This window comes from Carcharhinus amblyrhynchos, chromosome 3, assembly GCF_965287045.1.
Source record: "Carcharhinus amblyrhynchos chromosome 3, sCarAmb.v2.hapA, whole genome shotgun sequence".
In the NCBI taxonomy this organism is placed as follows: Eukaryota; Metazoa; Chordata; class Chondrichthyes; order Carcharhiniformes; family Carcharhinidae; genus Carcharhinus; species Carcharhinus amblyrhynchos.
The window spans coordinates 61,550,315-62,000,279 of record NC_137326.1 but is presented as its reverse complement, the minus strand read 5'-3'; the positions used below and the strand labels follow the sequence as shown (position 1 = coordinate 62,000,279).

Sequence of the window (449,965 nt, the reverse complement as noted above, 5' to 3'; positions counted from 1 at the left end):
GAGGAGGGGCAGGGTGGTGTTGAAGGGCAAGGCTGAACAGTTTTTTCTTGTTCACTGATGTTATTAAAGCCACATTGGACTTCTGATAGTTTACTACAACTATCTTGCAGAAATGTAGGGAAGCTTCAAATTTCTGCACATTTAAAACCAGACAGAAAATCCCTCTGTTCTGAATGGACATGGGAATTGTTTTGTTATATTACTAATTTATTCAAAGTAGTTTGTGTTTTTTTTCACTGTATTTCTATTGTGCAACTGTATCTTCAATGGTAGACTCTCTCTTCAGGAATCTTTGGGCATGAGCATACTGTATCCTTGTGATCTGTGTTTGACAGTGTTACCTCCCAGTTGTCACAGTTATGTATAAAATAAATACATTTAGGAAACATCAAATTCTTTGCTTGATCTTTCATTGCCTGTTAAACTTCATAACTTGGTAATCTCTTGGCATGGTCCAAAGCAACAAAACCTTGAAATATCAAGGCTGGGAAGTAGCAGTGATAATTGCCAGATGATGACCATCTTGAACAAAAAATAGAACTGTCATCTTTTCTGGGCCTTGCTTGGCACCATCGTGAAATCTGCACTGAGGGAAGTAAAGGTTTTTGTACCCATAGCAGTTGGCTGAAACACAATGTCAAATAATCTAATCTTAACAAAAATATTTCACATGATGGTTACACCTGCACAATAGCATAGTGTTTGCATACCAAAGAGACAACTCTGTTAATTAGATCAAGGAAACAAAGTACCATGATCTTCAAAGCAAAAGGAAGCAGTAAATAGAACTTATACAGAGACAATAATGCATGATATTTTAGTGTGGCAGAGTCTGATTTGAACAAGCATATTGTGACATTGAAAGATGTAGAGTCAGGCAAATGGGGTGTGAAAATCTTTCTAAGCATCTGGACTGGCAACATCGCCCATACCAACTCAACTACCTTTTCCTCATACAGAGAGAAGGCTGAGCATATTCCTCCCAGTGCTGCCATTTTTACCTCGGTTGTATCCGATTGCTGCTGAAGAGGATGCAATCTGATAGGCAGGAATAAATTCCAGAAAGCTGAGCAAAGCATCCAAGATCCATACCGGATCATCGACACGGATGCCATCATGTCACGTGAGAACACCATCCACCAGGTACACAGTACATATACTTGCAACTCAGCTAATGTTGTCTACCTGATACGCTGCAGGAAAGAATGTCCTGAGGCATTGTACATTGGGGAGATCATGCAGACGCTACGACAACATATGAATGAACACTGCTCCACAATCACCAGGCAAGAGTGTTCTCTTCCTGTTGGGGTACACTTCAGCAGTCATGGGCATTCAGCCTCTGATCTTTGGGTAAATGTTCTGAGGTGGCCTTCACAAGACACAACAACATAGAGTCGCTGAGCAGAAACTGATAGCCAAGTTCTGCACACATGAGGACGGCCTCAACCAGGATCTTGGGATCATGTCTCACTATCTGTAACCTCCATGACTTGTCTGGGCTTGCAAACTCTCTAACTGTCCTGGCTGGAGACAATGCACATCTCTTTAACCTGCACTTAACACTCTCTCCACTCACATTGTCTGTGCCTTTAAGACTTGATTACCTGTGAAGACTCGCATTCCAACCATTATTTTGTAAATTGAGTTTGTGTCTTTATATGCCCTGCTTGTGAATAGAACTCCCACCGATCTGATGAAGGAGCAGCACTCCGAAAGCTAGTGGCTTTTGCTACCAAATATAAACCTGTTGGACTTTAACCTGGTGTTATGAGACTTACTGTATTTACCCCAGTCCAATGCTGGCATCTCCACATCGTAGACTGTCTAATCCAATGGTTCACCAAATACTTTCAAATCTGCATTCCTTGGACTTAAGGGAACAGAGATTTTCATTTACTTTTTTTATTAATTAGTCAATGGGACATAGGTGTTGCTGGCTGACCAGCATTTATTGCCCATCCCTCATTGCTCTTGAGAAGGTGGTGATGATATGACTTGCTAGTGTATTTCAGAGGGCAATTGAGAATCAACCACCACTCTGGAGTCAGATGCAACCCAAACCAGGTAAGGACAGAAAGAATCTAAAGGACATTAATGAACCAGATGGGTTTGTTGAACAATCGACAATGGTCATCAGTAGATTCTTAATTCCATTTTTTTTATTTAATTCAAATTCCACCATCTGCCATAGCAGGAACCTTTGTCCAATGGGTTTCAGGATGCCCTCAACGTAGCCGGAGAGCTTCATGCACAGGGTCCCATTGCCTCATACAATGGGACAGCCGGGTGTGTTGGCCTTGTATTGGAGATCTCTACTGCCTCCCGAAGATACACTAGGCCAACACACCCAGCCGTCCCATCGAGGGCATCCTGAAACCCATCGTACAAAGAATCCCCAGTTTCTGTTGTGACACTATGGACTTCCAACAAAAACTCAGCATACATGGAGCAGTTGAACCAGGAGCACTACTTGTCACAATGGATGTCATGGTGCTCTACACCAGCATCCCCCACAACGATGCTGCAATTGTCTCAGTGCTCAACTTTGACAACTGCTAATCTGCAGATGCAATTTTACAATCATCCACTTCATCCTGGACCACAATGTCTTCACCTTCAACAACCAGTTCTTCCAGACACATGGACAGCCATGGGGACCAAATTCGCACCTCAATGTGCCAACATCTTCATGCACAGGTTCGAACAAGACCTCCACCGCACAGGACCTTCAACCAATGCTATACACTAGATACATCAATGACATTTTTCTTCCTTTGGACTCATGGTGAACAATCACTGAAACAACAACTCTCCAGAATCACTTGCATTCTTGGACACATGCATTTCCATCAAGGATGGTCACCTCAGCACTTCACTGTACCGCAAGCTCACAGATAACCTCTCGATACTCTGCTTCTCCAGCTTCCATCCTAAACACATGAAAGAAGCCATCCCCTACGGACAAGCTCTCCGTATACACAGGATCTGCTCAGATGAGGATGATTGCAACAGACACCTCCAGATGCTGAGAGATGCCCTCATAAGAACAGGACGTGGTTCTCGACTCATCGATCGACAGTTCTGACATGCCACAGCAAAAAAACCGCACCAACCTCCTCAGAAGATAAACATGGGACACAGCGGACAGAGTACCCTTCGTTGTCCAGTACTATCCCAGAGTAGAGAAGCATGACATCTTCTCCGGAGCCTTCAACATGTCATCGATGATGATCATCTTGCCAAGGCCATCCCAACACCCCCACTTGGCTTCAAACAACTGCACAACCTCAAACAGACCATAGTCTGCAGCAAACTACCCAGCCTTCAGAACGGTGACCATGTCACCACACAACCCTGCCACAGCAACCTCAGCAAGACTCAGTATTCCCAAGTGTGGCCTTTTGTACAACTTCAACAAGACATCCCAACTCCTGTATTCAGTATTCTGACCAATGAAACCAAGCATTCCAAATGCTTTCTTCACCACCCTGTTCACCTATGACTCCACTATCAAGAAGCTATGAACTTCTACTCCTGTCATTAACTGATTAAGTCCTGCCCTGGTTTGGTCTACCAAAATGCATCACCTTGTATTCATCTAAATTAAATTCCATCTGACATTGATCAGCCCAATTGATCAGATTCCATTCCAATTCCAGATAGTCGCTTTCACTGCCCACTATGCCACCAATCTTGGTGTCATCTGCAAAATTACTGACCATTGCCTCCTAAATTCCCATCCAAATCATTAATATAAATGACAAATAACAGCGGACCCAGCACCGATCCCTGAGGCACACCGCTGGTCACAGGCCTCCCGTTTGGAAAAACAACCTTCTACAGCCACTCTCTGACTTCTATCATTAAGCCAATTTTGTATCCAATTGGCTACCTCACCCTGGATCGCCTGAGATTTAACCTTATGCAACACCGTATCACATGGTACCTTGTCAAAGACCTTGCTAAAGTCCACATAAACAATGTCAACTGCACTGCCCTCATCTGCCTTCTTGATTACCCCTTCAAAAAACTGAAGCAAATTTCAGAGACATGACCTTCCACTCAAAGCCATGCTGACTGTTCCTAACCAGTATTTGGCCCTCTAAATGCCTGTAGATCCTGTCTGTCAGAATACTACTGACCTATGGGCTTTTCCCTGAATTCTTACTTAAACAAAGGCAATCTTCAGGCATCTCACCTATAGCTGCTGATGATTCAAATGTTTCTGCTAGGGGACCTGTAATTTCGTCCCTAGCCTCCCACAATGTCCTAGGACACACTTCATCAGGTCCTGGGGATTTATCTACCTTGATGTGCTTTAGGACTTCCAACACCACCACCTCCAATATGTCAAATTCCCTAACATCCATTCCTTTCTCAACAGTAAATACTGATGAGAAATATTTATTTAGGATCTTGCCCATCTCTTGTGGATCTGCACATAGATGACCTTGTTGATCCTTAAGAGGTCTAATTCTTTCCCTAGTTACTGTTTTGGCCTTTATGTATTTGTAGAAGCTCTTTGGATTCTCTTTTGCCTTATCTGTGAAACAATCTCGTGTCCCCTTTTTGCCCTCCCGATTTCTCTCTCCAATCTCACACCCTCTATACTGTTGCAGAGATTCATGTGATTTGCCTCTTTCTTCTTTTTGACCAGGACCTGAATACCCCGAGTCATCCAGGATTCCCTACTTCTTACCTTTTCACTCTAAAGGAAATGTGCATACTTTGAACCCTGGTTAACACAAATGTGAAAGCCTGTGATTTACCCAACGTCCCTTTGCCTGCCAACAGACTCCCACAATCAACTTTTGGAAGTTCCTGTCTGAAACCATCAAAATTGGGATGCAAAGGTAAATCACCACTTCCCTTCCAACTTTTCTCAAATGCAACCTAGCTACTTCTACCCCTCTCCTGAGTCTCCAATAATAGTGAGGAGTTATTCTCCCAGAGGCCATTGAATTAGCTACTTCTGAAACTTCATTCCCTTTCCCTAGCCCACTTGGTCAAACTGTCTCAAGCTGCCTCTGAAATTGCTCCTTTCTCTAGTTTCTGTCCCATCTAACTTCCTGGCCTTATTGTGATGGTACTTATTCCCTTTCTAGATCCCACATTAGTCAGTATTGTAAACCATTGTCCCTCTCCTCCAAATTTGCAGCCATAACTCCTCCAAAAATCAACCCTTGGCCTCTCCATTTATAAAATATGCTATCCCATTTCCAACCTTCCTTCCCTTGCTAAAATCCCTGAATAAGTTGTCACCCTGCCAAATCTGACTATTTTCCCCACCACTCCATGTTCGAATCCCTCCAGTCCGGTTTCTGCCCCTGTAAGTGCACAAAAATGCCTCGTGTCATTATCATAGGATGTGTTTTGTGATTAAGGGAAACAGCCAGTAAATTGAGAACTGCAGGTGTGACATTAGCTGTCTCAATTTTTCAGTTCCCTTCACTCATGCTAGCCCCTCTCGCTGTGAACCAACTATACTCTGTTCTCTAAGGTTCAACACCAACATGAAACCGCTGACAAGGATGGTGCTGCTATTGTCTGGCTTACTGACTTCAACATAGCAGTGACTTAACATCAACTCCCTGACCATCATTCTGTCTCCCGCAGAACATAACCCCTTCCTCTATACATTGTTTCCAGCTCTTGAGACTTTTTTCCCCTCCACAGCTTCCCATCTCTCAGTCCCCAACCCCATTCACCAATCCAAGATTCATAAACAGGATTGTCCTGATAGCCCCATCCTTTCAGCCTGTTCCTACCCCATTGAACTGATTTCTTTCCAATTTGACTACTTTTTCTCCCCTTGTTGAGTCTCTCCTGCAACTTTCCTGATGCCTTCCATCAGTTTCCAAATTCCAGATTCTAACCATGCCCTCTGCCATAGATGTCCAATGTTTACAACTCGATATCCCATCAAGATCACCCGAGAGTTCTACACTCTGCTTCTTCCTTGAACAGAAATCCAATATGTTTCCAACAACTATGACCCTCCTCTACCTGGCTGAATTTGTTCCCTCATTGAACAACTTCTCTTTTTATTTAAGTTTTACTATGGGGACCTCTAGCTAGACATGTCTTTTTGCAAGTTATGTGGAAATTTCTTGCTCTAATCCTACTCTGGGCCCCTCTCTACTTTTTCTTTCAGTACACTAATGACTAAATTGGTGCTATTTTCTGTGTTTACCCTGAATTGGAACACTTCATCAACTTTGCTTCCAATTTCCATCCTTCTCTCACTTTCATGTGGTCCACCTCCGACTCCTCCCTTCCATTCTTTGACTTCACTCGACTTCTCTGTCTCCATTTCTGGCAGTAGACTATCCAATAAATGTTTACTAAAAGCCCATCAGCTCCTACAGTAACCTCAACTCCACTTTCTCACACCTTACATCCTGTACCGATTTCATTCCATTCACCCAGTTTCTCCATCTCTTGTAACATCTGTTCTGATGATGCAACCTTCCATACCAGTGCTTCTGAAATGTCTTTTTCCTCTCTGAAATGTCTTTTTCCTCAACCAAGGATTCATCCCCACCCTGGTTGACAGGATTCTTGACCATGCCTGACCCTTTTCCACACTTGCGCTCTCTCCTCCTCCTCCTCCTCCTCCTCTCCCTCCCAGAACCACAATAGGTTCTCCTTGTCCACTGCACCAGATTCCATATTCAACTGATCATCCTTTGCCATTTATGCTACCACCAAACATATGCTCTCCTATTCTCCCCTTTCAGCTTCCCATGCAAACCATTCCTTCCATGAAGATCTGGTCAACTCCTCAATCATTCCAAAAACCTCATCACCTTTCCATGCCATTGTAGGAGATGTAACATCTCCCCTTTGACCTTTCTTCTCATTTTTCAAGAACCCAAATGTCCTTTTGGGTCGGCAGTGATTTATTTGTATTTCTTTCAATTAATGTATTATGTTCCTCTTCACAAAGTAGTCTTCTCTAGAGATCAAATGCAGACTAGGTGATCTATCTGCTAGTATGACCCTGATCATCTGATAACCAGCCATTTTAATTCTCCCATACTGACATCTGTCTTCAGCACAAGCTAACAGAAGAGCACTTTAACTTTTGATGAGGCACTTTTACAGCCTTCTGGACTCATCATTGGGTCAACAATTTCAGATCATAACCTCTGCCCCTATGCTGTTTCCTTTATTTAGCATGTGTTGGCCTTAATCTTGTTTCTCTTGTCTTTTGCTTTTGGCTGTTCATCAATCTGCTATTCATACCTCCGCTGGACACATCTTTCATCTCTTCATATGTTCCATTACTATTCTCTTTGGCTGTGCCCCACCAATTCATTTATCTTTCAAACTTTCTATTACGCTCCAGAACAGGCCTTCCAATTTGTTCTTTTTCCACTCTTCTGCACTTCATTAACTTAAAGCCGATGACATTTCTACCAATTCCCAGTTTTGAAGAAAGGTTGTGATCAGAAATGTTAACACTATTTCCATCTCCAAAGATGCTTGCCAGATCCACTGAGTATTTCCAGCATTTTCTGTTTTTTAATATTTCAGATTTCCTTTTACTTTTGGGTAAGTAGACCCTTCTCAAGCTGACTGCAGCCTTTGAAATGGTGACCACACCATCCTCCTCCAACACCTCCCCATTGTCAACCAGTTGGGTGTGACTGCTCTCACCTGTTTTAAGTTGGTCCACCTCGTGTCCAACGAGGGGCATACACACGATGGGTCATACTGGGGCTGCTCTTGGTTGTTCGAGATTGGCCTAGTGCTTCATGTCGTTAGTGTGTGCCTAAACTGGACAAGATACTGGGCAAGACGACAGCTCAGTGACTATCGCTGTTTGCTGTGCAGACACATGGATTTGGGCCGGTGTCTGTGGGAGTTTGCACATTCTCCCCGTGCTTGCGTGGGTTTTCTCCAGGTGCTCCGGTTTCCTCCCACACCCCAAAGATGTGCTGTTAGGCTGATTGGCAGGAATAAATTGTCCCTAAATTAGTTTCCCTCAATCTGGATGGCCATAAAACATTAGACAGGGGTCGTGGGTAGAGAGGTGGATTGGTAATGTTAAAATGGCAGCGCGGGCTCGTTGGGCCGAAGGGCCTGATCCCTGGTGCAAACTCTGTTCTGATGTGGAGATGCTGGCGTTGGACTGGGGTAGACACAGTAAGAAGTCTCAACACCAGGTTAAAGTCCAACAAGTTTATTTGATAGTAAATCCACAAGCTTTCGGGGTTTGCCCCTTCGTCAGGTGAGTAGAGAGTTCTCACCTGACAAAGGGGCAAACTCTCCACTCACCTGACGAAGGGGAAAACCCCGAAAGCTTGTGGGTTTACTACCAAATAAACTTGTTGGACTTTAACCTGGTGTTGTGAGACTTCTTACTGTGCAAACTCTGTTCCCCAGCCACCTACTCGATCCCTCTCATAAGAACATGGAGCAGGAGTAGGCCATCTAGCCCCTTGAGCCTGCCCCGCCATTCAATAAGATCATGGCTGATCTGTCGTGGCTCAGTTCCACATTCCCGCCCTCTCCCCATAACCCTTAATCCCCTTGCCTATCAAAAACCCATCAACCCGCGTCTTAAAAATATTTAGCGAGGCAGCCTCCACCACTTCAACGGGCAGAGAATTCCAAAGATTCATCACCCTTTGAGTGAAGAAGTTCCTCCTCAACTCCGTTCTAAACCGCCCCCCCTTTATCTTGAGGCTGTGCCCCCTAGTCCTACTGTCCTTTCTGAGCGGGAAGAGCCTCTCCACCTCTATCCTATCCATCCCATTCATCATCTTATACGTCTCAATGAGATCTCCCCTCATTCTTCTCTCAGCCATCTGTGAGATTAAACTAGTCTGTTCTCATCTTGGTGTCATAGCTGACCCAAGATGGGATTCCTGGCTGGTATCTCATATTCCATCTTCTGTAAAGTTGTCATTCAAAACTCTACTGCAGTTACGTCTTTTGCCCTGTGCTCATTGATCTGTGCTGGCTCTGAATCGAGCAACATCTTGATTTTAAAATCCACCCAGAGCCATGCCCCTCTCTATCTTTGTAATCTCCTCCAGCCCTACACTCCTCCAACATATCAGCTCTTCTAATTTTGATCTCCTTAGCGTCCCTGATTTTAATCAATCCATTATTCATGGCTGTGCCTCCTCGAGTTAGGAATTCTTTCCCTAAATTTCTGTCTCTCTATGGTGCTTTCCTCTAAAACACTCCTTAAAACCTACCTCTTTGGCTAAGCTTTTGAATGTTTCCTTATGTGGCTTAGAGTTATATGTTTTATGAGGCCCTGTGATTTTTTTAACTCATGGTTTGCTGGCTGACCAGCATGTATTGCCCATCCCTAATTTGTTCTTATACTGAACAGTCCATTAGGTGTCTTCAGAGGGCCAATAAGAGTCAATCACATTGCTGTGAGTCTGGAGTCACATGTAGGTGAAGCCGGTAAGGATGGCAGATTTCCTTCCTTAGTGAGCCAAATGGGTTTTTACTACAATTGGCAATGATAACATGGTCATAAGACTTTTGATTCCAGATTTTTTATTGAATTTAAGTTTCACCATCTGCCATGATGGGATATGAACCCGGGACCCCAGAGCATTAGACTGGGCTTCTGGATTACTAGTTCAGTGAAAATACCACTGCATCCCTTGTATTAATACAAGTTGTTGTTGTACAACCTTCAACTTAAGGACTGCCTGGCTCGCCACTTTGTGGCCATGGTCCCTGACCTCACAACCTCACTTATATCTCTTCATACTTGCCCTGAACCTTCCTCCTCATGAGGAGCCTTTCATCATGTTGACTTCCCAGTACTGAAATCTTCACAATGTTGATTCTTTTACAAGCAGTTATAGAGATCATACAGTACAAGGAGTAATTCTTTAAATGCTTCGGCAAAGGAACAGTGTTTCTTTTTGTAGCTCATCAACTTTAAGTCGTCATGTTGCTTTCTGAATGCCTCATCACTATCAATGGCTGAACATGACAGAACTCTTTTTACAGTGTCAGAAGGATGACAAAATATCTTTCCTTGCATTTCTATCTATTCCTCTGTGAACAAGGCTAAGGATTGATATATTTTTACAATGGCCTCATCAATTTGTCGTGCCACCTTCAAAGATTTATAAACACATTGCCGCATATTTCTCTGTTCCCACACCCTCTTCAAACTTGTGCCATTTACCTTATTTTACCAAACGCTCCAACAACAAATATATCTGACCTGATAGTTAAGCAAACAATAGAAGGTTTGTTGCAGCAAGTGGCACCAATTCAAAATAGAATTAGAGAGAAACCTGAATAAAGGGTCAAGACCAATGGAATAGGATACCACTTGATTAAACGTCACTGTTACTTTCAGTGACAAAATTCAATGTAAATATTTACACTAGGAACATCCTAAGTCAAAAGTGTTATGGTTCAGGTTAGAAACTCCAAAGTGTTTTATGAAGCCTGCCTAAGCCATAAGTTTTGCTTTTTGAATTTGACTAGGATAAGCATGAGATGCTTCACTTTGTGTGTGATTCAAAAGACCCATTAGGGAGCTTTTATCAAACAACATCAGCGTATGACCCTTAATGAGTATATCTAATGATGTTCCAATCGAAACCAAAATCCAATAAATAAAATCCTTCAAACATATTTATCATTGCACAGGCTAAAACTCAGATGATACTGGAATCCAGTTCCCTGGTTAAATGTTGATTTCAAATGATCTTGAAAACTCAGAGTAGCCTGCAGCTGTATCATCTCCCCAAAACAAAGCACTGATTAATTACTGCAGCTAACAGGTAAAATTTTCAAAACAAAACAGAGAGAAACAGACTTTTTTTCTAGCTTGCTTCTAAGATTGTCTCTAACAGTACAGCAAAACAAAGCTGAAAACTACCCTTGTCACCTGACCAACACAGGTTTTTTTTTCTCTTTCTCTTCCAACCAATGAAATTACCTAAAGCTGTGAACTGCAGAGATCGTGATTTTAAAAAATCTCTTAAAGGGACATTAACATCACAAAAGCTAAGTATTGCAGAAATCTGATGTAAAAATCTCCCCTATTTCCTGCAGCACTTTTCTACGTAATCACCAGAGATAGAAGAGCTCTCTGAAGTTAAGCCAGCAAGAGCGGACAATTTGGCACTCAGCCAAAACTCCATTCACTGCAGTAGCACCGGAGAATCCCAGCTATGTGTGAGGTTGGAGAATTCTGGTCAATATCTGTCCTTTTACCTCTTCCCTTCTCAGTCCAAGACCCCAAACTCCCCTTCCAAACAAAAGAGCAATTTACTTGTACTTCTTTAGTTTACTGTATTTTTTGCTGGCTGGTCTCTGCTACTTTGGTGAGACCAAATGCAGACTGGGTAATGGCTTTATGGAACACCTTTGCTCAGTCTGCAAGTGTGACCCTCAGCTTCCTGTTGCTTCACATTTTTAATTAACTTCCTTGCTGACACTCCATCCTGGGCTTGCTACATTGTTCCAATGAATCGCAATGCAAACTTGGGGAACAGCAGCCTTCTGGACTCAACATTGAGTTCAACAATTTTAGATTATAACCTCCGCCTCCATTTTGTTCAATGTTTTTCTTCAGATGGGTCTGGCCGCAGTTCATTTTTTATCCCTTCAAGTTTCATTCCAACAGCTGCTCTGCTGCCATTCACGTCTCATGTGGACACGTTTTTGTCTCTTTATTATGCCCATCACCACTCTCTTTGGTTTTTGTACCAGGAAACCTTGTATCTTGTACTGCCCTTCACCCTGTCACAGATCTTGCCTTTTGTTCTTCCTGCCTTTCTCTATCATCGAATGGCTCAAAATCTATTGCATTTCCATCTTTCTTCAGTCCTGATGAAGGGTGATCTTCCTGTACTATGTTTCTCTCTCCACGGATGTTGTCTGATCTGCTGAGTATTTCCAGAATTTTCTCTTTCTCATGTCAACATTTGGAAGTCTCACTGTAAGTTCATTCTTCTTGCCACTAGATGGAACTGATATCTTAGCTGCTCATGATCATTTCTTAACCCAATTTTTATGTTTTTAAGATTAATTTGGTAATCTTTTCCCCTATACTTCAATCCTTCAGAGAACCACAGAATCCATGTAGTGCAGAAAGAGGCCATTTGGCCCACTGAGTCTGCACCCTCTCTCTAGAAGAGCGTTTTACCCAGGCCCAACTCTACCTTATCCCCATAACCCTACGTACTTAGTACGGCCTATCCACCTAACCTAGACATCTTTGGATTGTCGGAGGAAACCAAAGCACTCAGAAGAAACCCATGCAGGCACAGGGAGGACTCGCAAATTCCACAAAGTCACCCAAAACTGAGATTGAACCCAGGTCCATGGCACTGTGATGTAGCAGTGCCAACTACTGTGCCGCTGGTGGTTGACTGCATCCTATTGGGCCTCCCACTTGCCAGCCTTTCTTTCTGTTATTTGAGTGCAAAGGTCAGACCTGACTCCATATCCTATGTGTTTCCAGCTACTGGCTTTCTCTTCAAGCCCACCTATAACCCTCATCAGGAAACCAGAAACAGCAAATGACCAGGTGAGATTGCTTTTATCTCAGGATTGAGACCTTGGAAAAACAGAATTATTCTGCATCCCCAGACCTCAGCTGATTGTGTCTTGAAGTCAGTGAGAGTCACTCACATTGTGTGCTGCTGTTGTAGGGGTAGCAGGTTCCCTGAAAGATATGGGTGCACCATTTGAGGTTTTGCAACTAAGGAGCAGCTTTCATGGTCATTTCTTCAGTGCCAGCTCTGCTAATCCTTTGCTTTGATTGACCTTATGAAAGAAAGAATTTGAATATACTTCATAAATGTAAGCTGTTCCAAAGTTCCCAATCAACATTTGAAGTGTAATTCTTGCTGTTTTGCAGGAAACGTGACAGCAAATTTGTACACAGCATGATCCCAATAATGAGTTAACAAGGCAGTTAGTTCAATATCAGTATTTATGCTCCAGATGATAATTAAACAACTCAGAGGAGAAAGAGGGTCCACAAATATCCCCATCCTCATTGATGGGGCAGGCCAACACATCAGTGCAAAAGATAAGGCTGAAGTATTCGCAGCAATCTTCAGCCAGAAATGCGGGATGAATGATCCATCTCAGCCTCTTCCAGTGGTTCCCCAGGATTACAGATGTCAGTCTTCAGCCAATTCGATTCACTCCACGTGATATCAAGAAATGGCTGAAAATACTGGATACTGCAAAAGCAATGGGCTCTGACAATATTCAGCATTCGTACTGAAGACTTGTGCTCCAGAGCTTGCCACTCCCTTAACCACACTGTCCCAGTACAGCTACAACAGTATCTACCCAGTAATGTGGAAAATTGCCCAGGTATATCCTGTACCCAAGAAACAGGATAAATCCAACCTGACCAATTACCTCCCCATCAGTCTACTCTTGACCATCAGTAAAGTAATGGAAGAGATCATTAACAGCAATAAGCACTACTTACTCAGCAATAGCCTGCCTACTAATGTTTAGATTGGGTCACTCAGCCCCTGACCTCATTATAGTCTTCGTTCAAACATGGAAAAGAACTGAACTCCAGAGGTGTGGTAAACATGACTGCGCTTGACATCAACCATTTGACTGAGCATGGCCTCAAGAAGCCCTAGCCCTGGAATCAGTGCGAATTGGGGGGAAACTCTCCGCTGTTTGGATTCATACCTGCACAAAGGAAGATGTTTGTGGTGGCTGGAGGTCAATCATCTCAGCTCCAGGACATCACTGCAGGAATTCCTCAGGGTAGTATCCTAGGCCTGACCATCTTCACCTGCTTCATCTATGACCTTCCATCATAAGGCCAGAAGTGGGGATGTTTACTGATGATTGCACAATATTCAGCACCATTTGCGAATCCTCAGGTACTGAAACAGTTCATGACCAAATGCAGGCAGACCTGAACAATAGCCAGGTTTGGGCTGACAAGTAGCAACTAACATTTGCACCACACAAGTGCCATACAATAACCATATCAAACAAGAGAATCTATCTCCTCTTAGCATTCAATGACGTTATCTTCACTGAATCCCCCACTATTAACATCCTGGGGGTTAACTTTAACCAGAACTAGACTAGCCAAGTAAATATTGTGGCTATAAGAGCGGGTCGGAGGCTGGAACCTCTGCATCACCTCCTGGGTGAGCCCCCACATGCTGTCCACCATGGAATACTCTCCATTTGCTTAGCTGAATGCAGCTTCAACAACATCAAGAAACTCAATACCACCCAAGACAAAGCAGTCCACTTGATTGGCACCACATCTACAAACATTCACTGCCTCCATAACCAGCACATAATGGTGGTAGTGTGTACCATCTACAAGATGCACTGCAGAAACTCATCAATGTTCCTTAGACAGCACCCTCCAAACCCAGGATCTCTATCACTTAAAAAACAAGGGGAACAGAAACATAGGAACACAACCACCTGCAAGTTTCCCCTCTAAGCCACTCACTATTCTGACTTAGAAATGTATCGTTGTTCCTTCACCGTCTCTGGATCAAAATCCTGGGACTTCCTCCCTAACAGCACTCAGGGATTGCAGCGCTTCAAGAAGGCAATTTTCACCACCACCTTCTCAAGTGCAAATAGGGATGGGCAATAAATGCTGGCTAAGCCAGTGACACCCACACCCAGTGAAAGAATTTCAAAATATATTTTGTTTGCCCTGGGATTTTCCTGTTTATCTCTCATAGGAGATTATGGCTGTGGGGAGGAGGAAAGTGCAGGGTGGTGCATGGAGAAGAGAAAAGAGCAAATTGTTATCATTGAACCACCACGCTATGCAGGATAGGTCTGATGGACTGTCTGGTCTTCCCTCTCCATTATTTTTGGTGTTTTTGGGACTCACTTTGACAGATGAAGGCAAGCAGTCTGATATTAATTTTCTACAAAGAGGAGAGCTGTTTGAGAGGCAATATTCATGAGGCCCAGAACTCAATCTTATTCCATGGGTCATTATCTAGCAGTTAGAAACTTCTCTTGATCTCCTGTTGAAACATTCCAAGGTCATTTTACTACCTCACCATTCCCAAGCCCCTCTGAAATATATAAGAATATAATTGCTGAGAATAAATTGAGCCTGTAGTTTTGTAGGGACAGGAGTGTTACACTGAAAACTGCTGCTTATCTTTTCCCTGAATTACTATGGGAAGTAAAGAGAAGAATCCTTGCGGAAACTCAACAGCTAAATTGTTCAGGAGTGACTTCACAGATATTTCAGATCTCCTCCATAAGCCACTAGATGGCAACAAGGACTATAAATTCTCCAAGAACAGAACCAAGCTTTGACGTATAGTGTCTCACTTTACAAATCACAGTCAAATCCACATTTGTAATCTCACTTAAGATGTTAGCTTAAAGGAAACAAGCCAGACATTTCCAATCTTCAATGAACAATTCTCAAACAGGAGAAGACACTGAGAACAAGTGTGAACAAATATCCGACCTGGAAGTGGCCAAAGAAATGATTAATAACAGTCATCATCAGGTTGCTCCACGGGGGACAGAGGGATAGACACAGTGCAAACAATTGCACCTCAGTGACAGAAACAGACTGGATTTTCACCATCTTAATGTTTCCAAGCTTCAAAATCGGTTCCAGTAATAAATTAGTCTTTGCTGAATTAAGCAATGATTATGAATGGCTGCGCAATGTACACCAGCCCCGTATACATCAGTCTCATATTCAGCAGCCCCGAACACACTAACCCTTTATACACCAGCCCCATATACACAATCCCCATGTACATCAGTCCCATTTTCACCAGCCCTGTATGCACCACCCCCATATACACCAACCCCAAACAAACCAGCCCTGATACACCAGCAATGTATACATCAACCCCATATACATCAGCCCTGTATATGGCAGCCCTGTATACATCATCTCCGTATACACCAGCCCCAAATATACCAACCCCGTAAACACACCGGCGTTGGATACACCAACCTTATATACATTAGCCTCATATACACCAGCCCCGGATACACCAACCCTGTATATACCAACCCCATATACACTAGTCCCATGTACAACAACTCCATATATTACCAGCTCCATATGCACCAACCCCATATGCACCAGCCCTGTATGCACCAGCCTCATATATGCCAACTCTGTATACAACAGCCTATATACACCAGCCCTCTATACACCATCCCCGTATACATCAGCCTCTGATACACCAGTCCCATATACACCAGCCCAAGAAACACCAGCCACGTATAAACCAGCCCAAGATACACCAACCCCTGATACACCAGCCACATATACTCCAGACCCATATATACCAGCACAATATACACCAGCCAATGTATACCCGCTCAATGTACACTAGTCTGATATATACAACCCAATGTATACCTAACCAATGTAAACCAGTCTGATAGGTATCAACCTGTTACACACCAGCCTTGTATACACTAGTTCCATATACATCAGACCTGTATTCTGAGTACCAAATTCTCCATCCTTGCTTGCTGTGACAGTGGGGCGTGAACAGCTGGGAGATTCTGGTCTGTGTATTTCATTGTAAATCCGCCCGATTGGATAAAAAAGCATTTCAGAAGCATGGATGCCTGTTGTGTGTACCGAGTAAGCGATTAAGATGCCTTTTATACAGAATATTTCATGAGATTGTGATCTTCAAGTGGCTGGAAGACAATTGGTGATGATGTCCCATCTGCTGGTAGTTTGTGACATTGCTGTGGACTCTAGCCCTTAGAATGCATGATGCGTTGTGAGAGTGTGAGTTTGGGGTGACTAGAATGTTCATGTTCTGGTAGAACCAGGCCTTTTCCTGCACTGCAGGACAATCCTTTATTGGGGCCAAATGCTCAAACAACCTCCTCCCAGACCAGTATGGTGAGGTAAGAGAATCTCCTGCTCCCATCCTTCGGAAAGAGGACCCCCCATTTTTTCTGGACAGCCTGGGAGAGAATTTTCAGGGAGGATTTGCTGAGCAAAAGCCAAGAGTTTTGTGCATTTGGGTGCCACTATGAAGCACATCCTACCCACCTGAACTAGCTGTGATTATTTGTGCAGGTGCCATTTATATATGGTGCAACATCTTTGATCCCATGAACTAACAGTGGGGTGAATGAGTCCTTTCCCACCCCAAGATTCAATGAGATCCTTACTGATGCATAACTAATTGCCTGAAAAGCAGAAAATTGGGACGATAAATCCAATCCACCATCCAGAAGGAATCACATCGACTTTCCAGCCCTCCACCAGACTCAGTCTCCAGAATGGAAAATTCTACCCCAAGTGTCAAGTGATCATTATATTTGAGTCTCTGTAAATATCCAGACATTAGTAAATTTCCCAAATCAACTTGTTGGATCCTTATTCTTTTCAATGGAGGGATCCACTACAAGGACATTTTAATGACGTTACAGAGGCATGTTCAGACACGAATTAATTCTTGCCTATGCCAGGTGGCCACAGCAACAGCAATAGTAATAACAACAATGAGAACGACTCAGAGCTACAATCAAGCATACTGGGAATTTTAATCAAGTTGAGTTAGATGCTGATGAGGGCATGATTTTTTTTATTCGTTCATGGTACATGGGCGCCGCTGGCTGGTGGCCAGCATTTATCGACCATCTCTAGTTGCCCTTGAGGTGAGCTGCCTTCTTGAAATGCTGCAGTCCACAGGCTGTGGGTTGACCCACAATGTCATGAAGGTGGGAATTCCAGGATTTTGACCCAGCGACTGCAAATGAACAGCGATATATTTCCCAGTCAGAATGGCAAGTGTCTTGGAGGGGAACTTGCAGGTGATGGTCTTTTCATGTGTCTTGCTCTTGTCCTTCTAGATGGAAGTGGTCGTGGGTTTGGAAGCTGCTATCCAAGGATCTTTGGTAAATTTCTGCAGTGCATCTTGTAGATAGTACACACTGCTGCTGCTGAGCACCAGTGGTGGAGGGAGTGGATGTTTGTGGATATGTTGCCAATCAAGAGAGTTTTGTCCTGGATGGTGTCAAGCTTCTTGAGTATTGCTGGAGCCACAGCCATCCAGGTAAGTGGGGAGTATTCCATTACATTCCTGACTTATGCCTTGTAGATGGTGGACAGGCTTTGGGGAGTAAGGAGGTGAGTTACTCACTGCAGTATTCCTAGCCTCTGACCTGCTCTTGTAGCCACAGTGTTTATGTGGCGAGTCCAGTTGAGTTTCTGATGAATGGTAATACCAAGAATGTTGACAGCAGGGGATTCAGTGATGGTAACACCATTGAATGCCAAAGGGTGGTGGTTGGATTGTCTCTTATTGGTGATGGTCATTGCCTGGAATTTGTGTGGAATGAACGTTACTTGGCACTTGTCAGCCCAAGCCTGGATATTGTCCAGATCTTGTTACTTTTGAATATGCATTGCTTCAGTATCTGAGGAGTCACGAATGGTACTGAACATTGTACAATCATTGATGAACATCCCTGCTTCTAACCTTACAACGGAGAGAAGATCATTGATGAAGCAGCTGAAGATGGTTGGGCGCAGGACACAATCCTGAGAGATTCCTGCAGAAATGACTTGCAGCTGAGATATTTGACCCACCACAACCAGCTTCGTATATGCCAGGTATGACTCTCCAACCAGCAAAGAGGTTGCTGATACCTATTGATTCCATTTTTCTAGGGCTCCTTGATGCCACACTTAGTTGGATGCGGTCTTGATGTCATTCTCGCCTCACCTGTGAAATTCAGCACTTTTGTCCATGTTTGAACGAAGGCTATAATGAGGTCAGGAGCTGAATGACCTTGGCGAAACCCAAACTGGGCATCATTGAGCAGATTGTTGCTGAATAGGTGCTGCTTGATATCACTGTCGATGACCCCTTCCATCACTTTGCTTAGGATCGAGAGTAGACTGATTAGGCAGTAATTTGCCACATGGGATTTGTCCTGTTTTTGTGTACAGGACATACCTGTGTAATTTTCCACATTGTCGTAGATGCCAGTGTTGTAACTGTACTGGAAGAGCTTGGCTAGGGGAGTGGCATGTTCTGGAGCACAAGACTTCCGTATTATTGTCGGAATGTTATTGGGCCCATTGCCTTTGCAATATACAGAGCTTCCAGTTGTTCCTTGATATCACATGGAGTGAACCAAATTGGCTGGAGACTGGCATCTGAGATGCTGGGGACCACTGGAGGAGGCTGAGATGGATCATCCATTCTGCAAATGCTTCAGCCTTACTTTTTGCACTGATGTGCTGGTCTCCTTCATCATGCAGGATGAGAATGTGAGTTGTTTAATTTCCACCACCATTCATTACTGGATGTGGCAGGACTGCAGAGCTTGGATCTGATCCATTAGTTATGGGATCACTTAGCACTGTCTATCACTTGCTGTTTACGTTGTTTGGCATGCAAGTAGTCTTGTTTGTTGACACCTGTGCCTGGTGCTGCTCCTGAAATGCCCTTCTGCACTTGTCATTGAACCAGAGTTGATCTCCTGGCCTGATGGTAATGGTTGAGTGGGAGATAGTCTGAATCATGAAATTGCAGATTGTGCTGCAGTACAGTTCCACTGCTGTTGATGTGCCTCATGGATGCTTAGTCTTGAGTTCCTCGACCTGTTTGAAGACTGTCCCATTTAGCATGGTGATAATGCACAATGCAGGTTATTTTCAATGTGAAGGTATGACTCCATCTCCACAAGGACAGCGCAATGGTCACTCATACTGATATTCTCATGGACAGATGCATCTGCAGATGGCAGATTGGTGACGATAAGGTCAAGTAGGTTTTTTTCCTTTTGTTGGTTCCCACACCACCTGCCACAGACTCAGTCTAGCAGTTATATCTTTTAGCTTGATCAGTAATGGTGCTGCTAAGCCATTCTTGGTGGTGGTCATTGAAATCCCCCACCCAGAGTACGTTTTGCTCTCTTGCCACCCTCAGTACTTCCTCCAAGTATTGTTCAACACGGAGGATTACTGATTCATCAGCTGAAGGAGGACAATATGTGGTAGCCTGTCCTGTGAGATGTGACCTGACACTTCCTGGGTTGACCAAAATAGGGATGGTTATTTGGATAGGTACCAGACAGAACAGAGACAATGGTTACAGCCTTATTCCATGTATGGTGAGGCTACATGACTTACATGCAAAATGGTATAAACATTTGGGAGTTGTTTATGAATATCTCCACTGGCTATAATCAAACATTGTGATCAGTTTCTGATGGTATCAATGGTCAAGTGCCAGGGAACTTTCTGGAAGGATGTGTTATGATGATACTGTGCCTTTAAGAAATGTATTTATTCATGTTTCTTGTGAGGAGTATGTTTAAAATAAAAGAATTGATAAATTACTTTGGAATCAGAAGATATACCATTGGAGATTCTGGAAAGAATTTTGCATGTACCATTTCACAACAGAAGGAACAAGAAAGGGAACAGGCCCTTCTGGATGGCCCTGAACACATGTGTGAAGTTGAGAAACTGTGCAGATGGGCAGGTAATTTTTGGCAAAGTCTATGAGCAGCTCTACCTTCTGAAAAAGATTACATCAGTTTTACATTTCTGGACTCTTAAGAATCAAAAGAACTACTTGGGCTCCGCAAAGGAAATTAAAAAGTAAATCCAAAGTAAATCTAAAATGGTTTGTGCCAGTTGGCATTCAATGAAAAGACTAATTTGTAAACATAGCAATGAAATCAAGCTCAAACTTGGATTCAAATCAGGATCAAAAAGATAGGGAGGCTTTTGAAAAGAAAGAGAAAGCAGCATGTTGAGAAAAAAAGGAAGAGGAAGCAAAATTGTTGATGTTTTATCATAATTTTGATGAAAGAAGAAGGAATGTATAACGTTGAAAGAGAAATATTGAACTTGACTGTACGACTATTATGTTTGTATGCTTAGATTTAACAAAATGTGTATACAATATTGAGTACTAATTGCATGAAATTAGAGATTTTGAGAAATGAAGCCATCTTTTCATATTGTTGGATCTTTTTTTAAAGGTGGAAAGTGTGATGATAGTGTGCCTTTAAGAAATATATTTATACCATGTTTCTTGTGTGGAGTATATTTAAGATTCAGCTCTGTTTACCTAGTGCCGATCTGTCTGCAGGAGAATAACTGATCCTAGATAATGAGGTGTTTGTTTTAATCAGAGTTAATGCATTTTTGTTTATTTTTATTTTTTCCCTGGGATTTCAGAGCAGGGTTTAATTAGGTTGATTGACAAAAGAGAGTCGTGAGAATAGGCAGAGCTAAGCTTACAGAGAAAAGCAGGCAGGTTCTGCTTGGGTCTGCAAGAAGCAAGAGGTGGCTTTCTCAGTCTTTCTGCAGACTGCTGTTTTAGGGCTATCAGAAGACATGTTTCTCTCTGTCTGTCTGTCTGTCTCTCTCTCTCTCCAGGAGTGTCCAAAGGCTCCAGGACTGTTAACAAGAAAAACATGTGAGCCTGTATTGTTTGAAGAGGAGTTTAAGTCTGTGAGGAATATTACTTAAATTGGAACTAATAGAGATAGGTTAGCAGTTAGGAATTGTATCTTGTCATGCATATCATGGTAAAAGTTAAGCTAATTCATTTGTTATAGTTAAACTGTATTATCAAAATAAAGTTTGTTTTGATTAAAGCTTGCTAGTGTGTCAATAGAATCATACCTGGAGTGAAACACTTTATCCTCACAACAATGACAGAAATAAAAATAGTTGGGGTCGAGTCCAACTTCATAGTATACCTTGGGGTTTCTGATTTGATCTCTCAACAGTGTAATGTTTAGGATAAAAAGAGGTCCTTTGAGTCTTTGACTTAATGAAAACTTGAGAATCATATTTGCGCAATGTGCCTTGAAGATCAGCTTCAGAGAAGAAGAAAGAACCAAGAGGAAGATCCATACCTGAGGGTGAACCTAGCCAGTTCATTCAAGTGGATAGTATTTTTTTCAGTTAAACTTAAAGTTAAATGTGCTAAAGTTAAACCAGAGTTAGAGTTAAAATTAAATGAGTTCAAGTTAAACTAGAATTAGAGTTGAAGTAAAATGAATTAAGCTGAGTAAGTTGAAGTAAATGTGGCAACTGAAGTAGATTTATGCTGTGTATTGGTACCTGAAACAGTAAACAAAGAGAAAGGTTTTGTTTAAGACTGTTTCTCAGTCTTTTGTTGGTCACACAAATATCTGGGAGAAAAGGTTTAAGTATTCCAGTCAGATAGAAATAGAAAGCACAAAAGAAGTCACCTGACATTTTGTTAAGGTAAGTTGTGTATTCCATGCTGCTTTCTAACAGAAAGAGATAAAATGTCCATCTTTCTAATACGTTTTACAAGTTTAGGGCATTAAAGGCTGAGCAAACCATAATCCCAGGGGAAAACTTGGCCAAAGCTATCCTGTTCTATTGCCTTATCCTTTCTCTTTAATTTTCCAAATGTCCCCATATGTAAACCCTTCCCCCATACACTCTGTCTTCAGATACCATGTCTTGAGAGAGCATTGGTGACCATAGATTCTCCTGTTCTGGAGGTGTTGACTATCTCTGTTGCTGGTACATTCATCCAGTTTGCGAGGCTCTTTAAAAGATCTTTCTTTGTCTCTTCTACCTTCAAATTTTCCCATCAGTATCAGACTTTCTAAATCATGATTTTGTATTACAGGCTCAAGGAATTCTAACTGTCTCTTCCTGCCCGTGGTCAGCAAAGGTCTTATGATTTCAGATTTTACCGGTACCTCTTCATTGGAAGTGTGCCTTGTCCAAGATATATTCATTATTCCCCACCCTGCACCCACCCACCCCCAACAGTGCCCACAACTATTTAGTTTAAAGGCCTTTCGACAGCTCTAGTTATGCAATTCACTAAGTCTTGATCTGGCATGGTTCAAGTGAAGCCTCCCAATGGCGCAGCTCTATCTTTTCTCATTACCATATGAATCAAAACCTATTTCTCCCACACCAATCCTTGAGCCATGCATTCAACTTTCTGATCTTTTTTACCCTCTGTCAATTTTCTTGTGACTTAGGTAGTAATCCAGAGATGATTACCATAGTGTTTACGCTTTTTAATTTAACTCCCAGCCACTCACACTCTTAGTCCTACTGATGTAACTGGTGCCCAGGTGGACCATGACAATTGGATCCTTCCCCTCCATTCTTTGAAAACAAGGATCAAAAATCTATCTTTCTCCGCTTTAGGTATACACAAGGAATCTGCCCCCACAGCTCTCCGTAGCAAGGAGTTCCCTACTCTTATACTCCAACCTCCTTGAAGTAAAGGCTAACATTCCATTAGCCTTCCAGATTACCTGTTGCACCTGTGTGCTAGTTTTCTATGTTTTGTGCACAATTGCTCCCAAGTCACTTGCTGTTGCAAGTCTCAGCAGTTTTTTTCTCTATTTTAATAATACTGTTCTTTTGTTCTCCATTCCAAAATGATCAATTTTACATTTTCCCATATTATGCTCCATTTGCCAACATTTTGCCCACTTACTTATCCTTTCAATATCCTTTCAATACTGTTTGTATTCCTCTTGCAACTTGCCTTCCACCTATTTTTATGTAATCTGCCAATATGGCTAAAGTACATTTGCTTCCTTCCTCCAATTCATTAATATACATTGTAAACCGTTGTGGTCCCAGCACTGATGCCTGTGGAACCCCACTGGTTACAGGAGGGCGACCTGAAAAATAACCCCTTATCCATGCTGATATACTACCTCCAACAGCATAGGCTCTTATCTTATGACTTAACCTTTTGTGAGCTAACTCGTTGAATGCCTTCTGGAAGTCCAAATACAACACATCTACTTGTTCTCTTTCCACTTTGGCTGAGACTTCCTCAAAGAACTCTAATAAGTCAGACATGATTTTCCTTTCATGATTTTCCAAATGTGCTGCTATTAGCTCCCTAATAATTCATTCCAATATTTTTCCAACAATAGATGTTAGGCTAATCAGCTTATAGTTACTTGCTTTTTGCTTCCCTCCCTTTGTGAATAGGGGTGTCACATTGGCAGTTTTCCAATACTTCAGTATTTCTCCAGAATGGGCAGTACATTGGCAGAATGGTTGGCACTGCTGCCCCACAGTGCCAGGGATCTGGATTCAATTCCAACCTTGGGTGACTGTCAGTGATGAGTTTGCATGTTCCTACCATGTTTGTATGGGTTTCTTCTGGGTGCTCTGGTTTCCTCCCTCCCACAGTTAGGTGGATTGGCCATGCTTAAAAAAAATTGCCCCTTAGGATCAGGGGGATTAACAGGGTAAATGTATGTGGTAATGGGATAGGGCCTGGGTGGAATTGTTGTTGGTGCAGGCTTGATAGGTTGAATGGCCTCCTGTACTGTAGGGATTGTTTGAGAATCTACAGATTTTTGGAAAATTGGAACCAATGCATCCACTATCTCTGTAGCTCTTCCTTTGGGACCCTAGGATACAAGCCATCGGGGCCAGGGGACTTAACTGCTTTTAGCCCCATTAGTTTGTCTAATACTACTTCTTTAGTGATGGCAACGGTACTTAATTACTCTCCTGCATTTTATATTAATGGGATGTTCAACGTATCTTCCATCATAAAGACGGATGCAAAATATCTGTTCAGCTCCTCTGCCATTTCCTTGATCTCCATAACTATCTCCCAGATTCATTTTCTAAGGAGCTTGTGTTCACTTACCCCTTTCTTTCTTTTTATATATTTAAAGATGGTCCTATTCTGTTTTTATACTCCTTGCTGGTTTGCCCTCATAGTTTATTTTCCCTCTCTTTATTATCTTTTTAATCCTCCTTTCCCAGTCTTCAGGACTATCACTGACTTTTGCCTTCTTATATGCCTTTTTTAAAACTTAATACACTCCTTAACTCCCTTGCTTAGCTATGGGTTTTTCCCTCTCTTAGAGGCTTTCCTGCTTACTGGGATATATTTTTGCTGAGAGTCATGAATTACCTCCTTAAATGTTTAAAGTTTACTTATTAGTGTCACAAATAGACATAAACTGTAAAAGACACTGCAATAAATTTACTGTGAAAATCCCCTAGTGGCCACACTCCAGCACCTGTTTGAGTACAATGACGGAATATTTAGCTTTGGCCAATGCAACTAGCCAGCATGTTTTTCAGACTGTGGGAGGAACCTGGAAGAAACCAACGCAGACACTAGAACATGCAGACTCCGCACAATCACCCAAAACCAGAATTGAATCCTAGTCCCTGGTGCTGTGGGGCAATAGTGCTAACCATTGTGCCACTGTGAAATGTCTGTCACTGCTTGCTTACTGTCCTTCTTGATAATCTATCTGCCCAATCCAGTTTAGCTAACTCAATCCTCATTTTATTCTAATTCCCTTTATTCAAATTAAACACAATTGTTTCTGACCCACGTTTCTCATTCTCAAACTGAATATTAAATTCTGTCATGTTACGATCACTATTTCCTCTGGGATCTTTTACTCTGAGGTTATTTATTAAACCTGCCTCATTACCAAATCCAAGATAGCCTGTTCCCTGGCCGGCCCCATAATGTATTGCTCCAGGAAAATATCCCTAATGCACTCTATGAATTAATTATTGTAGCTACTGTTTCCAATTTGATTAACCCAATCAATATGAAGATTAAAGTCACACAATTATTGTTTCGGCGTCCTCATTATTTGGGTGGAACAGGGAGGGCTGGAAGAGAGGAATGGAGAGTACTGAGGAGGGGGAAATGAGAGGAGTGGGGAGGGGGAAAGGGGTAATAAGGGGTTAATTGAAGGGAAGATATTGGGGTAGAAATGTGGGGGAGGAGAAGAGAGCCAGCTAGGAAAAAGGTAGAGGTGGAATAGAGTATGGGGAGATGGGCCCAAGGGAGGAGGGGGCAGTGATGGAGAAGGGGGCAGGACCAGAGGGGGTAGCAGCAAGGCAGTACTGGGGCGGGGGGGGGGGGGGGCAGCAGGGACTGAGGGGGCGGGGCAGGAGGGGGTGGAACTGGGAGGGGAGGGGCAGGGCAGGAGGGGGCGGGGCTGGTGGAGATAGTGGCAAAGCATGACCGGAGGGGGGAGGGGCTCGGACTGAGGGGGAGGGGCAGGAGGGGGAGGAGCTGGAAGGGGAGCGTATGGGCAAAGCAGGAGGGGGCAGGGCCGCCGGAGGCAGTGGCAAGGCCAGACCGGATGGGGCCGGAGGCAGGCGGGGCGGAGCTAGAGGGGGGCGGGGCCGAACAATTTTGGGGCTGGGGCCCGAGGGCGGAGGGGGCGGAGCTGGAGAGGTTAGCAGCAGAAACAGGACGGGGCCGGGGCCGGGGCAGGGAAGGGCGGCGCCAGAGGGGAAGAGGCGGGGCCTGAGGGGGCGGGGCGGGGCAGGAAGGCGTAACGGCAAAGGCGGGACCGGAGGGGGGAGGGGCCGGGTCGGAGGGGGCGGAGCCCAGGGGCGGGGCCAGAGGACGGACAGGGCAGGAGGATATTGGGGTGGGGCCTGAGGAGGGGCGGGGTCGGTATTTGAGACGCTAGGCAGGGAACGCGCACGCGCGGGTAGGTTTTGAATTCAGGCTGAAAATGGCGGCGGCGGTGCCGGCAGAGTGAGGAGGCCGCGGGGTCAGTGAGATAGAGAGCGTTACCCCGGAAACGTGGGCCGGGTAATCAGCGCGGCGTCAGTTAGCGGGCCAGGCCTATTCAGCCAAGGACAGCTGCTGCAGCGGCACCACCGAGTCGGTGAGTGAAGGGTCCGGCCATCCCCGGGAGGGAGAGACCCGGGCGAAGAGTAAGGGTTCCCCTGGTTACCCCCGATTCCCCCCTCATCGGTTCCCCTCACCCTGATCCACCCACCACCTTGTACCCCTACCCTAATCACCCTACCATGTCTTTCTGATTCCTCCCACCCTGACCCCGATTGACACTGGTGTGAGCTCTCCACATGTCTACTGACACCCCCTCGCTGCCTCATGCCCTCAAAGAGCCGAAAGGAATTTGTCACCACTCCAGCACCCTAATCATCCTTACTCACTTCTCCCACCCTCCATAGACCTTCTCCTGCCTCTACCTTTCCATTATATACTGGAGTTGCTTCTCTCCCTCTGCCCATCCATCTTTCCAAGAGGTTTCCCAAGCGATGGGCTGTCAGTTCCCCTGAACCTTGACCTCTTGAGTGCACCTGCTTGGTTGACAGGCGCTGACTGCCAGGCCAGGTTTCCTGAGCACTAATTGACTCCATCGGCATTGATCTCTTTTACATCTAATTTCTATTATTGTTTGGTTTATGTTCTTGTCACTCCCAAAATAAGTAATGTTTCTGTTGTGCAATTTCTTCCATGCTTTACAAGAATATTGGCTGCAATTTTACACCTATCTGCTGTGTTGTAAAGAATTGGATTCCTTCCTTCACCCCTCCACCTCCAGCTGAATTTTTAATGGCTTTCACATTAAACTGAAGCAATCATAGCAAGAGAGGAATGTAGGAAATGAATTTCTAATTCAGGAGTGGACTAATTGTCAAGTTATCCTTGCTTTCACTCGCTGTGTTATGTTTTCACGTTTGTTGTTGCCAATTTTCCTTTAGACAGATGTTTAGTTCTCAGTATCCCATTGACTGGATAGCAGGTCAAAGATTTGTGGATCTTTGTTACTGTTGTTCACGTTGCCATCTTCCTCAGTTATGTGCTAGGCTCAGGGACAGCAGTGGTTAGCACTGCTGCCTCACAGCTCCAGGGACCCATGTTCAATTCAGGCCTCAGGTAATTGTCTGTGTAGAGTTTGCATGTTCTCCCTGCATCTATGAGGGTTTCCTTCGGGTGCTCCGGTTTCCTCCCACAGTCCAAAGATGTGTGGATTAGGTTGATTGGCCATGCTAAATGGATGTTCAGTGTCAGGGAGATTAGTAGGATAAAGACGTGGAGTAAAAGAGATAGGGTCTCAGTGGGATTGTTGTCGATGCAGGCTCAGTGAGCTGAATAGTCTCTTTCTGACTGAAGGGATTCTGTAATTCTTTGGGTTTTCACACTGTATTAGGTGTCTGCACCTATGTCAAAACATGAAATGGGAATAATAAAGCTGTTTCTTATGCAAATTTTTCTCACATACAGATTTATAGGTTATAGAGATACCAATGTGGAAAATGACGTCTAAAGGTTCCAGCACGTCCTACTCCAGGAGAAGTTATCGGCTGACCTCTGACACAGAAAAGTCAAAAGTTACAGGTATGTTAGTATCACCGACAGTGTAGAAATTTAAAATGGTCTGAGTGCTAATTGGAATGTATGTATGAGTATCCCACCTCCATTGACAGTTTGTAATGAAAAAAATTTTGTGTTGTAAAAATTTAAGAATAACTTGAAGGAATGGAGATTTAAACATTCAGATGTCTGCAGTCTAGATGACAGCTATGAGCTATGAAGCTGCTTGGATGGGAAGATGGATTTCCATCCTAGTTCTGTATTAGCACATTGAAGTTCAGCTGGCTTGGTGGAATTCTTTACAAGTGTTTGCCCATTGAAATCTTATATTAATGGGAGCTGTGTCTGCATTTCAGCATTACCAAAACCTAATTGGTGTGAGCCCCTAGCTCAGTGCAAACACTCCCTCTGTATTTAAAGGTCGTGCATTTAAATCCCACATAATCTAGCCTGACAAGTCAGTACAGTACTTTTTTATTATCTGTGTGGCTAGGGAAGCAGTTATAATTCAATGTCAGCTTAACAATCCATTGACAGTATGAATGTTCCGATGACACCAAAATTGGCTTTCTCAGGCAGGGGTTCAGTATGTGAGCAATAGTCTGACCTGGAGGGCATGTTTTGAGATAGGTGCAGTCACTTAATACAGTGTGAAAATCATAGAATTAAAGGGACACAATTTAAACTGTTCCTCATGCACCACATGTGGAGTGAATGGTCATCTCTTCCCGGGGCTGTCCTAATGTGGCTGGGGGAGTTGTCCAGATTTTCTGTGAAAGTTGAAACCTGAAATTTCACTTGCGTCATTTACCAGGTTACATTTGGTGACCTTTGCAGTCAGTGGGAGATGCGCCATTAAGAGAGGGGCTGTTATCAGTTTTTTAGGTTGTGGAATGTATTCCACTGGTGACTGTGGGATATCAGGCAACTGTGTGGGCTTTTCTTTGAGGTCCTGTGCTGATGACAGTTTTCGTTCACTGTTAGCCGATGATGTTCTTGGAAGAGGATGTTCTCCCCATGAACATCAGGGGGTTCAATATGTGCTCTCGCAGGCAGTCGCTCAAACTATGTTGGTCTCAAAATTCCAGAAATAAACTGCATAATTTCTTAGAGATGGAGATCTAACACGTTTGTGTGACAGCTCCTGAGCCAGATTGAGCAGCGGTTCTCGGTTGTTAGAAAGATCAAAGTGAGTGAAGCAGTGAAGTAGGGTGGTTGGCACTGCTTCCTCATAGTGCCAGGGACCCAGGTTCAATTCTGGCCTCAGGTGATTGCATGATCTCCCTGTGTTTGGTGGATTTCTTCTGGGTGCTCTGGTTTCCTCTCTCAGTCACAATGATGTGCAGGATAGGTGGACCAGCTATCCTGAATTGTCTTAGTGTGCTAAGATGTATAGGTTAAGTGGATTAGTTATGGTAAATGTGTGGGGTTATGGGGATAGGGTTGAGCTGTGGATCTGGGTAAGATGCTGTTTCAGGGAGTTGGTGCAGATTTAGAACAATGTAGAACCATAGAACATTACAACACAGAAACAGGCCTTTTGGCCCCTCTTGGCTGTGCCAAACCACTGACCTGCACCCGGACCATATCTCTCCACAATCCTCTCATCCATGTACCTGTTCAAGTTTTTCTTAAATGTTAAGTGAGCCCACTTTCACCACTTCATCTGACAGCTCATTCCACACTCCCACCACTCTGTGAAGAAGCCCCCCCCAATATTCTCTTTAAACTTTTCCCCCTTAACCCATGTCCTCTACTTTTTTTTCTCCCCCAGCCTCAGTGGAAAAAGCCTGCTTGCATTCACTCTATCTATAACCATCATAAATTTATACACTCCAATCAAATCTCCCCTCATTCTTCTAGGCTCCAGAGAATAAAGTTCTAATCTATTCAACCTTTCTCTGTAACTGAGTTTCTCAAGTCCTGGCAACATTCTTGTAAACCTTCTTTGCGCTCTTTTAACTTTCCTAATTACAGGAAGGATATTAATTAACCAAAACTGCACACTTGATCAGCTAAATGACCTCCTTCTGCACTGTAGGGATTCTCTGCTACAGAAGGTGGTAGCTGCCAGTTTCCATATGAGATTCACTTGTTTTGACCTTGGCTCCTGTGTTTTGGGGGTGTTGCCGGGAGGTCGTGGGTGACGTCAATGTATTTTGGTGTTGGTTGTAGGTGAACATTTAGCCACATGACTGGACATGAAGTTCTACCCTGGCCTTTCAGTTGTTCAGGTGGAAGGCTGAAAAAGCAGCCTTGGCCATGTTTGGTCAAAGGCTCCATTTTCTGAAGTATGCTTCCAGAGAACATTGATCTTCAGTGAGTGTTTTCTCAATGTCTTGGAGCTCTTAAGTCAGGGTGGCACCATGGCACAGTAGTTAGCAGTGCTGCCTCACACCACCCAGACTCAGGTTCAATTCTGGCCTTGGATGACTATCTGTGTGGAGTTTGCATCTTCTCCTGGTGTCTGTGCTGGTTTCCTCCCGCAGTCCAGAAATGTGCAGGTTAGGTAGGTTGACCATGCTAAATTGACCCTTAGTGTCTTAAGATATGTAGGTTAGATGGATTAGCCATGGTAAATGTGTGACGCCATGGGTATAGGGTAGGGGAAAGGCACCCTTTCAGAAGGAGTTGGTGCTTACACGATGGGCTGAACGGCCTTCTTCTGCACTGTAAAGTTCCTATGAAAACCGAGGCTAAGTCGTCACGTGAAGAGCTGTGATTTTTGAGGGAGGGTGTTCATTTGTGTGTATATTGAAGACAGTCCGTGCGAGGAATGATCTCTTTGCAAGGGCATTATTGAGCGTGCTTGGGGCAGCTGTTTTGATTTCCGAGGTGATCGTGGAGTTGGTTAGTTTTTCAGTGGGGTTTTCAGGCAACAGATGTATGTGCACCACACTGTGTCATAGGCACAGGAAAAGTCAATAAAGATGGTCTTTACGTCTTTTTGGAGACTGGCCTTAATATGAAAATGTTGGTTTGTGTCAGGACCTACTTGGAGCAGTTGCGACTTATGTAAAAGCCTGACCGTTGTGGGGCATTGCTGATTCCAAGGTAGGTGACTAAGTCTATTTAGCAAGAGGTGTTTCAGTTTCAGTGTCAGTTCCAGTATTTTACTGCAAGGTGGGGTATGGGGTGGTAGCTGCGTGGGTGGTAAATGGTCTCACTGGTTTGGCAACGGTCACCAATCTTGGATTGGTGCCCCGTTCCTTCAGTGTGAGCAAAATCCAGTTCTGATCCCATATCTTTACCTTGTTAATTCTTCTCAGGTGGAACTGGGATTAGATTGAATGAATTGTCGAGTTCCAACCTCGCCTTTGCTCACTCCCACAGGTGAGATTAGAATCACAGTCAGAGGTCCTCCTTTTACAAGAACTTATCTATTCCTCTGTGGTTGAATTATAATTGGAGGTAGATGGTGTTGAGGCTGCTGGCTTTATCTTTATTATATAATGCTTGCCTGAGTCTGATGGGAGCTGAGTATTGAATGCATACAATGGCTGTAAATAGTTTGCTTTCAATTGAAGGATGTTGTTGGACCATGGATGATCCCTGAGGAGTTGATGCAACTGAACATAAACTGTACATACACTGTAGTTATTCCTGGATCTCCTCTGACTCTGCCTATAGTGCAATGGTGGGCAACAAGATGAAGGCATATAAAAATCGCTGGCACTGATTCACCGCTCCCCAATGAACTCAGTCCATTCTATGCCGGTTTTAAGCGAGAGATCAGCGAGAGCATGGCCTCCACCCCGAAAGCCTTGGACGAACCTGTGTCTGAGGTCACCATTGCAGATGTTAGAGCAGCTTTATCAAAGGTCAGCCCACGGAAAGTGACTGGTCTGGTTGGGCACCCAGTTGAGCACTCAGATCCTGCGCAGTTCAACTGGCGGGGGTATTTGCAGACATCTTCAACATCTCTTTACAACAATATGAGGACCCTATCTACTTCAAGAAGACAACCATCATCCCGATACCAAATAAAAGCCAGGTAGTGTGCCTTAATGACTATTGTCCGATGGCTCTGACATCATTATGAAGTGCTTCAAAAGGTTAGTCATGGCACTAATCGATTCCAGTCTCCCAGATTGCCTGGATCCACTTTAGTTTGTCTACCAATGCAATAAGTCCCTGGCCCTGCACTCAACTCTGGAACACCTAGATAACAAGGACCTCAGTCAGACTCCTATTTATTCACTACGGCTCAGCCTTCAACACCATTATTTCTACAAAACCCATCTCTAAACTCTGGCCTGGGGCTTGGCTCCTCCCTCTGCGACTGGATCCTGAACTTCCTAACCTACAGACTGCAATCAGTACAACGCTGGTATCTCCATATCATGGCTACCTTCTCGTATGTATGGTAGTCTTTGTCTATATAGCGCACAAAAAACAATACTTTTCACCACTCTAATACATGTGACAATAACAAATCAAATCACCTTTGTGTAATCTACGAGATGGTTTGTTGACTGTTGCCACATTTCACTTTCCGTCCATATAGCTTTTTTCCTACCAGTGTGACTGAAATGAAATGCTTGTAAATTAAGGGCATGTGAATTGAGATAGGTGCTGGTTGCACACAACATTGATTGTGAGAGTTTCAATCAAAAATGTTTTGTTTTTATCAATTGAAGTTATGATAGTTCTATTAATACATGAATGATGAAATTTTTATAACATGTAACATCTTATTCATGGGGTCATGGTTAGTGAATAAGCCTGATTTTCGATCTTACTGCTCACTGAACTGAGGGAAGGCCATTCTTGCAGCCCAATCACTAGCCTAGGTTGCCCATCACTGCTGCAATCTGACGATACAGAACTACAGGATACAGTGAAGCTGCAGTGTCCCCTTGTGCTTGGAAGAGTGACAAACATTGAGAATGATACAATTTGACTGCAGTAAGTAGCTAGCCAAATGGACAGGCAAATGGCAAATGAAATTTAATGCAGAGAAGTATGAGGTTATGCATCTTGGCAAAAGGCATAGGGGGAAGCAATATAGACTTAATGACAGTTCTAGACAGAGGGACTTGGGGGTGTATGTGCATAGATCTTTGAAGGTGGCAGGACATATTAAGAGTGGTTGGGTATCACGTGATGTGAGCTCTGGAGCTGCTGCGTTTTTGTGACCTCTGATAATACTCATTTTTTAATCCTTTTATCAATTGAGAGGAAGGTTTCCTTGAAGTTCCTCCTATGATCCTTGGAAATTTGCTGCATTTTTTGATTTGATTTATTATTGTCTTATGTATTAACATACAGTGAAAAATATTGTTTCTTGTGCGCTACACAGACAAAACATATTGTTCATAGAGCAGGAAACGAGAGGGTGCAGAATGTAGTGTTACAGTCATAGCTTGCATTAAGTTGATCTTTCTCTATACCCTAGCTAAGTCCATTCAAAAGTCTGACAGCAGCAGGGAAGAAACTGTTCTTCATTCGGTTGGTACGTGACCTCAGACTTTTGTATCTTCTTCCCAATGGAAGAAAGTGAAAGAGAGAATGTCTGGGATGAGTGGGTTCTTAATTATGTTGGCTGCTTTGCCAAGGCAGTGGGAAGCGTAGAGAGTTGATGGATGGGAGGCTGGTTTGTGTGATGGATTGGGCTACATTCACGACTTTTTGTAGTTTCTTGCGGTCTTGGGCAGAGCAGGAGCCATACCAAGCTGTGATATAACCAGAAAGAATGCTTTCTATGGTGTTTCTGTAAAAATTGGTGAGAGTCGTAACTGACATGCTAAATTTCCTTTTAGTCTTCTGAGAAAGGAGAGGCGTTGGTGGGCTTTCTTAACTATAATGTTGGTATGGGGGTGACTAGGACATGTTGGTGATCTGGAATCTAAAAACCTGAAGCTCTCGACCCTTTCTACTTCGTCCTCTTTGATGTAGACAGGCATGTTCTCTTTTTACACTTCCTGAAGACGATGACAATTTCCTTCATTTTGTTGACATTGAAGGAGAGATTATTGTTGCCACACCAGTTCATGCTATTTTGAACATCCTATTTAAGTCGAGGGGATGTGCTAGGATGTGGACTGCCCGTAAGCTAGTACCCTTGGGAAAAGGAAGAGCTGCAGTGATATTCCTGATTGATTTTGGGGGCTGGCTGCCACGCTTTCACAATCTTGATTTTTGAGAGCTCTCCGTCTGGATGTTCCTCGATGACCTAGTCATGGCTTAGGCCTTTTCTAACTCTGGATGTCTTATAATCCTACAGTTCATCATTAATCCTTGTGATTTTACTGCTGGTTATGTGATTTTGACTTTTATTCAGATAAAGACATGCATTGAGCACAGAGGCTTTATTGGGGGAACGGCAAATTGTGCGGAGGGTGTGGAGAGTCTGCAGAAGGATCTAGATAGGCTGGGCAAATGGGCCAGGAAATGGCAAATGGAATTTAATGTTGGCAAGTGTGAGGTGGTCCACTTTGGTAGGAAGAATGGTAGGAAGGACTATTACTTACGTGGCGAAAAACTGCAGCAGGCGGCGGTGCAGAGGGACCTCGGGGTGCTTGTGCATGAGTCGCAAAAACCCAGCTTGCAAGTGCAGCAGGTGGTCAGGAAGGCGAATGGGATGCTGGCCTTCATAGCGAGGGGGATTGAATATAAAGGTAGGGAGGTCTTGCTGCAGCTGTATAGGGCATTGGTGAGGCCGCAGCTGGAGTACTGTGTGCAGTTTTGGGCGCCGCACCTGCGCAAAGATATTTTGGCCTTGGAGGGAGTGCAGAGGAGGTTTACTAGGCTGATACCGGAGTTGAGGGGGTTGAGCTATGAGGAGAGGCTGAATAAACTAGGCTTGTACTCGTTAGAGTTTAGAAGAATGAGGGGAGATCTCATTGAGACGTATAAGATGATGAATGGGATGGATAGGATAGAGGTGGAGAGACTCTTCCCGCTCAGAAAGGATAGTAGGACTAGGGGGCACAGCCTCAAGATAAAGGGGGGGGCGGTTTAGAACGGAGTTGAGGAGGAACTTCTTCACTCAAAGGGTGGTGAATCTCTGGAATTCTCTGCCCATTGAAGTGGTGGAGGCTGCCTCGCTAAATATTTTTAAGACGCAGGTTGATGGGTTCTTGATAAGAGAGGGGATTAAGGGTTATGGGGACAGGGCGGGAAGGTGGAACTGAGCCGCGACAGATCAGCCATGATCTTATTGAATGGCGGGGCAGGCTCGAAGGGCTAGATGGCCTACTCCTGCTCCTATTTCTTATGTTCTTATGTTACTCTGTACATTCGGGATCACTATCTTTTATATTCTCGCTGTTGGTTCTTCCACTGGTGTGCTGTGGCAATGGGAGGGAGAGTGGGCCTTGATTCTCTGACTGGGGACCTTTTTTCTTGTTGGGGAGCACTTCAGTTGGGCTGTATGTCTTACGTCCTGCAATTATGTATTTAATATTTTTATGCATTGTAATCCTTTCATTTGCACAGGAATATATTCTTTTACAGTATCTTTCGCTTAAGTTATAGAAAAGATGAGTAACGTCACAGCAGAGTGCTGGATGGATGGATATAGAGGTGATTGGTGTGGCCTTAAGTCCTCATTTTAGGTGAGGAAAACCCATTAGAACCATTGGTGTTGTGTTTTTCTTTGTTTTTTTGTTAGTTATAATACGTCTAAGAAATCCTGTACTTATCCTGTCACGTTGCAGACAAGCTGAGTATCGTGGAGTGGACTGGCCTTATTTTCCTTGCCTTTGGCACTTCTGGTTTTTGTGCGTGCTGGGTGCACACGTACCAGGGGATGCTGACCACAATGCCGTGCGTTGTGATGTCTGATTCTTTGTATTATTTGTGTTGATCATTTGATTCGATTTGATTTTATTATTGTTGTGTGTTAGTACTAGCGAAAAATATTATTTCTTGTGCTATACAGACAAAGCATACCGTACTTAAGAGAAGGAGAGGGTGCAGAATACTAGGATGGAGAGAAATATCAACTTACTATGAGGTAAAAGTGTTAGAATAGAATTTTAAAAACAAGAGTAAAAGAATTACAGCTTCCAAAAAGTCGCCACCCTCCAGCACCATCTTGATCTTTGCTGCTCCTCTCCAAGTCTATATGTGAAATGATGATTGTTCAGTACTGTGTTGAATCCTGAGAATTTGTGTATTGTGCTGAATATAAAGTTGAGACTTCTCAATAAAAACAGTTTTAAAAACGTAGTTAGTAATGCAGATGGGATCGTGTCCTTCATAAATAGAGGCATTGGGTACAGAAACAGGCAAGTTATGCTGAATCTTTATAATGCTTGAGTTTGGCTACAATTGGAATCTCGCAGCCAGTTCTGGTCACTACTCTTTTAGAAAGGATGCCAGGGCTTTTGAGAGGTTGCAGAGATTTACCAAAATGGTTTGAGTTGAGGCACTATCCTCCAGGTTAGGTTGAAGAAGCTGGGGCTGTTCTCCTTGGATTAAAGGAGATTGAGGGAAGATTTGATTGAGATGTGCAGGATTATGATGGTTTTGGATCACGTTGACAAGGAAGAACTTACCATTAGCTAATGGGAAGACGTAAGGGGACACAGATTTAAGGTTTTGGGCAAAAGTTGCCATGGGATTATGAGGAAGAATTTTTTTTACACAGCTAGCGGTAATGATCTGAAACTCATTCTCAATGATTCACGGTTTTGGGAAGAAATTGGATGGGCACTTGAAGCAAACGTATGAATGTGGGAACGTATGAGCTAGGAGCAGGAGTAGGCTATCTAGCCCCTCGAGCCTGCCCCACCATTTCATCAGATCATGGCTGATTGATAGTGGTTCAATTCCACTTACCCGCCTGCTCCCCATAAACCTTAATTCCCTTATTGGTCAGAAATCTATCTACCTGTGACTTATACACATTTAACAAGGTAGCCTCCACTGTTTCAATGGGCAGAGAATTCCAAAGGTTCACTACCCTCTGGGAGAAGGAGTTCCTCCTCAACTCTGTTCTAAATTGACTCCCCTTTATTTTGAGGCTGTGCCCTCTAGTTCTTGTTTCCTTTTTAAGTGGAAAGAATCTCTCTGCTTCTACCCTGTCTAGCCCCTTCATTATCTTATGTTCCTATAAGACCTCTGCTCAGCCTTCTAAACTCCGAGTACAGGCCCAATCTACTCAATCTTTCCTCATAAGCTAACCCCCTCATCTCCTGGAATCAACCTGGTGAACCTTCTCAGTACTCCCTCCAAGGCCTATGTAGCCTTTTGCAAATAAGGGGACCAAAATTGCACACAGTACTCTAGTTGCAGCCTCACCAGCACCTTGTACGATTGCAGCAAGACCTCCCTGCTTTTATATTCTATCCCCCTCGTGATAAAGGCCAACATTCCATTCGCCGCCTTGATCACCTGCAAACTGAGTTTTTGCGATTCATGCACAAGGACCCCCAGGTCCCTCTGCACAGTAGCATGTTGTAAGTTTTCACCATTTAGATAATAGTCCATTTTACTATTATTCTTTCCAAAGCGGATAACCTCATACTTGCCAATATTATACTCCATCTGCCAGATCCTCATTCACTCACTTAGCCTATCCAATTCTCTCTGCAGACTTTCCGCGTCCTCCTCCACGCAATTTGCTTTCCCACTCATCTTTGTGTCATCCACAAACTTTGTTACCCTACACTCAGCCCCCTCCTCCAGATCATCCATGTAAATGGTAAACAGTTGAGGCCCCACCGCCGATTCCTGCGGCTCGCCACTGGTCACCAATTGCCAACCGGAAAATCACCCATTTATTCCAACTCTCTGCTTCCTGATAGGTAGCCAGTCCTCAATCCACGCTAACACTTTATCCCCAACTCCGTGTACCTTAATCTTATGCAGCAATCTTATAAACTTGCAGGGCTATGAGAATAGAGCGGGAAATGAGACTGACTGGATTGTTCCACACAATGCCAGCTTAGACCTGATAGGCCAAAAGATCACTACCTGTGCTGTAGATCACTCTCTGACTTGAGTGGTTGCAGCCTGTCACTCGCGTAACTTGTTAACATGGGTATTTTCCATTTTATCTGATTGCAATGGCGTGTTTTTTTTTCATTCGTGGGACATTGCTGGTAGGCCAGACCAGGTAAGGATCGCAGATTTCCTTCTCTTAGTGAGCCAGGTGGGTTTTTCAAACAATCGACAGTGGTTTTCATGGTCATCTGTAGTTTGTTAATTCCAGATATTTTTGTAATTGACTTCAAATTCCACCATCTGCCATGGTAAAATTCAAACCCGGATCCCCAGAACATTAGCTGAGTTTCTGGATTAATACCACTAGGCCATCACTTCCCCCTGTTCAATGTCAAATGTTGATGTAAAAAGTATCAAAGACCAAAAATCATGATAGAGTAAAATTTGTGATAAAAAATGCTTCCGTAAACTGACTTAATGGGTGGAATTTTCCTCCAGAATTTCATAATGTCATAGCAGCAAGGAAACTACAGTTTTCCATACCGGTCTTTTTGGTGTCTTTGGCATTGTAGTCTTTCGATACTTAGTGTAATGAAAGAACGTCCATGTGATTCATGGTCTTCTGGAGGCTCCAGGCATGTGACTCGCCAAAGTGGCCTTGCTGTGTGTCATTAAGTAGGGGGAGCTGCACTCAAATGCTAACGATATACACACAGTCAGTCACGCCAGGAAGGTGGCACCTCACACAGCTCGTCCACGATTTACAGAGAGAGAGCTGGGATGGCTGCTGGACACCCTGGAGGAGAGGAGGGCCACCTTCTTCCCTAGTGATGGTTGGCAGTCCAGAGGTCGGCCTGGCAATTGGGCCTGGGAAGCGGTGGCAGTAGCTGTCAGTATTCGTGTACTAATACAGAAGACCAGTGCTACAAGAAAATGGATGACTTCATTTGGGCAGCAAAGGTAAGTGTCCATCCCGTCCTGGCAGCAGTCCCATCTATTATGCCTGGAATGTCCATGTCCATCCACTCTCTGACACCTCGCAGCCTTCCAGCACCCAACCACCCAGCATCTGCCGTCACAACCCCTTTCTGGCCTGGTCCCAACATATGCCACCCGATTGTCCCCAACCTTAACACCCTTTCTAGCCATTAGACTTTCAATTCCCCTGACCCACTCCTGTCCCCACCAGAGAAGATGGTCCATAATCGCTCAGAGCTCGTGAAGACTGGAGGTGGGGTCCTTGAGCTGTGCACTCTCACTGCGTTCGAGGAGCAAGCCATGGAGCTGTCAAGGGAGGCCAAGGATAGAGATGTGACTAATGAACAGAAATGAGGAGCCACGAAACCTTCATTCGTATGATCTTTCTCAAATGTTGCAATCTGCCCAGATACTTGCCCCTCCCTAGCACTTACCCATGTATTTTGTTTTGCAGGGGATGATCCCAGTGAGGCTGGGCCCTCAGGACTCAGTCCATTGAGATCCCCATCAACGTCTCAGAGGAAGGCTCTGATGACAACCCTGAGGAAAGCATCTAACATTCGATACAGATTATCTGATTGCAAGAAGAAATTAGATATACCTCTTGGGGCTATAGGGATCAATGGATATGGGGCAAGGCAGGATCTGCCATGATCATTATGAATGGAAGAGTAGGCTCAATGGGCCGATGGCCTGCTTCCATTTTCTGTTTCTATCACACACACCATTCACCAGTGCACATATGGTCATCATGGTGGTTGCATTAGCTGTGAGATTTCTGGGTCACTTTCTAGTGAGCACAACACTGCCATAGATGCACATCAGGTGAAGGTGGCAATGTCCAAGGACCCGAGCAGGTGGAGGTTTCCCACAGCCAAGGAGACAGCTGGCCTTCAGTAAGGTGCTGGGCAGCTAGGATTAGTTATCCCAAAGCTGCTGGCAATGCAGCAGCAGAGCTAGAAGTTGCAGGAAGAGCTGTCAGCAACATTCTAGCAACTGCAAGGCTGTTTCGAGGAGTTTCATGGCCTTCAATCACAGGAGATGGTGCTGGCATTGCGTGGAACCCAGGCTAACGCTGAGGGTAATGACCTCAGTGGAAAGACTGGGGCAGGAAATGGTTGCCATGAGTGGCAGAGTGCAAGATATGGCTGAGTTGCGAGGGACTACAGCTGAGGGCCTTGGGAGCATGGCCCAGTCACAGTGGGCAGTTGCTGTGGGGATGCAGAGCAGACTCGAGGGGCATTACTGAGGGCTTGCACGCTATGGAGCAGACACATTTGGACCTCCAGGAGCTCAGTCCAGCCGACGCTCTGTCCAATGGAATGTCCCAGAGGCCAGTGAACACCCTGAGGGGGAGGAGAAGAGGCTGGAGCCCATGCTGGAACCTTCTACCCAGGAGACTGCGGCTGCACCCAGCACTTCTGAATCCCCCTTTCCTGACACTGGTGCATCTCATGGGCAATGGGATGAAAAGCATGGCCTTGGCACCCCAGTGAATGCCTACCTAAGGTATCACAGGCCACAGAGCGTGGAACACAGCTGCTCATCTCCAACTCTGATGTGCATCCTGGGACAGTGCTCCATGTGAGGTTAAAAAGTCGGAGGGTCACCAAAACGGCACGGGTGAAGGCATGCACTAGTTAAGGTTCTGTTAATTGCCAAATAGAAAATCACTATTAAATGTCATCGCACCTCACAGTTGTGACTAATCTCCTGTGATCCGCTTCCCACGGGGATGACTGTATTCCAACCATGCACGCAAAGGCTCAGAGCATCGTTGTTCGTCAGAGTTTGCGGTTCCCAGCACCTATGCCAGACTCCTTACTGTACGATACTCCAAACACTCATCCCAAGCGGTTCCGACAGTGCAGGCCCACAGTGACAGACAGTGTGGCATGGCATCTCCAGCATCTGCTGGTCCATAGGACCAACACCTCTCTAGCACCATTATCCCCCTCATCCCCAGGGCATTGGGCAGCATGCTGGCACTCCTGATCCTCAGTCAGATGTGGGCCTGGTCACCAGTGTGCATTCAGAGACCAGATAGGAGTCAGACTTGTGTTGCACCAGTGCAGCTTCTCAGCATGCTGCATAGTGAATTGTCATCACTCTCCTGCCTGAACCACTAACATAAGAACATAAGAAATAGGAGCAGGAGTAGGCCAACTAGCCCTTCGAGCCTGCCCTGCCATTCAATAAGATCATGGCTGATCTGTCGTGGTTCAGTTCCACATTCCCGCCTTCTCCCCATAACCCTTAATCCCCTCTCTCATCAAAAACCCATCAACCCGCGTCTTAAAAATATTTAGCGAGGCAGCCTCCACCACTTCAACGGGCAGAGAATTCCAGAGATTCACCACCCTTTGAGTGAAGAAGTTCCTCCTCAACTCCGTTCTAAACCGCCCCCCCCTTTATCTTGAGGCTATGCCCCCTAGTCCTACTATCCTTTCTGAGCGGGAAGAGTCTCTCCACCTCTATCCTATCCATCCCATTCATCATCTTATACGTCTCAATGAGATCTCCCCTCATTCTTCTAAACTCTAACGAGTACAAGCCTAATCTATTCAGCCTCTCCTCATAGTTCAACCCCCTCAACTCCAGCATCAGCCTAGTAAACCTCCTCTGCACTCCCTCCAAGGCTAAAATATCCTTGCGTAAGTACAGCGCCCAAAACTGCACACAGTACTCCAGCTGCGGCCTCACCAATGCCCTATACAGCCGCAGCAAGACCTCCCTACTTTTATATTCAATCCCCCTCGCTATGAAGGCCAGCATCCCATTCGCCTTCCTGACCACCTGCTGCACCTGCAAGCTGGGTTTTTGCAACTCATGCACAAGGACCCCGAGGTCCCTCTGCACCGTCGCCTGCTGCAGTTTTTCTCCACGTAAGCAATAATCCTTCTTCCCATTCTTCCTACCAAAGTGGACCACCTCGCACTTACCATCATTAAATTCCATTTGCCATTTCCTGGCCCATTCGCCCAGCCTATCTAGATCCTTCTGTAGACTCTCCACACCCTCCGCACAATTTGCCTTTCCACCAATTTTGGTGTCATCAGCAAATTTCGACACCCTACACTCAGTTCCCTCCTCCAGATCATCTATATAAATGGTAAATAGCTGAGGCCCCAGCACCGACCCCTGGGGCACTCCACTAGTCACCATCCGCCAATCCGAATAGCACCCATTGACCCCCACTCTCTGCCTCCTATTTGACAACCAATCCTCTATCCACGCTAACACCCTACCCCCAACTCCATGCCCCCTGACCTTCTGTAATAACCTCTTGTGAGGTACCTTGTCAAACGCCTTCTGAAAATCCAGAAAGACCACATCCACCGGCTCTCCTCTATCCACCGCCCTAGACACATCCTCATAGAACTCCAGTAAATTTGTCAGACACGACTTCCCTTTAACGAAACCGTGCTGCATCTGCTCTATCAAGCAGTTCCCCTCAAGATGCCTCGCTATTTCCTCCTTGATGACGGATTCTAACATTTTACCTACAACAGACGTTAGACTAACAGGCCTATAATTCCCTGCCTTTTGCCTGGCACCCTTCTTAAACAACGGCGTAACATTAGCCGTTTTCCAATCTTCCGGCACTTCCCCGGAATCCAGCGACGTCTGGAAAATAACCACCAAGGCATCCACTATCACCTCCGCCATTTCTTTCAGGACCCTCGGATGCATTTCATCCGGTCCTGGGGACTTGTCCACAATCAGCCCCCTCCAGTCTGTCGAGCACCACCTCTCTAGTAATAGTAATGTCATCGAGACCCTCCAGTCCTACCACCTTTCCATCTCTAACATCCGGCAAATTATTCACGTCCTCCTCCACTAACTCGCTTATTTGGCCAACCCAGGACCATCACCCTTGTGTGATCTCAGTGGGACCCATGGTAGATGGTGTGGACAAAGGGTGGATGGAGACAAGAGGAGGTGAGGCGAGTGGGTCAGGGTTAGAGCTGGTGGACCCCACATCTCCTATTTGGAGAACCTTATGATTAGGGCTACCCTTGCTGACACCTGTCCTCCATCCTCTGGTTTCTCCTCAGCCTCAGCCTTGTCCTCCATATCCCCCTCCTCCTCCTCCAGGATGTATCCCTGCTGCTGTGCCAGTTTGTGGAATGCACAGCAGACCACAATGATGAGGGAGATCCTCCGGGGGCTGTACTATAGGGCACTCGCAGAGCGATCCAGGCAGCCGGACTGCATCGCCAGTAGCCAGATGCATCTTTTGACAAAGGACCAGGAGGGAGCATAAGCCTCGGTATTGCAGCTCTGTGCCTTAGTCTCGGACCTCTGCACTGGCATCATTGACTGTGACCTTATATGAAAACCCTGGGGGGTTGGTCAGCACAGTAAGAAGTCTCTCAACACCAGGTTAAAGTCCACAGGTTTATTTGTAGCAAACGCCACTAGCTTTCAGAGCTGGTTGTTCCTTTGTCAGGTGGGTGGGAGTTCTGATCATAAACAGGGCATGTAAAGACACAAACTCAATTTACGTGAATAATGATTGGAATGTGAGTCTTTACAGCTATTCAAGTCTTAAAGGTACAGGAAATGTGAGTGGAGAGAGCATCAAGGTTAGAAAGGTATGTATTATTTTCAGATAGGAAAGTTAGTGAGATTTTGCAAGTCCAGGCAAATTGTGGGGGTTACAGATAGTGTGACATGAACCCAAGATCCCAGTTGAGGCTGTCCTTGCGTGCAGAACTTGGCTTTCAGTCTCCGCTCAGCAACTCTGTGCTGTTGTGTGTCGTGAAGGCCGCCTTGCAGAACGCTGAAGTGAAGAGAACAGTCTTGCCTGGTGATTGTCGAGCAGTGTTCATTCATCCATTGTCGGAGCAACTGCATGGTCTCCCCCATGTACCATGCCTCAGGACATCCTTTCCTAAAGTGTGTCAGGTAGACAATGCTGGCCAAGTTGCAAGAGTGTGGATGGTATTCTCATGAAAGATGATGTCATCCATGTTGATGATTTGGCATGTCTTGCAGAGGTTGCTGTGACAGGGTTGTGTGGTGTTGTGGTCACTGTTCTCCTGAAGGCTGGGTAGTTTGCTGCAGACAATGGTCTGTTTGAGGTTGTGCGTTGTTTTGAAGGCAAGAATTGGGGGTGTGGGGATGGCCTTGGCTAGATGTTCGTTTTCATCAATAACATGTTGAAGGCTCTAGAGAAGATGTCGTAGCCTGTCTGCTCCAGGGATGTACTGGACGACGAAGGGTACTCTGTCCACTGTGTCCTGTGTTTGTATTCTGAGGCGGTCGGTGCAGATTTTGGCAGTGGCGCTTTGGATCTGTTGACCGATGAGTCGAGCGTCATATCCTGTTCTTGTGAGGGCATTTTTCAGCCTCTGGAGGTGTCTGTTGTGATCCTCCTCATTGGAGCAGATCCTGTGTATACGGAGGGCTTGTCTGTAGGGGATGGCTTCTTTAACGTGTTTAGGGTGGAAGCTGGAGAAGTGGACCATCGTGAAGTTATCTGTGGGCTTGCGGTACAGTGAGGTGCTGAGGTGACTCTTGTTAATGTAACTGATTCCAAGAGAATATTCCATGATGAGGCTGGTGGTGAGATGGAACTTGTTGATGTCATCATACAGTTGTTTCAGTGATTGTGCACCATGAGTCCACAGGAAGAAAATGTCATCGATGTATCTAGTGTATAGCATCGGTTGAAGGTCCTGTGCAGTAAAGAAGTCTTGTTCGAACCTGTGCATGAAGATGTTGGCGTATTGAGGTACAAATTTGGTCCCCGTGGCTGTACCATGTGTCTGGATGAAGAACTGGTTGTTGAAGGTGAAGACATTGTGGTCCAGGATGAAGTGGATGAGTTGTAAAATTGCATCTGGAAACTGGCAGTTGTTGAGTGCTGAGGCAGTTGCAGCAATGCCATCGTCGTGGGAGATCTGGTGTAGAGTGCCGAGACATCCGTTGTGACGAGGGGTGCTCCTCGTTCAACTGCTCCATGTCTGCTGAGTTTTTGTAGGAAGTCTGTAGTGTCGCGACAAAAGCTAGGCCTCCTTTTGTACAATGGGTTTCAGGATGCCCTTGACATAGCCAGAGAGGTTCTTGCACAGGGTCCCATTGCCCGATACAGTGGGATGGCTGGGTGTGTTTGCCTCATGTATCCTGGGGAGGCAGTAGAGATCTCCAACACTGGGAGTATGTGGGATGAGAGCACGGAGGGTGCTCTGAAGATCCGGATCAAAGGCCTTGGTCAGAGTGTTGCGTTGACGGGTGTGTTCTTTGGTGAGATCTGCGGGTAACTGTCTGTAGTGGTCCTTTATTGTTCAGTTGTCCGTATACTTCTTTGCAGTAATCCGTTCTGTTCAGTATGACGATGGCCCCTCCTTTGTGTGCTGGTTTGATTAATGTTGCACTTGGTCTTGAGAGCGCGGATGGCGTTGCATTGTGCTTGGGTGATGTTCGGGGCTGTCTTGTGAGTGCGATTGATGAATCTGGTGTTGACACACCTTCTGATGGCTTGGGCATACATGTCAAGTTGAGAACAGTAGCCTTCCGGAGGAGTCCAATTGGTTGCTGCACTGCGGATCTCTCTGTCGACTGTTCCGGTTCATTGACTATCTCATTGTGTTCGCTGTTGGCCTCTTGCGGTTTGTGGAAGAACTCCTGCAGCCTCATTCGCCTGATGAATTCCTCTGTGTCTGCTGCGAGACTGATGGGGTCTATTTTGGTGGTGGGGCAGAAATTGAGCCCTCGGCTGAGAACTTCTACTTCATCTGGTTGAAATTTATTGTCTGACAAGTTGACAGTGGACTTCCCTGTAGTGGTACTGTGGTACCGGGGAAGGCTTGGTTGCTGCTGGTGGTGATGCTGAGTTTCTTAAGTTTCCTGTTCTTGGTATGCGTGTAGTTCCTTTGTCTCGTCTCCTTGGCAGAGTTTCACAGCTGGTCTGCGTCCTGAGCGCAAGTTGAGAATATGGATTCTATTTTGGTTTCCAGGATGTGGCGTTTGCTGTATGAAGTGGTTGAGGAGTATGAGAGAGGTGCGACGGCAAAGTGTCTCAGTGTGGTCTGTGACACTTGTCAGTCTGATCTGAGTGTGTTCATGATCTGTAGTCCTTTCGGTATCTTGTCTGCTTTCTTGCATCTTTGTAAAAACTTGATGTCTGTGTTGATGTGCGCAATCTCCTTGGAGATCCTGTCCACTTGGAGCCAGCAGTTTACGGTGTCGATGGTAGCCGGCCAGCCCCCCCCGCCCCCCCGTACCCTGGCAGTTTGTGCTTGGTGATACTCACCACCTAGTTCCCTTTTGCTACTGCTGCACCTGAACCACATTTTTATAGACCAGTAATGATTCGCGCTGGCGCGATGTCATGCTGGAGAGGTGGGAAGGGGAGATGATTGCATGCCAAACTCACTAATGAAATCCATTCAGATTCATGCAAATAGACTTCATGCCCGTTTTACACCAGTAAAAAGGGTCTGGGAAGATAGCAAACCGTTCTGCATGGGTGCAAATGTGATTCTTAGCTTCCCATGCTATTTTCCCAGCTTGCCACACTGATCGGACACGGCATGATGTAAGATTGTGCCTGGTACGTTTCACACATTTTTATGTACAGTTAGCAGTATAGACTGAAAGCTTTGACCAGGTATCATCTGGACTTGAAATGTCAGCTCTTTTCTCTCCTTACAGATGCTGCCAGACCTGCTGAGATTTTCCAGCATTTTCTCTTTTGGTTTCACATTCCAGCATCTGTAGTAATTTGCTTTTACCCAGCTTTTTTTATCTTACGCTGGCACCAAGGCTGCCTTGGACTTTGATCAAGAAAATTTCGATTCCAATTGGAGATAGGAGCTTAGAATCCAAGAATTGAAGTAAACCAGCAAGTCCTACTAAGCATTGAAGTTCCTGCAAAGTTTAATTAGAGTGTTAATGCCAGATTCTATTTTGAAATATCCTAGGCTTTTAAAGGAAGTAGGTTAAATCATTATATATGGCCAAATTATAACCTTCCAAAATTCTCTTGGTTCGGATACTGTTCCTTCAGGCTTGAAAATTCTCTGTTACACTGCTATTTAAGAAAGGTGAGGTGGTAATCTAGGAAGCTATAGACCAGTTAGTCCATCATCTGTTTTTTGGAAATTACTAGTCTATATTCAAACATAGGGTGACTGAGAACCTCAAACTTTTCAATTGATCAGAAAAAGCCAGTTTGTAAAGGATAGGTCTTGTCTGATGACCTAAATTGAATTTTTGAAGAGGTGACTAAGTTAGTGAACAGCGGAATGTCTGAGTATTATTTATATGGATTTTCAGAAGGCTTTTGATGTCAGCAAGTTGAAGCGTATTGAATTGAAGGCAAATTATTGATCTGGTTTGGAAGTTGGCTCAGTGAAGGAGTTGAAATAATGGGCAGGTACTGTAATTGGCAGGATCTGACTGGTGGAGTCTCTCAGGGATTTATGTTGGAGCATTAACTATTCACTGTATTTAATAATAATTTAGGTGGTTTTGAATGGCAAATCTAGATCTGTGACAATGACACAAACACAGGTTGCCATGGAAGTGTAACATTGTGAACCAAGAGTAATAGGTTAAATGAAAAGGTAAAACTGGGGCAAATGATAATGAAATGCTGATCTTAATATCTAGACAACTAGAGTACAAGGAGCTGGAAACCGTGCTTCTGCTATTCAAAGCCCTGGTGGGCCACACTTGGAGTACTGAGAGTAGCTCTTGACACCACACCTTAGTAAGGATCTCTTGGCCTTAGAGGAAGTACAGATTTACCAGAATGATAGCTGGATTCCTAGGATTGAATTTTGAGGAAAGATTTCAGAAAAGTTTTATTCTCTGGAATTTAGAAGGTTAAAGAATGATTTGGTTGAAGTTTGCATAATAAATAGTATAGGCAATAGGTAGAGTAGATTTGGCAAAAGCATTCCACTGGTTGAGATTCCACCAGGATGTATAGTTTAAAAATGAGAGCCAGACCTTTTCTGGAGGGAGATAAGGAAACATTTCCACATACAAAGTTTGGTTAAAATTTGGAACTGGCTTCTGCAACAGTAATTGATGCTGAATCAAGAGTTAATCTGAAATAAGAACATAAGAACATAAGAAATAGGAGCAGGAGTAGGCCATCCAGCCCTTCGAGCCTGCCCCGCCATTCAATAAGATCATGGCTGATCTGTCGCTGCTCAGTTCCACGTTCCCGCCCTCTCCCCATAACCCTTCAGCAAAGGTGTTATGGAATTGGGCCAAAGACAAATAGATGGAGTTAGGTTGCGTGCAAATGATGTAATTGTGCTTGTTTGGTTGGTGTTGCTGGCTGGAAGGATGGACTGTTACCAGGAGGTGTGCAGACATGATATATTCTGTTTATTCATTGACCTTATTGTATACTGAGTCAATTTCTGTAATTTGAGTGCAATATTTTGTCAATTGTGACCTTACCAAATATTTAATTTACTACTCCCAATGGCTCCAATCAATTAGCAGCATTCCATTGTCAGTTCAGAAAGTTTGCATTGACAAGATTCCCACTGTGGCTTCCTGGGTTTAGAATACACTCAGTTTATATTCCTATTAAATTCAAAGGGTGCTTTTGAGGGTTTTATTTCTCTTTTAGAAGAAATTATTCCATTCCATCTGTCTCTTTTTGTTCTTAGTTTCTTTCTATGGCACATACTATTTCCTATGGAGGCAGGTGACTTCCTCAGAATCTCCTCATAATGGGGAAATGTCTGCCTCTTTTCACAGTAAGAGGACAATGGTGAACAAGTCAACATGATTCTGCCACAAATCATAGTCATTTTGGCACATTGAGCCATCAAGTCAATATTGACTCTCTGTAGAGCAATTCTGTAAGTCCTATTCTCTCTCCATATGCCTTCAAGTTTATTTCCCAATATGTGCTTTGTAGTACAAAACTTGAAAATTGAATATGACATGTTGCCAAAGCTTTTCACCTTGCACTTATTAGGACAAGTGTAAGAATTTCAAACATTACCAACAGTTTATACTACAGGACAAAAGGGTCCTGACTGGTTGGCAAGTTGATTCTGATTTGCTGTGGCATTACAAAAGGGAAAGCATGGGGAGCGTTAGGCTTCCCAAGCCTCCGGGTAATACAAAAAGGCATAAGCCTTAAATATATTCCTTTGGTTTGCTCAGAATGGATCCGTGTGTATGAATGTATATCACTTTACAATGAGCATAATTACTATTGAATCTCTACAGTGCAGAATGTCATTTGGCCCACTGAGTCTACATCGACTTTTTGAAAGAACATCTTACCCAAGTCCACCAGCCCTGCGCTGTCCCCATAACCCCATGCATCTACCATGGCTAATCCATCTAATGTACACATTTTTGGGCACTAAGTGGCAATTTAGCATAGCCCCACCACCACCAACCCCCCACCCCCTGCCCCTGCCAAATCTTAAAGGTATTAAGACTTGATTACCTATAAAGACTCGCATTCCAACCATTATTTTGTAAATTGAGTTTGTATCTTTATTTGCCCTGTTTGTGAACGGAACTCCCACTTGCCTGATGAAGGAGCAGCGCTCTGAAAGTTTGTGGCTTATGTTGCCAAATAGACCTGTTGGACTCTAACCCGGTGTTGTGAGACATCTTGCTGTATTATGAACCAGAGTAGGAACATGCTGTTAGATTTGACCAGCCAATCATTGAGGTTGTTTGTACCAGACATTGCAGCAGCACCAAAATGTAAATAAAATGTTGCTCAATCGTGTGGTAGGCAGGGTACCTTTACTGGACTGTGCAGCAGAAAATATCATTTGCAATATCATTCAAATACCAAGAAAGAGAGGACATAAATTGTTTGGTTCTAGTTACATAATTAGGAGGGAAATAAAGAAGCACATTTACACACAAAGGAAATCTGAAACACTCAACCCCAGCAAAGCGCTGGAGGTCACTCAGAGCTTTGAGCGCTGAGGTCAATAAATGTTTGTTAGGTAAGGGTGTCTAGTGTACCAGTCCAAAGATATGTAGGTTAGATGGATTGGCCGTGCTAAATTGCCCTTTCGTGTCTGAAATAGTGTCGATGGATTAGCCATGGTAATGGGTGGAGTCAGGGGTGCAAGGTGTGGGAGGGAAGATTTGGGCCTGTGTAAGATGCTGTCTTGGAGAGTTGGTGCAAACTCCATGGGCTGAATGGTCTGTTTCTGTACTGTAGGGATTCTGTTGCCTAGGGTTGGATCAAATCTGGGTGAGTGGAGATGATCCAGCTGAATGTTAGAGCAGGCTGTCAGGTCTACTGTTATGTGTCTTAGACAACACCAGGTAGGATCTGAAATGTGGGAAGGGGAGAATGGTTCATAATGCATGGCTCCATTTCAGCCAATTGCATTCAGGAGTGTATGCAAGGACCATAACTGAATGTTTGAATATCCATGTGTTATAATAGTCAAACTATTAGGTGTGTATTTGTCAGAATTCAGGACACTGCCTGATTCCATACATTTCTTTTGTTGATGCAGGTTTTGTGAATGATAAACTCCTCAGCAACTACCTCCACCATACCTTCCCCAGCTCTGAGAATGCACAACTGGCTGCTACATCCAGGTACACCATGTTTAATAAAGTGCACCTATCGGCTTTTGCATTGGAGCATAGCTCTCACCTACATCAGCTGACACAGTGAGATGTGTATACGTACAGTGCCACCCACACTTCTGACCACTTGTGGCTGCATTTTTGCTGCCAACTTACTGATTGTTGAAGGCAGTGTAAAATATTCTCTGAACCCTATGGTTGTATCCTCACCTTTGTATTACTGTAAGGATCAGCAGGGCTAATTAAAGTGTAAGTGCTGGAATCAAATTGGGCATTAAAATGGGTGAGTACATGCAGTCATACACCTAAGATATTTGGGCATTATAATGAACACTAGATAGCTTTATATAATAGTAGTACTGCTTCTGTAACTTATTAAAATTGATCAGCCTTGTTCAATGTAACAGATTTGGGGACGTTTTTCTGTGAAAATATTACAATGGTGTATTATAATTCAGGTCAGAAAGTCCAAAGTAGTTTATGGACCCCACCTGGATGATATGCTTTGCACTTTGAATTTGGTTAGAATAAGCATGATATGTTTCACCCACTTCAGATAGGTCACAAGGGAGCTTTTATTAAACAAAGTTTATTTCAGAAACATAGAAAAACTACAGCACGATACAGGCCCTTCGGCCCACAAAGTTGTACCGAACATGTCCCTACCTTAGACATTACTAGGCTATAGAAATACAGTTAACATGTATCGAAAGAAAATGAGCAAGAACTGTTACCAATTACAAACAAAAAAAAACTGTGATGTTGTATAACCCTTAATGAATATAGGATATGTCTCAATCAAACAAAATCCCATTGATGCTGGAATTTAGTCCTTTGGTTGAATGCTGCAGCTCTCTTGATGCACACACAGACAAGCTTGGAGTCAGAACAGCTTTCCAAACACCAAGGAGACTCTAATCAAGCCAACCACCAACAGCAGATCTTCTACTTCCAGCTAACAGCAGACTCTATAAAATCACAGAGAGAGAATCATTGCTTTGGGTCTGATGTACACCCTCTTCTAAACTAAACTGAAAAAAGAAATATTAGATTTGTTTTCTGGGGAGGAGCCACCTGACTTTGACTTGTCAATCAACCTTTCCCCTCAATCCCAGAGTAAAAATAAACAAGACCCCATTTAAGCTATTGACGTAGCAATAAAAGGACTTCTAATAGACGGCCCAACAACAATGAGGGAAAAAACCTGAAAAAGTCTGCTTACAACTACAGAGAACATTATTTTTAAAAAAAATTCCTTAAAGGTACACTAATGTCACAAGTGAACAGAGAGCTGCAGTGACAGCTGCAAAAGCATGATCAAAGCTGTTAGAAACCATTTGATGTGGTTTTCTCTAGATTGAGTGTGGGAACAATTGGCCAGAATTCCTGCACGTGTATATTTTCCAGGATAGTGTGCGCATGAATTGCAGGTGAAAAGAGGGAAGGGTTTGGTAATGCTTGAACATAGAATCATAGAAACCCTACAGTGCAGAAAGTGGCCATTTGGCCGATTTGAGTCTGCACCGACCACAATTCCACACAGGCCTGTTCCTTGTATCCCTACATATTTACCCACTAATCCCTCTAAACTATGCATCTCAGAACATTTAAGGAGTAATTTAGCATGGCCAGTCAACCTAACCCACACGTCTTTGGGCTGTGGGAGGAAACTGGAGCACCCGGAGGGAACCCACGCAGACACAGGGAGAATGTGCAAACTCCACATTCTTTGCAGGTGGAAAGAGGGAAACGTTTGGCAGTCATTAAACAGCCAGACCATACCTGCTGTCTCAGTTTGCGTGTGGAGTGTGGTCACTTGGGCAAAGTGCTGGAAGGTGATTGGCACCAGTGAACTAACTGTACACCAGTGTGAGTCAGCACAAGGAAGAGAGAGCAAACAACATGAGCTCATCTCAGGCAATCAAATTAAATTGTAGACCTAGACTTGTCATAATTTGGCTTGGGGAAATAACTTGACTTCAAGTGGCTGTGAGCACATGGTGTTTCAGAACACTATATAATCCATTTGGTGTGTCATGTTACAAATGTAAAATCAACATTCCCCAAATCTGCTACTCTATAATTGGAGGCAGCCTGTTCCTGTCTGTAAGATGCAAAGAACATTGGGTGACAGGAAGTATAAGCTCCTGTTACTCAGTGTACTTGTGCATTTTGTAATTTACTTAGAGAGCTTCCTAGTTCACTTTAAAAAAAACTTTATTAATTTGTCAGATTTACAAGCCAGTGTGCAGAGTGGACAGGGCAAATCTATAATCCATCCCCTTGCTTGCTTCAAAAACTGATTCAAATTCAAATTGAATCCAACTCGTGTTCCCCACAAAAGTGACATACTAGATCCCAGCTGACAAGAACAGATATACCTCATCTCACATTTGATCGTTGCATTAGTGCGTGCTTGCTTCTGTGCCCCCCGCTCCCCCTGTAGCTGCATCTAAACTTGCATGATTCAACAGTCACTAATAATAGTCTGACAGTGTAACTGGATGACAGAGCTCAGTTTACTCAGCCCTGGTGCTGCACATGTTTCCAGAAAGATTGCACTTTCTTTCCTTTCCTTGTTTTAACTGGGCAATCAAATTGAAGTTGATCTTAATAGAGGTTGAGAGGATTCTGGGTGACGACTTGAAATCAAGAGATCAACTAAACAAATAAATAGATTTCAATTAATGTTTTTTTGTCATGTTATGCTGTAGTAGAGGCACCTCTCGTAGCACTCTGTACTTACAAAAACTCACAATCTCTTTTAACTGCTCTTTTTGGTTCCCCAACTAGTTCCTTTTCCCTTGTTCGTTTTACAAATTTTCTTTCTGGTTATTGTCTCCAGCTTGGTTGCTGGTTGTACTTGCTGACCTATATTGGCTCCTGGTCTGACAATGCCTTGATATTTAAAATTTTCATCTCGAGTTCAAATCCCTTTATGGCCTTGTCCCCTCCTTCTCTCTGTAGCCTTCTCTATCCCTAAAACTCTCCGAGATCCCTGCATTCTTTCCTTTCTGGCCTCTTGCATATCCCCATTTTTAATTGCTGCACCGTAGCATACCTTCAGTTGTCTTAAGCCCTAAATCCTGGAATCTTTTTTCATTAAGCCTGTCCACCTTGAAATGTTTCACTTCCTTTTACGATGCGCTTCAAAACTAATCTCTAATAAAACTTGTGATTATCTTTCTAATATTGTACATCGTTTGATATCAAATTGTCTGGTAATGTGAAATGTCTTGGGATGTTTTACTGTGTTAAAATGCCACCTGAATGCAAGTTATTGTCTGCAATGTCTGGATCACTCATGCAAGTATTCTGCTCTCACTTTCAAAAACTTGGGAACAGCAAGAACTGACCTGTACCAGGGTGGAGATGTATACAGGGGTTGTGGGGGATAGCACTGCCCGGGAATTATTGCACCATGATAAAGAAAATGTAGACGAGAGTCAGATAGGGTTGGACTGGGATTAGAGTGCACAGAAAATTAGGATGTGGAGTTTTACATTGATGTCCAAAGGGAATGGGGGCTGGAATTAATAGCTGAATTGTATACTGGGAGCACACCAGGGGAGTAATGGTGTGATGGTATTTGGGAGATACTCACTAAAGAGTCTGGCTGGGTGAAGAGAGTGGGAAGCCACGCATCAGACTTGTTGTTACAGGATTGATCCTTTTTAGTTTGTTTTATGTTGTCAGAACCATAATGTTCTTTAGTTGAACATTAAGGCTACAGCAATACCAGATATTTGTGCCAGATTGACTTGGTCAGCATAAGCACTGGTATGGTCTGGTCTTAAAAGACGCATTTGCAGTGAGTTTCCATGTGTATTGGGGCTGAAGGAACATTGCTGAACAAAGACACGACTGAAGATCAAGAGTCCTAAGAAAGGAATCAGTGCAAGGTCCAAGTTTCTAAAGGACAGCCAGGCCTCTTGATTCCCACAACATACCTCCTTCAAGGTCGAGGATGACTTGCTTCCACCCTGGAGACATGGGTTCTGTGGTGGCTGCATAGTCCAATCTGGAGCTGCAGACTCTGTTACAGGTTTAGTAGGTTGTAGGCTTTTTGTGGCAGGGGTGGGGTGGTAGAGAACCAGAATTTGTTTTCCAGATGTTTAGTCTGAGGCCTATTCTTTCATATGTCTCGGTAAGCGTGTTGACAATGGTTTGTTGCTCGGTCTCTGAATGTGCATGCATACTGGCGTCATCTGAGCACTGCAGCTCTTGATGACATAATTTGGGATGGTCTTGGTTCTGGCCTGGAGGCATTGGAGATTGAGGAGTTTCCTGTTTGTTCGGTAGGTTAGCTCCATTCCAGTGGGAAACTTCACGGTGATGGGGTGGAGTGTTGCTGTGAGGAAGATGAAGAAGAGTGTTGGTGTGATGACACAGTCCTGTTTGACCCCAGTTTGCACTCATATTGGGTCTGTGGTGGTTCTGTTGATGAGGATTGCATTTCTTTGTGGAGCAGGTGGAGAATGGTGATGAATTTCTGTGGGCAGCTGAATTTGAGGAGAATGTTTCACAATTCCTCATGGTTGACAAAGTTGAAAGATTTTGCGATATTGAAGGAGGCGATGTACAGAGGTTGATGCGGCTTCCTGCACCTTTTTCCTTGATTCATCATGTGCTGAAAACCATGTCTATTTTGTCTCTTCATGGATGGAAACCACACTGAGATTCATGGAGGAGCTCTTCAGCCACTGGGAGGAGGTGGTTGAGGAGGATTCTCATGAGGACCTTTCCTGTGGTGGATATAAGGAAATGTCTCTGTAATTTTTGCACTCGGACCTGTCCCCTTTCTTGAAGATGGTCACAATTAAGGCATCTTTGAGATCTCCTGACATACTCTCTTCTTTCCAAACAAGGGTGATGAGATTGTGAATTCTTGGCAAGACTACCTCTCCACCGCATGTTAATACTTTAGTGGAGGTTCCATCTGTCTTGGAGGCCTTGTTGTTTTTCAGCTGTTCGATGGGTTTTTTGACCTCATGGTGAGCTGGGGTTGTGCTAAGATGGTGATGAGTAGTGTGTTATGAAGTGGTGTCGAGGGCACTAACAGAAGCATGAGCACCAGGCTGCAGAGAAGAGGATGAAACTGTCGGAGGTGTGTCTATAATATCCAAGAGAGAGGGTGATTGATAAAGAATAGTAATTGTCAGGGGAAGAGTATTTGCATTTATTTGAGATATTTGACGTTTGGTGGTCATTTAACCAATATTCAATTTTTTTTGAATTTGTGATGGCTTGCATGTTTTGAAATGTGACGTTTGACTGAATTAGAGAGTCTTATGCCCTTTGGTCACTAAGCACAGAAATCTTGCCCCAGCTGGTCCATCTTTCTCTCTCGGTTTCCGCTTTGATTTTCTTTTACAACTCTTGAAACACGCACAGTTACAATTCACAATGTAGAAACTGCTATAGTCAATCAATTCAGAAAAAAAATCATTACTCCTAGAGTAGTCCAAAAAGTCTTAACGTTTTTAGATGCTGCTTTCTTGCACAAGCAATTCCTGTAGTGGATTTATTGGGCTCAGTTACAGGTTGAATTATTATTTCTTGACCTCTGCTTGTTTTTCATTTGTTTGCTATCCTGTTTCTTCACTGTGTACATGGAATCCCTACAATGCAGAAGGAGGCCATTCAGCCTATCAAGTCTGCACTGACCACAATCCCACCCAGGCCCTACTCCCAAAAAGTTACAAATCTCTGCCAGCAATTTTGTTTCTACTTCCCACTGTTAATTGATTTTGTGTCACATACTCTAGCGTTGTCACTCTGGGCTGTTGTACATTGTGTAATTGTTGCAGTAACTCTTTTGAATTTAGTTTTGTTGTTTGCAATTTCATGTTCTATTCCACTTCATAATGTTTGACATCTCAATTGTCAAAGTGAGATGTATCATAGAATCCCTACAGCACAGAGGCAGGCCATTCGACTCATTGAGTCTGTACTGACCACAATCTACTCGGGCTGTATCCTGTAACCCCATACGTTTATTCTGCCAATCCCCCTGACATTAAGGGTCAATTTAGCATGTCCAGTGCACCTAACCCACACATCTTTGGACTGTGGGAGGAAACTGGAGCACCTAGAGAAAACCCATGCAGCCATGCGGAGAACGTACAAACTCCACACAAACAGTGACCTGAAGCCAGAATCGAACCAGAGTCCCTGGCACTGTGAGGCAGCAGAGCTAATCACTGTGCTGCCCCATGTACTTGAATAGGCATGGATTGACCAGTGATTATATCCAGCAGATTCTGTATGCCTGAATGCTACGAAGTAGAATTGGAATCTCTTCCTGCAGAATGAGAAACCTGTCCATTTTGAAAGCCTTTCTCCCCATCACTTTGTTCTGTGGAGGCTTCTGTCCCTTCAGGTACTGGCTCAGGCTGTGGTACTACTTCATGTTCATTCCAGTCTTTGTGCAAACAAATAAATCACTAATTCAACTGAATCCTATCCTGTTCCAATCTGAAGCCAATGAACCCCTCACATGCACTGGGACACAGGTTAATTAGAATAATTTTCCTCTTTCCTCCTAATGAGATCAATTGCAAGTACAAGGAGGAGCAGCTGAGTTCATGAAGAGGCATAATGTGCTTTAAAAATGTCTAAACAATTCATTCTTAGAACATGGGTGTCATTGGCAAGGCCAGCATTTGTTATTTATCCTTAATTGCCTGTGAACCAAGTAGCTTTTGGGCTATTTCAGGGAACAGGTCTATTGGTTTAGAATCACATGTAGTCCAGACCAGGTAGGGATGGCAGATTTCCTTCCCTCAAGGACGTTAGTGGTATAGATGGACATTTGGAACAATGAATGATATTTTCATGGTTACCATTACTGGGATTATCTTTCACTTCCAAATTAAGTTAATTGAATTTAACTTCCACCAGGTGCCACCGCCATCTCCCGTTCCGTGGTTTAGTTTAATGTAGGGAAAATACGTAATTGCGTGGTCATGATTAAATGTTACAAATTTATTTCAGGAAGCCATTGAACTTTCAGAACCTGAATGAACATTTGGATCGGTTATTGTCTGAGGGATTGAACAATGAGACCGAAGACAAAGGTAGGATATATTGAAATAATGGATGGATTTGCAAACTAATTGAAAAGTTAAATAGGATATCACCTCATATTGCTTTGGGGGAGGGGGTCAGTAAAATAATTCTGTGATCCGTAGCCCCCGATATAGGCATACAAGGCAGGAAGGGCATTTGTTTTTAATGCCAGCATGTTGTCGAGCCTCCCTCTATATCGACATGCTGCCACTTTTGGGGTATATCCTGTCCTCGTCCTACCTGATCTTTAATGTGGTTGGCCACACTCTTCCTCCTATCCCTCCTTTGTTGTTGTAATCTAGTTCCCTTCCTATCTATTCAATGATAGTCAGAAAATCTCTTGCAATGCCTTCTGTTCCAACAGCATTAACTTTGTCCCAGAGGATTCTATCCTTGACTCCTTCTCATTGCTTATCTACATACTGTTCTGTAGCAACACCATTTGAAAACATGTCAGATTCCACATGTATATTGACATTCAGCTCTACCTCGCTACCACATCTCCGGTCTCCTCCATTGCAACTGACTTATCACACCACTTGTTTGACATCCAGTATTGCATGAGTATAGGTTTCCTCCAGATAAATATTTGGATGATTTGAAGGTATTGCTACAGGCCAGTGCCTCTGCTTTTCTTCCTAGTCATTGTCTGATGCTGAAACAAACTGTTCATAATTTTGGTGCATACTTACATTGAGCTAAACTCCCATCCTGTATCACGTCCAAAGCCAAGATTGCCAGCCTCCATGCTGTATTATTGCCTGTCTCCACCACTGACTAAGGTCACTTGCTAATGAAACCCTCATCCATTGTTTTGTTACTTGACTATTCCAGTGATCTCTTGATCAGATTCCCTCTTCCACCCTGCGTAAATTCCAACTCAACAAAAACTCTGCTGCCTGTATCTCAAGTCACACAAGATCCTGTTCACCCATCACCCTTGTGCCCACTGACCTACTTGGCACCCAGTCCACTAATTTCTTGATCTGATGGTGTCGCCTTCCCTTCCTCTGTAATCTCCTCCATTCCTCTGAGATCTCTGTGCACCTCTAATTCTGTCCTCTTGTATGTTTCCCATTTCACTGTGCTGTGCTACTGATGGTCTACATTCTTAAAATCTGAAATTCCTTTTAATTTTCTCAATCTTTCGCTCTCTGTTTGAGTGTTTCCCATCTGTCACCCACTCTCCACTTAACAAAGAACCATAAAAAAGTTACAACACTGAAGGAGGCCTTCAGCCCATCTTGTCCATGACAGTCAAAGGACCCCCTTTCTAATCCCGCCTTCTTGCACCTAGCCCATATCCCTGCAGCTTAGAGCAGTTAAGATACAGATCCAGTTACTTTTGAAAAAGAGTTCAGGGTCTCTGCCTCCACCACCAACTTGGGCAGTGAATTCCAGACACACATTACTGTCTCCATAAAATAGTTCTTCCTCGTCTTCCCTCTACACTTTCTGCCACTTATCTTGCATGGTTCTAGAATTCTTCACCAAAGGAAGCAATTTTATTCTATCCATGCTTTCTCTTCCCTCAGAATTTTGTACACCTCAATCAAATCACTTAGCCTATTTTGTTCAAGGAAAATAACCCCAACCTATCCGATCCCTCCTCTTAGGTACACTTTTCTAACGCTGGCAACACCCTTGTAAATCGCCTCTGCATCCAAGGATACTAAGGGATACCAGAGTGGAAATTATGAAGGCATTGGCCATAATTTTTCTATCTTCCTTGGACTCATGAGTGGTCCTGGAGGCCTGGAGAATTGCAAACATTATATCCTTAATCAAACTACAGACCAGTAAATTTAACTTCAGTGGTGGGGTAGCTTCTGGAAACATAAATTTGTTCGCAATTAATAGTCGCATGGACTAACGTGGGTTAATTAAGGGAAGTTAGCATGGATTTCTTAAGGGAAATCATGTTTGACCGTCTTGCTGGAGCTTTTTGAAAAGGTAACAGAAGAGTTTGATAAGGACCATGCTGTTGATGTGGTGTAAATGTGCTTCCAAAAGGTATTTGATACAATGCCACGTAACAGACTTCTGATCAAAGTTTATAGCTAATGAAATAAAAGGAAAATAGCAGCATGAATATGAAATTGGCTGAGTCTCAGAAACTGGGAGTAGTGGTTCATTTTTTTGGACTGGAGGAAGGTTTGTGGTGAAATTTCCCAGGCCTCAGTGTTGGACTCCTTGCTTTTCCTGACATGTTAATAATGTAGATCTTGGAGTGCAGGGCACAATTTCAAAATATAAGAACATAAGAAATAGGAGCAGGAGTAGGCCATCTGGCCCTTCGAGCCTGCCCTGCCATTCAGTAAGATCATGGCTGATCTGTCGTGGCTCAGTTCCACTTTCCGGCCCTCTCCCCATAACCCTTAATCCCCTCTCTTATCAAAAACCCATCAACCCGCTTCTTGAAAATATTTAGTGAGGCAGCCTCCACCACTTCAACGGGTAGAGAATTCCAGAGATTCACCACCCTTTGAGTGAAGAAGTTCCTCCTCAACTCCGTTCTAAAACGCCCCCCCTTTATCTTGAGGCTGTGCCCCCTAGTCCTACTGTCTTTTTTCAGTGGGAAGAGTCTCTCCACCTCTATCCTATCCATCCCATTCATCATCTTATACGTCTCAATGAGATCTCCCCTCATTCTTCTAAACTCCGAGTACAAGCCTAGTTTATTCAGCCTCTCCTCATAGTTCAACCCCCTCAACTCCGGTATCAGCCTAGTAAACCTCCTCTGCACTCCCTCCAAGGCCAAAATATCTTTGCGCAGGTGCGGCGCCCAAAACTGCACACAGTACTCCAGCTGCGGCCTCACCAATGCCCTATACAGCTGCAGCAAGACCTCCCTACTTTTATATTCAATCCCCCTCGCTATGAAGGCCAGCATCCCATTCACCTTCCTGACCACCTGCTGCACCTGCAGGCTGGGTTTTTGCGACTCATGCACAAGCACCCCGAGGTCCCTCTGCACCGTCGCCTGCTGCAGTTTTTCGCCCCGTAAGTAATAGTCCTTCCTACCATTCTTCCTACCAAAGTGGACCACCTCACACTTGCCAACATTAAATTCCATTTGCCATTTCCTGGCCCATTCGCCCAGCCTATCTAGATCCTTCTGCAGACTCTCCACACCCTCCGCACAATTTGCCGTTCCCCCAATCTTGGTGTCATCAGCAAATTTCGACACCCTACACTCGGTTCCCTCCTCCAGATCATCTATATAAATGGTAAAAAGCTGAGGCCCCAGCACCGACCCCTGGGGCACTCCACTAGTCACCATCCGCCAATCCGAATAGCACCCATTGACCCCCACTCTCTGCCTCCTATTTGACAACCAATCCTCTATCCACGCTAACACCCTACCCCCAACTCCAAGTCCCCTGATCTTCTGCAATAACCTCTTATGAGGTACTTTGTCAAACGCCTTCTGAAAATCCAGAAAGACCACATCCACCGGCTCTCCTCTATCGACCGCCCTAGACACATCCTCATAGAACTCCAGTAAATTTGTCAGACACGACTTCCCTTTAACGAAACCGTGCTGCGTCTGCTCTATCAAGCAATTCCCTTCAAGATGCCTCGCAATTTCCTCCTTAATGACGGATTCTAGCATTTTACCTACCACAGACGTTAAACTAACCGGCCTATAATTCCCTGCCTTTTGCCTGGCACCCTTCTTAAACAACGGCGTAACATTAGCCGTTTTCCAATCTTCCGGCACTTCCCCGGAAAATCATCCACAAAATTTGTGGATGATACAAGACATGCAAATCTGGTGAACCATGAGGAGAATAGTATAGTATTTCAAAAGAAAGTGCGTGAGTTGGTGAATGGACAGATGAAGTTCAATGCAGAGAAATGTGAAGCATTTCATTTTGATAGGAAGAATATGTAAAATAAATGGTGCAATGGAGGAATGGGAGCAGAAGGACCTGTGTATATATGTGCAGGAGTAATTGAAGATAGTAGGACAGGTTGAGAGCACGGTTAAAAAACATTCGGTATTACAAGAGCAAGGAGAATATGTTGAACCTGTAGAAGACACTAGTTCATCCTGAGGTGGTGTACCATGTCTTATTCAGAAAAAGTGTGGTAACTAGAATAAGGTAACAAGGCATTGAAGGGAATGCAGAAAAAATTCATGAGAATGACTTCAGAGATGAGGAATTTCAGCTATGAAGATAAATTGGAGAAGTTAGGACACTCTTCCATGGAGAAATGTAGGCTGAGAGGAGATTTGATAGGGATGTTCACAGCAATTTCAAAAGAAGCAAAAGCGATATAAGAAAAAAGCTTTTTGTTGCAAGTGGTTAAGATCTGGCATCTCAACCATACGTTGTCCTAGGACTGTCTGAGAGTGTGTGAAGGAAGGTTCAGTTGAGACTTTCAAAGGGAATTAGACTGTTGCCTGAAAAGGAAGAATGTTTATGGTTATGGGGAGAAGGTGGGAGAATAGCACCAAGGAAATTGCTCATATGAGAACCAGTGCAGATACAATGGGCCAAATGGCCCTTCGAGCTGTAAAAATTCTGATTCTGTGATCTTTGTAACTCAGTGCCAAATTTTGTTTGATAATGCTTTTGTAAAGCAGTTTGAGATGCTTTTTTGAGTTCAAAGTGCTATACGATTTCAAGTTATGGATTGACTATCTGAAATGGTCAGTTAGCACAATCCTGAGTTCTGTCAATGACGCAGTTATTAACTGGGCTGCACAGAGTGAGGCAGTTGACACACTGACTGTGTTGAGAGGTGTACTCAGCTGAGATGGTCTAGTGTGATGCGCTCCAGTTTGTTGTGGCATCTCTAGATAGCGAAAGGACGTCAGCTCTGGCTCTTTTTCCTGATAACTGTTTTCTGATTTTTCCTGCAATTGCACAAGTAGATGTTGGGCATTTGATTTCTGAGCCATAACAGATATATGATCCATTTAGAGCAATATTCAAATGTGTGTGATCAGGGTGTTATGTTGTTTAATGTAGTATATATGTTTGTTCATAAACAGGAAATTACTCTGTTCTGGTTGGTTCTGTTCCTTGTGTATATAGCTTGATAACTGTTCTCATTAGGTGAGAGGTCATACAATACCAGGTTATAGTCTAACAGGTTTATTTGAAATCACAAGCTTTCAGAGTGGTGTACCTGTTAGACTATAACCTGGTGTCGTGTGACCTCTCATCTTGTCCACCCTAGTCCAACAGCAGCATCGCCACATCATGGCCCTTGCATTTTTATAAGTAGACTATGTAGCTACCAACTGAAACCTGTTGCTTTTATTTCTTGATATCTTAGAAAGGAAGGAGACATAAAACAGAAACAGCATTTAGTCTGAAATCTGTCACTGGGAAAAATGCTAGAATCAGTTATTAAGGAGTAGTAGAAAATTTAGGAAATCACAATAGGCAGAGTCAACATGATTTTGTGAAAGTAAAAGCATGTTTAAAAATTTATTAGAGATCTTTGAGGCTGACATGGTGGCACTGTGGCTAGTACTGCTGCCTTACAGCACCAGGGACCTGAGTTCAATTCCAGCCTTGGGTGACTGTGTGGAGTTTGCATTTTCCCCATGTTCCAATGTCTGGGTTTCCTCCAGGTGCTCCGGTTTCCTCCCAAAGATATGCAGGTTAGGTGGATTGGCTGTGCTAAATTGCCCCTTAGCATCCTAAAATGTGTAGGTTAGGTGGATTAGCCATGGGAAATGCATGGGGTTATGATGCTAGGCTGAGCGGGGGTGTGGACTTGGGTAGGCTGTTGAGCCAGTGCAGACACAGGGCTGACTGGCCTCCTTCTGCACTGTAGGGATTTTATGTAACAACAGAGTAAATAAAAGGGAAACAGTTGATGTAATATATTTGGATTTCTAAAAGGCATTCAATAAAATGCCAGGTAAAAGGTTACCGCACAAAATAATGACATTGGATGTAATTATGTAGGCATGGATAGAGAATTGGCTGACAAACCAGAAAAACAGAAAATGGGCCATTCAGCACTTCAAGCCTGCACCACCATTCAATTTGATCATGGCTGATCATGCACTTTCAGTATCCCAATCCCATTTTCTCCCCATATCCCTTGATCCCTTTAACCACAAGAGCCACGCTTGACTGCCTCTTGAACATATCTAATGAACTGGCCCCAACAGCTTTCTGTGATAGAGAATTCCACAGGTTCACAAGTCTGAGTGAATAAGTTCTCCCTCATCTCAGTCCTGAAAAGCTTACCTCTTATTCTTAGACTGTGAACCCTCTAGTTCTGCACTTCTCCAACGTCAGGATCATTCTTCCTGCATCTAGCCTGTCCAGCTCCATCAGGATTTTATGTTTTATGGTGAAATCCCCTCTCATTCTTCTAAATTTCAGGGAGTACAAGCCCAGTTGATCCAGTCACTTTTCATTTGTCAGTCCTGCCTTTGCAGAGTCAGGATAAATGTGTAATTTTCAGATTGGCAAACTGTAACTAGTGAACTGCCATAGGCATCACTGCTGGGGCCTCAACTACACTATTTATTATCTATGTTAAGACTTAAAGCACACAAGAAATAGAAACCACAGTAGGCCACCAGGCCCTTCAAGTCTGCCCTGCCATTCAATATAATCATGGCTGATCTATCCCAGCCAGTAACTCACTCCAAGGTACCTGTTAACTTGTACATGACCTTTCTTAATATTTGATGATGATCTGTTTTCCAGGATAGTTTCTGACAGCTTGATTGCCAATTATATTTCAGATCAAAATATGGATGGGCGCCTTGGTCCAGCCACAGTGGTCCTGGACCACACCAGTGGCTTTGAAGGGTTGTTGCTTGTGGATGATGATTTACTTGGAGTAAGTACTTTAGAGCAAGGCTACTTATTCACTGTGTCAGGATTTAACTCTGAAGAAGAATCTAATTTTCACATGTTATTTTCTGTTTTTGTTTTCTGACTTTTTTTTCTCCAGCTGCATAAGGACATTCCATAGGTTGCAATCAGCAGTCTTTCTGGTCTATATCACTTGGTCATCAAGGACTTGTACTTCATGTGGCTTAAGTAATCTGACTGGAGTTCTGACATAGAACATAGAACATTACAGCGCAGAACAGGCCCTTCGGCCCACGATGTTGCGCCGACCAGTTTAAAAAAAACAACAACAATGACCCACTAACCTAAACCAATCCCTTTTCGTCCATAAACCTGTCCACAGACCTCTTAAACGCCCCCAAACTAGGCGCATTTACAACTGCAGCAGGCAGGGCATTCCAATCCCTCACCACCCTCTGGGTAAAGAACCTACCCCTGACATCTGTCCTATAACTACCCCCCCTTAGTTTAAAGCCATGCCCCCTCGTGCTAGATTTTTCCATCAGAGGAAAAAGGCTATCACTATCCACCCTATCTAAACCTCTAATCATCTTATATGTTTCAATAAGATCCCCTCTTAGCCGTCTTCTTTCCAGCGAAAACAACCCCAAATCCCTCAGCCTCTCCTCATAGGATCTCCCCTCCATACCAGGCAACATCCTGGTAAACCTCCTCTGCACCCTCTCCAAAGCCTCCACATCCTTCCTGTAATGTGGGGACCAGAACTGCACACAGTACTCCAAGTGCAGCCGCACCAGAGTTGTGTACAGTTGCAACATAACGCTACGACTCTTAAATTCAATCCCCCTACCAATAAACGCCAAGACACTGTATGCCTTCTTAACAACCCTATCTACTTGATTCCCAACTTTCAGGGATCTATGTACACATACACCTAGATCCCTCTGCTCCTCCACACTATTCAAAGTCTTCCCGTTAGCCCTATACTCAACACATCTGTTATTCCTACCAAAGTGAATTACCTCACATTTCTCTGCATTAAACTCCATCCGCCACCTCTCGGCCCAGCTCTGCAACCTGTCTAAGTCTTCCTGCAAACTATGACACCCTTCCTCACTATCTACCACACCTCCGACTTTGGTGTCATCAGCAAATTTACTGATCCACCCAACTATACCCTCATCCAGATCATTAATAAAAATCACAAACAGCAGTGGCCCCAACACAGATCCCTGAGGCACACCACTTGTGACCGAACTCCATGATGAATATTTACCGTCAACCACTACCCTCTGTCTCCTATCCGCTAGCCAATTCCTAATCCAGTTCCCTAGATCACCCCCAATCCCATACATCTGCATTTTGTGCAGAAGCCTACCATGGTGAACTTTATCAAACGCCTTACTAAAATCCATGTACACCACGTCCACTGCCTTACCCCCATCCACCTCTTTGGTCACTTTCTCAAAAAACTCAATAAGGTTAGTAAGGCACAACCTACCCGCCACAAAACCATGCTGACTATCTCCAATCAACTCATTACTCTCCAAATAACTATAAATCCTATCCCTAATAATTTTTTCCAAAACCTTGCCCACAACAGAAGTGAGACTCACCGGTCTATAATTTCCGGGGAAGTCTCTGTTCCCCTTCTTAAACAATGGGACAACATTCGCTAACCTCCAATCATCTGGTACTATATCAGAGGCCAACGACGACCTGAAGATCAGAGCCAGAGGCTCTGCAATCACTTCTCTTGCCTCCCAGAGAATCCTGGGGTAAATCCCATCCGGACCAGGGGACTTATCTATTTTCAGACCCTCCAGAATATCCAGCACATCCTCCTTATCAACTGTAACACTGTCAATTCTACTCCCCTGCAACCCAGTGTCCTCCTCAGCTATATCCATGTCCCCCTGCGTGAACACCGAAGAGAAATATTGGTTCAATGCTTCACCAATCTCCTCCGGTTCCACACATAACTTCCCTCTGCCGTCTATAACTGGCCCTAACCTTGCCCTAACCAACCTTCTGTTCTTGACATACCTATAGAACGCCTTAGGATTCTCCTTAACCCTATCAGCCAAAGTCTTCTCATGTCCTCTTTTAGCCCTTCTTAGCTCGCTCTTCAACTCCCTCCTAGCCAATCTAAAGCTCTCTAGTGCACTATCCGAGTGCTCACGTCTCATCCGAACATAAGCCTCCTTTTTCTTTTTAACCAACGAATCAACTTTTTTGGTGCACCACGGTTCCCTAGCCTTACCAATTCCACCTTGCCTGACAGGGACATACCTATCACAGACTCGCAGTAGCTGCTCCTTGAAAAAACTCCACATTTTGGACGTTCCCAATCCCTGTAATCTCCTAGTCCAACCTATGTTTCCTAATTCTCTCCTAATAGCCTCATAATTACCCTTCCCCCAGCTAAAACCACTGGCCCGAGGTTCATGCCTATCCCTTTCCATCACTAAGGTGAACGTAACCGAATTGTGGTCACTATCACCAAAATGCACACCAACTTCCAAATCCAACACCTGATCTGGCTCATTTCCCAGCACCAAATCCAACATAGCCTCACCTCTAGTTGGCCTGTCTACATACTGAGTCAAAAAACCTTCCTGCACACTTTGAACAAAAACTGACCCCTCTAACGAGCTAGAGCTATAACAATTCCAATCAATATTAGTAAAGTTAAAATCCCCCATAACAATTACCCTATTACTTTCACTCCTAACCAGGATCGTCTCCGCAATCCTTTCCTCAACCTCTCTAGAACTTTTAGGAGGTCTATAAAAGACTCCCAACAGGGTGACCTCTCCTATTTCTAATCTCCGCCCATACTACCTCAACAGACAAGTCCTCATCAAACCTCCTCTCTGACACTGTAATACAATCCCTGACCAATAATGCTACCCCTCCCCCCCTTCTACCTCCTTCTCTACTTCGACTAAAACATTTAAACCCCGGGACCTGCAGCATCCATTCCTGCCCCTGCTCTATCCATGTCTCTGAAATGGCCACAACATCGAAGTCCCAGGTACTGATCCACGCTGCAAGTTCACCCACCTTATTGCGAATACTCCTCGCATTGAAGTATACACATTTCAAACCCTGCTCCACCCCACCCCTGCGATGCCATGCATTGCAGTCCTCATCCATGCACCCCTCACTTTCAACTCCTCTACTCAGGATCCCTCCCCCCCTCCGAATCAGTTTAAACTTCCCTGCATAGCCCGAGCAAACTTACCCCCCAGGATATTGGTCCCCTTCTGATTCAGGTGTAGACCATCCCTCTTATAGAGGTCCCACCTTCCCCAGAACGAGCCCCAATTGCTTAAGTACCTGAACCCCTCCCTCCTGCACCATCCTCTCAGCCACAAGTTCAAACTTTCCCTTTCTCTGTTCCTCTCTAAACTATCTCGTGGCACAGGCAAGAGTCCGGAGATAACCACTCTATCAGTCTTGGCCTTTAGTTTCCACCCCAACTCCATAAATCTCTGCTTAATATCCCCTTCCCTTAACCTCCCTATGTCATGTGTCCCCACATGAACAATAACTTGGGGTTGATCTCCCTCTCCTCTAAGAGTCCTGAATACCTTTTCAGATACATCCCGGACCCCAGCCCCTGGTAGGCAACACACCAGCCCTGAGTCCCTACCTTTACTTCCGACCCTCCTATCTGTCCCCTTAACCGTGGAGTCCCCAATCACGAGGCCCAATCGTTTACAGCCCCTAACCACCTGAGCTTTCACACTAGGCTCACCCCCAGTGACCTGGTCCCTTTGACTATCCCCAGTTGTTTCCTCCTCAACTGTAGTCTCCAGGACCGAAAACCTATTTTGGAGGGGAACCGCCCCAGGGGATTGTCCCCCTGATTGCTTCTTTCCCCTCTTCCTGACCTCCTTATTTCAGCCTCACCATGTTACAGCAGCCTGGCTGATACTTGCTGACAAGTCCAGCTGCTGGAACGTTTTAGAATATAGAACACTATGGCACAAACAGGCCCTTCAGCCCACAAGTTGCGCCAATCATATCCCTACCTACCAGGCCTATCTATAACTCTCAATCCCATTAAATCCCAAGTACTCATCCAGAAGTCTCTTGAAAGACCTCAGCGAGTTCGCCTCTACCACCACCGACGGCAGCCGATTCCACTCACTCACCACCCTCTGAGTGAAAAACATACCCCTGACATCTCCTCTGTAACTGCTCCCCAGCACCTTAAACCTGTGTCCTCTCGTAGCGACCATTTCAGCCCTGGGAAATAGCCTCCGAGAATCCACCCTATCTATACGTCCCAACATTTTATAAACCTCTACCAGGTTGCCTCTCAACCTTCGTCTCTCCAGGGAGAAGAGACCTAGCTCCCTCAACGTATCTTCATAAGGCATGCCTCCCAGTCCAGGCAACATCCTTGTAAATCTCCTCTGCACCCTCTCAATAGCTTCCACATCCTTCTTGTAGTGAGGTGACCAGAACTGCGCACAGTACTCCAAGTGGGGTCTGACCAGGGTCTTATAAGGTTGCAGCATTACCTCCCGACTCCTAAACTCAATCCCTTGACTAATGAAGGCTAGTACACCATACGCCTTTTGCATTAAGTCATTGAAAGTTATGATTAATACCCTCAATCCAGACTGTATATGCGTTATTGTTCTTTCATTGCCAGTTTCTTGGTTCCCTTAATTTGAGGGGCTTTGAGTGTGATAACAACTTTACTGCTTGCATGTGAGGGCATAATTGTCAAAGTGTACTTGTACTTACTCTATTTTTCCCTTTTAGGTTGTTGGTCACAGTAATTTTAGCTCAATCAGAGCTACTTCGTGTGTGTATAAAGGTGAGTGTCTAAAGGAGGGTTCTGGCTGGACCAGACCATCTGGCGTTGGATTTAATTCTGAGCAAGAACAGGACATAGATTGTTTAGTTTGTCTTTCTCTATTGATCTGGCTAGTGCTACTGGGGAATAATATGAATAGACAAATGAGGAGCAGGAGTAGCCCATTTGGTCCTTCAATCCTACTCCTCCATTCAGTACAACATGCCTGCCCGATAACCTTTCACCTTTTTTTGGTCAAGAATTTATCGATCTCTGCTTTAAATATTACAGGACTCTGCTTCCGCTGCCTCTGAGGAAGGGAGTGCCAAAGACTCAGTACCCTCTGAGAGAAAATATTTTTCCTCAATTCTATCTTAAATGGGTGACCGTTTATTTATAGTTCTAGATTCTCCCATTAGAGGAAATAGCATTTCCACATTGACCCTCAGCATCTTAAATGTTTCAGTCAAGTCACCTCGAACTCTTCTGAACTCCAGTGGATACAAGACTAATCTGTATAACCTTTCCTCAAAGACAACCCGTCCATTCTTGATATTAGTCCAATAAATCTTCTCCGATGTTTCTAAATGTCCTGATCCAATGTTTTCCACTGGTTTCCCTTTAATCCTAGCGTGTATGACTCTTTCGAAAGAACTGCAATAAATTGAGTAAACATGATTTCCTTTTCACAAAGCCATGTTTATTTTGCCAGATTACCTCAAATGTATTTTAGTGGCCTGCTACATTGTTTTTAATAATGGCTTCATATTTTTTATATGACATGCTAGACTACCTGACCTGTAGTTTTCCTGCTTTCTGTCTCCCTCCCTTTTTGAATAAAACAGTTACTTTTGTTATTTTCCAATATAATGAAACCTTCTCCTGGGGAATTTTGGGAAAATAAAATCAATGCATCAACTATTTAACTAGACACTACTTTTAAGATCCCAGAAAGATGCCAGTCAGGACTTAGAAATTTGTCAGCCCATAGCTCCAACTATTTACTCAGCATTGCTTCCCTGGTGATTGTAATTTTCCTGAATTCCTCCCTCACTTCCAATTCCTGATTTACAACTGTTTCTGGAATGTTACTTTTATCCTTCATAATGAAACTTTTCCTTTGCAGTTCTCAGGCACAAGACTTTTGGATTGATCCATGTTTTAAAGCACTTGCAAGCATTTCACCTTACATGTACAGCATACAATTATAATGGATGTGCTTGAGCTATGTGTGAAACTATTATGAAATAATGTAGGCTCTTTCAGTCATGTACCTGCTGTTAAAATGTTCAACTCACTAACTAATTGTTATGTTGTTTTTGGCTACAGGAAAGTGGATGTATGAAGTTTTAATCTCTTCTCAGGGACTGATGCAGATTGGTTGGTGCACCCTGCACTGCAGGTTCAATCAGGAGGTGGGCCCATATCTCGCATACCCGTACATAGAGCGACAAGCAAATATTTTGTTAAGTGGGAGATTTGCTATCTCAACAATACAGTTCATTTATATAGCTGCTTTAAAATAATAAAATATTCCAAGGAATGTGACTGGACAAAAAAATGATACTGAGCCACATGGTACAACTGACCAAAAGCATAGGCAAAGAACTAAGATTTAAGGAACACATTAAGGTAAATGGAGAAGTTTAAGAAGTGAATTCCAGAACACGGCTGCCAGCTGTGGGCAAAGGGAATTGGCCTTGTGTAATCGGCCATAATTGGAAGAGAACAGAGAACTTGGTGGGTTGGAGGAGGTTACGGAGATGGAGGGATTTGAACATGGGAATGAAAGTTTAAATTTGAAGAGTTGCTGGACTGTGATTTCAATTAGATCAGCAAGCACAGTGAGGAAGTCTGAATGGGATAATGTGCAATTTAGGATATGGACAGCAGAGGTTTGAATGAACTGAACTTTACTCATTAACTGTAATTTACTCAGGAGTGAGCTGAAGGAAGCATGGAGTGTGTCCACCTCACCAATTAATGTGAAGTGAACTGGCTGCACTATATACTGTTATGATCTACTCCCTATCCTATGCTTCCGTTTATTGACAAATATTTCTAGTCTCTTCTACAAATCAGGTGTCATCCTTTAGCTATGATCTAGGCTATCCACCTTGTTTGAATGAAAAATTTATTTTCATTCACCAAATCCTCCAATGCTTACTTCCACGTTGGGTGCAAAATAGAGAAAATTGTGAGCATTCATTTGGATAGCCTGTCCAGTTTAAAAGGGATTCACTTCAGATTGGGTGGATGGAGGTGAAAATTCCAAAGTGTTTATACAATTTCTGCTGCTAGGAAATGAAATGAATGACCCTTAGGTGATTGCTGAGAGCTGTGAGATTTTTGTCACATTTCTTTGCAGGGACCATTGAGAGATGTGTCTGATTTGTGATTAACTTGCATGTTTTCTGGGGATAATTGATGGCTGTATCTGACTGTGATTAACTCTCTCATTTTCACAGGGATTATTTGAAATCTGGCTGATTTGTGATTAACTCACATACTGTTTCATAGGGAGAGATTTGTATCTGACTGTGATTTAACTCACACTTTCACAGGGATTACTGAGAGCTCTTCCTGGCTAATCAACTCACGCTGTTCACAGGGGTTACTGTGTTTGACTAACTTGCTCCCTGTTTCCCAGAGATTTCTGTGAGATACGTCTGAATAATTAACTTGTTTGCTGTTTCACAGATTACAATTGCGTTTTAGATTGATTGACTCACACAGTTTAATAGAATTTACTGGCAGAAATATCTGACTGTCTATTAGAGGGAGGATTTTTTTCTTGCCAAGGGTATTCCATGCCAAAAATTGGTACATAATAGAAGAAAATAGGGAGCTTGGGGTTTTGGTTGTAGGTAGCAATTTAGTACAAATTCTGCAAGTGGAAGAATGGTTTAGGAGCAAAAAGGTGAGCAGCTGTATTTAAACACAGGGGATGAGGTTTGCTGCTTCAGTGATTGTAGTTTTTTTTTGCGCATCTTCCTGATGCCTGTCTATTTGCCTAACAGGAGGGGGTTGGTGACACTTCGGATTCATATGCTTACGATGGAAATAGAGTACGCAAATGGAATGTCACCACCACTAACTATGGAAAAGTAAGTGATTCCTGGATTTACTCAGTAGTCTGAAGAACATGGTGCAGCGTGGATAAGGACAGAATTATTTTCCACTGCATTTTTCGTTCCTTCATAATTTCATGAGACTGATAAATAGCAAAAATAATAACTTATGGATGTTTTCACTCAACATTTTCTTTTCCGTTTGCCCATGAGCCTTTAGGTGTTACATGTTTATATCTATACATCCGTTTGTCCACATATGTGTTTGTGTGCGCAGTTTTGTGAATGTAATCCTCTTTTGCCAGTCTTTTCCAAAACAGAGCTGACCAAATATGGCTTTAAGGCGAAATGGGGTAAAGGATAAGGGAGATTTGAACCCAGGGCTTGGATCTGTAATTCGGTCTCCATTTTAAAGTGATACATTTTGTGCTTATTTTTATATTTTCTTTATAAATTCTTGGGTCCAAAATTATAATGGAAACTTCCTGAGTAAACTTAGAACATAAGAAATAGGAGCAGGAATAGGCCGTCTAGTCCCTTGAGCCTGCCCCGCCATTCAATAAGATCACGGCTGATCTGAAGTGGATCAGTTCCACTTACCTATCTGCTCCCCATAAGCCTCAATTCACTTATTGATCAGAAATCTGTCTACCTGTGACTTAAACACATTTAACGAGGTAGCCTCCACTGCTTCAATGGGCACATAATTCCAAAGATTCAGTACCCTCTGAGAGAAGAAGTTCCTCCTCAACTCTGTTCTAAACTGACTCCCCTTTACTTTGAGGCTGTGTCCTCTAGTTCTTGTTTCCTTTCTAAGTGGAAAGAATCTCTCTGCCTCTACCCTATCTAGCCCCTTCATTATCTTATATGTCTCTATAAGATCTCCCCTCAGCCTTCTAAACTCTTACGAATACAGGCCCAATCTCTCCTCATGAGCTAACCCCCTCATCTCCAGTACCAACCTGGTGAACCTTCTCTGTACTCCCTCCAAGGCCAATATATCCTTTTGCAAATAAGGGGACCAAAATTGCACACAGTATTCTAGTTGCCTTGTACAATTGCAGCAAGACCTCCCTGCTTTTATACTCCATCCCCCTCGCGATAAAGGCCAACATTCCATTCACCTTCTTGATCACCTGCAAACTGAGTTTTTGCGATTCATGCACAAGAACCCCCAGGTCCCTCTGCACAGTAGCATGTTGTAATTTTTCATCATTTTAAATAATAGTCCATTTTACTATTCTTCCTTCCACTGTGGATAACCTCACACTTGCCAACATTATACTCCATGTGCCAGATCCTCACCCACTCACTTGGCCTATCCAAATCTCTCTGCAGACTTTTTGCATCCTGCACGCAAATTTGCTTTCTCATTCATCTTTGTGTCATCCGCAAACTTTGTTACCCGACACTCGGTCCCCTCCGCCAGATTGTCTATGTATATGGGAAATAGTTGAGGCCCGAGCACTGATCCCTGCGGCACGCCACTGGTCACCAACTGCCAACTGGAAAAGCACCCATTTATTCCAACTCTCTGCTTCCTGTAAGGTAGCCAATCCTCAATCCACGCTAACACTTTACCCCCAACTCCGTGTACCTTAATCTTTTGCAGCAACTTTTTGTGAGGCACCTTCTCAAACGCCTTTTGGAAATCTAAAAACACCACATCCACCAGTACCCCTCTGTCAACTGCACTAGTTACATCTTCATAAAAATCCAGTAAATTCATCAAACATGACTTTCCCTTCATGAATCCATGCTGCATCTGCTTGATTGAACCATTCTTTTTTAGCTGTGCTGCTATTTCTTCTTTAATGATGGATTCTAGCATTTTCCCAACTATGGACGTTAAGCTAACCAGCCTGTAGTTACCTGCCTTTTGTCTACCTCCTTTTTTAAACAATGGTGTCACATTAGCTGTTTTCCAATCAGCTGGCACCTCTCCAGAGTCCAGCGAATTTTGATAAATTACAACTAATGCATCTGCTATTACTTCTGCCATTTCTTTTAGTACCCTGGGATGCATTCCATCCGGGCCAGGGGACTTGTCTACCTTTTAGTCCCATTAGCCTACCAAGCACTACCTCTTTAGTAATAGTAATCATTTTAAGGTCCTCACCCCCTACAGTCCCACGACCGTCAATTTTCGGTAAGCTATTTGTGTCCTCCACCGTGAAGACCGACACACAAAACTTGTTTAAGGCCTCGGCCATTTCCTCGTTTCCCATTATTAAATCCCCCTTCTCGTCTTCTAAGAGTCCAACATTTACTTCAGCCACCTTTTTCCTTTTTATATATTTGTAGAAACTTTTACTGTCAATTTTTATATTTTGTGCTAGTTTAGTTTCATATTTTATCTTTCCTTTCTTTATCGCTATCTTAGTAGTTGATGTCAGAGGGATGTATTTTACACAGAGGGTGGTGGGGGCCTGGAATGCGCTGCCAAGCAAGGTGGTAGAAGCAGACACGCTGGGATCGTTTAAGACTTATCTGGATAGCCACATGAACAGACTGGGAATGAGGGATACAAACGAATAGTCTAGTTGGAAGCATGAGCAGCGCAGGCGTGGAGGGCTGAAGGGCTGTTTCCTGTGTTGTATTGTTCTTTGTTCTTTAGTTTTTTGTTTTTTTTTAAAGCTTTCCCAATCTTCTAATTCCCCACTAGTTTTGGCCACTCTGTGTGCATTGGTTTTTAATTTAATACTCTCCTTTATTTCTTTAGTTATTCACAGCTGGTTACCCCTTTTCTTACATTCCTTCTTTATCACCAGAATATATTTTTGTTGAGCACTGAGAAAAATCTCCTTAAAAATCCTCAGCTGTCCTACCAACTAGTCTGCGCTCCCAATCTACATTAGCCAATTCCGCCCTCATCCTATCATACTCCCCTCTGTTCAAGCAGAGAACAGTGGTTTGGGATCCTACTTTCTCACCTCCCATCTGTATTAGAAATTCAACCATGTTGTGATCACTCTTTCCAAGGGGATCCCTCACAAGAAGATCTTTAATTCTACCTGTCTCATTACACAGGACCAGATCCAAGGTAACTTGCTCCCTCGTAGGTTCTGTAACATAATGTTTGAGGAAACTATCCCGACGGCGTTCTATGAACTCTTCCTCAAGTTCACCGTGTCCGACTTGAGTCAACCAATCAATATGCAGGTTAAAATCCCCCATGATTATCGCAGTTCTGTTTTTGCACACGTCCATTATTTGCTTGTTTATAGCCAGCCCCACCTCGAAGTTATTATTTGGGGGCTTATAGACCATGCCCACCAGTGACTTTCTCCCCTTACTATTCCTTATCTCCACCCACATCGATTCCGCGTTTTGCTCCTTAGAGCCTATATCGTCTCTCACTACCGCCCTGATGTTATCCTTAATTAACAGAGCTACCCCGCCTCCTTTTCCTTCCTGTCTATCCTTCCGAAATGTCTGATACCCCTGGATATTCAGTCCCCAGTCCCGGTCACCCTGCAACCACATTTCTGTAATGGCCACTAGATCGTTCTCTTTGTTTCGAAAGCTACGTGTATTCAGGTAAAGTGTTTTTATGCTAGTCTTTATCTGGACCCAATTTGTTGGTGCATTCTTTCGATTGCACGCTCTGTCCCTACCTGTTGCAAACTAGTTATCCTTCCCCAGACCATCTCCCTGCACTGCGTTGACCACCACTCGTCTTGTGTTTGTCACCTTTTTTACTCTGCCTGAGGCTAGATTCCTGCCACCTTTTTATACTCTGTCCTATTACATGGTCTGGAAATGTTACTAACCTCTCCTGAGCCCTCGACTCCTTTAACTAGTTGAATGTCTTCATCATTAACCTGTACCCTCTCCTTTACCTTTGATTTTGTAATTCCCCATACCACTGAACCCCCCCCCCCCCACCACTATTCAATTTAAAGCCCTATCTACAGCCCTGGTTATATGATTCGCCAGGACTCTGGTCCCAGCACGATTCAGACGAAGACCATCCCATCTGAAAAGGTCACATCTTCCCCAATACTGCTGCCAATGTCCCATGAATTCAAACCCGTTCCTCCCACACCAATCTTTGAGCTGCGCATTTACCTCCTTAATCTTATTGACCCTGCGCCAATTCGCTCATGGCTCAGGTAGTAATCCAGAGATTACCACCTTGTTGGTTCTGCTTTTTAACTTAGCTCCTAACTTTTCATATTCCCTTAGCAGAACCTTTGTTCCTGTTCTACCTATGTCATTGGCACCTACGTGGACCACAATAACTGGATCCTTACCCTCCCACTCCAAGTTCCTCTGCAGCCCAGATGAGATATCCTGGACCCGAGCACCAGGCAGGCAACACACCCTTCAGGATTCTCGATCCTGGTCACAAAGAACAGTGTCAATGCCCCTAACTACATTATCTCCAATTACTACCACATTTCGTTTTTCTTCCTCCACTTGAACGGCTCCCTGCACCACGGTGCCGCGGTCAGTTTACTCGTCCTCCTTGCAGTCCCCGTTCCTGTCCACACTGGGAGCAAGAATCTCAAACCTGTTGGACAGATTCAGGGACTGAGGCTCTTGGAACTCTACCTCCTGAATCCCACTTCCTGCCTCACTCACAGCCACACCCTCTTGTCCCTGACCACCTGCTGAATTAGTTAGTCTAAGGGGTGTGACTGTCTCCTGAAACACAGCGTCCAGGTAACTCGTCCCCCTCCCTGATGTGTTGCAATGTCCGAATCTCAGATTCCAGCTCGTCAACCTTGAGCCAGAGTTCCTCAGCAACGAACACTTACTGCAGACATGCTCACTGGGAATCACATTGGGGTCCATCAGCTCCCACATCATGCAAGAACAGCACATCACATGACCCTCCACCCCTAATGAAAATTTTTACAACTAAGAATTAATCTTGCCTTGCCTCGCCCGATTCCGCCTAAGCCTGATGAGCAAAAGCTGTTTAGCTCTCACTCTGCTTCCTGCTCACTCTGCTGCCCGCTACCGACACTGCCCACTGTATAGTGCAGCTTGCCTTTTAAGAACATAAGAACATAAGAAATAGGAGCAGGAGTAGGCCATCCAGCCCTTCGAGCCTGCCCCGCCATTCAATAAGATCATGGCTGATCTGTTGTGGCTCAGTTCCACTTTCCCGCTCTCTCCCCATAACCCTTAATCCCCTCTCTTATCAAGAACCCATCAACCCGCTTCTTAAAAATATTTAGCGAGGCAGCCTCCACCACTTCAACTGGCAGAGAATTCCAGAGATTCACCACCCTTTGAGTGAAGAAGTTCCTCCTCAACTCCGTTCTAAACCGCCTCCCCTTTATCTTGAGGCTGTGCCCCCTAGTCCTACTGTCTTTTTTGAGCGGGAAGAGTCTCTCCACCTCTATCCTATCCATCCCATTCATCATCTTATACGTCTCAATGAGATCTCCCCTCATTCTTCTAAACTCTAACGAGTACAAGCCTAGTTTATTCAGCCTCTCCTCATAGCTCAATCCCCTCAACTCTGGTATCAGCCTAGTAAACCTCCTCTGCACTCCCTCCAGGGCCAAAATATCCTTGCGCAGGTGCGGCGCCCAAAACTGCACACAGTACTCCAGCTGCGGCCTCACCAATGCCCTATACAGCTGCAGCAAGACCTCCCTACTTTTATATTCAATCCCCCTCGCTATGAAGGCCAGCATCCCATTCGCCTTCCTGACCACCTGCTGCACCTGCAAGCTGGGTTTTTGCGACTCATGCACAAGGACCCCAAGGTCCCTCTGCACCGTTGCCTGCTGCAGTTTTTCGCCACGTAAGTAATCGTCCTTCCTACCATTCTTCCTACCAAAGTGGACCACCTCACACTTGCCAACATTAAATTCCATTTGCCATTTCCTGGCCCATTCGCCCAGCCTATCTAGATCCTTCTGCAGACTCTCCACACCCTCCGCACAATTTGCCTTTCCCCCAATCTTGGTGTCATCAGCAAATTTCGACACCCTGCACTCGGTTCCCTCCTCCAGATCATCAATATAAATGGTAAATAGCTGAGGCCCCAGCACCGACCCCTGGGGCACCCCACTAGTCACCAACCGCCAATCCGAATAGCACCCATTGACCCCCACTCTCTGCCTCCTATTTGACAACCAAACCTCACGTGCTTAAAAAAAACCTTCCCAGCTCACCCTGCGGCCCAGTTCTGCTTTACTTTTAAAGTAACTTTTGAAAAACAGAAACCCCGGAAAAACTAAAAATATTGTATCGCTTACCTTCACACTCCTGCTACAAATCGATCCTGCTTTCAGCTTGTTCTGACGAACAACTTTTGCATCTTTACAGCTTTTCACTTTTGCAAATACCATCCACCTCTTCCCTGGGCAAACCCCAGAGATAAGGAACCTAAGCATATTGTTTAGTACTACTTTCTTTCTCCTGCCAATTACCTACCCTCCGTTCTATCTCAATTTTGTGCATTTATCATCAAGACTTCAACTGAAATTCGCATCTCCAGAAAATATGGCTCATCCAAAATACTGTGGTTCACCAGTGTATCACTGCATTGACTCCTCCTTTCCAAGTGAATCACGTTTAACGTCGTTGTCCTTGACTTTAAATTGCTATCTAGGCAATTATCTCACATCCTTTCTCTCTGCACTGGTCCGAGACCAGCTTATTCCTCCTTGTTTACTTCCTTTACACTGCAATTGGTGGTTGCTTATTCAGCCACTATTGCCTCTGCCATCTGGAACTCTTTGAGAACAGCTCCAATGCCCTTTGAGCCTAGAGCCCACCTCTTCGTCTGCGCTTTTTTTTATCTTCACCTCTTTTATTTTTATGAACAAAAAAGCAGAGTGTAATGAATGGGTGATTTACAGAGTGAAGGGAGGTATATAGTAGTGTTTCCAAGGGACTATGCTATTTTTGATACATGTTAACCACTTGGTCTTGGGTAATATAGAGCAGTACACTGGTTAGCACTGCTCCTGCACAGCGCCAGGGAACTGGGTTCGATTCCAGTCTTGGGTGACTGTGCAACTGTTTTTACATTCTACCTGTGTGTTTCCTCCAGGTGCTTCAGCTTCCTCCCACGGTCCAAAAATGTGCAGGTGAGGTTGATTGGCCATGGCAAATTGCTATTTAGTGCCCAAAGATGTGTAGGTTACAGGGATTAGTGGATAAATTTGTGGGGCTTAAGGGTATATGGCCGGGGGTGGACCTGGTTAAGACGCTCTTTCAGAGAGTAGGTGAAGACTTGATGGGCTGAATGGCCTTCTTCTGCACTCTTTGGGATTCTTACGATTCTATGATAATTTCAAAGTTTGCAGAGACAAATCTCGGAAATGTAGTAAATGGTGTGAAGATTAATAATGATCTTGAGGATACCCTGGATTCATGAAATGGCAAATGAAATTGGATATATTGTTGGGTGAAATGATTTATTTTGTTGGAAAAAATGGGAAAGGCAGTTTAAGCTATAAGGTAAAATCTTAAAAGGATATAGGAACAGATATCTGCAAACCTTTGAAAGTGGCCGAACAAGTTGGCAAAGTTTTTAAAAAAAAACAGGATACTTGGCTTTATAAACTAGCATCAAATACAATAGAAAAGAAGTTGTGCTAAATCATTATAAATTACAGGTGAGGCCCCCACTGGAGTATTATGTTCTGTTCTGGTCACCACACTTCAGGAAGGATGTCAGGGCCTTTGAGAAGCTGCAGAAGAGATTTATAAGAACGGTGGGAGGTAAAGAGATTTGCAGAAGCTGAGATTGTTCCCTTTGGAGCAAAGAAGATCAAAGGAAGACTTTGTGCACGTTCAAAATTCTTGATGTTTTCCTAAAACAAACGCAGGACAGTCTCTGGTGGTAGGAAGATCAGTAACCAGAGGGCACAGATACAAGTTAGTTGACAAAAGAACTAGAAACAATGCAAAGAAAATGGCTTTGCAAAGAGACATATGATCTGTAATGCACAGCAGCCTGGAAGGTAAAATGCAGGCCACTCATGTTGTCCTTGTGTGTCTGTGCACGCATATGTGTGCGTGCGTCAAAAACATGTCTGAGCAGCCACAAGCTTTTAGGGGAGGAGATGTCCAGATATCCACTATCCTTAGTGTGAATAAGTATCTCTTGATTTCACTAAGTGGTCTAGATCTAATTATAAGGTTACATCCCTTTGATCTAGGCTCCTCCACCAAGGAGGTAGTATCTGTATCCACGCTGAAAGAGGTAAGATAGAAAAATAGTAATAGTGATAAATAGAAGGATATCAGAGACAGAATAGAGAACAAGTTTTCCAATTTGCCATTTGCAGTGCTGAGGTGATTAACATGGACATCTAATTGTGGTTCTGCAGAAAGAAAAAGTAATTTTCTCTTTTCAGTGTATAGTCTTATAATTTAAAATATTTTGCTCCCTAGGCTTGGGCAGCTGGAGATATTGTTACTTGTGTGATAGACCTGGATGAAGGGAAGATTGCCTTCTGCCTGTGAGTACTGCTTACTTGTACATTCTCAGAATTGAATCTTTACAGATATGCTGAGACTGAAATGAGAAAATTTGGTATATTGTATGAGTTAAATACACATGCATTTTAAAAATCAAGGAACAACAATGCTGTCCCATGTGACAGCACCCCTGACTATGATCTGCTGCAGAGTTAAACAGTAGGGGGAAAAAGTAGAAACGAAGAAGAGCTATTGAAACTATGGTTTCTAATCCAACATACATCTTATCAATGATGTAATTCAGTTTCTGTGACCTGGCGAAGGTCATGCCTGTCAGGAGAATTGCTGTTTACATTTGAGAAATGCTTCCCATGTGAAACAGCAGTGGCAGTGAGAAGAGCAGCCTTGGTTGGATTTCACTTGGTGCATTACAGAGGCTGGCCCTTGTGAATTGGAGAGTGACACCTCCGAAGGAAAAAACAGCAATATAAATTAGCACTGTTATAGAACCATTGGGAATAATGGGTAAATCACACTTGTATGAACATATAATATGCTCCTATTGGTGTGGACTGTTTCAGTGAAAACCACAGTGCTGTTAGCCTAACTAATTCAGCAGTATTTTTCAGGAATAGTAACCTTGTCATGCTTACCTGGTCTGCCTTAATGTGTCTCAGCCCCATACCAAAGTGAGTGCATCTGAATTAACTTCTCTTTGAAGTATCCTTGCGAGCTACTGAATAAATAGGGACAGGCAATAAATGACAGCCTAACCAATAATGCTGTACCTCCCAAGAATTAATTTTAATTTTGGATGTGTAAGGTGCCCAAGGAGCTGTACTTCTCCATGATAAACAGGACTGGAATCATAAAATGGTTACAACTTGAACATCAAGTCCCTACCAACTTGCTGCAAACTCCTCCACCCTTTCCCCTATAACTGGTTTCCAACTTTCCATTGAAAGCTACAATTGGATCTGGCTCCATCACTCTCAGTAGTGCATTCTAGATCAAAATCTGCCTTCATCATCCTCAACCAATGCATTCTAAATGCTAATCTGCCCTTCTCACCCTCAGTAAGAAGTCTCGCAACACCAGGTTAAAGTCCAACAGGTTTATTTGGTAGCAAACACCACTAGCTTTCAGGGCCCTGCCCCTAGGTTAAAGAGATGTGTACTGTCTCCAGACAGGACAGAAAGTGAGATTTTGCAAGCCCAGGCAAGTCATGGGGGTTACAAACAGCGTGACATGAACCCAAGATCCTGGTTGAGGCCGTCCTCATGTGTGCGGAACTTGGCTATCAGGCTCTGCTCAGCGACTCTGTGCTGTCGTATGTCATGAAGGCCGCCTTGAAGAACGCATACCCGAAGATCATCCTCACCCTCAGCCAGTGCGTTATAGATCCTAATCACCACCTTCCTAAAGAAGTTCTTCCTCATGTTGGTTTTTTTGTAATCCATGATTAACCTGTGTTCTTATGTTTTCTGATTCTTGACTCTTCAATAGATGTGAGCAATTCCTCTCCACTGTGTTCAGGCGCCTTATGATTTTGAACACCTCTATCAAATCACCTCTCAATCTTCTCAAAGGAGAGGATTTTTCCTATCCTCTCCTAGTTTCTCCTATTTATCTTGATTGCTGAAAACATTCTGGAAAAATTTTTCTGCATCCTCTCTTAAGCATTCATATCTTTCCTAAAGGGTGGTGTCCAGAATTGAACAAATTACTCCAGCTGAGACAAAGGCAGTGTATAATTCAGCTTAATTTCTTTGCTGGAATCTTTAGGTTCCTGGGGAAATGTCTCAAACTCTTGATGTGATGATTGGTCAGTAGATGACTTTGCTAAACATGACATTGAAGAGCTCCTGTTCTGACTTGTTAAAAATCTGACTGTGGAGAACTTCACTTTTCAGCTATTTTAATTTGCTCTGGACAGTTAACATTTTGAATACACTCCAAGCACATTGGCTAAAATAAGGTAGTACTAGCTAAGAAAAATCTTTTGTGAGATATCTGAAGGAGGCTGGTGCCATCTGATATTAGCACATTAAGGAAGGAGTGAATGGTCCAGATCTTCCAGAAAGCTGGATAGTCAGAGACAGTATGTACTCTTCAAAGGATGTTATAGGACACCTCAGAAATCCCAATGTAGTGACTCTGTGGGAATTGTCAGGCAAGTTTGAACTTATAATTGGCAATTCTCCTGCTCCCCAGAATTTTCCAATAAAATGTCCAAATCTGATTAAGATTCATAGATCTCAGATGGTTCCAACTAAGTAACCTGGATAGATACATAGGTAAAGCTAGACAGATGAAAACCACAGAGAAGTGCCGCCCCTTCCCCCCCCATAAAAAATAAACACTCACACTGACTCCAGCCTGACACCACCTTTCCTGCCCTCCGGCTCCCTCCCCTGGATCTGCTCCCCACCCCGCTGGCTCCCAGACTGATTCTTGGGATAACAGGACTGATGTAAGAGGGGAGATTGAGTTGGTTAGGATTATATTCACTGGAGTTTAGAAGATTGTTGGGGGATTGCATAGAAACCTGTAAAATTGAACAGGACTAGAAGAAATAGATGCAGGGAGACTGTCCAGAACCAGGAGTCACAGTCTAAGGATACGAACTAAACATTTTAGGACTGAGATGACCTACAGAGTTGTAAGCCTGTGGAATTTGCTATCACAGAAAGTAGTTGAAGCTATAACATTGTATGTTTTCAAGAAGGAATTAGATATAGGAATGTGATGTGGTGGCCATTACAGAGACTTGGATGTCTCGGGGACAGGACTGGGTACTTCAGGTGCCAGGATTCAGATACTTCAGGAAGGACAGGGAGAGAGGCAAAAGAGGGGGCGGAGTGGCACTGTTGATGAGGGACAGTGTCATGGCTGCAGAGAAGGTGGATGCTGTGGAGGGACTGTCTACGGAGTCTCTGTGGGTGGAAGTTAGGAACAGCAAAGGGTCGATAACTTTGCTGGGTATTTTCCAGACGTCGCTGGATTCCGGGGAAGTGCCGGATGATTGGAAAACGGCTAATGTTACGCCGTTGTTTAAGAAGGGTGCCAGGCAAAAGGCGGGGAATTATAGGCCGGTTAGTTTAACGTCTGTGGTAGGTAAAATGTTAGAATCTGTCATTAAGGAGGAAATTGCGAGGCATCTTGAAAGGAATTGCTTGATAGAGCAGACGCAGCATGGTTTCATTAAAGGGGAGTCGTGTCTGACAAATTTGCTGGAGTTCTATGAGGATGTGTCTAGGGCGGTGGATAGAGGAGAGCCGGTGGATGTGGTCTTTCTAGATTTTCAGAAGGCGTTTGACAAAGTACCTCACAAGAGGTTATTGCAGAAGGTCAGGGGACATGGAGTTGGGGGTAGGGTGTTAGCGTGGATAGAGGATTGGTTGTCAAATAGGAGGCAGAGAGTGGGGGTCAACGGGTGCTATTCGGATTGGCGGATGGTGACTAGTGGAGTGCCCCAGGGGTCGGTGCTGGGGCCTCAGCTTTTTACCATTTATATAGATGATCTGGAGGAGGGAACCGAGTGTAGGGTGTCGAAATTTGCTGATGACACCAAGATTGGGGGAACGGCAAATTGTGCGGAGGGTGTGGAGAGTCTGCAGAAGGATCTAGATAGGCTGGGCGAATGGGCCAGGAAATGGCAAATGGAATTTAATGTTGGCAAGTGTGAGGTGGTCCACTTTGGTAGGAAGAATGGTAGGAAGGACGATTACTTACGTGGTGAAAAACTGCAGCAGGCGGTGGTGCAGAGGGACCTCAGGGTCCTTGTGCATGAGTCGCAAAAACCCAGCTTGCAGGTGCAGCAGGTGGTCAGGAAGGCGAATGGGATGCTGGCCTTCATAGCGAGGGGGATTGAATATAAAAGTAGGGAGGTCTTGCTGCAGCTGTATAGGGCATTGGTGAGGCCGCAGCTGGAGTACTGTGTGCAGTTTTGGGCGCCGCACCTGCGCAAGGATATTTTGGCCCTGGAGGGAGTGCAGAGGAGGTTTACTAGGCTGATACCGGAGTTGAGGGGATTGAGCTATGAGGAGAGGCTGAATAAACTAGGCTTGTACTCGTTAGAGTTTAGAAGAATGAGGGGAGATCTCATTGAGACGTATAAGATGATGAATGGGATGGATAGGATAGAGGTGGAGAGACTCTTCCCGCTCAAAAAAGACAGTAGGACTAGGGGGCACAGCCTCAAGATAAAAGGGGGGGCGGTTTAGAACGGAGTTGAGGAGGAACTTCTTCACTCAAAGGGTGGTGAATCTCTGGAATTCTCTGCCCGTTGAAGTGGTGGAGGCTGCCTCGCTAAATATTTTTAAGACGCGGGTTGATGGGTTTTTGATAAGAGAGGGGATTAAGGGTTATGGGGAGAGGGCGGGAAAGTGGAACTGAGCCACGACAGATCAGCCATGATCTTATTGAATGGCGGGGCAGGCTCGAAGGGCTGGATGGCCTACTCCTGCTCCTATTTCTTATGTTCTTATGTTCTATAGGCCGCCCAATAGTGACAGGGAAGTTGAGGTGCAGATAGGGAAACAGATCCTAGAGAGATGTAGTAATAACAGTTGTCGTGATGGGAGACTTTAATTTCCCAAACATCGACTGGAATATCCCTAGGGTAAGGGGTTTGGATGGGGAGGAGTTTGTTAGGTGTGTTCAGGAGGGTTTCCTGACACAGCACGTGGATAAGTCTATGAGAGGAGAGGCTGTACTTGACCTGGTGCTGGCTAATGAACCAGGACAGGTGTCGGAACTCTTGGTGGGAGAGCATCTCAGGGATAGCGATCATAATTCTATCTCCTTCATGATAGCATTGGAAAGAGATGGGATCAGGCAGGCTAGGAAGGTGTTTGCCTGGAGTAAGGGGAAATATGATGACATCAGGCAGACAATTGGACGAGTAAACTGGAAGGAGGTGTTCTTGAGGAAAAGTACTGAAGGAAGGTGGAGGATTTTCAAGGAATGTTTGACTGGAGCTCTGCACTACAACGTTCCGATGAGACAAGGAGGTTGTGGTAGGTCGCGGGAGCCGTGGTGCACGAAGGTTGTGGTGAACCTCGTCGGGAAGAAAAGAAAGGCATATAAAAGGTTTAGAGAGCTAAGAGATGTTAAGGATCTGGAGGAGTATAAGGCTTGTAGAAAGGAGCTTAAAAAGGAAATTAAGAGAGCCAGAGGGGACATGAGAAGGCCTTGGCGGGTAAAATTAAGGAGAATCCCAAGGAGTTCTACAAATATGTGAAGAGTAAAAGGATGAGAAAAGAAGGGATAGGACCTATAAAAGGTGAAGGGGGAAAAGACTGCGTGGAACCGGAAGAAATGGCAGAGGTGCTTAATGAGTACTTTGCCTTGGTATTCACGGTGGAAAGTGATCTGGGAGGTTGTACTACAGGCTTGCGGCAGACTGGAAAGATTGAGTATGTGGATATTAAGAAAGAGGATGTGTTGGAACTTTTGAATTCTATCAAGATAGATAAGTCGCTGGGACCGGATGGGATGTACCCCAGGTTACTGTGGGAGGCGAGGGAAGTGATTGCAGAGCCCCGGCGATGATCTTCGCATCGTTGGTGGAGACGGGAGAGGTTCCGGACGATTGCGGATGTGGTTCCTACTTTCAAGAAAGGGAACAGGGATAGAACATAGAACATAGAGCATAGAACATTACAGTGCGGAACAGGCCCTTCGGCCCACAATGTTGCGCCGACCAGTCTTATTTTTAAAAAAAAACATTGACCCACTAATCTAAACCAATCCCTTTTCGTCCATAAACCTATCCACCAATCTCTTAAACGCCCCCAAACTGGGCGCATTTACAACTGCAGCAGGCAGGGCATTCCAGTCCCTCACCACCCTCTGGGTAAAGAACCTGCCCCTGACATCCGTCCTATAACTACCCCCCCATAATTTAAAGCCATGCCCCCTCATGCTAGATTTCTCCATCCGAGGAAACAGGCTATCACCATCCACCCTATCTAAACCTCTAATCATCTTATATGTTTCTATAAGATCCCCTCTTAGCCGCCTTCTTTCCAGTGAAAACAACCCCAAATCCCTCAGTCTCTCCTCATAGGACCTCCCCTGCATACCAGGCAACATCCTGGTAAACCTCCTCTGCACCCTCTCCAAAGCCTCCACATCCTTCCTGTAATGTGGGGACCAGAACTGCACACAGTACTCCAAGTGCGGCCGCACCAGAGTTGTGTACAGTTGCAACATGACGCTGCGACTCCTAAATTCAATCCCCCTACCAATAAACGCCAAGACACCGTACGCCTTCTTAACAACCTTATCTACTTGATTCCCAACTTTCAGGGATCTATGTACACATACACCTAGATCCCTCTGCTCCTCCACTCTATTCAAAGTCCTCCCGTTAGCCCTATACTCAACACATCTGTTATTCCTACCGAAATGGATTACCTCACACTTCTCCGCATTAAACTCCATCCGCCACCTCGCGGCCCAGCTCTGCAACCTGTCCAAGTCACCCTGCAAACTTCGACACCCTTCCTCACAATCTACCACACCTCCGACTTTGGTGTCATCAGCAAACTTACTAATCCACCCAACTATACCCTCATCCAGATCATTAATAAAGATTACAAACAGCAGTGGCCCCAAAACAGATCCCTGAGGCACACCACTCGTAACCGAACTCCATGATGAATAATTACCATCAACCACCACCCTCTGTCTCCTATCTGCTAACCAATTCCTGATCCAAGTACCTAAATTACCACCAATCCCATACATCTGCATTTTCTGCAGAAGCATACCATGGTGAACCTTATCAAACGCCTTACTAAAATCCATATATACCACATCTACTGCCTTACCCCTATCCACCTCTTTGGTCACCTTCTCAAAGAACTCAATAAGGTTAGTGAGGCACGACCTTCCCGCTACAAAACCATGCTGACTATCTCTAATCAATTCATTACTCTCCAAATAACTATAAATCCTATCCCTAATAATTCTTTCTAAAACCTTGCCCACTACAGAAGTAAGACTCACTGGTCTATAATTCCCAGGGAAGTCTCTGTTCCCCTTCTTAAACAATGGGACAACATTCGCTGTCCTCCAATCTTCCGGTACTATACCAGAGACCAACGACGACCTGAAGATCAGAGCCAGTGGCTCTGCAATCACCTCTCTTGCCTCCCATAGAATCCTAGGGTAAATCCCGTCTGGACCAGGGGACTTATCTATTTTCAACCCATCTAGAATATCCAACACATCCTCTGTATCAACTACAATACTTTCTATTTTACACCCCTTCACCCCAGTGACCTCCTCAGCTACATTCATATCGTCCTGCGTGAACACCGAAGAGAAATAATGGTTCAATGCCTCTCCAATCTCTTCCGGTTCCACACACAACTTCCCCCTACTGTCTGTAACTGGCCCTAATCTTGCCCTAACCAACCTTCTGTTCTTGACATACCTATAGAACGCCTTAGGATTCTCCTTAATCCTATCAGCCAAAGTCATCTCATGCCCTCTTCTAGCCCTTCTTAACTCCCTCTTCAACTCCCTCCTAGCCAATCTAAAGCTTTCTACTGCACTACCCGAGCCCTCAAGCCTCATCCGAACATAAGCCTCCTTCTTCTTCCTAACCAACAAATCAACTTTTTTTGTGTACCACGGTTCCCTAGCCCTACCAATTCCTCCTTGCCTGACAGGGACATACCTATCACAGACCCACAGTAGCTGCTCCTTGAAAAAACTCCACATTTCAGACGTTCCTAGTCCCTGTAATCTCCTAGTCCAACCAATGCTTCCTAATTCTCTCCTAATGGCCTCATAATTACCCTTCCCCCCGGCTAAAACTACTGACCCGAGGTTCATGCCTATCCCTTTCCATCACTAAGGTGAACGTAACCGAATTGTGGTCACTATCACCAAAAAGCACACCAACTTCCAAGTCTAGCACCTGGTCTGGCTCATTTCCCAGCACCAAGTCCAATATAGCCTCACCTCTAGTTGGCCTATCTACATATTGAGTCAAAAAACCTTCCTGCACACTTTGAACAAAAACTGACCCCTCTAACGAGCTAGAGCTATAGCAATTCCAATCAATGTTAGTAAAGTTAAAATCCCCCATAACAATTACCCTATTACTTTCACTCCTAACCAGGATCGTCTCTGCAATCCTTTCCTCAACCTCTCTAGAACTTTTTGGAGGTCTATAAAAGACTCCCAACAGGGTGACCTCTCCTCTCCTATTTCTAATTTCTGCCCATACTACCTCAACAGACAAGTCCTCATTAAACTTCCTCTCTGACACTGTGATATAGTCCTTGACCAATAATGCTACTCCACCCCCCCTTCTACCTCCTTCTCTACTCCGACTAAAGCACTTGTACCCCGGCACCTGCAACATCCATTCCTGACCCTGCTCTATCCACGTCTCTGAAATGGCCACAACATCAAAGTCCCAGGTACTGGTCCACGCTGCAAGTTCATCCACTTTATTGCGAATACTCCTCGCGTTAAAGTATATACATTTCAAACCTCGCTCCGCCCCACCCCCACAATGCTGTGCAATGCCGTCCCCTTCTATGCCCTCCTCACTTTCGCCCCCCTCACTTTCACCCCCTCTACCCAGGATCCCACCCCCCCTCTGAATCAGTTTAAACCACTCCGCATAGCCTTCACAAATTTACCCCCCAGGATATTTGTTCCCCTCTGGTTCAGATGTATACCATCACTCTTATAGAGATCCCATCTTCCCCAGAATGAGCCCCAATTGCTCAAGTAATTAGCTTGGGATAGCTTGGGAAATTACCGACTGATGAGTCTGACCTCAGTGGTTGGTAAGTTGATGGAGAGGATTCTGAGGGACAGGATTTATGAACATTAAGAGAAGTTTAGAATGATCAGGAATAGTTAGCATGGCTTTGTCAAGGGCAGGTCGTGCCTTACGAGCCTAGTTGAGTTCTTTGAAAATGTGACTCAACACATTGACGAAGGAAGAGCGGTGGACATGGTTTACATGGACTTCAGCAAGGCGTTTGATCAGGTCTCCCATGCAAGACTTCTTGAGAAGGTGAGAGGGCATGGGATCCAAGGGGCTTTGGCCTTGTGGATCCAGAACTGGCTTGCTTGCAGAAGGCAAAGAGTGGTTGTGGATGGGTCTTTCTCTGCATGGAGGTCGGTCACCAGTGGAGTGGCCCAGGGATCTGTTCTAGGACCCTTGCTGTTTGTCATTTTCGTAAATGACTTGGATGAGGAAGTGGAGGGGTGGGTTAGTAAGTTCGCCAACAATATGAAGGTTGGTGGTGTTGTGGATAGTCTGGAGGGATGTCAGAAATTGCAGCGTGACATAGGTAGGATGCAAGACTGGGCGGAGATGTGGCAGATGGACTTCAACGTGGATAAATGTGTAGTGGTCCAATTTGGCTGGACCAACGGGATGCAGGAGTACAATATCAAGGGTAGGAATCTTAGCTGGGTTGAAGAGCAGAAGGATCTTGGGGTCCAGGTCCATAGGACTCTTAAATCAGCCTCGCAGGTGGAGGATGTGGTCAAGAAGGTGTATGGTGTACTGGCCTTCATTAATCGAGGGATTGAGTTTAGGAGTCAGGAGATAATGCTGCAACTTTATAAGACCCTTGTCAGACCCGACTTGGAGTACTGCGCGCAGTTCTGGTCGCCTCACTACAGGATGTGGAAGCTATTGAGAGGGTGCAGAGGAGATTTACAAGGATGTTGCCTGGATTGGTAGGCATGCCTTATGAAGATAGGTTGAGGGAGCGAGCTCCCTTCTCCCTGGAGAGACAAAGGTTGAGAGGTGACCTGATAGAGGTTTATAAAATGTTGAGAGGAATAGATAGTGTGGATTCTCGGAGGCTATTTCCGAGGGCTGAAATGGTCACTACGAGAGGACACAGGTTTAAGGTGCTGGGGAGCAAGTACAGAGGAGATGTTAGGGGAAAGTTTTTCACTCAGAGGGTGGTGAGTGAGTGGAATCAGCTGCCGTCGGTGGTGGTAGAGGTGAACTCACTGGGGTCTTTTAAAAGACTTCTGGATGAATTATATGGGATCTAATAGCATTGGGAGTTACAGATAGTTCTATGGCTTGGTAGGTATAGATGTGATCGGTGCAACTTGTGGGCCGAAGGGCCTGTTTGTGCTGTAGTGTTCTATGTTCTATAACTCTTGGGGTGAAAGAGTTCAAAGAATATGGGTGGGGGAGGGGGCTGGAGGTGGAGGAGGCGGGATGGGATCAGGCTGTTGAGTTGTACGATCAACCAAATAATGTTAGATCTCAAACAATGATGAGACAGGGAATCTGGTGAACTGGTGCGACGATAATAATCTCTCCCTCAATGTAAACAAAATGAAGGAGGTTGTCATCAGAAAGCGTAGTGAAGAACATGCACCTTCCTACATTAATGGGGACAAAGTAGAAATGTTCGAGAGCTGCCAAGTTTTTAGGTTTCCAGATCACCAAAAGCTTGCCCTGGTCCCCCTCTGCTGACATTATAGTTAAGAAAGCCCACCAATGTCTCTACTTTCTCAGAACACTCAGGAAATTTGGCACATCAGCTATGACTCTCTCCAACCTTTATAGGAGCACTATAGAAAACATTCTTTCTAGTTGTATCACAGCTTGGTATGGCTCCTGCTCCGTCCAAGACTACAAGAAACTACAAAAGGTTGAGAATGTAGCCCAATTCATCCCACAAACCAGCCTCCCATCCATTGACTCTGACTACAGTTCCCGCTGCTTCAGAGAAGCAGCCAGCATAATTACGGACCGCCCACCTTAGCTATGACTGTAACAATACTTTCTGAACTCTCTCCTTTCCTTCTCTATGAATGGTCTGCTTTGTCTGAGTGCATGAAGTAACAATACTTTTTACTGTATGCTAATACATGTGACAGTAATAAATTACCCATGATATTGAATGGTGGGTTAGGCTTGAAGGGTTGAATGGCCTTCCTCTATTCCTATTTTCTATGCTTCTATGACAGCCCATCTTCTGTACGGCTCTGAGTAACTGCACCCTTTCTGTGAGAAACTTCTTGCACAGCATCTATATTTGGGTTCTAATTTCAAATGATGTAGCTTGTGGAATTCTATAGCTGACTGCATGATCAATGCATTCTAGTGACATACCAACCTAGTGACAGCAGCTTGCTTTAATGTGCTCAAACCTGGTAGGTTGAAAGTGTGAATGTGTGAAATTTGGCGTCCCTTCTCTTTGGATACCTCAACTGCTTTAAATAACATCACTGCCAGTTCTTGCCTGGAGTCTATTTCTGGCTGTATAACTGATGATGATATGCTGCCCCCACTACATACAGAATTTGGATGAAAGCTGTTTTCTTCAGAGGTCAAATCTATGTCATGCTCCACCAACTGCTGGGTGAAAACTTCAACTCATGACTCCTGTGTTTTGATTTAAACAGCACCGCATAGTACAGAAGCCCCTCTTCCATCTGAAGCAATGCAGATCAGTAAAACGACTGCACCATAAACATATGGCTTATTTATCCTATAAAAAACTGATTCATTAGTGGAGATGTAAAACTCCGGATCACTGCGCTCATCTACTCTCTGTCTTGTTAGAAGAAAAAGTTCATCGATGTTTTAGTCCCTGCCCCTCTCCCTTTCTCTTGCCTTTTCTGACCATCTCTTTATTTTTCTCAGGCAACCCAAAGCATGGACAAATTCATTTGCTGTCTGCCTTGATATTTTGCCAGATTTGAAACTATGTATCTAGGTCCCTCTAGTGTGAAAATGTGGGAGAAGGTTGACCTCTTAAGTTGCTGTTTGCATTGGATTAGAAGTTTTGTATGTGTAATTTTTCTGAAATATGATGCATCTTTAACCAATCCCTCATTGCTACTTCATGAGTGATAGTTGAAATAATCAGATGGAAACAATTATGGATGAGCAGTGGTATGAAACTGAGAATAAACATCGCTGCCATGCTGTGTCTTCCTGTTCCAGAAATGGGATCTCCTTGGGAATTGCATTTGAAGACATCAGATTGGGTCCTGGAATAGCCTACTTCCCAGCAATCAGTCTGTCCTTCAAAGAATCAGTGGCATTCAACTTTGGGAATCGGCCAATTCGATATCCTTTTCAGTACGTGTATTGTGTTGGGTGAGTGTGGAGTAATTGTTATCCAATTCTGGCACAGAACTGCTGGTTAAATACTCCACCCCCACTTCTTTGTGTTAGTTTTGTTCTTTTGAAGATGCCACGCATCAGTTTGCAATGATTTTGTCACAATGTTCATGATGTGATATAACATGGACAGCACGGTGGCATAGTGGTTAGCACTGCTGCCTCACAGAGCCAGGGACCTGGGTTCAATTCCCAGCTTGGATCACTGTCTGTGTGGAGTTTTCAAGTTCTTTCTGTCTCTGTGTGGGTTTCCTCTGGGTGCTCCGGTTTTCTCCCACAGTCCAAAGATGTGCAGATTGGCCATGCTAAATTGCCCCTTAGCGCCAGGGGGACTAGCTAGGATAAATGCATGTGGTTATGGGGAAAAAGCCTGGGTGAGAATTGTGTTCGGTGCAGACTCGATGGGCTAAATGGCTTCCTTCTGCACTGTAATGTTCTATGATTCTTAGGCCATGAGGACTAAGGAAGCTGAATGGGAGTGAGTTTCTTTTTAATCATAGAATTATGGAATCTCTTAGTGCAGAAGGAGGCCATTTGGCCCATCAAGTCTGTACTGACCACAATCCCACTCAGGCCCTATTCCCATAACCCCACACATTTACCCTGCCAATCCCCCTGACACTAGGGTCAATTTAGCATGGCCAACCAGTACATCTTTGGATTGTGGGAGGAAACCAGAGCACCTGGAGGAAACTCATGGAGGGAATGTGCAAACTCGACACAGAAGTGATCAAGGCTGGAATTGAACCTGGGTCCCTGGCGCTGTGAGACAGCAGTGCTAACCACTGTGCCACCTTGTGTCTTGTGTCTGGAAACCTATTCTTAAGCAAATGAGGAATCTGTCCAAGTTGAGTTTCTCTTTGTCTGGTACAGAATGTGCACACATTCATGTCGATCACAGCTCAGAGGCAGGAGCTTGTGGTTTCAAGTCCCACTACAGGACTTCAGCAAAGAAATTTGGGCTGGTGTTGTTGTGCAATACTGAAGGAAAGCTGGATTGGAAGAGGTGCTGTCTTTTAAATAAAATGTTGATGGTAGGGGATTCAGCAATAGCAGTGCTGTTGAATGGCAAGGGAAGATGTTTGGATTCTGTTTTGTTGGAAATGGTCATTGACTGTGACAATTCAGTGGCAAGTAACATTTGCCCTACGTAGATAAAGGTAAAATACTGTGGATGCTGCAATCTGAAACAAAAACAGAAAATGCTGGAAAATTCCAGTAGGTCTGACAGTATCTGTGGAGAGAGAATACAGCCAGTTTTGAGTCAGGATGGCTGTCTGTTCTCTTTCCACAGATGCTGTCAGACTTGCTCAGATTTTCCAGCATTTCCTGTTTTTGTTTGCCCCACACACTTGCTGAATTTTGTCTACATCTTGCTGCAGATGACTGACTGTTTCATTAACTGAGAAATTAAAAATAGTGCTGAACATTGTGCAATCATTAGCAAATATCCCCACCCCTGATGTTATGATAGAAGGGAGGTTCATTGATGAAGCAGGTGAAGATGATTGATTCTAGGACACCATCTAAAGGAATCCTTGCAGTGATGCCCTGTAGCTGATGTGATTGTCCAGTAATGATCACTGTCCTCTTCCTTTGGGCAGGTATGAACTCAAAACAGCAGAGAATTGCCACTCCCTTAATTTTCATTGACTATATTTTTCCACCAGTCTCCTTGCTGCCTCACTCAGTTAAATGCTACTTTGGTGTCAAGGGCAGTCACCCTCACTTTGTATGGAATTCAGCTCTTTTGTCCATGGATTAAGGCTGTAATGAGATCTGGAGCTGAGTGGTCGTGATAGAACCCAATCTGAGCATCGGCGAGCAGGTTATTGATAAATATGTGTTGCATGATAGCAATGTCGACATCACATTCTGTCACTTTGCTGATGATTTGAGAGAAACTGAAATGGCGATTATATGGTTGAAGTGAATATGTCTTTTTTGGACAGGACATACCTGAGCAAGTTTCCACACTGTTGGAGAAATGCCAGTGTTGTAGCTGTACTGGAACAGCTTGGTTAGGGATGCAACTAATTCTGGAGCATAATTCTTCACTACTGTGACTAATTTGTTAGGGCCCATAGTCTTTGCTATATCTAGTGCTTTCAGCCATTTCTTGATGAGTGAAGTAAATGGTTTTGATTTGATTTTGATGTGTAGGTTACTTATCTCTGCCCAGGCATGCTATGGGTCCACGCATTTAACAGCCACATTCAAAAGACACCGTCAGACCACCACCACCACTGCCTTATTCTCAAACACATAGCAGTTATACACAGAGCCATTGAGCTTCAGCCCTACAGATCCAAATCTCACTGCTGTGCAATGTTGTGCAACACTTGACCACATCTCACCAATCTGCCTATTGCTGATACATCTGTCCTTGATAATGCTGGTAGGAATGACCACCATGTAGCCCTTGTGGAAAAACTCAGTAGCATGTGGCCTTATGTTTTTCTCCCTTTCAGAATCCATCGAATTTCATTGCTTGCAGTGTCCCATTAAATACTGGAGTTCAACCAGTGCTAGCTTTGCCAGCGAGGCCCACTTCCTATGATATCATTTTTAAAATGTTACTGTGAAGCTGGGAAGAGTGTCCTTGCAGACACCATCACCGTGAAGCAATTTCCCAATGGGAGCAGCTGATTGGTGAGTAAATTCTGGTGGGGATTTCCAATCTATGTTAAATTATAAGTCTTTGTTTAAGAAAGCATAGGGAATAATTTTATTTATTTCTTTTAAAAAAAAAGTCTTCCACAGTTTTTAAACTTAAAAGAGTTTAGTCATGGCAGGAGAACTCAAAGTGTGGTTTGCTCCTCTTGCTTCATGTGACAGGCTGGGCATATTTCCAGTACCAGGGGCCAGCATGTGTCCAGTTGCAGCTCCAGGAAGCTTGAGTTTTGGAACTAAAATGGCGGCTGGGGATGCTGTGGGGTATCCACGGGTTGAAAGCATTATGGATAGCACGTTTAGAGATGTGGTCGCATCACACCTGAAAAGACATGAAGGAAGGCAGGCAATGGGTGACCAGCAAGTAGGTCAGGAGTCACCTGGAATCTCACTCGCAAATTGGTACTCTCTCTTTGGAGGCTGATGAGGGTGCCGGTTTCTCCAGGGAGTGAACTCAGAGCCCAGCTTCTTGCACCACAAGCAACCCGTCTGAACAGGAGGAGAGGAAGGCAATAGCAGTTGGGGATTCTATTGTCAGGGGTACAGATAGGCGCTACTTGGCTATCAACTTAATTCCAGGATGGTGTGTCGCCTGCCTGGTGCTAGATTGCGGGATGTCACTGGCTGCAGGGCATCCTGAAGGGGGAGGGTGATAGGTAGAGGTCATGGTATATGACATAGTTAGAAAGAGGGATGAGGTTTTGCATCAAGAATTCAGGGAGATTAGGCAGTAGTCTAAAAAGCAGGACCTCTCCGGTTGACATTTCTGGATTACTTGCAATACCGCGCGCTAGTGAGCTCGGAAATAGGAGAATAGTGCAGATGAATGCTCAGCTTAATAGTTGTTGCAGGAGGGAGGATTTTAAATTCCTGGATCATTGGGACCATTTCTGGGAGAGGTGGGACCTGTACAAGTGGGACAGAGTCTAAGAACATAAGAACATATATCTGAACCAAAGTGGAACTAACATTCTTGCAGGACATTTTGCTAGTGGTGTTGGGAACAGTTTAAGCTAATTCGGCAGGGGGAGGGAACACAGACTGTTAGCAGAATAGGGACACTGCATCATACAGTAAAACAATCAAGTCTGAGAGATTACAGCTGTATTCGGTTTCAATGGATCAAGGCAAGTTGTTTTATGAAGTTAGCCTAGACTGTAGGTTTTGCAGTTTGAATTTGGCATGGGTGAGCATAAAGTGTTTTGCCCCTGATATGACTCGACCGACTAGAAAGCTTTTATCAAACAAAATTTATTTAAGAACATAGTTAAACTATAATCAGAAAAAAAATCAGCATAACTTTTACTAATTGCAAAAAAGCAACCATAATATTGTACACACCTTAACAGCTAAGTATACTGTTCCAAATCAAACATCCCATACCACGCTTGGCACAAAAAACAGATATGTTCACGTGATGCTGCATTTCAGAGCTTTGCAACACCTATTGTACATTGGTCCTTTGAAATGTTGGATTATAACTGAGACTTCCCAGTCTTGGAACTTTCAGCAAGCCTCTAGGGAGAGAGACAGAAACACATTGCTTTCTTCAGTAGCTTCTTACAACCACTCCTTGACAGCAGAATTGTCGCTCCAGAGAAAGAGACAGAAATACTGCTTTCAGTTTGCAGTCCAAGCAGCTTCTGACCAAAATGAAACTAAACCCTGAACTTTACTATGAAAAAACTGTCCATTCAGGCATCACCTGAAATTCAACAGAGTTATAAAACTCCTAGGACAATGCATTAGGCCAGATTTTAAATAAACATAATTTCAATGATCTTGCTTCAGCAATAATAAAAGATACTGATACAGACAGCATAGTGCCAAAACAAAAAGGCCAGGCCTGCTTGAAAAAACTGCAGAGAAATACGATTAAAATACATTTCTTAAAAGCATAATATCATCACAAGAGAATAAGGATGAAAGTATGGAATTCAGAGGGAGAGACTGAGGTTCTTGATCAAATTGACATAGGGAAGGACAAAGTTTGGAGGTGTTGGTGGAATGAAAAGTGGACAAATCTCCAGATCTGGATGAATTGCATCCCAGGCTGCTGTAGGAGGCAAGGGAGGAGATTGTAGGCGCTTTAACCCAAACTTTCAATTCCTCTCTGGCCACAAGGAAGGCGGCAGAGGAATGGAAAACAGCTAACGTTGTTCCGCTATTTAAGAAGGGTTACAGAGATAAGCCAGGAACTAGAAACCAGTGAGTCTTGTGTCAGTGGTCAGGAAACTATTGGAGACAATTCTGAAGGAGAGCATCTGTCTTCACTTCGAAAGGCAAGGTTTGATCAGGTATAGTCAGCATGGCTTTAACAATGGCAGATCATGTCTAACAAATTTGATTGAATTTCTTGAGGCGGTGACCAAGTGTGTAGATGAGGATAATGCAGTTGGAATTTATATGGATTTCGGCAAAGCCTTTGATAAAGTCCCACGTGGGAGACTTGTGCAGCTGCCTCCTTTACATGGATATGGGGTAAGTTGATAAAGTGGATTCAAAATTGGCTCAGTTGTAGGAGACAGAAGGTGATGAAAAAAGGCTGCTTTGGCGACTGGAAGTCAGTGACGTACCACATTGATCTGTGCTGGGTCCCCTATTATTCGTCATTTATATAAACAACATAGATGACTATGTGGAGGGTATCACAGGACAACAGTTCAGTCATCACTCGTGCCAGTTAACTGCCAGTTTACTGCTCCCTGCTAATATCCTGTTGCTTATTTTTTTTGAATAAATGATTGAACTAGGAAGGAGTTTTCTTTTAACTTGTCCACACATACCCGGTGGAAGGCTATCGCCCCATGCAGGATCCACCAGAGGCAGATCTTGTGAAAGCACACAAACTCCTAGGATATCTGAAGAATGTGATTACTACCGGTATGGATACCCAGGTATTGAGTTAAGTTTGTCCCTGATGTTTTGCTTTGTTACTGCCGTGTGTCTTGTTTATTCATGCCTTGTTTATTCATGTCTTGGGGTTTTTGAAAGGCGGAGGGGAGTGAGGAGTTGTGAATGGGCATTATTCTGAAATTTGCGGACTGGTGCTCTGAAACAGATTTTTGACAACTTGCAGCAGCAAGTTGAGTATTTGGTTGACTACCTGCCCGAAGCCTTTGGTGATGCTGTTATTAAGCAAAGCAAAAGGGCTTTTGTTCATTTCCCAATAAGTGCTGAGTTATTGGATCCATGATAGGCCTGGAGAGTAGTTTCAATTGGCCATGATGATGGGAAAATGTGAATGACAGTTGATTGAAGCAGGTGTGACTGGGATTATATCTTATCGAGCAATAAATAACCTGATGCTTCTGTGCTCATGTGAAGAATGGTCACTGGGGTCACATCTTGGAATTGCTTCCAGGACTTTAGGAAAGGGGGAGAAACAGAGCACCATACTCCCATATACCCCTGGAAGAAATGATCCCTATTTCAAGTTACAAATGCTCACTCCCGCTCAATATTCTTCCTTGTCTAACTCATCTGTAGCTTTGAGGGTTTCATTTCCAACAGGTCCTCGACAGCCACTGGCCATCACCATTTGCTTAGCAACAACAGCCTGCTCTGCATTCTCAGTTATATACCTCTTCACAATGTCCACAAACCACCTCTGTTCCAGTATCATCCTGAACAGTAAGAGCAACACAGCCTTTTCTTCACCAGTCACCTCCTTTCAGACCCATGTCCCCACATCCCTCTTTCTCAATTTGACCCTAAATGTGAGAAGTTCAGACACGCCTCTATTGCCGAAATTGGCAGTTTCTCGGCTACTGCAAAACATTTGGACCTTGATCACCCTCTCTGATTTTATCAAAAATATTTTCTTCAATGAATCTTTCTGACCCAGCTTTATGCTCCTCAACTTTTAATTATATGTATTCATGCTGCCTGACATTGTCAACATCTCACCCCCAACGTTTCGTATCATTCCCATCTGATTCATAAATTACATCTTTGCTCATTTAACCAAAAAAAAATTCTTAGTCTATCTCCTTTCACTAATTACTGTTCTATCTCCAGCCTTCCCTTTCGCTCCATTTTTTATCATTGCCATCTAACTCTGTACCCTTTTGGAGCTCCCTTCAATTTGGTTTCTGAGCATTCCACTATGTTGAGGTTGTCCAGGTCAATCAGCATTGATATCCAGAGTGACTGCAACAGTGCCTATTGTTATTCAATAATTACTTTTCTTCAGTATTTACCATGGAAACAGGACAGCTGGACATGCCACTGAATGATGAGATTAGAAATGGAACAACTTGTTTTTAAAGTAAAAGTGGTGGAATATGAAATAAGATAGTGGAACTTGGAGGATGAAACCCTGGCCTTTAATGAATTACATTTTTATGAATTTACATATTTTAAAAGAATCTAGGGAAAAGATAGCAGAGGCATTGCTACACATGGAGTTTATTAGAGAAAGATGTAGTGATAAAAGGCTAGGGGATAGCAAACGTTATTTTTTTAGAAGGGAGCGAGAACATAAGTAGATAATGTCTTAGAGAAATTAATAGAATTCTCTAAAGTAGGGAATAGAAGAAAATCTAGAACCCAGAATATAATAATGAATAGACAACATGAATTTCAAAAGGGAATCTTTTGCTTGAACAATTTTGTTGGAATTTTTTTGAATAGGTGAGAGAGATGAAATAGACAAGTAACTTAGTGAATGCCATTTATCTAGATTTACAAAAGGCCTTTGATAAGGATACCACAATGATGGCCTTAGGTTTTGCTTTTTCCCACAAATAGAAACTCGGTGTTAATTACTCAATTAAAATCTTTCTCAAAGGCCTTGATTAGGTCACCTTTCAGTCTTCTCTTCCTTCTAGGTAGGTAAAATCTCAAAACTCCCCACAGCCCCTGCCATTTCTGATATCGCCCCTGTATGCTTGATTTTTTCGGCAATTAGTAGATTAATAAATAAAGTGAAAGAATGTGGGATCAGGAGGCAAGTGGAGGATAGTTAGTAAGTTTCAAGACAGAAAGCAGAGGCTTAGAAGTAAAGGATTGTTATTCATAGTGGAAGAAGTTGGAAAATGATCAAAATGCTCTGACAACTATTGTTTACAGTTTATATTGGTGATTTAGACTTAGCAAAGCAACATTTCTAAATTTGTAAGTGACACTGATTGAGGGGAGAATAGACAGTACTGAGGAGAACAACCACAAGTTAAAAGGAAATATGAACAAACTTGCAAAATAGGCAAATAATTGGCTAATGATTTTCAACATAGATAAAAATGAGATTGCACATTATCTAGAAAGTAAGAATTTAAATGTGGTAGAGGAGCATAGTGGTATATAAATAACCGCATCACCAGAAGTAAAAAGACTAGTTAAAAAGGTGCATCAAACACTCGGGTTTGCTTGCAGAGGGATAGAAATGAAAAGTAAACTTTTCCCACTAAACTTATGTCGAACCTTGATTGGACTACATGTTGAATACTGCATACAATTCCCATTGCTACATTATGAAAAAAGCATAGAGGCATTGGAGAAGGTTCGGAAGGATTCAAACTGACGGATACCAGAAATGGAGGGGGCTGGGTGGAATTCTTTGTTAAACCTTTCTGGAAGAGGCTGAACGGATTGGCTCCACTTTCTTAAAAGGAGAAGGCAGAAAGGGAGCCTTCCAGCCCAGTTGTTGGGAATCTCCGACCTGTGATTGTCATAGTATGCTCTTGTTGCCTTTTGAGCTGTGTTGCCATCCCATGATGTTCTGGTGAGTTGTGAGGCATCTTTGTGTCTGTAAATTTGTGACATTGCTATAACAGTACTACTTTGCAATTAAAGATAGCAGAACAAGTAACGTTTCTATTATTTTGCATAGAAATGGCCCCATGTATTGATTAAAAACAGAACCATGTGCTGATACACTCGGGATTTGTAATTTTCAGTGTACAGTTAACCTGTCCATAACCCCTATAATTTTTTGCTGTCCATTGTAGCAAATATTACTCAGTTCTTAAACTTTAATGAACTGGGTTAATTCTAAAACTTCGCAGGCATTTGTATGTATGAAGGATGTTTCAGTAAGATGTCTTTAGGATTATTTATTTATATTCTACCTTAGGGGGTGAACGATATTTAGCTTGTCATGTTATCTTTTTAAAGGAAGGGATTCTGACGGAACAGGATTCTGCATTATGGCAAGCCCAGGGGGAGCCCACTGTGCTTATTACTTTAGCACATATCTTCAATCGCTTTGCACCCCTTATGGCAAGTACCTGATTACTCTCTCTAACAGCAGCAGAAACATCAAGGGAAGTATGGCATTTACGTGGTCCAACTGCTTAGTCAACCTGTGTACACAAGGAACTGAAGGCAGCAATAACATGAAACTCTAATGTGCCCAGTTGTATTTGTGCAGAAGCCACAATTCCAAAGCAGCTACATATACCTACGTGGTTAATCAAAGTGGCGTTTTACATTTTTTTGCCAGGTTGGACATTTCACTCTTTGGGTGGGCTGATAATTCATCCCATTCATGGATAGAGCCAAGAGTGTGAATTCAATTGCAAGAGCTGCTGGTGGGCACTTGTTAAATTTGTTGGCAGTGGCAGCACTTTGAATCAGAGGCTTCCAGTGAACCCCATCCCACCAAAGGAGGTGCCTGTCTACTCAGTTCCTTCAATGGTACTAGACTTCAGTCCTGTACATTAGAGTTGCTTCCGGCAGTCCCCTTATCATCATTGACTGCTCTGTACTTTCAAGGGAGTACAACAAACTGTGAAATGATTGGAATTTGAATAAAAACTTCTCTAAGATTGTTTTGACTTTGGTGTTGTCACCTTGTATGCCTGAAGTTTGTATCTGTTGGTTATCATTCCTGTCTCTCTCTCTCCCTTTAGTACATCAGTCACTGATAACCATATTGTTTCTGACAGTACTTTACAATGCCATCACTACTAACACCTTATGTTAAAGTCCTACTGGAAGAGGAAGTTTCTGATATATTGTCTCTCTAATTCATGTATTTTTTCTTATAAACAGTGTAAAGTTTACCTCGTAGAAGATGTGTTGATGACCTATTTCTTGGGTATATTAGAGGGAGGTGGGGCAGTGGATGAACACCCCCTAATTCAACACTTACTAGACCTCATGTGGCTCCTTATGGAGGTGAGTGCATATGGCTACAGATATGAACTTTATTGATGGCGTAGGAAGAAAGCAGGAAGAGTCAACAGCTTGTCCATTTTCTGGGATGGGGGGAACGGGGGATGACAACATTCAAGGTAGTGAGGTTTGTTGCTCCACTGGGATAGAACTTGGTCTGTACTTGTACCGAACCATGGGATTAGAGTACTGTTAAATTTGTATATGTGTCTGCTATGGGATTGGTATATAATTCTTGCCTGTAGCTGTACTCCTGCACTTGCTGGGTGAATTATGGTTTTCTATTTGATATCCTCTATGGGGTTTAGCATACAATTTAGTTTACACTTGCTAGGTGAATTATGGTTTTCTATTTGATATCCTCTATGGGGTTTAGCGTACAATTTTTAGTTTACACTTTTACCTATCCATTGGTTTAGCAAACTGCAGTAGCTGTACTTGTGCACTTCAATCAAGTTAATGTATTGTTTGGTTTGCACTTAGGTCTCCTCTGCCTGAGATAATTCACTTCTGTAAAATTTAGGTAGGGACATTTCATTTTACAGTGCACATTCCCGTTTGTCACTCAGGCTCAGTTTTGGTTGATTTCTCCTCTATTGCAGGATTATGAAGTCCAGGAGTGTTTGAAACAGCTGATGATGTCACTGCTTCGTGCGTACAGATTTTCCCCCATCATTCCTGATTTGGGGCTACAGGTGAGGCCTTGCCAATCTATACGGCACCAGCATCTAATTATTTGGAGCAGGGGGCTAGATCCAGAATGTTGTGATCAGTGAATAGGCTACACATTAAATTACAAAAAATTGTGAGATCCCTAAATGCACAATATGAGGGCTGCTATCCTTCCCTTCGCTAAGGCATGTTCAAACCAGACTCTCCCAAACATCATATTTCAGTTGTCGAGTTTTTAAACTAAAATTGCTTAATTTAACATTAAACCTTAACAAAAAACTGGTTTCTGGACAATTCTTGGCACAAACAGTGTATTTGCAGTAACTGTAAATTTTACCATTCTTAATGCCAAAAACAGCCAAGGTGCTACTCCTACTCCTACTCCAAGTTAATATAAAATAACCCTTGACATATTGTTGCCAGTATCTTGTGATTGCTCAGTTCAGTGTAAATAGCTCAGTGTCTCAGCTGAGCACAAGTAGGTAAGTAAAACACACAATTTTGGAAGATCTTGGCTACAGAAGTGTCCACCACAGAGGCCCGTCTCACAGAGCCAATGTACCTCTTTTCTGTGTGTACAATTGTCGGTCCTACTGATACCTCCCAAAAGACTTACTGTGTGCCAGTCATATGGAATACTTGTCCCAACTGCTTGGTAGGATCTGTAACATCTGAGAATTAATGCGTTGCCCAGCAAGGTGTTGAGGACAGCACTTCATAGATTGACATCAAGGACTCGCTAATCAGCACGTTAGAAAAGCAAACCCTCTTTTTTGTCAGGAGTATAGCAATACTGCTCACAAAGAGTGTAATAGGTAATTGTGTAGGCTTCAAAGGGAGCTAACTGCAACCAATTTTAACTCTTTGCGTACCATGTATATCAAAAAAAATCTAAAATCTATTTTACTTCTGTCACAGTTTCAGCTGTTGTATTATTTACCCAAGATATTGTGTACACTTAATATAAGCAAGTCGTAAACTGCTTAGAGTAACTCCATAGGAAATAGCAGAGGTTCTGGCAGCAATCTTTCAAACGTTTTGGATAGGGAATTTGTACCATACAATTGAGAGTTGCCTGTGTAACATTTCTGTTGAAGTATAAACTACGTAACTGTGGACGAATCAGCCTAACAGCCTTCATGAGTATTCTTCTGGAGGCCTTAAATATAGAATATATTTCATTTAGAAAAACATGAAAGGATTGAGGATAGCTAGTGTAAAAACAACAAGTTTTTCCCAATAAATTTAATGGAGTTCCTTGAGAAAGTGGATCTTGTTAAACAACCGACAATAAGCATTGTGTATATGTTTGATGTGATGCTGTAAAGCAGCCTTGTCAATGAAATTAAGTGAAATTAAGACACTAAAGGAAATGTGACAGCATAGATATTAAAGTAGCTAAAGACAGGTACAAATTGGTAGTTAATGGCATTTTGAGTCAGAGGGATATTAAAAATCTGTATTCCCTAATGTTTGGACCATTGCTATTAAAATATGTAATTAATACCAAATATCGAAATATACAATAATCACAAAAAATATGGGGTGTGGTTAATAGGGAAGGAACAGTAAACAACTTACTATAGGTCTGTATGTACGAAGCGGTGACAGTAAAGAGGTATGTTGGCTCTGTGAGACGGGCCTCTGTGGTGGACGCTTCTATAGCCAAGATCTTTAAAAATTGTGGGTTTTACTTACCTATTTGTGCTCAGCTGAGACACTGAACTAAGCAGAGGTTCTGAGCAATCACTAGGCACTGGCAACAATATGTCAAGGGTTATTTTACATTAATTTGGAGTAGGAGTAGCACCTTTGTTGTTGTGGGCATTAAGAATGGCACAATTTACAAAACTGTTTAACAGATTAGATGGATATTCATTGTATGAAATTTGGTGTGGAGAGGATTCATTTCTGGAGGAGGAATATATACACATAAATGATAAATTCATTCAGGATTAGAAGAGAAGACATAATTAGATTTTTCTTTACAGAAAGGATAAAAAGTGAGAATACAAATTTTCACCAGAGTTTTAAAAACAAGCTACAGGATCCTTGGTTTATAAATAAGGGCCTAGAGTATAAAATCAGAAAATTTAAATGCTAACCCTTTGCAAATCATTGGCTTGGCTGCAACTAAAATATTGTATTTAGTTTTGGGTTTTAGGGAGGATGTTGAAACCATGGCATGAGAACAGGGAGATTTACCAAGTTGATATATGGCATTAAGGCCAAAAGACTATAACGTAAGAAATACAAGCAGGCCATTTGGCTCTTCAAGCCTGCTCCACTATTTAAGATCATGGCTGACTGATTATAGCCATAACTCCACTTCCTTGTATGTCTCCTTTCTTCCTCCTCCTTCCTCCCCCGCCCCAATAATTCTCCCTCCATTTTAAAAAAAATTCAGGGTTTCTATTCCTGCCAAATTGAACGATCTCTCATTTTCTCACATTATACTCCATCTGCCAATTTTTCTCCATTCACTTAAATTAGCTATATCCCATTAAGTCTTTTCGTATCTTCCTCACAATTTGCTTCCTGTCTATCTTTGTATCATAGGCATACTTGGCTATATTGCAGCTGGCCCCTTCATTTAAGTTATTGATATAGATCAGAATTAGATTAGGCCCCAGCGTTGAACCCTGTGGCATTCTTCTAGTTACATTTTGTCAACCTGAACATTATTTATCATTTATCTGTATATTCGCGAGCCAGTTCTCTAACCATGCTACATTACCCCCAACATAATAGGCCCTTATGCACTACATTCTTGAATGCCTTTTGGAAATCCAAATGCATTCCATCTCCTCATTCCCCTTCATACATCCTGCTTCTTACGTCCCCAGATAACTCATAAATTTGTCAGACACAATTTCACCTTCACAAAACCATGTTGACTTTACCTGATTGTATTATAATACGTTACTTTAAATGCCCTGCTACTACATCCTTAATACTGATTGACATGTTAGGCTAACTGGTCCATAGTTTCCTGTTTTTTGTCCCCTTCCTTGAACAGAGGTGTTACATTTGTGTTTCTTCAACGCCCTGGGATCTTTCCAGAATTTAAGAAATTTTGGAAGATTCCAATCAATGTATCCACTATTGTTGCAGCCATTTCTTTTAAAAGCCAAGGATGCAGGCATTAGGTCCAGGGGACTTGTTTGCTCTAGTTGTGTTGTTTTAAGGCCTTCCTTTTCCCCTCTGCTTTTCTACTATTCTTGTGTTGTTTTCTGCATCTTCTACTGTGAAGGCAAATGATTTGTTCCATGTCGCTGGCTTTTCTCATTTCCCCACTATAAATTCCCCTGTCTTGCCCTCTAACAGCCAATATTTACTTTAGCTGCTCTTATCCTTTTTATAAACTTATAGAAGATTTTACTTTCTTTCATATTTATTGCTAGTTTGCTCTTGTATTCTAATTTCTCATTTTAGTCATCTTTTGCTATAATATTTCCTAATCTCTGGTCTAACACTAATCTTCACAGCATTGTTCACCCTTTTCACTCAATTTGATACCATCCTTAACTTCCTTGGCTTCAGCTATGAGGAAAAACTGGGGCTCCTTTTCAATAGATCAGGTATGATTAAAAGAAGATCTAATTGAGCTATTCAAAATTATGAAGGATTTTGTATGATGCAAAGGAAAAAATCTTTGACTGGGTCAATGAATCAGCAATGAAAGGCTGATGTTAGAACTATTGATAACGTATGGCCATTAGGTGGTGCATATGTTATCTGAAATTGTGCAAATTTGAGGCTTCTTGACTTTTGAAAGAGAAATGCATTAATATAAACAAAAAAAGATAATGGATAAAAGTCAGAGAAATGGAACTAATTGGATAATTCGGAGACTGGCACCAAGAAGTTGGGTCACAATTTCATTTTATGAATCAAATTTCAGTGTGCTAACAGTTGATTTTTGTGTCTCTTTGCAGATCCACTATTTGCGCCTTAGCATAGCCATTCTGAAGCATGAAAAAACCAGGAAATATCTGCTCAATAATGTATTATATCCTTTTAAATTCACCTGCACTCGTCAGTTTTATTCTGCTCAGCTGTTTGCACAGAAAAAGTATGAAATATAAACCGCTTATTTCAGATGTTTGATCCACTGTTTTCTTATTGAGCAGGCAGATCAATATCCAATCCAAAGGTTTTGCTTGTGCCATTGTGTTAAATAGCTGCTGGAACATGATAACAGTATTCTATTATTGTCTCAAAATTTCCATCTGTGTTTTTGGGAAGTGCTCGGCCCTTCCCCAATGAGGTGATCATGATGGTTTTTAGATCTGAGTCAATTAAATCTAGGTAGGTTGTGTGGATTGCTGTACCATCCTGTGACCCCGTAACAGTAATTGAGAAAGTTGGGCATGCCATGGAAGGTAAGTGAAAAGTTAGTTGTTACCATTCCATAAAATCTTCAACATTAATGCCAATGAACCACCGCAAACTGCTGATCACTAAATACACGGAAATTTTGAAGAAGAAGCCACAATCTAAAGGATATTAGAAATATTGCTTCTATCAATGAGTGAACATTGAATGAAAGCCAGTGATAGAATGGAGGATTATTGTTAGTGACGTTATGTATCAGTTTCGGCTACTTATTCAGGATTTTATCCCAAAAGAATGGAGCATAGTGGGATTGTATCTTTAAAAATCTCAGTACAGCATGCTACTGACAAAAACACAATATAGCTTGTTAATGGTTTCATTAATTTTGCCAATGTACAGAAAGGGAAAGCCAGCTTCAGTGACTAGGAAGAAATATTGTGGCATGTTTTTTGAATAGTTGTAATTGATCACCTGTCTGATCCATATATCCATGTGACATTGGGGGTTAGCTTTTTCAAATGTAACCTCTAATGGGATTGGTTATAATACACTTGTTTGACAAATCTTTGAGTTAAATAAAAAATTGTATTTGTTTGTATCTGATTTATTTTTGAAAAGAATGCTTAGCTTCTGTTGTCCTCCCTTAAAATCTACTCTGTACTTTAATGTTTATTAACACTTAGCACTGATTAACACTTAGCAACACTCGCTGACACCCAATGACTCTTAATGTAACAGGTAAACTGCCAAATGGAAAATGCTTGTCTAATAAATTTCACTTGAGCTTGAAGTTGTGTTGACCTCTGTGAAAGAACCTCCTCCTCTAATGATTGGTATTTCTGACATTTTCATTCTCATGTACCAAAGGCCACAGAGGTCAAGGCTGTCATCTAGCCTGAACTGTTCTCTTTTTCTGACTGAGGTTTGAAAGGAGCAGATGAAATGGGTTAGCGCAGAGGAGAAGAGGTGTAGAGTTTGGAGATTGGAAGGGGTTGAAGGGAGGACAACTTGGTGTGATAACTTCTAGTTTATCTTAAGAACTGGCATTCCATTGGCCCTTAACTCAAGGTTACATTTGATGTGCTAAGATCAGTGGTGTTTTTTTTCATTAAGACTCCTCTTCGAGTGGAGGAAGCAGGGTTAGAGGAACTTATTCCAACCACTTGGTGGCCAACCAGGTTTGATAAGGAGGTGAGATCCTTTGTTTTGTGTTTTGCACTTTGGCAGTGAACAAACTCTCTTTGAATAGGTTCAGTTTGGGTGAAAAGTTTCCAAATGGTTTCCTAATTTTAAAAGACGGTATCCTCACTTTCTTCCAGGGCAAAGAGGTGAAGGAGGAAAGTGCTGAGGAGAGGCTGAGACGTCGGGCCTATGAGCGTGGCTGTCAGCGATTAAAGAAACGTATTGAGGGTAAGCATGTGAAGAATGTGAAAGATGGAGTAATTTCCACAGTGCACTTAGAACTTCTTAGACAGTCCTTCAGGACTGAGGGTGATTTGTTTCTGCCCCAATTTGATGGGTTCTGAGATCATTGATAAGACCAATCAGTGTGCAGTATGAGATTAGGTGGAGGGTTAGTCAGGAGTTATTTGGAAGTTTGTGCGCTCGCTCTGCCTTGACTTTACCTGTGTGCATTTTGGAAAAAATTCTTGGATGAATCTTCTCTATTTTGGTTGGTCATAAGCCAGGGACTCTTGAGGATGTTTGACATTTTCACAGATGCTTTGAGGACATCTGTAAAGGGTTTTCCACTGCTTCTATCACTGACAATGCAACCAATGCCAGGTTATTTCCAACTGCCTAGAGAATTTTTTTTTCCTACTTTTTTTTTAATCATTTCTTAATCTATCAAAGGTGCTGAGGACAGTTCCATGAATGTCAGTACCTCTGAGTGTATTCTTCACGTGGGGACCTTGACAGTGAATGCCCAAAGCACATTGAAGTGTTGGGGAAGCCATTAAGATGGATGAGCTAGATATCCTCCCTCACCTGTACTTAACTTCGTAGACAGCAGTTGCTCATTACTTTTCACTTTTAATTTCTAATCTCTATGGTGGGTAATGGCCACAGGGTTTCACTGATGGTCTTGAGGTCAAAAGGCTCTGCTGATATTCTGGAGGTTAAAGGTTACAAGATTTTATTGATGGCCCATGATATATTCTGTCAGGGTTGTAATAGAGAGGCTACACAACTGAACTCAAGTCTTTTTTTTTGGATTCCTGGTTCCTGTCCAGTGTTGGAAAGTGCACACAAAGGTAGAATCAAATTCATCTGTGAATGAGCCAATAGCAGTTGACTGACTGCAAGACATAATTGAGCAGCAGTTGTTTATAAAGATAAACCAGAGGGCATGGGTTAAGGATGAAAGGAGAAAAGTTTAAAGGGAATATTGGGGGGTGGGGGGGGGGGGGGCTTCTTCACACAGAGCGTGGTGGGTGTGTGGAATGAGCTGCCGGATAATGTGATAAATGTGGGGTCACTTTTAACATTTAAGAAAAACTTGGATGGGCTCATGGATGAGAGGGGTGTGGAGGGATATGGTTCAAGTGCAGGTCAGTGGGACTAGACAAAAAATGGTTCGGCACAGACAAGAAGGGCCAAAAGGCCTGTTTCTGAGCTGTAATTTTCTATGGCTCTATAAGTTTTCTTCATTTGTTCATAGGATGTTGGTATTGGTGGCACACCCAGTTACTGCCCATCCCTGATTGCCCTTGAAAAAGTGGTGATGAGACCTCTTTTGAACCACTGTAGTATGTATTGTAGGTACACCCACAGTGCTATGAACATGTACTCCTAGATCTTTGTTCTGTAACTCTCCCCTGTACTGTGTAACTGAGTAAGTCCTGCCTTGGTTCAATTTACCAAAATACATCATCTTGATTTTGTCTAAATTAAACTCCATCTGCCATTCGTCAGCTCACTGGCCCAATTGATCAAGATCCTGTTGCAATTGGAGATAACTTTCTTCCACTATGCCACCAATCTTAGTATCATCTGCAAACTTACTAACCATACCTCCTATATTCTCATCCAGATCATTTAATATAAATGACAACAGTGGACCCACCACTGACCCCTGAGGCACGCTGCTGGTCACAGGCCTCTAGTTTGAAAAACAATTCTCCACAACTTTTGTATCCATTTAGATACTTCATCCTGGATCCCATGAGATTTAATCTTATACAACAACTACCTTGCGGTACCTTGTCGAAGGCCTTGCTAAAGTCCATGTGGACAACATCAACTGCACTGCCCTCATCTACCTTCTTGGTTACCCGTTCAAAAAACTCAGTCAAATTTGTGAGACGTGGTTTTCCACTCTCAAAGTCATGCTGACTGTCCCTAATCAGTACTTGCATCTCTAAATGCCTGTAGATCCTGTCTCTCAAAATGCCTTCCAACAATTTACCCATCACAGATATGAGGCTCACTGGCCTGTAGTTCCCAGGCTTTTCCCTGCAGCCCTTTTTAAACAAAGGCACAACATTTGCCACTCTCCAATCTTCAGGCATCTCATCCGTGAATATCGATGATTCAAATTTCTCGACTTGAACAGTGATTAGGAGAAAGCACTGACAGATTTACCTCCTTCTAGGCTGGGGCCAATATCCAGTGACAATGCAGACTCGGTAGGCTGAATGGCGACCTCCTGCACTGTAGGGATTCTATGATTAAGGAAACAGAATAAAATCTGCTCCCTCAACTGGTCTGTAATGTAGGGTAACTTTATAAAACAGCATTGGGTCATGTAGATTTCAGCTGTCTCCATGGTAAGGCTGAATTACTAACTGCACAAACCCTGATTTGTTGAGCACTATTAATGTATTTCACACAGATAATAATCATGTTAGGCAGTGAGTGCTTTAAGCCATAATGTGCAGTCAAATCATAATTACTTCTTAATTTGTTGGACTGCTGGGAAATTCTTCATCATGAATATTATACAGTCTTTGCCAATTGAAAACATAGAAAACCTTACTTCACCCGCACTGCTATTTGTTTCTGCAGCTACTCCCAGCTTTGGGACTACAAAGATTATTCAGCGCCAAACATCCTTTTCGATTGCTTGTTACAATTTAAGCACTTGGCGTCAGGTTTGGATAACGAGATTTGATTAAGTTGTGATGAATTGTTTTGTCCCAGTGGAAAACATTAGCAGTTTATCTGATACAGGACAGAGAATTTGTACTGATGATATTTATGCTGCCTGGTCAGCATTGCCATTTGTTGGACTTAAATATTTTCATTGCTACATTGTCTTCCTTTCTGCTCCCAATGGTGCTGACTGTTCTATGGACACTGATTATTGTTGAGTGAGTGTTCCACTGGTACCAATTATTGTTATTTACTCACTCATTGGATGTGGATGTTGCTGGTTGGTCCATATTTATTGCCCATTCCTAATTGACATTGAACTGAGTGCCTTTGCTAGACCATTTCAGAGGCATTTTGAGTATCAGCCATATTACTGTGGGTCTAGACCAGACCAACTAAGAGTGGAAGATTTTCCTTTCCTACAGGACATTGATGAACCAGATGAGTTCTTATGATAATCGACAGTGGTTTCATGGTCATCATTAGACTTTTGATTCCAGATTTTTATTGAATTCAAACTTTATCTGCCTTGGTGGGATTCAAATACAATGATTATTTCTGCCTCTGCCACACTTTTTTGGTTGTGAATTCCAGTCACCACAACCTTGTGGGTGAAATAAAATACTCCTCAATTCTCCTCTTACCAATTACTTTTAATACCTTTAGCCCTTGCTATTGAGCTCTGTGCTAATGGAAGTGGGCCCTTCCTATTCACTCTACCTAGAGTCCTCATAGTTTTATACACGTCAATTAAATCTTCCTTCAGCCTTCTCTGTTCCAAGGAATACAAGCCCAGCCTATCCAATCTTTGCTTCTGGTCAAAATTGTCCTTTCTAAGCAACATTCTTGTAAATCTCCTCCAATTCCAAGCATCTGACCATTTATTGTGTATTCTCTTGCTTTGTTTGCTCCTCCCAAATGCATTACCTCATACTTTTCAGGATTGAATTTGTTTTGTCATTTTCTGTTCACCTGACCAGTCATTGATATCTTCCTGCCATCTACAACTTTCTTTCTCACTGTTAACCACGTTCAATTTTCGTATCAGCTGCAAAATTCTTAACCTGTTGCCTACAATTAATTTGAAATCATTGCTATACACCACAAACACAAGGGATACAATGCTGAACCCTGCAAATCTCCACTGGAAACAGCCTTCCAAATGCTATACCTTCTGAGCTTAACCCTTTGCTTCCTGTCACTGAGCCACTTTTAGTTCCAACTTGTCACTTTTGCTTGGACCTGATCGGTTTTTAATTTACTGATGAGTCTGCCACATATGCCCTTGTCAAGAGCCTTACTGAAGCCTCTGTGAAGTACATCAAACACAAGTCCCTCATTGATCCTCCTTGTTATTTCCTTGAAAATTGACTCAAGGTGGTCAGGTATTACCTTCCCTTAAATTGACATAGATTTTGTGATTAATTTTTTTTATTCATTCGTGGGATATGGTTGTCGCTGGCTGGCTGGCCAGCATTTATTGCCCATCCCTAGTTGCCCTTTAGAAGGTGAAAGTGAGCTGCCTTGAATCGCTGCAGTTGTTCTGTGGGTTGACCCACAATGCCATTAGGGAGAGAATTCCAGGACTTTGACCCATCGACTGTGAAGGAACAGCAATATATTTCCAGGATAGGACAGCGAGTGGCTTGGAGGGGAGCTTGCAAGTGGTGATGTTCCCATATATCTACTGCCTTTGTCCTTTCAGATGGAAGTGGTTATGGGTTTGGAAGGTGCTAAGGACCTTTGGTGAATTGCAGCAATGCATTATTAGATAGTACACACTGTTGTTTCAGAATGTCATGGTGAAGGGAGTGGATGTTTGTGGATATGTAGCCAATCAAGCGAGCTGCTTTGTCTTGGATGGTTGCAAGCTTCTTGAGCGTTGTTGGAGTTGCACCTATCCAGGAAAGTGGGGAGTATTCCATCACACTCCTAACTTGTGCCTTGTAGATGGTGGACAGGCTTTGTGGAGTCAGGAGGTGAGTTCTCGCTGCAGTATTCCTAGCCTCTGACCTGCTCTTGTAGCCACTGTATTTATGTGGCGAGTCCAGTTGAGTTTCTGATGAATGGTAAGTCCAAGGATGTTGACAGCGGGGGATTCAGTGATGGTAACACCATTAAATGTCAAGGGGCGGTGGTTAGAGTGTCTGTTATTGGTGATGGTCATTGCCTGGCATTTGGGTGGCGTAAATGTTACTTGCCGCTAGTCAGCCCAAGGCTGGATATTATCCAGATCTTGTTGCATTTGAATGTGGACTGCTTCAGTATTTGAGGAGTCGTGAACATTGTGCAATCATTGGCAAACATCCTGACATCTGACGTTATGATGGAGGGAAGGTCATTGAAGAATCAGCTGAAGATGGTTGGGCCGAGGACACTACCCTGAGGGACCCCTACAAAGACGTCCTGGAGTTGAGATGACTGACCACAATCACAACCATCTTCCTTTGTATTAGGTATGACTTCAACCAGCAGAGTGTTTGCCTCGATGCCTATTCATTCCAGTTTTGCTAGGGCTCCTTGATGTCGCACTCAGTCGAATGCGGCTTTTATATCCAGGACTGTTACTCTCACCTCACCTCTGGAATCCAGCTCTTTTGTTCATGTTTGAACCAATGAGGTCAGGAGCTGAGTGACCCTGATGAAAGCCAAATTGGGTGCCACTGAGTAAGTTATTGCTGAGCAGGTGCTGCTTGATAGCATTGTCGATGACCCTTTCGATTACTTTAATGATGATCGAGAGTAGACTGGGCGGTAATTGGCTGAGTTGGATTTATCCTGCTTTTTGTGTACAGGATATACTTGTGCAATTTTCCACATTGTTGAGTAGATGCCAGTGTTGTAATTGTACTGAAAGAGATTAATTAGGGGAGCAGCAAGTTCTAGATGACAAGTCTTTAGTACTATTGCTGGAATGTTACTAGGGCTCACTACCTTTGCAGTATCCAGTGCCTCTAAACATTTCTTGATATCATGTGGAGTGTATCGAATTGGCTGAAGATTGACATCTGAGATGCTGGGGGCTACTACAGGAGGCAGATTTTAAATGACAATTTATACTGGCAGATTTTTTTTCCCCAACCATTCATGCACCACTGGGGTTAGGCTGACCGGCCTCTAATTGCTCATTCTATTCCTTCCTCCCTTTTTAAATAATGGAACAACATTAGCCATCCTCTGGTATCACGCCTGCAGCCACAGATTATTAGTTCATGATTTTCAGATTTTTTTTTCACCTTGCTTCCCTGATCAGCATGGAATATATTTCATCTGGGCCTGGAAGTTTATCTCCTTTCAATGATGCTAAACACATTAATTACTCTTTCACAACATTCATCCCAGTCAATGTTTCTCACATTCATCCTCTACTTTGTCCATCTCCTTTGTGGAACCAGGTGCAAAGCATTCATTAAAAAGTATGCTCTGGCGTTCCTCCTTAGATTACCCTTTTAGTTTCTCATGAGCATGATTTATTGCTTAGTTATTTTCAGACTCTCTGTGCTTATTATACATCGTCGGGTTTTTCTTTGCTTTCCAAAGTTTCTTTAACTTCACCCCTTCACTTGCTGCTCCACTTCTGGCTATCTGCGCAGTTGAATTTTTGACATCTGACAAAGCTTTCTGTTTTTTTTATTCTTCCCACTGTGTTCATTGACATCCAGGTGGGTCTAGATTTGGGAGTCCCATCCTTTTTCTTTGCGGGAACACATTTGCTAGGAACCATCTTCATGTTGTTTTGAAAGCTTCTCACTGCTCTGACACTGATTTGCCTTCAAGTAGTTATTTCCAGTTCACTTTAACCAAATTGCATCTCAGTTCAGTAAAATGGGCCTTCCCAGATTTAAAACTTTTATTCTTAGTAGATCTTTATCCTTTTCCAGAACAGGTTCTCAATCTAATTGAATTGGACCGTGGCCGTTAAAATGCTCTTCCACTGTATCAGCTGCTTCATCTGCTAAAACTAAGTTTAGAACTTCCTCTTCTCTTGTTAGGCTTGCTATATACTGGCTAAAAAAATTCCTCTTAACATGGTTTAAGATATGGAGATGCCGGCATTGGACTGGGGTAGGCATAGTAAGAAGTCACACAACACCAGGTTAAAGTCCAACAGGTTTATTTGGTAGCATCAGCTTTCGGAGCGCTGCCCGCTCATCTGATGAAGGGGCAGCATGCTGAAAGCTCGTGCTACCAAATAAACCTGTTGGACTTCTTACCATGGTTTAAGAACTCTACGCTTTCTATACCTTGTACACCAAATGAATCATCAATTAAATCTTCTATTGCTATTGCTTTACACCCAGGCCTCCCTCCACAGTTGGGTTACCCATGGTGCTGTGATCTTGGATCTGGCCACTTCCCTCTTTGGTACTGTTGTAGAGTGAGATGCACACCCCTGTGTTATCTGCCTTATCCTGCTTGATTGTCAGGTGGTCAGCTTTTCCCCCTCTGCTTGCATACTCTTAAGCTGTGGGGTGACCATCCCTAGAAATGTACTATCTCTAATTCCTAGCTTTGTGGATGCATTGCAGTGACTGCAGCTGTTGCTCAGGATCTGAAACTTGGAGTTGGAGCTCCTTCAGTTGACTACATTTTCTGCACAGAAGCTGAGAAGTTTTCAGGATGGCCTTCCTGGAATAAGATGCGCCCTCCATGTTACTGTGATACTTTGCCATATTTAGTGGATGACTAATCATAACAGACATAAATTAATGACTTAAAAGAAAACATTCTGGTTTGACCACATAAGGGCACTGAATCATAGAACTCATAGAAATGTTGGGGAGACCACTCCACTGGTCATGTCCCTGCTGCATCATTGTGATCTTGTTCATATTTAGGTTTCTACAATCCATCTGTTTCTCTGGCCTGACAGAAATGTTAACTCCAAATCAAATGTGGGAACTTTGAATCTGTATTACTTGATGGTAGATTGGACAGTACCAGCAGCATATGGAAGTTTGATGTGCGTAATTGTTAATGATGAGAAATGTTACAACTGGACATGTTCTGATGTGCATTGATGGGCACAGGCAATACAGAACGTCCATTGATATGTTTTGATTTTGTTTTGCAGTTGTGGAAGAGCTACAGGTTCAGATCCTGAAATTATTTCTCAGCAACAAAGATAAGGGTTCGGTGAGTAATGGCTGTTCTCAGGAAACATACGATCTGTAGGGACAGCCTCAAAACACACCCCTTAAAGGAACATAAATCGTGCATCAGGAACAGCAGCGGTTAATCGTTGCTAGCTGACTGTTGTCTAAAGGGTGTTGTGTGTGGAGATGCACATTATAGGAACACAGCAGTAATTTAGTTCATGACTTTGCTGACAGTTCAGGTTTGTGCTTCAGTTTTGGATGACCTCTCATTAATTCACTTAACCTTGCCTGCCAGTGCTGTTTTTATGCAGGCAAGCAACCCACTACCTGAAGACAAACCTGCAACTCGGTGCTTGCTGCTTGTATTTGCTGTCAAATTTACTGTCCAATGTCTGTATTCCCATGTGACTCAGCATCACTAATATGATTGAATTGGCTATTTGCATTTATTGTTGAACAGGAGTGGTGCATTCAGCTCCTTGAACCTGCTGTGTTAGATCGAGGCTGTTTATCTACATGTGTTTCATGTCTGTTGTTACACGCACCTATTGTAGTCAATCTTGAAAATTTCAGTTAATCCTTTTAATTCAAAGCTTTCCATATATTTATAAAACCATTAGCTTCACAATTTCACTCCTGAATGAGCCTGGATCTAAATTTTTAGCCTGTAGCATTTTTATTTGAGATTGCCCCAACAGAGGGAACGTATATGCCTCTCTCCTGCTGCCCACGCCCCTCGGCTTTCTGCAGTGGTGAGTGGATACAGTTAATATTGTTGATATACAAATGGGTAGCATTGGTGATGGAATCTGAAGCTGGGTCCACTGAAATTCGCCTACAGGGGAATTTGTAAAGCTCTCAAGAGCAGGAATTGGAACTTCTATTTGCAGACTGAGACTGTGGCCAATTGGTTTGTTGCTGTGAAGTTTAGTTCAACACAGTAAAATGTTTAAATCTTATCATTTCAGAGCGAGGCATCCAGATACATTTTCCTCAATAAGTTTAGAAAATTTTTACAGGAGAATGCCAGCAATCGAGGGGTGAGTATTTATGATGAGCCCTAATAGAACACTGTGATGTTATTAATATTGTGTAACGGAAAAAACAGTTTTCTTTTGTTTGTATTAATTTTGCTTCTGTGCTGAGTAACTCTTAAGTGACTGGATTGGCCATAGTAAATGCTTATGGGGATAGGTTGAGTGAGGTCCTGGGAAAGATGCTCTTTTGGACAGTCAATGCAAACTCGATGGGCTGAATGGCCTCCTTCAGCACTGCAGGGATTCTGTGATTCTATTGGGGCAAAGGAAAACTAAGGATCAGTGGTGTTCTGCTCAGGGTAAGTGGAGAGCTGATATGATGCTGATAATTAGATGCTGGGCTGCAGCCTCGGGAATTCAGTGGGACCCGGGGAAAGAGATTGAAGGAGGTTGGTGCTATCTGAGTTAGAGTGGCTGTTGAGGGGAAATAAAAGCCTTTTTTATGAAAGGGAGAAGCTGAAACCTCTTGGGAGGCAGATAGGGCTTTAAAGAATTTTTGTGACTCACTGACGCTAGGGTGAATTACTGAGCAAATTTGGGGGACTGGTCATGACTGTGTCTGCCCTTTAATGTAAGGTTTGTGCTGTATTTGTCCCACAGTTTGATTGTTAATTCATGTTTACATAATGTTAACTCTGGATATTAGAGTATAAGATACAATAGTGTTACTTGTTTGACGGCTTTTGTATAGTAAAAATTCTCTTGTTTGTTTAGAACTGTGGAATATTTTGGCTTTATTCTCTTAGTAAGTAACAGATTTCTAAGTTTGTCAACTTTAAAACAAAAGTTCTTGGTCCCTAATCAGATCATAACAAAATTTGGGATTTCCTTGACTGCCTCCTTTTGGGTCATTTTTATGCTGACCTTCAGGGACATCAGCCAAAAACACATCAATTTCCAAACCCACCAACTTATTTGATCCACTCCACTGCTTCAAATTTGTAAGTTGCTTTTCCAACACTCAGTACTGGATGAACAAAGATTTCCCCAAGTAAACGTTGGGAAAAGAGAAACCATTGTCTTCAGTTCCTTGTGGATGGCTCAGCTGTACATATGGTGGCGGGGGAAGGGGTGAGGATTAAGAAGCAGTGTAGTCACACAGGATTCAACAGTTAGTGGAGCAGACAGGTGTTTCTGTATTTGCAAACACGATTTGTGTATGGTAGATTGCCTTCCTGATGCCAGAATAAAGGATGTCACTGAGCAGCTGCAGAACATTCCGAGGGAGTGAGGGTGAATAGCCACATGTGGGCCATAGTAGTATGAGTGGCATAGGGAGAAAGAAGGATGAAGTCCTGCAAGTAGATTTTCGGGCACGAGGAAAGAAATTACTAAGCGGGACCTCATGGGTGCAGTGATGAGAGGATTATGTCAGTGCTATGTGCGATTGATTTGCACTATCCTCCTCCTGTGTGTGACTGGAGAGATGGCGCAGAAAAAGAGGGCTTTGATTCATGGGGCGCTGGGACAGGTCCTGGGGGACGTTGAACCTGCACTAGTTGAACAGATTGCACTGAACAGGGCAGGAGCCAATATCAAAGTAGGAACATTTGCGAGTGCTTTCAAGGAAAGCTTAAACTAACTTGGCAGGACGATGGGGACCTGAGCATTGATTCAGAAGGCAGAAAGCAAAATTGGAAATGAAAAGCAGAAAATCAGTAAGCGCGAGTGAGACGCAGAGGAAATAAAGGAGTTTGGCTGTTGAAAATGATATATATTTCAATGCAAGAAGTTTAGTGAATAAGGCATGTAGGCTGAGGGGTTGATAACTGGAAAATATATAATTGCTGTTACTGCAATTAGGCTCGAAGAATAGCAGGAACCGCAGCTAATCATTTCCTATTTATAGGATTTTTGAACAAAATAGAAAGGGGATTAAAAAAGTTAGCAATGTTGGTTAAAAAAATTGCACCTTTTGAGGAGAGATGATATCCTAGAAGGACCAACAAGTGACGTCATGTGGGTTGAACTGAAGAACAGAAAAGAGGCAATGACACTGCTGAGTATACACCAATGACCCTCAACAGGCAACAGGAAAAATATGTAAACAAATTGCTGAGATTTAAAAGTAGAGCAATCATTTTAGGAGATTCCAAAAAATACTGTAATATTAACTCATTTGAATCCGTTTCAAAGGTATTGAGCGCACAGAATTCTTTTAAATGAAATTTTCCTGAATGCATTTTAAACAAATAACAGCAACCTCGACAAGAGAGGGATCAGGACTGGATTTAGCTTTAAGGAGTAAAGTTGGGCATATGGGAAAGCATATTGGTGGTGATCATAGCTCATTTAGAATAGTGATGGAAAAGGACCAAGACCAGGAGTAAAGCTTATTCAGTTGGGGAAAGATCAATATTATTGTTATGAATTGATTTAACATTGGTGGACTGGAAATTGCTACAGAAGGCAAATCAATAACAGAGCAGCGAAAGGCAGGAAGAGAGGAGTCCAAGAATGTGCAGGTTAGGTTGATTGCTAATGCTAAATAGATCTTAGTGCCAGGAGATTAGCGCGGTAACTATGTGGTGTTGCGGGAATAGACCCTGGGTGAAATTGTAGTCCGTGCAGACTCGATTGGCCAAATGACCTCCTTCTGTACTGTAGGGATTTTATGAGCTAGTGAAAGCTCAGGACAAATATGGTTCCACAAAGAAACATAGCCTCTTGGATGACAAGGAGTGTGCAATAATAATTGTATATGAACTGCATTTAATTATGTACATTATATGGATTCACTTAAGTCACTGTAAATACACAGACTGAAGCTGTGGCAGTGCATGATTGGAATGTGTAATTCTAAGTAAATACAAAAACGTGTAAAGATTGGCACCGGTACTATCCTTTGTCATATCATACAAGATAAGATGAGGCGAAAAGGAAAGCTTACATCAGATGTTTAGGTCTGTATGAAGGGTTAATAGATGAGGTATGCTAATATATCACATAGATAGAACAAAGGACAACCCAGCACGGGAAACAGGCCCTTCGGCCCAACGAATGTACCACCGGCACCAGTCAGTCATATGTTAGACTCGAAAGAAATTGGAATCATGCTTAGGAGCAACATACCTACTCTGCAATGTAGTATCAATAAAAAAAAACTATTAAGCAGATGCCAGAGTATGTCTACAGTCTGTCCACAAACCAAGTCCCGCATTGAGTCCATATAAGGACAATCTTAGAACATTTATGATTCTATGGTGGAGAGAGGTAAGTGTAAAAAATATATAGTGGTGTTATTGAATGAATCACAGAGTAAAGAAATCTTTGAAAGCAGCTGGTAAAAATAGGAGAAAGAGGAGGTATGCATGAGGGAAATAACAATGACCATACATGGTGAACAATATCTGCCTCTGTCACACCAATCTGACTATCTTCAGGATACATACAAATACCAGCATCGGGAGTTTTGGAATCATCACTTTTTTCTGGTACCGAGCAGCACCTGGCCGTCGCAAAAATGAAAGGTCCAGGAGCAGATAATGTTCTGCGAAGACATGGAATGTTGGTCTTCATTTCAAATGGAATGAAGTATAAAAATAGGGAAGGCTAGCTAAAACCATACAAGGCACTAGTTAGACCACACTTGGAACACTGAACAGTTTTGGTCCCCTTTACCTAAAGAAAGGTATTTTTTAAAAGTTTATTAGCGCAAGTGAGCTTTACTGTACCACTGCAATTAAGTTACTGTGAAATTCCACTTGTCACCACAGTCAATGCACCTAATCAGCATGTTTTTCAGAATGTGGGTGGGAGCCCATGTAGACTTGGGGAAAATGTGCAAACTCCACCCAGACAGTGACCCAAGCTGGGAATCAAACCTGGGTCCCTGAAAACTGTGAAGCTAACTACTGTGCTGCCAGATATCCTGGCATTGGGGGCAGGGACTTAGTCATTTTTCTTTTGTCATCAGTAAGATCTTGAATCTTTAATGCATTTTCAATCATCAATACAGCTGTGGATGATACAGCTGTGACAGTCTTCCCTGGAAAGATCATTCCTCTTCTGAAGCTCTTCTCCTCTGTGCTTCTCTTCAGTCTTCTCTCGTACTGCAGAAAGATGTATAAAGTGTGGATGAGAAATTGGAAGAAATTAGGAAAGCAGAGAGAGGATGTGAAATTTTTTTGATAAAATCCTGCACAAAGCACAGGAGAATAATGATAGAAAACATTATCTTATTAGAGATCAAAAAGTGTTTGTGGAGCTGGAAAATTTGGGCAAGGATTCAAAAGAATATTTTGTATCCGTCGTCACGAAAGAGGGTGGAGTATTGCAGATTCTCTAGTTCAAGAGAAATGTAAAATATTGGACATCATAAGTATAGTGAGGAAGGAAGTACTAAGAAATTTAGTACCTTTGAAAGATGAGGTTAGGATTACACAGTCCATAATTATGTACTTTGGTAAGCAGAATAAAGGAGCTCAATATTATTTCAGTGCATAAGGACTGCAGGAAACTGTAGCACAGAGGGATTTGGGGGTCCTCATGCATAAATCACAAAAAGCTAGTGTGCAAATTGGTGGGTAACTGGGAAGGCAAATGGAATGTTGGCCTGTAGTTCAGATGGAATGGAGTATAAAAATAGGAAAGTTTTGCTAAAAACTGTACAAGACACTAGTTAGACCACAGCTGTAATACAGTTTTGGTCCCCTTATCTGAGGGAAAATATATTGGCATTGGAGGCAGTCCAGAGAAGGTTGATCCCGGTTATGAAGGGATTTTCTTATGAGGATAGGTTGGGTCTATACTCATTGGAATTTAGATAAATGAGAGGTGATCTTATTGAGACATATAGAATTTGCAGGGAGCTTAATGGAGTTGATACTGAGCGGTTGTTTCCCCTTGTTGGAAAGCCTAGAATTAGAGAGCATAATCTCAGAGTGAGGCGTAGCCCATTTAAAAACAGAAATGAGAAGGAACTTTTTCTGAGGGTAGTGAATCTGTGAAATCCTTTTACCGCAGAGGGCTGTGGTGGTGGGTCGTTAAGGATATTCCAAGGTTGAGATAGACAGATTTTTAATTAGTAAGGGCATCAAAGGTTATGGGGATAAGGCAGGAAGTGGAGTTGAGGATAATATCTGATCGGTCATGATCTCATTGAATGGTGGAGCAGATTTGATGGGATGGGCCAAATGGCTCCTATTTCTTATGGTGTTACAAATTAACTATTCTGTCCTGTGACAACCATATTCCTTTTCATTCTCCCCTTTTAAACAGTGTCTTGTAGCATGGTGCTATGGCTATTTTGCTCATCCACCCTGCAGTCCTTTATTCCCATCCACACAAGTAGTAAGTACCTCATATCTTTGCTCAAAGGCTGACATTCCTCCATGACTCCTATTTAAGAAGGGAGGGAGGCAGAAGATGGAGAATTATAGGCCAGTTAGCCTGACCTTGGTGGTGGGTAAAATCTTGGAATCTATTATTAAGAATGAAATTGTGAAGTACTTGGAAGTACATGGTAAAATAGAATTGAGTCAGCATGGCTTCATCAAAGGGACAAATCTGTTAGAATCCTTTGAGAAGGTAACAAAGAAGTTAGATGAAGGAGAGCCAGTGGACATGATTTATTTGAATTTCCAGAAAGCCTTTGACAAGGTGCATTACAGGAGGCTGCTAAATAAGCTAAGAGCCAGTGGTGTTAGAGGCAATGTACTGGCTTGGATAGAAGATTGGCTGACAGACAGAAGGCAGAGTGTGAGGAAAAGGGGGTCCTTCTCAGGATGACAATCAGTGACTAGTGGTGTTCCACGGAGGTTAGTGTTGGGACCACAACTTTTCACTAAACATATATATATTAATGATCTGGAAGATAGAACTGAGGGCGTGGTCACTAAATTTGTAGATGATACAAAGGTATGCAGAGAGACAGCTGGTGTTGAGGAAGTGGGGAGGCTGAGCCTCCGCTTGAGTCCCCTGGCCTGCTTCACAGCTAGAGCAATGTAGTGGGCTGGAAGAATCATCCCACAGTTTCTTAGCCCTATGCACCAGCTACTAGTGATTTTTTTTAAAGAAAGGAACTAAGCACCTTTTATTGCCCTCTGCTTTGAATTCCTGGATTCTGATTGCTCCATGATATTTTATGATTAAGTTAGAGCTGTATAAAATGTATGAAACATGAGTTAGGCCACAGCTTGTTGGCATCCTCCCCTCTGCGAAAGGTGATGGGGTTGCAGCTGTGGTGCTTTACCCCAGTAGCTTAAATGACTCGCTGCATACATGGGCAAAGTTTAGAAGGAGTGAAACTATTACTAGTCTCTTTTTCCAGAGGCATTTACGTGTGAAATCTTTGTGTGAAATTCACTATTGTAGCTTCCTAGCAACTAAAGCACATCAACAGATTATCGATATGAAGATCTGTGTGAAATGCCTGCTTTTCCTGATAACGTCTTGTTGCTGAAAACACATCAATGTTTAGTAGTTCCAAGATATAATGGTTACCATTTCTCTATTACTTGTATTTTTCTGAGCTGTCACAACATTTGACACCGTGATACCATCTAATGGTGAGAATAGGTACATCGGTCTATTCTGGCAGTAAATAAGGGCACACTTGACTTCTCATGGCTAAGGATGAAATATTTTAAACATTCTCTATTGCATCTTACATTTACAGTAAGGAGTTTCTCCCAGTGTAGATAAGCAACGTGATGTAACAGGAGCTCTGAGCTATTGGGCTATGTTGAACCCGTTATGATAAGTTAGCCTGTTTAATCAATGCTGATAGGTAACTAGGAAAAAAGGAAGTGTCTGTGTGTATGTTCTCTTTGCATCTCTTTCCAGCTGCTTGTGTGTGTGTGAATGAGAGTAAATCACCAAAGGTGTCTATGTGGGATAAAATTTTTGTGATTCTCCTTCTTTGCAATTAAACAGGGCAGCAACACTTTTTTAAAAACAGCTTATTTTCTTTGTCTATTTTCCATTTAAAAACAAATAACCACATAGATGAAGAAAGAGATTTCTTATCTTTGTAACTTAACATGCAATCTTATACTCAAATATTGACATAGAATCATTGAATGTTCCAGCACAGAAACAGGCCATTCAGCCCAATAAATTTTAGGCATGATATTTCTGCTTTGGGTGCAATTGATGAGAATGTGTTCAGAATTTGCTGGGCCCTGCTTTGGCATGGCTGAGGTGAGGTTATGGTCAGGGTCATGTGCATAGACACCAAAGCTCTATAAAAATCCTACTTTATTGATTCTGATTAATCAGATCTATGAATGTGGCTGCAGAGCATCCAATCCACCTTGTGGATCCTTCTTCGTTATTGGAGGCAAACTTGTTGAATTCGTAATGTGTCGCAGATTTACAAATTGGGATTAGTGACAGCAGGTTAAAGTCCTGTGAAGCAAGTTGGAAAGGTTTTGTGGAGGCAATTTCCTGCAAGTTCAGTCTGATAGTTAAATGGGGTTCTTGACCCCAGATGGCCTCAAACCCTACATTGAGTGATGATTTCTTAATAGTGTTTATTTATGGAAGAATATGTTCATTCATAAAACATAAAAAAGTGAATAAATAATGAGGTGGAGAAAGCCCACATATTTTGATGCTTCTCCATGTTTTTCTGACAGCATCTGCAACACAGTTCACTTGAAAAGAAAATAATGTGATGTATTTCTGATCAGAATGTTAATACTCATGATTAGCAAATGGAGTGAACAATTTGGGGAACAATCATTCTTGACATGATTCTGTTTTTAATTTACCTCCTGATACCAAATTTCAATTTGCGTTGCAAAACTTAACTGGACGTCTGATCATTTGCAACTGGACAATGTCACAGATTGATTCACTGCAGCCAGGACTGTTTCTGTGCATGTGCAGGAAGTACTCCCCCTTAGTGCTGCCGCACAAATAAAAATAAAGCTTACAGCAAAGGAGGCCATTTGGTCCTCAGCACATGTGCATGCACTCGCTCCTATGAATTGGCACGGTCAAGCAGCGTAATCAGTTGCCACAGGAACAGCAACTCCTCCATAACAAAAAAGGCATGGAATTGCCAGAAAGTGAAGCATTGTCCAACTATCTGATTTAATTCTTGAGTTTTACTTTTTAATTGGCTTCACTTGACTTTTGTGACTTGCCCTTGGTGTGCATGACCTGTGATCAGCAGTCAGTTGAACTATGCAGGTGTGTCTTGCTCTGCCAGAATTGACTAATTTAAATGGAACTTAGAGTTATTTAAAGTATCTGCAGCAGTGAAAGAAGCACAAGAGGGTGAATCTTCAATTGACTGACTAGTCAATGCTGGTACAGGTCATTAATGCCCCATTCAGTCACCATGGTTGTTTGTGGGCCTGAGAATCAGACAATTGGATGATGAACTTGGATACTTGAGTATAATTAATTTTGGTGCTGTTTTAATTCTGCCAAAATTCTGCTGATAACCTGGCGGAAAATTTGAGGAAATCCTACCCATGTATCTTAAAATTGTTTATAATGCATTTCATAATTTGGAGTAACCTAAACCACATTGCAGTCAGTTAAGTACTTTGAGGCATAGTCACTGTTGTGAAGTAGGAATGGCGGAAGCCAATTTACACATACAAACTTCCACTCAATAAATAGAAATGTGATAAAGATCAGAAAATCTTTTGATATTGACTGAGAGATAGATATTGGCCAGGATACTGGGGATATCTCTGCTCCTACTCTTTGAAATAATGGCATGGGATCATTTACATCCATCTAAGAGGATACTTGGGGCTTGAATTTAACAGCTCATCCAAAAGATGAGCCTTGATAATTGCGCTCAAGTCCTGGAGTGGGACTTGAACCCACAACTTTTGGCTCAGACACAGAAGTGCCTCTGAGCAGTGGTTAACAGTTCCTCGATGTGAATTACCCAGTCAAATATTTCTGTCCTGTTCATGTCCATTACTCTTCTTCAAACCTCAAAGTGCTTTTTAAAAAATGTAATGTATCCTGCTTCACAAATAGCTTGTGACCTGAGCATTAGTCATTTTAACCACCCCCTGTAAGAAGATGTATTTTATAATTTACACAACAACCCCCCCCCCCCCCCCCCCCCCCCCCAACACCTTTTAATTCCTGTAATCTGTCAGTCCTAGCTCAGTTGGTAGGACTTTTTCCCCTCAGTCATGAAGTTTTGCGTTCGCGTTCCACTTCAGCCCTTGAGCTTAAAAATCAGGCTGACATTTCTAGTGCAGTGTTAAGAGTGATATCTTTCAGATGCAATGTCAAACCGACTTCTCATTTGCCAGTTGGGTGGAAGTCAAGGACCCCGTGGCAACATTTTGAAGAAGAACAGGGTTGTTACCCCCAGTGGTGCGTTGGTATTAATCTCTTGATCGATCTCACAAAAACAGAGCATCCGGTCGTTATCATTTAAAAAAGCTACATTGTTGAGGCTGATCTCTTACAACTGAGTTATTAACTCGAAGCCCCACCTTCATGTTTGAGTGAATGTAAAAATTGCAGCTTCTTGTTGCCTATGATTAATGCTTACTCCAAATCCATTCAAGTATAGATGCATTTTGAAGATGTTTTAGCTTCCTGGATTGTTCCTGTATGGGGGCCTGAATCAGTTGGGCACTGTTGTTAGTGATGTGGTGGAACACTGCTCTTGAAATACTTCGCAGCAATAGCCCACCTTCTAAGAAACGTAATTTAATGAATATTCTGATATGTATTTGAAAGGGAGGAATGTAATAGGATCTGGGGGAATGGGTTACAAGAGAGAGTGCTAACCCAGGCACCAATAGGTAAATGGCCTCCTGTACACCATAATATTATGAAAATCTTCCTCTATTGATTATGAGGGGCTGTGTAGAAATATTGATGCTGAGCTGAGTTTACAGTGGTGTTCCTGCCAAAAATGCCTCAGACACTGAACTCACTGCCCTTTGTGAACTCTTTTGGTTTTATACTGTTCATTTTTGATGTGTGAAAGTGCAAACGTCTTCAGCTTTGACTGAGTTTGAGTTCAGAGTTCACCACATAGGACACAAATCCAAACCAGATTCTGAGGAGATATGAAGCGAGACCAGTTCGTTGAAAAGTGGCATTGGTTGGAGAGCGTGACAACACCAAAGAATTTCTGCCTGTAGGTACAGGGTGGATATCAGCAGTTTTTAGCTTTGGTACTAATTACAGGTAAGGTATTGGACCTTTATACTATAGTGAACTATAGACCTCCCAACAGCTTGCAGGAGACAGAGGAGTAGTTGTGTAGTCAGATACTGAAAAGGTATGAAAAAAGCAGGGCAGTTGTGGTGAGTGATTTTAACTTCTGCCATATTGACTGGGACTCCCTTACAGCTAAGTGCTCGGATGTCCAGGAGGGCTTTTTCATACAGTATGTTGACAGTCCAACCAGGGGAGGGGGCCAAACTAGACTTTGTATAGAGGAATGAGCCAGGCCAGGTGATCAATGCATTTTGGGCTTAGCGACCATAATCCCATAAGATTTCGGGTAGTCATGGATAAGGAAAAGAGTGGCCATCTGTTGAGGGTGCTTAATCAGGCAAGGGCCAATTACATCCACATGAGACAGGAACGGATTGGAATGTGGATTAGGAATGGCTATTTGAGGGCAAATTCACGTTTGGCATAAGTAGAGCCACTCAAGGACAATGAAGGAAAGTTATGTGTGGAGCCACAGGAAATAGGTGAGATCCTTGATGATTATTTGTATCAGTATTCACCAAATCGAAGGACATGACAGATAAATGTGTGAACACTCTAGGGAATGTCAATGTATCGAAGGAGAAAGTTTTGGATATCCTAAATTGCATTAAGTTAGACAAAATCCTGGGGCTGTATGTGATCTATCCCAGGATATTGCGGGAGGCAAGGGAAGAAATGGCTGTGCCTTTAACAGATATCTTCACATCCTCTTTGACCACAGGTGAGGTCTCAGAGGACTGGGGAATAGTCAATATTGTTCCCTTGTTTGAGAAAGGAAGCAGGGATAATCAAGAAGATGCAAAGTGATGAAAGATCAAATTTAGGTGAGAATTTTACTGTAAGTGGCAAAGCCCTTCGGAAATTTAATGTAGAGGGATCTGAGCATGCAGGTCCACAGTTCCGTAAAAGTTGCAACCCAGGTGGCCAAGGTGACTAAGCAGACATTATGGCATGCTTGCCTTCATCAGCCAGGGCAATGTGTACAAGAGTTGGGAATCATATTGCAGCTATATAAAGTTCTGGTTAGGCTGCGTTTGGAGGATTACATGCAGTTCTGCCAGAAGGACACGGAAGCTTTGTTGAGAGTGCACAGAAGGTTCACCAGGATGTTGTCTGATCACGGTGTTGACTGATGAGGAGAGGTTGAATAACCTAGGATTGTTTTCACTGGAAAGACAGAGACTGAAGGGAGACCAGATAGTGATCTACAAAATTGTGAGAGACATAGACAGGGTGGATTGTCAGAGGCTTTTTCCTAGAGTGGACGTGCCCTTCATTCCTTCTAAGTATAAGAATCCTTGACTCCCTGGCTGATCTAAAATCTATCTATCTCAGCTTTCAATATACACAAAGATTCTGCCTCTATAGCTCTCTGTGGAAAGGAGTTCCAAAGACTCAATTCTGTAATAGAAGAAATTCCTCCGCATCTCCATATGGGGTGGCACAGTGTTAGCTGCCGGGCCTGGGTTCGATTCCAGGCTTGGGTCACTATCTGTCCAGAGTCTGCACGTTCACCTTGTGCCTGCATGGGTTTCCTCCGAGTGCTCTGGTTTGCTCCCGCAGTGCAAAAGATGTGCTGGCTAGGTGTTTTGGTCAAGCTAATTCCTCCTTTGGTGTACCTAAACAGACGGCAGAGTGTGGCAACAAGAAGATTTTCCCCATAACTTCATTACGGTGTTGATATAAGTCTACTCCTGATACTAATAAGCTAAACTAAATGTAAACCGACGCCCCTTTATTCTGAGACTATACGCTCTGGTCCTAGACTCCCCCATGAGGGGCAATATCGTCTCATCATTTACCTTGTCAAACCCCTTTAAGAATCCTATATGTTTCAATGGGATCACCTCTCATTTTCTAAATTCCAATGAGTAGAGTCCCAATTTGTTCAATCTTTCCATACCAGGGATCATCCTTGTGAAGTTTCTCTGAACTGCCTCCAACAGAATAATATCTTTCCTTCAAGAAGGGAACCAATACTGCTCACCATTCTCCAGAATTGGTCTCACCAGTACCTTGTAGAAAGACTTCCCTTCTTTTATACTTCAATCCCTTTGAAATATTCCACGAGCTACTGGGTAGGAAAGGAATCAGGAGGTCGTCAGTAATGCAGTTCATTAACTATGAGATACCAGTGAGTAATTATTAGCCAGGGTGGAACCGAAGTTCCTCACACCTCTGGTCTCTATTCTGCGAACTACTTTTCCCATCTTCAGTGTGCCCTTGCCCTCAGTAGCCCACGAACCCTCTCTTGATTTTTACTCCCCCCACCATCAGTGACTTTCATCTATTTACAGGTGGTCTTCTAGTTCTCTAAACTTTGTTACAACAACTGCTAGTGTGATTCAGTGAGCAAACATACTCATTTGCAGTGATTCAATATTTATTAGGTAAATGCAGTAACATTTGCAGACATTCAGGAATAACACTCTTTGGATTCTCCAGTGAACTGTCATTCTAAATGTAAATGTTCCCATTGTGTGAACAGCCAAAACATTTGTTATTCGCCTTCACAGAATCCTGCAATCATCTGCCCTCCTGAATACATGGTCTGCTTTCTGCACCGACTGATTGCTGCTTTGCGAAGTTACTGGGATGAGTACAGACGGAGGAATCCATCAGCGATACTCAGTGAAGGTATGGACTAGCGCTTTAATGCTGTATACGAACAGTCAAAATTTGTCTCATAGTTATGAGAGATGAGGACCTGCAATCCATTCCAAAGAATTAAACTTTATGTTGAACTATTATGAAACCCATATCTAATTATCATTTCATGATCTCTCACCAGCTCCATATTTAGCCCTTTTATGTCTATCTTATTCTGGACCCCTTCCTGTGCCACCATTATTTCCTTCATTTGGACATACACATCTTCCCTACATCTCTGACAAAAGAACTTCAGCTTTGATACAATAGGCATCAGCTTTTAATATGTGAGTCTTGTCGGGCAGGCTATAACCTGGTTATAAAACTTGCTGGGATTCACTGCAGCACACCCAATAAAAATAGGACTTCCTATTGCTGACCTTGCTGGATTCTGTAAGAAGTCTCACAACACCAGGTTAAAGTCCAGCAGGTTTATTTGGTAGCAGAAGCTGCTAGCTTTCGGAGCGCTGCTCCTTCGGGTAAGTGGGAGTTCTGTTCACAAACAGGGCATATAAAGACACAAACACAATTCACAAAATAATGGTTGGAATGCGAGTCTATACAGGTAATCAAGTCTTAAAGGTACAGACAATGTGAGTGGAGAGAGCATTAAGCACAGGTTAAAGAGATTTATATTGTCTCCAGACAGGACAGTCAATGAGATTTTGCAAGCCCAGGCAAGCCGTAGGGGTTAAGATAGTGTGACATGAACCCAAGATCCCGGTTGAGTCTGTCCTCGTGTGTGGGACTTGACTATCAGTCTTTGCTCAGTGACTCTGCGCTGTCGTGTGTCATGAAGGCTGCCTTGGAGAGCGCTTACCTGAAGATCAGAGGCCGAATGCTCGTGACCGCTGAAGTGTTCCCCAACAGGAAGAGAAGACTCTTGCCTGGTGATTGTCAAGTGATGTTCATTCATCCATTGTTGTAGAGTCTGCGTAGTCTCCCCAGTGTACCATGCCTTGGGACGTCCTTTCCTGCAGCTTATCAGGTAGACAACATTGGCCAAGTTGCAAGAGAATGTACCGCGTACTTGGTAGATGGTGTTCTCACGTGAGATGATGGCATTCAAGTCAATGATCCGGCACATCTTGCAGAGGTTTCTGTGGTGGGGTTGTATGGTGTCGTAGTCACTGTTCTCCTGAAGGCTGGGTAGTTTACTGCGGACAATGGTCTGTTTGAGGTTGTGTGGTTGTTTGAAGGCAAAAAGTGGGGATGGCTCCGGGGATGAGTGTAGCTCCAAAAGCTAGTGGCTTTTGCTATCAAGTAAACCTGTTGGACTTTAATCTGGTGTTGTGAGACTTCTTACTGTGTTTACCCCAGTCCAACGCTGGCACCTCCACATCTTGCTAGATTTTGGCAGGTTCAGTTTTAGGCTCCAATTGGGTGTTGCAAAATTGTTGCATCAGAAACTGGAACAGTAGCATGGTCTCACTTGTAGGATGCAGCAGCCTAGTGACCGTGGGTGCACCAGGAGTGGCGGACGGTGACTCTGTTACCTGTTGATGCAAAGAGTGGCAGGCTGTTGACTGTGGAAGGAGTGGAGGCCCATTACCTTAGAACTGTAGAATCCTCCTAATGCAGAAAGAGGCCATTCGGCCTATTGAGTCTGCCCTGACCCTTGATTGTGTACTGAGTTACCTTGATTTTCTGTTTCCAGATGCTTATGTCCCCCCTCAGCTCTTCTTCAATGGGAAGGTGGATTACTTTGACCTGCAGCGGCTTGGTGGCCTTCTCTCTCATCTGAAGAAAACTCTGAAAGGTGAGGCTCTAGACGTCAGTGAATAACTTTCATCCATTTGGGTGTTGACTTCTCTCAAATGTAGTCCTGATAGGATCCAATCTTGTTAAGGTTTAGCCATTCGCAAAGGACCATGACAGTTCAGCAGTACTGCAAGCATGCTATATATCTGCTTGAGTAATAAGGATGCACATAATGTTTTGAGACTATCCTTCATTCAGTATGAATTGCTAGAGTTTCTGTGTTTAAGTAACGATTGGTGGTCCTTGGCACACAAATTATGGTAAGAAGTCTCACAACACTAGGTTAAAGTCCAACAGGTTTGTTTGGTAGCACAAGCCACAAGCTTTCAGAGTGCTGCTCCTTCATCAGGTGAGTGAGAGTTCTGTTCGCAAACAGGGCATATAAAGACACAAACTCAGTTTGTGGCTTGTGCCACCAAATAAACCTGGTGTTGTGAGACTTCTTACTGTGCTTGCCCCAGTCCAATGCCAGCATCTCCACATCAACACAAATTATGTGCATGGGAAAAAAACAGAGTAGGAAAAAGAAGAGAAATCACAGTACGCTTACTGACGCAAACTATTGAAGGATAGCTCCAAATGTTTGCTGGTTTAAAAAGTTTGTAGGCCATCTGACATGAATACACCAATGAGAGGTCATATAAGTGATTTTGGAGGAACAGTATATTCTCATGAGAAATAATTGATGCAGAAAGGAAGATTGACCCGAAAGGAAACAGGTGTTTGGTAGAAGAGAACTCGAATATTGCTGAAGAAAGAGACATGCTGTTGAAGCTTTTCATCTTGCATTCATAAGGACAGTACAGAAAACAACAATTTATACTGCATGAGAAAAGAGTGTTGGCTGGCCTCTGGCAGAGGCATTTCCGTGGAAAGAATGCACCAAGGAATAGTTAACTGTCAAGTGTTTATTCACATTCACGGCATTGATGCAGACAGATTGACTTGTCAAGGCATTGCGATGGGGAGTGAATCAGGGAATGGCTTTCTCTCGAACTTTTATTTAGTTGGAAAAGATACAGACCTACTCCTTTCATCTGCAGAGAACCGAGTCTTGTGTGTGAATATATGTGGCTTTCAGCATGCTTAAGTGAGCCACTCTAAGCTTGATAATGTTCAATTGGTTTTCAGTGTGGTTCTCACAATCAGCAAGCATTGTCCAAACACAATCACAACTAAGGTTGAACGCTGTTTTGAGTTTTGCAAGCACAAGCAGTCACCTGAACTCCTTTTCCTCAATGTGTTTGTTGAGAAACCTGCTAATGGGTGCAGAGGGACCTCGGGGTCCTTGTGCATGAGTCGCAAAAACCCAGCTTGCAGGTGCAGCAGGTGGTCAGGAAGGCGAATGGGATGCTGGCCTTCATAGCGAGGGGGATTGAATATAAAAGTAGGGAGGTCTTGCTGCAGCTGTATAGGGCATTGGTGAGGCCGCAGCTGGAGTACTGTGTGCAGTTTTGGGCGCCGCACCTGCACAAGGATATTTTGGCCCTGGAGGGAGTGCAGAGGAGGTTTACTAGGCTGATACCGGAGTTGAGGGGATTGAGCTATGAGGAGAGGCTGAATAAACTAGGCTTGTACTCGTTAGAGTTTAGAAGAATGAGGGGAGATCTCATTGAGACGTATAAGATGATGAATGGGATGGATAGGATAGAGGTGGAGAGACTCTTCCCGCTCAAAAAAGACAGTAGGACTAGGGGGCACAGCCTCAAGATAAAGGGGAGGCGGTTTAGAACGGAGTTGAGGAGGAACTTCTTCACTCAAAGGGTGGTGAATCTCTGGAATTCTCTGCCCGTTGAAGTGGTGGAGGCTGCCTCGCTAAATATTTTTAAGAAGCGGGTTGATGGGTTCTTGATAAGAGAGGGGATTAAGGGTTATGGGGAGAGGGCGGGAAAGTGGAACTGAGCCACAACAGATCAGCCATGATCTTATTGAATGGCAGGGCAGGCTCGAAGGGCTAGATGGCCTACTCCTGCTCCTATTTCTTATGTTCTTATGTACTACCTCTCCCGCAAACCTATCTTCACTAGTCAATATATGCATTGGAGTTCCAACAGCTCCATGCATTATAAAGTAGCCTTTGTCAGAAATCTCATAAGGGATGAGCCATTTGCTCACTGCAAGCTTGATGTTGAAATAGAAAGCATCAAAGCTAATCCGCAGGATGGTGGGTAGCATGATCAGATCATTCCTCACTGTGTATCACTCAATGGGTCCTAAGGCTGTCACTTTTGTTTCTGAAGAAAGCCCAGTCTACCTCACATTACCCTGGAAAGGTAAGGTGTTGCAAAAATTTGACCAATTGGGCAACAAAAAGGGAAGAGCTTGGTTTATGATTTCATCAGTATGATCCTGAATTTCATCAAATGAATAAATAGTCAATTGAAAGCAGCACTGCATTGAGATGGCCATTGGAAAAATTAATATTACCCATACTTTTATTGAAGTTTATTTATTAGTCACAAGTAGGTTTACATTAACACTGCAATGAAGTGCCGCAGTGTAAAAATCCCTTAGTCGCCACACTCCGATGCCTGTTCGGGTACACAGGGAGAATTTAGCTTAGTCAGTGCGCTTAACGAGCGCATCTTTCAGATTGTCGGAGAAACTGGAGCACCCGGAGGAAACCCACGCAGACTTGGGGAGAACATGCAAACTCCACACAGACACTGACCCAAGTTGGGAATCGAACCTGGTTCCCTGGCATTGAGACAGCAGTGCTAGCCACTGTGCTGCTGAGCAGTACTTGACTGCCTCAGCGTTCAAAACTGAACAAAATTGCTACTCTTTCTTGAACCTGTGTAGAAAGCCTTGCCATCAATAATAAATATCCTACTTCATAGCCAAGAAACCTTCCCTCCCCAGTCATTGATTGGAAAATTAATCACCCTCATACACCACAGCCTTCTTTAAAAACCAAGCTAATAAACTGAGATCCTGGGATAGACAGAGGAGACAAAAAAAATGCTCCTGTACCTCAGATGCACTTTACATAAAACCTTTTTCCCTGCATTCTACACGAACCCATGTTGGAAGTAGTTGTGCACCTTCCAGTCCCACGGAAAAGCAACAAGCCGCAACCCCAGCTGAACTGGAAACTTTCCCACAAATTATCATGCACGCAAATGCTTTCTGTTCTGGTGATGCCAATGTTGCCTTGGCCTGGCAGCCCAACATGGTCTGGGATTGGCAGGGCCCAGTTTCCCTCCATCTGAGCAGCGCCCGCACCCCCCTGCCCCACCCCATGATTTATCCATGAGGTTGAGAGTTTTGTCAATAGCATGTTTATAAATGTACTTGCCCCACAGCTTCAAAGTATGCAGGGAGAGAGGGAATGGGATACTATGTAGTCGAAAAGACAAGTAGTGAGAGGGTTCCTTGAGTGCATCCCATTTTCCAACCAGTATTCAGTTCTGAATGTTTGAGAGTGATGGTTCGTCAGTGGAGTGCAACCAGAGCCAAATCCATGGCACCACAGGTGGCTCAACTACCATTCTTTCAAATGGTACAATGGGATTTTTTACTATGAAAGACAGTGACGTTGTCACTGCAACACTGTCTGAGTACTGCACTAACATGTCAGCCATGATTATGTAGTGAAGAATCTTGAATGAACCTTGAATCCACAACTTTCTGATCACAGTTGATATAGAAAGAATCTATGCAAAAAAATCTTAAACGCGATTGGTAATTGTCGTTTTGGGTGTTTTCCAATTTCAATTAGTCTCTTGAAATAAAATAAATAAATATAGGAGCAGTGGAGAGAAGCTGTGAACTCCATTAGGAGGAAATACATTTTATGCGAAGTGGATAATGGGAAAGCTGCTTCACCTGCAGGTTTAGCTTTGAGCTGCCTTTACAATTAGCAGCTTGTCCTTTCATATGAAACAGTTGGTGACACCCAAGGTGACCTGGGGAGCCTGTTGTTCTCTTTTTGAAGTTGATTTTCCAGCTGAGTTTGTGTCATTATGGAATGAAAGTTTCTTCTGCTGTCAGCTCTTCCAAGGTCTGATGGTGTTGGATTCTTTTTGTCAGATGCTTAGCAGTACTAATGCTTTTTAATGCAGTTTGTTTCTTATCATCAAATCTGAAACAGTTGGGAAGGGATGTTTGGACTGCGCAGGATCTTCGTGCCTTGTCTGGATTTTGTTTTTCAAGAGTTTTGAGAGGTCCTATAGTCAGATTTGTTTAAAGCTCTGGTGTTAGTCTGCCAGCGGTGTTGCACGCTGCTCACATTGCAGGTTCAAATCTTGAATAAAGACATTGTGTTCAAAGCAGGCTACCTGGAGCTTTGAACAGTGACCTTCAGCTGTGGATGTTCCATTAGATTTCTTTCAGTGCCTGTTAAATTGCCAACATCAGCCATTTGGGAAGTTGCTGCAATGATTGTTAGAGAAAGTCTATTAAATCCCTATCTAATACAATTTACTCTGCAGTACGCTCTGCTTCTTGAACGCACTGAATTACATCATACTGGAATGGATTAATGCATTGTCAACTGAAGAATTCTCTTATTTAATAATACAATAGCACTCTTATCTGAGCAGGTGGATGGGGTTTGTTCAATTGATTCAATCTAAGATGAGTTCTCTATTTTCCATTTTGACTAATGAAAGGAGAAATACTCCAGAGCTGCCTATGCCTGCAGAGTGGTGCCCCTCAAACTATGCATTACCAATTTTCTCTCTTTCTCTCCCTCTAGTAAAGAATGATGTCTATAATAATCTGTGGGACTAGGTCTCATTTCTTCTTTAAAATGTTGCTACTTCACCAAGTTAATCATGCAATTTAGAGTCAGTCTCTGGACTGCTGGAATAATCACGTGCCAGACTGTGAACGAGAATCATACAGGGAGGAAGAGGCCCTTTTGGCTCATCGAGTCTGCACTGACCTGTGAGAAACATCTCGCGTCCCATCTAATCCCATTTACAGCGCTTGGCCCATAGCTTTGAACTATACCTTCATTTTGTTGCAGAATTTTCTTGGTCCACTCTTCCAACTCAAATAGATAAATGTTGAGTTGAGAGATTTCTTTCAGAGAATGACATTTTGGGAGCACGTGAGTGATTTGAACATGCCATGTAGTTGATGTAGGATGTGTGGGAGAAAGCTCAAAGCTCTGCACCACTGGGGTTTCCTTGTGTCATCTTTCTGTTTGTTGTAAACTAAATAAATATAAGAAATTGATTGCTATGTTTAGTCAGCAATGCTGTTATTGTATCATGTGAATACCAGGATAGTCAAAAGTCAAACTAGATGCATATTAGTCATTGTTCATCTAAGAATTTCTATGTTTATTTGCTGGAACTCTCCTATAATTATCAGCTGTTTGTCATGTTCTTGCTGTATTACTGCTATCAAAAAGAGTGCTTATCTTGGTCTCTGGAAACATTGGTATTTCTTCATTTTATTGCAAGACTTTAACAACTCTTTACCTGCCTGCTGATTAACTTGTACTTTAATTAAAGTTTAACACTAATTATCTGAATAGTAGTTCAGGTTCAGTGGAAGGACTAATCAGCCTCATACTGAGGGAGAGTAACGAGGACTGCACTTCAGTCCGTCTTAGTATTTAGAGCAGGCAAGTTTAAAAATTCATATCTGAGCTCATATTAAATCAATCTCACCAGCAGCTGTGTCTGTTGACAAATTACATTGTGTAAAGTTCTTTATACTCAGAGGCTTGTAGAGTGAGTTGCTATTTGTATCTCACAATGCAGATCTAACTTTGGCAGAGCTGCCTGCCAGGGAGTGACCCTTTGGCGGGCCCTCTGAATGGCCCAGGTCCCACAATGGTTGGAACTGAGGTCTGTGAGACTGGGAGCTCCTCTCATTGTTCACTGTGAGATATTGGTCAGGACTAAACCACCTGATCAGTTTGAGACAAAATGTTTGCTTAAAGGAGGAAACAAATCTTAGAAAGTTAAGAAGAAAAGAAAGAAAATTACAACACAGGAAAAGGTCCTTTGGCCCTCCAAGCCTGCATCGATCATGGCACCATCCAGCACTAAGCAATCAAGCTTAATGGACAATTCATCCACTGCCTTAAACATTATCTGGTCATTTACACATTACACAAGTTAAGAAAATCTTGTGTGGGGGTGCTAATTAATTTTAACTAAATTACTTGTGCATTTTATTGAGGAGGTATGAGAAATTTGATCACATCTAAGTACGCTCACAAAACCAGAAGGAAGCTTTCTGCTTAAAATTTACTGCTTTTCTGAGTCTTGGGATGATGAGGAGAATCACGTCAGCATGGTGTCATTTAACTGGACCATCGTGACAACAGACCCACCTGATTTGGGAGGGGTTTCACTTAGACCACCATGAAGACAGGCACAAAGGATCAAGGGAAGGAGGGTTTACTTAGTTAGACCACCTTGATTATTTTAAACATCGAGTGAGCTCTGCATGAGGCACACTTACCCACACTCTGACAACCGTCATTTGCCACCCTCCTCCATTCCGTAATGACATAACACAACTCCCCCAACCAACTAAATCCCATCCATTTACCTGGATACTGACCACCTCCCTGGCTTGTCAATTTCATTGGGCCCTTTAAACCGATATGCTTTTCAGCAACAAGTGCAAAAAAAGGGGCGTGTCCTCCTGGAGTTAACTGGAGTTGTACTGTGCTGGGGCATGTGGGGATTCGTTCCCTGCAGAGCTCCAACCAGCGGCAATTTGAACAAAGGTTTCCTAGAGCAGGCAAGTGTGCTTCAAACTCGTGATTCCAACAGGCCATCACTTTTTTGCCACTAGTAGGAACTTAGGAGCCCCTATTTCTCTCTCCACTGTTGCTGCAAGACTTGCTGAGTATTGCCAGCATTTTAATTTCTGATTTCCAGGAACTTCAGTATTTTGCTATTGTATTGTAAGTGTAATTTCATTCTTTTCTTACTGACTGCCTTTCCCTTCCTTCCTGAAGGAAAATATTCATTTGAGAGTATATTTTCATGGCAGCCCGGCAGGCCACTAGTATCTCATGTAAGTGATATCTTTATTGTGCAAGTTGAAGCAGCCAGTGCTTGCAGACAATTCAGTTATGAACTATCACTGCCAAGTCTAATCCCTTGCTCATCTGATATCCATAAATGTCCACTTTTTAGCAGTTGTCTGTGAATAGGTATCATTCCTAAGAATCTTACCCCATAGGATATTGAGGCCCTCTGTTGCCCATGTTGTTGCAATCAACTAATTAACACAGGCTATGTCAGGTATCAAGATTGTGATCTATTAGTATAGCCTTGGAGTCAAGATTCTGGCATCTCTGCAAACAAATCATTTTGTGTAAAGGATCATCATAATTTCACTTGTTGAATCATTTACATAAGTTGGCTCCAAAATTTCATATCAAGAAACAATTAATGTTTTAATTATCTCAATTTCCATTCAGGCAATTGATTTAATTACTGTCCTTTATTTAAACTTTCTCCACTCACCCGCTGATTGTTATCTCAATGTACCTATTTACTGATAGCCCTGTGTATAATAGAAACAGAGGTTGCTAGAAGTTCAAATTTGCATTTACAAAACTGGTAGATGATGTATATTGGAGCAATTTACCATTGGGAGTTAGAAGCAGGAAGAAAACTGCTATTGATCTAAAATCTTATGCATCTTCCACAAAATTTGGTTGAATTTATGTTGGTGGAAAATGTGATGAGAGTTTTGGATTTTTCAGTTTGTCTAGCTGAGCGACTCGAGCGTCCTCCAATTACATTGCATTTATTTTCCAACTCATTAAAGACAATCGTGTGTTTGTAAATGATTAATATTTTTGGTCACCAGGTGGGGCAATCTTAAATCAGCAGTTGATGTTTGGCTACAATGGATCTGTGTGTAATCTCTGAAAAGCAACAAGTTGATCACACAAAGGGAATGTGCAGGGAAACCTGCTGCCAGGTATCAGTTATAAAAGTTAACTGCTGTGGATGCTGGAAATCTGGAAAAAAACAGAAAAGGGTGAATAAACTCAGCAGGTCAGGCAGCATCTGTGGAGGGAGAAACAGTTGATGTTTTGAGTCTTGCATGACTTTTCTTCCGAGAACACTCAACATAGGGGAAGATTTGGGGGATAAGACGTTAGAAAGACTGGAGAATACCAAATGTCCTGTACTCGCTCCTGATGTGGAAGTGTGAATTTCCATATTCCAAATTAGCCTTATGCCGAATTCTGGCATTAGGCTGATTATATAAGAAAAATTGGCCTTGGAGACTTATGATCGACACCGCAAACTGCCGGATCCAAGTGGAGAGGATCTCCAAGAAGATTGCGCATATCGACACAGACATCAAGTTTTTACAGAGATGCAAGAAAGCAGACAAGATACCAAAAGGACTACAGATCACGAACCCACTCAGGGCAACCTATAACACAGACTACGCTGAGAGACTTTGCCGTCGCACCTCTCTCACGCTTCTCAACCGCCTCATACACCAGCTTTACAGCAAATGCCACACCCTGGAAACTAACATATTCTCAACTTGTGCTCAGGATGCAGACCAACTGCGAAACTCTGCCAAGCAGATGAGACAAAGAAACTACACCACCTACATGCACACCAAGAACAGGAAACTTGAAAAACTTGGCATCGCCGCCAGCAACAACCAAGCCTCCCCCGGCACCACAGTAGAAAACAGCACTACCGTAGGGAGGTCTATTGTCAACTTGTCGGACTACACACTTCAACCAGATGAAATCGAAGTTCTCAGCCGAGGGCTCAATTTCTGCCCCAACATCAAAATGGACCCCATCAGTCTTGCAGCGGACATAGAGGAATTCATCAGGTGAATGAGGCTGCGGGAGTTTTTCCACAAACCCCAAGAGGCCTACAGTGAACACAATGAGACAGCCAATGAACCAGAACAGCCGACAGAGAGATCCGCAGTGCAACAACCTAAGAGGAAGGAATCCAATTGGACTCATCCAGAAGGCCGTTGCCCTCAACTGGACTTGTATGCCCAAACCATCAGGAGGTGCGTTAACACCAGATTCATCAGCCGCACTCACAAGACAGCCCCGAACATCACCCAAGCACAACGCAACGCCATCCATGCTCTCAAGACAAACCGCAACATTGTCATCAAACCAGCAGACAAAGGAGGGGCCATCGTCATACTGAACAGAACGGATTACTGTAAAGAAGTGTACCGACAACTAAACAGTGAGGAACACTACAGACAGTTACCCACAGATCCGACCAAAGAACACACTCGTCAACTCAACAATCTGATCAAGACCTTTGATCCGGACCTTCAGAGCACTCTCCGTGCTCTCATTCCACGTGCTCCCCGCATTGGAGATCTCTACTGCCTCCCAAAGATACACAAGGCAAACACACCTGGCCGTCCCATCGTATCGGGCAATGGGACTTTGTGTGAGAACTTCTCCAGCTATGTCGAGGGCATCCTGAAACCCATTGTACAAAGAACCCCCAGCTTTTGTCGCGACACTACGGACTTCCTACAGAAACTCAGCACACATGGAGCAGTTGAACCAGGGACACTCCTCGTCACAATGGATGTCTCGGCGCTCTACACCAACATCCCCCACAATGATGGCATTGCTGCGACTGCCTCAGTACTCAATGCTGACAACTGCCAGTTTCCAGATGCAATTTTACAACTCATCCGCTTTATCCTGGACCACAATGTCTTCACCTTCAACAACCAGTTTTTCACCCAGACACACGGAACAGCCATGGGGACCAAATTTGCACCTCAATATGCCAACATCTTCATGCACGGGTTCGAACAAGACTTCTTCACTGCACAGAATCTTCAACCGATGCTATACGCTAGATACATCAATGACATTTTCTTCCTTTGGCCTCATGGTGAACAATCACTGAAACAACTATATGATATCAACAAATTCCACCCCACCATCAGACTCACCATGGACTATTCCCCAGAATCAGTTGCATTCTTGGACACACGCATCTCCATCAAGGACGGTCACCTCAGCACCTCACTGTACCGCAAGCCCTCAGACAATCTCACAATGCTCCACTTCTCCAGCTTCCACCCTAAACCTGTTAAAGAAGCCATTCCCTATGGACAAGCCCTCCGTATACACAGGATTTGCTCAGATGAGGAGGATCGTGACAGACACCCTCTGACGCTGAAAGATGCCCTCATAAGAGCAGGATATGGCGCTCGACTCATTGATCGACAGTTCTGATGCGCCACAGCGAAAAACCGCACCAATCTCCTCAGAAGACAAACACGGGACACAGTGGACAGAGTACCCTTCGTCGTCCAGTACTTCCCCGGAGCGGAGAAGCTACGACATCTTCTCTGGAGTCTTCAACATATCATTGATGAAGACGAACATCTCGCCAGAGCCATCCCCACACCCCCACTTCTTGCCTTCAGACAACCACGCAACCTCAAACAGATCATTGTTCGCAGCAAACTACCCAGCCTTCAGGAGAACAGTGACCACAATACCACACAACCTTGCCACAGCAACCTCTGCAAGACATGCCCGATCATCGACGTGGATACCATCATCACACTTGAGAATACCATCCACCAGGTACACGGTAAATACTCTTGCAACTCGGCCAACATTGTCTACCTGATACGTTGCAGGAAAGGATGTCCTGAAGCATGGTACATTGGGGAGACCGTGCAGACGCTACGACAACGGATGAATGAACATCGCTCGACAATCACCAGGCAAGACTGTTCCCTTCCTGTTGGCGAACACTTCAGTGGTCACGGGCATTCAGCCTCTGACCTTTGGGTAAGCATTCTCCAAGGCGGCCTTCACGACACACGACAGCGCAGAGTCGTTGAACAGAGACTGATAGCCAAGTTCTGCACACATGAGGACGATCTCAACAGGGATCTTGGGTTCATGTCGCACTATCTGTAACCCCCCGTGACTTGCCTGGGTTTGCAAAACCTCACTTACTGTACTGTCTGGAGACAATACACATCTCTTTAACCTGTAATCAGTGCTCCTTCCACACACATTGTCAGCCACTTCAGGACTTGAACAGCAGGTTAGGTGTAAAGATTCGCATTCTAATCAGTAATCTCTAAACAGTCTGTGCTTTATATGCTCTGTCTGAGGCCAGAACTCTCCATTCACCTAACAAAGGGGCTAACCCGAAAGCTTGTGAGTTTACTACCAATTAAATCGGTTGGACTAAAACCTGGTGTTGTCAGACTTTTTACCAGACTTATGATTGGCCAGATGCCGGTCATGAATCCTGCTACAGGCGCCGACGCCCTCCCTGCCCCCGCCCCCGCCACTGATGTCTCCCAAGCGCTTCTTGCCTGGAGAATCGTGCCAGAATTTTTTTTTAAATAGTGGCTGGAGCAGGTAGTCTAACACAAGGATGCACTTTCGTACTCTTGTGTGAAAAATGAGCTTGCACGGCAGACATTAACAATTTTTTAAAAATTCTATCCAGATTATTTAGTTTTCACTAATAATGTAAAATAAATCTGCATAGAATAATGGATACAACTCTAAAGGGGTTGAAAGAACAGAGAGGCCTTGGGAAGTATTTGCATAAATTGCTGGAGGTGCTCGGGCAGGTTGAGAAAGTGGATATTATAACGAATGGGATCCTGGGATTTATAAATGGAGTGATAGAGTACAAAAACGAGGAAATTTTAATCAACTTTAAGAAAATACTGGTTTGCTCTTAACTGAACTCTAGGCACCATGCTTCAGAAAGGTTGTGGTGGCTTTGGAGAGGGTGCAGAAAAGATTTGAAAATGGTTTTTGATTTGATTTACTATTGTCACATGTATTAACATACAGTGAAAAGTATTGTTTCTTGCGCGCTATACAGACAAAACATACTGTTCATAGAGAAGGAAAGGAGAGAGTGCAGAATGGAGTGCTGCAGTCATAGCTAGGGTGTAGAGAAAGATCAAGTTAATGCAAGGTAACTCCATTCAAAATTCTGACAGCAGCTGGGAAGAACCTGTTCTTGAGTCGGTTGGTACATTAATCTCAGATTTTTGTATCTTTTTCCTGACAGAAGATGATGGAAAAGAGAATGTCTGGGGTGCATGGGTGCTTAATTATACTGGCTGCTTTGCCGAGGCTGTGGGAAGTGTAGACAGAGTCAATGGATGAGAGAACATAACATAAGAACATAAGAAATAGGAGCAGGACGAGGCCATCTAGCCCTTCGAGCCTGCCCCGCCATTCAGTAAGATCATGGCTGATCTGAAGTGGCTCAGTTCCACTTTCCCGCTTTCTCCCCATAACCCTTAATTCCCTTGCCTACCAAAAACCTATCTACCCGTGTCTTAAATATATTTAGCGAGGTAGCCTCCACCACTTCAACGGGCAGAGAATTCCAGAGATTCACCACCCTTTGAGTAAAGCAGTTCCTCCTCAACTCCGTTCTAAACTGCTCCCCCTTATCTTGAGGCTGTACCCTCTAGTCCTGGTGTCCTTTCTGAGCGGGAAGAATCTCTTTACCTCAAAGGCTGGTTTGCATGATGGATTGGGCTACATTCACGATTTTTTTGTAGTTTCTTGCAGCCTTGGGCAGAGCAGGAGCCATACAAAGCTGTGATACAACCAGAAAGAATGCTTTCGATGGTGCATTTGTAAAAGTTGGTGAGAGTTGTAGCTGACATGCCAAATTTCCTTAGTTTTATGAGAGGCGTTGGTGAGCTTTCTTAACTATAGTGTCGGCATGGAGAGACCAAGACAGGTTGTTGGTGATCTGGACAGCTAAAAGCTTGGTTTTCGGGGTTGAGGGACTTCAGTTACTGTCTGCGGATAGATTGCTGAAGCTGGGGATGGCCTCGTTAGGGAAACTAAGGCTGCAAAAACACTTGATAATAAATCATTTGGTGTCTGTACAGAATAGATAGAGGCTGCTTCCATTGGCAAAGGTTTGAGCACCAGACTGTACCAACTTAAAGTGAATGACAAAAGCAATATTAGGAAAAACATTTCTGCTCAGCATGTGGTTAGAATCTGGAATGCACTGCCCGCATAGTGTGATAGTACAGATTCAGTGCTGGCTTTCAAAAGAGAGTTGGATGATTATCCGAAAAGAAGAAAATTTCAGAATTATTGAAAGGGCCGGAAAATAAGTCAAGCTGAATTGTCCTTGCAGAGAGCCAGTGCAGACATGAGGGACTGAGTGGCCTCTTCCTGTGCTGTAATCATTCTGTAAATGCAAAAGAAATTCCTTTACCCACAGTGAGGGTAGAATGTGGAACTCGCTACCACACAGATTGGCTGAGGTGTATAGCATAAAGTACTTAACAGGTAGTGAGATTAACACATGAGAGAAAACTTGTATTTGACAGGGTTGGATAAAGAGGGAATGTGGGTGGGGTTTGTCTGGAGCATTAGTAGCATGCATTGACCATTTGGGCAGAGTTATTAAGTTATCAAAGCTGATGGTTTGTTATTGCACCACCAACAGAGGGAGCTGCAGCTGCATCATTGGTCTGTAATTGTCACTCTACCTTTTTGAAGTTCCTGAAATGTACAGAATGTAAATTCTATAAAGTTCTATTTTAATAGTGTGGCGCTTCCAAGTCTCAAGTTTTTACTGCGGAAATAAAAATAGTGCTGTTTATAGTGCGAGTGAATTAAACTTCTGAGAATGTGCAAGAAGCAAAATGCTACAGATGCTGGAAATGTGGAATAAAAAAAGACAGTGGGAATATTGAGCAGATTAAGCAGCTTGGCAGACACAGAAATTGGTCAATCCCCAGAAATAGAGATCACGAAGTCAAGAAAGGGAACGGGAGAGTCAGAAATGGACCAAGCGAAGGTGAGAAGTGTGGAAATTGGAAACAGATTTAGTGGAGTTTGGGGTGAGTGCAGGAAGTCACACTGATATAGACACCAACACCCTCAGGGAAAGGACCTGAATAAGACTGAAATAAGGAATGTTCAAGTATCACACTAAAGGCATTTGTTAGGTTGCCATAGCAAGACTTTTAATTTGGAGGAAGTGAATGGATGTGAAGAACTTATGTTCAATGTAAGAACAAGTTCACCCAGGCAGAGGAACGGAGTGGTGAATGAAGACTGGCTGGGCCTCTGTTCAAGAAAGAGGTGAAGAACCCTCAAACTTTCCTGATTGGGGGATGGAGGTGTACAGAGATTGAATATTCATGGTGAAGAGATCATTACGGCCAGGAAACTGTTGAAATGATGCAAGGCATTGGAAGAATCATGGACTTCGGTAGAAACAGAATGGCTAAAGGGAAAAAAATCAGTTGAAGTAGGAAGGTATCAGTTCACTCAGGCTGAAACAGTGGGTCAGCTGGGGCAGTCTTGTTTGTGGATCTTGGGAAGGAGATAGAAGGTTGTTTAGAACTAGAGACTGTGATTGAGGCAATGGAAGGAAGATCTCCAGAAGTGATGAGGCCAGTGATAGATTCAGTGGCTTTATGTTGGGTAGTGGAGTCATCGTCCAGGGGGAGGTAGGAACAGGTGTTACTGATTTTAAAATGGTAATTCGGTTTCTCCATAGAAGCTGTCTGACGTTGAATTTTTCCAGCATTTTCTTTGTTATCATGTGTGTTTATTCAGGTAACAGAGTAGCAATAAATGCTTGGTGGATTGTAGAGCCCTGCCAAGCTGAGGAATATGTTTAGAGTCAGGGTTTCTATGGCCTGCACACCTGATAATAACAGTTACTGATTGATATCACACTTTCAGCTCCTGTGCTTATTAATTGTGCATCAGTGTTTGTTACTAAACCATTGTCAGTGAAGTAAGATCAAATGTTTCTAAGCCAGATTGGTTAATTCTTTTTGAATTTTCATCCTGCAGCTTTTCCAAGCCACTCATTCATTATTCCACTTTAATTGAGATGTGTTGCTGTCATTTTGGAAGCACCAAGCTTTGTTTATTGTCAGTCCTGTGCAGATTTTATTTCCATGGCCACCGGCTGCCCTCCTGTACCTTGTCCATTAAATCAAAAATTTGAAGTCAGCAGGATATTCAACTGCAGAAGTACATTAGAGCTAGGTCTAGTCCTGTGCTCTCCCAAATGTTCCTAACTGTGCTCTGTTCAGGGTCATAATCAGGAGCTTAAACTAATACTCGTTATCTTCCCTCCATTTAAAATTATTGTAACATAAATTCAAAATGAGCACAGAGCCAGGAGCAGTTCTGAGAGTCTCTATTACCCACTTGTGTTGTCAAGAGAGTTTCAGTTTCAAATCTTCAGCATGCCTACTGTTGCATCCCCACCCTGAACCTATTTACTCCATTGTTTTTTTTTCTCTTTTATGGGATGTGGGCATCGCTGGCTAGATCAGCATTTATTATCTGTCCCTAGTTGCTTTTCAGAAGGCGATGGTGAGCTGCCTTCCTGAGGTGAAGGTATGCCCACAGCTGTTCCTATAACTTAGTGCTGCCCGAGAGGAGGGAAAGATCCACAGTGGGATTAAAGCCATGAAAAGGTGCAGTGAAGGTTTGTTATATTTACTGGGGGAAAGTTTAAAAAAAACGCAACTTTTATCAAAGCAGCAAAATACTTAGAGGACTTAATGGAGGGTTTCAAATTTCATGGAATGACACAGCACTGGAGGCCTTTTGGTCCTTTGTGATAGTACTCGCTCTTCGAAAGGATGATCTAATTCTTTCCTCATCTTCCGTGTGCCTTTTTTCACGAGTATATATCCATAATTTACTGTTGAATCTACTCCCACAATCCTTTCATGTAGCTCATCCCAGACTATAACTTGCTGCCTAAAACACTTTCTCCCTTCTGCTTTTCTCAGTTATCTTAAATTTGCAAAGGCTAATGATAGATCATATTCGGTGAGGACATGTTCTCCCCAATCACTGCTTTTTTTGAATAATAATTCAAGTGGTTTACCCCCAGTACAAATAATTCCAGCACGAGGAGGGAGGTCATTTACTCCATCATTGCTGTGATGGATGACTTTTCAACAGGAGCCATCTGTTCTAATTCCATTTTTCTTGAGATGGTGGACTGGATGGTTGACTGTTTATATTTACATTGTGAATTGGTTAGAAGGGAATACAGACTGAAAATTATCATGAGAGGAGCAAATGTGAAAAGTGTTTTTCATGCAGTTATCAGAATGTGGAATGGCTGTTGAAACTGAAACTACAGCATTTAACAACATCTGGGAAATGAGATTAGAACAGATGGCTCCTGTTGAAAAGTCAGCCAACGCAATTATAATGGGGTAAATGACCTCCTCTGTGCTGAAATTATTGTACTGGAGGTAAACTGAATTATTGCTCTCCCCAATTACTGTTTTTCTGAGCATGCCCTCATTGAATGTGGTCTATCATCAGCCTTGGCAAATTGATTTCCTACCAGAGGTTAAAACAATCTGTTCTATACTTGGAATGTTTAATGCTGTTGATGGTCCGGATGTTTGACTTGTACATTTGGACAGAAAGCCCTGAGCACTGAGTGTTTAATTTGGTGCTGCCGGGTCTCCCACCCTCTTATCACCTCAGGTTCAGTAATACAACTAAGAGCAGTGGCAAGCAGTGATATCCTGACAAGTGCCCAATTTAGGTGGATTGAGCAAGAATGTTCCAATAAAGAGAGACATTGAGAAAATGGGAAGAAAACCAATGACTTAAAAGCATTGTGGGTAGATAACTGATTGTTGCATATTATTGCAATGGTGGGTGCAGGTATTCTGACTAAGCATCCTTTTGGGTGTGGATTTTGGGTTTGAAACGTGAATCTATCAGTAATGTAAATAAGAATTTTATTTTAATGGTTCAGAGGAGGACACTCAGTGGAAAGGACTGGAATGCAAATGCTACAATTGGCAGGACAAATGAGAATTATGAGTGAAAGAGGTGCATTGCTTTATTTTTATTTTTTAATGTAAAACGCTAACATTAAGGGAGATATTTAACTTATATCCAGAGTCCATCTCAACAGCATTGCCTTTATCAAGACCCCATTTCCACCTGTCCTCCTAATCACTCAGTCGGCTTTAGTATATCCCAGGATTGTTCTTGGCCTCTTCTGATTCTTCATCTATACTTGACCCTTAGAAATATTATCTACAAGTGCAAGGTCTGACTCCACGTTTTTGTCAAAACTGTTTCCATCAACTATTGGTGTTCTGACGTAGGTTGTACATCAGCCAGAACTTCTTGAAACTTGACATTGGTTCATACCTCATGCATCACAAACTGCTCATTAACTGGATCCAACCCTGTTTGATCCAGTATGATCTATTGGCCCCCAAATAATAACTTTGAGGTGGGGTGGGCTATAACCAAGCAAATAATGGATGTGTGCAAAAACTGAACGGTGATAATCATGGGGTATTTTAACCTGCGCATTGGTTGACTCGACTTGGACGCGGTGGCCTTGAGGAAGAGTTCTTGGAATGCTGTCGGGATAGTTTCCTTGAACAGTATGTCACGGAACCTACGAGGGAGCGAGTTATCTTAGATCTGGTACTGTGTAACAAGGCAGGTAGAATTAGGGATCTTCTTGTGAGGGATCCTCTTGGGACGAGTGATCACAATATGGTTGGATTTCTGACACAGATGGAGGGTGAGAAAGTAGGGTCCCAAACCAGTGTTCTCTGCTTGAACAGATGGGAGTATGATAAGATGAGAGTGGAATTGGCTAATGTAGATTGGGGGCACAGACTGGTTGGTAGGACAGCTGAGGAACAGTGGAGGATTTTTATGGAGATCTTTTCAGTACTCAGCAAGAATATATTCCGGTGATAAAGGAAGACTGTAAGAAAAGGGATAACCAGCCGTGGATATCGAAGGAAATAAAGGAGAGTATTAAATTAAAAACCGATGCATACAGTGCGGCTAAAAATAGTGGGGAATTAGAAGATTGGGAAAGATTTAAAAAACAACAAAGAATGACTAAGAAAGCAATAAAGAAAGGAAAGATAGAATATGAAGCTAAACTAGCTCTAAATATAAATGATAATAAAATTTTTTACAAATATATAAAGAAGATGAGAATGGTTAGAGTGAATGTTGGACCCTTGGAGGACGAGAGGGGGGATTTAATGGTGGGAAACAAGGAACTGGCTGAGACTTTAAGTTTTTTGTGTCGGTCTTCATGGAGGAGGACACACATAGCTTACTGAATATTAAAGATGGAGGGTTGGTAGGAGATGAGATCCTTAATACAATTACTGTTACTAGAGAGATAGTGCTTGGTAGACTAACGGGAATTAAGGTAGACAAGTCCCCAGGACCGGATGGAATGCATCCCAGGGTTCTGAAAGAAATGGCAGAAGTAATAGCAGATGCGTTTGTAGTTATTTATCAAAATTCGCTGGACTCTGAGGAAGTGCCGGCGGATTGGAAAACAGCTACTGTTACGCCGCTGTTTAAAAAAGGTAGCAGACAAAAGGCGGGTAACTACAGGCCGGTTAGCTTAATGTCTGTAGTTGGGAAAATGCTAGAATCCATCATTAAAGAAGAAATAGCAGGACACCGAGAAAAGAACGGTTCGATCAAGCAGACGCAGCATGGATTCATGAAGGGGAAGTTGTGTTTGATGAATTTACTGGATTTTTATGAAGATGTGACTAGTGCAGTAGACAGAGGGGAACCAGTGGATGTGATGTTTTTAGATTTCCAGAAGGCGTTCGATAAGGTGTCTCAAAAGATTGCTGCAGAAGGTTAGGGTACACGGAGTTGGGGGTAAAGTGTTGGCGTGGATTGAGGATTGGCTATCTAACCGGAAGCAGAGAGTTGGAATAAATGGGTGCTTTTCTGGTTGGTAGTTGGTGAGTAGTGGTGTGCCGCAGGGATCGGTGCTGGGGCCTCAACTGTTTACCATATACATAGACGACCTGGAGGAGGGGGCAGAGTGTAGGGTAACAAAATTTGCTGATGACATGGAGATGAGTGGAAAAGCGAATTGGTGGAGGACGTGGAAAGTCTGCAGAGAGACCTGGATAGGCTGAGTGAGTGGGCGAGGACCTGGCAGATGGAGTATAATGTTAGCAAATGTGAGGTTATCCACTTTGGTAGAAATAACAGTAGGATGGAATATTATTTAAATGGTGAAAAGTTGCAGCATGCTACTGGGCAGAGGAACCTGGGGTCCTTGTGCACGAATCGCAAAAACTCAGTCTGCAGGTGCAGCAGGTGATCAAGAAGGCGAATGGAATGCTGGCCTTTATAGCGAGGGGGATAGAATATAAAAGCAGGGAGGTCTTGCTGCAACTGTACAGGGTACTGGTGAGGCCGCAACTGGAGTACTGTGTGCAGTTTTGGTCCCCTTATTTGCAAAAGGATATATTGGCCTTGGGAGTACAAAAAAGGTTTACCGGAGATGAGGGGGTTAGCTTATGAGGAGAGATTAAATAGACTGGGCCTCTACTCGTTGGAGTTTAGAAGGCTGAGGGGGGATCTTATAGAGACTTACAAGATAATAAAGAGACTAGATAGGGTAGAGGTAGAGAGATTCTTCCAGCTTAGAAAGGAAACCAGAACTAGAGGGCACAGCCTCAAAATAAGGCAGGAGGGGGGCAGTTTAGAACAGAGTTGAGGAGGAACTTCTCTCAGAGGGTGGTGAATCTCTGGAATTCTCTGCCCATTGAAGTGGTGGAGGCTACCTCGTTGAATATGTTTAAGTCACGGGTAGATAGATTTCTGATAGATAAGGGAATTAAGGGTTATGGGGAGCAGGCGGGAAAGTGGAACTGATCCACTTCAGATCAGCCATGATCTTATTTAATGGCGGGGCGGGCTAGATGGCCTACTCCTGCTCCTATTTCTTATGTTTCTAGGTGCTCTTCCAGTGTCATTAAGACAGCTTGTAGTCTTAACCTGACTTCAAATCACTCATCAGTCGATCACCTAGACCACCTCAAAAATACGTATCCCTTCTTCACCCACTGAAATCCTCATTCATAGCTTTGTCGCTGCCAACTTTGGTTTATTCAAGGGCTTTCCAAACTTTGCCCAGATTAGCTCTGATGATATACTGCTTCACTGTACTTGTCAGCGTCCACTGCGCGCGCGCGCGCGCGCGCACACACACACACACACACACACACACACACACACACACACACACACACACACGCGCGCACACACACACAACACTACGCTTCCCTTCTGCCCTTTCAGACCTCTTTTTGTATATGTTCTGCCCTCTGCACCATCAGTGGTAGAACCATCTCCTCCAATATGGAATGCCTCCTGTGAGAGCTCCAACCTTCTGAAACAGCATTTCCATTGAGCTTTTGAGCACCCTGCCTAATCCCTATCTCTCACTTCCTCAGGATCTGGCTTCCAATTGTGAAACAGCTTTGGAAATTTTGCTATTTTAAAAATCATGTTGCTGAATATAAAAGTTGAGATTATGAATTGTTTTTTAACTAACTGAGATTGTTAGGTTGGAAATTCTCACTCTGCACCCTATACTTAGAAAATCCAATAAAACATTGGATTAAGGTGGTGCAGATCACTGTGGCAGTAGCTGTGGATAACTGAGAGGCTGGCTCCTCGTTTCTGTCATTCATATCGGCGATTCTGTTGGCAGAAGATAAAGCACCACCATTCTGATAACTTTCTGTGGCTAGTTTGAGGAAGGTTTCCATCAGCAGGTTCATTGAAGCTCATCTGGCGCTGGTTCAGTTTCCCAATATCCTTGATTGCGAGTACAGATACCTCTGCTGGACTTGGCTGTAAACCTGTCCAATGTGCAGGACAGACGATGCTTCAACTCCCCGAGTGCAGCTCATTTGGCTGAGGTGTGGCTACTTTGCTGGAATTCCATAAGTCAATCGGAAAGGCTTCCTTGAGTGTTTTTTATTATACATTTATGATCTGCAATCTGTAGATTGCTGCATTGACAAATTTAGTACACCTGACAACAAAATGCACTTTGCAAAATAAGTCATAAATTCAAGGAAGTTAAGTACCAAATGATGAAGTAATTCTTTTGCATACACTCTGCTTTTAATTGCTGCAACTGCTTCGCTCTTGCATGTATCCCTCTGCGCATAGCAGCCTGCGCTTCCTTCCTGAGGATACTTGGCTTCCTACAATCTTATTCCAGCACAACTGAAGTATTCTTCAACCTCTCCATTTCATTTCTCCCCACTTGATGTCTAAATCCCCGTTGAACTCTTCAGTCCTGTGGAATGTATGACTTCTGTCCCTCAGGCTGGACTGAAACAGTATTGGCAGTAATCAAGGGAAAATGCACAGCCCAACAAACAGAGGTTCATTCAGAGATATTGGGGAAGGTATGTTGGAAATGGAAGACTTGCTGAGGTATAGAGGACTTCTGATAACAGCTAAATGAAAGATGCTAATGGATCTGACTGTGACTAGTGGGGTCCTGCAGGGATCTGTGCCAGGATCCCAAGTGTTCACATTGTAAATGATTTGGAAGGCGGAACTGAATGTATTATCTCTAAATTTGCAGATGATACAAATTTGGGTGGGAGGGTGAGCTGTGAGGAGGATGCAGAGATGCTTCAGTGTGATTTGGATAAGCTGAGTGTGTGGGCATCTGCTTGGCAGATGCAGTATAATGTGGATAAATGTGAGCTTATCCACTTTGGTAGTAGTAATAGGAAGACAGATTATTACTTGAGTGGGTGTAAACTCAGAGGTGGATACTCAACGAGACCCTGGAGTCCTTGTGCATCAGTCGCTGAAAGTAAGTGTGCAAGTACAGCAGGCAGTAAAGAAGGCAGATGGTATGTTGCCTTCGGAGCAAGAGGATCGAATATAGGGATGGGATGTTTTGTTGCAATTGTATAGGGCGTTGGTGAGGCCATATCTGGAGCATCCTTCCTTAGATATAGAGGGAGTACAGCGAAGGATTAGAACAAAGAAGAGTACAGCACAGGAACAGGTCCTTCAGCGCTCCAAGCCTGTGCTGATCATGCCTGCCTAAACTAAAACCGTATGTACTCATGGAGTCCATATCCTTCTATTCCTCTCCTGTTCACGTATTCATATAGTTGCCCCTTAAATGCCGCAAACGTATCTGCTCCCACTACATATCTCAGCAGCTCATTGCAGACATTCACCACCCTCTGTGTAAAAACAAAACTTGCCATGCACATCTCTAAACTTTTCCCCACGCACCTTAAACCTATCTCGCCTATTACTTGACTTTTCAAACCTAGGAAAGAACATCTGACTATCCACTCTGACCATGCCACAGATAATGTTGTAAATCTCTATCAGGTCACCCCTCACCCTGCATCGTTCCAGTAAGAACAAACAGAGTTTATCCAACCTCTCCTGATAGCTAATACCCTCCAGACCAGGCAACATCCTTTTTAACCTCTTCTGTACCCTCTGCAAAATGTCCACATCCTTCTGATAGAATAAGGTGTACAACTCTGGTCGCCACACTAAGTGAGGCCAAACTAAGGTTCAGTACAGCTATAGCTTGGCCATCGATTTTTATACTCAGTGCCCCGGCCGATCAAGGCAAGCATGCCGTATGCTTTCTTGATTACCTTATTCACCTGCATTGTCACTTTCAGTGATCTGTGGACATGTACACCCAACTCTCTGCCTATCAATACTCCTAAGGGTTCTATCATTTACTGTATAATTATTACATGCATTGGACCTCCCAAAATCTCAAACTCATCCAGATTAAACTCCATTTGCCATTTCTCTGCCCAAGTCTCTAACTGGTCTATATCTTGCTGAATCCTCTGGCAATCCTCTTCACTGTCTGCAACACCACCAATTTTTGTGTCATCTGTGGACTTACCAGTCAGACCAGATACATTTTCCTCCAAATCATGCTACAAACAACAAAGGTCCCAGAACTGATCCTTGTGGAACACCGCTAGTCACAGCCTTCCATTCAGAAAAGCACCCTGTATTGCTACCCTCTGTCTTTTATGGCCAAGCCAGTTCTGCATCCATCTTGCCAGCCCTCCTGTGTGACTTCACCTTTTGTACCAGTCTACCATGAGGTACCTTGTCAAATACTTTACTGGTGTATACAACATCCACTGCCTTTCCCTCATCTATCATCGTCATCACTTCCTCAAAGAACTCGATGAAGTTAGTGAGGCATAACCTCCCCTTCACAAAACCATGCTGTCTATCACTAATAAGTCCATTTTGTTTCCAAATGTGAGTTAAGTTCTGTACCTAAGAATCTTTTCCAATTATTTCCCTACCACTGACCTAAGGCTCAACCAGCCTATAATTTCCTGGATTATCCCTGCTGCCCTTCTTAAACAATGGAACAACATTGGCTATTCTTCAGTCCTCTGTAACTTCACCTGTAGCCAACAAGGATACAAAGATTTCTGTCAAGGCCCCACCAATTTCTGCCTTTGCCTCCCTCAGTATTCTGGAGTAGGTCCCATTAGGCCATGGGGACTTATCGACATGTATGCTTTTTAAATGCCCCATACCACCTTTCTGATATCGACATGACCATGGGTGGCATGGTAGCACAGTAGTTAGCACTGCTGCTTCACAGCTCCAGGGTCCTGGGTTCGATTTTTGGCTCGGGTCACTGTCTGTGTGGAGTTTGCACATTCTCCTTGTATCTACGTGGGTTTCCTCTGGGTACTCCGATTTCCTCCCACAGTCCAAAGACGTGCAGGTTAGGTTGATTGGCCATGCTAAGAAATTGCCCCTTAGTGTCCAGGGATGCATAGGTTAGAGGGATTAGTGGGTATAATATGTAGGGATATTGGGGTTGGGCCTGGGTGGGATTGTGTTTGGTGTAGACTTGATGGGCTGAACGGCCTCTTTCTGCACTGTTGGGTTCTATGATTCTATGACCCAGAGTATCTACACATCCTATCTTGGGCTCTTCATCCATCAAGCCCCTCTCTTTGGTGAATATGGTGTTTACCAGGCTGGTTCCTGGGTTGGCAGATCTGTCATATGAGGAGAGACCAAGTTGGTTAGGATTATATTCACTGGAGTTTAGAACAGTGAGAGGGGATCTCATAGAAACTCATAAAATTCTAACAGAGTAGATTCAGAAAGAATGTTCCAGTGGTGGGGGAGTCAGAACTAGGAGTCATAGTTTGAGGATAACGGGTAAACCTTTTAGAATTGAGGTGAGGAGAAATTTCTTCATGCAGAGGGTGGTGAATGTGTGGAATTCACTACCACAGAATGTAATTGAGGCCAAAACGTGTCTGATTTCAAGAAGAATTTAGATATAGCTCTTGAGGTTAAAGGGATCAAGGGATATGGGAGGAAGAAGGGATCAGAATATTGAATTTGATGATCAGCCCTGATCAACATGAATGGCTTTTGCCTGCTTCTAGTTTCTATATGTTTCTGTAGATGATTGGAATACTAACATGCTGACACTTTAACGTGTTATTAGCTCATACTTTGCTTACAGCAACTGATTTACTTTCATACTGGCACTCGTTCAGGCTGAGAGTTTGGTTATCCAAAATTAAATTTAACCCTCCAATTCTGAAGGGCATCTTTTCATTTCAGAAATAAAAACAGAAATGCTACTAATACTCATCAGTTCAGGAAGCATCTATTGAGAGGGAATCAATGCTTCAGGTTAATAAACTTCCATCAAAACTGGATTTAAAAAAAATTAATTTACAGGGTGCGATGTTACTGGCTAGGTCAGCATTTATTGTCCATCCCTATTTGCCCTTCAGAAAGTGATGGTGAACTGCCTTTGGTAATCACTGCAGTCCCTGAGGGGTAGGTACAGTGCTGTTAGGTGAGGAATTCCAGGATCTTGACCCAGCAACAGTGAAGTAACAACAATTTATTTCTACATCAGGATGGTGAATGACTTGGAGGGGAATCTCTAAGTCATGGTGTTCCCAGGTATCTGCTGCCCTTGTCCTTCTAGGTGATAGTGGCCATGGGTTTGGAAGGTGCTGCCTGAGAAACCTTGGTGAATTGTGTAGTGTATCTTGTTGATGGTACACACAGTTTGGTAGTGGAGGGATTGAATATTTTTGGAAGAGGTAGCAATCAAGTGGGCTGCTTTGTTCTGACAGTGTCAAGCTTCTTGAGCGTTGTTGGATCTGCACTCATCCAGGCAAGTGGAGAGTATTCCGTTACTCTCCTGCCTTGTTGATGGTGGATATGCTTTGGGGAGTCAAGAGGTGAGTTACTTGCTGCAGGATTCCTAGCCTCTGACCTAGTCTTGTAGCCACACTATTTATTATTATATTACAGTATAGTATTATGGCTAGTCCAGTTCAAATTCTGGGTATGGTAACCTCCAGGAAGTTAATATTGGAGGTTTCAGCGATGGTAATACCATTGAATTTCAAAGAACAATGGTTAGATTCTCTCTTGAGAAAGATAACAAAGCCCACAAATGCTTCTACTTTCTCAGAAGACTATGGAAATTTGGCATGTCAGCTACGATTCTCACCAATATCTACAGATGCACCATTGAAAACATTCTTTCTGGTTGTATCACAACTTGGTACGGCTCCTGCTGTGCCCAAGACATCAAGAAACTACAAAAGGTTGTGAATGTAGCCCAATCCATCATGAAAACCAGCCTCCCATCCATTGGCTTTGTCTACACTTGCGCTGCCTTGGCAAATCAACTAGCATAATTAAGGACCCATGCACCCCGGACATTCTCTCTTCCACCTTCTTCCATTGGTAAAAAGATACAGAAGTCTGAGGTCACGTACCAACCAACATGAGAACAGCTTCCCTGCTGCATCAGATTTTTGAATGGATCTGCCTTGCATTAAGTTGATCTTTTTTCTACATCCTAGCTATAACTGTAACACCTCTAACAAATTTCCTTCGCTCCAAGGAAAGCAACCCCAGCTTTTCCGGCATTACCATGTATCCTAAATCCCTCATTCCTGGTACCATTCAGTAAATTCTCCTCTGCATCCTCTCAAGGATGCTCACTTCCACAAGTGTGGTGACCAGAACTAGATGCAATATTCTAGTGGGGAGTGGGAGAGTCAAAATGATAAGGAACCAGAAGGTAAAGGTGACGCTTGGGGATTGATTGGAGATGTTCTGCAAAGTAATCGCCAATCTGCATTTGGTATTTGCAGGGTAGAGGAAACTGCATCATGAGCAGCTAATATAGTATACTAAATTGAAAGAAGTGCATTTATAAGGAATGTGCAGGGACAGAGGGACCTGGAGATTCATATAGATAGATCTCTGAAGGTGAGAGATCATCTGGCGAGTAGTTAGCAAAGCATGTGAGGTCTTGGGTTTTGTAAGTAGAGGCATTCTGTAACTGTAGTGCACATTCTCGTTCCCTTTTTTATGAACGGTGTGCTTTGTCTGTATAGCGCACAAGAAACAATGCTTTTCACTGTATGCGAATACATGTGACAATAATAAATGAAATCAAATCTTGCTGGAGATGGTCATTACCTGGCACTTAGTGGAGTTGTTATTTGCCATTTGTCAGCCAAAGCCTGGATATTGTTCAGGTCTTGCTGCATTTGGACATGGACAACTTCAGTATCTGAGGAGTCACGGATAGTGCTGAATATTTTGCAATCACCAGCAACCATTCCCACTTCTGACCTTATGATGGAAGGAAGGTCATCAAGAAAGGAGCTGAAGATGGTTGGGTCTACTACACTCTCCTGAGAAACTCTGTTAGAGATGTAATGCGTTTTAATCAAGTACAGGGCAGAGAAATGGGTGAGGGGAGAATGAAGTAAAAGAAAAGATCTTCAATAAGGTGGAAGGCAGAAGAATTAAATGACACAAAGGATGTTAATGGATAGACAAAAAAAATGGGGCTAGTGGAAGCATAACTGCAAAGCAGAATCATTGTCAAAGACTTCCATCTAAAAATAGCAGAAAAGTGGATCTGAAATCATTGAACTCTGATATCTCAAAAAAACTGAAACTTGCCATGTTGAAAAATTAGGTCCTGTTCCTTGAACTTCATTGGAAAAGTGTAGGAGGCTGAGAATGAAAGATCAGTGGGGAGTGGGAGAGTCAAAATGACAAGGAACCAGAAGGTAAAGGTGACACTTGGGAATTGATTGGTGATGTTCTGCAAAGTAATCGCCTGTCTGCATTTGGTATTTGCAGGGTAGAGGAAACTGCATCATGAGCCCCTAATATAGTATACTAAATTGAAAGAAGTGCATTTATAAGAAGTGTGCAGGGACAGGGGGACTTGGAGATTCATATGGATGCAACTGTACAGGGTACTGGTGAGGCCGCAACTGGAGTACTGTGTGCAGTTTTGGTCACCGCACTTGCGCAAGGGTATATTGACCTTGGGAGTGCAGAGGAGGTTCACTGGGCTGATACCAGAGATGAGGGGGTTGGACTATGAAGAGAGACTAAATAGACTGGATCTGTACTCGTTGGAGTTTAGAAGAATGACGGGGGATCTTTTAGAGACGTAGAAGATAATGAAAGGGATGGACAGGGTAGAAGTAGAGAGATTCTTCCCGCTTAGAAAGGATAGCAGAACTAGAGGGCACAGCCTCAAGATAAGAGGGGGGGGGGGGGGGGGCAGTTTAGATCAGAGTTGAGGAGGAACTTCTTCACTCAAAGGGTGGTGAATCTCTGGAATTATCTGCCCGTTGAAGTGGTGGAGGATACCTTGCTAAATATATTTAAGTCGCGGGTAGATAGGTTTTTGATAGACAGGGGAATTAAGGGCTATGGGGAGAAAGCGGGAAAGTGGAACTGATCCACTTCAGATCAGCCATGATCTTATTGAATGGCGGGGCAGGCTCGAAGGGCTAGATGGCCTACTCCTGCTCCTATTTCTTATGTTCTTGTGTTCTTATGGATAGATCTCTGAAAGTGACAGATCATTTGGGGAGTAGTTAGCAAAGCATGTGGGGTCTTGGGTTTTATAAATAGAGGCATTGAGTTCAAAAGCAGAGTGTTATTCTGAACCTGTGAATGTTCTGGATAGGCCCAGCTAGAGTATTGCATCTAGTTCTGGTCACCACACTTGTGGAAGTGAGCATCCTTGAGAGGATGCAGAGGAGAATTTACTGAATGGTACCAGGAATGAGGGATTTGGGATACATGGTAATGCCGGAAAAGCTGGGGTTGTTTTCCTTGGAGCAAAAGAAATTTGTTAGAGTTGTGCAACATTATGACAGGTTTTTAGATATGGTAAACAAAGAAAAGCTGCTTCTGTAATGGTACAAGGACTAGGAAACACAATTAGTGTTTTGGATACGGGGTTCAAGGGGAATGTGAAGAACAGCTTTTTACACAGCAAGGGGAATGACCTAGAATACCGAATCCCTACAGTGCAAGAGGAGACTATTCAGCCCATCAGATTTGCACTGACTTATTGAGGCTTACCCTGTAAGCCCATGTAACAATCTTTTACTTTACTAATCCCCCTAATTTATATATCCTGGGACACTAAGGGGCAATTTAACATGGCCAATCAGTCTAACCTAATCAACCTGGAACTTGCTGGCTCCCTATGAGGGTGCTGGAAGTGAAGACGAGAGATTTCATAAGAAAGCTAGATGGTCACTTGCAAGGTTGGAACAGGTGAGTGGGACTGTTGGTTTGCTTGACTGAAAGCCAGTATGGACTTGATGGGCTAAACAGCCATCTTCTTGCGTTTAAGTTTATTTATTCACATCACAAATAAGCTTATGTTAACACTGCAGTGTAGTTACTATGAAAATCCCCTAGTCGCTGCACTCTGGCTCCTGTTTAGGTACCCTGTTGAGAATTTAGCACAGCCAGTCCACCTAACCAGCATGTCTTTCGGACTGTGGGAGGAAATGGAACCGCTGCAGGAAACCCATGTAGACACGGGGAGAATGTCTAACTCAATACAGACAGTTATCCAAGCTGGGAATTGATCCCGAGTCCCTGGCACTGTGAGGCAGCAGTGCTAACCACTGTGCCACCGTACTAACCAAATATAAGTAAATCTTGTTTCATTTGGAAGGAGTCTTTGAGTCCTTGGATGGTGAAAAGATATACCAACCCTTTTCCCTACAGTATGTCTAATGGGGATTAAGAAAATTATAGAGACATTAAACAAATATTTTGTTTCTGTCTTCATAGTAGAAAATACAACAATATTCAAGAAATAGTGGGTGACCTATTTAGAGTCCAATAAAAATGAGAAGCTCTTCAGAAAGTTTTTATAGTAATGAATTATTACAGGAGAAATTCATGGGACTTAAACATCGATAAATCCCCTGGACCTATTGGCCTGAGTCTTTGGGATTAAAAGCAGGAGCTTGAGAAAACCACAAGTGTGTTGGTTCTAATCTTCCTAAATTCTCTAGATTTGATAAGAGTCCCAATGGATTGGAAGGTGGCAAACATCATGTCTGCTATTTTAAAAAAGGAGGTGAGAGAGAAAACAGGGAACTACAGACCAATTGGCATGACATCAGTAATGGGAAGGTGCTGTAATCTATTATCAGGGATATGGTAACAGAACACTTAGAGAATCATAATATGATTAGCCAGAGTTGACATGGATTTATGAAAGGAAAATTATATTTGACCAATTTACTGGAATGTTTTGGGTTTGGAACCAGCAGAAACCACTGGATGTAGTAAATAATTTTCCACAAGTCTAAATATGATAAGGATCCATGTAAGAGTTTATTGCACAAAGTTTGGGCTGGTGGGATTTGGGTAATAGTCATAAAAAAATTATCATCAGCTGTCGCTTACATTGAGGATGACTCAGGTTTGACAGTTTCTGCCATGGGATTTTCATGTGATTGAATGGACTGATTTTCAATCTACAGTTTGTTGGGCACATGGGCAGGATATTCCACAAAGTAGTGGTATCCAAATGGCAGGATTTGCTTCCTTTTCTTTCCTCCTTCATTGCTGCTGTACCTCATTGTTAAGGTGTTTGGACTCAAAGCATGAAGCAACTTGATGGACAATTTTGAATGATTGGCAACAAACTCCTCCCAATCATTAATGGCAATGCTGCTGCACTTATGTTGGTAGACATTGAGTAATGGTAAATGGACAGAAAGCAGAGTGGGAATAAACAGGTACATTTTTGAATTGGCAGGCTGCGACTAATGGAGTACTGCAAGGTCAGTATTTGGGCCTAGTTATTTATGATCTAATCAATGACTTACATTGACCTCATTTTAACATATTCAGGAATTCTCATGATGTAAAGTTATGTGGGAAAGTAAGCTGTGAGGAGGATGTAAAGTAGTTGCAAGGAGATATAGACAGTTGAAGTGTGCGGACAAGGACATGACAGATAGAGCATCATATTGGGGAAATGTGAACTTATCCATTGTGGACAGAGAAATAGCTATGCAGATTTTTTTTGACAAGTGAGAGACTGGGGAATGTTGGTCCCTGTAGGTACTGCAAACATTTAGAAAGCCTTTACTCTTATACCTCAAACACACTTAATAATGACGAAGTATTGCTACAGTTATATAGGGCCATTGTGAGACCACACATGGAGTGCTATGTACAATTCTGGTTTCCTTATCTAAGAAAGTCTATGCTTGTCTTTGTGAAAGTGCAGTAATGGTCTTTTAGACTAATTGAGTGGATTGTCCTGTGAAGCCAGCTTGACCTATATTTCTTAGAGTTTAGGAGAGGAGATAAACTCATTGAAACGCACAAAATTCTGAAGGGGTTTGAGGGTGTAGATGCTGACAGGATGTTTGCCAAGTGTGGGAGTTTCAAAGTAATAGCCTCAAAATGAGGAAATGGAATTTTCTACCTGAGAGGTCTGTGAATGCTCAGTTGTTGAGTTCATTAAGCACGGAGATTGATACAAAGGGGATTAAGGGACATGGTATAGTGCTGGAAGGTTGAGATGTGATAATTTACCACAATCATTTAGAATGGTGGAGCTATCTCAAAGCAAACTCCTATTTTTTTTGCTCCAATGCTCCCTTGCCTTTCCCTCCCAGTGCCTTCATTGTCCCTCCTGTCCACTACCCACCTTCAGATAAGCTAAGGAAGAAATCAGATTGATCAGTTGGGAGCAGATTGGTTCAGGCTACTGATAAGTGCTGGGGAATTGGATTGTTAGAAGCTGAATATGGATGATGGATCAAAGATAATAAGAGTACAGGAGCCACAGCGTGAAAATCGATCGACAAAGCCAATTTTGTATCCATATATCCTGGACTCTCCATAGAAGCATGAAAATGGCTTTCAGGAATTTGTAAGACTGTGCTAAGAAATCTGAGGAAAAAAGAAATATTTGGTTAGAACTGTGTTGTTTTGCGTTTCCTGCCTTAATATTAGTTTCACTGGATACAGGTACAGGACCCAGTTTTTAACATTCCAAAATCCAGTAAGACACGAACATCTGGTAATTACAATCGCCATCAGACATTGCTGATCTGGTCACGGCACGCTGACCTCTGTTCTTTGGGACCTAGATCAATAGCGAAGCTGGCCTGGTCCATTCCTCATTCCTTTTCCTGTCTTGGCAGAGTCCTGCTCGGTAGAGATGGCATTAAGTTATTCTCTCTCCCCCTCCCCATCCCAGGACTGAAATCCACAAAATCCCATACCCAGTACCAAGCTTGCTGGATATGGGGTCCGGTGCCTGTAATTTAACAATAAACTAAAAAAATCATGAAGGTGATTCAACCCAAAAACACAAAGCAATTTGAACAAATTACGGGTTGCACAGTGGTTAGTACTGCCAGGTACCCGTGTTCGATTCTGGCCTTGGGTGATTGTGTGGGGTTTGCAAATTCTCCCTATGTCTGCATGGGTTTCTTCCAGGTGCTTCGATTTCCTCCCAAACCCCAAAGATATGTAGATTAGCTGGATCGGTCATGCTAAATTGTCCATTACTGTCCCAAGATGTGTAGGTTAATGGATTAGCTGTGGTAAATGCGTGGGAATTGGGGGTGGGGGGAGCTTTTTCCAGGAGTGCAGAATCAATGGGCTGAATGGCCTCCATTTGCATTGTTGAGATTCTGTGGAAATGGTTGGGTTGATAACTGCTATTTTCCAGTTTCAGTTTGGCAGCTTTGAAAATAATTAATCAACTTCCCTATTTTTCTGATTTTTGTTCTTCATCAATACATGCTGATTGAATCAAGCTGTTTTTGATCTGTATGCACTTAGTCAATCGGATATTTGTTAACAGCAAATGTGTACTTTAACAAGTCGCTGATTTTTTAACTCTGAAGGTGCCTCTCAAATCACAGTTTCACCCTAATGCTGTTGCCATGATTTAAGCTGCCAAAGACAACAACAATCCCTCAACATCCAGCGGAGTTATCGTTGATCAGAAACTGAACTGGACTAGCCATATAAATACTCTGGCTATAAGAGGAGGTCAGAAGCTATGAATTCTGTGCGAATCTCAAAAGGCTGGCATGCAAGTGCAGCAAGTATTTGGGAAAGCCAGTAGAATGTTATCATTCATTGTGAAGAGAATTGAATACAAAAGTATGGAGTTTATACGCCAGTTGTACAGGGCGATGGTGAGAGCACACCTGGAGTATTGTGTACAGTATTGGTCTCTTTATTTAATAAAATGTGTAAATATGTAAGAAACCATTTAGAGAAGGTTTACTAGATGAATGCTAAGAATGGGTGTGTTGTCTTATGAGGAAAGGCTGGAAAAGTTAGGTTTGCATCTACTGGAGTTTAGAAGAATCAGAGGCAAACCTTTAAGGTCATGAGGGATATTGACAGGTGGATGTGGAGAGGATGTTTCTTTTTGTTGGAGACTCTAAAGCTAGGAGCCATTGTTTAAAAATGAGTCACTCATTTAAGGTGGAGATTAGGAAAATTTTTTTCTCACAGGGTTGAGAATCCTCAAAGGGCAGTGGAAGCAGAATCTTTTAACATCTTTAAAGAAGGGATAGATAGATTCTTGACTAACAACAGGGTGAAAGGTTATCAGGAGTAAGCAGGAATGTGGGGTTGAAGTTGCAATCGGATCAGCCATGATCTTATTGTGAATGCTGGAGCAGGCTTGAGGGGAAGAATGGCCTGCTCCTAATTCGTGTGCTCTCACGTTTGCATGTGTGACTCACCTCCTGACTCCACAAAACTATCCACAATCTATAAGGCACAAGTCAGGATTGCGATGAAATGTGAACAGTTCCAACAACACTTGAGAAGCTTGATACCATCCAGGACAAAGCAACTCTCTTGATTGGCATTCCTTCCACATTCGCTGTCCCCACCATTGATGCACGGTGGTAGCAGTTTGTAGCATCTACAAGATGCACTGCAGGAACTCACCAAAACTCCTTGGACAGCGCCTTCCAATGCCACAACCACTATCATCTAGGAGGACCAAAGCAGATACATTGGAACATCACTACCTGCTAATTCTTCTGCTGTACTACCACTCACCATCCTGAGTTGGAAATATGTTGCCATTCCTTCACTGTCACTGGGTCAAAGTCCTGAAACTCTCCCTAACAGCATTTGGGTGTACCTACACCATGCACACTGCAGCAGTCAAGAAGGTAGCTCACCACCACATTCTCAAGGACAAGTAGGGATGGGCAATAAATATTGGCCTAACCAGCGAAACTTTCATCCAGTGAATTAATAAATTAAATAACAACCTAAATGTAACAAATTTGCTCAGCTAATGGATTTTGCATTACTTTTTAACTGTTAACTGGGTTATCAACACAACTCTGACACTGTTTGCTTATTTATGTTGCAGTTATGTTTTTTGCACTATGTTCCACATTTAGATTTGCAGTATTTGCTTATCATGTGTTTACTCTTCCCTCCACTGTGTCTCTTCCTTTGGTGCCTGTTATTTACTTGATCACCGAAGATAACTAATTTGTCCCACTGACCTTTGTAAATTTTACTATAGCTTTCTTTGTTGTTGCGCGGTGGTGCAGTGGTTAGCACTAATGTCTTACAGTGCCAGGGACCCAGGTTTGACTTCCAGCTTGGGTCACTGACTATTGGAGTCTGCATGTTCTCCCTGTGTCTGCGTGGGTTTCCTCTCGGAGCTCCAGTTCCACCACCACAGTCCAAAGATGTGCTGGTTAGGTGCATTAACCATGATAAATTCTTGTTCCGTGTACCTGAACAGGCATCGGAATATGGCAACTAGGGGATTGTCACAGCAATGTCACTGCAGTGTTAATGTAGGCCTACTTGTGACCCTAATAAATAAACTTTAAAAACTTTAAAACTTTATTGTTTGGGAGCTTTACCTGCTGCTGAGTTTCCATTGACCCGTGTATTTCAATGAAATTCACATCTGGCTGAAAAGCTTTTTCCAGCTGCCATGGCCAATATCAACACTAAAGTACCACTATCTCCTGCAAGCAAATATTGATCTCTTTCAGAAATAAATGAAACCGTGTGGAAACTTTGGAATTATTGTCTTCGGCAGGAATGTAGCACAGATATACCAGAATGAGGGATTGCAGAGGGTTATATTCCTTGAAATTTAGGAGATCCAGGGCTGATATGATTGAAGCTGTCAAGTTATTAAGGGCTGTTTAGACAACCAAGAGCTAGGAAAATTGGAAAGCTAATTTTCAGGAAAACATTTACATGAAAGGTGGTGGCAATTTGGAACTTCCTTTCACAAATGGCAGTTGATTGAGTCTGTACTTAATTTTAAAGCTGAGACAGATTTCTGTTAAACAATCAGATATTAAGGGATAAATGTAAATTATATGGAGTTAGGTTACAGATTGGCAATACTCTTTTTGAATGGTGAAATGGGCTCCAAGGACTAAATGGCCTCATCCTATTCCTTTGATCTCCTTAGCACTTCTCAAAAGCTATACCCAATGTTGCACATGCAAGCATTAGTCACCTTCAGAAATACTTATTCTATATGCAACAATGCTATTGGTTCATAAATTCTGTTGAATGGTATTCACTGCAAAAATGAAAGATGTATTTTCCACCATGTGTCTCACTTTTGTTTGTAACTGTTCTTGCCTGGGTGTTGTGGGATAAAAAGTATAACTGTTTTGTAACATCCTTCTCACGCGCACAAGACTTTCATCACGTTTATGTTTCAGATCCAGAGCTTTTGCAAACATTTAGAAATCCCCCTAAGTGTAACAGATTTTCTGGTTTATTTTTAAAATATATAGATCAAAATTGAGCTTACTGAAGTTTATTTATTTATTAGTCACAAGTAAGTCTTACATTAACACTACAATGAAGCTACTGTTCTCCTTCAACCAATTATAAAATGAAAGGGACATATTACCAGCGGGTGGCTGATGACGGGTACTTTTGCTGTCTGGGGAGTTAGGTTTAGAGATGGTTAACGTGCATGTTTTGACAGATGGAAAGATGGTTAAGCACTTGCTAAATACAAACAGTTTAGAGTTCCATGTGTGCTGGAATATTAGGGAATCTGGTAATGTGGATTTTAGAAGTCACGGTATTATCAGGGTGGGAGTGCCAGCTCCACTTCTGTGGCTGATGCAATCAAAGTTCATTCATCTCAAAGTTGTGCTTTGATATAAGAGGAAGGTGACTAGCTGCAGTATGCACAATCTGCAGAGTCACTGTAATCCTCAGCAAGGTTACTTCAACAGAACATCCCAGCCCTCTGTTCGCAAAAAGAGGCAAAGGCAGCAATTGCATGCATACACCACCAGCTCCATGTTCCCAACCTAGTTGCAGGTATCCTGAGAGGAACATATCTTGTTACTACTGGTCAATGTCTTGGAATTCCCTCATTAGCAGCATTGTAAGTCGATCAAGAAGAAAGCTTATGACCATCTGCAGGGGAACCAGGGATGTGCAACAAATGGGGCTTTGCCAGCATCAGCCACATCCTGAGAACATTATTTTAAAAAGACGCATTTATAACCTGGGAGCCCTGTCCTGGATTTCTGTTTGCATTTTACTGTGACAATAATGCTTCTATGAATAATCTTCTTCAAGAATCAGCTCCTTTAATTTATAAATTCAGACTTCCAATATTTTGTTCCTGTCCCATAATTTACTTTCAAAATCTGTCCCTCCAAAAACCTTGTGTGAACAGCTAAGACCTGACTTGTTGTATTACCCCTTTGTAAGATTCTATTTATAGAAACTACCTTGTTTAATATCCTATTATGTTTTTGTGTTGTATCTATTTAATAAATTAACCTGCTTAGCCTATATGCGAGAGTTTAGTAGCACAAAATCTTTTTTCCATCTCCTGAGGTGACTGGGCTGTGAGTTGCAGTTACACATTCTCCTGCAAGTGACTTGCAGCAAATATAGTTAGCCTGGGCTGTGTCAATAAAACACAGATGTCTAAGTGCATAAATGACTGTTGATTTAAAGAAACTGAGCAAAAGAAACTTACTTGTGCAAAAAACCCAAGCGAAATTGTCAACTCAAACCACAGACTTTCTCAAACAGAGCAGGCTGATTATATAGGGATAACCCCTTATTGGTGTTTCCAAATAATCAGTCTTTTGGAGAAAGTGATTTTTCTCCTTTTATTAAACAGTTTTCTATTATTCCTAGCTGTGTGACTCACCTAAGGGAAGGAAATGGCAAATGAAGAACATTGGTATTATTTGAATGGTTTGGGAGCTCTTTCTGGTTTGGGAAGGACTCTGGGAATACATTACTGCCATTTGATTAGCTTTACACTAGGCATTAATTTCTCATTGTTATTTTATAGTTTTTACTGTAGACAATGAGGTATAAAATACAATAGAATCCAACAGTGCAGAAGGAAGCCATTCGGCCCATTGAGTCTGTACCGATCACAATCCCACCCTGCCCCCGTAACCCCATATACTAAGGGACAATTTAGCATGGCCAATCTGCCTAACCCACACGTCTTTGGACTGTGGGAGGAAACCCACGCAGTCATGGCGAGAATGTGCAAACTCCAGACACAGTGATCCAAGCTGGGAATTGAACCCAGGTACCTGGAGCTGTGATGTAGCAGTGTGAGCCGTGCCACTGTGCTCAGTTGGACCAATTAAGCTGCTTCTGCCATGTAGATGTTTGAAGCTTTAAAAATGTGACTTCTTGAGGTCACATTTTCAGATATGTTGTAACAGTGCGGTTACAGGCTTAAATTACATAAATATTTTGCATTACAAACATTAGGATGTGTACGTGTGAGGGAATAAAGAAAGCTCTATACTCATCTGTATCTTTCATAGACGATCTTGCATCAAAAGCCAACATCATCATTGACCCTGCAGAGATCTCCGCTATTTCAATGGACGATTTGGATGAAGATGATGAAAATGTAACTCAGCAGGTATAAAACCACAGTGTGGCCTTTTCTGACTTTGTGTAGCTTGTTTTATTTGTTAGATCCCAAAGAGGTGCCGAAACAACAGCTGCCTTACCATAAAAATTGTGGAGCGGGTTTGAGTTTGAGATTCTGACTTCAGATCCTTAGATCAACAGGGCAATTATTCGTCAGAAGTTTGTACATTTTTTTTCTTAGTGCTAGTAGATATTGCAAGCATTCTTTAATTTACATTGTGCAAAGCATCTGAAACTTCATATTGCGCAAGTTACTCACCATTAACCTTTACCTGTAGAATCTACACTGTCTTTGTATCAGGGTGCTGTGTTTAATAGTATCTGCAGCAGTCAGGACAGTCAGTCCAAGAGGTCCATAAAGATGTTGATGCTTTTTTTATGAGCCTAACATTGTTTGAAATCAATGAGTCACTCAAAAACTCTTCTAACAGGCAAACATGAATGCTGCATTATGCTTATCTACTACCCCAGGAACTCTCTTTGACTGTAGCAATGTGTTAGCCAATTGTGCAAACAGAAATCTGCAAACACAATGTTCATTATCCTGCATACCAAGAAGGTGCTCAACTTCAGCTGGTAATTATCCAATGGATCCTAAAACATACAGGAAGCGGAGGTTATGGCAACCCTGAAGGATGCAATCACAGACTGGACAAATTCAGCAGATCAGATGTACCAAGAGAGTAAGGAGCTAAAGAATGAGAGCGCACCTAAAGCAATTATGTTGGGTATTCAACAACACATCAAATGGAACACCTTTAGATGCACAGTGCTAAGTTTGTAGGACAAATGCATAGCAGAAATCAAAAAAACTCAGGCTAAATGAATGTGAACTTGAATGCATTCATAAATTAATAGCAATATTAGGTTCTGCAGGGAGAAAGGGAAAAAGGTTCAATTGGGTAAACAGCCACATTCAGCAGCATGTTTAAAGGGTGATCAGGTGGGCTGAGGAATACCGAGAAATGTATAATGTTGTTGAGGCAAGATGTAACCATGCTACAGTAATACCGAGCAGTTGGAGAAGAAATGAAAGCTGCTTATAGTCTGAAAGCTGAAGGTTGCGCATGTGTTAGTAAATTTCCTGAGTGAGGTTTTTCTTCACGCGTTTCAAGGGAAGGCAATGAACAACATGCTGTCCCTCAACAGGGTTAACCAAGCAGAATTAATGGATTTTATACACAAAATAAAAATCTGAGATGGGCCTGAAGGGCTCCAAGCAAGTACAGTCAGTCTTCAGGTATAGTGAGTATTCACCTTGGTGTTTGAGAAGTACAGAGAGAAATCATATGCGGCACTGATGATCATAATGAAGGAATTACTGGACACAAGGTGGGGGTGAGATGGGGGGGTGCCAGCTGATTGGAAATGGGGAAACATGGTGCAATTACACAGAGGCAACTATTAACATTAGTCTTGTTTCATTTCCTGTAAAATGATGACATTTACTATCAAGTGTAAACTTGTGGATTATCTATGGAAGCGATAGCTCTGAGGCTGTAGGGAGTAAACCTGAAAGCTACAAATAGAATAGAGTGAAGCAACCAATTTCAGTGTGAGGTCACCACTAATTCTCATTTCCATTGATGACTTGGATTCTAAAATGAAGCAAATTTCTCAAATTTGCAGATGGTACAAATTAACAAGGGCGGTGACATCAGAAGTTTAAATATTGCAGAATGAGTTGGCAAAACATGAAAGTGGGCAGGGGAGATCCATGCATGTCAGTAATTTTGATCCCTTGTGTGACACACTCTTACAGTTGGTTTCTGCTTTCTTCTACATTTGTTCTAAATCCAGCAGAGACCGGGTGGTGCTGCTGCTGCAGGTGGGGGTGCTCTTGCCAGGCCAAGTTGGTTAAGTTCACCAACATTGGGACGAGCTAATAGATTCCTAAGCACAGCAGCTGTGAGTTTGATGAATCCCCGTCGATCCCTGGCCACAGTGGAAAAAGTGAAGGTTCGTACTCTGACTGTGGAGCAGAGGACAGAGGAGGACAGTAAGTATTTCTCAAATGCTCAGTTTGATGTATGTTTACAATATAAATAGTACATAATCTTGAATGATTGCAGCAAATCTGACATCAGACATGATGTTCTGAGATCAGCTTTGCAACAAGCAATGATTTCAATGTGGATTTGGCGAGTAAATGCTGCGTGTGAGGCAGTGAAGACTTCTGGTCATGAAAACAAAAATGCTGGAAACACTTAGCAGATCAGGCAGCATCTATGGAGCAGAATAAAATTTTACATTTTGTGTTGATGCCTTTTCATTAGAACTGGAAGATGTTAGCAATTATGGAGACACATAAAATAATTATTTGTTGAATGACACGTTGTTGAACAAGGACGATGCAGGAAAAAGCAATAGGGACATATCAATAATTTTATGGAGGACAAGAATGAAGATGGATGATGGTACAAGGTAAGTGGGGATTGTATTGTGGCAAGTAAAGAAACAAAAGATGCCTCCAGCAAAGTTGTAAATGGTTGCAGCAAATATTTTGATAGCTTAGTACACAGCAAGAAGTCGTACTACCGGTATATGGAAGTAGTTCCTGGTCTGCAGATATGCCTCACTCTCAAGGTCTGATCTGGGAGATCTGCTTGAACTTTTGGTAGGTTAAACTTCCAGCTCCATCTTGGCTGCTGCTGTTGGTTTTTTAGACCCTTTTGCAGGGTGTGAGCGTTGTTGGCTAGGCCAGCATTTGTTGCTTATCCCTAATTGCTGTTGACAAGGTGATGGTGAGCTGCTGCCCTGAACTCTTGCAGTCCGTGTAGGTACACCCACAGTGCTGTTAGGGAGGGAGTTCCTGGATTTTGACCCGGAGTCAGTGAAGGAACAGAAATATATTTCCAAGTCAGAATGGTGAGTGACTTGGAGGGGAACATTCAGATGGTGGTATTCCCATTCACTTGTAAAACCATAAGACATTAGAGCAGAAATTGGCCATTTGATCCATCAAGTCCGCTGTCCCATTCAATGAGATCATGACTGATCAGGTATAACCCTCAACTCCACATTCCCGCCTTATCTCCATAACTCTTGATTCTCTTACTGACACAAAATCTGTCTATCTCAGCCTTGAACATACTTAATGCTCCAGTCTCCACAGTCCTCTGCAGCAAAGAATTCCACAGATTCTCTACTCTTGAGAGAAAAAATTCCTCTTCTTAGGCGACTCCTTATCTGAAATATACCCTCTGATCTCAGACTCTCTCCAGGGAAAACAAAAGCTCAGCATCTACCCTGTCAAGCCCCCTGAGAGTCCTATATGTCTGAATAAGGTCACATCTTATTTTTCTAAACTCCAATGAGCATAGGTCAACCTACTCAACCTCTCCTCATAAGAAAATCTCTCCATACCTGGGATTAATCTAGTGAACTGTCTGGCCTGCCTCCAATGCCAGTATATCTTGCCTTTGATAAAGGGACCAAAACTGTCTGTAATATTCCAGGTGTGGTCTAATGCCCAACAGACTAATCATTAATCACTGTTGGCAAATCCTGAATCCTGTTGCAGTAGGTAACACCTTTCACGGTTCCACCTGTACTTGTGTCCTGTTTCAGGTTCATGAAGCAGGCCCTGTGTACACTCCCTGAAGAAGTGCATGTCAGGCAGGTGCAAAGCATAATTTTCTCTGGGTGCTCCAGTTTCCTCCCACAGCCTGAAGATGTGCTGTTTAGGTAGATTGGCATGCTAAATTGCCCCTTAGTGTCCAATGATGTGTAAGTTACATGGATTAACCAGGTAAATGTGTGGGGTTATGAGGATAGAGCAGAAGGTGGATCTGGGTAAGTAGCTCTTTTGGAGAGCCAGTGCAAATTCAGTAGACCGACTGGCTACCTTCTGCTCTGTAGGGATTCTATTGTGAGGCTTTGGGAAGCCAGGAGGTGAATTACTTGCTGCAGAATTCCCAGCTTCTGACCGGTTCTTGTAGTCATAGTATTCTTCCCGCTTAGAAAGATTCTTTCTAAGTGGGAAGATTCTTCCCGCTTAGAAAGGATAACAGGACTAGAGGGCACAGCCTTAAGATAAAGGGGGGGCGCAGTTTAGATCAGAGTTGAGGAGGAAATTCTTCACTCAAAGGGTGTTGAATCTCTGGAATTATCTGCCAGTTGAAGTGGTGGAGGCTACCTCGCTAAATATATTTGTCACGGGTAGATAGGTTTTTGATAGGGGAATTAAGGGTTATGGGAAGACAGCGGGAAAGTGGAACTGATCCACTTCAGATCAGCCATGATCTTACTGAACGGATGGGCAGGCTTGAAGGACTAGATGGCCTTCTCCTGCTCCTATTTCTTATTATGTTCTTATTTGTTTGGCTGGTCCAGTTTAGTTTGTAGTCAATGGTTATCCCCTTGATGTTTATAGCGGGGAACTCTGTTAAGGTAATGCCATTGAATGTCAAGGATAAATGGTTAGATTATCTGTCGTTGGAAATGGTGTGATGACACTATGCTATTAATATATTTTGTATTTAAGGGGTAACTGTTTTCAGAGACTGTTTTGTTACAAGCAGTTGGTTTGTCTGGCAGGAATGCAGCAGATGCTGAGACAGCAGGATAATTACACATTTCAGCCATTGACTGTTTATTTAGTAGAAGGTCTAATGAGGTGTATTTTTTAATGGAAGTAAACAGGTGAGTTAGGTACACAGAGACAGAGTCATGTGATACTAGAAATAGGAGAAGCTAGGCTTGGAGGATAAAACAGTTTCATTTTCATTTTAAAATAAAGGGAGTTGCTGCCTGGAGTTGGCTGAAAGAAAAGGCTCTCGCCATCTCTGTCTCTCTGTCTGTCTCTCTGTCTGTCTCTCTGTCTGTCTCTCTGTCTGTCTCTCTGTCTGTCTCTCTCTCTGTCTCTCTCTCTGTCTGTCTGTCTCTCTGTCTCTCTGTCTGTCTCTCTGTCTGTCTCTCTCCTCCCTCCCTCCCAAAGTTTTCTCAAAGTTCTAAGACTATAAGACTATTAACAAAGGTTAAAGTAAGTATGCCTGGGTTTTGCTAACTATGTTCAAAGTGTGTTTTAAGTCTGAGAAATATTCCTTGATCGGAATTGGTATATTGATAAGTTAGAACGTAGCATTATTTCCTTCCGTATTAAGTATTTTTCAACTGCTAAAGATTAAGCTAATTTATTTACAAAAGTTAAACTGTGCTGATAAATAGTTTGTTTTGATAAAAGCTCCTTTGTTTTGTCAATAGAATCGCGCCTGGAGTGAAACATCTTATTCTCATATTTATACCAAAATGGAAAATTATTGGGGTATAGTCTGGCTTTATACCTTGGGGTTCTGATCTGGACCCAAACAATGATCAGTGTTGGACTTTTGTATGGTGTGAATGTTACTTGCTGCCTAAACGCCCAAGCCTAATTGCTGTCCCGTTATTGCTGAATGCAGGCACAGACTGCTTCAGTATCTGAGGAATTGCAAATGGTGCCTTCATAGAATCATAGAATACCTGCAATGCAGAAGAGGTGATATGGCCCATTGGGCCTGCACCAACTCTCTGACAAAGTATCTTAACCAGGCCTTCTCCCCTACCCTATCCCTACATATTTACTATGGCTAATCCATCTAATCTACACATCATTGGATACTAAGGGGCAATTTAGCATGACCAATCCACCTAACCTGCACATTTTTAGATTGTGGGAGGAAACTGGAGCATCTGGAAGAAATTCGTGCTTTGCACCTGCCTGGTCTACGTTTCTTCAGGGAATGTGCACAGGGCCTGCTTCATAAGCCTCAAACAATGCACAAACATAAGGTGAAACCATGAAAGGTGCAACAGGATTTGCTAAAAGTGATTATAGATTAATCTGTTGGGAGTTTGGATACAGTCAGCAAAGAAAACAACACCGTAAAGTCTGTGAACTGTCCACAAATGCTGTATTACTGACATTCTCACAGTGAAAAAAGGAATGTGCAACAGTAAAAAATGTTTGTGACCCACCTAACGCACTGTCAGTAAAATTGAAAACAGTAACTAAAATAGCTTAATATACAGAGGATACTTTTAATGCTACTGAAAGATGCACTCAAATGTTGGTCCTGTTGTGAGGTGCCACTCAAGTCTTAATACTTTGATTGAATTGATGCACCATTACTGAGCCGGTGTGGTTCAGTTTGATTAATATTGTTTTCTCTTTGTGTCTTGACAATAATCTGACGCTCTTAATCCACTTGTGTGTTTTTCTGCAACATTTTAGTTTAATTGCTATTCGGAAGCCTCATTAAGATTTTAAGCTTATAAAATTGACAGTTGGTGCAAGGAAATTGTTTATTGTCACTGGATTTAAGAGTAGGTGAGTGAATCTTTTCAGCAGCTGCGTTGCAGACATTTTGTTCAAAAGCATAATGATACTGGTGTGAAATTATGTGTTCTTTGCACAGCCAAATAACATAAGAACATAAGAAATAGGAGCAGGAGTAGGCCATCTAGCCCTTCGAGCCTGCCCCGCCATTCAATAATAACATGGCTGATCTGAAGTGGATCAGTTCCACTTTCCCGCTTTCTCCCTATAACCCTTAATTCCCCTGTCTATCAAAAACCTATCTACCCGTGACTTAAATATATTTAGCGAGGTAGCCTCCACCACTTCAACGGGCAGAGAATTCCAGAGATTCACCACCCTTTGAGTGAAGAAGTTCCTCCTCAACTGTGATCTAAGCTGCCCCCCCCCCCATGAGGCTGTGTCCTCTAGTCCTGCTATCCTTTCTAAGCTGGAAGAATCTCTCTACCTCTACCCTATCCATCCCCTTCATTATCTTATACGTCTCTATAAGATCCCCCCTCAGCCGCCTTAATTCCAACGAGTGTAGACCTAGTCTATTTAGTCCCTCTTCATAGTCCAACCCCCTCATCTCCGGTATCAGCCTAGTGAACCTCCTCTGCACTCCCTCCAAGGCCAATATATCCTTGCGCAAGTGCGGCGACCAAAACTGCACACAGTACTCCAGCTGTGGTCTCACCAGTACCCTGTACAGTTGCAGCAAGACCTTTCTACTTTTATATTCTATCCCCCTCGCTATAAAGGCCAACATTCTATTCGCCGCCTTGATCACCTGCTGCACCTGCAGACTGGGTTTTTGTGACTCGTGCACAAGGACCCCCAGGTCCCTCTGCACCGTAGCATGCTGCAGCTTTTTGCCTTTTAAATAATAATCCCTCCTTCTGCCAAAGTGGATAACCTCACACTTGCTAACATTATACTCCATCTGCCAGGTCCTCGCCCACTCGCTCAGCCTATCCAAATCTTTCTGAAGACTTTCCACACCCTCCACGCAATTTGCTTTTCCACTCATCTTCGTATCATCAGCAAATTTCGTCCCCCTACACTCAGCCCCCTCCTCCAGATCATCTATATAGATGGTAGGTAGCTGAGGCCCCAGCACCGATCCCTGCGGCACTCCACTAGTCACCAACCGCCAACCAGAATAACACCCATTGATATCAACTCTTTGCTTCCTATTAGACAGCCAATCCTCTATCCACGCTAACACCTTACCACCAACTTTGTGCACCCTAACCTTCTGTAGCAACCTTTTATGAGGCACCTTATGAAACGCCTTTTGAAAATCTAAAAACACCACATCCACCAGTTCCCCTCTGTCTACCGCACTAGTCACATCCTCATAGAAATCTAATAAATTCGTCAAACACGACTTCCCTTTAACGAATCCGTGCTGCGTCTGCTCGATCAAACCATTCTTTTCTAGGTGCCTCGCTATTTCTTCTTTGGTGACGGATTCTAGCATTTTTCCAACTACAGACGTTAAACTAACCGGCCTATAATTCCCTGCCATTTGTCTGCTATTAAACAGCGGCGTGACATTAGCCATTTTCCAATCTTCCAGCATTTCCCCGGAGTCCAGTGAATTTTGATAAATAATCACGAAGGCATCTACTATCACCTCTGCCATTTCTTTCAGAACCCTGGGATGCATTCCATCTGGTCCTGGGGACTTGTCCACCTTCAGTCCCATTAGTCTATCAAGCACTACCTCTCTAGTGACAATAATCGCATTCAGGCCCTCAACTCCTACTATCCTTCTGTCTTTAATATCTGGCAAACTACTTGTGTCCTCCTCCGTGAAAACCGAGGATGGAGGGACACGTCTCATACACCTGCATGATTACTGGTGGAGCATTGTAGTGAAAAAGATACAGTCCTGTTCTAGATGGGATCACACTTGTGCTAGCTTGATGACCTATGCTGAAGCTGAGCCACTGTCTCTACTCCAGTCTTCCTACTACTGTCGAATGCACTGATGAACAGCAAGATGTCAAATTTGAAGTTCCACTTCTTATTCCCCAGTGCCTGGTCTCAGAGATAGTTTGGCTTGATCTGTCTGCAGGATTAGGCTTGTGGCTGACTCACAAAGAGAGTGACTATAAAGCTATCAGACTTGTGTGATTATTTGTAGTCCGATTTGGTGCTGGTACATAATGATACTTTGCTTCTCCTTACAGTTGAAGGAAGCCACGGAAACGATGGCCTGTTATTAGGGCGTCCCCCTGATGAACCAGATCACCCAATCACAGAGAAATCTTTACTGGAAATTTTAGACGGAGCTATCATGATGTATAACCTGAGTGTGCACCAGCAGCTTGGCAAGGTAACATGCTACATTTGTTTCAGGAACTGGTTTGATTGCACTGAACCCTGTGGAGTTTTCCCCCTGCTCCTTTAAAATGGTGCCATGAGATTTTTTACAACGACCTGAGAGGGCAGATATGGCCTTGGTTCAATGTCTCATCAGAAAGATCTCCAACGTTGTAACTCTGCCTCAGCACTGCACTGGGATGTCAGCCTGAATCCTCAAGCCTCTGAAGTGGGATTCGAACCCACATCCTTCTGATTCAGAGGCAAATGTGCTACCACTTGAGTAAAAACATTGCGTTTATATATTGCTCTCACACCTGTCAGAGATATAGAAATGCCTTACAGTATTTGAAGTACTTTTGAAGTTTTGTCACAATACAGGAAACACAGCAGCAATGTTTGTACTGCAAGCTAACAGGCAGCAATTTGATAATGAGCTTTTTTTTGTGATGTTGAATAATAGATAAATATTGACTAAGATGTCAGTTCATCTGCTCTTCTTTGAAGCAGTGCCATGGGATCTTTTACATCCAGTGAGCAAACAATTGGAACTTTAGTTTAATGCATCATCTGAAAGATGGCACCTCCAACAGTGCAGCACTCCCTCTTTGGCCCAATTTGTCCATGGAACCCAGTTTTTACCACTAAGCAAGTCGCAATTGCCCATGTTTGGCCCATATCCCTCCAACTGTCCAGATGCTTTTCAAAAGACAAAATTGTACCCACCTCTACCACCACCTCTGGAAGCTCGTTCCCACTCACTATCCTCTGTGAAAAAATTCCCCTCTGGACCTTTTCGTTATCTCTCCCCTCACCTTATAGCTATGCCCGCTGGTTTGAGTCTTCCCTGCCTTTGGGAAAAGATATTGCCTATCTACCTTATCTATGCCCCTCATTATTTTATAGACCTCAGTAAGATCACCCCTCAGCCTCCTATGGAAAAAAAGTCCCAGCCTATCCAGCCAGTAGCATGGTAGTAAATCTTTTCTGCACTCTTTAATAATATCCCTTCTATAATAGGGCAACCAGAACTGTACATAGTATTCCAAGTGTGGCCTTACTAATGTCTTGTACAACTTCAACAAGATATTCAAACCAAGCATATCAAATACTTTCTTCACCACCCTGTCCAGCTGTGACTCCACTTACAAGGAGTAGTGAACTTGTACTCTTAGATCTCTTTGTTCTATAACTCTCTCCAACGCCCTACCATTAACTGAGCAGGTCCTGTCCTGCTTCAATCTGCCAAAATGCATCACCTCATATTTATCTAAATTAAACTTCATCTACCATTCATTGGCCCAATTGATCAAGATCCTGTTGCAATCCTAGATAACCTTCTTCACTGTCCACCATGCCACCAATCTTATTAACTATGCCCTCTAAATTCTTATCCAAATCATTAATATAAACGACAAATAAGTGGATCCAGCACATATCCCTGAGGCACACCACTGGTCACAGGTCTCCAGTTTGAAATCAGCCCTCTACAACCATCCTTTGTCTGTTATTGTCAACACTGTAAAAAGACTGACAACACCAGGTTTAAGTCCAACTGATTTATTTGATAGTAAACTCACAAGCTTTCAAGGTTAAGCTCTTCTTCAGGTGAATGGAGAGTTCTGGCCTCAAGTAGTAAACTCACAAGCTTTCTGGCTCGAAAGCTTGTGAGTTTACTATCAAATTAATCGGTTGGACTTGAACCTGGTGTTGTCAGACTTTTTACTGTGTTTACCCCAGTCCAACGCCGGCATATCCACATCATGACTGTTATTGTCAAGCCAGTTTTGTGTCAGTGTAGATTTTTGTGCTCAATCCCGAGTGTGGGACCAGAACCCACAACCTTGTGACTCAGGTGAATTACATCTTACACACTTTGGGACATCCTGAGATTATAAAGGTGCTTTTTAATGCAAATCTTTCTTTAACACAGATTGCAGGACATTTAATTGTTAAATATAAAGCAACAACAGATCCAAAAAACAATAGCATGATGAAGGTTCACAACTTCAAGGAATGGTAGGTATCCCAAGTGACTTTGATTAAACTTTCAGAGTTAACTTTCACAATAAACTGTAGGCTCAGTTCCAAATGCAAATGATGATATTTTGCAGAATGAGTCAAAGGGTATTAAAAATGTAAGAAGTACAAATAAGTAGCAGGCAAGTAGGAGATGCAGCATTTGAAGAAACTCCTTATGAAATCGGCCTTGTGTTGGTATGACGAATTCTATGCCAGAGAACCTGGCATCTAAAATAGGGTAAAATATTAGAGGGCATCCTGAAAGAGAGGACAGTGAAGAACTTCGAAAGATATAGACTAATTAGATTGAGTTGGTAAGGGGAAAGATAATGGGCATGGGGGAATAAGGGAAGTTCTGTTTGGATTTTGGAAAAGCATTTAATGTAAAAACAAGGAATATGGCAAACAAGGTGTACGTTTTAGGGTATGCAGGGATGGTATTGAACTTGTATACTACATGTTCCATCCAAACTGGGAGATGTGTGTAATTCTGGCTATTGTTTTATAACAGGGAAGAAGGGAGAAAAGGGCATCAAAACTAAAAAAGCTGGGAACATTTATACTGGAAACTTGGTTGATGCTTCCCAGATGCTGTACTGCAGGAAAACTGATTCCAAATAAATGATGAGACAACCTCAAACTAATTTGCTCCTATCTTCAGAAAGGAATTTAGTACCAGAAGTTCCAAGAGAAGTAGGTTTTAGTGAGGAATTGAAGGAAATCAGTATGAGTAGAGAAATGCTTTTGGGGAAATTGATGGAATTGAAGTGGATAAATCTCCTGGGCCTGATAATCTTCATTCCAGAGTGCTTAAGGAAGTGACCTTGGAAATAGTACATCCAATGGTGGTCATTTTCCAAAATTTTTTGGAATCTGGACTGGTTTCTACAGATTAGAGGTAGCTAACGTAAGTCTGCTATTCAAAAAGGGAAGTCGAGAGAAAACAGGAAACTATAGACCAATGAACTTAATGTCAGTACTGGGGAAGCTGCTAGAGTCCATTATCAAGGACTTCAGCAGTGATATAATCAGACAAAATCAGCATGGATTTACAAAAAGGAAATCATGCTTGACCAATCTATTGGAATTCTTTCATGTAAAGAGTAGACTTGACTGAGGAGAACTGGTGGATGTGGCTTATTTAGATTTTCAGAAAGCTTTCGACAAGGTCCCAGAAAGCAGACTATTACGTAAAGTTGAAGTGCATGGGATTGTAGGTAGTGTCTTGAGATGGACAGAAAGCTGGTTAGCAGAGAGCAAGTAAAGAATTGGCATAAACAGGTCTTTTCCGATAGGCAGGCAATGACTAGTGGGGTACCACAAGGATCTGTGCTAGAACTCTAACTATTCACGTTATATATTAATGATTTGGAAGAGGGAACTAAATGTATTATCTCCAAATTTGCAGATGATACAAGGTTAGGTGGGAGGGTAAGCTGTGAGGAGGATACAGAGATGTTTCAGCATGATTTGGACATGCTGAGTGGGCATATACGTGGCGGATGCAGTATAATGTGGATAAATGTGAGATTATCCACTGCAATAGCAATAATAGGAAGGCAAGTTACTATTTGAATGGGTGTAAATTGAGTGAGGTGAATACTTAGCGAGACTTTGGTACCCTCATGCATCAGTCTCTGAAAGTAAATGCTCAGATACAGTAGACAAGTAAGAAGGCAAATGATATGTTGGCCTTCATAGTGAGAGGATTTGAGTATAGGAATAGAGATGTTTTACTGCAGTTGTGTAGGGCATTGGTGAGACCACATCTGGAGTATTGTGTGCAGTTTTGGTGTCTTTATCTGAGGAAGGATGTCTGCTATCAAGGGAGTACAACGAAGGTTTACAGGCTGATTTCTGGGATGGCAAGTCTATCATACGAGGAGAGACCAAGTCAGTTACGATTATGTCCACTGGAGTTTAAATGACTGAGAGGGTATCCCGTAGAAACTTATAAAATTCTGACAAGGTAGATTCAGAAATAATGTTCTCAATGGTGGGGGAGTCCAGAACTAGGGATCATAGTTTGAGGATAAGGGATAAACCTCTTAGAACTGAGGTGAGGAGAAATTTCTTCACCCAGAGGATGGTGAATATGTGGAATTCACTACCACCAAATATAGTTGAGGCCAAAACACTGTCTGATTTCAAGAAGAAATTAGATGTAGCTTTTGGGCTAAAGGGATCAAGGGATATGGGAGTGAAGGCAGGATATTGAATTAGATGATTTACGAAATGAATGGCAGAGCAAGTTCAGAGGGCCAAATGGCCTACTCCTGCTTCTATTTTCTATGTTAAAGGGATGTGGATTTTTGTTGGGGCGGGTGGGGGGAGGAGAAAGAAAGGAAGGAAGGAAATTCTTCAGGGATTTGGACAGGTGTTTGCAAATGTAAATGATCAGGAGCTTGAAGGGAGAGCCTAGAATATGGATTCCTTTTGAACTTTGGTACCAGCCAGGTGGACTGTAGTGATAATCTCCACATGCCGATGAGCATTCAGCAGACATAATGAAACCTTGAGTTCTAATTGCAGCTGGAGCAAGCAGTCGCACTTTAATACTCTGCAGGGCACAGTATTAAAGAAGGATTGCTAACTGAGTACCATCCACTATGTCCAATGTTGTACTTTGTCATGCACTAAATAGAGAAGATGGAACATGCAAGGTAACAGGTGTTCAATTTTATCAGCTTGTTGTTTTGATGAATCAATTCCTGGTATACCTGGTGCCTCTCGAGCTACATAACTGGTTGTCTTTCTCTAATAGAAAGATACCTGCATTCCCTTGCGACTATGGCTCATTATCTACCTATCTATATCTGGTGTGTCTGCATGTGTGATGACCATGCCTGTCATTCAGCAGGAGTCTTGCTGGAAATTGTGTACTTTTGCCTGAGGGTAACAACCTCTTTCATGTTAAGTTGCAAGTATTTTTTGGAATTTCTTGCTCACTGTCACTCTCCAGGAAGTATGCAGAAATTACCACAGAAGAGGGACTCTCCCAGTGTTCAGTGTTAGCAATAGCTATCTATTAAAGTTAAAAATGAGCTGCTTTTGTTATTCTGAAAACATGGATGTCTCTGTCCTCTATAGTTGTTTCTCCCAACACCCCAGAGAGAAATGGTCTTGGTACGAGTTACCTGGATTATAATTGGAAGTCTAACATCTGGAAACGCTCCAGTGATAGCTATGTGTCTGTCTCCAGTATGTAGTGGGGAAAATTTGCAACTTGCGCCTGGAGTGTAAAATTGGCATTCTGGACTGACAAGCAGCTTTAGAAACTACCTGATATTCATTTCTACTGATGTCAGTATGCTATTGTCTACCCCAGTGACTTAAGCTGCAGTGGTTTGATATCATTCTTTTTAAATGGGATATTACTGTTACTTGTGCTAATTCTTTCCTCTAGGCATCAAATTGACATAATGCCTCATGCCTCACATGGTGCCAAGTGAGCCACAGCAGATAGTGATGTTGAGAAATAATTAGCTGCTGACTGGAAAACAGAAGTTGATTAACTGGAAAAGCTGGTCAACTTGTTGTAACAGCTACCATTAGTCATCACTTTATATTACTCATTGACAGGCGCACTGAACTTTTCTAGTGTGGAATCCCAAACAAAACAGTGTTCTTTGTGATTTTGCAGCTTCACTGAAAGTAATTGAATTTTAATTTATTTGTCAGTTGATCACCTGCAGAATTAACTAAATGTAGTCTTGAAGTGAACTGGGGTTAAAATGTGAGCAACAAGTAGAGCAGAACACATAGACGTCATTAAAATCATTTAAATGCCATACTTTCTTAGTATGGCGAGGGGTGGACAGAGATTGGTTTACTTCAGGAGGCCCACACGAGTTTTCGTAGTAACAGCAGGCAGGCTTATTGTAGGTGTGCACTGTACAGGCTTCAATTCCCCAACTATTGGCAGCCTGTGACAACCTCGATGATGATAGTGATCATGTGACCCTCCTCTTAAAAGGGCCATGCCATGCACAGTAATTCCCCAATACACGTTCTCTACCATTACTTCTAATGTTACCCTCGATCACACAAATCTGGGTACACATTAGGCTATGCAACTGGACTAAATGGTGGATTTGTGGATAGTGATCAGGACCATCAGAGGGTACAGCAGGATAAAGATCAGTTGGAGACTTGATGAAGCGATGGCAGATGAAGTTTAATCTGGACAAATGTGAGGCAATACATTTTGGAAGGCCTAATACAGATAGGAAATATACAATAAATGGTAGAATATTGAGTATTGATAGGCAAAGAGTTCTGGGTGTACAGGTACACAGGTCACTGAACATAGCAATGCAGTTGGAGAAGGTGGTCAAGAAAGCATATGGCATGCTTACCTTCATTGCCTGGGGTATTGAATTTAAAAATTGGCAAGTCATGTTGCAGCTTTATACAACCTTAGTTAGGGCACACTTGGAACATAGTGTTCAATCCTGGTCGCCTCACTACTAGAAGGATGTGGAGGCTTTGGAGAGGGTACAGAAAAGATTTATCAGGATGTTGCCTGGTATGGAGGGCGTTAGTTATGAGGAGAGGTTGGAGAAACTTGGTTTGTTCTCACTGGAGCGACAGAGGTTGAGGGGAGACCTAATAGAAGTTTACAAGATTATGAGAGGTATGGACAGAGTGGATAGTCAGAAGCTTTTTCCCAGGGTGGAAGAGTCAATTACTAGGGGTCATAGGTTTAAGGTGTGAGGGGCAAGGTTTAAAGGAGATGTACAAGGCAGATTTTTTACACAGAGTAGTGGATGCCTGGAACACGTTGCTGGGGGAGGTAGTGGAAGCAGACATGGTAGTGACTCTTAAGGGGCATCTTGACAAGTACGTGAGTAGAGGGATATGATCCCCGGAAGGGAGGGGGTTTTAGTTGGGCAGCCTGGTCGGTGCAGATTTGGAGGGCCGAAGGGCCTGTTCCTGTGCAGTAATTTTCTTTGTTCTTTTGTCCAAGTTGTGCAAGAAACAGCTCTCAATTATATTTTCATTAAAATAGCCTTGCAGCAGCATCAGTGGGAATGGAGATTGGTTTGAAATCAAGACTGCATAGGAAACTTTGTTCCTCCGTGCCCCCGCATCTTACACTCACAGTCAAGGCCATATCGCACACACCACGTTTTCCCTCCTGTTCTGAAGACAAAGTTGTAGTTTCACCCATCACTCCAGTGTCTCACCAAACCCATCTAAGAGGCCAAGCAGGATTAATAGACAATACTACTTGCTGTTGATCACCCCAGTGTTGTACTCAGTTTGCAATCTTGGGTTAATTGTCCACAGAGCAAAGAGGAAGATGAGAAAGTGTGTAAAATGTCACTGCACAAGTACCAGACTGAATTCACGGTGTAGATGCCCAGATGAGAATTCAATTTATAATTATTGCTTAGAAGGGAAGGCATTGATTCAGGATGGCAGTATTCTGAGAGAATGAAGAGGCAAGTGCTGCAGGGACCTTTCAATATTGGACTTATAAAAACAAGATGTCATTCAATGCTGACATTCCAGCAGCTGGGGATATCTTTGCTTTTTTCAATTTGCACCTGTATGTCAGGTAGATCAAGTAAGATGATCCATTTTGTCACAAGGATTGAATTTTAAATATGATTTACTATTAATAGTTCTGTCAGGAATTGGAATCGAAATAAATGACAAAAAGCAGGTCACTGGAAAGATATTTAACCTGTTTCTCCCCCTCCCTCAAACTATTAGATTTGCAAAGTTATTCCTAAAGGTGTTGCAATCTCTGGTTTACAGTAGAATGAGAATGATGCCACTTGAAGGTCTAGAGCACATTCACGATAACATGTAGAAAATAACTGCACAGGGGATCACAGGAAAGAGTAGAAATGTTGTATGGAATTCAGTAGTTAGGGAGATAAGCAACCACCGACAGGAATCTTGCATGTTGTGTTGCCTTCTAGTGCCAGGTTAAAGGTCATCGCCTAGATGGGGACAGAATATTTTCCAGGGGTAAGGAAGCAGACAAGATGTTGTGGTTCACATTGGAACCAGCAGGTGGTATGTTAGCCTTTGTAACAAAGGGATTGAATTCAGAGTAAAAAAGTCTTGCTGAAATTGTATAAGGCCTTGGTGAGACCACATCTGGATTATTATGACAGTTTGGCTCCTTTACATAAGGAATGATAGTTACTTGGAGATAGTGTAATAAAGGTTTGTTAGATTGCTTCCTGGATGACGAGATTGTCCAGTAAGGAGAAATTGAGTAGACTAGGCCTATATAGGCAAAGAAACATAGAAAATAGTAGGAGTAGGCTATTTGGCCCTTTGAGCCATTCATTATGATCACTAACTCAATACCTGTTCCTGCTTCTCCCCATATATTTGACCCCTTTAAACCCAAGAGCTAAAGGGATCTTGAAAATATACAATTTAATGCCCAACTGCTTTCTGAGGTAGCGAACTTCAGAGGCTCACCGCTCTCTGGGTGAAGAAATTTCTCCCCATCTCAGTCCTAAAATATTTATCCTGTGACCCCTAGTCCTAAACTCTTCTGCCATTGGGAGCATCCTTCCTGCATTTACCCTGTCAAATCCTCTTATAATTTTATGGGTTTCGATGAGACCGCCTCTCCCCTCCTTCATTCTTTTAAATTCCAGTGAATATAATCCTAATCAACTCGATCTCTCTTCGTATGTCAATCCCGTCATCCCAGGAGTCAGTCTGGTAAACCTTCGCTGCATTCCCTCTAGAACAAGAACATCCTCAGATAAGGAACTGCCCACAGTACTACAGGTGTGGCCTTACCAAGGCCCTATATAATTGCAGCAGGACATCCCTGCTCCTGTACTCGAACCCTCTCACTATGAAGGCCAACAGACCATTTGCCGCCTTTACCGTCTGCTGCACCTGCATGCTTACTTTCAGCGACTGGTGTAAGAGGGCACCTGGGTCGTGTTACACATTTACCTTTCCCAATCTATAGCCATTCAGATAATCTGCCTTCCTGTTTTTGCTACCAAAATGGGTAACCTCACATATATTGTCCTGCATTTGTCCACTCACTGAACGGGTGGTGCTTTATTCATCTCAAAAGTGTAAAATCTCACCTGAACTCAACAGACTTTTCCATTGTCTGCCTCTCGCCCGTTCCGATTCCCATGGAGGGTGGGACGGTGAAATTCCAGCCAACTTGTCCAAATCACACTGAAGCATCTCTGCATCCTTCTCACCCTTCCACCGTTTGTGTTGTTGGCAAATTTGGAAATACTATATTTTGCTTCCTCATCTAAGTCATCAATATATATCGTAAATAGCTGAGGTTCTAACACTGATCCCTGTGGTACCCCACTAGTCTTTGCCTGCCATTTGGAAAAAGACCTGCTTATTCCTGATCTTTGTTTCCTGTCTACCAACCAGTTTTCTGTCCATCTCAATGCACCACCCTCAGCCCCATGTACTTTAATTTTACTGGCTAATCTCTTATGTGGGATCTAGTTGAAAGTTTTCTGAAAGTCCAAGTAAACCACATCAACTGGCTCCTCCTCATCAATGCGACGAGTTACATCCTTAAAGAATTCCAATAAATCTGTCGAGTGTGATTTTCCTTTTGTAAATTCCTGCTGACTCTGTCTAATCCTGTCATGTTTTTCCAAGTGTTTTGCAACAAAATCTTCAAGAATGGATTCTAGAAATTTCCCCACGTTAGGGTGAGCAGAAATTGGCTGGGCTAATATTTAAATAGCCTATAAAATTCAATTTAAATGTAATTAGCAGACCTGGGACTGAATTCTCCATGCCTGCTAGCATCTCCCACCCTGCCAGGAATATTTCACCCCAGCGGAGTTCAGACTATTCTCCACTTCTGGGAAACTAGCAGCCTGACTCTATTGGAGTGAAGGGGGGGGGGGGTGTGCCATTGTGCTAATGCCAACCTGTGCCTTTTGGCACTGCCTAAGGGGCAAAGTGCCCATGCACTGAGGACACCTTGGCACTACCCATTGGGCATGGGACAGTGCCAAGGGTCAGCTTAGGAGGCAATCTGTGGAGGTGGAGGGTCCCATTGCCACTCTGCCTGGGATCGGTCTGGGCTAGAGGGAGGCCAATGATCAGGGTGGCCTTTGAGTAGGGGGAGTTGGGGTGGGGGGTGTTGGCTGGGCTAGAAATTGGGCATTCCAGGACAGGAGGGAGGTCTGGGCTGGACAAGGGGCTGCAATCAGACCATGAGCGGGGGCTGGGTCGACGGGCGGCATTGCAAGGGCTACAGGCTTACCAGTGTTCGAGCTGGCTGGCAAAGTGCAGGCTACAGCTCATGGCCACTGCACATGCGAGCAGTTCTGGAACTGTCAGCCTCTGGTGTGAATAGGCCCCACCCCCCAAAGCTTTTAATATTCCCAATCGTGACCTCTGTATTACACAGAATGTGGGAGATTCTTATCTGAAATCGCACTGAAGAAACCAGCGTGATTTACACCAGTTTTTCTGTGAATTTCTTCAATACTTAAGCTGCGATTCTCCCAAAAAATTTCCGTATTTTTAAATTATTTCATAGGGTGTGGGTGTCTTTGGCAAGGCCAGCATTTGTTGCCCATCCCTAATTGCCCTTGAACCGAGTAGCTTGCTGGGCCATTTCAGAGGGCAGTTAAGGGTCAACCACAGTGCTGTGGGTCTGGAGTCACATGTAGGCTATACCAGGATAGAAATTTAAGCCCTACTTAGACATTCATGGACCAGATGGTGTTTTAAGATGATCAGTGAGGCTGGCTTTCAATTTTCAGTGATAGAAGCCATAGACCCACACAGAAGGAGACCGTTCAGTCCATCAATCAGCACCGACTCTCCAAAAGAGCACCTTATCCAGGCCCATCCCCCACCCTATTCCCATAACACCCTCTCAATTTCCATGGCTAATCTACCTAACCTACACATCCTTGGATACAAAGGGGCAATTTAGTATGGCCAGTCCATCTAACCTGCACATCTTTGAACTCGTCACTGCCTGCAACTTGGAAAAAAACCTGTTTATTCCTACTCTGTTTCCTGTCTGCCAACGAATTTTCTATTCATCTTGGACATTCTAGATATTATTAATTGGATTATTTATGGGAGTCATTTCCATCAGTTGCCATGGTAAGATTTGAACCCATGTCTTGAGAGCGTTCAAATAAAAGCAAAAAGTGCTGGATAAACTCAGCAAGCCTGACAGCATCTGTGGGGACAGAAGCACAGTTAGTGATTCAAGTCCATATGACCCTTCTCCAGAATTGAAAAGGGGGAGAAATGTATTTGCGGAGGAGTGTGGTGTAGAATGAAGTCAGTGATAGGTCATGGTTAAGGAGAGATTGATGACAATGTCATGAACATGAGACAGAGGGACTGTTAATGAAGCCATGTGGGATGAAGTGTGTTAATAATGGCAAAGGTAGAAGAGCATAGGAAAATAGAGGTCAGTGCTCAGTGGGAATAAAACTAAACAGCGTTGCAGTGTGACATAGATAGGATGCAAGACTAGGCGGAGAAGTGGCAGATGGACTTCAACGCGGATAAATGTGTTGTGGTCCTTTTTGGCAGGACCAGTGGGATGATGGAGTACAATATCAAGGGTAGGGGTCTTAGCAGTGTTGAGGAGCAGAAGGACCTTGGGGTCCGGGTCCATAGGACTCTTAAATCGGCCTCGCAGGTGGAGGATGTGGTCAAGAAGGCGTATGGTGTACTGGCCTTCATTAATCGAGGGATTGAGTTTAGGAGTCGGGAGGGAATGCTGCAACTTTATAGGACCCTTGTCAGACCCCACATGGAGTACTGTGCGCAGTTCTGGTCGCCTCACTACAGGAAGGATGTGGAAGCTATTGAGAGGGTGCAGAGGAGATTTACAAGGATGTTGCCTGGATTGGGAGGCATGCCTTATGAAGAGGGAGCTAGGTCTCTTCTCCCTGGAGAGACGAAGGTTGAGAGGTGACCTGATAGAGATTTATAAAACGCTGAGAGGAATAGATAGGGTGGATTCTCGGAGGCTATTTCCCAGGGCTGAAATGAGAGGACACAGGTTTAAGGTGCTGGGGAGCAAGTACAGAGGAGATGTTCAGGGTAAGTTTTTCACTCGGAGCGTGGTGAATGAGTGGAATTGGCTGCCATCGGTGGTGGTAGAGGTGAACTCGCTGGGGTCTTTTAAAAGACTTCTGGATGAGTGCATGGGATTTAATGGGATTGGGAGTTAGATAGTTCTATGGCCTGGTAGGTATGGAAATGATCGGTGCAACTTGTGGGCTGAAGGGCCTGTTTGTAGTATTCTATGTTCTAAACAAGTGGCCATGGCCATGGTGGGGGAAGGGTAGGTTATGTAGGGACAAGCCAGGGAACCCGAATAACAATTTTTTTAAAAGAAAAGGAGTAATCAGTATGGAGGGGAAGGTTCACAATCTAAAGTTGTTGAACTCTGGCCAAGGCTGTAGTGTGCTTAATTGGAAGGTGAGATGTTGTTTTCCAGTTTTTGTTGGACATCACTGAAGTATTGCAACAGGCCAAGGGTGAATGATCCCAGCAACCAGTCCCTAACTGCTCCTCCATCCTCATTTTCAAATCTCACTACGGCATCACTCTTTCCTTTCTCTGTACTCTCCTCCATTCCACCCTTGATATCTGCCCTCCTCTAATTCTAGTCCCACTTTTAATCACTCTGCCATTAGTGGTTGTGCTTTCAGTTACTCTGGGTCTAAAATAACTTCCATTTGTCTTTCCTCTTTATCTTGCTTGCCTACTTTCAGACTCCTTAAAATCTACTTCTTTGACTTAGATTTTTTGCCATCTTACCTAGTATCTCCTTATATGAGCTCATTATAATGTTGCTGCGAAGTACCTTTGGATGTTTCATTATGTTAAAGGTGATATTTAATTGAAGTTATTCTGCTTATCCTATCATAATGTCAAGTTCTTAGCCTTGTTCACTTTGCAACCATGTCTGTCTAATAGTTTTCATATCCTAGTAATCTATCTTGTTACAAATGCTAATGCATTCAGATAAATAGCTTTAATTTTGTCTTTTGACCATGTTTCTGTACTCTAGCTCCAATTGTTGGTTCACCTGTATGTTTGCGTTCCTTATCCCATCCTGTCACACTATGTTTATCATTTCCCATATCAGTACCTTCACTACTTCCTCATTCTTTTTAACTTTCTAAATCTCCCCTCAGTTGAATCATCCCCACACCCACAGGTATGAGTTTTAGCAGTGAGGTTGGAGGGTCATTAGACAGATGTGACAGGTTATTAGACTATGAAAGAGATCAAAGTCTAGCCCAACTCTGCACCACCTTGACAACTACAAAGATGCCTTTCCATAGTTCTGCTGTTTTTCCCCTTCAAGTATCTAAATGGATACAAAATTGGCTGTAGAGGGTTGTTTTTCAAACTGGAGACCTGTGACCATGATTTACCTCGGATCAGTGCTGGGTCTACTGTTATTTGTCACTTATATCAATGATTTGGATGAAAATATAGGAAACGTGGTTATTAAGTTTGCCGATGACACCAAGATTGGTGGCATAGTGGACAGCGAAGAAAATTATCTCTGAGTGCAACGGGATCTTGATCAATTGGGCCAGTAGGTTGACAAATGGAAGATGGAGTTTAATTTAGATAAATGCGTTTTAGTAGATTAAGCCAGGGCAGGACTTGCTCAGCGAATGGTAGGGCATTGGGGAGAGTTACAGAACAAAGAAATCTGGGGTACATGTTCATAGCTCCTTGAAAGTGGAGTCACAGGTGGACAGAGTGATGAAGGAGGCATTCAGCATGCTTGGTTTCATTGGTCAGAACATTGAATACGTCTTGGGACGTCTTGTTGAAGTTGTACAAGACACTGGTAAGGCCGTACTTGGAATACTGTGTACTGTTCCGGTCACTCTTTCTAATTTAATAATATCCTTTCTATAACAGAGTGCAGACGAGGTTTACTAGGATGCTACAGGGACTTGATGGTTTGAGTTATAAGGAGAGGCTTGATAGACTGGGCCTTTTTTCTCTGGAGCGTAGAAGGCTTAGGGTGATCTTATAGAGGCCTATAAAATAATGAGGGACATAGATCAGCGAGATAATCAATTTCGTTTCCCAAAGGTAGGGAGTCTAAAACTAGAGGGCATAGGTTTAAAGTGAGAGGGGAGAGATGCAAAAGTGTCCATAGGGGCAATTTTTTCATGCAGAGGGTGGTGAGTGTCTGGAACAAGCTGCCAGAGGTAATAGTAGAGACTGGTACGATTTTGTCTTTTAAGAAGCGTTTAGACAGTTAGATGGGTCAGAAGGGTATAGAGGGATATGGGCCAAATGCAGGCAATTGGGATTAGCTTAGGGGTTTTAAAAAAAGGGAGGCATGGACAAGTTGGGCTGAAGGGCCTGTTTCCATGTTGTAAACCTCTATGACTCTTAAGTATTTATCCAGTTGCCTTTTGGAAGCAGCTCTCCAAATGAGCATCATGATTTAGTGCCATTCCCCTGCTTTTTCCTCATACCCCTGCACATTGTTTTTATTCAAATGATCACCTGTTGAATGCCTCAATTGAATCTGACTCCTCCACACTTCTAGGCAATGCATCCCAGACCCCAACCACTCACTGTGGAAAAGATTCTTTCTCACACCATGTTTGCTTCTTTGGCAAATCACTCTAAATCTGTGCCCTCTTATTCTTGACCCTTTTATGAGTGGTAACTGCTTCTCCCTGTCTACTCTGTCCACCCCCTTCATGATTTAGAAATTATGAGCACACATACTGAGAGGGTGCAGGGATGGGGGGAGGAATGGGTGTCAGGAGCATGAGCGCTTGAGAGAGAGTAGGGGAAAAAGGGGAAAAACATGCGAGAGAGGGACAATGTCTGTACTGAAAGAGGCACATGCTGCAAGCATATAAGGTGAGAGGCTAGAACTGGGGATACAGTTTAAAAATAAAGGGTCTCCCATTTAAGATGGCGTTGAGGAAATGTTATCTCGAGTGTTGTGAATCTTTGGCACTCTGTTCCCTAGAGAGTGGTGGAGGCAGTCCAATGAGTATTTTTAAAGAGAAGTGATAACTTTTGACTCCCTCGTTAGTCAAGATTATATTGGAGTAGGAGGATTGTGGAGTTAAGACCACAATCACATCAGCCATTACTTTATGGAATCGCCAAGCACACGTGATCTGCCTCGTTTCATCCTCTGAAAGAATTAGTTCCAATCCCACCACAGCAGTCAGGGGAGTTTGATTGAATTAATAAATCTTGAATTAGAATGTTTATTTCTTTAATGATAATGATGAACCTTTCTTGTTTACTAATGTCCTTCAGGGGAGGAAATCTGTCGTCATTACCTGGTGTTGGGTCTGTATGTGACTCTGCTGTCATTACCCACCCTGGTCTGCGTGTGACTTCATACCCACAGCAATGTAAGAACATAAGAAATAGGAGCAGGAGTAGGCCATCTAGCCCTTCAAGCCTGCCCAGCCATTCAACATGATCATGGCTGATCTGAAGTGGATAAGTTCCACTTTCCCGCTTTCTCCCCATAACCCTTAATTCCCTTGTCTATCAGAAATCTATCTACCCGTGACTTAAGTATATTCAGCGAGGTAGCCTCCACCACTTCAACGGGCAGAGAATTCCAGAATTTCACCCCCCCTTTGAGTGAAGAAATTCCTCCTCAACTCCGATCTAAACAGCCGCTCCCCCCCCCGCTTATTTTGAGGCTGTGCCCTCTAGTTCTGCTATCCTTTCTAAGCAGGAAGAATCTCTCTACTTCTACTCTATCTAGCCCCTTCATTATGGGAATGGGATGGATAGGATAGAGGTGGAGAGGCTCTTCCCGCTCAGAAAGGACAGTAGGACTAGGGGGCACAGCCTCAAGATAAAAGGGGGACGGTTTAGAACGGAGTTGAGGAGGAACTTCTTCACTCAAAGGGTGGTGAATCTCTGGAATTCTCTGTCCGTTGAGGTGGTGGAGGCTGCCTCGCTAAATATTTTTAAGACGCGGGTTGATGGGTTTTTGATAAGCGAGGGGATTAAGGGTTATGGGGAGAGGGCGGGAATGTGGAACTGAGACACGACAGATCAGCCATGATCTTATTGAATGGCGGGGCAGGCTCGAAGGGCTGGATGGCCTACTCCTGCTCCTATTTCTTATGTTCTTATTATCTTATATATGATGGTTGACTCTTAATTGCGTTCTAAAGCAAGCCACTCAGTTCAAGGACGATTAGGGATGGGCAAGTAGTGCTGGCCTTGCCAATGATGCTCATATCACATAAACAAATAAAAAAGAACTTTGAGTATTTTGAAGGGAAGAACTGAAATTGTGGTGACAAACTGTAAATATGTGGGGAGACAGTTCCAGAGAGTAGGATTTAGATTGCTGGAAGCTCCGTCCTTGAGAAAAATATGTGCAGTAGAGTAGGTGTGTGGCTAGGATGAATTACTGAAGAATGTCACAATGGTTGGTGTGAAAGAATATGGTTTTGGTTGGTGATGAGATGGGGTATTTGAAATCCAGCATGATTAAATAGGTCATGCTGTGTGGATTAGTCTGATGTAAGATCTGTTTATTTCTTCAGAATAAACTTGAGCATGACTGGTCTGAAGTAAATACTCCTTTATTTTAGCATCTTTTACAAGCATTTTAAAGGAAGTGAAATAAGGATTACTTGGAGAGAGAGAGAGAGCAACCAAAAGCCAGCACTGGATCGAACAACTCAAAACATAGTCCGGATTGAACTAACTAAACACCAATCTGTGTCTACAATATAACTGAAAAACTTGTATTATTAAAATGCTGGGTACAAGCAATTTCCACTGCAACACCTGGCTTCTGTGGCCCTGAAAGCTTCTTATGAGCAAACTTGTTTACCTTACATTGTACTTTCAGAGAATGTAGCTAAGATTCTAGGCTGGACCCAGAATTCCAAGCTGATGTGGCAAAATTAGCTTATATCACCTTAAAGCATAGCACTATTGTTTACATTAGGCAGAAATACCTTAAAATGAAGTCTTTTAACTAGGCAAACCATACAGAGGATCCCACACCTGAGCAAGGAGTGGAGGATGAGGATGGCTTTGGGAAAAAGGGGAAGGTTATGAAATTTTTGCCAGGAGACACATTATGGGCTGTATTACTGTGCTGCATGCATTGCTGTGGTCAGAAGTGCAATGATTCTTGGAGCATGTTTTTAACAATTATAACCAATCTTGCTTATGACTGACAAATTAACTTGGTTGCATGGGTTGTTTTCAACTGTCTGCAGATGGTGGGTGTGTCGGACGATGTCCATGAATATGCAGTGGCACTGAAGGACACTGAAGATAAGATTGCAAGATGCCCTACTAAGGTAAGGGAATCGGCATTTTGGGGAGGTGAAGTGAGTCTATAACAAAGACACAGATAGCATTTGATAAATGATAAAAAAAAATACTTAATTTGTTGCTCTGATTCTAGATGCAGATCCATAGACACTGGTTAGTCTTGACTCTCGCTTGAGAGGTCATTATTCAGACCTGTGTCTTGATAGTGGATCCTGGTAGACTATTGACTGTGAAAGGCAATCTGAACCATTATTACAAAGTACCACAATCATGGGTTATTTGGCCCAACAGGGCCAATGTTTACAAGCCTTCTCCAGCTACTCTTTTAAGCCCATCGACATATGTTTCTGTTCTTTTGTTCATCTATTCTTATTTACTTGCCCCTTCCCTGCCTTTTTACTGTTCACCTCAAGTACTCTTTGTGGTAGTGAATTACACATTATAACCATTTCCTGAGTAAACTCCATTGCATTATAAATTGTTCCCTTTTGAGGTTTGGTATTCTTGTGATTCTGTCCTGATGAGTACAAGATAAAAAGCTTTGACAGCATGTCTCTTTATGATCAACCCGGAAATTCCACCTTCAATGTTGTGCCTTTATTTCTTTCAGAGGAAAGATATTCTGGATGAATTGACAAAGAGTCAGAAAGTCTTCTCTGCGAAGCTGAATCACCTGAGTCGCCGGCTGGCGTGGATCAATGCCACCATCTACTCCAAGGTATAGTGGACCACAGTGCTGGGAATATTGATGTGAAGACACCCATCTTCACTAGGAACTTGGAGCTTGGAAAACTAGCCTCTGGAGTCAGTCAGAGTGAAGCCACCTATGTGATGGCTTTCTGAAGTCATTGCCCAGTTGTCTACAGTTTATACTGAAATGTTGAGATTAAACAAAGGAGAGCCAAGGTTAGACAATGGAGAGCCAGTGGATGTTATCTACTTGGATTTGCAGAAGGCCTTTGACAAGAGATTGTTGAGTAAGATAAGACCCCATGATGTTAGAGCAAGTTAGTAGCATAGATAAAGGATTGGCTGACTGGCAGAAGGCAGACAGTGGGATGAAAGGTTCTGTTTCAGGATGTAGCCAGTGACCAATGGATTTTGTAGGGGTCAGTGTTGGGACCACAGCTTTTCACTTTATACTTCAATGATCTAGATAAAGGAACTGAGTTTGCAGATGATATAAAGATAGGTGGAGGGACATGTGGTATTGAGGTGGGGAGGCTGCAGAAGAACTTGGACAGGTTAGGAGAAAGGGCAAGGAAGTGACAGATGGAATGCAATGTGGAAAAGAGTGGTTATACATTTTGATACGAAGACGTTAAAATCAGTTCCAGGGCCTTGTAAGTTGTGCCTATAAAACCAGAGGCCTCAAAGTGCTGCTCTGCCTACACGGTGAGTGCTGCCTGACTGAGAGGAGTGCTTTTGGAGTTGGATGAACACAGGGAGTTAGGTGAAAAAGGCAGTAGAGGCTACAAGTGAGAGTGCTGATTGGTAAGTGTTATTTTTTTCTTTTTGCTCTTGGCATTGTAGTTGCTGTAAACTACTGTAGTATTTCTGTGGTTTATAGTTTGAAAAGGTTATACTCAGTAGCAACAAGGAGCAGGAAAGAAGGGCCCTACATCTGAAACAAAGCATCTTTCAAAAATTTAATTTAAAGGGGTAAGACATGACAGGAGAGCTCCAAGCCGTAGTTTGCTCCTCTTGCTCTATGTGACAGGCTGGGGACAGTTCCAGTTCCCTGGGTCAGCATATGTGCTGGAAGTGTCACCAGCTACAGCTCCTGGAAGCTTGAGTTTCAGAGCTGTAGCAGTGGCTGGAGACACTGGAGTATGCGTGAATCAGAGAGTATAGTGGATAACACATATAGAGAGTTAGTCACACCACAGGCTCAGACTCCGCAGGCAGGAAGAGAATGGGTGACCACCAGACAGAGCAAGAGAGATAGGCAGGTAGTGCAGGAATCTCCTGTGACCATTCCCCTGCAGAACGGATATACTGCTTTGAATACTATTGAGGAGAATGACCTCTCTAGGGAAAGCAGCAACGGCCAAACTTGTTGCACTATGGTTGGTTCTGCTGCAGAGGGGATTAGTTATAGGGGATTCAATTATAAAGGAAATAGACATGCGTTTCTGTGGCTGCAAATGAGACTCCAGGATGGTATGTTGCCTTCCTGGTGCTAGTGTCAAAAATGTCTCGGAGCGGCTGCAGGATATTCTGAAGGGGGAGGGCGAGCAACCAGTGGTTGTAGTACACATTAGTACAAATGACAGGTTAAAAAAGGGATGAGGTCCTAAAAGCAGAATACAGGGAGCTAGGAAGAAAATTAAGAAATTGGACCTGAAAAGTAGTGATCTCAGGATTACTACCACTGCCACGTGCTAGTCACAGTAGAAATGAGAGGATATATTGGATAAATACGTAGCTGAAGAGATGGTGTCGGGGGAGGGTTTCAGATTCCTGGGACATTGGGACTGGTTCTGGGGGAGGTGGGACCATGCAAATTGGACAGGTTACACCTGGGCAGGACTGGAACTGATGTCCTAGGGGGAGTGTTTGCTGGAGCAGTTGGGGATGGTTTAAACTAATATGCCAGGGGGATGGGAACCTATGTAAGGAGTCCAAGAAGGAGGAAGTAAGGACAAAATGTGGGGAGAAGGTTCCAACTACATCAAAAATCAGGAAAAAAGTTAAAAGGAAGGAGAACTCAGGAGATGTTATTAATGGAAGTGTTAGAATTCAAAAAGATGGTACAAAACTAGCATAAGGGCACTTTATCTGAATGAATGTTCGTAGCGTTCAAAATGAGATAAATGAGATGATAGCACAAATCATTGCAAACGAGTATGATTTGGTGGCCATTACAGAGACATGGTTGCAGGATGGTCAGAACTGGGAGTTGAAGAGCCAGGGCTGTCGATCTGTTCGGGGGGACCGACAAGAAGGTTAGGGAGGTGGTGTAGCCCTGATATTTAAGGATGCCATCAGGGCGGCAGTGAGATGATGTAGGTTCTATGGAAAAAAAGTCAAATCCATTTGGGTGGAAATTAGAAACAGTAAGGAGAAAAAGTTACTGATAGGCATAGTCTATAGGCCACCAAATAATGATATCATGGTGGGATGAGAAATAAACAAAGAAATAACTGATGCATGTAAAAATGGTACAGCAATTATCATGGGGGATTTTAATCACATATCAATTGATCAAACCAGGTTGGTCAAGGCAGCCTTGAGGAGGAATTCATAGAATGTATCCGCGGTTGCTTCCTTGAACAGTATATAATGGAACTGACAAAGGAGCAAGCTATCCTAAATCTGGTCCTGTGTAATGAGACAGGGATAATTAATGATCTTGCAGTTAGAAATCCTCTTGGAAGAAGCTATCACAGTATGGTTGAATTTAAAATACAGATGGAGCTTGAGAAGGTAAAATCCAATACCAGTGTCTTGTGCTTAAACAAAGAAGACTACAAAGGGATGAGGAAGGAGTTGGCTAAGGCAGGCTGGGAAGAAAAACTTTATGGTGGGACAATTGAGGACTTTCAAACGATCTTTCACAGTGCTCAGCAAAAGTATATACCAGTGATAAGGAAGGATGTAGAAAAAGAGATAATCAGCCATGGGTATTTAAGGAAATAAAGGAGGGTATCAAATTGAAAGAAAATGCATACAAAGTGGCAAAGATTAGTGGGAACCTTGAGGATTAGGAAATCTTTAAAGGCTAGCAGAAAGCCACGTAAAAATCTATGAAGAAAAGTAAGATGGATTGTTCCTTGGGAGCACTGAAGAGAGGCAGCGATTTGCGAGTGGAGAGCTTGTGGGTGAGTAGAGCGATTTTTTTTTTTTGAAGCTAACTTTTTTACTAGTTTTTTTCTTTAAGTTTAATACCGGAAGCAGTTGCTAAGACACTCGGATAGAGTTTTTTTTCTAACCTTACTATAAATTAGAGCGGTGAGGAATCCCAATACTCTACATAGGTAGAGTATCCCAACCCTCCCTCCTCCTCTAACCTAAAAAAGAGAGAGAGAGGGGGGCTCTGACTGACAGCAGGTAAGTTTGTTTTTGAGTGTGCTGTAAGGGCTTTGGCTCACAGGGCCAAAGAGATAAGGGTGAGGCAAGGTAAGTTAAGTTTTTTTTTTAACTTTTTCCTCTGGGTTACTAAAAAGGGGCAAGTATGGGTGTGAAGCCAGTACGTTGTTGCCAGTGCAACATGTGGGAGGTCTTGGAGGCTCCTGGTCTACCAGCCATCGTAAAAAGTCTGACAACACCAGGTTTTAGTCCAACCGATTTATTTGATAATAGACTCATAAGCTTTCGGGGTTAGCCCCTTTGTCAGGTGAATGGAGAGTTCTGGCCTCAGACAGAGCATATAAAGCACAGACAGTTTAGAGATTACTGATTAGAATGCGAATCCTTACACCTAACCAGACATCCACACCTGTGCTCGGTGTGTGGAGCTGCAGTCCCTACGGAACCAGATTAAGGAGCTGCAAATGCAGCTCGAGGACCTTCGGTTCATTAGAGAGAGTGAGGAGATAATTGACAGGAGCTATCAGCAAGTAGTCACACCAGGGCAACGGGAAGAAGGCACGTGGGTAACTATTAGGAAGGGGAAGCCTCAGGTGATGGAGAGCATGCCGGTGGATGTCCCCCTTCAAAATAAGTACTCCTGCCTGAGTACTACTGGGGGGACAGCTCATCCAAGGGAGGCAGCAGTGGCCAGGTCTCTGGAGCTGAGCCAGTATGTCAAAAAATTAAAAAAGAGAGCAGAAAGGTAGTACTAATGGGGGACTCCACAGTGAGGGGGGCGGACAGGCGTTTTTGTGGACATAGACGTGAGTCGCGGATGGTGGTTTGTCTCCCTGGAGCTGGGATCCGGGATGTCTCTGGGTGTGTCCCAGACATCCTGAAAGGGGAAGGTGAGCAACTGGAGGTTGTAGTGCATATAGGTACTGCTGACATAGGCAAGAAGAGGGAGGCAGTCAGGAAAAGGGACTATAGGGAACTGGGTAGGCAGCTGAGGAAGAGGAAAGCGAAGGTAGTAATCTCAGGATTGTTGCCTGTGCCACGGGAGAATGAGGGCAGGAATGGAATGAGGTGGAGGCTGAATGCGTGGCTGAGGGACTGGAGCAGGGGGCAGGGATATCGGTTCCTAGATCATTGGGACCTCTGTAGGGGCAGGTGTGACCTGTGCAGTAAAGACGGGTGGCACTTGAATCCCAGGGGGACTAATATCTTGGTGGGAAGACTGGTTAGGGCTACTGGGGGGACTTTAAACTAGAAAGGATGGGGGGAGGGAATAGTGATTGGGAGACTGGGACCGAGGAGGTTAGCTCCCAGGTAGGGAAGGACTGCAGGCAGTATGAGAGGGAGGTTAGACAGGTGGTGGAGAAGGGAAATGTCCAGACTGAGGGGCTGAAGTGTATCTATTTTAACGCCAGGAGTGTAGTAAATAAGGTAGATGAGCTTAGGGCGTGGATTGCTGCTTGGGAATGTGATGTGGTGGCCATTACGGAGACTTGGATGTCTCAGGGACAGGTCTGGGTACTTCAGGTGCCAGGATTCAGATGCTTCAGGAAGGACAGGGAGGGAGGCAAAAGAGGCGGTGGAGTGGCACTGTTGATCAGGGACAGTGTCATGGCTGCAGAGAAGGAGGATGCCGTGGAGGGACTGTCTACGGAGTCTCTGTGGGTGGAAGTTAGGAACAGCAAAGGGTCGATAACTTTGCTGGGTGTATTCTATAGGCCACCCAATAGTGACAGGGAAGTTGAGGTGCAGATAGGGAAACAGATCCTAGAGAGATGTAGTAATAACAGAGTTGTCGTGATGGGAGACTTCAATTTCCCAAACATTGATTGGAATATCCCAAGGGTAAGGGGTTTGGATGGGGAGGAGTTTGTTAGGTGTGTTCAGGAAGGTTTCCTGACACAGTACGTGGATAAGCCTACGAGAGGAGAGGCTGTACTTGACCTGGTACTGGCAAATGAACCAGGACAGGTGACGGATCTCTCTGTAGGAGAGCATCTTGGGAATGGAGATCATAATTCTATCTCCTTCACAATTGCGTTGGAATGAGATAGGATCAGGCAGGCTAGGAAGGTGTTTGTCTGGAGTAAGGGGAAATATGAAGACGTCAGGAAGTTAATTGGACAAATAAACTGGAAGGAGGCATTCTTGGGGAAAAGTACAGAAGGAGGGTGGCGGATATTCAAGGATTGTTTGTCTGGAGCTCTGCACGACAACGTTCCGATGAAACAAGGAGGTTTTGGTAGGTCGCGGGAACCGTGGTGCACGAAGGCTGTGGTGAACCTAGTCAGGAAGAAAAGGAAGATGTACAAAAGGTTCAGGGAGCTAGGAGATGTTAAGGATCTAGTGGAGTATAAGGATTGTAGAAAGGAGCTTAAAAGGGAAATTAGGAGAGCCAGAAGGGGTCATGAGAAGGCCTTGGCAGGTAAGAGTAAGGAGAATCCCAAGGCCTTCTACAAATATGTGAAAAGTAAAAGGATGAGAAGAGAAGGGATAGGACCTATAAAAGGTGAAGTGGGAAAGGTCTGTGTGGAACCAGAAGAAATGGCAGAGGTGCTTAATGAGTACTTTGCCTCAGTATTCATGGTAGAAACTGATCTGGGAGATTTTGCTACAAGTTTGCAGCAGATGGAAAAGATTGAGTATGTGGATATTAAGGAAGAGGATGTGTTAGAACTTTTGAATTCTATCAAGATAGATAAGTCGCCGGGACCAGATGGGATGTACCCCAGGTTACTGTGGGAGGTGAGGGAGGTGATTGCAGAGCCCCTGGCGATGATCTTTGCGTCGTCGATGGAGACGGGAGAGGTTCCAGAGGATTGGAGGATTGTGGATGTGGTTCCTATTTTCAAGAAAGGGAACAGGGATAGCCCGGGAAATTACCGTCCGGTGAGTTTGACCTCAGTGGTTGGTAAGCTGATGGAGAGGCTTCTGAGGGACAAGATTTATGAGCATTTGGAGAGGTTTAGCATGATCAGAAATAGTCAGCATGGTTTTGTCAAGGGCAGGTCGTGCCTTACGAGCCTAGTTGAGTTCTTCGAAAATGTGACTGAACACATTGACGAAGGAAGAGCAGTAGACGTGGTGTACATGGACTTCAGCAAGGCGTTTGATGAAGTCTTGCATGGGGGACCTTCTGAGAAGGTGAGGGGGCATGGGATCCAAGGGGCTTTGGCCTTGTGGATCCAGAACTGGCTTGCCTGCAGAAGGCAGAGAGTGGTTGTGGATGGGTCTTTTTCTGCATGGAGGTCAGTCACCAGTGGAGTGCCCCAGGGATCTGTTCTAGGACCCTTGCTGTTTGTCATTTTCATAAATGACCTAGATGAGGAAGTGGAGGGATGGCTTAGTAAGTTCGCCGATGACACGAAGGTCAGTGGTGTTGTGGATGGTCTGGAAGGATGTCAGAAGTTGCAGCAGGACATAAATAGGATGGAAGACTGGGCGGAGAAGTGGCAGATGGACTTCAACGCGGATAAATGTGTAGTGGTCCATTTTGGCAGGACCAATGGGATGAACGAGTACACTATCAAGGGCAGGAGTCTTAGCAGTGTTGAAGAGCAGAAGGATCTTGGGGTCCGGGTCCACAGGACTCTTCAATCGGCCTCGCAGGTGGAGGATGTGGTCAAGAAGGCGTATGGTGTACTGGCCTTCATTAATCGAGGGATTGAGTTTAGGAGTCGGGAAGTAATGCTGCAACTTTATAAGACCCTTGTCAGACCCCACTTGGAGTACTGTGCGCAGTTCTGGTCGCCTCACTATAGGAAGGACGTAGAAGGTATTGAAAGGGTACGGAGGAGATTTACAAGGATGTTGCCTGGATTGGGAGGCATGCTTTATGAAGATAGGTTGAGGGAGCTGGGACTCTTCTCCCTGGAGAGACGAAGGTTGAGGCGACCTGATAGAGATTTATAAAATGTTGAGAGGAATAGATAGGGTGGATTCTCAGAGGCTATTTCCCTGGGTTGAAATGGTCACTACGAGAGGACACAGATTTAAGGTGCAGGGAAGCAAGTACAGAGGTGATGTTAGGGCTAAGTTTTTCACTCAGAGGGTGGTGAGTGAATGGAATCGGCTGCCGTCAGTGGTGGTGGAGGCGAACTCGCTGGGGTCTTTTAAAAGACTCCTGGATGAGTATATGGGATTTAATGGGATTGGGGGTTATAGATAGGTCTATGGATTGGTAGGTATAGATGTGATCGGCGCACCTTGTGGGCCGAAGGGCCTGTTTGTGCTGTAGTGTTCTATGGATTATGGGAGCAAACTAGCTCAGAATATAAAAACAGATAGCAAAAGTTTCTACAAATATATGAAACGAAAAAGAGTGGCTAAAATAAACATTGGTTCTTTAGAGGACGAGAAGGGGGATATAATAACTGGAAATGAGAAAATGGCTGAGACATTGAACAGGTATTTTGTGTCAGCCTTCACAGTAGAAGAGACAAATAACCTGCCAAAAATTGACGACAGGAAGGCTATGGCAGGTGAGAACTTAGAAACTATCATTATCACGAAAGAGGTAGGGTTGGGCAAATTAATGGGGCTAAAGGTAGACAAGCCTCCTAGTTCTGATGGAATGCATCCCAGGGTAGTAAAAGAGATGGCGGGAGAAATAGCAAATGCATTAGTGGTAATTTACCAAAATTTGCTGGACTCTGGGTCGTTCCCCTGAGTGGAAAACGTCACAGTTTAAAAAAGGAGGTAGACAAAAGGCTGGTAACTATAGGCTGCTTGGCTTAACTTCTGTAGTACGAAAATGCTTAAATCTATCATCTAAGAAATAGCGAGACATTGATATAAATTGTCCCATTGGTAAGCATGGGTTCATGAAGGGAAGGTCGTGTTTGACTCATTTGGCAGAATTCTTTGAGAACGTTACATGTGCAATGGACAGTGGGGAACCTGTGGATGTGGTGTATCTGGATTTCCAGAAGGCATTTGACAAAGTGCTGCACCAAAGACTGCTACATAAGATAAAGCTGCATGGTGTTATGGGTAATGTTATTAGCGTGGATAGAGGATTGGTTAAATAACAGAAAGCAAAGAGTGGAGGTAAATGTGTGTTTTTCTAATTGGCCATCAGTAACTAGTGATATACTTCAGGGATCAGTGTGTTGGGACCGCAGTTGTTTATGATTTACATAGATGATTTGGAGTTGGGGACCAAGTATAGTGTGTCAAAATTCACAGATGACACTAAGATGGGTGACAGAGCAAAGTGTGCAGAGGATGCTGAAAATCTGCAAAGGGATATAGATAGTCTAAGTAAGTGGGCAAGGATCTGGTAGATGGCGTACAATGTTGGTAAATGTGAGGTTATCTATTTTGGGAGGAATAACAGCAAAATGGATTATTACTTAAATGGTAAAAAATTGCAGCATGCTGCTGTGCAGAGGGACCAGGAATCTCAAGAAGTTGGTTTGCAGGTGCAGTAGGTAATTAAGAAGGCAAATGGAATTTTGTCCTTTATTGCCAGAGGGATGGAGTTTAAAAACAGCGAGGTTATGTCTCAGCTATATAGGGTGCTGGTGAGGCCACACCTGGAGTACTGTGTACAGTTTTGATTTTCTTATTTGAGAAAGGATATACTGGCACTGGAGTGGGTACAGAGGAGATTCACTAGGTTGATTCTGGAGTTGAGAGGGTTGGCTTATGAGGAGAGTGTGTGGAGACTGAGACTACATTCATTGGAATTCAGAAGAATGAGGGGAGATCTTACAGAAGCATATAAGATTATGAAGGGAATAGATAAGATAGTAGCAGGGAAGTTGTTTCCACTGGCGGATGAAACTAGAACTAGGGGGCATAGCCTCAAAATAAGGGGAAGCAGATTTGAGGAACTTCTTCACACCAATGGTTGTGAATCTGTGGAATTCCCTGCCCAGTGAAGCAGTTGAGGTTACCTCATTGAATGTTTTTAAGGCAACGATAGATACATTTTTGAACAATAAAGGAATTAAGAGCTATGGCGAGCGGGCGGGTAAGTGGATCTGAGTCCACAAGAAGATCAGCCATGATCTTATTGAATGGCGGAGCGGGCTCGAGGGGCCAGATGGCCTACTCCTGCAAAGGGACTCAGTCCTAGTTCAGGATTCTCTTAAGTTTAACTTGCATGTTGAGTTGATAGGAAGGCAAATGCAATGTTAATATTTATTTTGAGAGGACCAGAATATAAATGCAGGGATGCACTGCTGAGGCTTTATAAGGCTCTTGTCAGACCACATTTGGAATATTGTGAGCAATTTTGGGCCCTGTATCTAAGGAAGGATGTGCTGACCCTGGAGCGGATCTGGAGGAAGTGCACAAAAATGATCTCAGGAATGAAAAACTTGACATACGTGGAGATCTCCCCCACCCCCCTCATCCTTCTAAACTCCATTGAGTACAGATCCAGAGTCCTTAAACACCTTAAGGACTCTAGGTCTGTACTCAACGGAGTTTAGAAGGATGAGGGGGGTGGGGAAGGTCTCATTGAAACTTACAGAATACTGAAAGACCTAGATAGAGTGGATGTGGGGAAGACGTTTCCATTAGTAGGAGACACAAAGATCTAGGATCTGAGGGCACAGTCTCAGAGTAAAATCTTTAGAATAACTCTTTGGAACTGAGATGAGGAGGAATTGCTTCAGCCAGAGAATGGTGAATCTGTGGAATTCACTGCCACAGCAGGTTGCAGAGGCCAGGTCATTGAATGCATTTAAGACACAGATAGATAGGTTTTTGATTGGTAAAGGGATCAAAAGTTACAAGGAAAGGGCAAGAAAATGGGGTTGAGAAACTTATCAGCCATGATTGAATGGCAGAACAGACTTGATGGGCCAAATGGCCTAATTCCACTCCTAGGTCTTATGGTCTTTCGTATAGTTTATACTGAAATTTGCACACTTAAGATCTTTCTCATCAACACAGGATTAATATTGTAATGTGGTCAAACAATGATCCCAGTCCACCAATCATTTCAGTTTAATAACTTGGGAAAGATCGTGTTTTTTTGCCCCTGGATGATTTGCCTCTCTTCAATTATACTCCTTTTGCGAGGTTAAATCTTTTGTGGATGTTTGGTTAGCAGAAGTTACATGTGCCCAAACATTAGCAGCTTTATGTTCAGTTCTGAAGTTCCTTTCCTGAATGTATCTACCTCCCTCCTACTTTAAGATGCTTTTCAAAATCAACCTCTGACTAAGTGTTTGGTCAGTTGTCCTAATATTTCCTATGTGACTCAGTGTCGGGTGCTGTGTGTAAATTAAGCGAGGTAAGCCTAGGGCAAAAGCTAGGTGATTCTGTTTTTCCCAGAGGCTGGTTGCCTTTGCTCCTGATGAAGTAAAACTTGTTCTTGTTTCAGGAGAAGATGTTGGACATCTACTGGCTGCTGCAGGTGTGCATACGAGTAATCGAGCACAGTGACCAGACAAAGACACTGTTTGCTTTCATGCCCGAGTTCTACATGAATGTCGCCATGAACAGCTACAGTGCTCTGAAGAATTACTTCAGTCCAGTCAACAGCATGGATGAGCTGCCTGGTGAGTGCAGGGAATGTCCGTCAGTGATCAACAAGCTTTGTGCCGTGACTTGGAAAGAATTTTTTGCCCCTGGACAATTTGCCTGGTGTTCAATAACACTTTGTGGGAGGTTAAATCTTTTGTGGATGTTTGGTTAGCATAAGTCATATACGCTCAAATATTAGTGGTTTTACGTTCAGTTGTCTGGGCATTAAGTTCTGAAGCCCCTTGTTTCAATGTCTCTACCTCTCTCTCCTACTTCAAGGTGATTTTCAAAACCAACCTCTTTGACCAAGTGTTTGGTCAATTGACCTAATATCCCCTAGGTGACTCAGCATCAGATGATGTTTAATAATGTTCCTGTGGAATGCCTTTGGTCCTTTTGCTACAATAAAGGAATTGCATATATTAAGTTATTGTTGGAGGGACAAGCTCATGGAGCTAAGTGCCCTTTTATGTTGAGAACTTGTCTAAATCTCAAACAGTCCTCAATCCTGTCTCACACTTGGTTAATATCCACCTTTACCTCATTCCCTACCTCTCATTCCAAACAAATATCCTGGCTTCAATCAGAATGATGAGTAGGGCTGGTCCAAATGAATCAGAATGTTATGGAGAGTCTCAATCAGATCAGTCACTTATTCTATAGATTGATGTTTGTTCATTCATAATTGATAAAATTCATAATGTGATTTAAGATTAAAAAAATGAACGAGGAAATATATTTATTTGTTGTCATATGTTCAGGACAATTGTGAATGGTTTCAGAGATTGATAACATTAGTTATTGATTATTTTATCATGAACCTAATATTCTCGTGTACAGCACCTCTGAAATTGTATTTGGAATATGATACAAGCGATTTTCATAAAATGATTACAGCACAAGAGGCTGATATTTAGCCCCTTGAATCCTTGGCAATTCTATACATTCGGATAGTTCGATGCTCCAAATCTCTCCCTGCAGCCTTGCAACGTTTTTCTCGTCAGGTGCTTATCCAAATCCCCTTTGAAAGGTGTCATTGACCATGCAGTTACGTGCAGTGTGTTCCAGATCCTAACCACAAACTGCATGCAAAACTTCTTCCACATGTCACTTGACCTTGTATCAGTGTCCTCATTTCTTGATATTCCTGCCAGTGGGAACAAATTCTCCCTATCTACTTTGTCTAGACTCCTCATGATTTTTAATTTTTTTCAGATTCATTTTTGAGGATTTGGGCATCGTTGCTAGGCCAGCATTTATTGCCCATCCCTAATTGCCCTTGAGAAGGTGGTGGTCTTTATTCTTCTGTGGGATGTGGGCATCACTGGCAAGGCCACCATTTGTTGCCAATCCCTAATTGTGCTCAACTGAGCGCCATTCTAAAAGTCAACCATATTGTTGTGGATCCAGAGTCACATGTACATCAGACCAGATGAGGACAGCAGATCTCTTCCCCTAAAGGGCATTCATGAACGAGATGGGTTTTGACAATGGTTTTATTCTCATCATCATACTTGAATGCTACATTTTTATTGAATTCAAATTTCAACAACTGCCATGATGAGATTTGAACCTGGATCCCCAGAGCAGACCCTGGGTTTTTCAGTTACTAGTCCAGTGATAATACCACTATGCCACTGCCTCTCCCGAAAGTGAGCTGCCTTCATGTGGTGTAGGTACTGTTCGGGAGGGAGTCTCAGGATTTTAACCCAATGACCAGTGAAGGAAATATGTTACGTTTTCAAGTCAGGATGATGAATGGCTTGCTAGGGAAATTTCCCATATGTCTGCTGCCCTTGTTCTTCTAGATAGTAGTGATTGCAGGTTTGTGGGGTGCTGCTAAGGTGCCTTTCTGAGTTCCTGCGGTGCATTTTGAAGATGGTACACACGGCTGCTACTCTTTGTTGGTGTTGGAGGAAGTGAATGTTTGTGGAAGGAGTGCCAATCAAATTAGCTGCTTTATCCTAGATAGTGTTCAGCTTCCTGAGGGTTGTTCCATCACACTTCTGACTTGTGCCTTGTAAATTGTGAGCAGGCTTTGAAGGGTCAGGAGGTGAGTCACTCGCCACAGGATTCCTAGCCTTTGACCTGCTCTTGTAGCCACAATATTTGTATGCCAAGTCCAAATCCGTTTCTGGTCAATGTAACCTCCAGGATGTTGATAGTGGGGGATTCAGCTATGATAATGCCATTGAATGTCAAGGGGCTGTAGTTCGATTTGCTCTTGTTTGAGATGGTCATTGCCTGTGTGGCACAGGTGTTACTTGTCACTTGTCATCCCAAGTCTGGAAATTGTCTTGTTGGGTTTGGACATTGATTGCATCGGTATCTGAGGAAGCTTGAACGATAGTGAACATCGAACAATCATCAGCGAACATCCCCACTTCTGACTTTGATAGAAGGAAGGCCATTGATGAAGCAGCTGAAAATGGTTAGGCCTAGAACATTGCACTCAGAATTTCCTGTAGTAACATCCTGCAACTGAGATGATTGACCACCAGCAACCACAACTCTCTTCCTTTGTGCCAGGACTGATTCTACCCAGTGGGGAGTTTTCCACCGATTAGAATTGACTCCAGTTTTGCTCGGGCTCTTTAATGCCACACTTGGTCAGATACAGTCTTGATGTCAAGGGCAGTCAGTCTTAATTCACCTCTGGAGTCTAGCTCACTTATCCATGTTTGAACCAAGACTGTAATGAGGAACTGAGTAGCCTTGGTGGAATCCAAACTGACTGTCAGTGAGTGGATTATTGATAAGCCAGTGCTGCTTTCTGGCACTGCTGTTGACCCCTTCCATCACTTTACTGTTGCTCAGTGGCTTCATGAAAAATTAACATTGTTTAACCAATTTTCTAGAGTCCTTTGAAGGATTAACACCAGCTATGGATAAAAAAGAACCTGTAGACATACTTTACTTAGATTTCCAGAAAGCATTTGATAAGATGCCTCATCATTTGTTGCAAAAAAATAAAATCTCTTGGTGTAGGTGGTAACATATTGGCCTGGATTAAAGATTGGCTGACTGGTAGAAAACAGGACTGGCATAATGGGCCCTTGCCTGATTGGTAGGATGTAACAAGTGGAATCTTGGAGGGGTCTGTAGTAGGTCTCGAATTGTGCAATTTACATCAAAGATTTGGACGACAGTGGCGAAAGCATAGTAGCTAAATTAGCAGACAACACAAAAATAGGTAGGAGAGTGTGGAAGACTTAGAGTTTGCAGATGGATGTAGATATGTTGAGTGAATGGGCAAAAATCTAGCCAATGGCAGGGATGTGGGAAAATGTGAAGAAAGAATGAAAAAGCAGAGTATTGCTTAATAAAGAACAACTGCAGAATGCCGAGGTGCTCTTGTGCACGAGACACAAATGCTTGGTATGCAGATGCAGCATGTAATTAAGAAGGCTAATGGACTGCTATTCTTTATTACGAGAGGAATTGATCATAAAGCTAAGGACTTATGCCTCAGTTATACCATGAATACTGTGTGCCGTTATCAATCCCCTGCCCGGCAACAGTGCCCCCCGCCCCCCTTCTGTCTCTCACTCTAAATGGGGTGACTCTAACTTGCATCATGGTAAATTTATTTCACTCTGTGAACAGAATGACCAGCTTTAATTTGGGAGGTTTTTTTTCTCAGTTTCCATAGAATCACTACAGTGCAGAAAGAGGTCATTAGGCCCATTGTGCCTGTACTAACTCACTAAAAGAGCATCCCACTCAGGCCCGCCCCTCTGCATATTATCATAACCCCATGCGTTTCACATGACGCATTAATCTGGCTTCTCCATTTACAAACAATATTCCTTGGTTTTCTTTCATATGCAATGTTGTTACTTTGAACATACCAACAGTTTGCTGCAGAGTATGTGTATTCAAATTGGATTTTCACTAGTTGAGGAAACAGTGAGCTGATAATGCAGGATTGGCTTTAAATGGAAATTGGCTTTAAATGAAAATTTGACAATTATCGCATTTGGGTGACAGCTTGTGTTATCAATGGACAAGCCTAACAGAGTATTGGCAAAGCTCTGTCAAAAGGCTCTCATCTCCTACCTTTGAGCAAGGGCACAAACCCTGGCAGTGACACCATCATGTAGACAATGTACTCATGCAAAAACTGTTCACTTTGAACATTGTGATTGGATCTGTTTTTAGTTATTTTGCACCACTGGTGCTGTGCGCATTAATTTAATATCTCCAATTGCAACAGGGCCTTCAGTAATCAATAGCTCTTTCTCCCTCCACAGGATATCAGGAGACTCTCAGTCGATTGGCTGCTATCCTTGCTAAGCACTTTGCTGACTCACGAATTGTGGGAACAGGTAAGTCCTTGTTGTATGGCAGGATATGCATCAGCCTTTGGGGACAGGCATTACCAAAACTTCTGGGAAAAGTACGAGGAACCTGTGCAAGTTAACTATTTCACATCACCTTCACGTCTCCAACTTGTATGTATTGACACACAACACTAAATTGGTAACAATTTGGGGATAGTTTATCCATCAAATTGCTGGTCAGCAATTGTTGGAATGAGAAAACTATCGTCATTGGGGAGCATTCCTCTGAGGTTGGTGTAAAGGCTGTGGGCCAGGGAAAAGCTGAGAAGACCTTGCACCACTTCTGTGATATTGACCTGGGACTGGGTGTCTGTAGTGAAAAGCGCCCCGTTCCCCAGCATCAATATTCTTCACTTTCATAAAAACAGAACTATTTAAAAGCGAAATACTGTGGGTGCTAGAAATCTGAAATAAAAACAGACAATGTTCGAAACATTGAACAGGCCAGACAGCATCTGTGGAAAAGAATTAACAGGGGTGAACCTCCTAGCCCACTGCGCTGCTTTAGCCCACTGGACATTGGGCAGGGCCAAGGGGATGGGGCCAGAGGGGAGCAGGGCCTATAAGAGGTGGAGCCTGTGCGGGGGCTGGGGGAAGTGGTTTGATCAGTGAGAGTGGGGCTCCAGCTGCTACTCTGCACTTGGGCTTAGTGACAGGAGGGAGGCCAGCGAATGGGGCTGGCCATTGGGGTTTTGGGGAGAGATTGGGACTACTGGTCGGGGGGAGGGAATTGGGTGGAGGAGATTGAGGCGGGGGGTGGGGCAGGGTGGGGTACGGGCGGAAGATGTCAAGGATGGCCCGGACATGATTGGGGGGTGGTGGGGGGGAGAAGCTGGCCAGCAGTTGAGTCGCTGGGTTTTTGGTGTGATTCATGCCGGTGCACTCTGTGTGGGAGAGTCATTTTGAAAATCCTGCTTGAAAAAAGCAGTGGGATTTACTCCAGTTTGTACATAAATTCAACATTTAGAATTTTTGGGAGAATTCCACCCAATCCATTGGATAGACATGATCTTTCTTAAAAACTGAAGAAAGGTAGAAACTTAATAGGTTTTGAGTTGATTCAATGTGGGGATGGGGCAGGAAGAACAAACAAAAAGATATGAGATAGGGTGGTGGGCAGGAGACATTAAGTAAAATATTCGCATTTGACTTAGGAGCAGGAGTAGGCCACTCGGTTCCTCCAGTCATATGATAAGAACATGGCTGATCTGATTGTAACCTCAATTCCACGTTTCCGTCTACCCTGTTGTTGAGCAAGAATCTATCTAATTCTGCCTTAATAATATTCAAAGACTGCGTCCAATGCCTTTTGATAAAGGGAATCCCAAAGATTTATGAGATTGCCATAATAACAGTGGTTTTTTAGCTGAGTAGCCTGTCATTCAGTGAATGAGGTAAGGCAGAGAGGAAACAGTACCTAGTGGAGGAGACAAAGTCTAAAATGATACCAAAGATGCAACAAGGTGAAGAATTGACATGATAGGTGTCAGAAAGCTGAGGGTCAAGCTTGCGGACTAAATGACATTCCACAAAATAGTCACCCAGTCTGCTTTTAGTGTCCCCCGTGTAGAAAGCACATCATGAGCAGAGAATGCAGTAAACTAAACGGAAAGAAATAGAAATAAATTGCTGTTTTTCCTGAAAGGACTATGTGAAGTCTTGGATGTTGCGGAGGGAGGAAGTGAGCAACAGGTGTAGTATCTCCTTTGCCTGCATGGAAAGGTGCTGTCGGGAAGGGGTCAGAGTGAGTGAACATCGGTGAGGTCCCTTTGGAATACTGAAAGGGGTGAGCAGGGAAGGTATGTTTGGTGGTGGTTTCATACTGGAGCTGACAAAAATGACAGGATAATCAATTGAATACAAAGGCTGGGGGTAAAGGTGAGGACAAGGAGAACCCTACTGTGGTTCTGGAAGGGAGGAGATGGGGTGAAAGTAGAAGTGTGTGAAATTAATTGATCACAGTGGAGGGGAATCTTTCTTTGAGGAAAAAAGGAAGACATATCAGAGGCACTAGTTCGGAGGGTTATGTCATCAGAACAGAGACCATAGAGATGGGAGGAATTGGGACAATGGGATAGAATCCTTATTAGAAGAAGAGGGTAAGGAAATTTACCCAAAGTAGCTGGGCAAATCTGTAAGCTGTAGAATGAATATTCTCTTTTATTCATTTGTGGGACATGGGCATTGCTGGCTGGCCAGCATTTATTACCCATCCCTAGTTGCCCTTGAGATGTGGTGAGCTGCCTTCTTGAGTCGCTGCAGTCATGTTTTGTGGATTGACCCACAATGTGTTAGGGAGGGAATTCACTGAAGTTTTGACCCGACTTCCTTCATAGCTGCTGGATCAAAATCCTGGAAGTTGATAGCTTGTCCCTAAAAATTGAGGCAGGCAGGCCTGGGAAAGCAACAATCAGAGAATGTGAGGGAAGGATGGAAATTGGAAATAAAGTCAATGCAGAGTATTCCAGGAGGTGACACAGTTTTTAGTGAACCAGGAAAAGAGATGGGAGAAGGGATCTAGTCCTGAGTAGGGCAGGATTATTAATGTATCTCTCAAAAAGACAGACGTTGCTAGGAGCTGTTTGGGTACACATAAAAACTTTCTATTTGGAGGAAGTGAATGGAGTTGAATGTAAGAACAAGTTAAGTTAGACAGAGGAAGTTGGCAATGAATGCAGCCCAACTGGGCCTCCTTTTAAGTATTCTTTACAGCTTTTTAAGGCTATATTTTTTCGCATTTCTCAATGCAAAGGGGAGGTCAGCATTCATAGAATACCTACAGTACAGAAAGAGACCATTTGGCCCAATGAGTCTAAACTGACTCTTTGAAAGAGATCTTAGCCAGGCCCAAACTGCGCCCCCCCCCCCCCCCCCCCCCAATCCACATAATCCCTCCCATTTACCATAGCTAATCCACCTACCGTACACATCTTTGGACTGTGGGAGGAAACCAGTCCAGTTGCCTGGAGGAAACCCACACAGACATGGGATGAACATGCAAACAGTGACCTAAGGCCAGAATTGATCTGAGTCCCTGGCGCTGTGAGGCACTGTAAGACCGTACTGCCAGCTTCAGGCACAATTGGGAGATATTAAAGTTGAATCTTAGTTTTTTGTGCCCAGATTTTTAAAACCTGAACTTCAGGAGATCAGGGACGTGAAACTTCTCTGGATTCCCAGTTGCATCTGAAGGCAGCTTGAAGAAACTGCCAATGTTTTAAAAATGTGTTGGGTAAGAAAGACCACCTGGTCCATCTAGTCTGCCCTATTGTTTCACAATGTTACCATGGTAATGGCTGCAGTGCCTTCAATGATCAGTTCTTCAACAAAACTGCAGCAGTGATTAATGCAAATTGTTAAGAGATCTGTATTCAGTCAGATGGGACTGACCGGTAACTCATTGCCTCAGTCTGTGAGGCCTTTCACAGTCAGTTACTTCAATTAATCAAATTAATCTAAGCAGAATTGATATAAAGTCTCCTTCAATTTGTTGTTTCAGAGTGAATCAAACTGAGGTGATCGGATTCCTTTTTAGGTGTGCAATAATTCTTGTAACTAACCTCATTTATCTCAGAGACTGCAGTTACACCACATCTGCAGCGCCAGTTTGATGTGGCTTAGCATTGACATTTGAGCTGTTATGTAAATCCAGCGTCACTGCCTGATCCAAGACTTAGGGTGTACCCTGTTAACCACACATTCCTATTATTACTGACACCAAGAACCTTGGGTGTTTTATTACACTGAAGAATTAATATAAATGCAATTTGGTGTTTGTGAAACTTTAATTGTAATGTGGAGTTGCACTCTGAGAGGCCATTGGGATGGTTGCAGTGCGCAGTGGAAAAGCTAATCTATAAAGAAGTGCTCTAATGTCTTTGTGTTGATTTATTTATTTGAGTTATTATTGTCACATATTATTATACAGTGAAAAGTAATGTTTCTTGCACGTTATACAACAAAGCATACTGTCCATAGGAAAGGAAATAAGAGAGTGCAGAATGTAATGTTGCAGTCATATCTAGGGTGTAGAGAAAGGTTAACTTAATGCAAGGTAGGTCCATTCAAAAGTCGGATAACAGCAGGGAAGAAGCTGTTCTTGAGTTGGCTGGTTCTTGTCCTCAAAGTTTTGTGTCTTTTTCCTGATGGAAGAAGGTGAAGAGAGAATGTCCAGGATGAGTGGGGGTCCTTAATTATGCTGGCTGTTTCTCTGAGGAAGCAGGAAGTATAGACAGTGTCAAGTGGGTGGGAGGCTGGTTTGAGTGATAGGTCTTCGTTCATAAACCTTTGCGGTTTCTTGTGGTCTTGGATAGAGCTGGAGCCATACTAAGCTGTGATAAAACCAGAAAGAATGCTTTCTATGAAGCATCTGTAAAGTTGGTGAGAGTCGTAGCAGACATGTCAAATTTCCTTAGTCTTCTGAGAAAGTAGAGGCATTAGTGGGCTTTCTTAACTATGGTGTCAACAAAGGGAGAGAAGGACAAGATGTCGGTGACCTGGATACCTAAAAACTTGAAGCTCTTGACCATTTCCACTTCATCCCTATTGATGTAGACAGGGACATGTTCTCCACTGTGCTTCCTGAAGTTGATGACTATCTCCTTCATTGTGTTGACATTGAGGGAGAGATTATTGTCGCTGCACCAGTTCTTTATTTCTTGCCCTCCATCTCGTAATTGTTTGAGATATGACCCAGTATGGTGCTGTCATCAACAAACTTGAAAGTCAAGTTGGAAGGAAATTTGGCCACATAGTCATAGGTGTATAAGGAGTATAGTAGGGGGCTGAGGACACAGCCTTGTGTGGAGGTGGTGTTGTTGCCTATCCTTACTAGTTGCAGTCTGTGTGTTAGAAAGTTCAGGATCCAGTCACAGAGGGGGGAGTTGAGCCCCAGGCCACAGAGTTTAGAGATGAGTTTCATAGGAATAATGGTGTTGAAGGCTGAGTTGTAGTCAAATAGGGATCGGAAATGGATGTCTTTGTTATCTAGGTGTTCCAGAGTTGATAGCAGGGCCAGGGAGTTGGCGTCTGCTGTGGACCTGTTGGGCAGTAGTGAACTGTCCTGGATCCAGGCAATCTGGGAGGCCGGAATTGATCATGTCATCAAGAACGTAAGAACATAAGAAATAGGAGCAGGAGTAGGCCATCTAGCCCTTCGAGCCTGCCCCGCCATTCAATAAGATCATGGCTGATCTGAAGTGGCTCAACTTTACTCACCTTTACTAACCTTTTGAAGCATTTCATAATGATGGATGTCAGAGCCACTGCACAATAGTCATTAAGGCAAGCTGCCTGACTTTCCTTTGGTACGGGATGACGGTCATTTCCGTGAAGCAGATAGGGACCTCAGATTGTTGTAGAGAGAGGTTGGAGCTGTCTGCGAATACCCCCACCAGCTGGTCCGGGTAGAATTGGAATGTTCGTCTGGGTACTTTGTCCAGGCCAGTCACTTTCCATGGGTTGACCTTCAAGAAAACTGCTCTGCCATATAGTTCATGAAAATTTACCTTGCATATAGTCAGCACCATGCCTTGTGTGAATGAAAGGTGGAAGAAAGCTTTCCTCTGCATTTGTGCGTGTTCCTGAATAGCTTGATTATGTCAGAAGTTCAAATTATTTAATTTATCAACATGATGAACCTCATGACACTAAAACTCTTGGACTTGATTCGTTCTCTCTCGTCCCTAGATATTAAGGATTCTCTAATGCAGGCTCTTGCCAGCTACGTCTGCTACCCTCATTCCCTGCGGGCTGTTGAGCGTATCCCAGAGGAACAGTAAGTGCAAGCAGAATTGGTCATTGCATGTGCGTAAAGACTGACTAAATGCAATGTTTTAAACCAATTTGTCAGGTTTGGCATGAGGATTCTCTTAATAGAGAAACCTAATGTGTCTCCATTGGATTCTGGTGGTTTTTTTATATTTTAATCCCTTAAACTTCTCCAAACATTTTTTCTCTGCTGATTTCCTGTGATCCCCCTCTCTTCTTAGCCACTTGATTGTCTTCTATTTTTGGTATGCTGTTTGTGTCTTTTACCATGAAGACGGACATGTGATATTTGTGTAATGTCTCTGTTATTTCCTCATTCCCATGCTAAGCTCCCCTGTCTCTGTCTCTAAGGGACCAATGTTTAATTTAGCTATTCTGTTCTTTTTTTATATATTTGTGAAAGCTCTTGCAATCTATTTTTATATTCCTGGCTAGTTTGCCCTCATTCCCATTTTCCCTTTTTATAAACTATTTGGTGGCCTTTGCCCAGTCCTTGGACTTACTGCTTTTCTTTGCCACATTGTAAGCTTCTCTTTTAATCTAGCACTGTCCTGAATTTTCTTACTAAGCGACAGATTGGATCTTTTTTGTGGAGTTTTTTTTTTGATAGATGCTATCAAAACCTTCCATAATTGTTAAAGAGTTCACCCCTGTCTTTTTATTGAAAATCACCACCATGCCCAAAATATCACCCCTTTGCTTGTGAACGCCACATCATATGGCTTCTCCTGAGGTATTTCTTGCTGACAGTTGAAAGCACAGAATCGGGAACACTTGTTGCCATTTTATCAACATTTCAGGAACTAACCTTTCAGCTTTGCACCTTCTGACGTACGTAATCACTGAACTCAATACATTGCTGAGCTGAGACAGGTGTTGGTACCTTGGAATAACAGAATCTTGTCTCTCTACTTTTACAGACGTGTAGCTATGATGAAGAATCTCTTGGCTCCATATGAACAGCGACCATGGGCCCAGACCAACTGGATCCTTGTGCGACTCTGGAGGGTATGTTTATCTTTTAGATTTAAAAATAATGCTTATAGCACTTAACAAATGTCTTCCCATTCTTGTCCATTTCAAATAGACTTGCATGTTGCACATGTCCTTTTAAATGGAAGTGTTGTAGGAGAGTGTTTCCTTCATAAATATTTCACAGCCCTTTCAATCCTATGCAGTTTTTAAAAATAACTCAAATGATTTGGAGCAGAGAGTCACAAACTCAGTAGCTAAATTTGCAAATGTTACAAAGCTAATGAAGGTAGTGGAACTAAAGATGAACAGGAAAAACTGCAAGTAGATTTCAATATACTTACACATTGAAGAATGGCAGATAAATTAATTATACACAAACTGAGCGCTTTACTTGGGACCGAAAATCCTGAATAATTGCTCAAATGGAAAGAAAACAATGTGCATACAAATAGAAAAAGGTTTGGGGTAAAAGCTAATTACCACAAATGCTGAAATCTGAACCACAAAGAGAAAATGCTGGAAAATCTCAGCAAGCCTGACAGCATCTGTGGAGAGCCAGTAGAGCTAATGTTTCATTTCTGGATGACTGTTTATCAGAGATCTGGGGTCTTGATTAACAGTAAATGGAGACGATTAAAATCATTGGCTGATTCTTCTGAGGAGGAGCGGTTACTATTGGATTGCCACTCTGCTCCTCTTTACTTACCTTGCACTGGAGCTCCATGTTTTTCGCCTGGCTCCCTGGGAAGTGTGGCATGTGACTGCTCCTGGAGTCCTTCCTTTATAGTGTCCTTGGGTCCTATCACCTTGGGTTGTTGACATCATCACTTCTGTTGTTCAAAGCAGACTATTTCAAGTCCATGTGGGGCCTGAAGCCAGCATATGGAAGAGGCAGTGAATGGCCTACCTCATCTATTATTATTGGCCCCCCACCCTATTCAACCTGTACAGAAATGACCTACTGTCCACATGCAATCGCAAGTTCATCTATGCTAATGACATCTGTTGTGTTTACCACGCGAGAGATTTCAAGGACATTAACAATGTTGTTAATGACAATCTTACAAAAACCTCTGACTGCTGTCAAAACTGGTGCCCCAAACCAAGTGCTGCAAGAACTGTATAATGTGTCTACCACCTTGACAATGCAAGAAGTCATCAAGAACTTGATCTCTATCTAAATAGCAGCCACGTCAAATGCCATCCTACACCCACCTGTCTTGATGTTGTTTTGGAGTGCACACTGACCTTCAAGCCTCACATCCAGAAAGTCTCACCTTAGCTGAAGACTCATAACAGTCTTATCAGTAAACTAGCAGGAACTCTTGGGGAGCCAACACCAGAAATTAAGAACCTCCTCTTTGGTTCTATACTATTCAGTAGTTGAGGAGTGCGCTCTGTCTGGAATGATTCTGCGGACTGCAAACTGGTAGGTGCCCAGCTGAATGAGATCATGAGAAATCTCGGGAGCAATCCGATCAACAAACACGAACTGGCTACCTATGCTCAGCAACATTGCACCATCACAAATCCATCGTGAAGCTGGCACGGCATCATTGCTAGCATGTGCACACTAAAATCCAACCAGCCACTGATAGGAGATATCCGCCACCCAGCAAATGCTTCATCCGGACCAATTGCCGGAGCCAGGCAGTTCTGCTGCGGACCTGTGGAAGCACAACAACAACAGCCCAGAATCAACCAATTTCCTGGTTGATGATCCCAACCTGGAAATCCCAGGCTGCCACCTGCCACGTGGTGAATGGTTCAAACTGAACAGTTTTCATACTGGAGTTGAACCCTGCCACCACAACCACTTCCATTGGGACGCCATGACTTATCCAATTATAATGGTAACGTGATGCAAACCATGGTGCGTATAACCAACAAGTACCCTGAGCTGTGATACAGTAATGCCCTCCAGCAGGCTGATCAGAAGCTGCCAACTGTCTGAAGAATTTCAAATTTGACATCTAGCTATTCGTCAGTGCATGTGATAGCAGTAGCCGTGTCGGAATGTTGGAGCAGGTCAAGCCAAACCCCCCTTCTACACTAGCTGCCATATAGAGGAAAATGTAAATGTCCCAAGGGCACTTTGAGAAGGCTCTGAACAAAGGTAAGTGGGTGAAGGGGTAGGGTGACAGGTGGGTGGGTGAGAGGGTAGGGTGGTGAGCGGGTAAGGTGATGGGTGGGTGGGTGAGAGGGGAGGGCGACGGGTGGGTGGGTGAGGGGGGGGGGTGACGGGTGGGTGGGTGAGGGGGGGAGGCGACGGGTGGGTGGGTGAGGGGGGGAGGCGACGGGTGGGTAGGAGGTCAGGGTACGCACTTGCTAGTGTGTTCGTGGTGATCGTGGGGTGGGGTGGGGGTTCCCAGAGGGAATTCGGCTGTAAAGCAGATTTGATATTGGAGTGAATTAAAAGATCCGTTTTGATTGCCTAAATAGTGAGAGAATCCTGCTAATTTATGCAACATTGGTGTGATGGCACCTAGAATACTGTACATCATCCTGGTTGCCACAGTACAAGAATATTACTGTTAATTGGTTTTCTGTTGGGTGTTGATTTTGTATGCGCAAGAATATTAAATTCATACTGATCTAAATATATGTATATAGGAGCAGATTGGAGGTGCAGTGCGTGTCTCTGTAAATAAAAGCTCATGTAAAAACAGTAGGCTTCAGTGTTATACCTTTCACTGTCTGGTTAACTTAGCTATAACTATTGCAGCTACTGAAAAAATACAGGACAACCAGAGTGATGAGGGAATGGAGTGATATGAATAAGGAGTAATTGTATGAATATATCATGCTTTTATTCTTTAGAGTTGATACGATTGTTATTTTTAGGATTCTGGATGATCTAGATATGTTGGTAATAATAAGCTGTTTCACCTTGACCTGAATAGAAAACCAGAGGATGCAGCCTCCATTAGAAATATGCATCCAGAACAGAAGGAGGACATCCAGCTTCATTTTTCCATGCTAGCAGAGAAACAACTATCCATTCTAAACCCCCCTCTTTCTCTGTAGCTCTGTAGATTATGGCACCTCAAATGCATATCCAACTTCTTAAAAAATGTGATAAGGACTTCTGTCTTTACCAGCTTTTCAAACCATGAGTTCCAGACTTCCACCATCTTCTGGCTGAAAAAGCTGGACTTTGAAATAATGCCTCAATTCCTCTCTAATCCTTTCACTAATTACTATCTCCCAGTTATTGACCCCTCTGCTATCTGTTCTGACTGGGCTCCTCAGTTTTATGCTCCTCAGTTTTATGCTCCTCAGTTTTATGCTCCTCAGTTTTATGCTCCCCTCTGGCTACTCCATTCCAAAGAAAACATTAACCTAGCCTATCTAATCCTTACTCATAGATAAATTTCTCCATTCCTGACAGTGTCCTCATATATGTCTCCTATGCACTCTATCGTATTATCAGATCCTTCCTGTAATGCAGTGACCAGAAGTATATACAGAATTTTAGCTGCATCTAACTACTGCCAGTGTTATGCAGCCCTAGCATAACCTTTCTGCTCTGATACTCCAGCCCTTGGCTTACAAAGAAAATTTATTGTTTACCCAACCCTCTTGTCAACCTTCATTTCTAAATTCAAGATAAATCTTTAGAAATGTTATTTCAGTGAATGTGTTAAATCTACCAAATGGGTTCTTGGGTTTTTAATACTGATTCATTCAAATGCACATTAGATTTTTTGCAGAAAGTAACATTTTGGTATAGTAATAATTTGAGGCAAGATATGGTAAGTGTAGAATGCTGGGGAGGAAGAGGTGAATTTGGACCTATAGTTGTCAAAGTTTCCCAATACTGACATTTTGTTGTCTTCTGTCTGGGCGTGTTGTAAACTAATAGATTGTTATTACAGTAATTGATCAGTTCTATTATTCTATTCTGACATTGCCCGGGTGATAGGAGCATAATGAGATGGACTTTCTTTTGTCTAACAATTCCTATGTTACAAACCATCTTGGAATTATTCAAATTGTCATTTCGCAACTGATGCACCATACGGAGCTGAGACTAACATTCTTCCAGCTCAGTTATCATCTAGTGTATCTAGCAGTAGCCTGAGTGCTAATTGTTGGGTTCCTAATGGAACCATTCAGTAACTGGTTTCATTAATGCTAATAATGGGCCAGATGTGTGTAGAGATTGAAGATTAAGGATCTCTGTGCCATAAGTAGCATTCCACCTCATTTCAAATTATAAGTGTTGGGCTTTGCGTTTGTTTTGAGGATCTCAGATTCAGCAATGTGAAGTTAGCTTCAAGGGTTGCTCTGTTTTTTTCATAATCAGAGCCTAAAATTAGGGCAAACATATTTAAGCAACACCTTAGGCTATTAAAGTGATAACTAACTAAAGAATAAACTTGCATTTATGATGTGCTTTCCACATACTCACGATGTCCCACTGTCCTTCACAGCTTACATTTAAGATACAATCACTTGTAATGTGGGAAACATAGCATTGATGTTTGACACCAGCAAGATGCTGCAAACAACAATGACTCGATGATCTTTTCCAAAGGCTGCTGCTTGAGAAATAAATGTTGGGCAGGATATATTGTGTCTTCAGCTTCTTTAGGATGTCCCAATGTGCTTTATGCTAAATAAATTACTCTTGGCGTAATTATGTGGGCAAACTGGGTACTCTGTTTGTTCAGAGGCAAGTCAGTTTTACTGAAGTTTGTTGAGGGATAAATGTTAGTCAGCAAACCTAAGTAATCCCTCCTCTTCTTCGAATGGTGGCTTGGGATATTTTGCATCCTTCTGAACAGATAGTTATTGAGCTGGTTTTCTGGAGGCCAGGACCAATAGCTCAGATAAAAACAGACAATACTGCAAAAACACAGCAGGTCTGGAAGCATATGTAGAGAGATAAACAGAGTTAACGTTTCAAGTCCATGTAACTTGTGTAAAAACACACATGGTTCATTTAACTGCCTTCCTTAACCCGGTCTGGTCTAAATATAACTCCAGTCCCACACCAACATGGCTGACCTTTAGGTCAAGCAAGCTCCTCAGTTGTAATAAACTGTCTGAAGGTCTGTCTACGCCTTCTCAGGACATGAGGAATGGACTCTGCCAACTTTATTTGTGTCATATATACACCAAGAATGAAGCCATGGGGTAACATCTCCTCCAAAAGACAGCAGAACTCCCCAACGATGCACCCAATTGTTAATCTTAATTTTACATTTTAAATCCTGGAGTGGTACATGAACCAATAGTTTTCTGACTTGGACCTGATATTTGAATATGTGCAAGCTTGTTGGTCAATCTGCTGGTAGATGTCATTTGAAGCTTGTGACACCACTGTAGCTTTAAGAAACCTATTTTTAATCATGTTCTTTTTAGTTCGTCAACAAGCCTTTTTTCTTTTTATTGGCACCGAGCTGCCTGATTAGATGTCCTTTTTATTGCTGCTTAAATGGTTTAAATGGAGTTTTGTTTATTTTTAATCTGGGCCTGATGCACACTCTGGGAGTTTATGACCTTTTGAATTGTTTTGGGAAGAATGATTGACAAGTCAGGTGGGACAGTTTTTTTTCTCTCCCAAGAGTTCTTTCACTTTCAGTTTTGGCTGCTGGCTAGTTAGAAGCTGTTGGACTCCAGACTTAGAAGATGTATTTCTCTGTTACTCCATGGTATTAGAAATTCTGCTGGTATGTTTTTTGCAATTTTTCTTGCCTTCCTGGAGTGAAAATTTTGCTGTTCATGGTTTGCTAGCTAGGAGTCAGCAGTGGCATTATCTCTATCTTGAGGTGCTGGGATTTCCAGAATGGAGAAGCCAGAGTTTCAATTCTCTAAAGGACTAATTCACAGCAGGTATTACAGAGCGGCAAAACCATGTGAGCATACTTGTTTTCTTTGCTAAACCTGGGATGGATGGATGTTTGATTGGAACAGTGCATTTAGTTGTTAAGGTTTATACAATATCATGATTGTTTTTTCTTGTTTGTATTGATAAAAGTTTTTGCTAATCTTTTTCATTATGTTAACTGTATTCTTAAATAAACTTTGTTTGATAAAAGTTCCCCAGTGTGTTGTTTGAATCATATCTGGAGTGAAACATCTTGTGCTTGCCTATGCAAAATTCAAAAGTGCAAATCTTATGGTCGAAGTTGACTTCATCAAATACCTTGGAGTTCCTGACCTGGATCATAACAATGACCATATAGAGTCATAGAGGTTGACAGCATGGAAATGGACCCTTCGGCCCAACTTGTCCATGCCACCCCTTTTCCTAACCCCTAAGCTAGTCCCAATTGCCTGCATTTGGCCCATATCCCTCTATATAACCATCTTACCCATGTAACTGCCTAAATGCTTTTTGAAGGACAAAATTGTACCCACCTCTATTACTACCTTTTGGCAGCTTGTTCCAGGCACTTGCCACCTCTATGTGAAAAAATCTCTCCACTCTTGTCTTAAACCTATGCCCTCTAGTTTTAGACTCCCACATCTTTGGGAAAAAGATATTGATTATCTAGCTGATCTATGCTCCTCACTATTTTATAGATATCTATAAAATCACCCCTTAGCCTCCTATGCTTCAGAGGAAAATGTCCCAGTCTATCTAGCTTTTCCTTATAACTCAAATCAAGTCCCAGTAGCATCCTAGTAAATCTTTTCTGTACTCTTTTTAGTTTAATAATATCCTTTCCATAATAGCATGACTAGAATTGTACACAGTATTCCAAGTGAATATGAAAATTACAAAAGAAGATGCTGGGCCTGACCAACAACTCTTCAGAGAGTAATGTGCTGCTATTCTTCAGATATAAAAGTAATCAGCGGGTTAACAAAGGAACAGTGTTCTTTCGAAGGCTTAATGTCCTCTTGAGATGGGAATATTCTGCAGGCTGTTGATCACCAAACTGATTAAACAGTCATCTGTTTACTGCTGGTACTGAGACTTTGTTGTGTACAACAATGCTGCTAGTTTTTACTACAAAGTATTCAAAAGTAATTTTTTGAATGGGAATGCTGCTATTCTGTAAATATACTATATGAAGAACTCTTCTAGTTTATTTGACTATGCAGGAAACATATTCTGGAGAACATATTATTCTGCTTTTGTGGACTGACATTAGCCGTTTTTTATAAATTTAGTACCACTTGTTTTTTTAAACCTATTTGTGTGTATGTTTAATTTATTATAAATCCAACTTGGAATTTTAGCCTGAATTATATGGTCTGACAGCGAGGTGTTTTTAGTAAAGAAGATAAGTGAGCTTGACTGTCAAACTCTGCAAATTCTGCACAATCTTGCTTTATCCTCATATCCAGCTATCACAAAAACCACTTTCTTTCTCCTTCAAAGATTGCCCACTTCTACTATGTTTCCCTGCCTGCTATCAAATCCCTGGTGTGTTGGACCAAAGATTCGGAAGAATGTGTTTCCTGGGCTCCTTGCTTACTACAAGCTATGATTTATTAATCTGCTTTTGCATCTCCCCTGCTTTTTGCCAAGCTCTACTGCCTTTATTATCAGAACACGTTGACCTTGATCCTTATTTACAAATCTCTACTTGACCTCTTACTCCTGCCTCTTGAAGAGATTGCTGAGCCATAGTGCATGGCCTCTTTCCTTAAGAGGCCATACACTATGGCTCAGCAATCTATTCAAGATCATCTATTTATTTAGAGTTGGATTAGCTCATGAATGCCGTTTTACCCTAGGAAACTGCTCTTTTAGCCACTTCACCTCTGTTTTCTGACAAACTCTCCCCAAATCTTACCTTTCTCCGAGGATTGGAAATACCTCTTAAGAACCCTTCTGTTCATTTGAACTTCCATTTTCTCCTCCTCTTCCTATTTTTCTTTCCCCCTTCCAAATTGCTGCATACTCACCTTTTTCTCCCGCCTGTAAGACCCCTGTGGGATTGTCCCCAAGGATTCATACAGGTGAATCAGATTAATTTGTTTTGACTTTCAGTCAATTCTAGTGAACAGAGATATTATTATCATTGAAATGTAGACATAGGGAGCAGGAATAGGCTATTTGGTCCTTTGACCCTGCTTGGCCATTCATTTTGATCACTGCTGATCATCTAACTCATTAAATTGTTCCCACCTTCTCCCCATATTCCTTGATCCCCTTTGTCCCAAAAGCTATATCTTATTCCTTCTTGAAAACATACAATGTTTTGGCCTCAAATAGTTGCCACAGGCTCGGCACTGCCTGGTTGAAGAAATTTCTTCTCATCTCGATACTAAAAGGGTTTGCCTTGTATCTTAGACTGTGACCCCTGGTCTGGACTCCCCTGCCATCAGGAACATCCTTCCTGCATCTACCTGATGCAAGTGAATGAGCTGGTGGCGCAGATCAGCGCAAATGGATATTATTTAGTGGCCATTACAGAAACGTGGTTACAGGGTGACAGGGACTGGGAGCTGAATGTCCATGGGTATCAAGTGTTTAGGAAGGATAGACGGGAGGAAAAAGGGGGTGGGGTAGCTCTGTTGATTAAGGATAATATCAGGGCGGTAGTAAGGGAAGATATAGGCTCCAAAGAGCAAAACATGGAATCATTGTGGGTGGAGATGAGGAACAGTAAGGGGAGGAAGACGCTGATGGGTGTGGTCTATAGGCCCCCAAATAATAACTTAGCCCGCCCCACCTCTATAAACAAGCAAATAAATGATGCGTGCAGAAATGGGATGGCGATAATTATGGGGGATTTTAATCTGCATATTGATTGGTTGACCCAAGTCGGATGCGGCGGGCTTGAGAAAGAGTTCTTGGAATGCTGTCAGGATAGTTTCCTTGAACAGTGTGTGACGGAACCTACGAGGGAGCGAACTATCTTAGATCTGGTGTTGTGTAATGAGGCAGGAAGGATTAGGGATCTTATTGTGAGGGATCCTCTTGGGACGAGCGATCATAGTATGGTTGAGTTTTTGATGCACGTGGAGGATGAGAAAGTAGGGTCCCGAACCTGTGTCCTCTGTTTGTACGGTAGGATGAGAGAGGAATTGGCAAATGTAGATTGGGGGCGCAGATTGGTCGGTAGGACGGCTGAGGAACAGTGGAGGATCTTTAAGGAGATCTTTTTTGGTGCTCAGCAGAACTATATTCCGATGGTAAAGAAGGAATGTAGGAGAAGGGATAACCAGCCGTGGTTATCTAAGGAAATAAAGGAGAGTATTAAATTAAAAGCTGATGAGTTTAGAGTGGCTAAAAGTAGTGGGCGAGTAGAAGATTGGGAGAGGTTTAAAAATCAACAAAGATTGACCAAGAAGATGATAAAGAAAGGAAGGATAGACTATGAAGCTAAACTAGCACAAAATTTAAAAAAGGATAGTAAGAGTTTCTATAAATATATAAAGATGAGAAGGCTGGCTAGGGTGAATGTTGGACCCTTAGAGGATGAGAGGGGGGATTTAGTGGTGGGGGATGAGGAAATGGCTGAGGCCTTAAATAAGTTTTTTGCCTCGGTCTTCACGGAGGAGGACGCGAATAGTTTGCTGGATATTAAAGATAGAAGGATGGTAGGAGTTGAGGGCCTGAATGCGATTACTGTCACTAGAGAGGTAGTGCTTGATAGACTAACGGGACTGATGGTGGACAAGTCCCTAGGCCCGAATGGAATGCACCCCAGGGTTTTGAAGGAAATGGCAGAGGTGATAGTGGATGCCTTAGTGATTATTTACCAAAATTCACTGGATTCTGGGGAAGTACCGGAAGATTGGAAAACGGCTAATGTTACGCCGCTGTTTAAAAAAGGTAGCAGACAAATGGCAGGGAATTATAGGCCGGTTAGTTTAACATCTGTAGTTGGAAAAATGCTAGAATCAAAGAAGAAATAGCGAGGCACCTAGAAAGGAATGGTTTGATAGAGCAGACGCAGCACGGATTCGTTAAGGGGAAGTCGTGTTTGACAAACTTATTGGATTTCTATGAGAATGTGACTAGTGTGGTAGACAGAGGGGAACCGGTGGATGTGGTGTTTCTCGATTTTCAAAAGGCGTTTGATAAGGTGCCTCTCAAAAGGTTGCTTCAGAACGTTAGGGTGCATGGAGTTGGGGATAAGGTGTTAGTGTGGATAGAGGATTGGTTGTCTAATAGGAGACAGAGAGTTGGTATCAATGGGTGCTATTCTGATTGGCGGTTGGTAACTAGTGGAGTGCCGCAGGGATCGGTGCTGGGGCCTCAGCTATTTACCGTTTATATAGATGATCTGGAGGAGGGGGCTGAGTGTAGGGTGATGAAATTTGCTGATGACACAAAGATGAGTGGAAAAGCAAATTGTGTGGAGGGTGTGGAAAGTCTGCAGAGGGATCTAGATAGGCTGAGTGAGTGGGCGAGGACCTGGCAGATGGAGTATAATGTTAGCAAGTGTGAAGTTATCCACTTTGGCAGAAATAATAGTAGGAGGGAATACTATTTAAAGGGCGAAAAGCTGCAGCATGCTACGGTGCAGAGGGACCTGGGGGTCCTTGTGTATGAGTTGCAAAAACCCAGTCTGCAGATGCAGCAGGTGATCTAGAAGGCGAATGGTATGCTGGCCTTTATAGCGAGGGGGATAGAATATAAAAGCAGGGAGGTCTTGCTGCAACTGTACAGGGTACTGGTGAGGCCACAACTGGAGTACTGTGTGCAGTTTTGGTCGCCGCACTTGCGCAAGGACATATTGGCCTTGGAGGGAGTGCAGAGGAGGTTCACTAGGTTGATACCGGAGATGAGGGGGTTGGACTATGAGGAGAGACTAAATAGACTGGGTCTGTACTCGTTGGAGTTTAGAAGGATGAGGAGGGATCTTATAGAGACATATAAGATAATGAAAGGGATGGATAGGGTAGAAGTGGAGATATTCTTCCTGCTTAGAAAGGATAGCAGGACTAGAGGACACAGTCTCAAGATAAGGGGGGGGGGTGCAGTTTAGATCAGAGTTGAGGAAGAACTTCTTCACTCAAAGGGTGGTGAATCTCTGGAATTCTCTGCCCATTGAAGTGGTGGAGGCTACCTCGCTAAATATATTTAAGTCACGGGTAGATAGGTTTTTGGCAGACAAAGGAATTAAGGGTTATAGGGAGAGAGCCGGAAAGTGGAACTGAGCCACTTCAGATCAGCCATGATCTTATTGAATGGCGGGGCAGGCTCGAAGGGCTAGATGGCCTACTCCTGCTCCTATTTCTTATGTTGTTACCTTGTCTACTTGTGTTGGAATTTTATAGCTTTCCACAAGATCTCCCCTCATTCTTCTAAACCCTAGCAAATATAATCCTAACTGACTCAATTTCTCCTCATACGTCAGTCCCACCATCACAAGAATCCGTCTGGTAAATCTTCCTCCCGCTCCTTCTATAGCAGAAACATTCTTTCTCAGATAAGGAGATCAAAATTACATAGATTATTCCAGGTGTTGTGTCACTAAGGCCTTGTATGACTGCAGCAACAAATCCGTGCTTCTGTCCTTGAATCCTATCGCTATGAAGGCCAGTGTCCCATTTGCCTTCTTCACAACTTGTTGTACCTGCATGTTTGCTTTTAGCAACTGGTGTAAGAGGACCCAGGTCTCGTTGCATTTCCCCTCTCTCAATCTATAGCCATTCAGATAATCTGTCATCCTGTTTTTGCTACCAAAGTGGAAAACCTCACATTTATCCACATTAATGCTGCATCTGCCATGCATTTGCCTACTCACTCAACTTGTCTAAGTCACGCTGAAGTGTGTCTGCATTCTCCTCGCAACTCCCCCTTGGTGTCATCTACAAATTTGCATTTTTCAACTATGATCTCAGTTGAGACCAGTAACATTTTTAAAAAAGAAATCCAGGATCCCAATTACTGACTGAAAAAGTGAAAACACAATTCCATGGTTTAAAATAAAACGTTTCTTGCTATACAAGATTCAAACTAAGCAATTCAAAAATACTTGTGCTCAAACCCAAATCAACATAAGTTAAACATAAATTAACAAGCAAATGGATTATAAACTATACACAATAAAATGACAAATGCAACTAAGACAGATTTTAGGAATCGCCAGCAGTCCGCCCAGCAAATATTCATCAAGCTCAGTCAGAATAGAACATAGAACATTACAGCGCGGAACAGGCCCTTCGGCCCACGATGTTGCGCCGACCAGTTACAAAACAATGACCCACTAACCTAAACCAATCCCTTCTCGTCCATAAACCTATCCACGGATCTCTTAAACGCCCCCAAACTAGGCGCATTTACAACTGCAGCAGGCAGGGCATTCCAATCCCTCACCACCCTCTGGGTAAAGAACCTACCCCTGACATCCGTCCTATAACTACCCCCCCTTAATTTAAAGCCATGCCCCCTCGTGCTAGATTTCTCCATCAGAGGAAAAAGGCTATCGCTATCCACCCTATCTAAACCTCTAATCATCTTGTATGTTTCAATAAGATCCCCTCTTAGCCGCCTTCTTTCCAGCGAAAACAACCCCAAATCCCTCAGCCTCTCCTCATAGGACCTCCCCTCCATACCAGGCAACATCCTGGTAAACCTCCTCTGCACCCTCTCCAAAGCCTCCACATCCTTCCTGTAATGTGGGGACCAGAACTGCACACAGTACTCCAAGTGCGGCCGCACCAGAGTTGTGTACAGTTGCAACATAACGCTGCGACTCCTAAATTCAATCCCCCTACCAATAAACGCCAAGCCACCGTATGCCTTCTTAACAACCTTATCTACTTGATTCCCAACTTTCAGGGATCTATGTACACATACACCTAGATCCCTCTGCTCATCTACACTATTCAAAGTCCTCCCGTTAGCCCTATACTCAACATCTGTTATTCCTACCAAAGTGAATTACCTCACACTTCTCCTTATAGAATATCCTTCTGTAGCCAACCTTCCTCATAAAGGATTTCAGCTTCTCATCTTTTAATATTTAGCTGACAGCACACGACCAACCTGAATTCCACTAGTATGATCTGCACCATAAAAGCACATCTGCAGAACCTCCTCAGTTTTACTTATGATGTTCTGGATGGTGTAGATCCATCAGTGTTATCTTCAAGTAACAGAAACAACTGCAGCAACTATAATCTTTGTCTATTTTCAGCTTCTAGACCTAGCTTTGTTGTCTTCAGTCTGCATGTACTGAAGCACTGGGATCATCATCTGAGCTAATATAAACAGACTCGGGCGCTGAGTCTGTTAATATTATTTCAGCCAGTTTTGATCTGCCCTGAACTTCAATCTCAGTTTTAGTCTTAGTTTCCTTAGAAACTGGAATATTCAGTTCCCTTCCTTAGTTTGCCTTTCAATTACAGTCTATCTGAATAAATATAAGCTTTGAAACGATAGGTTCCATCTCAGCGATTAAATTGGAAGCTCGGTTAATTGTTCTGTCAAGTAAGGAAACCTGAAATAAAACTTGCTGATTACTGATTTGATCGGTACCCACCATGCTGACACATGTTTCATATTTCCTATAGTCATTACAACACAGAAGGACGCCATTGGGCTCACCGAGCCCCACTGTGCTACCATGGGGCGGCATGGTAGCACAGTGATTAACACTGCTGCTTCACAGCTCCAGGGACCTGGGTTTGAATCCCTGCTCAGATGACTGTCTGTGTGGAGTTTGCACATTCTCTCTGTGTCTGCGTGGGTTTTCTCCGGGTGCTCCGGTTTCCTCCCACAGTCCAAAGATGTGCGGGCTAGGTTGGTTGGCCATGCGAAATTGCCCCTTTGTGTCCTGGGATGCATAGGTTAGAGAGGGATTAGTGGGTAGATATGTGGGGATAGGGCCTGGGTGGGATTGTGGTTGGTGCAGGCTTGATGGGCCAAATGGCCTCTTTCTGCACTGTATGATTCTATGATTCATGCTGGCTCTCTGTAGAGCCATACAATCAGTCCCATTTCCCCACTTCACACCTGTAAATGTGTGTCCCTTAAGTGTCCATCATATTTTCTTTTGAAATTGTTAAATATGTTACTTCCCTTTACTCGAGCAGTTTCAGGCCATTGCCACATGCTGCATAAAAAACTTCCTCCTCCTCATTCCCTCATTTCTGCTCAACAAACTTGTGTGCTCTGATTCTTGCAGTATCAACTAATGGGATCAGGTTTTTTTTTGTCTTTCTTAACTTAAACCTGTCATAGCCTTGGACATATCGACCAGATCTCCCCACAGCCTCTTTTGTTCCAAGGAGAACAACCCCAATGTCTCCAACCTAATGTAGCTAAATTCTCTTATTTCTAGAACCATTTGGATAAATCTCCTATACGCACTGTCAAGGACCTTAATATCCCTCCTAAAGTGAGGTGACCAGAACTAGATGCAGCACTCTAATCATGGCCTAACCAGAGCTTTATAAAGGTTCAACATAACTTTGCTGCTTTTACACTCAGTCTTTCCATTTATGAAGCCCAAAAGCCCACCTGCGTTGCTACCTTTTCACTATGTCTTTAGCCCTATTACACTCTGGCCAGGATTCTCCCAAAGAAAACTATCAGCCCAATGGGTAGGAAAATGAGAGTATTTCTCGCCTTTTTTTGGGTGTACATAACAGAAAGAATTTCTGACACTCGGAGCAATGCAGAATGCTTTAGTGGATCCACTCTAAGTAGTGGGCGGGGCCTATTCCAGCCCAAGAGGCTGGCAGCATTGCACTGTGTGACCCACTGCTCATGTTTCAATCTGTCGGTTTGGAGATCGGTGCATGCGCACTGCATCGCTGGCCACTCGCTGATCCCCCAGGGATCTAGCATTAGGTCACTGGTCAGCCCTGGAAATGACCCCCCCACTCCCCCCCCCATCACCAGCCTTCCAGACCTCCCCACCCCCCAGTCGCTGGTCTATTGGACCATGCAATCCGCCCTGCCACCCTAATGACCAGGCCTGATCATTCTTCTCCTTCCCTCTCCCAATGCTCCAAGTGCAAAAATGCTGTCACAGAAAATTTATATACTAGGTTTTGATAAACGATCACAGAATCTCTGCAGGCCACAATCTCACAACCTACAACGCAAGGTTTGCGAAGAGCGTAAAGTCGAAGCTTCTGGGAGATACCTTTTGTTATCTTCTCAAATTCAGAACAGGGAGGCAGGAATCAAAACATGTGTCTTTCATAGTTCATAAAAGCTTAACAAACTGAAATGATGTATTCTAAATTGTACCTGGGTGCTGAATTTAAACTCATTAACACCTAATGGCACAAGCCCACTGGACCAAACTCTTTATCGTCATTTGATTAAATTCACAATAAAATAGCCAACCTGTGTTTTCTCTAGTAATTTTCGAATCAAAGAAATCTTTGCTTAGCAATCATGTCTTTGAAGTAATGTTTTCCATACCAGACAGTGATTTTCATTCTCTCCAATATCTAGATAAGTCAGCAGACAGCTATTTGGGATCTTCTCTCTGTGTGCAGTAAGCTAGTTTAAAGAGACAACATTACGTGAAGAGATTTTAAAATACACTTTATAGCCTGGGATGAGGGTTCCTCATTCTTCGCATCTGACTCATTTAAAACCTACTTATTGTTAATTAGGCAGTCTTTTGGCTATTGTAAAACTATTACTATACGTGCCAACATCCCTGCTATTAACAGACTAAAGTTGCTGCATCACTGAGTCCTTAGCAACCATGTCAAGTCATTTTCCATTTCAGGGGTTTTAATTAATCAGCAAATAAAATGCATTATGTTCCTGGTTGTAAAATAATTTTATTTTGTATTAAAATTTAACTTTCTGTGATTGAATACACAGTCATGATGGCAGTTGGGGTCAGCAGAAGATGTGTTTGTGGAGAACATGTAAGTGGGAGTTGTAGGCTAGAGACCCCTGTCAGGTTTATTCTCCCTTCCTGAATCTCTTGGTGAAGCATAGATTCAGTAAAGTTCTGATCAGAGAAAGTTTTTTTTACAAATGACATCATGCCCAACAAGCACGAGTGAGTTTCTTGTAGTTATTGAGAGAGTTTAAATAGCTGGCATTTTGCTTATGTCTGGCAGCTCCAAATCTTGCACCTGAGCATAAAGTGCCAGAAGTAAAGGAGTATTTGGGACTTGTGTGACTGGAAGCATGAATTTACCTTTGGTATAATTCTGTTTTTATTTTTAGGGATGTGGATTTGGATACAGGTACACACGACTCCCTCACTTACTGAAAAGTAAACCGGAAGATGCCAACATGCCGAGCCTGCAGAGTGAGTATTAGCTGGTTAATAATGTCACTGCAGGCTTATCCCTGAAGTTGGGGATCGTCCTCAAGCCATCAGTTTTTCCCTTTTGTTTAGTTTCATGCAAGTGAAATGAAGCAAGATTACATGGATTACTGTCCCTCAGAGTTTAATGTTAAATGGGAATTGCCTTGGTCTGATGGTTTCCACTATTCTTCTATGAAGTTTTGTTGTAATCCACACATCAGTCCAACTAGCTGCTAAGCAGCGTGTTTATCCTACTTTGTAATTGGGTTTCTGTCTAGGAGAGAGCTTCACTGTAGCAAAGATAACTTAAATGTTGCATATCCTCCATCTTGTAACACCCTGAGAAAAAAACAACTAAAATGCCATGATCAAAATGGGTGGTGGAATAGGCTCAAGGCATTGAATGGCCAGCTCCTAGCCCCTTGTTTCTTCCTATGATGATAGAACATGGGACGCTCAGCGTGTATTATAGCTCACTGGGAGTAAATGAACATTGACAATTCAACTGTGCAATTCAGCTGTTTTTTAAACAGTGTATGGATGTAGGAGCCTCAACTTCAGAACTTCTGAATGAGTCATTTTTCTCTCTACTGATACTGCCATTTTGTTTTTATTTTAAAATTTACTATGGCCAACTATGGAAAAAAAACAGGCAAATTTTTCTCCAATCCCTTAGAACTACAAAATTAGTCCAGGAAACATCCTTGATCTTGTACTTTGTGCTGACATCCTATATGATATAATCATCGCCTCAGCAAGAATTGGTCCAGCTATCTTTTGAAGGTCCATTGAATCGGTCGTCATTGTACGAGATTGCCCACAAGGGATAAGTTCCATAATAAATCCATAACACTGATATAGATTTGGTTTAAAACTGTTTGCTTCCATTTCCTCTAGGAGATTTCCCCTACTTAATAAGGATCGTTGAAGTTTGAGAGCTTTTTTAATGAATGTAATAAATGTTAAAGGATGTAATGAATAATCTATAATAAAGATCAGCAGCCTCATTAACAACATGATCAAGAGCTCAGGATAACTCAGCTAGTTAGTTCAGTGGGCAGTTTTGTCATTAAATCAAGATAATTCTAGGTAGGAGTCAAAAAGGACCTTAATCTAAACACGAGAAATTGATAAAGTTTGGATTAAATCTGAAAACCCTTTGATTTAGAGAACAGTTAGTATGAGGACGAGTCAAATTTGAACATCCCCTGAGTGGGGAGATGGATCAGAAAGTCAAAAATTAGAAAGAGTTGATCCTCGACTTTGCTCGTTGGTAGCACTATCACCTTGAATGGGATGTGAAAGATCTCTAGTGATGTAAAGTAAAGTTTCTAGGAAGAGAGGACTCTGTGGGATTTCTGTCTGACTTCTGAGGATAATCTAGTGAAACCAACTGAATATTATACTTTCTATCACTGCCTGCTCCGTCAAACGCATTTCACAAACAAGGTAATGAGCAGTTTTGTGCTCTGCGTAACAAGATATATTGCCTTCCCTCAAACTATTGCAAATTCAATTCTACTGCATGCACCGTCAAAGCAGTCAACCTAATCAGTCAGAGCCGGGGTGGGTTGGGGGCAATGGACCTGCATGCAACAACAGTACACCAAGAAGCACCACCGTGTCGACAGTGAACCAACCTGGTGTAATGTGAGATTTAAATCACAGAATTGACAATTTGCTGCTCGCTCATACTCATTATTTACCTAATTGCAAATTTATGTCATTAATCCAACAAGAGTATTGGGAACATTTGCACCTGAACTATACATATGTTAGATATATAGACAGACAATGTAATGCTGGAGATTGTTAACAGATATTGAGAGTGGAGATTGTGAGTAACAGATTATGAGTGGAATCGGCTGCCGTCGGTGGTGGTAGAGGCTAATAAACAGCAGCCAATTTATACACTGAAAAGTCCCACCTTAGAAATGAAATGGATGAATACCTCATCTGTTTCTATAGATGTTGGTTGAAGAATAAATACTGGTCTTCCACAAAGTGTTTGGACTATCATTTCTTAAAATAGAATTATGGATCTTATTAGAAGATAACAGTGACTACATTTCAGCTTTATTCATGAGCAGCGAAATGCTATGGGAAATCTGAAAGATATGAAAGGTTTTAGATAAACAAAAGTTCTTTCACTCCTGTGTCATGGAGCATTAATAATAGTATCAGCCTTCCTTCCATAAAACGATGCTTTGCGTTTTGGTGATCAACTGTGATATGCATTGCAGCCTCTGCCAGTTGGCTACAGAGGAAGACAGTGGACTGAGAAGGTGAATAATTTGCTGGCTCTGTTTTCTTATTCTGCGACAGTACAATTATTTTGCTTCCTCTTGTCACTCCCAATTCCCTTACAGTCAACATCCAGCAGCCATGGCAATAAGTGACTGTCTCTCAATGTCTGGCAACTTCATATCTTGCTTGCAGCTGTCCTTGTAGCAGAGGCATGGATACCCAGGAATGACCCAATGACCAGCTCGCCATACTGAAGGCTGCCATTCATCTGATGAATGTGGCTGAGCCAGTGCAGATATCTCCTGACTTATTACTGAGCACATGCTAATGGAACTAGCACACTCCAAGAATTCTGAATTGGTGACGTTGTGCTGCCGAGAGTTGCTGAGGATATTTCTGAGAAGGTGCAAACTGTTCAGCCTTTCCCCCTCCTGATAGACTCACATTTTGGTGTTCTCAGTCAGGTCGCACTTGTTCTACGATCTCTTACTTAGCTTGGATATAACAGCTGCAACTTTTGTGTTGATTTCAGCATTGTATGACTGCTGGTGATTAGTGGATCTTAATATATAGAACATAGAACACTACAGCACAAACAGGCCCTTTGGCCCACAAGTCGCGCCGATCACATCCATACCTACCAAGCCATAGAACTGTTTGTAACTTCCAATGTCATTAGATCCCATATACTCATCCAGGAGTCTTTTAAAAGACCCCAGCGAGTTCGCCTCTACCACCACCGACGGCAGCTGATTCCACTCATAATCTGTTACTCACAATCTCCACTCTCAATATCTGTTAACAATCTCCAGCATTACATTGTCTGTCTATATATCTAACATATGTATAGTTCAGGTGCAAATGTTCCCAATACTCTTGTTGGATTAATGACATAAATTTGCAATTAGGTAAATAATGAGTATGAGCGAGCAGCAAATTGTCAATTCTGTGATTTAAATCTCACATTACACCAGGTTGGTTCACTGTCGACACGGTGGTGCTTCTTGGTGTACTGTTGTTGCATGCAGGTCCATTGCCCCCAACCCACCCCGGCTCCGACTGATTAGGTTGACTGCTTTGACGGTGCATGCAGTAGAATTGAATTTGGAATAGTTTGAGGGAAGGCAATATATCTTGTTACGCAGAGCACAAAACTGCTCATTACCTTGTTTGTGAAATGCGTTTGATGGAGCAGGCAGTGATAGAAGGTATAATATTCAGTTGGTTTCACTAGATTATCCTCAGAAGTCAGACAGAAATCCCACAGAGTCCTCTCTTCCTGGAAACTACTTATCATCACTAGAGTCCTTCATAGTGCAATTGTACATGGTTTAATGGGAAGAAATAGCCTGAACAATCTTTTCTCATTGTGTGTCCCCTTGTGCAGGTACAATTTGACACCAAACTATCAGATTTATTTTGAGAAATCACAAAATCTATAAGAAATATAGATGTTATATGGTTGTAGTGAGTATTCTTTTTTGGATTGATTTTGGGCATATGTGTGGAACAGGATACATGCAACTTTGCCCTGTGTCTAACAGAAACTTCACCTGATCGGGGAATTCTTGATGCAGCAGTGTAAAGAGAGCCCTCCTCTATTATCTAACTTGTTCTCTAATAACCTTGTGCGTTGAATTTGATAGTGTAAAGGAAGTTTATCCTGTATGTAACTATGTTGGATGTGATGATAATGCTGGATAATGATTCCGGGTGCTACAAAGTGTTTTATTTCCATTGGCATATCTCATTTTGAACACAGATATTGCCAAAAATAAACAAATTGATGAATACATCATTGGCTGCAGATCAAGTCAGCAGTTCTACATCATGATTTCAGTCAGATTTGTTTAGATCTCTCTTTGCAGCATTTGACATTCAGTGCAGTGTGCAGGTATGTGGCGTGCCATTCTGTGGTTAAATTTTGTTGATCAAGGGTTAATTGAAATCTGCAGTGGGATGATTGCCTGAATATGATGCAGTGCTCTTCACACTGAGTGATCCCAAAGGAGCAGCAACTAGATTATCTTGTCTTTGTAGTGAGCAGCCTGCAGCCTTCCCCAACCCAATCACTGCTCTGAATTGCTTGAAGACTCAAGGACCCTTCATTTCAAGTGCACAGTTATCAGCAGCTTTCAGAGAAGGCTTGTGACATTCTGTTAAGTTTTGGGGTTGCCATGTGATTGAATCAGATGGTCCAGTATGAGACTTAGCACAGTGGAGGTGACTGAAATGATTGATAATGCATTTTGTGATTAAAAATTCTAGGAGAGTCATTACAATTAATTGTATTGATTGTGGTCAACAGGATTCCCAAATGACAACAATAATTGGCTAATGCACAGCAACTGATCGGTCTAATTGGCACCCCCATGCCCCAGAATTAGCCCAGTCATCCTATGGTGGCTTTTCAAGCCATATTCACTTATGCTATGGTTTACTGAAACTGAAAATTTAAGTTGGTGTTGAACAGAGGCTGGGATTCGAGAGGTGGGACATGATCAAAAACCTTGCAATTGAGTTGTACTGGTACTTTTGCATTCCTCACACTAAACTGTTTTGCATTTGCATGAAAGGGCAGGATAATAATAGCATTAATTTCTTCTTTTTGCACAGTACTCCTATTATCAGTGTCAGGACAAAAGCGGTTGAGAAAATGTTTGCCTCCTGCTATATTTCCACGCAATCAGTGTGTGTACTGTATAGCACGGTAGCATAGTGATTAGCCTAGGTTCGATTCCTGAATTGAGTCACTGTCTGTGTGGAGTTTGCACATTCTCCTTGTGTCTGTGTGGGTTTCCTCCGGGTGCTCCGGTTTCATCCCACAGTCAAAGATGTGCGGGTTAGGTTGATTGGCCATGCTAAAAATTGCCCTTAGTATCCTGAGATGCATAGGTTAGAGGGATTAGTGGGTAAATATGTAGGGATATGGGGGTAGGGCCTGGATGGGGATCGGTGCAGACTCAATGGGCTGAATGCCTCTTTCTGTACTGTAGGGTTTCTAGGATTCCTTTCATTTTTTTCAACGTAAACCAACATCAGCAAGTTTAATTTTGGCTAAAATCGAGTGTAGTATCAACATGCTGTGCTTGGCTGAAGTCATTAGATTACATTTCAGCTTCATTTGAAGCAATTTTTAAAAGTGGCATCTCGGCCTTTTGGCTAAGATGCAAATGAGATCAAGACTTGAAGGAAATGCAATGCCTACTCTAATCAACTTGAACCATGTAGATCAAGCCCAAGACAGGAGGTGAGAGCCCTGTCTTGTCAGCTTGGGTTGGGAATGTCTCAACTTGTTGAGACTCTGAACTGGAATTGATTGGATTGAATTGGAATAAAAACAAAAAAAAACACTCAAGGTGCTTCACAGGGTTATCATCAGAAAAAGCTTTTGATCCGTATACCAGGGGAGATGATCAAAAGTTTGATCAAATAGATAGACTTTGAGGAGGGTCTTAAAGGAGGATAAAGAGGAGAAGATGTTGAAAGGCCCATTTCCAGAAGTAGGGGCTAGGCTGTTGAAAGCACTGCTCTGAGGCAAGGGAAATTGTGGATGCAAAAGAGACCAGAATTGAGGAGGAACATAGAAGTTAGGAGCAGAAGTAGGTCAATTCAGCCCTTCGAGCTTGCACTGTCATTCAATCATGGCTGATTGCTGCCAGGCCTCAAATTCACCTCCCAACCTGTTCCCCATATCCCTTTTTCCTTTTTTTTGTATTAGAAATATGCCTATCACCTCTTGAAACCATTCAACAATTCAGACTCCACTGCGCTATGGGGCAGCACGTTCCACAAATTCACCACCCTCTGTGAGAAGTAGTTCCTCCTCGTCTCAGTTTTAAGTCTACTGCCTCATTCTAGATTGCCCCATAAGAGGAAACAGTTGGTCTATATTTACTTTATCAAATCCCTTTTTTAAAATTTTATATATCTCAATCAGTTCCCCTTTCATTCTTCTAAACTTCAGCAAGTGCAAGCCCAAATTGTTTGTCAACTTCTTCATCCCCAAAATCAATCTAGTGAACCTCCTCTGAACTGCCTCCATTGCCACCACATCCTTCCTCAAATAAGGAGACCAAAACTAGACACACTACTCCAGATGTGGTCTCACCAACACCCGTGTACAATTACAACAACACTTCTCTACTTTTATACACCAGTTCGTTTGCAATAAATGCCAATATCCCATTTCATTTTTTTTAAATTATCTGCTGCACCTGTATACTGACTTTCTGTGATTCATTGTGGAACACAGAGTTCTTGCCAGGTTGCAGAAGCTACAGAGATAAGGAGGTGCGAGATCATGGAGGGATTTGACCAGAAGGACTAAAATTTTAAAATGGAAGTGCTGGAGTGGGAAGCAGTGTACTTCAGTGAGAGGAAGGCTGATGGGTGAATGGAACTTGGTGCATGTTAGGACACAAACAGCAGAGTTTTCAATGGTCACAAATTTACAGCTTTGTAATTGCTTTGGTGGGAATAAAAGCATGAGGGCCACAGTGGCTGGTGAGCTAAGACAGGTGATATTCCAGAGTTGGAAGTACGTGGCCTTAGTTGGACAGTAAATGACAATAATACGTCAGGAGCTTAGCTCAAATGGGAAGCAGAGGTTGTGAAGATCTCAATTCAGCTGGAAATGATGGCCAGGGAGAGGGATGAAATCAATGACTGGAAGTAGGATTTGTGGTGGGGGTTGAAGATGATGGCTTCAATCTTCCTGATAATATTGGAGGAAATTTCTGCTCATCCAGTGTTGGATAAGATTTGAGTTTGTGAATGATGTCACTGATTTGCAACATGTAGGTGAAAAATAAGAGCAGGAAACTGAGGATAGTTGTTATTGGACAGACGTAACAGTGCCGGGGTGGGAAGAGTAGCCATTGCTGATAATTCTCTGGCTGTGACTGGATAGGTAAACGTAGAATGAGGGCTGCATGATGGAGAAGAGCAGCTGGACAAAGCTAGTGTAGTTAAAAGCTGCAGACAAGTCCAGGTAGTTGCAAAAGGATATTTTACTATGGTCACCATGATATAGGCTATCAGTTGTAATTGAAAAGGATGTTTTGGTGCTGTGTTAGGGGCAGGAAGTTGATTCAATGAGTTCAAAAATGGAGTTACAGGAAGGATGAACATGGATTTGGGAGCCAGGAAACGGTTCAAGGACTTTGGAGTGGAAAGGGAGTTGGGCACAGGGTTGATGTGAGAGAGTTCTGTGTTGGAAAGTAATCTTCCATAGATTGAGTGATAAAAATAGACCACAGAAAATGTCAAGCGTCAACCAATGCCCAACATCCATCTATTCAGTTATGTTAGGTTGTTTCAAATCTTTGAACAAGCTGATTAGCACATTATGGATCCATATGCCATGGCAAGTTGAGGCATTGGCCAAAGCTTTACTTCCATCAACTCATTCAATAGGTGTCAGTGCCTTCTCTTCCAGGTAAAGTGGAAAACTCAGCCTATGTTGAACTGATCAGACTTATTTCCTATGTGTTGATTGGCATCGAGTTTTTTTTTATGGAGGTGAATTTCTTGCATGTCTGTACCCCAGACCTTTATTTTTAATTGAGCAAAGTCTGGTAAATTGGAAATCAGCTACTTGCACTGTTTCGATGTTAAAACTTCACCTCTCTTTCAAGTTCAGCCTTAAGGTTTGCTGTGTTTTCTTAATGTTCTAAGTCTTTAGGTTACTTAATGGACGTTCACTTCAGCTCAGTACTGTTGGAGTGCTGCACTATTCGAGATGTCATCTATCAGATGAGCTTGTATGCCAGGGTCTTATCAGTCTAATCAGGTTGAGCTTTTAAGGTTTCATGGCATTTTTTTGAGGAAGGTTTTCCAATGTCCTGGTTGACATACTTCCACCTACTTAAGTTAGACTGATGAAGCAGTGACCAACTAATAAGTCTGGGATAATGATCCAGAAGCATGTATTTATGTGCCACTAAGACAACTGGAGAATTTACATTTAGTTGATAAAATGTTTAAAAATCTGGAATAAAAAGCTAGTGTCAGTAATGGTAACCATACAACAACCAAATTGTCAAATGAAAAACTACCTGGAAGGAAATCTTCAGTCCTTACCCGGTCTGGCCTACTTATGACTGTAGATTCACGTGATGTAATTGACTCCTAATTTCCCTCTGTAAACATGTACCGTGAAGGCTGGCCTTGCCACCAGTACCTAAATCTGGATTTTTAAAAAAACTGCCATATTTACTGACATAAGTGATTGCAAAGCAATTGATTCAGGAGAATTTAGAATGTTTCTGAGAGATATGACCTCACTATATAAATGCAAGTCTATTCTCCCTCCTTTGGGGAAATCGATCAATCTATACAGTTGATTTATTTCCCTTTCCCTAACTCATCTATTAGTGCCCTACTACTGCTCCCTCAGTCGAGCAACTCTTCCTGTATTCTGGAATTCGGTACTGTAGCTGAGCTATTGCTCCAGTAAAGCTGCAGTCAGTCATTTTAAAAAGCCTGTTTCCCATTTTGTGTGTAATGCCATTATGGAATTTTGTACGCATTGTGGGTTGCAACAGTGAGTCAGAATCATTGGTATGGGCTCAGAGTTGGTTAAGAGAGCTGTGATGCTGCTCAGTGGTAGGGACTGTACACTTAACTAAATGCATGGGATTCAGTCAATGTCATGACTGGAATCATCCAACTTGCTGACTGTAAAAGTGTTATTATTTTAATGCAGCACTATATTCCTCATATCTGCGACATTGAGTTAAAACTAACCATCAGCTAGAATTTGTGCACAGCCAGGGAAATACTGCATCATGCTCCAGCTTCTTTCCTTCACAATGCTGCTGCTTTTCTTCTGGAAATGTAACCCACTTGATGCTGGTTGCTATGCAGATTGCTGTCATGTGGCATTAAGCAGAACAATCCTCTTTGGGACTGCACCACAGAGTCATTTTTACTCTGTTAAAATAAATCACCCTGCATTGTACTCTTCAACAACCTTTCCAAGATATTTTATCACACCGAAGAGTATCGGTAAGTATTGTGAGGGTGCTTCTTTTGGTACAGAGCTCTGATGGAGCGTGTGGGTCACAGATTTAACATATATCAAGTGTTGTAGCCCAGGCTCCTGTATAACAGGGCTCTTGCGAAATGTTCCTTACTTGCTCACAAGGTATGTGAGATTCTGGCAAGGCCAGGGGATGTTCACAGTAACTTCATTGCAGTGTAAGCCTACTTGTCACAAGTAAATAAACTTTAGATTTTTGCTCAGCCCCAGAAACCTTGAGAAAGTGATGCTGTACAGTCCTTGCAGTAATAGAGCCCAACGATGGTGTTGGATAGTGTATTCCAGGATTTGTGCCCAAATCAGCATGGTGCATGACAAGGAGATGATGGTGTTCCAACACCATTGTTGGTCATATCTTTCCAAGTACTAGGTGGCACAGAACTAAGCAATGTTGTGAGCTACCAAGTAGTCCTAAAAAATCCATTTTGTTCACTAATGTCCTTGAGGGAAGGAAGTCTGCCATCGTTGCCTGGCCTGGCCTACATATGACTCCACATTCACAGCAACTTGGTTGAATTTTAACTGCCATCTGACATGGCTTATCGATTCATCAAACTGCTCCAGAAAAGTTGAATAAGAACAAACCCTCCCAGTGTTATATAAAAGTTTGTTCTAACATACTGGCTTTGAATCCTATACCTTCATTCATAAAGCCCAGGATTCTTTATGCTTTTATAGCCACTTACTCAACTTGCCCCCTTCAAAGATTTATGAGACCTTGCTCCAGGTCTCTCTGTTTGTACATGCTCTTTAGAATTTGTGCTGTTTACTTTATCTTGTATCTCCTTCCAAAATGAGCCACTTAACATTTCCGGAATAAATTCCATCTGTTGTGTTCCTGAGTCCTCTTCTAGGCTATCACAATCCTCCTCGCACTTCACAATATGACCAAGTTTTATGTCATGTGCAAATTTTACAATTATGCCATGTGCACTAAACTCACTAATAAATATCAGGAAAAGCAGTGGTTCCAGAACAGACCCTGGGAACCCCATATCTTTCAGTCCCCAAAACAATTATTCACAAGCGCACACTGTTCTCTGTCAGTCAGCCAACTTCTTATTCATCCTAACATTTTTCCATTTATTCCATTGGTTTCTACTTGGCTAGCAAATATTTTAGTGGCATATATTACCTTTTGGATATCTGTCACATCAACAGCGTGATCATCACCAGTCATCACTGCAACTTCATCAAAAGCTCAATTGTATTTGTATTTAATAAATTCATGCAGGCTTCCTTGAATTAATCCACATTTGTCCACGTATTTTTGATTCAATCGTGGGACATGGGCATCGCTGGCTGGCCAGCATTTATTGCCCATCCTTACTGATTTAATTTTGGCCTGAAATATTGTCTCTGAACACTTTCCCACCGCCGTGGTTAAACTGTCTGGCCTGAAGTTCTTTGTGCTCTACTTTGAACATAGAAGCATACAAAATAGAAGCAGGAGTAGGCCATTTGGCTTTTAGAATCTGCTCCATCATTCAGTATGATCGTATGATCATGGCTGATCCTCTATCTGAGCACCATACTCCTATACTCTCCCCATACTCCCACACACACACAGCTTTCTGTGGTAGGGAATCCCCCCCCCCCCGCCACGCCACCCCCCTATCCATAGCTAGGGGAACATCATCTCTGCATCCAATCTGTCTAGCCCTGTCAGAATTTTATATATTTAAACGAGATCTCTCATTCTCCTAAACTCCAGTGATTACAGGAGGCAGGCAACCTAATCTCTCCTCCTATGACAATCCTGCCAGCCCAGGAATTAGTCTGCTGAACCTTGGCTGCAATCCCATTATAGTAAGCATATGCTTTCTTAGGTAAGGAGAGCAAAACTACATGCAATACTTCAGGTATGGCCTCACTAAAGCTGAGCTCCTGTCCTCAAATCCTCTTGCAATGAAGGACAACATACCATCTGCATCCCTAACTTCATGCTGCACCGCATGCTTGCTGTCAGTGACTGATGTACAAGGACATTCAGCTGACTTTGTATATTAATATTTCACAACCTGTGACCAGGTAATGTCATTCTGTTTTCCTACTGAAGTGGATAACTTCACATTTATCCACATTACACTGCATCTGCCAAGTATTTGCCCACTCACTCAACTTACCTAAATTAACTTGAAGCTTCTTTACATCTTCCTAATCACTCTCCCTAATCACTCACATTCCCAACTAGTTTTGTGTCATCAGCAAACTTGGAAATATTATATTTGGTTCCCTCATTCAAATCATTGATGTACATTGTGAATAGCTGAGGCCAAAGCACTGATCCCTGCAGTACCCCACTTGTCACTGCCTGCCACATTTTTTAAAAAAAATTATTCCTACTCTTGGTTTCCTGTCTTTTAACCAATTCTGAATCCATGCTATTATATTACCACAAATCTCATTGTGGTTTAATTTTGCGTGCTAAGGTTCTTATGAAAAAGTCTTTTTGAAATTCCAAGTACACCCTATCCACTGGTTTTCCCTATTTTAATAGTTATGTCTTCAAAAAACTCCAGTAGATTTGCCATCATGATTTCCCTTCCATAAATCCATGTTGACTTGGTCGAATTCTGCCGATTTTCTAAGTGCTCTGTTAGCACATTGTTAATAATAGACTCAAGCAATTTCCCTATATTGATGTTAGATTAACTAGTCTGTAATTCTCCTTTTTCTCCTTTCCTACTTTTTTAAGTAGTGGGATTACATTTGCCACTCTACAATCTACCAGGGCTATTCCAGAATCTAGAGAATTTTTGAAGATGACAACCAACTCATCCACCATTTCAGCAGTCACCCCCTTTAGTACCTGGGATGTAGCATATCAGGCTCTGGGGATTTATTGGTTTTTCAGTCCCACTAATTTCTCTAGCACTTTTTTTACAAATACTAATTTCCTCCAGTTCCTCCTCCTCGAGATCCTTGGACTGTTGGTTCCCTGCAACACTGGGAGGTTATTTGTGTTTTCCGTGCCTAATTGTTCTGCCATTTCCCTGTCCTCCACTGCTAAATTTCCCTGTCCTCCACTGCTAAATTTCCCTGTCCTCCACTGCTAAATTTCCCTGTCCTCCACTGCTAAATTTCCCTGTCCTCCACTGCTAAATTTCCCTGTCCTCCACTGCTAAATTTCCCTGTCCTCCACTGCTAAATTTCCCTGTCCTCCACTGCTAAATTTCCCTGTCCTCCACTGCTAAATTTCCCTGTCCTCCACTGCTAAAATTCTCTCTTGTGTACCTGAACAGGTGTTGGAGTGTGATGATGAGGGGGTTTTCACTGTAACTTCATTGCAGTGTAAGCCTACTTATGACAAATCTTTCAAAAATATAATTTTTACCTTTTCACACTGAAAGGGACCTGTTTGTCTTCATTAATCTTTCTCTTTTTACTTATTTAGAAAAGCTTTTCATTGTTCGCTTTTATGTTCCTTGCAAGTTTACTCAGGTTCCATTTTTTCCCTCTTAATCGAATAGTGTCTTTCGTTGTTGAATTCTAAACTGCTCCCAAACCTTGATCTTGCTACTTTTTCCAGCAACTTTATTTGATTTCACTTTGAGATCTAACTTCTTTTGTCAGCCGTGGTTTGGCTGCTTTTCCAGTTGTGTTTTTGCACCAGAAAGGAATGTTGCAATCCATTCATTCATTCCTTAAATATTAGCCGTTGCATTTCCACAAATGCCTTTAAATGAAGTTCCCCAAACTATTGTAGCCAACTCACCCCTATTATCTTCGTAGTTTCCTTTGTTTAGATTTAGGACCCTGGTTTTGATTGGACTATTTAAATTTCCATCCTAATGAAGAATTCTATCTTTTTATGATCATTATTCTATATAGGATCCTGCACAACAAGATAATTAATTAATGCATTCTCATTGCACAATACCAAGTCCAGGATAGTTTTCCTACTTCCCTGGTCGGTTCCTCGACATACTGGTCCAAAAAGCCATCTCATTCATGCTCCAGAAATTCATCCACCACAATAATGTTGCTAATTTGGTTTCCCAGTCTATATATAAATTAAAGTCATCTATGATTACTGTAGCAGAAGCATCTCTAATTTCCTGTTGAATGCCATCTCCTACTTTACCATTACTGACAACTCCCACGAATATTTTCCTCCCTTTGTTTCTTCTTAGCTCTGCCCAGACTGATTCTACATCTTGATTATTTCAGCCAGTATCTTCTCACTATTACACTGATTTCATCCTTTACTAACAATGCCACCAAATCACCTTTTGCTGTTTGCCTGTCCATCCTAAATATCGAATACCCTTGAATATTCAGTTCCCAGCCTTGGTCACCCTGCAGCGATGTCTCTGTAAATGCAATCATATTGTAACTGTTTACATATATTTGTGCTGTTAACTTGTCTATCACATTGTAAATTCTCCGTGCTTTCAAATACGTTGCCTTTTTAACATTTCCACACTTTTTTTATACCATGGCCCTATTTGCTGCTAGCCCTTACCTCCTTTGCTGTCATTTTTGCTTTTTAATTTTCTATCTTTCATTTCTTTCTTTGTTTTCCCCCTCTATCGTTTCCCTGCTCAGGTTCCCAACTCCCTGCCATGCTTGTTTAAACCCTCCACAACAGCACCAGCAAATTTCCCATGTGAGGTTATTGGTCCAAGTCCTGCGGGATTGCAACCCATCCAGCTTGTACAAGTTCTAAATTCCTCTCTGCGACACCATCTCTTCATCCTGTATGTCCTGTGTTCTCGCTAACACGTGGCTTTGGAGCAATCCTGAGATTACTCCTTTGAGAACCTGTTTTTAAATGTATTTCCTAGCTCTGCATTATGCTTGCTGGACCCCCCCATCCCTCTTTTCACCTATGTCATTGGTATTGATATGGGCCACAACTTTAAAGTTAACTATTGTTTTGCCTCCTGCACCTAGTGGTGCACAAGGCAGATTTTCATCTGTTCCCAAAGTGAGATGTTTCCTGGAACAGGTTGCTAACCTGTCACCAAAGGCTTATAGCTTGAGGGGCAACACTGCATATTAAGCGTGGCTGACCAAGAGTGTCTCCTGCTCTTACTGCCTGAGTTAAGGCAGATGCAAAATACTACCTCAGCACTCAGCCATGTCCCTCTGCTGCTATGCATAGATATTCTTTTTGATTCTGAATTGACTCTACATTCCACTTGCTGTTCACTTACAAATTGCTTTACTGATGTGTGATTCTGTTTTTAAATATTTACAATTATCTTCAGATCGCTTTGCCCTCTCATTCAATTTCTTGTTTTCTAAGATATGTGTGATGTTTCTGTTTTTCCTTCCAAAGTGCATCATTTCCCTCTGTTCATGTTCATTTGTCACTTAATTGCTTGGTCTTCAGGTTTTCTAATGTCTTCATCTATTATGTTGCATTCTTCCTCAGTGTTAGCTATAACCCTTAGGTCGGTATCATCTGAAATGTTTGGTAATTACTTATTGCTCATTCTGAATCATTAATGCAAATAATAATTAACAGTGGTTCCAGAACTGATCCTTGTAGAATACTGCTTTCTGTTTTCCTCTGCTTTGTTTCACTGCCCATTTGCTCACACTCCCTGCTTTCTATTTTTAAAAGCAAATTAATGTTGGAATCTGATTGCTATCTTCCTTGCCCCGTTTTATCAGCGAGAACAGCTTTGTGCACAAAAGGGCACAAAGTCTATTAACATAGAGTGGACTGCATTAACATCTACTGAGTTTGGCACGGCTGGTTCCACCCTCCCAGATGCTTTCCCCCTCACTCGTGAGACTTCACGCCAGCAAGTCACTTTTGCTCTAAGTAGTGAGGACCAGATGTCATGGATATGCCGGGAGATCGGAGACCATTGAAGTCCCCGGGTGGTCAGGGGCATGGCCTGGCAATGCCTGGACGGGCACCATAAGTGGGTGGGAGGGTGGGGCTATGATAGGATGGGTGGGGCAATGCACAATAAAAGGGAGCTTATGTGGGTGAGGTGCCTACGTAAGGGGGATGGTCGTGTAAGTGGGAGAGCTCTACAAGGCAGGTGGTCACGCAAGAGGAGGGCTGTGCGGGGAGGGGCCGTGCAGAAGGACGGTGACAAAACTTAGAAAATCACTTGTCCATCTACATCCCTCCCCTTTGAGGGGCTTAACACTTGAGACCATTGTTGATCTCAATGATTCTAGTGCTTGTAATATCAGTAAATTGTGATTAACAATCTGCTTTTATTCTTCCTCTCAGAACCTTGTCCTTCTACTCTGCTTCAGCAACATATGGCAGACCTTCTTCGCTCCGATTCTGAAATGGCAGCAAGTTTTCTGAATAGCGTACTCAACCAGCTGAATTGGGCTTTCTCAGAATTCATTGGTATGATCCAGGAGGTAAGGATCTGGAGAAATTCCACAGTAAACTTCAAATCTCTTGCCCATTCTTCTGAACAAAGACTCTGCAAGTCTTTATAACCTTGCAAACAACAAGTTGCTTTGGATATGAGAGAATGGTAGCTTACCTGATGTATCATGCCCTCTTTATTTCTTTAACCTGTTTGTTTGAGCCATACCAGTTCTTGCAGCATAAGTAAGCTTTATTTCTTCAGCTAGCTTTTTCAGTTTCTTTGCAGGATGTTTCTTGCCAGAGAAAAAAGTACAAATCAAAATTACTCATCTTTCCCTTTCACCACCATCTTCCCAACCTCCACCAAAGAATTGTTCTTGTTTAAATCAAATCACTGCATTTGTCTTCTGTGGGAATTCAGCAAATGCTGATGTTTGCTAGATGTGCCATTGGGTTCAGCAGAGTTTGGTGTTTACCAAATGTGATTTGGGATTGGACAGGCTCTGACATTTGCCAGATATAATTTTGCTACCGGGAATGATCCTTTCTGAAACCAATGAAATTGGAAATCAGTCGAGCTGTTTTGTATTTGGACTGTTTCAAGATTATTAGTAATCTGATATTGATGGAGGCTTGGGGACCAGTCACTCCTGTGACTAATTGCTGGGCCTTCCTGCTAAATCACATCATCTGTTTATTTACAGATCTGATTTTAGAAAACAATCACCTTCTTCACTCTAATTCCATCCTGTGCACTCAGACTGAACATTAATAAAATATGAGATGGGAAAATCTGATAAGTGCAAGTCACCCATTATTGTTTCTGCTTAAAGTACACATTACTCAGCACATTACATTGAATTCGCCAGCCCAAGTGCTGCATGCTTTTAAGTAGGCTTCAGGTATGATTCTGAGGCTTATGATTTTCGCTCTGATCAAATGCTTTTTCCCCCTCCCCATTCATCGATATGTTAAGTACACAATTTTGATTTGGTTTATTATTGTCACGTATTAACATACAGTGAAAAGCATTGTTTCTTGCACGCTATACAGCCAAGACATTCTGATCATAGAAAAGGAAATGAGAGAGTGCAGAATGTAGTGTTATAGTCATAGCTAGGGTGTAGAGGAAGATCAACTTAATGCAAAGTAAGTTCACTCAAAAGTCTGACGGCAGCAGGGAAGAAGCTGTTTTGAGTCAGTTGGTACATAACTCAGACTTTTACGCCTTTTTCCTGAAGGAAGAAGGTGGAAAAGAGAATGACTGGGGCACGTGAGGTCCTTAATTATATTGGCTGCTTTGTTGAGGCAGCGGGAAGTGTAGACAGAGTCAATGGATGAGAGGCTGGTTTACGTGATGGATTAGGCTTGGGCAGAGCAGGAGCCATACCAAGCTGAGATACAACCAGAAAGAATGCTCTGTATAGTGCATCTGTAAAAGTTGGTGAGAGTCATAGCAGACGTGCCAAGTTTCTTTAGTCTTCTGAGAAAGTAAAGACGTTGGTGGCTTTCTTAACTATAGTATCAGCATAGGGGGACCAGGACAGGTCGTAGGTGATCTGGACACCTATAAATTTGAAACACTCAACCCTTTCTACTTCATCCCTGTTGATATAGACAAGGGCATGTTCTCCTTTACACTTTGTGAAGCTGATGACAATCTCCTTCATTTTGTTGACATTGAGGGAGAGATTATTGTTGCCACACTGGTTCACTAGATTCTCTATCTCATTCCTATACTCTGTCTCATCATTGTTTGAAATCTGACCCACAGCGGTGGTGCCGTCAGCAAACTTGAAAATTGAATTGCAGGGGAATTTGGCCACACAATCATAGGTGTATAAGGAGTATGGTTGGGGGCTGAGAACTCTGCCTTATGGGTCACCGGTGTTGAGGATGATTTGCTTTGATTGGCATTTGCTTTGGCAGTGAGCAATCCAGGAAAATCTGAACCTAAGTCATTGCTCTGTGCTGAATGAGCTAATTAGGTTGACATCAGGGGTGCAACAATTCGGTTTGGTACCATGGCCTTGAAGGGTTTGGGCGGGTGCACACAGTTTCTATCTGTGCTCCAAACCATGATCCAACAATCCCTTCATATGCAGACAGGATCAAGCTTAGCTTGTTACATTTTTGAAGCTGGAAATATCCCCAACACTGAATAGTCAGGTTCCTGCATAAAGAATAATTGCATGAGTCAAGCAGCTGGAGCTCCCTCTGCTTTTTTTTTTATTCATTTGTGGGATGTGGGCATCGCTGGCTGGCCAGCATTTATTGCCCATCCCTAGTTGTCCTTGAGAAAGTGGTGGTGAGCTGCCTTTCTGAATCGTTGCAGCCCACATACTGTGGGTTGATCCACAATGCTGTTAGGGAGGGAATTTGAGGATTTTGACCCAGCGACTGCAAGGAATGGCGATATATTTTCAAGTCAGGATGGTGAGTGGCTTGGAAGAGAACTTGCAGGTGGTGATGTTCCCAAGTACCTACTGCCCTTCTTCTAGTTTGAAATAGTCATGGGTTTGGAAGCTGCTGTCTAAGGATCTTCAGTGAATTGCTGCAGTAGATAATACCCACTGCTGCTATTGGGTGTCAGTAGTGTAAGAAATGGATGTTTGTGAATATGGTGCCAATCAAGCAGGCTACTTTATCCTGGATGGTGTCAAACTTCTTGAATGCTGTTGGAGCTGTACCCTTCCACACAAGTGCAGAGTATTTCATCACACCCCTGATGGCACTTCTAACTGCAGATTCTTGCGAATGCTTCAGCCTTATCTTTTACATTGATATGCTGGGCTCCTCCATTACTGAGGTGATTGTGGATGACCAGTGAGTTGTTTAATTGTCCACCACCATTCACAACTGGGTGTGACAGAACTGCAGAACTTGAATCTGATCTGTTGGTTGTGGGATCACTTAACAGCAAGTGATAGACAGAGTTATGCTGTTGGATGTGCAAGTAGACCCATTTGGTAGCTTCACTAGGTTGACACTTTATTTTAGATATGCCTTGTGCTGAACCTGGCATGCCATCCTGTACTCTCCCTTGAACCTGGATTGATGTTAATGATTGAGTGGGGATACACCAGGCCGTGAGGTTCCAGATTGTGCTGCACTACAGTTCTGATAATAACTGGGGTATAGGGAGTAAATTGGAGCAGAAATTTTTACATAACCAGTGTACACTGTACAGCCCTGTATAACACTATTTAGTCTGTGCTCAACATGCAGGATACGGCTTAGTCTGGGTCTAAATCTAATATAAACCTGCTGAATCCAAGTGTATTTCTTGAGTTTCCTGCCTCTCAGTCTAGGAACCTTTCTCGAATGGCCTACTGCTGAATCATGATTTTCCCTTGTGCAGTCCATTGTGCAGTGTATTAACCCTATTATGCACTCCATACTGTTAGCCTATGCAATACACTGGCCTCAGCAACTCCAGAGCAAATGGGCAACATGAATTTAGATGGTACCTTTAACAAATAAAATGACTCGAGGAGGGAACTGGTTGACTGGTGGTGGGAGACATGAATTAAAGTATATTTATTTCAGGTGGACAGTGTAGGACAGAACAACAGGAGATGGCAATTTACCCCCTCAAGCCTAGTCCACCATTCAGCCAGGCTGTGGCTAATTTGTGATTTAACCCCATATATCTACGTTTATCCCATTTCACTTAATGTCATTGCACAATGAAAATCTAGCAATCATCATTCAGAATTCAAATGAACATAGAATGAAGCATTAGTTGTTATTTGTCGACGAGAGGTCCAAATTTTCACTACATAGCAGTGTTTTCCAGTTTCAATCCTGAAAGATCTGACACTAATTTTTAGAGCAACAAAGTACTAGATTCCTGGAGCAACAGAAATAGTTTTTTTCTTTCTACCCTTTCTGCGAGAGCAGCTTCTAAAGAGTAGGCCCAAGATGGGTGAGGGCTTTGCCACGCAGTGGAGTGGAACTAGAGCCAGGGTGCACCGGGATCTCTATTTACAGCACAAACCAGCCTGAGCTAGGATATAGAGTTACAGGAAGCAACCATAAAGTGTCAACCAAGGGGGAAGTTACACATGAGAAAAGAATTTTAAATTGTATTTGTTGGGGCCAGGAGAGTCCAACAAACTGGGCTTGTTGGAACATAGAACATAGAACACTACAGCACAAACAGGCCCTTCGGCCCACAAGTTGCGCCGATCACATCACCTACCAACCTACAGACCTATCTATAACCCTCAATCTCATTAAACCCCATATACTCATCCAGAAGTCTTTTAAAAGACCCCAGCGAGTTCGCCTCCACCACCACTGACGGCAGCCGATTCCATTCACTCACCACCCTCTGAGTGAAAAACTTACCCCTAACATCACTTCTGAACCTCCCTCCCCGCACCTTAAATCTGTGTCCTCTCGTAGCGACCATTTCAAACCGGGAAAATAGCCTCTGAGAGTCCACCCTATCTATTCCTCTCAACATTTTGTAAACTTCTATCAGGTCGCCTCTCAACCTTCGTCTCTCCAGGGAAAAGAGTCCCAGCTCCCTCAACCTAACTTCATAAGGCATGCCTCCCAGTCCAGGCAACATCCTTGTAAATCTCCTCTGCACCCTTTCAATAGCTTCTACATCTTTCCTATAGTGAGGCGACCAGAACTGCGCACAATACTCCAAATGAGGCCTGACAAGGGTCTTATAAAGTTCCAGCATTACCTCCCGACTCCTAAACTCAATCCCTCGATTAATGAAGGCCAGTACACCATACGCCTTCTTGACCACCTCCTCCACCTGCGAGGCCGATTTAAGAGTCCTGTGGACCCGGACCCCAAGATCCTTCTGCTCCTCAACACTACTCAGACTTCTGCCCTTGATAGTGTACTTGTGATAGAATAAATGTCATATGTGGCATGATGTGGAGCTTCAGAGAAGCAAATGTTTATAAGATGGTGTGGCACAGAAGATTGGTGAGGACAGTATTGTAGAGAAGTCATGTTTGGAGATAACAAAAACAAATAATGGGAGATTCCACCTGAAAAGAATGGAGTCAGGCAAATGGATAGTGTTTTTGCTAGGGGCTTTGTCCTATTCCAGCATATTGAATTCTTTAAAACCCTCCCCTCCTCTGGATTTTGGCAGTAACTTTTAAAAGTTCTTGCAAGTAACAGTAGATATGTAGAAATATTTAGTGATTGTTGTTAGCTCTCAAACTTTAAAAGCAGCAGAGAAGGAAGTGAAGATGCTAAAAACCCTGATATTAAGCATTCGCAGGGAATTGAGCTGTCTTCATGTTGGGTCCTAAGGGAAGTATGCAATGCTAAATAGATGGGTGTCGGACTCCAGTTTAAATCCTGAGGCAGTCAGACATAAATCCAAACATTGGTCCTTGTCACGTGATCTGTTGTTTGATTATAACCCTGTAGGTTTATCTGTGATCTAACCTGTTCTGATAACTGTAGATATGAGTGATGTTAGAGTCAGTGTGCAGTGGCGTATCTCACCAAACCACGGTCTTTCAGTGTCAGGAATGATTGTGCACTCCAGTTGATGCAACATCTTTCTTTTAAATTATTTTTTTCCCCATGATTCAGTTTCTGTGTTTCTAATGGTTGATTAGCATTAGTGTGGTTGATTGAGCTTCTGTAAAATAGCAATACCTTCCTCACAGGAGTCCCAGCAACTTCTTTCTCTAAACACTTCTAAGCGCAAAGCAATTTGACTGCTCTGAGTCAGAAGCCAAGTTTAGAAGTGTTTTAATGAAAGCCTGGAGCATAGACACAGTGGTTGATAAGTGAGTGACCAAACAGAGTGGGATTCCAATCAGCTCACCTGGCTCTTGTGCAGACTCAATTTGATGGAACTATTAGTTTACTGCAGTTAGGTTGATGCGTGCATCCTGGTATTTATACACATCAGAAATGCAGAGTTTTCATATTGGAGGGTTCCTGATCCATATGAATGGTAGGATCAGACAGAGCAGTCCACGGCAATTTATTTCCACTTAGTGGAAACAAGAACTAGGGGGCATAGCCTCAAAATACAGGGGAGTCAATTAAGAACAGAGTTGAGGAGGAACTTCTTCTCCCAGAGGGTAGTGAATCTTTGGAATTCTCTGCCCAGTGAAGCAGTAGAGGCTACCTCCTTAAATGTGTTTAAGTCACAGATAGATTTTTAACCAACAAGGGAATTAAGGGTTATGGGGAGTGGGCAGGTAAATGGAACTGAACCCACTATCAGATCAGCCATGATCTTATTGAATGGCGGAGTAGGCTCGAGGGGCTAGATGGCCTACTCCTGCTCCTATTTCTTATGTTCTAACTCAATTTGATGCCATGGTTCTCAGAAGACCTGGCTTGGAGTATTAGGCATTAACAATTTGTAATTACAAACGCTGTATGAATATCTGTGAACTAAGCAGATACAATACAGATAGTCTACTTGTAGCATGAACATCAACTCAATTTACAGAGGTGTGATGCACCATTGATTCTATTGTTCCTGCAAATGCTCTCATCCTCCAGGCTTCGAAAAGTTATTTTGCCCAATAAATAGAATGGAAAGCAAATATCCCAATGTTTCCCAGTTTACTAAGGTGATCTGGAAAGTCATCCTTTTATTCCTCAGGTTAGTCCTAGGGGCAATTTTAAGTTGTTCCGAGTAAGATCCTCAGTCTCCTCAGCTTAAACGTTCCCCCAGTAAGATCAGAAATCAACCAGGCCAGCAGTGGATTGTATGCGGTTCAGTGATGAGTCTTTGGTTATAACAGTTGGAACTGATTGCAAATATGAGCTTTTTCCAGCACCAATTATTATGTGAACATCCCAACAACAGTTTCCAGGAACACTGTACTTACTATTTGTGAAGGTTGAAAAAATGAGGGAGGAAGTCCAAATAATGACCACAGGCTAAATCTCTCTCTATATTTGGCAGTTCAGTTTTTACAATTGAACTAAGAACATAAGAAATAGGAGCAGGAGTAGGCCATCTAGCCCCTCGAGCCTGCTCCCCCATTCAACAAGATCATGGCTGATCTGAAGTGGATCAGTGTCCAGTTTCCCGCTTTCTCCCCATAACCCTTAATTCCCTTGTCTGTCAGAAACCTATCTACCCGTGACTTAAATATATTCAGCGAGGTAGCCTCCAGCACTTCAATGGGCAGAGAATTCCAGAGACTCACCACCCTTTGAGTGAAGAAGTTCCTCCTCAACTCTGATCTAAACTGCACCCCCCCCTCTTATTTAGAGGCTGTGCCCTCTAGTTCTGCTATCCTTTCTAAGCGGGAAGAATCTCTCTATCCCCTTCATCTAGCCCCTTCATTATCTTATATGTCTCTATAAGATTCCCCCTTAGCCTTCTAAACCCCAACGAGTACAGACCCAGTTTATTCAATCTCTCCTCATAGGCTAACCCCCTCATCTCCGGTATCAGCCTAGTGAACCTTCTCTGCACTCCCTCCAAGGCCAATTTATCCTTTCGCAAGTGCAGTGACCAAAACTGCACACAGTACTCCAGCTGCGGCCTCACCAGTACCCTGTACAGTTGCAGCAAGACTTCCCTCCTTTTATATTCTATCCCCCTTGCTATAAAGGCCAACATTCCATTTGCCTTCTTGATCACCTGCTGCACCTGCGGACTGGATTTTTGCAATTCGTGTACAAGGACCCCCAGCTCCCTCTGCACCGTAGCATGCTGCAGCTTTTCACCCTTTAAATAATAATCCCTCCTACTGTTATTTCTACCAAAGTGGATAACCTCACATTTGCTAACATTATACTCCATCTGCCAGGTCCTTGCCCACTCACTCAGCCTATCCAGATCTCTCTGCAGACTTTCCGCACCTTCCACGCAATTTGCTTTTCCACTCATCCTCGTGTCATCAGCAAATTTTGTTACCCTAGACTCAGCCCCCTCCTCCAGATCATCTGTGTAAATGGTGAACAGTTGAGGCCCCAGCACCGATCCCTGCGGCACTCCACTAGTCACCACCTGCCAACCAGAATAGCACCCATTGATACCAACTCTCTGCTTCCTATTAGACACGCTATCCACGCTAACACCTTACCCCCAACTCTGTGCACCCTAACCTTTTGCAGCAATCTTTTGTGAGGCACCTTATCAAACGCCTTCTGGAAATCTAAAAACATCACATCCACCGGTTCCCCTCTGTCTACCGCACTAGTCACATCCTCATAGAAATCCAATAAATTCGTTAAACACAACTTCCCCTTCACGAATCCTTGCTGCGTCTACTTGATCAAACTGTTCATTTCTAGGTGTCTCACTATTTCTTCTTTGATGACGGATTCTAGTGTCCTGGCCTGCTGTCATCTTCTCTCTGACAATATTCTTTTATTGAAATGTTTCATGGCCTGTCTTTACTACGGCAAGAATGAAAGCCCTGCTTTCAAGCCCTTGAAGACTGAGAGATACCAGGTTAGAGGGATTGAAAATGTTCTGACTTGGATAGTACTTCATGAAATGCCACTAATTCCTGTTCACCAATGTTCTGTCTTTGTACCTTCCTCTTTGTCATTTACAGACATGAGCCAGAATTCCCCCCCTCAAAAAATTTGAAGTGTTGAAGTCGCGTGAAAACTGGAGTAATTCATGCTCATTTTTTTCGGTGGGAGTTCAGAGCAGAATCCCCCACAGTCCATGCACTACAGAAGTCACCAACATGAATATTATTACATTCAGAGGGTGTATTGGCTCCCTGCTGGAGAGGCAAAAATCAGCACTCTGAGCGGGCCACTGCGTATGCGCCAATCTGTCATTGCAAAGTTGGCATATGTGTAGTGGCCTTTCACTGATGGTCTCCCAATTGCTGGTGAGCTTGATTGCTGGCCTGCCCTGCGATCAAGGGGGCACATTCCCCCACCCCTCATGGCCTGGCCTGATCACTGGCCCCCTGATCATTCTTGGGCCCACACTTGAGCTGCCCCTCCCCCCCATCTCTCTGCCAACCCCTCCTTCTGCAGTGCCGACTCCCTTCCTCCCCGCACCCAAACAGGCTGATACCCTAAAGTCTGCCCCAGTCACTGCTGTCCCTCCTTCCTCACTGATGCTGTCTGCAGAGTGGCAGTGGGACCCCCACCCCCACCAATTAGGCCACTAGGCCACATTCCGTAAGCCCTGCCTCCCCATTTGCCTGTCACCCCCCCCCCCCCCCCCCCCCCCCCCCCAGCCCCAAGCACTGCCTCAGGCCCACTGGGCAGTGCCAAAGTGTCCCCTGGGCATTGACACGTTTCCCTTTAGCAGTGCCAGGGACCCAAGCTGGCACTGCCAAGGTGCCAATGCAGTAAGAAGCCTGACAACACCAGGTTGAAGTCCAACAGGTTTATTTGGTTGTAAACGCCACTAGCTTTTGGGGTTTGCCCCTTCATCAGGTGAGTGGAGAGTTGTGGTCACAAACAGAGCATATAAAGGCACACACAGCTGCTGTAAAGACTCGCATTCTAATCAGTATTCTGTAAACTGTGTGCCTTTATATGCTCTGTTTGTGACCAGAACACTCCACTCACCTGACGAAGGGGCAAATCTGGAAAGCTAGTGGCGTTTACTACCAAATAAACCTGTTGGATTTTAACCTGATGTTGTGAGACTTCTTACTGTGTTTATCCCAGTCCAACGCCAGCGTCTCCACAAGGTGCCAATGACCAGGGGGCACCCTTCACTAGCGCCCGACCCTCTAGGGTGCTGCGATTGTCCCCCCGCAGCGAGATTGGGCCACTAGTTCCCCGAGAGTAAGGAGCTACTCTAAACCCTGCTGGGCATTTTGTGGTGGTGGGGTGGGGTGGGGTGGGGGGTGGTCGTTGGACGCTAGCAGGCCCGGAGAATTCAGTCCAGGGCTCGCTGATAGCATTTAAATTATACTAAAATTGTAATGTAAATACTTACTCTGCCTTCCCGCTGATTTCTGGCACGGAGCAGATGCCACCGGAAATCCGGCACTGGGAGACGCTATTGCAGCAGGAACGTGTGTGTAAATCATATATATCGCCCGCTACGGGATTCACCCATGCGGTGGGAGAATCGACCCTATGGAGTCACTAAATTAGTTGTCCCTCAGTCTGGTTATGGTTCCTTTATTGTGGAGTCCAATAGGCATAGACAAAGGTCATAGGTAGAAGAGGGCACTCACAATGTTAAAATGGCGGCGTGGGCTTGTTGGGCCAAAGGGCCTGTTTCCTGTGCTGTGTTGTTCTTTGTTCTTTGAGTCAGCTTCCACTTGTACACTAATAACACCCATTTCTCCCTCTCCATAATATCTGTCATATCTAAAGGAAAAGGAAGAAGGAAGGCAGGTGAAATAGAAGAGATGGATTCTGTTTAATTTACTTCATTGCAATGATCTCCATTTGATTATTATGGAAGTGGGGTTTTCTTGTAGATTATTTCTTGTCCTGGGAGATTCAGGCCCTTGACTCAGTGTTGAAGTAGAGTTGTCTCTTAGTTTACACTGTGCTTTTTTTTGCCTATATAGATCCAGCAGGCAGCTGAACGACCAGAGCGGAACTTTGTTGACAGTCGCCAGCTGAAGGTTTGCGCCACTTGCTTTGACCTTTCTGTGAGCTTGTTGAGAGTTCTGGAGATGACCATCACTCTTGTCCCTGAGATCTTCCTGAACTGGTCCAGACCTTCTGCAGAACTGCTGCTGAGACGCCTTGCACAGGTAAACAACAAACCTCATGCCCTAAAGGCATATTCACCATTACGGATCCAATTGTGCTTTCCTTTAAGAATGCGTGTGTTTGTTTGCATGTTTGTGAGCGTATTTAATTGTCATTTAAAAAACTACAGGTGCCACATGAAGAGTTTTTGGCTGAAGCTGTCTACTTTCTTGAGCTATCTTCTGAATTCTATTAAAGATGCTTTTCTGGAATAGATATAGAACTATTTTATCTGGAATATGATTGTAAATGGATTACAGGACTCAGTGTCATACCTTTCTAAGGGACAACAATTCTGCCTGTTGATTATTTCTTACCACCACTAAGCTGACTGCTGGAGTTTGATTTATTTGTTCTCTGGCGATCTCCTTTCACTGGAGTGTTTATTCCTACTCACACCAGCCAGTCCCTGCATTTGCAAGATTCAGACTAGTGTTGGGGGTCATGGAAATGAGACATGAGTAGTTTTTTTTTATTATTCTTTTATGGGATGTTGCTGCTAGGCTAGCATTTTATTGCCCATTTCTAATTGCCCTTGAGGAGTTGTTAAATACTCAAAAGTATTTATTCCCATTGGTCAGTTTTGGTGTAGGTGTCAGCCATGTCTTAGTAGTAGCGCTAGCACCCCTGAGTTAGGATGTCATGTGTTCAAATCCCACAAATCTAAGTTGACACTTGAGTGCTGTACTGAGAGAGTGCTTCACTGTTGGAAGTTCCATCTTTTGGATGAGTAGTGAAACTGAAGTCCTGTCTGTCCTGTCCCCAGGCACTATTGATAAAAGTAATTGTTTGTCATTGTGGTTTTTGCTGCATTACAGTAGCCCCAACAGTTGTAATATTCTGTATCAGAACAAATTCTAAGCGATGTACAGTTATGGTTCAGGTTGTATGGTATGTTATATCTTGACAATGATCGGAGGATTTTTCCCATTATCAGGATTACTATTAGATCAATGTTTAAACATAGGTGATGAGCTTTGTGATTCATTAGCTATTTAATTTCAGACACTTTGTACAATGTAAGAAATGAGAGTAAGATATAATCCTGGTAGAATTGGGAGCTTCATTATGACTGCACTTTCAAGGACATCTCTGTCACTAAGATCAAAACGTCTGGGCAGCTGCCTATGCTACACCTCTCCCTTGTCTCAGCCCACTTGAACAGACTTTCTGTAGAGCTGGCCCTGAACCAGCATCTTTCCTTTCTCTATCTTCCTTCATCCCATCTCTGGGCTAAACTTGTTCATAAGATCCACCTCCCGTTTCATCAACCCTATTCCCACCAAGCTGCTGACCATTGATTTTCCTCTTCCGTTTCCAATACCTTTAACAGCTCTCCCTCTCTCTCCAGCTGTTGTCCGTTTGTCTGCTGTCGTCATCCTGTCCTCGAAAAAAGCAACACCTGTTCACCCCCCCCTTCCCTGTAAAGTGCTGCTCGCTCCCATTTCCAACCTCTCGTTCCCCTCCATAGTCCTTGAACATGTTGTCATCTCCCAAAATGGCTCCCATCTTTGACTGTACTCCATGTTTTCACATGTATACTGATGACACCCAGCTCTACTTCATCTTCACTTCTCTGGACTCCTGTAGCCTGAGACTGCAGGCTGTCTTCACCAGAGTGAAGTGCTGAACCATTTGGATTTGCTGCTGAACCCAGCAGCTTCTTAATAATTAATGGAAATTAGTTTCACAATTTTTCGTTTGTGGTGGGATTTGAACTCAACATTAAGATACTGTATCCTTCTCAGTTTGAGAGGACATACCTGGAACACTTCATATCACCATTCCACTGACTGAAATGCTAGAGCAACATAAGAATCTTTAGTCATTGTCCTTGCACAGAAATCTGTCGGCTGTTTGATTCCATTTTATTAGGGTATCAGTGTACAGATGAGAATTTTAGATGATATAGAGTACCGATACAAGACGGTGATTTAATCACAGGGTTTGAATGACTCCCATAAACCATTGAAATGTCACACTTGTTTATGATCTAATTTGCAGATGTTAATTGAATTCTGGATTAATTACTCCCCACACTCTGCAGTTCATTGTACTTTATTTCCTTGTCCCTTTGCCTCTGCACCCTTTGTTTCAATTATTGAATTTACATGGAGCATTCAACTTCACTGCTGATGTAACTTATAATGTGTGATGTTGCTGAATCATGCCATCTACACATTTAGAAATACAAAATACATCATCCTCCTGCTAAATGTTTGTTACAAGTATATTTGGCATCGGGGCAACATGCCTTGTGGGTATGAGGAGTTAACCTTGTAACATGAAACTGCAGGCTCCATTGGACACACTGTTACTCCACAGCACATGACCTGCCTTATTACAGAAAGCAGATTGTGTTCATTTGCATGACAGCAAGGGAGAAAACAATCCTGCTAAGAACATCATTGGGCGGCACGCTAGCACAGTGGTTAGCACTGCTGCTTCACAGCTCCAGGGACCTGGGTTCGATTCCCGGCTTGGGTCACTGTCTGTGTGGAGTTTGCACATTCTCCTCGTGTCTGCCTGGGTTTCCTCTGGGTGCTCCGGTTTCCTCCCACAATCCAAAGATGTGCAGGTTAGGTCGATTGGCCACACTATAGTTGACCCTTAGTGTCCTGAGATGCATAGGTTAGAGGGATTAGTGGGTGAATGTGTAGGGATGTGGGGGTAGGGCCTGGGTGGGATTGTGGTCGTGCAAACTCGATGGGCCCAATGGCCTCTTTCTGCACTGAATGTGTTAATCATTTGCAATTAAAATGTTAATCGTCTTTTTAAGGCAAGGATGGATAAATTTTTGTACAGTAAAGAAATTAAGGGTTATGGTGAGCGGGTGGGTAAGTGGAGCTGAGTCCACAAAAAGATCAGCCATGATCTTATTGAATGGCGGAGCAGGCTCGAGACGCCAGATGGCCTACTACTGCTTCTAGTTCTTATGTTCTTAACTTCACTTTCATTGAAATATTTAAGTAATTTGATTGTGATGTTTGCTTATCACTCAACCATACTGGGACTCAACTTGATTCTGAGATGCTGGTTGGTCAGATTCAGGGATTTTTCACCATGAGGCTTGTATAAGGAAAAAAAGCAGGGATATACATTTCTAGAGTGCCCTTCAGAATATCAGGACATCCCAAAGTGCTTTACAGTCACTGAAGTATTGTTTGGCCCTTTCATACAGATTTGTCTTCTCCATGACTTAGTGTTGAAAAAAATCCCTACATTCACCTCTTCTCCTGACTCTTGCTGAAACACAGTTGTCCTCACTGTCCAGTGGCAAGGCCAGCTGGGGGTTTTCCCATTCAATGGAATAAACACACAGGCAAACATTTCAGTATGTTTGGGAACTTGGCTAATTATTTTATCCTTCATCACTATCACTGCAAAGCCACCTCTCCAGCCTGGAGCCACTGAGGCCAATTGTCTCAGAGCTTGGCTCAGATTAGCAAACTCCATTCCATCCAGGGAATCAAAGTTGGAACATTCTTGGTGTGTTTTTTCTGAGCTGAACTCTGGACAGCCTGTTTCCCAGCTGGTCCAGGGAGAGAGCTCATGGAGTCCGCTTCAGTGATCCAGTTAATTATGTCCAACCTCCTCCAATCGCATTACAAAGGAAGTGTAACAGTAATGTAAAGGTCAGATGTAATGGAATAGATGACTGGGTGAGAAAGGAGGACACAACTGGATGGCCCATTACCTCTCCTGTTTTGATTACAGGATAGAAGAGAGGTTGAATGATATGTGCTGAGATTTAGCCTGAAGATCTGACAGGCTGATGTAGTATAATACTGGATTTGACGAAAGACATTTCAGGTGCTATCTGCTCACTGCCTACTCTTACAGACATTAGGTAGCCCATGCAAGCACATTGTACAGAACTGATCAATGAGTTCTCAAGTAAACATATGGACAAAGGAAGGAAATGTGTTACAGTGGGTGGACGATTCATTCTGCCAGGTTACAACTTGAGTAACAAAGTTAGAAACTGTTCCTCATGATGCTGTCTATAGGCAGCCGCCAGAATTCTATTCCCCACCCATCCTCCACGGGAATCGGAGTGGGCGAGGGGTGGACGATTGAGAAGGTCCATTGACCTGGGTGGGATTTTCCCGTCTTGGGTCAAGCAAGGCCATAAAATCCTGCTCAGTGTCTCAATGCACTATTGCAGCACTTTAAGTTAATTGGTAACAAATTGTACACCAGGTACTGTTTATAGTACCAAACTGTGAAACCAGAGGTTGAAAACCTAGATCCCTTCTTGCAATAACAAATGACTATGAAATCTGCTGGATTGTTAGCATTGGCCCAGACATTTTATTAGTCTCCCTCACTTTCCTGGTTGGGGGAAATGTCCCATAGACTAGTCAAGGAACAGTCCCATGTTATTTCTGAGTGATTGATACCTATCACACAACAGCCCAGCTCCTCCACTTCTGTCCTGGGTTTCCCCTGTTTTGCTGTTGGAACAGTGTAATTACAATGGAGTTTTAAACACCTGTATCACAAATAAGAAATTGGACCAGGAATAGACTATATGGTCCATCGAGCGTGTTCTGCTGCTTAATATGATCATGGCTGATGTTGGACTTCAATTCCATTTTCCCACCCACTTCCCATATCCCTTGATTCCCTAAGAAACCAAAACTCTGCACATCCCAGCCTTAAATGTACACCATGATGAAGCATCTGCAACTGTCTGGAGCAGAGAATTCCAAAGATTCGCAACCATTTGAGTGAAGTAATTTCTTCTCATCTCAGTCCTAAATGAATAACTTATTATCCTGAGACTATTTTCAGTTTATGTATCAGCACTCCTTCATGTTATAAAGGGCATGGAGGGAGGTGGCAAAGTCCACTGCAATGTTTTCGCTCTATTTATGAGACGCCACAAATCTCTTCACAACAAAAATCCAGCAGCATTGAACTGGGCATCCATTGGGCATGGTGGGCCATTATTGACGATAGATTTGTTTGCTTTATTGTTCAACACTGTTCTTTCTTCCTTCATCAGCCCTGGTTTAACGGGGAGTGTAGAAGCAAGTGCCAGAAGCAGCACCAGAGTTGAGACTGAGGGACCACATTAGTGAGGCTGCATTCTGGTGTGCTGTGGACTGCAATAGGCAATGGACAGAAGTAAACAATTGTGTAATGGCGTGTCAGCAGACAGACCTGTGTTCCAACCACATCCAGTAGCAAATAAAGCATCTGATGGGAGGAGGCTGCCCATGAACAGCCACATCCTTAACCATGGTGGAGCTCAGCATGTGAGAGCAAGAAACAAGGCCAAACCCACTTTAGCTTCTTGCATAGGAGCTGCCATCGTAGAAACCACCAACTCAGTAATTCCGTTCGCTGCCTGTGGAATTAAGAAGCAGCTGTGTGTATTGGACGCAGAGAAGACAACGTTGGGACAATGGTGCTAAAGGCTGGCACAGCTAAGCTAAACACTTCCAATGCAGCTATGACTGAGGCACTTAATTGATCATGTGGAAAATTGTCTGAGTCTGCCATTTCCACAACGGCGTATACACCTTCATCCAATTATCAGCAAAGTGATGGAAGTAGTCCTCAATGGTGACATTAAGCAACATCAACTCATTTATAATGCAAAAGTAAAACACTGCGGATGCTGGAAAGCTGAAGTAAAAACTTCTGGAAATATTCAGGTCAGGCAACATCTATGGAAAGAAAAACAGAGTTAACATTTCAGATCTGTGACTCACTGAAGACCTTCTAACTGCTCACTTAGTCAAGCCTTGATCTAGGACCAGATGTGTGAGCTTAATGTCAGAGATGAAAGTTGGTGCCCTTAATTCCAAGGTGGCATTAAACTGAGTAAGGTAGCAAGTGATTTCAAATGTCTTTGATAAGGCATTAATAATATGCTCTTTGGTAAGGTATTAGTAATATATGTAAGCTGCCCATGCTTGTGACCACTCAGCAGCCCACTATGTATCATGCGCACCACTTACAAGTTATCCCTTTAATATCACATTCAAAAGAAATTGAAGATACACTCACATGAGCTGCCCATTGGAAATCAAAAAGATTTAAAGGGGACATTACTCATGATTACGTTCAGAAAATGTGGAATCAGGAGACAAATAGCAGAATGACTTGCCAACTGGCCACAGGCGAGAGAGTGGTGGGTTGAATGTTATTTAAGTTGTCAAAAGTTAGATGTGATATTTCACAGGATTGGTGGTGGAATCACTTCACAATTTACATAAATGATTTGGACTCGAGAATTGGAAGTATAATGTCCAAATTTCTAAAGGACAGTAAATGCAAGGGGCTAAATACTGAATAATGTTGCTGCAAAATGGAAGAAATACAGAATCAGCATGTAACTGCCAAATTAATTCCAAGTTTAAGGTGGACACCTTCAGTTGCTTTATTAATGGACTTCCATTCCCATGTATGTTGTTGATTATATAGTGTTCAGCCTCATTCATAAGGATCCCAAGTAAGGGTTTATATGACAGTTGCTCAACCTTCCCCTGGGCAATTGCCCTGCACTGGCAGCTATCCAAAAATATGATTAAAATCACAAGATTCAGATAGATCTGACTGGGTTACATCAATAGTTATCCAAAAAAAAGTTAGATGAATTCAGACCTCTTCCAACTTCACAAGGCCTCCATGCTGTTCCATAACCTGTTCCCTGTTTGTTCCTCAACATTCTGATCTCTCAATCTATGTACATGTTTCATTAACCCATCCACAACACATTACAGCAAATTTGGTTTGCCCAGTTTATCTGAAAGTTGTAGTCCTTCATCTTTTGTGCACCTCTGAATTTCCCGATATAGAATTTGTCCCTTGTTTCCTAGTTCTACCCAAACTGAGTCCACATCTTGATTTTTCTGACTCTTTCCATTTTGCTGACCAGTGTCACAAATGGCATCTTATGTCATAAGACCATAAGAGCACTCAGCCATTTTTCCAACTCTGTAACTTTGGTCATGGGTGGAGGGGGGGACTGGTGGTGTTAAGATGGCGGCGTGGGCTCGTTGGGCTGAAGGGCCTGTTTCCCGGGCTGTTTTTGTTCTTTGTTCTTTAACACTGCCCATCTCTACTCTTGTTGTGCTCATCTGCGACTAAACTTCACATCCACACATTTGTTCTATATAGACTTGTCTATTCCAATGCACTACTGGTCAGTCTCCCAAATGGTACCAACAGAAACCCGAGTACACGCTTTGTTGCCTGTGTTGCACGGTGACACAGTGGTTAGCACTGTTGCCTCACAAGTTAAAGGGATAACTTGTAAGTGGTGCGCATGTTACATAATGGGCTGCTGAGTGGCCACAAGCATGGATGGCTTACAAATATTATTAATGCCTTATCAAAGAGTATATTACTAATACCTTATCAAAGAGCATATTATTGATGCTTTATCAATAAGCCAGGGACCCAAGTTCAATTCCCAGCTTGGGTAACTGTGCGGAGTCTGCACGTTCTCCCTGTGACTGTATGGGTTTCCTCTGGATGCTCCAGTTTCCTCCCACGTTCTGAAACATGTGCTGATTAGGTGCATTGGTCATGTTAAATTCTCCCTCGGTGAACCCAAACAGGCGCTGGAGTGTGGCGACAGGGGGATTTTCACAGTAACTTCATTGCAGTGTTAATGTAAGCGTACTTGTGACACTAATAAATAAACTTGCTTGCATCTAGTCCTCATCACCCAATGCTTACTCTCCTGTATTGACTCCAATCAAGCAATAACTTGAGTTTAAGATTGTCAATTTTATTTTCAAGTCCTTCCATGACCTGAATCCTCCCTATTTCTGTATTCTCCCGCAACCCTACAACTCCCAGTATGTCTATGCTCATCTAATTGTGGCATCTTGAACATGCCTAGTTTTAATTTACCATCACTTCAGCTGCCAGTCTCGTTCTGAAATTTCCTCTCTAAACCTATCTCTCCAACTTGCTGTACCCTTTTCAGACGTTCCTTCAAACCTGTCTCTTTCACCAAGACCTTGGCCATTTTGAGCTTTGTGGCTCTGTGTCCAGTTTTGCTCCACGATGCTCCTGTAGGGTTTCCTGGGACATTTATTACATTAGAGATGCAACATAAATTTAAGTTGCTATCTTTATTGCCTTTGTACTTTTCCCTGATGCTGCCTTCATTTCTAATATCCTTCTATCTTTGTTAAGCTCTGTCTTTTCCTGGTCCATTTGGTTTATTTTCAGATAAGTTGTTATTCTGTGCTACGATCTTGAAATTTCTCTCGATGCTTTTGAGCATATCGTTTTCTGGGTTCTGCAGATCTAAGAGCCATTGTCATAACCTTGCATGATTGAATATTTAGTACTACCCTCCTACCAAACAGATAAAAACCCTCAACTCTTTTAAAAGATTTCTGGAGATGCACCTCAAGTGTCCAAATCTGCCGGGCAAGGGACCAAATGGTGGAAAGTGGGATTGGGATGGGTGGCTTACTTTTCAGTTGCCATAGACGCGATGGGCCAAGTGGCCACCTACTGTGACGTAAACTTTCTATAGTTCTTTATCCTTTCATGACAGCATGCAATAGCCAAGAGAACAGTTTGGAAATTCTAATTTCAAAGCTTGTGAATCTGAATTTGAAGCAATTCATAATGTACCATGCAGGTTGGTTTGGAGCTTAACATTTTCAAATTTCTACTTTAAGTCTTTAAACAGATCAGATGTAGAGTACAGGATGACGTGCCAGGAACATCATTAGACATACCTAAAAATGAGGTGTCAACCTGGTGAAGCTACTAAACAGGACCATTGCTGGCCAAACAGCATAAACAGCAAGTGATAGAGCTAAATGATCCCACAACAACGGATCAGATCTAAGCTCTGCAGTCCTGCCACATCCTGTTGTGAATGGTGGTAGACAATTAAACACCTCACTGAAGGAGGGGCTCCACAAATATTCCCTTCCTGAATGATGGAGGAGCCCAGCACATCAATGTAAAAGATAAGGCTGAAGCATTTGAAGCAATTTTCAGACAGAAGCACTGAGTGGATGATCCATCTCAGCCTCCTCCAGCGATCCCCAGCATTTCAGATGCCAGTCTCCAGTCAATTGAAATCACTCCACGTGGTATCAAGAAATGGTTGGAGGCACTGGACACTGCAAAGGCAATGTGCCTTGATAACATTCCGGCAATAGTATTGAAGTTTGTGCTCCAGAACTTGCCACTCCCCTAGCCAAGCTCTTCCAGTACAGTTACAATGCTGGCATCTGAACAACAATGTGGAAAATTGCCCAGATATGCCCTGGACACAAAAAACAGGACAAATCCAACTCAGCCAATTACTGCCCAATCAGTCTACTCTCCATCAGTAGAGTGATAGAAAAGGCACTATCAAGCAGCACCTGCTCAACAATAACCTGCTTGGTGATGCCCAGTTTGGGTTTCACCAGGGTCACTCAGCTCCTGACCTCATTACAGCCTTGGTTCAAACATGGATGAAAGAGTGGAATTCCAGAGGTGAGGTGAGCGATTACCCTTAACTTCAAGACTGCATTCGACCGAATGTGGCATCACGGAGCCCCAGCAAAACTGGAATCACTGGGCATCAGAGAGCAAAGTCTCCATTGGTTGCAGTCATACCTGGTAGATAGGAAGATGGTTGTGGTTGTGAAGAGTCAGTCAGCTTAGCTCCAGGACATCTCTGCAGGAGTCCCTCAGGGTAGTGTCTTAGGCCCAACAATCCTCAGCTGCTTCATCAATGACCTTCCCTCCGTCATAAAGTCAGAAGTGGGGATGTTCTGTTCAACGCCATTCACGACTCCTCAGATACTGAAGCAGTCCATGTTCAAATGCAACAAGATCGGGACAATATCAGGGCCTAGGCTGACAAGTAACATTCGCGCCACACAATTGCCAGGCAATGACCATCATCAATAAGTGACACTCTAACCACTGCCCTTGACATTCAATGGTGTTACCTTGACTGCATTCCACCCCTGTCAATGTCCTGGTGCTCGGGTTTGGGATATTTCATCTAGGCTGCAGAAGAAGTTGTAGTGGGAAGGGGAAGATCCAATTGTCGTGGTCCATGTAGCACCAGTGACATAGGCAGAACAGGAACAAAGGTTCTGCTAAGGGAACATAATCAGCTAGGAGCTAAATTAAAGCGCAGAACCCAAAAGATGATGATCTCTGGATTACTACCTGAGCCACGAGCTTATTGGCACAGGATCAATAGATTGAGGTAAATGCGTGCTCAAAGATTGGTGTGGGAGGAATGGGTTTGAATTCATGGGACATTGGCACTATACTGGGGTAGAGGGGACCTGTTCCAATAGGACGGTCTTCATCTGAATCGTAGTGGGACCAGAGTCCTGGCGAATTATATAACTAGGGCTATAGAAAAGGCTTTGAGCTAAATAGTGGGGGGCAGGGGGCGGGAGTGTGCAGTTGTATGGAGGATTAGAAAAAGTGAAATGAGAGGGTAGCGGTGCAGGTTCTCAGGGCTCAGGAGAGGTTAGTAAAGTTTCCAGTCCACGTATTAGTGCAGAGATATAGAAGGTGGCAGGAATCTAACCTCAGGCAGAGCAAAAAAGGTGACAAGTATAAGAAGGGAGGTGGCCAATGCAGAACTGAGGGTGTTGGACCTAAATGCGCGCAGTATGCAGAACAAGGTAAATGAGCTTGTTGCGCACGTTGAAATTGGCCAGTACAATGTTGTGAGCATCACAGAGACATGGCTGCAAGGGGATCAGGGTTCGGATCTAAATATCCAAGGATATGTGTCCTATTGGAAGGACAGGCAGATGGGCAAAGGGGGTAGGGTTGCATTGTTAGTAAGGAATGAAGTTAAATCGATAGCAAGGAGTGATATATGATCAGCAGGCATAGAATCTCTGTGGGTAGAGTTGAGGAATCACGAAGATAAAAAGATCCTGATGGAAGTTATGTACAGACTCCCTAGCAGTAGTCAGGATGTGGGACAGAAAATAAATCAGGAGATTAAAATGGCAGTATTACAATTATCATGGGAGACTTTAATATGCAGGTGGACTGGGAAAATCAGATAGGTAGTGAATCCCAAGAAAAGAAATTTGCGGAATGTCTAAGAGATATTTTTTGGAGCAGTTTGTGACAGGGACTAGGAGGAAACAGGCAATTTTGGATTTGGTGATGTGTAATGAGGCAGATTTAATTAAGGAACTCAAAGTGAAGGAACCCTTAGGGACCAGTGACCACAATATGATAGAATTTACCCTGCAGTTTGAGGGAGAAGCTGGAATCAGATGTAATGGTATTGCAGTTAAATAAAGGTAACTACAAAGACATGAGAGAGGAGTTGGCCAGAATTGATTGAAAAGGGAGTCTAGCACGGAAGACAGTGGAACAGCAATGGCAGGAGTTTTTGAGAATTATTCAGTAGACACGACAGAAAATCATCCGCAGGAGGAGGAAACATACTAAGGGGAGGATGAGGCATCCATGGCTGATAAGGAAAGTCAAGTTCAGCATAAAAGCAAAAGAAAAAGCATACAAAGTGGCAAGGATTAATGGGAAACCAGAGGATTGGGAAGCTTTTAAAAGCGAGCAGACAACAACTAAAAAAGCAATAAGGGGGGAGAAGATGAAATATGAGTATAAGCTAGCTAGTAACGTAAAAGAAGATGGGAAGAGTTTTTTCAATATATAAAAGATAAGAGAGGGATCAAAAATAGCCATTAGACCACTGGGAAATGAGGCTGGAGAAGAAATAATAGGAAACAAAAGAATGGCAGAGGAACTAAGTAGTTACTTTGCATCAGTCTTCACGGTGAAAGACACCAGTGGGATGCCATAGTTCCAGGAGAACAGGGGGCACAGGTGAGTGTAGTAGCCACCACTAAGGAGAAGGTTCTGGGGAAACTGAAAGATCTGAAGGTGAATAAATCACCTGGACCGGATGGACTACACCCTATGGTCCTAAAAGCGAAAGCTGAGGAAACTGTGGAGGCATTTGTGGTGATCTTTCAGGAATCACTGGAGGCAGGGAGGGTCATGATGTGGAGATGCCGGCGTTGTACTGGGGTAAACTCAGTAAGAAGTCTGACAACACCAGGTTTAAGTCCAACCGATTTATTTGATAGTAAAGATTTGCATTCTAATCAGTAATCTGTAAACTGTGCTGTTATATGTACTGTCTGAGGCCAGAACTCTTCATTCACCTGATGGAGAGGGGAACCTCAAAAGCTTGTGAGTTTACTATCAAATAAATCGGTTGGACTTAAACCTGGTGTTGTCAGACTTCTTACTGTGGCAGGGAGGGTACCAGAGCTCTGAAAAGTAGCTAATGTAACACTGCTGTTTAAAATGGGAGGGAGGCAGCAGATGGCAAATTATGGGCAGGTTAGTCTGACTTCGACCATTGGCAAGATTTTAGACTCCATTATTAAAGGCGGGATCGCAAAGTAGAACATAGAACATTACAGCACAGTACAGGCCCTTCAGCCTTCAATGTTGTGCGAGCTATGTCCAATCCCAAGATCAAACTATCCCACTCCCTATCATTCTGGTGTGCTGTGTGCCTATCCAATAACCGCTTGAAAGTTCCCAAAGTGTCCGACTCAGTATCACAGCAGACGGTGCATTCCACAACTCAACCACTCTCTGAGTAAAGAATCTACCTCAGACATCCCTCCTATATCTCCCACCATGAACCTTATAGTTATGCCCCCTAGTAACAGCTACATCCACCCGAGGAAATATTCTCTGCGTATCCACTCTATCAATCCCTCTCATCATCTTATACACCTCCATTAAGTCGCCTCTCATCCTCCTCCGCTTCAAAGGAAAAAACCCCAGCTCCCTCAACCTTTCCTCATAAGACCTACCCTCCAAACCAGGCAGCATCCTGGTAAATCTCCTCTGCACTCTCTCCAATGCTTCCACATCCTTCTTATAGTGAGGTGACCAGAACTGAACACTATTCCAAATATGGTCTCACCAACGTCCAGTATAATTGCAGCATAACCCCACGGCTCTTAAACTCAAACCCTCTGGTAATAACATACTATAAGCCTTCTTCATGGCTCTATCCACTTGAGTGGCAACCTTCAGAGATCTGTGGATATGAACCCCAAGATCTCTTTGTTCCTCCACATTTCTCAGAACCCTGCCATCGACCCTGTAATCGGCATTCAAGTTTGTCCTCCAAAATGAATCACCTCACATTTATCAGGGTTAAACTCCATTTGCCACTTTTCTGCCCAGCTCTGCATCCTATCAGTGTCTCTTTGCAGCCTGCAAGAACCCTTCACCTCATCCACTACTCCACCAATCTTGGTGTCATTAGCAAATTTACTAACCCATCCTTCAGCCCCCTCTTCCAAGTCATTGATAAAAACCACAAATAGCAGAGGACCCAGCACTGACCCCTGCTAACTGGCCTCCAGTCTGAAAACTTTCCTTCCACCACCACCCTCTGTCTTCTATGAAACAGCCAGTTACTTATACACCTCCATTATAATTTCCTTCTATTCCACACATCCTTATCTTCTTCTTGAGCCTACCATGGGGAACCTTATCAAATGCCTTACTAAAATCCATGAATATGACATCAAATGTTCTACCTTCGTTCACACGCTTAGTTACCTCCTCAAAGAATTCAATCAAATTTGTAAAGCAGGACTTACTCCTCACGAAACCGTGCTGACTGTCCTGGATTAAACTGCATCTTTCCAAATGGTCATAAATCGTATCTCTCAGGATCCTTTCCATTAACTTAGCGACCACTGAAGTAAGACTAACTGGCCTATAATTACCAGGGTCATTCCTATTTCCTTTCTTGAAGACAGGAACAACATTTGCCGCACTCCAGTCCTCTGGCACTATCCCCATGGACAGTGAGGACCCAAAGATCAAAGCTAAAGGCTCCGCAATTTCATCCCTTGCCTCCCAAAGTATCCTAGGATGTATCCCATCTGGCCCAGGGGACTTATCGACCCTCAGATTTTTCAAAATTGCTAATACATCTTCCCTCAGAACATCTACCTCCTCCATCCTATCAGCCTGTATCACGCACTCATCCTCAAAAACATGGCCCCTCTCTTTAGTGAACACTGAAGAAAAGTATTCATTCAACGCTCACCTATCTCTTCTGACTCCACGCACAAGTTCCCACTACTATCCTTGACTGGCCCTAACCTCACCCTGGTCATTCTTTTATTTCTCACATAAGAGTGAAAAGCCTTGGGGTTTTCTTTTACCCGACCCGCCAAGGATTACTTATGCCCCCTCCTAGCTTTCCTAAGCCCTTTCTTTAACTCATTCCTAGCTACCACATAACACTCAACTTGGTACTTGGTAGCATATGATAAAGTAGGACTGAGCCAGCATGGCTTTGTCAAGGGGCGGTCATGTCTGACAAATCTGTTAGTGTTCTTTGAGGGGGTTATAAGGAAATTAGATAAAAGAGAACCAGAGGTGATTTATTTAGATTTCCAGAAGGCTTTTGACAAAGTGCTGCATAGGAGACTGTTAAATAAATTAAGTGCCCATGGTGTTAAGAATAAGATCCTGGCATGGATAGAGGATTGGCTGACTGGCAGAAGGCAGAGTGGGGATAAAGGGGCCTTTCTCAGGGTGGCAGCCAATGACTGTTGGTGTGCCTCAGGGGTCAGTGCTTGGACCACAACTTTTAACAATGTACATTCACAATTTGGAGGACGAAACTGAAGGCATTGTTGCTAAGTTTGCAGATGACACAAAGATATGTAGAGGGACAGATAGTATTGAAGAAGCAGGGGGCTGCAGAAGGACGTGGACAATTAGGAGAGTGGGCAAAGAAGTGGTTAATGGTATAGTGTGGTAAAGTGTGAGGTTTTGCACTTTGGAAGAAAGAATGGAGGCATAGACTGTTTTCTAAATGAGAAAATGCTTAGAAAATCAGAAGCACGAAGGGACTTGGGAATCATTGTTCAAGATTCTCTTAAGGTTAACGTGCAGATTTAGTCGGCAGTTAGGAAGACAAGTGCAATGTTAGCATTCATGTCGAGAGGGCTGGAATACAAGAGCAGGGATGTACTTCTGAGGCTGTATAAAGCTCTTGTCAGATCCCATTTGGAGTATTGTGAGCAGTTTTGGGCCCCCTATGTAAGGAAGGATGAGCAGGCCTTGGAAAGGGTCCAGAGGAGGTTCACAAGAATGATCCCTGGAATGAAGAGCTTGTCATATGAGGAACAGTTGAGGACTCTGGGTCTGTACTCGTTGGAGTTTAGAAGGATGAGGGGGGATCTTATTGAAACTTACAAGATACTGTGAGGCTTGGATAGAGTGGATATGGAGAGGGTGTGTCCACTCGTAGAAAAATCTAGAACCGGAGGGCACAACCCCAGGCTAAAGGGACGATCCTTTAAAACAGATGTGAGGAGGAATTTCTTTAGCTAGAGAGTGGTGAATCTGTGGAACTCTTTGCCACAGAAGGCTGTGGAGGCTAGGGTCATTGAGTGTCTTTAAGACAGGGATAGATAAGCTCTTGATTAATATGGAGAAAAGTCAAGAGAATGGGGATGAGAAAAATATTAGCCATAATTGAATGGCAGAGCAGACTTGATGGGTCGAATGATCTAATTCTGCTCCTACATATTACAGGTTACTATTGACCAGAAACTCAACTGGACTTACACATAAGAACATGAGAAATAGGAGCAGGAGTAGGCCATCTAGCCCTTCGAGCCTGCCCCGCCATTCAACAAGATCATGGCTGATCTGAAGTGGATCAGTTCCACTTTCTCGCTTTCTCCCCATAACCCTTAATTCCCCTGTCTATCAGAAATCTATCTACCCGTGGCTTAAATATATTCAGCGAGGTAGCCTCCACCACTTCAATGGGCAGAGAATTCCAGAGATTCACCACCCTTTGAGTGAAGAAGTTCCTCCTCAACTCTGATCTAAACTGCCTCCCTGTCCCTTATTTTGAGGCTGTGCCCTCTAGTTCTGCTATCCTTTCTAAGCGGGAAGAATCTCTCTACCTCTACCCTATCTGGCCCTTTCATTATCTTGTAAGTCTCTATAAGATCCCCCCTCAGCCTTCTAAACTCTAACGAGTACAGACCCAGTCTATTCAATCTCTCATAAGCACAGTGGCTAGAAGAGCAGGTCAGAGGCTAGGAATACTGCGGTGAAGAACTCACCTCCTCACTCCCCAAAGCTGTCCGTCGTCTACAAAGCACAAGTCAGGTGTGTGTTGGAATACTCCCCACTTGCCTGGATGGATGCAGCTCCAACACCACCCAAGAAGCTTGACACCATCCAGGACAAAGCAGCCTGCCTGATTGGCACCACACCTACAAACATTCACTCCCTCCACCACTGATGCTCAGTAGCAGCAGTGTGTACTGTCTACGAGTTGCTCTGTGGCAATTCACCAAAGATCCTTACACATGACCCCTTCCATTTAGAACAAGGACATCAGATACATGGAAACACCACTACCTGCATGTTTACCTTCAAGCCACTCATTGTCTGGACTTGGAAATATACCGCAGTTCCTTTGCAGTCGCTGGGTCAAAATCCTGAAATTCCCTCCCTCATGGTATTATGGATCAATCCGCGGCGTGTGGACTGCAGAGATTCACGAAGGTGGCTCACCACCACCTTCTCAAGGGCAACTAGAGATGGACAACAAATGCTGGCCAGCCAGCGACATCCATGTCCCACAAATGAATAAAAAAAAAGATTTGCACTATATATTGGATAGTGAAAGTAAATAAATAAAAGTGAAAATCTATTGATGACTAGGTAATATGATGTATTCCATCATTCACCTTTTTTTCCCAATACGTGAGAGAGAGGACAAGCAGTCCATGTTCAAATGCAGCAAGATCTGGATAATATCCAGGTTTGGGCCGACAAGTGCCAAGTAACATCTGTGCCACACATGCCAGGCAATGGCCAACACCAATAAGAGATACCCTAACCACCGCCCCATGACATTCAATGGTGTAACCATCATTGAATCCCCCACTGTCAACATCCTTGAGGTTAGCATTGACCAGAAACTCAACTGGACTCACTATGTAAACACAGTGACCACAAAAGCAGGTGAGAGGCTAGGAATACTGCGACGTATAATTTACCTCCTGACTTCCCAGAGCCTATCCACCATCTACAAGGCACAAGTCAGGAGTGTGATGGAATACTCCCCACTTGCCTAGATGGGTGCACCTCCAACAACACTCAAGAAGCTTGTTACCATCCAGGACAAAGCAGCCCACTTGATTGGCACCACACCTACAAATGTTCAATCCCTCCACCACCGACACTCAGCAGCAGCAGTGTGTACAATCTACAAGATGCATTGCAGCAATTCACCAAAGGTCCTCAGATAGTACCTTGCAAACCCATGACCACTTCCATCTAAAAGGACAAGGGCAGCAGATAAATAGGCACACCACCACCTGCAAGTTCCCCTCCAAGCCAGTCACCATCCTGACTTGGAAATATATTGCAGTTCTTTCACAGCTGCTGGGTCAAAATCCTGGAATTCCCTCCCGAACGACATTGTGGGTCAACCCACAGAACATGCACTGCAGCGATTCAAGAAGGCAGTTCACCACCACCTTCCCAAGCTCAACCAGGGATGGGCAATAAATGCTGGCCAGCCAGCAACGTCCATGTTCTATGAATGAATATATAAAAATCCTTGACTTGTCTTTTCCAGGTCCTGTGCTTCATCGGTTAGACTGAAGTACAATCCTGGCCATTTGTGCCAATCCGTATGAACCTGACAAACGGCAAGCTGTCATTAGACAACATGCTCCAGTCTGCTAGGGTGTGAACTGGCCCACAAGTTGAGTTGTGAAAAAGAGTCTGTTTCAGATTCTCGATTGTTGAAATTAGTAGTTTCAAGCTGCTCCTTTAAAGCAGGCTGTGAAAGAATATGATAGGAAAGCAGTATTAAATATTCAGTTGTGCAGGATTTGATGAATGGCTATTAGGTTTTTTTTCATTCTTTCACAGCATGTGAGCAAAACCAGCATTTATTGCCCCTCCCTAATTGCCCTTGAGAAGATGATGGTGAGCCAGCTTCTTGAACTGCTACAGTCCATGTGGTGTTGGTACACCCACAGCACTGTCAAGAAAGGAGTTCAAGGATTTTGACCAATGACAGCAAAGGTATAGCAATATAGATCCAAGTCAGGAAAGTTGCATAGTTTGGATGGGAACTTGCAGTTGGTGGTGTTCCCATGCATCTGCTATCCTTGCCCCTTGATGATACTCCTCACTTGTATCTTGTTGATGGTTGAGGGGCTTTGGGGAGTCAGAAAGTCAGTGTTGATTCTCCTACAATGAATAGGGAAACACAATTGTAAGGAGCTGTGTTGAAAGCCTTATGTCTTCTTTAGATTATTCTGGGTTCCTGTCTAATCAATACCCACTTCCTCTCCCATAGCTGATAAACCAAGTATTGAACCGAGTGACTGCTGAAAAGAATCTTTTTGATCGTGTTGTCAATCTGCGCTTACCTGGTGAGTAGTATCTTCATTCATGCTTTGTCAAAAAACCTATTTGTGATGTTTGTTCAAGGTATGTATTCTTGGTTTGGCTGGTGAGCAATTATCAAAGCTATTCGTGTCACACCATCATACGTTAAGCACTGCAGAGCACCTAGCCATTCAAACACATTCTGTCTCCATGTAAGTCTTTGGTTATAGGACACTCCCCAGAATGAGTGTAAACTTGGAGAGTACAAATGCCCTTGCCTCAGTGAGGATTTTGTGTGTGCACAGCACCACATCGATCAGTGAGATGTTAGGAGAGGGTCAGGGCAGGGGACCCTTGGTAGAAGGAGATGGGACAACTGGGTTTGGGAAGCAGGGTGAATGGAGGCACGAGCTATGGAGAGGCTGGGAAGGGTGGAGAAAGAAAGTCACAAGAAGGTGGATCAGGATGGAAGCACAATTGGATTTGGGGAGGAGGAGGAGGGAGCATGAGCAACAGGGGTGGTGGTGGTGGAAGCAGGCACTCTGCAACAAACACTGAATGAACTTCAACAGAACAAGACAAAGACTCACTCAGGAGATGGAAATAGTAATGATTTTTAACGTTAAAATCTAATTTATTGCTACTTTTTTTTAGGTTTTCATGCAATGTGTAGTATTCCAGGTGAAACAATGTGCATTGATCTATTGATTACCATGTGAATTACTCCAATAAGGGAATTAAAATAGTGTGAAGGATTAATGTGGGATAGGTTTGGATGGGAATATGGAGATCCCTTAAACTGTTCTAGTTTGACATGTTTCTGGATCATTAGATTGTCTGGGAAAAGTCAATCGCGCAGGTTGTTACTGTGCTCACCACTAAAATACCCCCTTGAACATTAGCCTCTCCTACTATCCATGTGATCCTTTCCTTTTTCATTCATGGGACGTGGGTGTTATTGAGCAGATATTATCCAACTCTAAGTTGCCATTAAGGTGGTGATGAGCTGCCATCTTGACCACTGTAGTCTGTGTGCCAAAGTTTGTCGCAATTTTGATAAAGCTGAGTGGCTTGCTGGGTTATTTCAGAGGCCAATTGAGAATCAAAGAACAAAGAAGAACAAAGAAAATTACAGCACAGGAACAGGCTCTTCGGCCCTCCAAGCCAGCATCAACAATGCTGCCTGACAGAACTATAACCCTCTACCCTTCTGGGGACCATATCCCTCGATTCCCATCCTATTCGTATATTTGTTAAGACGTCCTTGAAAAGTCACTATCGTATCTGCTTCCACTACCTCCCCCGTCAGCGAATTCCAGGCACCTACCACCCTCTGTGTAAAACAAAAACTTGCCTCGTACATCTCCTTTAAACCTGTCCTCTCGCATCTTAAAATCTGCAACAACGCTGCTCCTCTAGAGTGCAATTTTGGCCAGACTGGGTAAGAACGACAGAATTCCTGACCTATCCTTACCTAACGTACACTAATGAACCAAATGGATTTTTAACAACACTATTGCAGATGCTAACCTGTTAATTCCTCTTTGGTTCAGTGAAGCAAGGGGGAGGTGGTGCCAGCGTGATGATGTCCCCAAATTAGTAATCCAGATATCCAGACTAATGCTGTGGAGACATGGGTTCAATTTCTATCACAGCTGGCATTTAAATTTAATTAATAAATCTGGAATTGAAAGCTGGTCTTCGTAGAAGCAACCTTGAAATCATTGTTGATTGTTATAAAACCTCTTCTCGTTCATTAATGTCCTTTACGGAAGGAAATCTGCTGTCCTTACCTGGTCTGGCCCACAAATGACTACAGATCCACAGCAATGTGGTTGACTACTAATGCCCTCCGGAATGACCCAACAAACCACTCAGTTGTATTAACCCAGTAAAATGCCTATAAAAAGGAATGACCACATGGACTGTAATGGTTCAAAAAAGCTGCTCACTACCATCTTCTCAAGGGCAACTAAGGATGGGCAATAAAGCCCATATTTATCTGAATTTAAATTCTTGAGTTACCATGGTGGGATTTGATCTGATGTCTCTCGATCATTATGGATCATTAATGTAGTAGTGGAGCTTCTGTGCAATATACACTAGTGTCTATATTAATGAACATTCGTAATGTCTCTCTCAGTATGCCTGCACTCCTGAGCTGATCAGTTAAATCTCCAGTTTGCTCTGACTTAGTTGACCTGAGTTTAATGCCGCTGATTGTTCTCTCTGCTGATTAAATGTAAAGATTTGGAGAAAATGCAGATTCAACACTGGCTATGATGCACAATTCAATCACCAAATTCTTGCCTGTTCCCTATTGCAAAGCTGTATGATGAAGGCTGCCTTGAAGTCAGTGCCATATATTGTTGGATGATTCAAGACTGAAATTGATAGACTTGTTGGGTAAGGGGATGAAGGAATATTGAGCAAATTCAGGTTCATAAAGTTGGAGGTACCGATCAGCCAAGATCTAATCAAATGGCAGAAGAGACTCATTGTCTGGACAACTGACTCCTCTTTGTCTGAGTCAGCACATTTTGGAGGGAGAAAAGGACAGGTAGTGTGAGTTTTTTTTTCAGTGACAGGAAATGGGTGTCACAAGCTCAGCCAGCCTTTATTGCCCTCCCTAATTTTCCTTGTGAAGGTGGTGGTATGCTGCTGCTGCTTTGAACTTCTGCAGTCCATTTGGTGCAGGTACACCCACAGGACTGTTAAAATAGAAGTTTTAGGATTTTGACCCAGCAACAGAAGGGTGGTATATTCCCAAGTCAGGATGGTGTGTGGCTTGGAGAGGAACTTGCAGGTGGTGGTTGTGTTTGCATGCATCTGCTGCTCGTATCCTTGGTGATAGAGATTGCAGGTTTGGAATGTGCTGTCGAAGGAACCTTGTCAAGTTGTTGCAGTGCACCTTGTAGATGATACACACTGCTGCCTCTGTGCATCAGTGGTGGAGGGAGTGAATATTGAAGATAATGGATGCGGTGCCAATCAAGCAGCCTCATTTGTCCTGGTGTTGAATTTCTTGAGTGTTATTGGAACTGCACTCATGCAGGCAAGTGAGAAGTATTCCATCACACTCCTTATTTATGCCTTGTTTGTCGTGGACAGGTTTTGAGGATTCAAGAGATGAGTTACTCACTGCAGGATGCCTAGCCTCTGACCTGCTCTTGTGGCCATTGTATTTATTTGACTAGTCCAGTTCTGATCAATGGTAATACCCAGGATGATTGTTGGGAATTCAACAATGTAATGCCTTTGAGTGTCAAAAGGAAGATGGTTGGGTTCTTACTTGTTACAGATGTTCATTGACTGGCACTTACTACTTATCAAGCCTGAATATTATCCAGGCCTCGTTGCATTTGAACATGGATTGCTACAGGATCTGAGGAGGTGCGAATAGTGTTGAACGTTGTGCAGTCGTCGATGAGTATCTTCGCTTCTGATCTTGTTATGGAGGGGAGGTCAGTGATGAAGCAGCTGAAGGTAGTTGGGCCGGAGGCACTACCCTGAAGATCTCCAGCCGTGCTGTCCTGGCTCTGTGGTAATTGACCTCCAAACAACCACAGCTATCTTCCATTGTGTTAGATATGACTCCAACCAGTGGACACCTTTCCCTCTGACTCCCACTGACTCCAGTTTTGCCGCACTTGGTCAAATGCTACCTCAATGATTAGGGCTGTCGCTCTCACTTCTCCTCTTGAGTTCTGTTGTTTTATAGGAACATACAAAATAGGTTCAGGAATAGGCCATGTGATCCCTCAAGCCTGTTGCACCGTTCAACAAGATCATGGCTGATCTGATTGTAACCTCAACTCCACATTCCCACTGCTCCTAATAATCTTTAATCCCCTTGCCTATTAAGGTTCTGTACAGCTCTGCCTTAAAAATATTCAAAAATTCTGCTTCAACTGCCCTTGTGGAAGGAAGTTCCAAGGACTTCCTCTGAGAGGAAGAATTTCTCTTCATCTCTGCACGGTGGCACAATGGTTAGCACTGCTGCCTCCCAGTGCCAGGGACACAGATTCGATTCCCAGCTTGAGTCACTGTCTGTATGGAGTGTGCACCTTCTCCCTGTGTCTGTCTGGGTGCTCCGGTTTCCTCCCACAGTTCAAAAGATGTATTGGTTGGATGCATTGGCCATGCTAAATTCTCCCTCAGTGTAACCAAACACGCACAAGAGCATGGCGAGTAGGGAATTTTCACAGTCATAGAGTCATTGAGAATCAGAGGTTTCCAGCATGGAAAGAGGCCCTTTGGCCCAATTTGTCCATGCCACCCCTTTGACTTTAGCCACTATGCTAGTCCCAATTGCCTGCGTTTGGCCTATGTCTCCGTATGTGTATCTCTGTGCTACCTTACCTATTTAGACGCTTTTTAAAAGACAAAATTGTATCCACCTTTACTACTACCTCTGGCTTGTTCCAGGCACTCGCCATTCTGTGTGTGAAAAAATTGCCCCTCTGGATCCTTTTGTATTTCTCCCCTCTCATCTTAAACCTATGCACTCAAGTTTTAGACCCCCCCACCCACACCTTTGGCAAAAGATATTGGCTATCTAGCTGATCTACGCCCCTCATTATTTTATAAATCTGTATAAGATCACCCCTCAGCCTTCTATGCTCCAAAGGAAAAAGTCCCAGTTTATCCAGTCTCTCTCTATAACTCAAACCATCAAGTCCCAGTAACATCCTAGTAATTTTTTTTTCTTTCTAGGTTAATTATATACTTTCTATAATAGGGTGACCACAGCTGTATACAGTATTCCAAGTGTGGCCTTACCAATGTCTTGTACAATTTCAACAAGACATCCCAACTTCTGTATTCAATGTTCTGACCAACGAAACCAAGCATGCTGAATGCCTTCTTCACTAACCTGTCCACCTGTGACTCCATTTTCAAAAAGCAATGAACATGTACCCCTAGATCTCATTGTTCTAAAACACTCCCCAGCACCCTACCATTAACTGAGTAAGTCCTGCTCTGGTTCAGTCTACCAAAATGCATCACCTCGCATGTATCTAAATTAAACTCCATATGCCATTCAACAGCTCACTGGCCCAATTGATCAAGATCCTGCTGCAATTCTTGATAACCTTCACTGTCCACAATGCCACAATCTTGGCGCCGTCTGCAGACTTACTAACTATGCCTCCTAATTTCTCATCCAAATCATTAACATAAATGACAAATAACCGTGGACCCAGCACCAATCCCTGAGACGCTCCGCTGGTCACAGGCCTCCTTCAGTTTGAAAAACAACCCTCTACACACACCCCCTGTCTTCTGTCATGCAACCAATTTTGTATCCACTTGGCTATATCACCCCAGATCCTGTGAGAATTAATATTATGCAACAACATATCAAGTGGTACCTTGTCAAAAGTCTTGATGAAGTTCATGTAGGCAAAGTTGACTGCACTGCCCTCATTGACCATATTGGTTACCCCTTCAAAAAAGCTCAATCAAATTTGTGAGACATGACTTTCCCCTCAAAGCCATGCTGACTGTCCCTAATCAGTATTTGCCTCTCTAAATGCCTATAGATCTTGTCTCTCAGAATACCTTCTAACAACTTACCCGCTACAAATGAGAGGCTCACTGGCCTATAGTTCCCAAGCTTTTCCCTGCAGCCCTTTCCAAACAAGGGCACAACATTTGCCACCCTCCTATCTTCACACACCTCACCTGTGGCTGTTGATAATTCAAATATCTCTGGGGTGCCCACAATGTCCTCCCTAGCCTCCCACAATGTCCTGTGATATATTTTATCAGGCCCCGGGGATTTATCTACCTTGATGATTTTAAGACTTCCAGCACCACCTCCTCTGTTATCTATACACTCCACAAAACATCACTATTTTTTTTCCCCAAGTTCCCTAACATCCATGCTTTTCTCAACAGTAAATACTGATGAGAAATATTCACTCAGGATCTCACCCATCTCTTGTGGATCCACAAGATGACTTTGTTGATCCTTAAGAGGCCCTACCCTCTCTCTAGTTATTCTTTTTCCCTTTATGTAGTTGTAGAATTTCTTTGGATTCTTCTTTGCCTTATCTGCCAAAGCAATCCCGTGTCCCCTTTTTGCCCTCCTGATTTCTCTCTTAACTCTACCCCTGCACTCTCTCTACTTTTCAAGGGATCCACTTGATCCCAGCTGCCTATGCACATTATATGCCTCCTCCTTCTTCTTGACCAGGGCCTCAATATCCTGAGTCATCCAAGGTTCCCTATTTCTACCAGTCTCGTCACTCATTGTAAGAGGAATGTGCTTGCTCTGAATCCTGGTTAATACATTAAACACAGTAACTTCATTGCAGTGTTAATGTAAGCCTACTTGTCACACTAAAAAAAATTAGATCTTCGAATCGTAATGCAAAAGGAAAACTTGCATTTATCTAGCATCGTTTGTAACCTCAGGATATTCCACCACTGAGAGGTGTGACCTCAGTCGCCTCACTTTGAGCTCTGGAATTCATTGCCCTCTTCATCTCTTGTAAAATATTCCTTGAAACCTGTCTCTTCAATAAGATTTGCCCATTATCCCCTGAAGTAACTTGGTGTTATTCTTAGTCTGATTACCCTTTCACTGAAGCACCTTGGTTTGCTACATTAAAGTTGTTGTTACTGGGGGAACACTCCAATGCTGAAGTATATAACATGTTATATTAAAACTTGCCCTTACATTTACCATACTCGTGTGTTTTTGGAACACACTGACATGAAACTTGGTGTAAAATTCTAGAAATGAATTTTCTAGAATCCTTGTGGAATTCTAGAATCCTTGTGGAGACATATAACTTTAAACAAGGGATTGAATTCCTCATGGCTGACCTGAAAGGCTCATAGGTCTTGAGTACAAGTTTTATGGGCATGATTTTCCCGCCTGCTGTAAGAACATAAGAAATAGGAGCAGGAGTAGGCCAACTAGCCCTTCGAGCCTGCCCCGCCATTCAATAAGATCATGGCTGATCTGTCGTGGCTCAGTTCCACATTCCCACCCTCTCCCCATAACCCTTAATCCCCTCTCTTATCAAAAACCCATCAACCCGCGTCTTAAAAATATTTAGCGAGGCAGCCTCCACCACTTCAACGGGCAGAGAATTCCAGAGATTCACCACCCTTTGAGTGAAGAAGTTCCTCCTCAACTCCGTTCTAAACCGCCCCCCTTTTATCTTGAGGCTGTGCCCCCTAGTCCTACTATCCTTTCTGAGCGGGAAGAGTCTCTCCACCTCTATCCTATCCATCCCATTCATCATCTTATACGTCTCAATGAGATCTCCCCTCATTCTTCTAAACTCTAACGAGTACAAGCCTAGTTTATTCAGCCTCTCCTCATAGTTCAACCCCCTCAACTCCGGCATCAGCCTAGTAAACCTCCTCTGCACTCCCTCCAAGGCCAAAATATCTTTGCGTAAGTACGGCGCCCAAAACTGCACACAGTACTCCAGCTGCGGCCTCACCAATGCCCTATACAGCCGCAGCAAGACCTCCCTACTTTTATATTCAATCCCCCTCGCTATGAAGGCCAGCACCCCATTCGCCTTCCTGACCACCTGCTGCACCTGCAAGCTGTACTGCCCATGTAGCGCAGCTGACCAGGAATTGTCAGCACGAAGGAAAATACGAAATTCACGACCAGCCACATTCTAAGCCGCAATCTTCCTGGTCCATTTTTTCACAATGTATCTGCCTCAGGGATTCAGTCATCCAGGCTCACTGAGTTTTCTGCCCCTGCCAGTGGAGGTCCACCCTCATGAGGATCAACCGGGGCGGAGGGGGGGGGGGGGGGTGCCGCCAAGTGTGATGGCCTCACTGGTGGCACCAGAGGCCATTGAAGTGCCCTGGGAGGTCAGGGGCAGAGGGGTGCCCCCTTAGCACTGCCAGTCTGGCACACTGGCAGTGCCAAGGGAGTGGAGTCTGAGGGCCGAGCCTGAGGAAGGTAGACCCAGGCCAGGGGTTGTGGGGGGGAAGGCGGGGAGAGAATGGGGATAGTTAGAACATAGAAAAACCGCAGCATAAATAGGCTCTTTGGCCCACAAGTTGCACCGAACATGTCCCTACCTACTAGGCTTACCTATAACCCTTTACCTTAGTAAGTTCTACATGGGGGCGATGGAGGACTGGTGGTGGGGTCGGGGTAAGCATTTGTTAACTGATCTCCCTGTTTGGTGCATGTGCACTAGCCCCCTCTGCAGTCCAGTGCTGGCCCCTCAAGCAGGAATGGCCCCCTGACAGCCTCTGCGATGTACGTAGTGCTGTAAATTCATTCAACTAAGCTTTCCCAAAAAAAGGGCAGGAAAATCTTCCATATTACCCCAATTGGGCAATTATTTTTTTTCTCAGGAAAATCTCACACTTTAATTGTAACTGACAAACTAAAAGCAATACCAGCTAAACTCTGTTTTGTATGCATCTAATATTCTAAACTACAGAAAAGACCCCCCCCCCACCCCCCCCAGCCTTTAACTTTCTAACATGACCAATTCCCCACACCACAGTTATACTTAACTGCCTGCTAGCTGCAGAATTGCAGTTTCACCAGAATTAGTCAACTGTCACTCCCAGCTTCCAACAGGTTTGCTTCACCCCAAGTTATAACATCGAGTGATGGTCAGAAGGCATTTCTGTCAGGATTTGAGAACGCCCAAACTTGATCAGGAACAGTAAGGCTTGGTTACCATGGGAAGACTCTTTCTTTCCCTCCACCACTGCCTTCTCCCCTTCCCTTGGCCTCCCAGTCACGCCAAAATGAATCTTCCCAATTTCTTAGATTGCTTTTCTCCATTGCAGTGAAATTTGCTCCAAGCCCCACGTGGTAAGTTAGATGTCCTCTTTCACTCTGCGATTAGATTTGTTACTGTTGCTCCTTTTCATACCCATCACCCTGACGTGTACTCCCTGAAGCACCAACTCCACTGGCTTTTGTTCATTTAACAAACCTTCCTCAGGAGAACAGCTACTTCCTTGAAAGGTTTGTTGTGTTTTACTGTCTTTTCTTATAACTTAAAGGCATGTGATTTGATCAGATTGATCACTCCAAGAGTGAGTATCGTCTTTGGTTGTAGTTCATTTCAGTTTGTGGCTGTTAATGACTGAAGTGAGGTACGACTAAGTTGAGACTAACTAATTTTATTACCGTGGATGTCTTTTGCCAAAAGGTTAAAAGTCTGTTAACTGATACTTGTACATGCTAAATCGTCAATTCTCTCTTGCTGTTAATTTGTATTTGATTGTTTTTAGTGTTTAAATGAACTGTATTGTTGTATAATTTTTGTTGCTGCAGCATTAGCCTCTTAGCCAGGTCATTATTGTAAATGAGAATTGGTTCTGAATCGACTTAGCTGATTAACTAAACGTTAAGAAAGACGCCATGGGCTGCATTTCTTTGACTAGAGGACTGGTGTCCCTGAGCACACTCGCTTCAGTCCTTTTTGTTTCTGTCTGAAGCCTTGGAGGCAGAAATTCCACCGACAGTCAACCTCAGCTGCTCTAGCCTTTATTCAGGTGTGAACATTTTATACCTTATAGAAATTCTTGATTTGGGAACCCCCTGTCCCCTTGAAAACCAAGCGACGTGGCTTGTTGCCAGACAGAATTTGTACCAGATCAAATGACTCTCTTCATTACTCCATTTTACCTTAAATTAACAAGATGATTTAGTACATAGCAATCTTAGAAACATCACATTCGTAACAGGGATTATTACCTAAGCAGTCAAGTAACCTAAAATTGCATTGCAGCTTAAAGAACAGCTAACATCTGCTTTTGTGGTCTATTCTCGAGTCACATTAGTTCCTGACCTTGCATTGCTTTTGTTGGGTGTAGTTTGGTAGGTTTTACTGAGTACTTGTAGTCTTAGGTCATTCAGTAGTAAATATTTATAAACTATTAGAAGCTATATACATAGATACAGTAAAGGGCCAGGCTAGGAGCAATCTCCACACTTGCTTCAACACACTGCTCTACACTAAGCAGGTGCAGGTGAAGTGTTCTCTTACATCACTGTGTGCGTGGCATCATACTGAGTCCCATGGTAAGCCTTTATGCTGTGGAGATGCCGGTGTTGGACTGGGGTAGACACAGTAAGAAGTCTGACAACTTAAACCTGGTGTTGTCAGACTTCTTACTGTGACAAGCCTTTATGCTCCAGGTCCTTGTACTACAATGTCCTCTAAGTGCCTTTGTCCAATGTATAAGGAGGCCTTATTACCCTTCCATATGTTTTTTGCTACTTTCAAAGGAGAAGTAGGTTCTGTTGCTGTAAGAAAACATTGTTGAATTTGAGTTTTTCTGGCACCTGGGTGTCTTTTCATCCTCGTTTTCCATTCTTTGGCAGTGAACCACTCTTTGGCAATTCCCCATTTGTAGTGATAGATTGTGGTTTGTTTATTCCACTCTATGGGTTGGACAAACACTGGGCTTGTCTCTATCATGTTTTTTTTCTCTCCTTACTTTGTGTGACTTGCAGCAACACAAGCTGGGAACAGGAGGTGGCTTTTCCAGTCGTGAAAGTATGACTTGGTAATAAGTTTACCTTTGCATTTAGTTGTGTGGTGTCCTGCCATCAATAATTGTTACTTGGTTCCAGCATTGTTTGTGGCAGTCTCATGCTAACTGGGGATTGCAGTATCTGCTCTGTTGCCTCGGGGTTTATCTTTCTAACTGGCATTGGATCCAGAGGTTGGGGTTCTTACCATTCATAGAATCTATATTGCAGAAGGAGACGATTCGGGCCATCAAGCCTGCACCAACAATAACCCCACCAGGTCCTATCCCCGTAATCCCACATATTTACCCTCCCAATCTCCCTGATACTAAGGGCAATTTATCGAGCCCAGTCAACTAACCTGCACATCTTTGGAATGTGAGAGGGAACCAGAGCACCTAGAGGAAACCCATGCAGACATGGGGAGAATGTACAAGCAGTGCAGACAGTGACCTGAGGCCAGCAGAATCAAACCCAGGTCCCTGGCGCTGAGAGGCAGCAATGCTAACCACTGTGCCACTGTACCGCCCTCAATTGCTGGTTCCTGTCTTGACTGTTTTCTATTCCAGGTGTTAGGGTAACCAGCTGAGTGGTTGGTTTTGACCAATGAGGGACAACTTGTGTTGTCCAGGAGTTTTTAGCTCACCCTTGATAGTTCCGCATGCTCTGGGTATTGAAGCTGGCCTTCCATGGGATTCAGTGGATTCTTCTGCTGCAGTGAAGAATTTAATTTGTGCCTTCCGTTTCCAAGCCTTCCTTTGGGCCTTTTCTCTGAAAATTTTTTGTTCTGTGCCTTCATTTCTTAAGCTTCTCTTCAGGTCAGACTGCTTCTTTGATTTTTTCCTTCAGTTCTCCAATCCTTTAATGTTCTTCTGCAGTCTCTGCAAGGTTTTGAGTTGTTCCATTCATTGGCATCACGTTGTAAGGTGTTGGGTACAGTTCAGTAGATCTTATTAAGGTACTCATTGCCTTGGTTAGTTCAAAATTAAGTATTTGTTAACTACAAGAAACTGCATACATAGAGTATAGCTCCAAGCTAGGAGCTGTCTCCATGCTTCTATATGTGGCTCTGTCCAAGACTACACTGAGTCCGAGTTGCAGGTCATGTGTTCTCTTCCACCACTGTGTTGGTTGGGGGTAAGGGTCTCCCTTTGGTCCTGCTTTTGCAGCGCACACATCTCACAGTTCACTATCATGTGCTCAATTGGCCTGAAATGCCTAGCCAGCAGATGGTGGATTGGGCCTGTGCTCTGCCCTTAATGATGCCCAGGTGGCCCAGTGTATTTTCTGGAGGATTTCTGGCCACTTTGAAACTAGGATGACCGATTAAAGACCAGGAGACCTTCAATGACAATGAAATGCGTTTGTTGTTTGAACCAAACTTTCATGGTCCCACTGCTTGGTTTCTGTTATGGCCGTCCTTGGCAGTAATTTTGGATGTGGCACATTCCTCATTTCATGTTCATTCTCAGCGAATCTGTTAGTGTTTGCTTGGGGTCGCCAGCAGATGTCTCCTTGTTAATTGGGAATATATTTCAAGCTCCTCGATCAGATTGGCATCCTATTTTGTTGAAAGGTCAACTAATGCGTCCTGCTCCACTTCATGGGTGGCATCGACCACTGGCTCACTAATTATGTAAATCTGCGTAGAATATCGGAGGCTGTGGTCTTAGTAAGTGGGAGAAATTAATATATCATCTGTTATTTTTTCACTTCTTCCTGCAGGTTTGGAGAGCGTGGATCATTATCCAATTCTTGTAGCTGTGACTGGAATTCTTGTCCGAATCCTGGTTGACTCTGATGTTCAGGGGTAAGAAAGAGTTGAATGATAGCAATGTTGAGTCTTGATGTGACACTTTAACTGGTCAAATATTGACTACCCCTTCACATATTTTACTGCTCCATTGAAACAAGTTTACAAGAGTCACCCAAGTAAAGCCTAAGTAAGTCCTGATTAAAGAGCAAGCTGAAGAAAGCTGGGGTGAGATAAACCTGAGGTTTAGGTCCTTTGGTCAACGTGTACTCTGATATTTTAACCGGTCTTTATAAAACTCATTTTCAGAGCTTTTATAGAACTCTGATAAAAACAATGGCAAATTGGCAGGAAATTCAACTCCATCCCATTTATTAGAGTGAAGCCTTCTCAAAAATGATTGAGCCTTTTGGAACAAAATTTGCACACTTCGTATCTACATTAGTAAAATGCTCCCTGTTTTATTGTCTCCATGTTGCCAGTTACTGTACTTCAAAGTAATTCACTGGTTACGATGGGCTACAAAGTTGCACCAACCACTTTAAATGATATGTGATTACCAGAAAGGAACATCTTGTTCAGCCAACTATGAGAGGGATTACTGGACAGAGTGACATGACTCTGTCCTCTGGATACATTCTTCAGGCACAAAACATGTACAGATATTAATACCTTTACTAGACCAGGTTGTTGTATATTTGCATTGGCTTGAAATAAATAGCTAGTAGGAACTAAGAAACATTTAACAAGTACCCAGCAAGTATTCCACCATTGACTAAAGCCCTTCAATGGTCAATTTTGTCTGGCTGCTGTGCGCAATTCCATAATCACTGCTTTTAATGTTTTTAATTTATTCATTCACTCACAGTATGTAGACACATCTAGCAAGGTCAGCATTTATTGCCCATCCCTAATTACCCTTGAGAATGCTGTGTCAGCTGCTTCTTGAACTGCTGCAGCCAACGAGTGAGGAGATTTGAACGTTTTTAGGGAAGATGTTCCAGGATTTTGGTCCAATGATGGTGAACGAACAACAATATATTTCCATGTCAAGAAGATGTGTAACTTGAAGAAAAATCTAGCGATGGCGATGTTTCCATGCTTCTGCACTTGTCATTCCAGCTGGTAGAGGCTCAGATTTGGGAGCTGCTGTGGAAGTCTTGATGAATTACTGTATTGCTTCTTGTAGATGCTACATACTGCAAATATGACACATCAGCAGTGGAGGGAGCGGTCTTTAAATGTAGAATGGGTGCCAATCAAGTGGACTGTCTTGTCCTGGAGGGGGTTGAATTTTTTCAGTGTTGCTGGGGGAGACTTAGCCAGGCAAGTGGAAAGTATTCCATCACACTCCTTACTTGCTCCTTGTAGGTGGTGGAAAGATGCTCAGGAATGAGCAGGTGAATCACTTGCACAGAATTTTCAGCCTCTTACCTGCTCTTGTAGCCACAGTATTTGCATAGGTAGTCCAGTTAAGTTTCTGGTCAATCCCTCATGATGTTGGTGATTGGGAATTTGACAATGGGAATACCCTTAAATGTCAAGAGGAGATGGTTAGACACCATCGCTGGCCACTTCCTAACAATGTACAGCACACATGATACTTGCCACATATTAACCCAAACCAGAAAATTGTCCAGTTCTTCCTGCATTTTTTATTACCTGCAAAATTAGGAATGGAGCTGAACTCCAGAGGAAAGGTGTGAGTGATTGTCCTTGACGTCAAGGCAATTTTTGATTGAATGTGGTATTAAGGAGCTCTAACAAAATTGAAGTCAATGGAAACAAACTCTCCACAAAGGAAGATGGTTGTGCAATCATCAGTGAACATCCCCACTTCTGACATTATAGTGGAAAGAAGGTGATTGATGAAGTAAGATGGGTAGGCATAAGGCAGTACCCTGAGAAATTCTTGTAGTGATGTTCAGGAGCTCAGATGATTTGCCTTCCAACAACCACACCCACCTTCCTTTGTGGAGAGTTGATTCTTATTGACTTCAAAATTGCTAGAACAATTAGTGATGTTAGAAGTTCAGGAGGAATGGATCCTCCACTCAGCATTTCTGTCTAAAGATGGTTATTGTTTGCTGTGCTCATTTGCTAGGCTCTGTCATCATTGATGATGGGGATGTTCCTGGAGCTGCCTCCTCACATTATTTGTATATCTTTTCCAGTATATGGGACAAGTGCTGGAAAATGGGATTAGTACAACTTTAGTGGCAGTTATATTTGGTGCAGACTCGATGGAAAGGATCTTTTCTGTGCCCTACTCTCATAATTCATCCATGATGCTGATGAACTCTATCATTTTTCTTACTGTAAAGCTAAATCTGTTGTTCCTTGAAAGAGAGGAAGGGATAAATAAATGTGTAAGATTTTCAACAATTCTATCCACTGGAACTGTGCCCAACATAAGTGCTCTGTGGAAGATTAGAACTGATCCATCCCCGGTTCCATTTCTATTTCTTTTAATACCTTCAGATGTGAGCTGTCTGATCCCTGGAGATTTATCTGGCTGCAATCACTTCAATTGAAATACAGAATCGAAATAGATAATCTCCCAATTTTGTTCCTCTTCATTAAGTTCCTTTTGTAAGTGTTAATACATCCAGATTGAAAGGGCACTTTGGAACTTGATCCACGAACACTGTGAATTGCATTATTTTCTGCAAGTACCCCTTGATTTGTGAATAGAACAAAGATATCCCTTAAAGATCACAATATGGCATTGAACCTGACTGCTGCTTGTCGTCTCTCAGCCCGTCACAGTTTCCAGATCTTTCCTCTGAGATGATCTCTTAGCTGAGGCTTAAACAACACTCAGAGGAAAATTTTACTCCCAATAGTCCTGGCAATTTCTCCTGTGTGTGGAAAGCAGTCCTGTAACTGCTGTAATAAGTGAATGCAGGAGTAACCTTGATGGGGTAGTGCTGTGTAAGAAGTTTTCAGTGAGGTGCTTAGATTTAATATGAAAGCTAGATACCAGATTATGACAGAGCACTCCATTTCTGCTGTATCTGTGCAGCCCATCAGGACTGCTGTTCAATCACAGTTCTTTTGTGAGGGATGTTGTAGTGGATTTAAATTGGCATCTCTGATACTGCGTCAAGCTGAAATGATGTAATTCTTGAATCCAGCACTGCGACTGTTTGCAGTTGGAGTCCTGGTGAAGATGCTACATGATCTAGCCTTGTGTCATAAGAAACTGACTTGACCTTGCAACAGACTAGTGTTTGTAAACCTCCTGGCTTTATGTCATAGTGGCTATGGTTGCTGTCAGTCAGATAATGCTACAAAGGAAATCACAGATGACAAAGTGAACTAAATGCAAATGATCAATTGATCATCGAAAGTTGTAGAGCAGGGTCTGATGGTGAATGATTGTTTACAGGACTTTCTGTGTTTAATCAGCAACTCAGGAAAACGAAACGAGATTGAAAACAGTTTCTCTGTTTTCTTCTTTACAAGTGCTGCCTGACCTGCTGAGTGTTTCTAACAGGTTTCTGCTTTTAGATTTCCAGAATGCTGTATTTTGTTTATTGTTTCCCTTTGAATGGATCTCTCCTATGTCGTTCATAAAGTAACTGACTTTCTCACTGTTCTTTAGCTCTCTGTTGTTCCCCAGAATTCCCTGGCTAAGTGACATGTTTACAGGCTGCTGCTGATTTGATTTATTATTGTCACATATATTAACAGTGAAAAGTATTGTTTCTTGCACCTATACAGACAAAACATGCATGCTTTGTAGATATGCAGGAGCAGACTGTGTGCACACTTCACTGGCAAGTACCTTATTCTGTTCAGAATTTCACAACATGTGGGGCTGAATGACTAACGGTGGCTGTTTAATATTGTAGCATTCTATATCACTAAAGGAATAGTTCCAAGTGTAGAATTTACCTGCTTTGATTCCCCCTTAATTATTGTACTTAATACTTTATCAATCATTGATGTTAGCTTAACTGCCCTGTAATTGCTAAGGCTGTCCTTGCACCCTTTCTTGAATAAGGATGTTACATTTGCCATTCTCCAATCCTCTGGCATCTCCCTTGAAATTGAAGGAAGATTATGAGATTAATGCAAGCCCTTTCAATATTTCCACCCCCACAGCCCTTAATAACCTGCACTGCAAACCATCCAGACCAGGTGAGTTAAACACTCCAAATCTAGCCAGCCTTTCCAGTACATCCTGCGTATCAGTTCTCACTCCATTTGTTGCCTCTACCACCTCTGCTTTGACCAATATTTTGTCAGTATCCTTTTCTTTAGTTAACACTGATACAAAGAATTCATTACGTATCCTAGCTTGTTCTGCATCTCTAATATGTATATCATCTTTAGTTTCCACTCATCACTTTCTATTTAGAGTTTTGAGCTCCTTTTATGTTAATTGCTATTCTGTTCTCTCTTTGTCAATTTCCTCTTGTGTATTTTCCTCCTCACCTCCCTCTACTGTACTTACTTTATTTGACTTAGTTCTTGCTTGAAGAATTCACCTGACATGCACCATACGCTCTTATTTTGATTAAACAGCAAGCAGACTTTTAACAAAAATCATTGTTTCTTAAAATATTCTGTACATTTTCTCTACCTCTCTTATCAGACATGAAGTTATGGCTTTCCCACTTATTGGAATGTACTTAGCCTTACCTGAAACACCTCAATTTAAAAACCACCCATTGTTTCATTACAGTTTCTCCTGTCAGTCTTTAGTTCCATTTACCTTGATAAAATACCCCCTCATCCCATTCAAGTTAGTTTCTAATTTGGAAGTTTTATTTTAGACTATTCCTTGCTTTTCTCCACTGCTAACCTAATGATCACTCTTGCCCAAGTGTAATCCCACAGATACTTAATCCACAGTGGCACAGTGGTTAGCACTGCTACTTCATGGCACCGGAAACCCAGGTTCAATTCTGGCATTGGGTGACTGTCTGTGTGGGGGTAGCACATTCTGTCTGTGACTGTGTGGGTTTCCTCCAGATGCTTCGCTTTCCTCCCAGAGTCGAAAAATGTGTGGGTTAGATTGATTGGCCTTGATAAATTGCCTCTTGGTATCAGGGAGATTAGCAGGATAAATATGTGAGGTTACGGGGATAGGGTCAGGATTGTGGTCAGTGCAGACTCGATAGGCTGCATTCTGCACTGTAGGAATTCTGTGATTCTATAATTCTTGGCCCACCTCATTATCCAGTTGACCAAGTACATACTGATTGAGGAACTCCTCGTGGACACATTTCAGAAATTCTTTCCTCTTCTTACCCTTTACTATCCCAATCGATATTTGGTTAATTTAAAAAAGACATGTTCTTTCACAGAATGTGGGCATCACTGACGACGCCAACATTTGTTTCCTATCCCTAATTGCCCTTCCAAAGGTAGTGGTGAGCTTCTTTCTTGAACCATTGCAATCCATGTGGTGTAAGTACACACACTGTGATGTTAGAAAGGGAGTGTTAGGATATTGATCCAGTGCCAGTGAAGGAGCAGCAGTACAGTCCACTGCTAGCTTCTCAGGGGCAATTGAGGATACACACCAAATGATGGCCTAATCTGGAGTGCACACGCCCTATGAGAAAAGACTCACCAGCACTACCCACAATGTTTATGTACTTACATACATGCATTCAAAACCAGTGTGACTGAATTTGATGAATGCTACTCTTTATAATAAGCGATTGTATTTTTGAATGAATTTTCAATCAGTTTTCAACCTGTTGCTGACTTGAGCCCACTTCTGAACTGAGGACTGTTATTTTACTAACCTGCTTCATTGGAGTTTAGCATTGCTCCATGAACACTGCCCAATAGATGGACCTGTTACAATTAGAGAATCTGTAGTGCTGCTGCTGACTCCCAGCAACTCTTGCAGTTGCAGGTTTGAAGAAACTAGGTCATTGTGGAAAAACATCAGCTTTGAGATGGTCAGGGTTTGTCCTTTGCCCAAATGCATATGGAAATACATTTAATTACTCTGACATTATCCTAAATTCCCATTGCTGTTGGAACATGATGGATACATTAATTAACTGAATATGTGATAAATGTTTGCATGATTGAGAATCATTAAAAATAAAGATAACTATCTAAGATAACTGTCATGCGTGAGATCAGAGTACGAAGTAAGAATGGTGCTAGGCAATTAAACAACGAATCAGAGAGCCAGTTCTATGAACATCCCATCACTGATGACGGAACCTAAAAAGTGAGTGCAGAAGAAGTTGAAACACTGACAACCATTGTCAGCCAGAAGTGCAAAGTGGATACCCCTTTTAGACGACTCCTGAAGTCCCTATTATCACAGGAGTCAGCCTTCAGCAACTCAGTTTAGGAAAAAGCTAAGTGTAATGTTATCTGGGTGTCATGGTGGAACAGTTGCTGAAGGTTTTCATGCAGGTACAGCAGGTGGTGAGGAAAGCTAATGGCATGCTGGCTTTCATAGCAAGAGGATTTTCATATAGGAGTAAGGATGTCTCGCTGCAGTTACACAGGGCCTTGGTGAGGCCACACCTTGAGTTTTGTGCACACTTCGGGTCTCCTAGTCTAAGGAAGGTCATCCTTACTATGAAGGGAATCCAGCAAAGGTTCACCAGACTGATTCCTGGAATGGCAGAACTGATATGAAGAGAGACTGGATCGACTGCGCCTGTACTTGAAGGGGCGGGACAGGCTAGATGAATGTTCCCAATGTTGGGGAAGTGCAGAACTAGGGATCACAATCCTAAGAATAAAGGGCAACATTGAGATGAACTGTGAACCTTTAGAATTCTCTACCACAGAAAGCTATTGGGGCCAGTTTGTTAGATATGTTCAAGAGGGAGCTGGATGTGACCCTTGGGACTAAAGGGATCAAGGGGTATGGAGAGAAAGCGGGAGTGGGATACTGAAAGTGCATGTTCAACCATGATCATATTGATTGGTGGTGCAGACTCAAAGGGCCAAATGGAGTCTGGACCTATTTGCTATGTTTCAATGAAATCCACTAAAATAAATAAAATTCTGCAGATGCTGAAGTTTGAAACAAGAACAGAGAACGTGGAAAAACTCAGCAGGTCTGGCAACATCTAGTAGGAGAGAAACAGAGTTAATGTTTCAAGTCCTTTGACTCTTAGTCAGAAAGCACAACTTGGACAACACTCTACCTTGGGCTGATAAGTGGCAAGTAATAGTCATAACATCCAAGTGCCAGGCAATTTTTTTTTCATTCCAGGGACATGCCCAGCATTTATTGCCCATCCCTAATTGTCTATGAACTGAGGCCATTCCAGAGAGCATTTAAGAGTCATTGCTATGGATCTCAAGTCATATGTAGGCCAGACCAAGTAAGGACAGCAGGTTTCTTTCTCTTAAGGGCATTAGTGAACCAGATGGGGTTTTACGCCAATTGACCATATCTCATGGTCATCATCAGACTTGTAATTTCAGATTTTTTGATTGAATTCAAATTTCACCATCTGCCATGCTGGGATTTGAACCTGGATCTCTAGATTCCTAGTCCATCACAATACCACAACACCATTGCCTCCCTATGGATGGCAGTGACCATATCGAGAAAGTCTAACCATCTCATCTCAACATTCAATAGCATATCAAATCCACCACATCGACAGTCTGGGGATCGATGTTTACCATAAACCCAATTGGACCAGTCCTACAAATATTTTGGCTACAAAAGTTTGGATATTCTGTGATGAGGGAAACTTTTAGTAGAAGAAGAGGAAAATTGGTCATGATGAAATGATTTCTGGCCCTGATTTTGGGGGTGACTGGCAGTGAATGGAAGGCTAAGAGAAACATATTAGGGGAGGGGCTGAAAAGTTAGAACGTTGGAACTTAAGAAATAGGACAAGAGATGACCAAATGACATGTTGAGCCTGCTCTACCATTCAATATGATTATGGCTGAATTGGGCTTCAACTCCACTTTCTTGCTCACATCTTGTATCACTTTACACCCTGCGAGACCAGAAATATGTATGCCTCAGCCTTAAATATATTCAACAATTGAGCATCCAAAACCATCTGGGGTAGTTGCTTCTGGGGACGGGTTGCATCTAAACTAGAAGGGCATAAATATTCTGGCCGGGAAGTTTGCTGGTATCACATGGGAAGATTTAAACTGAAGGGCACCAGAAAGTGGGGCCAGTAAGACTTGGAGAAAGAGCAGGAAGGGTGTGAAACATAGAAACTCCACAGTACAGAAAGAGGCCATTCGGCTCATCAAGTCTACATCGACCACAATCCCACCCAAGCCCCACCCCCACACATTTATCCACTAATCCCTCTAACCTACACATCTCAGGACACTAAGGGCAATTTTAGCATGCCCAATCAACCTAACCCGGACATCTTTGAACTGTGGGAGGAAACTGGAGCACCCAGAGGAAACCCACACAGACATGAGGAGAATGTGCAAACTCCACACAGACAGTGACCCAAGTTGAGAACCGAACCCAGGTCCCTGGAGCTGTGAAACAGCAGTGCTAACCATTGTGCTATCCATGCTGTGGTTGCTGATCAAAAAGGGTCTGGTGGATTGAAGTGCATTTATTTCAATGCAAGAAGTGTAACAAGTAAAGCAGATGAGCTTAGAGCTTGGATTAGTACTTCGAACTATGATGGTGTTGCTATTACAGAGACTTGGTTAAGGGAAGGACAGGATTAGAGCTTAATGTTCCACGATACAGATGTTTCAGATGGAACAGAGGGGAATGTAAAAGGGGTGGGGGAATGGCATTACTGGTTAAGGAAAATATCACAGCTATACTGTGGGGGGACATCTCGGAGGGCTCATACAGTGAGGCAATATGGGTAGAGCTCAGAAATAGAAAGGGTGTAGTCACAATGTTGGGGGTTTACTATAGGCCTCCTAACACCACCGGGCGATTAGAGGAACAGATATGTAGGCAGATTTTGGCAAGTTGCAAAAGTAACAGGGTTGGTGTAAGGGTGATTTTAACTTCCCCTATATTGACTGGGACTCACTTAGTGCTAGGGACGTGGATGGGGCAGAGTTTGTAAGGAGCATCTTGAAGCAGTATGTAGATAGTCCATCTGGGGAAGGGGCCGTATTGGACCTGATATTGGGGAATGAGAACATAAGAACATAAGAAATAGGAGCAGGAGTAGGCCATCTAGCCCTTCGAGCCTGCCCCGCCATTCAGTAAGATCATGGCTGATCTGAAGTGGCTCAGTTCCACTTTCCCGCCTTCTCCCCATAATCCCCTCGCCTATCAAAAACCTATCTACCCGCGTCTTAAATGTATTTAGCGAGGCAGCCTCCACCACTTCAACGGACAGAGAATTCCAGAGATTCACCACCCTTTGAGTGAAGAAGTTCCTCCTCAACTCCGTTCTAAACTGCCCCCCCCCCCCCTTATCTCGAGGCTGTGCCCTCTAGTCCTACTGTCCTTTCTGAGTGGGAAGAGCCTCTCCACCTCCATCCTATCCATCCCATTCATCATCTTGTACGTCTCAATGAGATCTCCCCTCATTCTTCTAAACTCTAACGAGTACAAGCCTAGTTTATTCAGCCTCTCCTCATAGCTCAACCCCCTCAACTCCGGTATCAGCCTAGTAAACCTCCTCTGCACTCCCTCCAAGGCCAAAATATCCTTGTGCAAGTGCGGTGACCAAAACTGCACACAGTACTCCAGCTGCGGCCTCACCAGTGCCCTATACAGTTGCAGCAAGACCTCCCTACTTTTATATTCAATCCCCCTCGCTATGAAGGCCAGTATCCCATTAGCCTTCCTGACCACCTGCTGCACCTGCAGGCTGGATTTTTGCGACTCATGCACAAGGACCCCGAGGTCCCTCTGCACCGTAGCATGCTGCAGCTTTTCGCCATGTAAGTCGTAGTCCTTCCTACCATTTTTCCTACCAAAGTGGACCACCTCACACTTGCCAACATTAAATTCCATTTGCCAGCTCCTCGCCCATTCGCCCAGCCTATCTAGATCCCTCTGCAGACTTTCCACACCCTCCACACAATTTGTCGTTCCACCAATCTTTGTGTCATCAGCAAATTTTGACACCTTACACTCGGTTCCCTCCTCCAGATCATCTGTATAAATGGTAAATAGCTGAGGCCCCAGCACCGACCCCTGGGGCACTCCACTAGTCACCAACCGCCAATCCGAATAGCACCCATTGACACCCACTCTCTGCCTCCTATTTGACAGCCAATCCCCTATCTACGCTAACACCCAACCCCCAACTCCATGCCCCCTAACCTCCTGTAACAACCTCTTGTGCGGCACCTTATCAAACGCCTTCTGAAAATCAAGAAACACCACATCCACCGGTTCTCCTCTATCCACCGCACTAGACACATCCTCATAGAATTCCAATAAATTCGTCAGACACGACTTCCCCTTAACGAAACCGTGCTGCGTCTGCTCTATCAAACAATTCTCCTCAAGATGCCTCGCTATTTTCTCCTTGATTACGGCCCAGGCAGATGGTCGACATTTCAGTAGGGGAGCAGTTCTGGAACAGTGACAACAACTCAGTAAGCTTTAAGGTACTGATGGATAAAGATAAGGTGAATGTGCTAAATTGGGGAAGGCTAATTACAACATTATTAGGCAGGAACTGAAGAATGTAAATTGGGGGCAGATGTTTGAGGGCAAATCAATATCTGACACGTGGGAGGCTTTCAAGCGTAAGCTAATAGGGATTCAGGACTGGCACATTCCTGTAAGGATGAAGAATAAGTATGGCAAGTTTTGGGAACCTTGGATAATGGGAAATACTGTGAATCTAGTCAAAAAGAAAAAGGAAGCGTTTGTCAAGGCTAGGAGGCTGGGGACACATGAAGCAAATGTGGAATACAAGGAAAGTAGAAAGAAACTTAAGCAAGGAGTAAAGAGGGCTAAAAGGGGTCATGAAAAGTCATTGGCCAGCAGGATTAAGGAAAATCCTAAATCTTTTTATATATGTATAAAGAGCAAGAGAGTAGCCAAGGAGAGGGTTGGCCTACTCAAGGACAAGGTGGGGAATCTATGCGTAGAGCCAGAGGAAATGGGTGAGGTATTAAATGAGTACTTTGCATCTGTATTCACCAAAGAGAAGGACTTGGTGGATGATGAGTCTGGGAAAGGTTGTGTCGATAGTTTGAGTCACGTTGAGATCAGAAAGGAGGAAATATTGGGGTTCTTGAAAAACATTAATGTAGACAAGTCCCCAGTGCCTGATGGGATATATCCCAGAAAACTGAAAGATGCAAGGGAGGAAATTGCTGGGGGCTTTGAGAGAAATCTTTGTATCTTCATTGGCTACAGGGGAGGCATGATGTGGAGATGCTGGCATTGGACTGGGGTAAGCACAATAAGAAGTCTCACAACAACAGGTTAAAGTCCAACAGGTTTATTTGGTAGCACAAGCCACAAGGTTTTGGAACGCTGCCCAGTCATCAGGTGAGTGGGAGATCTGTTCACAAACAGGGTATTTAAAGACACAAACTCAATTTACAAAATAATGGTTGGAATGGGAGTCTTTACAAGTAATCAAGTCTTGAAAGTACAGATAATGTGTGTTGTCTCCAGCCAGGACAGTCAGTGAGATTTTGCAAGCCCAGGTTGTCTAGAAGTATACAGGAAAAGATCAAACAAAAATAAAGTGTACGGTAGGCACAAGAACTAAGCACTGCAGATAGCCTAGATGAAAATAAGAAGTGCAGGATGAAGTAAAAAACAAAACAAGAAAATCAAAGAGAGGGCATGAAAAAAGATTAGCAAGTAAAGTTAAAGAAAACCCAAAGATGTGTTACCAATATATTAATGGTAAAAGGTTAGTTAAGGAAAAAGTGGGACCTTTCAAAGATGAGGAAGGGAGCTTGTGTGTAGATGCAGAGGCTGTGGGAAGGGGTTTAAATGAATATTTTATTTCTGTTTACAAAGGAAAGGAATAATGCAGATTTAATAGTCCACGAGAAACACTGTGAGGTATTGGATGGGATAATCATAAAAAGCGGGGAAGTACTCAAAGGGTTGGAATCCAGGGCCAGATGGACTGTTTCTAAGGCCCCTGAAGGAGGCTAGGGAGGAGATGGATACTCTGTGGATGATTTTCCAATCCTCATAGCTACAGGGGAGATAGCGGAGGGCTGGAGAAATGCAAACGTAGTTTCATTGTTTAAAAAGGGATCAAAGGAATTACCAACAATTACAAGACACTTAGTCTTACGTTGGTGGTGGACAAATTAGTGGAACCAATCCTGACAGTTAGGATTAACTGACACATCGAAAAGCGTGGATTTATCAGGGATGGTCAGCATGGATTTGTTAAAGGAAGGTCTTGCCTCACAAACCTGATTGAATTCTTTGAGGAAGTGACAAGAAGGTTGATGAAGGTAGTGCAGTAGATGTTATGTACATGGATTTTAGCAAGGTGTTTGACAAGGTCTCACGTGGTAGATTAATCAAAAAAGTAGAAGTGGTCAATGTGGCAAACTGGATCAAATGTTGGCTTAGTAACAGGAAACAAAGGGTAATGGCTGACGGATGCCCTTGTGAATGAAAATCGTTTCAAGTGGTATTCTACAGAGCTGAGTGTTGGGACTCTTACTCTTCATGTTATATATTAACAATTTGGATGTGCACGTAAGGGGCACAATTTGGAAAGTTTGCAAATGACACACAAATTGGCCGAGTAGTGGATAATGTAGAGAATAGCTATAATCTACAATACAGTATTGATGGGTGGGTGAAGTGGGCAGTATAGTGGCAGATGGATTTTAACATAGTGTGAGGTATTACATTTAGGGAGGTCAAACAGTTATAGGGAATAAACAATACATGGGAATATACTTAGAAGGTTAGATGAATTCAGAGATCTTGGCATACAAATGTACAGGTACCTGAAGGCAGCAATTCAAGTATACAAGGTTGTAAATTAGGCATAGAAAATGCTCTCCTTCATTAGCAGAGGTATAGAATATGAAAGTAAGGAAGTAACGTTGGAATTGTATAAAACACAGGTGAAGCCACAACAGAAGAATTGTGTGCAGTTCTGGTTACCACATTATAGGAAGGATGTAATTGTTCCGGAGAGAGTTCAGAGGAGATTTACAAAAATGTTGCCAGGACTAGAAAAGTGTAGTTATGAAGAGAGATTGGATAGGTTGGGGTTGCTTCCTTATAACTAAGAAGGCTGAGGGGTGACTTGATGAAGGTGCACAAAATTATAAGGGGAAGTGATAAAATTGCTTCCCTTGGTGGAGAATTCTAGAATCATAGGGCATAAAATGAAGATAAGTGGCAGTAGGTATAGGGGGTACGTGAGGAAGAACCTTTTTACGCAAAGGGTGGTGGATGCCTGGAATTCAATGGTGAAGGCAGAGACCCTGAACTTGTTTAAAAAATACCTGGATCTGCACCTTAAGTGCTGTTAACTATGTGGTTATGGACCAGGCGCAAGAAGGTGGAATTAGAAAGGGCACCTGGATGTCATTGATCTGGCATGGACAAGATGGATAAAATGGTTTCCCCCATGCTGTAACTTCTCTGTGGTCCTATGGTTTAGTTGGATGCCAACAATGCTGTAAATGGAAAGGCTCAATTATTAAATGCCATGCAACTGCAGAAGACAAGTTCCCTGTGTTGGCTGGAATAGATAAATACTTTTAACCCAATTGCACTTTCTCAAAGTCCATGAGACTGGTATAACCATGATCCTGTCTCTCCCATAGGCTTTGGAGGTGTTTCTGAGTATCAAAGCAGTGTTTAAGAGCAGACTGATAAATACTTCAAGGCAATAGGATGGCCAACGATGGCCATTCAGAGAACCATTTTAACAATTCTGATTCTGCCAAAATTTTCAAACTGGTGGATAATTTGAGAGGTAACCTCAACTTCTGGAGATTCTGAGAGTGCTCTTAATGTTGGGAATTAAAGGTGCTATGAATCAATTCTCCTGGTAAGGAAATACATTTTCAGAGGGAATTCAAAGTGGAGTGAATGCAGGAGAGATTGAGTTGACAGCATGGAGTAGCAGAGGACAGACCCGTATCTCTCAATTGATAGGAAGGACCAGAAACTGAATGGGGCCCACAGGACAGACAACCTGACAGACCTGATGGGATTGATACTTGATATTGATAAGTAGTCAAACTTGAGGGAGTATTTTTACCAAATCCATAGAAATTAGAGTTGGAGGGAAAAGCTTCTCTTTCAAGGCTCAAAGTTGTACCAAAAGGATTGAAAAAAAGTAGAACAAGGAATTCATAAAACTTCCTGAGGAGTTTGTTTGTTTGGGACCTGAGCAGAGCAGTTGTTGGAAGGACAGAGAGCAGTTACTGTCATTTTGGAATGAATTTATGATCCTTTCCTGAATTGGTGTGTTATTTGTTGTAAATTTGCTTCCTTAGCATCTATTTGGGATGTCAAGGCAAGGCCCTATTGACCTGCGCATGAGTAGTCAGACTGTGTTTCTTGCTCTCTCTTTGTTCCGGACTCTGGATACTTGTACAGATCTCACTGGTGCCATGCAATGAGCATTTACTGTGAATTAACTGGAAAAGTACAATTTTGATTAGCCTCATTTGTATGCAAATTCTAATTAAATATAACCAATTAACCATATTGTAGTTTTAGAAAATGGCTTCTCTCCTAATTACTCTGTGTTGCATACCAAAATTAGATGTAATCTGCACCATTACAAACAATATCCATCAAAGCAATCTTTTCAGAAGGAGTCCTGAAAGTTGTTTGGGAGAGATTTTCCTGGTAGCAATTCGGCAACACACAGCATCATATTATGGCTTGGGATCTATCCTCCATAGGGGGGTTCCCAACTGAGATCCACATAGTTTCCAAAAAGAGTCTCCAAGGGTTTGGACAAATACAGCTGCCATGTTGAATCCTACTAGTTTGCCACTGTAATTGTGGAGATAGTTGATTGTTAGAGGTCAATGAAAAGAGGTTAAAAGTATCTTCTTCTTGTCCTCCCTGTGCTGAACCTCCAGGAAAAATAAATGGAATAATTGTGCTCCATGATATAATTACTAATGTAATCTATTTAGGATGGTGGCAGATGGGACCCAAAGGAGACTCTGGAAATTGCAGCAGTTTTGTGTTCAGCAAAGTGAAGGGTATTAGTGGTAAATTCACAGATCAGTTATAGGATTATTTGATATAGGAAAGCTGCCTGTACTCAGCCCCAATAATGGGACTTGATTTCAATCTTAGATCATCAATCTTGTTCCAACAGTGTGATAATTTCTCGTTTATTGCACCAACCATAATGTAATTCACTGACTCTTTTTGTGTGACTGCCACTTAGACTTGAGTGGTGTGGTTTCATGCTGTGCGCCTTTGCCCTGTACCTGCACTAAACTCATTTGCTGCTCCCACCAAGAAAGAAAAATTGCCATTTTCTTGCCTTACTCCAAGCATTCCCTGCTGCAGCAAGGTGCTGAAAGTGCAGCTTGGGTTGAGAGACTTGGGCCTGAGCCTTACGTTGATACTTTGGCTTATTTTCTCATTGGAAACTTTAATGGTTTGCAAATCCCCACATTAAGTTCCCAGTAATAGGTGTGGCATGCAGCTAACTCTCATGTTTAATATTTCTTTGTTTAGATTGCTCCATTCACACCTGACTAAATGAAATTGTCTACTTCAGCAGCACTCAGAGATTCAGCTTTGCAAGGGATTCACAAAAATAAATTGTTTTTTGCTCTACGTTGCCTGAGTAACTTGAGTCTACTCTAACTCTCCAAAAGAGCATCATAGCCAGCCCCACTGAACTTGCACATCTTTGTACTGGGGGATGAAACTAGAGCACTGAGAAAATCCCAATAGAGAATGTACAAACTCCACACACACACAGTCACCCAAGACTGGAATTGAATTTGGATCCCTGGCGCTGTGAGACAGTAGTATTAACCACCGTGCCACTGTGCTGCCCATTCGTGCACAGAATTTTCAGACAGCAGTTCCTCTGTCTGGCTTATTTTTCATGTTATTATTTCTCACTATAATTTAATCTTTATAACCTGTCTGCTTCTCTCGCTTTTTGCAAGTGGCTTTGTAGCATCCTAGCTACTACTCTGACCTTGCATTTCTATCATTATTAGCCATTCTGCTCAGTCTCCCCACCTCCCTTTTTTAGAAAATGCCTTGTTAAGGAGCAGACTGGGACTCCTATCCTTTCATTCACTGAGGACCACTCAAAACTTTCTTTCTAAAACTGTACCTGTTAGAGCAGCTATTTGGTTGATTGTATCCCTGACTGTTTGCCTTCGGCTCTCACGTCCAGATGCACTTTCACAGGTCTTTTTAATGCCATTAATGCTAATTGCATTAAATATGCAGTTATCAAATTTTATAGCTGAACTTTAATGATGACAGCAATCTAAATTGGTAGATCGATTCCAGTCTTACCATTCTATCTCTCACCCCGTGATAAAAACTGCATTAGTAGATCCAGTTGAACCACTGTATTTACTTTTGAAGACCTATGAGGCCTATGTGTTACTACATCACAACTTTGAGTGACAGTGTCAAGAGTCTTGTTACAAGATCACCCCTCACACAGCATTCCACCTCTTCAGAGTGAAAGTAGAACAGAAATGTGATGGGTTATGTAGTTGGAAAGGGGGTAGAGAACAGAACAGGTCAGGGATAGATGGAAGCTCAGGAGAATTCGTAAAGATATTACAAGACAGAAGACAAAAAGAGTGTTCATGGCAATGTTCAAGATTAAATAATGCATTTAGCACCATCTTTTCAATCCCACGCTTCAACCATACATAACCCATCACGTTTCTACCCTGCCTTAGCTCTGATGAAGAATTATATGGACTCAGTCTTAACTCTGTTTCTCTCTCCACAGATGCTTCCAGACATTCTAGCATCTTCAGTTTTTATTTCAGATATCCAGCATCCACGGTATTTTGCTTTTATGTCTAAATCATTCTGACTTGGACGTATATCACTCTTCCTTTATTGTGGCTGGGTGAAAACCCAGGAACTTCCAACCTAACAGTGCAGTGGGTGTGTCTTGGTGTTCAAATCTAACAGCGTTGTGAGTTTACCCTGATGTTTGAATCTGACAGCACTGTGGATGTACCTTGGTGTTTGTGTCCAAAAGCACTGTGGGTGTACCTTGGTGTTTGTGTCTAAAGGTACTGTGGGTATACCTTGGTGTTTGTATCCAAAAGCACTGTGGGTGTACCTTGGTGTTTGTATCCAACAGCACTGGATGTACCTTGGTGTTTGTATCTAACAGCACTATGGGTGTACCTTGTGTTTGTATCCAATAGCACTACGGGTGTACCTTGGTGTTTGTATCTTACAGCACTGTGGGTGTTACCTTAGCGCTGTTGGATACAAACACCAAGGTACACCCATAGCACTGTTGGATACAAACACCAGGGGTGTACCTTGGTGTTTGTATCAAACAGCACTGTGGGTGTTAACCTTGGTGTTTGTATTGGGACAGTACTGTTAGGTTCAAAGTTCCAGGATTTCCAGCATCAGTGGTCACTGCTACCTTCACAATGATATGTAGAGGTGGCCAATAGATGTCAATCTTGCCAATGATGTCCATGCCCCATGAATGATTTGTTTTTTTAAAACAGAAGGGTTACAACTGACAAGATTTAGGAACACTGGTTGATTTACCAGGGACAGAACCAAGTTGACAACATGGGTGCAGGAGGTGAGCAAAGGAATTTGAATCCAGTTTTTCACTTCTATTGCCTCTCCAGCTGGGATCATTCAACTTAGCAGCATAAATTCGTGAGATATAGGAGCAGTATTAGGCCATTCAGCCCATCAAGTCCATTCCACCATTCAATCATAGCTGATATGCTCCTCATTCCCATTTTCTTGCATTCTCCCCATAACCCTTCAACTCATTACCAATTAAAAATCTGTCTAACTCCTCAAATTTACTCACTGCGTCCACCGCACTTTGGGGTAGCGAATTTCACATTCACAACCCTTTGGGAGAAGCACATTCTCCTCTCCTCAACTCTGTTTTATATTTGCTACCCCTTATCCTAAGACTATGACCACTCCTCCTAGAATGCCCTACCAGTGAAAACATCCACTCCACATCTACTTTATCCATGCCTTTTATCAGCTGTATACCTCAATTGGATCTCCCCTCATTCGTCTAAATTCCAGAGAGTATAGACTAAAAGTGCTCAATCTGTTTTCATATGACAAACCCGTCATCTCTGGAATCAATCTAATGAACCTCCTCTGAACTGCCTCCAATGTCAGTAGGTCTTTCTTCAAGGCAGCATGATGGCACAGTGGTTAGCACTGCTGCCTCATAACGCCAGGGACCCCAGGTTGATTCCTGGCTTGGATCACTATCTGCGTGGAGTTTGCACATTTTCCCTGTGTCTGCATGGGTTTCCTCCAGGTGCTCTGGTTTCCGGGTTAGATGGATTGGCCAGGCTAAATCGCCCCCTAGTGTCGGGGGGATTAATAGGGTAAATGTATGGGGTCATGGGGATGGGATTGTGGTTGATGCAGACTCGATGAGCAAATGGCCTCCTTCTGCACTATAGGATTCTATGATTCAAAACTGCACAGTACTCTAGGTGTGGCCTCACCAATGCCTTGTATTCTTGCAGCAATACTTCCTTATCTTTATATTCTATTCTTTTAGCTATAAATGCCAGCTTCCCATTCGCTTTCTTTATCATCTGCTGTACTTGCATGCTAGGTTTCTGTGGTTTATGAACGAGGACACTCAGATCCATCTGCACCCAAAGTCTCTCCCCATAAGTCACCTTCCCATGTTTCCAACCAAAATGCATGACTCACACTTATCCATGTTAAACTCCATCTGCCACATTTTGGCCCACTCTCCTAAGCTATCTATATCCATTTGTAAGGTTCTTATTCTGTGGGTCCTTAGTGTCCCACCTATTTTTATGTTATCTGCAAATTTGGCTATGTAGCCTTCTATCCCTGTCATTACAAATCATTAATATAGATTGTAAATAGCTGGGGCCCAAGGGCCAAATCTGAACTAGCATCTGATCAAATTTTAGGGCCTTCCTCGTTTGCTCAACTCAATACATTTTAAGACACTAAAAATCTGGGGATTTGGGCTCTGGTGAAACTTAGTACTGCAGGCATGTGGTGTGGCACAATGAGTGCAGGCTGGTGAGATGAGACACTTCTGCTGAAGTATCATAGTAAAGCTAATGGAGTTGAATGTAATCTGATGGATTTAGCCCTCTCCTATACCTTGTCTGTCACTGAAGCAGCACAATACAGAATTGCTGATGGCACTGACCATACAACTTCCTACAGTGTCAGTTTTATTTTTAAAGATACACCAATGATTTTGAAATGATGGAGTTGTATTTCTTGTGGCTACTGATAACTCTCATATTGTTAGGATCTCTTGGGGCAAGAGACCTCTTTGATTTGAAGCACTCAGCCTTTATTAGATAACATTGCTGCTATGGCAGAGTTAACAGTTTGTGCTTTTATTTCAATTAAAAATTCTCTCCATTTTCGACAACCGGGTATCATGTTTTGTCTTTAATTTCAAGCTGACGCTGATGTCTTCTTCTAATTCCTGTGGCATTTTATTGCTGTCTTGCTTAAATGCAAGAAGAAGCTGTCTGCTTAAAACAGTAGCCCAGGCATTCTTGTGGTTTGGAATATGTAGCGTGTATCTAGAGTGACTCCAGAATTGTTCTATAACTGATCTATGCAGTGTGTAGCTGGAGTCTCAATACCAGGTTAACATTCAACAGGTTTATTTGGAATCACGCGCTTTTAGAGCGCTGCTCCTTCAGGTGAGTGGAGATAGGTTCACAAACACGGCATATATAGACAGCGACACAATTGCAAGATAATTGCAGATTGGGATGTGAAGAATGGTTGGAATGCAAATCTTTACAGATACAAACAGTGTGCGTGGACAGAGGGATAATCACAGGTTCAAGGGGTGTGAATTGTCTCAAGCTTTGAAAGTTTGTGATTCCAAATAAATCTTTTGGACTTTAACCTGATGTTGTGAGACTTGTTACTATGCCCAACCCAGTCCTATGTCAGCATTTCCACCTTGTGTATCTTGTGGAGTGACTCTAGAATTGTCCTGTAACCGTTCTATGCAGTGCGAACATAGAACATTACAGCGCAGTACAGGCCCTTTGGCTCTCGATGTTGCGCCGACCAGTGGAACCAATCTAATGACCCTCTAACCTAAACTATTCCAATGTTATCCATATGCCTATCCACTGACCATCTGAACGCCCTTAAAGTTGGCGAGTCCACAACTGCTGCAGGCGGGGCATTCCACAACCTTATTACCCTCTGAGTAAAGAACCTACCACTGACATCCGTCCTATAATTACCACCCCTTAATTTAAAGCTATGTCCCTCGTGTTAGCCATCACCATCTGAGGTAAAAGGCTCTCTCTGTCCACCCTATCCAATCCTTTGATCATCTTGTATACCTCAATCACCTCGTAACCTTCTTCTCTCTAATGAAAATAACCTCAAGTCCCTCAGCCTTTCCTCATAAGACCTTCCCACCATACCAGGCAACATCCTGGTAAACCTCCTCTGCACCCTTTTCAATGCCTCCACATCTTTCTTATAATGCGGCGACCAGAACTGTACGCAATACTCCAAGTGCGGCTGCACCAGAGTTTTGTACAGTTGTAACATGACCTCACGGCTCCGAAATTCAATCCCTCTACCAATAAAAGCTAACACACCGTATGCCTTCTTAACAACCTTATCAACCTGGGTGCCAACTTTCAGGGAGCTCTGCACATGTACCCTGAGATCTCTCTGCGCGTCAACACTACTAAGAGTCCTTCCATTAGCCCTACATTCTGTACTCCTGTTACTCTTACCAAAATGAATCACCTCACACTTTTCCGTATTAAACTCCATCTGCCACCTCTCGGCCCAGCTCTGCAGCTTATCCATAAGAACATAAGAAATAGGAGCAGGAGTAGGCCATCTGGCCCTTCGAGCCTGCCCCGCCATTCAATAAGATCATGGCTGATCTGTCGTGGCTCAGTTCCACTTTCCAGCCCTCTCCCCATAACCCTTAATCCCCTCTCTTATCTTAGGTGTCCCCAGCCCATCTGACACCACCCCCTGTGAATGACACATCACTAGCCCCAACACCAAGGAGAGCAGCAGTCAAACATCTGTGCTGCCCAAAAGCAGGTCTGGGCCTTAATGTGATCCCAAGGCCCCAGCCCCCAGGGGATGTCCACCAAGGTCATCTCAGGTAAAAGGACGTGGAAGTCAACACACCACCTCAACCTCCGCTGTGGATCCTGATGTAGTGTGACGGTCAGAAAGATCAAGAAACCAATGACATTAAGTGGGCATGGGTGCATATCGGCACAGTTGTAGATAGGTCACCATTTTGTATTGAATGTTTGGCATTACATTTCACTTCATTCACCCACAGAGCCACCACAGTCTGTTCATGCCACAAAGCTTGGGGGAACCAGCACACTCACACAGTGCCTCATTCTTGTGGAGTGTGAGAATGGCAGTGCTATGTCTCTCCGACAGCGGTGACGCAGTAAGAAGTTGTTGCTACTGGCATGCTCCCCCAACCGCCATTGGAGGCCCTCCCCACAATCTCTGTCCATGGAAGAGTGAACGCCCTTTTCCTCCTCCACCAAAGCACATCCCTCTCATGTTGTCTAGTGCTCATGATGCCAAAGGCTGTTGGGGTGCTGCCAGGCTGCCCACTGGCTATAAGATGGATGTGAACACCAGGATCCCTGACTTAGGTGGGCCTGTAGTAGCTGACACTGTACATCCTGCTTTTCTGAGCTCTATGGTATTTGACGGCAGGACACTGTCAGGCAGCAGTCAGACATATTGCTGAGGATGAGATGAGCTTTGCTCTGTCCTCAGTGCAAGTCATCATCATTCTCCAGAGTCTGACCTATAGCTTCAGTGCCCTACCCATGATGCCTGGCAACTGTAATGGAGCATACTGCTGGCATCGCATGGTGGGAGTGCTAATCACTCCTAGTCCTGCTCGTCCCTGAAGCAAGAAGCTATGAGGCCATTCCTAACGTGTTGGCCCAATCAGCCTTGACCACTATCTGGCTTCCACCCCCTCCTCTGCTTGGTCACTCTCACTGGCCTTCTCGACATCTTCCTGATCTGAGGCGATCTGGCGCTCCTCCAGGTCGAGATGGTTTCCTCTCTGCAGCACCAAGTTGTGGAGAGCATAGCAGACTACAGTGTTGCAGGAGACCCTCTGGACCCTGTATTGTAAGGCAACTCCCAACCAGTGCACACACCAGAACTCAATCTTCTGCAGGCCAGTTGCCCGCTCAATCAGCACACGCATTGCAGCGAGCCTGATTGTAACCAGTCTCAGCAGGTGTTTGTGATCTCTGCACTGGTGTCGTCAGCTACCTCCTGAGTGGGTACCCCCCTATCTTTTGAGGCCATCCATCCAGCTGCCAATCTCCCTCAAAGATGGCTGAGATTTGAGAGCACCCTAAGATGTAACTGTCATGGATGCTCCCTAGGAAACAGGCACAGAACAGCAATGAAGTGCACTGCATGATCATAAAGTTGCACATTGAGGGATGAACATCTCTTGTGGTTCATGATGATGCTGCTTGGCATCATGGAGCATGCAGGGCCACGTGGATGCAGGCAATCAAATCTTGCACCTGGGGCAAGTCTGCTAAGGGGGGCGAAGTCCACGGCTCTGGCACCTTTACTCTCCTGGCCCAAATTGATATACATGTGAGGATTCTCCACCACCCAGTACTCTGGCCATCATGCCATCATGGAACGGGTGTACCATCTGAATGAATTTGGGGGGGCAGCCGAACATTGACATGATCCTCCACAGGCCTTGTCGGCTGACAGTGCCGAAGACTTTCGCGAGGTCAACAAAGGTTGTATAGAGCTTGCGATTCTGCTCCTGACACTTCTGTTGAAGTTGGCGCGCAGCAAAAATCATGTCAATAGTCCCGCGACCTTTGTGGAAGCCTCACTGTGACTCTGGAAGCAGGCCCAGCTCCATATGAGTGATCAGACAATTTAGCAGGATTCTTGCGAGGGATTTTCCTGTGATGTAGAGTAGCGAGATTCCTCGGTGGTTGTTGCTTACTTGCCGATTGCCCTTCCTCTCGTAGAGGCATTCCCAGTCACCAGTGGTGTCAAACAGGGTTGTGTGCTCATGCCCACACTGTTCAGCATGATGTTTACTGCCATGCTGAATGATGCCTTCGAGGACAGTGTTGCTGGAATCAGCCTCAAGTACAGAGTGGATGGGAAGCTCTTCAACCTAAGGAGACTTCAAGCTATTACCAAAGTGAAGGAGACTGTTCTGAGAGACTTCTTCTTTGCTGATGACTGCACCCTGTATACCTGACATCACACCAGAAGGCGATTGAGTGGCTGTGACCAGCGTTTGCATCATGACCAGGGTGGTGTGTGCATGATAATAGACATTGCCATCACGCTGTTCATGTCACCCTACTTGCAACCCCCGCCATGCTGCCTGGTTTTGCAAAATTCTGCTAACTGTCCTGGCTTGAGACAATTAACATCTTTTGAACCTGTGATTATCCCTCTGTCTATGCATACTGTTTATACCTGTAAAGACTCTCATTCCAACCATTCTTCACATTCCAATCTGTAATTATCTTGCACCTTGCATTGGAGAATACATCAGTGTTATCTGTGTGACGTTGCAGTCTTTCTAGGAATGTCAGCTCAATGCCTGGGATATTGGCATGCAAAAGTTGACTTACACTAAATGGCAGTGCTTTTTGGCTACACCCTATTTAGTGGCATAATCACTAATGAGGGAAGGCTGGGATAGCTGTTCAACCAAGTATCTGCCTCTTGTGTTGGACGAGACACAGTGAATTATGAGGCCAGCAATTAACATAACCAGCTCATTCCTAGAGGGCACCCTGTTTCTCCCAGATCACAAGAGGTGCAGAGTTGAGCAGTCTTCTATGACCTATTGAGATCTACCGTTGCATGGAACCACCCCTGACAATTGGTTTTGACCTTCCTTTGTCCTCACACTGTTGCCTGAGTGTGAGTTCCAATCACACTGCAGCCATCCTTCCAGAGTGCGAAGCCCTTCAGGCCACATGAGGGGCAAGGCAGTACATTCCTGATTCCCCTATTGTGCCCTGACAGCACAGATTCTTATGGGACCCCACGCGGATAACTCGTAGTTGTTCCTAGTGTTGAGCCTCTTGGTTTCAAGACCTCCCACCTTTTGGTCAGCCCCCACTAAGGAAGCGCATTCCCTCAGCTGCTATATGGGCATGAACTCAGGAAAGAGGATACAGGAAGTGCTGCCTGCCTACCAGCCTTTACAACTCCTTTAAAACAAGGGGTGCTTCGAAATAAAGGGAAGGTAAGGCCTGCAAGTGACCCCTGTGGACGACTCCACCCAATATGACGATTTTGGGACCCCCACACCCAGCCCCAAGTTGTACTTACCTATGTCCTCCACATCCTCTCTGGTGCTCCCTTCGGAGGTGAAGGCACCAGGTTCACACTTATGTGGAGCTGTTGTAAATAGTGCCAGTGCCTGCTGAGTATCCGATGAGGGGGGATTTCTCAGAGCGAGTGCTTGCTAATGATGTACTGATGTATTAAAATGAGTTTTCTGCAGTCCCACAGCATGTTTCAAGCCACTTCATTGGCGAGGGGCTGGGAAGATCGAATTTAGAAACTCACTGGCGCAAATCGCTCTTTTCGAGTTTTGAGCGCACATTGCCATTTCTGCAGACGGAGAGTGCAGGCTCAAAATCACCCCCTATGTGTTTTAATAATTAAAATAACTTAATAAAGAGCCATATACGATTAGTGACGCAGCAAGCCATGTGGACAAGAGCGTAAAATAACAGAGACATTGATTGAGTGGGTAAGTGGCAAGAACTGTGGCAGATCATTTTCATTGCCAGTAACTATGAGGTCATTCATTTGGACCAAAAAAAGGGAAATTCAATATTTTTAAGTCTTGAAAAGCTGGAAACTTTGGAAGTTCAAAGATATTTAATGTGCACAGATTAACAGTAACAATTATTTTTATATACTGCCTTCAACATAGTGAAATGCCCCAAGGTGCTTTGCAGAAGCATTAAAATCTAGCACGGAGCCACACGAGGAAATATTAGGACATATGACAAAAAGCTGTGTCAAAATGTGGAGCCTCTTAAAGAGGGAAACTGATGTATAGAGATAGAGGATGTATTAAATGGCAGAGCAAATTTGAGGGGTTGCTTGACCTACTCATCCTAATTTGTATATTCTTATGTATGTATATTTAGGCTCCTCATGGTACAAAGCACAAAAAACATTCCAGAAGTAGGAAGCCGATGGTGTGGCGAAAATGAAGAACTTAAGGAAATAAATATTAGTAAAGAAATACAGCTGGAGAAATAAATAGAAGAAAAGCTCAAAAATCCCCCTGGACCGAATGACCAACACTCTGGGTTTTTAAAGAAATGACTACACTATTTACAATCTAGGTTAATGACTTTGATGAAAGGACTGAATGTAATCTGTCCAGATTTACTGACAGTACAAAACAGGCAAGAATTTAAGCTGTCAGGACAACATAACGAGGTTGCAAAAGATCGGTTGAATTGAAGAGGCAAAAACATGGCGAAAGAAATATAATGTAGGGAACTGTGAAGTTATCCACTTTGGTGTGAAAAGTTGAAGAAGGAAAATGTTTTAAATGGTGAGAGACTGGGCAGTATTGGTGTTCAGCAGGACATGGGTGTCTTTGTACACATCACAAATTTAACAGGCTGGTAAAGCAAGTAATTAAGAAAGAAAATGTTCTTTTAGCTTTAATTACAAAGGGACTGTTTTTTTAATTTGTTCATAGCATATGAACGTCACTAGCAAGGCCAGCATTTATTGCCCATCCCTAATTGCCTTTGAGCAGGTGGTAGTGAACGACTGTCATTCATGTTATGTAGATGCACCCACAGTGCTGTTAGAGAAGAAATCCCAGGATTTTGACACAACAATGGTAACGGAATAGTGGGCGCTATGTTTCCAGTCAGATGGTCTGTGATTTTGGGGGAAACTTGCAGGTGATTGCTTTCTGGTACATCTGCTGACCTTTTTCGTTGGGATGTTAGAGGGGTTTGGAAGGTGCCACTAATGGAGGCTTGGTGAATTGCTGCAATGCATCTTGTGTATGGTATACAATGCAATAACATAGCACTGGTGGAAGAGGGAGTGAATATTTAAAGTGATAGATGTGATACCGATCAAGGGGGCTGCTTTGTCCTGGATGATGTCAAACTTCTTGAGTGTTGTGGGAGTGATTCCTAATTTGTGCCAGGCAGACGGTGAACAGGCTTTGTGGAGTCAGGAGGCGAGTTACTCACCGCAGAATTCCCAGCCTCTGACCTGCTTTTGTAGCCGCAGTATTTATATGTTTAGTACAGTTCAGGCTCTGATCAGTGATAACAAGATGTTGATAGTGGGGGATTCACTAATGGGTAAGATGCTGTTTTGAAGAGTCGGTGCAGACTGATGGGCCAGATGGCCTTCTTCTGAACTCTAAGAATTCTGGGGTTCTATGAGCCATTGGAATTTTTTTACCTTGGAAAGCTGTGGACGCTCAATAATTGTGTGTATTCAAGTTGCGGATTGATGGATTTCTGGATACTGAGGGAATCAAGGGTAAGAGGAATTATGTGTAGCTGAGATAGAAGATCAGCTATGATTTGCTGAATGGTGGGAGCTGGCTCAACGAGCTGAACTCCTATTACCTATGTTACTATGTAGTGATTATTTGCATTTCAAGCTACCCTGCTGGGCACTTTTTCATGGTAGCTGATTTCACACGCACACAAATTGCCTTTCCTATTAGCGAAGGTAGTTTATCACTTTCTCTCTGTTTTTGGTATTATAATATTCCCAAGGCTTTCTTTGACCTGTCGTTCACCAATTAAAGCCCCTGACACACATAGTGATTTGTATTGCTGCTTGCTCAGGTTGATCCCTGTACATTATCCAGTACAGAGCTCAACTACGTTCGTATTTATCCAGGATACGTTATGCTCTCTCAGCCTCTTGAAAGGTTTGGATGTTAAAATCAAAAGATTTGCAGTAACGTAGCACACAGGTTTGGGACTTGAAGCCTCCTTGCTTTCACACATGCTCCCAATTTACATAATTCCATGACAGGGTACATTGCCAACACTGTTGTCTCATCAGCACCAACGCTTTATTTAAATCCACATGCGAGGCATGTATTATAAGCAGCCAAAACATTTACCATTTTGAATTAGGAACAAATGCCACTTTTGTGCATTGTAATGCACTTTCTGTAATAGCCTTATCCATGAGGAATAAAACTAATTTAGTTGGAGATTCTGCACAGACTTGGAGCGATTGGAATGGCTCCTGAAATTTAGAGAGCACCATTTACACATCAGAGATAAGCTGTGAATGTGTTTCAATAACTTTGAAGTTAATTTAAAAGTTATAAAATTGGACAAAGTGTTAAAAAAAGCTGTAAATCCCTATTATCCCGTTTGCACTACAGTGAAATCCATTATCTCCCCTATCATATTTGATCCCAGTGATTCATATAATTTTCATATGCTAACCCATACAGATGTTAACATTTACAGAGATTGAATGTATTTTCTGTTTCAACCAACAATAACTGCTAAAAGGGGCGAAGCTTCACTTTTCCAGTCTTTGGTGGAGTTTTAATAAACTTCAAATGTAAGAGTTGCACAGATTATATTTTGTTTGGGGCAGACTTACTTGGGGACCTTGTGTGTTGAAGTAACTGACTGAAATGAAGAGCTAGCCTATGGTAGTGGGTGCTCCCAATTGCAGCATGCCTTTGCACTCAAGATGAGATCTCAGGTATGTTCTTGAGAAATTACAAAGGGTCCTGTAGTTGATTCCAATTTTCACTTAAACGTTGTTCTTGAGAACTGTGCTGAGAAAGTGCAAAGATTTTCATATATGAGGATAAGATTTACATGATGAATTATTTTTCTCTCACCCAGAAAAAAATTTCTAATTTCAGTAGAGATATGTTTTAATTAAAGAGAGACAGTCTTCATGAAACAATTTTTTTGATCTGATTTGATTGATTATTGTCATATGTATTAATATACAATGAGAAATATTGGTTCTTGCCTGCTAAACAGACAAAGCAAACTGTTCATAGAGAAGGAAAGAGGAGATTGCAGAATATAGTGGTACAGTCATAGCTAGGGTGTGGAGAAAGATCAACTTAGTAGGTCCATTCAAAAGTGACCTCAGACTTTTGTATTTTTTCCTTGATGGAAGAAGGTGGAAGACAGTATGTCTGGGGTGCATGAGGTCCTTGATTATGCTCGCTGCTTTTCTAAGGCAATGGCAAGTGTAGACAGAGTCAGTGGATGGGAGACTGGTTTGCATGATGGAGTGGGCTTCATTCACAATCCTTTGTAGTTTCTTGCGGTCTGTCATTACTTTATCAAACACGTGATTCTGTGACGCAAGTTGAGACATTATTCTGATGTAACAGGTATTCTGAGTTTGCACATTTTCCCCGTGTCTGCATGGTTTTGCTCTGTGATTTCCTCCCACATTCCAAAGATATGTAGCATAGTTGGATTAGCCATGATAAATGTGAGAGGTTATGGGGATAGAGCAGGGATGTGGGTCTAGGTAAGATGCTGTATTGGAGAAACAATGCAGACACATTGGGCCAAATGGCCTTCTGCAGTTTAGTGATTCTGTGGTTCTATATAACACTATTGTGTTTCACTGCAGTTTACGTGATAGTTTTAGGTGCTTGGTCAACAAAAAAACTAAGCATTTTTCAATGCGGACCTTCAGCCGATCCCTAGTTTTGCTTTTCATTCCTCACTGTAAGCTCCAAAACCACTATTTATCTCTGGAGACTGCAGTATAAAGTGAAAGTTCTTGTAGCTCTCAGCATTTCTGTCTGCATTTATTGTGTGCAGTGTGCTGCCTATTTCTTATCTCTGCGGTGACAACTAACTGAGCGAGGTGATACTGCAGGCCACCAACGACTGCCAGCACTATGATGCAGGAACTGTTGTCCTCCAGACACTCGGTCTTCTAGACGAGGTCTCTCAGACCCTCAGGCAGTTTCACTCTACTCAAGCAAACGCGCCTGGGCAGCCGGAATGGTGCATTGTAATGAAAAGAGACAAGACTGCCCAAGCTCACAGTTAAGCCTCAGCTTGTAAACAAGGTACAGGGCAGATGCGCTAAAGGCTGTGTTCCTTTGTGCATTCATCATGATCTCACCTCAATGCCACGTGGCATTTCAGCTTTCATTGCTGCTGAAGGCTCCAGGTAGCACACGAGATCGATTGAGCTCACTGCATTTTCTTTAGTAATTTTCAAGATGTGGACATGAGCAACAAGGCCAGTATTTATTGCCAGTTTCTCATTGCCCTTGAGAAGGTGGTGGTGAGGAAGGGCTGCTGACTAGGTATAAATTCTTTCATCTTGATTGTAGGATCTGCTGATTCATATAAATTATCATCAGATGTCTCGTGAAGTTGATCATTGTGTATCTGTACTTCTCCAGCCTTTTATTTATAATGGGAAGTGCCTGTGTAAACCTGTATTTGCATACTTCCCCAGTGGCGGTATTACCATGTATATTTGTAAAGATTTATTCATTCAGTACTGTGAGGGAGAGGGAGCCACTAGCAAGGTTGGCAATTATTACCCATTCCTTAATGTTTTGGTGAGCACTTGTGTAGAATGCAATGGAGTGGTTTTGCTAAGCCATTTCAGAGGCTGTTTAAGGCTGTCATAGTAAGAAGTCTGACAACACTACGTGTAAATCCAACCAATTTATTTGATAATAAACTCACAAGCTTTCGGGGTTTGCCCCTTCGTCATTAAGGCTGTCATACACATTGCTGTGGGTCTGGAATCACATGTGACCAGACCAGGTAAAGAACATAGACTTCTTGCTCCAAAGGACGTTTGTGAGCCAAATAGGTTTTTGCAATAATTTGGCAGTTTTATGGTCTCCATTGCAATAAATTGATTATCAAAGGTTTTGAACCTTATCATTTTTGGTAGGGTCAGGAAAATGCCTTGGAATTTAAGGCACTATTTTGTGTCTCCTTGGAATCTAACACTTAAATTCAGCATCCATTAAAAACATTTGAACACTAACAATGTGTTTTACACATCAGTGTTTCAAAACAATTTCTTTTGCAAAATGGCAATTCAAGTTCTTGAAGTAAATGTAAGGAACAGCAGAAGACTTCTGTATAATTGCTGTGCAGGAGTATTTGTCACTGAGTTGAACTGGAAGTACTGGCCACAGTCAGATGAGGAACAAGAAGACAGTGACTACACAGTCACTCCAGGGATATAAAATTTATTGCCTACGCAGAAAATTCTGCTCTCTTTTGGAGTGGGAATAGCATTTACTCAAGTAACTTTTGATATCAATCCAGGGATTGATCAGCTGAGAGTCCTGATCATTGAAGCACAAACTATAGAATTCCAGGAAGCTGGTAGAACCATGGGATGGTGATGGAGGGGTGTGAGAAGTTGACTGAAAGATATGATTTGTGCTTAACAAATTACCTGGACCACTCTCCCAATATCGATACAACTCCCCAGATATTAGACTTTGTATGGATGATCATCTTTGTTGTTTTCGGTGCTATTGTTGATGTCGTGTGGAACATCTGGTTTTATTCTTTAGACTTTTTTGTAGCATTTGATGCAACTGAGTGACTTGCTAGGTCATTTCAGAGGGCAGTCAGCAACATGACTGTGGGTCAGGAGTCACATGGAGACCAGACCAGGTAAGGATAGTAGATTTTGTGTCCTAAAAGACATGAATGAACCAGATGCTTTTTAATGATTGTTTCATGATCATATATTAGATACTGGCTCTTTACTTCAGATTTCAAGGATACAAATTGCTGCGGAGGTGAGATTTGAACTCATGTTATGGAGTTGAACTCAGACTCTGGAGTGTAGTCCAACAATGTAACCATTATACAAGTTGTTACTGTTGAATCCAGAGCTGGTAAGAAAACGGGAAGCTGGGAATTGAGGGGAATCTGGGAATAGTGAGCTTGGAAATTGAGAGAAAGTTGGGAATGTGGAGCTGGGGAATTGAGCGGAAGTTGGGAATGGTGAGTTTGGGATTGAGAGCAAACTGAGAATTCTGTTTGAATTGTGGAAGCTGAGAATGTTGAACAAGGAACGGAACTGTGGAATGGTCAGGAACGTTGAAGTCTCTCTCCTGGAATGAACCATTGAAGTGCCCCGATTTTCTGATATCAAATTCTTGGTTGCTCTTTACCTCAGCTGCTTACTTTTTTTTTGCCCTTTTCGTGCTATATGAGTTTAGAAAGTGCCATTGTAGTGTTTGAAACTGCAGCATTTACAGCTTCCCCAACAGGTCACAGATTACAAAGGGAACTTGAGTTTTATTGTTTTACACCCTCAGGAAATCTCAAATCACTTTATAGCTAATTAAGTATTTTAAGTGTAGTTAATATTGTGTTGAAGGCAAACACAGCAAGCAATCAATTCTCGGCAATGTGCCTTAACAGAAATGAGCTAATCTGACATTGGAACAGGCGTAGGCCATTCAACCCTTTGAACTTGCTCTGCCATTCAATAAGATCAGGGTTGATCTTTGTGGTCTCGTCTTTCCGATTAGTTTTAGGTGTCAGTTAAAGGTCCTAAATATGCCATAACACTTGGAGAATTCTAATACAAAAGCAAAGTATATCAGATGCAGAAAATCTGAAATAAAAGCAGAAAATATTGGAAATACTCTGCTACAAGTCTGGCAGCATCTGTGAGGAGAGAAATAGAGTTAACATTACAGGTTCTGAGACGTGATGCTATTGAAAATTCCATAGGATGTCCATTCACCAGGGTGGTCAAATGGGACTTCAGTTTAATGTCTCATCCAAAACATGCTTTTCCAAAAGTGTAGCCTTCCCTCATCACTGCACTGAAGCGCCAACCTGTATCATTAGAGTTGTGAGTAGCTGATTTTTGCAGGTCAGAAAGATTTGATTCCCTTTGTCAGTAATAGATACAATGCCTTTACTGTGCTGGTTGAATTGTTAATAGATGCAGTGTTTGTACTGTGCTGGGTGAATAAGGTAATTATGCTCAATGTGGGAGGGTAGGATGGGAAGGGGGGTTACATTGAGATAATAAGTGTATCAGATATATAAAAAAAGGGTTTAAGATGGAGGAGAAAGGTCACAGTCTAAGAATGTTGAACTGAATGTTGAATCCTCAGGGCTGTAACGTGCCTAATTGGAAGAAGTCCAGCTTATGCCAGCTTTCACTGGAGAATAGCAGCAAGCCAAGAATGACATGTGGACTTGAAAGCAAGGTGCTGAGTTAAAATAACAAGAAGGTTGGGGTCACACTTGCCAACTGACCAAAGGTGTTCTTTATGGCAGGCACCCAGTTTGTGGTTAGTCTTCCCAATGTAGAGGACCAGTGAGTTTACATACAGCACTGGAAGAGAGACTACGCTAGCGGGAGAGATACTACAGCCAGAATGAGGGTATCAGAAATTTGGAGCTGAGGGGAAAGAGGTGCTCATTTTCAGGAGCAGTGGGGAGATAGACCTGTGAAGGAGACTCGAGGGCGAGTGAGAGATGGAAAGAAATTGAACTGTGACATCACAGCCAGCAGGTAAGTGATTGACCAGTGACTGAGAAGTTGTTTCTCTTTCATTTTTTTCTTGGCATTGCAGTTGTTGTTGTAAGTTAACTTAAGGGTAAGTCATGGCAGGAGATCCCAGACCCATGTCGCGCTCCTTTTGTGCAATATGGGAATTCATGGACTCTTGCGGTGTCCCTGGCTCCGTCACATGCAAGAACTGTGTCCAACATTTGACAGCTCTGGAGCTGCAGATGGATCCACTTTGGAGCATCCACGATGCAGAGGAAGTTGTGGATAGCACATTCAGTGAGCTGGTCACACCACAGATAAAAATTACTGAGGAAGATAGAAAATGAGTGACAGCCAGGCAGAGGAAGAGTAGGGAGGCAGTGCAGGGATTCCCTGTCGTCATTGCCCTCCAAATGCCTTTACTGTGCTGGCTGAATGGTTAATAGATGCAGTTCTTACACAGTGCTGGGTGTACTGAGGGAGGTGTGTCAGATATACTGTTTTGAATACGGCTGGGGGAGATGGTTCATAGAACATAGAACATTACAGCACAAACAGGCCCTTCGGCCCACAAGTTGCGCCGATCATATCCATACCTACCAGGCCTATCTATAACCTTCAATCCTATCAAATCCCCTGTACTCATCCAGAAGTCTCTTAAAAGACCCCAACGAGTTCACCTCTACCACCACCGGCAGCCGATTCCACTCACTCACCACCCTCTGAGTGAAAAACTTACCCCTGACATCTCTTCTGTACCTAGTCCCCAGCACCTTAAACCTGTGTCCTCTCGTAGCGACCATTTCAGCCCTGGGAAGTAGCCGCTGAGAATCCACCCTGTCTATACCCCTCAACATCTTATAAACTTCTATCAGGTTGCCTCTCGTCCTTCGTCTCCCCAGGGAGAAAAGACTTGGCTCCCTCAACCTATCCTCATAAGGCATGTCACCCAATCCAGGCAACATCCTTGTAAATCTCCTCTGCACCCTTTCAATAGCTTCCACATCCTTCTTGTACTGAGGCAACCAGAACTGTGCACAGTACTCCAAATGGGGTCTGACAAAGGTCTTATAAAGTTGCAGCATTATCTCCAGACTCCTAAACTCAATCCTTCAATTACTGAAGGCTAGTACACTATACGCCTTCTTGACCACATCTTCCACCTGCGAGGCCAATTTAAGAGTCCTATGGACCCGGACCCCAAGGTCCTTCTGATCCTCTACATTGCCAAGAGTCTTGCCCTGCCAATTCGCCAGGGGAAGTTGGCAGCACCCATGTTTATGGCAACATGGCTGGCTCTACTGCATAGGAGAGCAGGAAAAAAGAGTATTAGAGCTATAGTGATAGGGGATTCAAGTGTAAGGGAAATAGACAGGCATTTCTGCAGCTGCAAACAAGTCTCCAGAGTGGTATGTTGCCTCCCTGGTGCAAGGGTTAAGGATGTCTTGGAGCGCATGCAGGCCATTCTGGAGGGAGGGGAGAGAATAGCCAGCTGTCATGGTGCACATTAGTACCAGCGATCTGGATAAAAAAAGCAAATGAAGTCCTACAAGCTGAATTTACGGAGTTAGGAGTTGAACTAAAAAGTAGACCTCAAAGGTCGTAATCTCAAGATTGCTACCAGTGCCGCGTGCTAGTCAGAATAGGAATATAAGGATAACTCAGATGGCTTGAGGGATGGCGCAAGAGAGAAGAAGGATTCGAATTTCTGGGCATTGGGACATAAGAACATAAGAAATAGGAGCAGGAGTAAGCCATCTAGCCCTTCGAGCCTGCCCCGCCATTCAATAAGATCATGGCTGATCTGAAGTGGCTCAGTTCCATTTTCCCGCTTTCTCCCCATAACCCTTAATTCCCTTGCCTACCAAAAACCTATCTACCTGTGTCTTAAATATATTTAGCAAGGTAGCCTCCACCACATCAACGGGCAGAGAATTCCAGAGATTCACCACCCTTTGAGTGAAGAAGTTCCTCCTCAACTCCGTTCTAAACTGCCCCCCCCCCCCCCCCCCCTTATATTGAGGCTGTGCCCTCTAGTCCTGCTGTCCTTTCTGAGAGGGAAGAATCTCTCTACCTCTACCCTATCCATCCCCTTCATTATCTTATACGTCTCTATAAGATCCCCTCTCATCCTTCTAAACTCCGAGTACAAACCCAGTCTATTCATAGTCCATTACAAATTGGATGGTCTGCATCTGGGCAGGACTGGAACCAATATTATCGAGGGAGTGTTTGCTAGTGCTGTTGGAGAGGGTTTAAACCAGTGTGGCAGGAGGATGGGAAACAATGTAGGAAGTCGGAGTGAAGTAAAGTGGGAACAGAAACAAAAGGCAGTAAGGGTAAAAATGAAAGGCAGAGAAACTAAAGACAAAAATCAAAAAGTGCCATAGTACAGAGACTGTGGACAACTCAGTGAATGAGTCCAGTAAGGCTAACAGAAATAAAATCCATGGAGTGTGTACAAAACATGACAGAACAGATGGTCTGAGATGAGTTTGCTTTTACGCAAGGAGCATGAAAGGTAAGCAGGTGAACTTAAAGCTTGGATTATGACATGGAACTATGGTGTTGTGGCTGTTATGAAGACTTGGGTAAAAGGGCAAGATTGGCAGCTCAGCATTCCAGGATTTAGATGCTTCAGGCTAGATAGAGAGGGTGACAGAAGAAGTGGGGGCATTGCTTTACTGATTAGGGAGAATGTCACAGCTATACAGAGAGAGGACGTCTTGGTGGGATCACGCAGTGAGGCCATGTGGGTAGAACTCAGCAACAGAAACACTGCAATCCCAGCAGCCAGCATTATGTGGAGGAACCTATATGCCAGCAGATTATAGGAAGATGTAAAAACAACAGTGTCATTATAATGAGCCATTTTAACTTCCTCAACATAGACTGTGATTCCTTACGGCCAGAGGGAGGTGGGACCATTACAAATTGGATAGGGCAGAGTTTGTTCAGTATGTACAAGAGTGCTTCTTGATGCAATATGTAGATAGCCCCTTCCCGAGTTGAACTATCTTAGACCTGATTCTGATAAACGAGCCTGGATAGGTGATTGATATCTCAGTGGGGAACCACTTCGGACCACAATTCTATAAATTTCAAGATATTTGTAGAAAAGGATAGAAGTCGTCTGAGTGAAAGTCCTAAACTGGGGGAAGGCTGCCTACGGTAGTATTAGGCAGGAGCTAGGAAATGTAGATTGGGGGTGGCTGTTTGAGGGTAAAACCACACCTGATATGTGGGATGTTTTAAAAGTCAGTTGTTAATAATTCAGGACAAGTATGTCCCTGTAAAAATGAAGGATAAAGATGCCAAGATTTGGGAACCTTGGATGACAAGAGAGATTGTGAGCTCAGTGAAAAAGAAGAAAGAAGCAAACATAAATTTCAGGAAATTGAAAATAAATAAGGCTCTTGAGGAATACAAAGCTAGCAGAAAAGAGCTTAAATAGGGACTTCAGAGGACTAAAAGTGGCCATGAAATGTCCTTGGCAGGCAGGATTAAAGACAATCCCAAGGCCTTTTAAGCATATATAAGGAGGAAGAGGGTAGCTAAAGAAGGGGTAGGTCCACTCAAAGACAGTGAAAGGAATTTGTGTATAGAACTAGATGAGGTGGGTGGAGTCCTTAAAGACTTTGCATCAGTATTCACAAAGAAGAAAGATGTGGCAAATGGTGAGTGTAGAGAGGAGGATATTGACGTTCTAGGACATGTTGAGATATAATGGGAGGAGGTGTTGGAGGTTTCCTGAAAAACATTAAGATGGACAATCCCCAGGGCCAGATAGGGTCTATCCCAGTATACTAAAAGAGACGAGGGAAGAAATTGCTGAGGCCTTGACCAAAATCTTTGCATCCTCTTTAGTTCACGGGCGAGGTACCAGAGGATTGGAGAGTAGCTAACATTGTTCCTCTGTTTAAGAGTGGTAGAAAAGACAATCCGGGAAATTATAGGCCAGTGAGCCTTACACCAGTGGTGGGGAAATTATTGAAGAAGATTTTTAGGGACAGGATATATTTACATCTGGAAGAGAACAGGCCTATAAGGAATAGGCAGTACGGTTTTGTGAAGGGGAGATAATGTTTCACAAACTTGATTGAGTTCTTTGAGCAAGTGACAAAAAAATTGGACAGGGCGGTGGGTGTTTTGTACCTTTGATGAGATTCTTTATGGCAGGCTGATACAGAAGGTGAAGTCATATGGGATCCGAGATGAGCTAGTGAGATGGATACAAAACTGGTTTGAGCATTGAAGGCAGAGAGTAGCAGTGGAAAGGTATCTTTTCTTACTGGCAGTCTGTGACAAGCGGTTCTCCACAAGGGTCAGTGCTGGGGCCACTGTTGTTTGTAATATATATAAATGATTTGGAGAAAACTAGATAATCTGATTAGTAAATTTGCAGATGATACAAAAATTGGGGGAATAGCGGATAGCAAGGAGGATTGTCAGACGATACAATATAATTCAGCTGGAGCCCCAGGTCGAAATATGGCAGATGAATTTAACCTGGACAAATGTGAGGTGATGCAATTTGGAAGGTCTACTGCAGAAGGAAAGTATACAGTAAATGGTAGAGCCCTTAGAAACATTAACATACAGAAGGTCCTAGGCATGCAGATCTGCAGTTCCCTGAAGGCAGCAACTCAGATAGACAAGGTGGTCAAGAAGATGTATGGCATGCTGGCCTTCTTTGGTTGGGGCGTTGAGTATAGGAGTTGGAAAATCATGTTGCAGCTGTATAAGACTTTGGTTAGGCTGCATTTGGAGTATTGTGTACAATTCTGGTCTCCACATTACCAGAAGCAATATTGATGCATTGGAAAGGATGCAGAAGAGACTTACCAGGATGTTGCCTGGTTTAGAGGATATGGACCATGAAGTAAGGTTGAACAAACTTGGATTGTTTTTATTGGAGCGTCAGAAGATGAGTGGAAACCTGATAGACGCTTACAAGATTATGATAGGCTTGGATTGAGTCTTTTTTTTCCAGCGTCGAAGGGTCAATTACTCGGGGGCATAGGTTGAGAGTGAGAGGGATAAAGTTTAAAAGAGCTGTAAGGGGCAAGTTGTTCACAGAGTGGTGAATGCCAGGAACGCGCTGCCGGAAGAGGAAGTGGAAGCAGATTCTATAACAAGTTCAAGAGGCATCTGGATAGATACATAAGTAGACAGGGAATAGAGGGATATGGATCACTTAGAGACAAGAAAATATTAGATTAGAAAGTCATCTATGTTAGCACAGACTTGATGGGCCAAAGGGCCTGTTTCTGTGCCATGCTGTTCTTTGTTCTTTGCTCTTTGTTCTTGACACTGAATTGGGAGCAATGACCATAATAGACTAAACTGAAGGAAGTGCAAGTGAAATGCTACTTAATCTAAAATGAGTATTTGATGCCTTGAACAGCGAGGAGCAAGTTGGTAAAGAGGCAGGTGTTACCCCTTCTGCGATTGCAAGGGAAGGTGCCGTAGGATGGGGATAGGGAGTTGGGCGTGATGGAGGAATGGACCAGGGGTCACGGAGGGAGTGGTCCCTGTGGAATGCTGATGGGGAGGGCGAGGATAAGATGTGTTTCATGGTGGCATCATGCTGGAGTTGGCGGAAATGGTGGCGAATGATCCTTTGAATGCAGAGCCTGGGGGGTAAGAAGTGAGGATGAGGGATCTGGGATGGTTCTGGGATGGAGGGTGAGGACAGGTGAATGCAGAGGTGTGGGAAATAGATTGGATATGGTTGAGTGTCCTGTCAACCACAGGTGGGGGAAAACATTAATTGAGGCAAAAAACAGACATGTCAGAAGCACCATTTTAGAAGGTGGCATCATCAGAACAGATATGCCGGAGGTGGAGAAACTGGGAGAGTGGGATGGATTCCTTAAGGGAGTGTAGTGTGAGGAGCTATAGTTGGCATAGCTGTGGGAGATGGTGAGTTTATAATAAATGTTGGTTCTCAGTCTATCACCAGAAATAGAGGTAGAGTATCAAGGAAGGGAAGAGAAAAGTCGGAGATGAAACATATGAAGGTGAGAGAGGAGTGGAAATTGGAAGCAAAATCAATAAATTTTTCCAGGTCCAGACGAGAGCATGGAGCAATGCCAATACAGTCGTCGATGTGAGTTGTGGGAGCAGGCCTGAGCAGAGCTGGAACAAGGAATGTTCTACATAACCCAGTAAATGCCTGACTACATTTAAGTTGCAAAACAACTGGAGTTTCTACCTCCAGTCAGGATAAAGACTGATCATTCAGCATTTAAGACGAGGAGGAGCCTCTTTGCTCAAAAGGTTGTGAATCTTTGGAATTCCCCACCCCTAAAAGTAGTTGCCTTCATTGAATATATTTCAGGTTGAGGTGGACAATTTTTAGTCCCTCAGAATCAAGCAATACGGGGAGTGAGCGGGAAAGTGGAGTTAAGGCTGCAGAGCAACCATGATTGTGTTGATTGGCAGAACAGGCCTTCATATCATTATCAAATAAAATGCAACACAACATAATTATTAAGGCAGACAACCAAACACTTGGCCAAAGAGTTAGGTTCAAAGAAGCACCTCAAAGGAGGAAAAAGGAGCAGTGAGGCAGAAACATTTAAGCCTGGGAATTCTAACACTTAGGGCCTTGGCTGTGAAAAGCATATCCACCAGTGATGTAGTTAAAATTGGGCATGCTCAAGGCATCAGAATTGGAGGAATGCAGTTCTTTAGGAGTATCGTACAGCTAAATGATGGGCAAGCTCAGGCCATGGAGGGATCTGAAGACACGATGAGAATTTTTAAGTTGTGGCATTGCTTAACTGGGAACCATTGTAAGCTGGTAAGCATAGAGGTGTTGGGCAAACGGGTCTTCGTGCAAGTTAGGACTGAGGCAGCAGGTTTTGGGTGAACTCCAAGTGTAGCTGGTAAAAGGAAGGCCAGAGTGCATTGTAGTAGTCGTCAAACATAGAGGTAACGAAAGCATAGATGAGATTTTAGCAGCCGATGAACCAGAGGCAAGGTAGAGTCATATGATGTGTTAGAGGTAAAAATTAATGGCCTTCTTAATGTACGGATGCACGGTTAAATATGATTACCAAGGTTGGGTACAACTTAATGAAGCCCCAAGCAGCCATCAGCGAAAGGAATGGTGTCAGTGTCTTGAAACAGAAACAGTGGCAACAGTCTTGCCAGTATTTAGTTCAAGGAAATTTCTTCTCAATAATACTTGATGACCTTGCTTGAAAACTTCGAGGAAGAAGAGTTTTGTGTTTATGCGCCACAATCTTAATTATTAAGAACTATCTGTGCAGCTCCAAGCTCTTTGATCCTACATCTTGCGCTTTCAAATTGTTGGTCAGATGGAGGCAAATATTGTGTGTGGAAACTTGATTTCAAGAATCTGTTTCCTGGCAAGCTCAGGCCATGGAGGGATTTGAAGACAGGATGAGAATTTTTAAGTTGTGGCAGCCTGTGTCTGAACAGCATTTTAAAAACCCAAACACAGAATCACTTAGTGCTCAGCTCTGTTTGTGTGCATGTAAAAGCAAGAGTTAATTTTTCAGTGATTTGAACGGGATATTGTCCAGTTTATGGACACTACTTTATGAAAGATGTCGTGACCATGGAGAGGATGCAGAGGAGGTTCGCTAAGATGATTTCAGGAAAGAGAGCTTTAGTTATGAAAGATTACAGAAACTGGAGCTGTTTTCATTAGATCAAAGAAGATTAAAGAGATAAGAACAGCAAAGACTGGGAAAAAAAACTCAGCAGGTTAGGAAACATCTATATGGAGAGAAACAGAGTCAGAACATCCTGACCTGCTGAGTGTTTCCTTTTCAGCACTTTCTGTTTTTATTTCAGATTTTCAATATCCGTGATATTCTGCTTTTAAGATTAGGGGAATACCTGATGAGAGTTCTTTAGAAAGGGTTTTAAAAAGATAAAGAGAAAATTGCTATTTCCGCTGCATTGTGACCTGGTAACTGGAGGGCATTGGTAAAAGATCATCACCCAATGACTGTACAGAAGGAAAGAGAAATTTGTTGATTCACTGCCCTGCCTTTTTTTAAAGCATATCAGGAAATTAGTCTTATCTTCTCCTTTGGCACTTTGAAGTCTGACAGAGAGTTAGATGCAAAGTCTTATGGATAGATATATTTCCCTAATTGTGATGAAGCCTTTTTTAATATAGCTTATTTCACATTACTAACTATACATTTCTATTATGAAAATACATGGAAGCACTTGAGAGAGTGCAGAAACAATTTACCAACACGTTACCAGAATTGAAATGATGCAGCTATCCAGCAAGAGTGAGCAATGTGCAGATTTTTTCCATTAAAAAGTGAAGCCTTGGAGGAAATCTGATGGAAATTGTTCAAATGATGAAAGTTTTTGATAAAGAGGATGTGGAGAAATAAAAACCAAAAGTGCTGATGATGGTCAGATTAGGCAACCTCATTGTTGAGGGGACATAGATGATGTCTCATTAGAACCAACAACGTAGACATGGAAAAAATATTTGCACTTAAGTCCCAACTTCGTTTAAATATAATTAGATGTTAAAAGAGCCAATAAATAATTTAGACATAAATTTCTTTGTACAGAGAGTGGTGAGAATGCCACATAGACTGGTTGAAATGATGGCATTAATGCATTTGAGGAAACTTTTGATGCACATTTTAGGAAGTATGGAATACAGGGATTTTGAAAAGAAAGGGGAAAAGTGGTAAGTAAAATGGGAAATGGCAAGAGCACGATACCAGTGGGAATGCAGCTCAATGGCCAGTATCTAGATTGGACGATCTATATCATTATATGTGCTGATCATTTTAATATACAGTAATTACCCGTGTACCCAGCTCCTCATTCTTTTAGAACATAGAACATTACAGCGCAGTACAGGCCCTTCGGCCCTCGATGTTGCGCCGACCAGTGGAATCAATCTAATGACCCTCTAACCTAAACTATTCCAATGTTATCCATATGCCTATCCACTGACCATTTGGACGCCCTTAAAGTTGGCGAGTCCACAACTGCTGCAGGCAGGGCATTCCACGCCCTTACTAGCCTCTGAGTAAAGAACCTACCTCTGACATCCGTCCTATAATTACCACCCCTTAATTTAAAGCTATGTCCCCTCGTGTTAGCCGTCACCATCAGGGAGGCAGATCCCGAAAGCTAGTGGGTTTACTTTCAAATAAACTTGTTGGACTTTAACCTGGTGTTGAGAGACTTCTTACTGTGTTTACCCCAGTCCAACACTGGCATCTCCACATCATGAGGAGAATATCACAGCTGTTCTGAGGGCTGATATAGCGAGGCAATATGGGGAGAGCTCAAGAATGGGAAGGGTTTGGTCACAATGTTAGGCATTCACTATAGGCGTCCCAACAGCCAGTGGGAGATGGAGGAACAGATATGTAGGCAGATTTTGGCAAGGTGTAAAAGTAACAAGGTTGTTGTGGTGCAAGATTTTAACTTCCCCTATTTTGCTGGCACTCACTCAGTGCTAGGGGCATAGAAGGCGCAGAGTTTGTAAGGACCATCCAGGAGGGTTTCTTGAAACAATATGTAGATTGTCCAACTAGGGAAGGGGCCATATTAGACTGATATAGGGGAATGAGCCTGGTCAGGTGGTCAACATTTCAATAGGGGAGCAGTTTGGGAACAGTGACCACAATTTGGTAAGCTTTAAGTACTGATGGATAAAAATAAATGTAGTCCTCAAGTGAAGGTGCTAAATTGAGGGAAGTCTAATTACAACAATATTAGGCAGGAACTGAAGAATATAGATTGGGAGCAGATGTTTGAGGATAAATCAACATCTGGCATGTGGGAGGCTTTTAAGCTTAAGTTTATAGGCATTTAGGACTGGCATATTCCTGTAAGGATGAAGGATAAATATGGCAAGTTTCAGCAACCTTGGATAACAAGAGATATTGTGAACCTAATCAAAAAGAAAAACGGAGCATTTGTCAAGGCTTAGGAGGCTAGGAATACATGAAGTAAGTGTGGAATACAAGAAAAGTAGAAAGAAACTTAAGCAGGGAATAAAGAGAGCTAAAAGGGGTCATAAAAAATCATTGGCCAGCAGATTAAGGAAAATCCCAAGGCTTTTTATACATCTATAAAGAGCAAGAAGATAGCCAAGGAGAGGGTTGGCCCACTCAAAGACAGGAGGAATCTGTGAAGGGAACCAGAGGAAATGGACGAAGTATTAAATGAATACTTTGCATCAGTATTCACCAAAGAGATTAGTCTGGGGAAGGGAGTGTAGATAGTTTGGGTCATGTTGAAATCAAAAAGGAGGAGGTATTGTAGTTCTTGAAAAACATTAAGATAAACAAGTCCCCGGGGCCTGATGGGATATACCCTAGACTGCTGAGAGAGGCAAGGGAGGAAATTGTTGGGGCCTTGAGAGAAATCTTTGTATCCACACTGGCGACAGGGATGGTAGTCATGATGTGGAGATGCCGACGTTGGACTGGGGTAAACACAGTAAGAAGTCTCACAACACCAGGTTAAAGTCCAACAGGTTTATTTGGTAGCAAAAGCCATTAGCTTTTGGAGCGCTTGCTGCTTCTTTGTCAGCTGAGTGGGGGTTCTGTTCACAAACAGGGCATACAAAGAGATAAACTCAATTTACAAAATAATGGTTGGAATGCGAGTCTTTACAGGTAATCAAGTCTCAAAGGTACAGACAATGTGAGTGAAGAGAGCATCAAGCACAGGTTAAAGAGATGTGTATTGTCTCCAGCCAGGACAATTAGTGAGATTTTGCAAGCCCAGGCAAGTTGTGGGGGTTACAGATAGTGTGACGTGAGCCCAAGATCCCGGTTGAGGCCATCCTGGTGTGTGGAACTTGGCTATCAGTCTCTGCTCAGCGACTCTGTGTTGTTGTGTGTCATGAAGGCTGCCTTGGAGAATGCTTACCCAAAAATCAGAAGCCGAATGCCCATGACCACTGAAGTGTTCCCCAACAAGAAGAGAATACTCTTGCCTGGTGATTGTCAAGCAGTGTTCATTCATCTGTTGTCGTAGTGTCTGCATGGTCTCCCCAATGTACATGCCTCGGGACATCCTTTCCTGCAGCGAATCAAGTAGACAACGTTGGCCGAGTTACAAGAGTGTGTACCATGAACCTGGTGGATGGTGTTCTCACCTTAGATGATGGCATCTGGCGTGTCTTGCAGAGGTTGCTGTGGCAGGGTTGTGTGGTGGTCACTGTTCTCCTGATGGCTGGGTAATTTGCTGCGGACAGTGGTCTGTTTGAGGTTGTGTGGTGTTTGAAGGCAAGACGTGGTGGGGGGGGAATGGTCTTGGTGAAATGTTTGTTTTCATCAATGACATGTCAAAGGCTCTGGAGAAGATGTCATGGCTTTTCCGCTTTGGCGATTTCGAGGGCATCCTGAAACCCATTGTACAAAGAAACTCCAGCTTTTGTCACAACACTGGACTTCTTACTCATGGAGTAAGAACATGGAGCAGTTGAATCAGGAGCACTCCTTGTCACAATGGATGTCTTAGCACTCTACACCAGTATCCCCCACGACGATGGCATTACTGCAACTGTCCCAGTACTCAATGCTGACAACTGCCAGTCTTCAGTTGCAATTTTACAATTCATCCCCTTCATCCTAGACCACAGCGTCTTCACCTTCAGCAACCAGTTCTTCATTCAGACACGGAACAGCCATGGGGACCAAATTTGCACCTCAGTATGCCAACATCTTCATGTACAGGTTTGAACAAGACCTCTTCACTGCACAGGACCTTCAACTGATACTATACACTAGATACCTCGATGACATTTTCTTCTTTTGGACTCATGGTGAACAAACATTGAAACAACTATATGATGACATCAACAAGTTCCATCCCACCATCAGACTCACCATGGACTACTCTCCAGAATCAATTGCATTCTTGGACACATGCATCTCCATCAAGGATCGTCACCTCAGCACTTCACTGTACCGCAAGCCCACTGATAACTTCACGATGCTCCACTTCTCCAGCTTCCACCCTAAACATGTTAAAGAAGCCATCCCCTACGGGCAAGCCCTCCATATACACAGGATCTGCTCAGATGAGGAGATCGCAACAGACACCTCCAGAGGCTGAAAGATGCCCTCAAAAGAACAGGATATGGCACTCGACTCATCAGTTGACAGTTTTGACGCGCCACAACGAAAAACATAGAACATTACAGTGCTGTGCAGGCTCTTTGGCCCTCGATGTTGCACTGACCAGTGGACCCAATCTAATGACCCTCTAACCTAAACTGTTCCAATGTTATCTATATGCCTCCTCAGAAGGCAAACACGGGACACGGCAGACAGAGTGCCCTTCGTCATCCAGTACTTCCGTGGAGCAGAGAAGCTATAACATCTTCTCCGGAGCCTTCAACATGTCATTGATGAAAACAAACATCTCGCCAAGGCCATCCCTACACCCCGATTTCTTGCCTTCAAACAACCACACAACCTCAAACAGACCATTGTCCTCAGCAAACTACCCAGCCTTCAGGAGAACAGTGACCACGACACCACTCAACCCTGCCACAGCAACCTCTGCAAGACGTGCGAGATCATCGACACGGATGCCATCATCTCATGTGAGAACACCATCCACCAGGTACATGATACATACTCTTGCAATGTTGTCTACCTGATACACTGCAGGAAAGGATGTCCCAAGGCATGGTGTATTGGGGAGACCATGCAGACACTACAACAACGCATGAATGAACACCGCTTGACAATCGCCAAGCAAGACTGCTCTCATCCTGTTGAGGAACGCTTCAGCGGTCATGGGCATTCAGCCTCCAAACTTCAGGTAAGCGTTCTCCAAGGCAGCCTTCACGACACACGACAACGCAGAGTCAGTGAGCAGAGATTGATAGCCAAGTTCCACACATGTGAGGATGGCCTCATCTGGGATCTTGGGTTCATGTCGTACTATCTGTAACTCCCATGACTTGCTCGGGCTTGCAAAATCTCACTAATTGTCCTGTCTGGAGACAATACACATCTCTTTAACCTGTGCTTAACGCTCTCTCCACTCACATTATCTGTACCTTTAAGACTTGATTATCTATAAAGACTCACATTCCAACTGTTATTTTGTAAATTGAGTTTGTGTCTTTATATGGCGTGTTTGTGAACAGAACTCCCATTCAGACGAAGGAGCAGTGAGCGCTCTGAAAGCTAGTGGCTTTTGCTACCAAACAAACCTGTTGGACTTTAACCCGGTGTTGTGAGACTTCTGACAGGGATGGTCCCAGAGAATTGGGGAATAGTCTTTATTCATTGTGTTCCTTTATTTCAGAACGATAGCAAAGATAATCCAGATAATTACAGGCCAGTAAGTCTTAGATCAGTGGTAGGGAAATTATTGAAGAGGATTCTTCGAGACAGGATTTACTCCCACTTGGAAATGTGTGGATGTATTAGTGATAGGCAACGTGATTTTGTAAAGGGGCAACCGTGTCTCTAACTTGATTGAGTTTTTTGAGGAAATGATGAAGCTGAGGAGGGTAAGGCAGTCGATGTTGTCTCCATGAACTTTAGTAAGCCTTTTGACAAGATCCTTCATGGCAGACTGGTATAGAAGGTGAAGTTGCATAGGATCAGTAGTGAGCTGGCAAGATGGATGCAGAACTGGCTCAGTCATGGAAGACAGAGCAGTTGAAGTATGCGTTTCTGAGTGGAGGGCTGTGACAAGTGGCGTTCCTCAGGGACTAATGCTGGAACCTTTGCTGTGTGTAATATATGTAAATGATTTGGAGGAAAATTTAACCAGTTTGATTAGTAAGTTTGTGGATGACACAAAGCTTGGTGGAATTGCAGATAGCGATGAGGACCGCCAGAGGATACAGCAGGATATAGTTGGAGACTTGGCCGGAGAGATGGCAGATGGAAGTTTATCTGGAAAAATGTGAGGTAATGCGTTTCGGAAGGCCAAATACAGATGGGAAATGTACAGTAAGTGGCAGAACCCTTAAGAGTATTGATAGTTAGAGGGATCTGGGTTTACATGTTCACAGGTCTCTGAAAGTGACAACTGAGGTGGAGAAGGTAGTCAAGAAGGCATACTGCATACTTACCTTCATTGACCGGAGTATTGAGTTTAAAAATTGGCAAGTCATGTTGCAGCTTTATAGAACCTTAGTTAGGCTGCACTTGAAATACAGTGTTCAATTCTCGTCACCACACTACCAGAAGGATGTGGAGGCTTTGGAAAGGGTATAAAAAAGATTTAACAGGCTGTTGCCTGGTATTAGCTATGAGGAAAGGTTGGAGAAACTTGGTTTGTTCTCACTGGAACTATAGAGGCTAGGGGCAACCTGATAGAAGTCAATAAGATTATGAGGGGCATGGACAGAATGAATAGTCAGAAGCTTTTTCCCGGGGTGGAAGAGTCAACTACTAGGGGATATAGGTTTAAAGTGCAAGGGACAAGGTTCAAAGGAGATGTATAAGGCAAACATTTTACACAGAGGGTGGTGGGCGCCTGGAATTCGTTGCTGAGGGAGGTAGTGGAAGCAGATACGATAGTGATTTTTCAGGAGCATCTTGACAAATACATGAATAGACGGAAATAAAGGGATATGGATCCTGAAAGGATAGGGGGTTTTAGTTCAGTCAGGTAGCATGTCGGTGGAGGACAGGCTTGGAGGGGTGAAGGGCCTGTTCCTGTGCTGTAGCTTTTTCTGTTTGTTGTTCTAAACAGTGAGCTGCAGAGGGTCACACTCCACTATAGTGTAATATAGTGGTGCACTAAAAAAGTTGTTTCGCTGGTTAAAAGGAAGAAGGAGGCTTATGTCAGGATGAGACTTGAGGGCTCAGGTAGTGCACTGGAAAGCTTTAGGTTGGCTGGGAGGGAGTTAAAGAGTGAGTTAAGAAGAGCTAAAAGAGGACACGAGAAGACTTTGGCTGATAGGATTAAGGAGAATCCTAAGGCGTTCTATAGATATGTTAAGAACAGAAGATTGGTTAGGGCAAGATTAGGGCCAGTTAGAGACAGCAGTGGGAAGTTATGTGTGGAACCGGAAGAGATTGGAGAGGCATTGGACCAATATTTCTCTTCGGTATTCACGCAGGGAGACATAAATGTAGCTGTGGAGAACACTGGGTTACAGGGTTGTAAACTGGGTAGTATTGCAGTTGATGATGAGGATGTTCTAGATATTCTTGAGGGTTTGGAAATAGATAAGTCCCCTGGGCCGGACGGGATTTACCCTAGGATTCTGTGGGAGGCAAGAGAGGCGATTGCAGAGCCTCTGGCTCTGATCTTCAGGTCATCGTTGGTCACAGGTATAGTGCCAGAGGATTGGAGGATAGCGAATGTTGTCCCATTGTTTAAGAAGGGGAACAGAGACTTCCCCGGGAATTATAGACCGGTGAGTCTTACTTCTGTTGTGGGCAAAGTTTTAGAAAAAATTATTAGGGATAGGATTTATAATTATTTACAGAGTCATGAATTGATTGGAGATAGTCAGCACGGTTTTGTGAAGGGTAGGTCGTGCCTTACTAACCTTATTGAGTTTTTTGAGAAAGTGACCAAAGAGGTGGATGGGGGTAAGGCAGTTGACGTGGTATATATGGACTTTAGTAAGGCGTTTGATAAGGTTCACCATGGAAGGCTTCTGCAGAAAATGCAGATGTATGGGATTGAGGGTGATTTAGTTAATTGGATCAGGAATTGGCTAGCAGATAGGAGACAGAGGGTGGTGGTTGATGGAAAGTATTCGTCATGGCGTTCGGTTACAAGTGGTGTGCCTCAGGGATCTGTTTTGGGGCCACTGCTGTTTGTAATTTTTATAAATGATCTGGATGAGGGTACAGTTGGGTGGATCAGTAAATTTGCTGATGACACCAAAGTCGGAGGAGTGGTAGATAGTGAAGAGGGGTGTCATAGTTTACAGAGTGACTTGGACAGGTTGCAGAGCTGGGCTGAGAGGTGGCAGATGGAGTTTAATGCAGAAAAGTGTGAGGTAATTCACTTTGGCAGGAATAACAGATGTGTAGAGTATAGGGCTAACGGTAGGACTCTGAATAGTGTTGATGAACAGAGGGATCTAGGTGTATGTGTACATAGATCCCTGAAAGTTAGGAATCAAGTAGATAAGGTAGTTAGGAAGGCATATGGTGTCTTGGCGTTTATTGGTAGGGGGATTGAATTTAGGAGCCGTAACATCATGTTGCAACTGTACAAAACTCTGGTGCGTCCGCACTTGGAGTATTGTGTGCAGTTCTGGTCCCCACATTATAGGAAGAATGTGGAGGCATTGGAGAGGGTGCAGAGGTGGTTTACCAGGATATTGCCTGGTATGGAGGGAAGGTCCTATGAGGAGAGACTTGAGGGATTTGGGGTTGTTTTCATTAGAAAGAAGGCGGCTAAGAGGGGACCTTATTGAAACATATAAGATGATTAGAGGTTTAGATAGGGTGGACAGTGATGGCCTTTTTCCTCGGATGGAGAAAGCTAGCACGAGGGGGCATAGCTTTAAATTAAGGGGTGGTAGATATAGGACGGATGTCAGAGGTAGGTTCTTTATCCAGAGGGTGGTGAGGGATTGGAATGCCCTGCCTGCTGCAGTTGTAGGTGCGTCTAGTTTGGGGGCGTTTAAGAGATCCGTGGATAGGTTTATGGATGGAAAGGGATTGGTTTAGGTTCGAGGGTCATTGCTTTTTTCAATTGGTCGGCGCAACATCGTGGGCGAAGGGCCTGTTCTGTGCTGTAATGTTCTGTGTTCTGTAATTGGACAGTGAGCTTACCTGGTTCACTGCTTTTAATGTAATCAAATAGGGTATAACACTCAGTTTAAGTGTAACTAGAGTGATCAGCTGGGGCATCATATGAGGCAATACTGTGTTCCAAGGAAATAATAGTGGGAGATGAGGAGTTGAGTGGGTTGCCTCTGGATGCTCCTGTTTCCCCCCACAGTCCAAAGATTTATCAATTGGGCCAGTGGGCTAACAAATGGCAATTGGAGTTTAATTTGGATAAATGCGAGGTGATGCATTTTGGTAGATTGACCAGGATAGGACTTATTCAGTTAATGGTAGGTTGGGGAGAGTTACAGAACAAAGAGACCTAGGGATACATGTTCATAGCTCCTTGACAGTGGAGTCACAGGTGGACAGAGTGGTGAAGAAGGCATTCGGCATGCTTGGTTTCATTGGTCAGAACATTGAATACAGGAATTGGGACGTTGAATACAGGAGTTGGAAGTTGTACAAGACTCGGATACTGTGTGCAGTTCTGGTCACTGTATTAGAGAAAGGATATTATTAAACTAGAAAGAGTGCAGGAAAGATTTACTAGGATGCTACCGGGACTTGATGGTTTGAGTTATAAGGGGAGGCTGGATAGACTGGGACTTTTTTTTCTGGAGCATAGCAGGCTGAGGGATGACCTTATAGAGGTCTATAAAATAATGAGGGCATAGATAAGTCAGTATCTTATCCCAAAGGTAGGGGGGTCTAAAACTAGAGAGCATAGGTTTAAGGTGAAAGGGAAGAGATACAAAAGTGTCTAGGGGGCAATTGTTTTCACACAAAGGGTGGTGAGTGTCTGGAACCAGCTGCCAGAGGTAGTAGTAGAGGCGGGTACAATTTTATCTTTTTAAAAGCATTTAGAAAGTTACATGGTTAAGATGTGTATAGAGGGAAATGGGCCAAATGCAAGCAATTGGGATTAGCTTCGGGCTTTAAAAAAAAAGGCGGCATGGACAAGTTGGGCCAAAGGGCCTGTTTCCATGCCGTAAACCTTTATGACTCTGAGGTTAGGGGACTGGCCATGATAAATGCCTTGGATTATGGGAATAGAGGGAAAATTGCCCTTTTAGAGGGTCAGTGCAAAGGTGTTGGGTGATTGGTCTCCTTCTGCACTATAAGTATTCTGAATGATTTTGTGTTGCATAGATCCACCCTGTCCAGTAAATTAATTGTTTTGGTTTGCATTGGATATAATTATGAGCAGGATGTGACCTGTACAAAGTCACAATGGATATTAACATGACCAGGCTCTATGTATGAATGTAATAAGGAAATGAGATGTAGAGTCCTTGGTAAAAGGTTGAAAAGGATTGATGACACTGGATACCAGTGTGAATGTAGCTTGAGTACTGCGAACATTGTCTTAATTAAGTCTGACGACGAGATCTGTTCTACAGTGCACTGTGTAATCTGTTAAAGTTTCTGTGGAAAGTCTGACAACATCAGACTTTTTACTGTGTTTACGCCAGTCCAACGCCAGCATACCCACATCAAGTTTCTGTGGGACAGTTCCTGAATGTGATATCCATAGTTTTAGACTAAGAGGTGACAGATTTAAAACGGAAATGAAGAGGAATTACTGCATGCCTTTGGGCAGACTTTGAGTCGTTGTTGCTGATTGCAATCTCTTGACAGCAGCCTGCTATTATCTGATGGAAATATTCAATGGCAGAAATCGGCTTGTACAAACAACTACAACACTTTGTTTCGTTGAGCGGCAAAATGTTGCGTCTTGCTAATTTTAAATCTGAAAACATTCTACGAGCAGAACATTCAGGAATTAATGGAGGGGGAGGAAAGGTGAATTGAATGGAACAGAAAACTTCATCCATTGAACACTAGAAAGTGAAAAAGTGCTTTTTGATGGAAATCTGAATGTATTTAGACCAAACTCCACATCATCTGGGACTCTGATTTCCTCACATCAGGCTTTCTTTCAACCAGCGTTGCAAATCCCAAGGCTCTCTTTCAAGAACTATAAATAGTAATGTTGCATTTATAGGGCAGTAATCTCCTTCTCTTTTCTCTCATGCCTGTCATTTTCTCCTGCATGCGCGCACCCTCTCTCTCTCACTCACACACACACACATACAAACACACACTGCAAATAATGTAGTAGAAAATGGAAATAACGGTGCCACAGTGGATGTCTGTTTGAGTTTAGGGATATTATCCAACTCCATAACCCCTTATCTTTCCTGTTAATTTTATTTGTGACAACCTTTTGGATATCCAGGTGTATTTCACTGATTCCCCTTTTTCTACTCTATTCGATAAAGCCTCAAAAACTCTTCATAAGTTTGTCGAACAGGATTTCCCTTTTGTAAAACCATGTTTTCTTGTTCTAGATGTACTGTGCTTTTCTAAGTGGATTGTAAAGGCTTGCGTAATAATAGATTATAGTCATTTTCCCAATGACTGATGATAGGCTAACTGTCCTGGAGTCCTCTTTTTGCTGTCGCCCCTTCCTTGAGAAACAGACTTATATTTGCCAACTTCCAATCCGTTGGGGCCATTGCCAAATCTAAGGAGGTTTGGAAGATCATAGCTTTTGATGGCCCTCTGCTAGTTTCTGAAACAATCTCAATCCTCACACTTGCAGCTGTTCTTTGCAACCCTAAACACCTTTTAACCTAATACTATCCTTAATTTCCTGAGTGAGTCACATATGGATCTTTCTTGCTGAGTTTTGTAATTCATTGGAATGTATTTTGGTTGAACATTTTAAAATTGCTTCTTTAAATGTTTCCCACTGTTTTTACCACCGTACCTTCAAGCCCATTTACCCAATCAGCTTAGGCAGCTCTTCCATCATTTGTTGTAATTGACTTTGTTTAAGTTTAAGATTCTTGTTTGTGATTGGAGTATGCCACTTTTAAACTTACATGCAATTCAATAGTATTATGATCATCTTTTCCCAGCGGATGTTTTACTCTGACATGACTAACATTGTTTCTTTACACAATACCAGATCTAAGATAGCTTTACCTCTCGTCAATTCCACAACGTATAGCTTCAGCAAACTATCACAAAAATTCGACGCATCTTCTATTCTACCCTTGCCAATGTGATTGTCCCTGTCTATATGAAGATTATTACATTTCCCTTGTTACAAGCTCCAATAATTCCTTGTTCAATGGTATAACAACTATTAGGGGGCCTATAACCTACTCCCACCAGTGTTTTCTGACTCTTGTTGTTCCTAATTTCCATCCGCACTGATTCTACTTCATGATCTTCTGAGGCCAGATCTTTTTTCACTAATGTCCCTCAAGTCATCCTTTATTACCTGGGCTACCACTCCTCCTTTGCAATTCAGTCTTTCCGAAATATTGTGTACCCTGGAATATTTATTTCCTAACCTTGACCCCATTGCAACTATGTCTCTGAAATAACATTCAAATACAAACCTTTTACCTTAGTGTGCCACTAGTTCATCTATCTTATTACTATACTTTTTGTATTCAGATAAAGAACCTTTAATTTCTATTATTACTATTCAGTTACTATTCCGTGCAATGACCTTATGTACTGATGCACAACTAATGTTAAACTCTGTCCCTTCTTGTCTTTCCCATTGCTTCTCTTTAATCATATCATGTAACAATTTCAAGTTTATGGAGTTTCGTTTAGACAAATGCGAGGTGATGCATTTTGGTAGATTGAACCAGGGCAGGACTTACTCAGTTAGTGGTAGGGTACTGGGGAGAGTTACAGAACAAAGAAATCTAGAGGTACATGTTCATAGCTCCTTGAAAGTGGAGTCACAGGTGGACTGAGTGGTGAAGAAGGCATCCGACATGCTTGGTTTAATTGGTCAGAACGCTGAATACAGGAGTTGGGATGATTTGTTGAAGTTGTACAAGACATTGGTAGGCCATACTTGGAATACTGTGTGCAATTCTAGTCACCCTATTACAGAAATTCTAGTCACCCTATAATATAATTTGAACTATGAGGAGAGGCTGAATAAACTAGGCTTGTACTCGTTAGAGTTTAGAAGAATGAGAGGAGATCTCATTGAGACGTATAAGATGTTGAATGGGATGGATGGGATAGAGGTGGAGAGGCTCTTCCCGCTCAGAAAGGACAGTAGGACTAGAGGGCACAGCCTCAAGATAAAGGGGGGGCAGTTTAGAACAGAGTTGAGGAGGAACTTCTTCACTCAAAGGGTGGTGAATCTCTGGAATTCTCTGCCCGTTGAAGTGGTGGAGGCTGCCTCGCTCGATATTTTTAAGACGCGGGTTGATAGGTTTTTGATAGGCAAGGGGATTAAGGGTTATGGGGAGAGGGCGGGAATGTGGAACTGAGCCATGACAGATCAGCCATGATCTTATTGAATGGCGGGGCAGGCTCAAGGGGTTAGATGGCCTACTCCTGCTCCTATTTCTTATGTTCTTATGTTCTTATATTAAACTAGAAAGGGCGCAGAAAAAATTTACCAGGATGCTACCGGGACTTGTTGGATTGAGTTATAAGAAGCTGAATAGACTGGGACTTTTCTCTCTGTAGCGTAGGAGGCTGAGGGGTGACCTTACAGAGGTCTACAAAATAATGAGGGGCATAGACAAGATAGATAGTCAATATCTTTTCCCAAAGATAGAGGAGTCTAAAACTAAAGGGCATAGGGTTAAGGTGAGAGGAGAGAGATACAAAAGTGTCCGGGGGGTCAACTTTTTCACACAGAGGATGGTGAGTGTCTGGAACAAGCTGCCAGAGGTAGTAGAGGCGGGTACAATTTTATCTCTTAAAAAGCATTTAGATAGTTACATGGGTACAATGGGTATAGAGGGATATGGGCCAAATGCGGGCAATTGGGATTAGCTTAGAAGTTTTTAAAAAAAAGGTCGGCATGGACAAGTTGGGCGGAAGGGCCTGTTTCCACGCTGTAAACCACTATGACTGACTGTATAACAGGAGCAGATTCTAGTTGCTGTAATATTTAGTTTTAAAGTAGTAAGTAAATAATTTTTAGTTAAAGTTTCTGTAGCAAAATAAGGTGATTCAGTATTTCCCTTCCCTCACTGTTTTATGCCTATGCACTTGGCACATGAAATATACTGGGTTAGAAATGAACAGAATCATTTATTATAAATCTGATCCCAATAAAGATTACATCATTGCAGCAAACATGAAATGCATCTGATAGTGTTTTGTTAAGATACAATATTGTACATACGTATCAGGACACAATATATTTGAAGTAGAATGCATATTCTTCAAACCACTTGCCAGTTTAGAGGCAGGTTAAAAACCCATGGTCCACTCCCATCCTCACCCATCCATGTCTTTACCTATTGCTGCTCCTGTGATTTCCTGGGAAAAAGTCTGTGCCGAATGCAAGGCATCAGGATGAAAGGGAAAATCCAAACTAAGCACATGTGATGTGTGCAAAGAGCTATAATTAACATAGTGCAGATACCTGCACTTCCCCAGTGTAGGGTATTGATTTTCCACTAAATGGCCCATGGAGCAGAATTACTTATAAACTGACAACAGTACATTCCGGTCTTTGATGTAAAGATTGAGTGCAAAATATCCCTCCATTGCTTTCACTGGGCCTTTGGCTCTCAGTCAGTATGTTGGATTACTCAGGAACACATCTGTTGTGTTTAGACAAGTTTTCCAACTTGAAGCACTGGATGCCCTTTCACCTGATGAACCTAGTGCGTAATTGAAGCATCTGAAAAGATGGAGCTGGTAGAATCTGAGTCAGACTTCAGCTGCAGGATTTTGGGGTTTTTGATCTCTGGGAACTCCTCGCTGACGGCAAGCCGAATTTTGCCATTCTGGCAGTCCTTTACCGGCTCCAAGAACACCACATGTTTGCCACTGCTGACCTTACGGCCAGTGTCGTCATTGCAAGGTGGGGTGGCGGTCAGGATGGAAGACTGGGCACTGCATTCATTTGGCAGAGAGGGAGTTTGTGCTGGCCGACACCAGCAGCGGCATGGAGTCAGGTACAAATACATGAGTACCAAGACCAGACTCACCACACAGCCAAGGAGCGTGGTGAGTCCAGTGTTGAAGCCCTCAGCATCATACTTTTCATAATGCACTGTCACATTGACCTCACGGGACTCATTACGCATCAGTCGCTTGTTGGTTGCCATGCATGTGTAGACACCAGAATGCTCTTTTTGAGCCTTGCGGATCTCCAAGCTTCCATTAGAGTAGAGTTTGAATGTTTCATTGGCACTCTTAGTGTATGTGATCAACTCCTTGCTTGGTGAAATCCACAGATAGGTTGTCTGCTCGTCCTGCAAGCTGGTGTTGCAGCTGATCAGGAGTGATTCCCCAACCACCCCCTTGAAGCTAGCATCTACTATTCCGATCAGGCTGTAAGCTGAAGTACAGTTTTCAAACATGTGGCGGTACTTCAGAAAGCGTAGCGTGGCCTTGGGTTGTCTGTGGGCCAGGCAGGTGTGCTCCTCTCGGAAGTCATGAACAGAATTAAACCCACTCTTCTCCCAGTGCAGGAACATTCTGTACAGAGTACAGTCACACATGAAAGGATTGTTGTGCATGTAGAGGCCATTTTTAATTGTCTGAGGCAACGCAATCACCATGTCAATGGGGATGGAGGACAACCTGTTGGAGGAGATATCCATTATCTTGAGTTGAGGCAGACTGCCCTCCTGTAAGGCATCGAATGGGAAATCAGTCAACAGGTTCCAGCTGAGGTATATCTTCTGTACATTGCTGAGTCTGAGCAGGGCTGCACTGTCTACTCGTGCTATTTGATTGTTGTAAAGTAGCAGCTCTTGCAGGTTGTTCAACTCTTGAAAGAAGTGATTCTCTACTGAGTGAAGCCTATTGGAGGACAGGTCCAAGTGCATGAGCTGGGAGGCATTGTGGAAGGCCCCTGCAGAAATGTGGCGGATGCGATTATGGCTAACTCTGACTGTACCCAGTCGGGGCAGCTGTGCCAGCCAGTTATCCTGCAGCTGGTGCAGGTTGTTGTGACTGAGGTCCAGGCTAGTTGCAGTGGTGGGGAGTCCAGGAGGCACCAGGGACAGGCTCCGACTGACACAGCTCAGCAGATCCGAGGCGCAGATGCACACTGCAGGACAAACATGGAGGCTGTCTCCTGCTCCCTTTGTGAATGACTCTGATAAAAGCAACTCTGTCACCAGTAACCACAGGACCAGTGTTACCATTCCAGAAATACTCATGGTCTAATCCTGGTGCTCCACTTGGAGACACTGCAGTGAGGTTTGCTAGGAGTTAAACAGTCACTTTCATTTCTCAGCAATCTTAACATTTAACCATGAACTCTGAACGGCGCAACAAACCACATACTGCAGGGCTGCTGTTTTCAGGCAAGTTTAGTCAGAGGCATTATAGCTGATGGCATAATGTCCCAGAATTAATTCACATAGGTTACTTGCCTGCAGTACTTGTCTTTAATGAAAGTACTTACAACTAAGATTTTCCTTCAGCATAGTGGCTGTCGTTCCTCTCGGTAGAATTGGTGTTGCTGATAACTCAGGACTTCTCATCTATGCACAATGTTATCAAGAGTATTAAACACTCTTTCTTGTGAACTCTAAGCAGATGAAGTTACACAGGTCATCAACACAAAGTGAATGAGCAAAGCTTCTTGTCCCTGGTGCCACTGCTTCAGTTACTTGTTTTTGTCTGGACAAATCCTTTAATGCCGATTGATGCACCTCAGCACACGGCGATGCATAACTTTCTGCTGTAGACTCGTGATGAAGCAGAAAGCTCCGTGCTGCCCCACAGCCTGTGTATAATTGATCTCTCTCAATGTCTATTTAAACTGGAGTGGATGGGAGGCTCACAGGGGTGGGCAGGGCCTGTTCATGGCGTGTTTCTGATTGGCTGCCCCATTCACTGTTTTAGAAGGTTTCTGTTGCAGTATTGTGCAGCTTCCATTCACCACTAGTGGGTGGAGTTGAACTGTCTGAACTGTTATCTGTGCTTGTTTCTCTGAGGCAATAGTGGAGTCAAAGACAGCAGCTAGCTCCACTGCCAAAGCATAAATTTTACAAGGGTACAGGGACAAGTCTAAGTCTGACGTTGAACATATTCAGATAGAGACTAGTTCTCTGAGTGAAAATACAAAGGGAACTGACCTCACGAGGGCATTGAATTAGGGGCTACTACTTGCTGTAAGGAGTGGAAGCAAGCTTAGTGTTTTAGGACAGGATTAGGGAGTTAACTTGCACTGTTCAGAGACCGTGATCGGACTGCCTCTCACTATAGTCTGCTCAAGGATTAGGTGTGACTCTCTGAATGAGGTGCTATTCTCGAACATTCTCAGTGCACGGTGCAGGCCTCCCAGAGAGATGCTAGGTGAACAAACTGTTCTCAGGTATCTATCTTCATTTTGTGTCTGTATGATAATAGCCCAGTGATTTCTGATCTCTTGCTCACTCCTTGTAGAAAAATATCTGTTACCTGCTCTGTAGGGTTAAAATTAGAGGTTTAATTTTTTGTAGGTGTTGACCCCTTTTCCCTTGTTTCCCCAAATTGGAGCACTCATTTGCTAGCCCCTCCTGCCCTTTTTTTTTGTTCGTAATACATTGCACCTCATGTTACACTACACATGTTTATGATCACAGTGATGTTTTTGGACCCAGAAGCAGTATTGAATCATAGGATAGTTGCAGTACAGACGGAGGCCATTCAGACTGATGTATACTAGTTCTCTTCAGGAGCAACTCAGCTAGTCTCAGTACGAATGATTCTACTTGACCTTGGGTCACCAAGAGTAATGATGTCACTTTTTGCCTCTTTCTGTTTTTTAACAAAATTGCATCAGATAGTTTCTGCTCTCCTTTGGAGACTTGTTTTAGTATCTTTATAGTATCTACAGGTTCCACTGTGGCAGGTGCAGCATCTGCTCAGCAATGCCGTTGATGTGTTTATCATGCTGTGCTGCTGAGTTTGCACTTTGATTGTGTAAAAGAACAGCTAAAAGATGATTGGAACTGTTTTTCAGCTAATACTTTGTCGCAATGTATCAATTGTGGCTCTTGTCTCTATGTCCATTGGTCATGGGTTCAATTCTCACTACTGAGACTTGCTGCCAGTGCTGAGAGAATGCTACATGTCTGTCTCTCAGAATATGTTAATGGTCCAATTACATTATTTGGAAGAAGAGCAGGATATTTCTCTTCAGTGCCTTTGGCAATACTTACATCTCAAAAAGCATAATAAACAGATTCTGTAGGGTCATCATCATATCACTGTTTGTGGGACCTTGCTGTATGCAAACTGCCATGTTTCCTTCACTGCAACAGTGGTTGCAATTCAGAAGTGTTACGTTGGCTGTAAAACATTTTGGGTTGTCCCTGAACACATAAAAATTCAATATTTTCACATGCAGCATGTATATAGTAACACTTGGGAATTCAGTTTGTAATGCCAAGGAACATGCATATATCAACACAAAGGGCTGTGGGGTTAGGTTTTCCATCAACGAGTCCTTTCCCAACACAGCTCTGCTGCCAATCAATCTGTTTGGGTACACAATGGGCTGTGTACGAATACATTGCTCAAGCCTCTATTCATACAGATCTCAAGAAAATGGAAAATTCTGGTCTTTGTTGTTTCTGGATGGAGTTCAGAAATACAACAACTGCCCTTCAAAGGCTGATGTGAACTTATCAGGATAACTGCAAAGGCATAAACCTCCCTTGATCTAATTAAATAAAACATGTTTGGAATTGTACCCTACAAGTTAGCTAGGCAATGGGAGCCTTATAAAAGAGAATCTTAGTATCTGATAGTCATTTACCCTTCAGATTGTTTGTTTGTTTGTTTGTTCCTTCTCTCTACTTATCTGGCCAGCTTTTATCTCAATCGTTTTATGCCCAAACACTGATTGAAGTCAATAGCAGGATAAGACTTTAAAAGCCATGATGTGAGTTCCCAACCCACAACCTTTTTGCAGAGCTGTTATAGCAAGCTGGGACATCACGAAGGAACAGTGTTCTTGGACAATGACAAAATAGGAACCTGAGCTCCCGGATGGTGGCTTGAGTTGATTTTCACAGTAATTTGTATTGAAAACTGATCAATATAAAATGATTCCTCTCCCTGTTCAGAGATAGAGTAAATTTGCCTCCTGTTCTGGTGGTTTCTGAGTATTATTGTGGTTGCTTTATTCAGTATAGCAGTGCTGCGTAATTTCCAGTTGAATTTTGGCTCATAGATTAAAAAGATATTTATAAGCACTTGCTGTCAAAGTATTTTGTATCAACAGTGAATATTCAGTATACTCTGTAATGTGAAACCTGGCGTGACTTCCATTGTCTGTGTGGTGCCTGCTCAATAGTTGGCAAGTTTCTCAATGACATTCAAAAGAGACAGAGGAATTGAATAGCACTTCAACAAGGGCAGGCAGGGTAATATAAAAGCAAAATGCTGCAGATGTTAGAAATATGAACTAAAATGAAATGCTGGAAATATTCAGCATGTCTGGCAGCATCTGTAGAGAGAAACACAGAGTTAACGTTTCACGTTGAATATGACATTTCATATTTCCAGCACTTAGTTTTATTTTATATAGGATACTAGTTTTTTTTTGATCCTTTTAATTTTTGCATATTTCCTGAAGAAGCTGGCTCTGGTTGATAGTCAATGCCACAGATACTATCCACCCTCCAGTCCTTCAACCAAAGGGCTTTCTGGGTGAGTCCAGTGCAAACAGGATATTCAACTGTAGGAAACTTGCTGCCATAACAGCATACATTCATGCATTGCAGCATGATTTCCCACATGCTGATTAGGAAGGCTCATTTCTACTGTCTGTCCCTGCCATCCAAGAATCCCAATGCCAAAGTAACCCCAAATGCAAACCCATCTGAAACTGCAGACTGAGTCGGGGAATTCTTATGGTCTGTATAATTCAGTGCTACACTAGGTAGCATTCTTAACAGCTGGATAATCAGATGAGACTCGGTGTAGAGTTTTAATAGTTGTACAAATGATAATTAAACCAGTAGAAGTTACAATATGCTCCAGGGAGCAATAGGTCAAACGGCGCATGTGCGTTTGGGTCCACAGATCTACTCATTTATGATTCTGTACATATTAAGTTGCTGAATTTAAGAAGATTGAGGCAGAGATGTTGAACTTTCTACATAGCCAGAACCAATCAATCACTCCATCTCTTCCCTTGTGGATCTAAAAGAACCAGGGAGGAGATTATTTACTTAGCAAATAATGATGGTCTGTAATGCACTGCCTGAAAGTGTAATGGAAACAAATTCTAATTGTAATATTTAAGAGGAAATTGGATACTTACTGGAAAAGGAACAGATAACAGAGCTCTGGGGAAAGAGCACGGGAGTGACTGTTTGAAATATCTGGGACAGGCTTGATGGTGTGAAAAGGAGCAGAAGGAGGCCATTCATTCTATGTGGTGACTCTCCTTTCACTTAGTTACCCAGCAGTTCTCACTTGGCTATTGATACAGGTTTCTGATAATAGTTAACAGAAGGCATATGTTTCTTCACAAATTAATCTTCCATTTGTTTGCTTTGATATTTATAATTGATTCCACAGCTGTTGCACAGGTTGTTCAGTACCTATTTAAGATTACAATCTGGAGGAATAAGAATTTTATAGGGGTGCTGAATCTTGGTGTTATTATTAACCCCAAGTTCACTTTCTTCATAGAATCGTAGAACCCTACAGTGCAGAAAGAGGCCCTGCGGCCCATCGAGTCAGCACTGACCATAATCCCACCCAGGCCCTACCCCCATATCCCTACACATTTACCCTCTAACACATTAATCCCTCTAACCTACACATCCCAGGACACTAAGGGGCAATTTTAGCATGGCCAATCAACCTGACCTGCACATCTTTGGATTGTGGGAGGAATCCGGAGCACCCAGAGGAAACCCACACAGACATGAGGAGAATGTGCAAACTCCACACAGACAGTGACCCGAGCCAGAGAATCGAGCCCAGGTCCCTGGAGCTGTGAAGCAGCAGTGCTAACCACTGTGCTATCGTGCTGCTATGATTCTACTTTCTCCATCCAACATCATATACATTACCAAGACTCCTTCCACTGACAGCCATGTCATCGCCCACACCCTAAACCACCTTCCTACATCTTGTTACTGGTTTCTGTAGATATTGCATGGCATGAATGGTAGATTGTGTTTTACAATTGGGAGTTAAAGGAGCAGCAAACCCACCCAGAGACACCATCTTGTGTTTAATGCCCACTGAACTAGAGTTCATTCTGGAGAGACTGGAGACCCTGGCATGTGACCGGTGTGTCACACACCTGTAGGCAAGTATCACCTGTAGGCAAGACACTGTTTTCCAAGCATAAAGTGCATAAAATTGACCCTAAAAGGGAAACCATAATTATAAATACACGTTGGAAAATTTACCATGTTTATGTGTCTAATTCGGATTACAATTGTCAGCTCCATTTATTCGAATGGTGGGTTCAGTTTACCTTTAACTATAATTAAATCTAGTCACATGATTGAGGCTTCTTCTTTTGGCTGGTGTTGCTCATCTTTGCCAACTATTGTTGGCTGCTCCAAAACTCTCTGTATCTTCTGAGGTCTGGCGGATTGAAGCAGTCTCAGCTTATTGCCTCAACACTGACAGCTTAGCTACCAATGATTCATAAATAACTATTGTTGTCTTTGGTACACTGCAAACGTCATTTGAGATTTATACTATATTGGAAGCTTGTTTTGAAGTCCAAGGTTCCCTTGCCTTGTCCCACAGCACACCATCTGTAGTAGTTTCTAACAGCTGTTTGGCTATTGCTGGCAAATTGTCCTGCAGTAGCTATTTGGCAAAAGAAAATTAATTCAATGCAAATTGTTTTCCTGGTGACGCTAGAATCACATCAGAATCTCAGAAACTTCACAGTGAATGTGGAAAAGCAACTTACATTTGTATAACTTCTTTCATGACTTTGGCACACCAAAAAGTACAGGACAAGCAATGAAGCATTTTCTGAAGTGTAGTCACTATCAAAATGTAGGAAAGACAGCTCAGATCATGCACAGCAAGATCTCACAAGATCCCAGATTTTCAGCAATCTGAAAATGAGCAGGTAATCTGTTTTGGTATTGTTGGTTGAGGAATATAAATTGGTGCCTTCAACAATGCAGCACTCAGTGGTACAGTGGAGTGCCAGCTTAGATTATGAGTTTAAACCAATAACCTTCTGTTTCAGGCAATTATACTTCCACTAAGCCATGGCTGACTTATTGAGTGATATAAGGGGGAGGGAGGTAGGTGTACCACATCCAAGCTAAAACGGAGCAGGGTTAGATTTAAGAGGGTTTGGATGAGAATTGAGCAGTACAGAGAAATAAAAGGTGAGAGTAAGGACTTTGAGGTGGGAAAGGTCAGTACACTATACAAACAATTGAAGAGGAACTACTGGACGATGTGTAATACCATCGTGCCCCAGACCCAGGAGAGAGTGGTACCAGGTAGATTGACTGCCATGGTAGATGTTTGAAAAAAGCTTGGAGGATAATTGATGGTGTCAATGGTAGTAGAGATATTGAGAATATAGGATTAGGTCATTCAGCCCTTCAGTGCTGTTCTGCTATTCAAGTACATCATGCCTAATCTGTACCTCAGCTCCATTTACCCATCTTTATTCCATAACCCTTGTTAAATTTACCCAGTAAAAAATATCAATCTCGGACTGGACTCTTCCAGTTGACTCCCATCTCAACATTTTTGGGAAGAGAATTGCAGACTTTAGCTCCCCTTTATGTGAGAAAGTAATTCTTGATTTTACTCCTGAGTGGCTTACATTGTAAAACCTCATTCTAAATTTCTAGAGGAAATAGTTCCTTTCTTTCTGTCTTATTGAATTTCTTTAGTATGTTAAATACCTTATTTAATCAGCTCAGTTGTCAAATCTCAAAGGAATTTAAAACAAGTTTTATGCAACCTGCCTTTATAATTATGTGCCCAAAACACATTGAATGATATAGTGCAGAAGGAGACCACCATGATAAAGTTGGCCAATTCACTCACTTGCTCTTTCCTCACAGCCCTCTCTTATGTTCCCCTTCATGTATTTATCCAATTCCCTTTATAAAATCATTTTGAATCTGTTTCCAGCATCATTTCAGGTCACAACAACTCACTGTGTATAAAAATGTTTCCATTTGACCTCTGGTTCTTTTGTCAGTCAGTTTACATCCTCCAGTTCCTGCCTCTTCAGCTGGAAATGTCTTCACCTTATTGACATGATCAAAGTAATTCTCTCCACCTCATTCCTGGTACATAAGAACATAAGAAATAGGAGCAGGAGTAGGCCATCTAGCCCTTCGAGCCTGCCCCGCCATTCAATAAGATCATGGCTGATCTGTCGTGGCTCAGTTCCACATTCCCGCCCTCTCCCCATAACCCTTAATCCCCTCGCTTATCAAAAACCCATCAACCCGCGTCTTAAAAATATTTCGCGAGGCAGCCTCCACCACTTCAACGGGTAGAGAATTCCAGAGATTCACCACCCTTTGAGTGAAGAAGTTCCTCCTCAACTACGTTCTAAACCGCCCCCCCTTTATCTTGAGGCTGTGCCCCCTAGTCCTACTGTCCTTTCTGAGCGGGAAGAGTCTCTCCACCTCTATCCTATCCATCCCATTCATCACCTTATACGTCTCAATGAGATCTCCCCTCATTCTTCTAAACTCTAACGAGTACAAGCCTAGTTTATTCAGCGTCTCCTCATAGCTCAACCCCCTCAACTCCGGTATCAGCCTAGTAAACCTCCTTTGCACTCCCTCCAAGGCCAAAATATCCTTGCGTAAGTGCGGCGACCAAAACTGCACACAGTACTCCAGCTGCGGCCTCACCAATGCCCTATACAGCTGCAGCAAGACCTCCCTACTTTTATATTCAATCCCCCTCGCTATGAAGGCCAGCATCCCATTAGCCTTCCTGACCACCTGCTGCACCTGCAGGCTGGGTTTTTGCGACTCATGCACAAGGACCCCGAGGTCCCTCTGCACCGCCGCCTGCTGCAGTTTTTCGCCACGCAAGTAATAGGCCTTCCTACCATTATTCCTACCAAAGTGGACTACCTTGCACTTGCCAACATTAAATTCCATTTGCCAGTTCCTGGTCCATTCGCCCAGCCTATCTAGATTCTTCTGCAGACTCTCCACACCCTCCGCACAATTTGCCATTCCCCCAATCTTGGTGTCATCAGCAAATTTCGACACCATACACTCGGTTCCCTCCTCCAGATCATCTATATAAATGGTAAATAGCTGAGGCCCCAGCACCGACCCCTGGGGCACTCCACTAGTCACCAACCGCCAATCCGAATAGCACCCATTAACCCCCACTCTCTGCCTCCTATTTGACAACCAATCCTCTATCCACGCTAACACCCTACCCCCAACTCCATGCCCCCTTACCTTCTGCAATAACCTCTCTGGTACTTCTCTGGTGAATCTCTTCTGCATCTCCTCTAAAGTCTGGTGTCCAGAATTGAAGATTACAGCTGAGTTGAGGCCGAACCAACATTTTATAAAGGTTAGCATAACTTCTATTAATGAAGCCAAGGATCCCATACACTTTTTAACAGCCTTCTCAACTTATCCTGCCATCGTCAAAGATTTGTGCCTCATTTCCTGCATCCATGTAAATTGTACTATTTTGTTTATGTTGCTTCTTCTCATTCCTCCAATAAAACATATCACTGTATGTTTGGTGATATGTGTTTGTCCATTTCACCAGTCTGTGTCTTCCTAAAAACTGTTATTATCCATTTCATTGTTTCTGCATTTCCAGATTTCATATCACCTGAAAACTTTGAAACCTGTATACTCAGGTTCAGAATACCTAACAAAGAGAGCACTGGTCCTAATACCAACGATGGGGAAGCAGAAATGTGTATTTTCCTCTATCTGAGAAACAATCGTTCCTCCTATTCTCTGCTTTCTGTCCCTTAGTCTATGTTGTACGTATGATTCCATTGCTCCTTTAATCCCATGGGCTTTAACAGTGCCAGGAAATCTATTATGTGATACTTTGTCAGATTTCTTTCGAAAATCCCTCTACCCAATGACTCATCAATAAACTCATTCAGATTAACCAAGTACAATTTGCCTTCAACAAATCTGTGCTGACTTTTATTTATCATCCCATATTTTTCCAAATGCCAATTCATTTTATTCTGGGTTATTGTCTAGAATATTTTCCTCTGGGTTATTGTATAGAACATTTTCCTCACCACTAGCATTAGGCTGACTGGCCTGTAGTTTGTTAAAGATAAAAAGGGACAAAGAGTTGCAGGCTGTATCACTGGTGACTTTATGACTTTGTAAACTAACATCTGAGCTGGGCACATGTGTGGTATTTGAAGACACTATTAATGTTTGGCAACCCAAGCCTGATTTACTCGTGGAAAACAGTGAAATAGACTTGTCACTGAAGACTAATTTTCTTCCCACTCAACTCCAGGTAACTATGCAGCCAATTATATAATTGGTAATATCGTCCTCAGTGAACACCTATCAAGAAGTTACCAAATGAATGAATTGGAGCAGGAGTAGGCCCTCAAGTTTACTCCACCATTCAGTAAGATCATGGTTGATCTAATTGTGGCCTCAGTTCCAATTTTTCCTACCCTAGATAACCTTTGACTGTCTAATATAAAAGCAAAATACTGCAGATGTTGGAATCTGAAACAAAAACACAAAATGCTGGAAAATCTCAGCAGTCTGAAAACATCTGTGGAGAGAGAATAGAACCAACATTTTGTCAGGATGACCCTTCCCAGTTCGTCAGTCACAAACCTGTCTACATCTGCTTTTAAAATATTCATTGGCCCTGTCTTTGCAGCTCTTAGATGAAGAGAGGCCTAAAGATTCACAACCTTTGAAGAGAAGAAGTTTGTTTTCATCTGCGTTTCAAATTGTGTCCCCTAGTTCTAGTCTCTGTCACAAGGGGAAACATTGTTTCAGCATCTATAATGGAAAGCAGTATGATTTTAACTGGCCAAACTCTGCACATGCTGCCCATGTTTTGGGATCCTAACCATATCTCTTTGAATCCAGAATCGTCGAACACCTACAGTGCAGATGAAGGCCATTCAGCCCACCAACTCTTTGACAGAGTATCGTACCCAGGCCTTTGCTCCAACCTTCTCCATGTAACCCCACACATTTTTATGGCTAATCCACTTAACGTACATATCCTGGGACACTAAGGGAAAATTTATTGTAGTCAATCCACCTAATCTGCACATCTTTGGACCATGGGAGGAAACTGGAGCATCCAGAGAAAATCCTCAGACACTGGGAGAACATGCAAACGCTACATAGTCACCCAAGGCTAGAATTGAACCTGGCTCCCTGGCACTGTGACTACTCGTACACTCATTGGGCTTAGATTAGTGAAACACATCTTTATGGTATGGAGGGTACATATGGACAAACAGAGACATTCTGGGTGGCAGCCTGGCTCAGTGGTATCACTTATCTCTGAGTCAAAGATTACGGATTCAAATCCTGCTCCTGATGTGTAAGTATATAATCAAGGCTGACACTATAGAGTAGTACTGAGGAATGAGATGTTAAGCAGAAACTCTGTTTGCCCTCTAAGGTAAATGTTAAAGGTCCCATGACACTTCTGAAGGGGAGAAAATAATTTCTCCTTTTCCTCAACCAACATCACTGAAACAGATTCTTTGGTCGTTATCACAGTGCTGTTCATTCACAAATTGACTGCATGTTTCCTACACTGCAACAGTAAAGCACTTCGGGATTTTCTGAAGTTGTGAAGATGCTATGTAAGTGAAAGTCTTTCCTTCTTTCCACATGGTGAAATTTTTCAGTAGCTTGGTTCAGAAGTTCTTAGTGATTTGTTTCTTCATGTACAATTACCAAATGACCAAAAAAAATCTGGTATCAAATAGGAATGAAATTATAGGTAGAGGTTAATAAGTTAGATTGAATTCAGTCAAAAATGGAAAAGCAAAAAGCTTTTCCCATTTTTAAATGTTGTAGAGTTTTTTTTTGACTCTGAACAAGGGTGGAAATGCAGTGTCAGCAGGTTAATACATGGTAATGTGTGGTCCACATCTTCTGATAAGGATCAGAACCTCTGTGTCCCACCCTGATCAGACCAAAAAAAATCCACTTAGCTTCCTCTGATTTTTTTCTGGGCAATCTTCCTAAAGAGGATCCTTCCAAACTAACTCAACGCAGGAAACTTTGGAGAGAGCAGCCGAAGCCATGCTCCTTTTGCAGCACTAGCAGCTTATTCTGGTAACCAATGAGTTTCAATAACCCAAAGCTATGGAGAGAAGGTAAGGAATGGGTAAGCTAAATAGGTAAGAAGAAGGGTAAGTAAGTTATGTGGTAAGGGATAGAGTAGGTGAGATAAGGGGGGTGGGGGTGTAAAGTAAGTGGGTAAGGTAACACAGTGGCTAGGTGGTTGAAGGCTTAAGGTGGAGTGGTTGGTTTGGGTGATGGGGGGGAAATCGGGTGGTGATGTCTCGTCAGGTTGTGGGTGGGAGTCAGGGTCCAAGGGGTAGGTTGAGAGGGTAGGTTGAGAGGGTAAGCCTATAATTTTTCTGTCTAACATTCCCTAAGTAACTATCCAGGTAAGTAAATTCAAAGTATCTAAATCACTCGGAGTTGGAGACTGTTTTGGAGAGTCCAGGAGAGCAGGAGAATTCCCCATTGGAAGTTCAAACTTCAATTCCCACGGAGTGACGGCATTAGGACTGCCAAGGAATTCCATAGCATATCTTGGACAGTGGGTACATCCAGTCTTCAACAATCCTGAGACTGGAAGACCTGGGCCATGGAGTTGCAGGAAAGGATTTATAACCTGTTGTCAAAATGATTGTTTTTTTTCAATCGGTGGAATTATTTGCTATTAACACTCCATACTGTGTAAATTCTAAATGTTTAAATTCTGGTCCTTTCATAGGAAAATCATGCAAGTGAAAAGAAAGAAAAAAGAAACAATGACTAGTTTTTGTTTCACATATAGATGAAATTACAGAGATAAAATGTAGTGGATTAGCGCAGAGTTCTTTATTATTGTACTTAAACAACACAGCCAAATAGGCCAAATGTGCCTATACAATAGGAATGTATCTGTCACTATTGTTGTGGGATATAGAAATTGCTCTGTATGCTGGGAGCAATGATTAGCTCCTTTGTGTGCTGACCATCCTTTTAGCCACTGTGTCAGAAATGACTAGAACAAAATTTATTTCATCATGTTTTACTCTTGGGACCCAGTGTCATATTCCCTCAGCATGGATCTAACCAAACACCTCAGAAGATACAATCCTTTACTCGAGCCCATTTTCATCCATTGTTCAGACTAAGCCAGCAGATGAAAAACTAGGTGAAGACTGACTTTGTTTAATAGATTTGCACCATTTTGCAGATCTAGGATTCCATTCACGCTCCATCATTCTTATTCTTCAGGTCATGGGAAGTTTCTAATTTATCATCAAATGAATCCAAACTTGGATCTCCTGAAGAGCTGTCAACATGGTGTTGTTTTGAGTTCTCTTATCAGCAATGTCCAGTGAATTATGGTAATAGTAAATTGGAAAATGAATCCTTGTTTTCATATTTCCATACAATCATCACAGTTAGGCTAGTGAAAATCAAGGAGTAAAAACAAAAGTTGGTGAACTTCAAGGGTTGGACCTGAAATGTTATCCAATCTTTATGCAGTGTTATTTGCCTGTTATTTTCATTCAATCAAATGTTTGTAAAACACTGTTTGGGATTCAACTGGGGTACTTGTGGTCAAAACTGGGGACCACGCTTTCAGAAGGATATGAAAACTTTAGAGAGGGTGCAGGAAAGATTTACAATGTTCCTTGCAATGTGGGAGGTCAGTTAAGTGGATAGATTACAGGTTGTTCTCCTTTGAGAACAAATTTGAGATGATATTTGGTGCAACACGGTGGCACAGTGGTTAGCAGTACTGCCTCACAGCACCAGGGACCTGGGTTCAATTCCAGCCTTGGGTGATTGTCTATGTCGAGGTTCCACTTTTCCCTGTGTCTGAGTAGGTTTCCTCCAGGTACTCCAGTTTCCTCCCACAGTCCAAAGATGTGCAGGTTAGGCGGATTGGCCATGGTAATTTGTCCCTTAGTGTCCCAATATGTGTAGATTAGGGGAATTAGCAGGGTAAATATATGGGGTTACAGGGATGGGGACTGGGTGGGATTGTTGCCGATGGGCTGAATGACCTCCTGCACTGTAGGGATTCTAGGATGCTAGGATGATGATGTTCGTAACATTGAGGAGTCTGGACAGTGTAGGTGGAAGAAGTGGTTACTGTTGGTGGAAAGGTTAGGAACCAGATGACACTTTAAGATGATTTGCAAAAGAACCAAAAGCAACATGAGGAAAAACCCGTCTACACAGTGAGCGGTTAGGATCTAGAATGCATGACTTGAGAGAGAGGTTGGTGGAAGCAAATTCAGTTATGTATTTCAAAAGAATATTTTCCATAGAATCCCTACAGTGCAGAAGGAGGCCATTTGGCCCACGAGAAGCTGCACCTACCCTGACAGAGCATCTTACCCAAGCCCTATCCCTGTAACCCCACCTATTTATCTCACTAATAGCCCTAATATATACATCTTGGAACACTAAGGGACAATTTACCATGGCCAGTCCACCTAATCTGCATATCTTTGGACTGTGGGAGGAAACCCTGAGAAACCTACTCAGATATGGGGAGAATATGCAAACTCCATGCAGTCACCCAATGTTGGAATTAAACCCAGGTCCCTGGCGCTGTGAGGCAGCAAAGCTAACCACTGTGTCACTGCATCATCTTTGTTAATTATTTGAGCGTAATATTGCAGAGCTAAGGGAAAAGGCAAGGGAATGGGACCAGTAGAATTACTCTTCTTGAGAGCCTGGGATGGACCAATCTGTGCTGTAACCACTCTCATTCTTCATCTGGCAACAAGGAGACCTGGAAACTACAGACATTTGGATCAAGGTATCTAAAAGTTTAAAGTTAATTTGTTGGTGTCACAAGTAGGCTTACATTAACACTGCAATGAAGTTACTGTGAAAATCCCCTAATTGCCGCACTATGGCACCTGTTCGGGTACACTGAGGGAGGATTTAGCATATTCAGTACACCAAACCAGCACGTCTTTCGGACTGTGGGAGGAAACCGGCATACCCAGAGGAAGCCCACGCAGACGCAGGAGCATGTGCAGACTCCGCATAGTGACCCAAACTGGGAATCGAATCCGGGTGCCTGGCACTGTGAGGCTGTAGTGCTGATCACTCTGCTAGTGTGCCACTTCAGACCCACCATGCCACCCTAGGTGTGTGCTGCGTTGGGCAGTGGCTACTTTTGTAGTTCAGAGTTTTGGTCGCTTTGCTTAAGGAATGACATACTTGAAAGCAGTTCAGAGAAGGTTCTCATTAGGCTGAGTCCTGGAATGAAGGAGTTGTCTCATGCAGAAACATTGAGCAGGTTGGGCCTATGTAGAAGAATTATTGAATCTACCGTGCAGAAGGAGACCGTTCGGCCCATTGAGTCTGCGCCGACAACAATCCCACCCAAAACCACACAGATTTACCCTGCCAATCCCTCTAATGTACACATCCCGGGACACTAAGGGGCAATTTAGCATGGCCAGTCAACCTAACCCACACATTTTTGGACTGTGGGAGGAAACCGGAGCACCCGGAGGAAACCCACGCCAACGTGGCAAGAATGTGCAAACTCCACACAGACAGTGATCCAAGCCAGGAATCGAACCTGGGTCCCTGGCACTGTGAGGCAGCAATGCTAACCACTGTGCTACTGTGCCGCCCCGAGAGATGATACTGAAATAAGATTCTGAGGGGACTTGGCAGGGTAGATGCTGAGACAATGGTCCCCCTTGTGGGGGAATCTGGAACTAGCTAGCACAGTTTAAAAATAAGGGGGCATCTGATTAAGACAAAGATAAGAACTCTCTTCTCTGAGCATTGTTAATCTTGGAATTCTCCACCCAGAGAGCAGTCGAGTCTGGTCATTTAATATATTCAACTCTGAATTAGACAGATTATTGATCAAAAAAGTCTGGGATTATGGAGCCAGACAAGAAATTGGCCATGATCTTATTGAATGATGGAACAGGCTTGCTGGGCAGAATGGCCTATTCTTGTTCTTATTTCTTTGTTCTCAAGTCAATTGCATATAGTATATACAGCAACGACCTGATTGCACTAAGTTCATTAAGGGAGTCCCTTTTATGTCCTAGTTTATGCAAGCTATTTGGAGCTGAGCCCAGGTATGTCATTGGGATCTTAATTTAGCTCTTCGCAAATCTATGAATCCACATATTAGACCATAAGCTAAGGATGGAGCATTTGCAATCATCTTCGGCCAGAAGCACCAAACAAATGATCCACTTTGGCCTATTCTTGAGGTCAACATTCTGCCAAATTGGTTCACACCATGTGACATGAAGGAACAGCTGAAGTCATTTGATACAACAATAGCTGTGGGCCCTGACAATGACCTGATAGTAGTATGGAAGATTTGTGCTTCCGAACTTGTCACACTTCTAACCAAGCCGTTCCAGTACAGTTATAACACTGTCATGTACCCGAAAACTTGGGAAATTGTCCAGGCTCGTCCTGTTCACATGCACCAGGGCAAATCCAATCTAGCTGATTACATTAACCTACTCTCGATCACACCATCTACCACCTTAAACACTAACTCCCTCACCACTGATGCACAATATAACTGTGTCCCCCATATACTGCAGGAACTTGCCAAGCTTTCATTGGTGGCACCTTCCAACTTTGCAACCGTAGTACTGGAAGGACAAGGTTTATAAACACAATGGATCATCACCACCACTTGCAAGTTTCCCCTCCAAGCCACAAACCATATTGACTTTTTTTTTATTCGTGGACATAGGTGTCGCTGTTTGGCCAGCATTTATTGCCCATCTTAAGTCACCCTTGTTCAGAGGGCACTTCAAAGTCAACCACATTGCTGTGGTTCTGGATTGACATGTAGGCCAGCCTAGGTAAGGACGGCAGAAGGATGAGTTGGAACTATACTGCTGGTCCTTCACTGTTGCCTGGTCAAAAACCTGGAATTCTCTTCCTAACAGCATTGTGGGTGGACCCAAACATGATGGACTGCAGCAGTTCAAGAAGGTGGCTCACCACCACCACCATCTTGAGGAGACTTGGGGATGGACACAATGCTGGCCCTGATTGAAAGCTCACACCCCTTGAAAGAACTTATCAGTAAAGCGGTGTGAAGTGCTGGCAACAGTGGTATCAGATCAAAATTGCAATGTAATAAACTCACTGACACTCAGTTTGGGTTCTGCTGGAAACAATCATGGACCAAAGAACTGAATTCAGAATTGAGAGTGAGTCAGGGCAGCATTTGACCAAATTTAGTATCAATATTAAACTGAATGGGAATCAGCGGGAATAATCTCCACTGGTTGGCAATTAGGGCACAAAGAGCAATGTTGTTGGTGGCCAATTATCTTAACTCCAAGACATTGCAATTCAAATTCCTCTGAATAATACCCTATGCAAACTGTCTTCAGCTGCTTGGCTATTGATATCCCCCCGCCCCACCCCCCCAATAATGTCAGACGTGAAGATGTTTGTTGTCAATTGCACTGTGCTCAGTACCACTTGGGATTCCTCCGATACTGAAGCAGTCCTTGTTCACATGCACCGAGTCCTGGACAACATTCAGGCTTGGTAAGAAACGTTCACACCATGCTTGCGCCAGACAATGACCATCTCCAACAAGAGTGACTTTCAATGGCATTGCTGTCACTGAATGTCTCACTGTCAACATTCTGGGGTTTACCATTGGACAAAGGCTTAACTGGGGTAGCCATATAAATACTGTAGTTAAAAGTGTGGGTCACAGGCTGAGTATTCTGTTGCAAATAACTCTCTCTTCCTGACTCCCCAAATATGTTGACCATTTACAAGTCGAGGATGTGATGGAATACTGTCCACTTGTCTGGATGAGTAAATCCAAAACAACATTCAAGAAGCGTGACACTATTTAGCACAAAGCAGCCTGTTTAATTAGCATTCCATCTGCCACTTCAATCATTTTTTCCCTCCATCACCGGCGCACAATGACAGAACTGTGCATCATCTGCAAGATGCACTGCAGCAACTTGCCAAACAAACCTCCTTTAATGGGGGTGGTAAGGTGGCACAATAGTTAGCATTGCAGCCTCACAGTGTCAAGGACCTGGGTTCAATTCCCATCGTGGATCACTGTCTGTGCAGAGACTGCACATTCTCCCTGTATCTGCATGGGATTCCTCCCACAGTCTGAAAGACGTGCTGGTTAGATGCATTGGCCCTGCTAAATTCTTCCTCAGTGAACACGAACAGGCATGTAGGGAATTTTCACAGTAACTTCTTTGCAGTGTTAATGTAAGCTTACTTGTTAGACTAATAAGTAAGTTTAAAATTTTCAAACCCACAACATCTATCACCAAGAAGGACATGGGCCGCAGGTGCTTGGTAATTCCATAAACTGCAAGTTCCCCTCCAAGCCATACTCCATCTTGACTTGGAAATATATGTCATTCCTTCACAGTCAGGTCAAACAGCATTATAGCTGTCTTTTCACCAGATGGACTACAGTGGCCTTAAAAAGGCAGCTCACCACTATCTTCTCAAGCAATTTGGAATGTGCAGAAATTGCTGGCCTCGTCAGCAATGCTCACATGAAAGAATAGAAAAAAGTTTCTCAATGTGAAAAATGTCACTATTGTTTGCGGAGGTTATCATCTCAGGCTCTAGCTGTGACCCAGCTGTATTAGACAATTTTCAACAGGTAGTTCTTCTCAGGCATGTGGAATTCCCGCTGAAAGATGCCAGTTGGTGATTGTTCCTTTATTTTGTCTACTGCTTCACTAAGACCAGATTTTTCAGGATCTGGATGATTGCAGAAATCTGAACTATCCCGTTATTTATATTGAGCATCTTTGAACGCCAAGACAATTACTTGTTTCCTATGGTTCAAAGACCCGAAGAAACCCAGCAGTTTATAATTAAGCTAATTGTCAAGTGCATTCAATACTGTTGGGTTCTTGCTGAAAAGAAGTCGAATAGTTTGGCTGAAGCTCTATGCTAATTCCTGGGCTTTGTGTTCATGTTCAGATCGGTGATATTCCTGGGTGATAACTCACATATTTGTCAAATATTCTTGGAGTCAATCTCTGCAGACCATTTGTTGTTGATAGTTGTGACTTGCAAACAGGACCCGTCCTCTGAATTTGGCAGCTCTTCTCCAGGAGAGATCAGCGAGGATTGGTAAATCACTCATCTTTAAAGGATCACTTGCATTCTTCAAAAGCAATAAAAAATTTGTATTATGACACCATCTCTCCCTTCTGGGTAGTGTAAAGGATGCATATCCTTGAAGATGACCTTACAGCAGCAACCTACATTTATATAGCATCTTAGACATAGTAAACTGCCCTAACGTGCTTCACAGCAGCATCATCAAACGAAGCCTGATACCAAATCACTTAAGGTTATACTAACTCGGGTGACCAAAAGCTTGGTTAAAGAAGTAGGTTTTAAGGAACATGTTACGAGAGAGTGAGATGCAACCAGGTGGAAAGGTTTGAGATACAAGCTAGGTCATAATCTTATTTGTTTAATTGTTTACTTGCCAGCTAATTTTCTGCTCGGTAAGCTTCCAAATTTAATCAAATAATGAGCATTAGTGCATGACAGGAGCATGTGGATACAATCAGAGCAGCTCAAGAAATTGTACGTGAACCTTTTACTGAGCATTGTTTCCATGCAGACTTATTCTGTTAATGGTCTCCATTGAAATGCATTATTCCTAGAGGACTGAATAAGTGTATATATCTTTTAAATAGATGTTGTCAAGAATTTTGGCACTCTGAAAGTGTACAGTACTATTCAACTGGGTGTTATATCGCTCAAAGTTAATTGAGAGCAATTTCTGGACTGAGTACTTGCTTGTAGACTGTTCGTACAGTCCACACGCAACAACAAAAAAACTGAACTTACGATGGCAATGCTTGGCTTTAGATCACAGCTAATTTTAAAATGATGCTTCTGGGATGACTGATGAATTAATTTATTTCAGACCAGAAGGTAGTAGGTGTCAGTATGTCATAACCAAAAATTCTTGAATCTAGCTGGAGTGCATCTCTGTTACTTCCATTTTTTATAAATATGGCTGTCAAACCAAATGAATTTGGCATTGTGCACCTGGTTGGGAGAGGATGCAGAAGCAGCAATGAATTGCTTACAAACACAAGTACACTGCACCAAATTTCTGAATGCTTGCATGTAGTAAACTGACCCCACTGATAACACTGAGGTTATCAGAGAACTGGCAAAAGTGGTGATTTAAAAATCCATCTGCATAGGAATCAAAAATGTATGGAATTGTACTGAAATTTTTGGAAGAAAATCTGCTGGGAGATTTTGGCCTTATCCTCAGTTCTCAGTGTCTCCAGAGGAACATTACTCAGAGCTTTAATGAAGTCACAGAATGTTTATTACATTGACTGACAATTAGATTCATGGGATTTCAATAGATATACACATTGCACACACACCTTTCATGAAGCTCCCTCAGTGCTAGGATTGTGTGTAAATCACTGTAAACTGCAAGAATGCTCTGACCTTCAACACACACACATTTCTTGTAACACAGGCCTTTGATTCAATGTGAGATGTTGTTGCAATGTACTGTAAGGAGTAGCTGTGTGAGCGACTCTGGACTCATTTGTATTTCAATGAATATTTGAAGCAGAACAAGATGCAGGTGAAGGGGAGAGAGTGGGCAATGGGATTTGTTCAGACTGTTTAGGAGCTGTCACAGACTCTCTTTAGAATCTCTGCAGTTCTATACTTTCATATCAGTGAAAATATAACGCTTAAAGAAATGTAGCTTATGCAGTGTAATTGGCTACACCTTTCATTCAATGTAAGCTTTCTGGATGCATCAGACAGAGAAGATGAAACATTTACAATCTGATTAATTTCTAGTTAGTGCGATGAGGAGACTGCCTTGCAGCTCAGTGACAGCTCCCTTTGGGGCAAGGATCCATCTGCCTCTTGTCTCCAAATCCTCCTCCATTACAAGGTCAACCTGCGTATTTTCTTTGACTTTTATTTTTAGCAGTTGCTTTGGTGAAACAAATGTAATCACGCCTGCAGTGTAGATTTTCAAACTGGAGACTGAATTCAGCATGATCTGAGAGGGTATCAGGTTTCCTATCATCCTGGGACCAAACGTACCATTCACCGCAAGCATTGTGTTCCAAGAATGCTACATTTAACATAATATTATTTCTGCTGACATGGCTATAAATTCATCCTGTACCAAAGTATTAGAAGTAAGAACAACATAAAAAAACATCATTCATCCTCATTTCTTCTGCCCCTGAGCTGAAGATTTCACAGGGATCGGCCAGTCTGCATATGTTGCACACCAGTGGCAGTTAACTTCAAACTGATATTAAACATTATAGAATCAAAGAATCCCTACAGTTCAGAAGGAGATCATTTGACCTGTCGAGTTTGCACTGACTCTCCAACAGAGGAACCCACCCAGGCTCTATCCCTGTAGCCCCATATATTTACCGCATTAATTCCCCCTAACCTAACATGTTGGAACACTGACAATCTGCCGTGGTCAATCCACCTAACTGGCACATCTTTGGACTGTGGGAGCCACGTAGGTGTTGTGGCCTTCAAGGAACTGCAAACTTACACTGAGGTCCATCTGAGCAGCAGAATAATAGATTCTGTATTCCTGTTGTTATAAAAGAGCGCAGTATCTGAAGTGTGCCTTACATCCAGCTCGCGATCAATCCACATCAACCTAATATTTCAGATGTCACACTCCAAAGTATCACAAATATTCTTTACTAAAAAAAATTGGATACACTGGTCTCCAATATACAGAATCCTCTAATTAACCTCAGGCTGCACGTAAAACAAGTTGCTCTACAATGGACCTGCAGACTTTTAAAAATTCATTCATGGAATGTGAGCATCACTGATGAGGACAACGTTTATTGCCCATCCCCAATTACCCTCGAGAAGGTTGTGGTGAGCTGCCTTCGTGAAACACTGCAGTCTATATGATGCAGATACATCCACAGTCCTGTTAGGGAGGGAGTTCCAGGCTTTGGACCCAATGACAGTGAAGGAACAGTGATATATTTCCAAGTCAGGGTGATAAGCTAGGGGTTCAGACGGGGAGGAATTCCTAAGATGTGTATTGGAAGGGTCCTTGGAGCAGTATGTAGATAGCCTGACTAGAGAGGGGGCTATACTGGATTTAGTTCTGGGCAATGAGCCGGGTCAGGTGGTTGAGGCTGCAGTAGGTGAACATGTGGCTAATAGTGACCACAACTCTGTCTACTTCAGGATACTAATGGAAAAAGATGAGTGCTGTCCTAAGGGGAGGGTGCTAAATTGGGGGAAGGCTAGATACAGCCGGATTAGGCAGAAGCTTAGGGATACAGACTGGGATAGGCTGTTGGAGGGCAAGTCCATGTTAGGCATGTGGGAGTCTTTCAAGGGAAAACTGAAATGGGTGCAGGAAAGGCATGTGCTGGTTAAGAGGAAGGATGGGAAAGGTAGGATTAGAGAGCCATGGATTACTAGAGATATTGAGGACTTGGTCAGGAAGAAACGAGAGGCATATGTTAGGTCTAAGCAACTGGGAACGGAGAGAGCGGTGGAGGAATACAGAGAGTGTAGGAGGGATCTCAAAAGGGGAGTTAGGAGGGCAAAAAGGGGGCATGAAATGGCTTTGGCAGGTAGGATTAAGGAAAATCCAAAGGCATATTACTCCTATGTTAGGAACAAAAGAAGTGGCTGGGGGAAGAATCGGTCCCCTTCGGGACAGAGGAGGAGAATTGTGCTTAGAGCCAAAGGGAATGGGGGAGATCCTGAATGAATACTTTGCGTCGGTATTCACGAAGGAGAAGAACAAAGAAGAACAACAACCCAGCACGGGAAACAGGCCCTTCGGCCCAACGAGCCCGCGAGGGAGCTTTAGACCAATTGAAGGAACTATCCATTACGAGGGAAGAAGTGTTAGGGCTTTTAGGTAGCATTAAAACTGATAAATCTCCGGGACATGATGGCATTTATCCTAGGCTGCTTAGGGAGGCGAGAGATGAAATTGCTGGGCCTCTGACGCAAATCTTTGTCTCTTCTTTGGACACAGGTGAGGTCCCAGAGGACTGGAGGATAGCGAACATGGTACCGTTGTTTAAAAAGGGTAGGAGGGATAACCCTAGTAACTATAGGCCAGTGAGTTTGACGTCAGTGGTAGGCAAGTTGATGGAGAGGATTCTTAGGGATAGGATGTATGAGCACTTAGAGCGTTGCGATCTGATTAGGGATACGCAGCATGGCTTTGTAAAGGGAAAGTCTTGCCTTACGAATCTGGTAGAACTTTTTGAGGAGGTGACAAAAACGGTCGACGAAGGACGAGCTGTTGATGTCGTCTATATGGATTTCAGTAAGGCGTTTGACAAAGTCCCTCATGGTAGATTGGGAGAAAAGATTAAGGCTCATGGGATACAGGGACAGGTATCTAGATGGATTGAGAACTGGCTTGCTAAGAGGAGACTAGTGGAGGGGTCCTTTTCTAGCTGGAGGTCTGTCACTAGTGGTGTGCCGCAGGGCTCAGTACTGGGACCTCTTTTTGTAGTGTATATAAATGACTTGGAAGAGGGAGTAAGTGGTGTGATCAGCAAATTTGCAGATGACACTAAGATTGGCAGGCAGTGAGGAGCAATGTCTGGCAATACAACAAGATATAGATGGGTTGGTATATTGGGCAGACGTATGGCAACTGGAGTTTAATCCTGATAAATGTGAGGTGATGCATTTTGGCCAGAATAATGTAGGGGGGAGTTATATGATAAAGGGTAAACCTATAAAGAGTATAGAAACGCAGCGGGACCTGGGGGTGCAAGTGCACAAGTCTTTGAAGGTGGCAGTACAAGTGGAGAAGGTTGTGAAGAAAGCTTGTGGTATGTTAGCCTTTATAGGAAGAGGTGTAGGGTATAAGAGCTGGAGTCTAATGTTGCAGTTGTATAAACTGGACCAGATGCTGGGCAACACGCCAGCTCAGTGACTATCACTGTTTGCTGTGCAGACACATGGATTTGGGCCAGTGTCTGTGGGAGTTTGCGCATTCTCCCCGTGCTTGTGTGGGTTTTCTCCGGGTGCTCCGGTTTCCTCCCACACCCCAAAGATGTGCTATTAGGCTGATTGGAGGTAATAAATTGACCCTAAATTAGTTTCCCTCAATGTGGAATGCCAAAGCATAGATAAGGGTCATGGGTGGGGGGGACTGGTAATGTCAAAATGGTGGCGCGGGCTCGTTGGGCCGAAGGGCCTGTTTCCTGGGCTGTTTTTGTTCTTTGTTCTTTATAAGTGACTTGGAGGGGAAATTGCAGGAAGTGGTGTTCCCATGTACGTGTTCCCCTTGTCTGGGTTTGGAAGGAACTATTGGAGATGTCTTAATGTGTTGCTGAGTGTATCTAGTCTGACAGTGGTAGTGCAAGTGACTATTTAAGGTGGCGGATGGCGTACTGATCAAGCAGGCGGTTTTGTCCTGGATGATGATGAGCTTCACAAATGTTGTCGAAGCTGCATTCACCCAGGCAAATGTAGATGCTGGACAGGCTTTGGTAAGTCAGAAGGTGAGTTACTTGCCGCAAGATTCCCAAACTTTGACCTGCTGTTGTAGCCACAGTATTCATATGGCTAGTCCAATTCAGTTTTGGGCCAATGGTGAGCCCCAGGATGTTGATATTGGAGGATTCAGTGATGGTAATGCCATTGAATGTTGGGGGAGATTGTTAGATTCTGTCTTGTTACAGATAACCTGACACTTGTGTGGCACGAATGTTACTTGCCACTTACCCTAAACCTGAGTGTTGTCCAGTCTTTATGCGTGTGGGCATGGACTGCTACAGTATCTGAGGAATTGTGGGTTGTACTGAATGTTATGCAATCATCAGCTGATACCATCACTTCTAACCTTTTGATGGAGGGAATATCATAGATGAAGCGGTTGAATTTGGCTGGGCATAAGTAACTACCTTGAGGACCCTCTGCTTGTTGAGGTGCAATGACTTACTTCCATAACCATCTTCCTTTATGCTAGGTATGACTCCAGCAAAAGGGAGAGTTTCCTCTGATTTCCATTGTGTTCAATTTTATTGAGGCTCCTTGATGCCACAGTCAGTCAATTACTGCGATAATGTCGTGGATAGTCATGTTCACTTCATTTAACCTCTGAAGCTTCGTCCTTTTATCCATGTTTAGACCAAGACTGTAATGAAATCTGGAGCTACGTGATCCTAGCAAAACCCAAACTAAACATCTGTAAGCTGCATATTGCTGAATAAGTGCTGCTGAAAGCACTATCGATGTCGCCTTCCTTCACTTTGCTGATAATCAAGATTAAGGGAAAGTGGTGGTGTAGTGGTATTGTCACTGGACCAGTAATGCAGAGGCCCAGGGGATTGATTGCTCTTGGGGCCTCTGTTCAAATCCCACCGTGACAGATGGGGAAATTTGAATTCAATAACAATCTGGAGCTTAAAAGAATGGCATGAAACCATTATCAGTTTAAAAAATCCCACCTTTTAGTGATTTGGTTTATTATTGTCACATGCATTAGTAGACAGTGAAAAATATTGTCTCTTGCATGCTATATAGACAAAGCATACCATACATAGAGAAGGAAAGGAGAGAGTACAGATTGTAGTGCTACAGTCATAGCTAGGGTGTGGAGAAAGATCAACTTAATGCAAGGTAGGTCCGTTCAGAAGTCTGATGGCAGCAGGGAAGAAGCTTTTCTTGAGTCGGTTGGTACATGACCTCTGATATTTGTATCTTTTTCCCGACAGAAGAAGGTGGAAAAGAGAATGTCCTGGGTGCGTGGGGTCTTTAATTAAGCTGCCTGCTTTTCCGAGGCAGCGGGAAGTGTAGACAGAGTCAATGGATGGGAGGCTGGTTTGCAAGATGGACTGGTTGACTCTTAAAAGCCCTCTGAAATGGACTAGCAAGTCATTTGGTTCAAGGGCAATTAGACATGAGCAATAAGTGCTGGCCCAATCAACAATGTCCACATCCCATGAATGAATTTTTAAAAATTGATGAATTGGATTTGTCCTGCTTTTTGTGGACAGGTTATACCTGAGCAATTTTCCACATTGCTGGATAGGTGCCTGTATTGTAGTTGTACTGGAGCAGCTTGCTTGGAGGACTAGCTAGTTCTGGAGTCTTCAGTGCTATAGCCAGATGCTGTTGGGATCCATACAGAATGATATATGCAGTGCTTTGATCCTTTTCCTCATATCATGTGGAATGAATGAAATTGGCTGAACTGTCTTCTGATACGCTGGGGACCTCTGGAGGAAGCCGGGATAGATCACCCACTCAGCAATCTGGCTGTGGAAGCCCTGTCTCTCCCTTAGGCTGTTACAAGTTTTGATGGATGCCTGGATTATAAGAAATGTCTCTCTCTTTACATTCTCCTGAGGGTTATTTGTTCCTTACCATCACCTTGGAATCTGGCCTTGTATTTTCAAGTGTTTCAGTTCAAATAGCAAAATTTCCAGTCAGTTGAATGTTGAAAAACCACATTTTCAAAACTAAAGGCTCATAGCTCACAACAGGAAGCAGGATTATCTACTGGACTGATGTGATCCTTAAGTCCAATTTTTATCATCTTTCTCCCACCCAACAGGGGAAGGTTTCAGTTTCAAATTGGCTACTATTTATAGCAGCATGATTGAAATGACAAACTCACTTTGTTAGGGAGTTCAGAACAGGCAAAAAAGCTCCCTCACTCTGCAGAGTTCGAGACACGCAGCAGTGTCTGAGAGGAGTCACGGTGAGTAATCACAGGCACATATCAAAGTCACTTCACACCAGTAACTGAGAGTGGCCCTCAACAAGTTACTGGTTAGTATTGTAATCATTAATAAAAGTTCATGTCATGAGTCTGGATCTTCACTGCTGTACATATTACAAATGGTGACTAAGTCCCTGTCTGCGCGATGGATGAAAACACTTGTTAAATTATACTGCAATCAATTGGGCTCTTATTTATTAACTATCAGCTTCTAATTGTGGAAGCTGTTGTATGGGATATGAATCATGTTCTTTTTTCTTCATTAAAGAGATATCCATTGATTTTACCAGAATTAGATTGTCCTTCCATCTGAATTTCCCCCAGATTTGTGAGTATAATCACGATTGCAGATATATCTGAACCTTGTGTAGTTCCTGCCCTTATATTTGTATTCTATTCTTCTGACCACATGTACACCATCTTTCAGTGACAATGTATTATTTCCTTGGTTATGTTTTTGTATTAATCTCTCCCAGTGCAGTTGCTTAACTAACTGTACAGTACATTCTGTTTGCTGTGAAATTTAATCCGCACTCACAGGGAGATAAATGCTTTTTGTTTCACTGAGTTACAAAACATTTATGCACTTGCTTGAGTATTATTTTGACATAAAATATACAGTATAAGACAATACAGTACATGGCAAATTCATATTCCAACACCACATGCTGTCATTGTATATACAAACATGGAGGGCCTGATACACTTTGGTACAGTTGGGTCGTGTTGCTAATTAATGCATTGCAGACCATTCTGTGGTTGGCACTTGGGCTATTCAGGGTCTCAACTGGTGCACAGGCCCTGTAGAGGTTTAGAAGAGTTGAAGGGGTTTTAGAAACAATGAGCACCCATAGGTTGCCTTTGCAATTTGAAATGTGCAATGTTTGGGAAGGTCCTGGTGCTCCTTCAATTCAGATACACCCTGTGCATCACCTGCATCACATGTATTTGATCATTGTATTTGTTATTGGCAGGTTGAGCAATTCCATTTACTTCATATTCCTTGGACATTTCTCTCTCCAAAAGAACATTTAACTTCCCTTTTAATCTATTTGGACTGTCCATTTGAACTCTTTATTCTGACAATTAAATAATTCTTGGTAACATATTGCATAAGCATTCAAGAATACAAAATAAGAGCAGGAGTAGATTATATAGCCCCTCAAACCTGCTCCGCCATTCAGTGCTCTCATGGCTGATCTCAGGCTTCAACTCCATTTTCACACCCACTCCACATATCTCTTAATTCACTGAAGGACCAAACATTGGTCTATCCCAGCTGTAAATGTGTTCAGTGAAGGAGCCCTATGTGATAGAGAACTACAAAGGTTCACAACCCCTTGATTCAAGTAAGTTATCTTCATCTCAGTTTTAAATGATTGGCCTGTTATCCTGAAATTCTGCCCCCCCCTCACCCCATGTTTTCATTTCCTGAGCAGCAGAAATGATCTCATAATGTCCACACTATCGAGCCTTTTCAGAATTTTGTCAGTTTCATTGAGATCAATCTCAATTGTCCTGAACTCCAGAAAATATAGACCCAATTTAATCAGCCTCTCATCGGAGGTCAGTTGCTTATTCACCAAAATGAATAACTTCAGAGTTCCCCCACATCATACTCCATCTGCTATCTTGTTGCCTAACTGCTTAACCTGTCTCTATCTCTTTGCAGCCTTTTTGTGTCCTCCCCACAACATAGAACATAGAACATTACAGCGCAGAACAGGCCCTTCGGCCCACGATGTTGCGCCGACCAGCTTTTAAAAAAAAACACTAACCCACTAATCTAAACCAATCCCATTTCGTCCATAAACCTATCCACAGATCTCTTAAACGCCCCCAAACTAGGCGCATTTACAACTGCAGCTGGCAGGGCATTCCAGTCCCTCACCACCCCCTGGGTAAAGAACCTACCCCTGACATCAGTCCTATAACTACCCCCCCTTAATTTAAAGCCGTGCCCCCTCGTGCTAGCTTTCTCCATCCTAGGAAAAAGGCTATCACTATCCACCCTGTCTAAACCTCTAATCATCTTATATGTTTCAATAAGGTCCCCTCTTAGCCGCCTTCTTTCCAGCGAAAACAACCCCAAATCTCTCAGTCTCTCCTCATAGGATCTCCCCTCCATACCAGGCAACATCCTGGTAAACCTCCTCTGCACCCTCTCCAAAGCCTCCACATCCTTCCTGTAATGTGGGGACCAGAACTGCACACAATACTCCAAGTGCGGCCGCACCAGAGTTGTGTACAGTTGCATCATGACACTGCGACTCCTAAATTCAATCCCCCTACCAATAAACGCCAAGACACCGTATGCCTTCTTAACAACCTTATCTACTTGATTCCCAACTTTCAGGGATCTATGTACACATACACCTAGATCCCTCTGCTCCTCCACACTATTCAAAGTCCTCCCGTTAGCCCTATACTCAACACATCTGTTATTCCTACCGAAATGAATTACCTCACACTTCTCCACATTAAACTCCACATTAAACATGGTATCACTGGCAAACTTTAATGCATTATCTATTCCTTCATCTAAGTCAATAATGTAGCTCAGGTCCCAGACTGTTTTTTGCAACATCTCGTTATTCAGTAGCTGTGATGATAGCGTGCCTTTAAGAAATGTATTTGTATCATATTTCTTGTGAGAGGTATGTTTAAAATTCAGCTCTGGTTTACAAGGTGCTGACTTACATGCAAACCAGGTAGCTCCATGCTAAGAATGCAGGAAAATAATTGATTTTCGATAATGGGATGTTTGTTTTAATCTGAGTTAATGCATTTTTGTTTATTTAGGTTTTCCCCTGGGTTTTCAGAGTAGGATTTGATTAGGTTGATTAATAAGAGACAGAGTCATGTGCTAATGGGAGAAGCTAAGTTTACAGTGTCTGCCAATTTGAAAAAGCCTTGTTTATGCCTACTCTCTCTGTATTCTATACAATAGTTGTTAACCATAGGGTGGCATGGTGGCACATAGATTAGCACAGCTGCCTCATAGCATCAGGAACCTTGGTTCGATTCCAGCTATGGATGACTGTATGGAGTTTGCATGTTTTCCCCATGTCTGCGGTTTCCCCCCACAGTACAAAGATGTGCAGGTTAAATGGACCGGCCATGCCCCTTGGTGTCCCAAAATGTGTAGGTTAGAGGGATTAGCAGGGTAAATATGTGGGGTTACAGGGATAGAGCCTGGGTAAGATGCTAAGTTGGAGAATTGGTACAAATCCAACGAGCCAAGTGGCCTCCTTCTACACTGTAGGATTCCATAATTCTATCCGTAAACCAATCCTCTATCCAGAGGATTCCATTCCTTTTCCTCTATTCCACCTGACTTACTTTCTTACCCTTACTTGAGAACTATTATATTTGATTTAGTTTGACAACTATTGTATTTGATTTTACTTTGACTCTTCAGTAGAACATAGAACAGTACAGCTCAGTACAGGCCCTTTGGCCCTTGATGTTGTGCTGAGCTATGTCCGAACCCGAGATCAAGCTATCCCACTCCTTATCATTCTGGTGTGTTCCATATGCTTATCCAATAACCTCTTGAAAGTTCCTAAAGTGTCTGACTCCACTATCACAGCAGACAGTGCATTCCACAATCCAACCACTCTCCGAGTAAAGAATCTACCTCAGACATCCCTCCTATATCTCCCACCGTGAACCTTATCGTTATGCCCCCTAGTAACAGCTACACCCCCCAAGGAAATAGTCTCTGCATGTCCACTGTATCTATCCCCCTCATCATCTTATAAACCTCTATTAAGTAGACTGAGCCATTTGCCTGGAACAGTTACTTCAGTTCCTGTCGGGATCTCAGCTCAAAGTTGCTAATCGAAATTCTTTTCTTCCTTGTTTTCAGCATCCAACGAGCAACAGCCGTGCTCTTGGCTGATCCCTGCTTCCAGCTGAGATCAATACAATATCTTCTTGGAGAAAATGAGCTCGCAGCCATAGGAGCAACATCCCCACCAACAGAGAAGAAGCATTTCTCCCTCCAAGCATGTGAGTATAGTAGTCTTTGGCACTGAGACCTGACACTCTAACCATTATATTATCTTCTTGTACAGAGCTTCTATCAGACAGAATCTATCAGCAGTCTAGATTTGATTCAGAAGCACAGTGAGTTGGTGGAGGGGAGATGGGAGGTAGTATGGAAGGGTGCAGTATAGGTCACTGTGTCTTTTATTATGTCCTTGTTGGTTAAAATTCTGTCTTGTTGAGAAAAGCTGGGCTTGTTCTTACAGCAGGAACATTAAGGGAAGATATGGGCGTCATGGTAGCACAGTGGTTGCTGCCACACCGCGCCAGGGACCTAGATTCAATTCTGGCCTCGGGCCACTGTCTGTGGGGAGCTTGCACGTTCTCCCAGCATCTGCGTGGGTTTCCTCTGGGTGCTCTGGTTTCCTCCCATGGTCCAAAGATGTTCAGGTTAGGTGGATTGGCCCTTAGTGATAGGGGACTAGCAGGGCAAATGTGTGGGGTAATAGGATCGGGTCTGAATGCGATTGTTGTTGGTGTAGACTCGGTGGGCCGACTGGCTGTCTTCTGCACTGTAGGTATTCAGTGTTTCAATCTATATCGAGATGCTCAAAAGTGAGGGGTTTTCCAAGAGGGTCAGGAATTTTTCATTTATTTGTTCACAGGATGTGGGAGTTGCTGGCTAGGCCAGTATTTATTGCCCATCCCTAGTGCCCTTGTGAAGCTGGTGGTCAGCTGTCTTCTTGAACTGCTGCAGTCCCTGAGGTGTAGGTACATCCATAATGCTACTAGAGAGGAAATTCCAGGATTTTGACCCAGTGACAGTGAAATCAGGATGGTGAGTGGTTTGGATGGGAAATTGCAGGGGGTGGTGGGGCATGTAAACACAGGGCATGTATTTACTGCCCTTGTCCTTCTAGATGGTAGCAGTCATGGATTTAGAAGCTGCTGTCTAAGGAACTTTGGTGAGTTGCTGCAGATTATCTTGTAGATGGTACTTAAGGCTGCCACTGTTTTGTCAGTGGTGAAGGGAGTGAATGTTTGTGGATAGGGTAGCAATCAAGTGGCCTGCTTTATCCTGGATGGTATTAAGCTTCTTTAGTGTCATTGGAGTTGCACTCATCCAGGCAAGTGGAGAGTGTTGAATCATAATCCTGAAGCAATTTCTTTCAGGCAGCCAGTTAGGATCTGGAATGCACAACATGAAAGGAATCAGCTTCAGTAATAACTTTCAAAAGGGAACTGAATATAACATTGAAATTTGCAGGGGTGTGGAGGAAAGGAGTAATTGGGTAGATAGCTCTTTAAAACAGCTTGTGTAAGCATGATGCGCCAAATGGCCTCTTGCTGTACTGTTTGATTAAATTATTATAATCAAACTGGTCAGAGATCTGAAGTTGGTAATATGTTAATTTATAAAGCCACTGCTATGAGGCTGGATGCTAAAGGAAGTCCTGCAGTTATGGATTGATGTAGATTTATTATTTTAAATAAAACAATGACTAAATGATTTGTTCACAAATATTTACCAGAACAGTGGGAATACCCCCCATGCTCCTCTTTAAATAGTGCCATGGATTATTTTAGGTCCACCCAGATGGGGAAATGGGGCCTTGGTTTAACATTTCATCTGAAAGCTGGCAACTTCAACAGTGTTAACAGTACACTTACCCAGTAATATACAAAAGTGTAAGCTAGATTTATATTGTTAAGTTCTCTGGACTGGGGCTTGAACCCATGACCTTTCTCACTGAGGTGAGCTATCTCTGAGCCGTGACTGACACCTTGATGTCTTCAACCCTAAAGGACAAACCGTTTAAAATAGTTTGTTTTTCACAATATCTCCCAAGTGCACTTTGTTTCAGGGTGTGTCCTAGTTAAACTGGATGCAGGGTGCTCCTCTCAAACAACATGACATGGCATCTATCATTGGCCACTGTCTTTGTTTGACTCCTGATAAATTGCTCTTTCGTCAGAACCAGCATTTCTGAGAATGTAGAGGTCACAATGGTGATGCAGCTGTCTGAGCACAATAATGTGCACATATAAAGCACATCAGAAGATCTTAATGATTTGGCTTGAGAAAAGTTCTGTACTATGGTATGTTCTGATCAGATCTCCCCCTATCTGAGTTTGTAGTGTAAAGCTTGGGCTTCCCGAACCTTTCCTTGCTGCTGTGTGGATGACTGGCGCACAGATTATTGATCCAGTGGTGATGAGGCAGAGAAATCTATGTCCAGGCCAGGTTTTGTGACTTGAAGAATAACAAGGACATTGATATTGCTGCTCTTGTAATGTACCTTGCCCAAATCGGTCTGTTAAGTTGGTGCTGTGCATACTTGTCGATGACACATATTACAGTCAAGTCAGTTGGTACTGGATAGTAATTTCAATGATAGGGTGCTAATTTAACAAGCTGCTCTGGCCTGTACGCTGTTAAGTTTCTTAAATGTTGTTGTATTTGCACTGTTCGGCTGAACAATAGCAAAACTCTTCAGCCTCCTGCTTAATGATGGATACTCTTATAGGAGTCAGGAGGTGAGCCTGTCATCTGCAGCTCAGTCACTGTCTCGATACTTTACCTGCCTCTGTTAATAGAGGGCTTTACCTTTGACCTCAGTCTTGAAAGAATGTACACAGAAAAGACCATTCCACCGAACAGGTATGTGTTGATATTTATGTTCAACACAAATGAACTTTCTCTCAACTTACTTCTTCTCACCCTTTATCAGTATATCCTTCTATTGTTTTCTCCTCATGTACTTATCTTTAACTGCAATTATATATTTCACTTCAGCCACTTTGTGTCAGCAGAATCCACTGACTCACCATTCTTCTGAATTCTCTCACACTTGGTTGTATTGAAATTAATTTGCCAACTGCATGCCCATTATGCACGTTGCCTTGTATTTTGTTACAATCTTCCTCCATATTAACATGAATATGGTGTCTTCTGCACAGTTTAATGTTGTAATTCCGACTCCCCGGTCCCAAACTGAAAAGCAGTGGCCCAAGCATTGATTCTATAGAATGCCACTCCCCACCTTTGGCCTGTTTGGGTGACCATATTTAATCATTACTCTGTTTCTATCCAATTTGTTACGTATTCAGTTACTTGTCATCTAATTCCCATACTCTGACCTTAGTCATGGGCCTACAACAGAGGCCTTATCTTAGGCCTTTTGAATGCCTCTTGCATGGGGTCCTTGGTACCATGTTCAGTCTAATACCTCCTTAACATAAAGGGCAGCAACTTGCAGCTCTTCTGAAATTCAGCTCTCTCATCCATATTGCACCAAGCGAGCATCTATGAATAGGTTATAAATGAGTTAATGTTGCTTAACGTCACTACTGGTGTTCCATCACTTTGCTGATAATTGGATGAAGGTGTATAAGCCGTTGTGAAAATGGCAGACCTGCACAATTCTCCACATGATCAAGATGTGCCACAGTCATAGCTGCATTGGAAGTGTTTAATTAAGTGGGTATCTAACAGTGCCAGTCTTCAGCACTAGTATCTAACAGTGCCAGTCTTCAGCACTATAGTTCCATTGTTGCCTTCTCTGTGTGCAGTACACACAGCTGCTGCTTCTTAATGCCACAGGCAGTGAACTGATTTACTTGGTTGGTGGCTTCTATGAGGGTAGCTCCGACAGTAAATGCTAAAGTGGAGTTATCCACTCAGCACTTTTGGCTGAAAATGCTCACAACTTCGTTTCTGAGCTCTATCATGGAGGCAGTCCATGAACAGCTCCTCCTATAAGATGCTTTATTTGCTACCACAATTTGTGACTATATGTGGTTGGAACACAGCTCTGTCTGCTGACACACTGTTACAGGATTGTTTACTTCTGTCCATTGCCTACTGCAGTCCACAGCACACTGCAATGCAGCCTCACTAATGTGGCTCCTCAGTCTCAACTCTGGTGCTGCTTCTGGCACTTGCTTCTACACTCCCCATTAGACCAGGGCTTTTAGTGAGGGATGGCAACCTAATAAAATATACAGTGGCCCTGCGTCTGATGGATGGCTGGTTTTGAGCTGCTGGCTCTTTGTAGTAAAGAATTTTATAATGTCTTATGAGCAGAGTGAATAGTGTGGCAGATTTGGCCAACTGTGATAATATAACTGTGACAACTGTGACAGATAACACTGAGAACCTATGTGAAGTTTGCATGTTCTCTATCTGCATGGGTTTCCTCTGGGTGCTCCAATTTCCTCTTACATTCCAGAGATGTGCAGTTAAGTGGATTGGCTGTGCAACATTGCCCCTTATTGTCCAAAGAAGTGTGGGTTAGGTGAATTGGCCACATTAAATTACCCCTCCGTGTCCAAAGATGTTAAGTTTAGGTGGATTAATCATGGTAAATGTACTTGTCCCTTCATGTCCAAAAATGTTTAGTTTAGGTGGATTAACCATGATAAATGCGTAGGGATTATGGGGATAAAGGGGGGGACATGATGCTCTTTCGGAGGGGCAGTGTAGACTTACCTCCATCTGCAGTGTAGGGATACTATGGGATCAAGCAAGGGGATGCTGAGTGTCTTCAACATATGGGTATAACCTGATGTGTTTTTAAATGTTGTCATAAAGAACAACATGTAGGTGAGAAACAAAGGGAGCTAAGGATCGATTATTGGGCTCTCCAGAGATAACAGTATGGTTATTGGGAAGAGAATCCATTGCAGAAGATTCTCTGGTGGCAAATTGATGAATAGGCAAGGCGAGCTCCTCCCAACTGGAAGACAGAGGTGAGGCATTGAAGAAAAATGATGGAAAGTTTCAGATGGGTTGAGGAGATTTAGTTCAAAATGGTGGTAATCACATAGATGATCATTTTGACTTTGATAAGAGCTGTTTGGATACTGCGGTGAGGCAGAAATCTGATTAGAGAGAAAAAGTAGACAGCAACATGTTCAATGACTTTGGAGAGGAAAGGAAGGTTGGAGATAGAGTCTGAAAAGTTGGTGAGATCAAGTTTACATATTCGGAGGAAGGAGTGATCCCAGAGGATTTGAGGGGGAGGGGAAGAGTACCTGTGAAGAGAGAACTATTAACAGCATCAGTAAACATGGAGGTCAGGAACAGATATTGGCTGGTCAGCAGTTTGGTGGAAGGAGAGTTGAGGGAACAGAAGATGGGTCTTATGAACAAGATAAACTTGGAGAGTACTGCAAGAAGCAGGTTAAAATCTAGAGAACGATTTGAGTTTAGGACTGGGGAAGCGAGCAACATTGGGGGAGATTTGAGATGTGGGCTAATGGGACACAAGTAAGGAGGAGGAACAGCTGAACAGCTACTTTCATTCAATCTTTGTGAGGATAAAAGACCTCACATGGAGATGGTGAGCTCGAAGGGACAAGGGTAAACATGAGTAGCGTGGTTATCTGGAGATTCATGATTTTGGAAAGGGTTCAAAGGCACTGATCTCAGAAGTGACAGAGCAAGAAGAGATGAGATGGAGTTTTAAAATGCTGAGGATAAGAAGTTGCTAAGTACAGAAACTAAAGGAGGAAATCAGTGAAACTATCTCAGTGAGGTACTTGTGTGGACAATAAAAAGAAATAATTAATTGAGAGTTGGGAGTATTGGTACAAAGTGAGATACTCAAGGGAGGTAAGAGGAGTAGGAGGACAGACCAAGATCTGATTTAATCATGAGGGCTACACTATTGCCATGATAGTTTGAGCAGGGCAGTGGTCAAAGATTGGACAGGTGAAGAAGCTTCAGTGAGTGGAAATATGACATGTCTCAGCCATAGCTCCATCAAGGCCATGATGCTAATACATTCGCCTACAACAAACTCATGGCTGGCAAGGGTTACATAGAGTTCCAGGATCTTTGCTGTCTGCAGCTCTAAATAAAAGTTTATTTATTAGTCACAAGTAAGCTTACATTAATACTACAATTAAGTTATTGTAAAACTTCCCTAGTTGCCACGCTCTGGCGCCTGTTTGGGTACACTGAGGGAGAAGTTAGCTTGGCCAATTCACCTAATCTGCATATCGTTGGACTGTGGGAGGAAACCGGAGCACCCAGAGGAAACCCACGCAGACATGAGGAAAACGTGCAAACTCCACACAGACAATGACCCATGCCAGAAATCAAACTAGAGTGAGGCAGCAGTGCTATCTGCCATGCCACCCGTCACCTATTAACCCCAAATCTATTTTTGCTGTGAAAACAAATCAGTGGCATTGAAGCTAAATACACCATGAATCTCTGGTCTTCAGTGTGATTTTATCTCTGTTTTCAGTGGGAAGTGGATTTTCTGTGTCACATAATTACTATGATGTGGATGTGCCGGCGTTGGACTGGGATAAACACAGTAAAAAGTCTGACAACACCAGGTTTAAGTCCAACCGATTTATTTACACTCACTAGCTTTCGGGTTAGTCCCTTCGTCAGGTGAATGGAGAGTTCTGGCCTCAGACAGAGCATATATGCTCTGTCTGAGGCCAGAACTCTCCATTCACCTGACGAAGGGACTAACCCGAAAGCTAGTGAGTGTACTATCAAATAAATTGGTTGGACTTAAACCTGGTGTTGTCAGACTTTTTACTGTTATCACATTATTACTTGCAGGCTGAATTTTTTATCCTTTTGTGGGATGTGGGCATCGTTGACAAGGTCAGCATTTGTCCTTGAACTGAGTGACTTGTTAGGCCATTTCAGAGGGGCAGTTAAGAGTCAACCACATTGGGAAAGTCAGGAAATGTGGTATGGCCTACAGACTGGCACTATCAACAGGGGACCTGATGAGGTGGGCACTCCTGCACAAGTGCTAACCTGAATAGCAGTAACTTGCAAGCTGGTAGCCCCTGCGCACACCTCCCCCCCGCCCCCCAAACTCTCTCACTGAGCCTTGCAAAAACCCACCCAGCAACCATTAAATATAAATAAGGCTCCCAATTACAGTGTGGTAGCCTGACTTTCAAATGCCTCTCCAAAGCAGGACATTTTTGTGCATCTTGCTATTCTCCATCATAAAGATGGTGACAGGATGATAGGTGCTCGTTGGGATTGTATTTTGCAATTTTTAGGGTTTACTCTCTCATCCCCACCACTAGCTGCCTGCTGTCCGCTATGAGAGAGTTATTTATCTTGCCTTGTATCTATATTTCCTCACATCAGGCAGTGTCCTACTGAATCTATGCTGCAGCCTGTATGTTGCCTTAACAGTGAATTGACAGTGGAGTCCAAAACTGCGCACTGTCAGCTGTGAGCTTACTAATGTTTTATGTGGATTCATCAATGATTTCAGCTTTTATATTCTTCCCCTAAAATTCAGATTTTCCTATAATGTTTCTTCCTTGTTAATGCTCTTGAAGCTTTTAGCATGTGAGGAGGCACATTACTGGTCAGATGTCAAATCACAATGATCTAATTGTTTAACCGAATGGGCACTTATGCACGAAATCCTGGGCCAGTAATTCTATCAATATTCAACCTGTTTAGTGGTCTGAGCTGACGGTCCAGGGGTTTCCAGGTGATGATGCTAACAGTATAGTTTCATTATCTCCCTGTTACAGTCTGAAACCTAGCTACCTGAGCACTTTATGACATTCTCTCAATTATATGGGCTGTTACCATTATCATCATATAACAGGAAAACACAGCAATAAAATGAACTGAATATTCTCAACAGTAAGAAGCAAATGAGAAATGGAACAACCTCATTTCAAAAGAGCTAATAAATAAAAAGTAGAAAATGAAAAGGGATGAGATAAAATGAAGAGACATCAGGTGAAAGAAAGGCCAGGATAAAAAGAACATTAGGGAATGCAAGAGAGGACTTAAAAGAAAAGGAATAAGTGAGAGAACAAGGAGAGATCAGGAGATAGAGAGTAAACAGGAAGAAAATGGATAGAGGACACAAACAAAAGAGGAAAGCAGGAACAGGATCAGAGAAACACACACCAAATAAGACTACTGAACCACTAGATCAAATTCCTCAGATTCCATTCCTAACAGCACTGCAGGTGTATCTACATCTCATGAGCTGCAGAGGTTCGAAAAGACAGCTCACCACCACCTTCTCAAGGGCAATTAGTGAGTAAATTCTGGTTTTGCCAGTAACACAAGTGTCTATGAAATCATTTTTAGAAAGAGGAAAGAGTTGAGTGAGACAATAGAGGAAGTTCAGAAGGAAAGAATAAAAGGGAAACATGTTAAAATGAGAGTTGAAGGGGGATGGTAAAGAAAAGAGCAATGGTGAAGAGAAAAGGTAGGAAGAAGGGAAAAATGACGCAAATTGACAAAGTCCCTCATGGTAGGTTGGTAGAAAAGATTAAGGCTCATGGGATACATGGCCAGGTATCTAGATGGGTTGAGAACTGGCTTGCTAAGAGGAGACAGAGTAGTAGTGGAGGGGTCCTTTTCTAGCTGGAGGTCTGTCACTTGTGATGTGCCGCAGGGCTCAGTACTGGGACCTCTTCTCTTTGTAGTATATATAAATGACTTGGAAGAGGGAGTAAGTGGTGTGATCTGCAAATTTGCTGATGACACCAAGATGGCTGGATTGGCAGGCAGTGAGGAGCAGTGTCTGGCAATACAACGGGATATTGATAGGCTGGTATGTTGGGCAGATATATGGCAAATGGAGTTTAATCCGGATAAATGTGGGATGATGCATTTTGGGGGGAGTTATATGATAAAAGGTAAGCCCATAAAGAGTATAGAAATGCAGCGAGACCTGGGGGTGCAAGTGCACAAGTCTTTGAAGGTGGCAGTGCAAGTGGAGAAGGTTGTGAAGAAAGCCTATGGTATGTTAGCCTTTATGGGAAGGGGTATAGAATATAAGAGCTGGAGTCTAATGTTGCAGTTGTATAGAACGTTGGTTAGGCCGCATTTAGAGTACTGTGTCCAGTTCTGGTCGCCTTACTACCGGAAGGACGTGGAGACTCTGGAGAGAGTGCAGAGGAGGTTTACCAGGATGTTGCCTGATATGGAAGGACTGGGTTATGAGGAAAGATTAAACAAATTGGGGCTGTTTTCCCTTGAAAGACAGCGACTGAGGGGGGATCTAATAGAGGTATATAAGATTATGAAGGATATAGATAGAGTAAACAGAGGTAAGCTATTTCCTATGTTAGAGACACACAGTACGAGGGGCCATGGGCTTAAGATGAGGGGGGAGAGGTATAACACAGATATTAGAGGGAGGTTTTTCACACAGTGGGTAGTGGGGGTATGGAATGCTCTGCCAAGTAAGGTGGTGGAGGCAGGCACGCTGGAGTTGTTTAAGAGTAACTTAGGTACATGAGTGGGTTGGAGATGGGTGGATATAGGAGATTGCTTTAAATAAGGTTCATTAGCATTGGGGCATCCCTGGTAATGTAAATGGATATGGTGTGATAATAATGTTTTTTCTCTTTTAATTCACAGGTTTTAAGTCGGTCCGCCTTGTTGTCCAACGAGGGGCATACACGCGATGGGTCGTACTTGGGCTGCTCTTGAAAGTTCGGGATTGGCCTAGTGCTTCATGTCGTTATTGTGTGCTTAAACTGGACCAGATGCTGGGCAACACGACAGTTCAGTGACTATCACTGTTTGCTGTGCAGACACATGGATTTGGGCCAGTGTCTGCGGGAGTTTGCACATTCTCCCCGTGCTTGCGTGGGTTTTCTCCGGGTGCTCCGGTTTCCTCCCACACCCCAAAGATATGCTATTAGGCTGATTGGAAGTAATAAATTGTCCCTAAATTAGTTCCCCTCAATGTGGATTGCCATAAAACAATAGATAAGGGTCATGGGTAGAGGGGGGCACTGGTAATGTTAAAATGGCGGTGCGGGCTCGTTGGGCCGAAGGGCCTGTCTCCTGGGCTGTTTTTGTTTTTTTTGTTCTTTGAAAGGGAAGTATCAGCATTGAGGAAAAAGAATGGGAATACAGAATCTAGTAGGTTACAGCACAGGCCAACTGGGTGTGATCAAAAATAAAAAAGAGAGGAATAGTAAAAATGTGAGAGGAAGGCAATGATTGAGAGTGATGAAGGAAAGTAATAATGACAAATCAACATGTGTAGAGAAAGGGAATGTATGAGAGTACAAGAGGAAGGAAATAACAAATAACATGAAATGATGGAACACATGAGATAACGTGAACACTTGACAGCATAAGTGAAAGTAAACAATAGAAATCATAGAGTGAGGAAAGACCCCACTTGGAGTACTGTGCTCAGTTCTGGTTGCCTCATTACAGGAAGGATGTGGAAGCCATTAAAAGAGTGCAGAGGAGATTTACAAGGATGTTACCTGGATTGGATATGACGATAGGTTGAGAGAGCTCGGTCTTTTTTCCTTGGAGAGACAAAAGATGAGAGAGGACCTGATAGAGGTGTATAAGATGTTGAGAGGTATTGATCAGGTGGATTCTCAGAGGCTTTTTCCCAGGGCTGAAATGGCTGCCGCAAGAGGACACAAGTTTAAGGTGCTGGGGAGTAGGTACAGAGGAGATGTCAGGGGTAAGTTTTTCACTCAGAGGGTGGTGGGTGAGTGGAATCGGCTGCCGTCGGTGGTGGTAGAGGCAAATTCGATAGGGTCTTTTAAGAGACTTCTGGATGAGTACATGGGACTTAATAGGATTGAGGGTTATAGGTAAGCCTAGTAGGTAGAGATATGATTGGTGCAACTTGTGGACTGAAGGGCCTGTTTGTGCTGTAGTTTTTCTATGATTCTATGAAATGGGAGAGAGAACAAATGGGAGCGCAATGAGGAATAAGGAACATGAGAGCACAGAGAGGGAAAGGAGAAAGAATGGGAGTGTGGGGAACAAGAATGATAGAGAGTGCAGAGAGTGGGGGGGGGGGTGGAGAAAAAATGGGATAGCGGCAAGATAGGGAACAAATAGGATAGCAGCGAGAGAGAAAACGAATAAATGGAAGTGCCGAATGGGAGAGAATGAATGGGAGAATAGAGTGCAAGAAGAACAAATGGGAGTACAGAGACAGCGATCCACTGGAGAGCAGAGAGTGAAAGAGAACAAATGGGAATGCAGAGAGAGAGGGAGAGAGAGAGCAACAGCACTGGAGAGCAGAGAGAAAGAAAGAACGAATGGGAGCGGGAGAGGGGGAAGGAATGGGAGGGCGGGGGTGCGAGCGACAAAGAACAGCCGGGAGGGCAAGAGGGAGAAAGAACAGCCGGGAGGGAAACGGGGGCGGGAGGGAGAAGAATGGAGGCGGGAGGTTGAGCGAGAGAGAATGGGAGGGAGGGCGGGAAGCCGAGCGAGAGAGAATGGGAGGGAGGGCGGGAGGGTGAGCGAAGAAAAAATGGGGAGGAGGGAGGCGGGAGCGAGCATGAAAGAATGGGAGGGAGGGCGAAAGGGTGGGAGCAAGGGCGAGCAAGATAGAACAGGAGAGAATGGGAAGGAGGGTGAGCAAGAGAATGGGAGGGTGGGAGGGCGGAAGGGCGAGAAAGAATGGGAGAACAATGTCTGTCAAGCTTCACCCTATCCATTCCTCAGTCTGTCCATTACTCTAACTGTATTAGACTTCGTTCTGTATCAGACTCACTATGTACATTACCCACCCTGCACCAGACCTCACTTTGTGTCAGATGTCACTCTGCCCATTACCACAATCATTAGTAACCATGATTTGAAACCATTGAATAAGAAGAATTCTGGAAGTTTTAAGCTATTTTCTGGCTTTCTTCTGTTAAGACTGTTTTTTATGTGATTTGTTTCAGGATGTGTGTGACCGAGTGTCCCTTTGTTTCTTCCTGTGCAGACCCAGATTATATCAGCCTGGAGGAGCTGGGTAAAGTTGAAGGTCTGCTCTCCCATTTGACCCGTGAATCCAAGCAGGCTGCAGCTACTGCAATGGTGAGAGAATTGCCCATTAACACAGTGCTTTATACCAGATAGTTGCCAGTTATTTTATTGAGTCATTATCTTGGCACCAATAGTGTGAAGGCTCTCAGTAAACTTGCTTCACTCTAACCAATGTTTAGAAACATAGCCCAGTGTTTCTTATGCTTCAGATTGCAGGTGTTGTAATATGTTGGGTCTGAACAAGTAGACAAACTTGAAAACAGGCACTTCATTAAGAGTGCAATAGGTAATGGGTCCCAGGAATTAACTATTCATATCACTCAAAGTTTCTTTATTCAGATTCTTAAAATTTCATACCTAGATAGCATACTATAACACAAGAGTAACTGCACTTAAAAATCTGTAAAATGCTTTTGCATCCCCTTTAGTCATGAAGGGCACTATACGAATACAAATCTTTATAAAATAGAAACTTCATGTAGATTGCAACAATACTGAAACTCAATGCAAAATCAAAAGGGATATTAAATAGCATCATGGTCATAGACTGTGCTGACGTTTAACACATGATGTCCTGTTATCCAATGCAGGATAATACACTGCATCCTGGTATCTGATGTGCAGTAGCACAGGGTGTCCCTGGGTCCGATGTGCGATATATTTGAATCATCAGTAGTCACGGGTGAAGTACCTGAAGATTGGAGAGTGACAAATGTTATCCCTTTGTTTAAAAAGGACTGCAAGGCAAAGCTGGGAACTGCATCGGTGGTGGGTAAATTACTGAAAGGTATTTTGAGAGACAGGATCTACAGGCATTTAAAGATGCAAGGACTGATTAGGGACAGTAGCATGGCTTTTTGAGTGGAAAATAACAAATTTGATTGAGTTTTTTGAAGGGGTAACCAAGAAGGTAGATGAGGGCAGTGCAATTGATGTTGTCTACATGGACTTTAGCATGGCCTTTGACAAGGTACTGCATGGTAAGTTGTTGTATAAGGTTAAATCTCACGGGATCCAGGGTGAGGTATCTAAATGGATACAAAATTGGCTTCCTGACAGAATGTGGAGATGCTGGTGTTGATGAAGGAGCAGCGCTCTGAAAGCTGGTGGTTTCTGCTACCAAATAAATCTGTTGTTCTTGACAGAAGCCAGAGGGTGGTTGTAGAGGGTTGTTTTTCAAACTGGAGGTCTGTGACCAGTGTGCCTCTGGGCTCAGTGCTGGGTCCACTGTTATTTGTCAATTAGATTAATGATTTGGATGAGAATATAGGAGGCATGATTAGTAAGTCTGCAGATGACACTAAGATTGGTGGCATAGTGAACGGTGAGGAAAGTTATCTCCAATTGCAATGGGATCTTGATCAGTTGGGCCAGTGGGCTGAAGAATGGCAGATGGAGTTTAATTTAGACAAATGCAAGATGATGCATTTTGGTAGATTGAACCAGGGCAGGACTTGCTCAGTTAATGGTAGGTGTTGGGGAGAGTTAAGGAACAAAGAGATCTAGGGGTACATGTTCATATCTGCTTGAAAGTGGATCACAGATGGACAGAGTGGTAAAAAAGTCTTTTGGTTTGCTTGGTTTCATCATTCAGAACATTGAAAACAGGAGTTGGAATGTTTTGTTGAAGTTGTACAAGACCACACTTGGAATACTGTGTGCAATTCTGGTTACCCTGTTATAGGAAGGATATTATTAAACTAGAAAGCATGCAGAAAAGATTTACTAGGATGCTACAGGGACATGATGGATTGAGTTATAAGGAGAGGCTGGATAGACTGGGACTTTTTTCTCTGGAGCGTAGGAGGCTGAGGGGTGATCTTATAGAGGTCTATAAAATAATGAGGGGCATAGATCAGCTAGATAGTCAATATCTTTTCCCAAAGATAGAGGAGTCTAAAACTAGAGGGCATTTGTTTAAGGTGAGAGGGGAGAGATACAAAAGTGTCCAGAGGGGCAATTTTTTCACACACAGGGTGGTGAGTGTCTGGAATAAGCCGCCAGAGGTAGTAGTAGAGGAGTTACAATTTTTGTCTTTTAAAAAGCATTTAGTTACAAGGGTACAATGGGTATAGAGGGATATGGGCCAAATGCGGACAATTGAGATTAGCTTAGAGGTTTTAAAAAAGTAAAGGGTAGCATGGACAAGTTGGGCCAAAGGGCCTGTTTCCAGGTTGTAAATCTCTGACTCTATCATTCATGGGGATGGTATATAGACCACCAAATTGTAGTGATAATGTTAGGAAAAGAATTAGACAGGTAATCAGAGGTGCATGTGTTAAAAGGAATATCAATGATTATGGGTGACTTTATATATAGATTGGGAGTCAAATAAGTCACAGTATAAAAGAGGAGGAATTCCTGAAGTGTTTACCAGATGGTTTTCTGGACCAGTACTGTGAAGAACAAACAATGGACTGGGTGTTGTGCAATTAGAAAGGATTAGTTGGCAATCTAGTTGTGAGAGAATCCTTGGAACTGAGTGACAATAAATGATGGAATTGTTAAGGTGCATAGTGAAGTAATCGATTCTGAGACCAGGATCCTGAACGTGAATAAAGGTAACTATGATGTGTTGAGGCACGAGTTGGTTATGATGGACTGGAAAACATTACTGAAAGGAAGGACAGTGAACAAGCAATGGCAGGCACAAATAGGTGAACTCCAAATGTTGGTTATTTCAAAAGTTGGCAAGAGTAGAAATGAAACTGGCCAGACCGTGGCCTACAAGGGAAATTAGAGATAGTAATAGATTCAAGGAAGAAGCATACAAATTGGCCAGAAAAAGCAATAGACTTGAGGATTGGGAGCAGTTTAAAATTCAGCAAAGGCGGGCCAAGGGATTGATTAAAAGGGGGAAAATAGAGTATGACAGTAAGCTAGTGGGGAACATTAAAAAAACTGTAAAGTTTCTATAGATATATAAATAAGTTTGAAAAAGCAAATATAGGCCTTTTGCAGTCAGAAACAGGAGAATTCATAACAGGGAGCAAAGAAATGGCCAAGGAACTAAATTTGTACTTTGCTTCTGTCTTCACCAAGAAAGACATGAATAATGTACCGGAAGTTCTAAAACACACATTTTACTGAGGAGCTGGGGAAAATTAATAGGATTAAAGGCAGATAAATCTCCAGGATCTGATAATCTTCATCTCAAAGTACTTAAAGAAGCAGCCTGAGAAACATAGATTCATTGGTGGTCATTTTCCAAGATTCTATGGACTCTGGATGGTTCTTACAAATTGGAGGGTAACTAATGTAAGCCCACAATTCAAAAAGAGAAGTAGAGAGAAAATAAGGAACTGTAGACCAGAGTGCCTAATGTTGATACAGGGCAAGTTATAGATCCATTAACAAGGATTTCATAGCAAAGCATTTTTAAAGCAGTGGTATAATCTAAGTCAACATGGATTTATGAAAGGGAAATCGTGCTTGACAAATCAACTGGAATCCATTGAGGATGTAACTAATAGAGTCAACCAGGGAGAATTTATAATATGGTCTATTTAGACTTTCAGAAGGCTTTCACAAAGTCTCTCATAGGCAACTACTATGTAAAATTAAAATACATGGAATTGTGGGTAGTGTCATTAGATGGATAGCAAATAGGAAGCAAAGATTTGGAATAAATGGGTCTTTTTCCAGTTGACAAGCAGTGACTAATGGAGATCTGTGGTAGGACCCCAACAGTTCACATTATATATTGATTTGGATGAGGGAACTAAATGTATCATCTCCAAATTTGCAGATGATACAAAGTTTTGTGGGAAGGTGAGCTGTGAGGAAGATGCAGAAATGCTTCAGCCTGATTTGGACAGGCCAGGTAAATGGGCATATGCATGACAGATGCAATATAATGTGGATAAATGTGAGGTTATCCACTTTGGCAACAAAAATAGGAAAACAGATAAATGTTTGAATGGGTGTAAATTGAGAGAGGTGGATACTCAATGAGACCTTGATCAATATCAATCGCTGGAAGTAAGTGCGCAGTTACAGTAGGCAGTAAAGAAGGCAAAGGTATGTTGCCCTTCATAATGAGAAGTTTTGAGTTATAGGGATAGGAATAGAAGAAAGAACAACCCAGCACGGGAAACAGGCCCTTCGGCCCAACGAGCCCGCGCCGCCATTTTAAAGCATTTTCCTACACCTACCTTGCCCCATGTGTATGCAAATAGTACCCCTACTGTAGCCAGATTCAGGGGAGAATAGTGTAGGGTCAATTTGATGCACCAATCAGCCTAAGAGCACATCTTTGGGGTGTGGGAGGAAACCGGAGCACCCGGAGGAAACCCACGCAACCACAGGGAGAATGCGCAAACTCCCACAGACACTGGCCCAAATCCATGTATCTGCACAGCTAGCAGTGATAGTCACTGAGCTGTTGTGGTGCCCGTCTGCTGGTCCAGATTTAAGCACGCACATCGACACGAAGTACTAGGCTACTCTCGAAACATCCAAGAGCAGCCCACGCACGACCCACCACGTGCATGCCCCTCGTTTGACAACAAGGTGGACCGACACCTGTGGATTAAAAGAGACAAAAACATTAACATGTACTATTACATTTCCAGTATCGACCCGAGGCTCTGACCCGTTTTAAAACCGTCTCCTATAACCCTCCATCCCTGTTTCACTCATGCTTATCTAAGTAAACCTTAAACAAGTCCAGCGTGCCTGCCTCCACCACCTTACTTGGTAGCGCATTCCATACCCCCACGACCCTCTGTGTGAAAAACCTTCCTCTAATATCCAAATTATACTTCTCCCCCCTCAACCTTAGATCGTGACCTCTCGTGATAGTTGTCCCCAATCTAGGGAAGAGCCTGCCACTGTTGACTCTATCTATACCCTTCATTATTTTATACACCTCTATCAGATCCCCCCCCTTAATCTCCACCTTTCTAAGGAGAAGAGCCCCAGTTTTCCCAATCTTTCCTCATAACCCAGTCCTTCCATACCAGACAGCATCCTGGTAAACCTCCTCTGCACTCTCTCCAGGGTCTCCACATCCTTCTGGTAGTAAGGTGACCAGAACTGGACACAGTACTCCAAATGCGGTCTAACCAACGTTCTGTACAGCTGAAGCATTAGACGACAGCTCTTATACTCTATACCCCTTCCTATAAAGGCTAGCATTCCATAAGTTTTCTTTGCAACCTTCTCCACCTGTGTTGACACCTTCAGAGACTTGTGCATTTGCACTCCCAGGTCCCTCTGCATTTCTGTACTCTTAATTGGTCTACCTTTTATCATGTAACTCCTCCCTGCATTATTCCTTCCAAAATGCATCACCTCGCATTTGTCAGGATTAAATTCCATCTGCCATCTATCTGCCCAGTATACCAACCTATCTATATCCTGCTGTGTCACCTGACAATCTTCCTCAGTATCCACCAATCCTGCCATCTTGGTGTCATCCGCAACTTGCTGATCACACCATGTACTCCCTCTTCCAAGTCGTTTATATATATTACAAAAAGAAGAGGTCCCAGTACTGAGCCCTGCGGCACACCACTGGTGACAGACCTCCAGCCAGAAAAAGACCCTTCCACTACTACTCTCTGCCTCCTATTGCCTAGCCAGTTTTCAATCCATCTAACTACCTGTCCTTGTATCCCATGTGCCTTAACTTTTTCTACTAGCCTACCGTGAGGGACTTTGTCAAACGCCTTACTGAAATCCATATAGATGACATCAACGGCTCGCCCATCGTCAACCGTTTTTGTCACCTCCTCAAAAAATTCTACCAGATTCGTAAGGCTGTTTTGCTGCAATTGTCATAGGGCATTGGTGAGATTACATCTGGAGTGTTACGTGCAGTTTTGATGTCCTTATCTGAGGAAGGATGTTGTGCAGGATTCCCGAGATGGCAGGATTGTCGTATGAGGAGAGACTTAATCGGTTAGGATTGTATTCATTAGTGTTTAGATGAGCGAGAGGAGATCTTAAAGAAACTTGTAAAATTCTAATAGGATTAAGACAGAGTAGATTCAGAAAGCATAATTACAATGGTAGGGGAGTCCAGAACTAGGAGTCATAGTTTAAGGATAAACCTTTTAGGACTGAGGTGAGGAGAAATTTCTTCACCTAGAGAGTGGTGAACCTGCGGAATTCACAACTACAGAAAGCTGAGTGACTTCAAGAAAGAATTAAATATCGGGAGGCAGAGGTGTAGTGGTGTTATTGTTGGACGAGTAATCCAGGGACCTAAAATAATCCTCTGGGAACCCAGGTTCAAATCCCATCATGACAGGTGGCAAAATTTGAAGGATGGCATGATTAGCACAGCAGCCTCACAGTGCCAAGGTCCCGGGTTTAATTTGTGTCTTGGGTGACTGTCTATGTGGAGTTTTCACCTTCTCCATATGTCCGTGGGTTTCCTCCGGGTGCTCTGGTTTCCTCCCACACTCTAAAGATGTGCGGATTAGTTTGATCGACCATGCTAAATTGCCCCTTGGTATCGGGGGACTAGCAGGGTAAATACGTGGGGTAGTGCAGATAGGGCCTGGGTGGGGTAGTTGTCGTACAGTCTTAGTAGGCCAAATGGCTCCCTTCTGCACTGTAGGGATTCTATGATTCTTGAGCTAAAGGGATCAAGGGATATGGAGGGAAGGCAGTATCAGGGTATGGAATTTGATGATCAGCCATGATTGTAATGAATGATGAAGCAAGCTTGAAGGCCAAATGGCCTACTCCTGCTTCTGTTTTCTTTTGTATGTTCCTATGTATATCCCATGGCGTCCTGGTCTCTGATGTGAGATATCCCATGGTTTACTGGCATCTAATAAAGAACAAAGAACAGCACAGGAAACAGGTTCGGCCCTACAAGCCCGCGCTGCCCATTTTAACACTCAGTGAGTGCCTTATTCTAGTCTTTCGTTGATCATCGACATTTTTGTCTACCTCTAGTGGACTCCACAATAAAGGGGGTGCAAATTTAGGGAATTATATGTGTGCCAGATTAAAGGAGATCCAATTCAGCGACAATTTATTGACACCAATCAGCCTAAAAAGCATGTTTTTGGGATGTGGGAGGAAACCAGAGCACCCAGAGAAAACCCACGCATGCATGGGGAGAATGTGCTAACTCCCACAGACATTGATCCAAGCCGGAGATCCGACCCGGGTCCCTGTAACTGTACAGCAGACAGTGATAGTCACTGAGCTGTCATTTTGCCCATCAATTGGTCCAGTGTAAGCGTACACTAACGGATGTGAAGCACTCGGCAACTCTCGAAGCAACATCCAAGAGCAACCCTCGCACGACCCACCGCATGTATGCCCCTTGTTAGCCAATTAGATGGACCGAATCGCCTGTGGATATAAAAGGAGACATCAATAAACATAAATAGACATACAACAGGCTATACAGACATTAATGGAAGATTCCCTATAGCTCCAAAGTAAGTGACAAGGTGAGCCTTAGAATTTGTTGGGCGACTCATAGGAATTATTAATTCCCAGGAACATCCTGAGGCTCTTGATCTTCACTAGAACATTCTTTTGTATCCCTCCATCTCCAGTCTGCTCATGTGCCTATCCAGGTAAATCTTAAACAACTCTAGCGTGTCTGCCTCCACCACCCTACTTGGCAGTGTATTCCAGGCCCCCACAACCCTGTGTGTAAAAAAAATCCCTCTAACATCTGTGTTATACCTCACCCCTCTCACCTTGAGCCCGTGACACCTCGTGATCTTCGCCTCCAACCTGGGAAAAAGCTTCCCACTGTTCACTCTATCTCTACCCTTCATAATCTTATACACCACTATTAGGTCTCCCCTCATTCTCCGTCTTTCCAGGGAGGAAATCATGTTGGATATCACATTGTCTTCATGTATCTAATGTGGGATAGCACACAGTGTCCTGGCACCGGATCTGGGGTAGCACACAGTGTCCTGGCACCGGATCTGGGGTAGCACACAGTGTCCTGGCACCGGATCTGGGGTAGCACACAGTGTCCTGGCACCGGATCTGGGGTAGCACACAGTGTCCTGGCACCGGATCTGGGGTAGCACACAGTGTCCTGGCACCGGATCTGGGGTAGCACACAGTGTCCTGGCACCCGGATCTGGGGTAGCACACAGTGTCCTGGCAACCGGATCTGGGGTAGCACACAGTGTCCTGGCAACCGGATCTGGGGTAGCACACAGTGTCCTGGCAACCGGATCTGGGGTAGCACACAGTGTCCTGGCAACCGGATCTGGGGTAGCACACAGTGTCCTGGCAACCGGATCTGGGGTAGCACACAGTGTCCTGGCAACCGGATCTGGGGTAGCACACAGTGTCCTGGCAACCGGCTCTGGGGTAGCACACAGTGTCCTGGCACCGGCTCTGGGGTAGCACACAGTGTCCTGGCACCGGCTCTGGGGTAGCACACAGTGTCCTGGCACCGGCTCTGGGGTAGCACACAGTGTCCTGGCACCGGCTCTGGGGTAGCATACAGTGTCCTGGCACCGACTCTGGGGTAGCACACAGTGTCCTGGCACCGGATCTGGGGTAGCACACAGTGTCCTAGCACCGGATCTGGGATATCGCCTGGTCTTTGATGGGGGATACCACGGAGAGTCTGGGTATCTGATTTGGGATGTCACATGGTGTGCTCGTCTCTGATGTGGAATCTAACAAGATGTCCTGGAATCTGAGCGAGATATTGCACGATGTTCATGTATCTGGTATGGAATATCGCACTGTATCTGACATGGGATATTACGTGGTGTCCCAGTGTCTGATGTGGGATATCTCACAGTGTCCTGATATCTGATCTGGGATATCACGCGGAGTCATTGTAACTGATCTGGTAAATCACACCATGCTCTGGTATCTGATCTGTGATATAACACCTGCCCTGGGATCTGGTGTAGAATATCGCACGGTGTCTGTTATCTGATGTGGGATATCGCATGGTGTCTGGTTTCTGATCTGGGATATTTCACACTATACTGGTATCTGATCTAGGATATCACAGTTCCCTGATGTCTGATGAAGAATATAATGTGTTCACCTATCTGATGAGGGATATCATGGTTTCCTAGTATCTAATGTGGGAAGAGTGATCATTGTATGGTGGAGTTTCTGATGCAGATGGAGGAGGAGAAAGTAGGATCCCGGACCTGTGTCCTTGTTTGAACAGAGGGGAGTACGATAGGATGAGAGAGGAATTGGCGAATGTAGATTGGGGGCGCAGATTGGGAGGTAGGTCTGCTGAGGAACAGTGGAGGATCTTTAAGGAGATCTTTCTTGGTGCTCAGCAGAAATTTATTCCATTGGTAAAAAAAGGATCGTAGGAGAAGAGATAATCAGCCGTGGATAACGAAGGAGATAAAGGAGAGTATTAAATTAAAAGCTGATGCGTTTAGAGTGGCTAAGAGTAGTGGGCGAGAAGAGGATTGGGAGAGGTTTAAATATCAACAAAGAATGACGAAGAAGTTGATAAAGGAAGGATAAACTATGAATCTAGGCTAGTGCTAAATATAAAAAAGGATAGTAAGAGTTTTTATAAATATATAAAAAGGAGAAGGCTGGCTAAGGTGAATGTTGGACCCTTAGAGGATGAGAGGGGGGATTTAGTGGTGGGGGATGAGGAAATGGCTGAGGCCTTGAATAACTTTTTTGCTTCGGTCTTCACGGAGGAGGACGCGAATAGTTTGCTGGGTGTTAACGATGGAAAGATGGTAGGAGTGGAGGGCTTGAATGAGATCATTGTTAATACAGAGGCAGTGCTCGACAGACTAGAGGGACTGATGGTGGACAAGTCCCCAGGACCAGATGGAATGCATCCAGGGTTCTGAAGGAAATGGCAGAGGTGATAGTGGATGCCTTGGTGATTATTTTCCAAACCTCGCTGGATTCCGGGGAAGTGCCGGAAGATTGGAAAACGGCTAATGTTACGCCGCTATTTAAAAAGGGCAGCAGGCAAAAGGCAGGGAATTATAGGCCGGTTAGTTTAACGTCTGTTGTAGGAAAAATGCTTGAACCCGTAATCAAGGAGAAAATAGCGAGGCATCTTGAGAAGAATTGTTTGATAGAGCAGACGCAGCACGGTTTCGTTAAGGGGAAGTCGTGTCTGACGAATTTATTGGAATTCTATGAGGATGTGTCTAGTGCGGTGGATAGAGGGGAACCGGTGGATGTGGTGTTTCTCGATTTTCAGAAGGCGTTTGATAAGGTGCCACACAAAAGGTTGTTACAGGAGGTTAGGGGGCATGGAATTGGGGGTAGGGTGTTAGTGTGGATAGGGGATTGGCTGTCGAATAGGAAGCAGAGAGTGGGTGTCAATGGGTGCTATTCGGATTGGCGGTTGGTGACTAGTGGAGTGCCCCAGGGATCGGTGCTGGGGCCTCAGCTATTTACCATTTATATAGATGACCTGGAGGAGGGAGCCGAGTGTAAGGTGTTGAAATTTGCTGATGACACAAAGATAAGTGGAACGGCAAATTGTGCGGAGGGTGTGGAAAGTCTGCAGAGGGATCTAGATAGGCTGAGAGAGTGACGAGGACCTGGCAGATGGAATACAATGTTGGCAAGTGTGAGGTTATCCACTTTGGTAGGAATAATGGTAGGAAGGACTACTACATACAGGGCGAAAAGCTGCAGCATGCTATGGTGCTGAGGGACCTGGGGGTCCTTGTGCATGAGTCGCAAAAACCCAGCCTACAGGTGCAGCAGGTGGTCAGGAAGGCAAATGGGATGCTGGCCTTCATAGTGAGGGGGATTGAATAAAAAAGTAGGGAGGTCTTGCTGCAACTGTACAGGGCGCTGGTACCACTAGGCTGATACCGGAGTTGAAGGGGTTGAGCTATGAGGAGAGGCTGAATAGACTGGGCTTGTACTCGTTGGAGTTTAGAAGGATGAGGGGAGATCTCATTGAGACATATAAGGTGATGAAAGGGATGGGTAGGGTAGAGGTGGAGAGGTTCTTCCCACTCAGAAAGGACAGCAGGACTAGAGGGCATAGCCTCAAGGGGGCGGGGTGCAGTTTAGAACAGAGTTGAGGAGGAACTTGTTCACTCAAAGGGTGGTGAATCTCTGGAATTCTCTGCCCGTTGAAGTGGTGGAGGCTACCTCGCTAAATATATTTAAGACGCGGGTAGATAGGTTTTTGGTAGGCAAGGGGATTAAGGGTTATGGGGAGAAAGCGGGAAAGTGGAACAGCACTTCAGATCAGCCATGATCTTGTTGAATGGCGGGGCAGGCTCGAAGGGCTAGATGGCCTACTCCTGCTCCTATTTCTTATATCACACGTTGTCTGATGTGGGATATCACTGTTGTCCTAGTATCTGATATGGGATATCACATGGTGTGTTGGTATCTGATCTGGGAAATCACAATGTCCTGTTATGACATAGTGAGGGTAAGTGATGCTGTTCTATGATTTGCTGCAGTTTTGTTTTAAATCTCGACCTCTCAACATTTCTCCTTGAGTTGGCTAATCCCTCTACTACTCACTTCAGTCATACTAATGTATCACAGTCAGTGCCTGTCTGAAGGACCAGGGCACAAACGTTTTAATCTACCTTGAAACAGAGCAGGGGAGAGCCATCTTCTGGATTGGCTGAAAGTCATAGTGCAGATTCAACTAACAAGTGTGTACATTGCAGAAAGGCTGTGCTAAAGGGAATTGCATCAGAATGAATAATTGACAGCACAAGCACTCTCCGCTTCCCACACATGCAATGGCACTGACTCAGCAACTTTTAGCTCAACCATCAACAATGTGAAGATATTGGGTTCGGGTTAATGCTTCATCTACAGAGCACATCACCTTTCCAATTGTGTAACCACCTTCTCATATTACTACTCAATATAAAGTCATGGGTGGCAGCAATTGTTAAATAACCTAGACACATTGTGATGGCAAATTATTTAATGACCAGTCAGAAACACTCAGAGCAGCATAATATATATCACTGCAGCTAAATGCATAGCTGTTCTCGCCTCAGTGTCTTCCCCTTCCCCGCTCCATCCACAGTGCCTCTCCCCATTCCTACTTCATCCTCAGTGTCTCTCCCCATCCCTACTCCATCCTCAGTGTCCCGTTCCATCCTCAGTGTCTGTGTCTCTGTCCATCCTCACTCCGAGAGGCCAGCATCAGACTACAGAAGGGACTGCTGCGCGTGCATCAATGTCCCAGTATATTGGGAGATTGGTTGACAAGCCCCCCACCCCCTTGGCACTGCGTGGTGCCTGCTGGGCATTACCAGCATGCCAGACTGACACTGCTCAAGGGGCAATCCTCAGTACCCACCCCCCCTCCATCTAGCCTCCCAGCAGAGCCTCTGGTCCCACCAACGAGGCCATCACGCCTGGTCCCCGACGGTGTGGATTTCCGCCGGTGGGGTCAGAAACATTAGCAAGCCTGGACGGTTGTGCCCTGGGCTCATTAATTAGATGCAAATAAGTATTTGCATAGTGTAATAAGCCTTGCACTGTTCCCCAGCACAAAGCAGACTATGTGGAAAAAACAGCCCAGGATAAAGTCATGATTCCTGTTTTTGGCCTCCCACTGATATTTCCTGGCCCACTGCACCCTATATGAAAGGAGCAAGTTATAGTTTAAGGATAGTAGAAAGATTATAGAAGTCCTTTACAGAGTCCTTATACTTTATGGAGCTCCTGTATGCCTGTGGAATAGAGAGAGAACAACAGTCAAGGACAAGAAAAGGCCCAAAGTTCCTAATTCCACTAGTATTTTGAACTCATCTTTGTGCTCTAGATTATTCCAACCATTATTCACCTCATCTAAAACTCCACAGCCCACAAGCTAATTCAATTCTCCTGTTGCCCATTCTCAGGGCCTATTTTGGCTCCTGGTTTATCTTCAATTTCAAATTCTCATCCTCCTGTATGAATCCAGCCTCTCACCCCCAAAGCTCAGTCTCTGTAAACTTCCCATCCCTACACTTTCTTCCATCTTTACACTCTTCAATTCTGCTCCAAATGTGTTGGAGCTAGGGAACACCTTCACTACACTGGTTCAAATGACACCACTGCCTTCTCATGACCCCCAAAAGATGTTCATTAAATTCCAGCAATACCAATGTCCAATGAATGAATAAATAAAGAGAAAAACAGTGTCCCCTCAATTGGTGCCCTTCATGTAAGCTGATTGTATATTTTATATGAATGCATTTAAAACAAATACTAAACTCAGTGTAAATATGGAGGGAGGAACAAGCTCTGAATTTGCACTGTTTTTTGTGTCTGGTATTATCTTTGCCACTCAGGCTTTATCAGTCACTCTGTTATGTCTCTGTGAAGCCCCATCACACTATTCCCCCCGCAAATGGCAGCCTCCTGTTCCTGTATTTTTTGCAGAACCTTTGCATTCATTATCATCATCATCTAACATTGAATTTAAAACTATTTGCAGAATGCCTTCCAGGCACTGTTTTTCCTGCAGTTATCTGCTGCTGTCCACTGCTCCAACAAAGCAGCAAACTGCATCTTCTGTGACCCTATGTGTACTAACACTCATTCGACAGTTAAAATGTGAATGTTGTGAGCTTAGAGGCATATCCAGTGGCACGATTGTCGTAACTAGAGGACAACAGATTCGAAGTAATTGGCAAGATGAGAATTGGTTTTGTGCAGTGAGTTCTCTGGGTTTATAATACAGTGTTCTGGAATTCCGTGCGGTAGTCTGGAATAAAATGCTTTTCACAAGTGAATTGACCACATGCAGAAAATGTCATTTTTCACTTCTATTATTCTCCACTCTTTGTTATGTGCAAGTAGAAAATGTTGTCTGGAGTGTCTAATTCTTAGTCCTGAGAGTTGCAAATCAGATATTAAAATAAAAACAAATTTGATAATTGATGGAGAGTAAATAAAGTACAAATAACTTGGGACAAATAAATGCAGATAGTTTTAATATTCTGTTTGATATCTTTACCTGTGAGCAGTCCAATAGCTGATTTCTGGCTCCAATAAATGGGCCTCTGTTATACAGTATTGTTTGCATTCTGGAGTACAATATAGGGCTTGTAACAAAACACTTCTGATGATTGGAGTATTCAAAAAAGTTCAGTTTGCAAAAGACCAGTGAGAGCAATTGTAGTACAACCCCCGACTGTTGGTTTTATGTAAAAATTCCAGCGAGAAACCTTCCACAGCATTGTTATGTCAGCTCCATTTTAGCTTCTGCTCAATGTACTGATATTAGCAGTCAGAGTAAATCATTTATCTAAATACCCATCATATCTCAAAAACAATGCTCAGGTATGGAAGGAAACGGAGAGCTGGACAGCAATCAGTTGAACAGAAAAATTTCCAAACTAGCATGCAGGGAACTGACTGGGCTTGGCTGAGTATTGGTCAGTGAATGCGGTGGTCTGTGTACAATGAACAAAGAACAAAAACAGCCTGGGAAACAGGCCCTTCGGCCCAACGAGCCTGCGCCGCCATCTTGTTAGCATGTTAGATGAACTTATAAAGGAGTCTTTTGTTTTTGGAACTTCTCAAAAGGAAGATATAACATGCTTTACCATGATTAAAATAAAAGCAGGTCAAATATACACAAATTTAGGTTTGACAACAGTTTTTCTGCAGTATCCCCTAGCAGCAGTACATATCCATGACCCTGTGTGTGACATTCAACACAGCAACTTATTACCCACAGCTCAGGTTTCCTTAAAAGGAAAAAAAACTACTTCCAAATAAATGTTTCATAGACACCAGTCAAAAATATCAAAATCAATAGTTTGTGTTGCTATTATTTCACCGATGATATCAGAGCAGGACAAATAACCTGAAATACAATCATTAATGGGTGAATTAAGAGGTATTAAAATAACTTATCTTCCTGAGTACAAAGGAATTCTGTATAGTTACACAGTGAATGATCCTTACCCTGTTGAATACGCAAGGATCCTGTATAGTTATACAGCGATTGATCCTTACGCTGCTGAATATACAGGAACTCTGTATAGTTACACAGTGAATGATCCTTACCCTGCTGAATACACAGGAACTCGCTATAGTTACACAATGAGTGATCCTTACTCTGCTGAATCTACAAGAATCCTGTATAGTTTCACAGTGAATGATCCTTCCCCTGCTGAATACACAGGAACTCTGTATAGTTACACAGTGAGTGATCCTTACCCTGCTGAATACAGGAACTCTGTATAGTTGCACAGTAAGTGATCCTTACCTGCTGAATACGTAGGAACTCTGTATAGTTACAGTGTTTGATCCTTACCTAGCTGAATACACAACTCTAATTATGCACCAAGTGATCCTTTCCTTGCTGAATACACAGGAGCTCTGTAATTATACAGTGAGTGATCCTTGACCTGCTGAATACACAGAAGAAAATACAGTACGAAAGTTAGCTTGCAGGAGCATAAAGACTGACACTGAGAGTTCCTATAGGTACATAAAGAAAAAGAGATTGGCAAAGACAAATGTAGGTTCCCAAATGTACTATAGAAATATATAGTAGGGGACAAGGAAATAGCTGAGCAACTGAGTACATACGTTGGTTCTGTCTTCACAAAACAGGACACCAATCAGAGATCAGAAATGTTGGAGAAAGCAAGATTTAGTGAGAGGAAGGAATTGAGGGAGATCAATATTAGTAGAGAAATGGTGCTAGGAAAATTGATATGATTGAAGGTGGATGAATCCCCAGGGCCTGATAATCTACATCCCAGAGTATTTAAGGAAATAGCTCTAGAAATAGTGGATGCATTGGTGGTCATCTTCCAGGATTCTAGATTCTGGAACAGTCCTTGCAATTTGGAGGATAGTTAATGTCACTCCAATATTCAAAAAGGAGGTAGAAAAAAAACAGGAAATTAGTAACTGTGTAACTAGTAGAGTTCACAAGGGGAAGCCAGTAGATGTGATATTATTTGGACTTTCAGCAAGCGTTTGACAAAGTCCCACATAAGAGATTATTGTGCAAGATTAAAGCACATAGGATTGGGGAAAGTGTATTGAGATGGATAAAAAACCGGTTAGCAGAGAGGAAACAAAGAGTAGAAATTAATGGGTTCTTTTCAAATTGGCAGGCAGTAACTAGTGGGGTGCCACAGGGATCAGTGCTGGAACCCCAGCTATTCACAATATATATTAGAAATCATAGAAACCCCACAGTACGGAGAGAGGCCATTCTGCTCATCAAGTCTGCACCGACCACAATCCCACCCAGGCCTTACCTCCATATCCCTACATATTTACCCACTAATCCCTCTAACCTACGCATCTCAGGATACTAAGGGCAATTTTAGCATGGCCAATCAACCTAACCCGCACATCTTTGGACTGTGGGAGGAAACCGGAGCACCCAGAGGAAACCCACGCGGACACAAGGAGAATGTGTAAAGTCCACACAGACAGTGACCCAAGCCAGGAATCGAACCCAGGTTCCTGGAGCTGTGAATCAGCAGTGCTAACCACTGTGCTACCGTGCTGCCCGATTTGATGAGGGAACAAAATGTAACATCTCAGAGTTTGCAGATGATACCAAGTTGGGTGCGAGGGTGAACTGTGACAAGGATGCAGAGATCCTTCAGAAAAATCTGGACAGGTGGGGTGAATGGGCAAATCAATGGCATATGCAGTATAATTTCAATAAATGTGAGGTTATTCACTTTGGAAGCAGAAACAAGAAGGCAGATTGCTACCTGAATGGCTATAAATTGGGAGAGGGGAGTGTGCAGCGGAACCTGAGTCGCTAAAGGTAAGCATGCCAGTGCAGCAGGTGGTAAAGAAGGCAAATAGTATGTTGGCCTTCATTGCGAGAGGTTTCTAGTACAGGAGCAGATATGTGTTGTTGCAATTATACAGGTCTTGGTGAGACTACACCTAGAGTATTGTGTGCAGTTTTGGTCTCTTTTTCTGGGGAAGGATCTTGCTCTCGAGGGAGTGCAGCGAAGGTTCACCAGGCTGATTCCGGGGATGTATGAGGAGAGATTGACTCGGTTAGGATTGTTTTTGCTCAAGTTCAGACAAATGAGGGGGATCTCAGAGAATTCTAACAGGACTAGAGAGGGTAGATGCAGAGAGGATATACCCGATGATGGGGGAGTCCAGAACTATGGGTCACAGTCTGAGGATTTGGGGTAGACCATTTAGGACAGAAACAAGGAGACATTGCTTCACCCAAAGAGTGGTGAGCCTGTGGAATTCATTACCACAGGAAGTAATTGATGCCAAAATATTGAATGTATTCAAGAGGTGGCTAGATATAGCACTTAAGGCCAGTAGGGTCAAAGGTTATGGAGAGAGCAGGATTAGGCTATTGAGTTGGACGATCAGCCATGATCACGATGAATGGCGGAGCAGGCTTGAAGGACCAAATTAACTCATCCTTCTCAAAAAACAAAGAACAGCACAGCACAGGAAACAGGCCCTTTGGCCCTCCAAGCCCGAGCCGCCCATCTTAACACTCAGTGAGTGCCTTATTCAAGTCTTTCGTTGATCGTCGACGTTTTTGTCTACCTCTAGTGGAACTCCACGATAAAGGGAATTATATGTATGCCAGATTAATGGCATACATTCGGGGACAATTTATTGACACCAATCAGCCTAAGAGCACATCTTTGGGGTGTGGGAGGAAACCGGAGCACCCAGAGAAAACCCACGCAAGCACAGGGAGAATGTGCAAACTCCCGCAGACACCGGCCCAAATCCATGTATCTGCACAGCAAACAGTGATAGTCACTGAGCTGTCATGTTGCCCGTCAGATGGTCCAGTTTAAGCGTACACTAACGACGTGAAGCACTAGGCAACACTCAAAGCAACATCCAAGAGCAGCCCTTGCACGACCCACCATGTGTATGCCCCTTGTTGGTCAACAAGGCGGACCAAATCTCCTGTGAAGTAAAAGAAAAGACGTCAATAAACATGACATCAATAAAAAGGACATTTACGGAATCCCCAGAAGCGCAGAAATAAAGCAAGTGAGCCATGAAATATGTTGGAAGGTCCATAGGAATCAGCTGATTCCCAGGGACATCCCAAAGCTCTTGATCTTTATTTGGAAAAGTCCCTTATATCCCTCCATCTGTAGTCCGCTCATGTGCTTGTCTAAGTAAGCCTTAAACAACCTTAGCGTGCCTGCCTCCACCACCCTACTTGGCAGTGCATTCCAGGCCCCCACCACCCTCTGTGTGAAAAACCTCCCTCTAACATCCTGAGTTATACCTCGCCCCCCTCACCCTAAGCCCGTGGCCCCTCATAATTATTGTATCCAACCTAGCAAAAAGCTTACCATTGTTCACTTTATCTATACCCTTCATAATCTTATACACCTCTATTAGATCTCCCCTCATTCTCCGCGTTTCTAAGGAGAACAGCCCCAATTTGCCCAATCTTTCCTTGCAGCTCAGGCCTTCCATACGAGGCAACATCCTGGTAAACCTCCTCTGCACTCTCTCCAGGGTCTCCACATCTTTTCGGTAGTAAGGTGACCAGAACTGGATGCAGTACTTCAAATGTGGGCAAACCAACGTTCTATACAACTGCAACATTAGACGCCAGCTTTTATATTCTATACCCATCCCTATAAAGGCAAGCATACCCATAGGCCTTCTTCGTCAGCTTCTCCACCTGTACTGCCACCTTCAAGGACTTATGTACTTGCACCCCCAGGTCCCTCTGCATTTCTATACTCTTAATAGGCCTATCATTTATCGTGTAACTCCCCCCTACATTCTTTCTTCTGAAATGCATCACCTCGCATTTATCTGGATTAAATTCCATCTGCTATTTCTCTGCCCAGTATACCACCCTATCTATATCCCGCTGTATTGCCTGACACTGCTCCTCACTATCAGCAAGTCCAGCCATCTTTGTATCATCTGCAAACTTGCTGATCACACCACCCTCTTCCAAGTCATTTATGCATATTACAAATAACAGAGGTCCCAGTACTGACCCCTGCGCACACCACAAGTTACAGACCTCCAGCTAGAAAAGGACCCTTCCACTACTACTCTCTGTCTCCTATTCCCAAGCCAGTTCTCAATCCGTCTATACACCTGTCCTTGTATCCCATGAGCCTTAACCTTTTCCACCAACCTACCATGAGGGACTTCGTCAGACGCCTTACTGAAATCCATGTAGATGACATCCACGGCTCGTCCTTCGTCGACCGTTTTTGTCACCTCAAAAAATTCTACCAGATTCGTAAGGCACGACCTCCCCTGTACAAAGCCATGCTGCCTATCACTAATCAAATTGCCACGCTCTAAATGCTTATACATCCTATCCCTAAGAATCCTTTCCAACAACTTCGCTACCACTGATGTCAAACTCACCAGCCTGTAATTACCCAGGTTATCCCTACTACCCTTTTTAAACAGTGGTACCACGTTTGCTATCCTCCAGTCCTCTGGGACCTCACCTGTGTCCAAAGAAGAGACAAAGATTTGCGTCAGAGGCCCAGCAATTTCATCCCTCATCTCCCTAAGCAGCCTAGGATAAATGCTGTCAGGCCCCGGAGATTTATCAGTTTTAATACTACCTAAAAACCCTAACGCTTCCTCCCTCGTACCTTGGAGTAAATCCAATTTGGAGATGAAGGTTGATTGTCCAACCTTCTCAATACAGTTCTCCAGCCGTGGAATAGGATAAGAATCTGTTTTTGTAACTGCATTAACTTTCCTATAGTCCACACACAATTGTTGGGTACCATCTGGTTTCGGTACTGTCACTATGGATGAACTCCACTCGCTACAAATCACTTCATTATTTCATTCTTGAGCATACCTCTGATCTCCCTTTGAACTTGTGCCAATTTTAGAGGGTTAAGTCGATAAGAATGTTATTTAATTGAAACAGCATTTCCCACATCTACATCATGCATAGCCATTCTAATACTTCCCAATTTATTCTCACATGCTTGTCCATGTGATATTAATAACTCTTTCAGGTCAGTTCGATTTTCTTCTGGAAGGTAACACGATACTTCATCCTAATTTTTAATAATGATCTCATTATCCAATTTAATTTGAGGAATATCAAATTCAGAATAATCTGGATTCAGTTCTTCCTTCTGAGTTGTAACACCAAAACTTCTTCCTTCTGCTCTCTTCCCTATCAAAATACCTTTTACGTATTTTCACATGACCATACTCACTTTTCCTTCTATCTGGCATTCTTATCAAATAATTCATCTAATTCAATTTTCTTTCAGTTTGATAAGGCCCACTAACCCTTGCTTTTAAAGGTTCACCTGCCACTGGTAACAGTACTAAAACTTTATCTCCGCTAACAAAACTGAATTTTTGATTTCTTATCCGCTTCCTGTTTCATCACACGCTGCAATTTTTAAATGTCATCTATCCAATTCACCTGCTCTATTTAACCTTCCCCTAAAATTTGACACATTGTCCAATAATGTAGTCTCAGAAAGTTCTCTTAATCAATTAAAGGGTCCCCTTACCTCATGATCAAAAATCAATTCAAATGGACTGAATTTAGTTGACTCATTAGGTGTATCCCTAATTGGAAAGAGTATAAATGGAATTCCTTTATCCCAATCCTCTGGATAATCTTAACAATAAGCCCTCAACATTGTCTTCAATGTTTGATGCTACCGTTCTAACGCTCCCTGCGATTCTGGTTGGTAAACAGTTGATTTAATTTGTTTTACTCCTAAGCTATCCATAACATCCTTGAATAACTTTGATGTAAAATTTGATTCTTGATCTGATTGTATTGCTGTGGATAGTCCATATATTACTACAGAAGTGAATACCAAAAAGGCTGTGGAGTTCTGGGGGTGTTGTGAAATCACCCCTTTTTATATTGTGGGGTAAATTCCTTAGCACCAGAGAAACAAAGAAATAGCAGTTGCACAATTACACTTGTGAACTTACTTACAACTTGCATTTTGTAAATTTGTTTCTGGCTAGTAGACTTTTGTTGATAAGGCACAGCATCTGAACAACACAGCATGGGAAACAGGCCCTTCGGCCCAACGAGCCCACGCCGCCATTTTAACATTGAGTGCCCTCCTCTACCTATGACCTGTGTCTACGCCTACTGGGGAAGATTGAGGGAAGACTAATTTAGGGACAATTTGTTACACCAATCAGCCTAAGAGTATGTTTTTGGGGTGTGGGAGGAAACCAGAGCACCCAGAGAAAACCCACGCAATCATGGGGAGAACGTGCAAACTCCCGCAGACATTGGCCCAAATCCATGTATCTGCACAGCAAACAGTGATAGTCACTGAGCTGTCATGTTGCCCGTCAGATGGTCCAGTTTAAGCACACACTAATGACGTGAAGCACTAGGCAAATCTCGAAGCAACACCCAAGAGCAGCCCTTGCATGACCCACCATGTGTATGCCCCTTGTTGGACAACAAGGTGGACTGAATCACCTGTGAATAAAAGAAAATACATTAATAAACATGCAAAACGTAGGCATTTACGAATCCCCAGAAGCTCAGAAGTATGACAAGTGAGCCATGAAGTATGTTGGAAGGTCCTTAGGGATCAATTGATTCCCAGGGACATCCCAAGGCTCTTGATCTTTATTTAGAACAGTCTCCTGTATCCCTCCATCTCTAATCTGCTCATGTGCCTCTCTAAGTAAGCCTTAAACAACCCTACCGTGCCTGCCTCCACCACTCTACTTGGCAGTGCATTCCAGGCCCCCTGGAATTTTTTATCTAGTAAAAAATTTAGGTAATTCCTCTACAAGCCTTTTTGCTGTAATATTGCATAATAAAATGGCCTCTGGAAACCTAGTAGGCATATTCGTTATGGTTAATGGATATTGATTCCCATTTTTGTTCTAGGGAGGGGTCCTATGCAATCAATTAAGATCCTTGTAAATGGCTGCTCAGCTGCTGGAATGGGTATTAAGGGTGCTGGTTTTATCACTGCTTGAGGTTTCTCTATCACTCGACATGTGTGATATGATCGACAAAATTTAGCTACATCTTTTGGCAGTCCAGGCCAATAAAATGATTTTGTATTTTAGCTTGAGTCTTCCTTACCCCCAAATAACCTTCAACTGGTACCTCATGTGCTACTCGCGACATCTCCTTTCTATATCCTACCGGCAATACCACTTGATCAACTTCTGCCAACTTTTCATCTGCCTGAATATGTAATGATCTCCATTTCCTCATTAAGACTCATTTTTAAGGTAATAGCATTCTGGATACACTCAGATTCCTCTTCCATGTATGCCTTCTGATACAAGTGTTTTATATCTATATCCTTCTGTTGCAGTTCTGTCAACTTTCCTGAACTAAAAATATCCACCTCATCCTCCACCTGTTCTTATCTTCAACCTTTTTCACTCTTTGATTTATCTTGCTGTCTTAACCTATGATTTTGCAACCTTTTTATTATGCAAATAGGAAAAATCCCAGGATTTGTGTCCTTCAGCAACTCAATTGTTTGATTTTCCAATGGCTTGTCAATCACAGTAGGTATCACTCCCAGCTATATCGTTATCCAAGATAATCTGTATTCCTAGACAAGATAATTTCACTATCACTCAAAGAACAAAGAACAGTACAGCATAGGAACAGGCCCTTCAGCTCTCCAAGCCTATGCCAATCATAATGCCTGCCTAAACTAAAACTGTATGCACTTATGGAGTCCGTATCCTTCCATTGCCATCCTATTCATGTATTCGTCTAGTTGCCCCTTAAATGGCACTATCGTACCTGCTCCCACTATCGCCCGAGGCAGTGTGTTCCAGACATTCACCACCCTGTGTAAAAAAAATCTTGCCTCCCACATCTCCTCTAAACTTTTCCCCACTGCACCTTAAACCTATGTCCTCTAGTACTTGACTTTTCTACCCTAGAAAAGAGTATCTGACTATCCACTCTGTCTGTGCCACTTATAATCTTATAGATCTCTATCAGGTCACCCTTCAACCTCTGTCATTCCAGTGAGAACAAACAGGCTTATCCAATCTTTCCTAGAAGCTAATACCCTCCAGATCAGGCAACGTCCTAGTAAATCTCTTCTATACCCTCTTTCTCCAAAGCATCCACATCCTTCTGGTAGTGTGGCGACAGAATTGTATGCAATACTCCAAATGAGGCCTAATTAAGGTTCTGTACCACTACAGCATGACCTGTCAATTTTTATACTCACTGTCCTGACTATGAAGGTAAGCATGTTGTATGCTTTCTTGACTACCTTATCCACCGGCGTTGCCACTTTGTGATCGGTGGACGCATATGCCCAGATTTCTCTGCCTGTCAATACTCCTAAGGGTTCTACTATTTACTGTATAATTTCTACATATATTGGATCTGCCAAAGTACATTATCTCACATTCATCCAGATTAAACTCCATCTGCCATTTCTCTGCCCAAGTCTCCAACCGGTCTATATCTTGCTGCATCCTTTGACAGTCTCCTTCAATATTCATAACTTCATCAATTTTTGTGTCATCTGCAAACTTACTAGTCAGACCAGCTACATTTTCCTCCAAATCATTTATATGTACTACAAACAACAAAGATCCCAGAATTGATCCCTGTGGAACACTGCTAGTCACAGCCTTCCATTCAGAAAAGCACCTCTCTACTGTTACCCTCTGTGTTCTGTATTCATCTTGCCAGCTGCCCCCTGATTCTGTGTGACTCCTATTACTATTTCGCCACTCTTCACTGAACTCTCCAACTTCACCTTGTATAATGGAACACTACTCTTCTCGCCCTGAATTCCACATATTACCAGCTTGTCTGGCAATATTCCAATCAAGGTGTTCTATGAAGCTCACCTGACCTGTAAAATTTTAACGTTGAATTGGCTGGGATGAGCGTGAGAGGTTTTACTTCAGGTGTGATTCAACTGATCCATGAGGAGCTTTTATCAAAAACAAAGTTTCATTAAGAATATTGTTGACGTGAGAGGTTTTACTTCAGGTGTGATTCAACTGATCCATGAGGAGCTTTTATCAAAAACAAAGTTTCATTAAGAATATTGTTGCCATGTATAGTAAGGCAATTAGCAAGAACTTCTAACAATTACAAACAAGAAACACAACAGCCACAATAATGTATAACTCATAAGGAAATATTTCTAATGTGTTCCAACCAAAGCCAACATCGAACACACAAAACCTTCCAAATAAACACAATACAGCATAGTTAACGCCCACTTATTATAGGTATCCAGCCACCTGGGTTGAATGTTGAAAAATCCCTTGTGAAGAAACTCAGAAGAGTTTATAGTTGAACCTGCTTCCCAAAACCCAACTTTTTAAAGAGGATAAGGAGAGACACTGCTTCTTAGTTTGCTGCTAAACTGACTTCAACAACACACTACCCAAAACAAAACTAAAAGCCCAAAGGAAAAACACCTATTACCTGACTGCCACAAACGAAACAGAAAACCCTACCACCTTATTGCCACAGCTTAGCTCCACCCTCAATAACATCACTGAAGCTGTAAACTGCATGACTTTTACAAAAAAACTTTTCTTAAAAGTACACTCACATGACAACGGTAAGATGGAAGTTTACTAATTCTGACAGATTTCTGAGGAAAACATGAGTTTGGAAATACAGAACCACAAGAACCTTCTCCCTTCCTCCTTCATCTTTTAGTTAGTTCTCCAAAAACTAGCTTCTCTTTAAATGTATCTACATAATTTGTTTCAGTTACTCACTGTAGTGGTGAGTTCCACATTCTAACCATTCCTTGGATAAGAATTTTTCTGTTAGATTTTTAGTGAATATCTTATATTGATTGCCCCTGTATTTTGAGTGAAGTATTGGCATGAATAAAAGGAAGATGGGATGGGGCATCAGCCTACCTGCTGATTATGAGATGATTAGGAGACTACAGCCTAAGGGTTGTTGTAATCTCTCTTTGTTTCCTTACAGCCCACCAGTGAGGAGGACCTGTGCCCGATCTGTTACGCTCACCCAATCTCCGCTGTCTTCAGGCCATGTTCACACAAATCCTGCAAGTAAGGCCAGCCTAGGAAACTGTATTGTGACAATGTATTGACATTTATCTTGTCAATAGTATTTGCAAAAGATTCTATAACACAGACCACTTAACCCAACAAGTCTATGCTGGTGTTCATGCTCCACAAGCACCTTCTCCCTTCCTCCTTCATCTTTCAGTTAGTTCTCCAAAAACTAGCTTCTCTTTAAATGTATCTACATAATTTGTTTCAGTTACTCACTGTAGTGGTGAGTTCCACATTCTAACCATTCCTTGGATAAGAATTTTTCTGTTAGATTTTTAGTGAATATCTTATATTGATTGCCCCTAATTCTGGGTTCCCCATAAGTGGAAACATCTTTGATTTTTATCTTATTTTTACCTTAATTTTTGGATCACCTCTCCCTGTCTATCCTGCAGAAAAGAGTGCCCTTTATTCAATCTTTCCTGATAGTTGTAACCTTTAGATCTGGGATTATCCTTATTTCTATTTATGGACTTCTCTGCTTCTGGATTTGCTTCCTTTAGAAATGAAACACAGTTGTTTGATTCTATTTTCTTTTGGCATTGTGATTTCTAGTAATTTGTATGTTGCTCAATGCCAGTCTTCCTGTACCCTACTTAGATTCTTATTTTCCGAGGACTATGTGGCCTTATATCTCCTAATAAAATACACCTCTGCACACTTATCCATTATATTAAATATACAGTATAAAAACAGGCCAGAGCTTATGCTGACAATCATCGTAATATCTTTTACCTTCTCCCTTAAATATTTATCTAGTTTTTTTCAAAAATGCATGCAAAATATTCCTCTCAACCATTTCTTGTGGTAATGAGTTTCACATTCTCAAGGTTAATACATTCCTTCTGAATTTCTGATTAGATATCTTGATGACAATCATATATCCTTATAATATACCCATGGTTTCTAGTTTTGCTCTTCCCTACAAGGGGAAATACACTGTGTCCACTCCAGCAAACCTTTCATCATTTGAAATACCTTTATGAGAACACCCCAAAGCTCTTCTCTTTTGAAAAGAGACGCAGCCTAATAATCCTTTGCAAAGGCAGTGTCATTCTATAAACCTTTTTTGGCACTCTTTAGACCCTTTATATCCTTAATCAAAATATGGCAACCAGGACTGTACAAAATACTCGTTAAGTCTGGTCTAAGATCAATTCAAGTTTGGAATAACTTCTCTACTTTTCAATTCTATCCCTCTAGAAATAAACCTGAATGCTATCTTTTTGGTGATATTTGTTACTCCCAAATCCCTTTGCCTTATTTAGATTCTTGTTTTCCAATTATCTACCTGGCTGTTAAGTATACAATGCAATTTGGTGTCCTTCTCAAATTTGGAAATTGTACTTGTAGTTCCTAGCCCAAATTGTAAATAATGTATAACAGTGATGCCAGCACTATGCAGTACCTCACCAAAGACCTTTGGGAAATTATGTATACCACGTCCACTACATTCCTGTTTTCTTCTTTCTAAGACCAGGAACAGTGTCAGTTACTTAGCCACTCTAGCTCATTTCTAGATCAAGGCTGATCTGCATGTTAACTTTATCCACCACCTAGTTTTTACAGCCCCTAATACCCCTAATACATTTGCCTAATAAAAATCTATCAATTTTAGGTTTGAAATTCTCAATTGACTCCCCGCCTCAATAACAGAGCTCTAAGAACATAACATAAGAAATAGGAGCAGGAGTAGACCATCTAGCCCTTCGAGCCTGCCCCGCCATTCAATAAGATCATGGCTGATCTGAAGTGGCTCAGTTCCACTTTCCCGCTTTCTCCTCATAACTCTTAATTCCCTTGTCTGTCAAAAACCTATCTACCCGTGTCTTAAATATATTTAGTGAGGTAGCCTCCACCACTTCAACAGGCAGAGATTCACCACCCTTTGAGCGAAGAAGTTCCTCCTCAACTCCGTTCTAAACTGCCCCCCCCCCGCCTTATCTTGAGGCTGTGCCTTCTAGTCCTGCTGTCCTTTCTGAGCAGGAAGAATCTCTCTACCTCTACCCTATCCATCCCTTTCATTACCTTATACGACTCTATAAGATCCCCCCTCATCCTTCTAAACTCCAACCAGTACAGACCCAGTCTATTTAGTCTCTCTTCATAGTCCAACCCCCTCATCTCTGGTATCAGCCTAGTGAACCTCCTCTGCACTCCCTCCAAGGCCAAAATATCCTTGTGCAAGTGCGGCGACCAAAACTGCACACAGTACTCCAGCTGCGAGACTCTACAAGAGACTCTACAAGACTCTGTGTCAATAAATACTTTCTGGCTTCAGTCTTCAATGCTGTAGTCTTTATTCTGGACTTCCCCACCAGAGGAAATTGTTTTTCTCTCTCTGCTATATTGAATCCTTTTATCATCTTAAGCCTCAATGTGACCACTTCTTAATCTTCTATACTTAAGGCAATGCAATCCTAGCCTATGTAACCTTATCTCATAATTTAATCCTTTAGACCCAGTATCATTCTGATGAAAGTTCTGTTACTTCAAAAAACTAAATAAGCTAACCCTTGCCTTTTAAATCTATGCTGGCTACTTACCGTAGCTTTGGTTTCTAGATTTTTTTCTATCAGATATTAATAAAAAATCCATTATTTTGCATCCAATTTATGACCCTGAATACAGTAAGGCTGCTGTTAAACCTCCTGCAGGTCTGTCGTATGAAGATAGACTAAATCGGTTAGGATTGTATTAATTGGAGTTTAGAAGAGCGTGAGGGCTTCTCATAGAAACTTTAAAAATTCTAACAGGATTAGACAGGGTGGATTCAGAAAGAGTGTTTCCGAAGGTGGCGGGAGTCCAGAATGAGGGGTCATAGTTTGAGGATGATAGGTAAATGTTTTTGGACTGAGGTGAGGAGAAATTTCTTCACCCAGAGGGTGGTGAATGTGTGGAATTCATTACTACGGAAAGTATTTGAGGCCAAAACGTGTGATTTCAAGAAGAAATTAGATATAGCTCTTCGGGATAAAGGAATATTGAATTTGATGATCAGGCACGATCAAAATAAATGGCAGAGAAGGCTCAAAGAGCCAAACGGCCTACTCCTGCTTCTATTTTCTTTGTTTTTATGTTTCTATTCCCTGTTTCTGCAGCTACTTGTAACTTATTCACCTAGTCCCAAATCCGAGTAATTGCCTCTTGCTGCCCCCTCTCAATACCTGTATTTCTTTCTCATTATTGAAGGACGAGAACACTACTGCTCTGTACAAATTCCCAATCACTTGCTGAAATCTGTGCCCTATGCCTTTGGCTGTAAAAATACCCTTATCTCTTCACTGCTCTCACGCCAGGCAAGTGCTTTCAGTGATACAGCAATAGTCCACACCCATTCCAGTGCATTCCCTCCATTCAGTGCAATAATCCCATTTAGTTTATATTTGTCTGGCTTTTGGTGCCATGTCTGTCTCTCTCTGTAATTGTCCTGCTGCCTTGCTATTTAACCAATGGTGGGGACAACCTTCCCACCCAGAGACCAAATGAGCCACATGTGGCCAATTAAAGGTCTCCTCCCTCCACCACTGGCATTTTAGCATTGTTGTGTGATACTCTGCCATGTGGGGAGACCCCCGGCAGCCACGGGAGGTGGCTCCTGATCAGCCTTACTGGGGTTAACCTGACTGTTTGGGAGGGTAATCTGCTTCCATGGTGTCCTCAACATCCTACAAGGCCATTGCTCTTGGTTCTGATGTTGAACCTCTGGCTCTCCAATTGGGCATGACGTGGAGATGCTGGCATTGGACTGGGGTAAATAGAGCGCTGGCTGCCCCTTTGTCAGATGAGTCATCCTCCTCTTAATTACACTCATGTGATGAAGGGGCTGCCAGCGGTCTGAAAGCTAGTGGCTTTTGCTACCAAATAAATCTGTTGGACTTTAACCTGGTGTTGTGAGACTTGTTATTGTGTTCTCCAATTGGCCCACAGCTGTTGGGGATAATGGGTAAACCTTTCAGGACTGAGGCGAGGAGAAATTTCTTCACCCAGAGGGTGGTGAATGTGTGGAATTCACTACCACAAAGTAATTGAGATTAAAACATTATGATTTCAAGAAGAAATTAGATAAAGCTCTTGGGATTAAAGGGATCAAAGGATATTAAATTTGATGATCAGCCATGATCAAAATAAATGGTAGAGCAGGCTCGAAGGGCCTAATGACCTGCTCCTGTTTCTATTTTCTATGTTTTTACGACCCTTCATTAGTCACCTGACAACAATAAGTGTGACCAGGGCCTGGAAGCTGCTGAGCAAGTTCAGCAGCTTCCAGATCATGGTGATAAAATGCAGTTATTAAAGGAGCAGCTTTACGAAGTAATTTACTCTGCAAACCTCTTTGCTCTCAATCGTCTCCCTGTGTATTTTGTTGCCCTCATCTTTGAGTTCCAAATGAACTCAGAAGTGAAATATTCTGTCCTTCAGTCTTGTTGCAGAGACTGAGGTAGCTCAGATAAGGACTCCCAATTTTAAACACTGAGGAAAGCTGGAAATGAAATTTGTGAAATATTTCATGGTATTTGGGATGTGTGAAGGGCCAGCTCTGCTGAAGTTCTGTTCCTCCTGTATAGGTGCTACATTATAAGGGGAGAAAGAATGAACACTCAGGCATCAGCTAGGATCTGTTTTTGATCCAGTAAATCAGGTTTTTACCTTTTGCTGTTTTCTTTCCAGGGCCTGCATCAACCAGCATCTGATGAACAGCAAGGATTGTTTCTTCTGCAAAGCCACAATCACAGCAGTGGATGATTACACCAAACCCTCCTCCTCCTCCTAATTACTACTGACCCTGCTTTCTAACACTGAGGGTAAAGGAGAAGTGATGCTTTTTCGGGACATTGGGGACGGTGCAGGAATCGCAATGATCGATATCTGATGTTTACAAAGGGAAAGATCGTCAGTGTTTCAGTGAGCAGTGATATGCTTGTTAGACTGCTATTCTGTTTCAAATATTGATCACTAATGACTGAGACTGACATGCTCTGAAGGGCAATTTACAGATTGCATTTCCCTGTATCCTATCAAATACGGACATGCAAGCTGTGTCTTAACAATGACTGCTTCACTGGGTCCTAATGCCTACCCTGTATATAAAAGTTATACACCAGCTCATGAGACAGAAATTGGTCAAGTTTAAAATCATTTGAAAACAATTGGAAAGGAAACGTGTGGCTGTGTCTCCCCCACTGTATTGTTTGGTGTATGAGCCAGGCAGAAGTTTTGAATAATTACTTAATTTGGCCTGTAACCTGTGAGAAGACATCCTTTTGTCTACTGATTATTTCATTTGTCAGGTCTCAGCTGCCGCATTTGGTTTCATCAATCATTACGGTTTCTGTTGGGTTCTTTTCAACAAACAGAATTCAGAAAACTGTTGATCAGCTGCACTGTTCAGTGCCCTATTTTGTGCTGGATTAAGTTTTATTCTTGACCCAGTTTGTCAGAAAACCATGGGAACGTTTCCTTCGAACTCAAAAGCTCCCTGAGCAGCTTTGCTGTACAATCAGACATGGAAAGTGCAATCCCTGCCCATTTGACTGCTTTACCAGGACTTCGTAGGTGGGGTCCCTGTTGCTGTAGGTTTAAATTTGATGCACATGACATCCAGAATCTGATGTGACTCACTGATGCTGGAATTTAGCACCACCACCAACTCTTCCCTTGGTGCTGTCAATGCCCCAGTCACATCACTAAAATGACCAACTTCCCCAAGCCTCCCATACCCAACTGTCTGAACAAGTGTCCCCTGGACTTCCATCTTTAAGTTTAAACTGAAGCTGAAAAAAAACACTAAAAGAGATGTTCACCTAACCCATCAAAATGTTGAATTGGGTCTGACACGGACTATTGCATGAGTCAGGGTTCTGCATTACTCTAGTGTGTTCCTATATTACTGTCACTGAAGAAAGGAGCTGGAGCAGAACACTATAAACCTCATGAACATTAACAGTAGGGAAGAGGTTTTTTTCTCTTTGGGGTTCTCATGAGATTTTGATCTGAAAGATTGTGAATCTACAATAGGATTGAAGTCAAGGGGATTTTACAAACAAACTTTGGAAGATTGCGGATAATTCTCCAGGTCCCAGTTTGAGAAACTTAGTGACTAAAATTTGGCCAGCTTAAATCAAGAAGTAATAATAAACAAATTTGAGTGAGAGACATGTCAGCACTGAGCTCTCAGGCAGCAATGTAATTACCCCATGGGAATTGTACCATGGTTTAGGCTCAAAACTGACCACAGCTGCTAACACACTATGAATGAGCGAGAGTTCTAAGTAGAGGGAGTGACTGCTAACCTAATTGTTAACCCCCCCTCCCCCTGATCTTGTTTACACTAGGAATGGTGGCATAAAATATTCTCAAAATCACCAGCAATTGGTCAACCCATAACACGTGTTTCACCAAGAATCACCTCACCATGCATCCAGCAATGATAGCAGGTCAAGTGTTGTAGCTCAGGCCACAATGCAACTTGAAGCTGGAACTAAACATTTTACATTGAAAATGGTCCTAAAGCTTCATCACCAGCCATCCTCCATCACTAGTTGAGCTGTGGTTATGGTTGTTGGACTATACAATGACAGAATAGTTAGGTTGAACTGCTGACTTGTTACAGATGAGAATGCAGCAGAGCTGTGTTAATTGTAACTATTATCTCACAAACACATTGTGAAAGATAGGCTAACTGTGTATTGTCACAGTCTGAGAACTGCTGAGAATTCCTTACCGAACTTCCAGACACTCCCACAAACAGTTGTTTCAATGATGACTATAAAGATGGGTAGGTCAGTGAGACTCAGTTACGTCAGTTCGTTGAATTACGGGTGAGGGAAAGCCTAACGGTTAACCTTTTTTCCACCTCACTGAGACTGCATGCAGTGTGAATTCCCAATGATTCCTGCTTTTAATAGAGTCCCTTTTGTTGGAGATGTGGAGAGCGTGTGAAGCTGCTGCTTATGTTGAATTTGATAGACTGTTCTTGTGAGTTTTCGCGCAGAGCTGAGCATTAAAATGATTTATCCATCAGTTTCAAGACCTGTTTCACTGTATTTGTACACAGCAAGCTATATTTCAGGACAGACTATGTCTCCCAGCCAGCTATATCACTTCAACATCGTCAATTACCAAACACTGTAGAAATTCCCAGCAGCATTCTGTCAAAATGGCAGCAAGAATCAGCCAGTTTGCACTGTGGCGAGCTCAGCATTGCCAATGCTGTTTGTTACCAGCCCCAGAGCAAGGCTCAAACTCACAAGCGTCACACTGACCCAAAGCTCTTGCCCCTTGTTTCTGACACTGTGGGCCCAATTTTACCATTTTCATTCTAAGTGCTGAATCTGGGTGAATTCAGATGCGACTTGGAAATCAGGTTTCAGGCACTCCCATTCGCCCTTAGCCTGTAAAAAAAATCGCAGGTCTGAATCGCACTGTGGCCATGGCTTAGCGCATCCCAAACAATCTGAAAAATGCACTGCTATCCCATCATTGTTAGGTCAAAAAAAGCAGATAAGTTGGCCCAGGAGCAAAGAGCGAGAGTGATGGCCCCCACAGCCATTACTCCACTCCCTTATCCATCCATCCATCCACCCACCCACTACCCAGACCAAGTGCAATCCTTCCCTTCTGTTTTCCTCTCCCCACCCCGACACCCCACCCCCCCCACCCAACCCCCACCCCCCCCACCCCAACCCCCACCCCACCCCCCCCACCCCCCCACGCCCCTCCCCCCGCCCAGCCCCGCCCCCACGCCCCCCCCCCCAGCGCCCCCCCCCACGCCCCCCCCCCCAAACCCCGCCCCCACGCCCCCCCCCCCAGCGCCCCCCCCCCCAAACCCCGCCCCCACGCCCGCCCCCCCCCCCACGCCCCCCTCCCCAAGCCCCCCCCCCCCCCAAACCCCCCATTAGTGAGCTGTTGGAAGTGCTGAATTCACCTCATTAGAAGTTGGCGTGCCCGAAACAGACCTTTGTCAAGCATGCCTATTTTGTGCCACATCTGGATGCACGAATGCAATGGTAAAGGTGGATGGGCAGCCCATTAATTCAATTTAAATGCATGCAAATGCATTTAAATCACCGTTGCACCCATTTCAAGCACAAATTGGATTGTGCCCATTTTTGGGTCTTGGTAAAGTGGGTGCAGAGCGTGTTAATGGCCTCACACCCAACTTCACCAAGTTTTTTGCACCTGAAAAACAGCTGTGATGCGATGGTAAAATTAGGCCCTGTGTCTTTGATTATGAAGATTCTCCAATGTGACAAAAGCAGCAAACAGACTTGTAATTCTTTTACTTTTCATCCCAAACCCACAAAATAGATATTTTAACAATAAGTTAGTGCAGCAAATTAGTGACATGATTTTACCATTTCACTGTCAGAATCCTGATAACGTTCTATCAGTTACAACACCCCTTAAACTGTCACTAACTCCTGGTGAGTCTCCATGCATACACTAGAACCTCATATAAACATCAGCTAAACTGTAATTGCACTCAGGGACCAGTGGATTGTACTGCTGCTTCACAGCACCAGGGACACAGGTTCTATTCCTGGCTTGGGTCATTGTGCAAATTCCACACAATCGCCCTGCATCTGGACCATCTGACGGGCAACATGACAGCTCAGTGACTATCACTGTTTGCTGTGCAGATACGTGGATTTGGGCCAGTGTCTGTGGGAGTTTGCACATTCTCCCCGTGATTGCGTGGGTTTTCTCCGGGCGCTCCAGTTTCCTCCCACATCCCAAAAAAACGTGCTCTTCGGCTGATTGGTGTAACAAATTATCCCTACATTAATCTTCCCTCAATCATCCCCAATAGGTGTAGACAAAGGTCATGGGTAGAGGAGGGCATAATTTTAAAATGGCAGCGTGGGCTCGTTGGGCCTGTTTCCCGTGCTGTGTTGTTCTTTGTCTGTATGGATTTCCTCCCACAGTCCAAAGATGTACACGTGCATTGACTTCTCCCTCGGTGTACCAGAACAGGTGCCGGAGCGGCGACTAAGGGATTTTCACAGTAACGTCATTGAAATGTGAATGTAAGCCTACTTGTGTTTCAGAAATAAATTTTAACTTTATTGCAGTTACAGTGATTCTCATCTCAATGTTAACCATCTTTCCAGATTGAGGTGGGCATCCACTGCAGAGTAAAAGCTGAATGTACTCAGCTAACAGCCCACCTGGTAGAGGATAAACGATTGTAGGTTAGTCAAGTTGTGTTTGGCACAGGTAGAAAAGGTCAAATCTTCCAGCTACTGTTAGGAAATTTATACAATTCATCTTAGTTTCATTTGCATAAAATTAGGATGTCACGTGTTAAAATACAACTGAAGGCCTTAGTAATTGACACAGCATCCAATTTTACATCTGCTCCAAAAACAAATTGTAATCAATAATACTTTCCACAAAGAGGCAGTTCTCTAATTCCAAATAAAAATCAAGTTTATAGAAAACCAGCATACAATTAAAAAAACAAGTCTGGAAACTTGGATACGGAATTCCATAGTTTCTCTGGTCATTATTTCACTTTGACTGGCTAACTGATTACATTTTAAAACATGCTCACCTTCAGTGAAAGGACAACACTGTCAAAAACAGAGAAACCACGATCTGAAAGCATTCAGCATGGTGCTGTCATGTCAGAACCCTATAGTTCGTCCCAGGAACAATCCTACCCACCCATTTTGGCTTTATACTGGCGATGTGGAATTTTCTATTAGGGTTTGAACCCAGTATCAGTACAGTGAGGGCAAGCTGGTAACTAGATGTGACATGTATCACCACCTTTGCTCACACAATTCCATAAGCTGCAGGCTACAGCTTCAAGGTAGGTAAGAAAGTTATTTTAAAAGTTATTTTGAAGAAGATGCCACAGACCCAAGAAGAGAGAATCACAGGAATAACTCATCCTGACACCAGCCATAGGTCTTATGCTATGCTAATGAGGGAGCTGATACTGTTGGTTGGTAAGATTAGGATTTAACCTCCAGAAAACAGTTTATCAACCTTAGATAGTGCTGAGAAGTGCAGCTTTTCCAAGAAATGTTGTAAAAGCCAGCCTTTAAACTAGCATAACACTGCCAAAAAACTGGATGCAGTCCTGCTTCAGAAGACCTACTCTCCTCACCAAAGCCACGATCAATAATTAAAAGCAGCAAATAGCTGTGGGAAATGAACTACAGCCACTTCAAGCTGGACATCCCTCATACACACAGATGGCAAGTGGAGAGCTACCAGAGTATCTCTCCAAAGTAACTTGTCAGTGTGAATTCAGGTTCAAGAGGGGCAAATAAATGAAACAAGCAGGCAGACCCTCAGTAATTAGTTGATCAGTAGCTTTGTTCTGTCCATTGGCGACTGGCACAGTCCATCCCTCTAGCTCGGACTCAGGGCTTGTGTCCCTCTCGAGCAGTTGCTGTGACCTACATGATTATCTTGGGTTCAGGCACAGAGTCAGCAATGGATTTATGAGGTAGGACATTGGCCCCGTTTAGATACAGCTCATCTTTCACAATCACATCCTCTCCCAGGACTGCAACGTTCTCCATCCGCACCTAAAAACAAACAGAAAGCAATCAGCCCAGACACCACCAACAATATTCTTGTATCTCACTATTTAGGAACAGGACATCACTTAGCCCTTCAAATCTATTCTACCACTCAGTCTGATCCATGACACCACACTGGAGTTACTATGGTCCAATAGAGTTGTGTAACATTGGCCTTTTTGATTAAAATTTCCTGAACAGGTGCAAAAATAATGACCACCCAGTCCCTGCCCCTCTCAAACACTACCAGCCAGTCTCTCTGGACCGCTGTTATTTCTAGCTTTTTACCACTTAGAAATTATTGTTCTATCCAGTTCAGTCCAAAGTGAATGACATTTGTCTGCACTAAAATCCATTTGCCAGTTTTGCCCATTCACTTGATAATACTTCTGTAATGTTCCCATCTGCACAACTACCAAAGAACCCAGGCTTCTATATAAAGGAACATTGCAGATGCCTTTATTATAATCTTCCAAATTGCTTTCAATTCAGTAAACTTTTCTTTAGATTGGAAAATTGTGTCCATTACTCACTATATAAGAAAGGCCACAAACAGAAACTGGGGAATTATAGAGCTACTGTATTGTTGGGAAATTACTGGAATCTCTAATGAAAGAAAGGGTAGCTGAACACCTGATCAGAGAGAGATAGCATGGAATCGGATTGAAGTGCTTTGAAGCGGTAGGTGATTAATGTAGGGGACAGAGGAATGTCTGGAATTTATTTATACAGGCCTCCAGAAGGGATCTGATCAAGTCTCCCAAAAGAGACTGCTTGCTAAAGCAGCAACTTATTAACTCAATTAGAATATTGGCTGAAGTGACAGGAGACAAGAGCGATGCAAGAATGGAGAAGAATGTCACCTGTCCCTCAGGATCAGTACTGGAGCTTCATCTATATGCTGTATATATAGACAATGGGTAAAAGAGCCACAGATCCAAATTTGCTAATGACACAAACTAGACAGTATTATCAGCAGTGTAGATGAAAGGGTTCCAGGTACTTATTAAAATATCCTGGACATGTACAGAAAATAACCAAAACTGCTGATGTTTGCCTTTGTTTCTGAAAAACTTGAATCCAGGAAGGTAGAAATCATGTTTTAGATATTTGACATTCTGGTTAGATCATAACCAGAGTTAGTGAGAGCAGTTCTGGGCACAGCACTTTCTGAAGGATGCACCTGATAACGAAGGTGCAAAGTATAGCAGAATCATACCTGGAATCGAAGAGTTATATTACGAGGAGAGATTAAAGACAAATGGGGGTTTAATTCCCTGAAATTTAAGCAACTAACAGGTGATTTGATAAAGATTTTAAATTATTAAAGGGAAGCAGATAGAGAAACTGCTCCCACTGATTGGAGACTAAGGGGTAAAAAATTAAAGGTGGATTTGTCAGAATTGACTAAGTGGTGGAACTCTTCCTGTAAAATCAATTCTTAAATTGAACTAGGAGATCGGTAGATTTTGATTAAAGCAAAGCCCCATCCAAAAAGATATGAAAATCACAAAGCCCTTGGTATATCCCTTGCACGGATCAGCTACAACCTCACTGAATGCTGGACCAGGCTTGAGGAGTAAATCGCCAACTTGTCCACATGACTGGTTCCCCATTAACGTCAACTAGATTCTACAGCAATGGACAGATTTGACATTGGATCATTTAGGTCCTGCAAGTGCAATGTCACATGCCAATGGAACACTAACATCTGAAACATCAAACAGGACACTGTCCTTCAAATATAGTCACACCCAAATCACACACCAGGACAGTCAGACAACAGAAAAACACCTCCCACCATCCCACCCTCCCTCACCTCGATTCTGCCACCAACCTCCCCCACCTACTGACTGCTCTCAGCCCCACCCTCCATCCCTTGGCCATACCTCCTTCCCTCCATCCCTCCTTCCATCATGCCCCCTCCCTCCGCCGCGCGCCTGGGAGGAGGCTCAGTCCATCATGCCCCCTCCCTTCACCGTGCCTTACCCGCAGGCAGTGCCCACAACCCCCCAAGCCCCTAACTCAGCGGTGCAACCTCCAGTTCCTGCCCCTCTCTCCCTTGGCCATGCATCATACTTTCCTCCCCCCACTCCCTCAACTTACGCCTTGGTGGCTAAAACAAAACAAAAAACAACACAGCACGGGAAACAGGCCCTTCGGCCCAACAAGCCCGCGCCGCCATTTTAACAATTTGAGTGCCCTCCTCTACCCATGACCTTTGTCTATACCTAATGGGGAAGATTGAGGGAAGACTAATTTAGGGACAATTTGTTACACCAATCAGCCTAAGAGCACGTTTTTTGGGATGTGGGAGGAAACCGGAGCACCCGGAGAAAACCCAATGCAATCACGGGGAGAATGGCAAACTCCCACAGATACTGGCCCAAATCCATGTATCTGCACAGCAAACACTGATAGTCACTGAGCTGTCATGTTGCCCGTCAGATGGTCCAGTTTAAGCATACACCAATGACGTGAAGCACTAGGCAACTCTCGAAACAACATCCAAGAGCAGCCATCGCACGACCCACCGTGTGTATGCCCCTTGTTGGTCAACAAGGCGGACCGAATCACCTGTGAAGTAAAAGAAAAGACATCAATAAACACGCAAAACTTAGACATTTACGGAATCCCCAGAAGAGCAGAAATAAAGCAAGTAAGCCATGAAATATTTTGGAAGGTCCATAGGAATCAATTGATTCCCAGGGACGTCTCAAAGCTCTTGATCTTTATTTAGAAAAGTCTCCTGTATCCCTCCATCTGTAGTCCGCTCATGTGCTTGTCTAAGTAAGCCTTAAACAACCCTAGCGTGCCTGCCTCCACCACCCTACTTGGCAGTGCATTCCAGGCCCCCACCACCCTCTGTGTGAAAAACCTCCCTCTAACATCCGAGTTATACCTCGCCCCCCTCACCCTAAGCCCGTGGCCCCTCATAATTATTGTATCCAACCTAGCAAAAAGCTTACCACCGTTCACTTTATCTATACCCTTCATAATCTTATACACCTCTATTAGATCTCCCCTCATCCTCCACCTTTCTAAGGAGAACAGCCCCAATTTGCCCAACCTTTCCTTGTAGCTCAGTCCTTCCATACCAGGAAACATCCCGGTAAACCTCCTCTGCACTATCTCCAGGGTCTCCACGTCCTTCCGGTAGTAAGGCGACCAGAACTGGACGCAGTACTTCAAATGTGGGCGAACAACTGCAACATTAGATGCCAGCTTTTATATTCTATACCCCTCCCTATAAAGGCAAGCATACCATAGGCCTTCTTCGCCACCTTCTCCACCTGTACTGCCACCTTCAGGACTTGTGTACTTACACCCCCAGGTCCCTCTGCGTTGCTATACTCTTATTAGGCCTACCATTTATCGTGTAACTACCCCCTACATTCTTTCTTCCGAAATGCATCACCTCGCATTTATCTAGATTAAATTCCATCTGCCATTTCTCTGCCCAATATACCAGCCTATCTATATCCCGCTGTATTGCCTGACACTACTCATCACTATCAGCAAGTCCAGCCATCTTCATATCATCTGCAAACTTGCTGATCACACCACTTACTCCCTCTTCCAAGTCATTTATGTATATTACAAATAACAGAGGTCCCAGTACTGAGCCCTGCGGCACACCACTAGTTACAGACCTCCAGCTAGAAAAAGACCCTTCCACTACTACTGTCTCCTATTTCCAAGCCAGTTCTTAATCCATCTAGAACCTGTCCTTGTATCCCATGAGCCTTAACCTTTTCCACCAACCTACCATGAGGGACTTTGTCAAACGCCTTACTGAAATCCATGTAGACGACATCCACGGCTCATCCTTTACCGACCGTTTTTGTCATCTCAAAAAATTCTACCAGATTCATAAGGCACGACCTCCCCTGTACAAATCCATGTTTGGCTCACCCATTGTCCTACGTCAGAGCTCCAACCAATGATGCAGGATTCCAGCCAGGAATGGGAGCGTATCCGGGAGCCTTTCAGGACTGTGCAGCGCTTTATCCGCACTCCATCCTCAATCACCACTCCGGGGCCAATTGTCACATTTGGACCAATAGAACATTTTTCTCCAATCTGGGCAGTTGTGTCCTAATAGAGAGAATGGCCAATTGGCAATGAGTCTTAGTCTGTGGGAGGCAACTCCAGCACTGCAAGATGAATGTGAGGGCTGAAATACAAATATGACCCCAGACACAGGGCTGCACACTGATCCTTCATGGCTAACTTAGGCAGGTGGGATGCAACTTTCTTGTTGATTATCTTTAAAGGTCTTTAGTGAGTAGCAATGCTCTTCTGACTGTGCTTCAACCTGTAAGGATATCAGCTCCAAATGGCAATGTCACTTATATAGGCCTGAGTGGGGCTGCTGTTGAATATGGATAAAGATGACGTATTGCATTTATTAGGGGATAGTCAGAGACTGGTCCTGAAGGATCATGTTTGGGCAGTGTACAGGAAAATAGAAGCTACCTCAGGCTGTACGATATCAGGTCCAGGGAGTGCTTAGTGTTGATGTTGAATATTTGTAAAGTTTGCCTAGCACGAGTAGACAACATCTAGTCCTCATGATACTGACTCTCATACACTGCCTCAATCTAGTGGTCTTCACTTAGAGAGGTAAATGTACCATCATGCTTAACAGTGAACTGTGAGTCCAAACAATAGGAGCCACTCCAGCATCTACCCAGCCTACTTTAACACAACAATTTAATGAGAGGTGACGATGAGATTGTCGGCTGGTTTCATTCATACACAATTCCAGTCACACAAACATGGGTGACCCTCAACTGCCCCAGTCAGCCTCTCAGTTGTGGCAACTAGAAATGGCCAATGACAGTTGAAAAAATAAAAGCCAGGAAACTTTAGCAAGTTGGATACAAAATTGACTCAATGGCAGAAAACAAAGAGTAATTGTTGATGGATGTTTTTGTGACCACAAGGCAGTTTCTACAGGGTTCAATACCACGTCCCTTGTTTTATACGGTATATTTTAATGTTTTGGATATAAATGCAGGAAGAATGATCAACAAGTTTGCAGATGGCACAAAAACTGATCTCTTTCTATGCCATTAACTTTCTATGAATAAATAACAACTTTCCTAACAACACCCACGTTCTCAAAATAGACTATGTGATTGGTTTAAAGTTAGACTTCCAAAACATTTTTAAATTGTTTCCTCTTTCAAAATTCAGAGGATATCAAGATTAGAAAATATAGGGTGGAAAGTATCGAGAACTAGATTGCTGTCAAGACCCATCGGCGTCACTAATGTCCTTCAGGGGCCTGACTCTGCCTACTTGTTCTGACTTACAGGTGACTCCAGATCAATTGCGGTTTGATTCCTAAGTGCCCTCTGAAACAACCGAGTAAATCACTCGGTCATATTCAAGGCAGCAGCTTATTGCCTCCTCCAGGGCAATTAAGGATGGGCAATAAGTGCTACTCACCAGCAACACCCACATCTCATAAATTAATTTTTATGAATGAAGACTCGAATTTAAGTTAACAGAGGATGAAAACAGACAAAGTGGAACAGAGAGGGTGTTAGGGCAGCAGAGAAATTAAGAAATTCTTTAAAACCAGAATTTAGTCTAAATGAGTGTTAGAGTGTTTTTTGCTAATGTTTGAATAGTTATATTGCAGTGTCACAGTTATTTGTAAAGCTAGCCAGCTCAGGGTGACTGGCATTTCTCTGAGCTACATGGTTCCTCAAACACAAACAGCTCAACCTCTGGAACACACTAACACGCAATGATCCTACCACAATCTTCATTTCTCTCTACAATTCCCTTTCCAAAAAAAGTTTAGATATTGATTCCCAAAATCACAAGTTAAAAAATAAGTCCCAGAATGTCACATGCGCGAAACAGAATTGTTTTTTTAAACCAGAGACCTTAGCCAGGAGGAACATGCTCCTGTTTTCAGGCTGCCTCGCTACAATCACTGGTCACACTACAAACATTGACCAGTTGCTGCCACCTACTGGGAGAAAGTGGACAATTCACCACTTCCTAAAACTGCAGTTTACCAACACAGAGACCAAAACAGCAACTTAGAAAACACAAAGCACTCCACCAACAGCAGTAAATCAAAGCAAACCCAGGCTGCAAGGTGATAGAAGAGATTTATTCACCAGGCACGGTTACAGAGGAAGATTCACTGGGCCAAGATAAATTGATCTTCTGGTAGATAATGTTAAATCTGGAAGGTTGTAAAGCAAGTTTAACAACTTCAGGCTGTGACCTCTCTCCTCCACCTTCACCCCATTTTTTTTATTTCTATCAATTTATTTTCATTTCTTCCTTTGATTCATCTTTTCCATCTCCTATTTTATCCCACTTTCCATCTTTTTTTTCCCCTTACCATTATCTCCCTTCTCCCACCAAACCAGGGCCACTTGTTACCGTTTCACATTGCCTTTGACACACTACTTATCTTTACTGCTATTAACGCATTCTGTGTCGCTATTAGCACCCTTCTTAGCAATGATCATCACCACTTACATTCCATTTGTCTTTCTGTCCATGACATCTTTGTCAACCTCTCCCTTGCCTCCACCTATCACTGGTTCTCTATCCTGCCCCCACTTTTAACACACCCCACCCCCCCCCCCCCCCCACCAAACAACAGTATAAATCTCATCCTCTTTCCAACTGTCTTCAGCTCTGAATGTTGGCTCTATTCTCTTTCCACAGATGCTATCTAATCTGCTGAGATTTTCCAGCATTTTCTGTTTTTGTTTCAGATTCCATAGTAATTTGCTTTAATGTTTAATTGCACAGAATGACCCAAAATCCAGTATATTTATTCCCACTAGCAGCAAGCTGTGAAAAGTCCATCACGACAGTTACATGACTTTGGATGTCAAGCAGTCTGGGAGCTGTATCCTCAAATGACAATAGTTCTTATTGTGAAAAGCCTAGAGAGGTTGCCATCATTAAAAGCGTTCCAGTATCTCTGACTCCTAATGTGAATGTATGACTCCAGTCTGCAGAAAGCACTATCTACCCAATTCTTTAGGCTGATATTTAGCAAAGATCGGGGGATCCCACATTTCCAGTTCAGTGAACTAGCTGATGCAGGAGATCAGGGAGATGGTGAAATATCTAATTATGAGATTGTTGGGACAATCTATGAGGCCTAACACTCTATCCAGTAACAGCACCTGACCCAAAGCTGAATAAATGTTGTACATGGCCGAAATTGCTGAGAGTCGACCAGAGGGTCTCATTATTGGATGGAAGTTAGCAGCAGAACATCAGTGGCTAGCCCAATGAGACAGCATGAAGAGCTCAGTGCAATGAGATGATGGTGTAAATCGAGACCCAGCACAATACCTGTCATCTAACAGAAACTTACCACCAGGACATTTCCAATAATGCCAGGTCCTTGGTGCAGTCTATCTGGTGCTTTGTGTCGAAGGGACTGCAGGTACATGCACATCCCTGTCAGGAAGTCTTTGGGCTGCCCAATGTCCATCCAGAACCCTGTACATAAAGCAAGTATTTGCATCATTTGCCAGAGGTTTAAGACAATCCACCATTTCTGAATTTTGGCTGCCTCGGCCAATTTCAATCACAGACGCAGCAGGAATTCTGCTGCCGGCTCCAGAAATCACCACCTTTAGGAACACAGCAATAGGAGACCACTCAATCCATCATGCCTGTGTCAGCTCAACCCCATTCTTCTGGTCTTTCCCCAGACTATCACAAATATTTACTGTCAAGAATTTATCCAATTTTGACTATTAAACAATAAATCTGAATCCACTGTCCTTTCAGACAAAATATTCTAGATCATGATAACTCATTACAGTAAAAACAATCCTTATTGGCTCCAGTTTTTCTGTGAATTCGCTTCACTTTGTGTCCATAGAATTAAACACATAATCCCTACAGTGCAGAAAGAAGCCATTCAGCCCATTGAGTCCACACCAATTCTCTGAAAGAGCATCTTATCCAGGCCTATCCCCATTACTCCATGCACTTACCATGGCTAATCCAACTAACCTGCACATCTTTGGATACTAAGGGGCCATTTAGAGTGGCCAATCCTCGGATTACTGATCCTCGTGCCAAGAGAAACAGTTTGATTCAATTCATCCTAAGTATCCCCAAGAATTCAGAAAACCTCAATCCAATCTCCCCCTTCACCTTCTCTACTTTAAGGAGGGCAAGCTCAGTGCCCCAATCCCTCCACATAAATCAAGACTGCATCCTCATCCTGATCCAGCCCTCCTCAAGTCAAGAAGTGGTCACGGTCCCAGTGTTTATTAAGTTCTAACTTCCCTTTCTGCTGGCTCATATTGATCTGGATCTGAACTCTATCTATCCACTGTTGTTCCAAATCCCTTCATGTCCTACCAACAATAATCAATCAATATGAGTTTTGAAAGTTCCATTAGGAGAGGTGATGGTCTAGTGGTATTATCACTAGACTATTAATCCAGAAACTCAGCTAATTTTCTGCATTAATAACAAATAATAAGAATCTAATAATAGCCATTGTCGATTATCGGAAAAACCCATCTGGTCCTTCCTTAGGGAAGGAAATCTGTCCTCACCTGGTCTGGCCTAAATGTAACGACAGAACCACAGTGATGTGGCTGACTCTTAATTGCCCTCAGGCAATAAAAGCTAGCCAGCCAGTGACGCCCATAATCCCACAAATGAATAAAATAAAAGTTAGGCCCCATATCCACAACTGGAGAGAGTTCCTGGTTTCCACCACACTCCCTGAATTCACTTATAGGTGGCCCAGCTCTCATTTTAAAGCTGAAGCCTCCTGGTTCTGCATTTCCCCAAGAGGAGGTCATGTTTCTGTATTCCCCCCGCCATGGGTAGGGCCCTTCCTCAGGGGCAGACCCCTACCTCAAAGCTGCTTCCTGTGCAACGTCCAACAATGCAGACATCGACAAACCAGACAACATCCAATGAATAAGCTTTACGCAGTGTACGCGTCAATTAATTGTGACTCCACCCCTGCCCCATTGTACTAACTGAGCAGTCACTAAAAGTTCTCCCAGCATTGAGAAAGTGATAGAAATTTGAACTAGAGGAGTTTGTGCCTGAACTAAGACAAGTCACAGTAATCACTGGCCTGTTCTCCGCAAACTGATCTCATTTGAGGCAGCAGTGTGGACCCTAGAATGGATAAAATCCGCTTCCTCCACCAATTGCTCAGCAGTGACTTCCGATTGCAAGATGTGTGTGCTCCTGAACACTGGAAAGACTGCCATGTCCTTTGTGATTGTGGTCCTTCATTCACATGATCACTGCTTCAGTAGATATGGGTGAGCAAAAACTGTTTGTGAGCAGAGGGGAGGAAAGGGTCTTGGATTATCATTATCATACAATGATCAGACTTGAAGTTCAAGGACTCTGCATGATTTGTTGCACTGAGTGCCTCACCTTGTAGCTCCATAGCATACAACTGTCCCTCTTGTGCCATGACTGGGAAAATCTCCTTCTCTATGGAGGTGGGCCTGAGCTGCACACAGAAGCAAAGAACATATAGTCAGCACCAATAACAGAACCATCAACTTTGCTCACACACTAGCAGGGCTTATAGACACCATTTAATGGTTAGTTACACAGCTAATGTGGCTCACAGCAGCAGTCTGCCACCCTCGCTTCCCCTCTTCCTCTTGTCAAACATACAGGAGTCTGTCCACACAGACTCACACGGTCACACAGACTATGCAGGATGTCTCAGACTGGCAGAGGATAACACGAGTCCCCTGGGGATGGATGACCGCTAATTTATTTCTCAGTTCCCTGGACAGAAAGTCTCTTGCTCAGGTACAGCAGTGGAGACACCAGCGGCCCTCTCTTTGCCTTCTGTACCATAATCTCTGTGACATTTAATCTCTCCCACCCTCTGTCCTATCGCAGAGCTTCCACCTGATCACCCACCCAGCCCATCCCCACTTTCCAAATAGCATCAAATCTATCACATTTCTACTTGTTTCAGTTCAGATTGGAGTTGAAACATTAACTCAGCTTCTCACTCCAGACGCTGCCAGACCAGCTCAGTTTTTCCTGCAGTTTTTATTTTGGATCTCCGACATATACAATATTTTGTTTTTACTGTTTCTCCAAACACCATCACCACCCTTCAGATTTTAATAAACTGTGCAGATGTGGGTTTCTACAGTAGTCTCTGTATCTAACTCCTGTATCTAACCTCGTGCTGTCCCTGTCCTGGGAGCGCTTAATGGGGACAGTATCGAGGGAGTTTTATTCTGTATCTAACCCTGTGCTGACCCTGTCCTGGGAGTGGTTGATGGGACAGTGTAGAGGGAGCTTTACTCTGTATCAAACCCTGTGCTGTACCTGTCTTGGGAGTGTTTGATGGGACACTGTAGAGGGAGCTTTACTCTGTATCTGACCCTGTGCTGTAGCTGTCCTGGAGTGTTTGGTGAGACAGTTTGATGGAGATTTATTCTACCTTCTTTTATTATAGTGAATGCAATAGGGTTTGATTCTCCATTTCTCAGCATTAACATATTTCACTTTGACACGTGTGAAATGTTCTGTCATTCAGGTAATAGGGTTGTGTCTTTAACATACACCGCAACAATGATCTGTGACCAGGAACAAAACACAGTTAAGTTCGTGATAATCGGCCTGAAATCTCGCTCTTCACTCAGTATAAGTACTGTCAGATTGGAGTTAGCAGCTTCCTGGAAAGCGAATAATACCTGGATCCTGTTCAGAATGGTGGGGCTGAAGATATACATTCCGGCATTGATCTTGTTAGACACAAAAACTTGAGGCTTTTCCACAAATCGATGTATCCGTCCAATCTCTGCTTCATATATTACAACCCCATATTTGGATGGTTCCTCCACCCTGGTGACCTGTCAAAGTGATAGGCTGATTAAAGAGAATCTGTAATTACCACACAGAGTGAAAGGCCCCTAGGGAGGACAGTGTTGCTTTTTACTCTCTCCTGACACATTGCTCAGCTGCTGGGACAGAGAGCAGATAGTTTGCACTGTTCAAGGAGGAAGAACATCCTTATTCAAGTCCAGACAATAGTTTGCTGTTAAGGCATTAACTTGGCACAACTTGAGTGACCAAGTTTTCAGAGGGATATTGCTGTGGTGACAAGAGCAGCCAAGGGCAAGGTAATTGTTTTTTGATGTAGATGTCACTGGCAAACACAGCATTTATTGCCCACCCCTAATTGTCCTTGAATGGAGTGGTTTGCTAGACCATTCCTGAAGGCATTTTAAGAGTCAACCGCATCACTGTGACTCTAGAGTCACATGTAGGCCAGTCCAGGTAAGGATGGCAGATTTCCTTCCCTAAAGGACATTAGAGAACCAGATGGGTTTTTATAACAATCTGAATCACTATTACTGACATTCATTTTCAATTCCAGATTCATGAATTGAATTTAAATATCGGCTGTGATGGGATTTGAACCCATGTTCCACCAGAGCCTCTGGATTACTAGTTCAGAGACACTCCCACTGTGCCATCATTGTGCCACTTACCACAATGGTACCCTCTTTTCCATGGTGCTTGTGAAAGCGGACCATCTCTTCAAAGGGGAACTCACAGATCACGTCGCTGTTTAGCACAAAGAAAGGTTCTGAGCTGCTGGTGATCAGCTCCCGGGCCAGTGCGAGAGGTCCAGCTACAAACACACAACAGTCAAAAAGGCCGATTACAGCCACAAGCTCCAATATGAAGGCCCTTACACAACAAGACACACAATCAACATCCAGTAGTCACAACCCCTCCATGGGAAGCCTCTCCACCTCTGCTATCCATCCATTTTCCAGAGTTTCTCTGTCAATCAATTATTTATTAAGCAGAAGAGCAGTCAGGCAATACCTTATCCTCCAATTCTCCCTCTCTGTTTCAAATGGCAGGCAACCCCTCTCCCCCCAGGCTGACCACTTGTTTGGTGGTGGCACAACATCTAGCAATGCTACCTCACAATGCCAAGGACCCAGGTTCAATTCCCGGTTTGGGTCACTTGTGGATTCTCTGTGGGGGTTTCCTCTGAGTGCTCTGGTTTCCTCCCACAGTCCAAAAGACGCGTTGGTTAGGTGCATTGGCCAAGCTAAATTCTCCCTCAGTGTACCCGAACAGGAGCCAGAGTGTGGGGACTAGGGGATTTTCACAGTAACTTCATTGACGTGTTAACATAAGCATACTTGTGAGACCAATAAATAAACTTTAAACTTTGCAGAGAACATGCCATTCAATAGGTTTTAACATTGGTTCTCAACTGGACCATTCCAAGGTAGTGACAGCTAGATTTTGGTAATGGTTTCAAGGGAAATGGGAAAGAGGCAGTACATGGACTTGTGGTATAGATCAGCCCTGACCTAAATCAACAGCAGAGAAGACTGAAGGGGCTTAATGGCCTCCTCCTGTTCTTTTGTTGTGCTGTAAACTAGCCCTTAATATATGCAATAGTTACACCATTCTGAAAGAGATTCAGGATCAACATAGTGCTCGGGTTAACATTAAGGAAAAACAAGTTTTTGGAGCATTCAGAGTGCAAAGGCTAGAAGCCAGGATTCCAACTGGGACAAATACTATTGATCAAAGCAAGTGAGAATTGATTAACTGATTACAGTGTCTCTCCAACTTCCTTCAGGACCAAAGTGTGAAAGATTAGAAAGATGAATGTGGACTTTTCACTGCCACATGTGGACAGACGTGATGGAGTTTCTTACCTGTTCCTAAAGGCTCCTTCTCATGAGACAAAGAGATACGAATACCCAGCTGAAGGAAAAAAAAGAATGGTTGAGTGAAGAATATACAATGACTTATAATCCCTTCCTTCCTGCAGCCCATCCACCAAGTAGGCATTCATTCAAAATGAGCATAGAGACAAAGGCAGACGGAACAGGTGCTCACCAAACACCTACATCTGTGCATGGCAGTCCGGGATCAGTTAGCAACACTCAGCTCTGGACAGAAGTTGATGGGCCCAAGCCCAACTCTAGAGATCTGAGCACATTATTCAGGCAGACACTCCAGTGCAGTACCAAGGGAGTGCTCCACTGTTGCAGGTGCAGGCTTTAACATGACGTTAAACCAAAGAGCTATGTAACATTTCAGGTGAATGGAAACAGCCTGATGGCACTGTTCAAAACAGGAAGGAATTGTCTCTGGTGCCTTGGTCAATATTTATCACTCAGCCAACATGACAAACAGATCATTTGCTCACAGTCACATTCTTTTTGTGGGGCTTTGCTGAGGTATTGTCTAACCTGCAGCCAATATAGATTAGTGAATATAGGGCAGATGGGGGATGGGAGACCCAGTACGAGTTAAGACGTGGACAGAGTATTAGAGGGTGGAAGATAGCAGAACAACATCATTATAGTCTAGAGGTAACAAAGGCATGAATGGGACTTTAAGAATCCAATGAAGGGCAGAGCAGGGAATCTTACTGAGATCAAATAGAGAGTCCAAGGGATGGTAAGAAGGGTGCCAGACAAAAGGCAGGGAATTATAGGCCGGTTAGTTTAACGTCTGTTGTAGGTAAAATGTTAGAATCCGTCATCAAGGAGGAAATAGCGAGGCATCTTGAGGGGAATTGCTTGATAGAGCAGATGCAGCACGGTTTCGTTAAAGGGAAGTCGTGTCTGACAAATTTACTGGAATTCTATGAGGATGTGTCTAGGGCGGTGGATAGGGGAGAGCCAGTGGATGTGGTCTTTCTTGATTTTCAGAAGGCGTTTGACAAGGTACCTCACAAGAGGTTATTGCAGAAGGTCAGGGGACATGGAGTTGGGGGTAGGGTGTTAGCGTGGATAGAGGATTGGTTGTCAAATAGGAGGCAGAGAGTGGGGGTCAATGGGTGCTATTCGGATTGGCGGATGGTGACTAGTGGAGTGCCTCAGGGGTCGGTGCTGGGGCCTCAGCTATTTACCATTTATATAGATGATCTGGAGGAGGGAACCGAGTGTATGGTGTCGAAATTTGCTGATGACACCAAGATTGGGGGAACGGCAAATTGTGCGGAGGGTGTGGAGAGTCTGCAGAAGGATCTAGATAGGCTGGGCGAATGGGCCAGGAAATGGCAAATGGAATTTAATGTTGGCAAGTGCGAGGTGGTCCACTTTGGTAGGAATAACGGTAGGAAGGATTATTACTTACGTGGCGAAAAACTGCAGCAGGCGACGGTGCAGAGGGACCTCGGGGTCCTTGTGCATGAGTCGCAAAAACCCAGCTTGCAGGTGCAGCAGGTGGTCAGGAAGGCGAATGGGATGCTGGCCTTCATAGCGAGGGGGATTGAATATAAAAGTAGGGAGGTCTTGCTGCGGCTGTATAGGACATTGGTGAGGCCGCAGCTGGAGTACTGTGTGCAGTTTTGGGCGCCGTACTTACGCAAGGATATTTTGGCCTTGGAGGGAGTGCAGAGGAGGTTTACTAGGCTGATGCCAGAGTTGAGGGGGTTGAGCTATGAGGAGAGGCTGAATAAACTAGGCTTGTACTCGTTAGAGTTTAGAAGAATGAGGGGAGATCTCATTGAGACGTATAAGATGATGAATGGGATGGATAGGAAAGAGGTGGAGAGACTCTTCCCACTCAGAAAGGATAGTAGGACTAGGGGGCACAGCCTCAAGATAAAGGGGGGACGGTTTAGAACGGAGTTGAGGAGGAACTTCTTCACTCAAAGGGTGGTGAATCTCTGGAATTCTCTGCCCGTTGAAGTGGTGGAGGCTACCTCGCTAAATATTTTTAAGACGCGGGTTGATGGGTTTTTGATAAGCAAGGGGATTAAGGGTTATGGGGAGAGGGCAGGAATGTGGAACTGAGCCACGACAGATCAGCCATGATCTTATTGAATGGCGGGGCAGGCTCGAAGGGCTAGATGGCCTACTCCTGCTCCTATTTCTTATGTTATGGTTGGCCTTTAGAGATGGTGATGGTGTCTGGTTGGGTTTTGGTGATAGTGCGGGTGTGTGATTGGGTTTTGGCAGTGATGCGGTGTGTGATTAGGTTTTGGTGATGGTGAGGGTATGTGTGTGGTTGGAGCTTCATCTTGAGGAAAAATGTGACAGCAAGATTGTAAACAGTCTGTTTTTAGTTTTAAAATTGTTGCCAGGAAGCAGGGACAACTGATGGTGAAGGAACAGATATTGTAAAGAGGTCCATAGACAGTCTTTCCAATAATAAATTAGTGGAAATGTCTGCTGATCCAGTCCTGTAGGAAGTTTCACAATTCCAGGTTAAAGTTCAACAGGTTTATTTGGTATCATGAGCTTTTGGAGTGCTGCTCCTTCATCACCATGGCATCCACTCTAACAACTCAGTTCACTTGAAGTTAAACTCTAGTCATTTAATTCGAAACAAAATGTTTTGTTTCCCGTTCAGGCAGTGTGACCTTAAACATTTCAATGAGGTTTCCAAGTTAGATTAATTTCCCCTTCTCTCTCCTGTACCCAAACATTTCCCACCTACTTTCCCTACAGTTCAGCAATAAAGAACCAATCAGACACAGGAAGTGAACCTCAATAGTGCAACCTCAATTTAAAAGCAAGTCAAATAAAATTGCTCCTGCGTTTAATCGGACTATGAACTTCAGAATTCAGCTCCTGTTTTCACTGTGTTTAGCACGATCACAGAAAGAATTAATGTGCAGGAGACAATTCTGCCATAACCTTATCTTTCTTACCCTCTGCTCTTGTTCCTTCATCTCCTTCTCCAACATCTCCGACATATAACTGACAGCGAGGATTACATGCGATACACCAGCCTACTCAAAACAGATACGAACATGGTAACCTACAGGAAGAAAACACTCAAGGATCTTCTGTCTGTCCACAGACTGCACTTTTAGGTGGATGAACACAATTCTCTGATAAGCACATGCATTCACTGTCACAACACTCTTTGTATTGTTATCCTCAGGATTTCAGCTAAAATGTAACCTAGTGAGCAAATTTTATTGGATCAGAATATTAAACTGTTTAAAATTAAGCAATACGTTTCGAGATTCTGCCCTGAGATATTGCACCATATATAATACAAGGGTAAAGTACTGCTGAGTGTAGATCTGCTCCTGGTATGTAAGGAACAACTTGAGTTGTTGAATTGTCAACTTTGTTTAACAAACACTGTCACCAGTCTCTTTTTGCATTGGTGCCAATGCAAAAGAGAAAATTACAACATTAAATCATATTGGTATATCCATTATATCCATCAAAAAGAAAAACTGGCATCGATATAAGAGTCATTATTAGATATAATATTTGTAGTGTTAAAGAGTTACAAGTTCATGTAACAAAAAAAACATGGAACAAAATTGGAGAGTAATTTGGAAATAGTCTTGGTCGTAAACATTGCCCCCTATATGTAGCTAATCATTGTCACACACTGGTAAAATGTTAGCGTTAAATTCTCAAGGTCCTACTTCAGTGAGTGTGTCTGCCCTATTCTCCCACATTCTGGTCTCTATCCTCTCTAGAAAGTGCTGATGGTACCTTTACTAAAGCTTCCACTTGATGCAGAAGAATGGGCTTGTTGCAAAAGTCCACCAGAGGTTTCGGAACACTGAGCGTCAGCGGTCGTAACCGCGTACCGTAGCCTCCAACCAGAATCAATGCTTTCATTGTCACCTGTAAAAACAAAAAGCAACAGATGAATCAATAATCCAGAGGTGAACGTGTGAGAGCCAAGCCTCAAAATGCTTCAGTGTACCAGCAACAGAAGGGTGACATACAGGTGTGTGACCATCAATATCAACAGGGGAGGGATAATCATATTCCCACAAACTCTTGAGCATTCAACTGCCTGACATGGCTCCAGGTTAAATGATCATGTTAATGCCTCCCTTTTTCCTTCAAACCTTCCATCATTGTTCACCTCCTTAATCCTGCAAACTACTGCCCCATCTCCAAAATCCTTAAATATCTTGTCACCTCCCAAATCCTGTCCACCATTTCCACATGTTTGAAATTCTGCAATCAAGATTCTGTCCCAGTTACAGCATTTAAACAATGTGGAATCTGTATGGGTGGAGCTGTAGAACATCAAAGGACAAAAAGCAGTAGTGGGAGTTGTGCACACACCACCAGAGTAGACCATACAACATTAGGTAGAATTAGACTACTCGGCCCATTGAGCCTGTTCTGCTATTCAATCCCAGCTGACTTTTTCACATCCCCATTCTCCTGCCTTTTCCCCATAACCCCTGATCCCTTATAAATCAAGAACATATCCATCTCTGTCTTAAAGACACTCAATGACCTGGTCTTCACAGCCTTCTGTGGCAAAGAGTTCCAGAGATTCACCACTCTCTGGCTGAAGAAATTCTTCAGCATCAAGGATCACCCCTTCAGCCTGAGGTTTTGCCCTCTGGTTCTAGTTTTTCCTACTAGTGGAAACATCCTCTCCATGTCCACTCTATCCAGGCCCCGCAGTATTTCAACAAGATCCCCCCTCAATCTTCTGAACTCCAATGAGTACAGACCCAGAATCCTCAACCATTCCTCATTCAACACATTCCAGTGAGCAAAATTAAAGCTCATGGCATGGGGGTAATGTATTGATGTGGATAGAGAATTGGTTCGCAGACAGGAAGCAGAGAGTGGGAATAAATGGGTCCTTTTCAGAGTGGCAAGCAATGATTAGTGGGGTACCACAGGCTTCAGTGCTGGGATCCCTGCTATTGACAATGTACATTAATAATTTGGAAGGAGGAATTGAATGCAATATCTCCAAATTTGCAGATGACACTAAGCCGGGTGGCAGTATGTGCTGTGAGGAGGATGCTAAGAGGCTGCAGGGTGACTTGGACAGGCTGGCTGAAAGGGAAAATACTAGGCAAATGCAATATAATGCAGATAAATGTGAAGTTATCCACTTTGGTGGCAAAAACAGGGAGTAAGTTATCTGAATGGTGGCAGTTTAGAAAAAGAGGAAGTGCAATGTGACCTGGCTGTCATGGTGGAATAGCTGCTGAAGGTTGGTATGCAGGTACAGCAAGCGGTGAGGAAAGCTAATGGCAAGTTGACCTTTATAACAAAAGGATTTGAGTCTAGGAGTAAAGATGTCTTGCTGCAGTTATAAAGGACCTTGATAAGGCCACACCTTGAATATTGTGCCCCGTTTTAGTTTCCTAATCTGAGGAAAAAGTATTCTTGCTACTGAGGGAGTCCAACAAAGGTTCACCAGACTGATTCTTGGAATGGCAGGACTGACATATGACGACAGACTGGATTAACTGGGCTTCTACACACAGGAATTTAAAAGAATAAGAGGGGATCTCATAGAAACATAAAATCCCGATGGGACCAGACAGGCTAGACGCGGGAAGAATGTTCCCAATGTTGGGAAAGTCCACAACTAAGGGTCACAGTCTAAGAATAATGGATAAACTATTCAGGACTGAGATGCAGAAGAGCTTCTTCATTCGGAGAGTTGTGAACTTGTGGAATTCTCTACCACAGAAAGCTGTTGAGGTCAGTTCTTTAGATATGTTCAAGAGGGAGCTGAACATGCCACTTGTGGCAAAAGGGATCAAGGGATATAGAGAGAAAACAGGAGTGGAATACTAAAAGTGCACACTCAGCGATGATCATACCGAGTGGCCTACTCCTGCACCCATTTTCTAACTACGTTTAAACAACTCTTATCAAAGTCACAAATATGATTGAGAAAATGGCCTCCTCCTATTTCTCAATTATGTGCTGCCTCTTGCAACATCATTGTAAACACACCTTTAATTTAAACCATATACTGATGACAACTAGTTCTGCCATTTCTATCAACACCTTCGCTGTCTCTGATTTGGCAAGTTGCCTGCCCCACATCTAGCAATGGGTGAGCAGAACTTTTCTCATTTGAAACTTAGTCATTGATTCAATCCACTTCTCTGCTCATTGTCTGAAGATAAATGAGATTATTCACAACCTTGGTGATGCGTTTGACAATGGGATGAGTTTCCAAGAACATGGCAGTGACAGCACCAAGACCGGCTACTTCAGCCTCAATAGCCGTTTCCACCCCTCAGATCATCTTTGTTAGTCCAGACTTGACTATTTGAGCTTACTGCTGGACAGCTGCTCATCTTCTCTCCTTAAACTTGAGTTCAGTCGGCATTCTGCTGCCTGTGCCCTAAGTGCAGCAAAGCCCTTTTCCCCATCAGTCCTGTATTCACTGCCCCACACCGGCTTCTGATTATGCAGCATCTCAATTTTCAGACTCAACCTTGCTTTCCAGTCCCTCCATCTCACTATAATCGCCTCCAGCCTGACCACTGAGATAACTGCGCTCCTCTGAACTCTGGCCTTTCCCACCTCCCCGGTTTTAATCACTCCAACATCAGCAGCCATGCCTTCAGCCGCCCAGACCCCCAAACTCTGGAATTTCCTCCCTTTGGAGACCACTTATCCTCTAAGACATCTCCTTAAATCTATCTCTTTGAACATAAGAACATAAGAAATAGGAGCAGGAGTAGGCCATCTGGCCCTTCGAGCCTGCCCCGCCATTCAATAAGATCATGGCTGATCTGTCGTGGCTCAGTTCCACTTTCCCGCCCTCTCCCCATAACCCTTAATCCCCTCTCTTATCAAAAACCCATCAACCCGCTTCTTAAAAATATTTAGCGAGGCAGCTTCCACCACTTCAACGGGCAGAGAATTCCAGATATTCACCACCCTTTGAGTGAAGAAGTTCCTCCTCAACTCCGTTCTAAACCTCCCCCCCTTTATCTTGAGGCTGTGCCCCCTAGTCCTACTGTCTTTTTTGAGCGGGAACAGTCTCTCCACCTCTATCCTATCCATCCCATTCATCATCTTATATGTCTCAATGAGATCTCCCCTCATTCTTCTAAACTCTAACGAGTACAAGCCTAGTTTATTCAGCCTCTCCTCATAGCTCAACCCCCTCAACTCCGGTATCATCCTAGTAAACCTCCTCTGCACTCCCTCCAAGGCCAAAATATCCTTGCGCAGGTGCGGCGCCCAAAACTGCACACAGTACTCCAGCTGCGGCCTCACCAATGCCCTATACAGCTGCAGCAAGACCTCCCTACTTTTATATTCAATCCCCCTTGCTATGAAGACCAAGCTTCTGCTAATTTCACTTTGCAACATAATTCTGTAACATCTACCAAGTGGCTGCTGTCACATTTTGTTTGGTAAATGTTTCTCAGGATGTTTGATTACAGTAAAAGCTGCTGGATTAAAACGCTACACTTATAGCAGACTGCGGCCACTCTGGCAACTTTCCTATTGTCAAAAGGCAACCCACAGAAATCAACTAGCCCTGATGGGGTACCCAGACAAGGACTCAGGTCCTTCGCAGGCTAGCTGGCCGAGGTAATCGCAGACATCTTAAACTTCTCTTTATACCAATCTGAGGGTCCTACCTATTTCAAAAAGATTACTGTCAACCCTCCACCAACTAAAAACCAGGCAGTGTACCTTAATGACTAGCGTCTGGTGGCTTTGACATTCATCATTATAAAGTGCTTCAAAAGGTTAGTCATGGCACAAATTAATTCCTGCCTTCCAGACTGCCTGGATCCACTACAGTTCACCTATCCCTGTAGCAGGTTCACAGCAAATGCCATCTCCCTGGCCCTACACTCAAACCTGGAACACCTAGATAACAAAGACACCTATGTCAGACTCCTATTCACAGACTATAGCTCAGCCTTCAATACCATTAGTCCTATGAGACTCATCTCCAAACTCCATGGCCTAGAGCTCCTGCTTTTGCAACTGGATCCTAAACTTCCTAACCCACAGATCACAGCCAGTAAGGATAGGCAACAACACCACCTCCACACCAATGCTCAGCAAGGCTGTATCCTCAGCCCCTTACTATACTCCTTACATACCAATGACTGTGAAGCCAAATTCCCCTCCAACTTGATTTTCAAGTTTGCTGATGACATCACTGGCGTGGGTTTGATCTCAAACAATGACGAGATAGTACAGAAAAAAGATAGAAAATCTGGTGAATTGGTGTGACAACAATAATCTCTCCTTCAATATCAACAAAACAAAGGAGATAGTTATCAACTTCAAGAAGCATTGGGGAGGGCATGCCCCCATCTACATCAATAGGACTGAAGTCGAAATGGTCAAGAGCTTCAAGTTTTTAAGTGTCCGGATCACCAACAACCTGTCCTGGTCCCTCCATGCTAACGCTATTGTTAAGAAAGCCCACCAACGCCTCTACTTTCTCAGGAAACTAAGGAAATTTGGCATATTTGCTATGACTCTCACCAACTTCTACAGATGCACCATAGAAATCATTCTTTCTGGTTGTATCACAGCTTGGTATGGCTCCTGCTCTGACTAAGACTCCAAGAAGTTTCAAAGGGTCGTCAACAAAGTCTAGTCCATCACTCAAACCAGCCTCCCATCCATTGACTCTGTCTACACTTCTCACTGCCTCAGCAAAGCAGCCAGCATAATTAAGGACTCCACGTATCCCAGACATTCTCTCTTGCACCTTCTTCCTTCAGGAAAAAGATACAAAAGTCTGAGACCACGTACCAACCGACTCAAGAACAGCTTCTTCCCTGCTGCTGTCAGACTTTTGAATGGATCTACGTCGCTAACTATGACTGAAACACTACACTCTGCGCCCTCTCCTTTCTCTATGAACGGTATTTTGTTTATACAACACGCAAGAAACACTATTTTTCACTATATGTTAATTTATATGACAACAGTCAATCAAATCAAAATCAAAACAAAGCCGTTGTTAGTCCATTCGGAGCCACCCAGGAGATGGGCCCCGGGGCCTGACGCTTACTTACCGATCACCCAGACGCCGGCTCTCTCTCTCTCGCCTCCCGGAAACTCGGTCGCTCCCCCCCCCCTCGCGGCCTCAAACATGGGCGACGTGGCACTGCCGCCGCGCCGTAACCTGGCAACAGCCAATAGGAGAACGTCTTCCGGCTGAGGGCCAATAGACAGTGAGATTAGTGCCTGGTGAAGCAGCAATCAACCAATAGAAGGAGAGGGCCTATTGACCAATGGGTGAGGGACAGCGGCTTCGAGCTTAACCAATCGGAAGGGACGGGGGAAGCGCCAACGAGTAAAATGAGGTGATAAGATGGACCGTGAAGGCAGAGCTTGGAGAACAGCGCCCCTGGCCTGGAGGTGGACTCGGGATGCCATCGTTTGTCTGTGATTTAGGTTGGTGTGATGTGGAGATGCCGGTGTTGGACTGGGGTAAACGCAGTAAGATGTGTCACAACACCGGGTTAAAGTCCAACAGGTTTATTTGGTAGCAAATGCCACTAGCTTTCGGAACGCTGTTTACCCACACATAGTAAAAAGTCTGACAATACCAGGTTTTAATCCAACCGATTTATTTGATAGTAAACGCACAAGCTTTTGGGGTTAGTCCTGTCGACAGGGCGAACACTTCAGTGGTCACGGGCATTCAGCCTCTGACCTTCGGGTAAGCATTCTCCAAGGCGGCCTTCACGACACACGACAGCGCAGAGTCGCTGAACAGAGACTGATAGCCAAGTTCCGCACACATGAGGACGGTCTCAACAGGGATCTTGGGTTCATGTCGCACTATCTGTAACCCCTGTGACTTGCCTGGGTTTGCAAAACCTCACTTACTGTACTGTCTGGAGACAATACACATCTCTTTAAACTGTGATCAGTGCTCCTTCCACTCACATTATCAGCCACTTCAGGTCTTGAACAGCAGGTTAGGTGTAAGGATTCGCATTCTAATCAGTAATCTCTAAACTGTCTGTGCTTTATATGCTCTGTCTGAGGCCAGAACTCTCCATTCACCTGACGAAGGGACTAACCCCGAAAGCTTGTGCGTTTACTATCAAATAAATCGGTTGGATTAAAACCTGGTGTTGTCAGACTTTTTACTGTGTTTACGCCAGTCCAACGCCGGCATACCCACATCATACCCACACATACACACACAGTTTACAGAATACTGATTAGAATGCGAGTCTTTACAGATAATCAAGTCTTAAAGGTACAGACAGTGTGAGTGGAGAGAGGGTTAAGCACAGGTTAAAGAGATGTGTATTGTCTCCAGACAGGACAGTTAGTGAGATTTTGTAAACCCAGGCAAGTCATGGGGGTTACAGATAGTGCGACATGAACCCAAGATCCCGGTTGAGACTGTCCTCATGTGTGGAACTTGGCTATCAGTTTCTGTTCAGTGACTCTGCGCTGTCGTGTGTCATGAAGACCGCCTTGGAGAACGTTTACCTGAAGATCAGAGGCCGAATGCCCGTGACCGCTGATGTGTTCCCCAACAGGAAGAGAACAGTCTTGCCTGGTGATTGTCGAGCAGTGTTCATTAATCCATTGTCGTAGCGTCTGCATGGTCTCCCCAGTGTACCATGCCTCGGGACATCCTTTCCTGCAGTGTATCAGGTAGACAACGTTGGCCGAGTTACATGAGTAAGTATCGTGTAACTGGTGGATGGTGTTCTCACGTGAGATGATGGTATCCGTGTCGATGATCCGGCACATCTTGCAGAGGTTGCTGTGGCAGGGTTGTATGGTGTCATGATCACTGTTCTCCAGAAGGCTGGGTAGTTTGCTGCAGACAATGGTGTGTATGAGGTTGTGAGGTTGTTTGAGGAAGTGGGGGTTGGGGATGGCCTTGGCGAGATGTTCGACTTCATCAATGACGTGTTAAAGGCTCCGGAGAAGATGTCATAGCTTCTCCACTCCAGGGAAGTACTGGACGACGAAAGGTACTCTGTCCACCATGTCCTGTGTTTGTTTTCTGAGGAGTCAGTGCGGTTTTTCGCTGTGGCGTGTTGGAACTGTCGATCGATGAGTCGAGCACCATATCCTGTTCTTATGAGGGCATCTTTCAGCATCTGGAGGTGTCTGTTGTGATCGTCCTCATCTGAGCAGATCCTGTGTATACAGAGGGCTTGTCCATAGGAGATGGCTTCTTTAACATGCTTAGGGTGGAAGCTGGAGAAGTGGAGCATCGTGAGGTTATCTGTGGGCTTGCGGTACAGTGAAGTGCTGAGGTGACCGTCCTTGATGGAGATGCATGTGTCCAAAAATGCAACCAATTCCGGAGAATACTCCATGGTGAGTCTGATGGTGGGATGAAACTTCTTATGTCATCATATAGTTGCTTCAGTGATTGTTCACTATGCGTCCAAAGGAAGAAAATGTCATTGATGTATCTAGTGTATAGCATCGATTGAAGGCCCTGTGTGGTGAAGAAATCTTGTTTGAACCTGTGCATGAAGATGTTGGCATATTGAGGTGCGAATTTGGTCCCCATAACTGTTCTGTGTGTCTGGATGAAGAACTAGTTGTTAAAAGTGAAGACATTGTGGTCCAGGATGAAGCGGATGAGTTATAAAATTGCATCTGGAAACTGGCAGTTGTCGGCGTTGAGTACTGAGGCAGTTGCAGCAATGCCATCGACGTGGGAGATGCTGGTGTAGAGTGCCGAGACATCCATTGTGACGAAGAGTGTCCTTGGTTCAACTGCTCCATGTGTGCTGAGTTTCTGTAGGAAGTCCGTAGTGTCATGACAAAAGTTGGGGGTTCTTTGTGGAGTGGGTTTTAGGATGCCCTCGACGTAACCGGAGAGGTTCTCACGCAGAGTCCCATTGCCCGATATGATGGGACGGCCAGGTGTGTTTGCCTTGTATATCTTTGGGAGGCAGTAGAGATCTCCAACGCAGGAAATACGTGCGATGAGAGCACGGAGAGTGCTCTGAAGGTTCGGATCAAAGGTCTGTTGAGTTGACGGGTGTGTTCTTTGGTTGGATCTGCAGTTAACTGTCTGTAATGTTCCTGGTTGTTCAGTTGTCAGTACACTTCTTTGCAGTAATCCATTCTGTTCAGTATGGCGATGGCCCCTTCTTTGTCTGCTGATTTGATGACAATGTTGCAGTTCATCTTGAGAGCGCGGATGGCGTTGCATTGTGCTTGGGTAATGTTCAGGGCTGTCTTGTGAGTGCGATTGATGAATCTGGTGTTCACGCACCTCCTGACGGCTTGGGCATACATGTCAAGTCGAGGGCAGTAGCCTTCCGGAAGAGTCTAATTCAACTCTTTTCTCCTCAGTTGCTGCACTGCGGATCTCTCAGTCGGCTGTTGCAGTTCATTAGCTGTCTCATTGTTGGAAGAACTCCCGCAGCTTCATTCACCTGATGAATTCCTCTGTGTCTGCTGCGATACTGATGGGGTCTATTTTGGTAGTGGGGCAGAAATAGAGCCCTTGGCTGAGAACTTCGATTTTATCTGGTTGAAATTTATAGTCTGACAAGTTGACAGTGGACTTCCCTGCAATGATACTGTTTTCTACTGTGGTACCAGGGGAAGGCTTGGTTGCTGC

General features: G+C 43.2%; 3 protein-coding genes across 3 annotated transcripts; 1 reads left to right on the top strand and 2 right to left on the bottom strand.

Moving 5' to 3' along the window:
* Window positions 1–26,474: 26,474 nt before the first annotated feature.
* Window positions 26,475–421,143, top strand: rnf123 (ring finger protein 123). The gene is made up of 39 exons (XM_080184629.1): window positions 26,475–26,640; window positions 28,008–28,121; window positions 50,450–50,534; window positions 57,522–57,604; window positions 64,324–64,421; window positions 69,179–69,233; window positions 70,542–70,627; window positions 72,233–72,319; window positions 80,654–80,721; window positions 92,646–92,774; window positions 98,284–98,395; window positions 101,616–101,720; window positions 102,495–102,620; window positions 103,220–103,312; window positions 107,228–107,296; window positions 108,696–108,818; window positions 108,947–109,037; window positions 116,797–116,858; window positions 117,790–117,861; window positions 130,533–130,653; window positions 132,323–132,424; window positions 169,414–169,514; window positions 171,326–171,524; window positions 178,004–178,149; window positions 195,386–195,469; window positions 196,054–196,161; window positions 206,812–206,989; window positions 211,208–211,282; window positions 216,986–217,073; window positions 217,987–218,074; window positions 234,111–234,195; window positions 249,690–249,829; window positions 260,252–260,440; window positions 278,824–278,899; window positions 291,073–291,157; window positions 377,310–377,452; window positions 389,155–389,249; window positions 414,022–414,107; window positions 418,785–421,143. Exons 2-39 carry the CDS (start codon window positions 28,031–28,033, stop codon window positions 418,885–418,887), a joined length of 3,927 nt encoding a protein of 1,308 aa, XP_080040755.1. The 5' UTR covers window positions 26,475–26,640; window positions 28,008–28,030; the 3' UTR covers window positions 418,888–421,143.
* Window positions 345,532–348,230, bottom strand: amigo3 (adhesion molecule with Ig-like domain 3). The gene has a single exon (XM_080184620.1). It carries the CDS (start codon window positions 347,671–347,673, stop codon window positions 346,162–346,164), a length of 1,512 nt encoding a protein of 503 aa, XP_080040746.1. The 5' UTR covers window positions 347,674–348,230; the 3' UTR covers window positions 345,532–346,161.
* A 2,376-nt stretch (window positions 421,144–423,519) lies between the features above and the next one.
* On the bottom strand, window positions 423,520–446,483 carry gmppb (GDP-mannose pyrophosphorylase B). The gene is made up of 10 exons (XM_080184612.1): window positions 446,418–446,483; window positions 441,124–441,258; window positions 440,316–440,396; window positions 437,362–437,410; window positions 436,165–436,307; window positions 435,364–435,522; window positions 434,072–434,150; window positions 432,021–432,148; window positions 428,567–428,749; window positions 423,520–424,657 (listed from the first exon to the last, which is right to left on the bottom strand). Exons 2-10 carry the CDS (start codon window positions 441,250–441,252, stop codon window positions 424,526–424,528), a joined length of 1,083 nt encoding a protein of 360 aa, XP_080040738.1. The 5' UTR covers window positions 441,253–441,258; window positions 446,418–446,483; the 3' UTR covers window positions 423,520–424,525.
* Between the last annotated feature and the right edge of the window lie 3,482 nt (window positions 446,484–449,965).

Bases quoted from the DNA above. Each gene is read 5' to 3' on its own strand.
- rnf123 (XM_080184629.1), top strand. From the start codon at position 28,031: ATGTGGAAAATGACGTCTAAAGGTTCCAGCACGTCCTACTCCAGGAGA. The intron at 169,515-171,325 runs GTATAAAACCAC...TTCTAAATCCAG, and splicing joins ATGAAAATGTAACTCAGCAG to CAGAGACCGGGTGGTGCTGC. The intron at 234,196-249,689 runs GTGAGTATTAGC...TCTTCCTCTCAG, and splicing joins CAACATGCCGAGCCTGCAGA to AACCTTGTCCTTCTACTCTG.
- amigo3 (XM_080184620.1), bottom strand. From the start codon at position 347,673: ATGAGTATTTCTGGAATGGTAACACTGGTCCTGTGGTTACTGGTGACA.
- gmppb (XM_080184612.1), bottom strand. From the start codon at position 441,252: ATGAAAGCATTGATTCTGGTTGGAGGCTACGGTACGCGGTTACGACCG. The intron at 440,397-441,123 runs GTACCATCAGCA...TGTTTTGAGTAG, and splicing joins AAGTGGAAGCTTTAGTAAAG to GCTGGTGTATCGCATGTAAT. The intron at 432,149-434,071 runs GTGAGGCACTCA...CTTTATGTACAG, and splicing joins GTATGCTATGGAGCTACAAG to GGTTCTGGATGGACATTGGG.